The sequence below is a fragment of the Pan troglodytes genome, chromosome 12 (genome assembly GCF_028858775.2).
Source record: "Pan troglodytes isolate AG18354 chromosome 12, NHGRI_mPanTro3-v2.0_pri, whole genome shotgun sequence".
Taxonomy (NCBI): Eukaryota; Metazoa; Chordata; class Mammalia; order Primates; family Hominidae; genus Pan; species Pan troglodytes.
Window position 1 is genome coordinate 96037210 of NC_072410.2, and position 521623 is coordinate 96558832.

At 48.5% G+C, this 521623-nt stretch overlaps 9 protein-coding genes and 1 pseudogene across 33 annotated transcripts; 4 read left to right on the forward strand and 6 right to left on the reverse strand.

Annotated features, from left to right (window-relative positions):
• Window positions 1-18444: 18444 nt before the first annotated feature.
• Window positions 18445-33386, reverse strand: CENPA (centromere protein A). Of its 5 annotated transcripts, none has more exons than XR_678016.5 (6): window positions 33116-33385; window positions 27169-27278; window positions 26576-26653; window positions 26083-26264; window positions 25515-25596; window positions 18445-18578 (listed from the first exon to the last, which is right to left on the reverse strand). XR_678016.5 is itself a non-coding variant. In XM_003308914.5 (5 exons), exons 1-4 carry the CDS (start codon window positions 33207-33209, stop codon window positions 26130-26132), a joined length of 417 nt encoding a protein of 138 aa, XP_003308962.1. In that variant the 5' UTR covers window positions 33210-33386; the 3' UTR covers window positions 24090-25596; window positions 26083-26129. The 5 variants fall into 5 exon arrangements, 2 of the variants coding, with proteins under 2 accessions (XP_003308962.1, XP_003308963.1); XR_678017.5 differs by lacking the exon at window positions 18445-18578 and adding an exon at window positions 22478-23805; XR_010149177.1 differs by lacking the exons at window positions 18445-18578; window positions 26576-26653 and adding an exon at window positions 22478-23805 and having other exon boundaries at window positions 33116-33352.
• A 4867-nt stretch (window positions 33387-38253) lies between these two features.
• On the reverse strand, window positions 38254-55794 carry SLC35F6 (solute carrier family 35 member F6). Of its 2 annotated transcripts, XM_515345.9 has the most exons (6): window positions 55612-55794; window positions 45119-45191; window positions 44226-44397; window positions 43766-43978; window positions 42961-43071; window positions 38254-41398 (listed from the first exon to the last, which is right to left on the reverse strand). In XM_515345.9, the coding sequence occupies exons 1-6, from the start codon at window positions 55686-55688 to the stop codon at window positions 40929-40931; spliced, it is 1116 nt and encodes a 371-aa protein (XP_515345.1). In that variant the 5' UTR covers window positions 55689-55794; the 3' UTR covers window positions 38254-40928. The 2 variants fall into 2 exon arrangements, with proteins under 2 accessions (XP_515345.1, XP_016803701.1); XM_016948212.4 differs by lacking the exon at window positions 45119-45191 and having other exon boundaries at window positions 55612-55780.
• A 33112-nt stretch (window positions 55795-88906) lies between these two features.
• Window positions 88907-129814, reverse strand: KCNK3 (potassium two pore domain channel subfamily K member 3). The gene is made up of 2 exons (XM_016948210.3): window positions 129378-129814; window positions 88907-92437 (listed from the first exon to the last, which is right to left on the reverse strand). The coding sequence occupies exons 1-2, from the start codon at window positions 129658-129660 to the stop codon at window positions 91536-91538; spliced, it is 1185 nt and encodes a 394-aa protein (XP_016803699.1). The 5' UTR covers window positions 129661-129814; the 3' UTR covers window positions 88907-91535.
• Window positions 129815-143981: 14167 nt separating this feature from the next.
• On the forward strand, window positions 143982-144300 carry LOC107971552 (large ribosomal subunit protein eL37-like; annotated as a pseudogene).
• Window positions 144301-179978: 35678 nt separating this feature from the next.
• On the forward strand, window positions 179979-242596 carry CIB4 (calcium and integrin binding family member 4). The gene is made up of 7 exons (XM_001152689.5): window positions 179979-180729; window positions 181421-181455; window positions 192483-192579; window positions 228619-228760; window positions 239890-239999; window positions 240875-240963; window positions 242396-242596. Exons 1-7 carry the CDS (start codon window positions 180676-180678, stop codon window positions 242424-242426), a joined length of 558 nt encoding a protein of 185 aa, XP_001152689.2. The 5' UTR covers window positions 179979-180675; the 3' UTR covers window positions 242427-242596.
• A 1673-nt stretch (window positions 242597-244269) lies between these two features.
• Window positions 244270-263475, reverse strand: C2AH2orf70 (chromosome 2A C2orf70 homolog). 8 transcript variants are annotated; one of them, XR_010149178.1, is made up of 7 exons: window positions 261082-261272; window positions 251639-251674; window positions 249689-249751; window positions 249002-249243; window positions 247620-247893; window positions 246068-246278; window positions 244270-244500 (listed from the first exon to the last, which is right to left on the reverse strand). XR_010149178.1 is itself a non-coding variant. In XM_016948200.4 (7 exons), exons 2-7 carry the CDS (start codon window positions 251672-251674, stop codon window positions 244356-244358), a joined length of 873 nt encoding a protein of 290 aa, XP_016803689.1. In that variant the 5' UTR covers window positions 261082-261250; the 3' UTR covers window positions 244270-244355. The 8 variants fall into 8 exon arrangements, 7 of the variants coding, with proteins under 7 accessions (XP_016803689.1, XP_063645287.1, XP_016803690.1 ...); XM_016948200.4 differs by having other exon boundaries at window positions 246166-246278; window positions 261082-261250; XM_063789217.1 differs by having other exon boundaries at window positions 246166-246278; window positions 249002-249181; window positions 261082-261208.
• A 1622-nt stretch (window positions 263476-265097) lies between these two features.
• OTOF (otoferlin) lies at window positions 265098-366081 on the forward strand. 4 transcript variants are annotated; one of them, XM_016948195.4, is made up of 47 exons: window positions 265098-265264; window positions 286122-286180; window positions 295958-296046; window positions 304776-304875; window positions 307289-307470; window positions 320002-320075; window positions 321460-321586; window positions 322077-322131; window positions 328821-328952; window positions 334158-334220; window positions 334604-334688; window positions 339297-339456; window positions 340281-340467; window positions 341495-341681; window positions 343078-343301; window positions 343776-343884; window positions 344505-344685; window positions 344774-344894; window positions 346402-346502; window positions 346645-346735; window positions 346862-346978; window positions 347107-347259; window positions 347618-347807; window positions 347897-348021; window positions 348441-348575; window positions 349260-349421; window positions 349880-349999; window positions 350423-350584; window positions 350693-350855; window positions 351338-351468; window positions 352869-352898; window positions 353298-353426; window positions 355547-355613; window positions 356519-356655; window positions 356786-356920; window positions 357167-357304; window positions 357944-358071; window positions 358178-358348; window positions 358990-359150; window positions 359912-360054; window positions 360447-360535; window positions 361835-361933; window positions 362080-362321; window positions 362987-363165; window positions 363270-363370; window positions 363812-364009; window positions 365820-365908. In XM_016948195.4, exons 1-46 carry the CDS (start codon window positions 265186-265188, stop codon window positions 363990-363992), a joined length of 5994 nt encoding a protein of 1997 aa, XP_016803684.1. In that variant the 5' UTR covers window positions 265098-265185; the 3' UTR covers window positions 363993-364009; window positions 365820-365908. The 4 variants fall into 4 exon arrangements, with proteins under 4 accessions (XP_016803684.1, XP_016803686.1, XP_016803685.1 ...); XM_016948197.4 differs by having other exon boundaries at window positions 351398-351468; XM_016948196.4 differs by lacking the exon at window positions 363812-364009 and having other exon boundaries at window positions 365820-366081.
• A 1237-nt stretch (window positions 366082-367318) lies between these two features.
• Window positions 367319-421375, reverse strand: DRC1 (dynein regulatory complex subunit 1). 4 transcript variants are annotated; one of them, NM_001246462.1, is given in 18 exon segments: window positions 367319-367514; window positions 367516-367570; window positions 368798-368900; window positions 369241-369384; window positions 370484-370713; window positions 373353-373442; window positions 373950-374039; window positions 375228-375340; window positions 379071-379303; window positions 379663-379797; window positions 383500-383639; window positions 391230-391352; window positions 392366-392452; window positions 393514-393651; window positions 398815-398998; window positions 401875-401987; window positions 408805-408892; window positions 421090-421334. In NM_001246462.1, coding segments are annotated over 18 exon segments (2223 nt in total). In that variant the 5' UTR covers window positions 421245-421334; the 3' UTR covers window positions 367319-367512.
• Window positions 421376-427316: 5941 nt separating this feature from the next.
• SELENOI (selenoprotein I) lies at window positions 427317-475802 on the reverse strand. Its single transcript, NM_001146697.3, is given in 10 exon segments — window positions 427317-434196; window positions 436641-436823; window positions 438040-438220; window positions 439824-439872; window positions 448020-448128; window positions 449735-449997; window positions 454092-454166; window positions 456344-456452; window positions 456914-456982; window positions 475599-475802. Coding segments are annotated over 10 exon segments (1194 nt in total). The 5' UTR covers window positions 475656-475802; the 3' UTR covers window positions 427317-434097.
• ADGRF3 (adhesion G protein-coupled receptor F3) lies at window positions 475641-517067 on the forward strand. 7 transcript variants are annotated; one of them, XR_010149598.1, is made up of 15 exons: window positions 475641-475767; window positions 507678-507744; window positions 508185-508328; window positions 508794-508967; window positions 509503-509721; window positions 510620-510829; window positions 511338-511481; window positions 511668-511864; window positions 512119-512298; window positions 513168-514550; window positions 515004-515045; window positions 515136-515198; window positions 515660-515715; window positions 516134-516275; window positions 516562-517067. XR_010149598.1 is itself a non-coding variant. In XM_016948194.3 (14 exons), exons 1-14 carry the CDS (start codon window positions 475654-475656, stop codon window positions 516153-516155), a joined length of 3015 nt encoding a protein of 1004 aa, XP_016803683.2. In that variant the 5' UTR covers window positions 475641-475653; the 3' UTR covers window positions 516156-517067. The 7 variants fall into 7 exon arrangements, 6 of the variants coding, with proteins under 6 accessions (XP_016803683.2, XP_063646095.1, XP_063646093.1 ...); XM_016948194.3 differs by having other exon boundaries at window positions 516134-517067; XM_063790025.1 differs by lacking the exon at window positions 508185-508328 and having other exon boundaries at window positions 516134-517067.
• The last annotated feature ends 4556 nt before the right edge of the window (window positions 517068-521623 follow it).

The following is a 521623-nucleotide window of genomic DNA, read 5'->3' on the forward strand; positions in this document are numbered from 1 at the left end:
TCACCACGCCCGGCTAATTTTTGTATTGTTAGTAGAGACGGGGTTTCACTATGTTGGACATGCTGTTCTCGAACTCCTGACCTCGTGATCCACCTGCCTTGGCCTCCCAAAGTTCTGGAATTACAAGCGTGAGCCACCACGCCCAGCCAAGGGATATTATTTTGAAAAGTCTGCTCCAATTTCTCGGTTCTTTCCCAGGTCAGTCAACCAGGGCATTCTCTATTCACTGCCCCATAAAAGAGATGAATATGGCTGGGCACGGTCTAGCTGCGCCCCTGGGGAGAGCAGAAAGAACTCAGGCATAATCAATAGATTTGGCAGAATATGAGTCTGAGCAAGTCCTCATGCTTGGCACTAGATAAAGGCTTCCAGGTGTGGGTGGAGAAGAGCGAGAGCAGGAGTGAGGAACGTGCAGCACAGCTCATGTGGATACTAAAGCAAGGGTGCCCTGTGCCTTTCCCCAGCCCAAGCCCAGCTGTCGGGGTGGGACGATAGACTGTCTCATCACAATGAGCCAATTTACAGCAGAGGGTCCTTGCTGTTGCACTGTGTAAGACCCCAAAATTTAGATACACCCCACAGAAGAATCACAACTCCCTGAGATTAATTTGCCATAACTACTCCCACTCCAGCTGAATGAGCACTTGGAATAAAAATCACGTATCGATAGAAAAACCAAGTTTGTAGATTTAGATTCTGCTCCCTTACAATATCTCACTTGTATTCAGGTATCGTAATTTATTTTTCTCATTTCTTAATCTAGTGCACATTTGTCAGTCTTTTTGGCTTCTCAGCATCCCAATTCCCTTCTAGTGGAAGCCTCCCACTGTAGTTGCTGAAAGCCCCACGTCAGTTTTCCTGACTCTTTTGTCACTAGCTTACAGGCATGGGATCCAGTCCCTGCCCATCACATGCACCCACACCAGGCTTGGAACTAGGAGCTGGGGGTGCAAAAGCAGAGGCCCTGGAGGAACCCAGTCTGGCAGAGGCTTCAGCAAGATGGTGCATCCCTGAGCAGCTGGTGGCCGTGGGGCTGATGGTGATAAGCAGTGTTTGGCGCCTGTAGGATTGGAGGTGCACACTGTAGAAGTGAGTCCACTGCCCCAGTCCTGCCCAGCCTTTCAGGCACCCGCTCTTCCTGGCTACACCACCTAAAGCCATATCCTGTCCTTTTAATAAATCCCTTTCCTGTCTACCTTAGTCAGCAATGATTTCTGTTGCTTCCAATTAAGAACTCAGATTATTTCCGGACTTCCAAGTTGTTTGCATTTTTTTGCTATTATAAACAATCTGGAACAAACATTTTTGAATATCCAACTTGGTATCCTTGTCTAATTATTTTCTTAAGGGAAACCTGATGACAGAATTGTTGGGTACTCATATTTTTAAGGGTTTTGGTATAGAAAATGTTACATTACATTCCCACTTACAGTCTGTAAATACGCCTGTTCTCCCTGTACCTTCGTATTATTCCACAGTGCATCTTAATAAGGCTTATGTGCTCGTGTGCGTACACACAAGAACCCAGAACAGTTGAAATCTACCTCCCTTTCCCCTCTTGCCATCATTATGAAGCCAGGTTAATATCTTTATCCATGCACCCCAGACCCCACAGAACAATGGGTAACTGTAATTGAAGTAGAATATTCTTCATTATGTGGTTTTGAGCTACTCTCAACTCAAATTCACTAAAATAATGAAACTGGAGCATGAAATGAATAAAAGGAAGCAAGTCATGAAGAAAACCTCTGTAAGGCTGGGCGCGGTGGCTCACGCCTGTAATCCCAGCACTTTGGGAGACCGAGGCGGGCGGATCATGAGGTCAGATGATCGAGACCAGCCTGGCCAACTTAGTGAAAATACAAAACAAAAAAGTAGCTGGGTGTGGTGGCGGGTGCCTGTAATCCCAGCTACTTGGGAGGCTGAGGGACAAGAATTGCTTGAACACGGGAGGTGGAGGATGCAGTAAGTCGAGATCGCGCCACTGCACTCCAGCCTGGCAACAGAGCGAGACTCCATCTCAAAAAAAGAAAAAAAAAAAAAAACCTCTGTAAAACTCTGACCAGGGGCGAGTCCCGTCTTGTCTTCATGTCCAGGGGGAATTTTATTGATTAGCCAGTTACCAATAATGAATTCAAAGAAACTCCCATTCAAATCACATTTGAGATGACTCTTGAATCTCCTGGACATAGAAAAAACAATTTGCAATGAAAGATTCTCTATAAAGTGACCTGTGGGTCAGAGCCCTGGGGCACCTGTTGGGCATGAGAAGGGAAATGAGGCCACTGTGGCAGAAGCTCAGACCTTATGGCAGAGCTGGAAGGTGAGAAGGGGAGGGAGCCTGGGCCTGGCTGAGTTCCTGAAAGCACTAGGGTGGAGGGAAATAGCCAGCTCCTCCCATGGGAGGGGCTGCAGGGCTCAGCCTGTGCCTAGGAGAGAGGCCAGCCCAGCCTGCCCCCAGCCCTGCATCACTAGGGAGGAAGCGGCTCTTCTCTGCTTCCAGGATGAAGGCTTGGCTGCCACCTGAGATGATGTTGCTTCTCAGGCAAGTAATTCTAAATCCCCCCACCCCCTTGGCATTAAATGGATTTTCACTGTTGTCACATGCTCTCCCCTTATCAGAGGCTCAGGAACTCCTGAGACACTATAGCTTTCCTCTTCTGGTTGGCCCCTCTATATACATTAGAGTGATTTCAGAACACTTGAGACCATCGTCTGTCACCTCCCCTATGTGACTGATGCTTGAAGTAACACAAGCTCTTTAGGACTAAGGCTTATGACTCCTCTAACCTGCCCCTCAAAATATTATAGCAGTTTAAAAAGTACAGTCATTTATTCGAGTATGAATGCGCCACTAATCTAGATAAAGGAAAAAGGTGAGGAACCTACCAGACCAAAAGGAAAAGGAAAGACAATAGAAGACTCAGGCCAGGAGCGGTGGCTGTACTCCCAGCTACTTGGGAGGCTGAGGTGGGAAGATCGCTTGAGCCCAGGAGTTCAAGGCTGCAGTCAGCTATGATGGCGCTACTGCACTCCAACCTGGGTGATAGAGTGAGACCCTGCCTCAAAAAAAAAAAAAAAAAAAAAAGAGAGAGACAGGAGAGAGAATAGAATAGAGCACTTTGGGAGGCCAAGGAGGGCAGATCATCTGAGGTCAGGAGTTTGAGACCAGCCTGGCCAACATGGTGAAACCCTGTTTCTACTAAAAATACAAAAATTAGGCGGGCATGGTGGCGTGCGCCTGTAATCCCAGATACTTGGGAGGCTGAGGCAGGAGAATTGCTTGAACCTGGGAGGCGGAGGTTGCAGTGAGCTGAGATCGCGCCACTGCACTCCAGCCTGGGCGACAGACCGACACTCTGTCTCAGAGAGAGAGAAAAAAAAAGAATAGAAATATAAGGCTCACTAGTGTCCATGCTTCCTTTAATAATATAGGTGTTCTCTCCTCCTGAGGCTTCTCAGACAGGACCCGTTTTGTTTTCATTTGTAACACCACTGTTTTCTTCTAAACCCCGGATTCAAATCTGTCTTTAGATAACCACTCTAATTCTGGTCTTCACTTCTGAAACACGCACACACGTAAAGAAACAACAAACAAAAAAAACCTCCCCCCACCCCGCCGCAATTCTCTACTCAGTCCAGCTGCTCCCTCACTGCCGTTGGGCCTGGCAGGCCCCCCGCCGCCTCCCGCTCTACCTGTGCACTTCCTTCTCCTTCCAATCAGGAAAGTAGAAAAGTGGGCCTCACCTCCTCCGACTTGCTAAAGCTGGGTGGGATTCTGTTTCTTTTTTTTTTTTTTTTTTTTTTTTTTTTGAGACGGAGTCTCGCTCTGTCGCCCAGGCTGGAGTGCAGTTGCGTCCGGAATTGGTGGGTTCTTGGTCTCACTTCAAGAATGAAGCCGCGGACCCTCGCGGTGATTGTTACAGTTCTTAAAAGCAGCGTGTCTGGAGTTTGTTCTTTCTCATGTTCGGATGTGTTCGGAGTTTCTTCCTCCTGGTGGGTTCGTGGTCTCGGCAGCTCAGGAGTGAACCTGCAGACCTTCGCGGTGGGTGTTACAGCTTTTAAGGCGGTGCTTCTGGAGTTGTTCGTTCCTCCTGGTGGGTTCGTGGTCTCGATAGCTTCAGCTGTGAAGCTACAGACCTTCGCGGTGAGTCTTACAACTCATAAAGGCAGCGTGAACCCAGAGTGAGCAGCAGCAAGAGTCATTGCAAAGAGCGAAAGAACAAAGCCTCTACACGATCGAAAAAGAAACCCCAGCGCGTTACCGCTGCTACCTCTGGCAGCCTGCTTTTATTCCCTTATCTGGCCCCACCCACATCCTGCTGATTGGTCCATTTTACAGAGCGCCGACTGGTCTGTTTTACAGAGAGCTGATTGGTCCGTTTTGACAGGGTGCTGATTGGTGCGTTTACAATCCCTGAGCTAGACGCAAAAGTTCTCTACGTCCCCACTAGATTAGCTAGACACAGAGTGTCCACACAAAGGTTCTCCAAGTCCCCACCAGAGAAGCTAGATACAGAGTGTCGATTGGTGCATTCACAAACCCTGAGCTAGACACAGGGTGCTGATTGGTGTGTTTACAAACCTTGAGCTAGATAGAGAGTGCCGTTTGGTGTATTTACAATCCCTTAGCTAGACATAAGGGTTCTCCAAATCCCCACCAGACTCAGGAGCCCAGCTGGCTTCACCCAGCGGATCCCGCACCGGGGCCGCAGGTGGAGCTGCCTGCCAGTCCCGCGCCGTGCGCCCTCACTTGTCAGCCCCTGGGTGGTCGATGGGCGGGGGGAGGCTCAGGCATGGCGGGCTGCAGGTCCCGAGCCCTGCCCCGCGGGAAGGCAGCTAAGGCCCGGCGAGAAATTGAGCACAGCAGCTGCTGGCCCAGGTGCTAAGCCCCTCACAGCCCGGGGCCGGCAGGGTCGGCCGGCCACTCTGAGTGCGGGGCCCGCCGAGCCCACGCCCACCCGGAACTCGCCCTGGCACGCAAGCACGGCGCGCAGCCCCGGTTCCCGCCCGCGCCTCTCCCTCCACACCTCCCGGCAAGCTGAGGGCGCCGGCTCCGGCCTTGGCCAGCCCAGAAAGGGGTTCCCACAGTGCAGCGGTGGGCTGAAGAGCTCCTCAAGTGCCGCCAAAGTGGGAGCCCAAGCAGAGGAGGCGCCGAGAGCGAGCCAGGGCTGCGAGGACTGCCAGCACGCTGTCACCTCTCACAGTGGCCTGATCTCCGCTCACTGCAAGCTCCGCCTCCCGGGTTCCAGCCATTCTCCTGCCTCAGCCTCCCGAGTAGCTGGGTTTACAGGTGCCCGCCACCGCGCCCGGCTAATTTTTTGTATTTTTAGTAGAGACGGGGTTTCACCTTGTTAGCCAGGATGGTCTTGATCTCCTGACCTCGTGATCCGCCCACCTCGGCCTCCCAAAGTGCTGGGGTTACAGACGTGAGCCACCGCGCCTGGCCTGGAATTCTGTTTCTACAGGCGCCTACAGAATCCCACGGTTAACCCTCCGATTAACCCAATAGATGTTTGCGGAGGAGATGAGTGAGTGAGTTCCAGCTCTCCCTTTGAGCTGAAGCTATCGGACTTAAGAATCCCTGGCCGGCCATGGATGGTGAAGCCAGTAGTCTCAGGAGAAGCGAATTCACAGACTAGCTGGAGGCCAGTCCAGGGCAGATGGCTGTTTCCGTAGAGGGATTTGGTGGGTGTGGCGCCCAAGCTGGGGAGCTGGGGTTATGTTGGGAGGCCAGCACTGAGGAATGGGTTCCTTTGGTCCACCTCCAAGAAGGTCAGTTCCAGGACTTGTACAGGAGATGTGAGGATTCAGAGCTGGAGGTCACCCCGGGGCCTTGCAGGTTCTACGACAGTAGATCAGTTGTGAGGAGAGGGGGTGAGGAAAGAAGCCACTGTTTTGACAGAAATAGGAAGAATGATGCTTTTGTGGGAGGACCAGGCTTGTAGAAAAGCCCAAGATGCCTGAAAATTCCAGCATCCTTGTCAGAAGTCAAGGAAGAAGCTTCTTGGAAAAGCTGCAAGATGGAGACTGGTTTGAGGAGAAGACGAAGGGTCTGAGTTTAGAAACATTGTATTGGGGCCGGGCACCTAATCCCAGCACTTTGGGAGGCTGAGGCTTGTGGATCACCTGAGGTCAGGAGTTCAAGACCAGCCTGGTCAACATGTTGAAACCCCGTCTCTACTAAAAATACAAAAATTAGCTGGTCATTTTGGCATGCACCTGTAGTGCCAGCTACTCTGGAGGCTGAGGCAGGAGAATCACTTGAACCTGGGAGGCAGAGGTTGCAGTGAGCCAAGATTGCGCCACTGCACTCCAGCCTAGGCTACAGAGTGAGACTTCGACTCAAAAAATAAAAATAAAACTAAAATAGCAACATTGTATTGGAAGAGCCCAGGAAGCTGAGCAGCCAAGGAGCTGAGACCTCCTAGATTTAGAAACATAAACCTCAAATCTGGGACAGGGATTGGAGCCAGAGGGGTGGGCTTTGGGACCATCTCAGAGAGTCTTGGCTGAAGCCAGGGGAGAGTGGAGGAGTGAGGCGAGAGCGATGAAGGAAGAAGCTCGGGACATGCATGGGTGGAGGCAGAAGGTGGGTGCTGGAGGAAGGGGAGGGCTGAGGTCTACTTATGCCAGGCACATAGTGAAGGCTGAGGCCAGGAGGAGAAGCCCTGGCTTTAGACTTGGACTGTTGGGAACTTGAACCCAGATGCTTACTGTGAGCCTCCATTGCCTTGTCTGTAACCTGGCTTAACAGTACCCATCTCACAAGGTCATTTTAAGGTGGATGGCATAGCACCTGCGGCCGTAGACTCCTCAGTATGCAGCAGTTATTATTTAGGAGAATGGGAATGGTGATTGGTGAGCAACGGCAGTAAAGGGTTAGGGTGAAAGTCTGCTTGAAGGACTCAGTAGCGTGTAGGAAAAAACTAGAAGTGATCACATAGATCAATCCAGGGGAAGCGTGTCAGGAGAGGAGGAGGTGGGAGGGGCAGGGGGCAGTGACTAAGCTGATGGATGACAGGGTCTGGGGAAGGTTTTTCCCAGGTGGGAGGACATGGCCACATTTGTAGACAAGGAGAAATGTCCTTAAAAGATGCAAGAAGCCCAGTGCAGAAGGGAGATAGAGGTGTGGGGGACTGAACAAGAGCCCTGGGTGAGTGGAGGGGGAGGGATTGAGGGCACAGGAGGAGTATGGGGGTGCCACGGGAAGGAGAAAATAGCAGACTCAGCAATGCAGGGAGGATGCCTCCCCAGCGTGAGACTTAGAGCGGCTGGGGGATCTGCCTGTCATTCAGGCTTCAGAGGCCCAGGAGCCCACTTCCATTGTACTTAGGCACCGGCTCCTGGAGTTCAGAGAGTGGGGCATTTGCGGCACTGTTGTGAGCTGTTGATTCAAAGGCCAACCTCATCCTGGCCTTCCAGGACCTGGCCCTGTTGTGGTCTGTGTGGGTTTCACAGTGGGCCATGGATATGCCAGTGTGCTGTGGCCATCTGCGAGGGGCAAGTCCTCACTTGGGAAAGGCTCTCAGGCTCCCTGGGCTCCCACTTACCTGTCTGTAAAATGGGTCAGTCCCACCGGTCTACCTCCCAGGGTGCCACTGAGGTGGCATGCCAAAGCCTTTTGGAAACAGAAAGAATTCTACAATCTCAGAGATGGTGACTGACACCAAGCGTATCTCGTAGATGAAACAGGTTTTCCTCCCTGGCTGCTTCTCAGGAGAGTGTGCAGGAAATGATTTTGAAGTGCTTTGATCTCCTTTGCAGAAAGACACTGAATTCATTCAATATGTTACGGCACATTAGCCCTTCTGCTTTGGAACCGAGGGTGACCAATTTTATTCAATAGCTGGTGACAACCTTTTGGAATTGCCTAAAACCCCTGAGCCCCATGAAGTCCTGGCCCCTATACTGGCCTGAGTATTGTTTCTGCTTCCGTCCACACAGAGGACCCTGAAATAGGCCCGGGCTCCCTGTGAAGGCGATTCGGGGGCCGGCCCCCTGCTTATGCCGTCACATTCCTTGCTTTGTACCAGGGTGCCCATTCTTGGCAATTTTTCCCGTGACTTGGGTCTGCTGGCCGTGCTCAAGTCCCAGTTCTGCCTTGTGGTTACTCCGCCTCTCTGAGGAACAGGAATAATCCTTGTTGCCACCACTTACTGGGTGCTGGCACTTTCCCCACATTGGTAAGTTCAATGCTCACAATACCCCAGTGAGGAGGTCTCTCATCTCCATCTTCCAGACCAGGTAACTGAGGCTTAGAGGGAACGAGTGCCTTGCCCGGGTCACTGAGCTACAGTGTCAGAGTTGGGGGTTCACACCTGGGGCTGTCCCATGCCAGGCCTGTGTTCTTTCCACTGTTATTACCTCCTATGGAAGCTGGGGATCCTACTCACTTCAGAGGAGTGTCATGAGCAATAGGTGAGCGTTGAAACATAGAAGGTGGGCATGGTGGCACGCACCTGTGGTCCCAGCTCCTCAGGAGGCTGAGGTGGGAGGATCACCTGAGCCTGGGTGGTGAAGGCTGCAGTGAGCTGAGATTGCACCACTGCACTCCAGCCTGGACAACAGAGTGAGACCCTGCCTCAAAATAAACAGAAAAGAAAAGAAACCTAGAAAGCTCATGTATATATATATGAGCCTTCTGGGTTTCTTTTCATACATATATATGTTTCCCAGGTGGGAGGATGTGGCCACATTTGTAAACAAGTAGAAATGTCCTTAAAAGATGCAAGAAGCCCAGTGCAGAGGGGAGATAGAGGTGTGGGGGACTGAAGAAGAAGAGCCCTGCGTGAGTAGAGTAAGATTCTCAGTCAGACCCTTTGGTGAGCCCAGGTTCTGGGCCCCTGAACGTGCTCACCCCCCATGCTCTGTCTGGTTGGCTCAGTGATTTCTGCAGCCCAGTGTCTCCTCTCCCACCTTCTTCTGGAAATCCTATGGCTTGGAGACTGACCATTCAATGCCTCCTTTCTGGTCCTGTCTGGTGTATCAGCAACACAGTGATGTGGTTTTGTCTTTCCTTTCCATGCTGGGCTCTGCGACTCCCCATTGTGTCTTCTGCTGTGGGACACCCTTATCATGCGACAGCGAATGTGAAGAACTTATGAGAATAGGATTAGCCACATCCCCTTTCCATTTCCCCCTAGTCAGAGGGCAGGCACACATTCAGCTGTCAGGGAGAAAACAGCACTTCTCCTCAACCCTCACAAGTTCATGGTTGGGACACAGCCCTTTAACAGAAGACAGATTAACAAAGAAAAAACAAGCAAGTGTATTAACATGTGCACTGCACATCTCGTGGGAGAAACCTTGATGAAAGGTAACTCAAAGCAGTGGCTTAGAACTCTGCCCTATAAACCATCTTCAAAAAGAACAATATACTTTGGAGATGTGACAAGACAAAGCAAAGCAGTTCTAGGCTTCCGAGGGCAGGAAACTGTGGGAAGGTAAATATATGAAAGTACACTAATGGGGCAAGATTTGTTGGCAGCTTCCTCTGGTGCCCTCTCTGATCTGGTAAGAGCTGTCTCCGGTAAAGAAGAATTTGTATCCTGTCTTCAGGTGGAAAAGTGGGGAGGACAGAAAGAGCTCTTTCTCCATTTCCTGCTTCTTTTTTAAAAATTTAATTTAATTTAATTTAATTTTTTTGAGACAAAGTCTCGCTCTGTCGCCCAGGCTGGATTGCAATGGTGCGATCTTGGCTCACTGTAACCTCCTCCTCCTGGGTTCAAGTGATTCTTCTGTCTCAGCCTCCTGAGTAGCTGGGATTACGGGTGTGTGCCACCACACCCAGCTAATTTTTGTATTTTTAGTAGAGATGGGGTTTCACCATGTTGGCCAGGCTGGTCTCGAACTCCTGACCTCAAGTGATCCACCTGTCTCAGCCTCACAAAGTGCTGGGATTACAGGTGTGAGCCACCACACCCGGCCCATTTGCTGCTTCTTAATTGCCTTTAGCTCAAAAGTAGTTATGTCAAAGAGACATATCCCGGGGTGACACATTCTGGATTCCCCCAGTGGTGCTGGGCCTCCCCTCCTCTTCACCTTGCTCAGTGCCTCTGCCCTCACTACCACCCCACTGCACCAACTGCACACAGGTCACAGCCACACAGGAGTCACATCCTTGGGATGTGTTGCCCTGAAGAACAGGGGAACAAGGCTGGGCATGATGGCTCATGCCCATAATTGCAGCCCTTTGGGAGGCAGAGGTAAGAGGGTGGCTTGAGACCAGGATTTCGAGACCATCCTGGGCAATATGGCAAAACCCCATCTCTATTAATAAAAAAGTTTTAAAAAATTATCCAGGCATGGTGGTGTGTGCCTGTAGTCCCAGCTACTGAGGAGGCTGAGGTGGGAGGATCCCTTAAGGTGGGAGGATTGCTCAAGGCTGCAGTGAGCCATGATTGTGCCACAGCACTCCAGCCTGGGAGACAGAGTGAGATCCCAACTGAAAATAAAGAAGAGGGGCTTAAAAAACGTAAATTTTAAGTCTTAAAAAGGTTTAAGTAGGCCGGCATGATGGTTCACACTTCTAATCACAGCACTTTGGGAGGCAAAGGCAGGAGGATCACTCATTGAGCCCAAGAGCTGGAGACCAGCCTGGGCAACATAGTGAGATGCTGTCTCTTATAAAAAATTATTAATTTTAAAAACGAGCTGGGCACGGCGGCTCATGCCTGTCATCCCAGCACTTTGGGAGGCTGAGGCAAGAGGATCATTTGAGGCCAGGATTTTGAGACCAGCCTGGCCAGCATGGTGAAGCCCCATCTCTACTGAAAAAAAAAAAAAAAGAAAAAGAAAAAAAATTAGCCAGGCGTGGTGGCGTGCACCTGTAATCCCATCTGCTTAGGAGGCTGAGGCAGGAGAACTGCTTGAACCCCGGAGGCAGAGGTTGTAGTGAGCCAAGATGGTGCCACTGCACTCCAGCCTAGGTGACAGAGTGAGACTCTGTCTCAAAAAAAATAAACAAACAAATAAATAATTAAAAAATGAATAAAGGAAACGCTCAAGGGCCTACAAGAATCTGTCACCTCCTTCCATACACATCGAACAAACATTTTCCAATCCATAACAGAAAGATGCAGGTGGGAGCCATGGATCCCTTCCTGTAGAATATTCATGTCCACCAGAGATTTCAGGCCTCCCTGGAACAATAGTGCTATCTAAGTAAGCCCTGCCCTTTGAGTTTAACCTGGAAATAAAAGTGCAGGTAGGTTTGGCAGTTAGACTGACATCAGACTTAGAACCAGGCTTCCTGCTTTTCTAGACTGTGTCTGGTACCCGGAAGAGCCCTACCCCTGGGGCATTCCCTGTGCAGCCAGAAATGGGAAGGGGGGTACTTTCCCTTTACCTTCTGCGGGATGGAGAAATGGGGTCTCCAAATGCACCACCTTAGCTTCAACAAAGACTTTGACCCAGAATATTCTCTGTTCTCTCCTGGCATCTTCTGCTGCTGCCCCTGGCTGGCCTCATTGCCATGGAAACAGAAGGGGAGGATTGTTTTGGACTGGCTCAGCAATTCCCATGTGCTTGCCTCCTGGAAGGCAGCATAGAAGGCAAGGGGATGTTATCTCAGAAGGATTTGCTAGATCCTTGATTTTCAACTTTGAATCACTATGATGTATCTATTCTACTTTATGTAGAAAGAAGTATAAAAATCTTGGAAAATTCCTGCTGCTTCCATGGCTCTTTGATGTTTATCAAAAAGCATGCTCTCCTGGCTGTCAGGTTGGCTGCACAGCTTCCTGTTCTGCCCTTTTTTTTTTTCCTTTTCATTTAGTATTAATAGTGCACTTACATTTTTATGGATGAACATAGTCACATACTTGTGATCTTTTCAAGTTTTATTATGAAAATATTAAATGCCAGCCTGGGCAACATAGTGAGACTCTGTCTCCAAAATTTTGTTTTGTTTTGTTTTGTTTTGTTTTTGTCTGAGACAGGGTCTCACTTGGTCACCCAGTCTGGAGTACAGTGGCACGATCTCAGCCCACGGCAGGGTCGACCTCCTGGGCTCAAACAATCGTCCCACCTCAGCCCCCCAAGTAGCTGGGACTACAGAAATGCACTACCACACCCAACTAAGTTTTTGTAGAGACAGGGTCTCACCAAATTGCACAGGCTGGTCTAGAACACCTGAACTCAAGTGATCCACTCATCTTGGCCTCCCAAAGTGCTGGGATTACAGACATAAGCTACTGTGCCTGGCCCACAATTTTTTTTTTTTTTTTTTTTTGGTGATTAGACAGGCACGGTGGTGCACAACTGCAAAGATCATGCTATTGCCCTCCAGCCTGGGCAACAGAGTGAAATCCTCTCTTAAAAAATTTTTTTTTATAAGTTTCTTTTTCTTTTTTTTTTTTTTTTTACTTTCTTCTTAACTGCTTCTTCAGCATTAAAAAATTTTTTTTTTTTTTTTTTTTTTTTTTTTAAAGAAAATAGGCTGCGTGCAGTGACTCACACCTGCAATCCCAGCACTTTGGGAGGCCAAGGCAGAAGGATCGCTTGAGTTCAAGAGTTCAAGGCCAGCCTGAGCAAAATCGGGACACCCTGTCTCTATCTATTTTAAGTTAAAAAAAGAAAATATTAACTAAGTCATAATGTTTATGTAACAGGTAAAAATGTATATAAATGTTCAATAAATTGTAAAGAAGAAAGAAGTTCCCTTGTGATCACACTTCCTACCCAATGATGGTTTGCATTTTGCAGAGTTCTTCGTCCATGGACACACAGGTATTGGTGGTATTGCCATGATTATAACAATCCCTTTTGCTGTATCCTGTCCCATCAAGGACCATGTGTTTTGAGGCAATTGATCTGTCCTGCTCCTTCCCAGTGCCAAGCTTGGCATGCACCAAGCATGCAGTGCTTGACAGAGGAAGGTGAAGATGCTATTCAGTTCAAGGCTCCAGGAAGGTGATTTGGGAGGTGGGGCAAGTCTTGAATGGAGAGACAGAGAGGGCAAACCTTGTGCCAGGAGGAAAGGAGAGGCTGTGGGGACCTGGGTGTGGCCCTCCGAGCCCCTGTGGTTGATCTCCACTGCCTGTCCCATAGCCTCTGGTCCCCTTCTGCCTTCTCTTTGGGCGCTCTCAGCCTGGATCCTTCTTACAGTGAACCCTAGGAAACCACTCTAGGCACCCATCCTAGGGTGATGCTTTTGACCACCCACTGGTGCCAGATGTGCCTGTCTCTGGGGGAAGACAGGTGGACAGGGACTGTGGGTTGCAGCCACCCAGAGCTCTCACCAGCTGGAGGAGCAGCACTGCCTCTGGGGCGGTTCAGGTGGAACATCCAGATCTCTTTTCCCAAACAACATATGCCAGGAAATCATAAACTACCAAACATTGTGAGTGGCTGTCATCCAATTCTGAAAGTAAAACTTCCTACTTTAGTAGCAGAAACCAAAATTGGGTGTGAGAGGATCACCATTAGGTGCCAACACCATTTCAAGTGGAAGCCCCACCTTCTCTGGCTTCCGGTAAAAGTATACATGCATCTCTTTTTAGTTCACAAGCACTTGGATGTATATTACCTTAATTCCCAAATCGACTCTGCAAAGTGGGGCAGTATTGCTTATTTTGAAGATTGATATTATTTGGCTGTGTCCCCACCCAAATCTCATCTTGAATTGTAGTTCCCATAATCCCCACCACGTGTCATAGGAGGGACCCAGTGGGAGGTAATTGAATCATGGGAACCGTTACCCCCATGCTGCTGTTCTCATGATAATCAGTGAGTTCTCACGAGATCTGGTGGTTTTATAAGGGGCTTTTCCTCCTTTTGCTCAGCACTTATCCTTGCTACTGCCATGTGAAGGACGTGTTTGCTTCCCCTTCTGCCATGTTTGTAAGTTTCCTGAGGCCTCCCTAGCCATGATGAGCTGTGAGTCAGTCACAGTCAGCTGTGAGTCTTTCCTTTATAAATCACCCAGTCTCAGGTATGTCTTTATTAGCAGTGTGAGAATGGACTAATACAAAGATGAATATCCAGACTTAGGAATAAGACTTTGACTATAAATCCTACATTCCTTTCCACGTATTTTTCCCACACTACCTACTTTAAGAAGGGCAGTGATGAGTCAAACTGTGTCATGGGGTGAGAGGCCCTGAACCACATAATAACGAGAACAATTGAAGAAAGTGGGGCCTGTAAGCCCAGTGACTCAGGAGTCTGAGGCTGGAGGATTGCCTGAGGCCAGGAGTTTGAGACCAGTCTGGGCAATGTAGGAAAACCCGAAGAAGAAATTAGCTGGGCATTGTGGCATGTGCCTGTAGTACTAGCTACTCAGGAGGTTGAGGCTGCATGATCAAATTCCTTGAGTCCAGGGGTTCCAGGCTGCAGTGAGCCATGATTGCACCACTGCATTCCGGCCTGGGCAACAGAGTGAGCCCCCAACTCCAATATGGAAGTAGGAATGATTCACCTGTGGAAGGTGTGAAAGTTGCCAGAATCAAAATGGAGTCACTGTGTTAAAAAACAAACAAACAGGCTGGGCTTGGTGGCTCATGCCTGTAATCCCAGCACTTTGGGAGGCCGAGGCGGGTGGATCACCTGAGGTCAGGAGTTCGAGACCAGCCTGGCCAACATGGTGAAACCCCATCTCTACTAAAAATACAAAAATTAGCCGGGCGTGGTGGCGGGTGCCTGTAGTCGCCAGCTACTACGGAGGCTGAGGCAGGAGAATGGTGTGAACCCTGGAGGTGGAGCTTGCAGTGAGCTGAGATTGTGCCACTGTACTCCAGCCTGGGCAACAGAGCGAGACTCCATCTCAAAAAACAAAACAAAATAAACACGAATAAACAAACAAAGCCAGAAGGCCATGAAGAGAGGGTTCTTATGCATAAATGCCTGAAAACAAAAACTATCATAAAAGATGCTACAAAAACCAAAACCTTACTTGGGCCATTGTAACCTTAACACACACAAAAATTCTTCAAGGACATCTGCTCAGCAACTGCCTGTTCAACCTCAGACTGCTGCCACCCTTGTTATTGATCCTTGTAGCCAAGGATAGTTATCTCAAAACAATATGTAATCCTCATTTTTCCTTTAAAAACTTTTGTCTTTCTTCCCTTCCTGAATATGCAGTTTACTGTGGCACGTGTATTCCCATTGCAATGCTCTATTGCTGAATAAATATTTTATTTTAGAGACAGCCTCTCTCTGTTTTTTTAGATTGACACAGGGAAGACAGTGGGGACCTGACGACTCTCTTCAGTTACATGGAAGATAAATTAAATTCTCTGGTGGCTGGGTGCAGTGGCTCACGCCTGTAATCCCTGCACTTTAGGAGGCCAAGGCAGGTGGATTGTTTGAGCCCAAGAGTTCAAGACCAGCCTGGGCAACATGGTGAAACCCTGTCTCTACAAAAAACAGAAAAATGAGCTGGGTGCAGCGGCGTGCACCTATGGTCCCAGCTACTCGGGGGCTGAGGCAGGAGGACTGTTTGAGCTGGGAGGTCAGCGTTGCAGTGAGTCAAGATTGTGCCACTGCACTCCATCCTGGGTAACAGAGTGAGATCCTGTCTCAAAAATAAATAAATAAGACAAATTATTCTCTGGTGTACCAAAGGCATAATTAATGAGGTTAAGACAAAGGAAAGCAAAGTTGAGATATATATGTGAGTGTGTATCTTAAATATATGTACCTAATATATATATATCTCCCTATGTATAATATATATGTATATATCTCCCTATATATAAAATAAATACTTAAAACTTTCTGAAACGTAATTACTTGAGTGACTGGTGAGATTTTTTTTTTTTTATCACTGAAGGTATTCAAATAAAGGTTGACTGTTACAGAAGACATTCAAGTAAAATGACTTTTTATTTATTTATTTTTTTTGAGACAGAGTCTTGCTCTGTCGGCCAGGCTGGAGTGCAGTGGCACGATCTCAGCTCACTGCAACCCCCGCCTCCCGGACTCAAGCAATTCTCCTGCCTCAGCCTCCTGAGTAGCTGGGATTACAGGCATGTGCCACCAACGCTCGGCTAATTTTTGTATTTTTTTTTTTTTTTTTTTTTTTTAGTAGAGACAGGGTCTCACCATGTTGGCCAGGCCAGTCTCAAACTCCTGACCTCAGGTAATCCGCCTGCCTTGGCCTCCCAAAGTGCTAGGATTAAAGGCGTGAGCTACCGCACCTGGCAGTAAAATGACTTTTAAGATATGTTTTGAGGCCGGGCGTGGTGGCTCACGCTTGTAATCCCAGCACTTTGGGAAGCTGAGGCAGGCGCATCACGTGAGGTCAGGAGTTTGAGACCAACCTGACCAACATGGAGAAATCCCATCTCTACTAAAAATACAAAATTAGCCAGGCGTGGTGGCACATGCCTGTAATCCCAGCTACTCGGGAGGCTGAGGCAGGAGAATCACTTGAACCTGGGAGGCGGAGGTTCCGGTGAGCAGAGATCATGCCATTGCACTCCAGCCTGGGCAACAAGAGCGAAACTCCATCTCAAAAAAAAAAAAAAAAAGATATGTTTTGACCCTGAAATTCTATGATGAGTTCAAGTTGAACATCAAGTATGGCCAACAGGGATTGCTGAAGGATGACAGGAAGGGTGCGGTGGCTCGCGCCTGTAATCCCAGCACTTTGGGAGGCCGAGGTGGGTGGATCACCTGAGGTCAGGAGTTCGAGACCAGCCTGGCCAACATGGTGAAACCCCATCTCTACTAAAAATACAAAAATTAGCCGGGCATGGTGGCATGTGCCTGTAGTCCCAGCTACTAGGGAGGCTGAGGCAGGAGAATCACTTGAACCTGGGAGGCAGAAGTCGCAGTGAGCCGAGATCACACCACTGCATTCTAGCCTGCAACAGAGCAAGACTCCGTCTCAAAAAACAAAACAAATAAACAAAGCCAGAAGACCATGAAGAGAGGGTTCTTATGCATAAATGCCTGATAACAAAAACTATCATAAAAGACTCTGCAAAAACCAAACCTTACTTGGGCCATTGTAACCTTAACACACAAAATAATGGTCCGTAGGCCGGGCACGGTGGCTCACACCTGTAATCCCAGCACTTTGGGAGGCTGAGGCTGTCGGATTACTTGAGGTCAGGGGTTCAAGACCAGCCTGGCCAACATGGTGAAACCCAGTCTCTACTAAAAATACAAAAATTAGCTGGGCATGGTGGCGGGTGCCTGTAGTCCCAGCTACTCGGGAGGCTGAGGCAGAATTGCTTGAACCTGGGAGGTGGAGGTTGCAGTGAGTGAGATTGCACCACTGAACTCCAGCCTGGGTGACAGGGCAAGACTTCATCTCAAAAAAAAAAAAAAAAAGGTCCATGAAGCACTTTCAGACCCAGTACCTTAGACCTAGTGTCATCCCGGAAGTTGCCATAGCCCTTTCCTTTCCCCACTTGGAGCTTATCACTGCCTCTTAGCCCACTGCTGGACGAGACTCAGCTCTCCTCCCTCCAGAAAACTCCACTGCCATGAGCCTGGAGGGAAACAGCCTTGTCCCCCAGGACCACAGCCCTGTAGAGTTGCCGTGAATGTGCACAACTCAAGCAGGCTCTCCCCACGGCCTATGCCAGAACACAGGGCTGGAGACACCAAGGGCTCCAGCCCAGCCGAGGATTTCAGGGCTCTCAGGAACGGATGAGCAATGCCTTTTTAAAAAGTGATCAGTAAAGTGAAGCAGCCGAAGATGTGCTGAGTCCCAGTGGTGTCTGAAGGGTGCTGGTTGGGGCTTGGGAGAGGATGAGTATTTTTGGGGAGAAACAAGGATGATTTGGGGCCCCCTGGATTTGGTGGGCCAAATAGAAGTGAGTCAGGCAGGCTGCTGGTAAATACAGAGCAGACAAATAGGCTTCTCTAAACAGCATGTAAGGCCATGGATTTGGAGGTTTGTAATAAGAGGTTGCAAAAAAGCAGGGAACTTAAATTGATCCTAGAAACAATTAGGAATCTACTTCTACCTTTCTGCTGTTGCATGGTGTAGCAATATTGGCCCAGTGCCAGGGAGGGGAGAAATTCTCAATTCAAATGCTTCGGCTGCTCCTTCAAGATGAATTTGGTTTTTCAATCCACTCAGTGTCTTGGGAGCTCTAAATCTGTCTTGTATAAGTGATGTGTTGTCTGCAGTTGAGAGCATCAAATCAGTGCTGAAAGAGCATCATACACTGAAAATCTGTATCAGTGTAAGGCATTATTATTACTCTGTTACTCAAGTGGAGGGATGTCCTGCGGGATGGAAAATTGAGGCAATTGAGGCAAATATTCAAAAAATATGTGTCAAATGACTTTGTTACACATTTCTTAAAAATCTATGCAAAAATATGCAATATACTTACTGAGAATATTAATGTGAGGTTGGAGGCAGAATAACTCATAGAATTTTAGAAGGGGGGTTCATAACCATCTGTGGAGGGTGGACTTGAGGATCTCATGGAAATCATGGCTCCTCTCAGAAAAGTGCACAAAACACAGATTTATGAAGTTACACAGAATTTTTATTTCTTTATTTAAAAAAAAATAGAGACAGGGTCCGAGAGGCTGAGGCAGGAGAATCGCTTGAACTTGGGAGTTGGAGGTTGCAGTGAGCCGAGATCGTGCCGCTGCACTCCAGCCTGGGTGAGAGAGTGAGACTCTGTCTCAAAACAACAACAACAACAACAACAACAACAACAACAACAACAACAACAAAAAACAGAGACAGGGGCTTACTGCTGCCCAGGCTGGTCTTGTCACAAAATCCTGGCCTCAAGCAATCCTCCTGCCTCAGCCTTCCAAAGTGCTAGGATTACAGGTGCTCAGTCGGAATTTTTAAATATATATATTTAAATATATACACAAATATTGTGCATTGGAAATTAATTTCCTTCACACATTCAGAACATTTATAAAAACTTTACAAAGAACTGCCTCTCAGGCTGGGTGCAATGGCTCACACCTGAAATCCCAGCACTGTGGGAGGCTGAGGAGAGTGGATCACTTGAGCCCAGGAGTTTGAGACTAGTCTGGGCAACATGGAGAAAACCCGTCTCCACTAAAATAAATACAAAAATGGCTGGGCACGGTGGCTCACGCCTGTAATCCCAGCACTTTGGGAGGTCGAGGCGGGCAGATCATGAGGTCAGGAGATCAAGACCATCCTGGCCAACATGGTGAAATCCTGTCTCTACTAAAAATACAAAAATTAGCTGGGTGTGGTGGCATGTGCCTGTAATCCCAGCTATTCGGGAGGCTAAGTCATGAGAATTGCTTGAACCTAAGAGGCGGAGGTTGCAGTGAGCCAAGATCGCGCCACTGCACTCCAGCCTGGTGACAGAGTGAGACTCTGTCTAAAAAAAAAAAAAAAAAAAAAAATTAGCCAGGTGTGGTGGTGTGCTCCTGTAGTCCCAGCTACTCGGGAAGCTGAGGTGGGAAGATCACCTGAGCCTGGGGAGGTCGAGGATGCAGTGAACTGTGATCACACCAATGCCTTCTAGCATGGGTGACAGAGTAAGATCCTGTCTCAAACAAACAAACCCCCCCAAAAAAATGCATCTCCAAGTCTCTTTTTTTTGTTTTTGAGGCAAAAGTCAGTAGCCAATATTTGTAACCCCCAAACTTGAAACTATCCAAATGTTCAATAGGATGGAAATATACAAATTTAGGCATAGGCCGCTCTGCCTACAGAGTAGCTATGCTTTATTCTTTCACTTTCTCAATAAACTTGCTTTCACTAAAAAAAAAAAAATGTAGGCATATCCACACAATGAAACCCTATGCAGCAGTAAGAATTAACACCATAAACACATGGGAAAATATAAATTTCACAAACATGTTGACTGAAAAACACAAAAGAATATATGCTTTATAATTCCACTTACTACAATAATCAAAATGAATCTATGGTATTAAAAGTCAGGATAGGCCAGGCGTGGTGGCTCACGCCTGTAATCCCAGCTCTTTGGGAGGCCGAGCCAGGTAGATTACCTGAGGTCAGGAGTTTGAGACCAGCCTGGCCAACATGGTGAAACCCTGTCTCTACTAAAAATACAAAAATTAGCCAGACGTGGTGGTGGGCGCCTGTAATCTCAGCTACTCAGGAGACTGAGGCAGGAGAATCACTTGAACCCGGGAGGCAGAGGTTGCAGTGAGCCGAGATTGCGCCACTGCACCCTAGCCTGGGCCACACACCCCACCCAGCCTGCGCGACAAGAGCAAAGCTCCGTCTATATAAAAAAAAAAACAACAGGATAACAATTATCCTTGGCAAAGTAAGTATTGACTAGAATGGGGCAGGATTCTGAGATGCATTGATTTCAGTTTGTGAAAACTAATTGAGCTGTAAAATTGTAATCTGTATACATTTGTGTTTTTGGTATGTATGTTATACTTTAATTAGAAAATCTTTTAAAAAGAATGGAGCTTTTCAGTTCCTGTAAACAGCATTAAAATAAATCCAAAGAATATAAAATAGAATAAAACTCTAATGCTGCTCAAAGCATATTACTAGGTTGGTGCAAAAGTAGTTGCGGTTGTTGCCATTGAAAGTAATGGCAAAAAAAAAAAAAGTAGGTGCCATCTGGCTTTTAAAAATTTGTAATTGTGACACAGTGCTTCATATGGTGTGTAGGGAGAACTCTAACCATGTTTTTCCTCACTCTCACAGCACAACAATCATCCATGCAGAAGATTTCTGTGACCAAACGTTGGAGGTGGTTTCCCCACACACCAAGCAGTGGACACCAGCTGGGTGTCCTCTAATTCATTTCTGACACTGTCTACCCAGAGATGGCATCAGATCCCACACGTTGAGGGTTCAGTCCCCAAGACTGCCCACCCGCCAAAACCGGTCACAAGTCCGGGCCTCTAGGACTGGCTTCAAGTTGGGGTTCCCATGACCCCCTCTTTGATTAATTTGGTGGAGTGGCTCACAGAGCTCAGGGAAACACATTTACCAGTTTGTTACAAAAAATATTACAAAGGATACAGATGGCTGGGCGCGGTGGCTCACACCTGTAATCCCAGCACTTTGGGAGGCTGAGGCGGACGGATTACCTGAGGTCAGGAGTTCAAGACCAGCCTGGCCAACATGGCGAAACCCCGTCTCTACTAAAAATACAAAAATTAGCCGGGTATAGTGGCCCACGCCTATAATCCCAGCTACTTGGGAGGCTGAGGTAGGAGAATTGCTTGAACCTGGGAAGCGGAGGTTGCAGTGAGCCAAGATCGCACCACTGCACTCCAGCCTGGGTGACAGAGTGAGACTCTGTCTAAAAAAAAAAAAATGAAAAATAAAAAAAATACATGAAAAACATTAAAAAAAGGAAACAGATGAAGAGACACGTGGGGTGAGGTGTGGGGGAATGAATACAGAGCTTCTAAGCCCTCCGTGGGGGGTGGGGGGTGTGGGGGGCACCACCCTCCAGGAACCTCCCCGAGTTCAGGTATCGGGAAGCTCCCTGAACCGTCCTCAAGGGTTTTTATGGAAGCTTCAGGACCTCCGCATTCTTTCCCCCAGGGTATAGAGGGAACCTCTCTGGGGAGGATCTTAAGACCCACAATCTGAAAGCCTGAGAAAGATTAGAGGCCTGTCTTGGGGCAGGTGAAAGGAGGGCAGGAGAAGGAGAGATTCTGTTTCCTGAGGCCTAACACATACCCAATATTACAACAAAAGAACTAACAACGGCTATAGCAGTTATGAGCCCGGAACTGTGGACGAAAACCAATGTCTATCATAACACCACATGTGGTATAGTAGACATCTGTTATTATTGTCTGCCCTGTCTGCATTCTCTCTTACCTGTTAAGAAGCCTCAAATTTCCTTGGGAAACCACTTGTATTAGTTTCCTATTGCTGCTGTAACAAATTAGCAACAACTTAGTGGCTTAGATAAAACACAAATTTATTCTTACAGTTCTGTAGTTTAGAAGTCTGACACAAGTTTCGCTGGGCTAAAAATCAAGGTATCGGCAGGCCTGTTTTCCTCTCTGGAGGTTCTAAAAGAAAATCCCCTTCCTTGCCTCTTCGCTGCTAGAAGCCACCTAGACTCGTCAGTCTGTGATCTCTCCCTCCATCTTCAATGCCAGCAATGTTGCATCTGCCTGACCATTCTCCTACTCCTATCTCTAACACACTTCTCTCTCACTCTTCCATTTTTAATGGCACTTGTGATTACATTGGGCCCACCCAAAATTCCAAGGTACTCTCCCCATTTTTTGCTTTGTCCTTTTTTTCTTCTAAATCTCCCTATTTTAATGTCAGCTGATTAGCACTCTTAATTCCCCTTTGCCATGTGACATGCCAAATTCACAGGTTCTGAAGGCCTGCCTGAAAGTGACACTAACAGAAGCAGCAAAGGGTGAAGAGAGAGACCAAATCTCATGACTTTGTTACAGCCCTTCGATTTGACTGTAGCGAAACCAGAAATGTCTCTGGGCTTTTCAGTTATATGAACCTTCTCCTCTTAAGTCAGTTTGAGTTGGGGTCCCCAAACTTGCAAATGAGAGTCTTGATTGTTATATATGACAGCATGTGTTATGTTTGATGTTGAATACATTTATTTTTGTTTTATTTTAATGGCAATAAGTACATACTAAAGTAATGATGAGTATGGGAATATCAAGAGACACATCAAACTTCAACTTCCAGTAATGGTAGAAAAGGTCATTTGGACCACTCTCCTATCAAAGAAAACTGAAAAAGTTGGAGATCGCACCACTGCACTCCAGCCTCGGTGACAGAGCGAGACTCTGACTCAGAAAAAAAAAAAAAAAATCCATACTGAAGACACATCAAAATGACATTGCAGAGCCAGCCGGGCATGATACAATGGTCAGAGTTGGGGATCCTGACTTTGCTCAGCGGCAGTGGTACAGTTCAATGCAATGGTGGCAGGGCTATGCTTCCAGCAGAGCAGCAGTGGGGGTGGGCACTGGGAGCTTCCTGATCTTTGGGCAGCATCCTCTTCTCTTTGGCTCAACCAGCCTTCCTGACATTACTATAGCCAACCCCTTCCACCAAATCCCTTTTTGCTTAAAATATCTGGAGTTATTTCTGTTTTTTTTTTTTAAGTGAATGCTGACTGATTGGAATACTATAAAAAAGAAACATTACCAAAATAAGGAGTTAATTGGATATTAAAAACATGAAATCAGAAATAAAAAATTCAATTGAAAGGTTAGAAAAGAATGTTGATGAAATCACCCTGAAAGTAGGGAAAAACAAAATAAAAAAATAAAACAGGGGCGTGGTGGTGAGCATCTATAGTTCAAGACACTTGGGAGGGTGAGGTGGGAGGATTGCTTGAGCCCAGGAGTTTGAGGCTGCAACGAGCTAGGATTGCTCCACTGCATTCCAGCCTGGGTGACAGAGCGAGACCCCCCTTTCTCTCAAAAATAAATATGGCCAGGCCTGGTGGCTCACACCTGTAATCCCAGCACTCTGGGAGACTGAGTCAAGCAGATTGCTTGAGTTCAGGAGTTCGAAACCAGCTTAGGCAAGACGGCAAAGCCTTGCCCCTACAAAAAATAAAATTAAATTAAAAATTAAAAAAAAAAAAATAAAAAAATACATAAAACAAAAACCTGGCCAGGCACAGTGGCTCACGCCTGTAATCCCAACACTTTGGGAGGCCGAGGCAGGTGGATCATGAGGTCAGGAGTTCGAGACCAGCCTGGCCAACACGGTGAAACCCTACCTCTACTAAAAATACAAAAGTTAGCTGGGCGTGGTGGCGTGGGCCTGTAATCCCAGCTACTTGGGAGACTGAGGCAGGAGAATTGCTTGAACCTGGGAGGCAGAGGTTCCAGTGAGCCAAGATCACGCCACCGCACTCCAGCCTGGGCGACAGAGCAAGACTCCATCTGGGAAAAACAAAAAACAAAAAACCCAACAACATCATAAGTGCTCAAAATTTATAGTAAACTGTAACAATATCATGATGTAAACCACTTATTCTCATGTTATCATATAAATACTATGTGGTGCTGAGAGCCTGCATCCTGCCTGGCATTTGAATGTGATGTACATGTATTGCAGCACTATATTGGTTAATACAATTTCAAGAAAGCTGAGAAGTGTCAGTTTAAAGAAAACTAGAGGAAGATTATACTCTTCTAACTAATGACACTGACAAGAACATTAAATATATTTGTGGTTAGATAAGCTTTATTCGAATGCCTGCATAAAAATAAGCTGATGTCAAACAGGAAGAGGTTTTTCCAAAGGCTTAAAATTTATTAAACAGGCTGGGTGTGGTGGCTCACGCCTGTAATCCCAGCACTTTGGGAGGCCGAGGCCGACAGATCACTTGAGGTCAGGAGTTCAAGACCAGCCTGGCCAACATGGTGAAACCCTGTCTCTACAAAAATACAAAAATTAGCCAGGCATGATGGTGGATGCCTGTAATCCCAGCTACTAGGGAGGCTGAGACAGGAGAATCATTTGAACCCAGGAGGTGGAGCTTGCAGTGAGCTGAGATCGCACTACTGCACTCCAGCCTGGGCGACAGACAGAGACTCTGTCTCGGGAAAAAAAAAATTATTAAACAATAGAACTTGGTGCGTCTCTTTAATCTGTCTCTGAATTCAGTTGACTGACACATCATTATTAGTAGTCTGCCCTCACTAATCATTTTCATCACATACAGATCTCATATCTTTGGGTGACACTTCCCATGTCTCTGGAAATCTTTTAAATTGCTTTCAGTTACAACAGAAGGGCAAGGTTTTCATCTAGTCATACTCTACTCCACCAGAGGCAAAACCACCTCCCTTAATTATCTTGTTTAAATTGTGGCTGTTTGCAAACAAATAAAGAACTTATTTTTAACACATAAAAAGTACAGTATAATCTCTATGCTGTAACAGTAAGTCCATTTTCATTAAATAATTATTTTGATTTTTATTATCTCTCTACAAAGAAACTACAAAAATACCCGTAAAAGCATCGAAAATGTACTTTAAAATTCTGAACTGGTATGATACATCTTCTATGATTTACAAGAGTAAAATGTTAAATTCTCCAAGTTAGAATTTCTGAATTGATTTTGACAGGAATTTACTAGAAGTAACCAGAACATCAAAGCTTACAGATTTTCTATTCATCCCCAATTAAGTTTCTGAAAAGCTACACATCTGTTGACAAGCACAGTCCACTCAGTTACTTGATGCTGCCACTAATGGTGAGGCTACTCTGAAGGGCAGAGGTCTATACGATGGAAATGCCCAGCCTTCCAGGCAACTGCTCAAAGTGGTCTTATTTTTTCCCATATGTGTAAAATAAAAGTACAAATGTACATATGGTAAAAAATGTAAATATTACAGAAAGAGCTAAAATAATAAGTACATAACCTTCTCTCCCATACCACAGCAAATCTGATGTTTTCAAAATCCTCAGTCACAAGAGTAACTCACAAACTAAAGTCAACCTTGGAGTCTCTTTATCTGAAAATTATTTTCAGGCCTTTGGAACGGTGTTGATTGTCTCATATATTACCTCTGTTACAGAGGAAAGTCATGCAGTCTTCTCCTTCTCAAAAAAAAGAAAAATATTTAAAGCAACACACACATACTGTTCAGAGACAGCAAAGTCCAGACAGCATCGCAGAATCCATTGGATCTAGTCATGGCTCTGGAGAGTCCCCGGTATCATCCCTGAAATTAAGGAAGCACACTTACTAACAAGCCATTTTCAAAAGTAAGAAAACTTTCTCTTAATCAAAAAAGAGAAAGTTTTTATTAGAAAGTGTTCTCTTTTATTAGAAAGTTTATTAGAAAGTTTTCTCTTAATCAAAATGAGGTCATCTGATTCTTGTAATCTCAACACTTTGGGAGGCCAAGGCAGGAGTTGCAGTGAGCCACGATGGCAACACTGATGACAGAGACCCTGTCTTATAAAAATAAAACAACAACAATACCAACCAAAAGAAATTGGGGTCATCTGGTTATTATTTAATAGAAAGAAATCTTTTATCTAACATTGTACAAAAGGGCACAAACCACATTGTCCCAGGCAGTCAAAACTAGATCAAACCTTTACTAGAGAACAAAGGGAAGGTGAGGTGACAAGGGACTACGGATGGAGAAAGGAAATTACTTGAGAAATTCCAGCCCCAGTCCTGTGAAAGAGGATGAGCTTACCCCCTGGCTGAGCAGGAAAGACTGACAGAAACACTGGGTGCAGGAGCTCAGCCAAGTCCCTCCTCAAGGCCTCGGATCCTCCGGGCCAGTTGCACATCCTTTGGGAAGAGAGTAACTCGGCCAGCATGTAAGGTGAGGAGATAGGCGTCCTCAAAGAGATGAACTAGAAATGCTTCTGCTGCCTGGAGACAGAAAGAGAAAAAGACGGACACAGATGAAGGGCCATGGGCTGCTTTTTTTTGGAGACCTGCTAAACTTAATCTCTGAGGGCTCAAAGGATTGTAGGAAACTGTTCACAGAATGAGACTGAACTTTGCCAGGGAATTCTGCTATCACCACACAGAATCCAGCCTCCAAACCCTCAGAGGTTACCTCATTGTTCTTTTCCAGAGGTCAGATTCAGCATGTGACACTCCAGTCAGCATTGGAGAATTCTAGGCTGCCTCTTTCTCCCACTCAGCCCTCACCCAATTGTGCCTTGGTGCCTTCTTACCTCTTGTAGGGCCAATAAGGCCTGGGCTTGCCAATTGAAGTCCACACCACGAGTGAATTTAACACATATTTCTCTTGCCTGTGAAGGAGTGGGGAAGGGGAGGAGTAGGAGTAGGGAGTAACAGAAGAGGGATTCAAGGGACAATGATGCTCTCCATGAGTTCCAGTGGATCTTCCTTTCCATTATTTTTTCGGGGCTCTTAATCTTAGGACCCAATTAGGAGCAGGTGTTGACTCCTGGGAGCTTAGGAACTGGCGGATCTCTTACTGGTGATGGGGAAATCACCAGTAATTGGGTGATGAGAGGCAATCTCCCAGGATAGGAAAAGGGATCTAAGGTGGACAAACGAGAGAGGTCCTATTTATACAGTCAAAAACTACAGTTTTAAAAAGGTAGTAGAGGTTAGAAATCAATTCCATAAAGAACTACAAGGTGCTCTTGGAGGGCTCATGTTTCCAGAAAAGATTCCCCTACCAGGTTACAAAAGAGGTCCCTTGGCCAATTAGTTAAGAGACAGTAGGGTCCCTAATACCTGGGAAAATTTAAAAAAAGGAGGGTGGCATAGGGGTTGGTGGGAAGCTCCCGGAGCTCACCAGGCGGCTGAAGGGGAGCTTCCTTATCAAGAGGTGTGTGCTCTTCTGAAGCTTTCGGATCTCCTTTAGCCAACCTTGTCTCCGCCGACTGTGTTGATGGGAGGAAGCGCCTGAGCAAAAGAAAGGTAAGTTCAGTGGAAAATAGGTGGTGCCTCGCAGCTTGGCTGAGTCAGGTAAGCTGTCAAATTGCTAGACTGTATCTATGTGCCTACACTCCACAGAGCAGGGATTTTTGTCTGTTTTATTAGGTTGCTGCAAAAGTCATTGCAGTTATGGCAAAAATCACAATACTTTTGCACCAACCTGATATATAGTAATTTTGCTGCTATCTTCAGCAACTAGAAAATAGCAGATAGGTGCTAAATAAACATTTGTTAAATGAATGAGTGAATGATCCTCTGCAGTTGATTTTAAATGCTAACTCTTCCATGAAGTCTTTCCCGAATCCTGATCCTTCCAAACAGATGGGTGACCGCCCTCCTCTGGGCTTTGCAGGACTTTGTACAAGTCTTAGATCTTTCCCACCTAGATTGGAAGCTCAGTTATTTTGGTTTTAGATTTTTTGTTGGTTTGTTTTTTACAGCTGGAAAGATTCTGAGAGACTAGTACAATTCCCTTGTCTTGATCATCCTGAGGCCCAGCGAGGTGAAGATGGTTGGCCAGCCCTCATTAGTGGCCAAGCTGAGACCTGTGTAAGGTGTGGCCTAACTCAGTGTCAGTGTCAGGCACCTGGGCTGTGGAGACAGAGCCTTTGGCTCAAATCCTGGTTCCAACAAGAACAAAAAAGAAAATAATTTTTAAAACATTCCCAAAAGTAGAAATCAAAAAAGCCAAATTCTCTAATTGGAAATTAAAAACTCATGAATCAAAAACCAGTTTCTTCTAACTAACCTGTGTTGAAGAGGAAACTTAATTGAAATTAGACTATTTAGAAATGAATAACAATAAAAAGTCCATATCCCAAAACTTATGAGATACAGCCAAAATAGTACTAGAGGAAAATGCATAGCCTTAAAGTGTTCCTATTAGAAAACAAGAACACTAAAAGGTATCTGAGCTAAGCAGTCAAATTAAGTATTACAGAGTTATTAAAGTAAACCAAAACAAGATAGAACAAAAGAAATATTAGATAATAAGTTAGTGAAAATGAAAGTTAAAGAAAAAACAGCACAGTTGCTCCATAATTACAACCAAGGATCAAGATGAGTGAACGTCTGATAAGTTGAACAAACAAAATACAAAAATAACATTTTGAAGGATAAAATTGTTTCAGAAATGTTATTCAGGATCCAGCCAAGAAAAGAGACTCTACACCAAGTTTAATAGAAGGCATTTAATACAATAAACTAATCACGAGGTGTTAGAAGAGCTGCAAGAGCAAGTAGGGTAGGTGAGACAATCCAGAGATGGCCTGTGCCAGGCAACCGGCAGAGGAGACCATCCCTGGATGAGGCTAGAGAACATAGGCCAATGAAACAGGGCAGTGTCCAGGAGACTGATGACATTTAAAACAGGGAAGACCCATGCCCAGGAGACAAACTACTGACACCTCCCTCCCTCCCCACCACCCGTTGGCAATCCAGTCACTGGAGGCAGTCTTTAATAAACAGACATAGGGCTGGGTGCGGTGGCTCACGCCTGTAATCCCAGCACTTTGGGAGGCCAAGGTGGGTCAATCACCTGAGGTCAGGAGTTCGAGACCAGCCTGATGAACATGGAGAAACCCATCTCTACTAAAAATACAAAAATTAGCCGGGCATGGTGGCGGGCACCTGTAATCCCAGCTACTTGGGAGGCTGAGGCAGGAGAATTGCTTGAACCCAGGAGATGGAGGTTGCAGTGAGCTGAGCTCGCACCACTGTACTCTAGCCTGGGCAACAAGAGTGAGACTCTGTCTCAGACATAAATAAATAAATAAATAAAATAAAATAAAAAAATAAACAAGACATAGCATTCACAGAAAATTTGAAGATGAACACAATTAAAGATCACCCAACAATTTAAGAAGGCCAATACCATGAAAGAAAGGAACCAAACTCAACAAACAAAATAACCAATACCAGAGGAAATTGAGTTAATAGAGAAAAGAGATAGAAACTTTGAGAGAAAAATGGATAATAAACTCAGAGAGGTAACAGAGATATGAAATCCATGACCCAATAACAAGTGGTTATGAAAAGTAACCAATTAGAGAGATCGTGGAAAAGAACTGGGATCAAAAATTTAGTAGCTGGGTCTTGAAATGCCAACATGAGGAGATGGAATTTAATCCTAATGTAATAAGAAGCCAGGGAAGAGTTTTATGCAGGATAGAGATGTGGAAGGTCATTCCAGCTGCTGTGTAAGGAAAGAAGTAGAAAGGGACAGAGTGGAAGTGGAGTGGCAGCTGATTAGGAGGCTCTCACAGTTGCTCTTGAGAGCTGCTGGTAGCTTGGACTAGGCTAGTGGGAGCAGAGATGGTGAAAATGGAGTGATTAAGGATGCAGTTTGGAAGTAGAATTATCTGGATCTGCATTTGTATTGGAGACGGGGGTCTCCCAGGCTTGTGGTTTGAACAACTGGGTGGGTAGTTGTGCCATTTACTGAAATGGGGAAACTGAGGATGAAGGGGCTGGAGGGGAGTAACCAGAAGTTCAGTTTTGGGTGTGTTAAGTTTAACATAACCAAGAGCCTTCAGGTAGAAAGGCAGTTAGATATAGGTATCTGGGGTCAGAGGAGAGATCCAGGTATACAGATATTTGAGAGCTGTCAATGTATGAGTGGGATTTAGAGCCACGGAGGAGATGAGACCATCTAGGGAGGGGGTAGAAAGGAAAAGGATGTCAAGGAAGTCCAACATCAAGGAGCCGAGGGAGGCAGCACAGGCAGTAGAGAACACCAAGCAGAACTGCCAGAGTGCACAGTGGCATGGAAGCCAAGGGAACAGAACGCTTCAAGGAGAAAGAGGCCCACTGCGTCAAATGCTTCTGAGACACAGTAAGAACACAGACCCGCCTACTGGATTTGGCACTACAAAAGGTGCTAGTGACCCTGACAGGAGTAGTTCAAGCAGATTGGAAGTGGGGGTAGTGGTTGTGGGGAGTCAGATTGGAGTGGGTTGTAGGGTCACTAGGAAGGGAGGAATCAGACGCAATGTATGTGGACCTAACAAGTCTGGCTATTTTAAAAGGAGAGCTATGAAGGGAAGTAGAGGCAAATGGGAGGTATAGGGAAGTGAGAATGTGGGGTCAAGGAAACACTCCTGCCCTTTCTCTTAAGATCGTAAATACGGCCAGGCGCAGTGGCTCAGGCCTGTAATCCCAGCACTCTGGGAGGCCAAGGTGGGCGGATCACTTGAGGTTGGCAGTTGGAGACCAGCCTGACCAACATGGTGAAACCCCGTCTCTACTAAAAACACAAAATTAGCCAGATGCGGTGGCGCATGCCTGTAATCCTAGCTACTCGGGAGGCTGAGGCAGGAGAATCGCTTGAACCCGGGAGGTAGAGGTTGCGGTAAGCCGAGATCACGCCGTTGCTCTCAAGCCTGGGCAACAAGAGGGAAACTCCGTCTCAAAAACAAAAACAAAACCAAAACAAAACAAAACAAAACATCATAAATACTAGAGCACATGTGCCGATGCCAGTGTGAAGTGTCTGGATTTATCTAAGCACAGGTAGAAAGCTCCTCTGTAGGTGAAAGAAGGATATGACCAAGACCCCATGTAGAAGGAAGGGCTTTGATAGGAAGGGGGACACCTAGTCAAGGCCATTATTGGCTAAGAGTGAGTGGGGGGAATGGAGCTGTAGGAAGTCGAGGAGGGAGAAAAAGGTATGAAATAGTCATGGGGAGAATGGAAAAGCAAGAATTCCAGACAAAGGCCAGGCACGATGGCTGTTTTTTTTGTTCTGTAGAGACAAAACAATTTGTCTCTACAAAAAAGGTTTAAAAATAGTCAAGCATGGTGGTGCACGTCTGTCATCCTAGCTATTCAGGAGGCTGAAGCAGGAGGACTGCATGAGCCCAGGAGGTCAAGGCTGCAATGAGCCAAGATAGCACCACTGCACTACAGCCTGGATGACAAGAGTGAGACTCTGTCTCGAAAATTGAAGAATACCAGACAAAGGTGGTAGGACTGCCAAGAAGCGTTGACTGCCCGTTTGAGATAAACCTTCCATTTAACCAGGAGTAGAAGGATGCTTCTACCTTGGAAAGCAACAGCAAACATCATACTTAATATTCCTGTTAAAATTACAAACAAGACAAAGATGACCAAAACACCACTCTTAGTGAGTCTCAGGGCCTTACTAGTACCATACAATAATAAATAAAATGTGTAGAAATGAAAACGGAAGATTCAAAAGTTATTTGCAGATGACATAATAGTCTACTTAAAAATTCCAACTGGAGCAACTAAAAACGACTAGGGTGAACGAGACTTCAGCAAGTTGGCTGGAAGCAAAGGTTAAACCTCGTGTTTTGGGAAAGAAAAAAAAAATCCCATTCGCAACAGCAACATCTAGAAACAACTACTCCAGCCTAGGCAACATGGCAAAATCCCATCTCTACTAAAAATACAAAAAATTAGCCGGCATGGTGGCATATGCCTGTAGTCCCAGCTACTCGGGAGGCTGAGGTGGGAGAAGCACCTGAGCCTGGGAAGTTGAGGCTGCAGTGAACCCTCGTGGCATCACTGCACTCCAACCTGGGCGATGGGTCTCAAAAAAACACAAAAAAACAAAAAGCCGGCCGGGCGCGGTGGCTCACGCCTGTAATCCCAGCACTTTGGGAGGCCGAGGTGGGCGGATCACGAGGTCAGGAGATCAAGACCATCCTGGCTAACATGGTGAAACCCTGTCTCTACTAAAAATACAAAAAATTAGCCGGGCGTGGTGGTAGGCGCCTGTAGTCCCAGCTACTCGGGAGGCTGAGGCAGGAGAAGGGCGTGAACCCAGGAGGCGGAGCTTGCCGTGAGCGGAGATCGCGCCACTGCACTCCAGCCTGGGCGACAAAGCCAGACTCCGTCTCCAAAACAAAACAAAAAACCCAAAAAAGCCTATAGGCACAGTGAGTGGCTCATGCCTGTAATCCCAGCACTTTGGGAGGCCCAGGCACGAGGATCACTTGAGGCCAGGAGTTTGAGACCAGCCTGGGTAACACAGGGAGACCCAGTCTCTACAAAAAGCAATGAAACAAACAAACTATAATACACTTCCCATCTTCCTCATAGCTACGTAGCAAGAGTTAAGAGATAAGTAAAGCAGCTGTTGCCACCGTGTACCATACAGGCATCTGCCTCCTCCTGCCCTTGGGTCTCCCATCCACCAGCCCACCATACAGACAATTAAGACACAGACTTCGGCCCCTTTTCCCGGACACAAGCTCTGGAAGGCAACAGGGTGAGCAGCGCAGAGGGCCTCGGTTCAAGGCCTAACAGCCTCTCCCGGAAGGGAAAAAAAACCCCTGAAAGACACCTTCTAAGAGGACTCCTGTTTGAAATCGTCACCGAAAGCAGTCAATACTTTTGCAATTTAAAAATGCACAAACACAGAGGATTGGAAATCCCGTGACCGCCAGAACACCAAGTTGTGTGACTCTGCTCAAGCTCTCTGGCCTGTGCCTCGGCTTTCTCATTAGCTGTAAAATGGGCACGATATGAAGCTGAGACAACGCACGAACAGTGGGAGGCAATGCCTGGTTGGCGGTGGGCGGTGGGCGCTGGGTAACCACTAGTCCTAACAAGAAGACGGCGTTAGGAGCCAAGTGGCTACGCCGGTCCCTTCCCGCTTTCGGAACCGCCTGCTCCAGTCCCTCGCAGGGCTGGCACCGCCCGTGCCCGGAGCGGATGCCGGACGGCGGAACCGCGTTGTCTCCCAACAGGGAAGGCCACGGGATCGGGACTCGGGAGATCCGGGCTCCGCCTGCGAGCCTCGGTTTTCTCCTCTTCGAGATGGGGCCGCGGCCGGTTACCTAAGGAGGGGCCCCGCCGGGAGGGGCCGGGGGTCGGGCTCGGGCTGCGCCTCCTCGGGGCCTCGGGCTTGCGGCTCCGGCGGCGCGGGCCCATGACACGCCGCGGAGGGTGCTGGCGCCCGGTCCCACGGCTCCTGCTCGGGCTGCCGGGTCCGGGAGCGAAAGGCTGGCTTCTGGGGAGCCCAGAGAGCGCTGGGCCGCGAGCCTCACAGGAGCCGGTGCTTGGCAGAAGTCCGCGCCGCTGGCGTTCAAATCGCTCGCTCCACCCACTTCACCGCCGGCGTTTTTTAAAACCCGAATCCAGCGACTCCCAGTGGCTGACTCTGGAACGCCCCTTACGTAGAGCGACTGCAGGTAGGGCCAATGAGAGTATGCACCGAGACACAAATATAGCGGCGATGATAGGAGGACAGGGGAGACTGATGGTAAAATCAACCAATAGACACCTAAAGAGGGGGGCGGGAAATTCTCCTGCCCCCTGCTTGCCAATCTGGTTGCTGGTCTTTGCGGGACCGTACTGACGTCCTCAGGTGCCCTCCAGTCAAAACACCGAAGCTCAGTTTGGAACGTGGATGGTGTGTTTGTAGAACGTGCTTTCTAGACAAGTCGCTTTCCTCGAACATTTTATGCTTTGCCTTAGCAACGCAGAAATGGCTTTTAAAGATGAGGAAACAGACCCATAGAGAATGTGACAACCCCATGTCGTATCTGCGACCCTCCCAGGAACTATCCACAGATATACTCAGAAGCCAGTTCAACTGCATGAACTTTGCTGACGCTTGGGGTCGCGGGGACGGCGGGATCGGCGGGGCTTTGAGAATAAGGTCCGGGCAGGGCAGGCCTCGGCACTATAGCAACGCAATCGTCCCAGAAAAATGCTCTCTTCCCTTTGTTGGGGATAATAAAAATTCAAGTCATGTCCCGGTATGTAGAATAAGGGGAATTTTAATTTTCTGAATTTTATTTCTTGCATTTTCTAAATGTTCTACAGTGAACATGTACTGTAATCAGGAAAAATGTTAGTTATAAAATTAGTGATTTCATGGAACCCTTGTGCATTGCTGGTGGGAGTGTAAAATGCTGCGGCTGCTGTGAAAAATAGTATTGGTGGTTCCTCAAAAAATCAAAAATAGAATTACCAGATGATCCAGTAATTCCACTTCTGGCTAAATATCCAAAAGAATTTAAATATAGCCAGGGATATTCTCACACCCATGTTGATAGCGGCATTCTTCACAACAGCCCGAAGGCAGAAACAGCCTGAATACACACCAACAGATGAACGGATAAACAAAATGGGGTGTGTACCACAATGTTATTCAGCCTTTAAAAGGAAGGGAATTCCGACATCTGCTGCAACATAGATGAACCTTGAGGACGTTATGCTAAGTGAAATAAGGCAGTCCACCAAGGGACAAATGCTGGGCCGGGGTGCGGTGGTTCATGCCTGTAATCCCAGCGCTTTGGGAGTCCAAGTTGTTCGGAACCACTGAGTTCGAGTTCGAGTCCAACCTGGCCAACATGGCGAAACTCCATCTTGCCGAGCGTGGTGGCTCACGCCTGTAAACCCAGCACTCTGGGAGGCCGAGGCGGGCAGATCACCCGAGGTCAGGAGTTCAAGACCAGCATGGCCAACATGGCGATACCCCGTCTCTACTAAAAATATAAAAATTAGCCAGGTGCTGTGGCGCACGCCTGTAATCCCAGCTACTCAGGAGGCTGAGGCAGAGTTGCTTGAACCTGAAAGGCGGAGGTTGCAGTGAGCCGAAATCATGCCACAGCACTCCAGCCTAGGCGACAAGAGTGAGACTCTGTCTCCAAAAAAAAAAAAAAAAAAAAAAAAAAAAAAAAAAAAAAAGAGAAGGGGAAGGAGGAGAAGGAAGAAAGAAACCCCACCTCTACCAAAGATACACACACACAAATTAGCCTGGGTGTGCAGATGTATGCCTGTCGCCCCAGCTACTCAGGAGGCTGAGGTGGGACGATCGCTCGAGTCCAGGAGGTTGAGGCTGAACTGAGCCATGATTGTGCCACTGCAGTCCAGCCTGGGCGACAGAGTGGCACCTCTCTCAAAAAAAAAAAAAGAAAAAAAAAAGGACAAGGCTGGGTGTGGTGGCTCATGCCTGTATAATCCCAGCACTTTAGGAGGCTGAGGCCAGTGGATCATGAGGTCAGGAGATCAAGACCATCCTGGCTAACCTGGTGAAAACCCGCTTCTACTAAAAATACAAAAAATTAGCCGGGCGTGGTGGCACGGGCCTGTAGTCCCAGCTACTCAGGAGGCTGAGGCAGGAGAATTGCTTGAACCTAGGAGGGGAAGGTTGCAGTGAGCTGAGATTGTACCACTGTACTCCAGCCTGGGCAACAGAGCAAGACTGTCTCCAAAAAAAAAAAAAAGAAAGAAAAAGGACAAATACTGTATGAGGTACCTGGAATAACCGAACTCATAGAGACAGAAAGTAAAATGGTGGTTGCCAGTGAGTAAGGGAGGAATGGGGAGTTAGTATTTAATAGGTGGGGAGTTTTAGTTTGAGAAGATGAAAAATTCTGGATATGGATGGTGGTGATGGTTGCACAACACTGTGAACGTGCTTAACGCCACTGAACTGTACACTTAAAACTGGTTAAAATGGTAAATTCTATGTTGTGTGTGTGTGTGTGTGTGTATACATATATATATATTCCCCCCCGCCCCACAATCGGGTCTTGCACTATTGTCTAGGCTGGAGTATAGTGGTGCAATCACAGCTAACTGCAGCCTTGAACTGCTGGACTCATGCAATCCTCCCACTTCAGCCTCCTGAGTAGCTGGGACTAACAGGAATGTACCATCACACTTGGCTAATTTTTTTTTTTTTTTGAGATGGAGTCTCACTTTGTCACCAGGCTGGAGTGCAGTGGTGCGACCTCCACTCACTGCAACCTCCGCCTCCCAGGTTCAAGCGATTCCCCTGCCTCAGCCTTCCAAGTATCTAGGACTACAGGCATGTGCCACCACGCCCAAAGTGCTGAGATTACAGGCGTGAGCCACCGCACCCTGCCACTTGGCTAATTTTTTAAAAAACATTTTGTAGTGCCCTGGTAACTCTGGCTTATCATACGGCCCTTATTATATAGTCATGTATATATAATAAAGGCATTATATAGTTCCCATGCTTAACAACGGGGATATGCTCTGCGAAATGTGTTGTTAGACGATTTTGTCATTGTGCAATCATAAAGTGTACTTACACCAACCTAGATGGTATAGTGTATTACACACCTTGGCTATATGGTATAGCCTATTGCTCCTAGGTGACAAACCTGTGCAGCATGTTCCTGTACTGAATACTGTAGGCAACTGTAATGCAATGGTATTTGTGTATCTAACATATGTAACCTAGAAAAGGTACAGTAAAAAAACAGAATAAAAAATGGGCTGGGTACACTGGCTCACCCCTGTAATCCTAAAATTTTGGAAGGCCAAGGCAGGAGCATTGTTTGAGCCCAGTAGTTCGAGATCATTCTGGGCAACGTGGTGAGACCCCATCTCCGCAGGAAATAAAAACAATTAGCTGGGCACGGTGGTGCATGCCTGTAGTGCCAGCTACTCGGGAGGCTGAGGCAGGAGGATCGCTTGAGCCCAGGAGTTTAAGGCTATAGTGAGATAGGATCATGCCACTGCACCCCAGTGACAGCAACAGAGCAAGACTCTGGCTCTAAAAAGAAAAATTTTCCTTCTTCAATAATAAATTAATCTTAGCTTAATGTAACATTTTAACTTTATAAGCTTTTAAACTGTAAAATTTGACTCTTGTAATAACACTTAGCTTAAAACACACACTGCAAGTATACAAAAACATTTTTTCTTTATATCTTTTTTTTTTTTTTTTTGAGACGGAGTCTCACTCTGTCGCCCAGGCTAGAGTGCAGTGGCCCGATCTCGGCTCACTGCAAGCTCCGCCTCCCAGGTTCACACCATTCTCCTGCCTCAGCCTCCCAAGTAGCTGGGACTACAGGCCCCCACCACCACGCCCGGCTAATTTTTTTGTACTTTTAGTAGAGACGGGTTTCACCGTGTTAGCCAGGATGGTCTCGATCTCCTGACCTCGTGATCTGCCCACCTCGGCCTCCCAAAGTGCTGGGATTACAGGCGTGAGCCACCGCACCCGGTTTATATCTTTATTCTTAAGCTTTTTTTTCTTTTTTCAGACTGAGTCTCACTGTTGCCCAGGCTGGAGTGCAGTGGCGTGATCTTGGCTCACTGCAAACTCTGCCTCCCGGGTTCAAGCGATTCTCCTGCCTCAGCCTCCTGAGTAGCTGAGATTACAGGCTTGTGCCACCATGCCCAGCTAATTTTTGTATGTTTACTAGAGACAGGGTTTTGCCATGCTGGCCAGGCTGGTCTCGAACTTCTGACCTCAGGTGAACCACCCACCTCGGCCTCCCAAAGTGCTGGGATTACAGGCGTGAGCCACCATACCTGGCCTCTGGCTGCAGTATCTGTGGCAGAATGGGACAGGTGAGGATTGAGAACCAGGACATCTGGCTTTTGCCTGTTAACTGACTGTGTGACCCTTGGGAAGTTCCTTCTGCTTTTTGGGTTTCATTTGAACAATGAATGGAAGACTAGGTAATTGGTATGCCTTTCAAACATTGGAGAGATTTTCCACACCAACATTCTAGAGGCTAGCTCCAGACATCCTCTTGTGCCCCTTCTCTCTCATGAAAAACGTCCAGTACTGCTGATATAGTTTGGATGTGTTCCGCACCCAAATCTCATATTGAAATGTAATCCCCAATCTTGGAGGTGGGGCCTAGTGGGAGGTGACTGGATCATGGGGGTGAATTTCTCATGAATGGTTTAACAGCATTCCACTTGGTACTGTCCTCTTGAGAGTGTTCTTGTGAGATCTGGTTGTTTAAAACGTGTGTGGCACCTCCTCCCATGCCCCCTTGCTCCTACTCTGGCCACATAAGATGTGTCTGCTTCCCCTTTGCCTTTCCACTATGATTGTAAGTTTCCTGAGGCCTCCCCAGAAGCAGATGCTACTATGCTTCCTGTATAGCCTGCAGAACTGTGAGCCAATTAAACCTCTTTTCTTTATAAATTAAATTACCCAGTCTCAGGTATTTCTTTATAGCAATGCGAGAATGGATTAATACAATTGCCAATTTTCCTTTTCTTTTTTAAAAAAATAAAGCCAAAATAACACTCTTAAGATCCCAGGTTTTAGACAAGGCAGCTGTAGTCTCTCCATCATCCTCACTGTCCATTTGCTTCTTCCTGGGACAGACACTGTGGCCCAGTGAAGCTGAGGGGACCCTGGGATTCAAAGCTGGTGGAATGGACCCTCCCTCCCTCCACAAGCTGTTAATAACCTGCTGGAATCCCACACAACCTGAGGGCTTCACTTGTCAACAGCTCCCTTCCCTCAGAGGCTATTTTGAGGCAGGCATTCAGTGTTTTATGACTGAGCTACCCAGGAGAATGGTTTGAGGCCACACTCAACTGTTCCAAGGAGCAGCACTGGACCAAAGGCTGCTTGGTTCCCTGCGGTTCCTGATGCCACCCCTTCTCTTCAGGGTGGTTACCTAGAAGACAACAGTACATGAGGCTTCCAGCCCAGCCCTAGGAGATCCATCCCAAAGACCCCACAGAGACCTGCATGGGAGGTGGGGCCACAGGTCTGCTATCAGGCAAACCTAGGTTGGAATACTGGCTCCATAAAGAGGAAGTCACTTAACCTTCTCTGGGGCATGGTTTCTTCATCTGTTCCCACCTCTGAAGGCTATCGCAAGACGGAATGAAAGTTAAGCAACTTAATGCAATGCCCAGGATACCAGAATTATTCTAAATGGCAGAATCCTAGGAAGTCTGTCATCTTGGGAGTTCTCTAGGCAGGCAGGTTGCCAGGGGTGGGGCTGAGATCCAGATGTGCTCTAGGTCCCTGTCTGCTACAGAATCATGTGGCTGCTGGACCTGGGGGTCCCCCAGGTCCTTGCAGGAGCTGAGGGTAGGAGACTCCATTTGCCAAACAACTTAGAACTTTGGGCCTCAGTTTCCTTGTCTTTAAAAGGAGCAGGTAAAGAATTCATAAAAACAATTGACAAGGGCTGCCTGGAATTTCCCTGTAATCTCTTCCAGGCAGAGGAGGCCTCGGAGGTGAGAGTAAGAGCAGGAAAACAGGGACAGGTTTCACTCTGTTGCCCAGGTGTGGTGGCTCAGGTCTGTAATCCCAGCACTTTGGGAGGCTGAGATGGGAGGATCGCTTGAGGCCAGGAGTTTGAGATCAGCCTGGGCAACACAGTGAGACCCATCTCTGCCAAAAAAATAAAATAAACCAGGCATGGTGGTACATACCTGTTAGTCTTAGCTACTCGGGAGGCTGAGGCAGGAGGACTGATTGATCCCAGGAGTTCAAGGCTGCAGTAAGCTGTGCCTGGGTGACAGAGCAAGACCCTGTCTCTCAAGGAAAAAAAAAAAAAAAAAAAAAAAGGCTGGGCGTGGTGGCTCATGCCTGTAATCCCAGCACTTTGGGAGGCTGAGGCAGGTGGATCATGAGGTCAGGAGATTGAGACCATCCTGGCCAACATGGCAAAACCCCGTCTCTATTAAAGAATGCAAAAAATTAGCCGGGTGTGGTGGCACACGCCTGTAGTCCCAGCTACTCAGGAGGCTGAGGCAGGGGAATTGCTTGAACCTGGGAGCGGGAGGTTGCAGTGAGCCGAGATCACACCACTGCACTCCAGCATGGCAACAGAGCAAGACTCTGTCTCAAAAAGAAGAAACAAACAAACAAAAACAAACAAACAACAAAAAAAACAGCACAGAAGGGTGGTGCTGTGGGCAGAGGGATATTTCCAGTGGATGGGCTGTTACTGTTTTCTCAGGTTGGTCAAGATCACAGGCCCATGGAATGCTGGGGCCAGAAGGCACTAAGGCCACAGCATCAACATCTACTTCCCAGAGCATAACACCAAGGCCCAGAGCAAACTGGGTAATGTGCTGGGAGCTACAGTGAGTTTGAGGCAGAGTCTGGGCTAAAACCCATGTCTCCAGACGGGTTTAGGGAGGATCTTAGAAGTTTTAGAAAACATAATGCTTAGTTATGGCTGGGTGTGGTGTCTCACGCCTGTAATCCCAGCACTTTGGGAGGCCGAGGCAGGCAGATCACCTGAGGTCAGGAGTTTGAGACCAGCCTGGCCAACATGGTGAAACCCCATCTCTATAAAAATTACCCAGACGTGGTGTTATGCACCTGTAATCCCAGCTACTAGGGAGGCTGAGGCAGGAGAATCATTTGAACCTGGGAGGCAGAGGTTGTAGTGAGCCGAGATTGTGCCACTGCACTCCAGCCTGGGCGACAGAGCGAGACTCTGTCTCAAAAAAAAAAAAAAAAAAAGAAAATATAATGCTTAGTTCTGGTTTACATTTGCTCACTGACTTTTCTTTGAAGAATCAAATCTAGCTTATGACTCATAAATTAGATAACTATGATAATCTAGTTTATGATTCAGATACACTACGGTGGTAAATTCCTACAATTCAACTTCATGATTTAGCTCTAGGGCTGTAGGAGGGGTCCAGAGAGCTGAGGTCTGCCACTGCACTCAGGCTTGTGGGGGCTGGGTAACACCACCCTGCAGGTGGTAGTGAGAAAAAGAGGACTTGGGTGTTGTTATCTTCTGTGGCAGCAGCTGCCCTGGGGGTTCTGCAGGGAGGGGACAGGGTGAGGCCTTGGGGACAGGGCATTCAGGGTCCACCAGCCTGTGTGGCCTCAGTCTCAGGGTGAAGGAGCACCCGAGTGGCAGTAGAAGCCTCCAGGGAACCTCAGCTGGCATCATTGATGGGAGTCCGGGTGCCACCCAGCAGTCTCTCCTGCTCGCTCTCCTCTGCCAGGGGCCGGCCCCTGGACAGGCGGCCCAGCAGCGGACGGTGTAGCCCATTGTAGAGGGCAGTGCCTATAAGGAGTATGAGGAAGCCAAGGATCTGCAGTGCATGGAAGGCCTCCCAGCCCAGTGCCAGGCTCAGTGCCCAGATGACAACGGTGCGCAAGCTGTCCAACACCATGCGGGTGGTGGCGCTCAGTTCCTTGGTGACGCTGATGCCTGCGAAGTTGAAGAAGGCAATGCTGCTGATGTTGCCCAGCAGTGCCACGGCAATGAGCGGCTGCCGGCCCACCTGGCAGAAGGCGTCCAATGCATCCTCCAGTGTCCCACGAGGGTTTCCGCTGAAGGAGCCGGCGGGGATGTAGTACATGGGCACCAGCAGCAGCGAGAGGATCACAAAGCCAAAGAGGCCTGGGGAGTAGAAGAAACAGTTACACTCTCCACCTTCCCCCAGACCCCCAGCACAGCCCACCGGCTTAGCCTCCTCTGATCTCGGGTCATTCCCTCCCAGTGGTCCTCATGCCGGCTCCCTCCTTTCACGTCCCTCAGTCTCTCATCAGGAGCTTGTGGCCTATTAGATGGGTTCTAGCTGTCCCTTCTCCACATTTACTCAGGGTTTTTTTGACTGGATCAAGAGTAAGAAATACATTTTATATTGTGACCCAGTACACGTGTGCACAGGTTCATGGACACACACACACACACACACTCATAAAAACATTACCCTTACAGTATACAATGCTCTGATATTTAAAAATTCTATTCATTTAAAAAAAGAACTGCCAGCTGCAACTGACTACATTATTTTCACAAGTTTGGAAAAACACAGCTTTCTAGTTCAGTGTGTCACTGGTCTGTGACAAGGAGCTTGCGCCAGAAGGTAAGTCCATGCACTGCTTCACTCATTAAGGTCTTGCTAGAAAACAGAAATGAGTGGAAATAGACTGCATGCTCGGTGACATAGCTAACTCACATTCTGCCTAAGTCCCTTAGCTCACTGGGGGCCAGACAAGAGCTGCTCCCCAACAGGGACTAGCCCCCAGGCCATTCTTTGAAAGCGCAGCTCTATCTTGCTAATCTCATAATTTTGATAGTTACTTCCCTGCTCAAGAACTTTCAGGGATTCCTCCGTCATTTAAAGTCTAAATCTACTTGCCTGATGGTAAAGTTCTCTAATGACATGACCCTGACCTACTTAATTCCTGATTATTTCCCCAACATCAAACCTATACTGCACTCAAATTATTATTATTTTTTGAGATGGAGTCTCGTTCTGTTGCCCAGGCTGGAGTGCGGTGGCACAATCTCGGCTTGCTGCAGCCTCTGCTCCCCCAGTTCAGGCGATTCTCCCGTCTCAGTCTCCTGAGTAGCTGGGACTACAGGCATGCGCCACCACGCCCAGCTAATTCTTGTATTTTTTGTAGAGACGGTTTTGCCACGTTGGGCAGGCTGGTTTCAAACTCCTGACCTCAAGTGATCCACCCGCTTTGGCCTCTCAAAAGTGCTGGGATTACAGGCATGAGCCACTGCACCCGGCCACACTCAAAATTATTCCTCACTGGTTTTCAAATTCACGTCCAGTCCCCCGTGCCTTTGCTCTGTTTGGAGTTGCTCCTACTACTGCCTGTTGAAATTTGCAGCTCGAATGCCACCCTCCCTGTCCTGAGAGACTCAGATAGGCATGGCCAATGAGACATCAGTTCAGCACAAGTGGTCCAAACTTGAATTCACTGACTGCCCTTTCTTCCTGCTGGTCACCTCCTCTGAAGGGCTTGCATCTCATTCATCTCTGTCCTTGGTCTCCTCTAGTTCCTGGCACAGCAGGTGTCAGAAGACTTGTCAAAACACATCTGGAAGGCAAGGCGGGGCAGGAAGTTCACCCCCCACAAGTGAACCCTGGCACCTTGTCCTGTGCTCAGCTCCCCAGGCTCCCTTCTACCCCACTCCTTCCAGGCCCCTTTGCCCACACACACCCTCAGTGCCAACTGCCCGCAGTGGGTGCACATTGTGTTTGTAGACGAACTTCTCCTCTAGCACCATCTGGATGGCAACGATGATCTGGGCCATGATGATCAACAGGTCCCCTGTGGGGAAGGAGGGACCCAGATGAGAACAGGGCTGCACTGGGGCTGGGGGCTAGGAGAGCATGGCCACAGCGACCAAACATGCCAGCCCCTGACCTCTGCAGGGCCCCCTATAGTTCACAGGCACAGTCACCACTGCCTGTCCCTGATTCCCTGGTCCCTGAGGGGCATGCCAGCAGCGCCAGGCTAAGGCCCCAGAGGCCTGCCTGTGTCTAAGAGCTGCCCCACGGGGTATGACGCAGGTCTTTCAAGAAGCAACAGGCTTTGAGATAGACATTTCTTGGCTGATCCTGACCCTAAGTGACCCAGGACAGTCACTTCATTGTAAACGGGCTGTGATGCATCCCTTTGGGGCCTGTGGGAGTCACTGTGATGATGAACACACAGTGCTCAGCACCAGGCTGGGCACTTGGTAAGCACCTGTTCCTTTCCACTCCCAAATCCAGTAGTTTGCATGTCTGCATCTGTATCAAAGGACAAGCCAGCCCCTCGCCCTGCCCGGCCTGCCACTCATCCTTGGTGGAGCCACATCCCTTTGCAGTCTTCCCTACATTCTATCCATTACCTCCAGAGCTACCCACCTCACCCAGGGCTTGGCATATGGCACATGGCAGAGCTTGTATGAGTCTGTGCTGGGCTCCCAAGGAGGACAGGGCAGGATAGGGCAGCCCCGTGTCCCTGCCCCTGGCCGCACCTGTGATCACTTCGCTGAGCTTGTGCTGACTGTCGTGCTTGCTCAGGAGGTCAGCCAGGCCCACGACCACCAGCCCCGCGATGGTGGCTAGGATGCCCAGCCACTGGCTCAGCACCAGCCTCCGGCCCAGGAAAGCCACCGAGAACAGGCCAGTGAATATGATCACTGCACCCCGCAGCATCTGGAAGCTGGAGGCACTGGTCATGTTCAGAGCTAGGAAAGGAGAAGCAAATTACAGTTAGCTTCCCAAGGCGAAGGCCATCTGTCACTAAGGGGTCTTTGGTGATAGACATGCCAAGCTCATAGTAAGTGCTCGATCAGTCCTGCCTGTGTGCCTGTGCGTGTGAGTCTGGGGGAATGGTGGGATGAAGTGGAGGTGGGTGGGATGGGGCTGTTTCACCAGTAGCCCCTTCAGCCACAGCTTCCCCTGTGCCCCTCTCAGCCTGGCCTGGTTACTCACCCACATACATGAGGCTGGTCCCTGTCATGTCACAGAGCGCTGGGGGCAGGAAAAGAAGAGGGTTGAAGGGCTGCTGGGGGTCTACGCTGGAGTCTGATTGCCCTGCGGCTCTGCACCGGAGGAGGTAGAAGGCAGCCAGGCAGGAGAATTCTCCCAGGAACATGCCCACTGCCTGCAGAGATGAAAACCCGAGGACTTCAGAGCTGGAAGGGATCTTGGGGATCATCTTTAACTATTTTTTTTTAATGCAAACTTTTGTCAAACAAGAGCTTACCCAGAACCCCAATATGTACAATAGACAAATGCAGAGCTGCCATGGAGGCTAGAGACAGCCTCCTAGGTCTGCCCCAAAGCCCCCATACATCCTGATGAACCCTAAGGCTGTGCAGAGCCCTTTCTGAAAACCATCCATCTAGGCCAACCCCTAGTCAAATCGCAGGTGGAGAAACCTAGACCCAAGAGAGGCTCAAAGACTTATGTAAGGCCACAAAGCAAGTTGCTGGTAGAGGTGGGGCTGACATTTGAGTCTCCTGATTCTCAGTTCAACAAATAGTGTCTTCCATTTATGTTGTCTGCCCTGTCCCAATTGGGGTCTGGGCTCCCAGTGGATAGAGAGCTGACTTTTGTCACTAGGGTTGATGTTTTCCACGTGTCCTGATTTGGATGTGGTGAGGTCATGACCACTTGCCAGGACTTTCGCAGAGGATGGTGCTCTTTGCCCTATTCTAAACCTTGGATTCTGCTCTGGGGAGGGAAAGAGAGAAGTGGATGGCTCTTCTGGGAGCAGGAGACACCTCCACTCCTAGGTCAGGAAACAGCCTGGCCTCATGGCGGGGGGTGGCGCCTGGTCTGAGGCCCGGGAGACAGGAGGTAGGAGGGACAGGGCCAGATACCTGGAGGAAGGGATGCTGGAAGCTGTGCTCCTTGCTCCCTCCGCAGCCCTCGGCCATGAAATTGTCCGCCCATCTGTAGGAGAGAGAGGGAAGGTCAGACCCTGGCAGCATCCTACCCTGGTGCTAGTGAAGAGGCTCACACCTCTCAATGTCAAGAGGCCCAGACCTGGGTGACTCGGCCCCAGAGTGGGGCTCCCTCTCAAAGGGGCCAGTCTTCACCTCAAGGAGTTTTAACTTGGCATTTCCTCAAGTTACTGTGTCTGTGCCTCTGTAATGCATAGAAATCACAGATACTCTCATGATCACATTACAGTCATTGTATATATCGTGAGGTATCATTTACACTCATCACTCATGAAAATTACAGTAGTCAGACCTACTTATAACTTAATGTAGTAGAAAGCATTTCTATATAGCTGGGCGCGGTGGCTCACGCCTGTAATCCCAACACTTTGGGAGGCTGAGGTGGGTGGATCACTTGACGTCTGGAGTTCGAGACCGCCTGGCCAACATGGTGAAACCCCGTCTCTACTAAAAATACAAAAATTAGCCGGGCGTGGTGGTACAAGCCTGTAATCCCAGCTACTCAGGAGTCTGAGGCATGAGACTTACTTGAACCTGGGGGGCAGAGGCTGCAGTGAGCCGATATTGCACCACTGCACTCCAGCCTGGGTGATGGAGCAAGATCCTGTCTCAGAAAAAAAAAAAAAAAGCATATCTATATATATTACTATATCACGAATTTGCTTTTTTAAGTGTTTGATAACTGTATTTCAATTTAATTGACTTCTTTTGTAATCCTTGGTCTTTTTTTTTTTTTTTTTTCTTAATGGAGTCTCACTCTGTAGCCCAGGCTGGAGTGCAGTGGCAAGATCTCGGCTCACTGCAAGCTCCGTCTCCCGGGTTCATGCCATTCTCCTGCCTCAGCCTCCTGAGCAGCTGGGACTACAGGCGCCCACCACCACGCCTGGCTAATTTTTTTTTGTATTTTTAGTAGAGACGGTGTTTCACCGTGTTAGCCAGGATGGTCTCGATCTCCTGACCTTGTGAACCACCCTCCTCAGCCTCCCAACGTGCTGGGATTACAGGCGTGAGCCACCGCGCCCGGCCCAATCCTTGGTCTTATTTACACGTTTTAAAACATTACTGTAAGAAGAGGTCCATAGGCTGTGCCAGACTGTCAAAGAGTCCCATGGCATGAAAAATATCAAGAACCTCTGGTCTACAGGAGTATTTGGGTCCTGGGAAATGACCACTTAATACAGACCACCTGCTCACCTTCAAAGAGCCTGAATGGTTTGGAAGATCTTTCTAATGCTGACTTTCAAGCAGGTGGCAAAGACATCACACTCATGGCATGACCTCCCAGTCAGCACCCGGCAGATGGTGATGACTGATTATGACATACTTCCCCGATGAGCCTAGACACAAGCCCAGAATCCTTTGTGGCATAGTGCTTTGGGCAGCTTAACCACCAATCACTCTGAACTGTCTGCCATCTGTGCATGAAAATTCTCTGTCTGGAATTTCGTCTTTGCTGGGCTTGGTTAGGTCTGTGGAATCTTGTCTAGTCTTTCATTTGAAAGCCCTTTAGGTATCTGGGGACTTGTTGACCTTCTTCTGAATCTTCTCATCTCCTGGCTAAACAGCTCCAGCCTCTCCTAACCTTTCACCCCTGGCCACTGACTTCTGGAAGTACTCTGGTGTACCCAGGCCCAGAGCCAAGAGCATGTGATCTGGCCCAGACTGAGGCTAGCAAGGCGTGGCCCTCCCTCATGTTGACACCCTGGGTTCATTGACACAGCTCCAAATGCATCAGTAACATCATGTGCTGACTGAAGTCAACACAGACCCAGAGCCGTTTCCTGTGGGCCACCGACCTGCTCCCACTGCAGCATATCCTGCATAGGCAGTGGATGTCTTTAAAGTGCAAGACTCGGGACTTCTTTTTATTAAATGCCTTTCCTTGAAATGTCTTTCCAGGGCAGTCAGATTGCAGTGCACAGCCCTGCACTGCCATTGGCTCATCTCTGTAGCGAGCCTCAGCTCCCAAAGGGCGGGGGAGTCCTCTGGTTCCTGTACCTCCCCTGCAGCGCCCAGAGCATGTGCCACTGGTTGTGCCGCAGTTAGGGTCTAGGTTTGACAAAGTCCCTGTCCAGCTTTGGCTTCTCTATATGCCTCTGAGTTTGTGGAAGAAAACAGGGCTATGGCAAACCTATTCCACAGTGAGAGACCCCACCAGCTCCTGGAGATGTGGAGAAAGAGGGGTAGTTAAGATTGCTTGTGGTTCTTGGGAATGGCAGGGGCAAAGGAGAGTTGAAGGGAGAAGTTCGGACAGAACTGTTTAGAAGGCAGAGAGAAACCTGGAGCCTGGCATGGCTTGGGGACCAGGCTGTAACCAGTACCAGTGGGGCAAAGAAAGCGCCTGCTAATGAACAGGGAGTCTGGGAGCTGGGGAAGCCTCCACCCCAGGTCAGGAAACACCTGACCTCATGGGCTGGAGTCTCACTTCTTTCTCTTTTTTTTTTTTTAGAGAGAGGGTCTCACTATGTTGCCATGGCTGGTCTTGAACTCCTGGGCTCAAGCAATCCTCCCGCTTCAGCCTCCTGAGTTGCTGAGATTATAGGCATGAGCCACTGCACCCATGGTGCCTAATTTCTGCCTGATACGCTGTTGGCTCTCGGATCCCTGGCCAGGACAGGACATGGAACATGGGTAAGGGCCACAGACCCAGCAGGGCTGCTCTCGAACCCAGTCTTGCTTTTGCAGAAAGAGCCCCCTGAGAAGGCCTGCATGAGGCAACTGAGTGAAACAGAGGCAAAGCAAGGAAGACAGAAGAGGTCAAGCCTTACCAAGGGCACAGAGCCAACTACCCAGAGCAAGTGAAGTCAGAGAGATGGGAATCCCCAGGCCAGGAGCCAAGTCTCCTCTAGGAGGGACAAGGGAGCTATTGCCAGGTCCATGAAGGTTGATCAGAAGCTTCAGGCAAGGATTATTATTTATTTTATTATTATTTTTGTCTGTAGGGGGCAGGTATGGAAGCTGAGGCCACATTTCCATGAGTCCTACTTCCCACCTGAGTCTGAGGGCCCCCTGCTGGTAGAACAAGTTGGTCTACAGGGGAAACCCCTCGGGGCCTGTCCTTCCCCAAGGTTGGGGCGCTTCTTGGGGAGCTGACTGTAGGGCTGGTGCTGAGCTCCCCACCTCTCACAGGGGTTGTCTTCGCTTTCTCCACGGGTAGGTCTGCCTAGACAGGCCTGGCTGGCAGTGCTCCCGGCTGGGGAAATGGAATCTCTTTGTATCTGAGGGCCTGGGGCAGGCTGACAGCCCAAGGGATTGGGTGTCAGCAGCATGGGCTGCCTTGCCCAGCCTGAGATGCTCAGGCCTGCAGGTACCTTGAGGCAGAAAGCCAGCCTTCTCATCCTGGATTGGAGACAGTTTTCGACTCCTGGCGCAGAATCAGAAAAGACCCCAGCCTCACAGGCTAGAACAAAAATCCAGCCCCAGTTTGCCTGGGGATGACAGCAGTGACCCCTAAGGTGGGCAGCACTTTGCTGTCAGTTCTTCACAACGTTTGTTGTTTGTTGTCTTTTGCTTTTGTTCTTGTTTTTCTTTGAAACGGAGCCTCCCTCTGTCACCCAGGCTGGAGTGTAGCGGCGCGATCTTGGCTCACTGCAACCTCTGCTTTCCAGGTTCAAGTGATTCTCCTGCCTTAGCCTCCCAAGTAGCTGGGATTACGGGCACCCACCACCATGCCCAGCTAATTTTTATATTTTTTGTAGAGACGGAGTTTCACCATGTTGGCCAGGATGGTCTCGAACTCCTGACCTCAAGTGATCCACCCGTATCAATCTCCCAAAGTGATGGGATTACAGGTATAAGCCTCTGCGTCCGGCCAACGTTTGTCTTTTTGTTTTGTTTTCTCAGACAGGGTATTACTCTGTCGCCGAGGCTGGAGTGCAGTGGCACAATCACGGCTCACTACAGCCTCAGCCTCCCAAGGCTCAGGTGATCCTCTCACCTCAGCCTCCTGAGTAGCTGGGACTACAGGCATGGGCCACCATGCCTGGCTAATTTTTGTATTTTTTGCAAAGATGCGGCCTTGTTTATGCTGCCCAGGCTAGTCTCGAACTCCTGGCCTCAAGAGATTGACCTGCCTCAGCCTCCCGAAGTGCTGGGATTACAGGTGTGAGCCACTGCACCCAGCCCATGTTTCCTTAAATGCACAACTCATAGGACACTTCATGGGGACTGTCCTGTTAAGCCTTACAACAAGGATCCTCATTTTAGATGGGGACTCTGAGGCTTAAGGCAGATCCAGGGTCAAACCTTGCTTGAATTTATACTCAGAAAAGGCAGAATACAGAGAAAACCCAGAGTTTTGAGTCCCACAGGCTGGACAAGTTACAGGGTAATCATACCAACACTGACAAACTGTCAGAAGCAATACATGATATAAGGATATATACATGACCTGGCACATGGCAGGTATTCAGCAAAACTCATTTTCTGCCCCTTCTCCTTTCCCTTCACTGAGCAGAAGCCATCTCCCCCTTGTTGGGTTCAGCGTGGCCCCAGCTCCGCTTCAGCCTGAAAGCTACTGGAAAAACGTCTGGAACCTGTCCTGCTGGCTGAGGCAGAGGTGGCTGGAGGGACCTCAGGCTATTGTCCCTGCAGTTCACAGAGCCACAATCCTGAAACAGAAGAAACTCAGCCATCAGCTGAACGAAACTCCTTATTTGACAGACAGGAACCCAGGGGCCAGAGAGGGCTCGAAGGGCTCACGGCTCCTCAGATGTTGAGGCAGGGCCAGTACACTGGAAGCTTAGCAGGCAGTCATGCGCCCCCTCCCTGACGCTCTGAAGCTCTCCTCCGAGTTCCTGCTCCCCTAGCTGGTGGGAGGAGAGGGGCAGCCCAGCAGGTGGGCCTGTCTTCTCCACAGACACTATATTCTAGGGGAGATGACCTCCAGGGCAGGAGGCCCGAAGGGTCCTAGTGGGGACAAGCTGAGGCCGCTCCTTTTGGCGGGCAGGCTGGGGAGTGGGCTCTCCGTGCTGGGTGGTGAGTCACTTCCTAGCATGGCCAGGCCCAAACTCAAAGCTCAGCATTCTGGGAGGTGTGCACGTCCACGTGAGTGGGGGTGGCGAAAACAGACTGAGGAAGTGGCGATGGGGCTGGCTTGGGCAGATTAGCTGTGGCCATTCCCACAGAATCTCTGCCACTTCCTCTTGTGTCCCCAGCTTGTCAAGACCAGTGAGTCCCCTTCTTTCTCCTGCCTGGGACCTACAGAAGGGCCAAGGCTTCTCCACTCTCTGGGGTGCCACAGCAGGTGGCCCTGGCTCCTGAGGTGACAATGGTGAGCCCTCTCATCTCTATGGACTAGAAAACTTTCCTTAAGCTGGGTGTGGTGGTGCATGCCTGTAATCCCAACACTTTGGGAGGCTGAGGCAGGTGGATTGCTTGAGCCCAGGAGTTTGAGACCAGCCTAGGAAACATGGCAAGACGCTGTCTCTACAAAAAATACAAAAATTAGGTGGGCACGGTGGCGGGTGTCTGTGGTCCCATCTACTTGGGAGGCTGAGGTGGGAGGATGGCTTAAGGTTGCAGTGAGCCGAGATGGCACCATTGCACTCCAGCCTGGGCAACAGAGAGAGACCGTGTCTTAAAAAAAAAAAAAAAAAAAAGGCTGGGCACAGTGGCTCATGCCTGTAATCCCAGCACTTTGGGAGGCCGAGATGGGCGAGGTCAGGAGATCAAGACCATCCTGGCTAACACAATGAAACCCTGTCTCTACTAAAAAAATACAAAAAAATTATCCGGGCATGGTGGCAGGCACCTGTAGTCCCAGTTACTCAGGAGGCTGAGGCATGAGAATGTGTTCACCCGGGAGGTGGAGCTTGCAGTGAGCTGAGATCACACCACTGCACTCCAGCCTGGATGACAGAGCCAGACTCCGTCTCAAAAAAAAAAAAAAAAAAAAAAAGGAAACCTTCCTCAGTAGATCTTCAGTGTCCAGGAAGGTACGGCAGGGATCACCAAGTCCATTTTACAGATGAGAAAACTGAGGCTCAGAGAGGTCCAGTGGCTCATCTATTCCTCAGCTCCCAAGCCTCATGAACTTCCCACTCTACTACACTGTCCTCCTGAGTTAAGGCTTCCACAAGCTGGCCCAACAACCCCTTTGAAGCAATTATCCCATGCCAGTTCATGGAACCCAAGGGTGGTGGGGCAGCTGCCAAGGACAAACATTGGAGCTGGCACAGAAAGGACACAGAAGAGCGAACACCTCTTCTCTAGTAGAGGCCTAGTGGTTTCCAGGCTTCCTGCCACCTTCTTGGCAGGGTCCCTGGCCTGGGCATGAAAGGAAGTCAGGCTCATATCCCTGCCTGGCTGGGAGGGCCCTACAGCCTGCAGAACTTAGGAGGGGAGCTGAGCCTTACTTAGTGAGCATCTACTTGACCCTGGCTCTATTAATTAATTATTTATTATTATTATTTGTAGAGAACGAGGTCTCCCTATGTTGTCCAGGCTGATCTTGAACTCCTGGGCTCAAATGATCATCCCACCTCAGCCTCCAGTCTGGGATTACAGGCTGGAGCCACAGTGCCCAGCTGACCCCGGCTCTTCATATGTAGAACCTCAGTTGGATTCAGGAGACTGGGGTTCTGAAATGAGTACCTGTGGATGGGGCACTGGCTCAGGCAGACAGAAATGGCTTGGCCTAAAGAAGATGATCGACAGAAGGTGCTACTGAGGAGGTTTTGAGAAAACAGCCAGGGAAAGAAGAAGCCACTTCACAGGGAGGGGCCCCCTGCCAGGACCCAGGGATGGGGCCGCAGAGAGGAAAGTTGACCTGCCGCCCCAGCACAGCAGGCAGCACGTGCTCAGATGTGCTTCCTCATCCACTGCCTTTCATCCTCCCAAGAACCTGGGAAGGGAAACATCACTCTTGTCACAGGCCAAGAAACTGCCAGAGACAACCATAGGCTGTCAGTCTGAACCTTGAGTGGCCTGGACTCCAGCGGGAGGACCCTGTCAGCAGTGTCTCTGGGCTGGCTGAGAGGCTGGCAGCCCAGTCCTGGAGAGAGGCACATCAAAGACTGGGAGCGCAGATGCCACTTACAGGTTTACAACTTCCACAAGCACAGGCTTCTCTGTCCTGGCCTGGGGAGCTGTGAGAGGAAACTCCCAGGAAGGAGGGACTCTGGGGTATCACAGTCATAAAAGAACAGGACTTAAAGTCCTGAGGCCTGGGTTCCAGCCTTCATTCAGACACCAAACAGTTGAATCACAGAAAGAAACTTCTCCTGAGGCCTCCTTTGTAAATTGTGGGGATTAGACTGGATGATTTCTATGCTTTTAACAACTCTAAATGACCCCAAAATGACTGGAGAAGTCCCCAGCCACACCCTCCAGTGGTGGTTAAGAGCATGGATGCTAGAGCCAGACCATGCTGGCTCAACTATAAACTCTGCCACTTAGTAGCTAAGTTGAACTTGGGCAAGGAATTTAATCATTTCCTACCTCAGTTTCCTTATACAGGAATATCAGCCCCTATCTTTGCCTGATAGGGTGGTTATGAGAATTCCCTGAGTTCACACATGAAAGGGCAGAGCAGGGCCTGGGGCATGCGAGGTGCTCTTTGTGCATGAGATGCTTCTGCTAGTTGTCAGCACATGCTTGTCTGTCTGTGCCTGCTGGAAATCGTGGGTCAAAAATGTGATTTCCTTTTATATTTTTTTTTGAGACCGAGTCTCACTCTGTCACCCAGGTTGGAGGGCAGTGGTGCAATCTTGGCTCATTGCAACCTCCGCCTCCCGGGTTCAAGCAATTCTCCTGTCTCAGCCTCCCAAGTAGCTGGGACTACAGGTGCACACTACCATGCCCAGCTAATTTTTGCATTTTTAGTAGAGATACAGTTTCACCATATTGGTCAGGCTGGTCTCAAACTCCTGACCTCAAGTGATCCAGCCGCTTCTGCCTCCCAAAGTGCTGGGATGACAGGCGTAAGCCACCGCGCCGGGCCAGAAATGTGATTTCAAATCCATACTTCACATCGGGGTGCATGCAGCTGCTCCCACATGTTCTTTCTCCCTAAGAGTATCCCTTCTTGTGGTTTGACCTTAGAACAGTTTAGGGTCCAATTTGGGGGCCCATCTTGGGGTGGGAGGATCCTGAGAGGCCCCACACCAGCTGTCAGGCAGGGGACAGGACCAAAAGTTGGGTCTGTCACCTGGGAGCCTCTTTCCTGACTCTCAGGCAGCCTTTAAAGGCGACGCCTTCTGGGATTGAGGATCTCTAAGCTTCCTACCTGACTGGTTTGGAGTTTTCTAAGGAAGGAGGTGAATCAGCACAGTTTACCCCAGCAGTAACTGGCAATCTGGATTCTCCTTGTGGGCAGCAGCCCTGGTGGACTTACAGCCGCTCTCTAAGCACTTGACAGAGGCCCTGGCTGGCATGACAGAACAGAAGACTTGCTTTGCTGCGTTCAGATCCTGAGATGGGAGCCCTCAGGCTGGGGCCTCTGAACAGCTAAGGATTCAGCATGAGGAGTGATCCTCAGGAGGATGCAGGGCCTGGGAAGCTAGCAGTTCTCCACAAGGCACATTTGGCCGGAGGTGAACCAGAGGAACAGGTGGGGCCCACCCAGGACTCCACTGACTGTGCCCACCGTTTGCGGAAGGGAGAACACTGTGACTGTCGTGTGCGTACACGTCTGTCTCCTCCACCTCAGATTCCAAGCATCTCAAAGGCAGGGATCGCCTCTTGGTCACTTCTGTCCCCTTCCCTTACATACCGTAGGTACCTTATACATGCCTGATGAGGCACTTTTCATACCACTGATGGAGTTTGCTAGGTATAAATGCCTCAAAAATGAATAAGAAATGGCCATTTCCCTTTAAATGGCTCACAGTTTCTCAAAGTGTGAAGCCAGATAGAAAACCCAGGGGACCTGGAACACCACCTTCAGAGTGGAAAAGCTCCCGATGATAGCTTCTCCACACCACACCAATCCAACCTCGCTCTGGAGCCTGACAGGGCCCAGATGGACATGAGGTCTAACTTGGAGAGGGCCACTGTCCACTGTTCTCCATGTACCTTGGTATCATTTCAGACAGAGGCCACTGGGCACTGCAGCTCTTATGGTGAAAAGGAGGGGCAGGGGCCAGGCACTGTGGCTCACACCTGTAATCCCAGCACTCTGGGAGGCCGAGGTGGCGAATCACCTGAGGTCGGGAGTTCAAGACCAGCCTGACCAACATGGAGAAACCCCGTCTCTACTAAAAATACAAAATTAGCCGGACGTGGTGGCGCATGCCTGTAATCTCAGCTACTCAGGAGGCTGAGGCAGGAGAATCGCTTGAACCCTGGAGGTGGAGGTTGCAGTAAGCTGAGATCGTGCCATTGCACTCCGGCCTGGGCAACAAGAAAAGGAGGGGCAGGAAGGCCCTGCCCTGAGATGGAGACAGAGAGAGACAAAGAAATGCCATCCTGCCCACAACAGAGGGGAGGCTAGGCCCTGTCCCTCAGTCTCATGACTGCCCTGGGTCCTTAGTCCCTAACCTCTTGGGAACTGTCCCCCCTCTCACCCCCATACATCAGAGCTGAACTGGCCACTTGCCCTCTCTGTCTGAGTTAATGGCACTTTTCTTCTCCCAGGCAGAAACCCTGGAGTGATCCTTGTTTCTTGCTCATGTGGGTCAGGCCTGTGGCCATTCGGCACCTGATCTCTGCCACCAGTTGTCCCTTCCTTTCTCTTCTCACTGCCACCTCCTAGTTCCCCTCATCTGCTATGCAGCAGCCTTGGAGTGGTTTTTCCTGCACCAAACCACTCATCATGTCATTGAGTCAATCATATCACTTTCAACATGTCATTCCCCAGCTCAAAAGCACTTTTCTGATTATGAGAGAAAATCTAACCTGGGCATTTGATGCTGGTTACAATCGACTTTGATCTGGCCTTTCCGTAGACTTCCCTTGCCTTACAGTCTCAGACACATTCCGAAATCCCACCTAAGCTTCAAAGCGCAGTTCTAACCCCTCATCCTTGAGGGGCCGTGGGGCACCTCCCTGTCTGCCGCTTGAGGCCTCCACGCTCACTGGGTCACTCGGCCTGCACAGCCACTACTGCGGCTCATGTGCACAAGTCCAGGGGTCTCTCCCAGCTCGTGGAGGGAGGTGCTCAGGCTTGGACGCCAGCACTGGAAGGGCCGTGGAAAGGAATCGGCCAACCCTCCTGTTAAGAGACGTGGAAACAGGAGCGGAGGCTGTACAGCAAATCAAAGCCGGGGCTCGGATCCCCCCGCCCGGGGCGCAGCTCCGCTCCGCATTTCCCCGGGCCTAGCATCCCTTGGGTGGTCATAACGCGCGCGAACTGACCGGAGCAAGTGGGAAAGCAGGAGAAGCCAGGAGGGCAGGGCCAAGAAGGGGGAAGGCGTAGAACGAGCGCCGGGGTCGCCAGGGCCCGCACGCCCGGCAGGGCCCAGACTCACTTTGCCGAGAGCGTGTTGATGGAGCCGGTAACAAGCATGAGCCCGGCCAGGAACAGCTGGTACTTGGTCCAGGCCATGTCGGCGGACGCTGGGGTTCGGTCCAGTTAGCGGCGTCGGGCCCCGTCACCCGGGGTCTCCTGCGCGAGCGCTTCCGGGCCGGGCGTCACGTGACCCCTCCTGCTCGCCCCGCCCCCGGGGAGCGCGCCTGAGCCACGGTGCCCGCGCTCTGCCGAGTCGTCCTGGAGCGCTTTGGTGGCCACGCAGTGGCCCTGGCAAATCACGGCCCAGCCCTTCCAGTTTTTTTTTTCTTTTCTTCCTCACTCTCCCCCGCCTTTTTGGGTTTCTTTTTTCTATTTTTTTGAGAAGGAGTCTCACTCTGTCGCCCAGGCTGGAGTGCAATGGCATGATCTCGGCTCACTGCAATATCCGCCTTCTGGGTTCAAGCGATTCTCCTGCTTCAGCCTCCCGAGTAGCTCGGATTACAGGCGCCCTTCACCACGCCCAGCTAATTTTTTGTATTTTTAGTAGAGACAGGGCTTCACCATGTTGGCCAGGCTGGTCTCGAACTCCCGACCTCAGGTGATCCGCCCTTCTCGGCATCCCAAAGTATTGGGATTACAGGCGTGAACCACCGCGCCTGGCCTTGGTTTCTTATTTTTATCTTTGGGTCTTCCTATTTGTAAAAGGGGCGGATGGGACAGTGCAGTGAGGGTGCATCGTGGATATTACAGCATTTTGTGAATCGTTTTGAGAGGTTGAGCTGGGCGGTGTCAGAAAGGAGCCCTGAAGTGGGCCTGCCGGGAGTTCCTTGGGGACCCTGTAGAGAGGAGATTCCCACGCTGGACGTTTCCACTTCGGGGCTCCTATCTGATACCGCCCACCTTGGGCACAGTTCATATCTTTCAGCAAAGTGGCGAAGGCATCTAGCTCCAGTTGCCGAGGAGACCATTTTATAGCTGAGGACAGTAAATTCAGCGAAGCAGAGTGATTTGCTTAAGAACCTGCTGGTGAGCAGTGGGGTAGGGATTTGCGCTTGGGTTCTCCAGTCTCCAAAAATCCGTGCCTTCCTCATGGCCTCTGCACCAAGCCCTGCTTCACTACTCCTTTGTGGACTTACTGGTCGCAGCTGAGGCATCCAGGCAGAAAGACCATCCCTAGGTTTGTTTGAAGAGGGTGTTGACGAAGAGTCAAACTCTAAAATATTTGAAGGGATTTATTCTGAGCCAAATATTTGTGACCATGGCCCGTGACACAGCCCTCACGAGGTCCTGAAAACATGTGCCCAAAGTGGTCGGGACGCAGCATTTTAGAAAGACACGAGACATCAATCAAATACATTTAAGAAATACGTTGGTTTGGTCCAGAAAGGCAGGACAACTCAAAGCCGGGAGGAGGGGAGAGGGTGGGGCAGGAAAGGGGAAAAATATCTATCTATGTTAATAGAGATTTTTTTTTTTTTTTTGAGACGGAGTCTTGCTCTGTCGCCCAGGCTGGAGTGCAGTGGTGCGATCTCAGCTCACTGCAACCTCCACCTCCCGGATTCAATCAGTTCTCTGCCTCAGCCTCCCAAGTAGCTGGGACTACAGGTGCCTGCCACCACCATGCCTGGCTAAATTTTGTATTTCTAGTAGAGATGGGGGGTCTCACCATGTTGGCCAGGCTGGTCTTGAACTCCTGATCCACCTGCCTCGGCCTCCCAAAGTGCTGGGATTACAGGCGTGAGCCGCCACGCCCGGCCGGTAATAGAGATTCTTTACAGATGCAAATTTTCCCCCACAAAAGACAGATTTGCAGGGCCATTTCAAGATGTGGCAAAGAAAAATGTTTTGGGGTAAAATCTTTTGACTTTCTTCTTAGTCACATAATATTATGCCAGAGTCAGATTGGAAAGTAAGTCATGATATATAGGGTTAAATAAAACCCATCTGATGAGAATTTATGGTTTGTAGGGCATGACTCTCCAGACCTCTTAGGTAGGAATTTGGGCAAGGTAAAAAAATCAGAGCTTAGTCCTCAAGGGGTTCTGGCGTTTAAAATCCTACTCTTGGCCGGGTGTGGTGGTTCACACCTATAATCCTAGCACTCTGGGAGGCTGAAGCGGGCTGATTGCTTGAGCTCAGGATTTCCAGACAAGCCTGGGCAACATGGCAAAACTCAGTCTCTACTAAGAATGCAAAAATTAGCTGAGTGTCATGACAAGTACCCATAATCCCAGCTACTCAGGAGGCTAAGTAGGAGGATCGCTTGAGTCCCTGGAGGTGGAGGTTGCAATGAACTGAGATCATGCCACTATACTCCAGCCTGGGTGACAAAGTGACACCCTGTCTTAAAAAAAAAAAAAAAAAAAAAGGCCTGGCGCGGTGGCTCGCTCCTGTAGTCCCAGCACTTTGGGAGGCTGAGGCAGGTGGATCACCTGAGGTCGGAGTTCAAGACCAGCCTGACCAACATGGTGAAACCCCATCTCTACTAAAATACAAAAAATTAGCCAGGTGTGGGGGTGCATGCTTGTAATCTCAGCTACTCCGGAGGCTGAGGCAGGAGAATCGCTTGAACCTGGGAGATGGAAGTTGCAGTGAGCCAAGGTCGAGCCATTGCACTCCAGCCTGGGCAACAAGCGCGAAAACTCCATCTCAAAAAAAAAAAAAAAAAAAGAAAGAAAAAGAAAAGAAAAAACTGCTCCTAATATGCCTTTCCCAGCGCTCTAGTCTGCACCCATGCCCTGTCACGCCAGCGAGAAGACCCTTTTGTTACCAGAAAGGGGTTCTGATCCAGACCTCAAGAGAGGGTTCTTGGACCTGGCACCTTGCGGGGAATCCATAAAGTGAAAACAAGTTTATTAAGAAAGTAAAGGATAAAGAATGCCTACTCCATTGGCAGAGCAGCCCCGAGGGCTGCTGATTGGTTATTTTTATGGATATTTCTGGATTATATGCCAAACAAGGGGTGGATTATTCATGAGTTCTCTGGGAAAGGGGTGGGCAATTGCCAGAACTAAGTGTTCCTCTCCTTTTTAGACCATGTAGGTTAACTTCCAGTTGCTGCCATGGCATCTGTAAACCGTCGCGCGCTGGTGCGAGTGTCTTTTAGCATGCTAATGCATTATAAATAGCGTATAACAAGCAGTGAGAAAAACCAGAGGTCACTTTTGTCACCATCTTGGTTTTGGTGGGTTTTGGCCGGCTTCTTTACTGCATCCTGTTTTATCAGCAAGGTCTTTGTGACCTGTACCTTGTGCCCACTTCCTATCTCGACCTGTGACTTAGAATGCCTAACCTCCTGGGAATGCAGCCCAGTAGGTCTCAGCCTCGTTTTACCCAGCCCCTGTTCAAGATGGAGTTGCTCTGATTTAAATGTCTCTGATACTTTGGAAAACGACTTCAGACCGAGCCAACACACTTCCCCTATGCTGCAGATCTTGTTTCTGTGGTGAGAAAAGAACTTTTGCCTGAGGAATGCGAGTCCTGTAAGTTATCAGGCCCAGAGAGACATTAAAATAAGACAGCAATCACGTCCTACTCCCGCTTTGAGTTATGTATTTATGTCTTGAAACTGCTTGCTATTGCCACAGGTAGCTATAACCTAACAATGCTGCACTGGACACCATATCTTACATCCTATAGCACTGTACAGCCAATCACTAATCAATGTTATTTCTGTAAACCAATGAGAATTTCTGACAAACAACTTTGTATCAGCCCACTTCCTGTCCTCCTTTTTCTGCCTTTAAAAACCTGTTTGTAACAAAGAGAGAAGGGAGCTCACATCCAAGATTACTTGGGTCTGAGTCTTTTGGGCAGCTGTCCTCATTTTGGCTCAAGTAAACTGTTTAACTTATATTTTGTGCCTTGGCACCTTCTTGTTTTTTTTTAAGATGAAGTGGTGCTCTGTCGCCCAGTCTGGAGTGCAGTGGCACAATCTTGGCTCACTACAACTTCTGCCTCCCAGGTTCAAGCAATTCCCCTGCCTCAGCCTCCCGAGTAGCTGGGATTACAGGTGAGCACCACCATGCCCAGCTAAATTTTTTGTATTTATAGTCGAGATGGGGTTTCACCGTGTTGGCCAGGCTGGTCTTGAACTCCTGACCTCAAGTGATCCACCCACCTTGGCCTCCCAAAGTGTTGGGATTACAGGTGTAAGCCACCACGCCCAGATGGCTAGCAACTTCATTTTAGATGAACAGGAGGTGGCCCGTGTGGTGGCTCACACCTGTTGTCCCAGCACTTTGGGAGGCTGAGGCCTCCTAATCCCAGGAATTTGAGAGCAGCTTGGGCAACATAGCCAGACCCTCATCTCTACAAAAACACTTAAAAATTAGTCAGGGGTGGTAGTGCGGGCCTGTGAGCCCAGTTACTGGAGAAGCTGAGGCAGGAGGATTGCTTGAGCACAGGACTTTGAGCCTGCAGTAAACCGTGGTCATGTCCCTGCACTTCAGCCTGGGCAACAGAGCAAGACCCTATCTCACACACACACAAATTTTTTAAATTAAACAAATAGATCAACAAGAGGTACAGAGATAGGACCTGTCTGCCAACTCCTCCTACTTGCCCTAAGACAGCCTCGAACTTGTGAAAAAGGCCAGAGTGGACGCAGAACTCTCAAGGGGCTGCACCAGACTCCCTTATTGCAGGAAGACCTGCTGGAGAAGGTGTATAAGTGGGATCCTGGAAAAAACATAGGAGGTCCCCAGATAGACAGCGGAAGGGCTTTCTTGCAGATGGACATGGCATGTACAGCGGTGCAGAGGTGTGAGTGTGGAGCAAGCCTGGGACCCACAGAATGTTCTAGAATTTTCTTTAATTGGAGCCTCTTCTCCTTTCAGTCAGTGTGGAGTTGGAAGACCCAGAAGAGGTTTCTTCTGAACTTTTTTTTTTTTGAGATGGAGTCTTGCTCTGTTGCCCAGGCTTCTCCTGCCTCACCCTCCCAAGTAGCTGGGAGTACAGGCGTACACCACCACACCCAGCTAATTTTTGTATTTTTAGTAGAGACAGGGTTTTATGGGTTGGCCAGGCTGGTCTCAAACTCCTGACCTCAGGTGATCCGCCCACCTCGGCCTCTCAAAGTGCAGGGATTACAGGCGTGAGCCACTATGCCTGGTCTCTTCTGAACCTCTTGTCTCCAACAACACCTCTAGTTTTGTGTGATTTCAAAGGAGTTCATTGATTTATCAAAAAATGTTTATTGAGATGTAGGATGAATAAAACACAACTTCTGTCCCAAGGGGCAGACTGGGGCAGCCCACAGCAGCAGGCACTCATCCCTATCAGAGGCCATTCCTACAGGGCACAGTGACTCAGTCGGTGAGGCTCTGGACCATTTTCCCCACACGTCCAGGCCAAGGGCACTGTCCTGAAGTAAATGTTACTAATGATCATTATTAATTACCAGACCGACATGATGTCACTAGCAGCACAGTCTCTGTCTGTGTCTATAGCCACATCAAACAATGAATTTTGATTTATCACAATGTCCTGACCATTCATCAAACTGCTGTCTGTGGATCCCAGGAGACAGAGTTTATTGGCAAATATACGTGGAGTCCACTAAGTTTAAGGCCTAGAGCCAGATATGGGGTCCTAAGGAAGCAAGACAAGGTCACTGCCCTTAAGGAATTTGAGATTCATTGGAGGAGAGGGGTCAACACTGCATTAACCATGCAGCAATGTGAGAATGTGTAAGAGACAGAGGGGGTTGAGGGAGGGATGGATTACCTAAGGGAGTGGGCAAGGAGAGGGGACAACAGTGACAATCAGAGCTGTCCTGGACCAGGTGCCCTGTCTGTGTCAGGCCTGTGCCTGAAGCTTGACCTCCATGGCCTTGGTTTTCACAGTAGCCCTGTAGAACTGGAATTCAGAGGAGACCTGAGTAGGGACTTGAAGGAGGAGCAGGATTGCTCCAGGTGCAGAAAGCAGGGTCACCCCAGGCAGAGACAACCATGTGGACACCATGGGGTGGCTGATCAGCCCTTCACGCCAGGGTGTGACCTACAGTGAGGCTCCACGTCCCTGCCACCTGGCTAGAATGGGCTTTAGGGCAGAAAACTAGGATTGCATTAGTGCTTCCAGGTAGCAGTGAGCCCCAGGCTAAGGTATCAGGGCCTGAAGAGACAGGAATTCTGAAAAAAAAATACAGAGGAATCGTCAGAAGCATTTGAATGACAGCAACTCTATCTTGAATAGGGGCTGGGTAAAATAAGACTGAGACCTACTAGGCTGCATTCCCAGGAGGTTAAGCATTCTTAGTTACAGGATGAGTCAGGAGGTTGGCATGAGATACAGGTCACAAAGACCTTGCTGATGAAACAGGATGCAGTAAAGAAGCCGGCCAAAACCCACCAAAACCAAGATGGCAACAAGAGTGACCTATGGTCAAAAAGTGGGAGGAACACTCAGTTCCAGGAAATCCCCGCCCCTTTCCTGGGAAGTTCATGAATAATCCACCCTTTGTTTAGCATATAATCAAGAAATACCTATAAGTATACTCAGTCAAGCAGCCCATGCCACTGCTCTGCCTATGGATTAGCCATTCTTTTATTCTTTTACTTTCTTAATAAACTTGCTTTCACTTTACTCTGTGGCTTCATCTTGAATTCTTGTGTCTTGCTCGAGATCCAAAAACCCTCTCTTGGGGTCTGGATTGGGACCCCTTTCTGGTAACAGAATTAGGGTGAATATGTACATGCATAGGCTTTGCAAAATCTATCTATCCACCTGAAATAATCAAAAGGTTCAGAATTCAATTTTAAAGAGTTTATGCAAGTGAAAAGCTGGGAGTAGCCACCTGAGAAACACAGGCACCAGAGAAATGGGGCCAGTGCTCTAAAGTTCAAAGTTAAGGTCTTTCTCATCCTGGTCGGCTTGGGGGAAAACCAAAAAAGTTAAGGTTTAGCTTATATAGGCAGGAAACAAATACATTTAGTAGGATTATAACATTTTCTACAACAGGCTTGTTTATGAGTTACAACAGTTAGTTTTTCTTTCCCATAGAGCTTGTTTTCTTTACAACTTTTTATTTCCTTTCCAATTGAGAGGAGTGTATTTAACATCCCATCTTAGACAACGTGATAGTCATGAAGTCTTTGTATAGAAAGTTAATCTGTAATGGCCGGGTGCGGTGGCTCACGCCTGTAATCCCAGCACTTTGGGAGGCCAAGGTGGGTGGATCACTTGAGGTCAGGAGTTTGAGACCAGCCTGGCCAACATGGTGAAACTTTGTCTCTACTAAAAAATACAAAAATTAGCCAGGCATGGTGGCGGGTGCCTGTAATCCCAGCTACTTGGGAGGCTGAAACATGAGAATCACTTGGATCCAGGGGTGGAGGTTGCAGTGAGCTGAGATCGCACCACTGCACTCCAGCCTGGGCGATAGGGCGACACTTGGCCTCAAAAAAAAAAAAGTTAATCTGTAATGAAGATCAACAGTGAAGCAAGGGGGTCTTCCTTGGCACCCTTTAGTCATTTACATTTTACAAAACAATGTAGGTAAGGAAAAAAGCTAATCTAATCAGAGAAACAGAGGTTACAGCTGCCTGTCATGTGACCCAGGCCTCATAATCATATTCCCTTAAGGCTCAATATATGTTAAAGTTCCAACAGCGTAAATTTTGAATTACTAATTTTCACACATCAGATTATTATTTGATGGAATTTAGGGATAGCACTTAACCTGTACATTGGATAAAAATTTGCCTCATATTTTTGTAAGCCCTGATTTCCTGGGTAAAATACTATATCTGCAAACCAGCACAAATGTTAACACTTGGCCTGTGTCTCCACCCTTCTGCATTCCTGGTATCTTTGAGGACACAGCCCAGAGAAACCAATTGGTGGCTGCGGCCTGCAGTCAGTGAAGACAAGGGCTAGGGTGAGGTGGGACAGGGTTCTCCTTCCTTTTCTGAGTCTTTAGAAAGTGAAACATCAGTCAGCCTTGGTTGTATGGTGACCTCAGCCATCAGAAGAACAATTGTCTCCTGATTGCTCACTTTTTTTTTTTTTTTGAAAGGAAGTCTTTCTCCGTTGCCCAGGCTGGAGTGCAGTGGGGCAATCTCGGCTCACTGCAACCTCCACCTCTCGGGTTCAAGCAATTCTCCTGCCTCAGCCTCCTGAGTAGCTGGGATTACAGTCACCTGCCACCAGCTAATTTTTGTATTTTTAGTAGAGACGGGGTTTCACCATGTTGGCCAGGCTGGTCTTGAACTCCTGACCTCAAGTGATCCACCCACCTCAGTCTCCCAAAGTGCTGGGATTACAGGCGTGAGCCACCATGCCCAGACGATTGCTCACATTTGATTTGTTAAAGCTGATAAAAGACAACAGCTTATGTAAAGTTACAGAGCATGAAAGGGAGCGAATTCAGCAAATTTTTAGCAAAGGAAGGAATTTTACTGTTAAGGGCGCACCTGCCACAGAATCCTCAAGTGTGAATGGGGTGGTGGGAGGACATAGGAGTTTCTTCATGTATCCCTAAGAATGCAGAATCTTCAGACATGCAAGGACACCTACGTAAGTTGTCCCTAACTAGGGAAAAGCGAGAGGAGGGCTCTGGCTGGGTTTGCCACTTTAAGCAAGGTGACAATGTTTGGGTCACTGAATCACTCAGAGCCCCACTTTCCTATCTGTAAAATGGAAATGACATTCATAGCTTGTGTAGAGAGAGGACAGATGAGGAAGTGCAGTGCAAGCCCTGCTGGGGAGAATTACTACAGCTGCTGTAAGACCAGAGCCCACCCGATAGGGGGTATGGAGAAAGCCCTTAGCCCGCTGTGCCTTCAAAAGCACTCCTCATGGTTTGCATACGAGTTTGATCCAGACTTCCAGCCTTTTCTCCCAAAGTTGGGGACATTTTGAACACATTTGCATGCTACCTGCAAGCAGGCTCTAACTTCCAGTCACTGCAAACCCTGCATTTGTATTCAATGCTTACTGCCAGCATGTGGCTTGTCTGAAAGACTGAATGCTTTCCCAATCAATGTAATTACATTCTGGATTAAGAGAGAGTCGCTTTACCCTGGAAAGGACAGAAAGATGCGGGCAGACAAGCCAGGTCACACCTGCTTTTGTTTTTTCTTTAAACAAGCTTTTGCTGTGTATCCTTGGGCCATTTCTCTCCAGTGTAGTCTACTCCTTGGCTAGAATGTGACTTCCTCCTGGGCAAGGACTGGGTATCTTGCTGCCTGTCTCTCCCAGGGGGTTGGTATTGATGGGCAGCCACCTGGAACTGTGGCTAGAAAGAGGAACAAGAGGCTTGAGAGGAAGAGGACTGGGGTAGATTCCGGCTGGAAGCTGGTCTGACAAGACTAGGTCTTGGAGGAAGGGAGTGTGGACTGTCTACACTGGCAGAGAGGCATAGATATTGGAGCTCATCAGCTCATCTGGCTGAACTTACAGCTGGTTTCTATGGTGACCAGAGATGATCAGATTATAACTCACCTGCTCCTTCTAGCTGCAGGCCCTCGTAAAGTCATTCTCAAACCTTCTCTTTTTTCTTTCTTTTTTAATTTAATTTTTTTTTTTAGATGGAGTCTTTCTCTATCACCCAGGCTGGAGTACAGTGGCACGATCTCGACTTACTGCAACCTCCACCTCCTGGGTTCAAGCGATTCTCCTGCCTTAGCCTCCCAAGTAGCTGGGATTACATGCGTGCACCACCAAGCCTGGCTAACTTTTGGATTTGTAGTAAAGACAGGTTTTCATCATCATGTTGGCCATGCTGGTCTCAAACTCCTGACCTCAAGGTCTTGGCCTCTCAAAGTGCTAGGATTACAGGCATGAGCCACTACATCTGGCCTCTGTTTTCTTTCTTATCATCTCCTTTGGTCTCTACCCACCTCCCCGCTCCCACCTCTCACCCCCATCAGTGCTGATCACTAATCTTTTTTTTTTTTTTTGAAACAAGGTCTCACTCTGTTACCCAGATTGGAGTGCAGTGATACGAACTCGGCTCACTACAACCTCTGCCTCCCAGGTTCAAGCAATTATCCTGCCTCAGCCTCCTGAGTAGCTGGGACTACAGGTGCCTGCCACCATGCCTGGCTAATTTTTGTCTTTTTAGTAGAGATGCAGTTTCACCATGTTGGCTAGGCTGGTCTCGAACTCCTGACCTCAGGTGATCTACCCGCTTCGGCCTCCCAAAGTGTTGGGATTACAGGTGTGAGCCACCACGAACAGCCCTGATCACTAATTCTGAGGTGGTCATTGGATTCTGGAAGCTTGGTCCTATAAGAGCAGGATCAAGTCAGATTCAGATAAAACAGAAACTCCCAGGTAAATTTGATTTCAGATAAGCAATGAGTCACTTTGCAGTATGAGTATGTCCCTAGTGTTTAGGACATACTTATGAAGCTGTCCTCACAGGGTTAACAAGAATCCTGGACAGAAATATAGTTATAATTAAGCATTAATGAGGCTGCACTTTCACCCACTTCCTTGTAACGGAAAGTCACATAGCACTAGATACTGACCACTTGAATCCCCATTGTTCCTTTAGATTGGATCCCTGACATTAGAATCATAAGGCTTGGCTGGGCCTGTGATCCCAGCATTTTGGGAGGCTGAGGCAGGTGGATCGTTTGAACTCAGTGACCAGCCGGGCCAACATGACAAAACCCTGTCTCTACAAAAAATACAAAAAATAGCCAGGTGTGGTGGATTTGTGCCTATAGTCCTAGCTATTCGGGAGGCTAAGGTAGGAGCATCACCTGAGCCTGGGGAGGTTGAGGCTATAGTGAGCCATGATTGTGCCACTGCACTCCAGCCTGGGCAACAGAGTGAGACCCTGTCTCAAAAAAAAAAAAAGAATCATAAGGGTTTTGTTTAAGAATTGCTTAAGATGTTTTTCAGGTCCCTGAATTCCAGTGAAACAGCTGATGCCAAGCAGTTTGAAGACCTCCACAGAGGAATGAAAGCAACATAAGAATAGTTTCTTCATTTCCTTGTCCCATGACTTCATGCACTCTTTGCCTAATCAACGATCTCCACACTTCAGCCCTCTCCAAAACCCTTAAAAACCCTAGCCCCAGGCCAGGCGAAGTGGCTTACACCTGAAATCCCAGCACTTTGGGAGGCCAAGGTGGGAGGATTGCTGGAGCCCAGGAGACCAGTCTAGGCAACAAAGTGAGACCCTGTCTCTATTAAAAAAAAAAAAATTTAACCAGTCATGGGCACACGCCTGTGATACTAGCTGTATGGGAGCCTGAGGCAGAGGATTGTTTGAGCCCAGGAGGTCGAGCTCCAGCGAGCCATTTTTGCGCCACTGCACTCCAGCCTGGGTAACAGAGAGAGACCCTGTCTCAAAAAAACAAAAAACAAACAACAAAAAACCCCCAGCCCCTGACTCCCTGGGGAGATAGATTTGAGGTTTCCTCCCTGTCTTCTCATTCAGTGGCCCTGTATTAAACCTCTTTCTCTGCTGCAACCCCGTGTCTGGGTGTATTGATTTGACAGGAGTGTCGGGCAATTAACCTATTACAGTTACGCTTAGAGTAAAAAATGATTCATTATTTGTCTAAAATTCAAATTAGATATGCATCCTGCATTTCATTTCTCAGTCTGGCACCCTGCTGGTCTGGCATCCAGTTCAGAGCCCTTGCTCAGAGACAGTGACTATGACAGCAGCTAATTGAATTAGTGCATCTCAGGCACGTTTTCCTTTCTAATATGCTGTTGACTAAGCTTATGATATTTTCTCCCTCTGACTCAGTTACATCTCTAAATTGATACCAGCCCCCTTGGACATGGCCTTCACCCTAGGGAAGCCTAGGTTCCTGTATTTAACACCCTTCTCCTTTTTTAATTTTTAAAAAATGTGTTATTTTTTAAAAAATAGAGACAGGGTGTTGCTATGTTGCCCAAGCTGGTCTTGAACTCCTGAGCTCAAATGATCCTTGTCCTTTGGCCTCACAAAGTGCTGGGATTACAGAAGTGAGCCACTGCACCCAGCCCTGTATTTAACACACATCTAGAAAATTTGGAGCACAGACAGATTGAGAACACTTTCCTCTTTTGCATACAGTTTCAGGGTATTCCCAGATCTCACGAAGCCCAGGCATGGATTGCCCCTGACATAACTTCTTATCCAACCCCCCGCTTTTCAGAATAGAAAACCCAGGCCCAGAAAGAAGGTGACTTGCTCAGGTCAATAGCAAATGACTGTGAGCTAGTCAACTCCATGTATTTATTTATTTGGCTTAGATTTATATGAACTAGTTTAAACCTGATAGTAATAAAAAAATTCACTGGCCCTACAAATGCTTAATTACATTTAAAGTAATACAACTTATGAACAAATGAACTGTAAAAAGATATTTTTGGCCGGGCGTGATGGCTCACGTCTGTAATCCTAGCACTTTGGGAGGCCGAGACAGGAGGATCACTTGAGTCCAGGAGTTCCAAACCAGCCTGGTCAACATGGTGAAACCCCATCTCTACAAAAGATAAAAAATTAGCTGGGCATGGTGGCACGTGCCTGTAGTCCCAGGCTGAGGTGGGAGGATCACCTGAGCCTGGAGAGGTTGAGGCTGCAGTGAGCCATGATCGTGCCACTGTACTCCAGCCTGGGCAGTAGAGTGAGACCCCCACCTCACAAAAAAAAAAAAAAAAAAAGATTTTTTTGAACTTTTGGGAGAAAGTAAAAATGATCTATAGAACAAGTTCTCTCGCTAGTTTTATTGGTTGTATTAGCTTCCTGTTGCTGCTATAATTACCACAAACAGAGTGAGTGACTTCCAGCAACAGAAACTTATTATCATACAATTCTGGTGGGTAGAAGTCTGAAATTCAGTCACTGGACTAACATCAATGTATTGGCTGAACTGTGCTTCTTCTGGAGGCCCTAGGGGAGCATCCATTTCCCTGCCTTTTCCAGCTTCAAGAGGCCGCCTGCATTCCTTGGCTGCTGGCCCCACATCACTCTGACCTTTGCTTCTCTAGTCACATCTCCTCTGACTCTGACCCTCTTGCCTCCACAGAACCTTTGTGATTACATTGGCACTACCTGGGTTATCCAGAATACTTTCCCATCTTAAGATCTATATCTGAAAAGTCCCTTTCATCACATTAGGCAACTTATTCCTGGGCTTTGGGAATTAAGGCATGGGCATCTTCGGGAGGCCATCATTCTTCCTACCACAGTTGTGATGAGGTATCGTGATTACAGGTTTTGAAAAAAGTCCTTAGCTGTTAGTGAACTGATTATAGGTGAAATTATTTGCTTTAAAATCCTCTAGACCAGGCACAGAGCTCATGTCTGAAATCCTAGCACTTCAGGAGGCTTAAGTGGGAAGATCACTTGAGTCCAGGGGTTCCAGACCAGCCTGGGCAACATGGCAAAACCCCATCTTTACAAAAGCAAAACAAAGATTAGCCGGGCATTGTGGCACGGATCTGTAGTCTCAGTTACTTGGGAGGCTGAGGTGGGAGAATCACCAGAGCCTGGGGAGGTTGAGGCCTCAGTTAAGCATGATCCTAGGTGACAGAGTGAGACCCTGGCACTCCAGCCTGGGCAACAAAGTGATAGCATGTCTCAAAAAAAAAAAAAAAAAAAAAAGAAAGTAAGAATGAAAGAAGAAGAAAATTGAAAGGATGGGTTGCCCCTCCACACCTGTGGGCATTTCTTGTTAGGTGAAACGAGAGACTTAGAAAAGAAAGAGATGCAGAGACAAAAAATGAGACAAAAAAATGAGAGACAAAAAAGAAAGAGACACAGAGAAAGAAAAATGGGCCCAGGGGACCGGCGCTCAGCATATGGAGGACCCGTGCGGGCCCTGGCCTCTGAGTTCCCTTAGTATTTATTGATCATTATTGGGCATCTCCCAGAGAGGGGGTGTGGCAGGACAATAGGATAATAGTGGAGAGAAGGTCAGAAGGTAAACATGTGAACAAATGTCTCTGCATCATAAACAAGGTAAAGAAAAAAGTGCTGTGCTTTTGATGTGCATATACATAAACATCTCAATGCTTTAGAGAGCAGTATTGCTGCCAGCATGTCCCACCTCCAGCCCTAAGGCGGTTTTCCCCTGTCTCAGTAGATGGAATATACAATCCGGCTTTACACTGAGATATTCCATTGCCCAGGGACGAGCAGGAGACAGATGCCTTCCTCTTATCTCAACTGCAAAGAGGCGTTCCTTCCTCTTTTACTAATCCTCCTCAGCACAGACCCTTTACGGGTGTCGGGCTGGGGGACGGTCAGGTCTTGGCCATATTTCAGACTATCACAAGGAGAGAAACCTTGGACAATACCTGGCTTTCCTAGGCAGAGGTCTCTGCGGCCTTCCGCAGTGTACTGTGTCTCTGAGTATTGGAAGTTAGGGAGTGGTGATGACTCTTAACAAGCATGCAGCCTTCAAGCATTTGTTTAACAAAGCACATCCTGCAGAGCCCTTAATCCATTTAACCCTGAGTTGACACAGCACACGTCTCAGGGAGCACAGGGTTGGGGGTAGGGTTACAGATTAACAGTATCTCAAGGCAGAAGAATTTTTCTTAGTACAGAACAAAATGGAGTCTCTTATGTCTACTTTCTACGCAGACACAGTAACAATCTGATCTCTCTTTTCCCCACAAAAATAGAGAGGGGGAAAAAAACCCTTAGAAGACATAAATGGCAGAAAGTTGATGATTAGTTTTTTTGTTGTTTTTCTGCCTTTTTTTTTTTTTTTAGATGGAGTCTTGCTCTGATGCCCAGGCTGGAGTGCAGTGGCGTGATCTAGTCTCACTGCAACCTCTACCTCCTGGGTTCAAGCAATTCTCCTGACTCAGCCTCCCAAGTAGCTGGGATTACAGGCGCGTGCCACCACACTCAGCTAATTTTGTATTTTCAGTAGAGACGGGGTTTCACCATGTTGGCCAGGCTGGTCTCAAACTCCCCACCTCAGATGATCTGTCTGCTTTGGCCTCCCAAAGTGCTGGGGTTACAGGCATGAGCCACCGTGCCCGGCCAGTGATTGTTAAAGCTGAGCTATGTGTACATGGAGGCTCATTGTACTATGTCCTCCAATTTTTTGCATATTTGAAATTTTCCATTATATAAAGTTAAGCATTATAGATCTTTATGTTGTGGTACTGGTCCATGGACAGATGAGTAACTGTGAAAGAATAGGAAGTCCAGAAATGCACCCTAACACAAGCAGAAATTTAATAAATACAATACAAACGTGGCATTTCAAATCAGTGGGGATTATTTAAATGTTATTGGGACAACTGGGTAGATATCTGTGAAAAATAAGTTTAGAGGCTGGGTGCGGTGGCTCATGCCTGTAATCCCAGCACTTTGGGAGGCCGAGGCAGGCAGATGGCCTGAGGTCAGGAGTTCAAGACCAGCCTGGACAACATAGTGAAACCCCATCTCTATTAAAATACAAAAATTAGCTGGGCATGGTGGCATGCGCCTGTAGTCCCAGCTATCCCAGCTCCTCGGGAGGCTGAGGCAGGAGAAATGCTTGAACCTGGGAGGCGGAGGTTGCAGTGAGCCGAGTTTGTGCCACTGCACTCCAGCTTGGGCGACAGAGCAAGACTCTGTCTCAAGGAAAAAAAAAAAGTTTAGATTCCCACCTTTTACCTTACACCAAAATAAATTCCAGCTGGACAAAAGATGTGACTGGAATAAAAAAATTAAATTGTGAAATCTCTAGAAAGGAATGTGGAAGAGCCATTTTGAAGACATTATAATAGTTCTGGAGTAGGAAAGGTCTTCTGCGTGTGATAAAAAAAACTTGCATGGGGAAAAAAGCATAAATAAAATAAAAGATATATGACAATCTGTGAAAAATATTTGCAGTTCACACCACAGACACAGGTCGAATTTCCTTGACATATGAAGAAGTCTGTATGGCGTAGCCATACAATGGAACATCATGCAACAATAAAAAAGAATGAAGTACTGATACATGGTACAACATAGATGAAACTTTATTTATTTATTTATTTATTTATTTATTTATTTGGAAATGGCATCTTGCTCTGCTGCCCAGGATGGAATGCAGTGGCGTGATTTTGGCTCACCGCAACCTCCACCTTCGGGTTCAAGCAGTTCTCTTCCCCTAGCCTCCTGAGTAGCTGGGACTACAGGCGCATGCCGCCATGCCCAGCTAATTTTTTGCATTTTAGTAGAGATGGGGTTTCACCGGGTTGCCCAGGCTGGTAACTCCTGAGCTCAGGCCCTGCCTGCCTCAACCTCCCAAAGTGCTAGGATGACAGGCATGAGCCACTTTGCCCGGCCAGATGAACCTTGAAGCCATTATGTGAAGTGAAAGAAGCCAGCCACAAATGACCACATATTGTATAATTCCATTTATATGAAATGTTCAGAATAGGCAAAACTATGGAGACAGAGAGTTGATTAGTGGTTGCTTAGGTGTGGGGGTGTTTGGTGGGGGAGGCATGGAGGTGTATGGTATATGCATGGTGGGGGTGATTGCTAATGGGTACTGGATTTCTTTTGAAAGGGAGACAAAATGTTCTAAAATTAGATTGTGATGACAGTTGCATGGCCCTGTAAACATACGAAAACCACTGAATTGTACATTTCATATGGGTGAATTTTATGGTATGTGGACTGTATCTTAATAAAGCTGTTAACAAAAAATCAATACAAACAAGGCCAAAAACACAAAAGCAAAATGGACAATGAATATAACCAGACAATCCATGGGGAAAGAAGTACCTCTTAGGCCCAGGAAAGATGCTCAACAGTGCTCATAATAAGAGAAATACATTAGCCGGGTGTGGCGACACACACCTGCAGTGCTAGCTACTAGGGAGGCTGAGGCAGGAGAATCACTTGAACCCAAGAGACAGAGGCAGCAGTAAGCTAAGACTGCACCACTGCATTCCAGCTGGGGCGACTAAGTGAGACCCTGTGAAAAAAAAAAAACAGAGAGAGAAAAAAATATAAGACCGAGCATGGTGGCTCATGCCTGTAATCCTAGCACTTTGGGAGGCTTAGATGGGAGTATTGCTTGAGCCCAGGAGACCAGTTTAGGCAACAAAGTGAGAAGGGTATCTCTACAAAAAAATCAACAAAATTAGCTGGGTGTGGTGGCACGTATCTGTAGTCCCAGCTACTTGAGAGTCTGAGGTGGGAGGATTGCTTGAGTCTGGGAGGTTGAACCTGCAAAAGTGATATAAAAGTACAATGAGTATCATTTTCACCTGTTCAGCTGGGAAATTTCAAACAAAGTATGATAATGTGCTGTTGGTCTGACTAAGGAAACGCTGTACACTGATGGTGGAAATCAAGACAGTTCAGCCTCTGAGAAGGGCAATTTGGTAATATCTATACAATTAACATATTCATACCCTTTGTCCCAGCCTGGAGCTACCATGTGCCCATGAACTGTCTTCTAGGCTTGTTTGCTATGAGATAATGAGGCCTTGCATAATTAAACTCTTATTATGTTGGGTTTTCTGGTCTGTGAGACCAAAATGAAAACTGATAATTGTAGCAATTCCACTTCCAGGAATTTATTCTAACATGTTTTCCCTACATATTTTTCATAGCAATGAATTGGGAACCACCCAAATTTCCATCTAAAGAAGAGTAGTTAAATACATTATGGCACCTCCATATACTGCCATGCAGGGAATACAGTATTGCTTTACAAAGGAATGACGATGCTCTTCATGTGCGATGGACAATGATCTCCAAGATGTGTTGTTAAGAGCCCCATGTAAGGTCAGGCACAGTGGCTCACACCAGTAATCCTAGCACTTTGGGAAGTCACGGTGGGCAGATCGCTTGAATTCAGGAGTTCGAGACCAGCCTAGGCAACATGGCAAGATCCTGTCTCTACAAAAAATACACAAAATTTAGCCAGGTGTACTGGCATGCACTTTTAGTCCCAGCTACTTGGGAGGCTGAGGTGAGAGGATTACTTGAGCCTGGGAGTTGGAGGTTGCAGTAAGCCAAGATCACACCACTACAATGCACTCCAGGCTGGGTGACAGAGTGAGATCCTGTCTAAAAAAAAAAAGAAAAGAAAAATCCCTGTGTATGATATGCTACTATTTATGTAAAAAGCTAAAATATATGTATATATTATACTTGTAAATATAGAGAAAATCTCTGGGTGGAGATATGGAAAGTGATAATTGTGTGGTAGAGGGCTAGGGTGTGAGAGACTCACTTTTCACTGCATATCCTTTTTGTGCCTTTTGAATTTTATACCATGTGTAAATTGACCTATTCAAAATGATAAGCAGAATAAAGGATGCCGCGCCAGGAAGACGGTGCACCTTGAGAATAGGACTGTCTCTACCTGCACTTCACAACTATCAGATATGGCTCCAGATATGCAGCTTCTCCGAAACACCAGGGGAATTCGAAAAGCACAGTCTTATTGCCCAAACGCTGGGTTGTGGTCCTGGAGATGGATTCTAATTTGCCATGTGCCTTTAGGCGGGTTACTTCCCATCTCTGAACCTCTGCTGGACCACCTGACTCCTAGGGGGCCTTCCAGGTCTCAGGCTCTGATTCTGCCGCTCGGCCAAGACAAGGCTCACTAGACAGCCACCAGATGGCGCGCCGACCCTGCTTCCAAAGGGAGATGAGGCTGGGCCCATCCAGCTTTTACAAATGATAGGTGTCACTGGAGGGAATTTTAATATTGAAAGTATCAAAAAGGTCACTTCTGTAATCCCAGCACTTTGGGAGGCCGAGGTAGGGGGATTGCTTGAGCCCAGGAGTTAGAGACCAGCCTGGGTGATATAGCAAGACTCTTATCTCTATTTATTTATTTAGAGATGAAGTGTTGCTCGTTGCCCAGGCTGGAGTGCAGTGGTGCAATCTCGGCTCACTGCAACCTCTGCCTCCCGGGTTCAAGGGATTCTCCTGTCTAAGCCTCCCAGGTAGCTGGGATTACAGGCCTGTGCCACCATGCCCGGCTAATTTTTTTTTTGTATTTTTAGTAGAGACGGGGTTTCACCATGTTGGCCAGGCTGGTCTCGAACTCCTGACCTCAAGTGATCCACCCGCCTCCACCTCCCAAAGTTCTGAGATTACAGGCATGAACCACCCCACCTGGCACCCCCATCTCTATTAAAAAAAAAAAAAAAGAAAGCATCAAAAAGGGTGTGATTCAGGGAGCTGCATAAAACAAAAAGAGGTGCTGAGGGCTGAGTTTCTCCAGGAGTCAGATGGTGGAGGACACAGTCAAGTGCCCTCAACCAGGAGGGCAGGGTGGCCTAGCGTAAGAGGCTGGCAAGACTGCAGGCTGGCAGGAGGTTTCAGCCTCCCTGTGAGCTGGGGAGGCCTTGGCTGGGGCAGAGAGCCATGAAGGGCATGGGCTGTGGAATCAGGGGCGGGCAGGTCTGTTGACCTCTCTGAGCTTGTTCCCATCTGTAAAATGGGGTAATTCTGTCACCTGTGATATTGATTGTCATTCTTTTAATAGTGTTTGTTCTTGAAACATTAGAAAGCTCAGTAAATGTAGCTGTTATGTCTATGTATAACGGGGAAGCTGCCTCTACAGAGGACACCTTTTCTTGGGGCTTGATGTCCAGGCTCCTAGCCCAGAGGGTAGGCATGAGGGCTTCTTGGAGGAGGGAGATCCCCCGTGTGAGGCAGCGGTACTCTGTAGGAGCTGACCATTGCTGGGCTCAGAAAGAATTCCCTAGTTGTCTAATGTATGGCAAACACCGCAATTACTTTTGCACCAACCTAATAGATATCTCCTGGTTTTTCCTTTTTATGTGGACATGTGAGGAAAGTCCTATGTATCTTTGCCTTAAAATGGTTCTGTTTAAATGTTATAAAATATAAATGCTATGGATTAAAAAGAGCGGGTGGCCTTTTTAAGACATTTCTGGCTGAAGCCAGCATTGAAACTGCTGGAAACCACTAGGGCTGTTAATGTGTAATTTTTAGCGACTCCGGGCAAAGTGACCTTTTCTCCAGAGCAGAGATTGGTGTTAGTGGGGAGGGGTGCCGGCAGGATAAATGCTGCAGTGGGACACTCTTCTCCGGAGTGAAAGTGACCAAGTGGGAGGAGTGTCTGCCTCAGGCCTCTGCACTTCTTCCTCTCTTTCTCAGCTGAAGGAATCTTGGATCTATGTGCTTATAGGAAGGGAAATCTTTTTTTCCCCCCACGGAAAGGGGCTCTTTGCCCACCACATGAGGTTGTACCTCCTGGAAGAGGCTCCTTGTTAATTCCATCAAGGGGGCATATCAGCTGGCTTTGGCCCTAGTGGAATAGAGTGGAAATTGGTTTTCCTTCCTGAAAAACAGAACTAAAGTCTTTCCTGAGAGCAGCAGATCCCAGTCTTTATTTCTCCAAAACAGTGCTTCCAGAACCTTCCTGTTAAAATGCAGATTCCCAGTGGCCATTACGCAGTGATTCTCGAGAGAGTAGGTCTGGTGACTTGGTCCTGACAGGCCTGGTGGGAAAAAGCAGTTCCAGCTGCTTCAGCCCTCTAGCAGGGGCTGGGGGATGACACGGACATGGAAAGACCCCAGAGCATGGATGGGAGGGAGCTGGCTCAGGGGCCAAAGGGCCCAACCTCAGGGGTGCAGGCTGAGCAGGCAGGTAGGGCAACACTATCCCAAAGCAAATAGCAGTAGCAGGGCGGCCTCTAGGTCTGAGGGGAAGGAGGTGGAGTGGGAGAACATTGCATTTGCAGTCCAAGCTCTGCTCCTTACCACCTGGGTGACCTCAGACAAGTCACTCAGCTACTTGGGCCTCACCTGTAAGTTGGGCATGGTGATTCCTGCCTGGCATCTGATAGAAACTCAACAGAGGTAGTGGTTTTCTTCCTTGTATTAGATCATCTGAACTTGGCCCGCAGGCCCCTCGGGGAACAGGCCTCAGAGTGTCTCCTGTGCTGTGAGAATAGGGGAGGTAGTGAGCTAGGCCTATGCCCTTTGTAACAGTACCCACACATACCCCTGCCCCTGCTGCGGACCTCCTTGGCTCACCTGTCCCGATCGCTCCCGGATTCTTGGTCTCTTATGGCAACTGAAAGTACAGATGGTCGTGACCGCCTCCTGGGTCCTTATCAGGCCTCAGTTTCCCTAGGGGTGAAATGAGGCAGGCTGAGATGCCTCTGGGGCTCCTTCCAGCTCTGGCCAAATCTTGCATGAGGATTTGTTCTGCTCTGTGCTGACTGAGGCAGGGAAGGGGAACCATGTCATCCTTCATGGCCCTGCTGCAGGTGTCCCCTGGGGACCTCGGCTGACTTCCTGACTGCTTTCAGGGTCTCCTCATGAACATGAGGCTTTGTCTGAATGCAGTGGTCAGATTTTTCACCATGAACCAACCAGAAGGAAGGGGAGAAGTCCTCTCCATGATTGTCCAAATCAGAGTGGCTTTTTGGATTTAGCCTGGCTCTGTTACTTTTCTGGTGTGACTCTGAGCTTATCTGAGCTTTCTGTATCGAGCTTCCTTATTAGCAAATGGAGGGGAGGAAGAGGTGGTCCCTGTAGGTCCTTTCTATAAAGGCAGACATACTTGGTCCCACTGTGAGACTCTGTACATTTCCACTGAAGATCCATTCCTCATGCTTTGAGGGCCCTTTTTGAGGCTGGCTGGGGAGCTGAAGCTCCCCCTTCCTAAGCATTTTAGCCGTGGGGTTTAGACAGGTCCACTGGCCTAGTGGAAGCATGAAGCCCTCATTCACAGAGTGGGCACGATTTTGACTGCCTTGCCCACTTCACAGGTTCAGAGAGTGGACAGAAGGAAGGGTCCACTAGAAAGTAAGTACTGTGCTGGTATGGTCGATTACGAGGTCCATTTTTGCAGCCCAGAGCAGGGGGAAGTGGGAGCTGCTGTTCACTTCTGATGCTTGGATTGGGATGGCCTGACAGCAGCCTGGCCCCGGCAGTGATCTGCCCTCAGCATCCTGGAGCCCCTCAGCGTGCCCCCCAGCCACTCCCAGCCATGGGCTGACCCCATGGGAGGTGGCGTCCTAGGGGAGGGTTGTGGGCCTTCCAAGACTCCGGAGCTGTTAAGTGGTGAGGGAGCCAGGTGGACAGGTGGTACCGGCCCATCCCAGCCTCAGCACACTCCTGCCCGTCACGGCTCCTGCTCTCTGCCCTGAAGGCAGGGCTGCTGGGGCCACCGAGGCCACTGGCATGACTATCAGGACATCTGATTCTTGAGTTGGAGGCCGCTGTGCAAATGTGAGGCCAAGGAGAGCCCGGAAGATTCCATTACAGTGTTTTGACAATCTTCTCCCTTGGCTGTGCCACAGGCTCTCCTTGGCCTCCCTGCCAGGCAGGGGAGTAGCTTGTTCTCAGCTCTGGAAGCAGCAGCTGGGGCATCCCGGGGCCTCCCAGCCCACAGAGAAGGGCTTGCTATGTGCCCTCCTGCCGTTCCCCTGCCTAGGCTGGTGTAGAGAGAGTGATCTTACAGAGCGCAGGCATTGGGCTACGAACATCTGTCAGGAGTGAGTGATGCCAGGTGAATCTTCTAGAAACTCTAAATTCCATGAAATTTTCCTCCACTCAGAAACTTTTGCTGGCTCCCTGCTGCCTGTGAGTAACAGCTAAGAGCTGAACATCCTGTCTGGTGGATGCCTCCAGTGTCTCTTCCATTCTCCCCTGCCTTACTCCTTCCCTCCTCCCCACACTTTCACAACCATCTTTGATGCCTATTAAGTGTAGGTATGGCATGAAGCTCCAGAGGTAAAACCACAAAAGAGATGGACACAGCCCCGGACTCATGGAGCCCACTCCCTCCCCTTCCTAAGGAGATCCCCGGGCTCTTCTCACTGTTCTCCAGCACTCTGGGAACATTCCCCTATGGGGCCTTTGCTCAATTTCCTGCACCTGAAATGCTGTTGCCATGTGCTAGATCCCACCATTCCTTCCAGGCTGAGTCAGGCCCAGCCCCGGCCCCATGTCCACACCTCCCCAGCCTTGGAGCCCTCTCTGTCTCACTTGGCACTCAGCCCACACACCTTGACCTTCATTTCTCTCTGCAAAGCTCCATCAGCCCTGTGCTCACACTCATGGTGGCAGACAAGAGCGGGTCCTATCCAAGTCCCTCCCTGGGGCCCAGCTCCTAGTACTGGAGAAGGGAGTGGGGGTCCCCATGGGGTCAGCATTGGGCTCATCCAGGAATGCAGACCTGACTGGCCGGGCTGAAGTGCTTAAGGGGCAATTTTGCATCAGGATCTGTGGTGCTTCTTGGTCAGCCTCATCTGAAGGGAAGCAGGCAGACCACAAGGGAAATAAAAGCATAGCAGAGCATAGCACTGAGGTTTGTATGGTTCCTGTCACACAGCCCAGTCCTCATGCACTCAGGAGAGAGGGCTAAGTCACAGAGAGGGGGCTGTGAGTACAAATCCAAAGCGTTTTCACTAAACCCACCATGAAAGTTTGGAGCACCAGACAACATGCTCTGAAGTTGAAGGAGGGAGTGTCACAGTAGGTGGGTGGGGTTTGAGGACTGTGCTCACTGGGGCAGGATGGCCCGCCTGTCTTGACCGCTGTAGGCGAGGAGGAGCCTGTCTCCTTGAGCAGCTCCAGCCCCAAGCGGCAGGTGGCAGAACAATTGGGCCACATGGCGCCTTGTCCCTCACCCTGGTGTGCGTGCCAGCCTAGGCAGAGGTTACCCCATAGTCGTTTAGATGGGATGAGACCCTTTGGGACTCCTGGAAAAAGATGGGAGAGTAATTTTAATAGGCGAAGAAACAGCCAAAGAAATGCTGTTTCACAGGCTCTGGGGATTTTCTGTTTATCCTCAGCCTGCTAGGGCCTGAGAGACCCTGTTTCCCTAGGCAGAGGCACAGTGTTTTAGATTAGTTCCTGCCCCATTGACCTTTGCTTGATGTCTGGCTTGTGCCAGCAACACCCCATGGGGACCTCATGGTTGCTTGTTACATCCATATACTGATATGTGTCCAGCTTCAAGTGACACTAGTGACACCTGTGCTGACAGGTGGCCTGGTCTGGGGTGGGCAGAAGTTGACCAGAAGCATTGGTGGCCTCCCCGCTGACCCTCTCATAAAGAGGCATGGGGGACTTAACACCCCCTACCGTGGCCATCAGAACAAAATGGGTGTGGGTGGGAGTGCTTAGCTCATCTGCTGGGCCGTGTGCAAAGCCTCTATGGTTTGTTTTTTCCTAAACAGCTTCTTTGAGATAAAACTGACATAAAATAAACTACACATATTTAAAATGCAGAATTTGGTAAGTTGACAGAAGTATATACATGTGAAGCCATAACAGAGAGCAAATGCATCCTTCGCCCCAAACCTTCCCTTGCTCCCCTCCTGCTCCCCGCCCCCTCAACTTTTTTTTTTTTGAGACAGTGTCTCACTCTATCACCTAGGCTGGAGTGCAGTGGCACAATCATGGCTCACTGCTGCCTAGACTTCCTGGGCTCGGGTGATCCTCCTTTCTCAGCCTCCTGAGTAGCTGGGACCATAGGTGCGTGCCACCACACCTGGCTAATTTTTTTGATTATTTAGTAGAGATCGGGTCTCACTATGTTGCCCAGCTGGTCTTGAACTCCTGGGCTCAAGGAATCCACCCGCCTTGGCCTCCCAAAGTGCTGGGATTATAGGCGTGAGCCACTGTGCCTGGCCTGCTCACCTTTTTAATCCCTGCCTCCTCCCCTGGGCCAGGGCAACTGTTCATCTGCTTTCTGCCCCTCTAGATTAGCTTCTGTTTTCCGGAACTTTAGAGTAATGGAATCCTTCCATATGTGCCCCTGTTTGTCTGACTCCTTCTGCTTTTTGTGTGTTTCAATAGCTTCTTCCTTTTCATGGCTGTGTTGTATTCCTTGCCACACATATACCCAGCTAATGTATCCATTTCCCTGTGGATGGACACACGGGCCTGTTATAGATAGAGTTTTGAAGCTGGTGCAGATAGGGGAGAGCGCTAGCCAGGGAGCCCAGAGGCCCATTCCCTCCCTCTTTTTTGTGAGACGGAGTTTCACTCTTGTCGCCCAGGCTGGAGTGCAATGGTGCATTCTTGGCTCACTACAACCCTACCTCTTGGGTTCAGGTGATTCTCCTGCCTCAGCCGCCCGAGTAGCTGGGATTACAGGCACCCGCCACCACGCCTGGCTAACTTTTTTGTATTTTTGGTAGAGACGGGGTTTCACCATGTTGGCCAGGCTGGTCTCGAACTCCTGACCTCAGGTGATCCGCCCGCCTTGGCCTCCCAGAGTGCTAGGATTATAGGCGTGAGCCACCTCGCCTGTCCTCCCTCCCCTCTTTGTCTTACTGTTCTGTTCTGAAACATGAAGCATTGGACTCACAGTTCCTAGGGGCCCTTGGCTTTAACAGTTGGCTTTAACAGTTGGCTTCCTTCGTTTTTCTCTGTTATTGCTGTGCTCCTGTGACAGTGAGGGCCAATGGCAGAGGCTGGGCCTGCTCAGGATCTCGGGGTGCTGGGCTCTGCACTGCCCAAGCCTCATTCTGGAATTCAAGTGGTAAGTCTGTAGACCCTCAGCTCCGGTGAGCTTAGGCTACAGAATTTGGAGCTAGAAAGGACCTGAAGCATTGTCTGTATGGTCGCCTGACTGGGTGCATGGGTCCCCTGAAATGCGTGTTGAGGATCTGCTGGAGCCAGCCCACTGTGGCAGCAGAGCGCTGATGCTTGAATCCCATCCATCCTGGGGGGCTAGGGAAGGGTGGGGTGGGGCTGGGTTTGTCCCACCCCTACTGTCTCCACTGCCCCCTTCCCCCGCCACGGCCGGCTGGCCTCCCTCCCTGCCTCCCAGCAACCTCAGCAGTGCCCTACTTAGACCCCGGAGAGGGGTCTGCCCATCTGTTCACCATGATAAGGCTGGAGGGGGCGGTGGCAGTGGGTCCCTATTGTGTCTGTGGCACCAGATTTGGAGATTAACTCCAAATCACTTCAGTCTCAGGAACAATGAAGTGGCTCCCCCACAGCCTGATGTCACCCCACCAACCTACTGCTCCCTCTGGGAAGGGAGGATCAGGAAGGGATGGGCTCTGGCTTACTCTGCCTTCCAGAAGCTGCTGAAGCAGCATCTGGGATCCCCATTTGCTCAGGGGCAGGGATGAGGTTGGGGGGCACACCTGGGAAGGCAAAGAAAACAATGTGGCCCCAAGGGCCAGAGATTGTGGTGGCTGGATGGATGTGGCTCGAAAACAATGTGGCCCCAAGGGCCAGAGATTGTGGTGGCTGGATGGATGTGGCTCGAAAACAATGTGGCCCCAAGGGCCAGAGATTGTGGTGGCTGGATGGATGTGGAAGGTGGAGCCATGTGGCCTTCGGTTCGAAACCTGGTTCTGCCACTTGGGTGACCTTGGATAAGTAAGGTGACCTCCCTGAGCCCCAGTCTCCTCACCTCTGGATGGGGATAATTGTACCTCCCTCTGCAGGGGTGTTGGGAGAATTGAGTAGCACTCCTAGCCCAGCTCCTCGCACATGCTTCATATCTATTGTTTGCTCCACACACCTCAGCCCCAACTGATCTAAGAGCCCTGGCCATCAAGTTTCCTGTGGCACATTTCAGCCCTTGGAGGCTGTCCTGAGTGATAAGGGACAGTCCTCTTGCTCCCTCTCTTCAAGGACAGGACAGGTGCCTGAGAGAGGAAGGGGCTCAAGTCTGAGCTGGGAACGGGCTGGGAAGGGCCATGCCCAGGTCAGGAGCTAGGGATGGGGTTTGGGCTGGGCAGAGCTTGGCTAAATGAAGAAGCCCAGATAAAGTGGCGGTGGCTGGGGGAGAAAGGGTGAAAGCTTAGTCAGGGAAGGAAGCGCCTTTTTTATTTTTATTTTTTTGAGACAGAGTCTCGCAGTGGCGCAGTCTCGGCTTATTGCAACCTCCGCCTCCTAGGTTCAATCGATTCTCCTGTCTCAGCCTCCTGAGTAGCTGGGATTACAGGCGCGCACCACCACTCCCTGCTAATTTTTGTATTTTTAGTAGAGACAGGGTTTCACCATGTTGGTCAGGTTGGTTTCGAACTCCTGACCTCATGATCTGCCGCCTTGTCCACCCAAAGTGCTGGGATTAGAGGCATGAGCCACCGTGCCCAGCCAGGAAGCACCTTCTATCTTTAGCAAGTTCAAATCTCCAGGTCACTGACATCTAGGGACTAGGAAGCTGTGCTGATGTGACTGGAGCCCAGCCACCTGCTGGCTTTGATTAAACAGATAATTTTCAAGAATAGATAAAAGGAGTGATGAGTAGCCAGAGCCAGCAACAGTTCACCAAGAACACGCCAGAATAAATGTCACCCTGAATTAAGGGTCCCTTATCTGATTCTGTCCTCTGATATTTTCATCAAAGGCTTGAGTAACGGCACAGAAGGCTGTATTACCAAATTAGTGGGTGATGTGGGGCCAGGAGAGAGCAGGAAGAGATTTAATGTGGAACCAGGCTTCAACACCTGAAGCCTAATCAAAGGCCTGGAGCTACTCAGCGGCACTAAAGTGCAGTCTGGCGCTGATATTAAAAAGGGTAACTGCTCAGCTTCGGCACAGGAGAGGCCTGGCTCAAAAGGTAACAGGCTGGGCATGGTGTCTCACACCTGCAATCCCAGCACTTTGGGAGGTGGAGGCGGGTGGATCACCTGAAGTCAGGAGTTCAAGACCAGCCTGGCCAACATGGCGAAACCCCGTCTCTGCTAAAAATACAAAAATTAGCCAGGTGTGGTGGCAGGTGCTTGTGATCCCACCTACTCAGGGGGCTGAGGCAAGAGAATTGCTTGAACCCGGGAGGCGGAGGTTGCAGTGAGCTGAGATCATGCCACTGCACTCCAGCCTGGGCCACAGAGTGAGACTCCATCTCAAAAAAAAAAAAAAAAGAAGTTAACAGACACTGATTTTTTCTCTTGTCTTGGAATTTGCCACCAGTATGCACAGCCAAAGACAAAGAGATGCTCTCAGTTCTCCCCAGCCTGGATAACTAAAAGAAAAGAAGGAGGATCCCTCTAGTTGTGGGTTGTCAGCCTCAGAGAGGAAACCTGGCAGAGTTGGAGCTGCAGGCTCCCAGGTATCACTCATAGAAACTGCAGGAAGGGGAGATGGCATCTTTTTCCCAGGTTGGATGTCTACTTTGAAATGAGCTCACTGCTCTGCTCCCAGTGCCTGTTTGAACAAGGGCAAAGAGCATGGGGAAAGGTGGCAAGGGTCTCTGGGGGCCGTCTCACTCCCATTGTCCAGCATGTATTCCATAGTTAGTAGTGGCCTGGTCACGTGTTTCCTCTTCCAGGAAACAACGGTGGGGGAGTGTTGATTTGGGGAGTCAGCCCGGTCAAAGGCATGACCTTTTCCCCAGGAACCTTGGTCTCCTCCAGCCAAAGGGCAGAGGTCATTGGCTGAACATTTTGCTGCCCTTGGTCGCGAGTCTAGGCTCTGGGCAGGGTTTGCTCAGGACATGTGGTGAAGTGGGTGAAGTGTTCCTAACTCCTGTCTCCTTTGGATGATGGGTTCTGTGAACCATGTCCACCTGGGGGCTCCTCCACCCATGGGAACCTGCCCAGTGAGCTGGGAGGCTGGTGAACAGCGGGACACTGCTGGCCCAGCGCTATTGTGACTGGGCTGCAGCCCTGGCCCAGCACATCCATCACCATGGAAATGCCTGTGGCTCTGCCCAGTGCTTCATATAGAGGGTGAATGTGGAACAGTCCCTGCTTGCAGGACCTTGGGTCTTTCTAGACTGTAGTTTTGTAATCTGTAAAACAGGGGTGTTAATCCTCACTTAAACCACAGTGTTGTTCTTTTTGTTTTGTTTTGTTTTTTGTTTTTGAGACAGAGTTTTGCTGTTGTCACCCAGACTAGAGTGCAATGGCTCAATCTCGGCTCACTGCAACCTCCGCCTCCTGGGTTCAAGCAATTCTCCTGCCTCAGCCTCCCAAGTAGCTGGGATTACAGGTGTCCGCCACCACGCCTGGCTAATTTTTGTATTTTTAGTAGAGATGGGGTTTCGCCATGTTGGCCAGGCTGGTCTTGAACTCCTGACCTCAGGTGATCTGCCTACCTTGGCCTCTCAAAGTGCTGGGATTACAGGTGTGAGCCACCGCACCCAGGCCCACAGTGTTGTTCTGATGATCAAATGAGAGAGTGATGTGAGAGCTCTGTAACTGCAAAATGCTGTTCATATGGATTCTCGAGGGGGTGCTGTTCACTGGCCAGAGAGGGTCACAGAGGTCAATTCCATCACAGTCCTTGCCCTAAGGGGCTGGCACCACCCACGAGGCCCTCCCCTGCAGCTGGGAGACTGAGAGGCAGGAGTGTGAGTCTCTGTGTTTGTCCAGATGTGGATGTGGTAAATTTCCAGCATCAGAGTGACTCAACCTCAGAGATTAGCAGTTTTCATCTGAAATCAGAGTCAGAGAAGGCTGGGCCCTTACTGGTGTGTGTGTGTGTGTGTGTTGGAAAGTTGGGCTATGTGGATACTAATTTTGGCTACAGCATTATCTCGCTTCATGACCTTGAATATGTCACTTCCACTCTGAACCAAAATCCCTTCCTCTGAAACAGAGGAACTGGAACAATTATCTGAGTGTGTGTGTGTGTGTGTGTGTGTGTGTGTGTGTATCTTTGCAACCTTTGAGAAAAAGTAATGGCTGCTGGGCTCGGTGGCTCACGCCTGTAATCCTAGCACTTTAGGAGGCTGAGGCGGGCAGATTACTTGAGGTCAGGAGTTCAAGACCAGCCTGGCCAACATGGTAAAACCCTGTCTCTACTAAAAATACAAATATTAGCCGGGTGTGGTGGTGGGCGCCTGTAATCCCAGCTACTTGGGAGGCTGAGACAGGAGAATTGCTTGAACCTGGGAGGTGGAGGTTGCAGTGAGCCAAGATCATGCCCCTGCACTCCAGCCTGGGCAACACAGCAAGACTCCATCTCAATAATAATAATAATAATAATAATAATAATAATAAAAAGATGCTGTTGTTCCAGCATCAAGGCTCCTTCCTCACTGGGCAAGAGGAAGGTACTGAGTCCACGACAGATTGAACTTTTCAGGGGTTACCTGAGAAACAGAGTCATTCAAACTTCTTACCTGAATCCAGCTTTGGGATTGAGAGGGGGCCACAGCTTTGTGCTGCTCAATGGAGATGGTGATGTGAGCTGCAAGGGAGGGAGCTTGGCTTGGTCACTGTCGGCAGTGCCTCTTTCTTCTGCCAACATGTCTGTCCTAAACACATCCTTCCCTGGCCCTGGACAACCCTCTCTTGCCTCTAGCTTCCTGAGATAAGTTATGGGAAGGCTACTGGGCTTGGGGGTAGGGGGAAATGCTGAGCCTGCAGAAAGAGCTAAATGTGGGAATGTGAGGGCCTGAGGTAAAATAGGATTTCTTTTCTTTCTTTCTTTCTTTCTTTTTTTTTTTTTTTGAGACAGAGTCTCACTCTGTCGCCCAGGCTGGAGTGCAGTGGCATGATTTTGGCTCACTGCAACCTTCGCCTCCCAGGTTCAAGTGATTCTCCTGCCTCAGCCTCCTGAGTAACTGGGATTACAGGTGCATGCCACCACACCCAGCTAATTTTTGTATTTTTGGTAGAGACAGGGTTTCTCCATGTTGGCCAGGCTGGTCTCGAACTCCTGACCTCAGGTGATCTGCCCACCTCTACCTCCCAAAGTGCTGGGATTGTAGGGGTGAGCCATCACACCTGGCCAGAATAGGATTTCTTAGCTCCAATGGAATCTGCCATCTTTGAAGGATGACATCTTTAGATTACAGCCTCCTCTCTCACCGAGGTTCTGAATAAGAAATGACCACATCATAAATAGCTCTGAACTTCTGCCAAACCTTTGCTGAAGACGTGGATCATCATGGGACAGTACACAGCAGGTGGGTAAGAGCATATGCCTCGCAGCCATTGGCCTGTGTTCAAATCCCCGCTTTGCCATCAATTCACTGCCTGATATTGAGCAAGCGGGCTGCTTTGAGCCTTGGTTGAATCTGGCACGTAATTGAGAATAACATATGTATTTTATATTGTTGTGGTCTTCACTTATAGAAGGACTTGCAAGCTAAACTTCTTTTATAATTTAGTGTGGGGTGAGGAGGAAGGATCAGCCTTCTCTCTTCATCAGTGAGATTTCGATAGATCAGCATTTCCCAAAGCATGTGCTGTGACATACAGGGCTTGGAGAGATGTCGTGCAAACAGAGGCTCTGGTATTTGGAATGAGTTTGGGCAGTGCTGGATTAAGTGGGGTAAACAGCATCTTTGCTGCAAGACTTTTCATAACCTTTATTAAGCTAAGATGCCTTGCGAAGCTCCATGAGTCGGTGATATTGACAGCATTTTCCCAAATTCATTTGACCAACGAACCATTTTTTCCACGAGGCATACCATGGGACACGTTTTGAAAAGAATTGTCGTTACATCCCTCTTTCTCTCTTGGCCCCCGGAAACTTCTATTTCCATCTGATGCTCACCCCGAGTAACCAAATCAGCGGGGATCTGGGTATATTTATACCCCACCTCCACTCTGCTGTGCTGGTTTTCTATTTTTGTTTTGCTGTACATATATCTTTTAGTGCAGGATGCCTCAGATGCTGTGTGGAAATGAGGGGGGTGGGGATGGCATCATCTGGAGAGAAGGAGCCCACGCTAGAACCTCAGGCAATTCTGAGATCTTAGGAGATGTGAGCAGGGACATGGGTGCAGTTCACCACTGCTCTGCCCAGCTGTCACAATGCTGATCACCCCTAGGGAGATGGGGATAAATGCAGCCCCTTAGGGGACTCCTCCCAGGTCTGTTTGTAAAGTCTGCCCCAGGCGATAAAGAAAGGAGGGCAAGTGTCATCACATTTATGTCCTGCAAGCACTGCTTAAGAAAATAAGAGTTGAACTGGTCATTGCCAACCTCAAAAACAAGCTAATTTCTGCTATCGTTGCATTTAGCTGTTTTAAGAAAGACAGAGGCAGGTGGGCCAGGGCAGTAAGCCTCAGATTTTGATGTGGTGGCCTTAGGAGTGGGTGAGTCAATGGCAACTAAGGGCTGCAGGCCAACAAGGAGCTGCCAGGAGTGCTGTCACAGGAGGGCTGGCTGTGTCCTGCCTCTGGGGGCAGGGAGTGCAGGTGCCATCATTTCTTCCTTTGAACTCTGAACCCCCCATCAAAGCTTCCCTCTCTGTATCTTTCAGTTGACCTATGCGGGTAACGAGGGGCGGTGTGGGCACTGGGAGAAAGTGTCCCTACTCCTACTCTCTTTATTTCTCCAGTATATTTCAATCTGCAGGTATTAAACCATTAGCAGGTAGAGACATCAATTTAGTGGATCGTGACCAGCATTTTATAACATGTAATAGAACAGAACGTATTAGAATCATTGGCTGTAGCAGGGTTGCTAAGAATTATTTTGTGAAAGGTAGGCAGATAGATAGGCATGGAGCTAGATAGGTACAGAGCTGTGTGCTATTACTGTGGATTGTACTCTATGAAGTTCGGGGGTCGCTGTAGCTGACCTGGGGAGCTGGCACCAGATGGATAAGGTGGGTCTGCTCTCAGGGTCTGTCCTAGGTTCTGAGGCCCAGTCCCAAGCCTGAGGTGTCCCTCTAGACCCAGAGAAAAATCTACCCCAAAGAAAGGTGCTTGTGATGCACTCTCCTTCAAAGACATATGTTTTAGTCAATCAGGCCACTCAGCCAGGGGGCCCCTACTGCAGGAGAAGGAATCCATTCTCCTGGCTGACTGGGAGGTACCACTGTCAGCTGGGGTGTGTCCAGGCGGACTCCACAGGCTGTGTGAGGATGGGGAGCACTGGAAGAGCAATCCCCAGTTCTAGTTCCTAGCCTAGGTCTGCCACTCACTGCTGTGTGACTCAGGCAGGCGATTTGCTCTCTGTGGGCCTCAGTTACTCATGTACGGGGGGACAATAGGACCAGGTGATTTCTAAGGTGTTTCTTTCTTAGTCTGTTCCAAGGGGACTTAAGAAAATCTGGATCTTCTGGGAAATCCCAAAAGGGAAGCCAGTGTCGCCCACAGGCCAGCGAGCCCATGGCGAGTCAGCTAGGTATGTTATTTTATTTTATTATTATTGTTTTTTTTAGACAGGGTCTCACTCTATCGCTCAGGCTGGAGTGCAGTGGCGCGATCTCAGCTCACTGCAACCTCCGCCTCCCGGGTTCAAGCGATTCTCGTGCGTCAGCCTCCTGAGTAGCCGAGTAGCTGGGACTACAGACAGGCGCCACCACGCTCAGCTAATTTTTGTATTTTTAGTAGAGACGGGGTTTTACCATGTTGGCCAGGCTGGTCTTGAACTTCTGACCTCAGGTGATCTGCCCGCCTAGTGCTGTGATTATAGGTGTGAGCCACGGCACCCAGCAGCTAGGTATGTTTGTAGACCCCGGCAGGGGAGGGGGTGGGAGATGGCCCCTCCCTGGCAGCAGCAAGGGCATACGATGACAGAGGCAGCTGGAGCCTGAGCCTGGTCTCCGTGGATAGCATTTATTGGGCGCCATTCTCAGTGTGAAGACAGATAGGCAGGAAGAGCTGAGGGAGGCTGTGGCAGCCACGACCTTTGGAGTCCGGGGGCTGCCCGGGGTGGGGGTGTGGTCGTGAGGGCATCGTCACCCACACATATTGCATATTCTGTGGCAGTGTGCCCAGGCATAAGGCATTGGGGAAGGAGAGAGGCTGCCTGCAGTGAAAGGGAGTGAGGGGGAAGCAACACTGGCCTTCCAGGTCCCTAGGAAAGACCCAGCAGAGACTGAACAGTCTGCCACGCTGTGCCCCACGGCCACTCCGCACCGTTCCCCACCTTCTCTCCGCAGCTTTGGTTGTGGCTCCCTCGGGACTGACAGGACAGGACCCTTCGAGGGCAGGGTCACACACAGGACAGAGGCAGCCAGCACTGCCCCCCCACCCCCAACATAAACACAGAGGGCACCTTCAGGTCCCACGTGCAGCCAGTTCCTCCACACTGAGATGGGACTCACAAGCAGGGTAGACTTCTTCCCCCCAGGGGTCCCCAGAGACTAGAGGACACAGCTGGGGTGGGGCCTGAGGCTGGCCACCCTATGGGTGCTGCCCTCCAACTTTCCTGAATGCCAGGTCTGGCCTTGGTCGGCAGTGTTAAGGAGCTGGCAGGGGAACAGCATGGGAAGGCAGTGTTGCGGGAGGAGAGGCCCCTCATCCACCCCTTGATGTTGTCCCAGTCACTATACCGGCTCCAGCTGTGGGGCCCCAAAAGTGAGCCTCAAGCATCACCTTCATCAGCTGCGTTCCATCTGGGCTTCTGGGTTGCAGGTGTGGTGGGCAGAGGGCACCTCTGGTCCAAACTCCCCCACCTGGGAAGGGTGTTTCTTGCTGCAGCCTCAGCTTATCACTAGCTACTTGGGACACAGGCACCAACAATGACAATGGTGCCAGGTGTGATGTCCCATAGGATATGCCTGCCAGCTTTCTTGGCCACTCTGCCCAATTCCCAAATTCCTAGAGCCCCAGATCCTGGCCTTTCTGCCATGAGACCCAGCCCTGCTTACCTCGGTGCCAAGAACTGCACTGTTTGTAAGCATGCACCCCAGTGACAAAGGCCCCTGTGCAGCCTCAGGGGCCCATTCAGAGCTGCTGCCTCCTGGCCAAGAAGAGAAGAGGCTGAGCCTCAGCAGTGCCCTCTGACCCGGGACTTCTGATTCTGGTTTAAAACCCAGGTAGCCACACAATGCCAGGATGTACACTGCAGGAGCTTTGCTTTTAAGAGCAGGCCAAGCTGGAAGGAAAGAACACTTTGGCTAGGAACAAGTAGGCTGGGCTCTTGTCTCCCTTTGCCATTTTTTTTTTTTTTTTGAGACAGGGTCTTGCCCTGTCACCCAGGCTGGAGTACAGTGGTGTAATCAGGGCTCACTACAGCCTTGACCTCCCAGGCTCAAACAATCCTCCCACCTCAGCCTCCCAAGTCGCTGGGACTCCCAGGCACGTGCCACCACACCTGGTAAATTTTTTATTTTTTGTAGAGATGGGGTCTCACTATGTCGCCTAGGCTGGTCTCGAATTCCTGGGCTCAAGCAATCCTCTAACCTCAGCCTCCAAAAGTGTTGGGAATACAGGTGTGAGCCACTGCACCCAGCCCCCACCCCTTTGCCTTTTGCTCTCTGGTCACTTCACCTGTCCAGGCCTCAGTATTCTCATCTGTAAAATGGGAGTGAGAACTCCTGCCCTGATGACCTAAGTAGGGTTTTGTGAGACTCAAAGGAATCAGTGGCCAGCATAGAGTTTTCAGAGGCTAAAAATCACTCGACAAATTTAAGAGTAGGTAATTATCAGCAATTATGGTGAGTCTGAAGTCTTCTGTTCCAGATTCTAAGGGCAGTGTCTGGAAGGCTGAAGTCCTACCTGCTATGAGAATGTGGCTGGAGGCCAGTTAGCTTGAACCTCCAGTGCGACCATTCTGCAGACTGACAGGCCGCTGCCTCCTGCCTCCCAGCTCGCCCCTCCTGCTGCCTGCCTGTCCCTCCTTCTTTCTGTCCTGCTTTCTGGGGACCAGCTTTAGGGACTGCTGGGTTTCCACTTTCTCCATAACTGCAAAGCCATGCAAAACAACACGAAGGGAGGTTGGGAGACACAGCTGGGGATGAGGAAAGGGAGTGGGGCTGAGTAGGGGTGACTTGGACAAAGACACCCTGGCTTTTGGAACCAAGGGAAGGTGGGAGACCTAGCAGGACAGAGGTATAAATAGAGATGCAAACGTACACGGAACATGAAGTCCCCTCCGAAGGTGGGGGTCTGGGTACCAGCAGGGTCTCTGAGGACTGGGAGCTTCTTAGATTTTCAAAGGGAAGGGAGGCTCCCAGCTTCTGCCTTTCCTCCCTGACCCCACCAAGTTTCACATTTCTCGGAATTTGCAGGGCTCCGATGGGGGCCCCAGGGGTCCTCAGAGCCCGGCCTCCTGCCGGCTGGTGCAAGCAGGCACAGTCGGAGATGGGGGTGCTGGGGGAGAGTGGTGAGGGATGTTGTGCGGGGTCCCACTGGGCAGAAGGCAGCAGGGGCAGTCTCCTGGCCTCCCAGCAGGGGTCCCCCGCCCGCGCCCCCAGGTGCTCCAGGCCCCTCGGGGCAGTCACACGGAGCTCCTGCGCTTCATGAGTCCGCGGAAGGTGGACAGGCTGTGCAGACCCGTGGACACCGAGCTGATGGCGGAGCGTGGCGCCCCGCTGCACAGGCAGCGTCGCGAGGGCGTGTCGCTGTAGCGGCCGCCCCCTCCCGGCGACGAGTGGCTCTGCTCCACGCACGTGTCGGACGTGGAGAGGTCCCGCGGGATGATCATGGGGATGGAGTACTGCAGCTTCTCGCGGCTCTTGTACCACAGGCACGAGCACATGGACTGGAAGTGCAGCACCTCCGCGTAGACGTTGCGGAAGCCGCCGCCGCCCGCTGCCGCCGTGGATGAGGCGGTGTCCGTAGTGTGCGCGCTGCCACTCCCTCCGCCGCCGCCCGCCTGCCCGTTGCGCGTGAGCAGCGCGCGGTGCTCGGCGTCGCGCTTCTCGTCCTCGGCGTTCATGGTCATGAAGCGCAGCACCACGAGGTTGAGGAAGGCGCCGATGACCGTGAGGCCCGTAAGGATGTAGACGAAGCTGAAGGCCACGTACTGCGGCTGCGTCTGCAGGGCCTGGTCCTTCTGCAGCGCCACGTAGTCGCCGAAGCCGATGGTGGTGAGCGTGATGAAGCAGTAGTAGTAGGCCTGGAAGAAGGTCCAGTGCTCGTAGTGGGAGAAGGCGGCGGCGCCGATGCACAGCGTGCTGATGCACGAGAAGAAGCCGATGAGCACCATGTTGGCCATGGACACGTCGGCGCGCCGCATGCCCAGCCCCTTCTTGGCGCGGTGCAGCAGGTACCTCACCAAGGTGTTGATGCGCTCGCCCAGGCTCTGGAACATGACGAGCGTGAGCGGGATGCCCAGCAGCGCGTAGAACATGCAGAACACCTTGCCGCCATCCGTGCTGGGCGCCGCGTGCCCGTAGCCTGGGGGAAAGTGGGAAAGAGGAGAAAAAGCACACATTTTGGGGCTGCCCTTCCAGAAACCTTCTTCTCCCTCCCCGTCGCCCCGCCACCTCCCCCACCTTGTGGGTCTGGGTCCACAGTGATGGGCGCTCCTTATCCCCACGCACTGTGCTAGGCCCTGGCTCATGCGTTCTATTGTACTCTTGTGACACCTGCAGAAGGTATGTAGGAAGGAAGAAATAAGGAGGGATGACTTCCAAGGTCACACGGCTTGGGAGCAGAACAACCGTGTTTGAACTCGAGTCCGTTTGACCTCAATGACGGGACTGTTTTGTATGCCTAGAGAAGGGGTGGCCTGGGTGCTGCTGAGAACTTGTCTAGAGGCACAGGGAGAGTGTGAGGGCACAGGTCAGCTGGGAGAGCTGGATTCTAGTTCAGTGTCCTGGGCTGCGGGCGTGGTCCTTGTCCTCTCTATGCCTCAGTTTCCTTGACTACAAGGTGAGGTGGTTGCCCTGAATGGTTTCTGACATCCTGTGATCCAGTGTACAGGAAGGGAGACTGAGGCAGGGCTGGCTTCTTGGTGGATTCCCCGCTGCCAGCCAAAGCTTATGTGGGGTTGGTTGGCAACAAGGGCCCTTCAGTCTCCCTGGGGCAGCTGGCCCACTGTGCCACAGAAGAAAGGAGACTGCCTGCCCCTCCCTGCAACAGCAGGATGAATGAGTGTTCCGGGGTCCCCATCAGCCTCCAGTTGGAGGCCTTGGGGTCTTCCTCTGTACTTGACCTGATGTAGGATCTGTCCTCATGGGGAGGTGGTGTTACCCTTGGCAAAGCAGGAGCCCTCGGTGTCTTTCCAGGTGTGTTACTATCATCAGCCAGATAATCTCTCTGTACCCCACCCCTACCCTGGCCCACCCTGAGCCAAGATCAGGGCAGAGGCAAAGGTTCCCTCTGCACCAGCCACTCAAAAGCCTAAGTTGAGAATTCTTCCGTCTAACTGGAGGGAAAATGACCCTGGATGGGAACTCATCCCTAGTGACAGGGCCCTAGTGGCTGTGTGACCTTGGGCAAATTACTCCCCCTCTCTGAACATGTTTCTTCATTTGTAGAGTGTGTTTACTGGTGCTGGCCTGCTTCTTTTATTGTTGATATATTTACTACTTTTATTAACATAATTATGATAATAAAATGACACTGGCATTTTCTTCCATTCTAAGCCTTATCAAATCTTAACCAAATGTTTCTTCTTCCATGCAGTCCTCCTGGATTCCTCACAGCTTATGATCTCTGCCTTATTTGAGTGGCACCGAAAATGTTCAGCTTGTAATTCCAGGGCCAATATTACCACCACCCCCTGTCCTCTAGGATCCCCAACTACATAGCGCTAAACACTAGCTTTGGGGGGAAGGGGTGGCACTGATGGGTCTTGTCACTTTCCTCTCTAGCTTCTACCTCCACATTGCCAGCCATACCTATGGAGGCCCACAATATGTTTGATAACTAAATTGCAAGGCAGGAGACTGTGTGACTCTGTCCTGGACTTGCTCTCTCTGTCTCTCTCTCTCTCTCTCTCTCTTTCTCTCTCTCTCTCTCTCTGTGTGTGTGTGTGTGTGTGTGCATGATTTCTCTGAGCCTTAGTTTCCACATCTATAAAATGGGGTTAATAATACACTTGCCTCACAGGACTTTGGGGAGGAATAAGTAAGATCATGTGTGTAATGCACTTAGCCCAGAGCCTGGTACATATCAAGTGCTCAATAATGGCTCACTGTGATTAATAATGAGTGAAGTGCCAGATTACTGTCATGTTTCCAAGAGAGCAGCCAGGCTTGAGGGCAGCTCAGTTCCAGTAAAGCTGGCACCTCTGTCAACCCAGGGCCATTTGGATCTTAAAGCTCAAGGAGCTCTGGGGACAGCTGCTTGGGGCTGCCCTTAGAACCAGCTCCCCTGCCCCCCTCCACAGTGTCGGGCCAGTAACTATGTCACCATTTGCTAGGGACCTGGACAGCTGAGCTGTAGAACCACTGTGCTTGGGACGTCTGTGCTCCAGTAGGGTGAGAACAGATTGTGCCCGCCAGCTGGGCCATGGCAGCCAGACCACAACTCACCTCGACAACTGGGCAGGCCCTGAGCCAGAGCTGCTTCTCATCCCGTCCTTCCCTGTCCTCCAGGCCGGCACTACTTGGTGGAGAGAGGAGGGCATGGCACCATGGATGGGGCTCAACAGGAAGTAGGGAGCGTGGACATAGCCCCAGCTTGGCCACGTGATAGCTGTGTGAGCTTGGGCAAATCCCTACCCCTCTCTGGGCTCACTTGTCTTTCCTACACTCTGGAGGATTGAGCTAGAGCTATTAACCCCCACCCTCGCTGCCCGCCAGAGCTGTCTGCAGGAGCACAGGAGAGACTGGGCGTTAGAGCTCTTTGAAACCTGTAGCTTGCGAGATGGAAGCAGTGGTCGTGGGATCTCACAGGGGAAGGGTGACCTGAGAGCATGGGCCTGGGGGCAGGGCCATCTCTGTGGGGTCAGGCAGACACATACCACCATCAGGGGCCCTCACCCCCTCTCTGCCACCACTGCTCCCTTGTCCTGTGTTTGTCATAGGCCGTGACTTCCCTGGGCCCACCGTCTCTTAGGAAAAGCCAGTGCCCCCTTGTCTGGCAGCCTTACTGCCCACTGTGACTGTGCTCACAAAGCACCCAGCTTCAAGGAGCCACACATCCCTTCCTTGCCCTTCTTTTGCTATACCCTGCAGCCACCCCAGAGACCCGTCCTTATCCCACACCCAGCCAAGCCGGCCCCTCCTCTCCACAGTGCTTCCCACACTGCCTCGTGGCCCTCCTCCGCCTCTCCTACCCCAGCCCACAAAGACCCAGCTCCTCAGGACCCAGCTTCAGCTGCAAGTGACAACCCCTTCCTCTGCCCTTCATCCTGTTGAACTTAGTGACTTTCAAAGCCAATGACACATCCAGGCTTAACCAGAGGCTCTTATCCCAGGCAGCACCTCATGCTCCACCACAGCCACTGCCCTGTCCAGGCAGCCCTGGCCTAGATGTGCCTCCTCTTTGGGGTCAGATGCCCCCAGGGCTCAATCTCACTTCCTACCGCAGGCTGAGGCTTAAGAATAATAAGTTCTTACCCTTCAGATGTATTTTTAACTTAATCCTCAAAAACTTCTTACAAGGTCACTATTATGACTATCTTCATATTACAGTTGGTGTCATGAAGTCCAGAGAGGCCTTGGGTGTTGGCCAAGGCCACTGGGCCTTTCTGACTCAGCATTCATTCCGGTACGTGGGAGCCAATGCATCACCCAGGAAGGGCGACCAGGCTGGGAGGCCTTGGGAGGAGAGCATTTCACTTGGGCATCAGCCTCAGGCATTGCTCTGAGCCAGTTGCAGCAGAGGTGGTAACAGGAGGGCCATGTTCAGGCAGTCAGACGCTTCTCCAAGTATCCGGCTTAGGGTGCCCCCCGCCCCATTGCCTGTCCCATTGTCACTGGGTGAAAGGGCAAGGGAGTGTGAGGACCTGCTGACGTGGGCGCCCAACTTGGAGGGGTGCCAGCTGGGTGGAGCCACTCCCAGGGGGCCCTGGAGCTTCTGGGAAGTAAGTGGGAGTTTGGCAAGACCCGTCTGCCTGCCAGCAGGCCCGCTGCCTGCCTGGTCCTTGCCCACGTTGCGCTTGGCTTTATGAGGCAGGGGGCAAAAGGTGTTCTCTATCTTCTCTCCTCTGTCAAGGCCTTCGAGTCTCTGGGTGAGGGGCTGCATCTGTCCTTCTGTGTGGCTGACTCTCTGAGGACCCTCTCTCGCAGTACCTGCTGGGCTGATCAACCAGAGCAGATGTTCTGACCGGGAGACTCTGGCCACTGCCTCTCAGAAAACTACCAGGACTATCCATACCGCCTCCTCTCCTAGCCTCCTTTCCCTGAATCCAACATAGGTTTTAAGGTTCTCAGAGCCAGAAATACCGTTAGCCATCATTTGGTTCAGTCTTTACATCGTACAGATGAGGAAATGGAGGCCCAGAGAGGGAAAGCAATCTGTTCAAGGTCACACAGCTTGTGAATGCCAGAACCAGGATTATAACCCAGGATACCTGGTTCTAAAACCAATGCTCTGTCCACTGCCCTCCAGCTCAGGTATGACCAGAGTTGTGCCTCTTCATTCAATCATGGCCCAGCAGCTCCTACTTGGGAGCAACTCAGCTAAGAGGTGGCCTGGGACCCTGGCTGGAGGCACAGAATCCACCTAAGGAAGCCAGGTGGCTGGACATAAAAATTAATTATCAGTGTAAATATTTTAGGGCAGCAGGAAAACCAAGAGATCGGAGGCAAACCCTGGGCCACCTCAGTTCCTCTGTTTTCCTCCCAGAATCACCAAGGAGGTCAGAAACTGGCTGAAGCTGTCTTCCAGGGAGATGAGGGGTGGGGATGGTGGTGTGGGAGTGGGATTGGGTCTGGTCCTCCCTTTTACTGGTCTTTCTCTCCCTGTGGCTTATTTTCTTCTATTCAAAGCACAACTAGCCACTCTGAGCCCTTGATCATGGCCTTGGCTGGACTGGGCTTGGCTGCTTGTTCCCCACTGGCCTCCTATGCCTGCTAGTCTGCTTGCTTGACCTCCTACCCTTGGCCTAGCTGGCCACAAGGCCAGGATGCTGGCCACAGCCTTGGGCAGAGGAAAGAGCATGGGGCTAGGAGGCAGGAGATCTGGGGTCTGACCTGACCCTGATCAAAGACAGCTTTGTGTCTTGGCAATTTCCTTCTGGGCCTCAGGTTTCCTCATCTGTGACATGGAAGATAGGGCAAGAGATGAGGTTCCCACCTTTTTCCACTGCCTTTTATTATTTTCTCTGTTCACTCACCCATTCACAGAGGCAAAATTTTGGAAGATTTTATTTATGAAGTTCGATGTGGTGATCAGCACAGTGTGGATACTCTCTAGAGCAGGCACTGAATAAATCATTGTTAGAACCGTAATTAATTTCTTTCCCCATCAAAATTAATTAAGGACACATCTGCCAGTCAGAAAGTCTGATTAGCCTGAGATAATTGACTCTTTGAGATGGAGTTAAGTTATTGTTGTATGTTTGAAATACTGAACACAGGGAGAGGATCTCTGCAGTTTAGTGGAGTAGAGAAGATCACAGGCTCTGAAGCCAAATGACTTTATCTTTGGCCACACTGCTTAATCCACTGTGCCTCAGTTTTCTCATCCGTAAAATGGGAATAATGAAGTACTCACTTCATAGACTTGGTGTGGGGACTTGATTGAGTTCATAGACTTAACATGCTTAGGACATTGAGACCAATAAATATGAATTATTAATATGAATATTTTGGGGAGCACCAAGATTTGATGATCTTTAAAGTTCCTTTCAGTGCCAACATTCTATGATCAGTGTTTACTCAAGTTATTTTTCTGAAATACCAGTTCCACGGAATGTTAACAACTGTTGGATGAGAAAAGAGTTGCTTGGCTCAATTAAATTGGGGAAATGCTGAATTTAACAGGATTCACCATCATTTGATTTGAGCCTAGGCTTTCTCAGGGCTACGTATGTGTTCATGTGCAAGGTCGATCAAGGCCGAGAAAAGGTGCCTGTCTTCCCACTTCCTTGACCGTGGAGCACTTTTCTCACAGTGCACATTACCAAGCAAGTGTTTCTGGGAGCACAGTTTGGGAAACGCTCCTGTGCAGTATCAAGAACCTCTGAGGTCCTTCCCCCAGGTCTCTGACGACATGATTCTTTGATCTCCTTCTATGGGTGGCCCAGCCCTTCTGTAGATTAGAAACCACAGCCCTTGGCAATGCCAGCTGTGCCTGTCTCCAGGCTGACCTAGTTATCTAATGTAAATAGGCAATGGCTGGGCTAATGTTTGTCCTGAGGGAAGGTGGATGAGGGACCTGTGGCCTGAGGTGCCCAAAGGCCGTGAACTCTGGGCTGATGCCAAAGTGACCTCAGTGTGGCTTGGGCCTGGTGTGGCAGCCAGAGAGGAGTGCGGGCTTGGGGGAGAGAGAGGCAGCTCTGGGGGCTGCAAGACACAGGGAGGGCCCTCAGAGGAAGGCTGGGCTCCCCTGTTGGATGGCAGAGGGCAGCTGGGCTCAGAGGGCACCTAGGGGAGGGCCCACGAGGAACCAGCTCAGGGGCCTGAGGCACAGACATGGAGCCGCCCCTCAGTGTGGGGATGGCGGCAGTGTGGAACCAGGAAGTGGGACTGCAGGCTCTGAGGGAGCCTAATTGGCATGTTAAAGGAGATGAGGCGGAAGGAGCCCAGCTTCTGTGCCCAGGTCTTGGGGGAGGAGAGGAGGGAGGGGCTGTAGCTTGGTGGAGACGGGAGGAGGGCGTAGGTGCTCTCCCTCCTCCTGTGAGATGCAGCTCAGACACTGCCTTTCCCGAGAACCTTCTGGGAACCTTCTCTGGGCACTGAAGGGGCCTCTCCTCCCTCTGCCCCTCTCAGGCCCCCACCCTGTATTTGGGCACTCATGTCCACAGAGGAGTCCTGCAGGGCTGGCTTGTCCCCTCAGTGTCCAGAACAGGCCTGGAGTGGGAGGGCTGCAGAACTCAGAGGCTCCAGTTCTGAAGGACTCTGAGGTCTGGGATGGTGATGAGAAACCACCCCTTAGACATCCAGGATGGGGACGGGAGGTGGCCCTTGGCAGGAGGGCCTCGGGTGACTCATAGCTCCTGCCTTCACTGTGGCCTCTGGCCCCTTCAAAATGAGGTCAGCTTCAAGGTTCAGAAGGAATCCCCCCTGCACTGGGCCTGGGCAAGCCCCTAGCTAGGCCTGGGAACCACCGGGTCTCATGGAGGTGGGGTAGGGGTGGGACCAATGTACAGAATGGGGTCTGGAGTTTGTCCCTCTTCAGGCCAGAGCTCCTGGGAAGGACAGCTCTGAAGCACAGCACCTATCCGCTTCTTCTGCCCTGCCCCTTCCCGAGGCCTCTCTTCCCATTGTCCCATCTCCTCTCCCAGCTCTTCCCCCCAACTACACCCAGCAGCTTCTCTCCCTGCCCCATGCTTCCTCCTGGACTCCCCACTCTTGGGCCCACTGCTCTCTCCTCTCTTGCCTTGAGCTGCCTCCCATCCACAGGTGGCCCTAGTACTGATCTGGGGGCCTCTGATGTAGGACAAACCCCCAAAGCCCCCATCCCCCACCCTCCTCAGGCCCATGTGTGATGCAGGGAGCTCAGAGGGAGGGTGCTGGTGTCATGGAAAATCCCTGCGGCAGCCAAGGTCAGTGTTTGCAGACACAGCCTGGCCTAGAGCCAGGCCTGCCTCCCTGGCCAGCTCCTTCTGGCCCATCCCAGAGGCCGGCTTTGTGCAGAGGCCCTCAGAGGCACCCCAGGGCTGCTCTGGGTGCCTGGGGATAGGGACCTTAGGAGCGATCAGTCCTGGTGTGACAACGTAGTTCAACCCACTCGTTTTTTGTTTTGTTTTGTTTTGTTTTGTTTCTTTGAGACGGAATCTCGCTCTGTTGCCCAGGCTGGAGTGCAGTGGCATGACCTCAGCTCACTGCAACCTCCACCTCCTGGGTTCAAGTGATTCTTCTGCCTCAGCCTCCCGAGTAGCTGGGACTACAGGTGTGAACCACCACATCCGGCTAATTTTTAGTAGAGACGGGGTTGTACCATATTGGCCAGGCTGGTCTCGAACTCCTGATCTCAAGTGATCCACCTGCCTCGGCCTCCCAAAGTGCTGGGATTACAGGCATGAGCCACGGTGCCCTTCCCCCCACTCATTTTATAGATGGGTAAACTGAGGCTGAGAGAGGAGCAGGGACTAGCCCAAGGTCACAGCAACTCAGTGACACAGCTAGGACTGGAATCCAGGGCCCTCATGTCGTCTTTTACTGCACTATGCTGCAGAAGGGAGCATCTTGAAGTCTGTTCTGATAGGCCAAGGAGTAACAAGGGCTGGTTAAACACTTCTGTTACACAAGGGCTAGCTTGAGGTTGTGCTGGACTTGAGTTGGTGATGCAGCCAGGAGAAATAGACCTAGATGATCTATTGATGAGGTTCCTGACCTCAAAACACTTTCCATCTGGGATTGAATCAAATGAAACCTCTCAGTGGAAGCACTTTGAAAACTTCAGTGCCCTGTGTAAAGCAGAGGTTATTATTACACAAATTATTAAAATGCATGGCAAAGGTGGGAAATGTTTTAGGAGGGATTTAAGACAGAAGCTGAAGGAGGGCTGGACATAGAGAACTTTGGTTGGGTTATCAGGGAGGGCTTCATGGAGGAGGTGACATTTGCTCTGCGCTCTGAAGGGTGGATAGGAAATGCAGGGTTCTGATGAGGGGAGCTACTGAGGCAAGGATACAATGTTAGGATGACACATGATGTGTTAAGGTCAGAGAAAATAGACCTGCGTGGGACTGGTGTGTGTGCTCACAAATGGGGTTGGTGTGGGGGCCAGCGGACTCTCTCAGAAAGGCAACTGCATGATACGAATCAAGAAGCTTAGAAATGTGTCTACCCAGTGGCCCTGCAGTGGCACTTCTAGGAATCTCTGCTCGGAAAATAACCAGAGATCAGAACAAAGATTTATGAACAAGGATGTTTATAGCAGCATTTTCATTGTGAAAAATTGTAAACAGTCCAAATATCCACCAATAGAGTTTGGTTAAACATATCAAGGTATATTTATGTGGTGGAATATTGTGCGACCATTAAAGTGCAGTTCTTGAACAGTCTCTTGATTACATAGAAAACTACCACATCATGTTAAATTAAAAGGGTAGGAGACAACGCTTTCTATATTGTGGGATCCCACGCTAATATGAAAATATGAAAAATGTGGCTGGGCACACTCGTTCATGCCTGTAAACCCAGCATTTGGGGAGGCTGAGGTGGGAGGATCCCTTGATCCCAGGAATCCGAGACCAACCTGGGCAACACAGTGAGACCCATCTCTAGAAAAAACGAAAAATTAGCTAGGCATGGTGGCTTGTACTTGTGGTCCCAGCTACTCAAGAGTCTGAGGTGGGAGGATCCCTTGAGCCCGGAAGGTCGAGGCTGTGGTGAGCAGTAATTGCACCACTACACTCCAGCCTGGTTGACAGAGGGAGACCCTGTTTCAAAAAAAAATGTATATTCACATATACATTTTGTATGTGTACACACACATATATAGCTGTAAGGAAATATTCTAAAGCTCATATAGCTTATCTCTGAATAATGGGCTCGTGATTAATTTTAATTTTCCTCTTATAAATTCTACACTACAAAAAACTATTACTTTTGTAACTAGAAAACGATGAATATTATAAACCTAAAAACAGCACAAGTTCTTCTGGCGTTCTTGGAACAGGAAGTACAGTTGAAAAGTGAAGATCGTCAAGGTGAGAAGGGGCCAAAATTTGAGGTGCTTTCAAGGGTGGGTTCAGGAATGAAGTCTTCATTTTAAGGCAATGAGGAGCCATGGATGGCTCCTGAGCAGGGGAGGGCTGTGCTCAGAGAGATATTGAGCTGAATGCCTGGCAACCCTGGGCAGGGGCGTGGCTGTGGGAGATGGGGGCAGGTGGATCTACTGAGGTCCTCTGCATGGTCCAGTTGTCAAGTGCTCAGGCCTGAGCTAGAGGGAAGCGGAGGATCCAAGAGTTCGGGATGAGAGGAGGAGGTAGGGGCGAGGGGCCGAGAAAGGAGAGGACAGGAAGGGGCGAGGGGAGGAGAGTGGATGCATGGTGTGTGGGATGCCCTGCATTCATGGGTGAAACTGTAAGCCCCACGAGGACAGGGGTTCTCATCTCTTTTGTTTGCTACTGGATCCCTCACACCTGGAAGGGGGCTTGGCACAGAGCTGCTGCTTCATCAATTTCTGTTGAATGAATGCCTGAGGGAGAGGGAGGCATCAGAGATGAGCCTGAGGTTTGAACAGAATGGAGACGGAGAGGATAAGCAGAGCGTGAGGGCTAAAGCAGGCAATGCCACACCACCAGCCAGTTATCCTGGGGGTCCTGGGCAGGGCCCTGACCTGGGGCCGGTGGGGCCTGTTCTAAGCTAGCCATTGAGCCAGGTGCCATGGCCCAGGCCTGTGGCCTGTCTGCATCCTCATGACCAGCTGGACAGGGCATCTGTGAGCTCAGAGCTTCTAACAGATTGGATCTGGTGGGGTTTTAATTAAATGAATCCACCAGGAACAGCCTGGCATTGAGAAAGGAATTCCACAGCACAATTTAAAGTGGACTTGGCCCTCTTCGTGGATGGCTGAGGTGCCAGTTCTCCCCCACATGCTTTTTTCAAGGCCTTGTCCGTGACGCTGGCATCTGGCTGGCCCGAGTCTTACACATTTACACTCCCAGGCCTTTCCTGTTGAGCCCATTGAGGAGAAACAGGGGTGTGTTGGCATCTCCTTGCCACAATCCCCTAAAGGGAATGAACTTCTCCCAGCTGGAAGCCCTGTTGCATCTGAGGAGCAGCAGAGGCCAGCCTAGGTGTGGGCCCAGTGTCTGGCTGCCTGAAATCTCACCCTGTGGGCAGTGTTATGGGGGCAGGGCGGGGCCCAGAGGGTGATGGTGCATAGGAATTACAAAGTACTAGGAGTCAGGAGGCCTGGCTACCATCCTAGCTTTACTATTACCTTGCTGTATGACAGGGGTCAGCAAACTGTTTCCTGTAAAGGGCCAGATAGTAAATACTTTAGGCTTTATGAGTCTGTGGTCTCTTGCAACTACTCGACTCTGCCATAGAACCAAGAAAGAAGCCATGGATACTACGTGACAATGGGCATGGCAAATTTAGTGTTCCAATAAAACTTTATTGACAGCAACAAGTGGTGGGCCAGATTCAGTCCATAGTCCCTAGTTTGCTAAGCCTACTGCAGGGTGTTTGTTAAGCCACGCCAGCTCCCTGAGACTTATCTGAGTCAGTTTTCTTATCTCAATTTTTCCTACCTTCAAAAGAGAAGTTAGATTAGAAGATCCCTTATGTCTCTTCTTCCCTGAAAAGTTGTATTTTAGCATTGAATAAATCGCTAGTTCCTCCTATTCCATGTACCATGCAGAGGCCCTGAGGAGAGGGGTACATTTTGAGTAGGGTCTGGTGCCTAAACCTGGCTGCGGACATGGTGTCAGCAGCTCTTGGGAGGGCCCCTTTCCACATTTCTGGACACTGCTCGTGCTCTTTGTTCTGCCTGTTGGGCTTCTACTCCTCCATCAAAGCCCATTTCAAAAGTCACCCCCTCTCTGAAGCCTTCCCTGATCTCACCCACCTAAACAAATCAGTGCTCCAGGGGCCCTTTGTTCATTACTCATCATCCTTCAAACATTTCTCCACTCCAACCAGCAGGTGTTTTTGAGTCCTTAATATGTGCTGTGCTCTGAGTTCTAGAATAATAATCCCTTGTATTTCATTTGTGCAGGACTTTATCAATTACAAAGCAATCTCTATACATTCTATTGTTTGAGCTTGCATTGCTGTCCTTTAGAGGAGGTGCTATTATTCCTATTTTACAGATGTGGAACCTGAGGCTCAGAGAGAGAGACAGTGTTTCATCTCAGGCCATAAATGCTAGAATCAAACTTGAAATTCAAAGGCAGTTTTTTTCTGCTGCACTTGGCTGCCCCGGGACTCTTCACACCAAGATGGAAGTCAGAAGACCTGGGGTGTGGTTCTAGTTGTGCTGCTGTGTGATCCCAGGCAAGACGCTGCCCCTCTCTGGGCCTCAAGCGCTTCTTCTGGGAAATGAAGAACTTAGAAGACATTCTTGAGGCCCTTCAGCATTCTAGGATTGTGGGCTTTCAGAGGGCCACATTCTCTCCCTCACAAACAGTGGAGACAGCAATAGTTTCAGTCAGACAAAGGCCACTGGGAATGTCAGCTGGCCCAAAGCAATAACACTGGGCATTTGGGTGTATGCCAGACCGACAGTCCTGGTGGGCACTGATCAGATGCTGTGGAGAGGGTGAGGGACCTGGGGCCGGCCTGGCCAGCCCAGCTCTGATTGTAACATTCCCCAGCTGAAGCGGAGGGGCAGGCACAGCTAGGTGGAAAATCCCTGACCCGGCCCCATACACCCTCCCGGCCCTCAGGGGCACATGGAGTCAGGGAGGAGATGGCCACGTGTCCCTGCCTGAGTCTCCCATGCCAAGACAAGCCAGAACATTTGGGAATCGTGTTGGTACCCAGCTTCTCCTCTACTTCCTGCCACTCATTTCATGCAGGAGACCAGGATCTTGGGGACTTGGGCCTTTGCTTTCTTTCATTTATTTAGCTGCTGCTGCTTTTTATTTTGGCTGTCATTTTGTCCTGTAAGTCTGTACGCAGAGGCTATCGAGGGCAGGGGTACTGCCTTGTACTTCTTAGTGGCTCAGTGCCTGGCACACAGCAGCTAATGGTGGTGGTAACAACAACAGCAGCGGTAGTAATAATAAAACTCACATTTATTAAGCACTTGTATTCCAGACGCTGTACACTGTAGTAAGTGCTTTCTGCGCATTCGTTTATTTAGTCTTCACAAACATTTTAGATGAGTATTATGTCCACTTTGCAGATAAGGAAACTGAGACACAGAAAGTTTCCATGACTCATTCAAGCCCACACAGCTAGTGAATGTCTGAGCCAGGGGACAAGCTCAGGCCGGTCACCTTGTCCAGTCTAACTAGTGTTAGTTGAATGGATGCTGCATGCCAGAAGGCAGGTGCCCTGGCTTTTCAGCTAAGGAGACTGGGCTGAGTGAGTGGCTGGTGATTTGGACAAGGCCACACAGGTATGTGGCCTCCAGGGCCTCTGGGCTGGGGCCCAGGGATCAGGATCCATGGCCCATCTAAGGGGACCTTGATGCATCCCTCCTTATTTATTTATTTATTTATTTATTTTGAGATGGAGTCTCACTCTGTCACCCAGGCTGGAGTGCAGTAGCATGATCTCGGCTCACTGCAACCTCCGCCTCCTGGGTTCAAGTGATTCTCCTGCCTCATCCTCCTGAGTAGCTGGAATTACAGGTGTGTGCCACCACTCCTGGCTAATTTTTGTATTTTTAGTAGAGACAGGGTTTCGCCATGTTGGCCAGGCTGGTCTCGAACTCCTGACCTCAAGTGATCCGCCCACCTTGGCCTCCCAAAGTACTGGGATTACAGGCCTGAGCCACTGCATCCTGCCTGCATCCCTCCTCTTAAGGTTGTTCTGGAAAATGATGGCCTGGGGAGGATAGGCAGGCGGGTGCTCTCTCCAGCTCTGCTTCCTGATCCTTCCTGCTCAACCCCTCCCCAGCAGCAGTTGGGCCTGAGAGTGCACTGGGTCTCCACAGAGGACCCATCCACTGGCCTGAGCCAAATGGCAGGAGGCCGCAGGCTGAGGCTGGCCACAGGCTGTTGGGGGCTCATGGCCAGCCCTGGAAGAAGACACCCTGCCTCTGGCAGAGGGAGCTGTGGCACCTGGGGAGGCTGAGTGGGAAGCAGGGTCCCCAGGGAGCCTGCGGCACTTGCCTGGTCTCAAGAATATCATCTGGAAAATCAGCAAGGTGAAAATGGCTTTATTCCCTCTTAGCTTGTCTTAATTAATTAATTGAGCAAACATTTCTTAAGCACCTACTACTCTGTGCCAGGCACTAGGCTAAGTGAAGAGAGGATGCAGAGACAGGCCAGCTGGATCTTGCCCTCTGGGAACAAAGACTTGTTGAGAAAGGCAGGGAGGTCTTTGCACTAACTCTAGAAATCTGAAACTGTTCTAAAACAGTTGCCAGCAGGCAGGTGGGAAATGGCTCTGAGCAAAGATTTGCCCCAAGATATGATACATCTGTGCCAGAGGGGCCCATTCGGTGAAAGCGGGACCCAGGAACCTGGAAAGGGAGTCAGAAGGCCCAGGCATCTTGCCAGCGTTCCTGTGGCTGGAAGCATGGCATTTTCCACGTCTTGCAGCCTTGGAAGATGACCCTGGACACCTGGAAACATTGTTCAGAGTCAGTGTGAACACCTGGCTGGTGTGCAGAGCTGCTTGGCCCTGGTTGTCACTACAGATTGGATCAAGGTCAATGTCTGAGGCTACACTCTCTCTTTTCCTCCTTCTTTCTTTCTTTTCTGGTTTGTTTGCCATTTACTATTTTTTAAAACCAACTTTTAAATTTTAGAACAGTTTCAGATTTATAGAGTTAGTGCAGAGACCTCCCTTCCTTTCTCAATAGTCAGCACCTCTCCTACGTTGATGCAGTGCTAGCTGCTGTTCCTCCCCCTGCACCTTGCCTTCCCCCAGGAAGCCTCCTTCCTGCTGTGGCCCCAGGAGCCTCCTCTGCTCTCCCCACGTAACATCCATCTCTGCCACTCGGTGGGCCTCTCTTGGCAGGCGCTGGCTGGCCTATTTACCCATCTCCTTATGTACAGCGGTGACTCTGAGCAAAGCTCCTTTTAGTCAAGTCTGCCTACACAGCACGGGGGATGAGGGCTGGCTCACACGGAGGGGTGCTGGGCACTGGACAAGCCTTTTGGGAGGTGGTCAGGGCTCAGGCCTGGACCCCTGCGTGGGTGCTGTCCTGCTGGCCTCCCCTCTGTGCAGCTGAGTCTGGGCTGCAGGTGGGAATGCAGAGGATGGAGCATAGGAAGTAAGGGCGAGAAAGGGAGGCATTCACACGCCTGAGCGGAGCCTGTGCTATGGGATCCTCTGTGAACAGTGGCAATGGTGGCAGGGAACCTGGATGCCCTCACACTTGTTATCCCTAATGTTCCCCATGACCTGAAGGTGGCCATGATTTGCTCCTTTTTGATGGGGAAACTAAGGTTCAGGAAGGTTAGACACTGCTGGCCCAAGGTCACACAGATAAAAATTGGCAAAGGTAGGATTCAACCTTGTCTGACCCCCTCAGATGTCCCCAGGACCACTCCCTTTGTCAAAGCACATAGAAAGCATGTCCAACAGGCCAACATCCCAAGACCGTTGTACTCCACTCTAGGCAGAATCTGGCCTTGCAGTCTTGGTGCCGTGCACACAGCAGGTGCTCAAACTGTGAGGATGGAAGAGGCCTTCCTAGCCAAAGCTCCTCTCTCCTGAGCCTCGCCCCACCCTGCTTTCTGCCAGGCAGATGCACCCTGAAGTTGGGTAGCCTGTCCTTTCTGTCCTAGGGATGTGTCAGTGTGGCCCTGAGCCAGACAGAGCAGGAGGTGAGAGGGGGAAGCTGGAGTGCAGGGGTCAGGGATCCAGGGAGGCTGTCTGTGGTGGGCATAGTTGCGGGCTCTGCCCGCTTCTACCTTTTTGGAACTGTCTGTCCTACAGCAACCCTAGTCAAGGGCGGACCTAGGCAGCCCCTTTGTACCATGTCATCCTGGCACCAGAGCAGATTGGACCAGGGTTGGACACCTGGGCTGAGAGGACTTGGCTGGGCTTAGCAATTCACATTCTCTCTTCCAGGAATTGTGATGGGCTGAGGGGCTGGGTCAGCTGTGAGGGGCTGAGCTGCAGGGTTAGAAAGAGGTGAGTCCTGGCTGGGACCAGGGTAAGCCCAAGCCACATGCGGGGGAAGAGAAGCCCGAGAATGGCAGAGCAAGGCAGAGACAGGAACAATGCAGCCTGAGGGACAGGAGGGAGAGGCCTAGGCTTCTGCCTGCTGGCCTTTGACGTTAGCTATGTGGCACTGTTTCCTTTCAGAAGTCCCCTATACTTGCTCTGGTCCAAAGGGGCACTGTGCCCTGTCTATGCCCCAGCCACTCCAGATGGAGGGCCCCAGTCCCCAAGCACTGTGTCCCAGGGGTCCCCAACATAGTGAGCAGTGCAGGGCCATTCCTGTTGAATCCCTGTGGCTCACTGGGCGGGGTGGTGTCCATTCAACAGTCGGGGACACCGAAGCCTGGAAAGATTGGGTGTGTCGCCTGCAGTTGCAGCTCCTGAGTTGGACCTGGGACCCCAGCCTCTTGATTCTGGGCCTGCTGCTTCCCCTCCACCCACACTGCCTCTCTGAGCCCATCTTTTGCTAGGTGGCTGGGTGACCTTGCGGTTAGAAGACAGCATGTAAAATAAAGTGTCCAGTACAAGGCCTGGCGTGTGGAGGGTCTCACAAAGTAGGAGCTCTTATTAACACATACATGTTTCTTTCTTTTTCTTTTCTTTTTTTTTTTCAAGACAGAGGTTTTGCACTGTTGCCCAGGCTGGAGTGCGATGGCGCGATCTCGGCTCACTGCAACCTCTGCCTCTTGGATTCAAGCGATTCTCCTGCCTCAGCCTCCAGAGTAGCTGGGATTACAGGTGCCCACTACCACGCCTGGATAATTTTTGTGTTTTTAGTAGAGACAGGGTTTCACCATGTGGGCCAGGCTGGTCACGAACTCCTGACCTCATGTGATCCACCCATCTTGGCCTCCCAAAGTGCTGGGATTACAAGTGTGAGCCACAGCACCCAGCCCTTTTTTTTTTTTTTTTGAGATGGATTCTCGCTTTTTCGCCCAGGCTGGTGGTACGATTTTGGCTCACTGTAACCTCCAGCTCACTGCAACCTCTGCCTGCTGGGTTCAAGCAATTCTCCTGCCTCAGCCTCCAAAGTAGTTGGGATTACACACCCAGCTAATTTTTTGTATTTTTTAGTAGAGATGGGGTTTCACCATGTTGGCCAGGCTGGTCTTGAACTCCTGACCTCAAGGGATCCGCCGGCCTCGGCTTCCCAAAGTGCTGGGATTACAGGCATGAGCCACCGTGTCCGGCCCACATACATGTTTCTAAGCCCAGCTCTGTGTTGCCATTCACCACTCAGAAACCTTCCTTAGTTCCCCCAGTCCACACAATACAGTCTGGGGGTTTCCTGGCCAGTAAGTGGACTCTCCATCCACCACCTGATCCCGCCCTACTGGCCTGGCCTCTCCTGACTCCCTCACCATTTCTGGTCCCATCTGTCCCATGCCTCGCCTCTGAGCACTTCCACTGCTGCAGAGTCACTGGAGTCGCTGCTGCCCTGACTTCCCTCCCTCATCTCTTCTGGCCTCCAATGAAAGCCCCAGGGCTGCCTCCTCCTTTCGCAGTCTCCCCGGAGAATGGCATCTTCTGCCCTCACCACCATCTGCCAGGTATTAGGTTTTGCGTGGAGATGGCCCCTCTCCTACTGGCCTGCCTTGCCCAGTGCCCACAGTGGAAAACTAGCAGATCCATGAAGCTAGTCTTGATGAATGGGTTGGGTGTGGTGGGGGGAGCTTGGGGCATGTGTGGCCCCATCTCCATCTTCTGCTCCTCACTCTCCATTCTGGTCATCGCCCAGACAGCTCTGGGCTGGCAGGGAATTTGGAAGCAGATGCCAGGAGATGTGAAAGGAGGCTTTTCTTAGGCTCAGTACCCTCCCCAGGGCTCAGGAGCTCAGATGGTGTAGGTTGGCATAGTGCCCAGGAAGAGAGGGACTCCAGGCAACAGGGACTTCAGCCTGGAGGCAGCTGCTGGGGACCTTCTCTCCCTCCGAGCCAGCCTGCAGACATGAGGTCCCCACCCCCAACATTCACATGTGTGTGCGCACTCCTACACACACACACACACACACTCCAACACCCAGCCTCTCCCCTACTGTGGCCTCTGGGCACGCCTCTGCCCACCATCCCGATAGGTTATAGGGTGGACAGACACAGGGAAGGGGGACATCTGCACAAAGGGAGAGGCAGCACCTCACAGGACCTGGCCTCTGGGCCTCCCACTCCTTCCACTGTTCTCACAAGCTCCAGGCCCTTAGGGATCTAAAGAAGCCACTGAATTCAGCCTCCCTTCTCTCCAGCCAAGGGGACACAGACTCTTCTAGGAGGCTAAGAATCCACCACTCTCCGTAGAAACATACTTGCTCAACCCTGCACCCTATAGGAAATGCTCTTTCTGCAGAATGAAGTGAACAAGCCTTCGGCTGCTTGACTCAGTCTGTCCTCCGTGGAGACAGCAAACAGCTGTCCCCATCCTCGGGGACACTGCCCTTTACACGGAGACAGGGAGGCAGCTGCCCACCCCAGCCTGTTTCTGAGACCTGACTTGCCCTGGGCTTGTTGCTCTCTTCTGACCTCTGATTTTCCAGCCTTTCCAGTGGCCTCGGCCATCCTGAAGCCCTCCAGCTTCTCTGCACCCACTGTTCACAGTGCAACATCGGCAAGAGATCAGCCAGGCCAGGGTATAAGAGGAGAGTGACTTCCTGGCTCCTGTGATCTATAGAGGCTGCCTGTTTATGCACTGGTGTCCTGAGCTTGCTTTTTATGGTGCCAAGAGCTCCAAGCTGGGCAGCCTCCCCAGGACCCAGGCAATCTCCCCAGGACCCAGCTCCCCCCAGCTGCAGCTTACAGTGCTACCCTGCTCCCTCCCCCCAGCCCCGATATGGAATCTGGGCAAGCTGGCTTTCCCTGCACTTGACTTTATTCGAATGATTAAATGCCTCTGTCACTGATCCTCCTCTCCAATTCAAAACAATATTAGCTAACATTTATAGAGCGCTTACTACGTGCCAGGCACTGCTCTAAGCGAGCTAATATATGTACGTTGTGTAATCTTCAAACGACCCTATTGGTATGTATTATTATTATCCCCATTTGAAGATGCAGTAACGGAGCCACAGAGAGGTCAAGCAGTTGCTCAAGATCACACAGCAAGTAAATGCAGAGCTAGGTTCTCCCTCATACTCTCTCCCCTATACTGCCTCCCTTCACCCCAGGCAGCCTGGATTAGGGTTCAGCCAAACAGAAAACGTGGAGGGCAGGTCTCAGGGCTGGTGGGAAAGGGAGAAATGGGAGTGGAGACTTCCAGACTGGGAGTCACTCCTCTAGGGAGAAAGACGTGCCTTGGAGGGGACTTAGTGGGAGAGTGTGGGGCAGCATGTTTATATGGGAGTTAATCACGCTGTTCCTTGATGTCTGCACCAGTTCAGTTTATTGCACATTTCAGAGCGTTTTCACGGTGAGTAAGGCAATGTCACTTTCATTCATCCCACTGAGAAATGAGGAGGCGATGCTGGGACAGGTGAGGTGTCTCGGTCAAGGTTAGGCAACATGTGTATCAGCTTCATGACAGAGACGTGGTAATTTCCCAGGGGTCTTCTGCTGCCGGCCCACCTGCTTGCCACAGGCTGGACTCTGGGCTTCAGTGCAGCAAGAACCCCCCTGGAGCCAGTCAGTGAGGGGCTGGTTAGCTCCGGCACTCAGGGCGGGACTGTGAGGGAGGGGGCACATTTTGCCCTGCTCCATTCCTGGCCCAAATTGGCACAGGCACCTGGGAAGGGCAGCCGGCCAGCCACGTGCCAGTGTTACTTTAAAAATAAACCAGGGGAGAATGAGACAAAAATAACCCCGGGGATATGTGGGGAGCTAATTACTACTGCAGCCCCCTGTCAGGCTTTCGGGAGAGTGGCTGGACCTCCGTGGTGTCTGGGTGTTGGGTCTGCTCTATTCATCTCTTCCAGCTGAGAATCGGGTGCCAGGCCCTCCCAGAGAAGCTGGGAGCAGCAGGGCCTCAGAATCCCAAGGCCTTAGAATCCCAAGGGTCAGAGCTGGAGGCTGCTACAGACATCCCAGACAGCCTCCTTTATCCCAGAGACCAGGGTAGGGAAGGGGAGCCAGGCTGGGCAGGCCCCCATCTCCTGCCAGGGCTTCCCTCTTCCCCCCTACACTGTCTCTGGGCCTTGCACATGACTTCCCACTGGAGTCAGCTGGCTCCAAAAGGGTCTTTGAGTTCCCAAGCCCCTCCCCTCTTCTCTGAAGCCTCTGTGTCAGTGGTGGCAGGCACCGGTGGGTGTTGCCGGCTACCTCTCCCTATTTAGGACTTGGGCCCACTGCTCTTCATCTGCACCCTTCTCGAGAAGCACCGAGGCCCTTCTTGACCCATCAGGATAAGGAGGCACGGCCCTGCCAGCTCGCTCCTGGCTGCCTCTGGAGGCATCGATGGACTGTGCGCTTGCATCTCATCTCTGGGCCCCTGTGCTGAGCCCAGCTAGGCCCAAAGATCCCCAAGCTCTTTCCCAAAGAGCAGTCGGGGGACAGGGGCCACACTTCTGTCTCGCAGGCCCAGGTTCCCTGCAAAGCTCTTGGTTAGTCTTCAGCCCCCAACCCTTGGCAGAGGGTGCGGGAACATCTTGCAAGGACAGGGTGGGAGGGACATGGGGCCCAGCTGAGGACACAGCAGAGGACAGACGTGCAGGATCAAAGAGAAAAAGCAGAGCTTTGCCGGAGGAGGGAGGCAGAGGCCAAGACGGCTGGAAGCTGACAGAAATGATCAAAGGACAAGGATGGATGAGGTGGGAGGGAATGTGGAAGGCGGCGGCAGGGTAAGGCAGGCGGAGCTCGTGGGGCTGGGGTGAGGGACTGCTGAGGAAGTGCGGGGGCTTTGGAGTCAGACAGACCCGGACTCGGCTTCCTGGCAGTAGCCCTGCGCCCATCGCCTTGCTGGGCCTCAGGCCTCATTTGCTTGAGGGATATAAGGCTAACTCCCTCATGGGTCTCTGCAGGGGGAGGGTGTGAAGCATTTACGGAAAGGCCTGAAAATAGGGCGAGCTGTGGTATAGTTGCTCTTTCCCTGCCTTTCCTGGAATCTGGCCTCACTGTTCCACCTAAGGCCGACTCCCACCACCCTCCCCTTCTCTCGCTCCTGGAGCAAGCTGTTGAATGTTGCACTGCTTTCATGGCCAATGTCTCCGGTGACCGCCATGCTACAGATCTACTGGTGGTTTCCATCCTATTTGACCTCTCAGCAGTAGCCAGCTTGGTTGACTGTTCCCTCTCTGGAAACACTCCCCCTGGCCTCTGGGCCACCACAGTGCCCAGGTCTCCTTCCCGTCTCCTGGCAGGCTCCCTTCCTTGCTTGACCTCCCAGCACTGGAGGAAGGGCTGGGCGCTCTGCTCTTCTTGCCAGCTGTACCCCCTTCCCAGCTGATCTCATCTGGCGCATGACTTTCAATATTATTTCTATCTGATAACTCCTGAGTTGATATCTCAGCTTTGACTTCTCCCTCGAGCTGCAGACTTATCTGTCTAACTGCCTTCATGGATTTGAAATGAGCATCTCAAAATTAGGCTGGGTATCCAAAACAGAAGTCTTGAGTCTACCAAACCTGCTACTCTCTGGATGTTCTTTTCCATCTAGTAAATGCACATCCTCCACCTGGTTGCTCAGGTCAAAAACTGAGGACCATTCTCGATTGTTCTCTTCCCCCAACTCCTACAGCCCTCTCCTCCAACATATGTATCGTACCCATCAGCCAGTGCTGTCTCCTCTGCCTCTCAAACATAGCTCAATCCACCCACAAGCTCTGTCTCCACCACCACCACCACGCTGGTCCAGTCCGCCACCATCCTCTCTTTGGAGGGGTTGACCTGCGGGTGGCCTGGTGACCTGTGGCCTGGCAGTCTCCCTGCTTTTGTTTGCACTGCCACCATCCGATCTTTGCAGAGCAGCTAGAGTGCTCTTGTAGAAATTTAAGTCATGTCACATCACAACCCACTTAGACCCTTCCAGTGACTTCTATCAGTCTTAAAAATCCAAACTCTTTTATTTTTATTTTTTATTTTTGAGATGGAGTTTTTGCTCTTGTTGTCCAGGCTGGAGTACAATAGCGCGATCTCGGCTCGCTGCAACCTCCGCCTCCCAGGTTCAAGAGCTTCTTATGCCTCAGCCTCCCGAGTAGCTGGGATTACAGGCACATGCCACAACGCCTGGCTAATTTTTTTGTATTTCTTTTAGTAGAGACAGGGTTTCACCATGTTGGCCAGGCTGGTCTCAAACTCCTGACCTCAGGTGATCCTCCTGCCTCAGCCTTTCAAAGTGCTGGGATTACAGGTGTGAGCCACCGCGCCCAGCCAAAAATCCAAACTCTTGACCATGGTCTCCATGGCCCTGCAGTGTCCAGCCCTTACAGATTTCTGCCTCTTCTCCTCACTTCACTCAGCACGCCACAGCCACACTGCTCCTGTTCCTCAACCCACCTGGCACTGGCCTGCTTGAGGCCTTTGCATCTGCTCTTCCCCTGCCCAGAAATCTGTTCTCCCACCTCTGCCTTCTACAGGCCCCTCCTGGAAGGCAGCTCTCCCTCTCACTCTCATCCCCTGGCTTTCTTGTCTTGCTGGCCCTTATTACCATTGAGATGATGTTGTTTATTTTTTACAACATAATTTAGTTTGTTGACTCTCTACTTCCTCTAAAGTGGCCCCATGAGAACAGGGGCTGCTCTTTTTCCCTGCTGAGTCCCTGGGGCCTAGAATAGGGCCTGACACAGGGAAGATGCTCAGAGAGGCCGAGTGGGTGGAGGAATGACTGCGTGGGTGCCTGAGGGGAGTGGAAAGAGTCGGGGGCCTGAGTTCGAGGACTGCTTTGTCACTGGACTGCTGTGTAGTGGAGGCACGCCACTGCCCATCTCCCCTGCACCCTGCCTTGGGTCTCATCCCCTCATCTGGAAGAGAGAAGGGTTGGGCTGCATCAGTGGTTCTCAAAGAATCTGAAGCATCTGCAGGACTCTGGGAATTGCCAGAATGCTATCTGCTGTCTGCCCGAGCCTCTACTCTGCAGGTGCGGACCATCAGCAGCACCCTGAACTCACCCCATCCTGGTCAAAGGTTGAGTACATGACTGTGTAGGCTCTGCAGCAGGGAATCACACCAGGCCCCAAAACATTCTGAGTGATCAAACCACAGTGGAGACCCCCAGGGCTAAGCCTTGACCCTGAGAAGATCCAGTGGGTCACTGGTCAAGGTGAAATGTTGAAGGCTGGTGCATGAGCAGAACACAGCTCCCGGTACCCTGGCAGCCTTGGAGCAAGCCCAGGGCCTGGATGGCAGGACTGGCTGCCAGTACACACATCCTGGGCCAGCTGGGGTGCAACAAAACTGTGTCTGCAGCCTCGCTCCTGGCCACTCCCTGTCGGAAGGCAGTGGCTGGGATCAGCCTGCCCTCAGCACCAGTGCTCCCTCCCGCACTCCATTCCAGGGACTACTGTGGGAGCCGTGAGCAGCTGACCCTGTCCGGGTGGGAGGCTCCTGCATTCCAGCAGCCCCAGGGGCTGGGGCAGTGGACTCGCTGTGCTGATAAGCAGGACCTCGGCCACACTCAAGAATGCTCTCTTTCCAGCAAGGGGTGACTTGGAGGTCCTTGACAGAACTCTATTCTTGGGACTAGACACAGAGGAAGTCTCTTCAGGGCTCGGACAGCATGGGGTGAAGCGGGGACAAAAGCGTAATCCTGGGTAGCATGCTTCTCGGGAGGGCTGGAGGGCAGGCCAGGGCAGGTGCAACAGAGACGGCCCCAACTGGAAGGGCTTTAGGTGCCACCAGCCCAGTCCCTCACAGACAAGGCCAGGGGCAGGTATGACTCGCCCCAGGTTTCACAGCCAGGTGGGAGCAGAGGAGCAGTGGAGGAGGCTGGATCCCCTCTTTCCTTGGCCCAGTCACAGCTCCAAGAAAGGACGAGATGCCTGCCTCTACGAGTTCACTGGCCCACCCCCTGGAAGCAGGCAGGGGACAGCAGGGCCTCTTTGGAGCCCAGGCAGATGAGTGCTTGGGACTCCAGGGCACTTAGCTGGGCACGGCATGCAAGAGGAGGGCTGCCCACTGAATTTGGTTCCAGGTTTTCTCTCTCTGGCCCCTCCTGGAGGTGGACCAAGGACAAGAGGGGCCCCTGCTCCAGAGCCCCAGGAAGCCCTGGAGGGTCTTACTCTGCCTGACCCTCACGGTGGAAAATCCATGACTCAGAGTCATGCTGAAGAAGGGGGCACCCTGGCTCAGCCTGGCCCCAACCCCAGATTTGTTCCCAGTGGAGGGGGCCTCCCCTGGGCTGACCCCCTTCCCTGGGGTTGTTTGAGAGCAGGCAGTGAAAGCTAAAGCCATGAAGCGAAAGACAGACCTGTCCCCAGGACCCCAGGACCCCTACTGAGGCCCTCTCCAGCTCCTCCTCTTGGGGGAGGGGAAACGACCTTCTCCGGGGGCCACCCACTGACTCCTGATGTCTTGGCCACCTGGCTCACCCCGGGAGCTTTGGCTCGAGGATGAGCAAAGATCTTCCTCAGCCACCTTTGCATGTTTCTGAGACGCCAAGGACAGCCAGAAAGAAAATTCTAGCAGCTGGTGAGTGGCCCAGCCTCCCAAGTATGGAATACAGATCCCAACAAGCTCTCTTCTCCATCATCCCAGATCCAGACTGCAGATTCCAATCGCCTGGGGAGTCCTTCAGACTTGAAGCCTCCTGGGCTTACCTCAGCCCTAATGAATTAACTCCCGTGGGCAGGGTCCTCACACCCATGACTCTGGTTCCAGCAACTGCTGCTACGGGGGTAACCTCCCTACTCAGCAAACAAGGGCCGTCTGACCTGCCCCCCACCCCCCTACCTCCATACCAGGGAGCAGGTGAGTTGCCCAAGTCACCCTCAGCAAGGCCCCCTCTCTACTCAGTGGCCACTCTTAAGAACCGTCACTCTGTCCCCATTCTGGTCTCAGATTCCCATCCTGTTCAGTGGGATGGTGTGGACAAAGGCCGGGAACCAAGGCCATTCTGTGACAACTGCCCCTGCCCCCAATGCTGCCTTTTTGCCTCTCATAGGCCAACACAACCCTCTGTGACATCTCTAACATCCCTACTACGGGAATGACCTATTTTCTGCCACTGTCAAGGGGGCAAGGGCACTTGTGGTTGGGGTGGGTCGGGGAGAAGCTAGGTGTTAAGGTTGGGAAGTCTGGACTGGACTCTGGCTCCCACGTTCACTGACCCTCAATTGCAGGAAGTGACCTTATCTCTCAAGTCCAATTTCTTTGTTGGCAAAGTAGGAATAATGATGCCTACACCTTGGGGTTGATATGAGGCTCAGAAGAGACACTCGATGACCGAGTGCTTAACATATCCGTGTTCTGCCATTTGCCAGCTGCATGACTTTGAACACATCCCCTGACCCCCCTGAGCCTCAGTGTTCTCATCTGTAAAATGGGGATAATAATACTGTCTCCAGGCCACATGCAGTGGCTCACACCTGTAATCCCAGAACTTTGGGAGGCTGAGATGGGAGGATCACCCAGGAGTTTGAGACCAGCTTGGGCAACATAGAAAGACCCTGTCTCTACTTAAAATTTAAAAATTAGCTGGGTGTGGTGGCACATGCCTGTGATTCCAGCTACTTGGGAGGCTGAGGTGGGAGGGTCATTTGAGCCAGGGAAGTTGAGGCTGCAGTGAGCCATGATCATGGCTACCCTCCAGCCTGGGAGACACAGTGAGACCCTGCCTCCAAAAAAAAAAGAAAGAAAGAAAATTGTGCCTCCCTCCTAGGGCAGCCATGAGGATTGGATGAGGTAATGCCTGTAAAGGGCTCAGTCCAGAGTAACCTCCTGATGAATGCCAACCTTAGTTCATGACTGTGGTAACACAGGCAGGCTCCCTGAGGAGCGGCTGCTCCATGTTGGGGGTAAGATCTGTGTGGAACAGTCCAGGGCAGATCCATCTGTTGCGTTGATCGGAGGCTTGCCCTGCCTGGAACTGTCTGTACCGTGCCTGCCCCCAAAGCCCCAGGGAATCTCCTCTGCACGGGCAGGGGGACTAGACCTCATCCTGGAGGAGCGGGCCTGCCCCTGCCTCAGTGCCTGTGTAGATCTCTCCAGGCTGCCCCACTGGGGCCTGACAGTTCAGTTCCCTGGAGAAAGCCCCGGATGGTCCTATGGCTGGAGGGCTGGAATGTGACTCTCAGGATGTTTCCAAGATGGTTATTTCTGAATCAGAGTTGTGGTTAGGAGAGGCCTGTGCATTCCTGATGAGGGACACTGAGTCCATGCCAAGCCTCGGAGCCCGGAGCAGAAATCAAGGAGGGTACGCTTGGGATCCAGAAATTTGGATTTGTGGGAGGGTGTGTGGGAGAGAAAAGGGGTCTGCGAGCAGGGGCCTGGGGTTGTCCATGCAGAAGCTGTGCATTCAGTGTTGGATGGCAGCATCATCTTCAGCTTAGCACCGTCCTGGTGCTCCTGCAAGCCGTCAATAAAACTGTACTTGGTGTGAGCTCCAGAGTGGACCTTTGGCCCAGAAAAGGAAATGGGATAGGGGAGTCAAAAACTCCCTGGGGGCTGACACAGGGCTGCTGGGTGAGCAGGGTGGGCGAGAAGTCAGGCAATCAGGATTCAGGTCACCATTACCCTTGGGTTCAACTGGAATCACAGGGCACCCACTGCTTCAACTGGGGTCATGGGGGCATTCACTGGTCAGGACTCAGGCAGGGACACACAGATCGGGCCTATCCTCTGTCTTCCAGTGCTTGTCCACTCAAGTCCACACACCAGAGTCCAGAGCCCTCCAGGATCTGCTCACGAGTACATTTCCTTGGGCATGCTCATGCCCTGGCGTGTGTCATGCTCACTGCAGAAAGCTCTGGCTGCTGATCTTCACCTCCTGAAGTCCTCACTCATTGTTCAAGCCTACCCCTGGACACCTTCTCAGACCCTTCTTTGGGTCACTGTACTTGGATTTAGCATGTGCACCATGCAACTTGTGCTTTTCAGATTCCACTAGACCCAAGGCTCCTTGGGGAAGGCTCTAGGTCTTAGTTTTTCATTCTCTTGATGCCTCACATAGTGCCTGGCACACAGGAGATCTCGGGACATCTCAAATGATCTTTGGTTAACTGAACTAAAAGGAAGGCTGAAGCCAATTCGATTTGGAAGGGGACCCAGAGGGCCTGAGGGCCCCAAGGACACTCCTGAGTCCCACTCTGGGTGCTCAAACTCTCCAGGCTGCCCCTTTGAACATCAATAAATCAAAGCATCTCAGGGTTGGGAAGAATCTTAAAAGCCATTTATTGTGAGCCTTAGTGGGATATATGGGTGGTGTGATGGCCTTTTTGATGTGTCATCTTGGCTAGGCTAAAGCCCCTAGTTGTTCAATCCAATACCAATCTAGGACTGCTGTGAAGACATTCTGTAGATGTGATTAAAGTTCATAATCCGTTGTCTTTAAGTTTGGGAGATTATTCTAGATAATCTGGGTGGGCCTAATACAATCAGTTGAAAGCCATAAGAGTACTGCTGAAGCTCCCTCAAAGAAGAAATTCTGCCTGTGGACAGCAGTTTTAGCACATAATGAAGAGAGCTCTGGCCTGCCCTTCTTTTGTTTTGAGACAAGAGTCTCACTCTGTCACCCAGGTTAGAGTGCAGTGGTGCAATCTTGGCTCACTGCAACCTCCGCCTCCCAGGTTCAAGCAATTCTCCTGCCTCAGCCTCCTGAGTGGCTGGGATTACAGGTGCCCACCACCATGCCCGGCTAATTTTTGTATTTTTAGTAGCAACAGGGTTTCACCATGTTGGCCAGGCTGGTCTTGAACTCCCAACCTCAAGTGATCCACCCGCCTTTGACTCCCAAAATGTTGGGACTACAGACATGAGCCACCACGCCCGACCCAGCCTGCCCTTATTGATGGCCTGCCGTATGGATCTCAAATTTGCCAATCCAGCCCCTACCAGCCTATACGCCAATTCCTTGCAACACATCTCTTAATATGTATCTCCTACCAGTTCTGCTTCTGTGGTGGAACCCTGGCTGATACAAGTGGCTTTTGTAGTACGTCCATCCAGTGTCTGCTTGTATACTTCCTGTGATGGGAAGCTCACTACCTCTTGAGTCAGTGCAATTCATCTTTGGTCAGCTTCAATTTTAACAAGTTCTGCTTTACAGTGAACTAAATCAAGTCTTTCTATGAACTTTACCCACTGCTGCTGGTTCAACCCCTTGGACACACTCAGAGCAAGACTGGTCCTTTCACCTCACAATAGCCCAGCAGATATTTGAAGTTGGGACTCATGCTGTCCATGCCCGCCCTACCAAGTGTCTCTCATTTGACCTGCTGCTCCTCTCCTCTGACAGTCCCCCAGGTTGTTGATGCCCCTTTTAAAGTTTGCATACACACATGGCCCAAAGAAAACAGGTCTTGTGCTACTATCTGCATTCCACACTGTAGCCTGCAGCAGGGTGAGTGTCTGGTAGCACTCTCTCTCATTTTGTCTCTCTCTCTGTCATGTGAGGATGTGAGGACACAGTGAGAAGATGGCTATCTGTAAGCCAGGAAGCCAGCTCTCACAGCCACTGGATCCACACACACTGGGGCCTACTCGAGGGTGGAGGGTAGAAGGAGGGAGAGGATCAGGAAAAATAACTAATAGGTCCTAGGCTTAGTATCTCAGTGATGAAATAATCTGTACAACAACCCCCCCATGTCACAGGTTTACCTATATAACAAACCTGAATGTGTATCCCTGAACTTAAAATAAAAGTTTTTATTGATTGATTGATTGATTGAGACAGGGTCTGTCTCTGTTGCCCAGGCTGGAGTACAGTGGCGCTTTCTTGGCTCACTGCAATCTCCACCTCCTGGGTTCAAGTGATTCTCCCACCCCAGCTCCCTGAATAGCTAGGACTACAGGCATGCGCCACCACGCCTCACTAATTTTTGTATTTTTAGTAGAGACAGGGTTTCACCATGTTGGCCAGGCTGGTCTCAGACTTTTGACCTCAAGTGATCCCCCGCCTTGGCCTCCAAAGTGTTGGGATCACAGGCATGAGCCACCGCACCAGGCAAAATAACAGTTTTTTAAAAATGTGTGTTGTTCAAGCCCCCAGTCTACCGTAATTTATGATAGCAGCCCAAACTAAGACAGGCTGATGCTATGAGGGAGGAGCCAGTTTCCCGCTCTGATGTTTAATCTCTGGGGTACCGGTTTTCCATTGATCTAAGGTGCCTTCCTGGCAGACAGGGGAGGAAATGGCAACAACTGAGGACCAGTGGTCCCCTGCTCCCCAGCCTCCTCATGGGGCAAGCCCTTCTCCATTTCTCTCCTCCCTTTCCATCCACCTTCTCCACTTCCCTTTCTTCTACCTCACGGTGCCAGCTACAGCACGCGGCTCCACCCAGGCTCTCTAGCTGGATCCTATGGGGCAAGACATAGCATTGCTCCAGCCTCAGGGAAGCGGCCACAGCTCCTGGGCCCTCAGTTCTGACATTTTACCACCAGAGTCCCAAGGTCTTTTCCAGCTGCAGACGTTCTTTTTCTTAAAACTGTGGTCCACACATCTCATGGCTATTCCCAGATGTCAGGTCTCCAGGTTCTTTAGAGCCTTGCTACTCAAAATGTGGACAATGGATCTGATCCACAGCATCAGTGTCCCTTGGGGGCTTTTTGGAAATGCAGAATCTCAGGCTCTGCCCCAGACCTGCTGATTCAGAATCTGCATTTACACCAGATCAACCGGGTTATTCCCTGCACATTACAGTTTGAGAAGTATTGACTTAGAGAACTCTGCATTGCTGAGCTGGCCTCCTCAGTTCCCCCTGTGGACTGATTCCTCTATACAGATGGGAGGACTGAGGTACACCAGGGAAGTGTCTGCTCCTTCCATGATCACAGAGCCAGCAAAGAGACAGACAGAGTGAGAGAGAGAGAGACAGAGAGAGAGATATGATGATGATGATGGTGATGATGATGATGATGGTGATGATGATGGTGATGATGATGATGGTGATGATGATGATGATGGTGATGATGATGATGAAGAGGGAGAAGCAGAAGCAGCAACAGCAAACAATTTGTCTAAGACCTCTCCAGCATGAAGGCCAGCCTCCTGCCCCACATTCCTGGCAGCCACATGGCCCCTTCACTAAGGGATCTTTGCTGTGTCACTGGAGGAAGCGGGGGTAGTAAGGAACTTGCTTTTGTGAAGGGTGAGGATGGGGTGTCAGGCCCAGCCAGAGAGGCCACCAGCCCAGGAGAACTGGAGCTGTGGCTCCAGGCCACAGTTGAGGCTGGCTCTAGCAAATGGGAAAGTGAAGGTGTGACTTGTGGCAGTAGCTTGGGGATGCTGGCTCCAGCTGAGCGGAAGGTCTCTGGGAGCCACCTGGGAGCTGCTGTAGCATGGGTAGTTTCTGGACAATGAGAGAATGTGGACAGACAGGGAGGCGGTGGCATCAGCTGGGCGGTTGACTGCTCTTTGTGCTGCCACAAAAGACATTTGTCATGTGGCTCTCTGAGGACCAGAGGCTGGCGGAGGGGTCAGGAAACAGGGCTCTATGCCCAGCTCTGATGATAGCTGTAAGCATGACCCTTCTCCAGCCTGGATTTTAGTCTCCAAACTGTGAACTGAGAGGATTGGAGCTAAAATTCTGTTCTCTCTTTGGGCTAAATGCTCTATCCATAGTTCTGAGGGCAAGAGACCCTGAAGCTGAGCCCACAACTGAGCACCCTGCATAGACCCTGGTACCCATCTGCCACCGCTAGCTGTGTTCACATGGAAGGAGTTGCAGAGGCTCCATGGGGAGTGGGGGTTGCATGACTCCATGAAGAAATACTCCCTACAGACCTGGGTGCAAGTCCTGGTGCTGTCATTTTATATTTGTAGGGTCCTGCCCAGATTTCTGAACCTCTCTGAGCGTCCTTTTCCTTGACTGTGCAGGATGATGCCGCCTGCCGTCCTGGAGCAGTGTGGAGATTCTGGTGACAGGAAATGTTGTGGACAGCACCCAGCCTGTTACAGACACTTGTCCGTTCCCTGTGTCCAAGGTGGAGAGGGAGTGGAGGAGGGAGTGTCCCTCCTGGGTCTCCACTGAGCTTGGCCTAAACCCCCAGTGGTCTCAGTTAGAGTCTGGTCTCCACTTGCTGCTGGCTGACTGCAGGGAAATCATTTCTACATTTTTTTTTAATTACAAAATCAACTCACAGATTCACCGTTTGTGCAGCCAGCTGAAAGCTGTTTATAGTGGTGATTTGCACTACATTCATCTGTGCTTGTTTATGTTTGCTTTGAAAATACTTATTGTGTTTGTCCTGTCCCCACTGTGGCCAGGCGTGTGTCTTCTATTTTTGTCCTGTTCTCACCCCCACTCTCTCTGTGCTCCAGCCCCTAACGGTAATGCGTGGAAACGGGACCTGCAGACAGGAGGCATGGCACAGTCAGAAAGATCTCTGGCCAAACACACTCCGTAGTTTCTCCTACCACCGTGTACCTTTCTCCTTTGCTGGCTGGCTTTCTTTCTTTCTTTCTCTTTCTTTCTTTTTTTTTTTTCTGAGACGGAGTCTTGCTGTGTTGCCCAGGCTGGGGTGCAGTGGCGCGATCTTGGCTCACTGCAACCTCTGCCTTCCAGGTTTAAGCGATTCTCCTGCCTCAGCCTCCTGCATAGCCGGGATCACAGGTGCGTGCTACCATGCCCGGCTAAGTTTTGTATTTTTAGTAGAGGCAGGGTTTCACCATTGTTGACCAGGCTGGTCTCGAACTCCTGACCTCACGCGATCTGCCCACCTCGGCTTCCCAAAGTGCTGTGATTACAGGTGTGAGCCACCACACCCAGCCCCTGGCTAGCTTTCTGCAAGGTCTGCCCACCTCAGCCTCCCAAAGTGCTGGGATTACAGGTATGAGCCACCACGCCCAGCCCCTTGCTAGCTTTCTGCTCTGAGGAGGAGCAGGAGCCTGGACAGTTAGGGAAACACCAGGCATGGCTGAGGAGCGGGGAGATGGGGGGTGGGGAGTGGGATTGGGAAGATAAGGGGAAAGGGTGTGGCAATCTCCTGGCCCTCAACCTCACTGTTCCCACCTGTTAGGAAGCAGCAGAAGTAGCTGTGGTCATGGTAACCCTTGGGAGACAGAGCATTTCCTTGGTAAGGCAAGTAATAATGCACAAACAATAGTATTAATAACAATAATAATGGCAAATTATTAAGTGCCTTCTCTGTACCAGGCACTTTCTTTTTATGATCCCATTTAATCCTGGCAGGCAGATATTATTATCCCCACTTTGTAAATGACAAAACAAGCTCAGAGAGATTAGATAATGTGTCCAAGGACATACAGCTAGTGGCAGTAGGGGAATGGGGGTAGGGTGGATTGAGATGAACCCAGGCACTCCGGCTTCCAAGTCAGTGCCTATGTTCCTCCGCTGCCCTGCAGAAATTGTGGGGTCGAAGCACGCCCACGGGCTAGCCTGTGGGCAGGAAGGAAGTGCCAACTGAGGTGGGTGCCGGGACTTTCCTAGGCTGGGCTACCCTTCCTTCACCTTGGAAAGTCGAAAGAGGCCTCGAACAATGGAGTGATGAGCTGCCAGAGGCCTGAGTGCTAAGAGAGATGGTGGGATGTGGGGGACAGGCTGGAGGATGCAGAGAATGCCAGTGCAGGCACCGGAAGGCCTGGCTTCTAATCAGGGTCATACTCTCAACTCCCTGTGGGAGTGTGGACAAGCTGCTCACCTCTCTGGGTGTTTGGAAGATTGCTAATGTCTCCTTCTCTTATTTTAGGACCTCTGGGATTTTGGGGGTGGCAGGTCACATCTGTACTTTCCTTCTTGAAAAGATGTAAAAAGTATAGGTTTCCTCATGAATCACCTGCTTGAGTTCACAGTCTAAGGGTTCTCAGGCCATGTGGTGGGTGACGGGAGGTGGTGCTCACATGAGCACAGGCTGGAAGCTGGGGAAAGAGCGGAACAGAAGGTTTTCTGCCCCAGCCCCATCAGCGAATCAATCACCTGGTCTCTTTCTTGTTGCCTTAGAGCCAAAAAGATTCCCAGGACCTGCAGTGGGAGAATGGGCACCTGCGAGCCCATGGCAGGTGCCCATGGCAGGTGCTGGGCACAGCTGTGACAAGTCATCTGGTTTGGTCAGGGGCCAGGGTGTGGGAAGCAGCAGGCCTGACTGGAGTGTGCTGGAGCAGGAGGCCCCCTGCTTCTGGGGAGGGCTTTGCTGGGGAAAAGGCAAGCCTTGGCTTCTAGGTGCCCTAGGCTGGAGTGCAATGGTGCGATCTCGGCTCACTGCAGCCTCCGCCTTCTGGGTTCAAGTGATTCTCATGCCTCAGCCTCCTGAGTAGCTGGGACTACAGACATGAACCACCATGCCTGGCTAATTTTTGTATTTTTAGTAGAGACTGGGTTTTGCCATGTTGTCCGGGCTGGTCTGGACCTCCTGGCCTCAAGCGATCTGTCTACTTCTGCCTCCGCCTCCCAAAGTGCTGGGATTACCGGTGTCAGCCACTGCACCCAGCATGGAATGGGCTCTTGAAATGGAGAAAGAATTCGTGAAAAATTCAGGGCAGGAGAGTCAGAGAGGTCCAATCGAATCTGGGCAAGTGCCATGCTTCCGAGGCCTGAGGCCATGGGGGAGTCATCTACCCTCAGAGCCTCAGGTTCCTCAGCTGAAAAATGGGGGTAATAATGCCCATCTAGAGAGGTTGGTGAGAGAATTAAATAAGGGGGTACAAATGAAGCGTCTAGTATAGAGCCTGCCACAAAGTAAATAATAAATGGTGGTTGCCATTGTTATTGTTGTTGCTGCTGCTGTTGTTAATAAAAATAATAAATAAGTATCCTGAACAAGTAGAAGGAGTAGGGGACTGGGGGTTAGGTTTTTGCTACCCTCTGACTGTGTGATTTCTGTCACCTCTCTGACTCCTTATCTGTAAGAGCAGGGGGTGGTACCAGCTGATCTCCGAAGCCCCTTCCTGCTCTGACAGCCTCTGGGCTATGAATAGATGAGGCTTGGGCCCTGGAGGAGTTTAATGACTCAACAGCTAACGTGGTTAAGACTTCCTAAGAAATGACTTTCTATTACTGTTGGGTGAACTTAGGGCACCAGCAAAGGAAGGGTTTCCTGGCTGGGAGACCAGGGATAGGGAGCTGGAGGAATCCTTCCAGCCAGTGGAGACGGTGACTAACCAGGTGAATGACTAAGAAAGAACCTGCTGACCTCCAACCAATCAGGGCTGCCCATGAGCACCCTGTGAGCTGGCATCACTAAGCACGGCTTGGCTGTGTCAGGCCTGGCTGGGTCTGAGCTTCATAGCATACGGAGTCAAAGGAAGCAGCCAAAAGACCAGCAGGGAAAGAGCACTGGGCTTGGAGTCAGAAGACCCAGCTTCCCACTCTGACTCTGCTGCTTACCAGCTGGGTGACTGGGGGAGCCGCTTCCCTTCCCTGAGCCTTCACGCCTTCATCCATGCAGCAGAGCTAACAATACCTGCCCAGCAACTTCACCAAGTCATGAAGACTGAGAATCATGACAAGAGATGCAAGTGCATTGTGATCACTAAGGTACCAAATGATGGGAAGTGCTGTCATTATTCCATCCCAATGGGACACCCGGTATCTCAGAATGAGACTCATTCATGTTTTCAAAGGGGTCAGGTGAACACAGGCTGCTGCCCTTGGGCTTGGGGCCATTATCAGCCTAACTTAGGGCCCCTTCCTACCATCTGATCACAGCCCAAATAGGTTTTTCTTAGAGCAGAGCCCCTGTGGACAGCTTCCAGCAAGGTGGCATAGCCACAGTGGAAGGCAACACAAAGCCAGGATGGTCAGGTGGGGCATGGAGGGAGGGGCCCCCACAGAACCAGGGGGGTGGTCTGATGTTGTCTTTCCTCTTGCCCAGCACTTTATAAATAAATAATCACCAGAACCGCACTCTGTCTGCCTCTCCCCCCATGGCTTTTAGCGTCTCTCTTGGTGAGGACTGCAAGCACTTTGGGAAACAGCAGGGGAGGAGGGAAGGATGCTACCCTTTCATTTCTGCACACCTTAAACCCATCAATAGCATTCTGTGTGTGCTCACAGCCTCTGGGTACTATGCTGGCACTTGGAGCACAGAGACAGGAACTGCAGGACCTGCCCACATGGAGGTTGAGTACAATGTGGTCAAAGAGACAAAACACTTCCCCTATAATGCAAATAACCATTCAAAACAGCCAACAGCGTGTCACCCAGATCATCCTCACAGTGAGACCTGCAGTTGTCCAGAGCAGTGGCCTGGGAGGCTTTGAGGAGGAGGGGGGATTTGAGCTGGACCTGGAAGGTTAGCATGGACAAGACAAATAGAAGGTAGAGCCAGGCGCAGTGGCTCACACCTGTAATCCCAGCACTTTGGGAGGCCCAGGTGAGAGGATCGCTTGAGGCCAGGGGTTTGAGGTTGTGCTGAACTATGATTACACCACTGCATTCCAGCCTGGGTGAGACAGAGTGAGACTCTTTCTCTCAAAAAAAGAAAAAAGAAAAGAAAAAGGGTAGAGAAAAAGGCATGCCAGACAGGCATACTTAAAGTATTCTCAGAGGACAGGTTGGCAGCTATCGAGAGGGATCACATAAGTAAGAAGTGAGATGTGAAGTCAGACATAGAGGTTGGAGCCAGGTATGGAGATCCTCAAAATTTGAGATAAGGAGCATAGACCAGATTCCATGGACAGTGGAGAGTCACTGAGGGATTCCAAGAAGGGAATTGGTTTGGTGACAGCTGAGTTTTTCTTTCTGGCAGCATTGTCCAGGGGAGCATGCCTTGTTGTGGGGTAGGCAGGGAGGTCAGTTGGGAGGTTACTATGAAGCTGGGGACCATGGGCCTGAGAAGGAAAGGGGACACGCGTGAAGGCTTGACATGTGGAAAAGAGGGAGAGAGAGGGTCCAAAGATGTTCAGTCTGATTCTTTTGATTCTCCAGACAGCTAAACAGCTACTGAAACCCTGGCAAATAGTAGTGGGGTGTGAGAGTGGAAGAGACTGCAGACCAAATCTGGGCTGGTGTTTTTCAGGAAGCGGGCTCCTCTTTGGGCAGACCTAAGTCTGATCATCCTATCCTAAACTCACAGGACCAGTAGGACCCAGAGGTGCCCCAGCTGGGCCACATCCACTCCCAGGGCCCTTTCCTCCCTCTTCCAAGAGAAGAATCCAGAAACGACACAGCATAGCTCCCCATGGTCCCCAGGGAGCCGTAGATTCTTGGAACAGCGTCCTGCAGTGGATAGACCGCAGGAAGAGCGTCTAGGCCTGCCTTTTACTCCCTCAGCTCCTGTTGACTCCCAGGAAAACAATGCCATCTTCATGGGCTGCGCTAAGTGGCAACGAACCCCTGGGAGTCTGATCAAGGCAGGGAAGGGGACTAGGGAGAGGAGAGGGAACAGTAAAGACAGAGGAAACTGCTTCTGGAGGCATCTCAATGGGCTTTGGGGGAAGGTGGGTTTCATCTCAGAATCCAAGCACGTCGTGGCTGGGGAGGAGCTCTTGAGATCATTTTGGCCACCCCTCCTTGTCTGGAGGTGAGCCTGAGACCCAGACAGGGGAAGGGACTTGCCCAAGGTCATATATCACGGTAGTGATGGAGCTGGGCTGAAATCATAGGGTGTTGGGGACAGGTAAGGTGTTACTCCCGTCTGGACAGTTTTGAATAGCACCACCAAGGGCCTGGCTAGAGATTCCTTTCCTGGGCAACGTTTGTTCTCTCTCTCTCTCTCTCTCTGTCTCTCTCTCTCTCTGTGTGTGTGTGTGTGTGTGTGTGTGTGCCCGCCCTGTGTGTACCCTGTGAGTGCCTGCGTGTATCTGTGTGCGTGTGTGCCTATGCCTGTGTTGTCTGACAGTCTGGGTGTACGTGTGGCCTCCTACATGGTGATCTGCCCTGGCTTGGAAAGAACTGGGGTTATTCCTGTGAGGTGACTGTTTTGCTGGGACAGCAGAGAAGAAGGCTGACAAGGCCAGATCTGGCTTCCCGCACCAATTCTGCCGCTCTGAGAAAATCACAGGCACTGACTGGTGGCGACCAAACTCCTGGAGCTGAAACACGCAGACACACGTACACTCACAGCCGCCGTTATAGGGTGGCCCCAAGTGCCCCGAAGTGCCGCATTCCGGCATCCTCATGCCTCCCCAGAGCCCAGCAGGTGTAGACCTGCTAGGCTGTGGAAGCCGATCCGCAGGGATACGGAGCAGTGGCGCTCTCCCGCCGCTCACACTCAGCGCCCTGTTCAGGGCCTGGCCCTGCCACACCCCTCCTGCCCGAGCCTCCGCCGGTCGTCCCTGCCCCTCTCACACACTTCGGAGTCCCTGGGGGCCTATGCAACATGGCAGGGCCAAGTTAGGGCTGGCCCGGCCGGAGAGTCAGGTCCGGAGCCAGGAATCGACGCCTCCCCGAGTTCCGTCCCCGCGGAGCACACACGCCAGGCTGAACTCGGGTTTCTGCGAGCGCAGGGTTCGGCGCCCAGCCCCTCTCGGGGGAGCCCCCGCCCCCAGCCCCAGCCGGCCCCGGACGACTCCCGGAGCTCCGCGCCCAGCCCTGGGTTCCCGCCCCCCGCCCGGCGAGCCGTTACCGATGGTGGTGATGACGGTGATGGCGAAGTAGAAGGAGCCGGCGAAGCGCCACTGCACGCCGGCCTTGTGCGGCTTGAGGCGCAGCACGACGCGCTCCAGCTCCTCGTAGCCGCCCTGGCTGAGGTTGTAGCGCGCCCGCAGCTCCTGCTGCCGCAGCTCCAGCCGCTGCCGCTCGATCAGCTCGGGCTCCGACTCCAGCGCGTCGAAGACCGCGGCGCCCACCAGCAGGTAGGTGAAGGTGCACACGATGAGCGCCAGCGTGCGCACGTTCTGCCGCTTCATCGTCCCGCCCGGGCCGCCGCCGGCCCCCCGGCGCCCCCGGCCCGCGCCTCGGCCCCGGCCGCCGCTGCTGCTGCCCCGGAGGCGGCCTGGGGCATGGCTGCGCTCGCCGCTCTCCGCGCCGGGCACCCGCTCAGCGCCCGGGGCCGCCGCCGCCGCCGCCGCCGCGGAGCTGTCCCTTCAGCACCACCCACCGCCCTCCTCCGCCCGGCCCCGCGCCCGCCCCCCGCCCCCCGCCCGCAGGCCGCCTCCTCCCGCCAGCCCTCCCGCCCAGCCAAATAAGGACTGGGGAGACGCGCCGAGGAGGGAGGAGGGGGGCTGGCGGAGGGGACGGGAGGGGCGGCCGCGGGAGAGCCCGGGCAGGACAGAGAGAGAGAGAGAGAGAGAGCGAGCCCGGGAGACAGAGAAAACTAGACAGCGAAACGCTGATAACTACGGAGAATGGGAGAAAGGCAGTGTAGGACTGAGGGAAGGGGGCTGTGTGACAGAGGAGGAGATAAAATCAGAGGTGCACTCAGACAGAAAAAGAAGAGAGGCGGGCAGAAAAATACAGAGCAAAAGATGGAAACAGAGAGAGCAACAGACTGAGACAGAGAGGCCTGGATTGCTGGAGATAAACTAATGACAGAGAGACAGGAAGGCAAGGAAGGCAGAGCGAGCCCCTCCCCACCCCACCCTCCACCCTCATCACAGCATATTGCAGCCAGGAGGCACTTGGGGCCTCGCTGTCCTGCCCTTATCCTATGGATGAGGAAATGGAGGCCCAGAGAGGTCAAGTGACACGCATGGGCACGCAGTGATTTCGTGACAGCACTGGGACTCAGCCAAGCGTTCCTTCCTCCCAGGCCACACTCCTTCCTCCCTTGGGCCAGACTCTGGCTGTCTTGGAAGCAGGCAGGGCCCAGCTGTGGACCTGGGCACACATGAGCTGACACCCAAGGGAAAGCCCTGTTCTCAGGCAATGTGTGCCTTCCCAGGTCAGCACAGTTCTTGGAACTGGCTGAGAAGGCACAGGCTGGGAGTCTAGGCCTCCTGCTTTGCTCCCAGGGGCTTCTAGGCTGTCCCGACTCCCATGGTTCCTGTCTTGCACCCGTGCACCAGGCTGGGCTTAGGCTGAGTTGCCAGAGATAGCACCTGCCACCACCTTAGGGCATCCCAGCAGAACCGGGATCTAGCTGGAATTGGGCAGGTGGGGCCCAGAGCAGGAGGCTCACTGGCAGACTGCGGGAACTGGGGCAGGAGAGGGGGTCCCTATGCCTCAGTTTCTTCATTTGTCAACATGGTGGCTATGGTGGTGAGGTGGGAAGGGCAGTGGAAACTCAGGCATTACTGACCCTCTCAGAGGCTTGTTTCCTTATCTTTTCAACGAGGTGTCATAGCAGATGATCCCACAGGCCTTGCCCAGCTCCAAACAACTCCAGACTTGGATGGGCTGAGTGAGCAGAATGATTGGAATGCAAATCTCAGTGCCAAGGAGGGTTAAAAAGTCCTTCACAGGACCCTGGCATGGGCCACGCAGAGAGACAGGGAAGAGACACCAAGGCCCCTGACTGAGAGCAGACTCAGGAGGCAGTCAGCCAGAAGCTGGGCTGACCTGTCACTGCCGGACACTACACTCCTCCAATGACACCCCAGAAGTGCCATCAACCCCTTCATTCCTTCAACAAGTATTTATTAAGCATCTGTTGTGTGTCAGGGATTCATCATCTCTGGTCCTCACCACAATCCTGAAAGGTAGGTGTGGTCATGCCTATTTTATAGATGGGGAAACTGAGGCTAAAGGCAACGTAGAGAATCAGTAAAGTTCACTCAGCTGGGAAGAGGCTTCAGTCTGTCTGCCTCTTAAGCCCATGCTCTTTGCCATGACTCCTTGAGTCTCTCTCTTTTTTTTCAATTTGTAAAGTGGAATAGATAATAATATTAGCTCTACCCACATCTTGAACCATTTGTTTTGAGAGATCAAAGAAGAACACATGTGTGCAAATCAGATGATATGAGGCTCTCTAATGACTTCAGAGCCCAATGGGAGGGTCCTACATTTATAGCACCATATTCCCCCTCCCTCTTCAAGGGAAGATCTTTGTTTCTTTGCAGGCACAGAATTTCTGGTCTTGCCCTCTGACCAGCAACTCAGCCTATTGCAGGCTTTTCCCCTTTGCATCTTCTGGCTCCCTGGAAGGAAAGTACTGCCTTTCCCAGCTTCTCAGAGGTGAAGGTACAAGTTAGGTTCTGTGCATTTCTGATGTATTGGCTCCTGGTGACAGTCACCCCAGAAGCCAATTCCCCCAAAGCCTGTCTAGATGAGCAAGAGGGTTGCTAGACCAAGTTTTCAAGGTGAAAAGGCTGTGTCCAGGTTCTGTTTGCTTGTGACTGCCAGGCCAGACAGCTGTACCGATGAAAGGTGATATTATGAGTGAAAGAGCTTTGGAAAAGGGAAAAAGCTGTATTTAGGGGCAGGGCATGTATTATTAATCATGATGAAGCTTTTTCTCTGAGCACTTCAATACTGAAAGGACCTTTAGAGATCATTTAGCCCAACCTTCTCGTGTTACATATGAGGAAACTGAGGCCCAGACAGTAGGAAGAGTGTTGTCCAAGGTCACACAGTGAGTGAGGGGGAACCAGGACTCATGTCCCAAGGCTGGCACTTTCTTGTTGCACCTATTATGTGTGGGACCAGGGCACCTGTCAGTGGGGAGGCCCTGAAGCCCAGAGGGCAGCCTAGGTCTCCTTCTTCCTGCCCCTCCTCTCTCCTTCTCTTGGGGAGAAGGTTCTGGAGTAGGAGCCATGTTGGTACCAGTCTAGGTTTCTGAGTAGCCCCTGGGACTTGTAGGCAACCTGGGTCAGATCGTGCCAAAGACATATCAGCTTATCCCATTTCTTCCCATCCTGGGCTCCTCAGACCTGCCTGTGCCTGCCCAGTGTCAACCTGTCTCTGCCACCTGTTTGCTCTGGCATTGGGGGCCAGTCACTCCTTCTCCTTGGGGCTTGCTGCTCATCCATCAGTGGAGGGGTCTGGACCAGGAAATGTCTACACTCCCTTCATTTATAGCATCCCATGACCTTCCCGGACTCTGTTTCTCTAGTTCTCCCAATAATCAGACAAAAAGAGGAAATAGCACTACTTTTAAGATTCTAGTTTGTGAGGAAAGGGACACAGAGTTAGGTAGGATAAATTGAACAGAACGTGTCATTAGTTACTATATTTTATTATATACTAACATCATACACAATTATTAACCAGCTTTATCTTCCAGTCCATTCTTTTCTAAGTTCTAAACACATCCAAGTACTTCCATGCTTCACATGGCTCATGTGGCTCCCATAACCTGGGATGCTGGTGCCTCCTTGCCTTTCCCATCTTCTGTCTGTTGAACTCCTATTGAGGCTCCAAGACCCAGCTTAAAGACCACTCCCTCCATGAAGCATTTCCCAGTTTCCTCTGATCAGAACCACTGGCTCTTTTTGTGCTTCTGCAGCACCCTATCTAAGCATCAACTCAGCAGGTATTCCTCCTGCCTAAAAGATTAGCTGTTCTTTCATATCCATCTTCCCCACTGGCTCATTATCTTCTCCAGGGTGGAGGAAACCCTTCTCACTCATGCTACTCTCCCCGCAGTGCTTTGCACCTTAGAGCTGCTCCACATGTTTCCTTGGGTGACTCACTCAAATGAAGGCTTTAAGGATCTCTATACCTGAGTTAGAGACCATCAGTGTCAGAGGGAGAGGGGCACAGATGGCTGAGTCTGCAGGCAGAAAAACCCTGGCAATCTGCTTCTGTGGCTCTCTGAAGAGAGATAGTTCTAAAGCTGGGACAAGCCCTGTCTAGCTTAGGTGAGGAGGATAAAGACAGATGTGTGTCCCAGGGCCCAAGGAAGCATGTGGGAGACAGCATTGAACTAGGAGTCCAGAGGCTGGAGTTTGGTCCCAGTGCTGCCATCAACTACCACCAACTAGTTGGGTGGACTCGGGAAACTCACGTGGCCTCTATGTGTCTCAGTTTCTTTTTCTATAAGACAAAAGCGTTGGCTGTATCCAAAGGTCCCTTCCTGCTCTGACATTCTGGGATGTTATCGAGAGCCCTGGCCATTTGACCAGCAGTGGTCATTGTACAATGGCCAAGAATGTGGCCGGAAGGATGAGAGGCCCAAATACCTCCCTGTCCATTGCTTTCCAGCCCCCTGTATTGGCAGTTTGGCTGGAGGATAGGGGCAGGATCAATGAGGTAGGACCCTGAGTCAGACAAGCTGAAGTTCAGATCCTGACTCCATCAGTTTCTAGACCAGATCCTCATGTGAAATTCAAGTTCTTTTTGTTTAGAGCAGACCATAAGCTCCTGTAGGGCAGGGGTAGGGCCTTACTCATGTCTGTAAGCCACAGCTCCTGGCACAGAAGCTGACACAGAGAAGGTGTTTGTAAACACCCCTCTATTTGGTCCAGTTGGCCTGGTGGGCTCAGGTGGGTCAGTAGGGCCTGGGGCCCACGGTTCATGTAGGAGGCAGGGTCCAGAGCCATCTTGACATCAAGCCAGGGTCAGGCCTGAGAAGGGGGAGAGAAGCCCAGAAGCTGCTGCAGAAAGCCCAGGAGGGCATTGCTGACACTGAGCGCTGCACCAGGGATCATGGCCTCTGTCTGCAGGTTGATCAGATTTAGGGTGCTTTGGGTATGATTGGGGTGTTTCTTGGTGTATCTCTGTAGGGAGAGAAGTCAGGGGATTAGCCTGGCTTTATGGAGCATAACTGGTCCCAGTGCAGCCGGCTTGCGTTTGTCAAGAGACACTATTTGTTTAACATCTCAAGCCCAAATCAAACACAAAAGGCAACTGTTAACAAAGAGAGGCTCTGCGGGCTGTGGGGGGAGAGCACACGGGGCTGGGAGTCTGGACACCTGGCCCTGTTCTTAGCCCCGCCCAGTCGTGCCGTGGGTTGGGGAGAAAGGGTTCTCACCTGGGAATGAGGGGTCAAATTCAAAGATCTGTGAGGCCAGCCCTAGGCTGGGACTGGGCTTGGCTCTCCTACTAGTGAGAGTGAGGAACAGCAGGGCTTTGTGGAGTTGCTGTGGGGTCAGGCTTGCTCCTGCTCACAGCAGCCATGGACAGCATGAAGCCATAGCCCTTATTTCATAGTCTGCATCCCCCGTGTGTGATGAACCCCTGCCCCAAAGCGGCCTCCTAAGTGGCCTCCATTTCCCTGAGCCTGTGATGAGCATCCTTGTGTATGCGTGCTTAAGGATCTGCAGGGAATTGTTCACTGGCCACAGTGCTTATGCCTGCTGAACTGGCCCCCAGTGCCACAGCAAACATGTGGCAGAGAAAGGTTGACACTGGGCAGGTGCAGGCATGTCACTAAATACTGCTGGGCTGTCCTTGGCATGGCTGTCTTGGTTTTCATTCTCCCCAGCAGTGCACAAGGTTCCCGCTCTGTCCTCACCGGCACTGGGATGATTCACTTTTCTGACTTTACCATTTGTGTGCCTCCCTCCCCACTTTCTACTCATCTCATCCTCTTCCCCCTTTTCCTTTCCTCTTCAATGCCTTCCCCTTCCCACACTTGGGGCAGGGGCTGGGACAGACCCAGCCATTACTGGGGTTTCAGGAAGGCCAGCAGGTGACACAGAGCCAGACCTGGGAGGAAATCAGCCTTTGTTCTCCAGTCTGGAGTGCGTGTGTGTGTGTGTGTGTGTGTGTGTGTGTCTGTGTGTGTCTGTGAGTCTGAGAACTTCAGCTTCAGTCCTTGTCTCCTCTTCCCTTCTTCTTCTGTCTTCCGGACCTTTGCATTTTCCCCTCCATACCCAGTCTTCTCTGCATTTGGCCAAGGATCACAGAGTAATTAAAGCTGGAGAAAAGCGTAGAATGCCCAGTGCCCATGAGGAAACTGAGGTCTGGCAAGGGGAGTGATCACCTCCAGGCCTCACGTCTATGCTACTTCCTAACCGAATACCATAAGATAAGTTCGCTAAACTCGCCCTCTTCCCACTGCAAGAATTAAGTCCCTTAAGCTTGTCCTTTGCAGAGGTTCTGGAGTGGCCACAGCCTGTATTTCCTGACAAACACATTGTTGCTAAGGAAGAAAGTGAGCCCGGAGATCGTGTCAACAGCCTCACAAATCTTGAAATCCTTCTGTGCAGGTTTATGGCTTCTGAGAAGCAAGCAGAGGCAGCCTGTTCTCAGCACCGAATGCAATAATTGCAAGAACACTTGCAATGATTAATCAGCCCGTGCGTATTGAGTGGTGCCTGTGAGCACGCACAGCAGTGTGTGTGCGTGTGTGTGTGTGTGTCTCAGGGCAGGGGAGAGGGCAGCAGAGGCGACTGCTACTGGTGAGCAGGCTGCAGGTGTTCTTCCCTCAGTGGACAGGCTCAGGCAGCCACAATGGTGCTCCTTGGGTAGTGTCATGTTCTGCTAGGGCTGTAGTTGTTTCTGCCAAGGGAGGAATCTTGACACCTGTGGCCCCCCCTGCTGGGCTCCGGATCAGCATGCTGGGAGGAAGGAATTGACAAACAGAAGCAGGTTCCAGGCCTGTCAACCAGATTAACGAGGGGCCTCACCAGCATGGTGTACGTGGCACAAAGGAGGGGCCTTGGGATGTTCAGCCAGAAGAAAAGATGCAGGGGACATGAGAGCTATCACCTGAGGAGGGATTGGCTTTGCTCTGTGTAGTCCAGAAGGGGCCAGTGATCTGTGGGGATGATGCAATAGGGAAAGAGCTTTCAGTTCAACATAAGATGGAACATTCTCCACATCCCTGAAGAAGGAGTGAGCTTTCCAGGATGGTGATGAGCACTTGGTCACCAGAGGTATGTAAGCACAGTTTGGGTGGCTTGAGGCTATGTTAGAAGGATCCTAGGAACTAGCAGAGTGCCTGGCACATGGCAGGTCTGCAAGGATTGCCTTTTGACTTGACTGTTGAATATTTTGAGTTTGGGGCTGGTCTAGATGCCCTTTGTGGATCCACTGGGCTCAGTTTAACATTTATGGAGCAGTCTGTCTATGCCAGACTCTATCCCTCCCACCTGGAAATGCTGTATTCCCTGGCTCCAGGCCTCAGGAAGGGATGCATCTGGAGTTCTTGCATAGCCTCCACAGCAGTGCTTTCTTCCAGCTCTCCAACCCAAGCCAGAAGCCCACCCACATACACTGTACACCCTGTTACCTGCAGAGGGAGGTCCATCATGCACAGGTTGGAGTGAGGGCCTGGAGGCCCTGGACTCCAGCAAGGGAAATGGGCCTCTGGCAGGCTAATTACTGGGAGCTGATACTATTAAGCAGATAGCTCGCTCTAGGCAAAGCAATTACATCTAATCAGCCCCTTGCAGCGGTCCAAAGGGATAGCCATTTGAGCCAGACACATGCGCGAGTAGGAGCATCAGAGTAACCTGAGGTCCAGGCCTGGGCAGGCTGATCTGAGGCCAGGGGCTGCTCAGAAAGCAGTTCCCTGGCCCCTTCCACAGGCTTCCTGGATCTCAGAGCACAGTGCACTGTAGAAACAGTATCAAAGGGGGACTCAAAGACCTGGGTTGAGGCTTGGCTCTGCCACAAAGGAGCTGAATTTCACTGAGGAGAGCACTTTTCTATTCTGAGCCTCAGTTTCCCTATCTGTCAAACAAATAGGATGGACTAGAGAAGATCCATTCTAATCTTGAAACTCTGGTCTATGCATCCCAGCTGGCTTGAATTCTGGTTCAGGTTAAAGTGAGCTGACCAGATAGAGAAAAACCTGTTTGAAATCCCCAAACATAAAACACACACTACAGGATCTAATTATTCAGACTGTGTTTTAAAAAATAACTCAAATAACATATTTTTAAAATAAAAATACAGATGTCCTGGTAGTATTCTTCTTTTCCTCTAGAAATTTTATGAAATGTGTGTTCCCCCAAAAACAGCTATGATATTTTGGACCATGATTTAGTGGCTTCAGAGTCCCAGATTCGTCGAGGAAGTTGGGTGGGTCATGTTAGAGTGTTAACAAACGGGAAGGGGGTCCCTGGAAATGAAGGGTGATGAGCAAGATGGAAAGAGATGAGGTGTGGGCCACGACAGCATCTGTTCTATCCACGCTGCTTCACGTGGCATTCTCCTTTTCCAGAGGAAGAACTCCCTGGAAGATTTTCTGAATGCTGCCCCCTTCCCATGCTGAAGGGGAATTTTAAACAGAAGTTCAAGAACTCTGGATCAGTACCAAACGACTGATGTGAACCAAACTCAGCAGATGGGCAGCCCAGTGGAAGGGACCAGAAGTCAAGAGGCCTCTGTGGTGACCTTGGGCAGGCCATGGCCCTTCTCTGAGCCTCAGTTTCCCCTCTATAAGTGAGAAAATGGAGAGAGCAATGTCTGCATAGCCCACCTCACACAGGGGTGGGGAGACTGCCAGTGTGAATGTGAAACTAATATAATATTTTGTTAAAAGGTGAGACTGTTATTAGTAGCTGGGCTTCAGGTCTCCCTCCCCAACCTCGCCCTTCTCTCTGTTTTGATGGTTTTGAGAGCCAGCTGGCCTTGCTGGAGCAGACAGTGGGAACTACCTGACTTTCAGCTTTTCCTGGCCTTGGTGATCTCAGATGCCTGGTGCCCATGTAATTAGACCAAAGCCTCCGTCTGTCCTCAAAGAAGAGCCCTGGTGCTGATTGGCAACCATTGGCCTTGCTGAGCCACACACAGCCTTTGGGTGGTATTTAATGGGGGTGGGGTAGGGGGCAAGAAGCAATCTTGATTCAGAGACTGGGGCTGGGGAGAGCGGATTCTCCTGGATCAGGCCCAGAGGAGAAGAAAAGGAAGGAGGCAGGACGTGGGAGCCGGAGCACAGAGGCAGGCTTGGGCTGTCCTGCTCCTCCACACCCAGCACTAACCATTCACCGAGAAAGAGACTGTAAAGAAGATGCCACCTTATTCCCCATCTTCTTCAGAGTGTGTTGGGAGAGAAGGCTAGACTGGATGCTTGCTGGAAAGCCTCAAGGGTTGGTTTGGTCAAAGAAACCTGTACTGCCACTTGGAGGCAGTTGGGGGACATGAAGGTGCTTGGGCAGGGGTATGACATGATGAGCTCCTGGCTTTGTTGGCTCTGCCTGGCCTGGGTTCCTCGGTTGGTCCTCCATGCCATGCACCATTGACCCAGCTGGCCTCTCCGGCTGCACGCCCTATTGCTCCCCTAGGGCTCCTTAGACCCGCCATTCTGTATTCTTTGCAGTTCCTCCAAATATACCGGCCTTTTTCTTGCCTTCATGCCAGAAATACACATCGCACCACGTACATATATGAATGCACTTAGTGCTCCCAACCACCTTAGCAATGGCAGCATTCCCAGCTGACAGATGAGGAAACCGAAGCTTCCAGTGAAGCAACTTGTCTAAGTTTTCATAATTAAATAGACAACATGGCCAGGCTCGGCGGCTCATGCCTGTAATCCCAGCACTTTGGGAGGCCAAGGCAGGCAGATGACTTGAGGTCAGGAGTTTGAGACCAGCCTGGCCAACATGGTGAAACCCTGTCTCTACTAAAAAAATACAAAAATTAGCCGGGCGTGGTGGCAGGCACCTGTAATCTCAGCTACTCAGGAGGCTGAGGCACCAGAATCGCTTGAACCTGGGAGGTGGAGGTTACGGTGAGCCGAGATCACGCCACGGCACTCTAGCCTGGGTGACAGAGTGAGAGTTGGTCTTAAATAAATATATAAATAAACAAATAAACAAACAAACAGATGACAGATCCGGGACTGAAACCCAGATAACTCTGACTCCCAAGTGTGTGCTTTGCCATCTGTGCCACACTCCCTCACTAGAAAATGGTGGGGACCAGAGCTATCAATGACAGGGAGTAAAACAGAAGGTGCTGGCAACACTGGGCCTGGCACATAGTGAGAGCTTAGGAAAATACTGGTCACATGCATGAATGAGTAGCTCAGAGAGGAAGGCTGTTGGGAGGGCCAGGACCCAGCACCTGGATTCACCCAGGAGGAACCTATGCTTAACTTGGCATAGGAAGTATGTAGAGCTGTGGGTGATGCCAAGTGACTTGAGCTCGCAAAGGGACTGCGAGAGAAGACTGCCAGTGGATGTGCTAGTGACCCATGCGAGGTGGAGATGAGGGAGAGGAAGAGCTGTCCATGGCCCAACCTGACATCCAGCCCAAGCAGGGACTCATAAGGATCCCCATATCTGTGCACAAGTTAAAGGATGCTTTTGAGGCTTTCAGCCGGGTGCCTGGAGAAGATCCGTGTCTCCAGGGCACCCAGTGATTTGAAGGAACAGGGATCATCCAACTAAATGGACAAGTTTGGTCATGGTGTTGGGTCACCATGGGGAGGCCTGGGGGTACTCAGGCTCTGAGCTTCACAGATCTCAGATGATCCAGAGATGATGCCCTCCAGCGATCCATGGAAAGTACAGCACGTCAGGGAGATGGAGATCAGCTGGGAGGCAGTGCTCAGGCGGAAGGGCACGGTGCCTTCGGGAGATGGAAAAAGTGATGTCGTTAAGGAACAATGTGGGCCAAAGGAATGAGCTGTAACTTGCTGGATCCAAAAGAACAATTGGGAAAGTGGCTGCCAGAGGCCCATGGGTATCTGATGATGGCCTGACACTGCCCTGGGGGAGGGACCGAGGCCCACCCCAGGGGCTGGAAGGGAATCACCCCATAGGTTCTGTGGTCCCTTTCTGTCCCCTAACACCATGCCAAGCAAACCTTCTGGTCTATTAATAAATATTTGATGAATTGAGTTAAGGCAGGACTCCTGGCCAAAGAACTGTGCCCTGCTTTCCCAGAGGAGATCTAAGGAGGCAGCACAAGGCTGAGGAAGGAGCTCAAGCTCTGGAGTCGGCACCTCTGGGTGGGGTCTGCCCCCGCCCCTTTTTCTTAAAGTGGGTTCCTGGCCCCATCTGCCTCAAGAGGATGGCAAGATGAAGGGAGATAAGGGAAGCTGCAGTCCTTACAGTAGGACTGGCATGCCACTGCCCTCTGTTCCCTCTTTTCTTGATAAGGGCTGGAAACCAACCCATGCCAGAGCCCGGGAAGGAAGCTAGCCTGAGGCTTAGATGATCTGCCTGGGTGACAGGGACTGCCAAGGGAGGAATCCTGACACCAGTGGCCCCAGCTGCTGGGCTCTGGACCAGCATGCTGGGAGGAAGGAATTGACAAACAGAAGCAGGTTCAAGGCCTGTCAACTAGATTAATGAGGGACCTCACTAGCATCTAACCTGGGGTTGGGGGGTGGGCTGTGGAAGGACTGAGTTGATGAGAGGCAGGCAAGAGCCTTAGCAGGACTCAGAAGTCTAGAATCTTGAAATAAGCACCAAAGGGAACTTGCATGTGGTGCAGGAGGTCATCTGGGCTGAATTCCCATTTAACGGGTGACAGAACAGAGGCCCAGAGTGGGGAAGGGCAGAGGGCTAACATGATGATGGCGCCAACACTTGATTGAGCTCAAAACCCATTGCTGAGTTTCCTAATAAGAAAAATTGAGGCCTAGCAAAGGGATGATGGTATTCCAGGCAAAGGCCAGGGCCGTGGACTGGAGCAGATACTCGTGTTGACCTTGGGAATCTGGAGGAACTGGGACCTGCTTTTTTGTTGTAGTCAAAATTTCTGGGAACCCAATTAGCCCTGGGTGAGGGCGCCAGCTTACCTTGTGCTACCCTGGGGAGTCCAGCCTTCTGCAAAGGGGAATTCTCTCTCGGGACTTTTGGGGCCAGGAAGCTACTGAGTCTGATGGGCTGGGACCCCAGGAGGTAGTTGGTCTCCAGTGGCTTGATGTAGATTGGTGGGGACCACAGATGACCACACCAAGGCCTCTGTCCACCTACCAATGCTGACCTTAGAAATACACTCTCATGTTTGCCCCAAAACTCAGCAGCTGTAAGAGCATAGCCAGTGCAAATGTGGCCCCACAGCCACCCCCATTTTTCCAAGGAGGAAAGGTCACTCCAAGTTTCACCCACACAGTAGATGGGGAAGATGGGATTCCTGGTGAGTTCTCCACAACACTCTGCTCTCTGTGTATCTTCCCCCTCTCTCTGCTTACACCTCAGAGCCTCCCTCAGAGCTTATTGTCCTCTCTCAGCTGCCAGGTCAGGTCCCCCAACTTCAACTGTGAATCCTGCTTCTCATCTTCTGTGTCTGAGCCCTTTTGCTCTTGGGTTGGACAAACAACCATTGGGAAGAGGGATGGAAAGGGAAGCCCCAGGCCTTTGTATGGAGGAAAACTGAGGCATGGAGCTGACTTGAGTAGAGACCAGGTTCCAGGCATCCCTGTCCTCAGGTCCAATAAAAGAGGCCTAGAGCTTCAGAGATAGACCGAGGCCGAAAAACGCAGATCTGTTTTCTTAAGCTCCCAGCTGGGGCTGAGAACAACAAATCCTCTTTGAATAAAACAGAAAAGGGATTTAAAAAAAATCAAGACATTCACCTTCTGAAACTGGATCCCCCCACCCCCATATAGATTAACTGCTTTCCTAAGCATTTTTTTAAATTTCTATAAACATCTTAATTCATGTCGACATCATGGCCATCTTGGATTACGGATGGATGGAGAGACAGATGATCTCATCTCAGCCACATATGTGTGTGCGCGCGCACACACACACACACAGCGTGCCCATGTGCATGCACACAGGGACCTGTGCACACACCTGGAGCAGTAGGAAGAACAGCAGAAAAGAAGCTAAAGAGCTGGGCTTTATTTCCAGTTCTGCCACTGAACCCTGGACCTTAGCTTCCTCATCTGTAAAAGGGGTAGTTGGAGCTGCCGGTTTCTAAGTTTCCTTCTCAGCTCGCTCTCTGGAGCTGCTCTGGCTATGTGGGCCAGTTCCTCTTGCTTACTTCCTTCTCCTCCTCCCCTCCTGCTCCTCCAGCTTCTCAAGGGCCCTGCCTGTTTCTCCCAGAAGCTCCCTGACAGCCTTCAGGCCTGGAACACCCAACTCATTGTGGGGTGGGGGGAAACAAGCACCCCAGCTTTAAGTGGGGCAGGGCTTTTCTGGTTATTTCAGCTCTGCTGTAAATGCAACGCCACATGTAAAGCACCCAGCGTGCTGCCTGAGCACACAGTAGGTGCCTCCCAAAGTCCATCCTTTTCCTTTTGCCTCCCTCTTTTTAGTTCACCTGGACCCCAATCCCCACCTGAGGTGAGGTGAAGAAGCCACATCCGATTTTATAGTTTCAGATCCCCTCAGCCTTGTGTCACATGGCTCCGATCCAAACCCTCCAATTATTCCTATTGCTTTCAGGATGAAGACCTGGATCCTTGAAATTGCCTGCAAGACCCTTTTGGATCTGGCTCCTGCCTACCTCTCCAGCCCAGCTTCAAGTCCTCTATTCTGCCCTGCCCTAACCCTGGGCTTCCGGAGCCTTCTTTCAGGACCCAAACCCTCCATACTCCTTCCATCTCAGCCCCAACATAGACCCTTCTTCCACCAGCCTCACTCCTCTTCCCATCTGCTCACTTCTGCTCCTCTGATGGTCCCATCCCCAGGAAGTCCCCCATGACCCCAAAGAGGGTTACACCACGTATATTCCCCCAGCTCTCACTCTCTTCCCCAATGATGAAACACCATTATAATGGAAAGATCAGTTGCATCTTAAGGACTGGGTATCTGCCTTCCCGACTAGATCTCAGGCTCTAGGAGGGTAAGGGCAGGTCACTACGCCTGCTTTCTTCAACACTGCCACCCCAGCACTTGTTTAATGTCTGGTTCTTGATACATATTTGTTGAGTAAATAAATGAATGTCATTTAAAATTGCTCTCTTTAAACATATCTGAAACTGGGCTCAACATCTTCCATGAAGTCCGGATATAAAATCCCCTAAAATAGCTTCACTCTTTTCTAGGTAGATATCTGACCTTCCCCAAAAGTCTCCCTCTTTTCCCTCCTGACTTCTTAAATTCTTAAAACCTCAAGTTTCTCTTTAAACCTATCTCTGATTTGCCAGTATCATCACCCCAATCAGGTGTCAGAGTTTCCAGTTTCTTCCACCTTCTTCTGATAAGCCCAATCATTTCCACACCTTGATTGTGTTTTGATTTTTGAGGCTGCAGCCAGCTGCAGTTATTCTCAGCCCTTGATGGCACAGAAGAGGAGGGTAGTTGCAGGGTATGCCTGACTCAGCTACAACCAGCAGAGAGATGCTGATGTCCTCACTGGTCCTGGACCTCTGCTGGAGGTGGAGCTATTGCAGTGGTCTGGTCTGGCAGGAGCAGAGGTTATGGGAATCCCTATTTGACTCTCATTTTGGCCAATATACCTTAAAGTATGCTCATAGCACAAAGGTTCTTTGAGATGTTCTGCAAAAGAAAGAATCCTGTGCCTGCTCTCTGGTCTCGGCCACAGAAGCAAGATGATGAAGGGAACATCATCGTTTGGAAAGCGTTGCAATAAGACACATGTTGTGCCGCTGCTGTGGCTGTAAGGCCTATCACCTTCAGAAGTTGACCTGTGGCAAATGTGGCTACCTTGCCAAGTGCGAGAGAAAGTATAACTGGAGTGCCAAGGCTAAAAGACAAAATACCACCCGGACCGGTTGAATAAGGCACCTAAAAATTATATACCACACATTCAGGCATGGATTCCATGAAGGAACAACACCTAAACCCAAGAGGGCAGCTGTCACAACATCCAGTTCATTTTAAGAATTTCAATGATTAGTCATGCAATAAATGTTCTGGTTTAAAAAAAAAAAGAATCCTGTGCCCAAATACACTTGGAGAACTCAGTACCACCCAATTAGTTCTTAACTGCAAGCAATGGAAGCCGACTTTCCTAACTTAAGCTTAAAAAGGATTTATTCTAAAGATCTTGGGTAGCTCACAGAATCTCCTGTGGGGTCAGAAAAATCAAGGTCAGAGGCAAAGTAGCCAGGAGCAACACCCAAAGTCACATTGTATGATATATCCTGGGAAGACCCTACTGCTGCATAGACACCTTAGCTTGTGCCACTAGCTCCATCCACCCTGCCTCTAGGACCACCATAGCCCCTGCCACCACAGCTGCTGCCACCTCCCTCACTGCTACACAATGGGCCTGCATAGTCTCACTTTTCTGCATCGTGAGCTTTGGATCCAAATCCTGGGGAAAATGCATGTGACTGGTGGAGGGAGGTCACCTGCCTCCCACCTAGCTGCAAGAGAGGCTGGGACAATGTGGATTGGCTTCATAGAGCTTCCATTCTGGGTTCAGCTTCTGGCTCAAAACATGGGGCAAATCCTCAAACATGGGAAGGGAGAGCAGATGCTGGGTGGCCCGAAAGAATGACAAATGTTCTCTACACTGTGGCCCCTGAACACCTCCCTGGAGTTCTATGCAACACTCTAGGACAAAGTTTCTCAGTCTCAGCACTATTGACATTTGGGCCTGGATACTTCTTTGTTATGGGGTGTCCTGTGCATTACAGGATGTTGAGCAGCATCCAGGCCTCTACCCGTTAGATACCAGTAGTACCCTCCCAGTTGTGATAACTAAAAATGTCTAAATACATTGACAAGTGTCCCCTAGGGGACAAATTCACCCCTGCTTGAGAACCGCTGTCTAGAAGATCTGAAGGAAATTTGTAATACATTTGGGAATCAGGACGGGTTTGGCCTGATTTCCCAAATTTATTTGACCATGGAAAAACTTTTTTCTCTAACACAGGAAATGCTGGGCTGGTCAATGGGAAGCCGGCCGTAGGAGTGTCTTTGTCCATTCTTTGTTGCTTTAAAGAGAATACCTGAAACTGAGTAATTTATAAAGAAAAGGAATTTATTATTTTATTTTTTATTTTTTTGAGATGGAGTCTTGCTCTGTCACCCAGTCTGGAGTGCAGTAGTGCAATCTCGGCTCACTGCAACCTCTGCCTCCCGGTTTCAAGCCATTCTCCCTGCCTCAGCCTCCCAAGTAGCTGGGATTACAGGCACCCTCCATCATGCCTGGCTAATTTTTGTATTTTTAGTAGAGACGGGGTTTCATCATGTTGGCCAGGGTGGTTTCAAACTCCTGACCTCAGGTGATCCACCTGTCTCGGCCTCCCAAAGTGCTGGGATTACAGGTGTGAGCCACTGTGCCAGGCCAAGAAAAGGAATTAATTTCTTAAGCTATGAAGACTAAGAAGTCCAAGGCTGAGGGGCTGCTGAGGGTCTTCTTGCTGGTGGGGACTCTATGCAGAGTCCCTGGGTGGTACAGGGCATCACAGGGTGAGGGGCTGAGAGTACTAGCTCAGATCTCTCTTCTTCTTATAAAGCCACCAGTCCCACTCCCATGATAGCCCATTAATCCACTAACCCCTTAATCTATTAATCCATGAATGGATTAGTCCATTCATGAGGGCAGAGCCCTCATGACCTAATCACCTCCTAAAGGCCCCACTTCTCAATACTGCCACATTGGGGATACAGTTTCCACATAAGTGTCAGAGGAGGGAAACATTCAAACCATAGCAAGAATTTTCATGGGGGTGGGAGGTTGCACAGGCCAAATGGCACCCCAGATCTTCCTGCCATCACCTTCCCCACTTGCCCACCTCTCTGAATGGGCTGGAGTCTCCCTGAGGTCAGCTTTGTGGAGGCCCAGGCTCTGGGCAGTTGGTGATGATTCTAGGAAACATTTCCAGGGTCCGAGGGAGGAGCCCAGAGAATGTCATTCAGCGTGTTAAGTTGGTCTTCTCTCCTTGGCTGTGAACCTGCCCTGCAGGCACAGGTACCTCCCCAACCACCAGCCAGGAACACTGTCTTGGGAAAAAGCAGCATCCTGTGCCTGCCCACTGTGGCCTCCTGTGGCCCTCCTGCATGGCTTGACAGAGGCCCCAGAAGACTCAGGCTCCAGCCCAGCTGGTCTCCCTCTGCAGGCCCAGCCTCTCAGGCTGTCCTCTCCACAGGTTCCAGATCAAGGCCCTTATTGCTGCCCAAGGAATGCTCTGGATGCAGGGTCAAATGTGTTGGCCCCAACCCAGGAAAAAGCCCTACCACTGTGATGCAGAATGAGGGGTTACAGGCTCCTAAAGTGTGGGCCCCGGCCTCCCGGCCTGGCCTTTGGGAAGGAGCTGTTGGCGTTGCTGCCTCCAGGCTGGAGTGACACAGCATGGGGATGCGTGCGTTGCTGGCACACTCAGCTGTCCATTCCAGGGACTTCTGTGAGCTGGCAGTGTCCCCACATGGATGGCCCAGCTCCCTCCTGCAGCTTTTTTTTTTTTTTTTACATGGAGCCTTGCTCTGTTGCCCAGGCTGGAGTGCAGTAGCGTGATCTCGGCTCACTGCAACATGATTCCCCTGCCTCAGCCTCCCAGGTAGCTGGGATTACAGGTGTGAACCACCACACCCAACTAATTTTTGTATTTTTAGTAGAGATAGGGTTTCATCACGTTGGCCAGGCTGGTCTCGAACTCCTGACCTCAGGTGATCTGCCCACCTCGGCCTCCCAAAGTGCTGGGATTAAAGGCGTGGGCCACAGCGCCTGGCCACAGCTTCATCTTTGAAACTCCCCCTTGCAGTGTCTTCCGGTGACCTTGGCTCTTAACCTTGGGAAACTGGTTCAGTGGGAACAGGATGGTGCCAGGCTTAGACAAACCTGTGTTGGCTCTACCTTGGACATGTCACCTTCTCTCTGAACTTTAATTTCACTATCTATGTAGATTTATTAAGAGTGATTTTCCTTTCCTTCATTCTGTATTTTAGGTACTGACTGATGGCTTCTGGGTCATAGAAGGGGGGCTCCCTGAAGCCTCTGAAGATTCACGGCCCCCACGCTCTCGCCCCCAGGGCGCATCTTCATGGGGCAGGGGAGACAACTGGAGTGAAACAAAAAGGCTCGAAAATGCGTTGGATCCCAACCAGCCAGAGGATGCGCCAGTGGAAAATTCCTGCTGTGTGTCAGAGGCCCACCTGGCCCGGGGGACAGCCAGCCAGACGCACAGGCCCCAGAGTGTGTTTAGACAGCGCTTTCCTGCTTCGGCCAGAGCTCACCCTGGCCCTCACCAATGCTCATCCTGGGAAAGTAGAGTGGGCCAGGCCCTCGCCTAGGCTCAGGAAAGCTTCTGCAGCTCTGTATCTGGAGCAGGGTCTTGGGGACAGCAGCATGAACTTTGATAGAAAAGATGGGCAGTAGGAGCTCCAGTTCAGCCTCAGATCTGCCCTGAACCCATCTCTGGGACGCAGGAGTAACCGTGTCCTCTCCGTGGGCCTCAGGCTCCTCATCTATGCAGCACATGGGGTGGACAAGGACGTCTAATGAGCCTTCACCAGCCCCACCCTTCTGCTGGTGCAGAGCCACAATCTCTAAGGGATCCCACATCTGCCTATGGAGAGGCCAAGGCTCCTTTCCTGGGCAGAACCAGGGGGGCAATTCTCAGAAGCTGCCCTCAGAGACTTAAGCTCAGCATCCGAGGAAGGTGGCCCAGCGGCTGTCTGTAACTGTGGGACCCATGCCTTTGAGAGTGTTCTCAGCACCCACCGAGGTTCGCTGGTGTGGGGTTGATGAATCTGGGAGGAGAAAAAGGTAACCCTGAGCTACAGGGTACAGGATTTGTCCAACACTGTAAGGGGAAGGCCTTGAATCTAGAAATGCCCCAGGGACCAGACCACATGCTCTAACGTGGTCTGAGCAGGTTACTGGGCCCACCACGGCCGTATGGGGTGGCCCTAAGACTTTGCACAGACCCCGTACTCACAGCTCCAGCCATCTAGGGGGTCTTGTGCCAGGCTAAGGCAGCCTGGGAGGTGGGGCATGGGCATTCCAAGCCCTCATAAGGGTTGAACACGTTGGCCAAGGAGGGTCTGCAGGTTCCCCTCTCTTTGGAGCTTGATTGGCCCTGTCTGGGATAATGGTCAATTCACCAGGGCAATGTCACCTGGGAGGTCCCTTAGTTGATGCTACCTGACCTACTAGACTACCTGTCCCTACCCCACTAATCACCTCTTCTTAGCTCAGGTTCCCACAGCGAGAACCACTCTTAATGCCTGTTACCACCCCACTTAATACCAAGAGGACATGACAAACTTTTCAGGGCCACCCCAGCTTCCAAACTCTGCCCCCTGCCCCCCACCCCCTGTCCCTTGACCCTGACATCCCCAGCTCATCTATGTATAGACCACCCCCTGGGCATATACTTAAAGGAAAGCTCTGGATGACATCACACACAAGCCAGGGCAAAGAGGAGCCTTGGCCCACACGACCCACTCTGGCTGGTTGCTTGTCCCAGCACATTGGAGGGGTTTCCAGACCTCATCGCAGCCTGCGCTTCCTTCCATCATTTGATCTAAGGCCAGATCAGTCCTTTCTCAGAGTTCTCCCAGTCGCTCAGAAAAAATGGTCCCTTTCCCAGATTCTAGGTCTGTTTCTCTCTGTTCCAGGTCAAACCTGCCCTTTGCAAAGTGCCCGCTGCCCAGGTTCTGCCCAGAAGCCAGCTGCAGGTAAGCTGCCCCTCCCGAGGTGGCTCCAGAAACCTCTTTCACTCAGGAATCCCTTCTCCTGATTCTTGTTCTCTTGCAGTCTCCAGTCCATACTCTTCCCCCTTGTGCATTGCTAGGGGCTCTGCTGGGATTTGGGTCACCCCAAAATCTCTTTCTTGCCTCTTCTGAGAACCACAGTCAACATCACAACGTGCACCTGTGCATCTCCAGAATACCAGGGCACTCCAGGATGAATAGATGGGAGTGTGCGCACATGTAGGTGAATGTGTGTGCACATGTGCACACGTTGTGTTTGTGTGTAAGGGCACGTGTGCACGCGTGTGTGTAAACTCATGTGATTTGGGGATAATCTTGGCTTCTAGAGAGAACACAATGTCTCCCTCTTACAAAAGTTCCCCAAAGACCTCTGTCTCCCTCTGTCAAAGTCAGCCAGTCCGGGTGAGTGCAGGTTTCAAGAGGGTACCTGAGCTCCCTCTGGGCCATGTCACAGAGCAGGCCATGGTTTCCAGGAGCCCTGGGCCCTGCTGCAGGGCCCTTTGCACCCGCTGCTGCTTGAGCATCAAGACAAGGAGGGTTGAGCCCCAAATATCCTTACTGGGGGTGATGGTGGTGGAAGGCAGTTTGATACCATGGGTAAGTCTGAGTTCATGAGATGCTATTTAAAAACAATCATCAGGTGATTGACTTTCTTTTCCAGAGCGTTCCTTTGGTCTCACAGCTCAGCATCCTGATTTATGGGGCACAGGATTCCAGCAGCTCTGAGAAGCATTCTGGTTTCTGCTGGGCTTAACTCCTGGGGAGAGGCAGAAGGGAGGGACTTGTGCTGGAATGTTAGGGGTTGGGAACTGAGGGAGGGGAGCTCCATGGTGGGGCTGAAGCAGGAGCTCCGAGATATTGCTACCGGCCTTCGGCTATAGATCCTTGGGCACAGGGAGGTGGGCTGGGGGCCTCAAGTCCTGCTGGAAGCAGCGTCCTCAGAGCAGACAGGCTCCCTGGGTGAGCAGCTCCTCACCACTGGTGAGGCGCCAGGTGCTGTTGCTTACGAAGTGAGTTTCTCTGTTACAAAGCACGGCCACATTCACTGGAGTCACAGAGAAACTGTGTGTGCTGGGCACTCACTCTCTCCCATTTAACAGATGAGAAAACTGAGGCCTCAGGTTAGGAGTGGCTAAGTGGTGCATCCAAGGCTCTCACAGCCAGGAAACAAGGGAGCCAGGCTTCAAACCTGCGCCTTCTGATTTAAAAGTTCAGCCTCTCTCCATGAGCACAGTACACCTCGTTACCCTCAGCAGAGAGAAGAGCAGGGACCACTGAGCTTCCAGGCAGTCAGGCTTGGGTTTCAATCCTGACTCTGCTAGTATTGACTGTGAATTTGGACATGTTTCTGAATCCGCTTTCTTATCAATAAAGTGGATACAGTCAGTGATGCACTGGAGCTGACTCTTTTCCACTCCAGAAAGTCAATTGTATGCATTTCTCCCCAGCTCTGCATTAAGTAACATGAGGCCGCTTAGCTTGGAAAGGGCCAAAGTGGAAGCAATGACACCACAGAAATGGGCAAACACTACAAATCAGGACCTTCCTCCCCGGCGGGCTGGCTGCTAAGCATTTCCCTGCACAACCCTGGGGATAGTTCTTACCTCTAGGTCTCAGTAATGAGCTTAGATAAAGTATGTAAGGTTCTCACCACAATGCCCCGATTCAGCAGATGCTCACAAATGATTAATAAGAGTAAACATTTTACATTTTCTGCAGCTTTATCATCTTTTATTCCTTTATTCACTCAGGAAAGTAATTTGGGCAAGAATGACTTTTCTTCATCCTGTAGATGAGGACAATGAAGCTCTGAGGGGCACAGAGGTACTAAGCGGGGCCCAAGTCTGAACCAGGATCTTTGTACTCTTCACTTTAGACTCTGTCCACGGCCCTCAGCTGCCCTCTCACAGGCCAGGCAATTTAGAGTCTCAGAAATAAGAGCATCCCAATGCCAGGAAGAATGTTACAGATCACCTATCAGTGACGCAAGCCCCTCATGTGACTGACAAGGAAACTGTTGCCCAGAGAGGGGAATGGAAAAGCCCAAGGTCACTCAGCCAGCTATGGCCAAGCTGGACTTTGGATCCCAGATCTCTGGATTCCCCATCTGCATCTCTCTCACTGGATCAAACTGCCTTTAGACCCGTGCACTGGGGTGGGACTCTCCTATTTGCAGGGCATGGCTGCTGCCCAGTGGGAGGGGATAGGATGGCTACTGGGGCAACCACCACTTGTCCACCCTGAGTAGAGAAGGTATAAAAATAATGCTACCTGCTCTTCCAGTTCATCAAGTTATATGAAACTGTCTTGGGCATGCCAAAGCATTTGTAAATGTAAGTCACTGACATTCTGTCAACCAGCAAACCCTGAAGAGCTAGATCTTCCTACAGGCTCATCCATGGGCCTCTGTGGGCAACAGAGCACTGGGATTCATGGGCCGGGGCTGAATCCAGCTCCGGAATCCCCATGGCCCTGCTCATCTTCCTCTCTCCCTCTCTCCCTCCCTCCCTCCCTCGTTCCCTCCCTCCCCTGCCTTCCCTTCATCTCTCCTTCCTTCCCTCCTTCCTTCCTTTCCTTCCTTCCTTCCTTCCTTCCTTCCTTCCTTCCTTCCTCCCTCCTTCCCTCCCTCCCTCAGGTTAGGAGTGGCTAAGTGGTGCATCCAAGGCTCTCACAGCCAGGAAGCAAGGGAGCCAGGCTTCAAACCTGCGCCTTCTGATTTAAAAGTTCAGCCTCTCCCCATGAGCACAGGCAGCCCCCCGTTACCCTCAGCAGAGACAAGAGCAAGGGCTACTGAGCTTCTAGGAAAAAGCTTCTAGCTCCTTCCTTCCTTCCTTCCTTCCCTCCCTCCCTTCCTCCCTCCCTCTCTGCCTCCTTCCCTCCTTTCTTCCTTCCTCCTTCCTTCCCTTCTCCCACCTTCTCTAGAGACCCATCCTTGGGCTACTGGAGCCTGCTTTCCCTGCAGGCACCAGAACAGCCTGGAAATTTACATCCCTGGGTGCCCTCTAACCAGTGACTAAGGATGTGGGGGTGTGGAAGGCTGGGACCATGCCAGTGTTTCCTGTGAGATCAGGCTGAAGCCTCCTCTGTGGGGCTCAACTTCAGGCCGAATGCCTGCTGGGCCTCCTCACTCCCCCTGCCCTTCCTCCCCAGTCCCTTACCAGCGGCCCCTGTGAGCACTTCCTTAGCAAATCCTCATCTCAGGGGCTGCTCCTGGGGAGCCCAACCTGAGACACCCACTTTACTGTTTTGCAATCACTTACCACTACTTGACATGATGCTATACTTTCATTTGTTCACTGTCTGTCTCCCTCCACTAGAATGTGAGCCCCATGGGGGCAGGGACTTGATCTATTTTGTTTAACTGTGCACTCCCAGGCTGGAGCCGTGTCTGGCGTATAGGAGGTGTCCAAAAGATATTTTGTGGGATAAATATTCTCAATTAATTCTCACAATGACCCTGTGAAATGAAAATTATTATCCCCATTTTACAAATGAAGACATAGTTTCAAAGAAGTTAAATAACTCACATGGGCTACACAGGTTGTATGTGGCATAGCCAGAATGCCAAACTCTGCCTGTATGCCTCCAGACCAAAGCTTAGCCTTTAAAACCCAACCCCACGTTTGCAGTTTCCAGAACATTCCAGGCTTTTTCACACCTCCTCAGTGATGCTGAAGCTGCTTCTTTTGCAAAAATATGCTCCCCTGCCCCCACCAACTCTGAATTGACCACCACAGTACCCTTTGAGACCCTTTGCGCCCCTATGGTTCCCAGACAGATTCCCCATGGCTATTTCTGTTTCTCTTTCCTGTAATCATTTCAGATAAGGCTTTGTCTTGCATCTTTGCTTCCCTAGCATCTAGTTGGAGTCTGGCAGAAGGCCAGCAATCTGTGAATGTTTGTTGAATGAATAAAAGGAAGGGAGGGAGGGAGGGATGGATGGAGGGAGAGAGGAAGGGAAGAAGGGAAAGAGAGAAGAAAGGAGACAGGCATTCTATACTAGGAGGGGACAGAGAGTTCGAGACCCACGTGGACAGGGAAGGCTGTGGTGGGGTGTTGTGGGAAGCCAGGGGAGTCGGCCACATCCTGGGCCTTCTTGTCATGTGGTGTGGTTGGGATAGCTCTAATCAGTCACCTTTTTAAGCTCTGGGTCTAGCCTTAGGGCAGAAGCAGGATGTATCCTGGCAGCCAGCACCCAGCCTGGTACCCAGTAAGGGCTTAGTAAGTGCTGAATGAATGAATGAGTGACAGTGTGGTATGAAAAGCAGATTTGATTTGGAGTCTGAGTCTGAGGTTTGAGTACTGATAGCCTCTTTTCCAGCCTTTCCTCTCTATTCCCTGGCAGCTGCCTTGGTTCAAGTATCACGTGTCTCCCCACACATCATCTCTCCTGAGGCTGCTGCTTAAATGAGCCTCTTACAGGAGGAATTGCCATGTCTCTCCTTTCCTGGTTTAGCAAATCTTGTTTGTAGGGTATCGTCAGACTCTACAGGCTCATCCTTGTGCATCTGTGGGCAACAGAGCACTGGGATTGATGGGCCGGGGCTCTGTGGTTCAGCCTATGAGGCTCTTCAGACAGTGTAGAGATAAGAAGATGGATGGCCCCTGGGGCCCACATCCCTGGGCTTGAGTCTTACTTCCATTACTTTCTAGCCACATGGCTTTGAGACGGTCTCTTAACTTCTCTCTCTCTTTTAGACAGTGTCTTGCTCTGTCCCCCAGGCTGGACTACAGTGGCACAATCATGGCTCACCATAGCCTCGACCTCCTGGGCTCAAGTGATTCTGCCACCTCAGCCTCCCAAGTAGCTGGGACTACAGGTGTGCACCACCACACCCAGCTAATTAAGAAAAAGAACTGTAGAGGGGTCTCACTATGTTCCCCAGGCTGGTCTCAAGCACCTGGGCTCAAGCAGTCCTCCTGCCTTGGCCTCCCAAAGTGCTGGGATTACCACGGCCAGCTGATTTCTCTTTAACTATATCGTCCCACTCTAACATAGGAATCATGACAGTAGCTTTGTATCTGGGATGTTGTACATGTTCAATAAGTTAGTGCTTAAGATAGTGCCCGGCACACACGTTGGCCGTCAAATGACTACCCTTCTGGCCAAATCAATCACTGTTTTGGCACCACCTCACCCTACTCCCTTGCCACTGCATGCCTGAGTGATCCACAACAACTTGTGGTTTCCCAAACACTCCAGGTCTTCCCATGCCACGGTACCTTTTCTCATGCTGTCTCTTCCTGGGATACACACTTCCCACTGTTCTCCCTAGAAAAATCTTAGTCATGCTTCAAGTCTCAGCTCAAATGCTGCCTCTATGTCTGTGAAGACTTTCTGGACTCTCCCAGGACATCCTGGGGGCTCTCTCTGGAACTTCTGCGCTGGGTACTGAGGCAATAATCTGATTGCGTTGGAACTGCCTGCTCACCAGTCTGTGTGCCTTCAAGCTTCAGGCCTATTCCTAAGCCATCTAGCCAGTCCCCAATACAAATGGGCCTTGGGCATGATCCAATATTGTGGAGACATAAATTCTCCCAAAATTAATCTATAAATTCAGTAAAATCCCAATAAAAACTTAACAAGAGTTCTAAAAATGTAACTTTACAAGCTAATTCTAAAAGTCATCTTAGAAGAAAAAAATGCACAAGAATAGCCAAACAAATTTTGACACAGCAAGAACAATGAAGAAGAAACAGCCCTTCCACATACAAATATTTACTGTAAAGTGATGAATGCAGAGTGATGTTGGTATAATTCAATCAATGGGACAGTAAAGAAACAGATACATGGAAATGTAGTGTATGCTAAAGGGGCATTTTTAAACCAGTACAAAAGGACTGGCTATTCAAAAATGGTTTGGGAGCAATGGTTTGGGGACAATAATAGATTTCCCACTTGGGAAAAAATTAACTTAGATAATATATTGGTGATGGCTTTGCTTCCTGCAAAGAGAATTTATTCTAAATATTTTAATCAGAAAGGAATTTATGGAAGGTACATATAGCAGACAGGATTGTAGGAGGCATTGAAGAAAAAGACTTTAGGTTGAGCTTACCAGAACAACTTCCAAAGACACAGTGCAGAACTGAGTCACTGATGGAGCTGATGTCTGCTACAATCTGGAAGCTGCCAGATAGTAGGAAGTTTTTGCCATGGATGTTGTTCTGAGACCACACTGCCTCTAACCAGGATCTGTGCTAATAAAATGGAGGTGGTGCTACCTTTCTCTCCAAATAACTTGAAGCTTCATGTGAGTTGTATCTGCTTAGGTCCCTTAGGAAGCAGACTTCGAGATAGAGTTTAAGAGGGTAAGAGATGTGTTGTGATAATGCCCATGCAAGGTAAAGCAGGGACGGAGCAGGAGTAGTAGGGAAAGTCTTCTGGCTGTGACACAGTTATGACACCTGTGAAAGGAAAGAGGGAAGGAAGAAGGTTGGCCAGAAAAGGCCTCAGACTCTGGTGCAGCTCTGAGGAAAGTCTTGGCCACTGCAAAGATTGCCCATAAAGAAGTCTCTTGGTGGGAAGAATTGGCTATGCCCTAGTTTCCTCTCTGTGCTCAGTCATTGGCTTGGAGCTGTGATGAATCCCAAAGGCATCTAGCCAGGAGACTCTTCATTACATCTGGAATCCTAGCATGAGGGGAATCTCTGCAATACAGGAGGAAACACCAGAAGGGCACTGATATGAATTTTGAGCCAGCCATCATATAGTATCTATCTGCCGCAGATCCCTACCTCACATACCAAATAATTTTCAGATGGATTAAAGAGGCATAGATAAAAAACAAACCTATACAATTATTAAAAGAAAATAAAGAACATATAGGGATGTACTTCTATAACCCTGGAGTAGGGAAGGCCTTTTTAAGAAAGGCACAAAAGGCCAGGTGTGGTGGCTCATGTCTGTAATCCCAGCAGTTTGGGAGGCCAAGGCAGGCAGATCATGAGGTCAGGAGATCGAGACCACCCTGGCTAACACGGTGAAACCCCATCTCTACTAAAAATACAAAAAATTAGCTGGGCGTGGTGGCCGGCGCCTGTAGTCCCAGCTACTCAGGAGGCTGAGGCAGGAGAATGGTGTGAACCCGGGAGGCGGAGCTTGCAGTGAGCCGAGATCGCACCACTGCACTCCAGCCTGGGTGACAGAGCGAGACTCCATCTCAAAAAAAAAAAAAAAGAAGTCACAAAATCTAGAAAATATAAAGACATATTTTAAATATTTTAAATTAGTTTTTATTGCTTTCCACATTTTAGGAAAATAATTGGTACTAACATACTTAATGGTGAGAAACTAAATGCTTTCCCCCTAAGATTGGGAACAAGACCAGAATGTTGCTTTTCTCCAGTCCTATTTAACATTGTCTTGAAAGACATAGCTAATGCAATAGGATAAGAAAAGGAAATAAAAGGTTTACAGATTGGAAAGAAACAAAATAGTTTGGTTTGCAGATAACGTGATTATCTATGTAGAAAATTTCAAAGAATCAACAAAAAACTCCCAGAACTAATAAATAATTGCAAGGGGCAGCATACAAGGTTAATATATAAAAGCCAATTGCTTCCCTATATACTAGCAATTAACAACTGGAATTTGACATTAAAAGCACAATGCCATTTACATTAGAACCAGAAAGAAAGAAAGACAGAAAAAAAGAAAGAGAAGGAATGAAGGAAGGTAGGAGGAGAGGGAGGAAGGGAGGGAGGAGAGGGAAGTAAGACAGGCTGACTTAGGCATAAATCTAACAAAATATATACAGGATCTGTATAAAGAACTACAAAACTCTGAGGAAAGAAAACTCTGGTAAATAAATGGAGAAATATTCCATGTTCATCAATAGGAAGACTCAATATTATTAAGATGCCTGGCCAGCTGCCCCGTCAGGGAGAGAGGTGGGGGGTCAGCCCCCGCCTGGCCAGCCGCCCCGTCCGGGAGGGAGGTGGGGGGTGCCTCCGCCCGGCCACTGCCCCGTCTGGGAGGTGGGGGGCGCCTCTGCCCTGCCGCCCCGTCTGGGAAGTGAGGAGCCCCTCTGCCCGGCCACCACCCCGTCTGGGAGGTGTACCCAACAGCTCATTGAGAACGGGCCATGATGATGATGGCGGTTTTGTCGAATAGAAAAAGGGGGAAATGTGGGGAAAAGAAAGAGAGATCAGATTGTTACTGTGTCTGTGTAGAAAGAAGTAGACATGGGAGACTCCATTTTGTTCTGTACTAAGAAAAATTCTTCTGCCTTGGGATGCTGTTAATCTATAACCTTACCCCCCAACCCCGTGCTCTCTGAAACATGTGCTGTGTCCACTCAGGGTTAAATGGATTAAGGGCGGTGCAAGATGTGCTTTGTTAAACAGATGCTTGAAGGCAGCATGCTCGTTAAGAGTCATCACTACTCCCTAATCTCAAGTACCCAGGGACACAAACACTGCAGAAGGCCGCAGGGTCCTCTGTCTAGGAAAACCAGAGACCCTTGTTCACATGTTTATCTGCTGACCTTCCCTCCACTATTGTCCTATGACCCTGCCAAATCCCCCTCTCCGAGAAACACCCAAGAATGATCAACAAATACTAAAAAAAAAAAAAATTAAAAAAAAAAAAAGATGTCAGTTCTTCCCAACTTAACCTATAAATCCAACACAATCCCAATAGAAATCCCAGCAAGTTATTTTGTGAATTTCAACAAATTGATTTAAAAATTTATATAGAGAGGCAAAGACCCAGAATAGCCAACACAATACTGAAGGAAGACAATGTCAGAGGACCGACACTACCTGACTTTAAGATACTGTAAATTTATGGTAATCAAAATAGTATGGTACTGGTGAAAGAATAGATGCATAGATCAATAGAATAGAATAGAAAGCCTAGAAATAGACTAACACAAATATAGCCAATTCATCTTTGACAAAGGAGAAAAGGTAATTTAATGGAGAAAAGGTAGTCTTTACAACAAATAGTGCTGGAACGATTGGGCACAGATGCAAAATCAATGACTCTAGATACAGACCTTATACCCTTCACAAAAATTACTTTAAAATGGATCATAGACCTAAGCAAAATTCAAAACCACAAGGTTTTTAGAAGATAACATGGGAGAAAATCTAGGTGACCTTGGGTTTGGTGAGGATGTTTTAGATATAACACAAAAAACATGATTCATGAAAGAAAAAATTGCTAAGCTGTACTTCATTAAAATTAAAAATTTCTGCTCTGTGAAGAACACTGTTAAGAGAATGAAAGACAAGCCACAGAGTGGGAGAAAATGTTTGCAAAACACATATCTGATAAAATACTTTAATCCAAAATACAAAAAGGACTTAAAACCCAATTTTAAAAGCTCTGAATAAGCACCTAAATAAAGAAGACACACAGGTGGTAAATAAGCATATGAAAATATGTCCAACATCATATACCACTAGGGACTTGCAAATTAAAACAACAATGAGCTACCACTATACACCTAAGATGGCTAAAACCCAAAACACTGACAACACCAAGTGCTGGTTAGGACATGGAGCAACAGGAACTCTCATTTATTGTCAGTGAGAATGTAAATGGCATGGCCATTTTGTGTGTGTGTTTCTTTTAAACAGTCTCGCTCTGTCACCCAGGCTGGAGTGCAGTGGCATGATCTCGGCTCACTGCAACCTCTGCCTCACAGGTTCAAGCAATTCTCATGCCTCAGCCTCCTGAGTACCTGGGACTACAGGCAGGCACCACCACACCCGACTAATATTTTTTATCAGTAGGGCCACTTTGAAAGATAGTTTAGCAATTTCTTACAAAGGTAAACAGGCCTACCGTACAATCCAGCAATTGTGTTCCTAGATGTTTACCAAAATGAGTTAAAAACTTTGTCCATGCAAAAATCTGCACATGAATGTTTGTAGCAGCTTTGTTTGTAATTACCAGTAGTTGGAAACAACCAAGATATTATTCTTCTATAGAAAAATGGATAAACAAACTGTGGCACATCAGTGCAATGGAATATTATTCATCATTAAAAAGATAGGAGCTGTCAAGCCATGAAAAGACATAGAAGAACTTTAAATGTGGATCGCTAAGTGAAAAAAGCCAGTCTGAAAAGGATACATGGTGTTTGATTCCAATGATATGACACTCTGGAAAGGGCAAACTATAGAGACAGTAAAAAGATCAGTAGTCTCTAGAGATACAGGGGAAAGTGAGAGGAATGAATAGATGGAGTACAAAACATTTTTAAGGTGACAAACTATTCTGTATAATACCGTTATGGTGGATATAGGGCGTTATGTCTTTGTCATTACCCATAAAGTTGTACAACACAGAGAATGAACCTTAACGTAAACTACAGACTTTAGTTAATAAAAATGTATCAATACTTGTTAATTAATGGTAACAAATACCACACTAATGCAAGGTGATGATAATAGGAGTGTGTGCATGCATGGGGTTGGGGAGTGTGCAGGGGATATATGAGAACTCTGTATTTTTTACTCGATGCTTCTGTAAACTTTATACTGTATTAAAAATACATCTATTAAAATGTTTTGAAGTAATTAATATACTTGGAGAAAAGTTCAGTGCAAATGTAACAGACAATAGGGTAACCACACATTCTAGTTTTCTCAGGACTCCTCTAGTTTATACTTGTTGTCTTGGTGTTCCATCTGGCTTAGGATTTGTCACTCTCAAAGTGTGTCGCTTTGGATGATAACTTATATAATCGCCCTAGACAAAGGTTGTTATTTATTTATTTATTTATTTTTTTTTTTGAGATGGAGTCTCGCCCTGTCACCCAGGCTGGAGTGCAGTGGCACAGTGGTGTGATCTCGGCTCACGGCAACCTCTGCCTCCTGGGTTCAAGTGATTCCCCTGCCTCAGCCTCCCGAGTAGCTGGGATTACAGGTATGTGCCACCACGCCTGGTTAATTTTTTTTTTTTGTATTTTTAGTAGAGATGGGGTTTCACCATATTAGCCAGGATGGTCTCGATCTCCTGACCTCATGATCCGCCCGCCTCAGCCTCCCAAAGTGCTGGGATTAAAGGCGTGAGCCACCGTGCCTGGCAGGTTGTTATTGTTAACATATAAAAAGCTCTTATAAAGTAATAAGAGAGTCCAGAAGAAAAATGGGCAATGTGTATGGACAGGTGTATTAGTTTGCTTCCATAACCTAAAATCCCACAGATTAGGTGGCTTAAACAACAGGACTTTATTTTCTCACAGCTCTGGAGACTGCAAGCACAAGACCAAGATGTTGGCAGGTTTGGTTTTTTCTGAGCCCTTTCTCTTTGGCGTGCAAATGGCTGCCTTCTTGCTGTGTCTTTCCTCAGTGTGTGCTCAAGTCTGTGTCCTAACCTCTTCTTATAAGAATACCAGTCATATTGCAATAGGGCCTACCCATATGACTCATTTTACATTAATTACATATTTAAAGGTCCTATCTTGGCCGGGCATGGTGGCTCACACCTGCAATCCCGGCACTTTGGGAGGCCGAGGTGGGTGGATCACCTGAGGTCAGGAGTTCAAGACTAGCCTGGCCAACATGGTGAAATCCAGTCTCTACTAAAAATACAAAAATTAGCTGGGGGTGGTGGCATGCCTGCAATCCCAGCTACTCTGGAGGCTGAGGCACAAGAATCGTTTGAACCCCCGAGGTGGAGGTTGCAGTGAGTCAAGATCACACCATTGCACTCCAACCTGGGCAACAAGAGTGAAACTCTGTCTCAATAATAAAAATAAAAATAAGAAAATAAAATAAAAATAAAAGCCCTATCTTCAAATACAGTTATATTATGAAATGCTGGGGGTAAGGACTTCAACATACAAATTTTGGGGAGACATAATTCAGCCCACAATGACAGGCAATTTACAGAAAAAGTACAAATGGTGAATAAATATATGTAAATATGTTTAATATCACCAGAAGCACACAAATTAAACAGTAATGACAGCCCCTCCTCCAATAGAATAAGGAAAGAGAAAGAGGGAGGGAAAGAGAGAGAGACAGAGAGAAAGAGAGACAGAAGGAAGAAAGAAGAAAGAAAGAAAGAAAAGATTCTATCTAAGGTTGGCAAGGATGTAGGAAAATGCTATTAGTGAGAAGAACAGATACATCTTTTTTGGAAGTGAACTTAACAGCCTTCATCAAAATGAATATATGCATATCTTTTGACTCAGAAATTTCACTTTTGAGACTTGATCTTACAGAAATACTTACAGAGGGTCAAAGAGGCATGGCTGGGCATGGTGACTCATGCTTGTGATCCCAGCACTTTAAGAGGCCAAGGCAGGTGGATTGCTTGAGGCCAGGAGTTTGAGACCAGTCTGGTCAACATGGCAAAATCCTGTCTCTATAGAAAATACAAAAATTAGCTGGGCATTGTGGCATGCACTTGTAATCCCAGCTACTTGGGTAGCTGAGGTGGGAGGATCACTTGAGCCCGAGAGGCAAAGGTTGCAGTGAGCTGAGATCACACCACTGCACCCCAGCCTGGGTGACAGAGTGAGGCCTTGTCTCAAAAAACAAAACAAACGAACAAACAAAAAACAAAGAGGCACGCATAAAGGTATTAATTACAGTATTTCTCATAACAATAAAAATTTGAAAAAATATTTAAGTTTCTATTGATAGGTAAATAAGCTATGGTATATCCATACTGTGGGATACTAGACTGAGGTTAAAAAGAATAAGGTAGATCTATGATAAATAGATATCATGTGATATCTGAGAAATAAAGTAAACCTAAGATAAATGGAATCATGAAACATATTAAGTAACTCAAAAAGAGGAAATAAAGAACAAAGAAGAAATGGGATAACTAGAATACAAATAGCAAAATGGTAGATTTAAACTCAACCACATCAACAATCACATTAAATGTAAATGATCTAAACACCCCAATTAAAAGGCATAGATTGTCAGGTTGTATTTTTTTTAAATCATGATCCAACTATATACCACCTACAAGAAATCCACTTTAAATATTGTCATAAATAAGTCAAAAGAGAAAAATTGCCTAAAGATATGTCCTGCAAATATTAATCAAAAGAAAGCTGGAGTGACTATATTACTTTCATACAAAGCAGATTTCAGAGTAAAAAATATTTCCAAGGAAAAAGAAAGTTATTTTATAGTGACAAAAGGATCCATTTATCAACAGGACATAGCAATCCTAAATTTACATGCACTTAATAAGAAAGCTGACTCAAAATACATGAAGCAAAATGAGATAGAACTGCAAGGAAAAAGAAAAAAATGCACTATTATAGCTAGACATTATTTTCTTGTTCTTATTTTATAATTTTCTATTCTTGTATATGGGAATCTCCTTTATCTCTTTCATCTCTTAATCAAACTTAAGGTCCTTTTCAGATCACTTTTTAGTCTCTAGTTCCATTGATGTTAGTTATTCCATTTGCAGAGTCAGTAGAATATCTATCTTGGCATTGGACTTTCCCATCTGTTTTATAATTTTTGTGTGTGAGCTCATCTTCAATAGGTGTTATTTTTCACAGGAATCCTGTAAGTGCCTTGACTTATTAAGGCCTTCTTATTGGGTTATCTCACTATTCTCCTACTCTTTTGGGGGTTTGCCCTTTCTGACCCTCTGTGGTTACAGGTTTCTGCTTCATTTCTGGTACCTGGAAATTTTCTTTTTCTTGCTTTTGAGCTTAGCTATGTTTTAAACTGAAGTTTTATATAAAATGTTATAAAACATAACAATTATATAACATTTCACTGTTTGGAACAGGTTTGGGAAACTCCCATATCGGATTAAATTTTAGTTTTGATTGAATGTCTTAATAGGTCTCCTACAACTAAATCTTGAAGTCAAACCTTCACCTTCTCTCTCTCTCCTTGTTGTCCTTTGTTATGGAATTAAAAAGTTACTTTACAGTAAATTGATGTTTTTCTTTTTTTTAATTGAAAAAATGACATTTTAGGAACATAAACTGTGTCTGCCTTTTCAGGTGGAGACTAGAATGCTTTGTGGAAGATGTTCTTTTGTTTTGGAATGCACCACTAGAGTTGATCCTTTGAGCTAGGCTAGTATAAAACAGCCAGGGTCTACCTATCATTCTTGGGGAGTATGGGAAAGCACTGACGGGCCTCTAAGGGGGATTACTTAGTCTGAGATGTTAATACCATTTAGTAATATACATTTAATGAATTTGTTGAATTATGTCTCTGAGGATTGTTTTATTTAGAGCACCACCATCTCCTAATTTGGAATGTGACTATCTTATGCCTGAAATTGATGTGTCCTTGCAATGTTGTGTGTTACTCTGGGATCAGTTGTTTGCACAAGATAAGGAGCTGCGGTGGAGAAGAATGTGGGAGAAAAGGGCTCACTTCTTCAGCTCAGGCTGGAGAAAAAGTGCAAATGAGCCCGACGGGGCTCTGCTCGGTCCATCCTGGACCTGGGAGTTGGTGTCCCACTGAGGTGCTATTTTAACCTGCCCATCCTAGCTTTGGGGAAATATCCTAGCCACTATTTTATTATCATTTTTTTGATATCCCTACTATCAGTAATGCAAGAAAGAGGCTAATTCTGGTGCAGGCAAGAGGGCTTGGGAGGCAGATCTTAGATGTGAGTGAGAGGAAAAAAACACTTCCTGGGGCTGGGGAGGTGGGGAGAGTTGCTTAGACCTGGACTCCAAAGAAGGGGATAGTTGCGATAGGCCTGGTGGTGGGAGGAGATTTATCCTTCCAGCTCCAGGCAGCTGATGGGTGAGGTGGGGAGGGGACCTGTGAAGGACTTTGTGGGTTTGTGTTTTTTTTCTGAGATGGAGTCTCATTCTGTCGCCCAGGCTGTAGTGCAGTGGCACGATCTTGGCTCACTGAAACCTCCACCTCCTGGGTTCAGGCGATTTTCATGCCTCAGCCTCCCAAGTAGCTGGGATTACAGGTGTGCGCCACCACACTCAGCTAATTTTTGTATTTTTAGTAGAGACGGGATTTTGCCATGTTGCCCAGGCTGGTCTCGAACTCCTGACCGCAAGTGATCTGCCCGCCTCGGCCTCCCAAAGTGCCGTGAGCCACTGCACCCGGCCATAGCTTTGAAGTTAGCTCTGGGCTAGGTGCTCTCAGCAGAGCCACTTCTAAGAACAGTTATAGATTGCACTCTGGTGTGTACTTTTCTTTTCCCCCTCAGATTTCAGGAAACTTTTCTTAATTTGCCTTTGGGTGTGCTGTACAATTAGGAGAAAGCCTGGCACATGGGAGGACAGAGTGAGGCCTGACTGGCTCTGGGTGGGATGTGCCAGGGACTGGGGGGCGGGTGGGCAGAGAGTGGTTGGAGGTGAACCTGAGCAGGGTGCCAGGGCCAGAGCCTGGAGAGCTTTGCATGCCATTTGAAGGAAGCTGAACTTACCTTGTAGGCCCCTGAAGGATATTAAGCAAGATGGTGATGTGATCAAACTTGCATTACAGGGAAACACCCCAGGATTTCTCATGAATTTATAGACAGCTGCAGTGGACATCTGCTGTTTTTATCTGCCCAGCACCTCTTCCACCCCTGCTGCAGTAACAGAACCCCTCTTTCCTGTGGGGAACTTTTTCATGTGAAAGGCAGAGCTGACTGCAGTCTTCTCAAAACCAGGGAGTGTGCTCATGACCCAGGCCAGGCCAACAGGAATGCCTGATCGGGCAATGGGTACTGTTTCAGGGACAGGGCTGTGATTCAAGTTTGGGCCTAGGACTTTCCCAAAAGAGCTTCTAGAGGAAACCAATTCATTCTGGTGGGGTCTCTAAGCTGATAGGATAAGAATCTAGTGCTACTGGTGACCAAGAAGGCTTCTTGCCACGTGGAGAGAAAATGTTTGATAGATGGCATGAGACAGAGCCCCAGGGATTTAGTTTGAGGCACAAGATCCAGCCATAGATAATGCCAAGTAGAAACGGTCAGATGAAGGAGAGAGAGACTTAGAGAACCCTGAGGACATGTTGAGCTACTGGATCCAGCCATTCCTGAAGCTTAGTTGACTTGCCCTTTTACATAAGCCAATACATTTTTTTCTTGCTTAACTTACTTGGTTGGATTTTTCTCACTTAGGAGTGAGAGTCCTCACTAATAATTGCATGTTCTTCCCGACTGGCTCTTCCCTAGACTCAATATCCCAAATTCAGGCGGGCACGGTGGCTCATGCCTATAATCCCAGCACTTTGGGAGGCTGAGGCAGGCGGATCATGAAGTCAAGAGATCGAGACCATCCTGGCCAACATGGTGAAACCCCATCTCTACTAAAAATACAAAAATTAGCCAGGCATAGTGGCATGTGCCTGTAATCCCAGCTACTCAGGAGGCTGAGGCAGGAGAATCGCTTGAATCCAGGAGGCAGAGGTTGCAGTGAGCCAAGATTGTGCCACTGCACTCCAGCCTGGCAACAGAGTGAGACTCTATCTCAAAAAAAAAAAAAAAAAAAAAAAAAAAATCCCAAATTCATTTTACTTCTGAGATGGTTTCTAGATCCCTCTCCTCCCTGGTCATCCTCCTTTGGATGGAGATGCCCACACTAGTTCCCTGAGGAACCCTGCTTTCTTAGGCTTGTATTGCAGTAAAGTACATGATGGACTCTTCTCTGAAGAAATCGAGATATAAACTTGATACCTGTGGGCTGGATGTTGGTGAGGCCTTTTGAGGGCACCCTGGTCAGGGCCAGGCATGATTGGAAGTAGCTACACTTTTTTTTTAAATTTTAATTTTAATTTCAATAGTTATTGGGGTACGATTGGTTTGTGGTTACAAGGATAAATTCTTTAGTGGTGATTTCTGAGATTTTAGTTCACCCATCACCTGAGCAGTATACATTGTACCCAATTTGTACTCTTTTATCCCTCAAGTGCCCCTCCCAAGAAGTAGCTACACTTCTATAAAGAACAAAGCAAGCCAGGCATGGTGGCCCACACGTGTAATCTCAGCACTTTTAGAGGCTGAGGCAGGAGGATCACTTGAGGCCAGGAGTTTAAGACCAGCCTAGGCAATATAGTGAGACTCCGTCTCTGTTTTTAAAAAGAAGAAGAAAAAGAACAAAGCAACTTTTCTTGAACATGGGGATTTCTGAGGTCAGCGCCTTGAGCGACGTGTTTCTAAGTGGTAGGGAAAGGAATGTATCCTCATTTACAGCCAAAAGGATCCCAGGGCTGCCCTGAAATACTGAGGAAACCACTCAGTCATTTTAACTGGCTGCTAATGAGTTGATCCATAATTTAAAAGTGGCTTCAAAGCCACTTTTCTTGCTTTAAGAAACAACAAAAAGAAGGGGGCAGGGGAGACACAGAGTCAGACCTATCCTTATCTAAGCTGAGGTGGTTTGCGGGGGGCCAGGGTGGAGGGGGTGTGGGCGGTGGGTGCACACATGTGTGTGGGAAGCAGGGAAGAGCATGCCTATTTCCTGCCGGATCCTACAAGGGTTTCTATAATCACCTTCGTGAAGGTGACCTGAGGACCTGCCTTTGACAGAACAGACCTGGATTTAGACTCCTAGATGATGAATCTCCTCCTGCCCCATAGCAACTGCCCTGAACCTCCCCAAGTTCTGCTCTTCTTCTTGCTGATCACTTGGTAAGTTATGCACAAAACTAAAACCCAAGTGTCCGCCATTTTGGTGTTCTAAGCCCTATGGCCTTATAGGGCCACCTTGCTTTTCATCCAAGAGAAAATAGATCAAGCCCTCAACCCACAATAGAGGAAAACACAAGGTTTCCTGCGATAACTCTGGGGACCTTTTACTCTGATATCCTGTTTCTACTGAAATCCAGTCCTCTCTTCCTCCCTTCCCTCCTTCCTTCCCCCCTCCCTCGCTCCCTTCCCCTTCCTTCCTTCCTTCCTTCCTCCCTCCCTCCCTCCCTCCCTCCTTCCCTCCCTCCCTCAGCTGCTGTCATTTCTGCCTTGTATCAAGACAAATGTAAAACATAGATTGTTTTCCTTGATTTCCTCCAAGTAGCTCTAGCATAAGGCATATGAACCATGTTTTTCCTGTGTGTAATTGGGAGAGCTACGTTGCATTTTAGCACAGAAAACACCTTAAGGCTGATATTCCTTTGGCCGTGTCCTCTACCCACCTCCCCGCTCCCATGAGCCATTTTGCCTCCTTGAGGCCCAGCCTCCACCAGACTCATTCTCTCTCTCTCTCTCTCTGTCTCTCACACACACACACACACACACACACAGCCAGACTCCCATAGCATCCTTTTCCTCTCTCCTGTGGAGTAGTCAGCCCCCATCCCCCACCCCAGACTGCATCTGGGCCCATCTCTGTCTGCTTAGAAACCCGCTAAAGACCAGCTTTGAAATTACTTTTTCCTTTAACACTACCAAATTATCCGTCATAACTCCTTTCCCTAGCAGCCTCTACAGGCATGTAAAAATGCATCATCCTTTTGATATGAATTATACCACCCCCTTAGAAGGCAGAAGAAGCTAGAATAATTTTGCTGGTTGTTTAAATAGCAGCTTTTTCTTTTCTGTTGCTCAAGTTTAACTATAGCCCAGAGATGCTTCCATCAGCCCCACCTGCTTTGTTGGATAAATCTTACCCCACCTGGCTCTATCCTGCACTTGTCAGCACCTCCCTAGCCACACCCTACCTCCCCAGTACACGAGACTTCTCAAAATAGCCCAAGCCCTTATGTCCCCGTTCTGCCTCCCAAGCTGGAGTATCAGCCACAGGCTACCTTGAGCCATAAGAAGGCCCTCTTTTCCCTCCTCCAGGGAGATCTTAGGGCCCTGCTGCTTGTCTGGGGTCAGTCTCCCATGCCACACTGCTTCTGTGTGGCTGAGGGTCTCCCAGTGTGCGATTCAGACCCAGGGTCCCTAGCCCTGGCAAGTCCCCCGCACCTAGCCGAGCACCTGGCTCATGAGAAGCACTCCAGACACGTTCACCTGCCTCATCCGGAGTTGCACTGTGTCCTGGGCCCAGGGTGGAAGTAGTCAGACTGGAATTCAGTCTCTCAAGGGTTGCACAAACTACAGCCTGCTCCTTGGGCTGCCCCGTGGTTTCTGAGCAGGCAGCCTGCGGAAGAAAAAGAAGCCCGCTCTGAGAGGTGAGACACAGGCCAGTTCTGCTCTCAGCTCACTCCAAGTGCTGGACAACCTCTTTTCCCTACTTGGGCCTCTGTCTGTCATCTGAAAAAGGAGGGGCTGGATTCGATAAGGCCCAGAGAGCTACAGTGGAGTCCTGGGAAGGGGATGACCTTACCTCTGGTAGGAGTTCACTATGGTGCCTGGAGACAGGTGGCCCGCGAAGGCAGAGGCTGTGCTGCCTCAGCTGGAGGGATGAAGGCTGCACCAGCTCCTGGCCTGGGATGTCCAGGATGGTGGCCCCCTGGGGTGTGGCTGGGGTGCAGTGGGTGAGGCAGAGAGCCACTCAGGATGGGGCTGGAGAGACAGGCAGTTGCACGTAAGCCATAGCAAGGTATCAGTATTTTGTGGTAAGTGCCATGGAAAGCCATCAAAGAGGTTTTTGTGGGGGCCTGACATGATCTGATTTGTTTTTAAAGATCGTGCTGCCTTCGTGCAGAATGGACTAAAGAGAGGCCAGAGGAGAATCAGGGCCATGCAGGGGCAGGCGCATTGGTCCGAGTGGGAGAGCAGGGTGCCAGACGAGGGTAAATGGTGGGGATGGAGGTAGAAATGATCATTTTTGCAATCAATTCGGTGGGTAAGGATACTGGACAACCGGGGTCTCTTACCACCTAGTTTCCAGCAGTTTCACCACGACTCAGGTACCTCTATCTGTCTACATATAAGGCGGCTCAGATAGCCTCAGGAGGAAGGGTGGTCAGATGGGCTAGGGTTCCCAAACTTCACTGCTAACCTAAAAGGTGACTAAGGTGGGAGGCTTGTGTCTTCCTACCAGTGACTCCAGGAAGGATAGGAACTGATGGGAGCAGAGGTTGGGCTGCCTGTGCAAGGGGTTGGAGCTTGGCCACCCCCCTGCATCAGCACTGGGGGCGAACATCCCAAACGTCATCAGCCTCCAGGCCCAAAACTGGCCTTGCCTGCAGCCCTGTCCCTGCAGCAGTAAAGACTAGCTCCCGCTGGCCAATGAGCTGAGATTCAGGAACCCTCTCTTCTAGAGGTGCTTCAGACTCAGCTCGGTCCGCTCCAACTCCCAGAGGCCTTTGGGCTGATTTCCTGCTTCCGGCTCTGCTGGCCAGGGGTGGCTGATGGAGGCAACTCAGTTGATTGAGTTTGCCTGGCAGGCAGATTGGTGCTCTCTGGGAATGGGAATAGAGGCGGGATCCTGCGAGACAGAGGAAGAGGGAGAAGAGCAAATAGGGGCTTGGTGTGAGAGGGGTGGGCCATTTGCTAAATAAAATTTAAATCCTTGCCGTGGTGGCTGCCAAGAAGAGAGAAGTGACTGATGAAAACCATATGTCTCTAAGTAAGTGGAAAGACAAACCCTGCTTGGTGTGTGGAAGATGTTGCTGTTGGTCTCCCATGCAATGGAAAAATCTCCTGTTTTAAAGAATACAATGTTAAGAGGCACTCTGAGACAAACCACATTTCGCAATTAAGTAGTTTACAAGGTCAGTAAAAGAAGGACAAAACAAACCAGCTGAAAAGGTCTTGCTCAATAACAAAATTTGTTTAAAAGTTGAATCTTACAGTTCGAAACTGTAATATAGGCTCATCACATAGTTTTTAGAAAAAACAAATAGCCAAAAAGATGAAACTTTTGAGGGATGGAGAAGCAGATCAAAGTGCTTTAAGTACTGATACAGCTATTGTATCTCCTAATGTTTGAAAAAAAAGAGTAATTTTAAAAAAAACTTAAACTGTATCACTTTTTACTTTTTCTAAATTGACCCAGAGACAAACCAAAAGCAGAGACACAGACAAACGTAACTACTGTTCATTCCGTCTGCAGAACAGAATTCTAATTTCATTATCCAACATTCAAGTTCCAGCATAATGTGGTTCCAACTGTCCTTTTTTTGAATTTTCCTCCACGGAACACTGTTGCCCCTGTCCCTCTCCCCCACCGCCTCGCCCCGCCACACAATCCATCCTGTTTCAGGCTGCCACCGTGGGGCTTCCTGGTACACCTACTTCCCCCTGGGATGTCTTTCCTCCCAGCTGTATGGAAAAATGTTAGCCCTTCTTTAAGACTATTAATTTCCAAATTCTACCCATTCCACCGTAATTTCCATTTGATACTTTTGCATAGATTCCAGTTCTCCGGTGAAATTCTCCATCTTGTCATCTGTTTTCTTAACTATGTTAATCACACTTATTTTGAAGTCTGTGTCAGGGAGCTCCAGTATCTGGGTCACCTGCAGGGCTGTTTCTATGACGGAGATACTTTTTGGCTCCGACTGATGCTGTCCTTCATCATGGAGGATTTACTTCATTTTCCGGAAGGCAGTTAGAGAAGGGAAGGTCATTCGTAATCCAGGCTGCGGTTGAGTTGGTTTGAAGCTGTCAGGCTTTTTGAAGGCCGCTCTATTTCCAGCTCACCCTGCCTCCTGGTGTGTAACCCATCTGAGGTTCTCGCTGGAAGTCTGGCTTGTTCTTTAGGGCTCTTCCTCTTTGGTGGGCCTTCAATTCCAAGTCTGTCTTCCAAGCCCCATGAGACTGCCAAAAACTCTGCTCAGCTTCCCGGTCTCTTAGCCATGCTTCACTCCTTGGCTGGGTGCTGCTTACGGATCCGTGAATGCCTTCCAGAGAAAGGGGCCTTAGAAGCTAACCTCCACGTGCTTCTCTTCCCCAGACGTCTTGGCCCCCAGGTCTGCTTGTCTTGTAGTTTGAACTCCAAATTTATCTCCCAGCCCTTCGAAATTGCCAAAGTCTCCTACTCAAGTTCTCAGCTTCTTATCCACACTTTCTGCTTGGCTTTAGCCTCTTGGCCCCCATGCTGCTCATGAATCAGCAGATGCCTCAAGGGGAAGAGTGGCTCTGAGGCTACCCACAGGCTTCCCTTCCCCCGGGGACCCTGCCCTCTCCAGCCTGGCTGCCCTCAACAGACAGCTTTTGGACTTTATCCAGCTCATTCCTGGTGGGAGGACTGGCCTCTGAGGAGCTACTCTGACATTGCAGAAAGTGAAGTCTTCTATCCATCCGTTAGAATGTAAGCTCCGTGAGGGCAGGAACCATGTCTCTGCCACTGCTGAGCTCTCTGGCTGATCTCAATCATGGCTTTAAACATTCCTGGACATTCCTGAATGCCTGTCTGCAGCCCAGAGCTCTGTTCTGAGCCCCTAGCCCCACATATCTAAGTGCTCCCTTGTCGTCTCCATGCAGCTGCCACACAGATATCTCAAACTCAACACGTCCAAAATCTTGTTCTTCTACCCAGATCTGCATCTCCTCCCTTCATCCTGCTGCTTACGTCAGAAACCCCAGGGTCACCGTGACAATTCCTGCTCCCTCCCCTCCCACATCCAATCTCCCCGTGTTGCCGATTCCACCTTAAACATCACATGAAGTCATCCTCCCCTTCTTGAAGCCACAACCTTGTCCCCAAGACTGTGCCCTCATGTAGGTTACTCAGTAGTCCCCTCACGGTCCCCTAGAGCCATGCTGGCCTCCTTCCAACATGCTGGCCAGCCACCCTGTGGGCAGAATGATCCCTTGAACACAAAAATCGGATGATGTCATTTCTCCGCAGAACATCCTCCAACGACTTCCCACTGCTTTTAACAGAAAGCTTTGAAGATATACTTTCAAGGAGCCACTGGTCTGCCTGGGCTGCCCCAAGCCCCCTCCCAGTCTCTCCTGACTCTTGACCTTGAACACACTGCATCCACTGGGCCTTCTCTGTCCTGCCAGCACCAGGAGCTCCTTTGCCCAGGCCTTCACACGTGCCCTTCTCCTGCCAGGAAACACCCTCCCCCCATGTCTGCCTCTCTGCTGCTCATTCTGCAGGTCCCAGCTAAATGGCCCCTCCTTACGGGAGCTTCTTGGACGTCCATAATTGGTTAGGTGCCCCTGATAACTCACCATCACTGCATCCTCCACTCTGCTTATAGCGCCCAGCACAGTCTTCTTCGTTAATTGAGAGATCACTGCCTCGCTTTCTCCCCTACTAGACTCCAACCTCCCTGAGGCCAGGAACCGTGTCTGTCTTGGTCACCACTTTATCCCCAGCACTAGCAAATTACCCAGGGTACCTTAAAAGACTTGTAAATAATTTTTTGAATAAATGAATAAAAGATGGACAAGGACAGCAGATGGCCATACCCCAAGCCCCGGGCACCCAGCAGAAGGCCGTGCAGGGAGCACTTGGCAGTCAGGGCAGCTGGGAGAGGGCTTTTAGTTAGCAAGTGTCTGAGGGTGAGACTATGAAAATAAGCAATTGTATCTAATGCCGTCTTCTGCTGTCCAGGGAGCTGGCAGATCTGGGTTCCAGTCCCAGGTCTGGCACACATCATGACAAATAGCATTTTTATGATGCTTCACAGTTTACAAGGCATTTCCACAGATGGGATCGAATTAAACCGGCTCTGTGACCTCCAACAAGCAGCTCTGAGAGGCCCCTGGGGAATAAGGAGCCAGGGAGCCGGCTCCTGAGCCAGCTCTGCCGTCAGCTCCACATGCTGGTTGGTAAGGCTCTCCAGCCTGAGTCTCCTCATCTGTTAAACAAAGGGGTCCAACAAGATGACCTCTAAGGTTTGCCTATGACATTTTAGATTTAGAAATTCAGAACTACCCAAATCAGAAAGCAAGTTTTTGGAGTCCCCTTCTCAAATAGCTGCTCCCCACTTTCAGCATAAGTAGCAGGGCAGCGTCACCAGAGGCTCTTAACAGTACCGGGCTGACTTAGCCTTCGTGTGACTTTGTGTCACACCAAAGCAGAACCTGAAACCAGGGCTTTTTTTAATTTTTATTTTTTGAGATGGAGTTTTGCTCTTGTCACCCACGTTGGAGTGCAATGGTGCTATCTCGGCTCACTGCAACTTCCGCCTCCCAGGTTTAAGTGATTCTCGTGTCTCAGCCTCCCAAGTAGCTGAGACTACAGGCATGCACCACCATGCTTGACTAATTTTTGTATTTTTAGAAGAGACGAGGTTTCACCATGTTGGCCAGGCTGGTCTAGAACTCCTGACCTCGGGTGTTCTGCATGCCTGGGCCTCCCAAAATGCTGGGATTACAGGCGTGAGTCACTGCGCCCAGCCTGAAACCAGGGCTTTTGAGAGCTGACACCAGAGCAGGAGTGAGGGGCTGGGGAGGGAGAGGTGGGAAAGAGGAGAAGCCCAGGTGGGCGTCCAGGTGTGTCTAGGTCACCTCCAGGTGTCTAAAGGCCTTGACTCCACCAGAACCTGCTGAGAAGCCACAGAACCCCTCCAGAGCTGTCACCCAGAAATACAGGTGAGGGAGCTTCTCTACCAGCTCCCAGCCCCACTGGTTGAAGGTCAGTGTTGCTCTGAACTTCGGGGTTGTGTGTAACCATAGCCTGAGGGGTCTACTTGATACAGAAGGTTCTGAGGCAGAAAATGAGGCCTTGCAAGGCCTTGAGGCAACACCGGATCAGTGAGGGAAGAACTAGGTTCACAGGAACCTGTCCATGTAGCAGCACCTGAAATCAGGTGTCACCTGGAGCATCAGGGCATCTAATGCAAATTGCAAAAGGGCAGGATGGCTGCTGTCCAACCCTGCCCGAGAACCAGTGCTGGGATTTCCTCCCACACCCCCATCAATCCTCTGCTCTCTGAATGTCAAGGCCCCTCACCCGCTTTTCTGGGAGCTTTTTGGTGTCTCGTGTCATTGGAAATTGAGGATGCCTCTCTACCAGGGCAATTCAGATGGGGCTCAGCAAAGCCTTGGGACACAAGCAACTGTCACTCTGCTGGGCAGTCCCTGAGGACTGGATGCTGTGATGGGTGCCCTGCCCCACAATGAGGCAGTGCTGGTCCATGTGGCTCCTCCCCCTCCTCCCCTGGGCAGTGAGTAGTTCTCCCAGGGTTGGCAATGGTGATGCTCTTGGTACCGTCTGGAGACCCTCACTTAGGCTCCCTGGTGACATGGTGCTTCCTCCCTGTCTTTCTCATCTGTCCTTTTATTAACTTTAGACTCTGCTTCCCTCACCTTCCCCCCGATTCTTAAATATCTGATTTGTTAGTAAAAAAGGAGCGTAGGCTGCTTCTAGCTTTTTCCCTCACGCTCTAACAATTCTGCTTTTCCCCCAGGCAATGTGAATGGGAGACTAAAGAAAAAAAAAATGTCTCTCATGAGAAGATGGGGGAAAGAACACGAAGATTTAAATTTCAAGATATTGTTGCCACCTTCTCCACACTGCTGTGGGAGTCCGTGGCATCCCGTTTGACCCTAGGAAATGTACCCGGTGGGCTCTCCATCCTGGCCAGGACTTTGACAGGCCACTGCACTCTCAGGCCCTCTGCACCCCCTCCCTGGGGCATGTGGGAGCTTCTGGGTCCCTGCTTGGTGCCATCAGGCCAGGGAAGCCAGGCGCTCTGCCTCGGGCACTCCTGCCCTGCACCCTGCACCCTGCACCCTGCTGGAAATGGATAAGAGCATGAGGCAGGCTTCTAGAGATGTGCAGGCTCCCAAGACCCCTGCCCAGGGAGCTCAGGGATGTTCCTAAGCAGCCCCGCCCCATCCACCCCATCCCTGGATAGCTAGTGCAGGGCAATCTCACTTCCTCACTGCCTTCTTCAGCTCCTCTCTCCCCAAGACCAGCAGGGCAGCCCTGCCATCCTTTTTCTTCCTGTCTACTCAGGAGGCCCCCATAGAAATCAGGACCTGCTCCCCAAGGCCTGCTTCTTGCCACACAAAAGGAATTTAGAAAATCTTCCCTCCAGACAGAGCGTAGCTTTTCAGCCTGCTCGTTTGCTGGAAACTCAAATAAAAGTCTAACTGATGTTGGGAGCCGGGGAGCGACTTGCCTCAACAGGATCCACCTTTGTCCCCAGCACGGAACTACTGCAGTGGAGGAGCCCCCTGGGCTGCAAGACTCAGTCTGAGGAAATAGATTTGAAATAGTTTCAAATATATCCTCCCATGTACACATTCCTTTAATTGTACTTATGGTGAGGCACTGAGTTAGGACTTAACCCCTTGACATTTAAAAAATAGCTTTATTAAGATATAATTGACATATCATACAATTCACTTTTTAAAAGCATGCCACACAATGGTTTTTAGTGTATTCACAGCTGTACAACCATCACCGTCATCTAAGATCAGAATATTTTCACCTCCCCAGAAAGAAACTCCATGCCCATAAGCAGTCACCCCTGAGTCCCCTCACCCCCCAGCTCCCAGCAGCTACCAATCTACTTTCTGTCTCTATGGATTTGTCTATTTTGGACATTTCCTATAAATAGAATCCCACTATACATAGTCCTTTGTGACTGACTTCTTTCGCTTCACATAATGTTTTTAATATTTATTCGTTTTGTAGCGCGTATCAGTACTTCATTTCTTTTTATTGCCAAATAATATCCTACTGTATGGATATACTGCATTTCATTTAATCAGTAGATGGACATTTGGGCTGTTTCCACTTTGGGGCTATTATGAATAATGCTGCTATGAACACTCGTGTGAAGTTTTTGTGTGGACATTGTTTCCATGTCTCTTGAGGACATACTTGGGCGTGGAGTTGCTGGGTCCTACAGCAACTGCTTAAAACTGCAAGGAGCTGCCAAATTCTTTCCCAAAGCGGCCGCACCATCTGACATTCCCACCAGCAATGTATGAGGGTTTCGATTTCTCTGTATCTTCATCAGCACTTATTACTTGTTTTTTTTTTTTTTCCTGTTGTTGTTGTTTTGAGACAAGGTCTTGCTCTGTTGCCCAAGCTGGAGTGCAGTGGCACAATCTCAGCTCACTGCAACCTTTGCCTCCCGGGCTCAAGCGATCCTACCACCTCAGCCTCCCAAGTAGCTGGAGCTACAGGTGCGTGCCACCATGCCAGGGTAATCTTTGTATTTTTTGTAGAGACAGGGTTTCACTATGTTGCCCAGGCTGGTCTTGAACTCCTGGGCTCAAGAGACCCGCCTGTCTCAGCCTCCCAAAGTACTGGGATTACAGACATAAGCTGCCACGCCTGGCGCTTATTACTTGTTCTTTTGATTTTGACCATGCTGGTGGGTGTGAAGAGGTATCTCACTGTGCTTTTGATCTGCGTCTCCCTGATGGCTACTGATGTTGAGCTTCTTTTTATATGCTCATCGGCCATTCATGTATCTTCTTACATGTCTATTCAAATCTTTTGCCCATTTTTAAGTTGGCTTATTTGGCCTTTTATTGTTGAATTGTGAGAATTTTTTATATATTCTGAATGCAAGTTTCTTTTCAACTCTTCTTGAATTCTAAGAGACACCTAAATCAGGGTCGGAGCCGGGGTTGTAGTTTTACCGGTCTGTAAAACTGTAAGTTGCAAGGTGACAGAAGCCTTGCAAAGAATACATTCTGTTCCACACAGAGGGTTCCTGCAGAGGTGGACCCTGGAGGGGAAGGATGTAGAACTGCCCTTCCCCAGAACCTCCGCCCTCCTCAACTATACCCCTTTCAAAATCTCTGCTGAAGAGGAGTTTAAGGGATGTAATGGGCTAGAGATGGATAGAGAGGCAGGTTAGTTAGTGTATCAAAGGCAGAATCATATGGAGGGAGGATTTCTCTCTCTCTTTTTTAAAGAACACTAGCTTTTATTTCTGGGACAAATGAGATGGTACATAAAAAAGCATTTTGAAATTATAAAGGAATATGCAAATGTAAAGTGATATTCTTATTGTTAGTATTGTTATTGTAGGAACCAATGAAAACCCTCTCTGTGATGAAATGACAGAGCCTGCGGGGGTGCAGGGAAGGCAGGGGTTGGGGAGTTAGGGGGATGAAAGATCAAGGAGAGAGAAGGGTAGCAGAGTTTGCAAACCTTGGGGGGGTGTGTGTGAGTGAGAGAGATAGAGAGAGATTGAGAGAGAGAGAGACACAGAGAGAGAGATTCATGATTTCTGGCATATTTCTTTACCACCTGTATAATTATTTACTTAATATTTTTGAATAGGTTCCTATTTCTTTTAATTAAACAGATATGTTTATAGAGGAAACTTTAGATCACAGTAATAAATGGTAAACCTGCATCATTTTCAATATGGAAGATACCTTTATATAAACAAATATAATGAAAACCAGGGTTATTAAATTCTCGCTGGATCCCGTGGTCATCTGGGCCTGTGCAACTGGCCCTGACTTCTTAGCCTGGTTCACTCGTCCCCGTCACTCAGGTCTCTGCTCCGGTGCTTCCATGACCACCAGCACCTCCATTGTCACACCGTCTCTCCCCCGTTCCCTGCTTTCCTTCTTCCGCAGCACGTATGGCTGTCTAAGGGATGTGGGTGCACATATGCGCGTCTGGATCCGTGAGGGCAGGACATCATCTGTCTCATTCACCTCTGTCGGCACTACCTCGCTCAATGAATAGTGGTTGAGTCAGTAGCTTAAAGCTCTGGGCTCCAGGGCAGCTCTCTCTTTTGTTTTTGTTTTCTTTTTAGCAAGTGTCAGCCAGGTGTCAAAGTCACAACCAGCCAGTGCCAAGCTGCCACTTGCACCTCGATGTGATGAGGAGCACTGAGGCTGGAGAAGGAAGTGGCTTTCTGGGTGTGATCCTGCAGATCATCTGGCTTCCCCAAGTTTCCTGCCCCATGCTTTGGGAATCCACAGACCCACATCGTGCCCACTTATCAGCTGACTGACCCAAGAGCATCACTTCACCTCACCAGCCTCCGCCTTCCCTAGAGCAAAGAAGCAAGGACACCCTACTGCCCTCAATGAGCTGCTTGAGCCTGAAGGTAGACAGTTTACATGCACACACCTGGCAGATAGAAGCTGCTTAATCAACGATGGTAGAAGCTCAAAGGGGTTAGCAGAAGATGGGGTTTGACCACTGGCTTAGCCTGCAAAAGTCCTACCCTTCCTTCCAGGCCTAACTCTTTTTTTTTTTTTGAGATGGAATTTCACTCTTGTTGCCCAGGCTGGAGTGCAATGGCAAGATCTTGGCTCACTGCATCCTCTGCCTCCTGGGTTCAAGAGATTCTCCTGTCTCCGCCTCCTGAGTAGCTGGGATTACAGGTGCATGCCATCATGCCCGGCTAATTTTTGTATTTTTAGTAGAGATGGGGCTTCATCATATTGATCAGTCTGGTCTCGAACTCTTGACCTCAGGTGATCTGCCTGCCTCGGCCTCCAAAAGTGCTGGGATTACAGGCATGAGCCACCATGCCCGGCCCAGGCCCAACTTTTAAAAGTAGTAATATAATTTACCCTTATTTTTGTTTGTTTTGAAACAGGGTCTCACTCTGTCACCCCGGCTGGAGTACAGAGGCACGATCTTGGCTCACTGCAACCTCCACCTCCTGGGTTCAAGCGATTCTCATACCTCAACCTCCCCAGTAGCTGGGACTACAGACACACGCCACCACACCTGGCTAATTTTTGTATTTTTAGTAGAGATGGGATTTTGCCATGTTAGCCAGGCTGGTAATTTACCCTTTATTGAGAACTCAATACATAGCAGGTATCTTGCTAAATAAGAGCTTCACATACACCCATCATTTTATTTTATGCCTGCAATACTTATGAAGTAGGGATTTATCCCTTTTACAGATGAGGAAACTGAGGCTTACAGTATTTTATGACTTGCTTGAGGTGATGCAGTAAGAAGAGATGCTGCCAGGCCTTTCAGATTTCAGAGCCCATGTTCTTAACCACCGCATGATAACAGCAACTTAAATGCCACCACCTACATGAAAGCTTGGTGCCCAGCAAGCCTTTCCTCTTCTAAACACTCGTAACTCTGTACTCTTCCCCGTCTGTGACATCTGCCTCCATCTGCTTTAGTGTGTGTATATATGTGTGTGTGTGTGTATGTGTGTGTGTGTGTGGTGAGCACACATTTCTTTTTTTTTTTTTTCTTACTCCCTTAAAAGAGCATGAAGAGCATACGTTCCTTGAGGGTTGAAGTCATGTTCAGTCCTCTCTCTCCCAGGGTCAAGCCAAGTCCCTGGCACACTCTGGATATTCTACCTGTGTCTGGTGAGCAGATGAAGGAATGAGGGCCCCAGGTTTCCTTCTGCCAGGCTCTATCCCCATGGAGGACAGTCAAAGAAAAAGCAGGCAGTTGCACTTCAGAGATATAAATAAGCTTCATCAGAGAATCACCGGGATGTTTACTCAGGAGAGCATAGGGAAGATGTGTTCTAGAACAAGGAGACCAGCCTTTCACGACAAAGATGGGTGTGCAGACCCTCCTGGAGGCAGGGGAGGGAGTGATGGCTTCTGGAAGGCCCTCCTGGCCTGTGATGTTGATGCCTGCGCTGGACGTTGTCTCTGTCTGCCCATCCTGCTCCGCCCTGTTCTCTTCCCTGTAGGAGATCACAGAAAGAGGAGAGAGTGGGGCTGGGGTGGTGCTTCCAGGTGGGTGGTGCTGGGTCGGGTAGCAGCTCTTTGTTGGGCTCAGGAGTCTGTGTTATCCAGTTATCCATGTGACTTCCCTACACCCTGAACACACCTTTGTGGAGAGTCCTTTTTTTAGACCCTTTTCACATGATCCTGATTTGATGGTGCCCTTTGTTCCTGCAGAGACCCTGACTGATGGGGTGGAACGCCCTTTTCTGTACTTTTTGGGCCACTCCCTGAGGTTGGATCTATGCTGATATATTTCGGTATCCCCATGCCTGGCACAGTCCTGGGGTTGTGGTTCCTTGTTTATTTTTTATTTTGATTTGTTAGAGACAAGGTCTTGCTCTGTCACCCAGGCTGAAGTGCAGTGGTATGATCATCGCTCACTGCAGCCATGAACTCCTGGGCTCAAGCGATCCTCCTGCCTCAGCCTCCTGAGTAGCTGGGACTACAGGTGTGCTGGTGTGCACCTCTGCACCCGGCAGGTTGTAGGGTTTTTTTGTTTTTTTGAGACAGGGTCCTAGGCTGGAGTGCAGTGGTGCGATCTTGGCTCTCTGCAACCTCTACCTCCCAGGTTCAAGTGATTCTCCCATCGTAGCCTCTGGAGTCGCTGGGACTACAGGTCATGCCACCATGCCAGCTAATTTTTGTATTTTTTGGTAGAGACGGGGTTTCTGCATGTTGGCCAGGCTGGTAGCAAACGCCTCACCTCAAGTGATCCACCAGACTTGGCCTCCCAAAGTATTAGGATTAGAGGCGTGAGCCACCATGCCCAGCTAGGTTGTGGTTCAAATAACTAGCATTTATTGAGCACTTACTATGTTCCTGACATTATGCCCTGTATTCGTCAATCCTCACAACAATCCCATGATTATCATCCCCGCTTACAGATGAGGAAACTAAGACACACAGATATTGAAGAGCTTGTCCCAGGTTACAATGGGGTGGATCTGGGATTGGAGCCCAGGCTCTGTGACTCCTGAGCTGACAGTGTGACTCTCAGCCCTGTCTTTGGGCTGCCTTTCTGCTTGTTGTATGGGACTGATGCCTCTTAGCTTTGGGATTGAAAATAATTTGCTTCTTTGCTAACTCAGCAACTCAGGTGGAATGGGAATGAAAAGAATTTGTTTCTTTGCCAACTCAGTAACTCAGGTGGGATGGGCAGAAGGTGGAATGTAGGTCACCATGGCAACCGGATCAACAAGGTGCCCCAGCTGGCGAGTCCTTGAGGCTGAGGTTCTACTGCTGGCAGACAGAAAGGTGTGGTTGGCATGGGGCAATGCTTGAGGTACCAGATGCACTGGGAGGACCTGGAAGAGTATCAGGTGGGTAGATCGGGCTAGGGACTCTGGGCAGAGGTGGGAGCTTCCTAAAGCAGGTGGAATGAATGGGAAAATTCCTTCCTGATGCTCTAGCAGGGGTGTCCAATTTTTGGCTTCCCTGGGCCACATTGGAAGAAGAATTGTCTTGGGCCACACATAAAATACACTAACACTAATGCTTGCTGATGAGCTAAAAAAAAAATCACGAAAAAATCTGATAATGTTTTAAGAAAGTTTACAAATATGTGTTGGGACCCCATTCAAAGCTGTCCTGGGCTGCATGTGGCCTGCAGGCCGTGGGTTGGACAAGCTTGCTCTAGAGTTTACCAGGCGGGGTAGCGGTGGTCCCTCTCTTTGCTAAATCTGCATCCATGTGGCCCAGATGAGATCTCTAAGGTTACCTTCCTCCATCTGTCTCCTGCTCCAGAGCCCAGAGTTTCACTCTTGTCTCTGATCTCCTCTCCACATCTGTGCCAAAGCCCTCCTTCCTAGGGCTGTAAGAGACTGGGGGGTAAGAAAGAGCACCATTTCCTCTCCTGCTGCCACCTCAGGCATCCACCTCAACCTGGGGTTCCCCCAGCTGTGCAGCAAAAGAATGGGCATTTCCTCCCCAGCCTCTGAATTGTGCCACTCCCCAGGGGCCACAGCAGGGATGAATGGAGTGGACACGTCGCTTCTCTGTGATTTGTTGCAGGCCCTGACCTTCCTGACCAGAAATGAAATTCTATGGTGAGTAGAGGCCCCGCCCCTCTTTCCTTCTCCCAGCTCCTCCCTCTGAGCTGGATTCTTGCCCTAATACAGCCTCACGCTGGTCCCTGAGTGTGGTCCCTGCTCAGAGCCACACAGCCCTGGAGATGGGGCTAGGACACGGCAGGCAGGGATGGGAGGGCCCAGGGGCCACGATCCGCAGAGCCCCACTGGAGCTGAATGAGACATCAGGCTTTAGGCTGCTAACTTTTTACTGGGATCCAAATTGAGGTTTCTTCAGAGGATCATGGAGCTGGACAGAACCTCTTTGGAATAATGAGGAGAACAAGGAAAGGACTTGGGGAACTTATGTCTGAAGCCCATTTTGGCTGTCCACTGGCTGGGTAAACTTGGATGCATGACTGAAGCCCAGACTTCCCTCTCCACCTCCCTCCCTCCCTCCCTCCCTCCCCTTTCTCCGGTGCCTGTGATGTGCTGGCCTCGTGGAGGCCCTGAGGGTGGGGTGGTGAGCAGCCCCGCTCCCTGTTGTCATGCGGACCCCTGTCCAGTGGGGAAGAAACTTCATTCAGCGTGGAGGTGGCCAAATACCCTTCTCGTGGGGCTGTGGGGAGAGTGAATAGTGTGAGAGGTGTGTGTGTGTTTGTGTGTTTGGGCCAAGCCAGGTGTCCAACAAAACCTGTTAGATGAATAAAGGAGCTCACCAAGACACTTTCAGGGGAAGGTGGGGGAAGGTTCCCTCTCATCATCTTTGCTTGGACTAACCCTCCCCATTCACCACATGGAAGCCACATTTCCCACTCAGGGTCTGGGGGTGGCAGGTAACAACTTTGTCACAAGTGCAAGACTCTCCAGGCACAAATGAGGATGGGGGATGGCCAGGGCACGGGGAGCTAAGCAGGGGCTGTCACCCAGTGACATTGTTTCCCTTTTGAAAATAATATTCACTCACTTTTTTAAATATAGAAAAATATGACATAACTCCAAATGACCCATATCCTACTACCCATATAACCTCTATTGAAATTTTCTGAAAAGTATCACATGAATAAAAATAAAATGAAATCTAAAAAAAATCTGCTACCTGGCTAGAAAATTCAAAATTCAAATAATGGTTCTCAGTCATAAGTGGGAGTTGAACAATGAGAACACATGGACACAGGGAGGGGAACATCACACACTGGGGCCTGTTGGGGGGTGGGGGTCTAGGGGAGGGATAGCATGAAGAGAAATATCTAATGTAGATGACAGGTTGATGGGTGCAGCAAACCACCATGACATGTGTATACCTATGTAACAAACCTGCATGTTCTGCACATGTATCCCAGAACTTAAAATATAATTTAAAAAAAAAAAGAAAATTCAAATAGTGTAAAAGTTCTAAGTGAAAAGAAAATGTCTCCATTCTCTCCTCCCAGTCCTTTTCCCTCAAGGCCGCCTCTGCTCACTGTTGGTTTGTCTTACCATCTAGCCTTCTGGAAGAATTTTCCATACATAAGCCAACACACTTATCCTCCTTTTACCCCATTCACACAGTTGCATTTATCCCTTCATACTGTTCTGTACCTTTTTTTTTTTTTTTAAGCTTTTGGGGTTTTTTTTTGAGACAGAGTCTTGCTCTGTCTCCCAGGCTAGAGTGCAGTGGTGCAATCTTGGCTCACTGCAACCTGTGCCTCCCTGGTTTAAATAATTCTCTTGCCTCAGCCTCCTGAGTAGCTGGGACTACAGGTGCCTGCCACCACGCCCGGCAAATTTTTGTATTTCTGTAGAGATAGGGTTTCGCCATGTTGGCCAGGCTGTTCTCAAACTCCTGACCTCCAGTGATCCTTCCACCTTGGCATCCCAAAGTGCTGGGATTACAGGGGTGAGCCACTGCACCCGGCCTACATTTTAGAACTTCGATGGGTAAGACAATGTTGTCCTTCAAAGGAGTTGCACCAGTTTATACTCTCAGCAAGGGGGCATGGCCATGCCTGCCCCTCTTTCTAACCCAGGGGCTTCAAATGGCATTCGTGGATCCACCCCTGGGGTTCCTCCTATATGCCAGGAGAGAGCATGGGGTGGTGGACGAGAGGAGTGAGAGGAGTATGGGAAGGGTTCAGGCTCTCTCTCGAACATCGATCCTCCATTTTCATTTGTTCTGCCTTGGCCTTCGGAGAAAGAGTTCCTTGGAAGCGAGCCATGCTTATGGACGCCTCCCTTCTGAACCTCCCACCCAGGCCCTGAGATGACCTCCTCCCAGATCCTGTTTCCAGTCTGTTTCCATCCCCGTGGAAGGTGCCTTTCCCCGGAGAAGAGCACAGTTTGGCTCCGCGTTGTGTTGGGGAGGTGGGTCCCGGTGAGTGCTGCCAGGGAAGGCTCCAGTTCACAGTTCACGGTTCATGGTTCAGTGCAAACTTCTCTAACAAGCAGTTCTTAAAGCTCTTTCTGTCCTGCCCCTTCTCTTGAGAGCCCCATTCCTGAGCATGAGGGGCCTGTGCCTGCCCCTGGGTAGCTCCTGCTCAGGAGGCTCCCACTCTCAAAGGCCGGCGTGCGTCAGCACTGGGGGTGGTGGGGTTGGGGACGACACTGCATAAGGAAGGCAGAGTAGAGGGCAAAGTATCCAACTCCTATTACTTGGACACCTTCAGATAAGACAGAGTGAGAAGCACTAGTGGGGCCGGGGACAGCAGTGCAGAAACTCTCAAATGGGAAGGTGATACCAGTGAGAGCCCTCTGCTGCTTTAAACCAAGGGGAGTCTCCAGACCCAGGAGACCACAGCCTGGGAAGCAGCTGAGAATGTGGAATAGCTGTCAAGAGCTTTGAAGAGTGGAAGAGGACCAGCGAAGGCAGGAGATGCTGAAATGTCCCAGTTCAAAATGAGAAGTACACCTTGACCCAGCCATTCCACTTGCATGAAGAGGACACAGGTGAAGTAAGTGCTGATTCATCCCTCCGTGGAAGACTGCCCTTAGAGAGGAGGGGAAGAGCTTTCTGTTCGATATAGAGCCATCTCCAAGGTATATGATTAAGTTAAGAAAGCAAAGTTCAGGGGGCTTCCAGTTACGTGGAGAATAGAGCATTTTCTTTGACCTCTGTTTACTAAAAGGAGAGTAAAGGAATTAAAAAAAAACAAAAAGAAGAAGAAAGAAACCCATAAGGACAAAGAGAACACAAGCAATGACAGCAGATGAGAGAGGTCAACAAAAATTTTACAAGTGCAAAGCAGATAGACCCATGACGCAGACTTAGCTAAATAGAAAGTTGAAAGAATTTTGCCTGCAGGGGTTGGATGATGGAATCGAGAACCCAGAAAGGCTCAGGAACCTCCAAATGCCAGGATGCAGGATCAGGTGAAAACAGAAAGGCAGATTGAAAGTCTTATGTGATTCCTTCTCTCTCCCTCTGCAATCCACAATCCACTTGGCACCCCTGCCCTGCCCCAGCGGAAGACAGGAGCTAACCATCTGGGGAGAGCTGGAGCCAGACAGGCCCCTGACTCAGGGCCACCAGCATGATGAAGAGCAGGGTGAGCTTCTGGTCAGCATTTTAGAGCCTCCCTGTAAGTAGAAATCAAAAGCTAAGGGACACCAGGTATTTGAGGAAAGAATAAAAAACAGCCTACACACACTAAGTCATGCCATCATGACATTTCAGACTGCCAGAGATGATGAGAAGATCCTGAGTGCTTCCATAGAGAGCAAAACAGACTACAGAGAATCAGGAATCAAAATAGCTTTGGACTTATGTTGGAAGACAGTGGCTAAACACATTCAACATTCTAAGGAAAAAATTTCAATCTAGAAATAAGTTCTAGCTAAGCCATTAATCAAGAGTCAGGGCAGGATAACAATACTTTTTGACATGCAAATTAAAAAAATCATGTCTTATGGACCTTTTCATAGGAAGCTTTTGGGAGATGTGCTTCATTAAAACTAGCGAGTAAACCAAGAAAAAAGAAGACCCAGGATCGGGGAAACAAAGGCTTTCAACCTAGAGGCAAAACGAATTACAAGGAAGATAGTGAAGGGAAGCTGAAGGATGACAGCAGGACAGTCGGCCTGGAAAGCAATCAGTCCAGATTAGAATTAGGGAGTCAGGGGTTCCAGGAGTGGTGTCTCTAAGAGACAAAATGAATCTATCTAGATACCATATTGAGAGGTACTTATTTCTGCAGAAAGTTTGGAGATGAAATAAAGATAGGCACACAAAAACCAAGGCAAAAAACTGAAAGTGATTATTAATTCTGGGAAAAACAAAAAGACTTGCAGGAAAGAAGTAATCATGTTGCACTAGGGAACTCAGCTTGAGCAATGTTTGAATAATGCATATACGATATATAATATTATTATAAACACTGAATATTCATTCAGGAAAATTGTTTTATATTGGGAGGTTGGGGAAAGGAAAAGAAGTATATATAGAGAAATAAATCCTCTTTTTTTCTACTAAGAGGTCACAAGATAATATCTATAGTGAAAACAACAGCAAAGGCAGTATTAGCACAGCATTTGGAAGTACCATGTAAATATTAAGCAAAAACAAAGTGAAATAGCAAAATGCTTGCAAACTGCCGCCTTTGGAGAGCAGGGTTAGAGAGGTGGTGTGGGGTACGGAGTATTAGTAACTTTGATTGTAAGCTTCACAGTATCACAGTACTATTTGCATTTTTAATCTATTTAGCTGCATTACTTTGGCAAACAAGACCAGTACATACAGGCTGCTACTGCTCTTGTGAAATAAAGGGCTGTTCATACATGCATACACAGAGGAGAATATCCCTGGAGGCAGACACAGAAACTGATAATAGGTTATCTTCTTGGTGGGGCCCTGGGGAGTGGAATATGTTAGGGTTGGTGTGGGCTTGCTGTCTGTAAAGTGAGGGGACAGCTGTGATGTGGATGCCCAGCTTCTCTGGCTCAGGGAGCAGAAGGCATGTGATACTCAGGGAGAAAGTGGCCATCCTGGGCTACCAAGGCCAAGTTGAGCCAGACGAAGCCCTGGTCACTTTTGAATGATTTTCCACTGTGGCCTCTGACAATGCCTTGTGATTTTCCTATCAGTGTCATGGAGAAATGTGGCCCAGATGGCAGTACAGTTGGATGGACTTAGCCAGTTAAAAAAGTATTCAAGAGACCGATAGGTAGAAGTAAAAGTAACCTTTGCAGGGAGGCTGGCTCTGTCCAATATTTTCCCACCTTTTAATCTGTGACTTGCATAAGGACACAAAGGCCTGGTCACCAGACCTGGTGCAGATGGCACCTCCTGGGGGCTGGTGGGGGGAGACCTCATGTTCTAGACTTGTCTTGGAGCCAGCACCTTCCCAGTCCAGGGCTGCTTTGGTTTGGCCCTCCAAGAAGAGGTCTGTTCACTCTAAGTTTCCAGCCTATGAGACTTTCCTTTCACATGTTTTTGATCTCAGCAAAAGCAAGGTCCCTTTCCGCCCTAGCATTGGGGCAGTATTGTCTGACTCGGTTTGAATTGGTTGTCCCAGAAGAAGCCTTTTCCCGAGATGCTTCTTCTGGGCCCAGGCCCTTCCGGCGGTGACTGCAGACCGTGCAGACCCTGCAGACCCAAAGAGGGCCCATGTGGCTTCCTGGGCAAGGCACAGCCTGACTCCAGCCCAGACCTCTGTGTCTCAGGCGCAGGTCAGCCTGGCTCAGCCCGAGCTCTTCGGACTACTCTGCATTGCCTGGGATGGTTCCTGACACTCTCTTGGGTGGGGTGGGGTCTGGTTTAGGAGCCTGAAGCTTTGCTTCCAGCCTCTGCTCAGGCTGACCCAGCCATGGGGCCTTTCTTCCTAGAACCTCTGGAGGTTCCAACACTTTGTAGACTCCATGGCCCTGTCCTGGCCATTAACGGGCACCTCAAGGCTGCAGGTGGAGTGGTTACAGGTTTATTTCCTGGAAGCCAAAGACCTGGGTTTGAGGCTCAGCTCTGCCACTTAGTAGCTGTGCAAACACGGGGGAGTGTCTTACCCTCCCTGAGCATCAGTTTCCATCCTTATAAAATAGTTGAGGGGAATAGAACCTAATGTCACAAGGTTGTTATTAGGACAACCAAAAGATCAAATCTGTCATTGTTAGAGCAATACCTGGCACATGGGTCAGCACCGATTATGTGGCTGCTGTTACTATCACGGTATTATTATCCCTACTTTTTGCAAATGAGGAAATCAGCTCAAAGAAATGAAGTAATTTCCTCAAGCCCACACAGATTGCAAGTAGCAGATCAGGGAACTAAAAGCCACATTTTCAGGCTAAAGAAGGACCATTTAGAAAATATCTACTATCTGCAGTCAGTACTGTAGAGCAAAGGACTATTGACCCCGTGGGGTGGGGGTGAAGCCAGAAAGCTGGGACTTGAGGAGTGGGAATTCGGGTTTGTCATGTTCTTGATCTCTCTGGGGCAGTAGAAATACTGAGAAGCTTGTAGAACCTGTAGGTGCCTCGGGCTCTATCCTGGCCTTGAATGAGAACTTCAAGGTGGGGGGAGGGCAGATCCTTTTACAAACTCCCTACATGATTCTTACGTGGGACCCCGTTGAGAACTACTAAGCTAGAGGGTCTCAGAGGCAAGGGGGTAAATGGGATGCCAGAGAGAGGCACGAAAGCCTAGAGTCATAGGATGCCTAAACTGGAGGGAGCTGGGGGGATGCTGGGACTCTAATTTCACAGAAGGGAAACTGAGGCCCGAGAGGGGACTTGGCGAGTCCAAGGTCCCACGGACAGTCAGCAGCAGAGTGACCTCCACCCGTCTTAGGGCCAGCCCCTGAGCCCGCAGACAGCCCCTCCTGCCTCTCTGGGCTGTGTGGAAGGGAGCCATGGCCCAGGCTGCTGGATTGCTGGCAGGCTGAATGTGTGAGTTTTTCAAATGGCTTTGACTTTTGAGTCCATTAGTGATTAATTCAGGGTTCCATTTAGAGCCAGCTGATCCATATTTGGAGGAGGAGAACATTTTATGGCAGCCGAGATGCAGCCACGATTCATCTATGGGCAGCCCGCCCACTCTGCAGCCTGGGAAGGCACCAACTCCAGGCAGGCACCCCACCAGCACCCTCCCCCAGAGGACTCTCCAGGGGGGTGACTCGAGTCTCTCACCTGGAAGAAGGGTGGGCCCTTTAGGGGTGGGCAGCACAGCCCGAAGAACTTGGTTTAGGGTTCAGCCCTCCACTCCGTCTCTTCCCAGCTGTATAACCTTAGATACAACACTTAAACTCTTGGAGCCTCAGTTTACCCATCTGTAGAAATGATGGCCCCTCCACTTCTCCCACAGAGAGTTGTTGGGAAAATTCAGTGAGATGATGTGTGTGAGTGCACCCGGCACAGAGGCTTTGTCATGAGAGGGTGGCAAGGGCTGGTGAGTTTCTTTTCTGCCCCTCAGCAGCCCCTGATGCCTCCTGGGGAACGAGCTTTGGTGTTTGTATCTCTGGCTTTAACATTTACCACTGTGTGACCTTAGGTAGACTATTTTACCTACTTGACTTTCAGTTTCCTTATCTGTAAAAGAAACAATGGTCCCTTCCTTGCACGACTGGCATGAAACATGCAGAATGTCCGTGAGAGTTGGCTACACAGAGCAGGCACTCCCAGTGGTGCCCGTGGTGGGGGCAGGAGCCCGAGCTCACTTGTGCGTTGCCTTAGGGATTTTAAAAAAAACCAAAACATTAATTTTTGTTGAAAATTGCTCTTATTGAAAGTGGGTCTGTTCTCTATCACCTCAAGCCAGCAATTCTAACTATGACAGTGACAAAATGCTCCTTTTGACTGGAGCCGGCCACTCCCACTGCCCTTAACCCTTTCTTTCTTTTTTTTTTTTTTTGAGATGGAGTCTCACTCTGTCGCCCAGGCTGGCATGCAATGGCGCAATCTCAACTCACTGGAAGTCTACCTCCCGAGTTCAAGCGATTCTCCTGCCTCAGCCTCTGGAGTAGCTAGGATTATGGATGCGCGCCACCATGCTGGGCTAATTTTTTATATTTTTGGTAGAGATGGGGTTTCACCATGTTGGCCAGGCTGCTCTCGAACTCCTGACCTCCAGTGATCCACCTGCCTCAGCCTTCCATAGTGCTGGGATTACAGGCAGGAGCCACTGCGCCTGGCCTACCCCTCACCCCTTGTAGGCCACTGGACACTTCAGCAGTGATGGCTTTTCTTCCTCCTTGTTGACCTGTGGTTCCCAGCACCCACCCCAGTACTTTCCTGGAGAATCTCTCCCCCAACCCGTTCCACACTCTGCTTTCTGCTCCCTCCCAAACGTGTGCAGTCTCTAGACCCTAGTGACAGCTCAGGCCTCTTCCGTGGCCAAGGCGGCAGTCATGGTGCTCTCCATGAACACCACACGCCACTCCAGCTCCCATCTGTCAGGCCCTAGCCTGGATCTGCACAATGCCACTGGAAGGAGGCTGACTCTCCATCGGACAGAGTCAGGATATGAACCTGGGCCTGCGTGCTCAGAGAGGTCCGGCAGTTTGCCTTGGGTCTCGTAGCTAGAGGTAGAGAAATAGGATCCGGATAGATCCAGATAGATCTGTGAGCAACCCGGTGGGAAGCAGGTGGCACACTCAGCAGGATCTTTGAAGGTGCTTTGCAGTGAAGGGACTGTTCAGAAGGAGGCCCAGGGAAGCACCCAGGGGCCAGCCCTGACTGCCCCAGGCCTGAGGTGATAGCTGAGAGCTGGAGCTGCAGAAGCTGGCTGCTAGCCCAAGACAGCGGGAACACAGACACTGCAGAGTCGTGTGGGGCTGGGAGGGAGAGGAGGATAAATCCCCACCCATCCCTCATACCTCCAGTCCTCCTGGAGCTTCCCTTAAGCCAGAGGGCAAGGGAGGTGGGAACACTGTCAGTAGAGATCAGCCTCCCAGGGCACAGAGTGCAGTGGGCACACAGAATCCCAGCATAGTTTCTTTCCACTCTCCCAGGGCTGGGAGCTGAAGGATGTTTTTCTAGTCAGTGAGATGTGAAACAGTGAGTGGCTGGCAGGGTGTGAGGCCTCCACCTACCATCGTCAGGGCTCTGGGAGAGCCTCCTGCTTCCTGCTCTACCTCTGAGTCTCCACTCCTAAAATCACCCTCCAAATTCTTCACCTAGTTTTTGTTGTTTATTGAGACGGGGTCTTGCTCTGTCGCCCAGGCTGGAGTGCAGTAGTGCGATCAGGAGGTAGCTGCAGCCTCAACCTCCTGGGATCCAGTGATCCTCCCACTTCAGCCTCCTGAATAGCTAGACTACAGGTGCATGCCAGTATGCCTGGCTAATTTTCATTTTTTTTGTAGAGATGGGGTCTCCCTGTATTGCCTAGGGTGGTATCAAACTCTTGGGCTCAAGCGATTCTCCTGCCTCAGCCTCCTGAAGGGCTGGGATTACTGGTATGAGCCGCCGCACCCGGTCTTCACTTAGTTACATGTCCCTAAATTCCACCAATCAGAGCCTCATTTGAGTCAACAAACCACATACCCTGGAATGTCAATAGGGGACTGTTAGTCACTCACTCCTGCATACAGACTCCTTTCATGGGATTGCTGGCCTCTCAGGAGAGTAGAGGTTTGATGGAAGACAGGAGAGGAACGGGAAAGGACTAAAGGAGGGAGGGGTAATTTTGGAGCATGGAGGGGACCATGAAGAGAGGGGAGAGCAGGTCTGGGTCAGGGTGGTGGGTTCCCACTCTCACAGTCTAGGTGTGGGTTGTGCACAGCCCAGGGGCACAGGGGCACCTGGAGTATAGGAGAGAAACACAGAGAGAGGGCAGGCTGGGTGTCCCCTCTGAGGCTCCGGGTAACACAAACACTCTCACCTACCAAACACTGCGCTGATGTTTCATACACCTCCCCTCATTTAATCCTCATGAGTGTGTGGGGGGGATTTATTACCCCACTGCAAAGAGGAGCAGACTGAGGCTCAGGTGGATTCAGAACCTTGCTCGACACCTCAGAACTATTAAGTGGCAGAGTCAGGATTTGAATGTAGATCTGTCTGGCTCTAGAGACAGTGTTTTCAACCAGCCTGTAGTGACCCCACCACCCGCCATCCACCATTTATACATAAACACACATACCCTTCAGCCTCCTTCACACTGAACCCCCGCCACAGCCCTCCAAGAGAGATATCATTCTTGTCCCTTATCCAGATGATGAAACTAAAGTTCAGAAATGTCAAGTGAGTTGCCCGAGGTCACACAGCCCTGCCACAGCAGTTCAGGTTCTGGGATCCAGGCCTCCTGGGCCCCAGGGCACCACTGTCTCACCTCCACTGGCTGCCTTGGTTGCTGGACCTGTAGGCCTAAGAGCTTGCTGGTGGACAGGGACCCAGGTTCAGGATAGGGTGAGAGAGACAGGGAATGAGGGCTCATCCTCTCTTAGCCTGAGGCAGAGCTCCCTCCCGCCCTCTTACTCTCAGGGGTCACACGGCCATTTCACCCTCTGCCTGTAGCTTATAAGCAAAATCCTCTTGACTGGGATGGGATCCTATAGACAAGAGACATCGCTGACAGGGATGATTAGGAAGACCAGTCAGTCCACGATCTGCTGCAACCAAGTTTGCTGTCAAGTGGCCTAGCAAGGCTGGTGGTTTGCTGGCTGCAGGCAGCCGGGCTCTAATCCCGGCTCACTCAGACCCACGAAGTGACCTCTTTTCTTGGGTTGAGGATGGAAATTGGCAGATGGCCAGAGGTGGGGACCCTGGCTTCCCCAAGGTCCTACTGGCTTCCCCATCCGTAACCGAGGGACTGGACATAAGCCCCTTCAGTTCTGACATTCTATGATGAACCGTCGTAGAGTGTGCTGCTCGCTACAGGGCATATTCGCCTAACTTTCCTCTCACCTGGCTCATCTCTGCATCCTCTATGGTGTGCCTGGCACACTGGAGGGTCCAGGGATGTTTCTAGAAGACATATTTATTACTGCGCTTTATTATTATTGATTACTGCCTTTTCTGTGTCAGCCAACCCCAAGTCTCCTTCCTCAAAGAGACACCCCCACCCCTTGCAGCAGAAGACAGGCTTGCTGGCCTCCTTTCCCCGGCCACACAGTGCTGGCCTCCTTTTCCCGGCCACACGGCCTTCATGTCTCTCTTCTCAGCATCCATGACACCTTCCTGAAGCTCTGCCCTCCTGGGAAGTACTACAAGGAGGCGACGCTCACCATGGACCAGGTCAGCTCCCTGCCAGCTCTGCGGGTGAGTCCAGGATGGTGGGTGGGGCAAGGGCAGCATCAGTGGGACCTGCTGATGGGCTGATGCGTGCTGGGAGGGTTGGGGTGAGGTGGGCACTCCGTGCTGTGGGATGGTCACCTCACTCCAAGGGGCTCCTGATCCTCCAGGCAGAGGAGCGCAAGGACATGGCTCCCAAACACTTCCTGCATGCATCTGGCCTCCCTCCATCCTCACCTCGGTCCTAGAGCAGGACCCTGTGATAACAGTCACTACTTCTCAGGTGGGGCCAGGGGCAGACGGGGCATGAGACCTGCTCCAGGCCTTACCGTGGGAGGTGGCGGCCCCATCTGGAGGTGCTCACTGGTCCTGCTGCTCAGCCTCCGAGGCCAGCCTGTGGGTCTTTAGATGGGCTTCAGCTTGCAGTCCACCCCATGCTGTTTGCTCGTTCCTTACTTAACCCTCACCCCAGTGACCCCACACCAGCCAGTTTCCTCTGCTGTCTGTTGTGCCCCAAACTAGGGCAAGTGACCCTAGGCCAGGATCCCCTGCAGGACCATTAGGCCTTGAGGAAGCCAGGGCGCCACCCTAGCCATCGGCCGAGTCCCTCAGCCCTTCTCTTCTCCTCAGGCTGCCTCAATGGACTGGGGCTTTTCTAGAGGGACTGGAGCTTTTCTAGAGGGACTGAGAATTTTCTCAGGTTCTTCTCTGAGAAGCCAGGAGGAGCAGGGCTCGGGGCCCAGAGACTGCCCTCCCAACCTGCCTTCTTCCCAGCTCCAGGAGTGGCTGCAGGAAAGAAGGGTGCTTGCATTTCTGCTCTTGCAATCCTTTCTCTCCTCAACTCGCCCTCAATTCAGCCAACGCTGCCTGGGCTGGAGGCTCCTGTTACACAGACGGCTGGTTGAATGCTCATTCCCTCCCAGTTTCCACAACTTTTCCTGGGCTGAATCTCACCTTCCAAGCACCCAGAACACACTCCCACCCCCCACAAACACACACCCTTTCTATGGGTGGGTCCTTGGCAAACCTTCCCTGGTCTTGGTTTCCTCACCTGTAAAATGGGTAGAGCAGTGGGGGGCAGCTGGGAGTGACCATGTGCACTCTAAGACTCCTGGCGCCACAGGCAGTGCTAGCCTGAGCTGTCCCTGCTCCCCCCACCTCCCAATCCTTTAGGGACAATTATCTGAGCCTTTATCCCTGTTATGAAGAGGCCCTGCCCTTCCCCCAGGGCAGCCTGGAAGAGCCTAGAGGCACACAATAAAGGACTCCAAAATCACTCCTGAGATTTTAATTAAAATTTGTGCGTTGCATTGAGAGGAAACGTCACGTTAACAAATCATGGCTACGTCAGGCTTCTCTATTTTTCATTCGGTTCTTGGCAGAATAATGACTTCGGTTTGTCATTGTTCAATGAGAGCCCATCTTCATTTCTGTTTGGAACAAACTGGGCTCTGAGAACTGTGGCCACCACTTGGAAGAGGCCTGGGGACACCAGGGAGGAGGAGGCTGGCTCCTGAGGAAGGGACATGGAGGGGGCACAGACATGTCATTCAAGCCACGGCTGCACGGCCCCTCCTAAGTGACAGGCCTATCTGTAGGGCAGACAGAGACAGAGGAAAATGCACAAAGCTGGGTCTTGAAATAGAGGCAGGAGTGGAGAAGACAAAATAATGAGAAAGGGTGAGGGGTGGGTAGGTGGGTGGCGGTAGCTGGGAGAAGCTGGGATTCTGGAGGGGAAAGAAATAGAAACCTGAGAAAGGTGAGTGAATCGGAGACTGTGACTGTGACAGAAACAAAATGGGGAGGCGGTCTTCCTGGCACCCCCCACTTCCTGGCCTCACCCTCACACAGTCACACCCCACGTGTACACGTGCATGGGCTCCACCACACGTGGGTGGGACTTCTCTCAAACCCAGGCCATCCACTAAGGGACCCGGGGCCAGGGCCAGCCAGAGAGGCAGGGCTGATGGGAAGCTTCTGCCGTCCCCTGGGTGGGTGCAGGGTCACTGGTCAGTCCCAGACTCTCTGAATGCTACGACTGGAAAGAAACTTAGAGACCACCCAGTCTAGTCACTGTCAAATGCTCCTCACCCTGATTTTATTAATGGGGAAACTGAGGTCCCAAGAGGGAAACAACTTCCAAGGGGCCACATGATGGAAGAGTCTGGACTAGTTCCTGCTCTGGGGGAGTCAGCCTGAACTCTGGCCCAGGCAGAGCCTCCTACTCTAATCAAGGCTTGGCTGAGCAGTGACCATGTGCCTGGGTCTTCCAGGTGCCACAGAGGGCCCAAGGGGAGCCAAACTAGAGGGGTGGCATAGAGGGTGTTGGTGACCCACGGCCTCAACACATCCTTCTCCAGCAATAGCCTTGTCTCAGTAGGGCCTGGAGTCTCTGTTTGGCCCCCAAAGGAGTAAGCACTGGACTAAGATCAGGAGGGCTGAGTCTGGGCCTGGAGCTATCACACTCCTTGCATGTTATATGCCCCCATCTATAAACCAATATGAACACCTTGTGCTGGGTAAGGGACCCGGTGGAGGTGAGCCATTGTCCTCTGCACTATCTTTTATGCTTCCCCTGTTCCTCTCTTCCATGTCATGGGTGAGGAGCCTGTTGGGGTTAGGGGTGGGGTGCAGCAAGGCTTGAGAAGACCTGGGATGGGGCAGGTGGGGTGAGGCCTGCTCTTCCCAGCAGATAGGCTAGGTGCACAGGCCGGGGCTGGGATGCTTCACCTTTTCTGGAGTCTCAGACCCCCTCTTCCCCCTGAACTTGCTCACTGGAGAGCAGCTGGGAAGTGGAGTCTTGGCCACATGATTTTAATTTTACTTTTCTGATTTAATCTTAAATGGTCATGATTTTATTCTATTATACAAATAAGAGCCAGCTCATTGTAGAAAAACTAGAGAACACAGAAAAACAAAAAAAAAGATTAAAATGATATATTAGTCTACCTCAAGGGATGACTGCCACAATCATTTTGGCTTATTTCCTTCCAGACTTTTTTCTATGCAGATATATACATGTTGATTTGGATCCCATTGATTTTTTTTTTTTTTTTTTGTATGTTGTTTTTTTTTTTACTTGGGTTTCTTTCTTGCTTTTCCATCTGGTCTCTAACAGCCAGAACCGTCTTGTGAACTGAAGACCCTGAGCCATTGCCCCACCTAGAGAACTAGGGATAGGGCACCAGGCCAGGCATGAAAGAACTAGGTTTGGATTCACTTGCTAGCCACATGATCTTCGGCAAGTGACATCACAAGAGGAATGACTGGAGTGGGGAGAAGCAAAGGGGCAAATAGACTTCAGCTAACTATACTACAAGGCTACAGTAACCAAAACAGCATGGTAAAGGTACAAAAACAGACATGTAGACCAATGGAACAGAATAAAGAACCCAGAAATAAGGCCACACACCTACAACCATCTGATCTTTGACACACAACAAAAATGAGCAATGGGGAAAGAATTCCCTATTCAATAAATGATGCTGGGAGAACTGGCTAGCCATATGCAGAAAATGGAAACCAGATCCCTTCCTTATACCTTATACAAAAATTAACTCAAGATAGATTAAAGATTTAAATGTAAAACCCCAAACCATAAAAACCCTAGAAGAAAATCTAGTCAATGCCGTTTAGGGCATATGCATGGGCAGAGATTTCATGATGAAATTGCCAAAAGCAATTGCAACAAAAGCAAAAATTGATAAATGGGATCTAATTAAACTAAAGAGCTTCTGCACAGCAAACAAAACTGTCTGTGCAAGTCCGGGTGGGAAGCAGTGGGGGGGTGGAGCCTGTTTTCCACAGGTGGGCACAGTGGCTCACGCCTGTAATCCCAGCACTTTGGGAGGCCGAGGCGGGTGGATCACCTGAGGTTGGGAGTTCGAGACCAGCCTGATTAACATGGAGAAACCCCGTCTCTACTAAAAATACAAAATTAGCCGGGCATGGTGGCACATGCCTGTAATCCCAGCTATTTGGGAGGCGGAGGCAGGAGAATCGCTTGAACCCAGAAGGCAGAGGTTGCGGTGAGCCGAGATTGCGCCATTGCACTCCAGCCTGGGCAACAAGGGTGAAACTCCATCTCAAAAAAAAAAAATAAATAAATAAAAGGCTGTCCTTAGGAAAGGCCTCGCTCTAGGTGGTTCCAGACATAGGTTCAGGTACAAGCACATGCAGGTTTCTCCACAATACAAGTAAACACTCCCTAACTGCCAGCACTATGCACAGAGGGAATGCCCTTTCTGTCACTGACGGGTGTTCTAGCATCCTTCGGTCTCAAAGAGAGATTGGACCGATGATCTGGTGCCCTCCTCACTCTCTGAGTCTGTGGTTCTGGCCCTAGGACTTGGTCTTACTCTCTTTTGTGGTGTGCCATCTACCACAGTATGTCCCAGACTTACAAAAAAATTTGTGGGTACATAGTAGGTGTATATATTTATGGGGTACATGAGATGTTGTGATGCAATGCGAAATAAGCACATCGTGGAGAATGGGGCATCCATCCCCTCAAGCATTTATCCTTTGAGTTACAAATAATCCAATTACCCTCTAAGTTATTTCCAAATATACAATTACTATTGACTATAATACCTATATAAAAAAAAATATATATATACATCATAATACCTTGTTGTGCTATCCAATAGTAGGTCTTATTCATTTTTTCTATTTTTTTTGTGTGTACCCATTAACCATCCCTGCCTGCCCCGCCCCCCACCCTCCCACTAGCCTTCCCAGCCTGGTCCCAGACTTTTTATTCAAAAACAAAATCTTTTTTTGAGGCAGGACTAGAGATGCCAACTTTCAGTTTTGCCAAGTAAGGACATTAAAAAAAATATGTCATCCACTGTCAGTGACCATCATTTTATTTTAAAGAAATATTAATTTTAAAACAAAAATGTAAGAAGCCTCGAGTGTTTTCAGACACACCCCCTTTTGTCCGTATTGTTCTCCGTTTGTCACCTGTCGTCAAGAGCTTTGTCACTGACTCATCCCTAGTGCTCAGACCAGCTTTTGGAGACCTAGAGCGAGGACTAAAGATTCCTTCTGTGTCTTTCCGATTCTGGACAAAGCAGAAGACTTGCTTCCCAAAATGAGCAAGGAGAGGCTTGCTGGGAGGTGGGGGCCCGGCTGTGCCTGCGTCCTCTGTGGCTGCAAGGACGGGAGCTGCGTGACTCACACTGCCCAGAACACGTCTCTGGAACAGGCTTTGAGAACTGGGCCCCAGGGAGCTCTGGGTACTGATATAACTTGGCTCAGGGGCTTGAGTGGTCTGGGAAGAAAGCTTTGTTTTCTTAACTTGGGTTCACTCGTGGAAAAAGCGGGCTTGGGAATATTGGGAAGGGTCTGCCCATCAGCGGAGAACAAGGCGAGAGAACATCCTGGGTAGCAGGAAAAGCCTGCTGACCAAAATGTCCTGCACGGGGACAGGACACAGTGCCCCCTTTCCACTCAGCAGTTTCTGTTTTCTTTTTGTCTGATGGATTTGGTGTATTTAAAAGTGTATTAGCTCAATGTTTCTGTTCTTGTAAATAATTATCTTGCTTTCTGTAAACACAGATGAGTGTGGCATGGTGTGACTTGGGTTTCTAGTTTCCGAGCCCAGAGCTGTATTTGCATCCACTGGGGATGGCTGGAAACAGGGCCTAAAGGAAGATCGCAGGGCCTTGGAGCAGGTAGGGTGGAGGCCTGCACACTGGCGGGGCCACCTCACCCCCTGGCCTCTTCCCTCCTCCTGCTCCGGGCTTCCTGCTGGCAGATGGTCTTCGCATAGACCCGCCCCTACTACATTTTATCCCATCTGTTACAGAGCAGAGAGGTTTGGAAACCTGCCCGAGGTGTAGGGAGGTATGGTCAGGATGGCCCCTAAGGTTTCAGCTCCATCTCGGTTTCTATGTATCTCCCAAAGTTTTCTGAGCCTTTCTAAGTCCTGCTTAGAACTAGTTCCTATCTGCTTAGAACAGCTTGCAAAGAACTCACTCCCAAGGCTGAAAGCAATGAAAAGTCCTGAAATTTACTCAGCCTTTCAAGAGATCCTAAAAGTAGGTGGGGTGGGAATGGTAGTGTATTTTTAAAAATTTAATATTTATTTTATTATTTATTTATTTATTTTGAGACAAGGTCTCACTCTGTTGCCCAGGTTAGCGTGCAGTGGTGTGAACATGGCTCCCTGCAGCCTCAATCTCTGGGGCTAAAGCGATCCTCCTGCCTCAGCCTCCCGAGTAGCTGGAACCACAGGCATGTACCACCACACCCAGCTAATTTTTGTGTTTTTCATAGAGATGGAGTCTTGTCATGTTGTCTGGTTGGTCTTGAATGCCTGGGTTTAAGCAATTCTCCTGCCTCAGCCTCCCAAAGTGCTGGGATTAGAGGCATGAGCCACCATACCTAGCCTTAATTTTTATTCTAATTAAAAAAAAACTTTTTTTAGTTTTTATCATTTATTTATTTATTTATTCTTATTTATTTTTTTTGAGATGGAGTCTCACTCTGTTGCCCATGTTGGAGTGCAGAAGCACCATCTCAGCTCACTGCAACCTTTGCTTCCCAGGTTCAAGCAATTCTCCTGCCTCAGCCTTCTGAGTAGCTGGGATTACAGGCGCGTGCCGCCATGCCTGGCTAATTTTTGTATTTTTAGTAGAGATAGGGTTTCTCCATGTTGGCCAGGTTGGTCTTGAACTCCTGACCTCAAGTGATCTGCCCACCTCGGCCTCCCAAAGTGCTGGGATTACAGGTGTGAGCCACCTCACCTGGCCTTTTTTAAAAGTTTTTAAATCAAAATTATTCGTGTGTGCCAGGAGTTAAGTTGCCCTATGAGGGTTGCCACATTTCCCCTTCTCAAAGGCAACTATTTTCAGCTCTTGGCTGATTCTTTCCTTATTTGCCTCCATGTCTTTAAAGAGCACCTTGTATTACCCCTTCTTGATAGTTCAGCCTTTGACTTCCCCTAAGAAGAGCTAAAGCTCTTCCCCTCCCCGACACCCATCCTATTCCTCACTCCTTGTTCCCCTGCCCTCCCAATATAGTTACATGATAGTTTGGGGGAGATCAATAGTCAATGTTTTGTATTATAATTATTTATTATTATTATTTTTTGAGATGGAGTCTTGCTCTGTCGCCCAGGCTGGAGTACAGTGATGCGATCTCGGCTCACTGCAACCTCTGTCTCTTGGGTTCAAGCAATTCTCCTATCTCAGCCTCCCAAGTAGCTGGGATTACAGGTGCCCGCCACCATGCCCAGCTAATTTTTGCATTTTTAGCAGAGACAGGGTTTCACCGTGTAGGCCAGGCTGGTCTCGAACTCCTGACCTCAGGCGATCCACCCGCCTCGGTCTCCCAAAGTGCTGGGATTACAGGCATGAGCCACCACGCCTGGCCTCAATGTTTTGTATTATTATGACTGCATACACTGTTCAGAGCTGAGTCATGAAATAAGCTGTAGTTACTTTCCCTTTCTGTGTAGTTTTGTTTATTTTTCCTGGATGTCATCATTGTTTTTGCTTAGTTGTCTATGTACTTTTCATTGAATTGACACCAAACCTCTGCCAATCTTCTAAGTCTTCTCCAAAGGCATTTAGAAGTGAGAAGTTTCCTGTACATTTCCTTTTCCTAGCAAAATTTCTCTTGGAGCCTTCTAACATTCTGTAACCAGGACTGGGTTGCCCTCTGAGCCTGGTATATGTTACCACCTTGGGATCTCCTTTCATGACCATCTCAGATTCTTCTCACCACTCTCTTGGGTCTTGCATTTTCTGTTTTCATGTCTCTCCATTTACTCCCCTTCTTTTGGTGGAGCACATCCTCTGGTAGCTTTCTGATAAAGGGTGCATGGAGATAAATGTTTTTACAATTTACATATCTGAAAATGTCTTTTTCTCCTCTCATACTTGATGGATAATTTACCTATTTATTTATTTTTTGTAGAGATGGGGTCCCACTATGTTGCCTAGGGTGGTCTTGATCTCCTGGGCTTAAGTAATTCTCCCACCTCAGCCTCCCAAAGTGCTGGGATAACAGGTGCATGCCACCGAACCTGGCCTTTGACTGAGAGTTTAGATGGAATTGTAGGTTGGATATCATTTTTCTTTAGAATTTGGAAAGCATCACTTAATTGCATTTTAGCTTTCACCGTTGTTATTGAGAGGTCAAAAGCCTTTCTGTTTCCTGATCTTTTTTCATTCCCTGTTTTTTTTTTTTTTTCCTGGAAACTTGTAGACTCTTCTCTTTTATTTTACTACTCTGATATTCCCAACAATAATTGTTGGCACGAGTCCTTTCCCCTGTGTGTGAGGCACGCAGAGGACCCACTCAGTCTGGAAACTCATGTCCTTCAGCTCTGGGGCCTTTCCTTTAATTATTTCATTGATAACTTTCTCCCTTCTGTTTTCTTTGTCCTTTCTTTCTGGAACTTTAATATTCTGATGCTGTACATCCTAGATTGGTCCTTTATTCTCTGTCTTTTCTCTCCTACTTTTCATCTTTGCCTTTTTGCTCTTCTTTCTGGGAAATTTCCTCCACTTTATCTTCAACTCTAATTGGGTTTTTCACTTCTGCCATCATGCGTTTAGTTTCCAAGAGCTCATTTTTGTTCTCTGATCTTTCTCGTTTTTGTAGCATCCTCTCCTTTTTCCTTCAAGGTGCTTTTCTCACTTGTTTGTTTGGGTCCTTGGCTTGCGCGTCAGAAGCCTTCCTTAGATATCTGGTCATCAGGGGCTCATGATGATGAGTGAAGGGTGGTTGCTAAAAAGCTGTTTTAAAGCTGAAGTCCCTAGGTGGGATTTATCAACTGGGAGCTTCACTGAAGGGCGATCTGAGGGGTCATTTTGAGGATTCTCTAGAAAAATGGAGAGTAAAATTCTGCCTGCTAGCATCCTAGAGCCATGTTAGGAAAGAGGGCTGGTGAGGTCTCAGAGTTCAGCACCTGTATGTTTATTCACTCCCCAGTTCTCAACTATGTCTGATGTCCCCCGTGGAGAAAGCCTCTGCTATACTCTCCCCAGAGAACAACCTCCCGTCTTTTGCAGGGGCTGGGGATGGGCAGTCACCCCGTGGTGCTGAGCAGCCTGTGGGTTGGCGGGGGTGGGGGTGTCTAGAACTCCAACTGCTTTAAACACTTGCAATTGACCTTCCTTTCAGCCAGCCTCTATTTCCAGCGCTACCAGGGACTTCCAGTCGCAGAGTCTGTAGGGGATTCCGGGATGGAGATCAGGGTGGTGTCACCTTCCCCGCTGTGGGATTCGGGTCCTGCTTCCTCAGTCACGGAGTCTGTAGGGGATTCTGGGATGGAGATCGGGGTGGTGTCACCTTCCCTGCTGTGGGCTTAGGGTCCTGCTTCCTCAGTCGCAGAGTCTGTAGGGGATTCCAGGATGGAGATCGGGGTGGTGTCACCTTCCCCACTGTGGGCTTAGGGTCCTGCTTCCTCAGTCACAGAGTCTGTAGGGGATTCTGGGATGTAGATCAGGATGGTGTTGCCTTCCCCGCTGTGGGCTTTGGGTCCTGCTTCCTCAGTCGCGGAGTCTGTAGGGGATTCCGGGATGGAGATCGGGGTGGTGTCACCTTCCCTGCTGTGGGCTTAGGGTCCTGCTTCCTCAGTCACAGAGTCTGTAGGGGATTCCGGGATGGAGATCGGGGTGGTGTCACCTTCCCTGCTGTGGGCTTTGGGTCTTGCTTCCTCGAATCTGCTGGGTTACTTCCCACTTGCTTGTCTGTTTCCTGTGTATGTCACTGTGAACCTGCTGTTGTTTCCCTGTCAGGTCTCTATGTTTTTGTGGGCCATGCCTCTAAGAAACCCCTTTACTTTCATTTTGGCAGGTGTCAGGAGGGAGTGAGGTTTGATGCAAGGGATCTTTCACCCTGTCGCTTTACCCAGGAATCACACCTGCCTCTCCGATGTGCAGTAAAACATTACAGAAATCCCCTCCTCATCGTTGCCCTCGTAGAATCTTCCGCACATATAGCAGCTGCCCCCACAACTTTCCTTTTCCACTCTCCATTCCCAAACTCCCAAGCGCTCCATGAGGCTGGTGTCCTGAGAGCCTGGTCCTGTACTGCCCTCCTTCCGGTCTCCACGCTGGGACGCCCAGCAGCCAGGCACCTCTGGAGCCTCCCTCACCCCCCGGGGAGGGCCCTGTGAGGAGACTCCTGGGAAATGTCACTCCTCTTTCCTTTGATTTCATCCCCAGAGGGAAAAGACCATGGATAAGAGAAGTTTTTGTGGAGAATGCCTGGTGAATAGAGGCTCCCACGCCTGGTTCTCATCCATCACCCCATAAGAAGTGACTATGCGTTTACTGCGGGCTGTGCACCGAGTTCGGTCATGGGGGCCGATGGGGCCTCTTCTCAGGGAATTCTGGATAAAGAACAGGAGACTCACCAGCCAGGGGCTTCACAGCGCTCAGATTCTTGACCCAAGTGCCCAAAGTGTCCAAAGCTGGGGCCCAGATGGTCTCACCCAGGCTACCAGTAAGCACAGTCCCTCCCAGAGAGGCCAGTGGGAGATGCCTTGGTCATGCCCGTCAGCATCTCCTTCCCACTTCTTAGGAGCTGAGTGGCTTCCTGGGCGGCCATGCAAGTCTTGGCACAACTTCTTCCTCCATGAGGACCCAGGAAGGACCTCGCCAGTGCTGCCCTGCGGCCAGGCTAGGACCAGGCCCTCGGAGTACCCACACGTAGACCCTTCCCCAGCACCCGGCCCGACTGGACCCCCAGGCCCAAGGCAGGCTTGGCTCTCTGGCCCAGTGAAAACTTTGCCATTAAAAATGACAGTCTTGACTGGGTGCGGTGGCCCATGCCTGCAATCCCACTACTTTAGGAGGTCGAGGTGGGAGGATTACTTGAGCCCAGGAGTTCAAGACCAGCCTGGTCTTGATCTCACTATGTTGCATAGTGAGATCCTTTCTCTACAAAAAATAAAAAATTAGCCAGGCATGGTGGTGTGCGCCTGTAGCCTCAGCTGCTCAGAAGGCTGAGGTGGGAGGATGGCTTGAGACCGGGAGGTTGAGGCTGCAGTGAGCCATGATGGCACCATTGCACTCCAGCCTGGGTGACAGAGTGAGATTCTGTCTGAAAGAAAAGGAAAGACAGTCCTGCTTCTTCTTGCAGAGACCTGGGCTGGAGGGGTCTCAAAGGCTCTTGGGTTTTTGAGCCTCTTTTCCTCTGGATATGGCACATGTGGAGGGTGTTAGAATCTGCCTGTCCACCTGAGACGAGGTCGGGGTGGAGGGAGGCAGGGCCTGGACTCCAGGGATCTTCCTGGTGCATTTTTTGATCAGTTTTTTCAGAGCTGTGTCATGGCCTCCACCTCACCACACTTTCCAAGGGTGAGCCAGCCTTTATAGATGGAGAAACTGAGGCCCACGGGTGGGATGCAACCTACACTTGGTAACAGGGCCAGTCAGAGGGTGAGCCAAGGTTCCAACCCAGGCTTCCCTCCCCAGCCTAGGCCGTTCCACACTCCCTGTTCTGATTTTCTACCGTGTCCAGAGGAAACTCCATGTCTGAGGTTTGGTCCGTTGATGAGGAGCTGCCTGACCTCCTGGCTGTCACGAACTCAGGGCAGCCCTCCGGGAACGCTACACTCAGCCAGAGGGCAGAGGATTGAGCAGGAGGAAAGCAGCCGCAGGGGGGTCTTTGACCATCCTCAACCCAGGCAGGGACAGCTGGACCCGGTGATAATCCTCCTCCTGTATTTAGGCCACTGCCCTGAGCCCCTCCCTCACCCTCAGATAGTCTCCCTGGCTTGTTAATGAAAAGCAGCAGATTGGATGAGTACAACAATTCCACTCTCCAACCCCAAATGTTCTCTGCCCTAGTCACCGCTTCATGGTTGCAAGCACTTTCACAGTCTACCTAGTTTGATCCTCACAGCAGCTCTGTAAGATGCAGTGGTATCTCCCCATTCTACAGATGAGGAAACTGAGGCTCTGAGAAGCTGAAAGCCCTACTCAAGGCCACACAATTGCCCAGAGACTGTCCTGCCAACCTGCCTTCATTCAGCTCCAGAAGTGGCTACAGGAAATAAGGGTGTTTGAATTTTTGCTCTTGCCAACTTCTCTCTCCTCATCTCGCCCTCAATTTAGCCAACCCTCCCTGAGCTAGAGGCTCCTGTTACACAGAGGGCTGGCTGAATGCTCATTCCCTCCCAGTTTCCCCAACTGTTCCTAGGCTGAATCCCACCTCCTACATGCCCAGGACACAATCATGCCCACCCACGCTCACGTGCGCGCACAAACACACACACACACACACACACACATTCCACGCTCTTGCTGTGGGTAAGTTCTTGACAAACCACTTCCCTGGTCTCGGATTCCTCACCTGTAAAATGGGTAGAGCAGTGGGGGAGGCTGGGAGTGACCATGTGTGCTCTAAGACTCCTGACCCCTCACAGGCAGTGCTTGCCTGAGCTGTCCCTGCTCCCCTCACCTTCCAATCCTTTAGAGGCAATCGTTTGAGCCTTTGTCCCTGTTATGAAGAGGGCCTGCCCTTCCCCCAAGACTTCTGTTTGCTCTTCTGCATATCTCTTCATCTTCTCGGGAAGATAAAAGTCAAGGTCACCATGCAGGTGACACGTGTGTGTGCCTGTGTGGATACACACGTGTGCACATGTCTAATTTATGTACATGTGTGTGGTAGGAGGAGGAAGGAGGATGGGAAGGAGCTGGTGGCCGGGGTGGTTGATGGCTGAGATGGAATAGCTTTTCTCATACACATCTGGGACGCCCTGTGGAGTGTCTGTCTTGGGTGTTGGGGTAGCCTGGGCTTAGGTCCAGCTCCTGACAGCAGGGCCCCTTCAGCTCCCAGCACCCAGCTTCTCGGGCTCCTGTGGTAGGCCTGGGAATTGTCTGATTCCCAAGTCCCCAAGCCAGGCCCCACCCTTAGTGCCCAGACGCCCCAGCGGGACAAATCTTCCACTGAGAAAGGACAGAGAGAACAAAGGGCCCAGCCTGGCCTCCCAGGCTCCCACCCCAAGGCTCCACCTCGCAGGGCCCAAGGTCACCAAGCCTTTCATTACATTGGGGAGATGCACGCTGGCTCTGTGAGCACCCTAGGAGTTGGCGACCTCCACTCTTCGCTCACCCAGGGCTGCAGGCACGGCCACCATGCTGCATTCGGCTGACCTCAGGCCAGCTGGCTGCCCCATGTGGCCCCCAGGAAGTCCTGAGATCTGGGCTGTGCCCAGCACGGTGTGGGATGTCACACATGCATCATCTCACTTACTCCTCAAGGTAACTGTTTGAGGAGGGAGTTGTTCGCTTCATTTACAGCTGGGCCGCAGAGGCCCACAGGGGTTAAGCAGCCCAGCCACCACAGTCACATGGCTGATGGAAATCGGCAGCCTTGCTCTCCAGTGCTCACCCCCCACTGCCCCCCAGCGCTGGTGGGAGGGTCCCGACGCCTGATGCCAGTCGGAGCTGGGAGGGTAACTTGGCAGCTGGCTCACACCCTGCATTTTCAAGCATCATTAGATCTTTTTCTGACAACTTCATCAGTTAGCAGGGCTCAGAATTGGCAAAAATCCTTATTTAGACATTCAGCCAAAGAATTAAGAAGTGGTTTGTTTCAGAAAAAGCTCAGTGATGTAGGAGGCAGTCTCTGTTCTGGGTCGAGCAGGCAGCAGTGGAGGGACGGGCTCTGGCCCCCTGCCTCGGCCTTGCCGCTGCCACCTGGCGGTCTTGGGCTTGGCACCACCCTTCTCAGGGCCTCAGTGTCTTCATCTTCCAAATGGGTGTGATAGCACCTCCCACAGGTGAGGAAGGTAGCGAGGAAAGCCTGGGAAGTTGGGGAAGAGCTCAGGGCTCTAGTTTTAGCTTTCCCATCTGCTGGCTGTGTGGCCTGGGGCCAGTTCCTTCCTCTTCCTGGGCCTCAACTTTCTACCTGAACCAAAAGGCGGGGCATGGATGACCTGAGGCTCTAATCTCACGCCAGGGGTGAAGGGAGCCTGTAGGGATGGCAGCCCCTCTCCCAGGGCATCCTGGGAGGTAGGGGAGATTCTGTACCCTGCAGCCTATGTGGTACCTCTTGCAGGGGACAACGGATGGGTAACACTTCCCACTGCTCACCTGGCTGCAGTTTGTTCGACCCCTGTTTCATGCTGTCTGGGGGCAGGGGATGGAGAGGCATTCTGCTTTCATTTGTCCAGGATTTGACTGTTCCCCTGACTCCTTACCTGCCACATCTTAACTGGGAAGCAGCATTCAGACTGTTACTGTCTCCAGTTCATGGAGGAGAAAATTAGGCACTGGGTACCTGAGTGACCTCCCTCAGTCACCCAGCTAGTCTGGTATGCGGCCAGGGCTGGAACTCAAACCAGCACTGGCAACCGCAGGGCCAACTCTCCTTGCTTCTCATCACGTTTCTCACTTCCTGGGAAGATTTTCTCATCCAGTCAAACCCACTCAGGCCTCTAATTGGTTCTGTCAATGATTCGTGACTTCTCTCAAAGCTCCCAAGAGCAGGGCGCATTATCCTTGCCGTGCAGCATTGGAGAGGCAGTTTAGCAAATGGAAGGAGTTCAGGCTTCCAAGCAAGTTGCTCCACTTCCCGGAGCCTCAGCTTCCTTACCTTGAACTTGGGCATGGCGAGCCCCCTTTGCAGGGTCATGTAAGGATTCTGTGGCTCAGCCCTTCTCTGAGGACACTCTGCACACACAGCATCTCATGTGCTTCTCCCTGTGAGGGGTGCATGTGAGTCAAGACGGGAATAATCAGCCCCACTTGGCAGATGAGTAAATGGAGGCTCGGGAGATGGAGGGGTTGCCCGAGGTGGCAGGACCAGCCAGTGACCAGCCGGAACTGGGCGCCCTGTGGTGCACCGACTCTGCCAGGCTCTGCCTCCTGGGAAAACTGTTCATGTGTCTGAGGTGAGAAGTGAGTCCAGGCTTCTTTCCAGAGGAGGAGCCTCCTCCCTCTAGTGCAAATGACACGCTAATGGGATCATTTAAAAAGTATTGCTCGTGCCTGAATTCCCCAGTGACACCAAGGGACAGGCAGACGAGGGCCTGGGGAAGGGGCCGGCGGGCCTGGGGACATGCTCATCCAGTCCCTCGGCCACAGTCCGGCACTCCCAGAGTACAAGATAAACAAACTCCATTTCAGCTTTTCAAGAGTCCTGGTCCCAAGGGCCCCTCTCTGCCTGCTGGCTTGAGGCTTTATTCCACTCATGTCTTTTCTGATAACTTCATTTGTGCCCCAGAGACCTCAGACTTGTTTAAAAATAGAAAAATAAACAATATCATTCCTGAAGTACCCCCTCCCCTCTTCGGGCCTCCTAACGAGGTGCTGGCCAAGCTGGCCGGGGCTCTGTTCCCAGGGTTTTTGACCCTCTGCGGGCCCTGGGCCTGCTGCTGCCTCCACAGGGAGGAGACGCCCTGCAGCTTTGGAGGGCTTCCCAGCAGCCCGAATGGCTAGTGTCAGAGGAGGCATTCAGCCACCTGCCTGCCGGTGTCGGCGGCCTCTGCTCTTCACAGCTGGGACAGCTGAGGTGCGGGGACACATTCACCCAGGTGCAGAGAGGCAGGAGAGGCCCCGCACAGGCCCGACCACAGAGAGACCTGTTGGGGACATTCCTTCTCCTCTTAGCTCTGGCCCCAGCCCCTCACAAGACCCCAGGCCCCTTCTGTGTGCCAGGCACCGGATACAACTCCAGGATGCAAACCCTAAAGTCTCCTGGGCTCTTCAGGCTTGTCACCAAAAGCCCTGGAGTTGAACTGCAGTTTGTGTATAACCTCAGCTTTCCCCATCTGAAAAATGAATCCAATGATAGCCCTGCCTACTTCAGAGGGTTTTTATGAAGACTGGATGACAGAATGGAGGTGAAATGCTAAAATACTCCAGGAAAGGGAGGGGGATTGCAGGCAGCATTCCCAGAAGCTGCCTGTGGAGGGAGGGTATGGCTGTGCCCTCTGAGTGGCAGGACCACCTGGGGAGTCTTTATGTGTAAGCTCCAGCCTCACACCAGGGGCTTAGAGGGAAGGTGGCTAAGAAACTGGGGTGCTCCACCTGCAGAAAGACTTGGGAAGACATACGTTCTTTACATCCTTGCTGGTGGGTGAAGGAGGAATTAGATTTGGCCCCAAGGGTACTGCTAAGGTGGATGGGAAAAGTGACCTTGGGGCCCCTTCTGTTGGTCCTAGGGAGGAAACTTCCTAACAGAGAGAGGAGGCTCAGTCGAGAGAAAGCAAGCTCCAGGCGCTGGAGGCCTCCAGGCATAAGCTGGGGGATCAGGCTCCGGTGGGAACAACCCACTCTCCTAGAAAGCTGAAGCTGAGATGAGGAGGAGAGATGATGAATGCCCTTGCATCTGCTGAAAGTCCCCTAGGCCTTGGGGAAAGGATCCTCCTTCTCTCTCTTTCTGCCCAAGGCCAAATGCCAGAGGGAAGTGCTCCCAGCAGACCCACCCAGCATCTAGGGGAATGGAGGCAAAGGCCAGTGACCAAGACGTCACTTCTCAGGTGGCAGAAAACCCAGAGATGGGAGATAAGTTATCTCTGGAGATGATTGGAGCACCTACTGCCCTGGCCCCTGTTGATGCAGAACCTCCCCCTTGTCCCATACTCTGTAAACTGCCCCAGGGCTTAAGCCACCCCACCTTCAGGAAAGTCGTCACGGGGAGCAGCTGGCAGGGCTCTTGTGGATCGAGGACAGCTTCCTTCTGTGCATATGCAGTGCCTCGCTCGGCCAGCTGCTCCTGCTCTCTCTCTCTGGGCAAATGGCCTCCTGGAAGAGGAAGAATCACCGAGAAAAGGGAAGGCTCCCAGCAGGGCCAGGCAGTTGGCAGTGGTCCCACTTCTTGAGTCCCTTCCTCCTTAGAGAGGCCTCTGAGCCACCAGGGACCCTGGGAGGGGAGGGAGGCCAGGGAACCACTGTGCTTTTTCAGGCTTTCACGCCCAGAAAGTAGAAGCAGCACAGGGGCCAACAAGGCTCTTAGAACCCTGTAGAATTATCCACAAAAATGTCCACTGCATCCTAGTTATCCATCTTTGGCTCCATATTTTGGAAAGTATATGGAAAGGTACAGACATAGATGCTCTAAGACTCAAAGATGGAGTGATGAGCTGGGGCCATCTTCCACTGAACTTCCGTTCTTATTGAGCTCTGAGCTGAAGAGGATTCCTGTCTCCTGCCAGGCCTTACAGGAGAAGAGTGCGCATCAGCCCCTCACTGGGTCTGGGAGCCAGGAGTTCAGCTCTGCCTGGGTTCAGCCCTTGCCCTGCAGAGAGTGAAGCAGAAGAGAGAAGCAAAAGCTCCTGCCTCCAACCCCCTAGGAAGGAAAGTTGTTTTGCTTGCTTAGCAAATTGTCTCTGGGGTGCACTTTCTTTTTTAATTTGCTTTTTATTTATTGTTAACGTAGTATGACACCAATAAAATAAAATTTTAAGAAATCAGTTCCTTAGCACCCAACGACCCTAACATAAATTTTCATTTTCTATTTTCTTTTGCCGTCTTTTCCCCTAGGCAAGCTTTATTTTATAATATTGTAGACATACATAGATACAATTTTATTCTGTGCTCTTTTCCATTAGGCATAAATGCTTTTTCTTGTTGCTACATAGTCTGTGTAATTATCATTTTGATGGCGCGTAATTGCATTGAGTTCTGATTTACTAAACCATCTCCTCATGGCTGGACATTAACATTCTTTCCAGGGGTTTATTTATTTATTTGTTACTATACATAATTTTGTAATAAACACCCTCATCTATTATTTTTTTCATTTTTTGAATTTTTTTTTAGTTTAGACATCCAGGTTCTCCTTGGAGGTTTTAGGTGGATAGAACTGTCCGCTCCAAGAATTTGAACTACGCAATCATTAAAATGATAATTATACTGAGTATGTAGCAACATGGAAAAACCTTTATGCCTCATAGGGGAAACTGCACAAAATAAGAAACCTGGGCTTTGGAATATCCTTAACCCAAATCAATGATAAAAGATGGAGCCCTGTGACACATCACTAGAGACCTCCCTCTAAGTTGACATGACTCCATAAAGGTCTCTTCGCATGTGATTTTTCAATAGGCAGCTCTGCCCTGTGTTATCATACAATCCATTCTCTCCATCCTCCCACGGACAGTATTATGTGAGAACTTCCGAGATGGACTGTGCTGACAGACGCCACAGCACTGCTGGCCCTGCAGCCCGAAGGCTAGGTTGCATCTCCTGCTGGGTGTGCAGTGGATCCTAGCCCCAAGTCTCCTCCACCTGCACTGCTGCCCAGAGGGTGCCATCCTGGAGGGAGAGATGCAGCAGTTCTCATCACTCCTGTGACAGGTCATCAGTTCATCTGGCCACCCCAGCAAATGCAGGGATTCACGGGGCATTTTCCACTTCTCCCCTTGCTCTTGCAGGAGCAAGCTTGTTCCTGGACTGTCAGCCTGGGCTTGTTTGCTAGCCTGGGAGTATGACACCCCATGTGTATTTTTTCCATTGCAATGCAGCGTTTTCCTGGAAAACATTCCAGGGAAGGAGCTCAGGTTTGAGGGTCACACAGACCTGGGATCAAATTCCTGCCTTTCCTCTTATTTGGTTAAGTAATTTAACCTCCTCACCCCTCAGTTTTCTTAATCTATACAATGGACTTACTGCTATTGACTGCTTGGTTTCTTGTAAGGGATTAATGGACAAATAGATGTGAATTTGGCTGACACAGCACCTGATATACAGTAAATATTTAACAAGCACCAGTTTCCTGCCTTCCTTTCTGCCCTTCTTGGACCCGAGGGAAGGTATAGATAAGGTGTGGTGCCCAGAGGTCTGGGTACTTAATAAATGCCAAGGTAAATCATGGCTGGCTGGCAGGGCCCTTAGCAGGCAAGGGCAGCCTGATACTATTGGGGCAAAGTCCCCAGGATACAGGAGAGAGAAGAACAGAAAGCTGGGGGTTTCAAAAATCCAATAGTCCAAAATGTCAAGGACTGAAACATTAAAAGGCCTTTGAGTTGCTTAGGTTTAGACTCCGTTGTTTAAAGAGTCACTGAGCGTGGGGCAGTGGGTGGGCAGGGGGAGAGGCGGCTATTGGTGAGAGGAGGCTGCAGTGCGAGTCCATTTCTGTTTATATCAGTGGATTCAAAGTGAGGGACAAAATAGATCAATTGTTGCTTAGATGTGTTTGATAAAAGAGAAACTGTTATCTTGATGCAAAGATCTACAGCCTGCAGAGTTCACAGGGAACATGGTTCCCAGCGTGCCCTGGGCTGGGTGTCCCCAAACAGCTGCAAAGCAGCCCTGACACCATCTGAGAACCTCTGGCGGCTTACAAACAGGAAGGCTGCTTGTAAACAGTAGGCCGGAACCAGGAGGGTCGTGGAGGCACAGCGGGGCCCTGCCACTCCAAGCGGAACCCAGCCTGCTCCCATGAGAAGCAGAGGAGCGAATGTTCTAGGCAGTTTTCTAAGCTTCCGCTGCCTGGTCTGCCCTTGAGTGGGTGACTTCATCCTGTTAGTTACAGTCTCTTGCTTTGAACTAACTGCCTGTAAAGTACAGGTACAGATTGTGTTTTAAAGGGTTTTCATATTGGTTGTTCAGAACTTTGTTTGTGTTTTCCGTGGGAAAACGTATAAACTGTGTTTAAGTTCCCAGCCTGAGCCACAAGCATTGAGTCTACTCATAGTACAACAGCATTAAAATTGAGAAAATAACCTTGCGCCCAGACCTGGAGCCCTATTGCGCCTGGGACCTTCCCGCCCTGAAAAATGGAGTTGAAATGGCTGTGAAATCCCTTCCCTCCTCCTCTCTGGCCCAAGAGCGTATGCGGTCCTCCCCTATCTTTCTGTTCTTTTGTCTGGGGTGGGGGTGAGGTTCACAAGAAGAGGGACTCCTACGTCTTCCTTCTGTTCCCTCTGCCTCCGTCTCCTGCATGTCTGCTTCGCTTCACATTCACCCAAACAAAACTCTCGGCCTCTTCACTGACATCTGCAAAAATTCCACTCATGTCAAGCGCTGTGTGAATTTCGGTCAGCACCACTGAAGGCTGGGGAGAGGGAGGTGGGGAGAGGAGGGAGGTGGTCTCTGTAAGGGCCCTGGCTTGTAGCATTTGCATCCGCTGCTGCCTCTCCCCTCCCTCTTCCCCCTGCCCTCCTCAGCCTCTATCCTGGAGTGCCTGTAGGGGCCCCATTCTCTCTGTACTGGGCACCAGCTCCTGCCTCCACCCAGGCCTGTTCAGAGCAGAGGGGCGTCCCCACTCACAGGACTCACCCTCCCCCACACCAGTTGTTTTAGTGTCAATAGTAATCTTTTTCTCACTACCGTCGTAATTCGATAAAACCAGCAAAGCGGTAGAATAAAACTAGAGTCATCCATTTAACAACAGTGCTTTATTTGGGGCTCTGGGAGAAGTGGTTTTTGTCAAAAGGGCTGCGGTGGTCAATAGAAACATTTCCTAAAAAAATCTGGCAGAAATTGGAAGAGGGAAGCCAGTTGAAGGACAGGCTTGCAGGAGAGACAGCTCATCTCAGGTGGAAGTGACCATGAGCGACGAGACAGCAAGAGAGGGAGAGGTGAGAAGAGGGTGGGCCCCGGGGTGGGGGTGATGTGCTATGCCGCCTCTGCAGGGCCCGGCCACCCACGAGACAGGGGTGCTGGGGAGTGCAGAGAGAGAAAGAAGGCTTGGTGAGATCTGTGCCAAACCACTGTTTCCAGGTTGGTGGTTTGCACTGGAGTGAGGCTGGGTGTGGTCTGCGCTCCACACCACTTCTCCCCACAGCCCCCATCGCATCGCCACCCCTGTTGGGTGGCAGGCTCCGTCCAGGCAAGGATGGGGCAGCCTGGGAGTCAGCCTGACAGCATCTGGTGTCATGTCTCTGCCATTTAGTGGCCCTGGGAGTTCGATCAGGTCATTTAGTGGATGTAGTCTAAGGATTGTCCACGGAGAAACCCAGGCAGCTTATTCAGATACAGACTCTTGGGCCTTAGGCCTAGAGGTGCTGACTCGCAAAGTCTATGCTGGGGTTAAGGCATCTGAATTTTGTTTCAAATTCCCTGTGGGACTCAGACACACAGCCAATGTGTTAGCGCCTCTGTCATTCTCTAGCCTCAACTGCGGAACGAGGTGAAATGTAGGTAGGTACACAGCATGTGAGCCCCCTTCTCACCCCCTTCTCACCAGAGCCACTCTCCTTTTTTTTTTTTTTTTTTTTTGAGACAGAGTCTAACTCTGTTGCCCACGCTGGAGTGCAGTGGTGCAATCTCAGCTCACTGCAACCTTCCCGTCTCCTGGGTTCAAGGGATTCTCATGCCTCAGCCTCCTGAGTAGCTGGGATTACAGGCATGCGCCACCAAGCTCAGCTAAGTTTTGTATTTTTAGTAAAGGTGGGGTTTCAACATGTTGGCCAGGCTGGCCTTGAACTCCTGACTTCAGGTGATCCACCCGTCTCAGCCTTGCAAAGTGCTGGGATTACAGGCGTGAGCCATCGCGCCCGGCCAGAGCTGCTCTCCTTTGAGTCCCCTGGAGATTTCACGTGGAGGTGACATTCACGTCAGCCTGGCTGGCCAGCCAAGCCTCTGGCCAAAGTCAGCATCTGAAGAGCCAGAACACACATTTCTGCTGCCCTCAGGCAGGCAGGGTGAACCCCTGGACACACGCTGGCCCAGGTAACAGCTTTGCTTGGAGCTCAAAATGAACAGCTCTACCAGAGCCAGGGGTGTTGGTGGTGCTGGTGGTGCTGATGGAGGACAGGTGAAGTGGGTTGGGGGTTATTCATGGTAGCAAATGTTTATCCGGGTCCTGGTAGTGCCAGGTGTTTTGCAAATATAATCTCATTCGAGCCCCACAAAACCCTGTGAACCAGGCTATGACTTTACCCATTTTACAGATGGGGAAATGGAGAGGCTCTATGACCTACCTAAGGTCACACAGCTTGTTTTGTTGTGTTGTTATCTAGGAATTTGAATATTGTTTAATGTGTTATAAGATATTGTAGAGTTGATCACAAGCTATTAAAAATGGTAATGTACAAACGTGGATAGATATTTATCTACAATACGGGTAAGTTTTGTTTCTCCTGTAATAGACGCTGATGAACAAGTGAGGGGACAATTGATTTTTGGTTCTCTTTTTTGTTCTTTTTTGCTCGGGCAAGTTGCACTATTAAAATATTGAGATTGTATAAATATAGTCAAAAGCTGCAAGATGGGAAAATCTTGTAGATGTCAAATAAGAAGTCATTATACTAACTTTTTAGAGTCAATCTGACTCCAGAGCCTCTGCTCGCTCCACTGCCTACCCCAAATCTCCCACAACACAAGACCAGGCTTCTAGGTGGCCCCCAAAACCTCAGGCCTGCAGTCCTTTGAGCTCCACCTAGGAGAGGTAGTTAGGGCAGATGGCTCTTTGGGAAGTTTCCTCCAGGGAGTGGCAGGTACCCGTTGGCCTGGAATCTGGGGAGGACTGGTTTGGTGGGTCTGAGTCAGGTTCAAGCCACATGATCCCATGGCTGTTTAATAATATTTAACATTTTTACTGCCTTTCTTCCCTATTTGTTCCATTAGCGATCCGCCTCCAGCTGCCGGCAGGACACATCCTTAGCCTGTCCCTGCCAGCCCATCTGTCACTAGGAGACAGCTCCCATTTGAGCCTCTCTGTTTTTAGACTTCAGGAAGGTTGAGCATCTCAAACACAGGGGCTGTCCCTTTCTTATAAATAATTAGCAGGAAAGATGCCTCCAGGGCCCCAGACAATAGAGGAGGTGCATTCACCTAAATAAATTTCTCACCCTCCATGCTCCCTGGACCCCAGCGCCCCAGAAATGAAAATTTCAGTGTTCTTTCTACCTGGGGAGGGTCATACCAACCAGCTAGAGTCTCTGAGGGGTTTCAGAGTCCAAGTTAAACCCCACTGCTGCCTTCTCCTCCTTCACATTTTTATTCCCTGGAAGGGAAAGGGACGGCTTGAGGGGCGCGGGAGGAGGGGGGAGTCCTCTGGCCCTGCTTCTTTTCTCATTCCCCTGAACAGCTTTTCCCTGGATCCTCCACCACATCTCCCTCCCTTCCGGATTTGGCCTCGGCTTTGCTCCCCTCTGTCTTCTCCCTGGTTTCTCCTTCCGAGCCCTTTGTCTATCCTGCCTCCCAGCCTCACTGTCCTGTCCTAGCTCTTGTCATAGCACTTTGCGTGCGCTTGATTGAGATACTTCCCCACGCTGTCTGGTTCTGAAGAAACATCTGTAAGTGCCTACGCTGAGTTTCTTGGAGTGCAGTGGCAGCGTCTGCATCATTTTGGGGGGCCCCAGGACTCAGTGCAGTGTCTGTTGCTCAGTACCTCACCCTGATGCATTTGCGGCAAGGACTTGAAGTTCAGACGATGAGCTTTGTGTCTTCATTCCCAAAGGAAGAAGCCACATCATTCGCCCTCCCCCGCGCCTCCCCCCTGCCCTTGGCCTGTTCTCTGAGTAACTGCGGGCTGGCAGGGTCATGGGAATCATGGCGATTCCTCAAACCCCGCCTGCATGGTAGGTGGGAGTGTGATTTTGAAACATTTTCTTGGGAGACAGTTAATTAAATGCTCGATGGAGTCAAAAGTAGCACTGTAGTTGGGCATTTGAATTCAGAATTTGAGTCCTGACCTTCATTTGGCTAGTTGCTTTCCTTCTTTGGGCTTGAGTTGTTTCCTCTCTTTGTAAAATGAAGTGATAATATCGACCCTGCATTTGTAGAATGAAGTGATAATATCGTCCCTGCCACCTGCCTGCAAGGTCGTCACAGCCTGCACACAGTAGGTGCTCACTTGTTGGGTTTGTGAACTGACTGAATGATGCTGACCCAACACTGCCACCTTCTGGTAGAGCTACTCTAGTGCTGAAGGGTGAATCCTGGTTCAGACCCAGAACTAGGAATTCCTCCTAGGCAGTGAGATGAAGGAAGAAGAGCCTTCCCTGAAAGGGCGTCCACTCCCCTGTTCGCAGGTGAGTCCAGCAACTTCATCTACCTGTGGCGTCCAAGTCACCGCGGGTGGTGATAAGCTCTTCCATTTCCTCCGGGCAGCCACTTGCAGGTAGCCCAGGAGCACAGGGTGGAATGGGTTCCACCATCCACCAGGTGATACACTTTCCCCTGGCGACTGACTGCCAACAAGGGGTGAAGGACATTTTTTTTTTCACTTGAACAAACGTTAAAAACCTTTCTTTTTTAAAAAAAATTCAAGCATTTAATGCTATTAATTTCCATGTATACATTGCTTTCACAGAATACCACAAATTTTCATATGTTATGTTTTCATTTTCACTTAGTTCAAAATAATTTCTAATTATTCATGATTTCTTTGACTTTGAGGGTTTTCAAAAATCTTTTTATTATTGATTTCTAATTTAATTTTGTTGTGTTCAAATAACATTTTCTGTATGCTTTAAATCCTCTTAAATTCATTGAGATTGGTTTTATAACCCTGAATATGGTCTATCTTGGTAAATATTCTAAGTATACTTGGAAAAAAATGTGTATTCTGCTGTGTGAGGTGGCGTGTTCTGTAAAATATCAATTGGGTCCCGTTGATTGGTAGTCTTTTTAAGTCTTTTATATCCTTAATGATTTTTAGAGGTCCTACTTGTTCTATCAATCATTGGATGTTGAACTCTCCAACTATAATTGTGAATTTGTCTTCTTGAAAAGGATTCAAAATGAGGGGGAAAACCCTTTATGTTTACTCACCTACTTATGATTTCTAATATTCTTCATTCCTTTGTGCAGAAACAGGTTTCCTTCTGGAATTTTCCTTCTGTCAGAAGGACTTCCTTTTATATTTTTTGCAGCTCTGGTTTACTGCTGATGGATTCACCCAGGTTTTGTTTGTCTGGGGGAAAAAAAGAGTATTTTGTCTTCAGATTGGAAAGGTATTTTTGCTGGGTATAGAAGAGTAGAATAAGAGACTTTTTTCTTTCTCTCAGAGAGTAAAAGATATTGCTCCATTGTCTTCTGGCTTGCTTGGTTTCTGATAAGAGACCTAGTGCCATTTTTATCTTTGTTCCTCTCTACCTGTGTGTTTCCTGCCTCTGGAGAAAGATTTTTCTTCTTCTTTTTATTCATATGTTTTAAACAGGGTCTTGCTCTGTCACCCAGGCTGGAGTGCAGTGGCATGATCATAGCTCACTGCAGCTTCATTCTCCTGAGCTCAAGCAATCTTCTTGCCTCAGCCTCCCAGGTGGCTGGGACTGCAGGCGTGCACCACCATGCCCAGGTAATTTTTTTATTTTTAGTAGAGACAGGGTCTTGCTAAGCTGCCCAGACTGGTCTCGAACTCCTGGGCTCAAGCGATCCTCCTGCCTCTGCCTCCCAAAGTGTTGGGATTCCAGGCATGAACCACCATGCCCAGCTCTGATTTTTCTTCTTATTACTGCTTTTTAGCAGTTTGATTATGCTGTGCATTGATGTAGTTTTCTTCATATTTCTTTTCTTTCTTTTTTTTTTTTAAGGTATGCTCTTGCTCTGTTGCCCAGGCTGGAGTGCAGTGGCACAATCTTGGCTCATTGCAGTCTCTGCCTCCTGGGCTCAAGTGATCCTCCCACCTCAGTCTCCTGAAGAGCTATGACTACAGGCGCACACCACCACACCTGGTAAATTTTTGTATTTTTTTAAAATAGAGATGGGGTTTTTGCCATGTTGCCCAGGCTGGTCTTGAACTCCTGGGCTCAAGTGATCTGCCTGCCTCAGCCTCCGAAAGTGCTGGGATTACAGGCATAAGCATGGGTCTGTTTTCTTTAGCTGATTTTTCTACTGGTTGTGGGTCTTATTTTCCTTCTTTTTTTGCATGATGGATAATTTTTTACTGGATGCTAAACACTGTAAATTTTGTATGGTTAGGTGTTTAATTTTGTTGCATTCATTTAAATGTTACTGAGTTTTGTTCTTGGATGCTGTTTTGTTACTGAAATCATTGATATTTTCAAGTCCAGCTTTTAAGATTTAGTAAGACAAGACTGTGTACCTTTCACCCTGTATTCACATCAGGGAAAGCTGGGTGAAAGGTATACAGGACCTGTATACCTATTATATTTTTATATAGGTATTTTTATATTTACTTTATTTTTCAAAACTAAGAAATAAAAATTAGTGCTTGCATTGTATTAATGCAATACAAACTTTGCTCGGCTTGCACTAGTTTTCCACTCATGTTTTTTGATCTGTGTCAGGATCCCCTCCAGGGTCCCACCTTCCATTTAGTCATTGCGTGTTTTTCGTTCCTCTGATCTGTGATAGTTTCTCAGTCTCGCTTTTCCATGATTTTTTGGAGAGCACAGACCAGGTGTTTTTGTAGAACATCTTTCAACTTGGGTCTGTCAGATGTTTTCTCATAATTAGACAGAAGTAATGGATTTGTGCAAATACCACAGAAGTGAACCCCCCACCCCACCCCGTTTTTTAGAGACAGGGTCTTGCTCTATCGCCCATGCCACAGTGGAGCGATCATAGCTCACTGCAGCCTTGGACTTCTGGGCTCAAGTGATCTTCCCCTTTTACCCTCCCTAGTAGCTAGGACTACAGGCACAGAACACCACACCAGCTTATTTTAATTTTTTAGAGATGGGATCTCACTATGTTGCTTAGGCTGATTTCGAATGCCTGGCCTCAAGTGAGCCTCCTGCCTCAGCCACCCAAGCTTGAGATTACAGGCGTGAGCCACTGCACCTGGCCTGAACCGCCCTTCTCATTGCATCATACCAGGGGATACCTGACATCAACATGACCTATTACTGGTGATATTAACCTTGATCATTTGGTGAGGATGGTATTTCTAAGTTTCTCCACTGTAAAGTTATTTGGTAGACAGAAGCTGGAAAATATAGGTATGTATACTAACCCATGTATACTACACATCAATATTTATTTTGTATCTATCCATCTGTACATGTAGTAAAATACCCATTAGTTCATATTGATGTCTCTGACTAATCCAGTACCATATCTAGCCTTCCCTCTTGCTTCTTCTTTTTTTTTTTTTTCTTTTTTATTGATCATTCTTGGGTGTTTCTCGCAGAGGGGGATTTGGCAGGGTCACAGGACAATAGTGGAGGGAAGGTCAGCAGATAAACAAGTGAACAAAGTTCTCTGGTTTTCCTAGGCAGAGGACCCTGCGGCCTTCCGCAGTGTTTGTGTCCCTGGGTACTTGAGATTAAGGAGTGGTGATGACTCTTAACGAACATGCTGCCTTCAAGCATCTGTTTAACAAAGCACATCTTGCACCGCCCTTAATCCATTCAACCCTGAGTGGATACAGCACATGTTTCAGAGAGCACAGGGTTGGGGGTAAGGTCACAGATCAACAGGATCCCAAGGCAGAAGAATTTTTCTTAGTACAGAACAAAATGAAAAGTCTCCCATGTCTACCTCTTTCTACACAGACACAGCAACCATCCGATTTCTCAATCTTTTCCCCACCTTTCCCCCATTTCTATTCCACAAAACCGCCATTGTCTTCATGGCCCGTTCTCAATGAGCTGTTGAGTACACCTCCCAGATGGGGTGGTGGCCGGGCAGAGGAGCTCCTCACTTCCCAGTAGGGGCGGCCGGGCGGAAGCGTCCCTCACCTCCCGGGCGGGGCGGCTGGCCGGGCGGGGGGCTGACCCCCCCCACCTCCCTCCCGGACAGGGCGGCTGGCCGGGCAGAGGGGCTCCTCACTTCCCAGTAGGGGCGGCCGGGCAGAGGCGCCCCTCACCTCCCGGACAGGGCGGCTGGCCCGGCGGGGGGCTGACCCCCCCACCTCCCTCCCGGAGGGGGCGGCTGGCCGGGCAGAGGGGCTCCTCACTTCCCGGTAGGGGTGGCCGGGCAGAGGCACCCCTCACCTCCCGGACAGGGCGGCTGGCCAGGCGGGGGGCTGATCCCCCCACCTCCCTCCCGGACGGGGCGGCTGGCCGGGCGGGGGGCTGACCCCCCCACCTCCCTCCCGGACGGGGCGGCTGGCCGGGCGGGGGGCTGACCCCCCACCTCCCTCCCGGACGGGGCGGCTGGCCGGGCGGGGGGCTGACCCCCCCACCTCCCTCCCAGACGAGGAGGGAGGACGCTCCTCACTTCTCAGACGGGGTGGCTGCCGGGCGGAGGGGCTCCTCACTTCTCAGACGGGGCGGTTGCCAGGCAGAGGGTCTCCTCACTTCTCAGACAGGGCGGCCGGGCAGAGACACTCCTCACATCCCGGACGGGGCGGCAGGGCAGAGGTGCTCCCCACATCTCAGATGATGGGCGGCCGGGCAGAGACGCTCCTCACTTCCCAGATGTGATGGCGGCCGGGAAGAGGCGCTCCTCACTTCCTAGATGGGATGGCGGCCGGGCAGAGACGCTCCTCACTTTCCAGACTGGGCAGCCAGGCAGAGGGGCTCCTCACATCCCAGACGATGGGCAGTCAGGCGGAGACGCTCCTCACTTCCCAGACGGGGTGGCTGCCAGGCAGAGGCTGCAATCTCGGCACTTAGGGAGGCCAAGGCAGGAGGCTGGGAGGTGGTTGTAGCGAGCCGAGATCACGCCACTGCACTCCAGCCTGGGCGCCATTGAGCACTGAGTTAACGAGACTCCGTCTGCAATCCCGGCACCTCGGGAGGCCGAGGCCGGCGGATCACTCGCGGTTAGGAGCTGGAGACCAGCCCAGCCGACACATCGAAACCCCGTCTCCACCAAAAAAATACGAAAACCAGTCAGGCGTGGCGGCGCACGCCTGCAATCGCAGGCACTCGGCAGGCTGAGGCAGGAGAATCGGGCAGGGAGGTTGCAGTGAGCTGAGATGGCAGCAGCACCGTCCAGCTTCGGCTCGGCATCAGAGGGAGACCGTGGAAAGAGGGGAGAGGGGAGAGGGGAGAGGGGAGAGGGGAGAGGGGAGAGGGGGGAGGGGGGAGGGGAGAGGGGAGAGGGGAGAGGGGAGAGGGAGCTCTATCTACCACACAGTCCTTCTCTGAACTCCCCTCTTGCTTCTTTATAACTTATTTTATCTTACTTATAACTTGTTATTTATTTATGTATTTGTTCACTCTTAGTATACTTGTGGTAAGAATTGCTAATCCATAACCCTGTGAGAATCAAATTGACTCCCTAGAATACACTCCCTAGAATACTCCCTGGAATGACTCCCTAGAATACTCCCTAGAAGTTTATTTATATTATTTTGGTCTTTAGACTACGTACCTGGTCAAACACCACTTTTCAAAGTTACTTGGTCACTTCCTCTTCTTCCACTCCTTTCAGGAAGGTTTTGTCATGCATTTGTAATACAGTTGGTTTCATTTGCCATGACCTGTATTCCATCCTGGATTCTCTATCATCCTATATTGCCTTTGATTTGCATCCAGTAAAGTTCACTCTGTGGTGTACAGTTCTATGGGTTTCCAGAAATGCATAAAGGCATGGCTTCTATCTGCACCACAGCACCCTAGAGAACTGTTCCATCACCCCCAAAATTTCCTTTGTAGTGAACTCATTCCCCCTCCCACAACCACTGACAGCTATGATCTGTTTTCCAGCCCTATGGTTTTACATTTTCTGGGATGGACTCATACAATATGTAGCCCTTTGTGTCTGACTTCTTTTATTTAGCAAAATGCATTGAAGAATCATCCACGTTGTTGCATTAATCAATGGTTCTTCATTTTTATTGCTGAGTAGTATTCCATTGCATGAATGCACCATGGTTTGTTTATCCATTCACCTGTGGAAGTACCTAGTGATTATTATGGCTTGCCTTTTCATTGTCTTAATTATGTATTTTGAGCAATGTAATTTGAAAATTTTTAATATACTCCAATTTATGAGTCTTCTCCTATGGTTTGTGCTTTTGTATATTGTTAAACAGTCTTTGCCCCCGAGATTATGAAGATATCCTCCTGTAATAGTTACCTAATGTTTTATTTTAGTCCTACATATTAGATCTATGATCAGTCTGGATTTGATTTTTGTGTATGGTGTGAGGTAGGATTATAAAGATTCATTTTTTCCCCATATGAATGTCCACTAAACCCAACACCACTTATGGAAAAGACTGTCCCTTCCCCCACAGCATTGCCATGTTATCTTTGTCATAAATAAGGTAGCCATATACGTGTGGGTCTGTTTCTGGAGTCTCCATTATGGCCATTGATCTATTTGTCTATCCTTGAACAAATACCATACCACATTAATTACTAAAGCCTTAGCATGCATATATATATATATATACATACATATATATATATACATATATATATATATATTTTTTTTTTTGACATGGTCTCACTCTGTCACTCAGGCTGGAGTGCAGTGGCACAAGCATGGCATGCTGCAGCCTCAGCCTCCTAGGCTCATTGATCCTTGTACCTCAGCCTCCCAAGTACCTGGAACTACAGGCGTGCAAGACCATACCTGGCCAATTTTTAATTTTTTTTTGTAGAGACAGGGTCTCATTATGTTGCCTAGTCTGGTCTCAAACTCTGGACTGAAGCAATCCTCACCCTTTAGCCTCCCAAAGTGCTGGTGTGAGCCACCGCTCCCAGCCTAGGTCTTGATATCTAGCGGTATAAGTCCTCCAGCTTTGTTGTTCTTTAGGATTAACTTGGCTGTTCTTCACCCCTGCATTTCCACGTAAACTTTAGAATTGGCTTGTCAAGTCCTGCAAAATGGACTGGCTGGAAAACTTTAACTAGAACTGCATTAACTTTATGGATCAATTTGGAAAGAATCAACATTAATAATATTGAGCCTTCTAACCCATAAGTATATCTGAGGGGAGTTTTAAAAGGCACTAAAATACAAAAGGTTTTGTTACACCCTTCTCCCAGGACATGGGCTCTGCTCACCTAACCTTACACAGCCATGAGGCACTTTTTGGGCAGTGCCTTTCTGGGTGAGAGGGTGCTTCAGGTAAACTGAGGACTCCACTCAAGACTGAGGAAGGACTGACCTCTTCTATACCACTCTAACAGACACCTTCATCTACCACTTTCTTTGACAAGTGCTTTACATCTGTGTAAAATGTTTAAAATATAAACATTAATCATATCATTTTATTTCTTTGTTTATTTATTTATTTATTTTTGAGTCAGAGTCTTGCTCTGTCACCCAAGCTGGAGTGCAGTGGCACGATCTCGGCTCACTGCAACCTCTGCCTCCCGAGTTCAAGCAATTCTTCTGCCTCAGCCTCCGAGTAGCTGGGATTACAGGCGCTCACCACCACGCCTGGCTAATTTTTGTATTTTTTAGTAGAGACGGGTTTCGCCACATTGACCAGGCTGGTCTTGAACTCCTGACCTCAGGTGATCTGCCTGCCTTGGCCTCTCAAAGTGCTGGGATTACAGGAGTGAGCCACCATGGCTAGCAGCCACTGCGCCCAGTCAATAAACATTAATCATATCTTTTTTTTTTTTGAGACAGAGTCTCGCTCTGTCACCAGGCTGGAGTGCAGTGGCGTGATCTTGGTTCACTGCAACCTCTGCCTCCTGGGTTCAAGTGATTCTCTTGCCTCAGCCTCCTGAGTAGCTGGGACTACAGGTGCACGCCACCATGTCCAGCTACTTTCTGTTTTAGTAGAGACAGGATTTCACCATGTTGGCCAGGATGGTCTTGATCTCCTGACCTCGTGATCCACCCACCTCTGCCTTCCAAAGTGCTGGGATTACAGGTGTGAGCCACCATGCCCGGCCAATCATATTATTTTAATAAGAGTGGGTAGCAGATACAGTTCACAAAATAAAGTATGATTAGAAAATAAAAACACTAAATGAAGTCTAAATAGAAAAAGAAAACAAAAACACTAGTAATTAAGAAAATTTAGAGATGAGAAATTTTACATAAATTAATACTGTTTGATTTTTTTTAATGAGCTCTTGAAAGTCCAAGTGCATCAATGACATCATCATTGAGTCACTAGCGTATTTTTGTGTGAATTTTTTCCAGCAACTGTAAAAAGCTTTTTTTGACTAGGCGCTAGTTGGAGAAATGGTGAGGAGATATTTTTAAGCTAGGTCCAAATATTTTTCCTCTGACTTTCATCTTCAAATCAAATCTCTTGTTCAATAACTTTAAGAAGATCTTTAAAAAAAGAAAACTTTTAGTTTTTTTGGCAGGGACTGCAATCTTTTTATTGTCGATAAACTGTAGTTTCTATTTCCAAAAAAACTCCCAGAATTTGGGGTTTATTTTCATCTACTTTAGTTTCATCACGCATAAATGGAGATCATACACTGAGTTACCTGTGTAAGTTGCTGTACTGACATGTTTGTATTCCCTTTGTTCAAAACGCCCTCAAACCAGGGTACATGTTATTCTTGAAATGGAAGCATTGCTTTGTCAACTGTCACTTCCTTCCTCCTCTGGAGGATTGAAGACTTCTAAATAAGTGTGAAATTTCATACAGATGATAACTCTCTGGATAGGTCCCCAAATTTATTCGTTCAGATTTCAGACTGTTAAAGTTATAGCATCAAAAATCTGGAATCCAGTAAACTGGACCTGTGATCTCTAATGAGGCTTGCTCTTTCAGCTTCCCCTTCTTGGCTGTTTTGTCTGCCTGGGGCTGGACTGAACCAGATCCGAGGACACCGGCTGAGCTGGCCTTTAGCTCAGGATGGAGAGCAGGGAGGGGCATGAGGCTGCCCCACCAGGGCCCCTGGAAACTCTCCCGCAGCACTATTGGTGCCCCTTTGACTGGAGCTGCTCTGTCGCAGGGGGGCTCGTAACCTGAACTATCCCTTGAGACAGGGACCCTGGGGGAGAAGGAAGCTGCACCTTGTTGGACCAGAGACAGCCCTGGGACACTCTCCTGGCAGGTGCCTGCCAGGCCTTACAGCGAACTATACTAGCCACTCCTGGGTCCCCAGGACCCAATCGCACCTCTGGTGAGCTCGGCCCTAGCCCTGCGGCCTGACATCTGCCCTGCCATCCTCTCAGGGACAGTGTCCCCTGCTCCATACTCGGATGCCTCACTGTTTCCCAAGCCCAGTTGCTCCGTGTCAGCTCCATCTTCTTTGACCTTCTCCCTTCTGCAGACTCTGGTCCCGTGGCCCCCTCCTGTGCCTCTCACTTTCATAGTCACAGAGTCACAGAGTCACAGAGTCATTTTTAGCCGGCTGCTGAGTTCTCCTGGGCCATGAGCCATTTCTTTAACTTCAATCTAGATTCTGTTTTTGCACTTTTTTTTTTTTTTTGAGATGGAGTCTCCCTCTGTCACCCAGGCTGGAGTGCACTGGCGTGATCTCAGCTCACTGCAACCTCCGCCTCCCAGGTTCAAGCGATGCTCCTGCCTCAGTCTCTCGAGTAGCTGGGACTGCAGGCACGCACCATCACGCCCTACTAATTTTTGTATTTTTAGTTGAGATGGGGTTTCATCATGTTGGCCAGGCTGGTCTCGAACTCCTGACCTCAGGAGTTCCGTCAGTCTTGGCCTGCCAAAGTGTTGGTATTACAGGCATGAGCCACCGTGCCCGGCCAAAAAATGTTTTTTATTAAAGTAAGAATTTTAGAGGGATCCATTTCCAAGGTTTTCTGTATTTTAATGGCCACTGCTTGGCCTTTGCTTTTTTTTGGCACCAGGCACCTTAGTGGAAATAGGGCAGGACAGGCTCAGGAGTCCTGGGTCTCAGGCCGGCTCTCCCACTTGCTGGCTGAGTCCCTCCCCTTCCCCAGGCCTCATTTCCACATCCGTGAGATGAGCAGGTTAGCCTAGATCACAAATCCCCCGCAATAATATGAAAAAATGAGAAACATGTACTCATCATATATATATATTCATTTATAAACTGTATACATTTACTACTATACTAATCTGATATAATATCAAAATAAAAAAATTTAAGGACAAGCTAAAAACTACATAAAATATTTAACAAACAATTTTCCCTTTAATAGATATAGTAAGATTTCTTCCTTACACTATGCTATTGTTTGCATATAGCTAATAATATTGTAAGGGAAAGCAATGTGGTTGGATATGCTTCATTATTCTTTGAAATCTTGCTTTAAGATTGAGCTAGAGCCATTCAGAGGTGTGGTTCTAGTTCAGTTTTTTTTTTTTTTTTTTTTTAATAGCTGTCGTAACTGATCCAAAGAGAGGAAATGTGTCATGGGCTATATGTCTTAAATCACGGCACTCATTTTCAACCCCATTCACCAATTAAAAGCTTTCAATTGAAATTAAGCTAGTAATTGTCTGTCTTCCCTTACATCAGTCACTGGCTCTTACACTAAGTGGAAAGTATTATATTTTTATATTTTTAACAAATGGATTCAAAATCCACTGACATTCTTTATTTGGACAATATCCAAACAGGTCAGAAGAGTCTGTTTCTATATTTCCAGGTATGTAATATAAGCATTTCTATAGGTGATACACGTTTTTAACCACAAAAAATCCCATTTTAAAAATATTCTCTTCAAAGCATGAGTTTCTTTAGAAAAGCAATAACGCTAAAATGAGTCACCTTTACCTTGAAAAGTCAAATGAAATTGAGTTCATTTTTTGGTGGATGGATATTTGCTAGGTAGCACACTGCCAACAGCTACTTGTCATCATGGAAAGGTCAGCAAATTTGGAACACTTGTCTTTTTGTGCCAGGAAAACATATAACTCATCTTTAAGTTTGATAGCTCTTTTAAGAACTCTTCCAAGAGCTAAGCAGCAAACATCCATGTGGTTCAGAAGATTTTCATACTTACTTTCCTTCTAATTACAAATCACTGTATAAGCTTTACTTTTTTTTTTTTTTTTTTTAGATGCAGTTTTGCTCTTTTTGCCCAGGCTGGAGGGCAATGGCGCAATCTCGGCTCACTGCAGCCCCTGCCTCCCGGGTTCAAGCGATTCTCCTGCCTCAGCCTCCCGAGTAGCTGGGATTACAGGCATGCGCCACCACGCCCGGCTAATTTTTTTTGTATTGTTAGTAGAGACGGGGTTTCACCATTTTGGCCAGGCTGGTCTTGAACTCCTGACCTCAGGTGATCCACCTGCCTCAGCCTACCAAAGTGCTGGGATTACAAGCTTGAGCCACCGTGCCTGGCCAAGTTTTACTATATTTTAACTCTTTTTAAAAAAAGAACCATTTCAATGCCTTCTGCTGTACTTTAGTTATTTCTGGGCTTACCTTCCTGACTGCAGTAGCCGGCAGGAAATCCTGCAGGGAAGTCATTTGGCATGTGTCACCATCCTGCATCCTCACCCCAGAATTCTTTTCCATCCTGGAGCAGCCACCCCCCTCGATGAGTACCTTCACTTTTCCCCAGCAATGGTGTTTTTATTAAAGACATTCATTTACTATTCGGTCCATGTCTCTGTTTCCTTTAGTGGCTTGCAGAAATGTGGTTTTTCACATACAGAATCTAGGAAAACCACATTAGAAAATCTATACCTTTATTTAACTATTTAGCAAAGCTTTCACAGTGTGAAATTTGTTCAAATACTTATTTCCGTATATCTTTGGCAATATTTTCTCTGCATCTTCCAACGTGCTCACATGTTGTGTCATAGGTACTATTCGTGCTACCAGCAGCTACCACATCAACTGTCCTGTTTTCAGTCTCTATAAGACATGGTTTGTGTGTGTGTGTGTGTGTGTGTGTGTGTGTGCAGATAAGTCATGTGACATGGATCTAAGCTGTGTATTGGTGTCCTGGCAACCATCTCCCTCCCATCACTACTAGCAAAGACAAGGGGAGGTCCCCAGGGAAAAGAAGCTTGGTATCTCATTCCCTGGCTGGCTATGTGCTTGGGCAGTGAGCCTGTTGGCTTGCCTTGCACCTGCCTGAGCACAGGACAAGAAAATTGATGCAGGACTTCTTGTTATTTCTGCCTGGATGCTCATGATTTCTACCTCATAGAGAAGGACTCGTATTTAGAGTAGGAGAGGTTTCAGCTCTGACAATCTCTTGTTCATTTGCATTTGCATTATAACCATTATCTTCAATTGTGGCATCCTTGCAGGAATCTTGTGAAGTCACATATCCAACTGCAAGATTCATCCCCGGCACCCCATCATGCCCAGGGTCCTGGCTCAGTGAGCCACCATCTACTCCGATATTTACACTGTGGCTGTTTTCATCTCAAACCCAGGACACAGTGTTTGTAATAGATGAGAGAGACCCAGGGAGACACAGCCCCAACCCTGATAGACCTCCTCCCTGCTCCTCCTGTCGCCCACAGGTCAACCCTTTCAGAGACCGTATCTGCAGAGTGTTCTCCCACAAAGGCGTGTTCTCCTTTGAGGATGTGCTGGGCATGGCATCTGTGTTCAGCGAGCAGGCCTGCCCAAGCCTGAAGATCGAGTATGCCTTTCGCATCTATGGTAGGTGCTGTGGGGGACTGAGGGGTGAGGGGTGGAAGAGCCATAGAGAACATACCGTATCTGGACTCCATCATCAGTTCATTGATGGATGGCATTAACTGGGGTGTGCTTGGGTATCTGTGGGTCCGTATCATATTTTGCATGTACCATGGAGTAAAAAAAAAAAGATTGAGAATGACAGCATCAATGGACAGACTCCCCTCCGTGTCATCAGAGGGCAATGGGGTCGTTGGCGTTGATATTTGCTGGTAGTGTGTGGTGTGTGGGCAGGCGAGAGAGAGAGAGAGAGAACCACATATGCATGTAAAGGATTTATGCTTATTTGGCAGAAGGAGCGTTGGATGGGAAGTTAAGAAAATTTGAACAATCTTGGACAAATCATTTCACCTTTCTGGGGCTCAGTTTTCTCATCTGTAAAATGAGGGGATAGGGAGAGATAATCTCTGAGGCACTTTGACATTTTTTGGTCTCTGACTCTGTCTCGGGTAGTCACAAGACTCTGCTGAAGTTCTGCTCTTCACCAGGCAAATGTCTGCTTAGCACAGCTGGGATGCAAGGGAATTCTCAAAAGGAATCAAAAGGAAAGAAAGAAGTCTTAAGATGCTTTCAAACAAACCAGGTGCAAGTTTTCAGTGCATCCTGATAACTCTTTGGCCCCAAAGGACTTGCACATTTAGACTTGCTCATTCGCATCTCACATTCCTTCCTTTCCTGCCAGCTCCTCCCCAGTCTCCGCATGGTGGACTCCATCTCATTTCTGCCTCACCCAAGTGGGATGTGGATAGAAGACAGTAGAAGAGCTTTAAGCCAGAGGGACCTATGAGGCCTCAGTTTTATCATCTGTAAAAAGGACTTAATATTTTTTATCTCATATGTCCTCAGGTTCAGCATTTGGTAAGCACACATGAAATCACAGAGTCCCCTCCTGAGAATGGCTGAGTAAACTCCTATCATAGGTCACTCCTGCAGATAGCAACTATAAAACTCTACATATAAAAATCAACTAGCTGATGGCATTGGAAAGCTACCAAAAGCGAGATGTGTTCTAGAGAGATCTGATGCCTGGAAGAAGGAAACGGTAGTAGATGGGTTTTCCTTCACCCACTTTTTTTATTTTTAACTTTTTTATCCTGAAGGTAGGCTTCAGTGAGTGGAAACACTGGACTCAGGCAGGCTGATGGAAACACTGGATTCTTTCTGACTTGAAAAGCCAGAGAGTTTGGGGCACACACAGCCCCTACAAAGTGAGGGAGAGCCTACGAAAGAGAAAGGGAGTCCAAATGTTGTGTGTAAACTATGCCCATATCTCTTTCTGACCTCTACACCACATACACGAGGGCAAACTCAAAGCAGCTCAGCTAAGGATAAAAGAACTAAACTGAGATTTGAGCTGCCACCACATTTTAACCAGATCCATGAGTGACAGGGTTTGCACTTTGAGTCGAAATCAATTGCCTGCTAAAACCAAAAATTCAGCACTCTTTGGAGAAATACAGAGTCTCTACAACAAAACATTTATAATATCCAAGAAGCTATTCAAAATTGTACACAATGTACAAAAATTTGTTTTCATTGATGAATTCTCAAGAATGGAGACTGACTGACATGACCTAGGTGTTGGAATTAGCTAATAAAGATTTAAAAATAGCTATTATAACTGTATTAGTCAGGATTCTGCAGAGAAACAGAACCAATAGGCTATTTATATGTGTATATTTATATGTGTATATGTGTATATGTATGTGAGTGTATGTGTGTGTATATATATTGTGTGTATATATATGTGTGTGTGTATATATATGTGTGTGTATATATGTGTGTATATATGTATATGTATATATGTATATATACACACACACATATATATACATACACACACACATATCTCTACATATATATGTAGAAAGAGAGAGAGATTTATTCTAGGAACTGGCTCATGTGATTATGGAGGCTGAGAAGTCCCATCATCTGCTGTCTGCAAGCTGGAAAGCTAGGAAAGGCGGTAGCATAATTCATTCTGAAGGTCCAAGAACCAGGAGCATCAATGTCTGTGGATGGGAGAAGACAGATGTCTCAGCTCAGAGAGTACAAATTCATCCTTCCCCCACCTTTTTGTTCTGTTGGACCCTCCATGGATGGAACAATGTCTAATTGGTGAGGACAGATCATCTTTACTCAGCCTATTGATTCAAATGCCAATCTCTTCTGGAAACACCCTGACAGAGACACCCAGAAAGAATCTGTTGCCAGCTATCCGGGCAACCTTAGCTCAGTCAAATTGACACATACCATTAATCATCACTATAATCATGCCCAAGGATGTAAAAACTGCTCATAACAAATGAAAAGATAGGAAATCTCAGCAGAGAAGCAGAAACTATAAGAAAGAATCAAATGGAAAATATAGAACTGAAAAATAAAATATCTGAAACAAAAATTCGCTGGATGAACTTAACGGGAGAATTGAGACAACAGAAGAGTCAGGAAACTTGAAGACAGAACAATAGAAATAACCTAATCTGAAGAACAGAGAGAAAAATTATTCAAGGGAAAGGGGAACAGAGCCTCAGAGACGTGCAGGACAATAGAAAGCTCTAACATGTATCTAGGTGGAGTCTGACAAGGAGAGGAGAGAGTGATCGGTGTAGAAAAGATATCTGAAGACATAATGGCCCCAAATGTCCTACATTTGATGTAAGACACAGATTTACAGTGAACTCCAAGCAGGGTATGTAGAAATTAAATCACATACCCAAATTCTGTTGGCTTCATGTGCCCCCCCTGTCCACACCAGCGTTCCTCCTTCCTTACCGCAAGTATTTCTGGGAGTTTCCATGGGGATCCCAATGCATCCAGGGAGTTGGAGCCCTCTAGCCGCTGCTCCTCTCGGCCAGGCCTCCCACAGGTGGCAGCTGTGCTGGCTCAAGCCCCCATCAGTGCTCTCTGGCTGGGGTCGATTCTCTGGGAAGATGCCAGCCCAGGCTTGCTGTTTCTGTCTTAGCCAAGAGTCTTTAGGTTGCAAACCACAGAAACTTACCTATGTAAATGCCACTGATAAGAACCAGCACTAGATGAGTTTTCCATTGTGTAAGAAATTACCACAAGCTTAGAGGCTTTAGATTACATACATTAGTAACCTCACAGTTTCTGTGGGTTAGGAGTCCAGGCATCACTTAGTTGGGTCCTCCTCTTAGGGTTTTGCAAGCTGCCATCAAGGTTCTGGCCGGGGTGCCTTCTCACCTGGAGGGCGCTTGACTGGGGGAATCTGCTCATGAGCTTGCCCACGTTGTTGGCAGAATTTACTTCCTTGTGTCTGCAGGACTTAGGGCCTTGACTTCTTGCTGGCTCTCAGCCGGAGGCTGCCCTCAGCTCCTGGACACATGGGCCTCTCAACCTGGCCACTTGCTTCTTTAAAGACAGCCAGGGGGAGAGACTCTTGAGTCACCCCACTGGCAAGATGGAGTCATAAAAGACAGCGTGATGGTGGAGGTGACAGCCCATCACTTTTGCCAAGTTCCATTGGTTACAAGCAAGTCACAGTTCCCACCCACACTCGAGGGGGTTGGGGATTATACGAAAGCCTGAGCACCAAGATGTGTGGCTCTTAGGAGAGAGGTCACTAGAGTTCATCTGCCAAGAGCACTATGGAGCCCACGGTGGAAGTGAGGCAGGACTCCTGGGGCCCTAGGGCACAGCTGGATGAGAGTCAGGAAGCCAGGCAGCTGCAGTCTCCTCTCCATGGCTGCCTCGTCTCTCATCTCTGCCTCTCTCTGTGGGCTTTCCTTCTCCTTCTGCAGATCTGCTATGCCTCTGTGCCCACAGGCCAAAGATGACTCCCCGGCCCCCACATGGCCTGCAGGCTTCACTCTGAGTAGCCACAAGCATCTCTGTTTCTCCCTTCTGTTTTCTCACCCAGCCAGTGATCTAGCTTCCCCTGGGATAGGTGACCAGCCTTGCCCAATCACCTGCAGCCAAAAAGAAGCAGAGTTGTGAAACAAGCATGGCTCCAGAGGCCTGCCACTGGGGTGGGGACACTTCTCAGAGACGGTAGAGCGTAGGCTGGGCAGATGCCACAAAAGACGTCTGCCTCCACTGACTTTCCATGGTTTCCTGAGCTAAACAAACAAAAACACTCAAACCCTTCAGGAGCGAGGTGAGCAGAAGGTTCTCCTTGGGCTTCAAGGCACAAGCTAAATCGTGTTCAGCTGCGACATGGGGAGAACACCCACTGTCCCCAGAGGTCAGACTGAGAGCCTCAGGGTAGATCAAGGACTAGACACCACAATATACCCCACAATGTCTTTGTATCTTTCTCCCCACTCTCTCTCCAGGCCCCTTGCAGCACAGAGGTTCCTTCCTCCAGCCTCAGCACAAACACAAAAAGTTCAAAGCGTTCATGCAAATCAGCTGTGCAAATAGATGCCCAGGGGCTCATAAATGCCCAGGCTTCATCAGATAGACTCAGACAAACCTGAATTCTCTCTGGGCTCAGAAGGTTTCTTTACAGAGCTGTCAGCAAGATTAGAGATGGGACACGTGGATCCTGAGCCTGCGTAGTAAGTCGAGGAGGGAGTGGTCCACAGTGAAGGATGAAGAAGGGTCAAAAAAGAGGGGAAAGGAGACAGAAAGGGAAAGGAGAAGGCGGGCATGGTAACTGTCATGGTGATGATTCCGTCCAAAGACGGAACTCAGTGCTCCGGCCCCTTGCTACCCCCGGTGTGGCCCACAGACCAGCAGTATCAGCACTGCCAGGAAGCTTATCAGAAATGCAGAGCCCCAGGCCCCACTCCACCCACTGGATCTGAATCTGCATTTTAGCAAGATTCCTCTGCACTTTAACGTCTAAGAAGCATTGCTCTAACCCACTGCTTCTCACACTTGGCTGTACATTGAATCACCTGTGAGTTTTTTTTTTTTTTTTTTTTTTTAATACAGATGCTTGGGCCCCAGCTCCAGGGACCTGATGGAATGGTATTGGGTATGTCCTGGTCCCTGGGCTTTTTGGAAGCTCCCTGGATGGCTCGAATGAGCAGCAGACTATGAGAACTGTTGCTCTAAACTGCTGCAGGAGCTAGGGTTGCATTCAGTGATGTGGAGCAGTGGCCATGGTATTACAAAAAAGAAAAAACAAAGTCTGGAGTCAGGCAGTCCAGAGTTGGGGCAATGGCTTCAGGAGGTTACTGAGGGCCCAGGCTCCTTCAAGCTTCCTGTTCTGCCAACAGTCGGGGACCATTATCCTCATAGTCACAACATGGCTTCTGTGCCCAAAGACATCTCCTCTTCATTTCAGGAAGAAAAGGTGATAGGAGAAGGGATCAGGACAAAAGTACGTCCAAAGTGCAGATAAGTCCACTCTCCTTTCACAAGCTTTCTTGGAAGCCCCACCCGGCATTTTTGGTTTATATTTCATTGGCTAGAACTATGTCACCTGGCTACCCATAGCTGCAAAGGAGACTTAAAACATCCAGCTACACATTTTAAGCTGGACATGGTGTCATCCTGAAAAGAAACTGCAGTTATGTTAGTAAGAAAGACAGGAGAATGGCTTTTGGTCAAGAATCCAGCAGGGGCTGGGTGCAGTGGCTCACACCTGTAATCCCAGCACTTTGAGAGGCTGAGGTGGGTGGATCCCCTGAGATCAGGAGTTTGAGACCAGCCTGGCCAACATGATGAAACCCCGTCTCTACTAAAAATACAAAAATTAGCTAGGCATGGTGGCAGGCACCTGTAGTCCCAGCTGCTCAGGAGGCTGAGGCAAGAGAATCACTTGAACTTGTCAGGCAGAGGTTGCAGTGAGCCGAGATTGTGCCACTGCACTCCAGCCTGGGGAAGAAGAGTGAGACTCTGTCTCAAAAATAGAAGAAGAAGGAGAAGGAGAAGGAGGAGAAGGAGAAGGAGAGGAGGAGGAGGAGGAAAGAAGGAGGAGGAGGAAGGAGAAGTAGAAGAAGAGGGAGAGGAGGAGGAAGAAGAAGAGGAAGGGGAAGGGGAGGAAGAGGAAGAGGAAGAAGGAGAAGGGGAAGGGGAAGGGGAAGGGGAAGAAGAAGAAGAAGAAGAAGAAGAGGAAGAAGAAGAAAAAGAAAGAAGAAGAAGAAAGAAGAAGAAGAAGAAGCAGCGGCAGCCGCCAGCAGGGACAGCCACACCTCCCTGGAGCTTACCTACTGGCCTCCATGTCCTGCTCTGAGAGACACTCTGGTCTCCAACTGCTCACTCTCCTCTCTCTGTACCTCTGGAGAGAGTTTCCACTGGTGAGAGACCACCATCCCAGCAATGTCTTCCTGCTCCCATCAGCACAGCCTCCACCAGTTAGGAATTATCCCCAGGCAGGTACCGGAGCACCTTTGGCAGGTCTCCCCATACCTTCCCAGGGACTGATGCCACGGCAGGTGCAGGTGGCTGGGGAGAGGCAAAGGAAGAAACCTCAGTTCTCACAAAAGTCACGGTCAAAGGAGCCCTCCCTCCCTCCACCACAGGTTGATTTCTGTAAAAGTCCTGGGAAACTGCAAGTAGTAAGAATGACAGAGACTTCGAGTGACAATGGTCAGAGTCTTTGGAGAGACTGAAGGCTGAGCCCCGACTCCACCAGCTCTCTGAGTCCCTCCTAGCATTGTTGGGAGACAGCAAGAAGAAGGCTCTAGCCCCTCCCAAGTGGTCTGAGGCTGCAGAGGCCGCCTGGGCTGGTCAGCCTCCCGGAGCTCTCAGCCCCCAGCCCCTCCCAGGCTGCCCTGTCCTTGCCACCCCCAAAGGAGGGGAACTGTCCAGGACTACATTTACTCTAGCAAATTATTCTGTTTCCAGATGGCTTGGGGCCAAAGCCATGTCATTTGCTGCAGTCTCTGCATAGAAGAGCTGGGCCAGCAGGACGCCTGGGGACACCGCAGGGTCTCTGAGAGGCTGCAGAGGTTCCCAGCAGCAGTGTAGTGTCACTGCAGCTGTCCACCGTCTCCAGGCCCTGGGGCTGGTCCCTTCGCCCCCTTCACCTGCTCTGAGCCATTTCCCATGGAGGTGGTAGCAGAGCCTGTGCAGGGAGAGAGGCTCCAGTCCTGGCACTGACAAGCATTCAGCCAGGGAAGGGGCACTGCTGGAGGAGTGAGGGGAACTTACACCTTCCACACCCATATCCTGCCATGGGGAACACAGACAAGTCTTGGCTCTGCCACCAAAGGACCCTGTGACATGAGCAAACCTGGGCCTTAGTTTCTCTAGTAGAAACAAGTATGGAAACTGGTAGAAACCAATATAGCTCTAGTTCCTTTCCTTCAAGGTGGGTTTATAAAGCCTCTTCGGTTTGCACTTTTAGTGTTTAGCAATCCAGTGATGTAGAATTGAGCCTCTTAGTATAAAAGATATATATAACTATACTAAGTTATAGCGTTGTATATTTACTAAGTAGTGATGATAACTATATATACTAAGATATCTTAGTATAGAAGATGCTTATTAGATATAACTAATATGCTTATTCTTATTTATATCTAACCTTCTATACTGAATATCTTCTATATTCCAGGTATTTTCTTATTTAATCTCCACAGCAACTCTGCAGAGGTACTGCTATTACTCCCGTTTTACAGATGAGGAAACTGAGACTCAGATAATGAATTAGGATTAAATTTGGTGGCCAAAGACAGTATAACACAGGTAGCAGTGGCTTAAGCAAGATAGCTTCCAAGATTGCTGAAAGCTATATATTTATTTATCTAATATGTAGAAGTCAAGAGATAGTTACCCACAGTGGTTCTTTTTTTTTTTTTTTTTTTTTTTGAGACGGAGTCTCACTCTGTCGCCCAGGCTGGAGTGCAGTGGCGTGATCTCGCTCACTGCAAGCTCCGCCTCCCAGGTTCATGCCATTCTCCTGCCTCAGCCTCCCGAGTAGCTGGGACTACAGGCGCCAGCCACTACGCCCGGCTAATTTTTTATATTTTTAGTAGAGACGGGGTTTCACTGTGTTAGCCAGGATGGTCTCAATCTCCTGACTTAGTGATCCGCCTGCCTCGGCCTCCCAAAGTGCTGGGATTACAGGCGTGAATGTAATCCACAGTGTAATCCACCATGCCCGGCCAGTTACCTATTCTAAAGCTCTCAGTGTCAGGGATCCCAGGTCCTCCTATCTTGTCGCTTTATCCTTCATTCCCAAGGTCACCTCATTATCCCAGACGACCACACCTTCTCTTTATAGATGGTCCCAGAAGTTGTCTGTGCCTCTTCTGCTTACACTTCATTGGCCAGAACATGGTCACATGGGCACATCTAGCAGCAATGGAGGCTGGCAAATGTAGTGATTGTTTTGGGTGATCCTCTGCCCATGAAAGATTGGCACTTTATTGCAATAAAGGCAGTTAGGGGTGGTTAAGAGCATAGACTTCCCATTAAGTGAGACTGCCTGGGTTTAATCCTGTCTCCATCACTTACCAATGGTTACCCTGGGTAGTTCATTTGTTATTTATTCAACAACAGCCATTGAGTGTCTACTGTGTCCCAGGCATTGTTCTGGGCACTAGGGATATAGCAGCGAGCAAAAAGACAAAGATGTCTGCCCTTGTGGAATTTATATTCGAGTGGAGGGAAATAAACGAGCTAATAACACATAGTGTGTTGGGGAGTATTCTGTATGGGAGAAGGACAAAGCTGGGAAGACATAGGAAGTGCATGTTTTCACAGGGGCTGGGTAATGCCCTAGGAGGAGCCGACACTTGAATAAAGACCTAGAGGATCTCTGGGTGAGAGTGTCCCGAGGAGGGGGAGCCTCCGTGCAAAGGCCCTGAGGCAGGAGTGTGTCTGGCTTGACCGAGCAAGGAGGCAGAGTGAGGGCGGGCTGACTTGGGGATCAGGACTTGGGCTGTGCTCTGGGTGAGATGGGGCTGCAAGAAGAGGGCAATGAGGAAGGAATGACGATCAACAGATCACCCGGGCTGCTGTGTTGGGAATAGACTTCCGGGGGCAGAGGGAGAGGAGGGAAGCTCAGCAAGAGACTGCCAGGGTGACCTGGAGAGAGGCAACGGTGGCTGGGCTAGGGTGGGGTAGTGCATGGGAAGTAGGGGGAGCTGGGAGGATTTGCCAACCCATCGCCTGTGGGGTGCAAGGGAGAGAGGTAAGGGTGACTCCAGGTTGGCCTGAGTGGCTGGAAGAGTCCCGAAGAGTCCCACTTCCTAGGGAGGGGACAGCTGTGAGTGCAGCAGGTCTGGGGTAAGGGCTGGGGAGGGGAGCATGAGGAGCCTGGGCTTGGACATGTAGCATATGAGGGACTATTGGGTAGGAGCAGGAAGGCAGGTGCATATGTGAGTCTGGAGTTCGGGGAGAAACCCAGGGTGGAGACATATATTTGGCATTCATTAGCTTATAGGTGATATTTAAAGGTTGCAATGAGCTGAAATGAGATTAAGGATGTAAGTAGGGTTATTTAATCTGTGCATGCCTCAGTTTCATAATCTCTGAAGGATTAAATGCAGTGAACAGCAAAGCGCTTAGACCACTGCCTGGCCACAGCAAAAACATCTGTGCTTGCTGTGGTGGTGATTATTATAATTCACTCAGGCAGCTGTGTTTACCACCCAGCCCATCCAGTGAGGGGCTCGGGTGACTGTGCTGGAAGCTCTAGGGGAGTGGTGCTGAGAATGCCGGACATCGCCTCACCTGCCATTCAAGGCCTTCACAACTCGGCCTGCCTTCCAGACTTAACCCCTGATGCTTCTCCACCCAGGCCCTCCCCGCACCCTCTGCTCCCCTCACACCATGCCAGTCACTCCTGCCAAGCACCCCAGGGTGGCTCCATCTCTGCCGCTGTCCCTGGCTCCCCAGGGTGCCTTGGTCTCTGCCCGCTGGTGGCCTGGCACCTCCTCCACCCGCCGTCCCTCCAGGTCATGCTCTTCCAAGGCCTGTTGAGAAGACCCATTTAGGCAGCCCTGAGGGATAAAGGGCACCCCTCAAGGTGGCTCTGTGGGAAATAGGGTCAGGTGGACCCTGACTCTTCAGTACTCAGGAGGTTTATGTAATGACCATATTTTATGGCCCTAAAAGGAGGACCCAAGGCCTGGCCAGGCTCAGGGCAGCACTCCCCGACTGGTGGGACGGTGGGTGGGCACTTCCGAGCGCTGTCCTGGAAGGCAGGGCCCTGGGCTGTGGCTGCAGTTGAGGAACTAGCAGCCGGCACACGCGGGAGTCAGTGCGGCCCCCAGAAGTCTGGGAAGTCCCAGTGCCGCCCCCACTGCCACCCACCCCAGAGTCCCCAGGGCTCCCCACGGCCGGAACCCTCTGTGCACACCAGGGCCACTGCAGCATCCTGGGTTATTTTATAGGGGGATGTGAAATGTAAGGAGCCTGCCATGGTCTGCAGGCTCCCTGTTATGTTACCCTTTATCTGACAGCTGTGGCTTGCCTGGGATGAAGAAATGGTGCCCATTCTTGCCCAATTCTGGACTCCATTTCAGGAAGGAGGATGCACGGGGTTGGAGGGAATATTGCCTCTTGTCCCCTTAACCCTTTGAGGGCATAGCCAGGGTCAGTATGGCCAGCTCCACTGTGGACAGTCTACAAGGACCACTGTCCCCCCTTCACTGCAGAGGTGAGGGCACATGCCCAGATCACACAGCTACCACATCGGGACAGGAGCAGGGACTGGCACCCAGGCCTTCTGACTTCAGATCCAGGCCACCCTCCGCTCCACACTGCCTGGCTCCCAGCCACCAAAAGACACCCTGGCTTCTGAATTGTGAGATGGAGAGTTGCAAAGTGCAGGGGTGGATGTGGGGCTCGGAGGTCAGCCTGGCTGGGTTTGAATCTCCCCCTCCACTTCCTGGTGCTGCAGACAACCATATAACCCTCTGTGCCTCAGTTTCTTTTTGGTAAAAGACTAATAAAAGGTTGATTGTGAAGATTCAATGACTTAAAGCTCTCAGGAGCGGTCTGAGCATGTAGTACACACACGATCAATACTTACCACCACTGGTATTTCCGACGGGTTATTTAGCACACACGTGTGACCCGCCTGGGAGAGTTGGGCTCTGGGGGGCCTCCCAGAGGCTAATGGGCATCTGTGGGGTCCTGGCTGGTGCTGTGTCCCCCAGGACTCCTCAAGTCCTCTTCCTGTTTAGCCCCCAGCTCCGTCTAATGCAGGCCTGGCCTCTTCTTTGCAGATTTTAATGAGAATGGCTTCATTGATGAGGAGGATCTGCAGAGGATCATCCTGCGACTGCTGAACAGTGATGACATGTCTGAGGACCTGCTGATGGACCTCACGAACCACGTGTGTGCTGGGGGCTGGGAGTTGGTGGCTGGGGCTGGGGATAGGGGCCAGGTTGTCACCCAAAGCCCCCGGATGTCAGGCCACCCTCTTGGGAGGAGACCCAGGGCCAGCCTGAGGCAGATGACACATTGGCCTTTGGTGCACACATTCCCTGGGGGCTGCCAAGGGGACAAGTAGCTCAGGGTGCCCTGAGGAATGGGCACACAGCTGGAGGCAACTGCCCCTCCACTTTCTGTCCTTCCTCCAAGTCCTTTCCAGGGTCCCCAGAACACGGAGCCCGACCCACCCACTCGAGGGGCCTCCCTACATGACAGGGACTGCCATTGGTGGGCCAACAACAGCTCAACCTCAGAGGGACCCATCTCAACATCCCCTCCCCACTCTGTCCCAGCACAACACAGTGCCCAGGTGTCCTGGAGTGACAAACACGAGGACGGCCCTGCAAACTCAAGTCAGGGCATGGATCTCTGCTTTCAGAACATGACAAGTGTCCAGCATTTCCAGTCTCGATGGGGACTAGAAGAGAAAACCATGAGCACTGTTGAGAGAGTCACCACCGCCTCCCTGCCTGCCTGGGCCCCCTGCAGTGCAGAGCCCCTGTGTGTACTGGTTGGTGGGGCAGGTGGGGGACACTCTTGTTCTCTCACTGCCAGGCTGGTGCTGGAGGCCCCAGGAGTGAGAGGCAACCAGTAGGGTCCCAAACTTTGGTGCACATAACCTAATCTCTGTGGGGTCACTGGGGTCAGGGGACCCAGGAGACAAGTGTTAAGCATGTGGGAGAGCCCCTGGCATGTGGCTTTCCCCCTCCACCGCGTGCCCCACCTCACTGCCTGACATGGGGTTCCACTCAACTGTCTTCTGTGCTCTCTCGCCAGGTCCTGAGTGAGTCGGATCTGGACAATGACAACATGCTGTCCTTCTCAGAGTTTGAACATGCAATGGCCAAGTCTCCAGATTTCATGAAGTAAGGCATTCTGGAGGGGGTGAGACTGTCCAGAAGAGTGGTGGGAGCAGGAAGGGCTCCCCAGTCTCTCCTCACTCCATGGGACATCTCAGTATTCCTAAGAAGGCTGTGAGTTTCCAGAATACTTTGCAGATTCTTTCAGAATCAGCAAAACTGGAGCTTCTGAGAAATTAGATAACCCTGGGGTATTAAAAGGCAGAGGAGAGGACTGGATCCCAGGCTTTGGGAATGACGTCACAGCTCCAACCTCAGAGCATTCCCTGTGCCAGCCGACACACCTCTGTGCTTCTCCCAAAACCCACTAGGCTCCTGACGACCCCACTGCCTCCAGCGGCCAACTGGGAGGTGGGGGTTTACAGGGGGGATCTGAAGATGCTGGTGGTGGAGCTCATAGAAAAGAAACAATGAGAGAAGCACCCAATTCTATTTCTTAGAGCAGGAGGGGCCCAAAGGGTCTTCTGAGGCCCAAACGTCCTTGAGAAGGTTGGCCATCTCCAGATCTCCCTGGCCACGTTGAAGTCTTTTTGGGGTGCTGCTGCTTTCGGGAGATGCGTGCCCCCTGGAGGCAGCGCATGCCATGGACGACCAGCTGGGTGGAGCTGGCGTCTCCTGCTCCTGGGTCCGACTCTGCCCCTGGTCTCAGAGGCGCGCTGATTTCAAGTATGCCCACTCAAGGTGCTTTTACAGACTAAGGGAAACAGAACAAAGAGCTAGACCTCAGCCAGCACCAGGGCAGGAGCCCAGGGCTGCTGGATCCCTCTGTGCCAACGTCTCTGCTTCCCATCGCCCTTCCACGCTCACTCTGTGCTATGCACCAGCTGTCTCCACTTTGTCAGACACAAGACCATGCACGGCCTCCCTGCAGTGGTCAAGTTTATACCTCCTTGGTCTTGAGTGACCTTCAGTGACTCCTGAGTAACACCTCTCAGCTCTGACTCCAAATCCCCAGAGACAGAATCTGAGTGGCCATGGTCAGGGGTCCTCCCCTCTTCTGACTGCCTGGATGAGGAGGGGGCTCCTCATTCCAACAGGCCTGCTAGGGCCTGTGGCCTGGGTGGCCCCTCTCTAAGGATGCACACTTGGGACCACCCCAGCCAAAGCTAACTCCTCTTGTTCTGTCACAGCCCAGTACATAATTGAAGCTGGCACCCTGACTGCTCGGAGTTTCTCTCTGAATCTCTTCCATTTCTTTCCACTGATTCGAGCACCACAAGGTTCCTTCTGGTGCCCTGCCTTTGCCTTGGGGTGATGCTGAAAGAAGCTTAAAGAAGGTTTGGGGTTGCTTTGGGATGGCTGCAAAGTGGCTGTTGCCCAGAGAAAGGGACACGAGATGCAGGCCGGGGAGGGAGCCTCCAGGACTACTGTGAACCCAGGAGTCAGAGGGCCCCTTGGACCTGTGGGCTCACATGGCTCACGGGATTCTTTCTTTCAGCTCCTTTCGGATTCACTTCTGGGGATGCTGATGTAGCGGCAAATACCTGATGTGGCAGCCTCGAGGGAGACCACAGGAATCGAACCCCCTCCAGCACTGGAGGGAGCTGGTTTGAAGTATGACTTTGTACTGGGCCCACCCTCACCTCTAGAATATTGTTTATTGGATAAAAGAAAAGAAAAAGCTTTTCCTTAGCCTATCAGATCATCGCTTTTTAAATGCAGGGTCATACATGGTACTTTTTATTAAGAACTGCCCTTTCCAGGGCTTCAGTGTGCCAGCGACGTCAAGCAGGCTGGGGTGGCAATCTTTCTGAGGGAATAGTTCAAATCTCAACCCATGTCATAGCAGGGGGCCAAGCCAAATGGGATGAAGGTCCCTAGCAAGATACATGTCCTTCCCTCCCTTCATCAAAACCCCCGACCCCCAGCACCTCACAGTTCACAGCTGCACAGAGACGTGCACATAGCAGCCATTCCAGCCTGTGCCCGGCTCCCCACTCGCCTTCTGAGGGAGAAGGCATCTTGGCCCTGATTGTGGGACCAGCAATCAGAGTTTATTTGCTTTGCTATTCAGCCAAGCCCTGGAATGAATTTGGCCACCACAGACAGCCTTTGGGGTCCAGCTCCTCAGGGACTTGGAGACACAGAAGAAGCCCCCCATTGGGTTTTTCTTATTTACACTGTCCTGGGGGAGGTGTCTAATCGCTGGCTACAGAGGAGGGGCTGCTTCAGCCCCAGGTGTACTTGAACCTGGCTGTGTTCCCCTTGCAGTTAGGTCCTGATTCACCCATTGAAGGACAATAAGGGCCTTGTTCCTTAATGGAGTGCCCTTGATCAAATCTAAGAGGTGCTGGAATGTTGGAGAAGGTCCCCGCCTTGGTCTGAGGTCCCCATCCCAGATCCTGTCACTGAGGGGCTCTCACCCCCGTCCCACCCCTGCCCCAGCAGGCAGGAGCCTCCTGGGAGGTAGGAAGCAGCAGCCTTGTGGGAGCAGACCCTCCAGACCCTCAAAGACCACCCCAGGCATGCGGCTTCAGCACCCATGACCAGCATACACTTCCGGCCTGGGGCCCCGAAACATAGGGATTCCTGGCAGAGTTGCCTGGTCCTAGGTCATTCCCTCCCATTGTCTTCTAGAAACAGCTTCAGGGGTAGATGCTGCATCCACCCATCCAAGCCAGCCTAGGCAGAATGCAGAAGGTGCCTGCTGCACACAGCTTCTTCTCCCAGGCTCCGCCCTCCACAGACTCCTTCAGGATCCCCAGGTTTATGTCTTCCCCGCCCCTCAGTCTCCACATGGACCACAAGCAGGCTGTGTCATGGAAAAACCAGGGCTTGGGAGCCAGAAAGACCTGAATTCAAATTCTGGCTGTGTTACTTCCCAACTGTGTAAGCTCGGGCAACTTTCTCACCTTCTCTGAGCCTCAATGTCTTTATCAGTAAAGTGGGGATAATAACACCTCTTCCCTCACAAGTGATCGTGTGGACCAAACGACGCCAAGTCAGGGCTCTGATGAAAATTCCTTTCCAATCACACCCAGTGCAATTATTCTGGGGTCATTTCCCCTTCATTCTCAGACCGGCGTAATTGGACTTCCTTGCTTATACCAGTGGAATCTGGTGGGAGGTCTCTGTACCTGAGTGACCTGCCACTAAGACTAGGGAACCCTACCTTCCTCAACTCCATTTGCCCCACCTTGGGGAGAAGGTAGCTGGGCCTGCCAGGTAGCCGGACACCACTTTTCCTTGACTTGAGTCCCTGGGGCAGAGCTTTCCGCAGGCCCTTAGGACACAACGCTGTGTGACCTTCAGGGGGCATTTCCTGCTGTGGCCGAGTGTCCCTGGGATCCAGAGGAGAGGTGGGTAGCATGGTCATGGCTAAAGATTTTATTCCAAGCAAGCCAGGCTGGTCACGACCCAGGATCTCAGGCATCAGGCTCTGCTCTGAACTTAAAGTCTTATGCTCTGAACTCAAAGTAGCAGTCTCTCTTTTTCCGCTCCTGTGGAGAGACCCTCTTCCCTGATGGGAAGGTCTGGTAGGTCTTCAGGTTCTCGGGGGCTAGTCTTAAAAGGTGCCACTTCTTCTTCGGGCACAGAGGAGGCCTAGGGGTGAGGATGGGACTGGTGTTATGCAGTGTGCCAGGGAAGGAGGGTGGTGCGTGCCCACCCACAGCCCCACGTGCCCACTTTCCAGCTCAAGCTGACCTGCCAGCTACTCGTCAGTTTAACACCTGATAAGTCACCCTGGACTTGGGGTGGGAATAGCCTGTATTTACACAATGGCACAGTGGTTAAGAGTGAGGACACGGATGTCAGACAGACCTGGGGCGGACTCTGGTCCTAACTCCTGCTAGAAGTGTGCATATTTAAGAATGGCCCAGTGGTGGTATCCCCCTCTTAGCTTTGACTTGAGGAATAAATGCAGTAATGCATGTGAAGCCCTGGACAAGGAGTAAACACACAACAAATGTTCTAAGAAATGATGATGGTGCTGATGGAGGGGATTCCGGGAGGGAGGGGCTTGCCCCAGGCCTGTCACTGACCCTCTTCTCCCAACCACCTGGCTGGCCCTTTGCGTTAGTTGTGAAACTGTCAGCAGCAGTGCAAGTGGCCAGGCAACCTGAAGAAGGAACAGAGTTGAGATGTCCCGCTCTCCCCACAGTGATGGGGATGGGGGGCAGATCCTGGCCAGAGCCATCTCAAGAGGATACCTGTCCCCAGGAGAGTCCCACTATACTCTAGGGATGGACTGGCTCAGAGCCATTCCAAGATTAGAGAGAGCCCCCGAGTCCTAGAGGTGGTGATGGGAGATGCTGCTTCCTTTCCAAGCTCTGCCTCCAACCATCCAGGCCACGCAGCACAAGTTCCCCAGGCGATCAATGAGCCTCACGTTCCCTTTTTTGTAAAATGGTCCTGTCTGACTTGCAAAAAGGAACTTTTAGATGCAGTGAAGCCTGTTTCTTTAAAAACCATTAAACTTATGAAAACAGATGCTGTTTTATCAGTAAGGATGATGGTGAATCTTAGGACTCTGAGGCAAGCCGGGAGTGGTTGGCATGGAGCTAAATCCCAAGCTCTATCCACTGACCTCCTAGGCCAGGCACCACCCACCACCCTACCCCACTCCAGGACACCTCGTGTGAGCCAATGATCCCCCTGCCTGCGCTTCAGGAAGGAGAGAGCACAGAAACCACAGTACCCAAGTCATCTTTCAGGGCAGAGTGGGCCTTCCCTGGAGAAAGGAGCTCTCCTAGATAAAAGCAGAGAGGGGCAGGAGGCAAGGAACTTTCCTATTTAGTTAGATGGACAGAAAGTCCTTAGGAGAACATTTTCCAAATGTGAACGGGACCGGGGGAGATTCCTGCTCGGTGTAGTGCCCTCTGTATCCACCAGAGGGCAGCAGCTCCTTACTGCTCTCTGCATTGGTGCCCACGTTAGGACTAGTGTAGCTGCCAGGCTGCCTTTGCAGGCGGGGCATCAGTCCGCAGATTCAGGCCCACTAAGCTTACGGAGCTTCTCCCAAACTCCCAGTGCATCTGGCCGGGAAAGCACTCTTTCTGATTCGCCCATTCAGGCTACCACCATCCCCCCTGAGGCTGCCAATGCCCTGACCCCCTTGCTCTGTAACCATCACTCTCTGCACTGCACGTTTTAGGGCAAGATCCTCAACTCATTTCTCAGTCTGTGTGCTGTGCATGCCTGGCCGAGAGCAGGTGCCCCATGGGTGCGTTTCTTGACTGCGTAGATGAAGGGAGGGCAGGCACTCACAGGACGGTGGGGAGGGGGTACCGTTCCGGCTCCCTCACGGGCAGCGCAAAGTAGGGGACTCGAGGCACCGTGCCCGTCTTGTCTTGATAGTACTTCCGATGCTGCTGGACCATCTATGGTTCAATCAAGGAAGAGATGACAGGTTGTTCGTGCACAGGACTGACCACAGGCACCTGCAGTCCATGCCTCGCTGCACCTGGGCAGGGTTGGGGGCCACCTCCCCTAATGCCCCTGGAGGAGTCCCAGAGTTGCTGGGGCCCCAACTCAATTGCCAACCAGCTGGGTGTCCTCACTGAGTCACGACTTCTCATCTGCCTAATGGGAATAACGACACCCACCAGACCAGCTTTGCTATGGAGAATAAACGAGAAAAGAGACCAGCTCAGACCGAGTACAAAAACTCAGCCCCGCAGGCGTACGCACATCTGCTGTACACACAGGCACCATGTCCGCCCGGCCTGTGTTTCCTCCCCCCTCTCCTTCCCCACTGTACGGGGCATGTTCTGTTGAGCGCCAAGATGGAGGGAGAGGCTTTGGCAGACCCCCTGAGATGGTCGCACATGCCTCAGAGGCTGGTGGCATCAACCTCCTCCTCTCCCGAGGAAGCTGCCTTACTCATACAAGTTCTCTGCCCTGGGGCAAGGATACACCTTGTCCTCGCAATCAGGCTAGAGGGGGAGGCTTGTGAGAGAAGGTGATGGAGAGAGTAAGGTTTTGGGAACACAGGAGAGAATGAACCCTTATCCCTGCCAAGGGCATAAGGGCCAGCTCAGGCCCGTGCACCTGTGGTCTCTGGGGATGTGTCTGAACCATATCCAGGGAGGCTTTACCAGCCTGAACAGCAGGACAAGAACAACAGGGGTGTGGGTGGGTCCCCTTCCTCGAGCTCACTCCCTGCAGGGCAGTCTCACCCAGGCTGGGGCTGAGAGTGACTCAGAGCATGCCCCCAGGGGGCTGCAGGGCAGGGAGGGGTGAGCAGGCTCCAGGACGCAGGTGGATAAATGCCGTGGGGCTGGAACTGGGGCCGGGGGCTGTAGTGGGGCCTTTGCTCATGTGTTATTCATCTGGTGGGTGGATCTTAGACCTTATACTCACCTACAAAATATATGGCATTCCACAGATCCAAGAGACTCCAGGGGGCAGAAGGTAAGGGCAGGAGCCTAGAGACAGGTCCCTAGAGACCCCTAGCTCCACTGGCAGTGGGAGTGAGCAGGAGTTGGAGGTCCTGAAGCCCCAGGAGGTGGGGAGAGATCAGAGGGGCAAAGTCCTGAGCCTCCTTACTCCCTTTAGCCAAGCCCACCATGCTCCCTGCTGGCTCAGGGGCTCTGAGAAAGGAAATCAAGACACTGTGGCAGGTGCGAGGTCTCCCCCTGGCCCCTGGCCATCACTCCCTTCCCATGGGGGGGGGCAGGTGGGCAGGAGGGGAGGCCACAGGGCAGCCCCACACAGCTTACCTGGTAGAAATTCGTAAGCTCTGTGGAGCGATGGCTGTCCAGGTTGAAGCGAGTGTAGCTGGGCTTGTGCAGCCAGCGGTCCCGGGTGCTGGCGCGCTCCATCAGCAGGAGGTTGGGGTTGGTGGAGAAGATGGTGGGGAAGTGGCCGCCTTGGCTGAAGGGAGTGTGGCTCTTCTCCATGGCTGCGTTGCGGTGGTCCTGGAAGTACTTGAGGGTGGTGGTGCCGTAGGGAGCGCCAAAGGAGAAGGCCACAGTGGGGACGTGGCCCTGGTACCTGCCGATCACGGTGGGGGTGGTGGAGCCACAGATCAGTGAAGGGCCCCAGGCCTGTTCCAAGAGAGGCCCTTAAAAGTGGAGGGTGCCGTGGCTCATGCCTGTAATCCCAGCACGTTGGAAAGCTGAGGCGGGAAGAACACTCGAGCCCAGGAGTTCTGAGACCAGCCTGGGCAACACAGTGAGACTCTGTCTCCCCATAAAAACGTAATAACAATTAAGAAAAAAAAGATGAAGGGCAGAGTCAGGGGAGCCCGGTGGCCATCTTTGGCCCTAAGGGGCTTCCCCAGGTGCACTGACCTGCTCAGGTCTTTGGGGATGGCCAAGTCCAAGGGGCTCTGGGCCTCTCCCTCCCCACAGAGGTCTTTGCCTAGATGCTCCTCTCTCCAGACCAGGGGCTTACACAGGGGCCAGAACACCAGATACCCCCCAGTCAATGCTGTAGGCAAATCACTGTCCCTCCAGGGGCCCGCATTTACTCAGGCGTTGGCCTGAAGATGCAAAGGCCTCCTCTGGCTCCCACATTCTGCAGTTATCTCACGAAAGAGTGGGGGGAGTATGAGAAGCGGGTGGGGGGCCCGGTCAGTGAACAGCGATGGGTGGGAGATGTGGTGTAGCAAGGCCTAGGTTCAGGACGCCGCAGCCTTGCTCCCAGCACAGCAGCCTCCCAACACGCTCCTCAGGCAGCCTGGAGAGCTGACTAAGGTTCTGGAGCTCTGAGAGCCTACAAGGAGTCTTACACCCTCTGTGACCAAGGAGGTTCCAGGAGAGGGACAGGAGATGGGCGAGCGGAGGCCTTGGTGACACAGGCACTCTAGAGATCCTTGGTTAAATGAGACTCGCTCCAAGAGCTAAAGACTTGTTTTAACAAAGCAAGGGAGAGTCAACAACACCCAGAGAGTACAGGCGCCAGACTCGCGGCCAATGTGGAAGCTTGCCGAGCAGCATGGCCCTGTGCCCCCCTGCATGCCTCACTCTCCGGGGTCTGACTTCTGCTCCATGAGGCCCTTGAAATCGCTCTTCCCAAGGCCGCCTGTGCTCTTGCTGCTGCAGGTCGGTGGACACGCTCTGTCTTGCTGGGCCTTCCAGTAGCACAGGGCATCACCCACCTCTCCCTTCCTGAAATGCTGCTGTTGGTTTGGATGACACCTTTGCTCCTTTCTGTTGCTTTTGCCAACATCTCTGACCACACCTTCATGAGCCTTCTCCTCTGCCCGCCTCTTAAGCACTGGTGAACCTCCGGGGTCTGTCTTGGGTGATGGCAGCCATGCCATGGCCGTAGCCACCTCCTGTGTGCAGATGAACCCAGTCCACAGCTCCCGCCTGGGAGTTCTCTCCAAGCCTTTGGCTGCTATGTACAATTGCACACCAGACATATCCCTTGGATGTCTCCCAGGCTTGGTCTCCCACCCCCACCTTCCCTGACAGTCTGGTCCCATCTCTGTGAAAAGTTCCCCCTAGCCATCCAAGTCAGAAACTGAGGCATCCACCTCACCCACATCTAGTCAGTCACCAAGTCCTGTAGCTCCATCTGCACCACCTGAGCCCAGCCATGTGCCCTTGTACCTGGCCTGTGGTCATAACAACCTCACTGTTCTAACCGCACCAGACCCCTGCCCCTGCAATCCCTTCTCCAGCAGACTGAACTTTAGTCCAGAGTCAGATCCTCGGCGTGGCATTCGAGGCCATCTGTGATCTGACCCGGGCCCAGCTCTCCAGCCCCATCAGCTCCTCTACATCCCAGTCCTGCAGAGTCATCACAGCCATCTAGATGTAACTCCGTCCCCTACTCTCACCTCTTCTGGGGTCTTTCCCTGTGCCTTGGGCCTCGGTCTCCTCACCAACAGAACGGGCGCTGCCTGGAATTAGATAGCAATGCATGGTTTCCTTCTTTTTGTCTTCAGGAAAAAGGCAAGGAAGCGAAGCCGAGTGACTGCTGACAGGACTGCTCACTGTAGGGAAGCTCACACAAAGTGAGTTCTGCCCTGGCTCCTGGTCCCACCACCCTCAACAGCTGTGCCTTCCTGGGGTCTCACAGCATCTGGCATTGGCTGGGCCAGAGCTGCAATGAGGCTGCAGAGGGGAGAGGCTCCACCCCAGCTGCACAGGCACCCCCTCCAGCCTCACTACTCACATCCCTGGATGCCACAGAGGCGCTGCCCTTGACACCGTGACCCTGGCGGTCCTGACTCTTCTCTACCACCTCAGTGCCCTTCCTCCTTGGCCCCCTGAGTTCCCTGTGGAGGCCAGGTCTCCTCTGGAACTGGGAAGACGGAGGAATTGGTGGGTGCCTTGCTGTCTCTCCTGTGAGGCTGTGTGGTCACCTTGGCCGCTTCAGGAGACAGAGTCTTCCTCCCGGCCTGGGCGCCACTCCTGGGTCTGGAGCTCCTGCTCTGGTTTCACCCAAGGCCTCATTGTCCCATCCGACTCCTCCCTGTCTCTCTCAGCCTCTGCCCTTCTTCCATCATCTTTAATATCCCTCTCCCTCTCGGCCTCTTCCCCTCTGCCTGTAAGTGGGCATGAGCCGTGGTTCCTAGATTGTACATTTCCACAGTAAAGGCTGGTGCCCGTTTATAGGCAGAGGGGAAGCAGCCAAGAGAGGAGACATTAAAGATGGCGAAGAGGAAGGCGGGATTGCAGATTCCCTCCCTCCTTCTGGAGCTCGCTAAGGAATACGCTGCATCTTCTGCCTGATTTCTCAACTCTCACCCTTTCCTTGACCTCCCTCAGTCTGCCTTCAGACCCACCATTGAAACGTGAACCTCTACATCTAAATTAAGGTCATATCAGGTCCTGCTGTTGCCAAATCCAATGTCCTCGGCTCACACTGTCCCGCTGCAACATTCGCACTGATGAAGAAACTTGTTTGGGAAAAAACCTAACCTGTGACGTGTAAGCAAGTTCCTGAGAGCACTTCGTGCTGTAGATGAAGCTTAATCAAGATATAGATTCAATAAATTAAGATGTCAAAGACAAGTGACATGGGGAGATGCTGCCTCCTCTATCCTGAGGGCTCCTCCCACGTGGAGGGGAGGTTCCTCCCACACTGGAACCATCGGGCAGCCTGTGGCCCACCTCTCCCCTCCCTCCTTCTCCTCCTTGGAAGCAAGGAAGCCTGCTCCGCCCCTCCAAGCCTTAGATGTTAGATGGACAGGCTCTGCCCGTGGGGAGGAGGCCGGCCCCAGTGCCTGTCTCATTCTGAGGCTGTGTTCACCCCATTCTCTAACAGCCACATTCCTCTTTCACCTTCTTTCTCAAGTGGTTCGGAATGTAGGGAATGGAAGAGATGCTCGTCTCCAGGTGCTGCCAACCCCAGCAAAAAGATGAAGTGATAGAATGAAAGGCAAAGGAAGATACCCACAGCATTCCGCAGGGAAAAGAGCATAACCCAAGAATACCACACCAGCCAGGCGGTCACAGGGGTACAAAGCCACCCTTTCCTAGCATGAAAGGGCTCAGCAACTAAAGCACCCACAAGCTCTTCTTGAAAGTCATGTTCAGCGACAAAATCCTGCCAATCAAGAGATGATTCAAAAGAAAAAAAAAAACCAACTCAGTAATGTAGAGCCTCTGTTAGAATGAGTGGTGGTGAGCTTCAAATCTATTGAAGTGCAGAACCAGGAATAGCAACTAGGTGAATGCTAGTTACAGAATGGAATGTAAATGTTATAAAACCTGTCAAAGTAAAACTAATTTAAGCAACCAAAATTGGGGGGTGGGTGGAGGGGAGATGGGGGTGCACTTACTAAGAATCTCTTTAAATCAGAGTCAACCCATGGCATCTAAAATTGAAACACATCATTAGAAAAAAGTACAACATAATGGCTTTAGTCCTTTGATGGTTTTTATCCCCTCTCTCTCTCCTATAGTGGGATCTTTTTGTACTAATATCTCTTGTGATGAATTAACACTTGTCTCAAATCTACTTATTCTTCCATTTTACTTCAGTTTCTTTCTCTTCAGTTAAGTTCTACTAAGATTCAATTTCATGCTTTTCATTTTAAAATAGCAAATATGGTATGATTATATTTTTATAAAGTTGCTTTTGTCTGTCTTTATATCCATCCATCCATCCGTCCATTCACTCCTCCATCTAGTCCTTTATCTGAATATACACATAAGGTCTACAACCATACCACCCTGAGCGCGCCCGATCTCGTCTGAATATACACATAAAGAGAAACTCTGAATAAAATGCACCAAACGTTGACCCTGGATAATTCAGGGTGTTTGGATTTGGGGTGATTTGTGGCTTTCTTCTTTGTACACACATCATTTTTTAAAAACAGAGTCAGATGGCATGAAACATTAATTTATCAGGAACCTGCTGTGTGCTGGCACCACACTAAGTGCTGGGAACACAAAGACCCACAGTGCTCAGCCTGCCTTCCCCGAGCCCAGTCCTCACTCGGTGTTTACTGAGTCATGGGGTGCATGTGTCAGGCGCCATGCTGCGCTGGCCTGGGTACAACCAGCTCCAACCCAAGTGGGACCATGGTCAAGGTTCTAGTGCTATCAACCACAAGGAGGGAAGGCCATTCCCAGGGTGGGTACTGGAGGAGCTCCATGACGAGTGTCCACTGGGGTGAGGCTTTGAGGAAAGTCCCAGGGCAGGGGGAGCCCCTGGGTCTGGCTCCTTCCCCAGGCGATGGTGTTGCCCCAGGGTCCTCTTCTCTTTCCAGGGACCCATTCCTTCTGGGAGATCTCATCTGTGTTAGACTTCCAACATGTCCCGTATGTCAATGACAGCCAGATCTGGGTCTCCAGCCTCTACCATTCTGGCAATGGATCCACATGCCTGGCTGCCCACACAAGGCTGGGCCACCACGCCACAGACTCAGCGCCACTGAAACTGCTCTTCCTCCAGTATATCCCTGCACCCTCCAACCTCCGCCTAAGCCAGAAACTGGGATGGCTTCTCCATCACCCTCCATCACCCTCCACATCTGACCTCTCCCTAAGTCCTGCTTAGGCCCCTCCTTAGCCACTGGCCTGTGGCCCTCCTCCATCCCACTGCTGCGAGCCTCCCTCATTGCTTGCCTGGACAATCTCCAATCTCCTCCCTGGTCTAAACAGAGCATCACCCCCTCCAGCCTGCCGTCCACACAGCACCAGAGCCATCCCTCCTCTCGCCCATCACTGCCCTGTAGGTGCCCTGGGCCCCAGCAGCGTTACTCCCAGTCTCTGGGGCCCCACTTGCTCTTCAGGCCTCTGGGCCTTTGCATGGAGTTCCTCTCCCTGGGATGCATTTTCCCTGTTGCCCATCTGGGGATCTGCCACCCACTCCTAAGGATCCAGTGCCCTCTGCTACCTCCCCTGACTGCATACCCTGTACCTGGCACCTGCCTCGCTGAGAGGACTGTCATCCTTAAATCCACACTCAGACCCGAATGAACTTGTCTCTTCTGCTAATCCGTGTTCTCCTTTATCCTCAGCACCTGGCACATGACAAGTGCTCAACAAATGTTCACTGGAGGAGGCAGAATTCCAGAAACTCTGGGGGCACCATGCCCTGGAGTCCTGATTTAAGAGGAGCGTGGCTCTGATCAGCAGAGCACATGTTGGCATGAAGCATCCCGCCTACAGGGGCGTTGGGCTCCTCCGAAGAAAAGAGCCATAGAAAAATGATGTGTTCTCGTGATTCTTCTCTTCGCCCCCAAGCTCTCTGCCATACTCCTCCTCTGCTCCCTGCTTCTCCACCTTCTCTGAATGCCACGATATTTGCATCCCAATAGAATAGAAGCCCTCTCCTCCGCAATCCTCCTGAGTTCTGCCTGGATTCTGTTCAGGGCTTGCTGCTCAGGCAGGTGTGTGTGCACACATGGGCAGGTTCACATTCTTTAGCACTCAGTGGGCGCATCTTGGCAAGCTAGGTCTGTGTCCCTTATATGCACCTGCATTTGTGTTCCTTTGAGCATGCCCTGAGCTCCACGGTGGAGCCTTCTGCAGTCCTGTTTGTGTTGATATGAGGCAGGCCAAGGTAGGGAGGAACAGAGGGGAATGGCAAGTTTTATAACAGGGCATCGAGTGGCAGCATTTGCTGTGTTGGCTGGTGCCACCACACCTCCTCTTCAACCCCTTCATCTGCTCCCATCCACCACCCTGTCCCTCCATCCATCTGTACACCACATAAGCCAGGAGACTGTGCCAAGCCGGACCCCTGGGCAATGGTCACATGTGGATTCTAAGGCCCACTGTGGGTTACTGTGTGAAAAGGAGCAGTCCCTTCCCTGACTCTTAATAGCACTGCTTGGCCCCACAGCCAACATTAAAACTAATTACCATGAGCCATCAGAGATCCCATGATCAACCTTATTAACTGATTAACCAGCGACTATTCGGCATGTCCGCATTCCACAATGCATCCTCTCCTCCATAACGCCTCCTACTGAGGACAGTTCTGATCACATTCCTCCCCAGGGCAAAACCCTTCAAGGGCTCCCTATTGCCTGTGACACCAAGCACAAGCGGGGCCAGGTGTCAGTCCCTCCGTGCCAGGGCCTCTGTGAGAATGCTTTCCAGCCGCATCATCCACTGTCATCACAGTTTTCCCATTCCAGCTGAAGAGGCCATTTGCTGCTTTGAAAGAACATCCTTCTGGCAACTCCACACCATTTTTTTTTGTCTCAAGCCACATCCTCCATCCAGAAGGCTCTGCTCTCCCCGCTTCCCACATTGTGATCTTACCCATCCTTTGAGGTCCATCTTGAATGCCCTCTTTCCCATGGAGCCTCCATGACCCAGCCCACAGACCCTGCCTGCCTGCTCCATGGAACTGTCTTTGCCCTTTGCACCTCTCCTATGTCTCCGTTCATATTGTTTTTCTTTTTCTTTTCTTTTCTTTTTTTTTTGAGACTGAGTCTCACTCTGTCACCCAGGCTGGAGTGCAATGGCATGATCCTCACTGCAACCTCCATCTCCCGGATTCAAGCGATTCTCCTGCCTCAGCCTCCCAAGTAGCTGGGATTACAGGTGCCCGCCACTATGCCCAGCTAATTTTTGTACTTTTAGTAGAGATGGCGTTTCGCCATATTGGCCAGACTGGTCTCAAACTCCTGACCTCAGGTAATCCACCTGCCCCGGCCTCCCAAAGTGCAGGTGTGAGCCACCGCACCTGGCCTCAGTTCACATTCTTTCATATCACAATAATCTGAGCCACTGGAATATTTTTTCTGTATTAATCATAGGCTCTCTGGGGAAGTAGGGTTCTGTTGTACTCATACTGGCATGCTTGGCATTCTCTGCACCCAGTGGATGTTCTGTGAATATCTGTTGAATGGAATTGACAAATGGTGGCACATTTTAAAGGGTTGCCCTTTCTTCTGGAGAGAAGGAGGATCCCTGTTGCAAAGCCCAAGTCTCCAGAAGCCCCTGATCACCTGTTCTTAGGGGGCTCCACAGTTCCTCAAGGTAGAGAGGCACCAGTTACCTATGAAATGTCCTTGAACAGCTCAGAGGTGAATTCCAGGGAAGAGATAGGGGCTGGCCTTGGGGCAGAGGTCCTGGGAAAGGGGTGGGGAATGATGTGGCTTATGAATCCTCCAGAAGAGAAGATACTGCAGCAGAGAAAGGCAGGTGAGTGGCCAGAGGCTCCCTAAGCGTGTGAGGCCCTCTGAGACCAGGCTGCCTCCTGGGGGGATAGAGAGGGAAGCTCCCTGTGGAGACAGGGCCAAGAGGGAGAAGAATTGAGGGACTGTAGAATTTACTTCCTGCTTCTGTATTTTGGGCTTGAATCTGGGACAATGATCTGTTCCCTCAGCTGGATATGAGAACCAAACAACGAAAGTAGCGCCTGCTGTTCCTTCAGTCAGACCTCTCAGCCTGGGGGCGGGGGTGTGCCAAGGAGAATGGCACAGGTAGAAGGCTTCACATGAGGAGGTCCCTTCTTTCAAATGCTTGAAAACAGAACCACACCTGCCAGTTTCTCAACAGTGGTCTGCAATGCAAGGGGCCATAGAAATTCTCAGACAAGCATTCCTGTCCCTGGTTACATCTTAGAATTGCCTGGGAGGATTAAAAACTCCTGCAGCCCTGGCCCAGCCCAACCAATGACATCAGAATCTCTAGATGGGGCCCGAACACAGGTCATAGTTAAAGCTCCCCAGGAGATTCTAATACTAACGAATGGGCACAAAGGGTCCCCTACCTCCTCCTGGGCAGATGGCCTTTGTTTCATACCCCAAGATGCACTGGCCTGTTTGGAGGGCTGCATCTTGGGTGCCAGGGCCTGGGTTGAAGTGGAAGGGGCTTTGGAAATGCAAATGCTTTGGAACCCTCCCTTCCCAAGCCTGGCCTGACCTCTCTCCCTGAAGGGTAAGGCCCCAGGCCCCAGGAAGCTGGCAGAGTGTATTACTCTGTTCCCACGCTGCTATGAAGAACTGCCCCAAACTGGGTAATTTATAAAGGAAAGAGGTTTAATTGACTAATAGTTCTGCAGGGTTGGGGAAGTCTCAGGAAACTTACAGTGATGGCAGAAAGGGAAGCAAACATGTCCTTGTCCTCATGGCGGCAGGAGAGAAAAATGGGTGCCCAATAAATGGGGAGCCCCTTATAAAACCATCTGATCTCGTGAGAACTAACTCTCATGAGAACAGGATGGGGAACTGCCCCCATGATTCAATTATCCCCACCTGGTCCCTCTTGTGACATGTGGGGATTATGGAAACTACAATTCAAGATGAGATTTGGGTGGGGACACAGCCAAACCATATCACAGGGGCAGGCAGTAGTGGGCTACAGGCAGTGCCTACTGGCTTCAAGGGAATCAACTTCTAAATTTTCAGGAAATTGTTAAGTCTATTATTAAACAAGCCAGTATTCAATATCAAATTATATTCCATTACAATTAAATATGTTATATTAGGCCAGGCATGGTGGCTTCTATAATCCCAGCACTTTGGGAGGCTGAGGCAGGCAAATGGCTTGAGCCCAAGAGTTCGAGACCAGCCTGGGCAGCCCTGTCTCTACAAAAAATACAAAAATTAGCCAGGTATGGTGGTGCGCACCTGTGATCCCAGCTACTCAGGAGGCTGAGGTGGGAGGATCACTTGAGCCCAGGAGGTTAAGGCTATAGTGAGCTGTGATCGTGCCACTGCACTCAAGCCTGGGTGACAGAGTAAGACTCTGTCTCAAAGGAAAGAAAAACACACTAAAACCAAAGGAGACAGTCAAAACTCCTCACTTCCTAATTATTTTGCCACGTTACTATCGCCTGTGTTTGAGGTTGTCATGTCCACTCTATCTGTGGGGTGGAAATGTTATATAATGGTGCACAGCTGTGCATCCATCCCTCCCCAACACTGCAATTAAGGACACTATGTTGATAGTTTGAAATCAGCTTTGGTGAGAGTATTTATACCACAGATACGGATGAATGTTACAAATCAAAGCATTTTTGCTCCAGAGAACTGGTTGTTAAACATTTGTCAGCACACCACTGTGTGTGTGTTTGCTGTACAAGGATTCTGGGGATGGGGACACAGCCACCTTTGTGGGACCACTCTCCTGACAATGGAGTGGAATGCACTGATTTTAGGACCAGAGGCCCCTGAAGTCTCCGAGGTCCAGCTCAGTGACAGATGTGGGCACAACTGCCACCCCAGGCAGACAGAGAGAGGGGCTGGGAGGCAAATCCTCCTGCCCTCAATCTTGGTGAGAGCCGCTGGGCAGGAGCTGTGGGCATGGGGCGCAGTGGCAGTCTGGGCATGAATGAATGCATGGCGCAGGCCAAGTGTCTGCACTGAGAGCCGGTGAGGCATGGCCAGAAACAGAGAATGAGGAGTGGATGCCACCCAGATCCGACTTGCAAGCAGGAAGCTTGGATCCTCACTGAGGCCAATCTCATCCCTTCAAACCCCTTCAAATCTCAGGGGCTCTGACCCAAGAGCTCCTGCCCACTGCAGGAATAGCACCCAGGCCAGGCGTAGGCAGGCACTGCCTGTGGCAAGGTGCCTAGGAGCTGTGTCCCCAGGAACAGCATGGAACCAAATGGAGCACCCTGGCCGGCGAGGCTGAAGACTAGCTTGGTTATTATTTCATGTTCCCCGGGGTTCCTAGAACCAGATCTTGAACACAGTAGAGATCTAACTAATGATAACAGCTAACAATGATCAAGTGCCAGGCTTTACACATGTTAACTAACTGAAACCTCTGTAACCTGCACACCGTGATCATCCCCATTGAACAGATAAGGTAGGTGAGGCAGGGGGGATAAGTAACCTGCCCAGGGTAAGGAAGTCATGGAGCCAGGATTCGTACCAGGCTGGCTTGCTCCAGAGTCCATCTCTTACTGTCGACCCCATTCCCTCCCTGCTAAATGAGGGAGGCAGTGTGAAACACCACATGACGGTTGGGGAGATATTGGGGTGAGTTGGGGTGTTGAAGTCACAAAGCCGAGGCTCGGCAACTTGCTGAATGACTTTGGGCAAGCTGCTCATTCCTCATCTGGGTTATTGTGATGATTTTAAAAAAGAAAAAAGGCCAGGCGTGGTGGCTCATGCCTGTAATCCCAGCACTTTGGGAGGCCAAGGCGGGTTGATCATCTGAGGTCAGGAGTTCGAGACCAGCCTGGCCAACATGGCAAAATCCCGCCTGTACTAAAAATACAAAAATTAGCCGGGTGTGGTGGCGCGTGCCTGTAATCCCAGCTACTCAGGAGGCTGAGGTAGGGAGAATTGCTTGAACCCAGGAGGCAGAGGTTGCTGTGAGCCGAGATTGCACCATTGCACTCCAGCCTGGGCAACAGAGCAAGACTCCATTAAAAAAAGAAGAAGGGGTAGGGGAAGGGGAAGGGGAAGGGGAAGGGGAAGGAGAAGGAGAAGGAGAAGGAGAAGGAGAAGGAGAAGAAGAAGAAGAAGAAAATGTTGTGAAGGGCCCAGCACAGTGCCTGGTACATAGTTGGAGCTCAGACTTAGGAGATCATGGTGTTATTGCCAGGCATTAGGGACCTGGCTCCAGCCCAGCACTTCAATCACCAGCGTGGGGCTCAGGCAAGTCCGCCCACACCTCAGTGACCACATCTGGAACAGGAGGGGACAGGGCTACAAGATCTCTGAGGTCCACACCAGCATGAATATTCTCTGCCTCTATGAATAAAGCAGGTAAGAGCAGGGTGATGTGAGTGTCAGAAGAGACTGGCTGTGCTTTAAAATCCTGTGATTAGTGTTTGAGCAGACACACAAAAATAAGAATTATCCAAGTGTGGTCGGGAATCTTGGGTTCTTTCATTAGGTTAACAGAATTGCCAACGAGGTAGCATTTGGAAACACAAACTGACTCAATTCATCCCTCGCTGATGGGAATCTTTAAGGGGAACACAACCCTTCCAGAAAGATCTAGATAAGAAAGCAGCAGATATGGGCTCAGCTGCTCAAACTAGCCCAGTCCAGGCTTGAAGCCTCATTCATGATCCTCTTATTGCCATTTCTAAATCAATCACAGGACAGGGCGCTCAAGGGAACTGCTGAGAAGTGGCAGGAATAGGAAAGCACCCTGGGGACTGCTTCTGAAACCTGCAGCTCCCACCCCTGCCAAACAGAGTTGGGGAACTGCGGGGCAGGGTTTGCAGGAGCACCAGGCCTTGCCCCCCAGATGGGAAATGTCCAGGAGTCAGACAATAGAAAATTTTCCAACTGGAGACTGTGGGAGGCTTAAGAAAAAAAGTCAATGTATAAAATCAAATCTCATGATGAACACCCAGAATGTGGTGTCAGCACCACCATCCAAGGCTGCAAAAATGGATTTGAACTAAACCTTATGTGTTTACACCACACTAGGGCAGCCCCTCACTTGTTTGTCTTTGTCTTCCCAGCCTCCTAACATAACACCTGGCATGTCCCAAGCACTGACCCACATGAATGTCTTAAATAAAGGAAAACGGGCAAATCCTAAGTCACCTGGCTTGGCTTCGGGAAACTACCATGACCTGGTAAATCAGCTTTGTCTGATGGGAACCCTGGTAGCTTTTGAGCTCCCTCCAAGGCCCAGAGAGAGGTCGCATCCACAAATGGGCTAGGTTAAAACTACAGCACCAGCCCCTGGTTGCTACTTTCTCATGCAGCCTCCAGAAATGATTTGAATGTCACAGCACCTCCGTGTCTAGCTTATTCTGCTTCAAAACAATCCCAACTTCATACCAAATACACTTTTCTTCATGTTGCCATCTGTTCCTATTGCAGGGGAGAGCATGCGGGCTTTTTCACCCATTTGGAGACTCTGCCTGCAGAACTCTCAAGACATTCATTTCATTCATTCGTTCACTCTTTTTTTCAGACTAGGGTTCTTAGGATCATTCATTCATTCTATACAGATTTGCTGATACTGTACAGGTTGCCTCTCAGAATCCAGTGCCTGTTCTCAGTACCCATGCTGACTGGTAGGAGGGATAAAGACAGCCTTACACCCTGGGAGAGGCGGTCCGGAGTAGAAACATCAGACACTGTAGGAGAAAGAGCCAAAGAACAGGAGGCAACAGCCAGACTTGCATGTTAGATGCTTGGAGTCTGAAAATATCCAGAGTAAAGAAAGGTAGGTGTAACCTAGTATTTGAAAGTGCTAAACAGCCAGCCAGCGCTCAGGGCAAGTGGCCAGGAAGCTTTCCAAGAAAAACTTCTGGGAGGATAAAGGGAGGTCTGTGAAAGGACCGACCGCAAAGTCGGGCGGGTACTGCATACATGACCCATTAACTACGGATCTTCCGGCCTTGCCAGGCTCTTCGAGCGGGCACCCACCCGGTATCCTTCCCTCCTTCAACCAACAAGTACTGACCTTGCCCGAATGCTGGGTGCTGGCCCTGTGCGCCGGACGGAAGGGCCTGCTTTTTCTCGCATTTTCTGTAAGCGCTGGAGGCTGCCCGCCTGGGGCGTCTCCAAGCACTAAACCCCACGTGGCTCCATCTCCTCCCCCTTCCCCGGCTACATCCATGCGAGGTCCCTTATGCCCTGCTGGCTGTGCCCCACTTGCCAGGGAGCGCCTTCCTGTGAAGGGGAATCTGGGGAGGCCCCCGCCCGTGCCCGCCCACTTCCTACTCTGAAACCACAAACCTCCAGGAAGGCCCCTCGCCCCGTCGGGTGGAAAATTGGCTCCTCGGGGTTCCTTCAACCCCAAAGTCCGGGGGCAGGGGGCTGAATTTCGATCACCGAGGAGGGCGCTAGTGGAAGGGGGAGGGGAGGAGGCGCTCCCTCGGCCTTACCCGGGCATGAGTCCAGGGGGCACGTAGGCAGCATTGAACTCGGTCAGTAGGGTGCCCGCGCTGCGGGAGGCCATGGTGGGTGCGCGAGTACAGCGAGCCTGGCGCTCCGCTCCGCCCCACGGTAAACAGCGGCGGGTCACCTGGCAACGGCCACGGCGGCGAGCCTGGCAACGCCAGCTGGCCCCGCGGTCCTCGCGTTCCGAGACACTGCGCCCCCCTGGCGGCCACCTCCCGGAGCAGCCCCATAGGGCGCGCCCAGAAGGCGCCTCCCATTTCCGCGAGCTCTGCTGGGTGACCCCTGTCACTTGCCCCGGCGCGTCGGGGCTCTCTGCCTTGCTGCCTGCGGGATGTGCAGAGGCTCAGATGCGGGAGGGAGGCAGAACATCGCTGGAGAGGCCTGGCGGGATCCGTCTTGCGGTGACCCGGCTTGGAACGCGACCCTACCACAAAGGACAGGCCAGGTCCTGACTTTGGAGGTCACGCACAAAGCAGCTGCCCCACCGTGGCTCGGGCCGAGAAACCTGAGTGGCCTTAGGGTCCCCAGGAGCTATGTCTCTCCAAGGCTTCCCCTGCACCCCAGCTCCATGGGAGTTCCAGGAAGGGGCTCTGTAGTGGGCCGCGCTGGGCGAGGTTGCCTAGGACGCTGTGTGTAATTGTGTGTGTGCGTGCGTGCGTGCGCGCCTTGCGAAGAGGAGCATTTTTCATTTTTCTTCTTAATCTCTAGCTGATGGCTTCCTTCTCACCTCATCATACCTGTAAACTACTCCACAAGAGGCAAAAAGAAAATCATAGAACGTCTGGGTGTGTGATTTACATTTGTCCCCAATGCTGCCGTTCATTTTGGGGATGGCATCCGCAGGGGTAGCGCTTGCCCCAGAGAGCAGGCCTGCTGAAGGCCCACCCCCTGTGTAATCCTGCCTGCCTCCCTCCCTCCCTCCCTGTGACTGCTTCAGCCTCCACATTTGAGTTTCTCCAGGGACCCTTACACCAGCCTTGGTGCCTAGGGCAGGCACAGGGCCTTCGGCTTTTCCATAAGGGGTGAGGGTATGGGGACAGCTTCCACGGTGCCAGGCTCTTGGTGACTCGGGTGGAGGCCCCACCACCCCAGCTCCCTCTGCAGCAGTCCTGGTGTCATGAAGAAGCCTGGCAGTTCCCACTTTGTCTCCAGGTCTTGCTTCTTCCCTTCAGATGCCAGATGGAGAGCAGTGCTCCCCTCGCACTTCGGTTCTGTAAATGGCAGTGGATGAAGACCGCAGACGCTACTGGGTTCACAGAATGTGGCTGCCACCAGGATTCTCCAAAGACTTCCCCTGGCAAATGCCAATGAAATGAAGGGGAGCCACAGGCTTCCCAGAGGCTCAGGAAGCAGAAACACTGAGGCCTGGTTGGAAAGAGAGCTGTAGGCAAAGGAACGGCTGCAAACAAACTGGGTGGAAGGAAAATCCATCCATCCTTCAGAATGCAGTCATGTCTGTATTTTTCTAAATTCTCATTGGGGAACATGTTCTACAATAAGGAAAACATGAGTCAAAGACCCCCAGCCCTGGTGAGGTTGACCGCCTACTTCCTCCCCCATTCAGGGCTGCCCAGCCAGTCCTGCTGGTAAACCCACCACCCTGCCTTCCACCTGCCTGTGTTCTAGTCCATCTGTCTCGTCTGATTGGGATCTTGTGCCATCCATATCATATTCATCCCTGAATCTCAGCACCTGGCTCTGGAAAGAATTCAGTAAATGTTCATTACATAAATTATATACTCAGTTACCAAAATGGGTAATAGAAGAATGGAAATTAAAAAGTGGGTTCTGGCTGGGAACGGTGGCTCATGCCTGTAATCCCAGCATTTTGGAAGGCCGAGGCAGGCGGATCACTTGAGGTCAGCAGTTCGAGACCAGCCTAGCCAACATGGTGAAACCCCATCTCTACTAAAAATACAAACATTAGCTGGGCATGGTAGCACATGCTTATAGTCTGACCTATTTGGGAGGCTGAGGCAGGAGAATCACTTGAACCCGGGAGGCAGAGGTTGCAGTGAGCCTAGATCACTCCACTGCCCTCCAGCCTGGGTGACAGAGTGAGACTCTGTCTCAAAAAAAAAAAAAAAAAAAAGTGGGATCTGTCTTAGGTTTCAGAAAGGTCAGCTGAGTCCATTGAGAGCTGCTGAGTGGAATTGCTACCATTTTATGGATGTGGAAAGCGAGATTCAGCATAGATCAATGCCTTGGCTAGGGCAGGATCATGGGCTTTTTCCTAAAGATGCACAGGGTCTATAAGAGGCCTCATGAAATTCACTCCTTTCAGGGGAGGACCTCCAGAGAACCAAGGAAGAAGATATTTTCTGTTGTTGTTGTTGTACCTTGTAGTCACCAAGCCTTAAAAACACAGATCACCTGATGACCTCATGGATGGAAAATGCTAGTGAATTTAGGTGTTTTTTTTTAAGACATTAAACTTATCTAGCTTTTGAAAATTTAGCATTCATACTTGTATTCAATAAACAGAATACTCTAAGACATTTTTAAATTCAATATGATTAGATAAATGTGAGAAAGGTAAGCAAGAATTGGTTAGGAAAAAGTGCAAAGGAAAAAAACGTAAGTAGAAAAAGAAAAATAGGGCACAGTAGCAAGGAAATATCTAGAAGGAGGAAAGAAGGCTCTTGGGACATACTGTAGGTTATTTGGAATGTAGAATTCAAAAGAAGTAACCTCTTGTTACCATGCTGTGAAAAATTAGTATTTCTCTTTTTAACCTTTAGACTCTGTTTCAGGTAGATCCCTGAGCTCACTCTTTTATCCTTTCAACAGTAATTGGGCATCCTACGGTGCACAGGATACCATGTGGGGCTCTGGGGTAGAGGGATGCTGTGCTCCAGGGCCCTCCTGAGGTCAGGAGGGGAAAAGGCAAGGGAAGCAGCCCCAGGACTCAGTAAGATGAGAGGAGGCAGGAGCAGCACAGAGGAGGACCCCAACCCAGCTGGGGTGAGGGTACAGAGGCACCTCCAGGAGCAGGCACTCAAGCTGAGTCCAGGGTGGGGTGGAGGGCATTCCACCAAGAATGAATAGCAAGAACAAGGGTGCAGATGACCCTGCACAGATTCCAGCATCAGGGATTCTGGCCCCCAGCGTCCCTTTCCTTGGTGTATGCTGCTGGAAGACAGGAGGGGGCAGTTCTCTTTTGGTCCTTAGAAATTTCACTATAGACATCCCTTCTCCTGCCCCTAGCAGCTTGTAACAGCAGAAGGCCATTCAATTCTGCTCCTCTGGCTGGAAAGCAAACATCAGCCTGGCTTACCTTCGCTAGCCTGCCTGACCCCCAGCCTTGGGGTGGGGCTAGGTTAGTGCCCTGGATCCTTAAACATGGCCCCTGGTAGCACATAAGCCTCTGCTGCCTCCACAACCAGCCATCTCCATCATGCATGGCCTGGTGCTGAGCCTCCCCTCAGGCAGCAGCCCCAGCCTCTCTGCTTCCTGAGATTCAGAAACAGGGATCCCAGGGCAGGGCTCAGGGCCCAGCCTCTTGGGGGCACAGTCTCCAGCAGGGAAGAGGTGGGCGTAGGTGGACAAATACATTCCCTTCTTCTTGTAGTGTGCCCCTGTGGGTGGGAGTGCCCCCCGCCCCACATCCACCCTACCTATGCTCATGCCCACTCCTCTGTGCCCACCACTGGTGGCAGGGCTTGCTTAGCAGGGAAGCAGCAGAGCCCTGCAGAGGGGTGGGCAGAGCCTCCCTTCCAGGAGCTGGGAGAAGACACCTGAAGCTGGACAGAGCTTTATCTGGGAGCCGGCGGCTGCTGAATAATGAATTCCAACTCTGCCGCACTCCCAGGCTGCACACTGGGTGCACACACACACACGCACACACCGATACACACACGCTGGGCTGACAACTTGGAGGGGCGGGGGCTGTGAGGCTCTGTGAGTCTAAGCTGCAGGAGCAGCTTAGCTCGGCTTGGTTGCCTTGGTCTCTGTGGGCAGCATCGGAGGGGGGTCGGGAGGAGGAGGAGGAGGCAGCGGCAGAGAAGAGAGAGGCGTGTGAGCCGTGCTCCACCGGCTAGCTCCTTCCCACTGCTCCCGCCTGGCAGTGCCAGGCAGCCCACACCAGCATGGCCTTGCTCATCCACCTCAAGACAGTCTCGGAGCTGCGGGGCAGGGGCGACCGGATCGCCAAAGTGACTTTCCGAGGTAGGGAAGCCCCTGTCTCAGAGGGACGCCAGCTCTGAGAGCTGGACCAGCCCATGCTCTGGAGGTGGCGGGGGATAGGACAGGGCTGGGAGGATGGGTGGGAAAAGTTCTAGCAGGGGCTGGGGCGACGAGCCTTTTCACAGGTAGTCATCTGCCCGGGACTGACTGGCCATTGTGATTTCTGGAAAATCAGGGTCCCCTGTTCTTCCATGCCTGTGTCTCCTTGTGCTTGCCAACATGCCAGTGCCCGGGCAGGGCACAGAGCCCTCTGCCTGGGGAGGCAGAAGTGAGGACCACATCCCTGAGCTCAGGGAGACCCAGGACCCCCTCCTTCTCTCTCTCCCTCTCCTGTAGGTTGATTTCCTTGAGCACAGGGTGGGGGCTGGGTATGGAGCCTGGGACACCCAGGGTGACTGGGAGAAACCAGGCAGCCAGTAGCTCCCTGGGCCCCAGAGTGATGGGGGACACTGTTGGCTTCTTTTAGATCTATTCATGGGCGGGAACCCTGGGAGCCCCTCGCCTCTCTTCTATCTGGTCTTTTCTCATCCTTTTCACTCCTGTATTCAGCGACCATTTATCATGATCTACTGTGTCCCAAGGATAGGGGTAGAAACACAGAGCTGAGCACAACCCAGCCCCAGCCCCAAGGAGCCTGCATCTCTTGGGCAGGCGTGGAACAAGCAGGACAGGTATGTGAGACAGAAGGTGGGGGTGCAGCATGCAAGCTACAGAAGCAGCACCCTCACCCAGGCTGGTGACCGGTGGTCAGGGAAGGCTTCCCGGAGGAAGCAACACTCAGCTGATACCCGAAGGACCAGCAGGTGGGAGCTAGGAGAGGAGGTAAGGACTGAGCAGGCAGAGGAAACAGTGTGCCCAGAGCTGAGAGAGGAGCTGAAACTCTGGAACTGAAAGAGGTTCCATGTGTCTACAGCTCAGAGAGGGTGCAGGAGCGGAGGCCAGAGAGCCAAGCAGGGCAAGGAGGCGAGGCTGGACCTGACCCCGGGGACAGCGGAGCCCCTGAGCATTTTAAGTGGGGAAAGGCAGGGCCAGGCTGACTCTGTCCTTCACCACCCACCTCTGCCTCTCCATGTGGTTGCTGCCCAGCCCTGAGGGTTGGGGGTGCTTCTCACTAGACATAGCCCCTTCTCCCGAGAGAGGGGTCTGAGAGTGGGATGGGGACGAGGTGGTGAGAAGAGGGCAGAGAGGACCCCCCTATACTAAAGAGCAAAGTGAGCCTTGGGGCCCAGGCTGGACACAGTGTCTGCACCTCTGTTGGAAGGGATGGGAGAGACCATTGGCAGAACATTCCAGCAAGAGCCCTGGGGCACCCACATCACCTACCCAGAGGCCCTGGGATGCCCACATTGCAGCTTGTGTTCATAGGGACAGGCAGGGGTGGAGGTGATGGCAGTGGCCTTGCTGGCAGGCGGAGGTCAGGCAGGAGGGAGAGGGAGGTGTGGGCTGGGCTGCCTTTTGCCTCCCACCCCAACCCACTGACTGCTTTCTCTGCAGCACCCTGGATCTCCCTCTGTGTGCCACCTGCAGGCTCATGCTGGCTTTAGAAAAAGCAAATGTGTCCTTTCATCTGTGAAATGTGGCCCTGAGCTCCATGGGCAGCATAGTGTGGGGCGGTTAAGCTACAGGTTGCCATCCTGCTGCAGCTGTGCTGGAACGGTCCAGGCTGCACCGGACAGGCCCACTTGCAGGCCGAGAAACCAAGGTTCCGGGGTAGAACACTGTGCGTGGCATTCACGGAGGGGCTGAGGCACGGTGGTCCCAGCTCTCAGGACCTCATCCTGAGTACTCAATCTTGCAAGCTCTTTATCTGCTCCTGGGCCACCTGGGGGCCAGCACCTTGTCTGACACCCATCTTCTCCTTGGAGCAGTGAAGGGCTGGGCCTTTAGCCTCACTGACCACACAGGAATTAGTTTATTTGCAACCCTTGCTCTCTGGACTGAGTGGAGAAATCGCTTCCAAGCTCCACATTGGCAGGAGGTGGCCATGGGCAGAGCTCCTGGGGAAGGGGGCTGGGCAGCAGGAATAGGCAGATGACAAGCAGTTTCCAGAAAGTTCCTTTATTACAACGAAAGATGCCTCAGCCGCTCACCTGTGTCATCTAGCAGTTGACAGCTGTAGGCGCCCCAAAAGACCAACACTGACCACAATTCAGAGAGAATGGACCCGCTCTACAATGTTCCTTAGCATCTCCCAGCACATGCAACCACTGGGGGCCAAGCAGGTCCTCTGCAGGGGGAAACAAGAAACTGGTAAACACGCAGAGGGAGACACTGGCCCCAGGCTCCCCAAGGCTTTTGAGTGAAAGTCAATGCCGGGGGAGGTGGTGAGGGAGCCCTTGCTGAGCTGTGCCCATTGGCAGTGGCCCTACGTAGGACAGAGCAGCTGGTTGAAATATGGCTTGACCTTCTGTGCTGTGCCATCCAAGACCCTAAGGAAAGAGCCCTGCTGGTCTATCGTGGAAAAAGTTCTGGATATGGAGTCAGAAGCCCTAGATCCTACCTGGGTTCTGCCACTCACCCTCAGTTTCCTCATCTGTAAAATGGGCATGATAATAACACTCACTTCACTAGATTGCTTCAGGGAAACCATAGGTATGGAAGAGTTTGAGGGAAGAGTATTCAAATGGCCGATGTGTTTGTGAGGCAGCCATTCCCATTCTCCTTGGGAGCAGCTGCTGGCCCCTGAGGTATCTTCTCTCCAGACCAGCAGAGGGCCCCATGTGAGATATAAAGGGAAGAGGAAAGCACATCTAAGGGGTTCCAGTCTGCCAGGAGCAGGCAGAGAGCCTGGCCTCTGCTCTGTAGGAGCCTCTGCTGAGATGTTCCGCAGGAACCCAGGCAGGCAGACCCCCGAGACTCCTGTTCTCATCTGGCTGGGTGTGCACCAGCTTTGCCCGTGGCCACCTCTTTTCCCACTGCCCTCAGGTCAGTCGGCCCCTCGCTCAGTGCTCCCAGCCAGTTCTGTATCTAGCTCTTAGTTCTTACTGCCCCTGGCTGCTCCTAAGCTGGTGCTGCCCTGTTCATGCATTTCCTGAACATACTGATATTTGTGCACAGGCCTGGGACCCTGAGGTGAAGGGGCCAGCCTGGCCCTCCAGGAGTCACAATCCCATTGGGTCAGACAGGAGATAGGGAGTCCTGGGCGAATCTCTATTGTGCCTGCAGGCCACAGGGCTCAGCTGGGTTTCTCATTAACAAAATGGAGACAGTGGTCCTCATTTAGCTCAGAGGCCTGCAGTTCCCAGGAGTAATCAAGAGTGGGCTATCTGAGAAGGAGCCATCTTGACCACAGGTTGCTACTCAAAGAGAGGAAGTATTAGCTTCAGGTATTTCCTTTATCAACTCCTGAGATAGTTCCCTACATCAATCACAGAGCCACAGAACGCAGGGTGTGAAGGGTCCCAAAGTTCTTCTAGTCCAACCTTCTGTCCAGTGCTGAGCCCCAAGGCTGGGGGACCTGGACTGTAAGGGAACCAAGTGACAGACTGTCCAGGGCCAACCCTGATGTCTCCCTTCTCTTTCTATCCCCTGAGCCTTCTTGCCAAGACATGAGGTTTGGGGATTTTCTGTGTGAGATAAGAACATCTAAAGGCTGGACCTGGCTTCCACATAATTCACTGTGGCTGGAAATTGGCACAAAGGTTTGCAGGGCATCCCCCTCCACCTTTTCATTCTTACTCTTCTTCCCACCCTACCCCTGATTCCCACCCTGCTATGTTCCCACTACTTTCAACTTCCAGCCATTCCCAAAAGATACCACACCCTTTTACACCTCCAAACTTTGAGACATCGATCATATTTCTTCTGCCTGGAATGACCACCCTCCACCTTGAGAACGCCTATTAATTCTGCTCATCCTTCAAGGCCCAGCTCATATGCTACCTCCTCCATGAAGGAGTAGTACTTTGCACACAAAGTACTCCTCTAGCAGTACTTTGCACACATTCTTCCTACTGCTCTGCCAAGGTACATTGCATTTCAGAAACTGGCCACACCTCTGCATGCTGCCCAAGCTTTTGAGCATCTTCAGGACAGACATCAGACATGGTTTCTGTCTTTGAGGGATTCACTGTGTCATGGGTTTGAGTTCTTCCACTGTGGCACTGCCACTCTTTGGCTCCATTTCCCCAACTGTGAGCTCCCACCCCAGAACTTTCTATCCAAGGAGGATCGAGGGACTGGAAGAGGCCTCAAGGGCCAAGAACCAAGAACCTTGGCTCTTACTCCTTCCATCAACTTCCCTAGCCCAGAGAATCTTCTAGGGCTCCAGAGGGGCCTAACAATTTTTTTTTTTTTTTTTTGAGTCTCGCTCTGTCACCAGGCTGGAGTGCAGTGGTGCGATCTCGGCTCACTGCAACCTCCAGCTCCTGGGTTCAAGCGATTCTTCTGCCTCAGCCTCTGGAGTAGCTGGGACTACAGGCACACGCCACCATGCCTGACTAATTTTTGTATTTTTAGTAGAGACGGTGTTTCACCATATTTCCCAGGCTGGTCTCAAACTCTTGACCTCATGATCCGCCTGCCTCGGCCTCCCAAAGTGCTGGGATTACAGGTGTGAGCCACTGCGCCCAGTCAAGCCTAACAAATATTAGCAAGTTCAGCTCCAGCCCATAGGTGGGAAGCAAGAGGGATTGCATGTGTAAGCCAGAGTCAATTAGGGGAAGACAGAGGAAGGAGAAAGGGCAGACGGGAAAGGAGGTGGGAGCAGGCTCTGAGTTGGCCCCTGGAGCCCAGAAGGGAGGCGGGAGTTTTTATTGAGCAGGGGAAATGGGTGGTATTTAAGAAGCCACTGAAGGATCGTAGTTCATTGGCAGGATCAAAGGCCATGAAAGGGCCAGGCGTGGTGGCTCATGCCTCTTTCCGAGCCTTACTGCGACCACACATGGGGCAGGATCTCACCATCTGACAGAGGAGAAGAAACATACACACAGAGGTGAAAGAAGTGCAGCATACAGGAGGGCCAGCGGTGGGGGTAAATCGCAACAATGTTCAGAGGATGACAGCTTACTTAGAGCTACAGAGACGAGGGAAAAGGAGCAGGAGGAGGAAGTGCCTAAGCTGGGTCTGGAAAAACTGCCCCTGTTTGCACCTATGGAGATGCAGGAAGTGAGGAATTGGTGATGGAGGAAGGTGAAGTCATTTTGGGTGAGGGACTGACCAGACCAGAGGCCAGAGGAGGAGAATTGCAGCCAAGTTCCATGTCGGGGAAGCCACACCATGTAGCTGGAGCAGAGGCTATAGGAAGTAGAAGAGGGAGACCAGCTAGGAAAGGAGCAATGGGCCTGCTGAGTGATTGTGCAGGGAAGGGTTGCAGCTGAGGCACTGGGGACAAGATGTCCCCCTACTGTTGGCTGCAGGCGCGACCTCTGACTCCACATTAGATTTGTTTTCCCCAGTAAAATGAGGGAGCCCTCCCTCTTGATGATAAATATAGCTACTATTTGGAAACTTATCTGCCGCCCCTGGTAAAGGAGGCAGAATACCCAGTGCACCCACCCCTGAAATGCTCCTGCAATGCCTAGGCCTGTCTGTGGGCTGTGGTCCAGCCTAGCACCCCCTCTCTTGGAGAATGTGAGGTTGGCATTGTCCCTGCTGAAGGCAGCAATAGAGGGGACCCTTACAATGACCTTGGCAGCCGGTGGCTGGCTGTGGACACAGCCCTGCGCTTTTGTTTTAGTCCTAACGGATATGCCCCCTGCATCCTCCATTCTTCACAGCACACTCAGACCCCCTCACCACACCTGAGGGAAATCTTCTCTGCCTAATGCCCCAGGTAGTGAATGTTCACCCCTCCTCCCTCCCCCAGAGCAAGCCATTGCACACCAGCGAACAGCAGACAGAGCACACAGAAAATTCCCCAGACTTCTGCTTTGATAGGAAGAGTGTGTTTTCATGTAATGGAAATGATTGTAAAACTGCCTTCCCCTGCAAAAGCCCTCAGGAATATGCTGCTGGAAATGTGCTTGAGAACAGACTTGCAAATCATTTCTCTGAATTGGGAAGTCTTGGTTATCTTAGCCACTTTTACCGATCATGTGAAAGCCACATCTCTCGCACCCACTCCCATCCCTGGGTCTCATTTTTTTTTTTTCTGTCGCCCACGCTGGAGTGCAGTGGCACAATCATAGTTCACTGCAACCTCAACCTCCTGGGTTCAAGCGATGCTCCCACCTCAGCCTCCCGAGTAGCTGGGACTACAGGCACGCACCACCATGCTCAGCTAATTTTTGTATTTTTAGTAGAGATGGAGTTTCACCATATTGCCCAGGCTGGTCTTGAACTCCCGGGCTCATGTGAGCTGCCTGCCTCAGCCTCCCAAAGTGCTGGGATTATAGGTGTAAGCCACTGTGCCCGGCCTTATCTTTTTTTTTTTTTAACTTTTTATATATAAAAAAACTCTCAAATACATACAAGAGTGGGGAGAACAGTATCATGGCCCTATGTTGTCCCATCCAATTTCAGCTACCATCAATTCATGGCCAATCTTGCTTCATTTGCATCCCATCCTACTTCCCCACCCCAAATTATTTTGAAGAAGACCCCAAACCCCATACCATTCCATCTGTAAATATTCAGTACATAGCTATAAAAGATAAGAGCTCAAATAAATACCACATACTTTGTCATTTTAAAGAAATTAATAACAATTCCTTAGTACTATCAACTAATCAGGCAGTCATCAAATTCCTAATTGTCTCACCAATGTCACAATTTTTTTCCGATTTATTAAAAGCTTCATTTTAATGTGTTTTGTAAATCAGGTATTTAATCATTTATCCACTCATTCTGTTGAAGGGCAGCCATGTGCCACGCACTGGGGGATGGTGGGGAATGAGACAGACATGGTTCCTGTCCTCAAAGGGGGAAGATGACCACTGCACCCATCATCATGAGGAGCTTTATGGAAGGGAGGCACAGGTGCCCAGGCAGCTCGTGGTGAGGAAACCCACTTAGCCCAGGATGGGGGGAAGCCACCCCAGTGCGTGAGCCAGAGTCAGTTGGGGGAAGACTGAGGAAGGAGGAAGGGCAGATGGGAAGGGAGGTAGGAGCAGGCTCCTAGTTGGCCCCTAGAGCCCGGAAGTGAGTCAGGAGTTTTTATTGAGCAGGAGGAATGGGCGGTATTTAAGAAGCCCTTGAAGTGTCGCAGCTCATTGGCAGGAACAAAGGCCATGAAAGGGCTGGGCATGGTGGCTCACGCCTGTAATCCCAGCACTTTGGGAGGCCAAGGCGGGGGGGATCATTTGAGGGCAGGAGTTTGAGACCAGCCTGGCCAACATGGTGAAACCACATCTCTACTAAAAATACAAAAATTAGCCGGGCGTGGTGGTGCACGCCTATAATCCCAGCTACTCGGGAGGCTGAGGCAGGAGAATCGCTTGAACCCAGGAGGCAGAGGCTGCAGTGAGCCGAGATTGTGCCACTGCACTCCAGCCTGGGCGACAGAGCGAGACTCTGTCTCAAGGGGGGAAAAATAAGCCATGAAAGGCTCCATCCCAGGCAGAGGGGCTAACACTAGTGCAGACGTGGTGGTGTGGAGATGCATCAGGGGAGTGTGGAGGGGAGACTGGAAGGCAGGGCATGGGGGACGCAGCCAAACACGGAGGGTCTTCTGTGTCACACTCTTAGCAGGAGAATGGGATGCTAAGATCTTGTTTTGGAGAGAAGGCTCTAGAGGTGAGGACTGCGGGCAGGGACACTGGGGAGGAAGCCCGGGGCAGGCGGAGGGCTGAGTGCCTCAGCAGGCACCATGACAGAGGAAGGAGCAGCGCTGGGATCGGGGGAGTGAGTGAGAGGGCAGGGCAAGAGTCAATTGTGGTCCTGGGGACCACCGTGGACCCAGGGATTTGGGGTACAGGGCCTTAGTTGATTCTCATCTAGACTCCTGCCAGTTGCTGACACCCTGAATTCTGGCAAACATGGAGACATCAGGGTGGAAACACCTGGAGCCACTGCCATCCAGGTGGGCGCCTTGAGGGCCAGGCCCCTTGGCTGCTTTCCCAGCAGCAGCATGGAGCCTGGCACAGGACAGACCTGGCATAGAAGTGGGAGAAAGGAACACCGCCTGTGGGTGCAGGAGCAGTGATCAGTTAGCAACAGGGGCCCCCCTGCAGCCAGCCATCCAGGCAGCACCAGACAGTGATCCATTTCTATCGGTGACAGTTCTAGAAAAGGCTCCGGAGACAGGGACTATCATGTGATCATTTTTACCCTAGACCGCTTGACCGCTTTCTGTCTGAACTGATCCACCTGCTAGACGCTGCCTCAACACTCCTCGTTTCTATTTTATTTTCTTTTACTTCAAAGCAGAAGGGCTAATCTGCTGAGGTGGAGATGAGTTTTCACCCACTGGCTTTTTTTTTTTTTTTCAGCCAAAGTTTAAGATAAAGTCAGGACTGCAGTTTCAACAATATTTTTACCCTATCGGAGAGTAAAAGAGTCACCCTCCTATTATACCTCATTGTATTCCCAGTGCCTGGCACAGAATGGGTACTCTACACACTTGTGGATCACTGGGACCACAAGCTCCTCTGTCACCGTAACAGGAGAATCTAGGACCCAGCAGTTGATGACTGTGTGGGTGGCACTGTCCAAGTCTCAAAGACAAATACCACAGGCCCTTCCTGCCTCAGTGCCAGGGTCTGAAAAATGGGAACCAGCACTTTCAGTCAGTTGCAGGGCAAAGTCAGAGTTTGAGTGAGGACCTGGAAGAAGGGTTTGAGCTGAGCCAGACAGATGGGATTTATCATCCCTGCCCTGCCCCTGCCTCTCAGATGAATCCCTGACCCAAGCCTAAGTTTCCATAGTGTAAACCTGGAGGTTAGCAGGGTGGGTTAAGGGGAAATACATGAGTGGAGGTAGAAATGATATTTTAGTACAATTTGTGGATAATAAAGGGTTAGAGTTCCATGGGGCCTCCATTTAGCTGAGAAATGGGGAAAATGGAAGGGGTAACCTTTTCCAGTGGGAGGCCCAGGGACTCTGAAGTATCCCAAGTCTGGCTCTGTGAGTCATTGGTGATTTTCAGAGAGTACACTCTGTAAGAAACATGAGGAATAGCTGCTTTCTTGGACAACTCTTTGAATTGAATTTCTTTCTTCTACCATGCCATCAACTGTCATTATAAAATTGAAGATGTGTTTCTCACGGGGAAAAAAAGTGTTATTACAAGAGGTAATCACAAACAACTAGACAGGAAAATCATACCACCGTCAACCACCTTGACGTAACTGGCATTTCTAGAACATTACACACCCAAAACTGAAAAATATACATTCTTCTTAAATGCACACAGAACACTCACCAAGATAGACCATATGCTGGGCAATTAGACAAGTCTCAATACATTTCAAAAGACTGAAATCTTACAGAGTATGTTCTCTGACCATAGAGGAATTCAACTAAAAATCAATAATAAGAAGATTATCTTTGAAAGTTCCAAATATTTGGAAATTAATGCCTTTCTTAACCTATGGTCAAAGAAGGAAGTAAAAGAGAAATTATGAAACATTTTAAACTGAATTATAATGAAAATACAACATATTAACATTTATCATTTTAAGTACTTATAGCAGAAAAGAAGAAAAGTGTAAAATTGTAATCTAGGTTTCTGCCTTAAAAAGATACCAAAAGAAAAGCAAATTAAACCCAAATCCTGAAAACATTATGTTAAATAAAAGAAGCCAGACACAAAAGACCACATACTGTATAACCTCATTTACAGTCAGGCATCGCTTAGTGATAGGAGTACATTCTGAAAAATGCATCATTAAGCGATTGTGTCATTGTGTGAACATCATAGAGTGTACTTACACAAAGCTAGATGGTATAGCCAACTACACACCTAGACTACATGGTATGACCTACTGCTCCTAGGCCACAAACGTGTACAGAACATAACTGTATTCAATGCTGTAGGCAATCATAGTACAATGGTAAGTATTTGTGTATCTAAACATAGAAAAGATACAGTAAATACAATATTATAATCTTATGGGTCCACTGTTGTATATCCAAGTGGTCGTTGACCAAAACGGTGTTATGTGGTGCATGAATGTATACGAAATGCTCAGAACAGGCAAATCCATACAGAGAGGAGATTTGTGGTTGTCAAGGGCTGTGGGGAGGGTGAATGGGGAGTGACTGCTCACGGGTATGGAGTCTCCTTCCAGGGTGATGAAAATATTCTGGAATTAGATAGTGGTGATGGGTGTACAACCTTGGGAATATACTAAAAACGACTGAACTGTACACTTTAGAAGGATGAATGTTATGGAATGTGAATTATATTTCAATAAATAAAAATCAAACACCCCCCACCAAATTAAACCCAAGGACAGTATAAAAGGAAGGAAATAGAAAATAGACAACAGAGAAATTTAACAAAGCCAAAAGTTGGTTCTTTGAAAAAAATTAATAAAATAGATAAACCCTAGTAAGACTTATCAAAAATAAAAAGCAAGAAAACACAAATTACCAATATCAGGAATAAAAGAGGGAATATCATTACATTTAAAGGAAAATATGGGACTATTACAAATAACTTACCTCAATAAATTCTACAACTCAGATGAAATGAATAAATCTTTTGAAAAACAACTTACCAAAACTGACAGAAAAAGAAATGGAAAATCCGAAGAGCCTCCATATCTATTAAAGAAATTGAATTTGTAATAACAATGATGATGATGACAATAAACTTCCTTCCACAAAGAAAACTTCAGATCTAGATGATTTCACTGCTGTATTGTAGGAAACATTTTTTTTTTCTTTTTTTGAGATGGAGTCTCGCACTGTCACCCAGGCTGGAGTGCAGTGGCGCGATCTCAGCTCACTGCAACCTCTGTCTCCCCAGTTCAAGGATTCTCCTGCCTCAGCCTCCCGAGTAGAGTAGCTGAGACTACAGGCAGGTGCCACCACGCCTGGCTAATTTTTGTATTTTTAGTAGAGACAGGGTTTCACCATGTTGGCCAGGCTGGTCTTGAACTCCTGACCTCAAGTGATCTGCCCATGTCGGCCTCTCAAAGTGCTGGGATTACAGGTATGAGCCACCACACCCGGCCTGTAGAAAACATTTAAAGGAAAACGTAATAACAATCTTACACAAACTCTTTCAGAAAATAGAGAAGGAAGAGCACATCTCAATTCATTTTATATTATCAAAACCTGACAAAGACCTTACACAAAAAGAAAATTACAGCCCAATATCTGTCATGAACACAGATGTAAAAATCCTTAACAAAATATTAGCCAACTGAATAGCAATATATGAAAAGAATAACACATCATGACAAGTGAGTATTATCCCAGGAATGCAATGTTAATTTAAAAGTAGAAAATCAAAATATTTTACCATATTAACACAGTAAAGGAAAAAATTCATGATTATATCAATAGATGCAGAAAATGCATTTGACAAAATTCAACACCCATTCATGATAATAACTATCAGCAAACTACCAATAAAAGGAGCTTCCTCAATCTGATAAAAATCATCCAGCTAACATTATACTTAATTCAGAAATATTGAACATTAAGATCATGAGTCAGGCAAAGTTTTCTACTCTCACCACTTCTGTTCAACACTGTGCTAGAATTCTAGCCAGTACAAGGCGGCAAGGTAAAAACAACTCCTGCAGATTGGAAAGGAAGAAGTAAAACTATCTTTATTCACAGAAAACCTGATTGGTTATGTAGAAAATCATAAGGAATCTATTAAAAAGCTACTACAATTAATGAGTGAATTTAGCAAGTTTTCAGGATATATGATTAATACACAAGAAAATTAATTTTACCAAAGACAGGAAAGACTTCCACCCTAAAAACAAAACAACACAAAATGCTGAGAGAAATAAAAAAAAAAAACCAAACATGTAGAAAATAGATTATGTTTATGGACTGACGATTCATAATTGTTAAGATGACAATTCTCCACAAAATGATCTATAGACTGAATGCAATCCTAATAAAAATCACAACAAACTATTTTGTAGAAATTGAAAACTACTTTAAAATTTATGTGGACATGCAAATGATCTAGAATAGCTAAAGCAACCTTGAAAATGGAGAAGAGAATTGGAGGGTTCACACCACAGCTGACCCCTGAACAACATGGGTCCACTTATATGTGGATTTTTTTTTTTTTCTTTTTGGGACAGAGTTTCACTCTTGTTGCCCAGGCTGGAGTGCAATGGCGCAATCTCAGCTCACTGCAACCTCCACCTCCCGGGTTCAAGCGATTCTCCTTTCTCAGCCTCCTGAGTAGCTGGGATTACAGGCATGCACCATCACACCCAGCTAATTTTTGTATTTTCAGTAGAGACGAGATTTCACCATGTTGGTCAGGCTGGTCTCGAACTCCTGACCTCAAGTGATCCACCAGCCTCGGCCTCCTAAAGTGCTGGGATTACAGGCATGAGCCACTTCGCCTGGCCATGTTTTCTCTTCCTTATCATTTTTCCTAACATTTTCTTTTCTCTAGCTTACTTTATTGTAAAAGTACAGTACATAATACATATACAAAATATGTGTTAATTGGCTGTTTATGTTATCATTAAGGCTTCTGGTTAACAGTAGTCTATTAGTAGCTAAGTTTTTGGGGAGTCAAAATTTATACGCAGCTTTTCAACCATATGAGGGGCTGGTACCTCTAATCCCTGTGTTGTACAAGGGTCAACTATATTTAATTATAAGTCTAACTATAAAGTTAAAGGAATTAAGAAAGTGTGGCATTGGTCTAAGAATAGACATATAGACCAATGGAGCAGAATAGTGTCCAGAAATAAACCCTGTACATATAAAATCAATTGATTTTCAATCAAGGTATTGGATATCTAGAACTAGGTATCTATATGGAGAAAAAATGAACTTCAAACTCCTACCTCATACCATCCACAAAAATTAATGTAAGATGGATTATAGAATTAAACATTAAAAACTTATAAGCTTCTAGAAGAAAATATAGAACATCTGTTTTTGTATTCTTGGGTTAGGCAAAGGTTTCTTAAAGAAAAATTTTAAAAGACTAAACATAAGAAATAAATTTCACTAAAAACTTGCATTTCTTAAAAATTGGAAACTCTCTTTGGCTAGTCACAGAGTAAAAAAAATTGAAAACTCCTATTCATAAAAAAATTACATTTAAGAAGGCAAGAGAAGGCAAGTCACACACAGGAAGAAAATATTCACATTTATCTGACAAAGGACTTGTAGCCAGAATATATAAAGAACCCCTATAAGTCAATAATAATAAGACAAATTATGAAATTTTTTATATAGGCAAAAGACTTGAAGAGACACTCCATAGAATAAGATAGACGTATGGCCAATAAACATGTGAAAATGTGATCAACATCCTAAGTCATTAGAGAAATGAAGATCAAAATTCCAAAGAGATACTATTTCACATGCTCTAAAATAGCTAAAATGTAAAAGTCTGACAGTAATCAAATGTTGATGAGGATGGAACAACTGAAATTTTTTTTACATTGCTGATAAGAGTGTGAAATGATGTAATCCCCTTGGAAAACTATCTGGCGATTTCTTTTTTTTCTTTTCTTTTTTTCTGAGATGGCATCTCGCTCTGTCACCCAGGCTGGAGTGCAGTGGTGCGATCTCGGTTCACTGCAACCTTTGCCTCCCGGGTTCAAGCGATTCTCCTGCTTCAGCCTCCCGAGTGGCTGGGACTACAGGTTCGCACCACCACGCCTGGCTAATTTTTTTTGTATTTTTAGTAGAGACAGGGTTTCACCGTGTTAGCCATGATGGTCTCCATCTCCTGACCTCATGATCTGCCTGCCTCAGCCTCCCAAAGTGCTGGGATTACAGGCATGAGCCATTGCGCCCGGCCAGCAATTTCTTATAAAGCTAAGGGTACCTATCCTGTGACATAACCATTCTGTTCTTGGGAATTTCCTCAAGAGAAATAAAATTATATTTTCAGAAAAAGACTCACATGAATGTTTACAGCAACTTTGCTCATATAGCCCAACCCTGGAAGCACCCAAAAGTTTATCATCGACAGAGAAATGGACCAAGAAGTTGTGGTATAGGCATGCAACGGGCTATCACTCTACAATAAAAATCAATACGTCACTTATATATGCGACAACATGGATGAATCACAAAAACATTACCTTGACCAAAAGAAGCCAGACACACAAAAAGTACATTCTGTAGGATACCATTTATGTGAAGTTTAAAACAGGCAAACTGATCTTTGGTGCTAGAAATCAGAGCACTGGTTACTAAGGGACTAGAAATCGACTGGAAAGGGACATGAGAGAACATGTGGAACAAATGGAAATGTTCTATGTCTTGATTGTGTGGCGGTATACAGGGAAATGTATTTATTGAAACTCATTGAATTTTACACTTAAGATCCACGAATATAAGTTTCACCTAGTTTTAAAAAAGAAGAGAGACTCACATCTAAAATACCTAAAACTTGAAAAATATTATATAAGATGAGGAAAAAATTATTTCTGATTACATGCTACTAAAAATAAGCTACAAATGTGATTCATAATAGAAGAAGCCATTTTTATATTTAGCACATAACTTAAAGGTCTAAAGGACAAGCAAGCTGGGAGCAGTGGCCCACGCCTATAATCCCAGCACTTTGGGAGGCCAAGGCAGGAGGATCACTTAAAGTCAGGAATTTGAGAACAGCTTGGCCACATGCTGGTGAAACCCTGTCTCTCTAAAAATACAAAAAAAGTTAGCCAGGCGTGGTGGCGCACGCCTGTAATTCCAGCTACTTAGGAGGCTAATGCAGGAGAATCACTTGAACCCAGGAGGTGGAGGTTGCAGTGAGTGGAGATCACGCCACTGCACTCCAGCCTGGGTGACAGACCAAGACTCCGTCTCAAAAAAATAAATTCAAAACAAAATAGAATGAAGGAGAAACAAGACTATTTAGTAGACTGAGAATAGCTGTTTCTTATTGAGGGATAAACTGCACCAAATGCTGTTGTAAGCATTATTATTTCCTTCATTTTAAGGGTGAGGAAACAAGGGCAAAGAGAAGTTAATTAGCTTCATCCAGGGCACGCAAACTAGGAAGAGGCAGCTGGGATTTGAACTCAGGGGCTCTGGCCCAAGAGCCTTAACCTCTATCCTACGCCCCCTCGTGCTTGTAAAGGACTTGATGCTTTACTTAGACTTTCCCACAACAGTTTCTTGTCATCCTCGTGATGGTCCCAGGACACAGGCTGGTCCAGGATAATGACCCCCAGCTAACAGATGGTGAGTCTGAGACCCCAAGGGGATGGATGGCCAGCTCCCAGGCCTCCAGACCAGGGGCCATTGTGCCAGACCGCACACCTGAGTGGGCCTGGCTTTTTCCTGCACGCAGGGGTGCTTGGGCCCTGCTTCCTGGTGCTCCATGGGAGTATCTGTCCTTCAAAATGAACAGATTGATCTGAAGTGGGGAGAGAGAAAATACAGCAGGACCACCACTCAGAGAGTCGCTGTAGAGGAAGAGAGGGAGAGGAGACGCCAGGACATGGGAGCGTTGTGGGAGGGAATGGGACTATTTGCTGAGCTTTATACAGCCCAGCCCAGGCAGTGCATACAACAAGGCTTTGCTGATTTTAAATAACGCGAGGAAATAGCAGCCCCAGGTCTGAGTCACCAGCAGAGTTTTACTCTATTTCTCAGTTCCCACAGGGACAATAGCAATGGCGGGCACTGCTGGGAGACAGGCCAGTGGGCTGGGCCCTGGCAAAATCATGACGTCCTTGAAAACAGTCCCAGGACCTTCTCCTTCCCCTTCGGATGGCCCACCACCTCACCCTCTGCCCTTTCGGGACCCCAGCCCCTCTCCAGTCTTGCTTCCACAGGCTGCTCCCTGAGGGCAGACCATTTTTGCTTTTCCCTTCACCATCGGGACTCCCCTGTTCTGTGTCCAGCTCTTTGGGGGCTCTACTCTCTGCTCTACGCTTTCAAACATTTCCTTACACTGTTCTCTCTGCCTGGATTTCCCTCCTTCTCCTTGCTTCCCAGTCTCTCTGAATATCCAGATTTCTTCTGGTCTTCTAGCGTCAATGCCTGTGCCTCTGCAATGCCTCTTTAATCCATTACATTGAGAGTCATTGCTCCTTTTCCTGTGTTCTCACTTTATTTACACTTTTTGCATGCCAATGACAAAATTCTGCCTTATATCATCGGCAGAATTTTCCATGTCTGATATATCTCCCTCTGGATTGTAATACGCTCTTAAAGGCATCGTTCAGATTTGAATGATCTTAGTACAATTCCCCTCTGTGAAGGCCAAATGGCACACAAGCCAGGAGCAAGAAAGCCCTGGTTGCCTGTGGAAATGAATGAACACACATGGGCTGGCAGCCGTGTCCCTGCACACCTGCCTTTTCTCAGAGGCGTGGCCCTAGCAGGGTAAGCTGTCTGGAAGAGGGAGCTATTTTGTGCAGATGGAACATTTTGTCCCCTTAAATCATGTCCCATGAAAGGCCAACATGCCATCCTGCTTCTGAAACAAGCACTGAGCTCGTCTCCATTTGGAGAAGATCTGTCTTGTGGGTATTTTTAAATGGTGAAAGGAGAAATGGGTATATCTGATACCATGGCGCTTGTTACACTTTGAGCACAGACTCTGCTATTCATACTCCATCTATTGACTCAGGGAGGAGTTTATTTCAAACCAAACAGCTCAGCTATCCCAGGAGCAGCTGCCTCAGAAGGAAGGAGGATGCTGTTCTATTTTCCCCATCTAACCTCCTTCTCACTCGATCCACAACAGCCTTTCCATGCGAGGAAGAGGCTATTTTCTTTCAAGCTTTATTCTCCATTTTCCCTGTGGCAAGAAAGGTGATTGGATATTGGGATTTGTAATGGTTTTATCTGAAAGCCATTTAAAATGAAGCTGGAATGTCAACAAGACTGACGCTGAATGGAGTAGATGTGAAGTGGAAATGAACTTGAAACAAGAGATGGGGTTAGTCATCCCCCTGATCACTTGGAACAGATGATGGAGGTCCCCTGGCTCTGCTCCAGTGAACAGAACAGAACCACTTGAATACTGCCAGCCACTGTTTGTACATACCCTCCTGAAACGGCTCTTCCAAAATGCTGAAGGACATTTTGTTTTCTTAATAATTTGGCCTTTCCACTGTTTCTGTATGATTGATGTGTTTCAGCAAACCTTTTTTAAAAAAGAATATCTAGAGGTAAATTTAGCTCATCATGTTTGAGAATATTCACCATCTCTAAATCCCCAGGGCCTAAATCAATGAGGTTTTAGCACATTTCGAAACAGAACCCTGATGTATAAATTCTGCAATGGCTGATTTCACGTATTTTACTTCCTCTCTAACAAAGCTATGGAAAAATGCACAAGCAGGGGAGGGTTTGAGCCTCGGTGCTTCCTGCAGATGTGAATCTGACACCACCTTGGAGCAGGGCCCCTCCCCACCCACTCCCAATCCTCCGCTGGGTTGCTCCATTTTTCACTCCAAGAGACCCCGCAGGACAGCTATATCCGAGGCTTATTAAAATCTTCTAGGATGCAAAGGTCTTTGGTTATTCAGAGCAGCAGGTCTTTAGGGGAAGCCCCCATACACAAACATGCTCAGCTGATTCTCAATTTATATTGTGTGTTACCTGCGGGGAAAATTAAAAGTTCAAACCTCAGGCACTTTCCCTCTCCTCCCTTGATTGCCCGGGGGCTTGTTGTTGAGATATTTCTTGTTGATTTTTTTGTTTTTTATGTCTCTGGCTGGTGCTAAACATTCTTTCTTTCCCATCATGTTTACTTCACATCTCTTTGCTGTATAGATAGCTTCTGCTTTATGGTTTTTTCCTCCTTATCTCAGATGCAGCCAGCCCTTCCCCACCTGCCCCCGCCCCAAAACACACACACGAACACACACCCTTTCAGACTGCATCCACACTCTCTGTTTCAGTGGATCTGACATCAACGACCCCGCCACCCCCGGCCCTCGTCAGAGGGGAGCTCTGCATTGAACTAGGACTAGCTCCTGGGTCATAAAAGTTGCTAGGACCCTGGAGAGCTCTTACTAAACAGATGAGGCCACCAATGCCAGAGGAGAGAGATCATTTCCCAGAGGGAACGAGCCTGCTTTGCTGAGCCCCCTTCCTTGCCCAGCCCCCAGACCCATCACAGGGAAGGTTCAGAGGAGCTCTGACCCCTCCAGTACCTCCTTGGCCTGACGCCGCTCTAGCCCGGGCTCCCAGGTTTTCTGTAGGGAGAGGAGCACAGTCTGCTCCACCCGTGCCATGGGCTTCATCAGTGACAACCCAAACTCACCCCCAAATAGGAATGGCTTCAACCTGGAGACAGCCCTTCAATGAAATGGTTTATGCTGGTGGAGATTTAAAGGTATTTGTCTTTCGGCTGGGTGCGGTGACTCACACCTATAATCCCAGCACTTTGGGAGGCCGAGGTGGGAGATCACTTGAGGCCAGGAATTCGAGACCAGCCTGACCAACATGCAGAACCCCATCTCTACTAAAAGTAAAAAAATTAGCTAGGCACAGTGGTGCATGCCTGTAATCCCAACTACTTGGGAGGCTGAGGCACGAGAATCATTTGAACCCCGGAGGCAGAGGTTGCAGTGAGCCAAGATTACACTACCGCACTCCAGCCTGGGTGACAGAGCAAGACTCTGTCTCAAGACAAACAAAAAAGGTGTTTGTCTTTCAATTACAAAAATCAAGCATGGTCACTGAAAAAAAATTTAAATTCACACTTTGTTTTGTTTTGTTTTGTTTTGTTTTTTTGGTCTTTCAGCCAGGCGCAGTGGCTCACGTCAAAGTATGCTGCTTTCAGTATCTTCTCACTCTCCCTCCCCAGGGATAACCACTTTCTTTTTTATTTTATTTATTTAATTTTTTTTGAGATGGAATTTCACTCGTTGCCCAGGCTGGAGAGCAATGGCGCAATCTCGGCCCACCACAACCTCCGCCTCCTGGGTTCAAGCGATTCTCCTGCCTCGGCCTCTTGAGTAGCTGGGATTACAGACATGTGCCACCACACCCAGCTATTTTTGTATTTTTAGTAGAGATGGGGTTTCTCCATGTTGGTCAAGCACTTCTTGAACTCCCGACCTCAGGTGATCCGCCCGCCTCGGCCTCCCAAAGTGCTGGGATTACAGGCGTGAGTCACTGAACCCAGGGGGGTAACCACTTTCAATGGTTTGAGATGTTTGTCTCTTCATAGAAGAAATATATGCATATAATTTGGGTTTTGTTTTTTTTTTAATTAATGGAGTTGTAATATACATGCTGCCTTTTTTCCCTTACCATGGAATTGACACAGGATAATAAATTAATTCTAAGCAACAAATTTTTCTTTAACCCATCCTGTCTCTAGGTTTCTCCTCACAGAAATTACAACCCCTTCTCTTGTGGTTCCATCCCATCCCTAAAACAGTATTTATCCTCCCTTCTCTGTACCATTACTGTTTCTTGTGAGAAATTGTACCTTGGAGTATGTACTGAATGGTGTTGTACTGGAGGCATGGCGCGGTGACTCACGCCTGTAATCCCAGCACTTTGGGAGACCAAGGTGGGCGGGTCATTTGAGGTCAAGAGTTCCAGACGAGCCTGGCCAACATGGTGAAACCCCATCTCTACTAAAAATACAAAAATTAGCTGGGCATGGTGGCGGGCGCCTGTAATCCCAGTTACTCAGGAAGCTGAGGCAGGAGAATTGCTTGAACCCAGGAGATGGAGGTTGCAGTGAGCTGAGATCGTGCCACTGCACTCCAGCCTGGGAACAGAGCAAGACTGCATCTCAAAAAAAAAAAAAAAAAAAAAAAAAAGTGTTTCCCTTGCACTGGTGCCCTGTTGGCTCCTGGCCTCCCTTCTAGACCATCAGCTACCTGTGGGTGGGAGCCTGTGCCTTTGTCATTGGTCCATCCTCTATCCCGAGGCCCCGGGACATGGCCTGGAACATCAGAGACTCCAGCGGCTGTTTCTCAAAGTGAACTGAACTAGCTGGTGTTTCCCACACGTTGGAGCCCCCTCAACCTGCCCTCGATTCTCTCCTGACTTATTTCTCCCCACATCTTGGGCCAGTTCCAACTGGACTAGCAAAGAGGGCAGCTTTACCTCTGTGCTCCCAACATGCCCTACTGGGTGGCGTATGGATGGGGGAGCCTGGGACAATGTGTGTCCATCTCACACACTCTCTACTTCCCATGCCAGTGGGGAAAGTGGGGGCAGGAATAGAGCCCGGGAGGGAACTGCCAGAGACCGTCTTCTCTGCTAAGGCTGACAGGAAGATGGACAACCATGACAGTGGTGGAAGGGGAAGGCCCTTGGCCCACGGGGAATGGCTGTCTGGGAGCTGACTTGTTGTTGGGGGCCTGGTTTGGGCAGGAGCCCCTGGGGTGGCTGCAGAAGGAGGCTGGGCTTCACAGACCCCTGTCGGCAGGCAGGGGCTACGCCCCCTATACCAGGCTTCTGCTCAGGGCAGCAGGGCCCGGAGCCACCAGCAGAGCTGAGGAGGCTGCAGAGGAGGCTGAGAGATCCGTGGAGGAAGAGCGTGGTGGAAAAGAGTGCCTGAGGTCCGCTTCCACGGCCACTCTGACCAGCCTGGGCCTTCTGTGCCTTAGCATTCCCGTTCCTAACATGGAACTCATGGCCTTTGACCCTCTTCCCTCACGAGGCTGCTGAGAGGGTCAGAGAAGAAGCCGCATGGGGACTGGCCTCGCCCTGGGAGAGGTGTGCAAGCCACGAGGTCCCATGTTGCATGACAAGTCAAATGCTGTTAGGACGACTCCCAGGATGAGGAGGTCTGACCCCACGCTCGTCGTCTGGACAGCTCTGACCCTAGAATTTATTTCCTCTTTCCCCACAGGGCAATCCTTCTACTCTCGGGTCCTGGAGAACTGTGAGGATGTGGCTGACTTTGATGAGGTAGGAGGCCCAAGACTCCCCCCTCCCTCAGCCCTGAGCCCAGAGGGGAACAACCACCCTTCGCTGCCTCTTGTGGGCACACACTGGCCCCAAATCCCAGGCGCCGGCCTACTCTGAGCCCCTCACCTCTCAGCTGCTTCCTGAAGGAGGTGGTAAGGAGGGTGTGCAGGAACTCCCTCCCGCATGTTCCCCCCAGAAACCTCTGCACAGGTGAGGCCCGTGTGCAAATGACACGGGGAACAGCAACCTGGCCCACCTCGACGGCCCTGCTGGGTCTGGGCCTGTTATTCCCTGTGGAGAAAGAGCCCACAGGTGCTGTAGACCTGAATGTGAGCCACCAGCTGAGGGCCCAACGAGGCAGGCGAGTGCTGGGGACGTCGCAAAGGCCAGTCTGTGTCAGTCCCCAGGGGTTGAAGAGCAGGGCAGCCCCGGGCACTGAGGTGGGAGCCCCAGTCACCAGGGAAACATTGTCAAGCACCCCACGTGAGTGAGGGCGCCATCTCCAGACCTTGAGGGGAAGCATAGGGAACAGAAGACAGTCTGGATTTTCAGCAACAGCTCTGGGGGTGCCATCAGAAAAGACGTGAGCTGCTGGTCTATTGACAATGATTTTTCTCAATCCTCACTCCAGCTGGGCTGTTGTCACAATTTTATCAGCAAATGAGCAGGCGACACCATCCCACAGGGGTGCCCAGGAGCAGTGAGAGGACTTACAACGCTTCCCTCTCCCTGCCCGTCCCCTCGGCACGTGGCCGGGCTGGGAGCCCTATTCTCACACACACACCAGCTCGAGCAGCCTGCGGCCTCCTCCGCCTCCTCACATTCTTTCGTCTATGTGTTTGCTGCTTCCAGAATCTATATTCCCCTCTGGCTGCTGTAGTTTCTCCAGGGTTGACTTTGGAGTGAGGGCCAGCAGTCATCCGTCACCATCTTAGCACAAACTGGAAGCCATGTAGTGACCCTCAAATAGTGTACCCCCTCTCTCCTGGGGTTGGCTCTCCCGCTTGGCTCTGTGGGGGCTGGGAAGGGCCTCATAGCAGACTGTGCCTCTTGAGGTTGGCTGCTGGCGTTCGGCTGAGCAGCCACCAGGCTGACACTTAGCACCAGCTGTCTCCCCCTCCTTCTGAAACCGGGCCACACGATGTGGCTGTGTCCATCGACCCAGAGCTGGAGACACAGGGAGCAAAACCTCGCTCCTCACTCAGGCTTAGGCACAGCCATCAACCATCGCGGCCCAGCACCACACCCTCCCCAACCACTTCAGGGCGCAGTTGCCACGACCTCCCTGGTACGTCCCCACTGCTATGCAGGACAGGTGAATCACTCATTTAAAGTGAATCACTAGAGCTAAGGAAGTTTCTGTCCTTACCTTCTCCCCCTCCTGGCTGTATAATGACCTCAGTTTCTAAACCCGCCACCATCTTTGTCAAATGGGGTTGGTGATGGGTGTGAAGGTCTCTGTGAAATGATGAACAAAATGAAGGGTTATGGTGAGAGTGGAATCATGGCTGCCCACTGAGACAGCTGTCATAGATGCTTCAGGCTTGCCCCATTACACACCCGGCCTGCTCCCTCCCCTCCCCATTTCCTCAGTCAGGGCACTGGGCTGGCTGGGAGAAGATGCCAGCAGCCTGGCCCAGTTTCCCATAGTCCTACCTCCCTGGGTTTCTGCCCACTAATCCACCAGGCACAGCATCTTACTCCCTCCTCCCAAGACTCCCAGGGGATATGTCAGCCCAGGCGTTCAGCCAGGGGGCAACCTGATGCCCCTTCCAAGGGCACTGCCACCCTTTTCCATGCCCAGCGCCTTGGACACCTGAGCCACAGGTATGCATGACATTCAAAGTTAATCACCGTGTCGTTCCTCTTCCCAACTCTGCCCAGCCCGCCTCAGGGGGAGAGTCTGTCTCTGCTGGCCCTGAACAAGGGGCCACATTCCGAGCATCTAGTGCATGCCAGCCGGGCTTGAGATATCCCAGAGGCAGGAACCTGGGCTCAACACCCCATGATGATTTGTATGGGAGCTTAGGGATGGGGTAGCCAGAGTCAGTGTGGAGAGACTGGGGTGGGGCAGAAGCAGTTATGGAAGAAGCACATGACTAGGGTCAGAGAGCAGGGCACACGATGGGGAGAAGAGGCTCCTGCCCGGGGAAAGTGCTGCCCGCCCACTGGGGAGACAGGGAAGTTTCTGGTTGTTGCAATGAGGAGCCTACTGGCATTTAGTGGGGTGGGGAGCAAGGATGCAGAATGACTTGCAATGCTCAGGCCATCCCCCACTTCCCACCTGGGAGCCCCGTGGGAAGATGGTGGCAGCCCCAGCAGCAGCACTGAGCTGCTTCCTGAGCCATGCCCCTTCCACTCAATCTCTGAAATCATCCACAGATGAAATTAGGCTCAGATGGTAACTACCCTTCCCCAGGTGACAGAGCTGGAAGCGGCCAAGCCAGGGTTCTGAATTCATGCATAGATTAGACCTAAGCCCTCTCTGGATACAGTGATAGGACCTGACTCCCACCACCCCTGCAAGGCCCGTGTTGGAGTCTCTCCACACCCCCTGCCTCCATTTCTCCCTGGGCAAAGTGGCCTCAGCCCTGGCCACCAATGGTCAGCAGTGCACATCCCACAAAGCAGGAAGGCCACCCTCCCATTCCCTGTTCAGGAACGGCCCGGAGGCCTGGGTCAGCCCAGTCCCAAAGGTAGCCTGGAGCCATACCCTGGCTTTAACCTTTCTCCCTAGACCCAGTGGACATGTTGTAAACTTCCCTGGCTTCCCCCTGAAAGAATCTGCCTGCCAGTGGTTCCAGAATATCCTGGGAAAGAACCCTTTCAAATCCCCCTGAACCTTCTTGACTTTCCAGAAAGCCTCTTCTCTCCGCCTTACTCTGCCCAGGGCCTGCCGGAGCCAGCTTAGTGAGACACACTGGCCTGGGAGTCATGAGACCTACACCACAGTCCTTGCTGAGGAACCTCTTTGGGCTTTGGATTCCCCTTCTGTAAAAGAGAGATATGCTCCCTCCTCTATCTGCCCCACGGGACTGTCACAAGGCTAAAAAAAGATGAAATGAGAGACAAGAAAGCAAATGTCTCTCACAACTCTACTAGGTAAGGGATTCCAAGCAAGGGAGCAGCCCCTCCTCTGCTCAGGCATGGGTGAGAGGGGCTGCAGCAGCTGGGCTTAGGAACCTGAGTGGGGAGGAGGAGGCCATGGAAGAAAGACAATGCTCTCTACAACAATGGGTGGAAACAGAGCCTGGACATGGTGTCTCCTTTCCCAGAGGCTGGAACCTGAGCCCCTACATTTAACCTACAACACTGGAAAAGCTAGGGAGAGACAGAGAAAGACCCAGCCTTTGTGACCTGGGGAAGCAGGAGTAGCCACCTTTAGCCAGTTTGGTTTGGCTCTAACACAGGCCCTGTGTGGACCAGGCCCCAGGGGAGAGGCCAGAGTAACAATAGTACTTGTGCCAATGATAAGAAGAACTGCTGCTATTTACTGAGCACTTAGTGTGTGGCAAGATGGGCTGAGAGCTTGACACAAGCATTAGACTCACTAGAACTTGCTGGATTGGTAGCATCCTAGGTGATAAGGAGCCACACCAGGATTTAAACCCAAGTCTATCTGATTCCAGGACCTATGGTCATTTGTAAAGTAGACAAGACTCAGCCCTGCCCTCAGGGGGCTCAGTCTAGTGGGCAGATGGACCCACTACAAACAAGGAGGGACCCTGGGCCTTCTGAGCCAAGAGGAAGAAGAGGTCTCCAGCCTGGGGGATGACAGGGCAGGGGAGCTTGGCCTTATCTGCCCCTTTCTGTTTGTACCAAGAAGTCATGGCTGTTACCGCCTGGAGGCCAGAAACGCACCTGTCTTGTTCGTCATTGGCCTGGCACCCAGCATGGAGTTCAGAAAATGTTGCTGAGTGAAAGAATGAAAAAAACAGTGACATTCACTAAGACTGGCACCTGTCACCGCAGGCCTGTGCCCAGACCGAGTGGGCTCAGCAGGGCTAGTGGTACATCAAGCCCTTTGCTGTGGCCTGGATAGAAAAGAAGCAGGCAAGGCACAGACGAGATCACCTAAAGGGACTTTAGATCACCTTGATCTCTAAGGTTAGAGATCATCTAGTTTAACCCTCTTGTCTTGCAGTTGAAGAAACAGGTCTTAGAGTGGGGAAGAGAATTGCCCAAGAAGACCAGCTGAGATCTGAGATCCTACATTTAACTTACAACTCTAAAGAAGCTGGGGAAAGAGACAGAGACAAAGACAGAAACAGAGAGAGAGAGAGACAGAGACAGAGAGACCCAGCCTGTGTGCCCTGGGAAAGTGAAATAGCCACACTAGGGATACTGAGCCCAGGTCTTTAAGCTCCCAAATCCATCTCTTTCCATTGTACTCTAAAGCAGCAGTCCCCAGCCTTTTTGGCACCAGGGGCTGGTTTCGTGGAAGACAGTTTTTCCACAGACTGGGATGGTGGTAGCTGGGGGTGATTTGGGATGAAACTGTTCCTCCTCAGAACATCAGGCATTAGATTCTCTTAAGGAGTGCACAGCCTAGATCTCTTGCATATGTAGTTCACAGTAGGGTTCACACTCCTATGAGAATCTAATGCTGTCACTGATCTGACATTAGATGGAGCTTAGGCGGGAATGCTCGCTCACCCGCGGCTCACCTCTTGCTGTGTGGCTCCGTTCCTAACAGGCCATGGACTGGTACTGGTCTGTGGCCCGGGATATGGGGACCCCTGCTCTAAAGCTTTGTAGTGCATCTCAATATTTTCCCCCAAACCTATAGCCCTGTCCCTTTAAGGATGCTACCTTGCTGATTTAGGATGGTTCCAGGCCCAGTCAGTGGCCAAGCTGGACATAATCCAGCTCATTCTCCAAGGTACATCAGGGAAACCTTTTTTGCAGAGTCCTAGATCACTGGGGCTGATAGGATGCAGAACCCTGCACCCCGGCCAGCACCAGCCAGGTCAGGGCTAAGCCTAGACCAGGAAACTGGGTCAGGACTCAGCACTCCCCGGGCTCCTGAGACCACCCCCTCCAACAGAGGCCCTCTTTCCCTCCCTATCTGTACTACCTACCACCTTGCTTCTGTCAACAGTCCTATCCCAGGCTGCTATTCCAGGTCTGTGTCTGTCTCCAGAACTATCCAGGACCATCCCCAGGACTGAGAAACAACCCTGCATCCCTGCGTTCTGCACAGCGTCATGCACAGAGCCTGGCACACAGCAAGTGCTCAGCAAATGTTCGCCCCCAGCATGGGGCTTGCTGGCTCGTGACATCTTGAGTGACTGTGTTTGGCTTAACTGCTACTTGAGTCCCCCCGCAGTACCAGGCTTCAGGAGAGGATTCAGTATAGTGGATTAAGCCCTGAGGACTGAACTCCAGACTAAGCGTCCTGAGACTTGAGTTTGAATCCTGCCTCTGCCACCAACCAGCCTTGTGCCCGCGGGCAACTCTCGCCTCTCCACTGTCCCACTTGTAAAAGGAGCACATCTTTGCCATGTTGCTGTGAGCTTGGTTATGGGTAAAAGGTGCTCTGGAAGTACTAAGTGCTACCCAGATGAAATTCTTCCTTCAGAAGCCCTTTTCCTTCAGTCTTTTTTTTTTTTTTTTTTTTTTTGAGGTGGAGTCTTACTCTGTCACCCAGGCTGGAGTGCAATGGTGCCATCTGGGCTCACTGCAATCTCTGCCTCCCAGGTTCAGGTGATTCTCCTGCCTCAGCCTCCCAAGTAGCTGAGATTACAGGCATGCACCACCACACCTGGCTAATTTTTGTATTTTAGTAGAGACACGGTTTCACCATGTTGGCCAGGCTGGTATCAAACTCCTGACCTCAAATCATCTGCCCACTTCGGCCTCCCAAAATGCTGGGTTTGCAGGTATGAGCCACTGCCCCCAGCTCCCTTTCCTTCAATCTAATAGCTCACAAGTTCAATACCATAGTCAGGAGAGGAGTGTAGCTCCCAAACCCTCAAAGTCCTCATCTGGTCTTGCTGTGTTCTCAGCATATCACCCCAAATGGAGGAAAGGACATAACCACAAAAATGAGGAGACAATGAAAAATGAAATTAGGGAAGAGAAGATGCAGTGAAAGAGACACGTGAAATCCACAGGCCGAGGCAGAAGAGGAAAGTGATGGCGGCAAGGGGGAGGGAGGTGGCATGACAAGGAGACAAGGCAGCTGCAGACCTGCACAGAGTTCACACTGGGAAGATCTAAACTAAACACATTCTGCAGTGCTGTGTCACTTACGACTGCTGTCACCTGTGAGATCTCATTTGATTCTCTCAATAGCCCTCTAAGGTAGATATTGTCACCCCCGCCCCCAATTTCACAGATGGGGAAGCTGAGGCACAGCTAGTGAGTGGCAGAGCCAGGGCTAGAACTCAAGTCTCCTGACTCAAACTCAGAGTTTCTGCAACACCACGGAGACTCCCAGTCTGCGTGAGATACAAGCCTCGGTGTTGTCAGAAGAACAAAAAAGAAGCAAAGGGTGGGCATGTCCTTTGGAGTTCTGTGAGGTGCCCAGAGCTCACAGACACTGCCTGAGCAAAGGAAGGTGTCAGCAATGGGAGATGGGGCTGGAAATGCTGTCTGGGCACAGCAAGGGGGCCTGTGGGTGCTAGGAAAGGGAATCCCCACCTCTTTCAGGGAGCTGTAGAGGAGCCACTGAAAAGTTTTAACAAAGGAGAGATAAAAAGAGGAAAATTCAACCCAAAAAGTCTCCTTCTTACAGTCCATGCCTCTACTTCCAGGGAGGCCAAATGGGAGTAACCCCCAGTCCCAGACCCTGAGTCACTTCCCTCCAGCCAAGAGGCCCGTCACCCTCCAAGGCCCCACACTGATGCCAGGACCCCACCTAGAGGTGCCGGCTTGATTGGTCTCCAGGCCTGGGCCTTGGGATTTTTAAAAGCTTCTGGAATGGATTGCAGTTCCAGCCAAGATGAAGAACCCCTGAGAGAGACAGAGGGAGACAGAGACAAAGGGAGAGATAGAGACAGAGAGAGAAACTGATGAAAGAAAACAGATGTGGTGAGGAGAAGAAAGCAGAGGAATGACGCGAGAGGGAAGGAAAAGAAATGAGGGGAAAGCCTCGTGTGGGTGGAAAATGCGGGAGGGAGACAGGGGAGGAAAGAAAGGAATCTGTAAGGGGGGAGCAAGTCAGAGACCGAAGAAGCTGCTGTGACTCAGTGAGGACCCTGTCTTCTCCCTCGCCCAGAAAGCCTCCAAGAAGAACATTCCCCCCTGACATAGGCATGGACTGCCCAGACCCGGCTGACGAATTTCTGAAAGGGCACCTGAGCCACACACCTACACGAACTTCCCCTGATTATTCTCATCTGCAGTCAGGGGCCCCGGAAGCTCCCTGTCTCCTGTGCCCTCCCTGACCCCCGACTCTCACTCAACAAACAGGCCCTCGCCCCGCAGCCAGGCAGCCTCCCTCCCCAGGTCCCTTAGCCTCAGCCTCCCGCCACCGTTCAACACCCCACCTCCCTTTCACAGGGCCATCTCCAAAGTCATGTCCTTTTTCTCCTGATCTTTCTCTCCTTCCAATGCCAAAATCCCACCCACAGACCCTCAGGGGGACCAATCACCCCTCCCCTCTTCATCCCCAGTAAACCAAATCTCGGTGGCTCCTGCGGCCCCCCCAACTCCCACACAGCGCCCTGGCTGATGAGCTGGGCCTTCCTGGGCTGCTTTATTTCCCTGCAGCCCTATAAAAGCAGCTTCATTAAGAAAACCACACACTCTGCTGAGCTGCCAGAGGCATCCAGAAGCTGGAGCCGCAGCCGCTGAATGAGGCCTGTGGGCCGGGCTGCCTCCACTTCCTGGGACTCTCAGCCCACCCTTCTGCCCTGTGCCCACCTCGCCTCTGAAGCCCTCCCTAGGCCCTGCTCAGAACCCTCCCCACCCCACCCCGCAGACCCCTCTCCCGCTCCTCTGCTTCTTCCTCCCTCCCTTGCCAGTCCTGAAGGGAGATGTCACAAAGGCCGTTTTCCTGAGACAGGCCCTGCCCACACTGGGCAGTGACCCGCGGTGCTGGCCCAGTGTGCCCAAGCCCTCCAAGTCCCCAGGCTGGGAGAAGGAATCTCAGCTTTGGGAATGGCAAACGTGCAGGGTGGGCTCACAGAAGCCTCCTCCCCAGGGCCTGCTCAGCCACCAACAGAGTGCTCCAAGTCATGCATCTGCTCTGAGGCCGAGTTCCTTGTTTATAGAGCACAGAAGCCATTACCCACCTCTCCAGCCATTGGAAAGACTAAATGAATGAATATGCACATAGAGCATTCAGACCCCTGCATAAGAAAAAGTTCCCCAGAAATGGCAGCGATTATTACTATTATTATTTATTACTGGACTATTGAGCAGTCTGAATTTGGTAGGGTATAAAAATGGAACTAAAAAATAAAAAGTCACTGCCTTCTACCAGATCTGTCAAAATCCTCCCTGACACGGTCTCTCCACAGCGTCTTGAGCAGACCTCAGCGCTGTCTGGTCCTGTCCAGGAGGGCTTCCTACTCCAGTCTGGCATCCTGTTCACCCCTGGCCATCCTCCTTCCCTCATGCTTGTGGCTCAGGATGTGGAGTGGGACAGGGACCCCTGCTGAGGCCCTCCACATCCTCCCCTGGTGGGAAGCCCATGGAAAAAGTGTCCTCAGATCACTCTACCCCACTTGGGCAATGGAGCGCAAATCGATGACTTGCCACAGCCAACAGTGGCAGGCTGGGCTCCTTGCCCTGCCGTGCTCTATGGGTCTCCTGCCAGTCCACTGCCCTGCAGATGCCACTGGGGATTTGCATGCCACGCTGCCCCTCTTGCGGTATCTAATCACCATGAGCTGTTTCCCCAAGAAGTACCACAAAAACACTACGCCTAGGACAGAATTCTTCCCATCTTTCCCTTGCCCAGTCTTCTTTCCCATCCCAGGAAGGTGGGCTGGGTGATGGTTGGAGGTAACAGGGCCTTTGAGGAAGCCCTAGGAAGATGTCTGGCTCTGCCCATTGGCAGCTTTTTACAGAATGGGGCACTGGGCCACTTTAGCCTCTGTTTTGAGCCATTGTTGCCACTTCTGGGGCACCAGGAAAAATCCCAATCAAATTCCTACTCATCATTAACATTAAGTTAGGGAGGAAGGAACAAAGAAGTGGTAAGGGTGAATCTAGAAACAATGAGTTGGGGACAGGCTGTGGGCCTGACCCCAATAACACTAATCAGCTCAAACCTGTCCCCAATGTTACCACTGACAGAGTGAGGAGTGGTTTGAACTCAACACAGGAGTCTGGGGCAGAGCCTGTGCCAGTCAGGGTGATTCTGATGAGAGAGAGCTGGCAGCTCACAGCTCCATTCAGCACCCATCAAAAACCAGGCTCACACCCACATTCCTTGCTGTCTCCCTGGGACCCGACCACCACCCTGGTTGCACCACCCTCCCCCAACCCCCCTCAGGAGCTGGGAGGCCATGGAAGCAGCGCTGTGTAGGGAGTCAAAAGTCCTGGTAGGTCCAGGCTCTTCACCTACCACATGACCTTGGGCAGGTCCTCCAACATCTCTGAGCACCATCTTTGAAAGAGGAGTGGGCATCAATGCCGGCTCTACAAGGTGGTTGTTGGAACTAAATGAGATTCCAGGTGTCAATGCTTTGTCCCTGGGGAGCACTGGGCCCAAGTGAGGGGCCACTCTGACTGTTGGAGATCCCCACCAGAGATTCCCCTCCCACACCCCATGGCTCCTACCTGTTATTGCCACCGAAGCCGCAGTTGTCCCTCTCTCCCCAGACGTTTCGGTGGCCGGTGGCCAGCAGCATCGACAGAAATGAGATGCTGGAGATTCAGGTTTTCAACTACAGCAAAGTCTTCAGCAACAAGTAAGTGTGGGATGGGGCAGGAGGGGCTGGGCCTGGACGGGCTGGGAGCCTGCTCTTCTCCTTGGGCTACCCTCTGTTTGGGGCTTAAAAGGGGGACCTACACTCCCAACCTGCCCTGGATTGATTTTCAAAGACTGAAGAAGTCTTGGGCTGGTCTTTGATCCCCATTTTGATCCCTCTTCTTGTCTTCAGAATCCCCCAGTTCTCCCAGCTGCTGTCAGCCAAGAACACTCCACCCTCCTATCACCCCTGCTGTCTCCAACCCCATCAAAGCTTCCTGTCTCAAAGACTTAAAGCTTTAAGTCTCCCTCAATGCCACGCTGGGGTACAGTTACCCATTGGAGAGGCGAAAGGTGGAGGGGCTGATGATCTCCTCCAAGAGACACTCTGTAGCCCTGAGGGCAGGCTTGACAGTTTGGGGTGGTGGTTTAGGAGTCAGGCAAGCCTGATCTCAGACACTCAGGTCAGTCATCTACTGTGTGACCCTGGAAAGGTTACATAACCTCTCTGATTTCAATGTGCTCATGTGTGAAAAGGACAAGTATTTACCTCAAAGGGCAGCTGTGTGAATTAAATGAGATAGATATTCACTCACTCATTCAACAAATGTTTACTAAGTGCCGATTGGGTATCAGGTACTGAATTAGGTGATGCAGAGGGCAGGGTGCCTACCTTCATGGAGCTTGCACTCCACAAGTGAAGTACACCTGCCATACGAGCATTATCACTATAAGGTGTTCAATAAAAGTAGTTGTCATCCTTCTCTCTGGGCCATGAGAAGAATTCAGAAGGATTTGAACACGCTGGAACAGTGGCTAAGTAATATCTTGGGTTAAAAAATCACAGCCAGGTGTGGCACACACCTGTAGTCCTAGGTCCTTGGGCAGATAAGGCGGGAGGATCATTTGATCCCAGGAATTTGAGGCTAGCCTGGGCAACATAGTGAGATCCCATCTCTTTAAAAAAAAATCGGTTGCTCTTATACAAGCTGGAGGTCATGGCTTAACTGTAACATGTCCAAGAAGGTGTGGAGGTGTTAGCTCACTGAGGACTCAGAATGACTCAACAGTGGGAGGAGACTACAAACAAAAGAAAAGTAGGCCTCATCCTAAATCATACTAATAGAATTAAAGCACTCCTGATCTGAGCAGGAGAGACAAGGAGTCCACTGCTCTGATACTGGTGGCAGAGAATTCCTGTAGGCACCACCCTATAGTTTCCAGGAGGAAAGGGACTTTAAGTGTTACCTTATAACAAATGGATGAGAGCCTGAAAGGGAAAATCATAGAGGACATATTCATCCATTCATCCATCCATTGATCCATCCATCCATCCATCTATCATTCCTGTTATTCATCCATCTGCCTATCCATTTGTCTGTCCATCAATTGATTTATCCACCCTTCCTTTCTTTCATCCATCCTTCCATCCTTTCATCCATCCATTCATCAATCCATCCCTCCATCCATTTATCAATTCATTTATCCACCCATTTATCCATCTATCCATTCATCCGTCCATCCTTTCATTCATCCTATCCATCCACTCATCATCCATCCATCCATCCATTCACCCATCCTTCCTTTCATCCATTCATTCATCAACCCAATCCTTCCATCTTTCCATCCATTCATCCACCACTTACCCTTTCATCCTTTCCATTCATCCTTCCATCCACTCATCCATCCATTCATCCATCCTTCCATCTTTTTTCTTTTCCTTTTTTTTTTTTTTTTTTTTTTGAGACAGAGTCTTGCTCTGTGGCCCACAGTGGAGTGCAGTGGCCTGATCTCGGCTCACTGCAACCTCCGCCTCTCTGGTTCAAGCAATTATCCTGTCTCAGCCTCCTGAGTAGCTGGGATTAGAGGTGCTCACCACCGTGCCCAGCTAATTTTTGTATTTTTAGTAGAGATGGGGTTTCACCATGTTGGCCAGGTTGGTATCGAACTCCTGACCTCAAGTGATCTACCCTCCTCAGCCTCCCAAAGTGCTGGGATTACAGGCGTGAGCCACCACTTTTGGCCCATCCTTCTATCTTTCCATTCACTGATCCATCTATCGATCCATCCATTCTTTCATTCTTTCATCCATCCTTCCATCCATCATCCTTCCTTCCATCCATTCATCCATCCTTTCATTCTTCCATCCATTCATCCATCCATCCATCCATCCATCTTTTCACCCAACTTTGCAGTCACTCATCATACATATAGTGAACAAATGCTTTCTGCCAGTCAGACACTATGCTAGTCACTGGAGATACTGAGATGAGGTATTGAGGCACAGTCCCTGCCCCTACCCTCCCAGAAGGCTTTTTGCCACAGGAAGAGGAAAGAAAGGTGTGTACCTAGAGGCAGGATGAGGAACAGGCTGCTGGAAGACAGCAGACAACTGAAAGATAGCCAGCATTTTCCAGCCAATGTGCTGTCTTAGGAGGTAGTGAGCTCCTTGCCACTGGGAGAGGGTGAGCAAAGAGTGGACCACATTGTAGAGGGGATTTCCGAGTCAGGAAAGGCCCCACTGTATGGGCTCCAAGGAGTCTCTGATTCTGTGGGTTTTATTAGGAGCTTTCAAAATCTCAGCTGAGTATGGGGCAAGGGCATTTCAGATATGCTGTCAGGGCCACAGGGAGGATGTTTAGTGCACAAAGGCCTTCCCTTTGCCTCTCATGGCATCACACCATTCAGGCAGCTGCTTTTGGCACCCACAAGCAAGGTTGGTGAGACACCCCCCACCAGGGGCCCCCAAGGTGAAGCAGAGCCTTCTTCCCTGGGGTGAGATACCATGAGGGTGTGACCTATGAGGACAGGAGAAACAGGAACAAGTGGAAGGCTCACACACAGACCAAGTGGGTGTGAAAAAGGAAGGAGAATCAGAAGTCAAGCACCAGGGAGGGCACCTGAGAGCCCCTGAAGGAACCCAACCATAGGTGCCAAAGCATCCAGGAGCCTTACAGCTTGGCCACTACAGCCCTAGCTGTGCAGGAGGGGAAACCAAGTCTCAGAGGGGAACTTGAGGTCACATGGGTAGACAATGGTAGAGCCAGGGCTAGAATGCATGTCTGTTAACTTCTCTTCCTAATCCAACTCCCAGAAACCAAAATATTTGAGCAGTGATGGTGGAAACTGAGGGCATGGAAGACATTGTTAAATCATTTATAATGAAAGCCACCAGCCTAACCACTGAAATGCTGGAAACGCTTGAGCCCATCAAAAGACTGCTACAAACAAATCAGAAGTATTTGGGAAATCGGGAAATTGACTACCATGCCGTGAATATGTTGAAAGTTACAGCTTCTATTAGGTGTTTTTGGTTTTTGTTTTGTTCGGAGACAGAATCTCACTCTGTCACCCAGGCTGGAGTGCAGTGGCCCAGTCTCGGCTCATTGCAACCTCTGCCTCCTGAGTTCAAGTGATTCTCATGTCTCGGCCTCCCGAGTAGCTGGGACTACAGGTGCATGCCACCAGGCCTGGATAATTTTTGTATTTTTAGTAGAGACAGGGTTTTCCCCATGTTGGCCAGGATGGTCTCGAACTCCTGGCTTCAGGTAATAGACCTGCCTCGGCTTCCCAAAGTGCTGGGATTACAGGTGCCAGCCACCAAACCCAGCCTGTATTAGATGTTCTTAAGTGCCAATAAGAAGGAAGACAGAAAGGGGGATAGTTCCTATCCTAACTCTCTTCTTCTTCCCTCCCTGCCCCCGTCCAAGAGAAGGCAGGAAACCCCACAAGGGGAGGCCCAGGCCTGGTGGGAGAGGTTCTGCCATTTCTTTGGAAGCCTAGAGAATGCCCAGGGCACTGCTGGCTGCAGAGCTGAGATGGGAAAGAAGAGGTCCCCTTGTGGAGAGCACAGGCCCAGGCTGACACAGGCCAGCTTGTGGGGGTCAGAGTGGGACAGAGGTGTTTGGAATGATGTGAGACTCAAGTCTCCCCATCCTGGCATTTGCCAGGGCCAGGCCAGAGGAGCAATGAGGCCACAGCCCTCAACCCCCACATGGCCCAGTTCAGACCCCAGGCTCCTTCTCATGGGGCAGCTGAGTGGAAGGGGTCTTTGAGGTCTGCACTAGGCTTAGCAATGAGCAAAGCCATGGCCACTGCTGGGGACAGTGCCTGGCACATGGCAGGCCCCTGATTATTTTGTGGAATAAAAGAATGAATAAATGCCCCTGTGGTGTTAGGAGGCAGAGGGTAGGTATACAAGGTGGGAGAGCCTTTGAGAGGGAATCGGAGTGGCCCCTCTTCTCTGAAGGACTCAGGGCACCCAAGGGTGACACTCAGCATCACATGACTGATGCATTTGGGGAAATTGAGCTAAAAGAGGCATGGAGGAGCTGCCTGGGAGAGTGGGGCCCAGGACGAGAAATGAGCCTGATCCCATCACTGCCATCTCAGAGAGAGAGACTTGTCCTAGAAGCAGAGAGCAGCTTGGAAACTGGCCCCTCACCCAGTGGTTCTAGAGGCTGCCAGGAGGCAGAGACATGGTATGAAGGAAGGAGGCATCCTAGGCAGAAACCAGGAGACCTCCAGGTCTGCTTGGCCCCGTTTGGAACAAAGACCTGTGTCCAGGAACCTTGGGCTTCCCCATGAGAAAGAAATGTTCGGTTCAGAAGATTTTGTGCATCCAGCTCTGCCTGTCCGGGACCTCTGAGGGTCCATGGCCTGGCCTCCAGCCTCCTGCCTGCTAAGGATGCCAGGGACCCTGAATAATTCAGGAGCCGGGACAGCAGGAGAGGCCTCTCAGGGCCCAGGACACCTGACACGGGCTCCCAGGGGAAAGTGATGAATTATTGACAGGATTCTGGTGCCCAGTTGCCGCTCTATTGTGATCAGTCTGTGGGTCCATCTGGGCTGGAGGCCTTTTCCTGCCGGCTAATTACATGGGGATCTTAGCTCTGCCCAGCTGCCCAGCCCCTCGTGGGGCCAGACAGCCTCCTGTGAGGGGTGTCCTCTTTGCCATGGTGACCTGGATGGCCCTGTAAGGCAAGTAGTCAGAGGACATGGAGTTAGCCCCAGATCCTTTGCCTGACAGCCCCAGGGAAACTGAGGCCCAGAGAGGCCTCTTGTCCAGGGTCACACAGCAGGTTCAGGACAGTCAGGTCTTCACCCCAGGCCTCCTGACGCCCGGGCCAGTGCTCCTTCCCACAGAACACATGGCCTCACAACTCCATTCCTAGGGAAATGACTCAGCTGTCTAAGGAGCATATGAGCCCACCCTTCCTCAATCGTCCTGGGCCCCACTCTCCCAGGCAGCTCCTCCATGCTGACCCATGCAGAGGAGTAAGAACCTACTATGTGTGCAGCCAGGATGCACAAAGGCCAGCTGCGGCGGGCACGGTCGCCTCTGGGGTCACCACAAGGGCCAGAGCCAGGGGCTCCTCCTACCTCTTCCTGTCCCAGCTTCTTCCCAAAGAATATCTATAGAAGACGGGCTGAGGGATGGCATCCTAGAAGCAGTGCCAGGGCCTTTGTTTTGAAACTGTTTTCATGGCAAGCACTGTGTTTTTGCTTAAATGGTATGTTACAGACCTGTAGAAAGAGTCAAGGTTTATAAAACTGCTTTTCTTTATACTTTACATAAGGCTGAGATAATATCAATTGTCTATGTCAAAAAATATAATTTTTACTTTTATTTGAGAGAGGTTGGGGGGTGAACTGTTAGGAGTTAAAACCCCCCAAGCCACTCCTGGGGGTGTGGCAAATTGATTCCTTTAATCTTGCAAGCTCCTAGCGTCCCAATCCCACCCTCCGGGCCATAGACAAGCTCTGGCTGTGCGAGGCTGTGCACAGCTTGAAGGGTGGGGGACAGCCTGGACCTGCCCCTGAAGCCCATCCTGCAAAGGAGACTCGCCCTGTGTAGGCTCTCCAGATGGCCAGCCCTGCTCATTATTAGGGAGGGGGGAGGGGCTGGCATCCGAGTGCCGGTGTTGGTAGAGGAATTTCACATGAGCAGTCTCCTCACCACTGTCCGGTGGAAGTCGGAGGGCTATAGCAGAAGGAGCCAAAACCACACCGCTGCCAGGAGGTGGAATCTCCCTTGGGTCCTGCTGAGTGAGCCCACATCTGTCTGACTCCAGAGCCTAGGCTCCTCACTGTCTACACCGCTTCCCTTTAGGGATGGAATTAATCTGCATGTGGACAGGGCTCGGACCAGGGTATGAAGTGTAGGGGATTTGCCTGGAGGCCAATCTCACTCAGCACACTGTGTGATTAAGGCAGTGGCTGAATGGACTACCAGTGACAGCCCCATCACTGTCACCGCCACCAGAGTATCTAGCAGGGACTTGAAAGCACATGTCAGGGAGGTTGTTTCAGGGATTCCTCCGGGAAGGGGCGCTGGACAAGGTCTCTCAGGTTCTTCCCAAGTATAAGATCTGAGATTCAGGCAGGTTAAGCCTAGAAGGCACCAGACGCCTCTCTGAGCACTTGCAGGGGGAATAGCTCCACCCTGCCCCCTGGGAGTGTCTTGTCACATTGCAGCACCTCTGCAGATCCTGCGGAGCTGCCTTGGCTGTTCTTAGGCATCTAATTCTGGAGAAAGATGTGCCTGATCGCCCCACGCTCAACAGGTGCTCGACAGGTCCTAGGGGAATCAAGGCAGCTGAATAGCCATCCACAAAGGGTAATAGCAGAGCAGGGATTCTCAAAGTGTCTCCCCAGCCAGCAGCTTCAGCATCACCTGGAAACTTGTCAGAAATACACATTCTCAGGCCCTCTCCCACCCACTGAATCAGAGCCCTGGGGGCGGGGCCAGTGGTGTGAACTGAAGTCCGGTGGACCCAGTTTGGTGACTTCACATTAGAAGCTTGAAGTTGGCCATGGCGGGAGTATTTATATCTCAGAAACCAGCAAAAGCTACAGATGAGCACCTCTCCTCTCCCACCAGTGACACATTTTCCAGCATATCCACAGAGGAGGATATCCCAGCCGTGCGTGTTTTCACAAGCCCTCCAGGTGATTCTGTTCATGCTGAAGTTTGAGAACCACTGATTTAGAACAAAAAGGGGCGAGGCTGCAAAAAGATGAGTGTATTCTTTCATGCCTGTGGTCTACTGTTAGAATGTCTACATGGTACGGAAGCTAAAAGTCCCCTTCCCTCTTCATTTTATAAAGACCAAATTGAGACTCAGGGGCAGCAGCTCCAGGGCTCCTGGCCCCCAGCCCAGCACTTCTGTCTCTGGGGCACTGCCTGAGCTGGGGAGAGGTGCATGCAGCTATGGAAGAAGGCTTCCATGGGGCTGCTCTAAGAGCCCAGAAGCCCAGTTCGGCTTTAGAGTGAAGGAGTGGCGTGGTCAGTTTCATCCTCAGGGAGGTGGGGCACAATGGTGGTTGGGGCTCTGAGCTCCAAAGGGGAGCATTTCATATCCATTCCTCATGGCTGCCCCTACCACTTCCTCCCCTCACACAGATGGGAAGATTTTTAAAAAATCAATGTTCACCCTCCACAGACCTCAGGGTGGTATAGACATCAAGCATGTCTGAGTCAGAATTCATCTGATACCTCACCTCACCCAGATCTACCATTAATTAGCTGTGTCCCTTCCCCTTCCGTGGCCTCACTGTCTTCCTCTATAAATCTCAGGCAGCATCAGATGATGCCCAAGGTCCCTTCCAGCTCTCACATGCCCTGGTTGCTTCCCTCGCCTTTGTGCCTTCAGCTAGAAATGGTGTGTGTATTCTAATCCACTCTATGTGGAAGCACCATGTGAGAATGTCTGTCTGAGTTCCCTGTTCTCTCCCAGAGCAACAAACAGTCTTCTGACTGTGGGGTGCAATGGGGTTGAAGTCAACTCCATCAGCATTTATTGGGCACCCACTGTTGTTCATTAATTCAGCCAGCAGATATTGAGATCTCTAGTGTGCTAGAAATGTCAAACAGAGGCTGGAATAAAAAGCACCACCCGTGCCCTTGAGAGGTTCACAGTTTAGAGGCAGTACATGAATCACGACAAAACGGACTGCTTTGGAGTGCTGGCTGTGTGCTGGGGGCTTTGATAAGAACACTCGCAGATGATCTCATTCAGTCCTCCAACAACAACTCTGTGAAGTAGGGCTTATCAGCTCATCTTATGAGAAAACCGACACTGAGAGAGCTTAAGGAAGTTGCCCAGGAAGCAGGTAGCTTGCTAGTCAGTGTCAGAGCTGGGTTCAGATCCCTGTCTCTTTGATGCCAGGACTGTGCTGTTAACCAAAGCGTTGCACCGCCTCTCCCCTGCTGTGCAGTTCCATGGGCTCTGCCATCACACAGGTTCCTGCCATCCAGGAACTTACAGGCTGCAGGTGTGGAATGGATGAGTGAGTGCTGTTGGTGTGGGCTGGAAACCTTGGTCATGGTTAGGCGGGTAGAAGCCGGAGGAGCTACTTGTCCATCCAGGAAACTCAGGTCCTTTCCCAGCCTCCACATTGAGCATCTGGAAGCTTCTCTGCAAGGGCTCAGCTAAAGCTGGATTTCATGCACCTTTCCCTGCAGTCTGTAGACATCCCCTAAGGGTGCCCACTGCCCCTTGGAGCTCTCCCAAGGAAATGGGCCTCCCACAAACAACCATCCACAGTGGGACATGCTGCCCTGGCTGCAACCAGTCCTGGCTCCTGGGCCACCTTCTCTAGCCCAGCCCAGAGCTGGAGCAAGCCCACCTGAGTCCTCCCCAAGCAGTAACAGCCCTTGGGATGTCAGTCTTGCTCCTCACCCTGGTCTCTTCCATGTTACCACCGTGCCCCCTCTGCCATCCCCAGGCTCATCGGGACCTTCCGCATGGTGCTGCAGAAGGTGGTAGAGGAGAGCTATGTGGAGGTGACTGACACGCTGATTGATGACAACAATGCTATCATCAAGGTGGGTATGCCCCAGGGAGTTCCTGGACTTTCCCATATGGGGCCATCTGGGGGTCTGTTCTCCCTGCCTCACACATGGGGTGGTCTGGGGAATGCCTCTCATGCATGGCGAGGTGTGGCAGGAGGAGGAGACTCAGGTCAGACTCTGCTGGAATGGCTCAATCTGTGGCCATGGCTGGAGGCCCTGTGGCATGGCAGGGTCTGCTGCCCCACAGTAGGCACCCCTGCCCTTCCTACGGTGGGAATGCACCAACCGGTCCTTCCATCTGGACCCAGCTCAGGAGTCACTAAAGAGGCTCCTTTCATCATCCAAAGGCCAGACTGAGCCCTGCTGGCACTCGAGGGCATGACCTTCACTCTGCACATCTAGCTCGGGTCCTCCCTGGGAGGGCAGGGACCTCATTTCCTATTGTTTGTCACATCCCAGCACTTTTGCATGAGCACGCATGCACTAGTGATGCACAGTCTAGAGGCACCTGACACATGTTCTAACAAAGAAGGAAGCAACCCTACCAGGACAGCCTGGCCCCAGGCTCTGCTCTGATTCTTCAGTCCTCTTGAGCTCAGCCGTGGCCACTCATGGGCAGTTGGCATGATGGTGAGGAACAGGGACCCTGGGTATGAATCTTAGGCTGCTCACTAACTGTGTGACTTGGACAAGCTACATATCACCTCAAAGTGAGCACACTTACATTATCCACCTCCCAGGACTATTCTGAGGATTAAAGGACAATACACAGAAAGTACTTAGAACAGATATGCACAATAAATCTATAATATTGTTAGCTATCATTTCCTGACCTCAGTTTACCCATGTATAAAATGGGGCTGTGCCATGGTCCCCCAATGGGGTCCTGTGTAATATATGGCCGTATGTAGTGGCCAAGAGAAACAGCCTCAGAAGCCAGGACTGCAGCCACAGGGAGCTAGAACAGAAGGAACGCTCTTCTCCCATGGGCAGGGGTGGGCAGGGAGGGCTTCTTAAAGTTACCAGGGTCTCAGCCACCACAGCAAGGGGAGAAGGGGTGCAGAATAAACTATGTATGGACACCCATGGGAAGGCGGGCTGGGAGGAGAACACAGAAACCTGGATGAAGAGTGTAGGGTTGGAAGTGAGATAAGAGAATTGGGGAGTGAGCAGGGATGGACAGACAGCACAGCCCACGCCCTGGATTTTCAGAATCAGACTTAAGATGTCAGCAGAGGAAAGGACTCACAGATCTCCTAGCCCACTTGCCACCCATCTCCGCTACCCATTCTTATGAATGGGAACAATGAAGTCCTGGATGGGGAATGGATTCGGCCACAGTCGACAGCAGGGCCAGCACGGAGACCCAGGACTTCCAATGCCAGAGACCACCATTTTCCCACAACAACATACTTGGTTCCACCAAGAGGGTCACATTTGTTCCATGGAAAGGACATGGGGCTTGGAGTCAGGCAGCCTGGGCTCAGATCCCAGCTCCAGTACTTCCTAGCTGTGTGACTTAAAGCAAGTAACTTAACCTCCTGATATGCTAGGTAAGGTAGGTTGCAATGTTGAAAAGATCAAATGAGTGTACATTAAAGCATCTTAGCATGATGCCTAGCACAGTGAGGATTCAGAAAATATGTGCACCTTTCCCTTCCCTTGGGAAATCTAAGCCTGGGTGTTGGAGCATCCAAGCACTGAGTGAGGGCCGCCTGTCTGGGGCACAGGAACAAGTCACCTCTAGACCAGTGAGGAAGGGTGATCCCTGGGCACTGGGGGGAAACTAGAGCTGCAAGAAAGTAATGGCCCCAAGACACAGAGCAGGAAGCCCAATCATGATTCTCCATTGCTAAGCCTGAGCCCAGTTGAGTGCTCTACTTTTTCCCAGAGGAAAACCCTAGGGCAGCTCCCAAGATTCCCTCCCTCTCCAGGGTAGGAAGGGTGAGTGTGAGCCTGGGCCCTGGGCTCCTCTCCCGGAGGCCACTTTCAGCTCATTCTGTCACATTTCCAACAAGCCGATTTCTGGCGGGCCGTGCCTCATGCCTGCAGGCAGCCCTTGTTCTGAGGAGAGGAGGTGGCCTGATCATGGGGATGCTGAACGACACTCTCGGTTATGTAGACAGTGGACTCAGGGGGTGAGTCCAGGCTCAGTTGTGCTGGGCAGGGCAGGCCCCTCCACCTTGAGCACCAGGGAGGAGTGGAACCACCAGCAGTGGGACCTGGAACCAGATCCCAGTAAGCTGACCCGGTCTGCACAAGTCAGCCTTTCAGAGCCTCTGTTTTCTCATCAGCAAAAGGGGGTAGAGGGGATCATACCATCCTGACCTCCTCCAGTGAGGCAAGGGTGTGGAAGCGCTGTGTACACACCACCAAGCAGCCACATATACGGGGTGGAGATTGCTGTCACCATCCCAGCTGCTCACCACCGCCTCCCTCCCTTCAGACCAGCCTGTGCGTGGAGGTCCGGTATCAGGCCACTGACGGCACAGTGGGCTCCTGGGATGATGGGGACTTCCTGGAAGATGAGTCTCTTCAAGAGGAAGAGAAGGACAGCCAAGAGACGGATGGACTGCTCCCAGGCTCCCGGCCCAGCTCCCGGCCCCCAGGAGAGAAGAGCTTCCGGAGGTAACAGGCAGGGCCCCTCTGGCTGCCCACTGCTCCCAAGACACGGGGAAGAGACCTGGGGCCTGGTCCTACTGACAGGCCTCTCTAGGCCTAGCTGGGCTCAGAGTACAGGGCTGAGCTTCTGGAGAGACATCCAAGGGGTGGGAAGATGTTTCTGTAGCCCCCCACCCAGCCGTCCACCCTCGAGGTCACTGGGCAGGGAGCAGGAGACTCAGATGGAGCTGCAAGGCCAAGGCCTCCCCAGTGGCCCTGAGGGAGGTGGAGCTCTAACACAGGGATGGGGCTAGATCTCCTGCCTTTCTCAGAGAAGGGGAGATGGGGATAGGAGGGCCCCTGGCCTCTCTGGTTCAAGACCCAGCAGTGTCCACCAGGTGCCGGCAGCCTGACCTCTACCCTGGCCCAGTGAGGAGGCCCAAGACAGGGCGGCTCTTCCTGCCAGAGTGAAGCCAAAGATCCTGGCTGGGCCCTGGCCTTTCTTCCTCTTGAGAAGGGAGGGTACCCGGGAACCCCCAGAATCCAGCGTCACGCCCTGCAAGTGTCCTGCCACCCATGGATCACAGGAAGCTGGATCCAGGACAGCTCATTCCACGTGCACTATTTTTACAAAACAGAAAATGCAATTGTATTACTATTAGAGACCAAAGGGACAGAATCTGGGCTAGTCTAGTAAGATGTTGTCCATGGGTTCCTAAGTCACTAGGAATTATGTGTTAAATGCTAGTAAGTCAAGGGTGCATCTGAAGGACCAGGGTGTGTTTTGAGAAGGGACCCTCTGTGCCACTGGAAACATATCCCTGTAAGCTCCTTCCACGCTTTCCTTTCCAAGTAAAGTTTACTCAGTCCCTCTGCTGAAGAAACCATAGGTTCTAAATTAGTGTAATTGAACTGACATACTTTTATGGGACACATATGTTTTCTCCTTTGCACTTGAATGAGTTCACACCCCCTTAAGCACCCCTCACACACAGGTGCATGAGTGCACACGTGTGCACATACACATACACACACACACACAAGCTTCAGAAACCCTGGGAGCCAGACGAGTAATAGTAACAAGGTCAAAGTGACCAGGCCTGCAACAAACATGGCGGGACTGTCTACTCCAGGCCAGCCACGGGCATGGGGCAGCCCCAGGCTAGCTTAGAGCCTGTCCCCTCAGACTCCTGGCTCTTCAGCAGAAAACCCAGGCCTGAGTCCTAGCTCTGCCTCTTACTGGTCGTGTGACCCTTGGCAAGTCTCTGACCCTCTCTCCTCACCTGCAAAGAAGGACATAGCAATGAAATCCCCCTGCCCTGCTGCTGGGAGAGCCGGAGGGATCACAGAGGAACAGGTGGCAATGGAGGTGCTGAGCGCTGCCCATGTCCCGGCTGGTGACAGACAAACAGGTTTCTTGTAGCACAACAATGCAAAGAGTCAGGAATCGGGTTGGAAATTGTGAGAAGAGGAGCAGTGCTCAGATGGGGAGTGAAGGGATGCTGACTCAGTGGGCACCACCTGGTCCTCCTCGACTGTCTCCATTCAGAAAAGAGGTTGGCAGGGCTGGTCCAGAAACCAGAAGCCGGGCTCTAAGAAAGGGCTTCCAGAGAACAAGATCAGAAGCCACACAAGGGCCATCAGTCACAGGGAAAGGAATGCTGGCCCCAAATCGGGAGAGCTAAGGCCCATTAAGTCCCATCTGGACTGTGCCACTCACTGGCTGAGTGACACTGGGCATGTCACTAGCCCCTGTAGGTCAGTAACAGGAATGGGTTCAGCAAGTTAAATCTGTTTCCCCTCCAACTCTGATGTCCTGAGGGACCCATGGACACTCCGGACCTGTGGGTCACATCCATGGGAAACAACATCCTGGGAGCCCTTAGCAGCCACGAAGGCAACCTCTCTGGGGTGGCGTAGCAACACAGAGCCAGTTTCTCACTCAGTCCTAAGAGAGTGGGCCAGGGTGCTGATGGGGGCTCTGGAGAGCTTAGAGTCCCAGAGAGCCCTGGGCGCCAGGAATCTGGAGATAAGAGGGCTCCCCCGACACTTCCTCACAGCCTGGTGGCTTCCCCACCTCTCCCCATCTTCGTGTGGCCCCTCCCAGGGTAGCAGCAAGAAGCGGGAGCAAAAGGAGGGGCTTCACCCCAGGACTGGGAATTGGGAGAGGGTGACAGCCGAAGCCAGGCGCCCCCACCCTGCATTGCAGGGGCAGTGTGCAGGAGCACAGTTTCCCTGCTGCCACTGGGGCTGCCAGTCCAGGTTTGAGAGCACACTGGGGACAGGCGTCTCTGCTATACCTTCTCCCGCCAGGCCTAGCCATGCAGCCAGCAGGCCTGGTTGTGGAAAAGAGGGGTTGAGAAAAATTCTAGAGATGGGCCATTTGCTGGTGAGGAGAAGGTGGAGCAGGTTCAAGAACTTGGGGTTTTCCTGTAGCTTAATCCTGGCTGCCCATATGGGGCCAGTGAGTTCTGGGTCAAGGAGTGCTGAGGTGAGGAGGGGGACCTGGAAGCTGGCCCCGCAGCCCTAGATGTTGCATCTCACCCTTGTCACATAGTGTGGCTTCTGGGAGGAAGCCAGAGAGCTCTCCAGAAGGGACTTGGCCAACCTTTGATCAGGAAAACACCTACTCCCTAAAGAGGACAACACCGGGGAAGGGGCGTCAGTGCCTCACCTCTGACCCCGTTAGGAGCCCAGGCAGGCTTCCCCTGCATCTGCTCCCTGCCCTCCATCCTCTCCTGGGAAGACCAATCCCCTTATAGATCAGGATATTCAATATCCACAGTTCCCTCTTGTTCCTGCTTTAGCCACAATGAGCAAGAGGAAAACCCCGTTGCTGGCAAGCAGCAGTGTCTCACCGGCCATCTTGACAGTTAGGGTCCGGCGTGGGGATCAGCCGCTCCCTGGCTGATGGGGTGAAATGAAGGCCTGCTGGGGGCTGCGGGGAGGTAGACTGAGTGGGCAGGAAACAGCCTCAGCCCAGGCAGGCCCCGGGCAGCCCAGGCTGGAATCTTCCACGGATGGAGGGGAGGCTGATGCCAGGAGATCCTCTGGGCACTCCTCACCTCTCCCTCCAGGGCCTGGGTCCACCCCCCAGCCCTGCCCTGCCCTGCCTGGCCTGCTTCTCTGGGACTTCACCCACATTCATCCTATCCTCACTCTGGGGGTCAGATGGTTCTAAGCAGGGGCAATGTGGACCTCAGGCCTCAGCTGCTGTGACACTCACTCCTAAGACCCTAAGAATCTGCCATGAAGTTACCCCGTTCCTCCTCAGGGAATCAGTATGGGGGCTCTGCCTGAAAGACCACCAACCCCACCGCCCACTGACTCTCTGCCCCAACGATTCCACCTCCCCTAGGCCCTGGTCAGCCACATGCCCTCTGAGCCACTCTGCCCACTTCTCTAGTTCCTGCCACGAAGCCCTGATTTCTGCCGGCTTTTTGCACAATGCCCCCGGTAATGTGCCAGGAAGCTGTGCTGTGTGACAGAGCACAGGCTCCACTCACAGCTCTGCTATTGGGAACCCCCCTCCCCATTTGTGAGATGGGGCTCAAGGATGCCTCACAGAAGTGCCAGGATTGAGTGAGGTGCACCTGCGAGCCACCCACCCCTGTGCCTGGCATGTGGCAGGTGCTCAGCCAGTGTTCACTTCCTTCCTCTTCACTGACTCCATGTTACCCTGATGTCAACTTCTACCCTGAGCAGCACCTGACCCTCTTGTTCAGGTGCTGTCCAAGCACCTTCTCAGCTCTTGCTCCCCACCCTATACCAAGGGCTCTGCAGAAGCTGCCCACACAGGAGCCTTACTGGCCCAGGGGCAGGTATAGGGAGCTCATTTACTCAAAGTTCCCCTCACCTCCCCAGGCTCTCAGTGTTGCAGAGATGGAATGAATCCCTAACCTCATGGGCACTCCACTCTCAGCAGCACAAAATCCGTGTTCCAGACCCTTGCATGGCAGCGTATGCCTGCCCTAGTCTCTGGAGAGAAAGTGACTTCGGCCCTGACCACACTCACATGCACACACATGTGTACACAAGTGCCCATGTGTTTGCACACACTCACATGCACTGCATGACACCAGGGAGGACTCTGGATTCTGGGCTCTGCTGTTGATGCTGTCTTTAGGAGTCACATCTTAGAGAGGACAAAGAAAGAAATCCCAGCTTTAGTCTTGCAGCTAAACTGTAGAGACCTGAGCCTTTCCTCCTGAGTCCCTGTATTCTGCGACTATCTCCTCTTCTCATTTTCTCCACCTGGCCTGGCTCTCCTGCCCTCCACGACCCCCACCTCCTTCTGCTGCCCAAACCCTCTTCTGCTGGTCTCCTCTCTGCTGGGTCTCATCTGGGAGGAGTTTGGGGCAGGAGCCACTTTTCTCATTCTCCTTATTGATCATTCTTCCACTCCAGTGGAGGCCTGCAGAAGCCAGGTAACTTCCTCCTATGCTGGGGCCAGAGGGCAGTGGGGCACGTGTGCATGGTGGGGCTCTGAGACAGAGGGGCAGAGAGTGGGCATGCAGAAGTGTGTGCATGTGGGGCCAGTACATGCAGCCTTACCCCAAGAGTGTTTTTAAATCGGTTTCCACAGCCCCTAGAGAGCTAGAAAATCCTCTGCTGCCTCCCTTCTCCAGGCTGAGCCCCAGAGTTGCAGCAGCTCCCAAAGCTGCTCAGATGAGCCGGGGCAGCTGGGCGCACTAGGATTTTGTGCTTGAGACATATTCCTCCTCCTCTGCTGTGAACTCTTCTCCGCTTAGTAGTCTCAGCTGATGTGGGCAGCCGAGGCCTGGCTGATGTTAACACCTTTGAATTACAGACTGACCTGCTTGCCCAACGTAAAGGTTAGCTGGCCAGTGCTGGACTGCAGCTGTGCTGTGTCTAGGCCTTCAGGTCTTGAGCCATCAGGGTATGCAGTCAAGTCTACCTGGGCAAGGCCTGTGCCAGAACAGGGTGTGAGGAGAGGAATAATTTGCTAATTGTTATTCACTTTCCTGTCTTCATCCTCATTGCCACAGCACTGGGAAAGCATTGAGAGAACATTCCAGAAAAGTTTTCTAGAAGCCTCCCTAAAGTGAGATAGGAGCGCCGTTTTTCCCTGCTCTGAGCCCTGGAGTGGTAGCTCACTTACTGCCCCACCTACACCCCTAGAGCTGCCCCCAACCACCCGTGTGCACTCCATAGCAGGACCCCCAGCCCTGCCTCACCCTCACAGAGCAGGCTTAGCCCACTGTTCCCCTAGAGGCCCCCAGAGCCTGGGAGCTCCCACCCCATTGGAGGGGAGCAGGGGAGCAGGGGAGCCGATGGGCAGAGGAGCAGGGTGGCCCAGGCCGGGAGGGTGGCCAGGCTCATCTAACCCTGTGTTCCCTGAGGAAGCTGCGACCCACATTGTGGAATCACCAGATCTTAGCCTGGTAGGGGCGATGAGCTGAGGCCCTGAGGTATCAGAGCTTGGGGTTGGAATAGTGGCCACCCAGGCCCAGCACTGTGGGCCCCTCCCCTCTCCCCCAAGGCAGAACCCAGGGCCATGGGACCCCTACCCTGCAGACCTAGGCTTGCTACCGTGCGAAGCTGTGGGGTGAGAGGTCTGTGGGACAAGGAGGCCCCTGGGGAGCGTGCAGGTCCGTGGGGCCGGGGCTGAGGCCAGTGTCTCTGGTCCACAGCCCCTCACACGTGTCCCCTTGTCTCCTCATTTCTTCCCCCTACTCAGCAAAGGCAGAGAGAAGACCAAGGGAGGCAGAGATGACGAGCACAAGTAGGTGTCCCAGGCGAAGGCAGACGTGGCAGCGTCTCTGGGGAGACAGAGGCCTCCTCCCCACAGGCTGTGGAGGGCGGGATGGGCTCGGCTGAGAGGGCTCAGGAGTGGGCTGTCGTGGTGGAGCTGGCACGGGTCATGGAGGCCCAGGGAGGCCTTTTCACCTGGCCACGGGGGTGAGGGACGAGGAGGGGTTAGGGTCGGGGGGGAGGTGGCCAGACCTTCTGGTTTCCACTCTGGGCTCTCGGGGGTGACCATCCTCCTCTCTGTGTCTTGTTCCTCCTCCACTGTTCAGCCCCCATCCTGTGGCCTTCGGGCTTCCCTGGGAGGGAGGGGACAGCTAAAGGCTAAGGGGAGAGGGGCACGAGGACCTCAGGGACCCCTCTCCCAACAGGGGCGAGGTAGGGCCAGGCAGCTGGAGGCATAAGGAGGAGGAACTCTGGGTACCCTTTGCAGCTGCAGGTCGTGGGTGGAGTTGGAGACCCCCAGGAAGCTTAGGAGAGGCCACCATTTGGGCAGCCCTCTGTATCTTCATCTCCCCAAAAGGCTTCCTGGAAAAATGAGGTCAGGGTGCTGTCTGGAGAGGACAGGAGAAGGGTCCTGCAGGTGGGAGGGGCTTGTCACAAGGGTCTGGAAAGATTCGAAGGCTGGGGGTTGTGAATGGGTCTTGTAGGCACCCCTAGAAGCACACTGACATCTGGAGGACTCTAGCATTACGGGATCTCATAAGGGCAGTGGTAGCCAAGGTGGACCATACTGGAGGAGGCCCCTGGTTAACACCTGCTCTTACAGATGACAAATCTGTCTCAGAACAGGGGCAGAGCTGGAACCAGAAGACAGAGAAGCTGACTTCTGACCCAGAGCTCACCATAGACCCAGGAAATTTAGAGAACTTGACTGTATCTAAATTTAATCTAATTCTCCAAACATACCAATGAGAGCTGAAAAGCCACGAGTGTGGTCTTTTTTATCTTCCAGATAAGCAACCTGAGCCCCAGAGATCTTAAGAGATTTGCTCAAAACTGTGGCCTCAATATATTAAGAATTAGTTCATCTGAAGATATCATGGAAATATCAGGATTGTGTGTTGAGGGGTCTGAACTGATCAACACTGGTGTGGGCTTGGGATATCCACTGGCATTAAGATCCTGGGGAACTCACAGCCTCATTCATTGCTTCAAAAAAAGGTATGAGTTCTAACTCGCATTTGTTACGCACAAGCAAAAGCAATGATGATGCAGTGTTAACTCTGTAGTGATGGAGGAAATGGCGCTGTGTAGGAAGAGCTCCAGCCCAGAGACCTGAAGGATGGAGGAGTTTGCCAGGTTCCCAGTAAGGGAAGACACGTAGGCAGAGCATGTGTCAAGGCTCAGAGCCAGGGAACTGAATCCAGGGTGGGTGGCGATCATGGGGAATGCTGAGCTGGGGAGTCCTCTTAGGGAGTCCTCAAGGGTTCAGGTTTCTCCATAGATGCTTAGATGTAAAGGGCATATGAATGAGATACGAGCAGCCTGTCCATCCCCAGCTTCTCTGCCTGAGATCAGCGATGCTCTAAGGCCCTTCTTGATGCCCAGCTTCCCAGTCTGTCCCAGGCCAGACCCACAGGGACACAGACTGGCCTGATCCCTTTGACTGGCTACAGTTGGAGTAAGAGGTACCTCACAGTGCCAGCACATAGTAGGTCCACCAAAATACTGGTTCCCTAGCACTTCTCTGTCCTAATTTCTTACCATCTCTAATTAGCACATGAGATAAAGTAAACTGGCATATAGTATTGTTATTATTATTATGTGTAGAGCAATAGGACTATTGAAAGAATAGGAAAATGAGATTTCTAAGAAGAGATTGAACAAATTTAAACTCTTTAGCCTGGAGGAGAGAAAACTGTGGAGACAGATTTCAATCTCTGAAATGTTAATGTGTGGCAAAGCTGGCTGGTATCTATCTCCACTGAGAGGAGATAAATGGAAATAAATTTAAGTTGAAGTTAAGTTGAAGTAGAGAAACAAGATTCAACTCACGAAAGAACTCATAGTGTGTGACATTCTGGGATAGGCTGGTTTGGGGAGATGAGAAAACACCCATCATCTTCCATGATGCTGCTTGCTTGAGCCTTGCAAAGGGCTGGGCCGCCAGCAAGAACTGAAGAGTCAGCTTCCCTGACAATCCTGGGGTCAGGACAAGTGTGTGTGGGTCCCCCAAGCCTTCTGGTACAACGTGGGCACATGTGCAAACGGGCCAGTTTGGAGACAGGGTGGTTCTAGTATAAAGGGTCAGCCTATCCTGCCCACCTACGGAAAGCTATTCAAAAACTAACTGAAATTCAACGCACTTTCAAAGACACCTGTAAAGACTGAAATTATGAAATTCCCTGTGCCTTGGGGCATGGAAAATTTTTTAAATAAACCCATTTAGGGGCGCTTGGATAACATGCTCCGAGGTTTTGAAAATTGGGCTGTTTGAGCAATGCAAAGAAGGACCACAGACCCTATTTCTCATAGATAGGAGTCTTTATCCTGATTGATTACCTGAGGCCTGAGCTAATGAGCCTAGTAGTTCCAGTTGAAGCCAGTCATGGGGCAGAAGCCCTGGGCAGTGAATGGACTCAACCTGCAGCTCATTTATGGTCAGGTCTCTATTAGCTTTCAGAATAATCCAGAGACCTGAATTAATGAAACACTCGGGTCACTAAATTTAGTTTGGTGAATGTTCCCAAGTCATTATGAATACTAAGCTCTACCTAGGACCCTGTGTGCACCACACAGCAACACCCTTCTAAATCTGGGCCATAAAATGAGCGAAGAAATCATCAGATTTATAGTTTACAATAAGTGAACTAATTTTAGCATTTTTTCCTCTAGAGATAAATACCAGTCTAGATTGTAGGTGCATTTCATTCTGACCATGGTGAATGCAGCCACGGGAAACTCAAACGGATTCTAAATCCTCAGAGGGTGCTGGGATACTGGCCTCCCCTTGGCTCTCACTTCTCAAGCTTTAATACGCCCAAGAATAACGAGCCATTTGATTGTAAAGTGAGTTTTCACTGAGTTGATTATTGGCTTGTTTTCTTTGTCTGTTTCTCACCATATCCTGTTTTTGGTAATTGTAGAACTCAACTAGACCAAATGCAGAATTTTGCTTTGAAAACAAAAAAAGGCCAGGACAACAGACACCTCAACAGCAAATTACATTTTTTGAAATCTAAGTCTTTCAGACAAATAGATAATCTTCAAAATTCCCTGATTAAGTTGACATTTATTTCAAAACTCTCCTTTACAGTTTGCCAAGAGAAGTAGGCATACTGCTTTCTGAGAACTGGTGCTGCAATCAGGCAGAAAGGGCTTTTTCTATAGTGAACTTCTGATGTGTTACTGATCAGAAAATTACAAAGGCCAGTGGCAGTGATGACATCATGCTGTACTGATCACAATTCAGATTCATTGAAAAGCAAGTCTAGGAGAATCAGAGGTACAGAGCCTGTAGTAAGAATTCTGGAAATTACATCCTTCACTACACATTTCTGCATTTTTAATAAAGGGACAAAGACAATATCCTTTTGAGATATTCCCAGGCACACAGGAGTGCTACCAGTACTACCACTTCAGACAGCTAAAATTATGCAGGGTTGGAAGGGAGAGATTTCTCCTTTCAATTGCTTCAAGGTGTAGTAGAGATAGTTGGACAAGTATAGTTTTTGTTTGTGTGTTTGTTTGAGACAGAGTCTCACTCTGTCACCCAGGCTGGAGTGCAGTGGTGCGATCTTGGCTCACTGCAACCTCCGCCTCCTGGGTTCAAGCGATTCTCCTGCCTCAGCCTCCCGAGTAACTGGGATTTCAGGCATGTGCCACCACACCCAGCTAATTTTAGTAGAGACGGGGTTTCACCATGTTGACCAGGCTGGTGTTGAACTCCTGACCTCAAGTGATCCACCTGCCTCGGCCTCCCAAAGTGCTGGGATTACAGGTGTGAGTCACCGCACCGGACCAGGACAAGTATAGTTTTTTAAAGCCTCAATCATTTCTTTCAAATCTGTTTGTGTTAAGAAATAAAGTGACTTTCAAATTCAAGGGCCATAAGTGCCCCAGGGATGCCTCAGGTCCTTTTCCACCTGGGTGAGTCCATGGGACCAGCCTCTGAAAGCCACCATTTCTTGCTACCTTGCACTCCCCCCGGGACTCAGGCAGCAGGGCCAGATCCCATCCCAGCAGGCCAGGCAGCCGGCTTCTCCAGGCAGGGCCTGCTTCTAACCTACCATCTCAGAGCACTTCCCCTCTGGGGAAGTGGGGAAGGGGCAGGGGAGAGGGAAGTCTGTGGCTGGAGCAGGCTGCAATGGCAAAGGCTAACTATGTAGGTCACACATGGGGAAGGGCCAAGGACTCCAAGAATAACACAGCCTAGGAATGGCCAAGAAGTAATGGTACAAAGTCAAACGCTGAGCCCTGCAGGAGACTCCTGGGTAATTCAGGAGAGAGACATAGTTGAGCAGCAAGGCTGGGCAAAAAGGAATCCCAAGCACTGAGACAGGAAGGCCCACAAAAACTACACTTCTGAAGCTGGGCCTATGGCAGGGTCAGGACAGCCAGCACCCCTGTCCTTGGGGCCAGCAGGTGGGGCGAAATCCCACAGGATGCTTCAGGGCAAGCCAGCCAGGGTGGTCCTTTCCCCACCATCACACGATTATTTCTGGTGGGTTCATTGATCTGTTCAATGTTATGTCACCAGCAATTTAACATGCACAGCAGTCCCTTCCCAAATGTTTGGGTGCTCAGGTTCTTTTTGAATGAGCCCCTTCTTTGTAAACATGGGTATGATCTGTGAGATTCCACAGATGACAGCATCCTGATCTGTAAACTATGCTGGCACACAGACCATATCTGTACCTATGGGTGCCAGCCCTGGGGCCTTTTAGCTAAAATCCCAAATGGTCAGGAATGGATGGGATTCTTGCCCACAGAAAAATGCAGTCCTACGGCATCGAGGCAAAGGACCCGAGATGCAGTAAAAATATTGCTGGCCTAGAACACAGGAGCTTTCTGCTTCAATCCCAGTTCTGCCACTCACCGTGTGACCTCGTGATTATTTTCCCCTCTCTGAGCCTCAGTCTTTTTATTGGTTGAATGAGGAGAAGTATGTGGCCCTCAGAGGATTGCCAGGAAGATGAAATGAGCAGACATTGCAGACATCTGGAAAGGCCTTTGGCCCTACGTAGTCTCTTTTTGGCCTGTATGTGTGTGTGTGTGTGTAACTCACCTCCCCCATCAGAAGGGAGGAAGCTTTTAAAAATAATTCCAAAGGCATCAGCTTTGATTTTAGAGCCTCTTTCTTTCCCTTTCTTCTCATTGTCGTATTTCAGATGGTATGCTACTGAAGAGTGCAGACACATCAGCCTTCTTCCATTCCTTTTTAGGAATTCAAAGAACACGCTAATGTTCCCTAAATTGTGAGCTGCTGCCACGTGAAAAGGGTGATTCTCAATTGCTCCCTCACTGGGATATGAACGTGCTTTGTCCTGCATATGAACAGTAAAGAAAGGTCCTGGGGTTGGGATAGGGCCAGGTTTGGGGAATAAGATTGGCTCCACAATCCTGAGGAGAGGGGCTTGAGGTTTCTAGGTCATCTGCCTGAGGACAGAAAGGTTTTCCCCAACCTCCTATTGCCCGGCATAAAGAACAAGGATCTGGGGTCTTAGAAACCATAGTCAAGCCTCCACAGGGAGATGTGTGACCCAAAAAGGGTGGACTCTGCTGTAAGTGAGCTCCAGGTTGGAGCCTACACCTGGCTCCACCTGGACCTACAGGATGATGGAGCCATACCCAGGAGGAGGGAGAATGGGAAGTGGAGAGAGTCAGGTATCCACTCATGCAATATGGATGGGGTAATGGAACACTGCACTTTACCCTCTGCTGATCCTGCTCCTGGGGCTTCCTGGCGCCAGGAACCACAGGCTCGGCTGCAGGGACATCACTGAAGGGCAGTGAGGACCCCGCCCCTTTTCCTCAGCCCCCCTGACTGCAAGGCCCTTCACCTGGGGGCACAAGGTCGCAGCAAGCCAGAGGAAGAGGTAGGAACTATGGAGCCTGCCATAAGTTCCTGGGGTTGGGGGAAAGGGGAATTCGGCAGTGAGAGGGGACAGGTAGAAGGGGCAAACTCCAGGACCGGAGATAGATGGGAAAGGGCCTATCTCCCCCTTTTTCATGGGGACCAAGGAGGATCCCAGAACACGGAGAGGTTGGAGAAAGACAAGTCAGGCTTTGAGCACCAGGGCCATCTGAGAACTGAACAGCTCGTTTCAACCACATCTCCCATCTCCTCATCGGCCTCTGCCCCTGAGTCCTCTCTGGTCCCTGCCCCGCCGTTCTGATGCTCTGTCTCCAGTCCTCGGGCTTTCTCTCCAACCAGCTGAGCCAGGGAGGATGAGCGTGGGGACACTGGCAGGGCTCAGAGCTCTGAGGAGACTAGACTGAGGGGCTGGGATCAGACCGAAAAGTCCAAGACCCAGAGGAGCTCCAGTTAAAACGGCTCTTTCCGGCTCAAGACCACGTTCCCTGCTTGCTGGGGACCCCATCCCTCTCCTCCGTGTGTGAAAGGATGGCAAAGGCGGAAGTGGAGGGGTCTCTCACTGCCCTGATTCCCCCTCCTGGCTCCCAATTTGGGAAGACAGATCCCGATCTGTCTCGGGACCAGTAGGTGAGGGGCCGGGTCCATCTCCCTTCTCTGATGTGTTCTCTCATGTTTGGCTCTTCTGTGTTTGTGTGTTTTCCTCCATGCGTCCCTCTCCCTGCACCTCATTCTGGTGGCCCCCCTCACAGAGCCGGGAGGAGCGTGTTCTCCGCCATGAAGCTCGGCAAAAACCGGTCTCACAAGGAGGAGCCCCAAAGACCAGGTAGGACAGGTGCCGCGTCAGCCCCGCAGCCCCGCGCCTCGCGGCGCCCTCCCGCCGCTTGCCAGCCCCTGCCCGGCTGCCAAAAGGCCCTCCTGGGATAGGTCGTCCAGAGCCATCTGTGAGGGGCCTGGACTCTCATTGGCTGGCCCAGGGCTAGGCCCCGCCCAGTGATGCGTGGCCCTCCAGGAAGGAGACGCCCTGGGGCCGAGGGAGGGAAACGGGCAGCGCCCTCTGTCGGGTGGGCCTAGTTACAAGGCTCGTCCCGCCCTCGTTGCTCCCGGTTCTTCCTTCTTCACGCAGAAGCCCAGAGTTTTAATTAGAGCAGAGAATATCCATCCATCAAGAAACGCTGTTTGGCCAACTCCCTATTTCTAGGGGGAAACCGTCGTCCCACTAGTGCGGGGTCGGCGGCAGGCCTCGCCCGCGCGCTCTCACCAGGCTGCAGCCTGGCCTTTGGGGAGGTCCTGGGGCCGCTGGAGGGCGCGGCAGGGCCGGGCCTGGGAGGCTGGAGCAGCAGGTGGCACTGCGCCCTCCCGGAGGAGCGACTGGAGAGGGGAAGACAGCTGCTGCAGAGGAGGCGGGAGGCCTGGAGGAAGACAAGGGGAGAAATGGAGAGGACAGGGGAGCTGGGAGGGGGCCATCTTCTCCATCACGGGCCCACCATCGGGGCTCCCGGCTGCCCTCCCCCAGCATCCCCTCTGTGGCCCACTGGCCCTCAGGCTCTCTCTCCCACCCTCTTGCCCCCATGCCAATTCCAGCCGTGCCCTTCACCTTCTTAAATGGAGAGAGTACAGCTGCTGGCTGAGAACCAAACCCAGCATCCTTGGGTGGCTGTTCGGAATCCACATGTCTGCATCTCATTAGATGAATACACACCAATGCATTAGGTTCTGAATTCCATCAGCTATTTGATATGGATAAGTTACTTCCTAAGCCTTCGTTTCTGTACCTGTGACATGAGAATAACGCCCATCTTGGCAGGGCACAGCTCTAAGGACTAGAGATACTCATGTAAAGTGGTGTTGTGCCTGGAACAGAGTATCCACCCAACAAATGGTAGCTATTTATTGAGAAGTGCAAAAGTATGAATTCTTTATTCCCTACCTTCTTCCATAAGAGATATTCAGTGCCTAAGTAAGTGGTATACAATAAAAGAGCATTCAATTAAAATAAAAAGGCAAGACCAGACGTAATGGCCATTCAAATCCAAGATCGGGATTAGGTAGAAAAACACTGCAGTTATTCAGGCCATAACATTCTAAGCGGTAGCAACTAAGTAAACCTCAAATTTAACTCTCAGCTTTCTGGATGCCAGAGTAAAAGGAGAAACAGTCACTATCTCACCATCAGTCAGCCCACCTAACCAGTCTTTCATCTTCCCCAGATGAACCGGCGGTGCTGGAGATGGAAGACCTTGACCATCTGGCCATTCGGCTAGGGGATGGACTGGATCCCGACTCGGTGTCTCTAGCCTCAGTCACAGCTCTCACCACTAATGTCTCCAACAAGCGGTGAGTGGATGGGAGCCCCGCAACCCCAGCTGCCCCCACCCTGTCAGGCAGGACCTGGCTTGCCATGATTGGAATTTGGGTAGGGAAGAGTCAGGGCTCATGGACGGCTCCTTCCTAACCCAACCTTACCCTTTTCTGCTTTTCCTTGGGTGTTTTTCTCACCTCTCTCCCTGCAAAAGCAGAGCACAGCAGCTGCAGGCCTGTTCTCAGGTCCTTGAATACCTCCCAGCCCAAGGAAGCCACAGACCTGCCCACCCCATATTTGAACCTATTGACCCCATGTCTGTCTCTCTGTTACTTCTGCCTTTGATTAGTTCTCTGTGTTGAGGCCTCTGAAGGCAACTAATCCTCACTATTCTTGGCAGGGCTTGATGTTTAAAGACCATGCTTCTGTCCCTCTGCCCACTCCCAGGTCTAACCACTGCCAGTGTCCTCCTCCCCCAGAAGCAGTCCCCATACCCCAGGCCTGATGGTACATTCTCTTCCTCAGATCTAAGCCAGACATTAAGATGGAGCCAAGTGCTGGGCGGCCCATGGATTACCAGGTAGGTGGGCACCTGGAGGCCTCATGTCTTTCAGACTCTGCTGTAGTGGGGGATTCTAGCCGGATGTGCATTATCCACTATACTGAGGCATGGATCCAGGGTCATAGAGAACCACAAGCTGAATATAAGTTCCCAAAGTAAGCTTGTTCCTGGGAGGCATTCCTAGCAGTATCATCAGTAGAGTGATACAAACCCAAAGAAAAGCTTGAGAACTCTGCCTATGCTAATCAAAGCCCTTCCAGTATTTCATGTTCAGTATTGGACTTCATAAAGTGAGAAGCACCTAGAAAAACCATAAGGAGACCAAGAACTACAAAAAAGTATTCAAACAGTTAAGATAAGTTAAGAAAGTTTTCCTGGCATGATTTTTAAATTGTTGTTTTGTATTATTTGATTGCTGGAAGTAATGTCGATTCTGGTTATCTCTGGATGGTGAGACTGTGAGTGATTTTTTTTCTTCTTTTTGCTTCTCTGTATTTTCTGAGATTAACACAACTTTTTTATTTGTGTGCTTCTAAGACCAGAGACAAAAGACTGAGACAAAGAGAGGTTGACAGCTGTAAGAATGTGAATGTGGCCAACAGTGCAGGCAGGACAGGTGATGAGCATGTCTGGTGGCTGCTGGGACACCATCTCTCAGGAAGGGCCCAGGGACCCTCCATTGCTCCAGACCCTCCCTTGGAGGCTAACAAGACTCAGCTATAAATCAGAAGACTGTTGGGCTTTCCTAGGATTGAGTTAGAATGCTGGCTGCTCAGAGGGGACAGGGCTTGCGAGAGATCTCACCTGGCTGCCACTGCACTTCTGTCCTGGGGATGTTCGGTCTGGGTATCAGCACCAGGCCCCAGAATCAGAGTGAGCCCCATCTACCAGGGTAGAGCTTTATCTTTGATGCCTAGTTCCAGACCCCAAGCACACCAACCCTTCTTTACGGACAACCCCACCTCCCCTCACTCAGGTGATGATGGAAAGGATAAGATGGCACTTTTCTATGTAAAAGGTACATCTGGCCATGTTTTCTCCAGAATATACTTCATCTCCCTTCATCTTTGTTTTAGTTAGTTTCCATCTACTCAGGCAACTGTCTTCCCAGGTGCCTGAAAAACAGCCCCAGGCAATGTCAAACGGACCTGCCCCTGTGGTTTTAAATAACTTCAAGCCATTGGATTCCTTAGCGGTTTGAGAATCCCGGCCCCTCACCTCTGCCAAAACCCAAACGCAAAGTGTCCTGAGACTTCCGAGGGCTTTTCCAAGGGATTGGGCTCAGGGCTTTGTTTCTCTGTGTGCTGAGAACTGGAGAATTCCAAAGAACAACGACCCCAACTCAGGTATCATGTCACTGGCCTAAGAGGTAAGGACACATCAAAAATAGAGTCATTATTGTTCATGGAACTTATTTTTGAAGGTTTATTCTATGCCAGGCACTGTGCTAGGAGCTATATATGTATTTCCATTGTAGTTAATGTAATTATTCAACCACCCAAATATAGGTGTTACTGCATTTATAGGTAAGAAAGTGAGGCCCCAGGAAGGTCAGGAGCTTGTCCCAGGTCGTTGCCACTAAGTTAGCCAAGGCTAGAGCCAGGGTTCAAGGCCAGGGGTGTCTGGCCATAGCCATAAGAGCAATTGATTTCTATATATCAAGCCTTCTAGACAGCTGCTCCCTTCAGGTCCCTGGTTCATCTTCATCTTGCTACTTAGTGCTTGTTTTCCAAACCTTTTCAAACTGCTTCCTACCAGAGACTTTTATTGACTGAACCAGACATTGTCCCCTCCAAAGACTTTTTAAACCGAACTGAACAAAACGGTTGTTGTATTTAACCTGGTAGCATAGTGTTTCCCGACAAGTTCATTCACAATTAACCTTGCAAACATTTGAGTGAGAGCTATGAGGATGCAAATGTGAAATTATTTTCACTTCCAATACATACAGTGTATAATGCAATAAAACCAAGCCGGGTGCAGTGGCTCATGCCTGTAATCCCAGCACTTTCGGAGGCCGAGATGAGTGGATTGCAAGACCAGCCTGGCCAACATGGTGAAACCCCGTCTCTACTAAAAATACAAAAATTAGCCAGGCATGGTGGTGGCGCATACCTGTAATCCCAGCTACTTGGGAGGCTGAGGCAGGAGAATCACTTGAACCCAGAAAGTGGAGGTTGTAGTGAGTCGAGACTGCACCACTGCACTCCAACCTGGGCAACAGAGGGAGACCTTGTCTCAAAAGAAAATTAAAAATAAATAAATTAATAATAAAAAGCAATAAAACCAGATACGACTTCACTCTCTTGGAGACTTTGGGTTTGATGAGTTATAAAGACCTCAGGAAGGACACCTCGTTGGTGAGATGTGGGGAGACTTAGCTGAACTCAGATCCAGGAAGGGTTGTGAGGGCTCAGGACCATTCTAAAGGTTATGGCACTGAAAGAAGCCTGGAGGTAAAAGGACCGCGGCGTACCCATGCTCTTTGTTTCTTCCATTTAGAATGCATGTCACGTGTAAACTCTTTCCTGATTATTGCCATCTCCAAGGCAAGAAACCACAGTCACCCCCCTGTGAATGTGCAGTTTCCCCACCAGAGTGAGCAACGCTTGGCACTTGGCAGAGATGTTTTTGGTGGATCAAGCGGTCTTGAGTCTCTTCATTACCATCTCTTCCTGGCACCAAGACTTAATACATTGTCACCCAACATCTCTCCAGTTTTCACCTCCATTTCATGCCCCTGCCACTGACCTGAGGTCCCCAGCCTCAATTGCATGCTTGTACCTACTTTCTACCTGGTCTCCCTGCCCTCATATTGCCTCCTCCACTCCAACCTCCATGCCACCACTGGAGCAAACTTCTGAAAATGCAAATCTGGTCATGTCACATCTCTGCCACCTGGAAAAGTGGGGAGTGGGTAATGGATGTTGCAGAAGGACAGTACTAAAGGGCGCACCAACTCTCATCTCTGGCTCCCAGCAGATGTTCCTGAAGCTGGATCAGGTCCCTGGGAAGCAGGTCACAAAGCATCATTACTCTCGGGTTTTCCCAGGACAGGGGTATAGATTTACCACTCAGCATTATTACTTGTGATCGCTTTCATGAAGCCACTGGGAGGTGTGTCCCTTATCTTGAAAGGAGATGGTGGAATAGTCAGCTGGTCAGTTGGTCCCAGCTGTGGCTCCGTTTGCCTCTTCATCTTCCACCCTGGAAAAATTGAGTCCTCTGCTGATGATTGGAGAGAAGGATGGCCAAGCCCCTCCCCGAGAACCCTGGAGAATGACCAGCTGTTTTTTATTTTTTATTTCAAGTGCATCATTTCCCCTTCCTAGAGCCCCAGGAGGGGTGGGAGGCAGCAGGAATGGCATTCCCCTTCCCCCAACACCATGCACGTGGTGGTCTTTCTCCAGCGCCCTCAGCTTCCTCTCGGGGCTGCCCTTCAACCAGCAGTGAGCACCCTCTGGAGCTTCTCTTCCCTCCGTTGCTCCTTCAAGCCTCTGGCCACCTTCCCCTCCACCCTCCGCCTCTACTGCCAGAGCTTCTGCCCAGGTTGTCACCTTCACTGCCTCTGCTACATGGAGGAAGGGAGAAACGTATGAGGCCTGAAAAGGGGGACAGGGAGAAGTAGCCTGTCTTATGGCCATGCCTCGAGATGGAAAACATAAAAACCAACCACTCTCTTGGCAGTGGGAAGAGGACTTGCTGCTGGCTTATCTTCGGTAGATGCCAAAACCATGTCTGTCCGCTTCCCAGTCCTGAGTTATAGAAAGCCTTTTTTATTGTTGGTGGGGGCATTAGTTGTGGAAAAATTCATGGGGTTTTTAAAAATCTTTGGCAAAAAAGGGTTCTTGGAAGTTAAAACTCTATAAACTATTGTGCAAAGAAGGACTTCTAGTGTCCGTTTGCTCTCTTCACAGTAAACTTCTCAGAGCTAAGTTAGTTAGTCCTATTTCCTTTTTAGCTCCCTGAAGGAGCAGTGAATATTGAACTTCTGTGAAGCTCCAGATTCTAAGCTTTTACTTCCGTCCCTTTGGCACTTCACGTTCCAAACGGAAATGTTTGCTTCCTAGTTCAAGTGTCACTTCATTTGTAAATATCCCCTTTCCTGGCAATGTTCTCATTAACATTGGAATTTCTATTTCCTTAACATGATTACTTCTGATGTGTAGATTTTTAATTGCCCTCAGGTTATTTTTCAGACTTTGATGGACACTGGATGATCATTTTAGTGGTTATTCTTTTTCATGGAAAGGGAAGATAATTCTCTCAAGTAAAGTCGTATTTAGAAGTTGCATCAAAGCACAACTAAAATATGAAATCTCCAAGATGACAGGCATGAAAAGCAACCTTCGGAGTCGCATTAGAAGAATGTGCCGGGCTCAGTGGCTCACGCCTGTAATTCCAGCACTTTGGGAAGCCGAGGCAGGTGGATCACGAGGGAGATTGAGACCATCCCAGCCAACATGGTGAAACCTCGTCTCTACTAAAAATACAAAAATTAGCCATGCGGTGGCAGGCGCCTATAATCCCAGCTACTTGGGAGGCTGAGTCTGGAGAATAGCTTGAACCCGGGAGGTGGAGGTTGCAGTGAGCCTAGATCGTGCCACTGCACTCCAGCCTGGGCAACAGAGTGAGACTCTGTCTCCAAAAAAAAAAAAAAAAAAAAAAAAGAAGAAGAATGTACTGAGGTCCATGCTTATTCTAGCTGGGGAAAGGCTTTTCTTGTTAAAACACACGTTTGAGAGAGGCAAGTGAATCAATCATTCTAAGTATCATGCACAAGCTCCCTACTTGAGAGATCAACCGCTTAGCTGAAGGGAGATTCTGTTGGGGTCACTCACATTTTATAGAGCTTTCTGCTGTTTAGGATGCATTTTGACACACATGATCTCATTTAACCTGCATACAACCTTACAGGTAGCTGGTGTCTCTGCTTGTAACTGAAAAACACAAGGCTATGTGGTCATTTGCCCTCACACCTGGCAACATGTCAGGTCTGGGGTTCAATCCCAAGTTCAGCAACCCCCAGTACATGCCTCTGTCTATCTTACCATGGCCACCCTGACAGGAACTGACACCTCCAAATCCAAATGAGACCTGATGGCTTAAAATGAGCGTTCGGGAAAAGTAGTAGTGACGTCAAAAATTACTGGTGCTCTGGCTCTCTCTCTCTCTGTCTCTCTCTCTGTCCTTATATCTTTTTAGCTTAAAAAGCCAATAATCGGCTGGTCACAGTGGCTCGTGCCTGCATTCCCAGCACTTTGGGAGGCCAAGGCAGGCAGATCACCTGAGGTCAGGAGTTCAAGACCAGCCTGGCCAACATGGTAAAACCCAATCTCTACTAAAAAAAAAATACAAAAATTAGCCAGGCGGGGTGGCATATGCTTGTAATCCCAGCTACTTGGGAGGCTGGGGCAGAAGAATCGCCTGAACCCAGGAGGTGGAGGCTGCAGTGAGCTGAGATCATGCCACTGCACTCCAGGCCTGAATGACAGAGAGAGACTCAGTGTGAAGGAAAAAAAAAAAAAAAAGCCATTAATCATTTGTGGTAAGCTCCACAAGGAAGAATTTGTTGCAATCCCACCTGTGCCTGGCTCCAGCAGGTTTCCAGGAAACATTTGTTGCATGAATGAACAACTGAAATAGGGCTTCCCAGGATATAAGTAAGATTGCAGAGCTGGACGCCACATAAAGGACACAGCAGAGTGCACACAACATACAATCAGTAGGCTGAAAAAGGCGGCTCAGGCAGGCACCAAAGCCGCACTGGCCATACAAACAAAGAAATTCAGCAAACGGAGAGGAGGTAGCAATGTGGAAAGGGGGGGAGCCAAATTCCAGAAATGCAAAGACATATCAGAGGCCTGCAGGCTTACATGAGAATTCCTCAAGCAGGAAATTAAATGCAAGTTAATGAAAACTTTGAAAGCTTTATTCCTGAGTGCATGAAACCTGTGACATGGGTTTGGCAGCTCTTTCTGAAGCAGAGCCATCGACGCTGGGGAAGAACGCAGGGCACTTGGCATCACCTAGGAGCTTTAAAAATACAGATTCCAGGCTGGGCACGGTGGCTCATGCCTGTAATTCCAGCACTTTGGGAGGCCGAGGCAGACAGATCACTTGAGGCCGGGAGTTTGAGAACAGCCTGGCCAACATGGCAAAACCCCATCTGTATAAAAAATACAAAAATTAGCCCGGTGTGGTAGTGCATGCCTGTAATCCCAGCTACTCAGGAGGCTGAGGCAAAAGAATCACTTGAACCCAGGAGGCAGAGGGTTGCAGTGAGCCGAGATCATGCCACTGCACTCCAGCCTGGGCAACAGAGTAAGACTCCATCAAAAAAATAAAAATACAGATGCCTGAGCTGCATGTCCAGGATTGGATTGGATTGGTCTGGAGGTGGCCTGGGCATCAGTGTTTTTAATGCCTCTCCCTCCCTTCGGCCCAGCAAGTTAAGTCTAGTGAACACTGACTTAGAGGTTAGCCAACTCATACTCCTCTATAAATGAAGACACTGAGGCATAGAAGGAGAAAGAGCCAGGATCACCCAGCAGATGAGAGGCAGTGGTCAGAATGGAGCCCAGGAGGCCAGTGCTGGCTCCCGGGCCCTCCCTCTGACCCTGCTGCCCCAGCCCCTGGACCCCTGCGGGACCAGGCTCCTAGGCTCAGGCAGCTTTCCTTCTGGCTCCCCCTTCTCCTGCCTGCAGGTCAGCATCACGGTGATCGAGGCCCGGCAGCTGGTGGGCTTGAACATGGACCCTGTGGTGTGCGTGGAGGTGGGTGACGACAAGAAGTACACGTCCATGAAGGAGTCCACTAACTGCCCCTATTACAACGAGGTCAGTGGCCCTGTGGGGAAAGGAGCCTCTGTAAATATGGCAGGAGGGTGGCCCCAGCCCTCCCCAGGAGAAATAGGAGTGGCTGGAAGTCAAGGAGCACACAGGGCTACCAGCAGGGGTGATCCACCCTGTTACAACCCCCAGGACACTGACAAACAGAGCCACATCCTCTGAATCCTCTGAACACCCCAGTCTAGAGCACAGGCCGACACTGGTCTTTGAAGCGTACACCACCCGGGTGCTCCTGTGCAGACCCCAGCAGTGCCTGTGAAAGAACCCCCCCCCCCACCCCACTCCCCAAGAGGCCTGGTTCCCACTGTTTCCCAGGCCAGAGCCCAAGGACAGGGCTGCCTCATTCCAACCCATGGTGGCACTGGCACCATTAGTAAGCACTTTCTACCAGCCAGGCATGCTCCTAAATGCTTCTGAACTGGACCATCCAAAGTTGTCACTATCAATTCCCTTTTACACAAGGGGACAGTGAGACTTCTGAAGGCAGACCTTGTCCAACCTCACAGTGCCAGCATCGCCCTTGGCGTGCTAGTGGGGTTCTGCCCTCTTGGCTCGGCTCCTTCATGGTTGCCTAAACTTCTGCGGGCTTCTCTCCAGAGCACTGGCCTTGATTTTGGGGTGTGAAAGAGAAAACATTTGGTACCCACTCCTATTCTTTCCAGCCATTTGAGGCCACATCAAGGGTGAGGGACCTCAGAGACCTTCTACTTTAATCTCCCCATCTTACAGAGGAGGATACTGAGGCCTCCATATGGAAGGGCCTTGCCCACAATCTCAGAGAGTGTTGCTGATAGAGCAGGGGCCAGGCTGCCCACCCAGCTTCCAGCCCAGGGCTCTGGCCACCATCACAAATATGGCACCTTGGTTCCCAGGCTCCAAATGGGACCCCATCATAATCAGCTCTGAGGAGGGATGTGAGAAATAGAGAAATACACTCACTCATCAAAACCCAAAGAATGGACTTAGAGGCATGAAGAACAGCGAAAGTGAGACTTTTAATAACGGTCTTGCAAGATGGAGTGTCTGGTAGGCAGGCACACCTGGGGCAGTCACAACAGGAATTTATCTCCTAGTGTGCAAGTCCCTCCCCCAGTTCCCCATTGGTCGAGTACTATGGGGTTACAATCTTCCCTGACGTCGCCTAAGTTTCATTTTCCCCGTTATAAGGTTATACCCCGCTCCCCTTCGATTTCCCCACTTAAGTTTCGATTTCCCAATAACAAAACTTTCTTCCCTTTCATGGGCTGACCCCTCCTCTACATTCTGTTCGCTTATTGTGTCCTTCTAGGTGCATGAGCCGTGTGGTTTGTTACATTCGCAGGTTGGATGCCAGTACTTAGACTTATCCTGCCTTGAAAATGGACCATTTAAAATGTTTTCTCACCAGGATGCCCAGGCCTTTCCCAGATGCCTGATCACACATCAGACTAACCCAGAAGCCACAGGCCTGGGCCCTGCCATCCCTTTCCCGGAGGGTTCCCCAGTCTGTTTCTCCTGGTGGCTCCAGGCAGTGAGGGGTGCCAGGCTGGCCCAAGTAAGGCAGCTGAGTCCCGTACCCTGAGGTGGGTGAGGGCTGAGGTGCCCCCTGTAGCTTGGGGGAGGGCATTTCTCAGGCACCTCTGAGAGTCCTCAGACTGTGCACCTGCAGGAAGAAAACCCAGGCCCACCTCTGCCCTTCAGCCCAGGCCTGGCCGAACTCTCCTTTGTGACCACACATTGACTCTGCTGTCCCAGCTGCTTTCCCACAGGCCCCCCGAGCTGGACAACCTGCTCAGGACCCCTCCAGCCCCAAGGACATTCAGGATTGACATCTCTGGCCTTACGTTAGGACACATCCTGACTGGACAAGCCTCCGCCTAGATAAGCATCTATGTCCCCAAGACAGGCATGGAGACAGGTCCCTGTGGCCCCTGTGGTTACTTGATAGCAGTGAAGCCACTTTTGCTAACTTAAGGGATCTCCCTCCACCAGGCCCACACACCTTGGCTTTCATTCAAATTACTTCCTCTTTCCCAAGGGCACAGAGCTGCTCTCTCTACTCTGTGGCTCCCCCAGAAAACTCCTACTCACCCGGCAGGGCCCAGCTCAAATGTTCTTGCTACTGAGCAGCCTTGCCTGCTCTGTCTGGGTCAGAGGTCAGCACTCCCCTTTCTCTGCAGTGTTAATGTCCTGGAGTTGAGGTTGGTCCTCCGTGTCTCTGTCCTGCTGGTGGACTGGAGGCTCCCAGTCTCCTGCCTCGCTATTTGTTCAGAGCCAGGCATGTACTCGGAGGGGTTCAGTAACACTCACCCAAAGGAAGACACAAACAACCACTGAGCATCTGCCGCACACCAGACAGTGGCACGTGGGGCAACATGGAGGCTGCCGAGATGAAGGAGGCACAGTTTCCGCCCTGCGCAGGTCCCCTCCTTGTTTCAGCCTAGAATCTTTCTAAATTCCCTATTTACTTCCTCTAAGACTGACTATTCATTCTGCTCATCTTTGGACAATCTTAAATGTGTTTCTGATCACATTTTTGTTCTTTTTCACAAACCCAAATAGCTCTGATTTTGTTTCTGTTTCCTCTAAACTAGGGTTTCTCAAACTCAGCACTATGGTATTTGGACTGGATAATTGTGGTGGGATTGTCCTGTGCTGTGTAGGATGTGAGCAGCATCCCTGGCCTCTACCCAGTAGATGCCAATAGCAACTCCCCTTAGTTACAGCTACCAAGACTGTTTCCAGACATGCCAAATGTCCCCTGAAATCACCCTCAGTTGAGACCACCATTCTAAACTATCTTACTATGATTCCTTCCAGCCCCAAATCAGCCTTTCCAGCCCCAAAGCTTTGTTTCCCTTTTCTTCTCTTTCTATGCCACATTCCTTTTCAATGAAGGACCTCCTCCTCGTCATGGGAATGTATTATTTCTGACTAATTATCTGAGCTGGTAGGAACCTTCCTTTGGCTCCATTAAAACAAGAGGGAGGTGGGAACAATCAACATGACTTAGGTATCTAAGCTATTACAAAAGGAAAATATGCTCAGGAAATAACAGGAATTTGATTGCAGACAGCTCAGAGAGTTCGGGATTCTGGCTCTAGCTCAGCTAGCTCGCTCCCCTGGGGCTGGCACATCTGCGGGCACCTGGCCTGATCACCCTGCCTGGCCCTGAGCCTGCCTGTGTGCAGGGAAGCTCAAAACCTTTGCCCTTCTGGAACAAGCTGGCCATTCACAAACCAGACTAAGGCTTCTTTCCTGTGTGTCCTGTGTGTGCATCTGGCCCCGCCCTGGGCATCTTGGGAGCGCCACCATCCTTCCTCCTGTTGAAAACCCACCTCTCCCCTTTGCCTTGGATCCTTCTCTTTCTACAGCTCAAAGAACCTGGCATTGCACAGCCCAACTCTGTCTTTGTTTTTCTTCCAGCCCCTTCTTCCTTGCCTATAAGGTGTTCTACTCCAGCATATGCTAAGTACAACCATGAAGACCCATGTGTGCTCAAGGACAGGAACTAGGAGTCTGTCACCTCTCTCTGGGCCTTTCCTCATTACCACACACTGCTCCAGTGACCTCCTTTTTCCCTCCACCCCTCCACAGTCAGACCACTTGGGTTGTCCTCACTTCCTCCCCCCCAGTCACCCCTCAATCTCTGCAGGGTTTCTGCCTCCAGATGTCATTGACACTGCTCTCCTCAAGGTCACCAAGGACATTGCTGTTCCTGAGTATAATGTCCATGTCATCCTCCTCTCCCTTGATCACCCAGTTTCTTTCATCCCGCTGCCTGCTGCTCCTCTTGGGGGCCCCTCACCCACTCTCCTGCTTCCCCTGTCTCTCCAGCTCCATCTCCCCGGCCTGACTTCTTGGCTGAAAGGCTGTGTCTTCTTGGAGCCCTGACCTGGGCCTGCTTCCCCTCCCATGCTCTCCCCAGGTATCTTCTCCATCTCCAAGGTGTCAGTTACCATCTTGTGCTGACGATTCCCAAATCCATATCCCCACCTGCCTCCCCAGAGCTTCAGAACTCCGGCCAGCACACCCTGGGCCTGTTAGTGTCATGCACAACTGTTGCTGCTTGCTATGTGCTTACCATGGTGCACACCTGCGTTAAAGACTTGACCAGGGTGTCTCATTGCAACTTCACAACCACACCTTGAAGCCCCCCAAGTGAATGGCACCCCTGGAGCAGTTCAGCATGACAGCCCTGGATCATATCTCCAAATTCATAGTATAATAGGTAAACTGAGGCTCAGGCAAGAAAGTGAGTGATCTAGCAGTAACAGCCAGGTGGGGCTGGCTCTGAAGCTGGTTTTACCCTCAGTGCTCAAGGGCCAGCCCCCAGCAGCCAGGAGCACGTTCTCTTCGGACATTTACCCCAAGCACATCGGAAATATTTCTCCCTTCTCCCCCACCACAGTTCACCAAAGCAGCAGCCCCTCTACTCACTGCCCCACACCCTCATCCTCAGCACCTGCACACCCAGGCCAGGGGAAGAGATGGGGACTGCAAATGTGCATGGCAGCCCACAGCACCAAAGGACAGTGCACGCCCATGGCATTTCACATTGACTGCCAACTAAGTGCTTGGCACACCATGGTTCATCTGCTCTGAGGCTTGCGTTATTTTGCAGTTTCACCTCTCTGAATTTGGGATGTGTCTCCTAGGCAGCCTTGTGGCTTCATGGCAATGTCCATGTGGCTTATTAAACCGTAGTATATCTTACAGCCAGTAGCCACTTTAGATTTGGTAAAATATGTTACACTGTCTCATCAGAGCCTCATAACAAGACTCTGAGGTGGGTGTCATTATCCCCATTTCACAGCTCAAAAAACTGAGGTTCAGAGAATGTGTTGCTCAAGGCCACACAGTTAAGAAGGTGCAGAGCGGGGACTAAAACCCAGGTCTCCTTGCTCCCTGGCCCTGTACCTCTTCTGAGCACAGTACAAGGGCATGGGCTGTCCCACCTACTGTTCCAAGTTCCTTTCCCACCCCACACTAGCCAGCGCCAGCCCCACCTAGGGGATGGGGCTCTGCTTCCTACCACCCACCACCAGGGTCAATCAGGATCAGATGAGTTGCCTCTGCTGCTCCTCTGAACTTTGGGGCTCAGGGCAAATGTCTGGGGTGTAGACAGGCCCTGCGAGGAGGGAGGGGCCCAACACTGCCTGGGCTGTCGCTGCTGCCCTCAGTGACAGCAGGCCTGGATCCTTCCCCCTCCAGTACTTCGTCTTCGACTTCCATGTCTCTCCGGATGTCATGTTTGACAAGATCATCAAGATTTCGGTGAGTGGGGAGCAGCCCCTGGCAGGCAGGGCCACTCCCTCAAACTTCACCTTTGTGCAGACTTGAGAGGGGTCCCCTCTGTCTAGACCCATGATAAAGAGGCAGCGCCGTGCCTGGACACACGGCTGGGCAAGTAGGGACAGGCTGGATTCTGGCCCCCACCCACCCCTTTCATTGGATGCCTCTGAATAGTGCATTCGCCCGTACACAGTGGCCAGCAAGAAACTGGCGTGGGCAGGAGGAGCTGATGCTGAGCCTCAGTGAGCCACCCCACTCTGCCAAACGCCCTCCCACTTCACCACAAACCTCGGGTCCCACCACTGCCCCATGGAAAGCCTCACCCTCGCTGGGCCTGACGGGTGGGCTGTGGTTCTGCCTGAAAGGTGATTCACTCCAAGAACCTGCTGCGCAGTGGCACCCTGGTGGGCTCCTTCAAAATGGACGTGGGAACCGTGTACTCGCAGCCAGGTGAGTACCTGCGCATGGCCAGTCAGTCGAGGTGTGCATGGCTCAGGGAGCGTGGTGCACGGGGCCCTTCCCACTGTGGCAGTTCCTGGGAAAAGGCTGGCAAGGACCACAGTCTGGCGACTGTTAGTACACACAGCCATCTGGCCTGCGGAGAAGTGGCGCACACAGTCTGTACACAAATGCAGTGAGCAACTGCGCACCCAGTCTGGTGGGTTCTCACTCATAATTAGGTGAGTAACTCTGCACAGAGCCTGGAAGGAGCTTCATCACACGCTCTGGAGTGCATGGCAGGCTGGTGCATCACTGGCCACAGGCAGGCTGACCAGTAGTGGTAGAGGATGCAGTGAGGGAGACCCGTCACAGCCTGCAGAGAGGCTGCGCCCAGACTCCTGCCTCCTGGGCTGGCACCTGCTGAGCAGAAAAGAACCCCTTTCCACCCCTCACAGGACCCTGCCGTCCCCTTTTACAGTTGAGGCTCAGAGCCAGGGCTTGCCCCAGCCACACAGCTGGCCGGGGGTGAAGTCAGGCTGTGTGTCCCCAGAGCCTCACTGAGCCACACTATCCAATCTGAACGCGGTGATGCTGGTCAATGCCAGCTGTAGTGCGGCGGCCTCTGAGGGACTCTGGTCTCTGAAAACACTTCTTACAAGAGCCCCAGGCTTTTGGGCAGCCATGTGTGCTCCGTGGCATCCTGTAGGGTAACAGCAATGGTGTTGGCAAGGGAACCCCAAGGGGTGGCCCAGAGGGCTTGTGAGGTGGGCCAGGCAGAGGAAGTGCCTCAGCCTGCCAGATGACAGCTCACCACGTGGGCAGGTTAGGGACCACCCTGTGTCCCTGAAGTGAATGCACTGCTCAGAGTGCTGTAATGACCCCATTAGGCGCTTTGACAGTGAGAACATAATTTCACCCAATTGTCACATTGGACCCTCACAAAACAGTAATGTAGGCAGCAGCATTTCTTCCCATTTTGCAGATGAGATAAATGAGGCTAAGAGAAATGAAGGGGCTTAGAGATACCACTAAACTAGTAGGTTGAACAAATTGGCGATCGCTTGTGGTTCAACCTAAGAGACGTCCAGCTGGTGCACATTACAACTATGACTTAGACCAGGGAATCTGAGTCCAAAACCAAGATTATACACATAAAAATCACAAGATCATAGAACACTCAAGCTGCCCAAGAACTGAAAAACATCTAGTCCAGCCTCTGTGAAGATAAACTGAAGCCCAAGGTGATGAAGGGGTTTGTCCACCATCTAGGAGTAGCACCCCTGTCTCCAGCTCCCAGGCCAGTGCCTTTGCCACCACCCCACACATGCCATAGCCCTCAGCGGAGGGCAGCCCTGCTGACCATCAGTGCCATGGGGAGCAGGGAAGAGTCGGCCTCCTGCCATGTTGCTTTCCAGGAAGCATGCATAGCCGTGGACTACTTGCTTGGAATGACTGGCATCCCTGAGGATAAGCTCCTCCCAGGGCTGAGCAGTGGCCCCGGTACCACTGGCAGGCCTGAGGCCGAGAGCCAAGAGAAAGTCAGGGGGTGGAGAAAAAGGCGGAGATTAGTCTAATATGGACCTCTGGGCTTCTGGGTAGTAAAGTCCTGGTGAGGAAACCACCAGGGCATCAGTAAGTGCCAGATGTTGGGCTAAGCTCACTGTCCCAGCAGGCCTCACCCTCACGACCCCATATAGGCATCATTCCCATTTCACCATAAGGAAACTGAGGCTCAGCAGGCTTAAACAGCTGGTCCAGGGCCACATTGTGAGTAAGCGGCAGAAACAGGATGTGGGCTGAGGTCTCCACTTGGGTAACCTAGCTGGAGATTTGCTGCTCCTGCTGAATCCAGCCCTGAGCCTGGTGCTCTCCTGTCCCTGGGAGGGCACCAGGCACCCTGTCCCAGGGATAGGAGAGCCTGAAGTCACATGGGTCCTGGAGTTGAGACCTAATGTCTTTACTCTGATATCTCCAGTTTGGCCTGAACTTCTTGATGAGTCGTTAGTTCCAGCCAGGGCATTGTTGGACAGCATGCTCCCAGAGACACTCCTGGGTGCTGCTGGGAAGCTTTGGGTGGTGTCGATATCTCTTGGAACTGGAAGGGGTTTCCCGAGAGACCCTCTTCTCACCCTGGCAGGACCACATTTTGTCATTTGTACCACCAGATGCAACATCAGGAAACTGTTTACTGTTTGCTACTCTCTGTTGGGGGTGAGGACGGGCCATACACTCATCCTCATAGATCATAGAGGAAGTCAGGGGCATACACTCATCCTCATAGATCATAAAGGAGGTCTGGGATGCAGCAACTTCCCCAGCTGGGCTACCCTTGACTGGCAGGTGTCAGCCCTAGGCTGAAGGGAGGTGAAATGATGTTTCAGGCTGGTAAGCATATAGCTCAGGATCTCATGTGGTCCTTGTATCTCTAGCCTGAGATCACACAGTATTAGGACTAGAAGGGCCTCAGAAGTCATCAGTCAAGTGTTAACCTGATGTAGGGACCCCCACAGCACCATCTCTGATTGGTCCTGTAACCTTGCTTAGTCCTCCCAGAAATGGGGCACTCACTACTTCTTATTTTAGATATCTTCACTTTCTTTAGGTCATCTCAAAATCTGTCACCCTGTAACCTTCACCCACTTTCACAGGTCTCTCTTTCAGGACAAAAAGAAAAATAGACTTTAAATTTGAAGATAAATTTTACATTCCTCCTGAATCGTATTCTCTTTCTTTGCTAAATGTCCCCAATTCATCTAACCATGCACACCTCTATACATCTACCCCTGTATCCATCCATCCACTCACCCACCCATCTACAAATCCATCCACCCACCTGTCCACAGATCCACCCACTCATCCATGTATCCATCCATTCACCCACCAATCCATATATCCATTGGTCCACCCACCCACCCATCCATGAATCCATCCACCCACCCACCCGCCTGTCTACAGATCCACCCACTCACCCATATATCCATCCATCCACCCACCCACCCATTGATATATCTACCCACCCATCTATCCACAGATCCATCCACCTACCCACCCATCCACAGATCCACCCACCCATATATCCACCCATCCACCCACCCATCCATATATCTACCCACCCACCTGTCCACATGTTAATGGCTCCTTCTATCCAGTAATCCATTCACCATCTGTCCGTCTATCTCTCAGCCGGCCAGGCAGCTCACCACCCCTCCCTCTGCCCATTTATGCACCCATTCATTGAGCTTTCTGTCCATCTCCTCATCCGACACACATCTGCTCTGGTAAGACCTGAAGCTCCTGAGATTCCTGGGACATGGCCCCTCCCTGGAGGCCTGCCAGCCTGGCTGAGGTTCTCCAGTGACTCCTCATCCACGTGCCTTCCTGCCCTCTCACCTTGCTTGTCCCTCTCTTCAGACTCTACTGTGGCATTATCTTTTCTGAGACACAGGTGGCCTGGCTATTCCCAGAAAGGCCAACCTCTGCACACAGCCCCTAACATCTCCGGGAGCCCACCAGGGCCACAGGCTTGCAGGACGCAGGCCTGGGCTACGGTAGAAGGTGGAAGAGGAGGGAGTGAAGGAGGGAGGTGCTGAGTCCCTGAGAGTTCAGTGCCCACCTAACATCCCGGGAAGCAGATTCCTAAGGCACAGTGATGCGCTTCCCTTTGCTTGCCCACTGGGCTTAAAGTAAACCTGAAGGGGCAAATCCTTCCTAAAGCGCCTCCTTCCCTGACATCCGTCCTTTCCTCCACACAGTCATAGGTCATGGGACACTGGGATGAGACTGACAATCCCTGTCTTTAGGAGACTCTCAGTCTAAAATCAGAGCCAAACAATACCCAGATCAGCACAGTGAGATGGGAGGTGTGCATGGAGAGCACAGAGAACAAACACTAAAGAGCCCAGGATCAACTCTTCCGAGGAAGTCAGGGAGGGCTGCATGGAGAAGGAGAAACTTGAGCAAAATGAGTAGAAGTTTACAAATTGAATAGGGAGAAAGACAGGTGGAGGTGGAGAGAACAGGAATGAGGGCATTCCAAGCTCAAAGAGCAGCAGATGCAAAGGCATGGAGGTATAAAAGGGCATATAAAACCGCAACACCTGTTCAGCAAGGAGGAACACAGGGCTGGGTGGGCTCAGCAGAGTGAGTCAGGGAGCACTAAATCAGGAGCCTGCAGGCCATGCCTTTTGTCTTCACCCCAAGGCACTGGGAAGCCCCAGAGGGGCTGAAGATGGGGAGCAGGAGCATGAGCCTCCACCTGGGAAGGCCCTGTGTGCAGCTGTGTCCTTCACAGCTATGTGAAGGCTGGCTGACTGGGGTGGGGCCATAGAAGAGGCCACAGGCAGAAAAACCCAATTAGGAGGAGGCTGTCGTGCTTCCAAGTCACACCACTGATGGGATATATGTCCATGGGCAGGCTGTGCACCCACTGCCCCAGCTCCAGAGGACCTCAGACTCTATCACACCCTGGGCTAGGGACAGGCAGAGCTGTGGCCCCAGGTCCCGGGACTCTAGGGACCAAGACAGCATTTGGTTCTGCCACCCCTTGGCCTGCCCTGAGCACTGGGAGATGCTCTGGGTGGGGGCGTCTGGTGCAGTGCCCACCCCTCATCATTGCAGAGCACCAGTTCCATCACAAGTGGGCCATCCTGTCTGACCCCGATGACATCTCCTCGGGGCTGAAGGGCTACGTGAAGTGTGACGTTGCCGTGGTGGGCAAAGGGGACAACATCAAGACGCCCCACAAGGCCAATGAGACCGACGAAGATGACATTGAGGGGTGAGGCCCAGCTACCCCAGCCCCTGGAGTCTGAGCCAGCCCTTCCTTCCCCCAGGGAGCCCCCGGTGAGGGTTTGCTCAGAGCACCTGCCACCCGTCTCCCTCACCCTGCTCTCACTCACTCTCCCAAGCAGCCCCACTCTTCCGAGGCAGGGCAGGGGCAGGGGGTGATGGAGGATGGCTGAGAATAACAGTCCTTTGACATCCTTTCTGCCAGTGAGAAACGGGTTGGGAAGAGTCGATGCTGGCAGACCAGAGCCAGCAGCTGCTGGGTCCTGAGTATAGCAGCAGGAAGTGCTGGGAGAGCCAAGGTTTCTTCTGGTGTGCCAATTCCAGGCAGCTGATAGCAGCTGTTGAGAAATATTCTGTGACCTTGTCTGGAGTCAGTGGGTAAAAGTGCTGGGATCAATGAATCCTGTCTTTTGTGAGCTGGGGGAGAGAGAGTGGCTACTGTGAAGTTTTTGTCTACGAAACAAAAGATAAGGCACAAAACTATAAAACACTGACAATAATACTAAGATCATATCCCAATGTACAATCTACAAAGCACTCATATGTTTTAGCGTGCTTGAGCCGATCATATTCTTGGGAGGTGGGTATTATTACAGCCACCTCAGCAGTGAGGAAACGGCAGCTCAGTGAGATGGGAAGATTTGCCCAGAATCCCACAAGGGGCAAGTTCCATGAACGCAAGTGTCTAATCCTAGCCTTGCTCCCTCAGCTGTCCCTTAGAGACTGTGCCAGGACCCAGGAGTGTGTAGATGCCAGGATGGGGGTTGGGGACCTGGACCTGGTGACCATGGCCCTGGCTGTATGTGCTGGCAGGAACTTGCTGCTCCCCGAGGGGGTGCCCCCCGAACGCCAGTGGGCACGGTTCTACGTGAAAATTTACCGAGCAGAGGGGCTGCCCCGTATGAACACAAGCCTCATGGCCAATGTAAAGAAGGCTTTCATCGGTGAAAACAAGGACCTCGTGGACCCCTACGTGCAAGTCTTCTTTGCTGGCCAGAAGGTACTGGGGTATGAGGTACAGGAGGCTGGGGCTGGGTGACAGGTATCACAAGGGCAGGCTGATGGGTGTGGGGCCTGGGGCAGCTGGGCAGGTAAGACAAGGCTGGAAATCATGTTGGCCAGGGACGGACTTAGAGGATCCTCACTGCCTCCTGGAGTCCTTAGACTGAGAGCTGCGCAGGGGGCATGAGAGGGAGGAGAGGCTGGGGGTGTGGGAAGAGTGAAGACAAGTCCACACACAGGCACGCACACACACATGCACCCACTCACACACGCACGCATACCAACTCACACACGCAGACACGCACCCACTCACCCGTGCACATGTGCACCCACGAATACACACACACATGCACCCACTCACACACGCACACACACCCACTCACACATGCACCCACTCACACGCACACACACCCATTCACACATGCACACATGCACCCACTCACACACGCACGCATACCCACTCACCCATGCACACATTCACCCACGAATACATACACACATGCACCCACTCACACGCACACATGCACCCATTAACACACGCACACATGCACCCACTCACACACGCACACATGCATCCGCTCACGCACACATGCACCCACTCACGCACACATGCACCCACTCATACACACACATGCATCCACTCACACATGCACGTGCACCCACTCACACATGCACCCACTCACACACGCACACATGCATCTGCTCACGCACACATGCACCCACTCACGCACACATGCACCCACTCATACACACACATGCATCCACTCACACATGCACGTGCACCCACTCACACATGCACCCACTCACACACGCACACATGCATCTGCTCACGCACACATGCACCCGCTCACGCACACATGCACCCACTCACGCACACATGCACCCACTCACACATGCACGCACACCCACTCACACATGCACACATGCACCCACTCACACACGCACACATGCGCCCACTCACACACACACACGCACCCACTCACACACACATGCCACGCCCTCACCCGTGCTCCCCCTTCCACCAGGGCAAGACTTCAGTGCAGAAGAGCAGCTATGAGCCCCTGTGGAATGAGCAGGTCATCTTTACAGACCTCTTCCCCCCACTCTGCAAACGCATGAAGGTGCAGATCCGAGACTCGGACAAGGTCAACGACGTGGCCATCGGCACCCACTTCATTGACCTGCGCAAGATTTCTAATGATGGAGACAAAGGTCAGCAGCGGGAGACCCGGTGTGCTGGGGGGCAGGGAGTGGCCTGAAGGGAAGGAATAGGTGAGATCCCCTCTCTTCACACCACCGTCATCAGCTCTGGACCTCAGCCTCACAGGCGCTTCCAGGGCCTTGCCAGCAGCCCCTGCCTCAGGGGGAGGGTGAGGATTTGTGGCTCAGGTCGGCTCAGAGCTGGCCTGAGCCCAGCTGACTGGATTTGTCAGCTAGTAGTTGTGTGACCTGTTTTCCCATTTGTAAAGTGAAAATAATAATGATTATATGATATGATAATTATAGTATGATATGCACATTATAGCAGTGTATATACTGCATTTGTATATAATTACTGTGTGTGTGTATATATATATATGATACCTAATAGTAGTGCCTATCTGCAGACTTGCAGGGATTGACCACCTCCTAGGATCCCTGCCTTGTGCTGGGTTCCAAGGACATAGAGTGAGATAAGAATCTATTCGTGGATCAAAGTGCTCACTGTGTATTGAGGAGATAGATGTGCTACCAAATGGTCAAAACATAAGGCAGAAGACACAAAAGGCCACATGTTGTCTGATCCATGTGTGTGAAACATCCGGAAAATCTATAGAGACAGAAAGTAGATTGCCGGTTTCCAGGTGCTAAAGGGAGCGGATTGGGACTAACTGCTAAATAGGTGCAGAGTTTCTTTTGAGGGGGTGGAACTGCTCTGGAAGTAGATGATGGTTTATAACATAGTGAATATACGAAAAACCACTGAAATGTACACTTTAAAAGGGTGAATTTTATGTCATGTGAAGTATATCTAAATTTTTAAAATGCTACAAGTGTGTTTTTTTAAAAAAGGCAGAATAAAAAGGAAATGAACCAAAAAAACTGGATCATGCGACCCCTGTCAGAGGCCTGACAAACCTTAGCCATAAGAGAAGGGACTTGTGCCTAGGAATTGGGAAGGCTTCGTGAGGAAGCAGCATTTCACAGGCAGAGATGGAGAGGGAGGGCCTTCAGCGAGGAGGGGAGGGGTCTGCAGCAGCAGGGTCACCGTGGTGGGACAGAGCTGCAAAAATGGCACAGGGCCCAAGGTCATGCTGGGGACTTGGAAGGACTGGCTCTGTCCTACAAGTAGACTGTTGACAATTCCTGCTCTAAGTTCCAGGAAGCAGGGAGCTAGACTTTGCCTTCCCACTGCTTCCAGCTCAGGCCCTCGCAGGGAAGAAATAGACCCAAGAGAGTGCTCCACCCCAGCGCAGTGTGAGAAGGCTGCCCCACACCTGAATGGCACACATGAAGTTCTCAGCTCAGCACCCAGGAGCTGGAGGCCAGGGACCCCCAAAAGAGGCCCCTCTTCCCCAGGGAAACTGGATGTGACGCGGCCCCCTCATTTTTCTTCCCACTGCCACAGGCTTCCTGCCCACACTGGGCCCAGCCTGGGTGAACATGTACGGCTCCACACGTAACTACACGCTGCTGGACGAGCATCAGGACCTGAATGAGGGCCTGGGGGAGGGTGTGTCCTTCCGGGCCCGGCTCCTGCTGGGCCTGGCCGTGGAGATCCTAGACACCTCCAACCCTGAGCTCACCAGCTCCACAGAGGTGCAGGTGGAGCAGGCCACGCCCATCTCAGAGGTGAGACCCCAGGCACTGTGCTGTCCCCCAGGGCCTCCAGCTCAGCCCCCTTCTCCCTGAGTCACCTGGGTCCCAGGCTTTGCCTGTTGCTGCCCTGTCTACCTGAGGAGTCAGACCTCAGGATAAGGTTTCTCCCCAGGAAGCAGAGGCCCCCACTCAGCCCCCCAACAGGACTCTGCCCTCGTCCACTGCCTGCCTGTGCTCTGTCTCACAACGGCCGCCAGGTCTCACGATGGTGCCTCCCCTCTGCCCCTCTTCCCAGCCACGGCTGTCCCTGTGGTGTCCGCAGCCAGCCCTGCTTCCATGGATATCCAGGCTGGGGGGCCGTTGGGGTGTGGGCTTCCTGGCCCCAAAGCCGGGGGGGATGCCCCCACCATCCACCCCCAGGGCCTGTCTGTGAGACGGAAGGAGGCCTGGCCCCCGACCTGCCACCCTTACTCAAGCTCAGGAATGCTTTGAACTGCCTCCCCACAGAGCTGTGCAGGTAAAATGGAAGAATTCTTTCTCTTTGGAGCCTTCCTGGAGGCCTCAATGATCGACCGGAGAAACGGAGACAAGCCCATCACCTTTGAGGTCACCATAGGTGAGTGCTGGGCCCACAGCAGGCTTCAGGCCTAGGTGAGCGCTGGCCCCACGGGAGGCTTCAGGCCTAGGTGAGTGCTGGGCCCACGGGGGCTTCAGGCCTAGGTGAGTGCTGGGCCCACAGCAGGCTTCAGGCCTAGGCTGCAGGTGGTAAGTGTGAGGCTCTGCACCTCAGCCCTGTCCTCACTCTTGTAGGGAACGTTGACCCCTTTCCCCCGAGAGGCCTCAAGCCCCCACAGAACACCTTTGTGTGTGCATGGGGTGGACCACGCCCCATAAAGGGGCCAACCCTCAGCTCCACCTACAGGGTGAGGCTGTGTTTGGGACCTGGGGCAGAGGGCAGGGAGAAGCCCTTCCCGGAGCTGGAGAGGAGAGAGTGGGAACTCAGGCCACAGCCTGGGCCAGGGCTGGGCCTCGCACTCAGGCGTCATGAGGACTCCCTGACTCTCAGCGGAGTGGGGACACGGGGTAATGCTCTCTGGCTAATGATGTGTCACATCTGAGCCCCATTCCCTGACTCTCCCTCTCCCCTTTCCCAAACCCAAGGCAGCACCGGATTGGACGGTGGGAGGGGCCTGGTGGGGAATGCACTCTAGGCCTTCTGGGCCCATTCTGCTCCAGGCAACTATGGGAACGAAGCTGATGGCCTGTCCCGGCCCCAGCGGCCTCGGCCCCGGAAGGAGCCGGGGGGTGAGGAAGAAGTAGACCTGATTCAGAACGCAAGTGATGACGAGGCCGGTGATGCCGGGGACCTGGCCTCAGTCTCCTCCACTCCACCAATGCGGCCCCAGGTCACCGACAGGTGGGCCCAGCCTCCCATCCTCCTGTGGCCTGGCCCTCCCACCTCCCTGGGCCCCCAAGACCTCACCTCCCGCCTCTGCCCACCCCAGGAACTACTTCCATCTGCCCTACCTGGAGCGAAAGCCCTGCATCTACATCAAGAGCTGGTGGCCGGACCAGCGCCGCCGCCTCTACAATGCCAACATCATGGACCACATTGCTGACAAGCTGGTCAGGGCCAGGCCAGGGGCCAGCAGGGGTGGGGTCCTGGGGGAGACGGCGCTGTCAGAGGGCCTTCCCTGGAACACACAAAGCTGGTCTGCCCAGGGGGCTGCAGGAACGGCCCCAGCAGGACCTCTGTTCCCATCCTCAGCCCCAGGTCCCAGGCACAGACAAGGGCAGGAGCCACCTCTAGTCACTGTAGCCTCCAGCGAACCCTGGGGCAGGAGTGTTGGGTTCCCTGATTTTTCCAGAAATCTTAAAAGCAAGGCTAGGGAGACAGGTGTGGTGGCTCACGCCTGTAATCCCAACACTTTGGGAGGCCAAGGCAGGTGGATCACCTGAGGTCAGGAGTTCGAGACCATCCTGGCCAACATAGTGAAATGCCATCTCTACTAAAAATGCAAAAATTAGCGGGGCTTGGTGGCGGGCACCTGTAATCCCAGCTATTCGGGAGGCTGAAGCAGGAGAATCGCTTGAACCCGTGAGGCGGAGTTTGCAGTGAGCCGAGATGGCGCCACTGCACTCCAGCCTGGGCAACCGAGCAAAACTTCATCTCAAAAAATAAAATAAAATAAAACAAAATAAAAAAGCAAGGCTAGGGAAGGGAAATGGGGAAAAGGGAGAAGCGAGCAGTGTCTGAAGCTCAGGAGCTGCCCCCTCCTCCTCTGCCCACCCCTCTCCCCCCTTGAGCCATGGGCACTGACTGGGTGAGGAGTGCAGCTGTTGGCGTGAGACCTCCTTCTCCCCAGCCTGGGGGAGCAGGGACCAGCAGATAATCCCACTCTTCCCTGAGCTGTTGCTGTTCCCTGTTGAAGTTCCCTGAAGCTCAGCCAGCTCATATTTTATAAAAATGAATTAAAACCTCCAAAAAAATCAAGGCTAATATGAGGTCTGCTCCCAGCCCCCTCCCAATGTCCTCCTTGTCATCCCTGTCTTGTGACTATAACCACAATTAAAGCCCATAGCCTTTGCAGTGTGACCTGGGTCTGCAGTTATCTGCAAGGCTTCCCCCTAAGGAGCTGGGGTACAAGCTGACCTGTGTTTCCTGTGGGACCTGTGTCTCACAGCCCTCCCAGTGCTCTCAGAGCCAGAGCCACTCCCTCTTCCCCCAGGCATCTGTTCCCATCCCCTGCCACAGGCCCCAGCATTCTGGAGTGACGTCAGGATCTTGGCACATCCAGTCCTAGGGTTTCCCTCTGTCTCTGGCCAGCCCTGAGCCCCCTAGCCCTGAGTTCTGCCCAGGCCCTGTGAGCTCACCAGAGCCACAGACTCACAGCCCAGAGGTGGCTTCTTCCTTCAGGAACTGAAGAACCCATGAACACCAACATCTCCAGGTTCTGAGAACAGAACCTGGGAAATTGATGACTTCCTCATGATCACCGATACTCAGGATGGCCCTAGCGAGAGCTCCCAGATCATGAGGTCCCTCACTCCCCTGATCAACGGGGAGGAGGCATTTGGGGAGGCTGGGGAGGCGGGGCTGTGGCCCAGCATCACCCACACTCCTGATTCACAGGAAGAAGGCCTGAACGACGTACAGGAGATGATCAAAACGGAGAAGTCCTACCCTGAGCGTCGCCTGCGGGGCGTCCTGGAGGAGCTGAGCTGTGGCTGCTGGTGAGAAGGGAGGGGCGGCAGGTGGGGGGACGATGAGGCGGAACTGGACAAAGGGGACCCTGCCAGGGCTGGGCAGATGAGGAAGAAACTACAGAGCCCCTGCTGGTCAGGCTCGCTAAACCCCGGCTCCCCCTACCCTCAGCCGCTTCCTCTCCCTCGCTGACAAGGACCAGGGCCACTCATCCCGCACCAGACTTGACCGGGAGCGCCTCAAGTCCTGCATGAGGGAGCTGGTGAGGACCGACTGGACAGCGGGGACTGGAGGGAGGGCCTGGCTGTGAGAAGGTGTCACAACCCCCTTTGTCATGGCCTGAGCTGTCCCCCAGTTGCTGGGTTCACTGACACCCCCTCCTTCGCAGGAAAACATGGGGCAGCAGGCCAGGACGCTGCGGGCCCAGGTGAAGCGGCACACGGTGCGGGACAAGCTGAGGCTGTGCCAGAACTTCCTGCAGAAGCTGCGCTTCCTGGCGGACGAGGTGCGGCAAAAGGGGTCGGGGCTTTGCCTCATCCAGGGCTGGCTCTCTGGGGCCCCTCAGGCTCAGGGGGCTCAGTCAGGAGGCTGGACCCCCTTACCCGCTGCCCCTGGCCACCCCCCAACCCCCAGCCCCAGCACAGCGTTCCCGACATCTTCATCTGGATGATGAGCAACAACAAGCGTGTCGCCTATGCCCGTGTGCCCTCCAAGGACCTGCTCTTCTCCATCGTGGAGGAGGAGACCGGCAAGGACTGCGCCAAGGTCAAGACGCTCTTCCTCAAGGTGCTGGAGGGAGCAGGATGGATGGGGGCCTGGGTCCTTTCAGGGGAGCAGCAGCCCCCACCTGGGGCTGGACGGCCTGAGTGACAGGGTGGGGCCTTCAAGCAGCAGGTGCTCAGAGAAGAGCCAAGAATGGGAAGGAGGTGGGGGAAGGGGTGGGGAAGGAGGTGGGGGAAGGGGTGGGGAAGGGGGCATGACGGCCCCCTGCCCATCCCCCTGCCTCCACCGGACCCCAGCCCAGCGGGATGGCTGTGAATGGGCAGGGCAGCTCTGACCAGGGCCTCTGCCAGCCCCTGCCCCTTCCCCACCCCTTGGGCCCTGGCAGCCGTCAGGCTCCTGGTGACCCCATGCCCGCCCCCAGTTGCCAGGGAAGCGGGGCTTCGGCTCGGCAGGCTGGACAGTGCAGGCCAAGGTGGAGCTCTACCTGTGGCTGGGCCTCAGCAAACAGCGCAAGGAGTTCCTGTGCGGCCTGCCCTGTGGCTTCCAGGAGGTCAAGGCAGCCCAGGGCCTGGGCCTGCATGCCTTCCCACCCGTCAGCCTGGTCTACACCAGTGAGTGAGGACCCCTCACTCGAAGCCTCACCTGGGAGGGGGCTGGAGGGGCTGCCCATCCCGGAACCTCAGGCTGCCCTTCCCCACAGAGAAGCAGGCGTTCCAGCTCCGAGCGCACATGTACCAGGCCCGCAGCCTCTTTGCCGCCGACAGCAGCGGACTCTCAGACCCCTTTGCCCGCGTCTTCTTCATCAATCAGAGTCAGTGCACAGAGGTGAGGGCCTGGGAGGAGGGAGTGGCTCTGGCTTTGAGAGCACAGGAAGCCTGTGAGCCTGTGGGGACTGGAGCCTGTGGGGCCTGTGAGCCTGTGGGGCCTGGAGCCACAGGTCAGCCAGTGCCCCGGTTTCTCAGGGGAAGCCCTGCAGATAACTGCAGCAGACGCAGGTCACACTGGAAAGGCTATGGGCTTTAGCTGTGGTTATATTCACAAGACAGGGATGACAAGGAGGACATTGGCAGGGGGCTTGGGCCAAACCTCATATTAGCCTTGATTTTAAGATTTCTGGAAGAATCAAGACACCTGTCACTCCTGCCCCCAGGTTCCGTGGAAGCTGAGTGAGTAGGGGTGGCTTCTGTTTGTGCATCTGCCCACCCTCTGTCACTTGTCCCCTGTCTCCCCATCCCATGCTGCAGGTGCTGAATGAGACCCTGTGTCCCACCTGGGACCAGATGCTGGTGTTCGACAACCTGGAGCTCTATGGTGAAGCTCATGAGCTGAGGGACGATCCGCCCATCATTGTCATTGAAATCTATGACCAGGATTCCATGGTATGGGTGGGCTCTGGTGCCAGGGACCCCAGCAGCACCACACCTGGCCCTTGTTCCCTGCACTCCACCTGCACTGAGGCTGTGCCCTCACCTCCGCCACCCACCTGCAGAGCTCCTTGGCCAGGTGCTGGCTGGGAAGCTGGGAGTGGGGGCTGACATCTAGCTCCTCCTGCCTGCTTGCGGCAGCCTGACCCCTTCCCGGGCCAGGACATCCTCACCTCCTGTCACCTACAGACTGAGCCCTGAAGGTGTGCCAGCAAGTCCTGCTGTCACTAGCCTCCCCACCCCAGGGCTCCCTGACCCCTGCCCTCACCTACCACAACCAGTAACAGCCTTGCCGTCCTCTGTGGAGGTTCTGGAGCAGGGAGTAAGGGATTGGGGTGACCCCCGAGAGTTAGCGAGCCACCTTCTCACATACCACCTCAGCTGCTGAGGTGCCCAGATAGCCCTGGACTAGAGGTAGGAGGACCTCATGTCTAGTCCTGAGCTGGGCATCTGCCATTTACTGACGGCTTGGCCTTGAACAAGTCTTTGGTGGGCCCTGAGACTTGGTTTCCTCATCTGTAAAATGGGGTGATCACACCTGTCCCTTACAACAACTCATGGGGCTGTGGTAAGGACCAAACGAGATCACAGGTGTGGACAGCAAGCACCAAGAGGCTTCTGGGTTGTCTGTTGCGTCAGGGCAAAGCTGACTTCATGGGCCGGACCTTCGCCAAACCCCTGGTGAAGATGGCAGACGAGGCGTACTGCCCACCCCGCTTCCCACCTCAGCTCGAGTACTACCAGATCTACCGTGGCAACGCCACAGCTGGAGACCTGCTGGCGGCCTTCGAGCTGCTGCAGGTGGGACTGCAGGGAAGAGGGGCTGAGGCCTGGGAACTGGAGGCTGGGAGTTGGGGCCTAGGGCTGGGGGCTGGAGCCTGAAGGCTGGGGCCTGGGGTCTCGGGCCTGAAGTCTGGGGCCTGGGGTCTGGGGCCTGGGGGTGGGGCCTGGGGGCTGGAGGCTGGGGCCTGGGGTCTGGGGCCTGGAGGCTGGGGCCTGGGGCTGGGGGCTGGGGCTGAGGGCTGGGGCCTGGGGCCTGAGGGGTTAGGGCCTGGGCGTTAGGGCCTGGGGGTTGGGGCCTGGAGCTGGGGCCTGGGGGCTTGGGCCTAGGGGCCTCTCTCCTACCCATCCTGACCAAAGCTGGGGGCGTGGTCCTTAGGGGGTTTCCCTGTCTCCCCAGATCATGGCAAACAACTCATGGGGAAAGAGACCCTGTCCCTGGGCTCCCCAGTGTGTGACCTGTGACCCCCATTCCCCAGATTGGACCAGCAGGGAAGGCTGACCTGCCCCCCATCAATGGCCCGGTGGACGTGGACCGAGGTCCCATCATGCCTGTGCCCATGGGCATCCGGCCCGTGCTCAGCAAGTACCGAGTGGAGGTGCGAGGGCTCTGTGTGGCCCTTCCCTTTTGGATGAGGAGTCTGAGGACCCAGGAGGGGAAGTGGCTTGTCATCCCCCTCCCACCACCATCACCAGGAGCCAGCAGCAGACCCAGGCTCCTGCCCCAGCCCAGGGCCTGCCCCCATCTGCACCAAGTCGCACTCCCATGTCCCAGGACCATGCCCAGCCCTCCTGTCTGCACCCCTGACTCTGCACCCCTTCTCCGGGCAGCCCCACCCTCATCCCTGGAGAACGCCTGCCCCTCCTCTGCTCTCCTGGCCCTGCTCCCACCCTTTGAAATCTGGGGTGAACTACTGCCCATCCCACTGCCCAGTTCCTTCTTGGATGGTCCAGCACCCCCATGGCTGGCTCCCTTGACTAAGGGGCTCTCTTCTCTGCACCCACCCCCCAACCTCTCCCAGGTGCTGTTCTGGGGCCTACGGGACCTAAAGCGGGTGAACCTGGCCCAGGTGGACCGGCCACGGGTGGACATCGAGTGTGCAGGGAAGGGGGTGCAGTCGTCCCTGATCCACAATTATAAGAAGAACCCCAACTTCAACACCCTCGTCAAGTGGTTTGAAGTGGTGAGTGCAGGCCCTGGCGGACGGAGGACGTCCTGTGTGGCTCCACTCAGCCAGCCGGCTTCCTCTGCCCCTTCTTGGAGGCTCAGGCTCCTGTCGCCAACACCCCAGGACCTCCCAGAGAACGAGCTGCTGCACCCGCCCTTGAACATCCGTGTGGTGGACTGCCGGGCCTTCGGTCGCTACACACTGGTGGGCTCCCATGCCGTCAGCTCCCTGCGACGCTTCATCTACCGGCCCCCAGACCGCTCGGCCCCCAGCTGGAACACCACGGGTATGGCCACATCCACCCTGCCACCAAGCCTGGCTCCACGCCCCCCAGGGAAGGGCTCCAGGTCTCCGCCCAGTCCAAGCCGCGACCAGAGTTTGCTCCTTGGGGCCGAGGGGGTGGGCATAGACGAAGGTCACCCTGGTGGCCAAGGAAGGCTGCCCAAGGTGACGCCAGCTCTACAGCCAGAGAGGGCAGAACTGGAGACAGCCTGGGGGGGCCTGAGGGCAGAAAGCCCCTTGCGCTGGTTGATGGAGAAGACCCAGGCCTCCCCGCCACCTCCCTCCCGCCGGCCTCCGCAGCTTCCCCTTATCTCGGGCTCTCTTCTTCCCTCCTCATGCCCATATTTTCTCCCTTGACTGGCTGTCCCCCTCTCCCTCAGAAAGTTCCAGAATCAGCTTTAGTTCTCCGCACCTTCCTGCCCCGCCAATCTCACTGTTCCTCTTGCTCCTTCCTCTGCCTGTCTGTCCATCTATCCATCTGTCCAGTCTGGCTTCTCCGACGCTGCCGTGTGCTGTGCAATGGGGGCTCCTCCTCTCACTCCACAGGGGAGGTTGTGGTGACTATGGAGCCAGAGGTACCCATCAAGAAACTGGAGACCATGGTGAAGCTGGACGCGGTAAGGCGGGTGGGGTCAGCCCCCTGCTGGCTGGGAACATGCAACTCCGTGTGACACATCCTGTGAACCAGACTATCTGCCCCGAGAGAAAAGGACACTAAGAGCCTCCTTTGGCATGTGACTGTCGGGGGCTGAACTTGATTGTGTGTCCAAACAGCTCCCTCCTAATACTATCCTGGAATGCACACGCGTGCGTGTGGTGTGTAAATGTGCATGTGTGTGCGCATGTGTGTGGTGTGCATATGTGCATGTGTGTGTGCATGCATGTGATGTATGTGCATTTGTGCGTTCATGCATATGTGTGGTGTGCATATGTGCATCGTGCATGTATGCATGTGGTGTATGTGCATATGTGCGTGCATGCGTGCATGTGGTGTGTATGTGCATGTGTGTGTGCATGTATGTGGGGTATGTGCGTATGCACGTGCGTGCGTGTGGTGTGCATATGTGCATGCATGTGTGGTGTATGTGCATATGCACGTGCATGCATGCATGTGGTATGAGCATGTGCATGTATGTGTGCACGCATATGGTGTGCATACGTGCATGTGTGCATGTGGTGTGTGCATATGTGCGTGCATGTGGTGTGTAAATGCATATGTGCATGTGTGCAGTGTGCATGCATGCGGGTGGTAGGTAAATGTGCATGAGTGTGGTATATATGCATATATGTGTGCATGTGTGCTTGTGGTGTGCATGTGTGCATGAGGTATGTAAATGTGCATGTGTGCATGTGGTGTATGTGCATATATGTGTGCATGCATGCTTGCGGTGTGCGTATGTGCACATGCGTGCATACATGTGGGTGTGTGCATGTGCACTGGCATGTGGTATGTGTGTATGAGAGACAGAGTGAGCCATCACAGTTTATTATAATCACCTGCTATAATTTTTACTCCAACAAATGACACCATAGGTAATGATTCCTTATGAGATCATCAGTGTCCTTTCCAAAGAGTCCCTGGTTTTCCATCCCGGCCATTCACAAATGACACTTCCCCAGCCTGGGTCGGAGGAGGATTTCCAGGTGGAAGCTCCTTATTCCTCCTGGCTTTGGGCCTAGGACTGTTCATCTGCCAGAGAGAGAACTGCCACCTGGGGGTTGGGTGTGGAAGTGGCGTACAAGCTGTAGACCCTACAGGGAAGGGCAGAACGTGGGCCAGCCTGGAACACAGCCCACTGTTCCTTTGGCCACCCAAAGAAACATCCTCACTCAGACCCTTTGCAGACTCACCAGTCAGAGTGCTCTTATTAATGCAAAGTTGGCCTTGCGGGCACAGGGGCTGCCAGCACACAGTAATTTCTGTCTTGGCTCCTCCACACACCCTGTGCTAGGCCACTGCCTGCCACTCCAGGCCCCAGTGGCTGATTCTGTCCCTGTCTCCTTGGTTCCTCTGCAGACTTCTGAAGCTGTTGTCAAGGTGGATGTGGTGAGTGTGGGGGCCATGCAGGGGCTCTGGGGTGAGAGGGTCCTTTATTGGCAATGATGTCAGGCCAAAGGGTCCAGCATCAGGGACAGAGCCAGCCCCAGCCCCCGCATGCTTGGGCCAGCACACCTCCCCTAAGATGCAGTGGAAAAGAGCTGGGTGAGTGCAGGACTCGGTGCCAGTCCTGCTTGGGCGAGTGGATCACACTGGCAGGTCACAACACTCTGTGGCCTGTGGCACCTTCTCCATAAAATAAGGCCCTGCCCCTTGGACATGGGTGGCCCCACAGGGCCTCATGGAGCCCAAGGCTTCCTGCTGACAGATGGCGGAATGGGTGGAGGCTCTCGGGATTGTCCAGGCAGGAGGAGTCCATGTAGGACTCTGGACCTGGCCAACCTGCAGGCTGAGGAGGAGAAGGAGAAGAAGAAGAAGAAGAAGGGCACTGCGGAGGAGCCAGAGGAGGAGGAGCCAGACGAGAGCATGCTGGACTGGTGGTCCAAGTACTTTGCCTCCATTGACACCATGAAGGAGGTGAGACCTCGGGTAGGGTGAGGGGAGGTGACCCCTCCACACTCAGACCCTCCTGTCCAGCTTCTTTCCCACGGCCCCCAAGAGCTGGATCCCACCTCCATTCATGTGAGTTTGGGATGGCTTTGTCTCACATCCTTGAAATCCTAGCTCAGAACTCACCTTCCAAGATGATGGTCCCATCTACCTTCCCTGCTTGGTTTTCTTTTGTCCTCATTGACTCATTCCACAAATGCCTCTTGGGTATATGCGATGAGCCAGGCTCCATACTAGGTGCTATGGGAGCCAAAAGATGCCACACCTGCCCTGATGGGCCTCCGGTTTACTGGGCAAAATGGACATGTAAACAGAGACTTAGAGAGGACTATGTGATAACAAAGGCAAATCATGGCTTGGGGGAATCAGGGAAGGCGTCTCAGAGGAGGTGACCTTTGTGGAAAAGGAGAAACATGTTCTCAGAGGCCATAAGGGAACAACTGCTTATCAGTAGTCCTTACGACTCTTCTTCATACTGTTTTATTTTACACATCTTGGTCATCGGCACGTGAATGATTCTTCCCCTATTACACATATGTGGGTTCCATCTGTTTGGCCAGAAACAGTTCCAGAAAGCGCATTTCTCTGCTTTCTTGTTTGTGTCCTCTCCACGCTGCCTACCTAGCTCAGGGTGCTCTGACTGGCCACCTGACCAGGAGGGACACATGCCTGCAGTTGTGTTTCCTCAGTGGGGCCAGAGCTGATCCAGCCACATCCTCTCCCAGGCCCTTTCTGTGACCCAAGCTAGGTGTGATATTTATTAGAGCACACATTAAGCTGCTGTAGCAAGTTAGAGTGAAGTGAACAAGACAGCGGTTTATTTCTCACATAACATCTCAGAGAGTGGGGGTTAGGCTGGTATGGTGGCTCAGTGGTGTCAAGGACTAAGATCCTGACCTCTTGTTTGTCACATCTGTAGGGTTGGAGGTGACTCAACATCGTGTTCTAATTCAAGTGCACAGGAAGGGTTAAAGAGGAGATGAGGCATATGCTTTTCTTTTTCAGGGCCCAATCCAGAAGCTGCACATATGACTTCCACTCACATTGACCAGAATCTAGTCCCTTAGCTACACTTATCTGCAAAGGAGGCTGGGAAATGTAATCTTTAGCAAGGTGGCTGTGTGCTCAGCAAAACTTGTAAAAATAGGAGAACAGATCATTGAGGACAACTGGTAGTCTCGTCTCCCACCATCAAGTTGGCCAGGCTGGAGCTCCAAGAGGCTGCCTGTTGCCGTCTCTACTCCTGCAATTTTCACAGACTGCCACCAGGTGGCGGTGGCGACTTAGTTGAAACCTGGTTTCTAGTTTGTAGTAAGATTTATTCTCGTTTCCAGTAAGATGGGGTGTGCTGAGTGAAAGAAAATATAGTACATTTTCTTACTGTTATACTTTTCTACATTAAAACAATTAATTTATTAATATCACTAAAAGCAACATTAAAATGCACTGTACTTTTTTAAGTAGAAAATGTAAATATTTATTGCAAGGTGTTATTTCTTTTTTTTTTAAATTATACTTTAAGTTCTAGGGTACATGTGCACAATGTGCAGGTTTGTTACATATGTATGCATGTGCCATGTTGGTGTGCTACACCCATTAACTCGTCATTTACAGTGGGTATTGCTCCTAATGCTATCCCTCCCCTCTCCCCCAACACCACCACAGGCCCCGGTGTGTGATGTTCCCCTCCCTTGTGTCCAAGTGTTCTCATTGTTCAGTTCCCTCCCATGAGTGAGAACATGCAGTGTTTGGTTTTCTGTCCTTGTGACAGTTTCTTCAGAATGATGGTTTCCGGCTTCATCCATGTCCCTGCAAAGGACATGAACTCATCCTTTTTTATGGCTGCATAGTATTCCATGGTGTATATGTGCCACAGATGCATAAACCCCTAAGTACCACTAGTCACACTGTACACATTATAAACTTTTTTTGACCCACTTAAGCAGAGAACATGGTGGATTTGAAATGCAGTAGGGAAGATTTTCTACTTCTAGTGCATTAAGACTGGTCTGGGCCCACAGTTTGGGGTCAACAGACTCCTCCCCAGGAAACCCACCTTCTGTCCTTTTCATCTCATCTTTTGGCAGCAACTTCGACAACAAGAGCCCTCTGGAATTGACTTGGAGGAGAAGGAGGAAGTGGACAATACCGAGGGTGAGCCCTGGAACCTGGAACTCTGCCTCCTCCTCCCCACCCCTGGGTGGTCAGCTCTCCTGCCCACCTCATCACCTGCTTCTCTTTTCCCTCCTGCCAGCCCTCCCAGCCTTAGTAGCCAGGGAAGCAGCATCAGTAATCCGTGGGCAGTACTGGGCAGGCTAAGGCCCTTGTCCAGGGAGGCTTTTACTCTGACCAGTTCAGCGCCCACAGTGATGGGCAGACATTTAGAGCCACGGAACATCAGAGCTGGAAGGGACCTCAGAGCTCATTCCATCCAGCATTTTCCAGACTCTTTTCCATGAAGAAAATTGATGGATGTTCTAGAAGGAACAAATTAGTTTTGATCAAATTAGTTTAGGAAAAGCTGATTGAAACAGCTTGTTTTGGTGCAGGACTTTTCATACCCTTTACTGTGCAAATGTTATTATACATCTCTAAAAGGAAGACACAGTATAAAATATTTCCCCAGCTTATTGGATCACAGTACTCTTTCTTCTAAAGCATGCCAGCAGCATCTGCACCAGGTGCTCCACTGAATGAGGTTTGGGAAATGCTAATACAGAGTGTTATTATTATGGACAAGAAGAGGGAAGCTAGTGAGGAAAGTGAGTGGGCAAGGAACTGCGCAGCAACAGGCCTCCACCCCCAAACCCATGCTCCTTCCTGCCCCTCTCTTCCAAAGGGCATGAAGACGGTCTTCAGACACCTTCCCGGGCATAAACTCACTGGGGCCCCAGCACCTCCATGAGGCGGGCATGCTAGGGAGTATTATCTGCATTTGACAGCACATGGACATCCGAGAGTTAAGTTAGTAAAGCAAATTAGCGACAGAGCTGGGTCTCGAATCCAGGCCTTCCTGCTCTGCTCATTTCTGCTCCACCTCCTTTTCTGCTTCTGGCCAGGCCTGAAGGGGTCAATGAAGGGCAAGGAGAAGGCAAGGGCTGCCAAAGAGGAGAAGAAGAAGAAAACTCAGAGCTCTGGCTCTGGCCAGGGGTCCGAGGCCCCCGAGAAGAAGAAACCCAAGATTGATGAGCTTAAGGTGAGAGCCTAGGAGCAGACCCTTCTAGGGTGTGCGGGGGCGGGAAGAGGGGGCGCAGTGATCCTGCAGGTGGGGCAGGACAAAAGCCAGAGACCAGGCAGCCGCCCCCTAACAGCCTGGTCTGGCTCAGGTATACCCCAAAGAGCTGGAGTCCGAGTTTGATAACTTTGAGGACTGGCTGCACACTTTCAACTTGCTTCGGGGCAAGACCGGGGATGATGAGGATGGCTCCACCGAGGAGGAGCGCATTGTGGGACGCTTCAAGGTCAGGCCAGGAGCACGGGCCCAGCCTGAGCACCCGCCAGCCCTTGCCCCACCACAGGTTCTCCCACTCACCTCCCACCGCTGCCCCGGCCACTCCCTCCAGAAGCCCTGGACTCTCCCATGACTCAGCAGTTAAAGGGTGAAGGCCCTGCCACATCAGGGTCCAGCCCTCCCGGTGCTGTTAGCTATTTTGAATGCCACCCTTGCCAGGCAAACCTACACCCTGACCCACATTTGTCTTGCCCAGGGCTCCCTCTGCGTGTACAAAGTGCCACTCCCAGAGGACGTGTCCCGGGAAGCCGGCTACGACTCCACCTACGGCATGTTCCAGGGCATCCCGAGCAATGAGCCCATCAATGTGCTGGTCCGAGTCTATGTGGTCCGGGTGAGACTCCCGTTGCTTTCCCTCCTTGCAAGTCTCCTCATCCTCCCATCTGGGAGAGACCAAAGAAGCTGCATACTGGCCAGGTGCAATGGCTTACGCCTGTAATCCCAGCACTTTGGGAGGCCAAGGCAGGAGGATCACCTGAGGTCAGGAGTTCGAGACCAGCCTGGCCAACATGGTTAAACCCCATCTCTACTAAAAATACAAAAATTAGCCAGGCACAGTGCCACACACCTGTAATCCCAGCTACTGAGGAGGCTGAGGCAGGAAAATCGCTTGAACCTGGGAGGTGGAGCTTGCAGTGAGCTGAGATCACATCATTGCACTCCAGCCTGGGAGACAGAGTGAGACTCTGTCTCAAAGAAAAAAAAAAAAAGAAGAAGAAGCTGCATACTGACAGCCCCAGACTGGGAGGCACCAGGGAGATCGTTTGGTCTAGTCTTTATCTTTTCTAGAGGAAGAAGTCAACGCCCAGAGAGGGGTAGCCACTTGCCTAGGGTCACACAGCAAGCCTCCTGAGGGGTCCAGTGCTCCTGCCCCTGCCCTTCACTGTCATAGGACCCTCAGGCAGCCTGGCAGGGGCACTGAAGATGAGCAGGGCATGGGAGCCTGCTCAGGCAGCCCTTCTCCCCATTCCAGGCCACGGACCTGCACCCTGCCGACATCAACGGCAAAGCTGACCCCTACATCGCCATCCGGCTAGGCAAGACTGACATCCGCGACAAGGAGAACTACATCTCCAAGCAGCTCAACCCTGTCTTTGGGAAGTAAGGCTTCTTGGTGCCCTCCCCTGCCACACCCCGACTTCTCCAACCCAGAACACCTCCCACCCTAGCCAATCCTTAAGCCCTTCTCCTAACTCCACCCCACCAGGTCCTTTGACATCGAGGCCTCCTTCCCCATGGAATCCATGCTGACGGTGGCTGTGTATGACTGGGACCTGGTGGGCACTGATGACCTCATTGGGGAAACCAAGATCGACCTGGAGAACCGCTTCTACAGCAAGCACCGCGCCACCTGCGGCATCGCTCAGACCTACTCCACGTATGTGGGGCATGGGGCAGAGAGCGGGGGCAGTGTGCCTGCTTTGCCTCCACTCTAAAATGAGATTCAGATCCTGGTGATTTGAGAGGTTAGACATTGTGGTTTCTGTCCCAGGCCAGGCCTCTGCCCCTACAGTCCCTGGGCACAGTCTTCAGGGGACAGGACTGCAGATCCCAAAACAAGGAGAGGGACAGTGGATTCCAGGACAGAGGAGGCAGGACGAGGAGAGACAAGTGGGCTAGGGAAGGTGGGGGCTAGCAGAGGAGGACAGAAAGAGTCCCCTGGGGATCTGGGCCAGCTCTGCCACTTATAGGCTGTGTGACCCTGGCCAAGTCCCTTCACCTCTCTGGTTTTCAGTTTCCTCATGGGAGTCTCTGAGGTTCCAGAGGAGTGGGCACAGTGAGGGGATGCGGTGGGGCTAGGCTGGGGACACTGATACGTGGTCCAAGGCCCAGGGCAGGAGGGTTCAGCCTCCAGCGGCCCTAGTGTCTCAGGTGAGCCTGGGACCCAGGGCAGGAGGAATCAGGCTCACTTGCTGATGAGGGCAACAGCCAACTTTAGAGAACTGGCCACGACCAGCTGTCATCCAGGATGGCTTAGTCCCACCCAGCCCCTCCAAGCCTGTGTGTCCCCTCCCACAGACATGGCTACAATATCTGGCGGGACCCCATGAAGCCCAGCCAGATCCTGACCCGCCTCTGCAAAGACGGCAAAGTGGACGGCCCCCACTTTGGGCCCCCTGGGAGAGTGAAGGTGGCCAACCGCGTCTTCACTGGGCCCTCTGAGATTGAGGACGAGAACGGTAATGGGGCACTGGATGCAGCCGCCTGCCCCCTCTCCAGGGGGTTTCAGAGGCCAGGAGGGGCCCACACTTCCCTGGGGAACCTCACAGCCTAGCCTGGGGTGTCCTCAACCTAAACCTGGTCTTAGTGACCCTCTGCTCATCACCCCAGAGCCCCGTTCCTGTCTGCCCAGCCTCTGTGCTTCCACCCCTCCTACAGGGCAGCCCCACCTGCTTTCTCTCTGTCCAAATCCCAGTGAGGTAGAGAGGTTATCTGCATCCCTTTCTGCAGATAAACAAACCAAGATCCTACTTCTAGTGACTCGCCCAAGGTCATGTGGCTCTTTAGAGGCAGAGCGAGGGCATCGGCCCAGGTCCGTCTGGCTCTAATCCTTAAACTCTCCTTACTTCTCTGTCCATGAGGCACTTCCCAGAGAAGCAGAGAATTGGGAGGTGTCTGTGCTGGTATCTGATCACTTTCAGGTGCTGGGACAGGAAGTGGATTTTCCCTCCCTGACCCTTCTCTCAGCCCAGCAGGGCTCTCCAGTCAACTTCCCCAAGCAGAGGACCAAGGGCACAGACCTCTCTTGGCCCTGTGGGGCAGCTGAGACCCTGGGCAAGCCACTTCTCCTTCTGTGCCTCAGTTTCCCCAACAGTGAAAATGAGGTGGGGTAGATAGGTGATGGTGTAGGGGCTTCTTTGTGCTCCTGAGTCCCTAGTCCCAGCAAAGGCCTCCTGGTTCTGCTGAGCCATGTGTGCAGCTGAGCCGCCGGCACCCACAGGTCAGAGGAAGCCCACAGACGAGCATGTGGCGCTGTTGGCCCTGAGGCACTGGGAGGACACCCCCCGCGCAGGCTGCCGCCTGGTGCCAGAGCACGTGGAGACGAGGCCGCTGCTCAACCCCGATAAGCCGGGCATCGAGCAGGTGACACTTGCATGGCCAAGACTGGGGTTCTTGGGTATTGGGGACCAGGGATCCCCAACCTGAATCAGTAAAGGTAGAAGCCAGGCCTCACGCTGTCCGCTGCATTCCAGAAAGCCTGGCAGGCACCTTCCCACCAAGGCCCCTCAGGGTAACTTGAATGGCAAGGGTATTCGCTTTGAGTGAGAATTACATCAGCTCAGGCAGAGACCTGGGTTGTCTCCCTCAGAAGCTGTGATTGGCTATTGGTGACATCATAGGAATTCCTGGCATCCAAAGATGGAAACTGATGAACTGGGTCCTTGACAGAACAAAGGTTAGGAGGGAGAGGAGAGCTGATCTTCCTGGGCAGAGGGAGAAGGCCCTGGGAGATCTGCCACAACCCTCTTCCTCAGGGCCGCCTGGAGCTGTGGGTGGACATGTTCCCCATGGACATGCCAGCCCCTGGGACGCCTCTGGACATCTCACCTCGGAAGCCCAAGAAGTGAGCGGCCTGGGGCCCAGCGCTACTCCCTTCCGGCCCACCCCACCCACTTCCCACCACGGCCCAACCCTTCCTGCGAGGGACTCAGGTCCAGATGGCCTTGGCCAGTTGGCATCCCTGGGGCCTGGGTGTGGCCACTGGGCCTTATAGGGGAGAAACTGACCAACCAATCGATAGAGTTTAGGGCCTGCCCTGGAGAGTCCCCACGTGCTAAGGCAGGACAACGCCTTCCACCCTGCATCAGTGAGCGAGACAAGCCCCACACAGCACACTCTGATGCATTGTATCTACACGGTCGACGCGCCCATACACATGCATCTCATGCACACACACACACAGCATAGCACTCCCACGGACACCCACACACATGCCCACACTGACACACTCCTTCACAACACACAGAACCCCTGGGAGCCGGCCCTGTGTCATCCTCACATCCAGGCTAGTGTGATGTTCCGCCAAGTTTTCTTTGGAGTGCCTGCCAGTGATGAATCCAGGAGTGAGTGCCTGGAAGAGGCAGGAGGTGGTAGAGTGAAAAGAACCCGGGTTTCCCATCCATAAAGCAGCAGGTTCGAGTCCAGCTGTCAGACAGTGACTGGATTCAGGGCCAGCTTCAGGGATGGAGGAAGCCACACAGGGTCCCACTCTTGTTTCCATGCTCCTATGTTGCCATCTTGAAATTCTTTATGACAAGTGACCCTGCATTTCCATTTGGCGCTGGCCCCAGCAAATCATGCAGCCAATTCTGCCAGGAATGTCCTGGAAACCTGAGGCCGTGAGTCAGCTGTTCCAGGGCCTGTCATTAGGGGGCACCCAACTCACTGGGCCACTCTGGGCTCACAGCCCTGTCTGCAATCCCAGGAGAGCCATGCTCAGATCAATTTTTAGTGAATGACTCAGCCTCACTCTTAATGATTGAAATGAACTACATCATTCATAATTACAATTAAACCTTGAGGGGAAAATTCTCTTTGGGGACAGGGACATACAGCTTCCATGGGCTTCCATTGCTGGCTACTGGGCTTAAATGCAGACTTCTCTTGGAACTAGCATCTGAGACAGAGGGTGGCTTCCTCCCCTCACCCCACCCCCACCGCCCACAGCCAGGTGCCTGGTGGGCCTTCTCACTCATGCCTCTGCTCCCCCAACCCCAAACCACTCCTCCAGCCCCAGCCTGGCCCAGGCCCCGTGCTGACCCCAAGTCCCCAGGGCTTCTCTCCGCCTGCCCCATCCCAGCCCTGGCACCCTGGCATAACCCCCACCTGGGGCTGCTAACCAGCCTTCTCTCCCTGGGCCCAGGTACGAGCTGCGGGTCATCATCTGGAACACAGATGAGGTGGTCTTGGAGGACGACGACTTCTTCACAGGGGAGAAGTCCAGTGACATCTTCGTGAGGGGGTGGGTGAGCAGTCCCTGCATGGGAGGGACTGAGCTGAGTGGGGCTTGCTTCCTGGGAGGGCAGGAGAGGAGGCAGAGGGAAGGTGGCTGTGGGTGGGAGAGGCCCCACCGGCCTGGCTGCGGGTCTGGAGATGTGGCGCCCACAGGTGGCTGAAGGGCCAGCAGGAGGACAAGCAGGACACAGACGTCCACTACCACTCCCTCACTGGGGAGGGCAACTTCAACTGGCGCTACCTGTTCCCCTTCGACTACCTGGCGGCGGAGGAGAAGATCGTCATCTCCAAGAAGGAGTCCATGTTCTCCTGGGACGAGACCGAGTACAAGATCCCCGCACGGCTCACCCTGCAGATCTGGGATGCGGACCACTTCTCCGCTGACGACTTCCTGGGTGCAGAGCAGGGCAGGGATGGGGGTTCAGGATCCAGAACTGAGAAGAGGCAGGGGCCGGGTTGGCAGGGACAGGGAGAGCCCTGCCTTGGGGAGACAAGGGGTCATTGCTTCCAGTCCGTCAGAGCCAGGGGTGTCCGACGGGGTTCCGCCCCCAAGGACCCACCTAACCGTCCCTAGGCAGATGTTCTCAGTGTCATAACCAGGCTGACAACAAGCTTTGGACACACCAAGGAGGGGGCAGTCAGTGATGATGGGGGAGGGGAGAGGCTCCGTAAGGGAGTCGGGAAACCTCCCTGGGCCTCAGGTTGCTTCTCTGTAAAGCAGGGATTCTCCCTAAAACTCGAATCTGCATCTACAAAAGCTTGTGAGATTAGCAGGACTTTGACAGAATAGATGCATGGCAGGGAGTGGCAGGGGGGACCCCAGGAGAGACCCTCTGGGGTGAAAGAAGGACCTGAGTAAAGCATGGGGGCTGGGGCTGCCTAGCAAGCCCACGAGGATGCCTGCATTGAGGCCAGTTGCTGGGAGTGAGGCAGGAGGATGAGATGTGGGCTCGGGGAGGTCTGCACTCAGCAAACAAGGGGCCGAGGAGCCCAGACCCCCACCCCCACCCTGCCCCACCCCAGCCCTGTTCACTCAGAGCTGACACTGAGGTCGCCACAGGGGCCATCGAGCTGGACCTGAACCGGTTCCCGCGGGGCGCAAAGACAGCCAAGCAGTGCACCATGGAGATGGCCACCGGGGAGGTGGACGTGCCCCTCGTGTCCATCTTCAAGCAAAAGCGCGTCAAAGGCTGGTGGCCCCTCCTGGCCCGCAATGAGAACGATGAGTTTGAGCTCACGGTGCGCACCCCTTCCGGCTCGGGCAGTAGGCAGGGCTGGGACTGGCTGGGGTGCCAAGGGCCCAGCACACAGCCTGGACGCTGGGACCTGTCTGTCCTCTGCAGGGCAAGGTGGAGGCTGAGCTGCATTTACTGACAGCAGAGGAGGCAGAGAAGAACCCAGTGGGCCTGGCCCGCAATGAACCTGACCCCCTAGAGAAACCCAAGTGAGTGCCCTGCCGGCCCAGCCCCTCCCCACGCTGGCTCTTGGAGGCGCTGGAACAGGAAGGAGACGCTCCCCAGACACCCCATCTCTTCCTGGGCCACAGCCTCATTACAGGGGAGCCTCCTCCCTGCCCTCTGCTGACCCTGAATCCCACAACGTCCCTTTGAACCAGAGGATGGGCTAGGAATACTGGAGAGCAGGACCTTCCCTGGGAAAGGCCCCATCTAGCGGAGAGAAACTATGCTCTTCCCTTCCTAGCTTTTGCAGAAGAGCCAGCTCCAGTGGTGGCCTCTGGGGCCTTGGCCAGCCTTGATGGCCAGAGGGGTGCCTAGAACTGCACACACAGCCCAGGACAGCTTCCCTCTTGGTCTGGACCCCTCGCCACACCCAATCCCTTCTCCTCCCTGTCCCTCCTCTGCGCTCTCTACCCTTCATGCTCCAGCCGGCCCGACACGAGCTTCATCTGGTTCCTGAACCCTCTCAAGTCGGCTCGCTACTTCTTGTGGCACACGTATCGCTGGCTGCTCCTCAAACTGTTGCTGCTCCTGCTGCTGCTCCTCCTCCTCGCCCTGTTCCTCTACTCTGTGCCTGGCTACCTGGTCAAGAAAATCCTCGGGGCCTGAGCCCAGTGGCCTCCTGGGTCTGATATTTCTTACTTCTTCCTCTGGACCAAGGGCTAGGCAGGCACGTGCACACACACACACACACACATACACGCACACACACACATATACACGCACACATCCACAAACACAAATATGCATACATGTGCACACAAACACACACAAGCATGTATGCACACATGTGCCACGCACAAGTGCATACACATGCACTCAAGCACACACAGGCACACACTTAAGCCCACACAAACATGCACAGCAACTTTCAAGCTTTCATGACAGAATAGACTCTCAGAACTAGAAATGACTATTTTACACTTTTCCACATTAAGCCAAAGAGGTGAAGTAGCTTGCTCAAGGTTACCCAGCAAATTAGGGTAGAGCCGGGACTCAAGCCAAGGTTTCCAAATTTCCAATTCTGTGTTCTTTGCACACCACCTCTGCTCCCAGCCATGTTTCTCCCAGACTCTAACCCAATTTTTTTTTTTTTTTTTTTTTTTTTGAGACAGAGTCTCGCTCTGTCGCCCAGGCTAGAGTGCAGTGGCACAATCTCGGCTCACTGCCAGCTCCGCCTCCCGGGTTCACGCCATTCTCCTGCCTCAGCCTCCCGAGTAGCTGGGACTACAGGCACCCGCCACTACGCCCGGATAATTTTTTGTATTTTTAGTAGAGACGGGGTTTCACCGTGTTAGCCAGGATGGTCTCGATCGCCTGACCTCGTGATCCGCCCATCTCGGCCTCCCAAAGTGCTGGGATTATAGGCGTGAGCCACCGCGCCCAGCCGACTCTAACTCAATTTCATTGGCAAAAAGAAGCTGAGCTATGGACAGGGAAAAGGGAAGGGTGTGGCCAGGGTTAGCCAACAGGTCTGGAAATGGCTCTCACCTGTGTGTGACCTCCCAGTCCAGGGCTGCTGTTTTCTGCCCTTCAGGATAATAGTTCCATTCAACTCAAACATTTCATAGCCACCATGGCCTGAACACCCAACTGCAGGTGCTCAGAGCTCCCCAGGCACTGGCTCACTGTGCCATTGCGCCAAACCCAGGAGGTAGGTACTGCTTGTAACCCCATTTTATACATGAAGAAACCGAGGTTGATAGAGGTGCCTCACTTGCCTGTGAAAACCATTCAAAACCAGGTGTCCTGCACCCAAGCCCCGGCTCTGTGTCCCCACCAATACTGAGCTCAGCTCTGGGGCTGCACGCCATGTCCTCTGGGAGGCAGTAGTTTGAAAATGCATATGCAGTACTTTCACTTGTATCTTGACATTTTACAAAACCTATTGTTTTTATAACACAAATGACAGATAGTGAGGCTGGCCAGGTGCTTCTCGGCTGGGAGGCTCTACAGAAGGTGGAGTGGGTCTTCATCCTGAGAGTGGGCAGGTTGGTGAGGGCAGCTTGCGCCCCACAGGGGCTGCTCAGACCCTCAGCAGGGCCCAGTGGGAACAGCCATTTATGTCCAGAAGGGAAGAGGTTGTGAAGCACCGGTCTTACCAAGGACATGGGGCAGCACATAGAACGAGCTAACCGCAGGAGCTTCCTAACGATGAGAACTGCCTGCAGGGCCAAGGCTGCCCCATGCTGCAAGTAGCTCCCATCTAGGCCTTAGGAGGAGATTCGGGCCCCAAAGGTGCTGCAGGGAGGATAGAGTTTTGTAAGCAGCAAGTCGGGTACTTAGAAATGGGTTCAAACCCTGGCTCCAGCATTCACTGCTTTTGGGGCTGGGGCCATGGCAGGGCTTTTGGGGGTCCAGAAGGACAGAGGATGGGGTGCACTGGGAGACAGCTCCTGCCCACTGGCTGACCAGCTCCTCTCTTCCACTTCCCAGCCGGCCCGACACGGCCTTCGTCTGGTTCCTCAACCCTCTCAAGTCCATCAAGTACCTCATCTGCACCCGGTACAAGTGGCTCATCATCAAGATCGTGCTGGCGCTGTTGGGGCTGCTCATGTTGGGGCTCTTCCTCTACAGCCTCCCTGGCTACATGGTCAAAAAGCTCCTTGGGGCATGAAGGCCGCCAGCTGCTCCCCAGCCCTGCCGCATTTCCTTTCAGTGGCTTGGACTCTTTCCCATCTCCCCTGGGGAGGCTGAGGAGCCCAGCGTTCACTCTTCATGCCTTGGGCCGAGCCTGCCTCCTGCTTGCGGGGCCGCCTGTCCTCACTGCCCCAGGCTGCGGCTTGCCGAGTCCCGCCCCTCTGACCCCTGCCTGTGGGCTGGGCAGCCTTGGATGGGGTGGGGACCTGGAATGGGTCTCTCTTGCCCCACCCGGCTGAGGCGCCACCCTTCTTCAGGCCCAGGCTCCAGAGGAAGACTCCTGAAACCCTCCCCAGGTCTTCCAAGTACAGGATTGAAGCTTTAGTGAAATTAACCAAGGACCATGGGTCAGTGCCCAGGGCTTTAAAAAGAATGAACGAGCAAAAGGTATCCCCACCGTGACCCCTGCAGATAGCACCGGTCTTTGATCCGCAGCAGGGGCCAGACCCTGCCCACAAGTCCCGGCACGGCTGCTTCTGCCACTGCTGGGCTCCACTTGGCTCCTCTCACTTCCCAGAGTGTCGCCTGTCCTGCCTGTGGGTTTCCATGGCTTCCCAGAGCTCCCTCTGCCCCAGCCAGCGCCTCCAGGCCCAGCTGAGGAGCTGTGAGAAGCAGCAGAGGGGACTCCCCATCCCGGGCACACCCTGTCCTCCCACCCCTGCCCCCCTTGCCCTTCCAGCCCTTTCAGCTGCAGCTGGGAGCTGGCCCGTCAAGTGCTGCCCCTGCCTGTGTCTGGGTTTCTGTTGGCTGTTTTTCTTTTCCTGAGTGGTGATTTTTCTCTAAATAAAAGAAGTCAAGCACTGAGCTGACAGGTCTGCACTGGTCAAGCTGAGAGGAGGAGCCGCAGGTGCGGGGCAGAGGCAGCAGTTCTCTAGGCTGGCGGATTCAGTACCAGCAGGGCTCCCATGGCCTTTCCCCTTCAAGTGGCCTCTGGTGGCCCAGGGTTCAAGGCAGGCCTCAGGCACAGGGCTGCCCACCCAGGCTGCCCACAGGAGGAGTCTTACACCATAGCCCAAAGGGCACACCAGCCTGGGCCCAGGGGCCCCCAAAGCACCGAAAGAATCCTTCAGGTCTGGGGCCAGTCTGAAGGCTTAAGACCCCACAAGGGCCCAAAAGCTCTAGCCTCCACCCACAGAAACCAGTTCCCCTGAAAGCAAGAAAGGAGCCCCACGCCACTGGCCTCGGCCTCTGACTCACACCACTATCTGCGCCTGGGGCAAAGTCCCCTCATGACACAGAGGTAGGGGCAAGGGCCTGGTCTTGCTAGACCTGACCTCTTTAAAGAGATTCAGCCACAACTTTAAAAGGCTTTAATCATAATGCAGGACACAGGTAACTCCTCTGGCTCCTTATTTCGACGGACTATAAAGACAGCCCTGGAAAAGCCAGAGAGCGGGCCCAGGCGCGGCCCAGTGGGTGATATGAGCCGGCTCCGGCACAGACACCAGCATCAGGCCAGCCCTAACACATCAGCCTTTGGAGGTCCAGCTCTATTTTGTGGGTACCCGCAACACCTGAGTGGGAGGAACTTGCAGTTCAGAGTTGATCTGGAAAAGGAAGGGTGAAAGTCGTTACATTTTTCCCAGGGCCCTCCTTCTTTGCCACCCTTGCGAACCACGCTGGCTCTCCCATGGGCCTCCAAAGCCCTGCACGCATCTCCTCTCCAAAGCTGAGAGATGCTGAACACCCACAGACTGCCTCCCTGCAGGAGACACGCCTGAGCCTTCTTGCTCAGCTTCTGCTCCAGCTGTGACCTCTGGTAGCGTTCTTCATCTCCCGCCCATCCATTCTCTGAAGTCTTCCCCTCTCCTCTCTCCGCGCACCCATGCCATCCCCAATCTAGCCTGCCCCACCTCTTCCTCCCCCAGCCTCTTGTATGCAGTAGCATCTGTGGAAGCAGGAACCATACCGTCCAGAATGTCTGGGTCCTGTCACAGGCCAAGGGTCATTATGAGGCCAAGGTTCACTACCACATCCCACTTTCAGCTGTGGCCTGGGACCTGGGACTGTGCTGGGGCCACGCAGCCCCTGTGGCTGGACTTGGAGCTGGCCTCAGTCACCTCACACGTGTGCAACTAACAGCTGTGTCACGACCTTCCTGGCCTACAGCCCCAGCTGCAGGTGCCCACACCCGCAGAGCAGGAAATGTCAGCAATGGACTTTTTCCTTCCTCCTCTTGCCAGGCCATGGGGCAGTTGTCCACAACTATTGCAGGGTTGGGCACAGATGGGGGCCAGGGAATATCTGCCCCAGCAGAGCCTCCTCCCCCACGCGAGGATGACCCTCCAGTCATATCCCAGGCAGAGAACCGGGGCTGGTGGGTGGAAAGAGCCCAGGCTCTGGACAAGTTGCAAACTCTCCAAGTTGTGATTGTCCTTTTTGTGAAATGAGGAGCATCGTTTCCGCCCTGTCCACCTCCCACAGCGGGTGTGAGGATGGAAGAAGAGAGCACAGCTGGAGGCTCTGTAGCTGGGGAGCTGCTCCTGGCTGTGGCACTGCTTCACACAGAGCAGTCCCAGCTGGCCACTGGCACCAGAAACCACAGTATCAAAGAGACACTGTCACACCTGAGCTGTCCTGGAGGAGACTTCAGGCAAGATCTACTCCTTTGGCCAGTAGTTGTCTCAAGGTGCCACTCTTGATTTTTTACATCATATCACAAAGCTCCCTTGCCTCTGGCGGGGAGGGGACTCCTCGTTCCCTAATCCCAGCTCCAGTGCCCCTGCCCCACCCGTGTCTCCTGCTGCCCCTCCTTGGAAGGCCCCGCCACCCACCTTGGAGTTCAGATACTGCTGCAGTAGCGCCTGCAGCTCTGTGTTCTGCTGCTCCAGAGAACTGTTTTCCAGCAGCAGCTTGGCCCTCTGGGTCAGGACAAGGCTTTGGACAGAAAAATCGGTTAGAGGCTCACTGAATCCTCCATCCTCTGCCAAGTAGGGGTCAGGGTCTTGGTGGTTGTACTTTGGCTACACGTGGAGGGAGACTCCAGAAGCTACACTCTTCACCCAGCCGCCAGGTGAGCCAGGTTAGCAGGAACAGAACAGGCAGGCCAGGGCCCAAGAGCCAACTGCCCCACATGATCCACCCACACAGGAGATGCCAAGGGCAGCTCTTCCCTCCCAGGTTCAGTGGGACAGGGAGGCAGCAAACGCGGCTGCTCCCAACAACCGTTCCTCACCTGCCCGCCAGCACCCTCCTGCTCGATGACATGCACACTTACTGGTACTTCTCCAAGGCTGTGTAGAGGGCATCCCAGAGGTTCTGCTTAGAGGAAGGGATCACCGTGGTCAGGGCCTGCCAGTACTCCGAGTCCTTAGAGTTGTCACACACATTCTTCTGTACCCTCAGCGGGGCCCACGAGTCCCTGAAGGCCAAGAGCACAGTGATTGTCATGTCCATTGGGTACTACCCAGGCCCCCAGGCAGTGCCAGTCACAGGCCTACTGCTTTCCCACCTGTCACCTTCCCACTCAGCAGTCCAAGTTTATTAGACAGTGGCAGGTTCTCAGAAAGGACGCATGCTTATTGTCAGCGTTCCTGCCTCGGTACCACCGGTACCTTCGTGAGGGCATAATCAGTGCTTCATCCACCCCTCTCTTTCCCAATCAGTTTACCTCACTGGCTTTACAGCTCATCACTGTGCCCATCTCTTGCACCAACACATCCAAAACAGCACTTGAATTCAGTCATGTCCTCTCCATCCCCTCATGACAGCCTTAATCTGGGGGATCCTCACCTCCCACCTGGACAAGCCTCCTGATGCTTTCCCTGTATCCAGCTTCGCCCCTTCCCTGACGCCACAATGATCTCTCTAAAACGCAAGGCTAATCATGGCTCTTCGGCTGCTTCAAATCCTTTTCTGGCTCCCACCCACCAACGGGTAAAGACAAAGATCTTGGGCACATTGGGCAAGGCTCTCCAAGACCTGGCTAGCTCCCCACCCACCAGTGCCACCTCCCAGGCCCTTGACACTCCAGCCAGACCTCCTGTGATGATTCTTGAACAGACCAGACCTTCCCCATGCTGCCATTTCCTGAAATGCCCTTACCTCCATTTTATCTGCCTGGGAACACCTAGTTCCAGTGCCATTTCCTCCCAAAACCCTCTCTGATATGCCAAATGGAAACGGCCACTTCCTCCTCTGAACAACGGTGCACCTTGAATGTGCTTTGACCATTACTCTGATCACAAGGCAGTGCCCCCACAGTGCTTACACATGGCAGCCTTCAGTGCATGTCTGCTGAATGAATGATGAGTGAAAAAAGCACAGATCACCACTATGCCCTATTGCTTTCCTGACTGTCCAGTGATTGGTTGCCCCAGCCCGCCTTCAGATAGCCCTGTCCTTAGTCCCCGCATCTTGCCCAGCAGACTCTTCTCCACTCACTGGCTCTGCCTGGCTCCCCAGCCCATCCAGCTCCCCTGGTTCTGGTCTCAGGCAAGCCTTCCAGCCCCGCAGCCCACCTAGGCTTCTTCAGACCCATGACGAAGGCCTCCAGAATCTTGAGGACATCATTGGGGTGGATGACCCAGGGGGAGGGTGGGGTCTCCTCCTCTTCCTCCTTCTCCCCTTCCACCAGGCTTTCTTCCTTTTCTCCCTCCATCTCCGTCTGCTCTGCCAGCTCCAATTCTGACCTCGTGCTTGTCTCCTCCATGCTCGCCTTCTCCATGCTCGCCTGACTGCAGGGCTTGATCTGGAGAAAGATGCACGGACAACTGTGGGCTGGGGACACATGAGCATGAGCATGGAGAGAGAGGCAGGAAGAAGAAAAACCAGAAAAGTTTACAGAAAGTGACAGAAAGCTTGCCCAGGGAGACATTTACACAGGGACAGAAACAGGAGAAAGAGTGGGAAGAAGGGGGATGGGATGGGGAGAGGCACTAGGAGGCTACGAGAAAATGGAAAGGTTCTGTTTCTAAATCCGGGCTCCCAGGTGCTCACCTTATTGACATTCATAAAGCTTACATGTTAGAAATCTTCTTTTGAATCATAATACAGATTAAATTTTTGCTTTAATTGTTAAATTTAGAAGGTCTTCCTCCTACTCGTATGTTGCAGTTCATGCAATTGACCTCCCACAGGCAAACGAATGCTATCAAGTTTCCTATGGTTCCTTCCAAGGAAATAGTATGTCTATATAATGTCTATATATAAATACATGCGCATACCTTTCCATATATACTCCTCCTTCTCGTTTTGACATCGATGATACTATACTACAAATGGAGTTCTGTAGTTTGCTTTTACACTTACCAATAAACCTTAGATATCTTTTCATGTGAATACATAAAGAACTTTGGTTTTTTCCCACAGTTTTATAGTACCCCATCGTGTAGACATACCATATATTATTAAATAGATTCCTCAACAGTGGACATATAGGTTGTTTCGAATCTTCTGCCATTTCAAACAATGTACAGTGAATCAGCTAAAATAAATACACCATTTCAACTGTAATGAGATATATTTAGAGAATAAAATCCTAGAAGAAGAATTTCAGAGGCCAAGGTGGGCAGATCATTTGAGGTCAGGAGTTCGAGAGCAGCCTGGCCAACATGGTGAAACCACGTCTCTATAAAAATACAAAAATTAGCCGGGCGTGGTGGCAGGTGCCTGTAATCAATCCCAGCTACTCAGGAGGCTGAGGCAGGAGAATGGCTTGAACCTGGGAGGTGGAGGTTGTAGTGAGCTGAGATCGTGCCACTGCACTCCAGCCTGGGCAACAGAGTGAGACTCTGTCTCAAAAAAAAGAAGAAGAATTTCAGAGTAAAATGTATATAGTTTTGTAACTGATACTGCCAAACTGTCCTCAATGGAGGTTACAATTTATACTCCTACCAGTAACTTATGTGTGCCTGTTTTTTACACCTCAGTCATCGCTATGTTATACTTGCTGTGTTATCAAGCTTTTTTTTTTTTTTTTGCCAACATAACAGGTTGGCAAAATGGAAATCAGGCATTTTAATTTGCATTTCTCTTATTACAAGGAAGGCTGATTATCTTTTCATATGTTTAAGAGTTACCTGTATTGCCTCTTCTACGAGTTGTTCATTCATATTTGTTATCTGTTCCTTTTGTTGGTCTTTTTCTTATTGATTTCTGAGAGCTCTTTATATATTAAGGAAATGCCTTAATTATGATATGAGTTGAAAATATTTCTCTGCAGCTTGTCATTCATCTCTTAACTTTGCTTATCATGATTTTTGCACTACAGAATTGTTTTTAAATTCTGTAGTCAAATATAGCTTTTATTCCCTTTATGGCTTTGTGGTTTTGTCCATTCTGCCAACTCTTTTTTTCTTTTCTCTTTTTTTTCCCTTAGAGACAGTGTCTCACACTCTGTCACCCAGGCTGAAATGCAGTGGTGAAATCATGGCTCACTGCAGCCTCAACCTCATCATGGCTCACTGCAGCCTCAACCTTCTGGGCTAAACTGAGCCTCCCAAGTAGCTGGAACTATAGGCATGAGCCACTGTGCCTAGCCCAGCCAACTCTTTTTACAGGCATGTCAGGCTACTCAGCTTTGGGCTAGCAGTACTAAAAACATTTTTCATTCACATTTTTCATTTTTAAATTAAAATGTTATATGACTTTTAATATGGCAACTTCTTTAAAATAGTTAATATTTGATTCACCTTCTGAAATCAATTACAATCAAGATATGTAGGACAAATGGGCCCTGCCTTGCGGGAAAGTGTTAAGGATCAAAATACTCAGAACCTGGTGGGCTCTGGTCTCACAGTGGCTGAGACCTGGTTTTGAGGGAGGGTGCAGGAAAAGATTCCTTGGGCCTCAGTATAAGAACAGCATCTCACCCCCAAGCCATTCTTCCCTTTACAAAGAGACAAATTGATAAACAATAAGGGAAATGCTAAGTTAGCTATACCTGACATAAAAGCCCCGCTATTTCTCCAGAAGTGCTACTCAAAGACAGCACGGTGCTCTGGGGGCTTCAGGACAATTGAAAATGCAGGGACATGGATGAAGCTGGAAACCATCATTCCCAGCAAACAATCACAAGATCAGAAAACCAAACACCGCATGTTCTCACTCATAAATGGGAGTTGAACAATGAGAACACATGGACACAGGGAGGGAAACATCACACACCGGGGCCTGTCGGGGGGTGGGGGCTAGGGGAGGGATAACATTAGGAGAAATACCTAATGTAGGTGATGGGTTGATGGGTGCAGCAAACCACCAGAGCACATGTATACCTATGTAACAAACCTGCATCTTCTGCACCTGTAACCCAGAACTTAAAGTATAATAAAATAAATAGATAAATAAGAAAGAAAGAAAATGCTTTCTTCTCTTTGCACCTTGCCTTACCTGGAGGCTGGAAGATAAACGGTGAGCTCGATATTTAAGGAAGAAGTTCACCAGTTTATACAAGTCATCCTCACTTTCAATTCCAAGGGCCTGGGGCAAAAAACAGGATGGTTGCTCAAACACCCCATCAAAGAGACCATGGGCTTGGGCAGCTGACAGATGCTCAGCTCCTAAGAGCAGGCGGCTTGGCTTGTGGAGGGCATTCATCCAACGCTGGGAAGCAACTGTGAACTTGGGGACACACACATCAGAACACACAGAAACAATGCTCATAGAGCCAGGAACTGCTCCATATGGATCCCATGGCTGTGAGGATGCCTAGTGGGGCTGCACCAGATTTGAGTTTGGGGGTGTCAGGGAGAACCTACAACCTGAGAGGAAGATGCTAGTAGAGGGAGGGTCAGTGGTGGGAGACACTGCAGTGAGTCTGGGACCAATGTGTTGTGTGGAGAGCAGGTTAAGGGAAGGATGTGACAGGGAGCAGGGGAAGCCCCGGGAGATCCTCATCCATTGCCAGGGTTGAGGCAATGGCAGGGCCATCTGAGAACTCGCCCAGCTGCAGCCCCGCTCGTGTCCTCCCAGCCCCGTTGGACTCACGGAGAAGATGGCATCCAGCCTCAGCAGATAGCATTCATTCTGCTCCAGGGGCAGGAGAAGGCTCAGCAGCTTGCTCTCTATGAGGAACCCCTGGGGAGAAGGAAGAACGCATCTCCTGTCGGGGACAGGTTTCAGGAGCGAGTCCCAGGGTCTGCAGCTGCCCCGTGTAACACTCTAGGGACCATGCCACGGAGCAGACGCCCAGGGATGGGAGCCAGCAGTGGGCCCCAGCAAAGCCTTCGTGGGGTGCCCATGAACACTGCCCTCCCCAGGGAGCAAGGCCGGGGACAAGCAAGGCCAGGGACAAAGCCCATCCTCACCACAGACTTAGCTTTTCCCACCCAGAAGGGCACCAACCCACCTCACCCACAAGCCACTGGGCAAACTCCTGAGGCCCCCACCACAGTCCAAAGCTGACCCAGTCACAGGCTCCTGCTTCACCCATAGTCTTGTCCCCAAATATCTACAGAACACAGCAGCAGGACAGGGAGGCATGGAAAGCAGTGGGCACCCCAAACAAAAACACAGCACACATGCGGTGGAAGGGAGAGGGCGGCTGAGCAGATGCGGTGCCCGCTTTGAGCTGGGATGCCTGGGGGAGAGCTCCATGGTGAGGCGGCCTCTGCATCCAGCTGCAGGTTCAGAGGGCAGAACCTGCCACCTGACCCCTTCAGCAGCAGCTGCCCTCAGTGGCAAGAGCCAGCCAAAGGCAACTGCCCTCACTATCCCAAAAGAATACACACTTCAGAACTGTAAGATCCAAACCAACTCTGCCCATGTTTGACTACAACCCAAACTCCAGCTGAACCAGCTCAATGCAGCTTTTATTCTAAGTCTAATCATGTTTGCTAACATACAATGCAGACATCCAAATCCTAACAGCCAGAGTCACCCCCAAAACAAGCCCCTGAGAAGGGCCATGTCAGTGTGGCCACATCACTTAGCAAGTTGGTTCATGGAGGTGAGCTGGTGCAACTTCTGTCTCAGAAGCAGCATCATTTTAAGCTGGCAGGAGCCCTCCAGCTGGCCTAAACTACGCCATACTGGCCAACCAAGGTTAGACCCATTTTCCAGCTAGGCCAGCTCAGAGGCAAGGCCTCTATGAACCGGCCCTGAAGTCCAGGGGCCATCCTGACTCTGCTCCTCAGGGCCCAACCCTGGGCTTGGCCAGGGGAGGACTGGCCCACTCCTGACTCCAGGCTAGCACTGGCCCAGCAGAGGCCTCAGAAGCTGCACACCCCCGTGAGTCCCTCTGCTGCAGCCCCCGCCTGGCCTCACCGACTCGTCACACAGGAGCATCAGGATCCTCTTGGTAGTTTTTTCAGAAATTTGCTTCGGCAAATCCAGGTAGGACTCTGGTTCCGAGGTGGCCTCTTCTGCCTCCTCCTCTTCTGCAGATGGGTCATGGGGAGGAGAGAGAAAGAAAAAGAAGATAATTTCTGGAGCTAGTTGACTCTGAGAAACAGTCAGATGGCTTTCCTTGAGAAAATGTACCTCTTAAAAAGCCTCTGTGAGGCATTCTCACAGTCTCTTTATGATGAAAAAAGCCTATTACGTGGCGGGAAGGCGGGCTAGGGGGTTGGAATCAGAGACTACCTGGAGAACTCGGCCATTCCCAGCCAGCCTGTAATGCCCTACTTTTCCAAATTGCGTCTACCTGGAAACATCATACTCAAAATCGGGCCATGAACCAGGAAGTGGGAGGGAGAGTGTGAGCCCTTTTATTCTTATTTCAGAGATGATCTAGTAAGTGGCTATATGGTTTCTAAACCTGCAACAGATTAGATAGAAGCAGCCAACTCAAAGCAGGGGCAGGTGGCTTTGCACATTCACAGATAATTTTTTTTTTTTTTTGAGATGGAGTCTCGCTCTGTCACCCAGGCTGGAGTGCAGTGGTGTGATCTCGGCTCACTGCAACCTCCGCCTCCTGGGTTCAAGTGATTCTCCTCCCTCAGCCTCCCAAGTAGCTGGGATTACAGACACCCACCGCGACACCTGGCTAATTTCTGTGTTTTTCGTAGAGATGGGGTTTTGCCACGTTGGCCAGGCTGGTCTCGAACTCCTGAGCTCAAGTGATCTGCCTGCCTCGGCCTCCCAAAGTGCTGAGATTACAGGCATGAGCCACGGCGCCCGGTCCGGAGAAATATTAACTGCAAGAACTGACAGCTGACAGCAAGAGCCAAAAATTTTCTTAATTAAAATTAAATTTTTAGGCCAGGCACGGTGGCTCACGCCTGTAATCCCAGCACTTTGGGAGTCCGAAGCAGGTGGATCACTTGAGGTCAGGAGTTCCAGACCACCCTGGCCAACATGGCAAAACCCCGTCTATACTAAAAATACAAAAATTAGCTGGGCATGGTGGCGCGCACCTGTAATCCCAGCTACTCAGGAGGCTGAGGCAGGAGAATCGCTTGAATCCAGGAGGCGGAAGTTGCAGTGAGCCAAGATTGCACCACTGCACTCCAGCCTGGGCAACAGAGTGAGAGTCTGCCTCAAAAAAACAAAAACCAAACAAAAAGCATAATTAAATTGTAAAAAACCAATCCCTAATAATCAAAAGTAAAACGAAACAAAAATTCCTATATGTGTATCAAGCTGGTGATATAACCACACAGAAATTATTCCAAGTGCATTTATTTTTATTTATTTGTTTATTTATTGAGACAGAGTCTCACTCTGTCACCCAGGCTGCAGTGCAGTGGCATAATCTCGGCTCACTGCAACCTCCACCTCCCGGGTTCAAGTGATTCTCCTGCCTCAGCCTCCTGAGTAGCTGGAATTACAGCCGCGCGCCACCATGCCCGGCTAATTTTTGTATTTTTAGTAGAGACGGTTTCACCATGTTGGTCAGGCTGGTCTCGAACTCCTGACCTCATGATCCGCCCATCTTGGCCTCCCAAAGTGCTGGGATGACAGGCATGAGCCACTGCACCCGGCCTATTTTTATTTTTATTTTATTTTTATTATTTTTTATTTTTTTGAGAAAGAGGCTCACTCTGTTGCTCATCCTGGAGTGCAGTGGTGCAATCTTGGTTCACTACAACCTCCACGTCCCGGGTTCAAGCGATTCTCCTGCCTCAGCCTCCTGAGTAGCTGGGATTACAGGCGCACGCCATGACCAGCTAATTTTTTGTATTTTTAGTAGAGACAGGGTTTCGCCATGTTGGCCAGGCTGGTCTCGAATTCCTGACCTCAGGTGATCTGCGCGCCTTGGCCTCCCAAAGTGCTGGGATTACAGGGGTGAGCCATCGCACCTGGCTCCAGGTGACTTTAAAATATAGCAATCTGTCTGTACATCCCTGGAGGGACACATTTTAAGAATAAAAGGAACCATAAAACAGTGTAAACTGTCGTTAGTAATCATTTGTTGGTGGCAGGGCTGATATTTTCCTCTGAGGCGGTTCTGTGGTGCTGTGGGGAAGGCATGTGATTCATTATTTTGAAGTCACTGAGCACTAAGATTTTCAAGTTGGAAGAAAGGGGATACACTTTGATGCTGTTAAATAAAAATCCTGGCATCCTGTTGATGAGGAGGTATTAGGATGAACTCATGATTTATTTTATTACCAAAAAAAAGAAATCCTATACTCTCAGCTCTGTCCACTGAAAAGGCCTAGAAACAATGGCCAATCCAAAACAATAAGCACCCAGCGCCCACAGCGTGGTTTCTAAATACCATTCCCTGGGCATGCATGGTGACACAAGCCTGTAATCCCAGCACTCTGGGAAGGAATCGCTTGAGCCCAGGAGTTGAGACCAGCCTGGGCAACATGGCAAATCCATGTCTCTACAAAAAAATACAAAAATTAGCTGGGCATTGTGGCATGAGTCTTTGGTCCCAGCTACTTGGGAGGCAGAGGTGGGAGGATTGCTGAAGCCTTGGTGGCAGAGGTTGCAGTGAGCTGATATCCCACCACTGCCCTCCAGCCTGGGTGACAGAGTGAGACCATCTCAAAAAAAAAAAAAAAAAATTCCCTATTTGAAAGGACCAGGGGATCCTTGGAGAAATGGCTGATTCCAGACAAGAGGCAGGAAAAGTACAATGTGTGCCTTGAACACCTGGTCATCCTGGAAAGCCAGGACGCTGTTAAAAAAAACTACTAGGGCTAGCCAAGCGCGGTGGCTCACACTCGTAATTCCAGCATTTTGGGAGGCTGAGGTGGGGGGATCACGGGGTCAGGAGATGGAGACCATCCTGGCCAATATGGTGAAACCCCGTCTCTACTAAAAATACACAAAATTAGCCGGGTGTGGCAGTGCGCACCTGTAGTCCCAGCTACTCGGGAGGCTGAGGCAGGGGAATTGCTTGAACCCGGGAGGCGGAGGTTGCAGTGAGCCCAGATCGCGCCACTGCAATCCAGCCTGGCAACAGAGCGAGACTCTGTCTCAAAAATAAATAAATAAATAAATAAATAAATAACTACTAGGGCTGAGTCAAAAGGACCCAGAAGCCAATATAAAGATTTCCACTAGCCAAAGATGGAACAATTTGAGCCTCAATAAGGATAATTACTTTAGTAAACTAAAATACATCAAATTTGTTTAAACTCATGCATTCATAATATTTTTTAAAAACTCATTGGTACCTTTGGAAGATGCTAGAGGCCCAACCCATTATTTTGAAAACTGGTAAACAGAGAAAAAATAAGCATCTATCCTGCTTTTCATATACAGACTATCTCAGGGTAGCAAATTGCTGATGAAGGGAAGATTTTCTTTTAAGAAGTATTCTGTTAAATAAAGACACAAGAACAGAATCTAACATATCACCATTTTGCAATCCCTAATACAGTTAATGGATCTTAGACAATGATTAGCAATGGTTGCTAACATCACAAAAAGGGAGACAATTTAACATTAGTTTATCCCGATGGAGGTACTACACAATAGTGTACTTAGCAAAAATAAATTGGACCTGCATCTGATCTAGCTTCTAGACCTAACTGCCAGTTTATAATACAGGAGAGAGAGCAAAGCTATAAATTAGAGGAGACTTAAAAGCGATACCAATAATCATACTCTTCCCCCTCCTCCCTAGACTATCTCTAACGTGACTGGCTTGACCCGATGTTCTCAGGGGGCTCCTCCAGCTCTAAGGCTCTATGACAGTGTTCTAGTCACCTGAGCGCATAAGCATTTCTTCTACTATCTGTGTGGCGGACTTCTGGGGCTGCTGAGAAATAGGCCCAACATTGTTCAGGAACCAGAAATCAGGTGCTGCCCAGGGAAGCCCCAGATGATGGGTGTGGATGATCCTGTCCACATCAAAGGCTCTGGCTATTAGGTCCTTCGCCTCCTCTTCATTCATCAGCCAAATCTCCCGAAACTTCTCATCATCAATAAGAGCAAAATGCCTGTGAAGGAGAGTCACAGAGCATGGCCAGCTGGCCCCAGGACCTGGCCAGGGTCCCCTCAAATAGCAGCAGGGCAGGAATATGAAAAGGAGCTGTGCTAATTCCTGGGCCTGGCCCCATCCCTGGGCAGCTGATTCCCACTTACGATAAACTGGAAGCCATCCCAACACATCTCAAGAAAAGGCAGGTGACACGCAAGTGAAGGGCCAGGGGAACACACCACAAAAGGTTAACTAGTGCCTGGTCCAGCCCCAGAATAGCTGGTGACATCAAGTCCAACGAAATCACAACTTGTACAAACTCCATCCCCGTCACCTCTATGCTAGGACAAGTGCCTTAGGACCAAGTCCTTAAGATACCTCATGGCTTTCTGTAGCTCCTTGAATTGCATCACAAGACGTTTGTAGTCCGAGGTTAGAGACTGGTTCTCCTCCTGAAACTGCTTTATTTGCTTGGCATATTTTGATCTCAGATTGTTAAGTATATCATGCAGGCTGGTTGAAGGAGAAAAAAGTTAGTCTGCAGCTGAATAGAAGGTATGACGCATGTTCCTCTCATCCACCTGATTCAGCTCTACCACAAACCCAGGAGCAGATCTGTGGAAGAGCAGAAAACCCTCCCATATATTCCAAAACACAGATCCCATTTTGGTCAACAAAAGGAAGGCAACAGGAGATCATGGGACAGTCCAAAACGAAACGCATTGAAAACAATCCAGAGCCCATTCCCACCAAGAGGCAGCCTCCTACTCAAGACTGTGGACAGAACCTACTTCACAATACATCATTTGTCAGAATGCCCATCCCCATACCTAGGGCCAGCCTCACATATTTAAATAATCTATCTCAACGATTTCATTGTCATGACTTGGATGTTTAGTTCAATCATGAAGCAAGGAAATTTTAAAGAAAAAAATGCATATCACAAAAGCCTATGATACATAAATCTTCCAGCCTCAAAGAGCTGATACCGTTAACAGGTCCAGTAACTCATTCATTCATTCATTTATTCACTCATCCACGTATTCATTAAACAAACATGAAATGCCACTTCTGTGCAAGGATATGTTGAAAGACAAAGATGAATACAAAGATACATTTCAATACAAGGTACTATCAGTCTAGTCAAAAACAAAGACAAACGTTAATTACAGTACAGCGTGGAAAGTGCTATAGGAGAGTTTTATGCAGGGTGCCAGGGAAGCCCAGAGGTGAGGCATCTAACTTACCCAGGCTTGCAGGGGAGGGGATGGTCCAAAATTTCCAGAACAGCAAGAGGCAGTTAAAACCTGTCCAATAGCACTGTGAATCCAGGCATGGCACAGCTCACCATCTCACTGCTAACAGGAGCTCTGTGCATGGAAACTTGGCCCATAAAATATGCATGGCAGGCACAAGTTTTAGACCCAGGCCCATACTTCAGACTTCAAACTACTACAGAGGTGTGTCTTATCAGTGCCCCATTCACACAGTAACAGAGAAGCTGAAGGCCAACATATTTTAAGTTTAGAAATTCTAAAAATAAGATTTTCCCTCTCCTAAGCATTATTCTGAAGTGATCAAAATGTCTCTCAAATGCAAACATTCATCATTCATATTTTCATCATCAAGAAAATGCAAAAAAGTCGTTACCTTAGTCTCTGATAGAAAGAAACAGCTAACCCATTTCCTTAACTACAGCCTTCAAGGAGGCTTTCCAAGCACAGATGTAAAAATAAGTAGTCATTCCAAAGTGTTTTTTTCCAATGTCATGCAGTAAAGGAGTTCCTATGTGTCATCTAATTACCGGAGCTAACAAAACAAACTCCAGGTGCATACTGAAGGTCTGGGCAAGACAGCAGGCGAGGAAGTGAACAGGGAAGAATGGCTGCAAGAGGAAGCTCAACAAAAAAAGTCCAGAGTCCTTAGTGCCTGGAAGCTAGAGATGTAGGGGAGTGAGGCTGGAGAACTGGAAACAGGGAGCAGAGGCAAGTCTGGTTTCAGAAACTGTGCCCTGGAAACGACAGGGCCTCTCCAAGCTGAACTGTTACGTTGGCAGTTCCAGGTAAATGAAAGGTGAGCTCAGGATTGGGGATATGAGGTTGGCAGTCATCAACAAAAAGGGGATATTCAAAACCATGAGACTGAGCTATGTGGCAGATGAAATAAAAATTAAAAGCAATGGTAAGGCCTGGGTTTTCTAGATTGTCTTATCTAGATACTCAAGACATATCAAGCAAGGGAAAGCAGAACCACCAAAGGAAACAAATACATTAAGAAAGAAGAGCAAATATTTTAGGGTCATCTAAACCAAAGAAGAAAATCCAGTATCCAATCATAATAGATGAGGCCTGAGGAGAAGCCACTGCACTTGGCTAGAAGGGCATCATCAGTATCCTACTGCGGGAAGTTTTTATCCAATCCTGGGGTCGTAGGTTGCTATGGCTTGAATGTAACTCCTCCAAAATTCAGTGTTGTCAATGTGATAATATTAAGAGGCGGGACCTTTAAGAGTTAATGAGGCCATGAGGGCTCCTCCATCATGAATGGGATTATGGGATTAAGGCCTTTATAAAAGAGGCCTCCCAAAGCCTTAGGCCAGCTTGCTCTCCTGCTCTTCTGCTGTGTGAGGACACAGCGTCCCTCCCCTCTGAAAGATGCAGCCCTCACTAGAAACTGAACCTGCCAGCCTTGATCTTGGCCTTCCCAGACTCCAGAACTGTGAGAAATAAACTTTTGTCTTTGTAAATTATCCAGTCTCAGGTAGTCTGTTAGAGCAGCACAAACAGATATGTCAAATTATGAAATGTTGGGTGGTGGTGAGCAGGAAAGGAAAATGGCAATGAAAGCAAGAGACGAAAAGATGGTGCTTAGAAACAGCAGGGTCCATTGAAGGGTTTTTCAGGCTGAGGGAAAGCTGTCTGAGTTTGAAATAAGAGGGAAGATTCCACTCATCTCTCAGCCACACGCATCAAACCCAAGCTCTGCCTCAAGCGCCTCCTCCCACCTCCCACCTTACCCATTCTCTTCACCCACTGTATGGCTTTCTGAATCCTACGTCCTTGCCTTCAGACCAGCCATTCCCAGCTGCCAGCACTGTCCACCTGGAGTCTCCTCTTAACTGCTTTTTGCCAATTCATGTCCCCACCCCCTCCAGTATTTCACTTCTTTGGGAAGCTTTCCCAGGTGCCTCCTCACTGTATTGATGTGTGCCTTTCTTGGATGTTCCGCTATCTAGTACGGTGCATATATAGTGGGAATTTTTTCATAAATATTGTCCCCTGTCTATTCTTGTTTCTCAGATAATCAGGCTTAAGATGCCATCCCATTTATTCAGTATCATTTTCTGTAATAAGTAACTACCAAAAGGTCAACTGATGTTCCTCTATACATTCAACATGTGTCCAAAATGTATGTATTACCAACCTACAAGTGGAATTAATTCCTAAATAATAATAGGCTATTTGGGGTTTGGAGGGAAATCCCCAATCTTGTCTCCTTCCACAAGCAAGAAGTCTTATTTCACTCTGGTCCTCAGAGCCTAGCACAATGGTCTGAAACTTAGAATGCAATTCTTAAAGGAAGAAAGGCAGGAAGGATAGGAGTAAGGAGATGAGGAAGAAGGGAAGGATGTATGAGAAATTTCAAGCAATAGGTACCTGTCAGTGAGCCACGGTATCTCCACAAAAGCAAACTGGCACATGTCATGAGTACTTAGGTTGGTATTATTCGCAAGAGGAAAAGGTTGGAAGCAATCTACATGTCCATCATTAGAGACTGGTCAAATAAATCATAGTGCATCTATGCAGTGGGTAGTGAGCAGCTTAAGAAACTGTGAAAGCTCTCCATGAACTGGGATGGAAAGGTCTTCAAGATATACAGGAGTGTGTACAGACTGCCATCATTTGTGTAAAAGCAGATGGGGGATGAGAATATTTGTGTGGGCTTGTATATGCCTAATGAAATTCTGGAAGAGACAAACAAATAATGGTTACAGAGGTAGGAAAGAGGAACAAGACGAATGGGGATGGAAGATCTTTTGCTATGTACTCTTTTCTTGGGGAGAGATTGAATGTATTGACTTTTCCAAAAAACTATTTTACTAAGTGTTGGTTATATTTTTAATGGTTTCTACCCCTTCAATAGAAAAAAGTACATATCCATCCCTATTCTCAGCACAGAAGGCCCAGAAGAAAGACGCTCTGCATGCTAGCTTACCGATTGATCTTCCTCTTCTGCTGGGATTTAATTACTGTGCTTTCTTCATCTCTCTTCTTCAGCACCTGCAAGTTGTACTCTAATTTCTCTTGGTTTAGCTGATAAATTGCTTTCCTCTGCTGAAGCTGCTGCTCAAGAATCTAAAGTTAAAAAAACTATATATATATACACACACACACACACACACACACAAACACACTAACTCTACACCTGCATCCTTAGTATTATATACACTAGAGTATTTAAAATGTCTTTTGGGGAACATGCTTTATATAGGTAAATATTTACATAGACATGCTTATATAATCCTGTTTATGTCTGTTTATTTACCTAGCTACGCATAGCCATATTCAGATGTATTCATCTTTGTACCTATATTCATAAAGAATAAAGAGGTAAAAGTATTGGTAGAAATTTATACTGGAAGTAATATAAAAAGAAACTTTCCTACATTTATAAACTTATCTGCTCTGTGAATTATATCTAAAATTGTATGCAAATAAAGGTATGCTCTGAAATACAAATATATATATATGTGTGTATATATATATATGTGTGTGTGTATATATATGTGTGTGTGTGTATATATATATATATATATTCACACACTAGTTGGCCCTAGCTTGTGGGCCTCTGATAAATTGTTCAAGTCTTGTCAGAGGAACCTTAGGGACAAGTGCCTCAGCCTGCATTTTTAGAAAATGTATCATGAGAGTCAAGTTAAAGGCCAACCAGATAAAATACAAGTCAATGAACTATAAGCTAAAATCTGTGTACCTAAAGCCTAAGAGAGATCACACAGCTTTCAAGTCCAACTAACTCTGCTAACTTCCGCCAGACCCTTTAGAGATATGAGTAGCCCCTCTAAAAACACCATAGAAATAAATATGGCCACAAAAACTTGAAATTTCCCCCACTTTGACCTTCCAGGGTAGAAGTGTTAGTGTTTAGCAACCCAGGCTCATTTAAAAGGAGGACAGACACAGTCATCCTTACTTTTTGGATTTCCATTAGCTGTATTCATTCATTCAGCAACTATTTATTGTGTGCCTAATCTATGTCAGATACTTTTCAAGGTGCTGTTGGGAAAACACTAGTGAGAAAGGCATAGTTCTGACCTGTCTAGAACAGAGGCAGATAAACAAACACTAGTGATAAGAAGCAAGATAGAGGGAAGGCCAGACCGTTATGGGACCAATGAGAGGAGCACTGTCCTTGGTCTTGAGGGACCAGGGAAGGGATCCCTGGAAGACGGCGTGTCTAGCTGAGACCTAGAGAATGTGCTGGAGTTACGCAGGTGCCACCTGAAGGGAGAGCGCTCTGGAGAGAGGAAATAGCGTATATGAGGCAAGGGGGGTGGGTGCTTTGGGAAAACCACAAGAAGATTTAGATGTGAGGCACGAGGCAAGGAATGGTCAGAAATGAGGCTGACAGAGCAGCAGAGACTTCCCAAGCTAGGAATTTAAAGCATTATCCTGAAGTCAATGGAGGGTCACTGAAAATGTTAGGCAGGGAAGGAAAATGGTTGGTCCAGTCACTGTAGAAAGATCACCCAGACAGGTTGTGAAAAAAAGATCAGAGAGAGGCAAGGCTGGAGGCTGGCATGCTCCTGCCTCTCCCGAGTGAAATGCAGGAATGGGGAAGGCAATCAAGTGGAATCAGAAACTCAATAAAACTGCCACGTGTGTGCTGTCTCCAGCCTCCATCCCATCTCCCTCTGCTGGACTACAGACTCTGGCCCAGGAATCGACAGAGGAAGTGATTCCAAGCGGCTATCACAGCCTGCTCTGGGTCATACTCGAGGAGGGCTCCTGGCTAGGAGGTGACGCTTCACTGGGTCAGGAAGCACAGGTGATCCTCCCGTCTCAACTTCCCAAAGTGCTGGGATTACAGGCTAGAATACTTTTATATATTATGCCGTTTCATCATATATGAAATATTTAATATGTTTACCATGTCATAACAATTTGCCATTTCCCTACAGTCGTGTGTGTGTGTGTGTGTATATACATAGTTATATATACTTTTAATAATTTTCTCTACTATAAAATAATGCTGGGACAAATTATATACACAACTCTTAGGGAAATTTATTTCCTTAGGTAGATTCGTAGAAGTGAAATGACTAAGTCAAAAGTTCTCAATAAATTGCTTTCCAAAGAGCAACCTATGGTTTATGCTCCCACTGGCCATGGGTGTAAGTGCCCACCTCACCCCATCCTGTCAGCATCGAGCATCGTGCCGGGCAGACCCTGCAGCTCCAAGTGCAGGCCTGGCTCTTGGGGAGGGAACTTGGGGCAGGGCAGGGAGCTGCCAGAAGCTTCAACTGCAACTACAAAGGACCCTTTCTGAGCCTGTTTAAAATTTAATTTTGAAATGTCTGACTTGAACAGTATCCCAAAGGACCTATGGATGATGCCAACAGCACAGCCTCATTTCAATGGCAGTTATCTGGGTGGTCCCAGGCTGAGGTGCTTTGGGCCCTGTCCCCTTCTAGGGATGGCCCTGAGTGTCTCCCAGGAAAGGGATTCTCAGCAGCTCTTCTTGCAAAGTTGCAATGATTTATGCCTCCATTCCTCAAATGAAACCAGCTCTGCCACTTCAAATGTTACCAGCCTTGGTCATCGTGAGTGAGTCAGGAATTAGGACACAAACCAACACATGCGGACTGAACATAAGGGAAGCCATTGGTCTATGAGGCAGCTCGGCACAAAAGTCCAATAGAAAAGCTCCACATGGGATGTAACCATTTGAGAACGTATGAGCACTCACAGAGAAGGAGGGTCTTCGGAACTGCTCTCAATTTGGGATGACAATGAATGGCTGTTCCGTCTTCCTGGGAACTGACCCATGTGGGGGCCCTGAGACCCAGAGTGCCTGAATATCTGCTCCGATGATTTCCAGGGAGCCCTCCTTCTTCTCGTGGCCTTGCAATAATCCCCTATCCCTAAGACAGCATTTCCCAGACTTATTTGGCCATAGGATTGTTTTTATATTTACAATACAACAAGAGCATGTGAACTATAAATGCAAGCTCTACCATATGCACGCTTATGTGAATTTCATTCTTAAAGGCAGGTTATTACATAATAATATGTATATGGATGGCTGGGCATGGTGGCTCATGCCTGTAATCCCAGCACTTTGGGAGACCAAAGAGGGAGGATTGCTTGAGGCCAGGAATTCGAGACCACCCTGGGCAACAAAGTGAGAACCTATCTCTACAAAAAAAAAAATTTAAATTAGCCAGGCATGGTAGCATGTGCCTGTAGTCCCAGCTATTCGGGAGACTGAGGTGGGGGATTTGCTTGAGCCTGCTGGGAAGTCGAGGCTGCAGTGAGCCGAGATCATGCCACTGCACTACAGTCTGAGCAACAGAGGAAGAACCTGTCTCCAAAAAATAAAGGGCAGGGGGAGTGGGTGGGCAAAGAACATGAATAACACTTTTCAAAAGAAGGCATACATGCAGCCAACAAACATGACAAAATGATCAGCATCACTAATCATTAGAGAAATGCTAATCAAAACCACAATGAGATACCATCTCACACCAGTCAGAATGGCTATTATTAAAAAGTGAAAAAAAAAAGAAACAGGAGATGCTGGTGAGGTTGCAGAGAAAAAGGAACGCTTACACACTGCTGGAGGGAATGTAAATTAGTTCAGGCATTGTAGAAAGCAGTGTGGCAATTCCTCAAAGAATGTAAAACAGAGCTACCATTTGACCCAGCAATCTCATTATTGGATGTATACCCAAAGGAATATAAATGGTTCTACCACAAAGACACATGCGTGCATATGTTCATTGCAGCCTATTCACAATAGCAAAGACATGGAATCAACCTAGATGCCCATCAATGGTAGAATGGATTTTTTTAAATGTGGTACATATACACCATGGAATATTATGCAGCCATAAAAAGAACAACATCATACAGTTTGACATAAAGGTTTAAAAAAAAAAAAGAATGAGAATATGTCCTTTGCAGCAACATAATTGGAGCTGGAGGCTATTATCCTAAGCAAACTAACATAGGAACAGAAAACCAAATACCACATGGTCTCACTATAAGTGGGACCAATGAGAACACATGGACACAAAGAGGGGAACGGTAGACACTGGGGCCCACTTGAGGGTGGAGGTTGGGAGCAGGGAGAGGATCAAAAAACTACCTATCGAGTACTATGCTTATTATCCGGGTAATGAAATAATCTGTACAGCAAACCCCTATGACGTGCAGTTTACCCATATAACAAACCTGCACATGTACCCTGAACCTAAAATAAAAGTTAAAAATACCTGTAATTGATTTTGTTAAATGTCTGTGCTTATTATTCAATTATCCAAAGATATTTTTGCAAAGTTGCAGTTCATGTTCCCAAGACTAATGGCAAAACATGATGTTTGTGTTTTATGAGTCATCGATAAAGATTACAAGCTAACCTGCCACAAAAGTCCTTCTATGGTAAAGGTAGCATAAGTGTTGACAACACCTTCCCTCTTTTTTCCTGGAGCAGCACAAGCTTCTCCACAGCTGCTTTTGGGTGTCATCTCTTGCCCATGGGCTCAGGGAAAGAGGCTGCCACCAATGTGCCAGCAGGATGGAAATTTAAAACAGCCTTTCCCTCTGGCCTTCTCTGCTGACTCCAGAGACCCCACTGGGCCTATTTACCACAATCTCGACCCTAAGCTGGGCCTGCAGGATTCCATGTTGGAACCCTAAGACTGGCAATGTCATCTCAGGCCACACTGTTGCTCCCCCTTTCTGCCCCATCTCTTTCTCTTTGACACTATTTGTGTAGCTTTCTTTCTTTCCTTTTTTTTTTTTTTTTTTTTTTGAGACGGAGTCTGGCTCTGTCGCCCAGGCTGGAGTGCAGTGGTGAAATCTCGGCTCACTGCAAGCTCCGCCTCCCAGGTTCACACCGTTCTCCTGCCTCAGCCTACTGAGTAGCTGGGACTACAGGCGCCCGCCGCTATATCCGGCTAATTTTTTGTATTTTTAGTAGAGACGTGGTTTCACCATGTTAGCCAGGATGATCTCGATCTCCTGACCTCATGATCCACCTGCCTTGGCCTCACAAAGTGCTGGGATTACAGGCATGAGCCACCGTGCCCGGCGGTAGCTTGCTTTCTTAATAGATTATAAGTTCCTTGAGGGCAGGGGCTGTACTTTGCTTATCTCTGTGCTTTGCACAATGTAAATTAATATAGTGTAAATAAATAACATATTTAATTTGGGGGGATTAATATTCTGGTTTTAAAGGTAACAGCCCCTAAGTTTAAGCTGAACATCTTACAATCCTAAATGATTGTATAAGGCCTACAGATAAAAACATTTGCTTCCTGCATCAAGAATTAAATGTTTCTAGCAGTTTTCTTTTAGGGTGGTGGGCAGGGGTAGGGAGTTTCCCCCTAAGTACACAATGATTACAGGCTTCTCTTTGCTCTGTTATTCATAACATGACCTTTACTGGCAGTAAGCACTTGAATAGTAAGACATTTTTTCTTACTTCTTGTACCTTACCCATCATCCAAATCTATGTGTACTGGATCCTTCCTATTTTTGTGGTTTGCAAGAATTTTAGTTCCATATTTTAGAATTGATAGAGTGCTATGCATTAGTTGCAAAGAGCAAATTTGATGTTGAGCTGCATGTTATATCTTCTTAACAAAAATCAGTGCCATTTGGCTTGAATGTCTAGTGAAAGTACACTTAAGAGTCACTTTGATAAAGTTTAACCTACTAAAACATTCCACATGTTGCCACATGGGTAGTCCCTGATTGGATGATTTTTTTTTCCCTCTGTTACAGTGTGGAAAGCGGTACAGGTAGCCTCGGTTTCCATCTGACACAGGAAAGAACTATGACGCAAAGGCACTGTGACCCCTTTCTGCCTGAAATGTCTCCATCTGCACACATGCCACCATCAGTCAACCTGGACAGGGACAGCCAGTGGTACCAGGTCTCCCAGGCTCCCCACCTCCCTGCCCACCACTTCTCTGATCTTACCCTACCTCCTACACCCACCCCAGGATCTCCCCATGTCCTAGAAGTTTTTGCTTCACTCAAATATTTGGACATTGGATTAAGAACATGAAATTCCATATATCTCACTGAGGCCAACAGTATGTAGTTTTGTCAGGTAAATTATCACAGAAACAAGATAAATTCAGAAAGCTTAACAATAGCCATTTTCAGTAAAATCATATCACATGTACAGCCCACAGAAATAGTGCTATTGTATTACAGATTTGTAGTGTTCTGTCAGTAACTCTCATTTCTGTGACATTAATATGAGAAGGACCTGGGAAAATTCTCAAGACTGGTAAATATATTTGTAACCCAATGGGGTTTTTAATTTAACTTCATGATATCAAGTAACAGGAAAAGAACTGAAATTCTAACAAAAGCTTCGTGGAAAAGCTTTCATCTAACACCTTTTTCTACATAGAGACTGAAATGAACAGACCATACTTGAATATTAAGATGCAATTACATTACATCTACATGTAATTAGAGATACATTTTTTAGCTGGTATTGAAACAGAATCCTAGGCTTGGAAAAAACTTTAGAAACCAGAAATAACCTCCTACTACTGCAGGAATCCTTCTTCAATACCAAAGACAGACACAGTCATTCAGCCTTTGCATATTTTGAGATAAAGCAATCTTTGTTTTGTGGAACGCCTTTCTGAATATTAGACAGTTCTAGCTCTTAGAAGCTTATTTCTGATAGTCAGAATTTGCCTCACTGAAATTTCCAACCATCAGTCAAGGGGCTGTTTGAAATAAGGGGAAGAATATAGGCTTTTGAGCCAGATAGAATTGGATTTGAATCCCGGGTTTATCGTGTACTAGATATATAGCTTTGTCTCTAAGCTTCAGATTTCTGATGTATAAAATGCCGTTGGTGATGAGGATTAGAGATACCATTCATTAAGTGCCTGGAATATGGGAGAGACTCACTTGATGGCTGCCACTATTACCAGTAGCTGTCCTAGCTTTGGCTCTCTGACACAGCCAAATTGGCCTAGGGACATTTTTCCTTTGCCAGGAGAAAATGGCTTCCAGACCTCTGCAGCATCTTGGCAGTTTTTCTTTCTTTCTCTTTCTCTTCCTTTCTTTTCTTTTCTTTCTTTCCTTTTCTTTTCTTTTCTTTTTCCTTCCTTTCTTTCTTCCTTTCTTTCTTTTTCTCTCTTACTTTCTCTCTCCCTTTCTCTCTCCCTTTCTCTCTTTCTGACCAAGTCTTGCTCTGTTGCTCAGGCTGGAGTGCAGTGGTATGATCACAGCTCACTACAGCCTTAAACTCCTGGGCTCAAGTGACCCTCCAACCTCAGCCTCCTGAGTAGCTGGGACTACAGGTGTGTGCTACCAGGCTCAGCTAATTTCTTTTTATTTTTTGCCGAGACACAGTTTCACTATGTTGCCCAGGTTGGTCTCGAACTCCGGGGCTCAAGCGATCCTCATGCCTCGGCCTCCCAAAGTGCTGGGATTACAAGTGTAAGCCACTGTGCTCAGCTCACCTCCACTGGTTTCTTAAAGAAAGCATCCCTCCTGTACATGAGCTCCTTCAGATATGAACATTTAAAAGAAGGCAGATGATTAATAAATACGTGCTGAAGGGACTACCTCTAGAATATCACAGGTAGTTGCTAAATATCAAACATTCACAGGTGTTCGCCATCTGCTCTGCCACCCAGGCACCCTAGTGAGGACCAGCTGTTGCACCTGCACATCCTGCTCCAGCTTGATCTTGATCATGTTGTATTCTTCGCAATCCCAGATCCTCTGCCTGTTCAGCTGCTTCTCATAGTCCTCTACTTTCTTCATGCGGTTGTTAAGATACTCCAGCTAAAGGCACAGGAAGACAAGGGAAAAGTTAGGGACCATCCTTGCCCCACCTCAATCCTTCGGATGGCCTGCCCAGCATGACACAGGGGAGAGTTTGGAAGTTTCACGGCTCCACAGGGAGTCTGGTGGCTTTCAGAAGTCCTGAATACCCAAGGCTTTTAGGACTTGGCTTGTATTGCCTAATGGGGTCATTACTCCAGAAACTCTAAGAGGAATGCTCCATTATGAAATTAAGCTCATCTCCTTGAAGTCTAAATATTTGAAAAAAAAAGAAAAGAAATTACGCACAGACCCTGAAATCAGATGTTTATATTTCTAAAAAGTCTATTGGATCTTGGTCAAGTCGCTTATTTGTTCTTCACAACTCTGAAATAAAGTGATAATCCCACACCCTTTAAAAAGGTGTCTTAAAACACCTTGGGCCATGAATATTCACAGCTGGGTGAGATACCCAGTAAACAGAGGGGAAAGTGACGGGCCCACGGAAAACAGAGCAAGCTGCCCAGGTGGTACTCACCACCACCCAAGAGACAATCCCCATCTGCAAGGCCACACGGATTAGCTAGGAAATGCAGTAATGAACGCAGTAGCATTCAGCCACAGCAATTCTACTTAAGATACAAAAAGGCGGCCGGGCGCGGAGGCTCACGCCTGTAATCCCAGCACTTTGGAAGGCCGAGATGAGCGGATCACGAGGTCAGGAGATCGAGACCATCCTGGTCAACGTGGTGAAACCCCGTCTCTACTAAAAATACAAAAATTAGCATGGTGGTGTGTGCCTGTAATCCCAGCTATTCGGGAGGCTGAGGCAGGAGAATCACTTGAACCAGACAGTCGGAGGTTGCAGTGAGCCGAGATTGCTCCACAGCATTCCAACCTGGTGACAGAAGCAAGATTCCATCTCAAAAAAAAAAAAAAAAAAAAAAAGATAGAAAAAGGCTAGCTAGCAAATTCAGTCACAATAAAAATCACCCAGGCCCCAAGGATCACCCTTGACAGGCTCCACCCTTTACCTCTTTGGCATTATGAGCCTGGAGGGCTCGCTCCCATTTCTTCTTATTACTGGCCAGTAGCTCTTGGCGTTCCACCTCAAATGCTTTCTACGACCAAGAAGGAAAAACACTCTTGCATCTGTTTTGATTGGGCAGGTCCCACCAGTGTCAAAGAACTTTTAGGTAACTATAAGTGCCATACCACCGACCACATAGAAAAAGTCAAATCCAAATTCAGACCTGCCAAGTTTCATGAGACCAAATGGCTATGGAAGGAGCTGCATGGAAATTAGCGTTATGAAGACGATACTCCAAATGCAGAGAGGAGGTGTGCCAACAGTCCCGTGGCTTAGTCAATATCAGAGGCAGGGAACTGGAGGAAGGCCAGTGCCCCTGTTGGCAGTCACACAGCAGGCCATGGTGTGTAATTCAACTGTGACTACCACTGATGCGTTGCCATGGTTGGGGATCCCATGAAGCAAAGGCAGCATGAAACTCACAAGGGGTAGGTTTGGGAATGCAGAAACTCACAAGGGGTAGGTTTGGGAATGCACAAGGGGTAGGTTTGGGAATGCAGAGTCTCCAACAACCGAGAGAGAGAGAGGCCTCCACCTTCTTGGCTCTCTTCCATCTTGGAAAGGGCTAAATCTCAATCTCAATCTTGAACATTTCATTCAAATTCAAAATACTGATTCCTGAATCCTATGCAGCACTCCCCTTTGCTGCTGTCCGCCCCAATTGCCATAAAGAAACAAATAAATGCCTCACACAGGCTTTATGCTTATGGAGTGCTAATCCCCCTTTTTTATTCCCCAACCTCTTGCTCATCTTATTTTCTTTCAAAACACTTATTACCACCTGTAAAATAATATATTTAGTAACTTGTTTATTGTCTAGCTGCTTCCTACTAGCATACAGTTTCCACCAGGAACTTTGTTTTGTTCACAGCTGCACCCTCAGGCCCCTGGAACAGTGCCCAGCATATAGTAGACACTTGATATGTACTTGTCATATGAATGAATAAATAAATTAATAAAACCTGAGAGCAGAAACAGAAATCAGCAGACAGAGAAGTCATGTAGGGCCCTCCTTAGATTATTAGGACAGACCTAGACCTCTTCCCAGGGGCCCCCCAAGAGCAGAAACCAGGTCTTTTCACACCCTGTTACCTCAATGTTATAGAGCTCCTCACGAAAGGTTTTCATCACATTCTTCACCTGTTCTTCCATCCGCTCCAGAAGCAGGCAGATGTCATCTGACTGTTTCTTCAAATCCTTCACATACTGGTCATCCTTTGTTTTTAACTCCTAGAAAAGAGCATGTAAAAGTCTGGCCACAAAATGTGTCAGGAGCAGAAGGTGCCAAGCACTCTCTCTAGACCCCTCTCACCAGAATCTGTCAACGTTAGGACATGAAACTGTACAAAAAGGGCTGGGCACAGTGGCTCACACCTATAATCTCAGCACTTTGGGAGGCTGAGGCAAGTGCTTCAGCTCAGGAGACCAGCCCGGGTAGTATGGCAAAACTCTGTCTCTACAAAAAAATATAAAAATTAGCCAGACGTGGTGGTGCACGCCTGTGGTCCCAGCTACTTGGGAGGCTGAGGTGGGAGGATCGCTTGAGCCCAGAAGGTCAAGGCTACAGTGAGCCATGATTGCACCACTGCACACCAGCCTGGGAGATGGAGCAAGATCCTGTCTCAATAATAATAATAATAATAATAATCATCATCATCATCATCATCATCATCTGTACAAAGAGAAAGTGGTTTCAGAAGAGTCTTAGAAGGCCTGAGATAAAGCATAGTAGATGGAGTGGAATGGACTCTGCTCAGGGCAAAGCTCTTAACAAGCACCCAGGACCAAACCCCTCAATGTTATCACCTGCTGCAAATCTCCCTGCAAGCTCCCAGAAAGCCTAGAGTGTCCTAGCTGAGCAATTACTGTCCAGGTTCCAACACGAGAACATATCTACTGCAGACTAAGTTGCATTCCTTAACTAAGGACTAAACTCTGGAACAGCATTTGCTGTAAAAATACTACGGTCATGTGCTGCATAGCAACATTTCAGTCCATGATGGACAACATATACGACAGTGGTCCCATAGGATTATAATACAGTATTTTTTTTTTTTGAGACAGAGTCTTGCTCTGTTGCCCAGGCTGGAGTGTAGTGGCTCGATCTCGGCCCACTGCAAGCTCCACCTCCCGGGTTCATGCCATTCTCCTGCCCCAGCCTCCCAGGTAGCTGGGACTACAGGCGCCCACCACTATGCCTGGCTAATTTTTTGTACTTTTAGTAGAGACAGGGTTTCACCGTGTTAGCCAGGATGGTCTCGATATCCTGACCTCGTGATCCACCTGCCTCGGCCTCCCAAAGTGCTGGGATTACAGGCATGAGCCACCGCGCCCGGCCATAATATGGTATTTTTACTGTGCCTTTTCTGTTTAGATACACAAATACTTAGCACTGCGTTACAACTGCTTACAGTATTCAGTACAGTAGCATTCTGGACAGGTTTGTAGCCTAGGAGCAATTAGTTATATCATATACCCTAGGTGTGTAGTAGGTTATACCATCTAGGTTTGTGTAAGCACATGTTATGATGTTCTCACAACAATGAAATCACCTAACAATGCATTTCTCAGAATATATCCCCATCATTAAGTGACACGACTGTATTTCTATTAGATAGCTAATAATTCTACAATTATACAAAGCTTTTACTTCTAGTTAAAAGTTTATCCCTTGAAAAGACATCAGAATTGGAAGAGTTAAAATTACCTTTGTTCACAAATGATATGATCTTATATGCAGAAAAACTAAAGATTTCACACACACGAAAACCTGTTAGAACTTAAATTCAGCAAAGTTGCAGGACACAAAATCAAAATTCAAAAATCACACTATTCACAATAGCCAAGAATTAGAATCAACCTAAGTGTCCATCAGCAGATGAATGGATAAAGCAAATATGGTACCTATACACAAGGGAGTACTATTCAGCCACAAAAGAGAATGAGATCCTGTCATTTGCAACGACATGGATGGAATTGAAAGGCATTATGTTAAATGAAATAAGCCAGGCACAAAAATTCAAACTTTGCATCTTCTCACTCATTTGTGGGAGCTAAAAATTAAAACAATTGAACTCGTGGAGATAGAAAGTAGAATGATAGTTAGCAGAGACTGAGAAGGGTAGTGTGGGGGGTCGGGGAGGAATGGGGGTGGTTAATAGGTACAAAAATATAGTTAGAATGAATAAGATCTAGTATTTGACAGCACAACAGGGTGACTAAGGTCAGCTAGATTTATTGTACATTTTAAAATAACTAAAAGAGTATAACTGGAATGTTTGCAACACAAAGAAATGATACATGCTTGAAGTGATGGATACCCCATTTACCCCAATGTGATTATCACACATTGTATGGCTGTATCAAAATATCTTATATACCCCATAAATATATACACCTACCCATAAAATTTTTTAATTTTAAATTAAAAAAAAAAAGCTCAGGTGCGGTGGCTCACAACTGTAATCCCAACACTTTGGAAGGTGGAGGTGGGTGGGTAATTTGAGGTCAGGAGTTCGAGACCAGACTTGGCAACGTGATGAAATCCCATCTCTGCTAAAAACACAAAAATTAGCTGGGCATGGTGATGTGCGCTGTAATCCCAGCTACTTGGGAGGCTGAGGCAGGAGGATCACTTGAGCCCAGGAAGTGGAGGTTGCAGTGAGCCAAGATCAATCTACTGCACTCCAGCCTGGGTGACAGAGCGAGACTCTGTCTCAAAAAAATTAAATTAAATTAAATGTTTAAAAAATTTTAAATCAGTTGCATTCTTATATGCAAATAATGACCAATCCAAAATAGAAATTAAGAAAATAATCCATTTACTATAGCACCAAAAAGAATGAAATACTTAGGAATAAACTTAACCAAGTAGGCAAAAGCCTTGTACACTGAAAACTGTAAAACATTACTAAAAGAAATCAGAGAAGATACAAACAAATGGAAGATATCCTGTGCTTATGAATTGGATGACTCAATATTGTTAAAAATGTCCATATTATACAAAGTGATCTATAGATTCAGTGCAGTCCTTATCAAAATCCCAACATCATTTTTTGTGGAAATAGGAAAACCATCCTAAAATTTGTAAAATTCAGAATCTCAAGAGACTCCAAATTGCCAAAATAGTCTTGAGAAAAGAACAAAGTTGGAGGCCCCACATTCCTTGATTTCAAAACATACTACAGGCTGGGCACAGTGGCTCATATCTGTAATCCCAGCATTTTGGGAGGCTGAGGTAGGTGGGTCACCTGAGGTCAGGAGTTCGAGACTAGCCTGGCCAAAATTGTGAAACTCCATCTCTACTAAAAATGCAAAAATTAGCCAGGCATGGTGGTGCACGCCTGTAGTCTCAGCTTCTCGGGAGGCTGAGGCAGAAGAATTGCTCTAACCCTGGAGACAGAGGTTGCAGTGAGCCGAGATCACACCACTGCACTCCAGCTGGGCGACAGAGCAAGACTCCGTCTCAAAAAAAAAAAAAAAAAAAAAACAAAACAAAACTGCAAAGAGCAACAGGGATTAAAGAATGTTGTACTGACATAAAAATAGATATATAGACCAAGGGAACTAGAGAGCCCAGAAATAAACCCCTACATATATGACCAAATGGCTTTGACAAGGGTCAAAATGATAAATGAATGATACATAAACCCCTGCATCTATGGTCAAATGACTTTTGACAAGACTATACAGTGGAGAAAGGATAGTCTCTTCAACAAATGATATTGAGAAAACTGGATATTCACAGGCAAAAGAATGAAGTTGGGTCCTTACCTTATACCATATACAAAAATAACTCAAAATTGATTAAAGACCTAAAACTATTAAACTCCTAGAAGAAAATATAGAGGACAAGCTTTCTGCACATTGGATTTGGCCATAATTTCTTGGATATCACAACAAAAGCCCAGGCAACAGAATCAAAAATAGACAAATGGGGCTGCACCAAACTCAAAAATGTTTGCACATCAAAAAAAAAAAATCAAGAATAAGAAGGCAATATACGGAATAGGAAATCATAATTGAAAATCATATATCTGATAAGGGGTTAATGTCCAAAATACATAAAGAACTTCTATAACTCAAAAACAACCCAATTTAAAAATAAGCAAAGGATTTAAATAGACATTTCTCCAAAGATGATATACAAGTGACCAATAAACACATGAAAAAGATGCACAACATCTCTAATCGTTACGGAAATGCAAATCCAAACCATAATGAGATATCGCCTCACACCATCAACACGGAAGCTATCAAAAAAACAGGATGTAAGTGTTGGTGAGAATACAGAGAAGTTAGAACCCTTGTGTACTGTTGGTGGGAATGTAAAATGGTGCAATCATTATAAAAAACAGTATGACGGTTCCTAAGAAAATTAAAAATAGAATTACCATATGACCCAGCCATCCTACTTTTAAGTATACATCCAAATAATTCAAAGAAGTATCTCAAAGAGATACGTGTATACCCATGTTCATAGCAGCATTACTCACAAAAGCCAAAACGTGAAATCCAACCCAAATGTCCATTCACAGGAGAATGTATAAAACAAGATGTGGTATATATATGCAATTAAATACTACGCAGCCTTAAAAAGGCAGTCCTGTCACGTGCTACAACAAAGTCCATCTATACTAAGCCAAATATGCTAGTCACAAAAGGACAGATGCTGTATGATTTCACTCACAGGAAGTATCTAATAGAGTAGTCAAAATCACAGAAACAGAAAGTAGAAAGGTGATTACCAAGGTCTAGGGGGAAGGGGAAGAGGGAATTGGTGTCTAAGGGGCATAGAGTTTCCATGCTGCAAGATGAAAAAGTTCTTAGAGATCTGTTGCATCTGAATGCTGTATACTTAACATGACTGAACAGTTTTTTGGTTTTTGTTTTGAGACAGAGTCTCACTCGCTCTGTCACCCAGGCTGGAGTGCAGTGGCGCGATCTCGGCTCACTGCAACCTTTGTCTCCCATGTTAAGGTGACCCTCCTGCCTCAGCCTCCTGAGTAGCTGAGATTACAGGCATGTGCCACCATGCCTGGCTAATTTTTATATTTTTAGTAGAGATGGGGTTTCACCATGTTGGCCAGGCTGGTCTCAAACTCCTGACCTCAAGTTATCCGCCTGCCTCGGCCTCCCAGAATGCTGGGATTATAGGAGTGAACCACCTCATCCAGCCCATGAACTATACACTTTAAAATGGTTATGATGGCAAACTTAATGCTATGTGTTTCTTACCATCATAGAAAAAAGTTTATAACATGACTTGTACAGCATTCTAAATAATGAAGTAAAAGGTTTCTACATTTTTCCATTCAGGAAAAGCAAACCAGTAACCCAGCTAAATCCCAGGCAGATCCCCTGTGGCTGGGCTGGAGGGCCCGGGCCTCTTGCCTGCTGTAACTCGCTGATGAGTTTATTCTTATCTTCTAAGAGTCCAGCACAGTGCAGCTGTTGGGTATTGAGCATTTCCCACAGCTCTTGGGGAATTCTCTTCTGCTTGCCCTCTTCCCACTTGGAGGTGATTTCATCGAATTTGTCCTGGCTGGTCTTAACTTCATTCTCCAGCTTCTCAATCCTGCAAATACAAACATGCCAGCCATGCCAACCCAGCTCCAGATGCTGCCTTCCAGTAGAGCAGGTACGTTCTCTAGAATCTCTAGAATATAAGACCCAGGTACTAGGCACTGCCCAAACACACCCACCCAAAATCAAACTCAATGCTGAGAAATCTTTTCGTTTAACGCTTGACTGTAAATAACTTAGGCCAAGTAAAGAAAATGACACATAGCAAAAACAGATCAACATTAAGGCTACACACACACACATACACACGCACACACACGCACACACACCAAGATCGATTGGTCACCTGCTTCTGAGTAAGATGATAACACACAACAGTTAAACACTGGGTCTCTGGAGTCACAGAGCTTATGTTCAAGTCCTGACTTGGCTCCTAACTGACTGTCAACCTTTCAGACAAGTTGCATAACTCCCTCAAGCCTCACTTTTCTCTTCTGTAAAATGGCGTGGATGAAAAGTATCTACCTTCAAGTGGCTGGCTGTTGTCAGGATGAAATAAGATGCGCACACAGCACAGGTGCTCAGCATGGGAGTCACTTAACACATGGTGCTTAAATTATCAATTTTATATTAGCAACATGACCTCAAGTGTCTGGCTACTCCTCTCCCAAGTTACCAATAAATGACTAGTGGAATGTACAAATATGGAAACTCCACCAATGAGTAATGGAAAATAGGGACAGCCTTTCCATAAATTCCAAAGAACCTCCGTGATAGAGCACACCGAGGCTGGGGCGAGGTGGCAGGAAGGCAGGAGAGCTGAGCTGGGGCCCCTCTGGGAACAGTGGCTAAGATATCTGCCAGAGACTCTCTGCTCCTTGTAACAGACTAATCCTATGAGAGCACCTCCAAACAAACCCCCTGAGGAACCGAAGTCACAGCTTAAACATCCTGCAATCCCCTCTTTCTGTCCCATCCCCCACCCACCCCACCTTCCAAGCTAGGACACTTTTTTAATTTAATTGACTTTTTTATTTCAAGAAATGAGAAAGAGCTGTCAAGTCAGCTTTCCGCAGCACACTGACCTTGTAACCTGCCACCTGGGACCTTCAGCATTCCTCTGTGGCTAGAGGACAAGGACTAACTCCTTGCATGACCTTCCCTGCCTTTCACAAGCTGACCCTGCTGGGAATCTGCCGACTCCATTCCTGGCACAGCCCATACAGGCAGTGGGAAGTTTCGAGAATAAAAGTCACCCACGTTTACTGGTAGGGCTGCTAAAGTTGCTAAAGAGGGAACTGCTTATGCTGAACAACTAAAAATATTGTTAAAATCGACCCCTGTATGTATACGATGAGCCAAAATGGTCAAGTGGTTGCTTTTTTTTTCTTTCTTTCTTTTTTAAAGACTAGGTTTCACTCCCATTGCCTAGGCTGGAGTCCAGTGGCACAATCTTGGCTCACTACAACGTCCACCTCCTGGGCTCAAGTGATCCTCCTGCCTCGGCCTCCTGAGTACTGGGACTACAGGTGTGCACGCGCCACCATGCCCAGCTAATTTTTTGTGTTCTTAGTAGAGACGGAGGTTCACCATGTTGGCCAAGCTGGTCTCGAACTCCTGACCTCAAGCGATCCGCCTTCCTCGGCCTCCCAAAGTGCTGGGATTACATGCGTGGGCCACCCCGTGCCTGGCCAAGTGGTTGTTCTTCTAATTGTTTAAGAAATTAATTGAAGAACAATCCAAAACTTAAATGAGGACCTGCTATCAGTCTACTTCTGTGTGCAAACCAAAGAAGTTTAATTCTTCTAAGCCGCTTATGCCTCCCTGCTGGACAGCCTGAGACCTGGGACATGGGCGTGCAGGGCAGTCTGCCTCCTGAGGACTGGAGCTGAGGACTTGACGCAGGTTCTTGTGATCCCTGTGAACCTCCATCCTTCTAGGCATGGAGCCCTCAATATTCTTTAATAATGCTGCCACCTTTACACATAACACTGAGGTGTTCGTGGGTCTGGTCATTCTCACCAATTGAAACCCAGGACTGCCCAGTTGACCTTCTTAGCCTCTTCTCTTTTCTTCCATTACCCGCATACATCCTTCACTATCATGCCATTCCCAAGCACATCATGTGATCTCACACCTCTGCTCAAGTGTTCCCTCTGCCTAAAATGCCTACTCTTCAACTCCTCAAATTCCTATTCATCCCTCACAGCCCAACTCAACGTCACCTTGCCTGGGAAGTTTTCTGTAATCTCTGCAGATAGAATTAAAGGCCCCCTTGTGTGTGTTACTACAACCCTTTACACATTATCTATTTTACCACGAATTATGGGTGTTTCCATGTGTCTCTTGACCAGACTGTGAATACCACAAACAGAGGCCGTGTTTCACTCCTTTTGTATACACACAGCTTGGCACGTATCAGCAATGTAGTGCTCGAGGAGGGGAGGAAAGAAAAGAGACGAGATAGCCGGGCGCGGTGGCTCACGCCTGTAATTCCAACACTTTGGGAGGCCAAGGCGGGTGGATCACGTGAGGTCAGTAGTTCGAGACCAGCCTGGCCAACATGGTGAAACCCCGTCTCTACTAAAAATACAAAATTAGCCTGGCTTGGTGGTGCATGCCTGTAATCCCAGCTACTCAGGAGGCTGAGGCAGGAGAATCACTTGAACCTGGGAGGTGGAGGTTGCGGTGAGCCGAGATCACGTCATTGCACTCCAGCCTGGGCAGCAAGAGCGAAACTCTGTCTCAAAAAAAAAAAAAAAAAAAAAAGAGAGAGAGAAAGAAGAGGAGGGAGGGAGGGAGAAGTTATAAGGGCAGGAAGGGAATTGTCTAAGGTGGACAAAGTCACCCTCCAACGATTTGGGAGAACTACCGGACCCATGGAGGTTACCTTCATGTCCACCAGGTGCAGAGTAGCACAGTCCTTACCTTTGACGCTTTATCTCCTCTTCTTCGACTCTCCTGTGAATCTCTCTGATATCTATAGCCACCTGGATATTTGTCACCAACTCGGTGCCACAGAGCAGAAGTTTAGCCAATTTCTGAAAAGAGAGAGATAAGAATTTACAAAGCTAGAACACTTTGTAAATAATGTATAAAGTCTGAAACATTTTTGCACAACTGTCCACAGCTTCTATCCATTCAAGCAGGAAGCAGCAACTACCTTAAGACTTTTAAGAGTAGCCTCTGTGTAGCAACCCTTTTCTATCAGGACATTTGTGATGTGATTTTACAGCTCACAATTTAAAAGCACTCTGCAGTTCTTGGCCAGGCACAGTGGCTCATGCCTGTAGTCCCAGCACTTTGGGAGGCCAAGGTGGATGAATCATTTGAGGTCAGGAGTTCCAGACCAGCTTGGCCAACATGGTGAAACCCCATCTCTACTAAAAATTCAAAAATTAGCCAGGCATGGTGGCGGGTGCCTGTAATCCCAGCTACTTGGCAGGCTGAGGCAGGAGAATCATTTGAACCTGGGAGGCAGAAGTTACAGTGAGCCAAGGTCACGCCGCTACACTCCAGCCTGAGCAACAAAGTGAGACCCTATCTCAGAAAAAAAAAAAAAAAGAAGAAAAAGAAAGAAAAAAGAAAAAGAGAAAGAAAAGTCCAGTATCCAGTCATAATATGATGAGGCCTGGAGAAAAGCCACTGCGTTTGGCTAGAAGGGCATCATTAGTATCCTACTGTGGTAAGTTTTTGTCCAATCCTGGGCAAAATAAAAAATTTTTAAAAAAGCACTCTGCAGTTCTCAATGTACTTTATTTATTCACTGTAGAGAAGGCACCAGCCAACTTTTATACCAGCAGATATTGTACATTCATCTCAGCCTTTTCCCCAGCAGATCTCCAAGTGACTGACACTGCCGGGAGCCTTTCGAAGAACCTCAGTTGGGGAGGTGAGGCAGGTAATGACAGTGAGGCAGATAATGACAGTGAGGCAGATAATGACAGTGAGGCAGGTAATGACAGCTGTGCTCCCATGTCCATTTCTCCCTCTCCTTTTAGTAACAGAACACTCATATTTTTGCTGGGATGTGGCTTCCCAAAATAGGTACCTTTCCCAGCCTCCCTTGCACCTAGAATACTATCTGATCAGTGACACAGGAGAAGTGATGTGTGCCACTTCTGAATTGTGACTTTAAGGGAAAAAGGTGTACCCTCTGCTGCCCCACTTCTGCCCCTTCTCCCAGGCTGGCATGTGGGGCTCAAGTAAAAGGTGATGAGCAGATAAAGGCAACTCAAGCAATGGCAGAGGGAGCTGAGGTCCCATCATCAAGCAGACCCCATCCATGTGAGCCCTGGACTACTTATACTCAGAACTGCTGAGACAGAGAAACAAGCTTCTGTCCTGCTGCAGCTAATGATATGTGGAGTCTTTCGTTACATGGATTCTAAGGCAGGAAAAGATTGTAGCTGGCTGCACTGCTGTCTCCTTAATGGGCTCAGGGATTTTGTAATTGGTGCCATCCTTCTAAATCCCTCTTCGTAAATTCCATCTCCAGTATCTTCACTCCTAGCCTTGTTGTGATGTTATTCAAGATGATAAATCCTCTCAACAAAAAGTTCAAGTATCCTTAGGTTATGCCTAAGTTTTTTCAAGTCTTTTTGGAACTTATAAACTCTCCAACTCTCAAATAATTTTTAAACTAGGAACCTATAAAACTTCTACACCAAGGAGTCACAGAAATGACCAGAGACTTCACTTGATCTCACTATTATATGAAAAATTTGAAATGTAGTTTCATTGAATACAGAACAGAGCTTTAACCCAGATATCCAGGGCACTCTAGATTTTTTGTTAATGCCTGCAGTTTTATCACTTGTACCAAATGGTTTTACGTGCATAAGGAAGTAATGGCTTTCCTGCAGTTTGGGGTTATTTTCTAGTTTCTACTCAATGTGAACATCAGAGAGTTCTGTATAAGTACCATGTGCTAACCAATTACTGGAGTTCCAGAAATTTCTGAATCAAGTATTTAAGACTCAAAGTAAAATTAAAAATCCAAATGTCAGCCACCAACAGACCAAAATGCCCCTCACCTTTATGAGATCCAGGGAAAGCATTTAAATGGAGGTCCACATACCATATGTCTAAATATTTTTAAATTATAGTATCATGTAAAAATTGTTAAATAAAACATTCAGCCGGGCATGTTGGCTCACACCTGTAATCCCAGCAATTTGGGAGGCCAACACGGGCGGTTCACCTGAGGCCAGGAGTTCAAGACCAGCCTGAACAACATGGTGAAACCCCGTCTCTACTAAAAATATAAAACTTAGCCAGGCATGGTGGTGCATGCCTATAATCCCAGCTACTTGGGAGGCTGAGGCAGGGGAATCGCGTGAACCCAGGAGGTGGAGGTTGCAGTGAGCTGAGATCATGCCACTGTACTCCAGCCTAGGTGACAGAGTGAGACTCTGTCTCAAAATATATATATAATATAATATATATAATATATAATGTTGTATATATAATATATAATATGCTTTATATATAATATATATTATATATACTATACAATATATTATATATTATGTATATAAGTATAAATATATAAATTATACATAATATATAAAAATATAATTTATATTATATATAAATTAAATATAATTTATATTATATATAAATTAAATATAATTTATATTATATATAAATTAAATATAATTTATATTATATATAAATTAAATATAATTTATATTATATATAAATTAAATTTAATTTATATTATATATAAATTAAATATAATTTATAATATATTGTATATTATTAATATATAGTATATATTTAAAATATATTTTATATATATCCTCCTATCACAATATCTTTATGACAATTTAAAAGTCCTAGTTTGAATTCAGACACACCTCAGAGTTCTACTGATAACTGGGTGGCTAAGGAAGAGCCTGCCTCTGGCCACAGCTCCCAGCCCACCCCCAGCTCTGTCCTGCAGGCATGTGGATTTCCCCAACTGCACATCCAAGCTCCATCTATACCCTGTGGCCATCTATCAGCCCCAGGGGTTGCGTAACATTGGCCTCATCTGCCCTGAGCAGGACAGACTCTGGGAAGAGGCACGTATAGGTTGAAGGTGGGCTCAAAGTCATTTGGACGGGGAATTTTGGCTCCCATCGGACTCAGTAATCTAGAGGGGACAATGGGGGTTTGAAGGGACATGGACAAGTCTACTTGAGGGGGTGTATCCGCAGGAAATCCAGAGCAGAACCTGGAACCCCATCGTCACCACTTTTTTTAATGAGCTGGAGCATCCAACTAATGCAATAAGGGCAGAAAAAAAATAGAAGATATAAAATTAGACAGGAAGAAATAAAACTCATTATTTTCAGATGATATGATTATAGATGTAAAAAAATATTCAAAAGAAGCCACAGGTAACTATTAGAATTAACAAGTGAATTTGGCAAGGTCACCAGATACCAAGTCAATGTATTAAAATCAACTGTACATTTATATACTACCACGAACCATTATAACCTGAACAAAAAGTACAAAACATTGCTGAGCCAAATTAAAGAATACCTCCCATGGATTATAAGGTCTATTCAATCAATTGAAATTCCAGCAGGTTTTTTGGTAGAAATTGACAAGCTGATTCTAAAATGTATATGGAAATACAAAGGGTCAAGAATAGCCAAGACAAGGCTGGGCGCAGTGGCTCATGCCTGTAATCCCAGCACTTTGGGAAGCTGAGGCAGGAGGATTACCTGAGGCCAAGAGTTGGAGACCAACCTGGCCAACATGGTGAAATCCCGTCTCCAGTAAGAATACAAAAATTAGCTAGGTATGGTGGCACATGCCTGTAATCTCAGCTACTCAGAAGGCTGAGGCATGAGAATGACTTGAACCCAGGAGGCGGCGGTTGCAGTGAGCCAAGATTGTGCCACTGCACCCCAGCCTGGATGACAGAACTAGGCTGTTTCGGAAGAAAAAAAAAAAAAAAAAAAAAAGAATAGCCAAGTAGCCAAGACAATCTGGAAGAACACAGTTAGAGAACTTACCTTACCAGACATCAAGAACTGTCATAAAGCTACAGTAATTAAAACTGAGTGGAATTGGCACAGAGCTGGTGATATAGTTTGGATATAGTTTCGATCTTTTGTCCCTGCCCAAGTCTTATGTTGAATTTTAATCCCCAGAGTTGGAGGTGGAGCCTGGTGGGAAATGATTGGATCATGGGGATGGATTCCTCATAGTTTAGCACCATCCTCTTGGTGTTGTTCTCATGATAGTGACTGAGTTCTCGCGAGATCTGGCTGTTGTAAAGTGTGTGGCACCTCCTTGCACTCTCTCTCTCACTCCTGCTCCTGCCATGTGAGATGCCTGCTTCCCCTTTGCCTTCTGCCATGATTAGAAGCTTCCTGAGGCCTCCTCAGAAGCAGAAGTCACTATGCTTCTTGTACAGCCTGCAGAACCATGAGCCAATTAAACCTCCTTATAAATTATCCAGTCTCAAGTATTTCTTTATAGCAATGTGAGAATGAACTAATACAGACAGACATATAGATACCAAAAAAGAGAATGGACAATGTAGAAACGAACTCACACATACATGGTCACCTGATTCACAACAAAGGTGCACAACAATGCAGTGGGGAAAGGATGATCTTTTCAGTAAACGGTGCTGGGTCAACTAAAAATCTACATAGAAAACAATGAACCTGGAACCCTACCCTTACACGACAGACAGAAATCAATTCCAGATAGGTCATAGGCCAAAATGTAAATGATAGAATTATAGAGCTTCTAGAAGAAACGATAGAAGACTATCTTCATAAATATGAAGTAGACAAAGGTTAAACAGGACACAAAAATAATGACCACTAAAAACATGGTAAGGCCGGGCATGGTGGCTCACGCTTGTAATCTCAGCACTTTGGGAGGCTGAGGCAGGCAGATCACTGGGTCAAGAGATCGAGACCATCCTGGCCAACATGGTGAAACCCCTGTCTCTACTAAAAATATTGCACCACTGCACTCCAGCCTGGTGACAGAGCAAGACTCCATCTCAAAAAAGAAAAAAAATGATAAACTGCAGGGTCAAGGGTGGGGCCCAGCCTGCCCAGATCTTAGGTCAGAACTAATAATCAATACCTTAATCTTGAGGAAGGGAGCATTTTTGTGTATATTTCTCCTTGACGCCAAGGCTCTTCACTACTTAAGTCCTAAATGAAAGGAAACTTCAAAACCTGCTAATGAAAACAATATTATCTCTTTGGTTTTACACCTAACTAAGGAGTGCTCGGGGTGAACTGTATATCAGCATTTTAAAAAATCTAATATCCTTTTGTCCTACACAGAAATGCTCAGAGATCACTGACTTTTTTTTTTTTTTTTTTTTTTTGAAAGAGAAAGAGTCTCCCTCTGTCACCCAGGCTAGAGTGCAGTGGCCTGATCTCAGATCACTGCAACCTCCACCTCGTGGGTTCAAGGAATCCTCCTGCCTCAGCCTCCTAAGTAGGGGGGACCCCAGGCGTGTGCCACCAGGCCCAGCCAACTTCTGTATTTTTAGTAGAGACGAGGTTTCACCATGTTGGCCAGGCTGGTCTTGAACTCCTGACCTCAGGTGATCCGCTCGCCTCGGCCTCCCAAAGTCCTGGGATCATAGACGTGAGCCACCGCGCCCGGCTGAGCTCACTGACTTTTAAATGAAGAGAACGAAGTACAAAAAAGTGACATGAATCATCTACTCCGCAGTAGGTAAAAGATCAGGAACAAAAACCCACATCAGTCCAGTATCCTTTCCACAGTAAAATATCTTATCCCTAACACAGTATGAGATATTCAGTGATCTCTCTATACCTCTATGCTCTATAATCATATTCAGCAACCTGAATAATTTTTCTCACCAGAAATGATCTCTCCTCTGCTCTTAAAAGTCCCACCTATATTTCTAAGACAACTCAAATCCCACTTTCTCCATCGAACTTTCCCTGACCAGGCCAGCTTGGTGAGTTCCTCTCCATATCTGAGTTCACACGGTATCACCATTTTTGCCTTTCACTTAACATTGATTAAATGCAGCATTTTGCCAGTTCTGGTCTGCTGTTTTGAGCTGCTGTTTATCCCTCAGCATCCCAGGAGCTGTTTCATCGCCATGGAGGGTAATCAATGATTTTCTTTTTTGTGTCTACTGAGTACAAGCTACGCACTACCCCACGGCTACAAAAAGAGGCTCTCATTCTCACAGTACATACAGTTTCACTGGGGCACTGCAGGCACACACATCTGAAAAGTCATATGCAGCAGAAAGCTATCTAAAATGAAAAGAATAGCACAGACAGGAAGTATTCAATGTGTGGAGAAAGGGAGCTCAGGCTGGGCTGAGGAAGAATCCAAGGAGGATTTGGGTCTTGAGATGGTTGTTGAAAATGGGAAAGTGGCCAGATGAGAGGAGAGAAGAAGAGGAGAATAGAGGGGCCTGGCATTCCAGATGATCAAAGGCACAGAGCAGAAATGAACAAAACCCCACTGGAGGGGAGTGAGTGGATCCGCCTCACCAAAGTGGAAGGCCCGAATTAGGTAACAAACAGGAGATATGTTTGGAAAGTGAAGATAGGAAAAGACTACCAAAGGCCTTGAGTGCCCAAGCTAAAACATCTGGACTTTATCCTATGAAGAGTGAATACCATTAAAAGTGCATGAGCAGAGAAGAGACAGCGTAAATATAAGAAACTGTCATCTGAAAGCTCACTCCTAGAGAGCTCTCAAATGGGAAAGATTCTATTCAGTTCTGCCTAGAGACAGCAACATGGACCACATGATTTCTTCCAGTCTAAATGTGAAAACCATGATGTCACACCCAGCTCACTGGTCTTCCAGAGCCATCTGCCAACCAGTTCATACCAATCGGCTTTCTTCTTTCTGTTTGTAGCTCTTGCTTTGATCCTCCTCACTCTCCTTCTTCCCATCTAAATATTCTCCAAGTGCTTCCCTGTGATGGAAAAAAGCAGAGAAAATGAAGTTATTTCTAGTACTTAAATTCTATATTTAAAGGTTTTGGCCTGGCACAGTGGCTCATGCCTGTAATCCCAACAGTTTGGGAGACCAAGACAGGAGGATGGCTTAAGTCCAGGAGTTCAAGATCAGCATGGCCAACATAGCAAGACCCCCATCTCTATTTATGTAAAACAATAATAATAATAATAATAATAATAATGGTTCCATTGTACTTCATATATAAATATATATTCCATATGGATTAAAATTTAAATATTGGCCAGGTGCAGTGGCTCACACCTGTAATCCCAGCGCTTTGGGAGGCCAAGGCAGAAGGACTGCTTTAAATCAGGAGTTTGAGACCAGCCTGGGCAACATAGAGAGACACTATCTCTATCATTTAAAAAACTTAAATATTAAAAAAACTACAATCATAAAAACACTAGAAGTAAATACAGGAGAATATCTATATAATCCTAGCATAGAAAACCCATCTTTGAATAAGACCAAAGTCAGAAAATAAAAAGATTAAAAGATTTTACTTTCTAAAATTTAGAAATTTTATCCTTGAAAGTCAAGGGATAAACTGATAAAAGATAGTTGACAAAATTTTACTATCCATAAAATAGGAAGGGCTCCTTCAAATCAATAAACAAAAGACAAAATACCAAAGAGAAAAACTGGCAGAGGATATGAACAGGCAGTTTCCCAAAGAAATACAAATGGCAAATAGGCATTTGAAAATATGGTCAGCTTCACATATAATCAGAGAAACCAAAACCCTGTGAGGTGTCATTACTCTATTATGAGACTAAAAAAGATTTTAAGGGTTGACAGTATCAGGTGGGAGCCCAGCTTTCCACACTCCATGGGTGGGAATGTAAAGTATAACAACGTGTCTAAAAGGCAATTCGGCAAGATTTGTCAAAAGCTTAAATGTGCCTTCCCTCTGACCCAACAATCCTATCTTTAGGAATTTTTTACAGAAAGCCTTTACAAGTACATAAATAAATATGCACGAGAAAGATGATTGTAGCACTGACAATACTCGTAAGACCATGGAAACATTCTACATACATATTAATAGCTGACTAATTAAGAGGAAACAATATTTCAAAAATACTTTGTAGCCTACAAAGAGAATGATGTAATACCTAGCAGCAGGGAAAGATGTCCACAGCAGTTAAGTAAAGGGAGCCAGTTTTAGAACAATATGTAGACTATAATACACATTTTCTTTTTAAAACAGGCTTGGCTGGGCGCGATGGCTCACGCTTGTAATCCCAGCACTTTGGGAGGCCGAGGCGGGTGGATCGCGAGGTCAGGAGATCGAGACCATCCTGGCTAACACGGTGAAACCCCGTCTCTACTAAAAACACAAAAAATTAGCCGGGCGTGGTGGTGGGCGCCTGTAGTCCCAGCTACTCGGGAGGCTGAGGCAGGAGAATGGCGTAAACCCGGGAGGCGGAGCTTGCAGTGAGCCGAGCCGAGATAGCGCCACTGCACTCCAGCCTGGGCGGGAGATCGAGACTCCGTCTCAAAACAAAACAAAACAAAACAAAACAAAACAAAAAACAGGCTTATATGTGCACAGGACATTTTCTGGAAGTATATATGACAAACGAATAACAGCAATTACTTAAAGAACAGGAATTAAATTACTGAGAGGTTCTATTTTCTATATTTTTGTATTGCATGAATTTTCTAAATAGTGCATGTGTGTGTGCTTGTCTGTGTGTGTGAATCAGAAAATGAGACTAAAGGGGCGGTGGCGAGATAAAGTTCCAGATTATAGACTTCTTCAGAGGAGGCATGGAGGAGTGACCTCACCAACCCCCACACCACTTACATCATCAAGACCCTGCTCTCTCCTCTGGCACAGAGTGGCCATAAGGGCTACCAGCACTGCCTTAGGAAAAATGAAACCTCAACATGACACAGCAGGTTTGTTTTTTTGTTTGGTTTCGTTTCGTTTTTTGAGACGGAGTTTCGCTCTTGTTGCCCAGGCTGGAGTGCAATGGCGCGATCTCGGCTCACTGCAACCTCTGCCTCCTGGGTTCCAGCAATTCTCCTGCCTCAGCCTAGCAGATCTCTTTATCTCATTCTTTCTTGACTTTTTCTAACTCTGACTTCCATCTCTACTCCCTTTGTTCAAAGTCCAGGACAATCCTACCTAGTGTAACACTATTTTGGAGATACAGAACTGAGTTACCATCCTCCACTCCCAATCTAACCAAAACCCCTTGTTTTTTTCTTGTCATTTCATTGGCTTCCCTATTCTTATTGAACATGCTCTTTGTTTTCTTACCAAGTAAACTAATTGTTCCATTTTACTCAGGTCTTCAGCTATTGCCAGGCTTATCATGTTCCCATCACCACTCAGAAAATTCCCTTGACTTTCTACTTTGACCACCAATTAATGACCAACTCTATTTAAATAATCCCTTCCAAGTGCTTTCTGGATCAAAGATCAGTGCTTCAGAAACAAACAAACAACAACAACAAAAACAAAACTATGCAGTCCAGATATGCTATATATATATTTGTTTTTTTTTAAAGACAGAGTCTTGCTCTGTCCCCAGGCTGCAGTGCAGTGGAGCCATCTCGGCTCACTGCAACCTCCGCCACCCAGGTTCAAGTAATTCTGCTGACTCAGTCTCCCGAGTAGGTGGGACAACAAACACGCACCACCATACCCAGCTAACTTTTGTATTTCTAGTAAAGATGAGGTTTCACCATGTTGGCCAGTCTGCAGATATGCTATAAATTCTTATTAACTACTATTAACTTAAATCTCATCACTGTCTTTTATGCATCATTTTTTACTGCTTAGCACTGTACTGTCCAATATGGTAGCCAATAACCACATGTGGCTATAAAGCACTTGAAATGTGCCTGCTGCAAATTGAAATGCGCTATGAGTGTAAAATACACTCTAGATGGATTTTGAAGACTTTGAACAAAAAATATTTGCAATATATCTCATCAGTATGATTTACACTGATTGCATATTAAAATAATACTTTTATATATTGGGTTAAATAAATTATTAATTTCACCTGTTCTGTTTTTACCACTTTCAACGTGGTTACTAGAAAACTTGAAATGACATATGTGGCTGATACTGTATTTCTGTTTTTCAGCAGTGTAGAACTAGTATGTTCTCCAAAGGAACTGTTTCAGACTTCTGTCTATTCAGATTTGAGCTCCCTCCCTCCTGGGGGCTGAGTCCTCTTTTGGGAAGCTGTTTCCTCCCCACCGCCCCATGTTTGTGGTCTAAATGGGAGCTGCCATCTTGAATACTCTACTTCCTGACCAATTCTCAGGATTTAAAAAAATTGGAACTTGGTTGATTGTCTACCTGGGTTTAGAGTTCTAGGTTGGAAATAACTTTCCTTCACTGCTTCCTTCCAGTGTTGCTAACTGAGAAACCTGAAGTCATTCTGTCTTTACGCCTTTCTTTGTATGTGACCATGTTTTTGTTTTTTATATGTGACCATTTTTTTTGTTTTGTTGTGTTGTGTTTTGTTTTGTTTCACTCTGGAAGCTCGTAGGCCCTTTCTCTTTATTCTCAGTGTTCTGAACTTTCTCAATGGTGTGCCTTAGGGTGGGTCTATTTTCATCCATTGTGCTAGACATTTCAATCAGGAACCTCATGATCTTCAGGTCTGAGACATGTTCTTGAATTCTTTCCATGATAATATGCTCCCTGCTCCATTCTTTCTGGATCTAGAAAAGTGATAATATCTTCTAATTTAAAAAAAAATTTTTTCTCTGGCTGGGTGCAGTGGCTCACGCCTGTAATCCCAGCACTTTGGGAGGCCGAGGCGGGTGGATCACCTGAGGTAAAGAGTTCGAGACCAGCCTGGCCAACATGGTGAAACCCTGTCTCTACTAAAAATACAAAAATTAGCTGGGCGTAGTGGCAGGCGTCTGTAATCCCAGCTATTTGGGAGGCCAAGGCAGGAGAATTGCTTGAACCCAGGAGGCAGAGGTTGCAGTGAGCAGAGATCATGCCATTGCACTCCAGCCTGGGCAACAAGAGTGAAACTCCATATCAAAAATAATAATAATAATAATAATAATATTTTCTCTATAAGTTTCTGCGTTTTTTCTTTGCACTCTATTTTCTAGGTGATTTCATCATCTTTATTTTTCCAACCCTTCTAATGTTTTCTATTTCTATAATATTTTTTATTTTTAAGAGCTCTATTTTTTTTCTCTGAACACTCCTTTTAGTAGCATTCTATTCTTGTTTCGTGGTTGCCATATCATCTCTTTTTTCTTTGAGGTTCTTTTTTTTCCCTCTTTTTCCCCCAAAGACTTCAAAACTATCTCTGAGGATCTGAATGATCATCTTTTTGTGGTATTCTTGTTTTTTTCTCCCCACATAGTCTTAATGTCCTCTTAGGTGCTTCTTTCTCTTTGTTAATTTTCATATCTACCATTCATGTTAAAGACTTTCCTCAGATGCATAGAAATCCTCAGTTACTGACTCATGACAAGAACTAAAAAGCCTATGAAAAAATTAAAACATGGGTTAAAAATAAATAAACACTGTTTTACGTGGAAAAAATCAAGCTAATGATAAAACAACTCTTATGAGGTAGCTTTTAAAGCTGTTTTCACTTATATCATGTAATTTTAGAACTTTGAGTTCCATTATTCTAGTTGTTGCTGAATGTGTCTATTGCTCTTCTTTTCAAAATGTTCTCCAAATTCTTGCCTGTCTTGTCTGAGATGTACCAAAGACCTAAAGCTATAAGTATAATGGTAACTTCCATGAAAACTTGGGAAAAGGATACTAATACTACCAATTTTACATGTCACCATCTTCACAGTAGCTACCTAGTTGTTGTTAAAGAAAGAGCTGCCATTAAAAAAAAAAAAACTACATAAAGGATGGTTTGTTTTGGTTATGTGTACATAAACACACCTGATTATACGGAATCCAAGAATTTAGAGAAAATAAGGACAAATTAGTATCATTTCAATCTAAGTCCCTAGCCATTTGGAAGCTTGTAATATGGTGTCAGGATAAAGCAGAAAAAATAAATTTTAATAGTGTGACAAATAAAAATTTAAACATTAAAAACAAGCTGATGGGGCTGGGCACAGTGGCTCATGCCTATAATCCCAGCACTATGGGAGGCCAAGGCAGGAGGACCACTTGACCCAGGAGTTTAAGACTAGCCTGGGCAACATAGCAGGACCCCATCTCTAAAAAAAAAAAAAAAATTAGCCGGGCATGGTGGCCTGCACCTGTAGTGCCAGACACTCAGGAGGCTGAGGCAGGAGGACTGCTTGAGCCCAGGATTCAAGGTTATAGTAAGCTATGATCAAACCACTGCACTCCAGCCTGGGCAATGGAGTGAGACTCTGTTGCTTAAAAAATAAATAAATAAATAATAAAAATAATTTTTTTTAAAGCTGATGGGAGCTGTGAGTACAAGGGTGTGCCTTAACAACTGTGCATGTCAGCGTGGGCTGATTTAATCGGGCTGCTTTGTGAGCAAACCCGATGTTAGTGTCTTTATTATTTTTATTTTATTTTATTTTATTTTTGAGACAGAGTCTCCCTCTGTCACCCAGGCTGGAGTGTAGTGGCACGATCTCGGCTCACTGCAACCTCCGCCTCCCAGGTTCAAGCAATTCTCGTGCCTCAGCCTCCCAAGTAGCTAGGATTACAGGCATGCACCACCACGCCGCTAATTTTCATATTTTTAGTAGGGACGGGGTTTTACCATGTTGGCCAGGCTGGTCTCAAACTCCTGACCTCAGGTTATCCACCCCTCTTGGCCTCCCAAAGTGCTGGATTACAGGCGTGAGCCACTGTGCCCAGACCAACATTAGTGTCTTTAAATCCTTCTTTTGGAGCTGGTCGGATTCCACAGAGAAACTTCTCCAGCCTCCTGCCTGGAATATGAAGGCCGAAGTGCCAGCATTCCAGGAACTGGTGAGAGGAGAGCTGGAAGGTCCTGGCATCCACTGTGCATATTTTCCCTGAATCCCCTTATTTTCCATGAAGTATCCTTGCCTCGCCTCTGTCTAGCATCCCCCAAGCCCTAGATCCTCCGCTTGACTTTCTCCAAACCTCCAATCTTCTGTGCAAAGAGAGAGAAAGGTTCTAGGCATCTACCTATTAATTTTCCAATCGGTTGTCCTTATTTTGGTTCCCTTTGTCACCTCCACTTCCAGATGTCAACTGAAAAAGAGTCAGAATCCACAAAATCAAAAGAGAACTTTATTTCTAAAGGACACAACCTGCAGGCAGGAAGCAAGCTTTCAACTGAGACTGAGAAGCAGGCTTTGAAGGGGAGAAAATAAGGCAGATATTTCTGCTAGGTGAGGAGGTAGGAAATGCATATTCTACAGGATATAGGAGAAGGTTGTGAATATTTACGGAGAAAACTCATTACGCACGTGCATTAGGCTTACATGTGCACGGAACATACAACAATATGCTACTCATGTTCACTTTGGGGTGGAGATTTAACATTTAAATGTACTACAATTGGGTCACAAATGCAAAAAGGTGATGCTTAGGGCACAAGTCCAGGATCTGTGCAGTCTCAGGGAACCGGTCCAAACTGGCCTGAAGTTGGCAGTCGTCCAGGAACAGGTCTCTGTGGTCCAGGGCTGTTGTCAGGTTGGAACCATAAACATGAGGAGGAGGGTGCCGGGTGGTCGGACGAAGTAAGCCAAGGAGTCTTCTGGCCTTTTGTCGTCTTCAGGTCAGCCTTTGATAAGACCTCATAATAATTAGTAAAGGGACGGGGGTAGCAGGAAGTGGACATGTCCAGTCTCCTGTCACAGCTAAGGGCTAAGAACTTTGAGGTCTCTCGGCCACAGAGGTCCTGTCACTCCATTGGAAGGGCCATAGGATTTTTTAAATCCTCACGGAGGAATATGATATGCCATCAGTCTCCTAGTCTTTGGGGATTTAGTGCAGAGTAAATCAAGGAGGTTCTCAGCTTTCTTCACTATCAGCTTATTTTTCCATCTTCTTGAATCTGCTCACCCATTTACCATCTATCTTGTGCTTCCCAGCATCCACAATTTCATTGCTGTTGAGTCCTCCTGATCTTGACTTTGTGGATTTGCGTCTTTTTTACTTAATCCCCTTAAATATCATTTTAATGGAGTTAAAATGATAGAGATCTAAGGTAGATGTATGTGTTCCATCTCGCATCTTTACCCAGAAGTGACATCTCCCGGCTGGGTGTGGTGGCTCACACCTATAATCCCAGCACTTTTCGAGGCTAAGGTGGCAGGATCACTTGAGCTCTGGAGTTCAAGACCAGTCTGGGCAACATGGTGAAACCCCATCTCTACCAAAAATACAAAAAATTAGCGGGGTATGGTGGTGTGCACCTGTGGTCCCAGCTACTCGAGAGGCTGGGGTGGGGGGGATCACTTGAGTCTAGCTGGTGGAAGTTGCAGTGAGCCAAGGTCACACCACTGCATTCCAACCCGGGTGACAGAGTGAGACCCTGTCTCAAAAAAAAAAGGAAAGCGACATCTCCCAGAAATGTCAAACCTAAACTAAGACACCAGAGATTGGGAGTATCAGGGCCATTAGCACATTATTCCTATTCTTTTTGGTTTTTTTGAGAAGGAGTCTCATTCTGTCATCCAGGCTGGAGTACAGTGGCTCGATCTTGGCTCACTGTAACCTCCACCTCCTGGTGTTCAAGCAATTCTCATGCCTTAGTCTCCTGAGTAGCTGGGATTACAGGAGTGTGCCACCACGCCAGGCTAATTTTTTGTCTTTTTAGTAGAGACAGGGGTTTCACTATGTTGGCCAGGCTGGTCTCGAACTCCTGGCCTCAAGTGATCCACCCACCTCAGCCTCCCAAACTGCTGGGATTATAGGCGTGAGCCACCACACCCGGCTGTATTCTTTATATGACATTTAATTCTGTTAACTTTCACCTTAACATTACACCTCATGACATAAGAAGGCCCAGGCAGCAACAGCAGTGGGTATCACAGGCAACCGAGGGGTGGGTGCACTGCCTATAGGTAAAGTAAAAACAATACAAGTGCTTTTTATTATCACATGTGCCAGCAATTCGAAACAATGTCAGTAGTAAAATATTCCTTTCTGAAAAAGCTCTTGTCAATCTAAGTTCTGATCCATTGCTGCAATTACTGTTGGCTATTAATAATATATATGTAAGCTTCAATATAACATATTTTAATCTCCTTTCCTTTAATTAACAGAGAAGTTAATTCAGGGAGCTTCCAGGCTCGCACAGACTCAGCTGCATGCATTTGTTTTGAGAGCACATTGAAATGGTACAGAATGGTCCCAGCTCACTTACGCACAATGCGCGGCCCCAACCACTAATAAAGAATAGAGGCAGGGCGCAGTGGCTCACGCCTGTAATCCCAGCACTTTGGGAGGCTGAGGCAGGTGGATTGCCTGAGGCCAGGAGTTCGAGACTAGCCTGGCCAACATGGTGAAACCCCGTCTCTCCTAAAAATAAAAAATTAGCTGGGTGTGGTGGCAGCTGCCTGTAATCCCAGTTACTCGGGAGGCTGAGCCAGGAGAATCACTTGAACCTGGGAGGTGGAGATTGCAGTGAGCCAAGACTGCGCCACTGCATTCCTGCCTGCATAGACAGAGTGAGACTCGGCCTCAAAAAAAAAAAAAAAAAAAAAAAAGATATAGCCTTTAAAAAAAAAAAACAAGACCACCATACCATTATCATAGCCAAAAAATTCCTTAATATAATTGAATGCCCAGTACAACTCTTTACATTGACAGCTCTTTCTCACCCTCACTGACCACCTACCTTCAGGTGCCACATCTATTATTCTTCATATTTGCTCATTGCTTGTTTCCGTTAGGATTCTTTTCAAAATGTATAATTATGTTATTTGTTTACTTGTTTAGTTGCACTTTATTTTTTCCCATCTCCCTCATTAGAATATAAGCTTCCTGAGAACAGAGATTATATTTGCCTTGTTTATCATAGAATCCCCAGCACAACTGCCAAGGTCAGAGTAGCAGACAAGGGCTTGATCCACAGAGAGTTTTAAAGATGGCTTACAAAATATGGCATCATTTGGTGCAAAACGAAAGGGCAGCCAACAAGAATACAACTCATAGGTGCTCACCAAAGAAAGCAGCAAAGGATAAATAGGCTAAGGGTGCACGCTGGTAAAGATTCATGCTCCCTTGCCCAATTCCTGAACCTAAGCCAGTGTTCAGACCCAGAATCTATTGACTGAAGAGGCAGCAGGGTCCCCACAAGGAAGGATCTGGAACACAACGGCAAATATATACTGTAATGATTCCCCCAGTTCTTCCCCAAAGGGGCCTAGGGTCATCTACTCAGGAGGGCTGCACAATAAGGAAAGAGGATACCCAGAAATGTTTAGGATTAGAACAGGGTCTGAGTTACCATTGACACCCAGAGACCCAAAGCATGCTCCCACCCACTTAGAGTGAGGACATAGGGGAGGCAAAGTCCTACTTACAGAGGGTCTGCCAGGTCTGTGGACTCAGCCAGCAATCATGTCTCTAATGGCCAAAAGTATAATTGGGACCTACATACTTAGAAGTTTGAAAAACTCCACTCCTTGGCCTATAAATAGAGCTACCATAGTGGGGAAGGCCAAAAGGACATCTCTGAAACTGCACCTCAGTACACAAAAAACAATATTGCCACCCAGGGGTGTTGGTGGGGATTAGTGCCACCCTGAAGTATCTCAACGATGCAGGAATGGTGATCCCTATTGAATCTCCTTTTAATTCATGGGTCTGGCACCTGCAGAAACTGGATCCTAGAAAGTGACTGTCAACTACCAGAAGCTCCACAGGTAGCACTCCTGAACACAGCATCTATGCAAGTGTGGTAAGCTTCACTAGAGCAAATTTGTACAGCCTCAGGCACAGTATGTGCGGCTACTGATTGGGCCGAATGCATGCTTTTCTACCTCAATCAGGAAAAATAATCAGGAAGTTCACATTTACATGGAACAGACAATGATATACACTCGCAAGTCCTTCACACTCACAGGACCATGGTAATTCTCCTGATCTCTGTCATAATATATTCTGAATATATCAGGGACATCTGGATATCCCAGAGAACATCACAATGATCCATTACTTCAGCACTGGCAAACTATGGCCTGTGGGACAGATCCAGTCCACCACCTGTTTTTGTATGGCTTCCAGGCAAATAATGATTTTTACAATTTTTTTTTTTTTTGAGACAGAGTCTCGCTCTGTCGCCCAGGCTGGAGTGCAATGGCATGATCTCAGCTCACTGCAACCTCCGCCTCCTGGGTTCAAGCGATTCTCCTGCCTCAGTCTCCTGAGTAGCTGGGATTACAGGCGCGCGCCACCATGCCTGGCTAATTTTTGTATTTTTAATAGAGACAGGGTTTCACCATGTTGGTCAGGCTGGTCTCAAACTCCTGACCTCATGATCCCGCCCGCCTCAGCCTCCCAAAGTTTTGGGATTACAGGCATGAGCCACTGAGCCCGGCCCAATTTTTTTTTTTTTTTTTTTTTGAGATGGAGTTTTGTGCTTGTCACCCAGGCTGGAGTGCAGTGGCGCTATCTCAGCTCACTGCAACCTCTGCCTCCCAGGTTCGAGCAATTCTCCTGCCTCAGCCTCCCAAGTAGCTGAGATTACAGGTGCCTGCCACCACACCTGGCTCATTTTTGTATTTTTAGTACAGACGGGGTTTCGCCATGTTGGCCAGGCTGGTCTTGAACTCCTGACCTCAGGTGATCCTCCTGTCTTGGCCTCCCAAAGTGCTGGGATTACAGGCATGAGCTACGATTTTTTACAATTTTAAATGGTTTTTACAATTTTAAATGATTTTTACAATTCTAAATGGTTAATAAATAAATGGTTAAAAAAAAGACTAGGATGAATAAGCAGAGCACAGGGGATTTTTAGGGCAGTAAAAATATTTGGTATAATACTATACTGGTGGGCTCGTGTCACTATAAATTTATCCAAACCCATAGGATGTACAACACCAAAAAGAAACCCTAAGGTAAACAATGGAGTTCAAGTGATAACGATGCGCCAAGGTTCATATATTGTTACAAATGTGCCCTCCAGTGCAGGATGTTGACAGTAGCTGTGCATGTGTGGGGGCAGGGAGTATATGCGAATGCTGTACTTTTTGATCAGTTTTGCTGTGGTCCTAAAAACTGCTCTAAAAAATAAAGTTTATTATTATTTTTTATCAAAAGAAGGCTATTTTGTGATACATGAACAGTATATGAAATTCAAATTTCAGTGTCCATAAATAAAGCTTTATTGGAACACAGTCATGCCCATTTGTTTATGTCTTGCCTGTGGCTGCTTTTGCAATACAATGGCAGTTGAGCAGCTAGGAAAGAGGCCATATGATCCGAAAAGCCTAAAATATTTACTATTTGGCCCTTTACTGAAAGGGTTTGCCGGCCCCTGCATTACACTGATGGCCCCGCAGCAATCAGCCAGGGTGAGCGAGTGATGGAAACACACTGCAGGGCTTGGTAAGACATGTGTGCTCCAGACGGTGGGCAATCAACCCTATGAAGGCCCAGGGACTGCCATGTCATTCAAGTTTGTAGGGGTCCAGTGGTCAGTGGGATGCTGGGATAGCCTATCAAGTACAAAACAAATCTACTGCATTTTGCATCCTCTACAGAGAAGGAAACTCAATGCCTCTTAGGCCACTTTGGGTCCTAGAGACAATACATCCCGCACTTAGGAATATTATTCAGGCTGACACAAAAAGCTGCCAGCTTTGAGTGGTGCCTGGAACAAGAAAGGACCCAGGCCACAGTGTAAGCAGCCAGGCTACTTGGGCCACATGATCCAGCAGACCCTGTGGTTTGGAGGTGTCCGTAGTGGAAAAGATGCCATGTGCAGACCACAGTCGAACGCCACCACGCCCGATTAATTGTTTGATGTTTTATAGAGATGGGGTCTCTCTATGCTGCCCAGGTTGACCATCTCGAACTCCTGGGCTCAAGTGATCGGCCCGCCTCGGCCTCCCTAAGTGCTGGGATGACAGGCGCGCGCCACGGCACCGGCCCAGCGTTTTACTTTCCCATACTCTGCCTGAACCTTCCCGAAGAAATGTTTCTATTTCATCAGGAAACCAGCCCTTCTCCGGCTCCTGCTGCGCGGATCCCGCCCCGCCCGCCCCGCCCGCCCCCGCGCTCACCGCCTCCGGGCTTCTAAGCGCGCAGCGATGCGGAGGCGCCGGGCCTGGATGCGCTCCTGAGAGTTGTCGGAGTGGACCGAGGGCACGAGAATCTGGGTGGACAAGTGCTCGTCCACGTTCGGGTCCAGGGCCTCTAGGGACCCCGGCGGATTCATGGCAGGAGTCCCTGACCCCTAGGCGGCTCCCTCCGCACCACCTCCAGACCTCAGGCTGCTTGCTAGTAACAAACCGTTGCCAGGGAGAGCGGTCACCGGAGCCGCAGCCCGAGTGGTTGCGCGCGCAGCTCCCTGGGCCCAGCCTGCCGCCAGCCGCCGTTCGGGCCGAGCATCCCAGCCTCGGGCTGACGCCTCTCCCGCCCGTGGGATGTCAGGTCTGTTGTCAGGCCCACGAAGGCCCGGTTGTGTTAGCGGAGCTGTGGAGTCTCACCAGGAGACTAGAGGACTAAAGAACTGGACCAAGTTGTGGTTCATCACTTGCTGACCCTGATGATTAATTCATCTTCCATTCATTCATCAAATATTCCTCCAACTCATATTCACCAAATAAAATTGAGCCCCTACTCGATGCCAAGCGCTGTGCTTGGATACAGGATACCAACCTGCAATCAAATACTTATGAAAGAGGAAAAGTGGAATGGAGGAAAACAGTCCGTGGGAAGGGGGAGGGATAAAAGTTAGAAATGCGGAAGAACTATTAAATTCTCAACTGTCCCCAGAAAGGCGCTATCTTCTGGGCGTCTCATTGTCAACAAAAATAGTGTTCTCATTGAGAATTAAAACCTGGCGCGCTGGCTCATGCCTCAGCCTCCCAACACTTTGGGAGGCCGAGGTGGACAGATCACTTGAGGTCAGGAGTTTGAGACCAGCCTGGTGAACATGATGAAACCCCGTCTCTACTAAAAATACAAAAATTAGCTGGGTGTGGTGGTGGGCACCCGTAATCCCAGCTACTCGGGAAGCTGAGGCAGGAGAATCGCTTGAATCTGGGAGGTGGATGTTGCAGTGAGCCGAGATCGAGCCACTGCACTCCATCCTGAGCAATAGAGCAAGACTCTGTCTCAAAAAAACCCAACCAACCAACCAAACAAAAACTGGATACCATTTAACAGGGTTCTGTCCCATTAGCCCGTGGGGAATTAAGGGCACTGGATGAGCAGTGAGAAAGGGTGGGTACTAGTCCTAGCCCTGCCCTGCCACCTTGGGCAAGTCACAACTTCTTGAGGACCATTTTCTCAGCTGTTAAATGGTGCAACCCACAGACAACTGTGGGGCCAAGACGACCCGTCCTTTGTGAGTAAGAACTGCCCAGAGGCAAATGGAGTGGGTTTTTAAAATCAGTTCTTCCACGTTTGCAAGCAGTAGAGAGGTTTAGGAATGCCAAAACCATCCAACAGCTATAGAGTCTAACAGCAGCTGCCTGGATCCTTGTCTCACACCTGCCTAGGTGGTGGTGGTAGGAGCGGGGGTAGTTGCTTCTAGGCTTCAGGGCCTTCTGCCAGATCTCTGTCTCCTTTGGTTGAAACCTAAAGTATTAAACTCTCCTAGGAGCCATGATACAGCTCTGACCAAAACTCATCCAGGTCCTGGTTCATGTTTCCACTATCCGTAAGGACAGAAACAAGCATGTGTGCATGCACATTTCTATGCCTGGGAGTGGGATACCATGAGAAACTCAGGGGGAATCAGCTGTTGCACAAGAGGTAAGTGAGAGCAAAGGTACCATACAAACCCATGAAGAGTGACCAGTGAGATACTTGGCCCTGCACTGTTCTGATACCACTTCCAACATCTTTTTATATAAGAAATCTGACTCCATTTTTTGCTGCTGACATTTGGCTGCTGGCAGCTTTTAAGCAGCACTCCCTCTTTCTTCTCCACATCTGGGCAAGCTGTTAAAAAAGCCCAGGTGCTCTTTTTGGTGCTGGCAGATTTCATCTGTGTGCACAGGATACCCTCCTCCCAGCCTCACCCCTTAACCACAATAAAAGCCCCAAGCTTGTCTCCTTTCCTGGCTCTCTCTAGCCATTTTCTGACCAGCTGGGAGGCCCTCTTTGCTCCCACAGGCAGCCTCAATTATGTAATAAACCTTTTTCACTGGTGTGGGAAACACTTTCACTCACCGCTGGAAAGGGACCTCCTAGGAGGACAGTTTGCCAAAATCTATTAACTGTTTAAATTGGCATACTAGGGGAAAGGGTGGAATAGGGAGAGATTTGTTAAAGGATACAAAATGACAGGTTCTAGTGTTCTGCACCACTGGAGGGTGACTATAGTCAATAACATAGTTTCAAATAGCAACGAGGATATTGAGCATTCCCAACACAAAGAAATGACAAATGTTTGAGATGATAGACATGCTAATTACCAGACCTGATCACTATACATTATATGGATTGAAATATTACTATGTACCCCATAAACATATAACTATTATTTCCTTTTTTTTTTTTGAGACAGTGTCTTGCTCAATTGCCCAGGCTGGAGTGCAGTGGCATAGTCTTGGCTCACTGCAACCTCTACCTCCTGGGTTCAAGCGATCCTCCTTCCTCAACTTCCCAAGTAGCTGGGACTACAGGCATGTGCCACCATGCCCAGCTAATGTTTATTGTATTTTTAGTAGAGACAGGGTTTTACCATGTTGGCCAGGGTGATCTCAGACTCCTGACCTCAGGCGATCCACCCGCCTCGGCCTCCCAAAGTGCCAGGATTACAGGCATGAGCCACTCCGCCCGGCCTGCCGAATTTTTTTAAATGCCAAAAATTTTTTAAACTGAACAAAGGACAGAGAGAGGAAGAAACATTTTCATGGGGCAGACAACTGTGGTTGTAGAGGTCAAAGGAATGAAACAAAGAGACAAAGAAAAAACACTAAACAAGAAAGTCAGAAGACATGTAATGAATTATGATTAAATATAAATGGGAAAATGCATGCTTAATTTTCCATGCCTTTGTAAATGGTTCATAAGTGAGTTAAATTTAGAAAATTGTTAAAAACTGAAAAAACTAGATAAAAACATTTATTTGTATACACACAAAAATAAATTAGCATATCCATTCACTAGGCAATTCTAGTTTAAAGATCATCACAAGGAGATCATGGATCTAGCTATAGCTCATTGGGGTCACAACTACATCAGTTTTATTCAGTATTTTATACATAGCACCTAGCACAATATTTGATATGTAGTAAGTGCTCAACAAACTTTTTTTTGAAAGAAACATATAGAGATGTATCTGTATGTTCATTCCAGTTACTTGTAATATTAAAAAACTAGATCTGACAAAATCCATCAATAGGGGAACCGATAAAGGAATCATGGGATTCTCTAACACAAGAATAAAGGTGACCTAGAAAGACATCCAAGATACATTACATGAGAAAGGGAAGAGGCAGCACAATATAGAGCCTAAGCCGAGTTTGATTTGAAATGTAGACAGTAGTACACAAGAAAAACAGGGGGAATACCACAAAGTAGTCAATATCCCTCAGGGGTGGGCTTATGGGTGATTTTCAGATTCCCTGAAGATTAAAAAAAAATGTTTACAATGAGGATAAATCCCTTTTGACTCAATAAAACATAAAGCTTATTTATTCATGTTTTTGTAAGAGAAATAACAGGAGACCCCCAAGAGAGTGAGGCAGGCAAGTAGGGCTGTTATAGATGAGAGGGACTTGGGGAAGGGAGGCAGGTGATGTCTATTCACCTTGATGACTGACCAGCATCTAGAGTGTGGTCCTCAACTGGTAGGCAATGCTGGTTCATACTAATAGCTCATACAGGCCGGGCACGGTGGCTCACGTCTATAATCCCAGCACTTTGGGAGGCCAAGGTGGGTGGATCACGAGGTCAGGAGTTCGAGACCAGCCTGACCAACATGGTGAAACCCCATCTCTACTAAAAACACAAAAATTAGCTGGGTGTGGTGGTGCATGCCTGTAACTCCAGCTACTCAGGAGGCTGAGGCAGGAGAATCGCTTGAACCCGGGAGGCAGAGGTTGCAGTAAGCAGAGATTGTGCTCTAGCCTGGGTGACACAGCGAGACTCCATCTCACAAAAAAAAAAAAAAAAAAAAAAAAAAAAGCTCATACAAAAGCCTGGCTGGCTCATACTAACAAGCTCACAAAAGAAAAACATAGAATTTCTTTTAGCAAGCAAGTACAACCATCACACAGGGCAGTGTGCATTTTCGTGCCTTGTGACCAGCACATCTCTGTGGGCTGATCTACAAAGGGGATCAAACTCTGACTGGGAAGTCCCTTGATATGTAGGACTGACTGCCATGGTTCAGAGGCTCACAATGAGGATAATCTGCCACAAGCACAGTCGAGTTCCTCATCCCTGAGTAGGTTTTTGAGAAATCTGGCTATATGGGCTTCCCTTGCTAAGGAAGGTACGTGGGCATCCACCTTCAGCTTTTATAGCCTTTTTTCAAAACAAGAAGGATGAACAGATTTGATTTTATATCTTACTAAGTCTAGTCACACTTAATTCTACATCCAATAAGTTTACACTAACTCACCTTAATTGGAATGTGAGGATGCTGACAAATTCATCAAACATTTAGACAACTTCTTAGGTTATTTCTATCTTTCAATGTGTGCGAATTTTACTAATTAGATTCTGAGAAGGCAATCTTACCCATTTTTAATTTGGGGAACTGCCTTACCATCATCTTCATATACTGCCTCAAAAGGCATGAAGGAGGAAAGAGAGGGGAGGAGGCATGGAAGTCATGAGCTGTGTCACACGGTTTAGAAAAAAAAGTTCAAAGAAAAAAGACAGAGAACTAGATATTAGTAGAAACCAAGCACCTGCCTTAGTGCACTGACTGTGCTAAACACCCTACATGCATTATCCTCATTCAATCCTTCACATGGTGTAATTGTGGTAATATTGATCCCATTTTATAGATGAGGAAACTAAGGCTTAGAAAAAAGTAAAAAGCTCTTTCTTCAAAGTTTGCAGAGTTGAACATGACTAAGAAACAGCCATTGTATGAAAACTTTGGGAGGTTTTAAGAAAACTCTCAGAATGAAAAGAAGAAGAAAATTGAAGGAGCAGTTGTAAAGTTTTCTTTCAGGAAATTTGTGAACAGAGGAAAAAAGATGAGAGTGGGAAGAGGAGCAAGACCCTTTGGGGGCATAGGGTTTTTTTTTAAGTTTTGGTAGCCCCAAGAGTGGTTACGTAGTATCTACCTGGTATGTGTCATCAGGCACTTGGGAGGTGTTTGAGGTTTGCAGATAGAAGGGAGGGAATAACTGCTACCGCAACCAAGAGCGTGGGAGGGAAAGGGGTTAAGAGCGCACAGCTGGAGAACAGCCTGGGTTAAAACATGGGGCATTTTCTTCCTCACTGTCTTCAAGCCTGTTACTGAAATTTTTTTTTCTTTTATCTTTTTTTTTGAGACAGAGTCTTGCTTTGTCACCCAGGCTTAAGTGCAGTGGCGCGATCTCAGCTCACTGCAACCTCTGCCTCCCGGGTTCAAGCGATTCTCCTGCCTCAGCCTCCTGAGTAGCTGGGACTACAGGTGCGGGCCACCACGCATCGCTAATTTTTTGTTATTTTTGGTAGAGATGGGGTTTCACTGTTAGCCAGGCTGGTCTCGATCTCTTGACCTCGTGATCCACCCGCCACGGCCTCCCAAAGTGCTGGGATTACAGGCGTGAGCCACTGTGCCTGGCCTACAATTTTTTTTAAATGCCTACTGCCAGAGCTGGGAGATCGATGTAAAAATGGGAAATATTCTCCTCAGAAGCAATGTCATGTAATGGGAGTTATAGTTTCTATACTATAATCTAGACGTACTAAGTATGGTCTAACAGGTTTTTATGGGATTCGTCTGGAAAATTAATACCATATGTTAACACTCTTTCTATGGGAAAATGCTTCTGAGGAAGAAACCACCTTACAAACTAACTTAGGCGTGACCCAGTCATTATTAGACTATAGAGACTGCCACCACCCAGTTCTGGGCGAGTCAGGAGCAGTATACTATGAAAAGCCGTTACTGCCACCTGCCTCGTATTCTGCCTTTTGAAACAAGTCACAGGATCACAGAACGCCCAGGAGCAAGCGGCTGATCTCTCTAAAAACAGAACAAAACCTTTTCAGTGTTTTGCTTTAAAATAATCAATGATTCTCTGAGACAAGTGGCTGGACATTAGTTTTCTCCCCATAGCTCCCTCCCCTTTTGCACTTGCCAAGGAAAACAAAGAAGACAATCTGAAAACAATTAAAAGGATTTAAAAATTACTCTTTTACTTTTATTACAATAAATAATTATCAATAATAGAATTAAACAATTTTCAATTAAAACCTACTGCATTACTTTGGGGTTTCACAGCAGCAGAAACAAACATAAATCCAGTTGAAAGGGCAAGGCTTCCAGAATCCAGTGACGAGAAACAGTCTGGTCTTGATTATTCGGGCTAGCAATGGGAAACACTGATACAGATAATGCAAAAACAATGAAATGCATCGGCATACTCTCTTTGTACATCACATTATCTGACACTTTAAAATATTCCAGCTAAGTAATTTAAGCAAGCCATGAAGCTCTGTTTCTGCAACAGTTAGAGTTCTCCCCCAGCAAGCCCGCAGCACAACTGCTCCCAGAGCCACCCTCTGGCCAGAAACGGGCCCCATCATCATGCAGACCTAGAAGCCTCCACCCTGGTGGAAGCAGCCATCTTTCTCAAAGCTCTTTCTGGCTCACACAACCCATGGTTAAAGGAAAATGGGAAAGTGACATATTTAAAGGGCCTTTCTCGAGGACTGAGACGAACTGGAAGACAGACAGACTGTGTCTCCAGATCAGGAAGAGGCTTCAGAGTAAGGGCCACATGCAGATTAAGTCCACATGAAGAAACTATCTGATAAAGGCTGACCATTTTGCTGATAATCAAGCGGACTGCATGTATATATGAATATATCATACATACATATGTAGTGAATATATGTGTACATATTAAATAGGCATACACACACATCACACACAACCAGATAAAATAAATGGTACATACATTGCTACTATGAACACAGCACGTCCCAGACAGACCAATGACTAATATGTTCAATTAAACTACTTGAATTAAACTACTCTTCCTCTCCCCAAAATATTCTGCTTGCAGCAAACATATTCCAGTTGCTCAAGCGGTGTTGTTTCTAGGTTCCTGAGAAGGAATGGAATCGTCCTCTTGTTTCAGAACACTACAGAAAGCCAACTGCAACAGGATCAAGCTAAACAATTCATATTTGATTTGGCCATGATTCCTGCCACCTATTCTTAGTCACAGGGCATGAAACCTTACTCAGAAAGATATCAATTTCTTTTTCTACAACTGGCTACAAATTTACCGTATTATGTTAGATGGAGGGGACTGCGGGAAGGCGGGCAGCAGGGAGTTTACATGTTGGCAATCATTCATTGCCTTTCCCTTTACCCAGAGAAAATGCTACTTTAAAAAAAAAAAAAAAAACCCAGAAATTTAGAGTTCAATAATGAATTTTGCTTTCTTGGCACATTTTTGAAATGATCATATCATTACATGTAGCTAGGTCTTTATCTCCTGAATGCTCCTCTAGGGAGGCAAGTTATCTAAACAACAAAATAACCTACAAAAAAAGTTAATATTGTGAGCAGTCTCAATTTGTAGTTATTAAACTCAAAGTCTAATGCTGAAAGGCAACAGTAATTTAAACAGATTTGTTTATTTTTATTATTATTTTTTGAGATGGAGTCTTGCTCTGTCACTCTGGCTGGAGTGCAGTGGCACAATCTCTGCTCACTGCAATCTCCATCTCCCAGGTTCAAGTGATTCTCCTGCCTCAGCCTCCCCAGTAACTGGGATTACAGGCACATGCCACCATGCCCAGCTAATTTTTTTGTATTTTTATTACAGACGGGGTTTCGCCATGTTGCTCAGGTTGGTGTCGAACTCCTGGGCTCAAGCAATCCACCTGCCTTGGCTTCCCAAAGTGCTGGGATTACAGGCACCTGCCCCAGATTTATAATGCTATTCACAGATCTTGCAGAATTATAACAGGCTCCTTCTACAACTTGGTTAGTGACATCAAGTACTAACTATATATGTTCCAGGTCAAGAACTTACTCTTGAGATATTCAAAAAGTGCTTGTCAAGAATATCAGAATCTAGAATTTATGGCAAATTGTATATATTTTAATAAAAACCTTAAAATAAATTCTAATTTTAATTGCTACCCATAGAAACTGCTCAAGAGAAGACATTAGCCAAACAGACATGAAATATCCACAGCATTTAGCTACTCCCTCGTCTTCAGTACTGTCTCTAACTTCAATTGCAGTATATGTGCTGCTGAAGAGAGCAGTCTGCTTCCAATTTTAACACAGCATTAAGGTACCATATAGCCATCATCCAATATACTTGCTTTAAAAACAGCACTACTCTGATTTAGCCTGGCTTTCTAAGAATGATTCTCTGGAGAGAAAAACCATGTGAATGGTCTGTGGAAGACCAGAACAATCCTGCTGCAGTCCAAGTGGATTTTCCTAGAGACAGGCCTTTGTTAAAATATTCTAAAATCAGTGTATGTGGCACCTTCCAATTCTGGGAACCTGGCCTTTCTAAGCATATGCAACACAACCCCCTCGCTTAAGCTACCTGTGAGAGAGCTACAAATGGCAAAACTTCTTTTGCTACTCTAAATATTAATGCATTAAAAGATCTGTCTAGATAGGGAGAAGATCCCTGCTTTAAAAAAAGTAGATAGATTACTATCTCTTGCATATTTGTTTACTAAAGAGCAAAGCATATTACTAGCATGCAGGCTTCAAAAGTTACATTTATTCTGCACTGTAGAAACACTGGAAATGAAGAGCCAACAAATCCAATTCCCACAGCTCCATGCAAGGAAGAAGCATATCACCACTTTCTCTGGAAAAGTTAGACAATCGTGATTAACCATATACCCTACAATAACTGCCTGCCAATGTCAGTCATTTGTACCACTGTCAAACATAAAAACTAAAATATGCAAATCACGTGGGTTACATAATCAATAAAGGAAAATCAGAAATTTACTTAAGCTTCCTAAAATGCCCAGAGCATCATACGTTCAAGTTTCAGAGATTTAACACCATTTTACTTTTAAAACTGTCACTTTAAATGTACATGTCAGAGTGCTTCAAATGTAGCATACTAGTTAAAATTCTTCCTGGAAGGTTCTAATGCTGGCAGCTAACTTACTAAAGTTATTCACCCACAGGGTGTTCAAGCAAGAGCATGCTGACTTACAAAGACACCTCATGGGACAAAGACAATTCTGGTCTGACTTCACAAATTTTCTATAGAGTACTTAAATCCAGAACTGAGGTCAAGATAAGGCCACTCTGAACACAGGCATCCACACAACCAAAGATTTCTGTATCTGTTTTTGGCTGTTTGGGGACCCAAAATCAAAAGTTCCAGCCCATCAAGCTTACTTTGTTCCCCCTGGCACATTCCCAGTCCTTGACTAGTCAAGAGATCTAAGGCCATCCAGGAGATGTGAATGTGGCAACATCTAGGGGCAACAAGGCAAGACCTGAGTGGGCAGCCTCTGTCCTAGGTGGTGGGTAGATAAGAGGAAACCCAGGTGAAGAACGAAGAGGAAGAATTACAAATAGGCTTCTATATAAAATATAAAGGGGAAAAGTAGCCTCTGACTCAAACACCTTCAGATTATCTTTTTATTCTTCATAGGTCATAGAGTCAAAGTCTGTTATGGAAGCAAGGTACATTCCAAATGCATTTTGACTGACTACAAAATAAACCAGTTCTTTGAAAACAACACTTAGGAAACTTTCAAATTCATAGGATGTTTCAAAAGTCCCTTCTTCCCTTTAAAGTGGAAACTATGCCTGCTTTTTCCTTTGTATATTCTCCCAAAGCTCAGGCTCCAGGTCATCATCAATACTCTTTTGGTACCTATTTAGAATTGGGGTAACTCTAGACATACACTCCCCTCCTCTCAATGCCTCTATATTAGAATAAATAACATGATGGTATTAGTACTGTAACATCCTAAACCACAATCAGCATTTAGCTTTCTTTTGAAAATTAGAATTAAAAGTATTTCAATAATGACATTAAAATGACAAGGAGGAATATTTAGCTTTTTATTTGGAAGGTATTCACTCTGTTACCCTTAAGACTAAAACCCATAAACTCTATCAATTACCTATTCGTGGAAGAACGACACTGTAAACTGTGGCAATGTCAAAATGTGTACTGCACTTTATAAAAGCATGGATAATATTAAAGGATCACAAAAGGCAGCATTAGCATTCTCTATCCAGGTATTATTAAATCTTTTTATCCCATGCCCCCCTCAAATATAGGAGAATTATTATCTGATAAGCCTGAAAGGACTTTTTTTAATACCATAACCTAAAAAGACACTTCTTACAGGTGTATGCAACTTTGGTCAGCAGAAACACAATACGAGCCTCTGGCCTAGCTAAGGCACTCTATTCTGAAAGTACGGAAAACATGCACGTATGCTCCTTATCATGGCATTGCTCCCCAAAAGGCAGCTCACTGTATGCTGGGGAGAAAGGCTAGGGCATGAAGTCACCCACAATATCATGCATAAGCCTGAAAGACCTTTCATACTTTGGAAATGTTATAGTAATTGGCATGACATAAATGCACACAGCTATCTGGAATGAAGTCCTGCTTCAGCTGCTATATCTCTACACAACAAATGGGGGCTCTCAAGATGCACTTTCAAGAATGGCAGACAAAACAAGAAAAAGAGTCAGCAGTACACTAAAGATCCACAAGTATCCTGAAACAGTGAATTGCTCAATTTCACTTTCCCCTTGTTGACAGCTACTTTTCTTTCATCTAACAATGTCAATAAAACTGACTATGGCATCATTCTTTACCACCATAGGGAAACAAGTCATAAAGTACAGCACAAAACAATTTTCAAATAAATTTGATACAACCAAAAGAGGGCAGAAACACACTTTTGAAGTAAAAGAGCCCCCAAACTATAGGACGTGACCTTAATGTCAGAAGTAAAGGGTATTTTTACTATACTGTACAAGGTCAAGAAAGCCTGTGGTCCAAGTTTGTCATTTTATAAATATTTATCAGTTCTTTTCTTATATAATACAGATTAATCTCATTCTTGTGTACAAGGTCAACAAAACGGTAAAATAATTAGCTTAGAAATCTTAAAACAAAGCTTTTTCCCTACCCCCAATTAACATTTTATCCAGTTTAATTTTATAGATCACAAAGAACAAGGTATACAAAAAATAGTTACCGTCACTTAATTGGTTAATTCTCTGACTTCCATGATGGCAATTAACAAACATGGGATCACTATCTGCATTATTCTGCATCCATTTCTCATCTATTTCCAACGTTCATCTGTGTCTCAGAGAAAGTCACCAAATACACCTCAACATTTACAATTTCTTAAAATGAGTATAGAACCATGAGTTAGTGCCGTGACTCATTTCTAATAACTTGAATGACAATGATTGGAATTTATAAATTTTAAAAATGAAATATCAATTACAGTTATTTTTTACAAAGCAGCAGACTGAAATTCAACAAAGAAATACACTATAATTAAATTTAACAATGGTCACATTCATAAATAGTTATGAATTTAATTACGTATCAACACAGTGGTGCCTATTTTATCCAAGTGCAGCCTGTCCAAAAAAAGGGGGTTTAAGATACACTCTTCATTCAAGCACAAACTTCATTCAGTGAAAAATAAAAGAAAATCAGCAAGTAAAGTTCACCACCACCAAATTAAATGAAGACAAAGAAATAGAAGAAAATATCCACATCATGAAAAAATATGGTTTATAGAACAACTACACTACAATTAAAGGGATTTTTATGTTTGTCAGTAAACCTCAGAAATTACTCCAAGTCATATTAACATTAAAGGGGGCATGTACTCAGTAAGGCATATATATCAAAAGTTTTCTTCAAGTGGGGAGATGGACAAGCTGGAGAAGAGAGAACTTCTCTCTGTTTTATCTCATATGAAATAAGAAACACAGCACCTCACCCTGAAAAAAGAGAGAGGGGAAGGACAGACAGACAGACAAACTGAATCAAAAAATTAATTTTGGTCATAGTGAGGTTCATGAAATTCCTAACTCCAATTTATATTTATCTTACAAGGTACTTTTATCTGCATTCCTCACAAGTCATTACCATAGGACTGGGACTGTCACATGCATTCCTACAATCAGAGCTCACAGGCACCAAATCTCAGGAACCTGCAGCTGAAGGGGGGAAAATGCCACATTTAAACAATGAACCATCCCAATGAGTGCGCTATAATTACAACCCATTCTCAAATTCTCAACTGATTATTTCTCTTTAAGAGAAAATTAAACCATCTATCAAGATCTGTTCCATAATAAAGAGAGCTAGAATATTAGCTAAATGTATTAGCTCTCTTATCACTTGAGAACAAAAGCCATTTTCAGGGGAAAGAGAAACCAGTATTTGGCAACTGTCTGTTGTTTGGTAATCATTGGCATCTCTTGGTGAAGGTGACTTATTTTTATCCTTTCCCTATACTAGGTTTGGACTACTGCTACTCCCACTATTACAAAGTTCCAAATATGAAAACACACTGTGGTTTTCTGAGTGTTATCAGTGTTCTGAAACCAATTTTGGTATTTAAAAAACAAAAACAAAGCATCTTTAACCCTGCATGAATCACAACATTGTAAACTCACGAAGTTAGAACCATTAGGAACATTTTGCTGGTCTAACGTACATTCTGCTCAACCAAAACGTCACATAGTTTTATAAAAAATAAAATAGGCGTAGAGTTACTAGGTCCAAAATTTCCCAAGTTCAGATTATATGTATCATTCCTGCTGTCCAAGTACCATACTGAGATCCCATGTCTGTCAAGCAGATCAGTCTAGTTCAATGGTGATGGAGGAAACATTTACAAGCATTTATTTACAGTACTTCTTTGTGCCCAAAGAAAGATTATTACAGGCCAATATTCTTTTCTTCCATTCCTAGTCAATCTGAGTTTGGTTTCCTCAATGAGAAGGGGTAAATCTGAAAATGGCTGCTCAGCTGCTTTACCTATGAAAAATCAGAACATGAGACAGTGACAAATATGTACCTTATTGTTTTTTAAAAGCACACAGAATTTACCCCCTAGAGATAACAATTTATTGACACAGCAAAAATCATGAGAAATACTGAAGAGGTTTTTCTGGATTAGGATAGCTATAGAGCTAGACAGCTAAATGGAAGTACTAGAACTAACATGGGAAAGTTAGGACTTGGAACTAAAATCTAGTCTTGAGAACCCTCCAGAGCACTCAAATTCACATCCAAATCTGAAAAACTATAGGATTAGTTGACCTGTAGCATCTAGATCAAGTAATCATATTTATAGTTAGACTCTATATTCAGCTTGCTAAACATTTCTAAGTAATCATTCCTAATCCCGATGAAATAGTAGAAAACTAGATCTATGAATTTGGAGAGGCCTTATTTATTAGTTAGGGTATCTCTAGTGGGAAGGCAAGAGCTTAGTTATAGGTCAGCGAGTGCATGTCATTTACTTGATACTTATTATTTACATTTCAGCAGTTCAAGTGAATGTTTTGTGTGGCCTAGCAAGTTTTAACTTCTGGCCAGAAGTTGTAGATGTGGTAAAAGAACACAAAGACAGACAAAAAAGATGATCCTAAATTGTTTTCCAGTTAGCCTCTTATTTATTTTCCAGGTTTTTAACAATGAAAATGTAGTATATTTTGGTTTGGTTTGGTATGTATGTAGCTTTCTAAAGATATGCTTCTAAAAGGCTATAGTAAATGAAAACAATTTAAAAAGACACTGGCAAATGGATATTCTATGCCATGCATATATTGATGAAATATCAGGATAAAGGCCCAAGAGTATTGATATAAGGTATATAAGGTTACATTTGTACAAATAAAAACAAAAATAATTATGTCATATCACAATTCATCACAGCTTTTTTCTCCTTAACAATTGTAACTAGTTTGTTCTAACAAATGAGGGCAACTTTGTAGAGAAACACTAAGGGAAGAAAGCCCAAGTTTAGCAACATATGCAAGGTATAAAGTTGTTATCAAGCATGATAGCTGCCTCTCCCACTTAAAAACTGTGTGTGAAAATACAGAAGATATTTTGTTTCTCAAACGGATTAACAGCAGGGTTCCTTTCAAACAAGCATACCAAATAGAAGTGTTTTAAGAGTCATAAAAATGTGAATACCCTGTCACAACCCCATTCCTATGAAATTATCCTCGGAAAATAAAACAAATGAAACAAAAATATTCGAGATTGTTTATGCCAACATTTTTTTCTTTCTTTTTTTTTTTTTTTTTTTTTGAGACAGGGTCTCACTTTGTCACTCAGGCTGGAGCACAGTGGCACCATCTCAGCTCACTGCAGCCCCGACCTCCTGGGCTCCAGCGATCCTCCCACCTCAGCCCTCCAAGTAGCTAGGACTACAGGCCTGTACCACCACATCTGGCTAATTTTTTTTTGGTATTTTTTGTAGAGACAGGGTTTCACACTGTTACCCAGGGTGGTCTCGAACTCCTGAGCTAAAGCGATCCACCCGCCTCAGCCTCTCAAAGGGCTAGGATTACAGGCATGAGCCACCACACCCAGCCTAGGGCAATATTTATAATGGTGAAAATCTGGAAACAACCTAAATGATTAAAATAACTGTGCTGTGCAAGGTCATTATTAACTAATCTCCTTCGTGGAATATTGCACAGCCTATGTTAAAAATGTAAAATAATTAGAAAAGAATGTTAAAGTGAAAGAAAAACCACATGGTTCCATTTGATTTCATTATATCTATATTCATCCATTCTCCTAAAATTAGTTTATTTTAGAAGAAAATACCAAGTTTACAAAACATTTCTCAAAATCCCTTTTCTTCTATATTTCCCCTTATTTATCAATTTTGCTGATGAGGGCTCGAGAATAACATAAATGAAGTAAAACCTCAAATAATGCCAAAGTCTTCCTTCAGTCAGAAATTCTAATCTCCCTCACCACAACTGCTTAGCAAACTGGGCAGTGGGAGGGAAAAAGCACTACACAACCAATTACAGTTTCTTTCCAAATTTTGTTAATGAACAATAAAAATGCCCCTAAAGCTAAAGAAGCAAGTGAAGAAATAGATAATCAACAAATGTGATTATGTGATCCCATATAACTAAAGGCTCAGTTTACAATTCTACTCACCAAGAAGATGGCCTATACATACCCACTTACAGTAATAACTAATTCCTCACAATAATTATCCAGCTTTAAAATCATTTGTTATTACAGTAACATACTCATTAGAGAAACAATATCTGAAATTAAACATCTGGATATTATCCAAAATTTAGAGAATATCCCAAAACCCTTATAGCTACTATAATAAGCAACTTTCTTTTTAAAATTTTCCATTGCCTCCTTTCTACTCGGAGGCATTTATTGGTGCCATTTATAAGCCCCAAATTGAACCCATTTTGCTGTAGATTACTCACCACTCGTACTCCATAATGGATGTGCGCCAGAGTAAAAGCAGTTGTTAATGTATACAGGAGAATGCTCTCAACGTAAGAGGCTACTCCTAGGTTTACCACTAAGACAACCAAGAAGAGAGGAACCAGCAACCAATTCAAAGTTGGACACCGGGTACTACTCATTTGGCAAACAATCAGCTGACACTGGACGTTAATTTAAAAAAATAAGAGAAAAAAAAAGAAAAATTTCATTAGCAAAGCACTTCCGAAACTAGTCTTTCCAACATTTGAAAAGCATTCAAGTACCTGAACCAACACACTTACATTATCTAAGTTCAGAAGTTCTCAATGCTTAGGGGCCCAACTGGACCCCTGGCCCCGCCCAAAAACCCATGTACCCTCAGAAGAGGGTGTCAGAAGAGGCTGGAAGATAACTGAATAAGGATGCTATAGAAGGCATTCTTCCACTGGGCAACAGTTTGAATAAAAGAAATTTCTCTCAATTTTAAGATTCTATGATATGTTAAAAAAAAAAATCAAAATAGCCTCCCACACCCCCACACAATTAAGTTTCTTTATGGCAATGATGAAGAAGTGCTATCTCCAATTCAGTCCCATTGCCATAATTAGTATCTCAAAACCTCTTTGGCTCCTTTATTTTTGAAGACCTTACTTGAATATAATTTAAGTCTTTCAGAGACACTTTTTATACAATGCATTAGTGTTTTTAGATATTTAAACCCTATAAAATCAGCAGGACTTGAGATATTACACATGTTACAAACATGGAAACATAAGATGAGTAGCTAAGTTACAAAATAAAAACTTCTAAGGACCCAGCCTGAGCTAGAACACAGACCTTCTGGCTTTCAGGACTATCAGAGTCTTTTCTCAACTCCTGATCTCTGCTTCCTGTCTGCTCTCTTGCACAGTCCAGCATGGAAAGGAATTTATAAGAATATGTTCTATTTATTACAAAGTTTTAAATTCCACGTTCTTAATCTTAAAATCAGCTGATTTTTAAAGTGTGTGTTTTCTCTTTCTCAAAAATCTCTTCCAAGCTTCCTAGAATAATCATTTAAGTCTGCAGCTATTTTAGCCACACTGGTAATATATTTAGAGTCTAAAGGGAATCTATAAATTTTTTCCATGAATTCTTCAGCGGGCAACCAAAATAAAAAATTTAAGTGTGCCATAGTTCCAAAATACTACTGTAGTCTCCAATCCTATTGGTTTCAAAGGGCAAAATAAAATAATTTTCAGCATTTCAGTCTTTGAGGTTACTATTCTTTCAAATTTCTGAAATAAAAATCTTTAAGTTAAAATCTGTTTATTCTAATATTAAAGATTTTTCAAATTATCAAATTCTGTCATACATTTCTAATATATATTATGATTTTTAAAAGAAAAAAAATCTTACTGTACTGTTGGCAAAGGCTGTTCCAACCATAAAGTAGAATACTCTAGGATGTAGCTCTAAAATATCTGAAGGTGACCAAAGGATCCACGCTGTAGACAAAATGAACAGCAAGCATGGAGAAAATAAGGGAACCATAGCTTCATAGACTGAATTGAGTTTCAAGGTGTTATTTTTATAGCTTCTGGAAAAAAAAATCAAGTAATATAAAGAACATTATTACATATAAATTGTACAGTACTTGTACTGTAGTTTATAGTTTCCTTATTTATACACTTATTTTATACTCACAATAATCTTGTGGCATACCAACATCATTAATCCCATTTTACAGACAGGCTAAGTGAGGACAAGAGAATTTAAATTTACAAAACTTGCTACCAAGTGGCAGGGCCAGGATTAGGACTGAAATCTTCTGACCTCTAATCCCATTTTTTTCTCTTTAAACCAAACTATCAACTGCTGTGCTAAGAATATAAAGATGAATAAAATCTGGACTTTGTTCTATGAGATATTCTAATGGGGGAAATAAGATGAACATAAAATACTAGAAGAGTACCTCAAAGTGCAGCATTGACACAAAGTGATAGAGAACTTAGAGTGAGACAGCTCACATGAAAGACTCTAAGGTGTGACGGGCATACCACATCTCAGTGTCTCTAAGCACACAGGAGGTTATACAATACACGCCTGCTCAGCTGAACAGAGCTCCAAATTCCAGTCCTGCTTCCGCCATTGATCACACGACCTCGGGCAATATGTTGCCCAATGAGAGCCTTGTTGTTATAAAATGAGGAGAAAATGTAGAGAAATAATCTCTACATCCTTCAGAGCTTTAAACTGTATGGCTTCTATAAATAACTGCCAGCTCAAATAAATGAAGAAGATTAATAGAGCTTGGTTTAACATAAATAAGATTCTGCTACGCAGATTTGAGAGCTAAAGGATGAAGTGGGAAGTGTAAGAAAATGTTTCAACCAGAAGAAAAAGGAGCAAAGGAAGCAGTGGGAGTAAAATTACTAAGAAGGGAAAGAGCAAAATATATTCAGGACACAATAGGCAAATTCAGTGTGGCTGAGCAAAAGTGGAGAAGCACATAGATCAGAGAAATGAAACTCCACCTGAGCATCTCCCTTCTCCCCGCAACCCAGACAGGAACTTCTATATAAGGGCTATTTAAGAAAAGTCAGCACAGGTCCAGTTTGGTCCTAAACTACACACATTCAGAATTTTTATGATCTTGCTAAAAATTTTTTTTTTTGAGACAGAGTCTCGCTCTGTTGCCAAGGCTGGAGTGCAGTGGCGTGATCTCGACTCACTGCAACCTCCGCCTCCCAGGTTCAAGCAATTCTCCTGCCTCAGCCTCCTGAGTAGCTAGCATTACAGGCGCGTGCCACCACACACAGCTAATTTTTTTATTTTTAGTAGAGACGGGTTTCACCATGTTGGTCAGGCTGGTCTCGAACCTGACCTCGTGATCCGCCCACCTCGGCCTCCCAAAGTGTTGGGATTACAGGTGTGAGCCACCGCGCCTGGCCTCGTTAGAAGACTATTTGATGAGTCCAAAACCGTAACAAAAGAACTAGTAGTTTTGTGCTGTGTTTGAAATGACTACATTAGCCACCATCGACACCCTAAACTATCCTACCCCATTCTAGATTTAAAATATAGGTTTTGTGACCTTTTCAAAATGTCCTGACTCCAAAAGGAAAATAGATCCCTAAGTTCAGCTAACAACTGCTAAAACTTTTCATATTTCTTGCCCATTTAAAAAATAAAATACTTACCTGAAAAAGTTTAATAAACTCATTGGAAGAGTCACACATAATGCACAACCTAAAGGGAATAATTATTCAATTACTATGCTTATTCAAGAACGATTATTACATTATCACTGAATCATGCAAAACAAATTTTTTTAGACCCCAAAAATTTCAGGTTCAAGTTTACTTGTGTAATAAAATTAAATACATTTATAAACAACATTTACAACAGGAAGAGTGGCAGTACAATTTGGTGATTCAGAGGGCAGACTCAAAGAGCCAGCTGGGCCTCAATTTCAGTTGTACCATGAACTGATTATGGGACTTCAGGCAAATTGGTGTTTTACTGCCTCAGTTTCCTTATTTATAAAATAGAGATAATAGTTGTACCAACCCCACAGAGCTTTGAGAAGTGAATGAGTTATGACATGTTAAGACACCTGGAACAGTATGGGGTACTGAAACTGCACAGTAAGCATGAGCTACTCAAAGGGGGAATCCTGTTGCTTCACATTTATTTTTTACCTTCCTAGCTTTTTTTTTTTTTTATGGAAACAGGGTCTGGCTATATTCCAGGCTGGTCACGAACTACTGGGTCAAGCAATTCTCCTACGTCAGGCTTCTGAGCAGCTGAGACTACAAGCATGAGCCACCACACCCAGTCTTCCTAGCATTTTCAGTTTCTCCCCCTAGCTACTTCCATTCACACACTGGTTCTGTCCCCATAAACTTTAAAACAAAGATGGCCTTCCCAAGAAACCCTCCCATTGATTCTGCTGTCCTCACTATCTACTATCTTCTTCTGCTTTGTCTTATCATTTGCTAAACTTTTCAATTGTCCTCAATTTCTTAGCACTTTTTTATTCACTGTGTTCCAACTTTGCAGAAATTATACTCTTGAAATTTACCAAGCTTTCCTAATGTTCAAATTCAGTATCGTTTTTTCATTCCTGACTCCTAAGTGAAATGCCTTGGTTGACTATCCACTAAACTGAAATTCTTTCCTCCCTTTGCCTTTGTGATGCCATTCTCCCTATGTTTCCACTAGCCATCTCACCATTTCATTCTGTGTCCTTTGTTGGCAATTCTACTTCCTGCATATTACTACCTGGGTGCCCCACCGTACTTATACTCTCTCTCTCTCAGAATCCCTCTTAAAGCACAACTACAAGCTTACAACAGATGACTGCAATATCTAGTTATGGACTCTTGGACAAACTCTAATAATCGAACTTCAGATTCCAGTTGTACAATGGGGATGGGTTGAACTATTTTCTAGTGTCCCTTACATCTTTAAAATTCTTTGATCCTATGATCTATAGTGATATAAGTTCCTAATTATCTTCTCTCTCAAACTCCAAATCAATATATCTGGCAAGCTGCTGGGCACTTCATTTGGATGTTCCATTGTCATGCAACATATTAGCCCCAGTTTGTCTCTTCCAGACACCTGGTGACTCTACTTGGTTTGAGGGTCAATGCAGCTATGGCCTTAAAGATTAAAGGCAGAAAACATTCCTTCTAAACAATTCCTAAGACATCTGGCTTAAAACAGAAGACTAGAACCCAACAGAAATCTTATCTCTAAAAAGAATTACTCTGCTACTTCCAAGCCCAAGTAGAACAAAGTTCCCCAAATTAGACGAACTTAGAGGGAAAGGAAGGAGAAGACCACCTGAGGTCCTCAGTGTTCTCAGAAATTTTTAGCAGCTTACTCCATGTCAAGCTGGGAAGCACCAAAGGGGAGCCAAGGCTAAATGAATTAACGCAGAATTACTTGTAGCTCTGAGGTGTTGGAAATAGGCTGAGACAAACTAGCAAAAGATTTGCCACCAAGAGTAATTTTAGTTTTAAAAATCTTGAAATAACTATCTCAAGTATAGTGAGCATGTAGAAAGCCGGAGCTCTATACAGGCTGCCAAAGAGAAACGCTGCATCTTCTGTTTCTTCTTTATAGTACTTAATGTACTTTCTGAAACGAGTACTTAATTGTTAAATACTTATCTATGAAGCTCTATGTTTCAAGTAGAGAACAGTGATAGAGACCATATATATGTAGACCCGCTTTTCATCTTGCACAAGTGAAGGCCCAGACTTCATAATATAGGAAACTTAACAGCTAGAGAAAAATCAGAGTAGAATTTGTAAAAAAAAAAAAAAAAAAAAAAAAAAGACCAAACTGAAGGAGATACAATCCAAGGACAGCATGGTCATAAAAAATATTTTCGTTCCTCACATTTCCAGTTTATTTATTAAGTAGGTACACTTCAGTTAAAACCACCAAGACAAAAAGTACCTTAAGAAAAGTTAAAAAGAGAAACAATAATGGGGAAAACTATAATCTATATCAAAGGATTAATATACCTAATATATGAATAGCTTCTAAAAATAAAGGAAATGGCCAACAACCCTATAGAAAAAAAAATCTGCTTGAGAGATGTAAAATATGCAGAAAAAGACATACAAACGGCTCTTAAACACTAGAAAAGCTCATTCATAGTAAGAGAAAGGCAAATTAAAACTGTACAGACACACCATTTCTTACCTATCAGATTGGCAAAAAGTCAAACGTTTGACAATATACTATGTTGGTAAAACTGTAAATTAACAAGCACTTTCATACACTGCTGGTAGGAACAGAAAATCACACAACCCATATGGAGGGGAATATGGTAATTTTAAGCAAAACAGCACACATTTGTCCTCTACTAGCAATTCTACTTCTAGGGACCTCTTCCTCAACACCCTAGCAAAAAATATGAAAAGACTGATGTACAAGACTATTCACTGCAGCAATGTGTACAACAGCAAAAACTGGAACTAACCCAAATGTCTATTGATAGGGGGATGGTTGGACACACTACGGTACATCCACACAATGAAGTGCCAGGCAGCTGTAAGAGGACTGAGGAGGCTCCTTATAGACCACTGTGGAGTGATCGCTAGGATATACAATTAAGGGGGGGGAGGAAAAAAGGCACAGTACATAGTACAGTACATATAGAATGGAATGCTACCATATATCTATGAAAGTGAGTGATAAAATGAAACACAAATATTTACTTATAATAAGAAAGAAACAATGAAAAGATAAGCCATAAAATTAAAAACTAAGAATGGTTACCTCTGAGGAAAGAAAGGATTGGGTAACAACAGAAGCTAGACTTCTTTGAATATACCTCGTTCTGTAAATTTGACTTTGTTATCACAAATGTTACATAATTATGAAGGAAAAATGAATTTTAAAAGAGAAAGTAATTCTTAAAGTAAAACAAATAAACCTAGATGTATAAATCCACAACTGGTGGCATAACCACGGAGTGGTGACTTTAAAATACAGTAAACTGATGGGACATGCCTAGTGGGATAAGACATAAGGATGAATAAAACGCAAAAACACAAAATCTTAATTTTCAGTTTTCCTCTGTTTGCTGATTTAGGTACTGTATTCGGAGACTGTTGTGAATAGTTCATGGAATAAAGCGAATGAGTATTCTGTGTCACTTAAAACCAAGGATTTTGTCATAGTTTAAAGGAGATAAAAATATAAGATCAATGAGGTTAAGTAAAAATTCTGTACTACTAAATTTGCTTTGGAATTATCAGTATGTATTTATGAAGTATTTTATCATAAAACTAAAAACTTGATTTCCTTACCTATCCACTGAATGAATGAATTCCTAAGCCATGTTAATCAATGTCTGTTAATATTATTAGGTGAAGTTTAACCCTTAATAATTTAAGGTAGCAGGTTAAAAAATATATATATATATATTTGCAGCAGATGGAACAGACATACAAAACCTGAACCTGCTACATGCCTCCTAATGTGATGCAATAGGAAGACCAGTACCTAATAACATTGTTCCCCAGCATGCCCCCCGACCCCCAAAATTAAACCTGTATCAAAATAAGCTCACACATCTAACTATTGTTTATAGGAAAAGTGAGGGGCAGAGGAACATGTTAATGCCATGAGACCGCAACCAGGAAAACGCAGAATCTAAGAATTCTATTGGCCAAATGACCTACTTTCTTCAATACATAAACTTCCAAGAAAAAAATAGGGAAAAGCTATGTAGATTAAAAGAAATTTTTTAATTAGTTATTTATTTTAGAGACAGAGTTGCGCTCTTCTCACCCAGGCTGGCAATGGTGCGATCTTGACTCACTGCAACCTCCACCTCCCAGGTTCAAGCGATTCTCCTGCCTCAGCCTCCCGAGTAGCTGGGATTACAGGCATACGCCACCACACCCGGCTAATTTTGTATTTTTAGTAGAGACCACATTGGCCAGGCTGGTCTCAAACTCCTGCCCTCAGAAGATCAGCCTGTCTTGGCCTCCCTAAAGTGCTGGGATTATAGGTGTGAGCCACCGCACCCAGCCAGATTAACAGAAATTTAAAAGGCATACCAACCAAAGGCAATGTATAGGTACTCGGCAGCTATAGAAACACATCAATTGTGGTTCTTTTACAGAAATCCTTATCATTTAGAGATACACAGTGAAATATTTACGGATGAAAAGAAATGATATCCGGGATTTGCTTTAAAATAATCTAAAGGAAGGAAGGCATCTGTTAATGATGGCATAAAAAGGGAGGACAATTCTTCTCACAAATGATGATTAAAAACCAGAGAAAAATATTTAAAACAACTACTTGAAGGTACTAGAAAATACTGAAGGACAGACAGAAATTCGAGAAGCATTTACACTTGAAACACTGGGGAACAACTCTGAGTTCGTGGCTTGCCTACCCCCTGTCCCAGACCAGATGATGGAAAGCCACAGTCTTCCTTACCAGCCTGTGGAAGCAGATAATAGATTCAGAGCAGCAGAGGAACTAGAAAGCAGGGTGGGGGATATTGTAGAAGAGAGAGATGCAGAAGGGTTGAGATTCTAAATCTGAGTATATGCTCTGCCCAGATTCCTGAGTGGATGCTAAACTAAGCAAGCAAATCGGAGACCCCACAGAACATAGTGAAAGAGAAGGCAGAAAGTAGAGGAGATGCTGTGCTTGAAAGACAGAGGTGTTCTTGGTGAGATGTGAGTCTATTGTATCTCTTACTAAGTGTGTTCCCAACCCACACTCAGACTGGGCTGAAGAAGGCAGAGCCCTTACTGGCTTGAGGGTTGGGGGCAGAACACAATTGCTGGAAGAGCAGCCGAAGATTCAGATGGGGAAACCCCAAAAGCAAAAAAATCACAGAGAGGTGAGCGCCAAAATCTCAGTATCGACTTTGCCCAAATCTTTGGCTGACCACTAAACTACACAGACACAAAGGAGACCCCCAAGAGACCTGGCTAAAAAAGCAGCAGCTAAAAGCTGAAAATAACCAAACAGAGACAAGAGCTACTATACAATGTGATGGGACAAATTTCTTCATCTGTGTCCAAACAAGTTAAATGCCTATCAGAACAAAAAACCAAAAATCCTCAGAGCAGAACAGATTATAGTCTCCACAAATGTAATCTATAATATCCAGTTTTCAACCAAAAAAAAAAAATTGCTAGGTATGCAAAGAAATAGAAAAAAAAGCAGTCAACAGAAAATGACTCTTAAGTGGGCCCAGATGTTGGACTCAGTAGACAGACTTTAAAGCAGCAATTTTAAATATGTTCAAAGAACTAAAGGAAAATATGATGATAATAATGAACAGAAGAATCTCAACAGAGAAATAGAAAGTTTAAAAACCAAATGGAAATTCTACAGCTGAAAAGTACAATAACTTTTTTTTTTTTGAGACAGGGTCTGACTCTGTTGCCCAGGCTGGAGTACAGTGGCACAATTACAGCTCACTGCAGCCTCGACTTCCTGGGCTCAAGTGATCCTCCTGCCTCAGCCTCCCAAGTAACTGGGACTACAGGCATGCACCACCATATTTGGCTTAATTTTTCTATTTTTTTGTAGAGACGTGATCCCACTATGTTACCCAGGCTGGTCTTGACTTCCTGGCCTCAAGCAATCCTCCCACCTCAGCCTCTCAAAGTGCTGGGACTACAGGTGTGAGCCACCGCACCCAGGGAAAAGTACAATAACTTAAATGAAAGACTTCCTAGATGGGCTCAACAGCATATTGGAGATGGCAGAAGAAAAAAAAAAGCAATGAATTTAAAGATAGATAAATAAAAGTTATCCACTACAAAGAATAAAGAGATTAAAGAAAACTTAATAAAGCCATAGAAAATTACTTTTAGGACAGTATCAGGCAAACCTGTGTAACACACATGTAAGTGGGGTCCCAGAAAAGAAGAGAGAGGGGAAGAAAAAATATCTCAAGAAGTGAAACTGTGACGGAAAACTTCACACATTCAGTCAAAAATACTTACAGGTCCAACAGAGTCAACAGCTCAACAAATACCAAGAAAGACAAACACAAAGAAAACCACACCTAGGTACATCATAGTCAAACTTCCGAAAGCCAAAGATAAAAAGAGAACCTTGAAAGCAACAAGAGAAAAATAATACATTACAGAGTGACAATGATATATGAGCTGACTCAGAAACAATGGAAGTCAAAAGACATTAAAATGATATATTCAAAATGCCAAAAGAAAAAATTCAGGCAAAATCAATACACTTTCATGTAAGTAAAAAGAGAGAATAAACTGCTACCAGACCTGCACTATAAAAAAACCTAAAGGAAGTCCTTCAAACTTCTGGGAAAGAACACCACATGGTAGGTCAAATATAAGGCAAATATGTCAGTAAGTAAATAAACTGTATATTATAACACAACCCGGGGGCTAAGCAGGGGGCTAAAGAGTACTGGTGCATTTCAAACAAGATTGGCACTGGTACTGAAAATAGTTGAGACTGGGTAATAGTACACAGGGGTTTATTATATAAAAGTAGAAACATTATAAAGAAAATTATGTGCCTATTAGAGTACACACTTAACATTAAAAAATATGTCTCATATACCAGAGGATTCTGTCTTATCTAAATTTAACACTTAAATGTAACATGCAGGAAACCTGCCATGGGACAATCAAAAGGGTCACTACATAATTGGAGAAGAAAAACAGCATTTTTGAGGTAAAGAAAAAATAATTTATACAGGTATCAAAAATGAACATTTGATAGATTTCAAGATAGTTCCTAAAATATGCACAGTCTAGAGCTACAGAAAAAAGCCCAAACCACTCCTTTTCTGAAAGCCAGTGCCTAATATGCCATCTTCTAAACAGTTTCTAAGCCTTACCTAATTCCCATTCCATTACCAAGGTTCACCAAATGGGAAAGGGTTATTTTTTATTTATTCTTTTTTTTTTTTTTTTTGAGACAGGGTCTCGCTCTGTCACCCAGGCTGGAGTGCAGTGGCACATGCGATCATAGCTCACTGGGCTCCGGTAATCCTCTGACCTCAGGCTCTCAGGTAGCTAGCATTACAGGTGCACGCACCACACCTGATTAACTTTAGTTTTTTCTAGAGACAGGGTTTCACTATGTTGCCCAAGCTGGTCTCAAACCCCTGGGCTCAAGAGATTCTCCCACTTCGGCCTCCCAAAGTGCTGGGATTACAGGCATGAGCCACTGTGTGTGGCCTATTTTTTAGATAAGAGAACAGAACACAGGACATAGCCCACACATATACCTTTTTACTTCTACAAAGGTTCTCAGTGCCACTCCTGGAGCCCCTAAATAACCATCTAGATTTCTCTTTACCTCGTTCCATACCACTAATACCCTCTCCACTCAATCATCCTACAGATATCCCCTTCAGCTAAAATCAAAACAGAAAGATTACCACCATAAAAAATCTTTAGCAATCAGTGGGTTAAGAAAGAGGATATCTGAGAGGAATAGAAGCTTAATTTTTTGAGTGGATACATTATAAAATAGTCTCTACATTTCATCTGTCCTGTATTTCATACAAACTAGTAATTTTCAACTTTGAGATAAATATAAAACCTGTACCAAATGTGGACCCTCCAATACAGCCTAGGTTAATTTGAATAGTCACTTTATCAGGCTTATGTGATCTATTTTGGTATTTCCCTCTGATTAGAAATAACTGATGCTGAACAAAAAAACCCCAAAAACAGAGAAACCTTATTTTTCTTAATGGTTAGGCTGAAATCCTACAAGGCTGTAGGGTTGCTCTGCTTCCTGGAGGTTTTGTGAGGCAAAGGGTGTTGTTGCTTGTTATAGTCAAATACCGGCTCTTTTGATAACAAAGTGATGGTTAAAACAGGCTTCAACATGGAGCTTCTTACCAATAATCATTGCAGTGAATAGGTCTCTATATAAGAAATTAAACAGGAAAGGTTCATACCAGGCCTCAACTCCCACAACTGCAGTCACTATGTAGACAAAAGAAATAGTCTGGAAGGAAAATGCAGACAAAAGCATACAGAAGCATTAACGCTAGAAAGATCAGGAGTCACCATGCTTTATGCAGCATTAAGTCAAGTCAAACAGTTTTAGTAAAGGCAAGAAGTATGCTTATATTTGGTATGTGGCAAGTCTTCTTACCTTTAAAAATACAATCTTTTGGCTGGACGTGGGGGCGCATGCCTGTAATCCCAGCACTCTGGGAGGCCAAGGCGGGCAGATCACCTGAGGTGTCAGGAGTTCCAGACCAGCCTGACCAACATGGAGAAACCCCATCTCTACTAAAAATACAAAATTAGCCAGGCGTGGTGGCGCATGCCTGTAATCCCAGCTACTTGGGAGGCTGAGGCGGAAGAATCACCTGAACCCAGGAGGCAGAGGTTGCGGTGAGCCGAGATCACACCATTGCACTCCAGCCTGGGCAACAATAGTGAAATTCTGTCTCAAAAAAAAAAAAAAAAAATACAATCTTTTAGCCAACAATGCTATAAAATAACTAACTTCTAGACAATGCAAGCAACTGGCCATCATTTGGAGCACTTTAACAGCAACTCATAAATTGGTTAAGTTGTAAGATGATCCAAATTTACCCACCCAACCACTTCAACAAACACTCCAACTTCTGATTTCTTTACTGGAGACTTAGGTGCAAATGGGCAAAATGGCAACACAAAAAGCTGGGATTCAAAGGCAGGGAGAGTTAATAGCAAGGCCATTAAAGTAAGAAAAAACAAATCTCTCTACACACCGAAAAGGTGCCAATGAACACAAAAAGCCAACCATTCAATTATATGTGCATATCTTTCTTTCCAAAATCAAGAGTTCAAATGAACATGCATTAAGAAATGGTTAAATTTTTGGTGTAATACTGGCATCGTGATTGTTTTTTTAAAGGAAGCTTTTATCATTTAGAGATATATAGCGAAGTATTTATCATATAATATCAGAAATTTCCTTTAAAATAATTGAGAAGGGTCGAGCACGGTGGCTCATGCCTGTAATCCTAACACTTCGGGAAGCCAAGGCAGGAAGATCACTTGAGGTCAGGAGTTAGAGACCAGCCCGGCCAACATAGTGAAACCCTGTCTCTACTAAAAATATAAAAATTAGCCAGGCGTGATAGTGGGCGCCTATAATCTCAGCTACTCAGGAGGCTGAGGCAGGAGAATCACTTGAACCCGGGAGGCAGAGGCTGCACTGGGCCGAGATTGTGCCAATGCACTCCAGCCTGGATGACAGAGTAAGACTCCACCTCAAGAGCAAAAACAACACAAAACAAAACAAAAACAAATAAAATAATTGAGAAAGGGCTCAGGGACGTTATACATGAAACGAGGCTGACCACGTGTGCTAACTGCTGAAGCTAAGCAATGGGTACATTAGGGTCTATTCTCTCTACTTTTTCTTAAATATTCTCTCTACTTTACTATTCACTATACTATTCTATTTTTGAAATTTTCCATAAATAAAAATAAAAAATTTTTAAGTACATATCAATTCTAATCAAAAAAGCCTAAGAGCAATAAATAAACGATGACAAAAGCTTTCCAAAAGTATCATGGTAATACTGAAAATTTAAGGTAGAACACATACTTACCACCTGGCTAATGTCATATCCCCATGGCAGGAAAAGAATCCCTGTGTTATACTTTTCCCAGTGGGACAGGATGAAAGAAAACAAAACTACCCATAGCAGGAGATAAAGAACAAAAACACTGACACCAGTTGATCCTCTTCCAAAGATGGAATAAACAGTTACAACAAAGTAAACACATGACCAACTATCCAGGCCATGATCAAAAAGCTCCCCTAAGGGAGTGCTAGAATTGGTTCTGCGAGCTTGCTTTCCGTCCACACCATCTGCAACAAAAACAAACCACAGGAAAAGTTCAACATATGCACCAGGATGGAGAAAGTCTTCTTTAATAAACTGGAGGAAAAAACAAAACAAATCAGCTTATCACAGGAATGTTAAGTATAGCTATCAGCCGGTACTATAAAAATCTAATTATTTAATTCTACACTTCAAAGAGTTTAGGGCCAGGCACAGTGTCTCACACCTGTAATCCCCACACTTTGGGAGACCAAGGCAGGAGGATCACTTGAGCCCACAAGTTTGAGACCAGCCTGGGCAACATAGCGAAACTCTGTCTTTACAAAAAATTTAAAAATTAGCCAGGCATGGTGGTGCGCACCTGTAGTTCCTGCTACTCAGGAGGCTGAGGTGGGAAGATTGTTTGAGCCCAGGAGTTTGAACCTGCAGTGAGCTATGATCATGCCACTGCATTCCAGTCTGGGCAACAGAGTGAGATCTTGCCTCTAAAAAAAATTTTAAACAAAAACCAAAGATTTCAGAAATAAAATATATAATTTTTCAAAGTTTAGTCTAAAAATCAAAATGTCATATTACACTGAATGGTGTCAACTTTAGATCTGAGAAAGTAGCATTTTAGTTGGAGTCTGAATACCTCCAAATCTATGGAACAATTGGGTTGTTTCACTAGCTACAAATTCTCAAGCTTCCAGCGAACATGCCATAGTAATTCATCACAACTTATCTCACCCCTCCTTGCTCTAGGATCCAAAAGTACTTCAGTCACAACATCTATTCTATCCTGTTTGAAATCATAATCACTTCTTTATAGACCTACTGCCTCCATAATTTTAAATGCTTTCAGAAAATGCATACAGTGGATATTCAGCAAATATAAGAATTGAATTTACTGAAACTAATGCACTATTCTTGGTGCTATAAGGATTGGAAGAATCTTAGAATAAACTGTGCCCTCAGAGAATTTACAATTGAGAAAGGAACAGGCCGGGTGTGGTGGCTCACGCCTATGATCCCAGCACTTTCAGAGGCCAAGGCAGGAGGATCCCCTGAGGTTAGGAGTCCAAGACCAGCCTGGCCAACATGGCCAAACCCTGTCTCTACTAAAAATACAAAAACTTAGCCAGGGATGGTGCACACCTGTAATCCCAGCTACTCGGGAGGCTGAGGCAGGAGAATCGCTTGAACCCAGGAGGCGGAGGTTGCAGTGAGCTGAGATCACACCATTGCACTCCAGCCTGGGCAACAAGAGCGAAACTCTGTCTCAAAAATTAAAAAGAGAAAGGAACAAAACATGATAATAAAGGTATGGTATATCACAAACCATAAAAGAGTACAGATAAGGGAAAGGTTCTCTTTAGGCTAAGATAATCTAGAATGGCTTTTCAGGCAAGTGAAATCTGAGTAGAGGACATAAAGAATGAGTTGGATTTCAGCTGATAAGAGATAAAGAAGTATGTCATTTCAAGAGGAGGGAATGCTATCAGCAAAACACACCAGGGTGGAAAAGCACAATGCATGTTCAGAAAATGCCAAGAACCTTAGTTTGACTAGAGACTAGCATGTGAAGAGTGAAGTATATAAAAAGGTCAAAAAGGAGGTTTGAGCCAGTTTAAAAGTTGTAGGGAATATGGGGAGTTACTAAAGGTATCTGAATAGAGAAATCACAAGAATGAAAGCAATGCTTCAGGAAGAGGCACCTGACGGTATGAATGAGAGGGTGGAGAGAGGGACACTAATTAGTAGGCCTAACTGAGATGAAATGCAGTAGGAATGAGAAGCTGGTGGTAGGTGAGATCGAGGAAATAAAAATGATAAAATGCCGCAAAAGATGAGGCATAAGGCCTAAGGACAAGGAGAGAATCTCCAGTTTCTATTCTGGGTAACGAAGATAGTGGTAGTGTTAATAGAAAAAAGGAAGTCAGAATAAGCAGCAAGAGTGACAGACAAGATGCAGAGTACAATTTTAGATACTGAAATTGAAATGTTAGTGAGATATCCACATGGTAATGTCAAGGAACTCAATCCAAGGGTACTTATTAGGAACTCAGAACACAGATCAGGGCTAGATACAAACATGAGAATCTTAACTAAGACTGTAGAGTGAGAATCACCATTACCAAGGGAATGAGGAGAAAGCCAGAGTTTAGGATAAAGCACAGTAGAATACCTTCATTTTACAGGCAGAAACAGAAGAGCCTGTTAGAGACAGCCTGTCTCACTGAACTGTACAATTTTCCCCCCAAAAGAAACAGTTTTGTTAACTAAGTGCATTAGAATTAGGCTAACTGAAAAAATTCAGATTAAGGAATTAACTCCTATAATTACTGTTAATCTTGCTCACCAAAGTATATTCCCCAGTGCCTAGATCAGTCTGTGGCATAATATATTGTTGAAGACTATATGAAAAGATGAATCCCAAACTCCCTATCCAAATACTACAGATTTCTGTTATACAGGGTTGGGAAAGTTTTTGCCCTGAAGTAGCTAAAATATTCCCAGAAAGTCTTTTCTCATTATTTACTGGCTTAACAATTTCCCATTTTCAATGTAACTCCTATGCAGTTATTACAATACTGAATTCATAAACTATGTATTAATTAGGTTTTATACATTTTCTCACTACACCCATTCCATCTCCACAAGTCTGAGGTCCAGATATGCTTTAGAATTTTTTTTTCTTAAAAAGGTAATTCAGGGCATATATCATATATTATCAGAGACTCCCCAGTAGGACATAGAGCAGCATCCTGTGATCAAACATCTTAGTATTTCTGCAGCAAAATGTCATGAGTAGTCACACTAGGTAGAATAAAGATTATAAACTGCTTCATGTTCGTTCAAGACTGGTTTGCAACAAATAGTTCATGTCAGACCAGGGTTTTTGCCAGAAAACTGTGGGCCTAGAACAAGTAGATGGTACATCAAAAGGATCTTACGGCGTGTTGTCAAAAGTCTGAGCTCACAGCCACTCTCAACTTTTCCCTATTCCTCTCAGCAGTCCTTGGCAACCAAATCCTTCAGCAGCACTTAAAGACCTGCTCATCTTTAATAACAAATGTGCAAAAACCTCTGCCTAAATATGTAGCTTTTAACTAAGCTTTCCCCTAATTCTTCTAGACGTCACTGATTTCTTCCTTCTCCAAACTCTTGCAGCTCTGGTCAGCATGACATCTACCATATCAGCATTTAATCGTGTAGCAGGTTATGCTGGTTTTATGAGAACAAGTCATTTTTATCTGAAGAGATCTAAGCAACTTGAAGTCAGGATCTGCTATTTTACTTGTATTTAAAAACTATGTACCGAGTGTCTACGATACTGGGGATACAGTAGTGAACAACGCAGTACTCACTTTCACAAAACTTAACGTTTTAGTTAGAAAAGAGAGATAACAAACAAGCAGGCAAGTAAATAGATACCATGTTACATGGTTTTAAGTGCTATGGAGAAAAATAAAGCAGGGAAGGAGAGAAGAATGCAGGACAAGCCATGTGGATAATCCTAATGAAAAGCATTCTTGGCAGGACAGACAGCATGGTCTCGCACAGTAGGCCTCCCTGCCCACTCCCTGACCGCTCCCTGTACCAAAAAAGAATTGATCACTTCCTTATTTGTTCTCCCACTGTGTTCTATCATACTATCTATTTTTTAATTATTACATATGACAGTATTGCTTCCCAAACTTAAGCAAAAATGATGTCTTATTCCAGAGGTTGGTAAATATTTTTTAAAGGCCGCATGATAAATATTTTAGGCTTTGCAGGCCATACAGTCTTTGTTGCAACTATTCAACTGTGTCTTTATCGCAGGAAAGCAGCCATAGACAATATATAAAGGAATGAGCATAGATGTGTGCCAGTAAAACTCTACTAACAAAAATAGGCTACACACCAAATTTGGCCCACAAGTAGTAGTTTACCAACTCTTATCTTATTCTGTGAATCCCTGGCAATGAATGACAAAATTTTTTGTAAAGAAACTCAAAAACATATTTATCTATTTGAACAGGATACTAATAAACTCTAGTTAAAATGAATTAAGCACAGGAGAAAATGTTATTTTAATACGTGGCTATCCTTGCTGATTCACCAGTCACTGACTATAGTATTACCAATTCCTTACCTAGAGTGTAGGCTACGAAGTTGAGGATGCCCACTACAATCCAAACCCAGTCAGGCACGTGCTTGTGACCTGGTGCTGAAAAGGAAAGCAACTAAGATTTTAATACAGTTTAAGTACAGTAGTTCTTACCATAGCATATACTGACAGCGAGAAGTGTTGCTATTTGTTCATTAGAAGTTAAAGTACTTTACCAGGAAACTGATAAAACCAAAAAAGCAACTTCCCAGCCCGTCACAAACAGTAAGCAGTTATTTTGAGCTTTTATCATAACTCAAGACTGAGTGTTCACCTTTACTTGAAAATAAATAATTTTCATGTGCCTACAATGAAAAATAATATATTTTTGGAATTTAAAAACTAATTGCATTTAATCTAATTCTTGTTGTTTATGACTGTATTACAAACTTGTATTGAGCCTTCACCTTATCCTTTCCTACACTATTAATTAGCTAAACAAAAGACCTTTTGATCTGGGTATAGATAGATCACCTCAACTGAATGATTTGGGCATCAGAATCATTCTGAAATATCTAGAGCTCACTTTTTCCCCTAAGACAAAACAACTGAGAATCAGAAAGTCTGGGTTCTAGTCCTGGCTTTGTAATCAACCAGCAGTGTAACCTTGAATGTATCATTTAATCTCTCCCATCTTGTATTTTCCAAATATTTTGGGAACAGATGGTTTATCTGGTCCTTGAACTTATATGATTTGGGGAGATATATATAACATTTACGTATGTTTGATGCTGTTAATAGCTAAGTAAATAATCTTATTTAGAGTTGTCAAAGAAAATAGTATTTCTAGTTACAAAGATACATTCTTTAGGGTGTCCTGAGGATTAAAATACAAAAATAAATAAATAAATAAATAAATTTTTAAAAACCCACAATACCCAAACAATGCTTAACAAAATTTAATCTTACTCTTTATTCATGTGTACTTTATGATCTTCTCATGCTTCAGAGTTGGCATTTCCAACTTCAATTACCATTTTATTACATGTACAGAAGCTATGGCTAAAAGTTTCAGTAAAGTTCAGCATATGTATACTTTCAATATTCGGAATTTCTATAGTATCAAAAGTCTTGGCCAGGCGCAGTGGCTCACACCTGTAATCCCAGCACTTTGGGAGGCCAAGGCGGGTGGATCATTTGAGGTCAGGAGTTTGAGACAAGCCTGGCCAACATGGTGAAACCCCGCTCTACTACAAATACAAAAATTAGCTGGGCATGGTAGTGCACACCTGTAGTCCCAGCTACTCAGGACGCTGAGGCAGGAAAATCGCTTGAACCTGGGAGGCAGAGGTTTCAGTGAGCCAAGATGGCGTCATTGTACTCCAGCCTGGGCGACAGAGTGACACTCCGTCTCAAAAAAAAAAAAAAAAAAAAAAAAGTCTTAAGTGTTTGAAACTCCAAATTTTTCTACTAAAACAATGTTGTCAGTGGTACTCAGTTTCTCCAGGTCAGTCCAGAAAAGTCTGCTGAACTCATACACAGATGAATTATAACACTAACACTCCTGACTACATCATTTCTAAGTATTACTGTTGGAAAATTCTCTTAGAATGCAAAAAATGCCCATCTATCTCCAACTTTCTATTCCTCTCAATGCAATCAACTGACTGAACAATAAAAACAAAACTTGTCTCCAACTATTCCCTCCTCATCCCAATTCTTGGCCTGGGGCAGAAGCTGGGTGTGAAACAGAGTGAAGATAAAACGGGTGAGAGAGAAGATGTTGGAGCAGAGGGCAGGAGCAGGCTGACCACTGGCTCCAAAAGTGCCTCCTTCCTCTCTTCCTCAATAAGGGTACAGACTTAGCAATAAATACTTAAGGTCTAAGTATCACTTTCAGAGGAAACTAGGAGTCATTCAAGTCAAGTAGGGATGCTGGGAAGAAGGAAAGACAATCACATTTCCTTCAGAAGAAAGGGGATTTTTCTTTCATGACTAGAAAAGGAGAAGGGATATTCCTAGAGCTGACAGGTAAACTGAGCCCTGTTTGTATTCATTTTTAGGCAAAGTTTTGAGTCTTAATTTTCCATCGTCATGTAAACCCAATTATTCTTTATCTGCCAAAACCTCATTGCTTTTTAGACAACATATCTAATTCAATAGGCAAGGTGATGCCATTATAATATTCAAAATTTTTTGGAAATATGAACATTTTAACAAAACCAGAAAATAAGCATCCACATTTCATTTTTCTCTACTCAGACATTTAAAATTTTATAATAAAGTAATATTCTTACCTGAGGCATAAAAGTCAGGATCAAAGTATGCCATTAGCAGAAAATTGAATACAACCAGCAGAAAGCCAGAAAAAGTTATCAGATTGGGCGCCAGCCAAGTAGGAAATACCTATTTTTGCAAAATAATTATAAAATAATTAAAGTAGAGGAATCTCTGTCCAATATATACTACAACATGCAAACTGAAGTCATAATAAAAGCTATACATTTGAAAGATCATATGGAGAAGTTATAGACATTAACACGTAAACGATAATCTCCATCAGCATTCTTTCTTCCATCCTCTATTTTTTAACTAACTCTGTAATCAGCAAACTTCTATAATCATAACATTAAGTCTATTTTAGAAAAATTTTAAAAGGGATTTTACAAAAATGACAAATCCCAGGGTATAAACTTCAACAGTAAGATAAATCAAAAGGTATGTGATTTGGGGTATTGTGATTGGGGAAGGGTGGTTTCTCTAAATATCTTATGAAACTGAGAGTTGCATTTATAATACTCCATAAAATAGGTTAAAATCTTTAAAACTTACTAAAACAAAAAGTACATGCATATTAATTATCTTACCTTTACTATAGTGTTCCAAAATGGATGCATGACATACAGAGAAAGTGGATTGGTATCCACAGCACTGTACTGTTAAGAAATGAAAGAAAATATTCAGAGTAAATCCTTGCCTACTAGTAGACAGAATAACGTTTCTCAGATGAAAATAATAGTAAAGCCAGGTGCAGTGGCGCATGCATATAACCCAGCTACTCAAAAGGCTGAGGCCTGAGGATCACTTGACCCCAGGAATTTGAGACCAGCCTGGGCAACACAGTGAGATCCCATCTCCAAAAAAAAAAAAAAAAGCGGGGGGAGAAAGAAAGTAATAGTACAAAAATACTACAGGCCAGGCATAGTGGCTCACACCTATAATCCTAGCACTTCGGGAAGGTCAAGGCAGGCAGATTACTTGAGGTCAGGAGTTCAAGATCAGCCTGGCCAACGTGGTGAAACCCCGTCTCTACTAAAAATACAAAAATTTGCTGGGCCATGGTGGCACACGCCTGTAATCCCAGCTACTCGGGAGGCTGAGGCAAAGGTTGCAGTGAGCCAAGCCTGTGCCACTGCACTCCAGTCTGGGCGACAAAGCAAGACTGAGTCTCAAAAATAATAATAATAATACAAAAATAACCTGGAGAATACACCTATTTTTATGATGTCCTAATCTGAGTAGCAAAACTGGAATAGCAACATAAATGAGGCAAAGACTATCAAGCAGTCAGATATTATCATAGGGGAAGTCTAAAGATCAACCCAAATCGCAGAGTTAATCATACAGTGGTTGTTTCATTGGCACATACTCAACCAGAGTCCAAATCGCCAGGATAATCACTGACTCATCCTTCACTCTCAATCAGCTTTTACATTATGGTGTTTCAGTAGAGAAATTTATATTGCTTACATGTCCTCACTTATTATGCAGGATCAGCAAAATGCACACTGCATGCATTCACACACTAACCACACACCTTCTCAACCTCCTTCATCCCTCTCAACTTAGAGGAATTTGTGTTTCCTTTTGATGCTATTACGATACACTTACTAGCTGTGAGACCTTGGGCAAGTTACTTAATCTCTCTGCCTTAGTTTCTTCACCTGTAAAATGAAGATGATAGTCCTTACCTCAAGGGATTGTCATAAGGATTAGATATGTGAAGTGCTCAGAACTGACCTACAGTAAGTACTATGTAAGTATTAGCTATTATAATTACATATGTTTTAAGTACCAAAGGAATGACAGATCCCTGTATAGCAGGATACTGAATTGCATAAACATGCACAGGAAGACAAAATAGGTTAGGGTCATACGGTAAGGGAGCTTATTCCCCAGTTACTGAGCTATTTAATAAGAATGTAAAGGAAATTTTAAAAGACATACATAAACATGTAAAACTTTAAGGGTCATGTTGATAACTTATTCACTCCACACACAAACACTGCTAGGCATGGGGAAGAAGGGATACAAAACTGGTAACAGACAAGTCTTGAACTAGGTAATATTAGCCTAGTTCAAACCCTCCTTGAGGGTTCACAGTATTACCTGGGTGATTACCTAATTCATCCATCTGAAATTTACATATTATACTAGTCACACGCTTGAAAAAGTTTTTCTTTTTTTTTTTTTCTTTTTTTTGAGATGGAGTCGCTCTGTCACCCAGGCGGGAATGCAGTGGCGCGATCTCAGCTCACTGCAACCTCCGCCTCCTGAGTTCAACCAATTCTCCTGCCTCAGCCTCCCGAGTAGCTGGGATTAGAGGCGTGCACCACCTGGCTAGTTTTTGTATTTTTAGTAGAGACGGGGTTTCACCATGTTGGCCAGGCTGGTCTTGAACTCCTGATCTCAGGTGACCCACCTGCCTCAGCCTCCCAAAGTGCTGGGATTACAGGCGTGAGCCACCGGACCTGGCCACCTTTGCTTATGTTTTCTATGTGTGTTCAGTATGTATACAAAATAAGTAGTAATCATTTGAGTATCTGATTTTTAAAAATCATAATTAAAGATCAAAATTTCTTTCTGAATAAGTTTTATGAATATGCAAGAAATACATCAGTGTTTCAAGACTTAAAAGTGTGATGGATCACGAGGTCAGGAGATCGAGACCATCCTGGCTAACATGGTGAAACCCCGTCTCTACTAAAAATACAAAAACTTAGCCGGGCACGGTGGCAGGTGCCTGTACTCCTAGCTACTCAGGAGGCTGAGGTAGGAGAATGGCGTGAACCCGGGAGGCGGAGCTTACTCCAGCCTGGGCGACAGAGCAAGACTCTGCTAAAAGAGTCAACTCTTTTAGCAAAGAGTCAACCAGTAAGCCAAATGTTTATTCAACAGACTCCATGTCTGAGGTTCTTCCATTTCTCCAACCCATCCTAACTAAAATGAAATAAATTGGACAAAAGATCTGAGACAGTAGTAAGAAATGATGATGGGCTGGCTAGGTGCATGGCTCACGCCTATAATTCCAGCACTTTGGGAGGCTGAGGCGGGCAGATCATTTGAGGTCATGAGTTTGAGACCAGCCTGGCTGACACGGTGAAACTCCGTGTCTACTAAAAATACAAAAACAAATTAGTTGGGTGTGGTGGCATACGCCTGTAATCCCAGCTACTTGGGAGGCTGAGGCAGGAGAATCGCTTGAACCAAGGGGGCAGAGGCTGTAGTGAGCCAAGATTGCGCCACTGCGCTCCAGCCTAGACTACAGAGTGAGATTCCATCTCAAAAAAAAAAAAAGAAATGATGATGGACAATGTGGTTTGCTTCTAATGGCCAGAGGTAGAAACTCTAAAGCTGCATCCAGCCTCTCAGAAGGAGCCCACTTATATTAGTACAGCAGTCGCCTACTTAACCAAGGTTTCATTTTAACCATAGCCAACCAGGGTCGGAAAATAGGTAAGTATAGTACAAACAGACGTTTTGAGAGAGAGAGACCAAATTCACATAACTTTTATTACAGTACATTGTTATAGTTGTTTTATCCTTAGTTGTTGTTGTTAATCACTCACTGTGCCTAAACTTTATCACAGGTGTGTATGTATAGGAAAAAATAGTATATACAGTCGCCCCTCGGTATCTGTGGGGAATTGGCCCCAGGACTCTCTGTGGATGTTCAACTCCCTTATATAAAATGGCACAGTATTTGTCTATAACCTACACACATCCTCCCATATACTTTTTGAGACGGAGTCTCACTCTGTCTCCCAGGCTGGAGTGCAGTGGCACGATCTTGGCTCACTGCAAGCTCCGCCTCCCAGGTTCATGCCATTCTCCTGCCTCAGCCTCCTGAGTAGCTAGGACTATAGGCACCCACCACCACGCCCAGCTAATTTTTTGTATTTTTAGCAGAGACGGAGTTTCACTGTGTTAGCCAGGATGGTCTCGATCTCCTGACCTTGTGACCCACCCACCTTGGCCTCCCACAGTGCTGGGATTACAGGCGTGAGCCACCGCGCCCCGCCATATACTTTAAATCATCTCATGTTACTTATGATATCTAATACAATGTAAATGCTATGTAAATAACTGTTATATTGCATTGTCTTTTTATCTGTATCTTTTGTTGTACTGTTATTATTATTATTTTTTAATATTTTCAATCCACAGTTGGTTGAATTGATGGATGTGGAACCTGTGGATACAGAGAAACTACTGTACAGGGTTCCATACTATCCTTGGTTTGGGGCATCCATTGGGGGTCTTGGACTGTATCTCCCATGGGTAAGCAGAGGGCAATTTTACTAGTGTTCTTACTAAACATGTCCTAAACTTACAACTTTCACTTGTAGGATGGTCTACAGTTTTGTTGTTGTTGCTGTTTTTTGTTTTTTTGAGATGGAGTCTCACACTATTGTCTGGGCTGGAGTGCAATGGTGTGATCTTGGCTCACTGCAACCTCCGCCTCCTGGGTTCAAGTGATTCTCCTGCCTCAGCCTCCTAACTGGGATTACAGGTGCACGCCCCCACGCCTGGGTAATTTTTTGTATTTTTAGTAGAGACAGGGTTTCACCATGTTGGCCAGGCTGGTCTCGAATTCCTGACTTCATGATCCACCCATCTTGGCCTCCCAAAGCGCTGGGATTACAGGCGTGAGCCACCGTGCCGGCCAGGATGGTCTACAGTTTACAAAGCCTTTCCGTAATAGATAACACTCCATTGGAGCCTGTGCAGAATGAAAGAGTTCTGAACTGACAGGACTGCCTGAATTTAAGTCTTCAGACCTGAGGACCAGGAACCAATATGAACCCCTACAGGCTGCCAATGACAAGATAGGAGGGCCCTACACTCCTTTACTTCACAAAAGTCTGCACCCAGAACCACGAAATATAGCCAGCGGGGCAAATAAAATGAAAAATCACCCCTTTCAAGTCCACCATCCATCGTAAAGCACAGAAGTTGTAAGTTCAGATCAGAAGAAAACCATTTAAGATATCACATGAATACCTAATATAGTGCACAAAGTAACTGTGCAATGTTCTTAATTCAACTGTTTGCTCATTTTCATTCAGCAGCTTTTCATAATTTAACTTTAATCTAAAAGAACGTCTTTAAGGAATGGTATTTTGACTTGAAAAGCTTCTCTTTTAAAATTCTGAAGCTTTAACATGAAATTTCGACTTCAGGAGATCAGAAGTATGACACAAGGAGGCCAGTTTACCTAATTGGATTTCAATTATTTGACATTCAATAACAGCTGATGAGTTCAAACAGGAAGAAAGATTAATAGATTATAGAAGGCAGCAAAACTCTGTGCTCTCACCTTACACACCTGAGTATTTTTCAAGGTCACATACCACTCACAATAAACAAACTCTAAACTGTCTTAAGAACCCACAAGAAGAAAAATGACTTGAACCTTCCACGTTCATGAAAAAGATAAAATGCAAACTTTTAAAGGTGCTAGACTAGATTTGGGTTTGTTAATGTTTGTTAAAGGTATTATTTTCCACTGGAGTGACATTTTGGCAAACACCAGGAAACCTGAACCAGGTAGATAATCCAGTTAAGACCTGGCATGACTTGCTTGGCTCTACAATCTATCAGGCTAGGGTAAGCTAGAGCCCTCAAAACTGCTTGAGGACCACAGGCTGGGTTTGATAGACTCATTCCATGAAAAACCTCAGAGCTCAGAGATGCCTAACCTTATACACCATTGTATATCTGACCCTCATTTAGGAGAAGACGTAAAACAGTCATCGGGCCTCATTTTAAAGGCCTCAGATCACCAAAAAACCAAAACAAACAAAAAAACTCACCAACTCATTACTTCCAGAAGCAACCCAATTCAAAGTTAAAACAATTTTTCTATACACTAACAAAATCCTCCCCTGCCCTATATCATCTATCCTGTGTTTTCATTTTGCTCTACAAGTTAAGCAGTCTAATTTTTCTTTTTTTTGACACAGAGTCTCACTCTGTCACCCAGGCTGGAGTGCAGTGGTATGATCTCAGCTCACTGCAACCTCTGCCTCCTGGGTTCAAACGATTCTCCTGCCTCAGCCTCTTGAGTAGTTGGGATTACAGGCACCCGCCACCACACCTGGCTAATTTTTGTATTTTTAGTAGAGTCGCGGTTTCACCATGTTGGTCAGGCTGGTCTTGAACCCCTGACCTCAGGTGATCTGCCCATCTCAGCCTCCCAAAGTTCTAGGATTATAGGCAAGTACCACTACACCAGGCCTAATTTTTCTTCTAAACTACAGTCTTTCAAATATTTGAAGACAGCGCTCCCTGTCACACCTAAATCTTTTCATCATCTGTTCCTATACTCCTTTTTGCCATGGTTTCAGTCTCCTTCATTATCTAGGTCTAGTTTAATACACCAGGGGTTGGAGAGCTTTTTCTGTAAAGGTCTAGATAGTAAATATTTGAGGCTTTGCAGGCCATATGGTCTTTGTAACAAATACATAACACTTGAAACAGGAAAGCAGTCACAGAAAATATGTAAGCAAATGGGCCTGGCTGTGTTCTAATAAAACTGTATTCACAAAAACAGGCAGACTAGGGGCTTCAGTTTGACAACCCCTGCTTCAGACAATCCAATTTGTTGTTAAATCAACACAAACATGTGGTCTAAGGCAAAAGGAGCATTTCAAGTGGTATATGAATAGGAAGCAGAACATGACTATAAGCCCCTCTTCCCTGATAACTTATGCTGCTCAAGATATTATTAATTCCCGGGACAACTAAATCATACTGCAGTCACCTGAACCCCCTCAGGCCTTTCTCACGTGGACTGCAAAGCCATCTTTCTCTATGCTAATATGAGCTTGACTACTGGAATGCAGGTGTGATACTGCATCTAAAGTTTTAACATTTCATCTTGCTAGAGTCAACTCATTTCTGCCCTCTCCAGATTTCTTCTGATCCTGGCTTAGTTATCCAAGGAAATAGCTATTCCTACCAAAACTCTCAGCATATAAATCTGGTCATGCTAATAATGCTTTCACTTAAGTCTCTGTAAAAATGCCAATCAACGTAGAACTTCTAAATATTTCCCTCAAGACTGCTATTACGGACCGGGCATTGTGGCTCAAGCTTGTAATCCCAGTGCCTTGGGAGGCTGAGGTGGGGTGGGGGAATCACTTGAGCCCAGGAGTTTGAGACCAGCCTGGGCTATAAAAGGTTTTTTTTGTATTGTGTTTGTCTTTTTTTGAGACGGAGTCTCACTCTGTCGCCAGGCTGGAGTGCAGTGGCAGCAATCTTGGCTCACTGCAACCTCCGCCTCCCAGGTTCAAGCGATTCTCCTGCCTCAGCCTCACAGATGTGCACCCCATGGCCTGGCTAAATTTTGTATTTTTAGTAGAGATGGGGTTTCACCATGTTGGCCAGGCTTGTCTTGAACTCCTGACCTCAAGAGATCCTCCCGTCTTGGGCTCTCAAAGTGCTGGGATTGCAGGCGTGAGCCACTGCGCCCCACTGAGACTGGGTAATTTATAAAGAAAAAGAGGTTTAATGGACTCACAGTTCCATGTGGCTGAGGAGGCCTCACAATAATAGTGGAAGGCGAAAGGCATGTCTTACTTGGCGACAGGCAAAGAGAGAATGAGAGCCAAGCAAAAGGGGTTTCCTCTTATAAAACCAGCAGATCTCATGAGACTTATTTACTACCACAAAAACAGTATGGAGGAAACCGCCCCCATGGTTCAATTTCTCCGACCGGGTCCCTCCCACAATTCGTGGGAATTATGGGAGCTACAATACAAGGTGAGATTTGGGTGGGGGCACAGCCAAAGCATATCAGCAACAAAGCAAGACACTGCTCCCCACACCCCTTAAAAAATAACCACATGTACACTATTTGTGATAAATACTATAAAGGGAATTATCCGAGTATTATGCAAGAAGAGGACAAGGGGACAGAAACACAGGGAACAAGGCCATATGAAGAGGGAGGGCAAGCTTGGAGTTACGCTGCCACAGGCCCAGGCAGGCCAGGAGCTACTGGAAGCTGAAAGAGGCAAGGAAGGATTCTCACCTAGAGCTTTTGGAGGGTGTGTGGCTCTGCCAATACCTTGTTTTTCTACACTTCTAGCCTCCGTAACTATGAGAGAATTAAAATTCTGTTGTTTAAAGCCACTCAGTGTGTGGTAATTTTTATGGCAGCCTTAGGAGGCTAGTAAAGATGGTAACCAGCTCCCAAAAAAGAAGAGAACAAGTGGAGCAGGAAGTGTGCCTAGTCAGAGTGGTCAGAGGCAGCTTCTAGAAGGCGACATTTAAGCTGAGTCCTAGATGAGAAGGCAGTCAGGTAAAGAATGTATGAGACACAATAGTGAGTGGAAGGCTAAAGACAATGTGCTTTCATAGATTCCACTTATATGAAGTTCAAAAACAGAACTGATTTATGGCAAAAGAAGTCCTAACAGTAGTTTGGTGAGAGGGACTGATGGGGACCTTCTGAGGCACTAGAAATAATTCTGTATCTTGAGCTGGGTGGTGGTTACATGGGTATATACACATGTAATAAAGCAGTAAATTATACACTTAAGATCTTAATGTATTACAGTATTTATATGTAATTTTTACCTAAAAAGGAAAAAAGAGAGAAAACGAAAGACTATATGACTCACGTGTGTGTGTGTGGAGGTAGGGATGTAATACATGCCAAGAAACACCTTCAAGGCAGGAGAACAATAACATGTACAAAGACCACCAACAGAAGTATCAGAAATGCTGAAGGAAGGCCAATGGAGCTCCAGCATCATATAGAAGGGTGATATAAAATGAGACTGGAAACGTGGGCAGACATCACCTGGCAGGACCACAGGGAGTTGGATTTTATTCTAAGAACAAAAAATGGTCCTTAAGAGGACCATTCTGATCATGGTGTAGAAAATGGACTTGAAGGGGGTAAAGTACAAACTAGAGATCAGTTAGAAACTATTATAGTTTATCAGGCAAGTGACAATTATGGGTTTAGTCTAGGAGCAGTACAATGACTTGTAAAATACTTTCTAAATATGCTGTGAAGTGTCCATTTTTGAGAAGATTAGAAATGAGTCCCCCTTAATTTAAGAAGGAAATTGGCTCTAACATAAGGAAAACTATGAAAACACCTTCTTGGACCTAAAAGTATGTCCTTTATACATGTATTTAAATCCCTTCTATGTACCAATAAGAAAACTGAACTGACACATCTTTGCACTAAATACTGAGCTCTGGACAACTTAGTAATCACACTGAGTCCACTGCCCCAAGTAATGCTCTACTATCTATTAACCAGGCATGGTAGTACACGCCTGTAGTCCCAGCTACTCAGGAGGCTGAAGTGGGAGGATCACTTGAACCCAGGAGTTTGAGGCTGCAATGAGCTATGACATGTCACTGTACTTCAGCCTGGGCAACAGAGGGAGATCTTATTTCTAATTAAAACAAAACATCACTAAACTTAAAATACAAAAAAAGTAGGGGGAAGGATAATTAACCCTAGGACAAAAATAAAAAGTTTTTTAATGTACTTTTAATCAATACAAGACTTGAGGCCAGGAATGCTGGCTCACCCAGGCAAGGTGGCTCACGCCAATAATGCCAGCACTTTGGGAGGCTGAGATAGGCAGATAGCTTGAGCCCAGAGCTTCAAGACCAGCCTGGGAAACACAGAGAAACCCCGTCTCTACAAAATAATACAAAAATGAGCCAGGTGTGGTGGTGTATGCCTGTAGTCCAGCTACTTGAGAGGTTGAAGTGGGAGGATCACCTGAGCCTGGGGAGGTTGAGGCTACAGTGAGCCGTGATCGTGCCACTGCACTCCAGCCTAAGCAACAGAGCGAGACACCCTCTCAAAAAAAAAAAAGGGAGAGAGAGAGAGACTTGAAGAACTACGCCCACAGAGAACATGACTCATTGAGCAAGGAGATCTAATTTCAGTGAATACCGTCGTTTACATCTAACAAGTCGGAGAGAGGAGGGTGGCAATAGGAGACTGGAGAATTAGAGCAATGAGACAAATACAAGCAAGTCATGATGACAAACAGGTTTGCTTGCTAGACTTTAAGTAAGCTCTAACAAGATGAGAAGATACGGCAAAAGGAGGCGTCATTTAGTGAATGAACTTGAAATCTTTGCTGAGGAATTTGGATATCAAACACATGGAAGCCACTGCTGACTCTTAAATAGGGTGCAGTATTTGAGAAAAATTATTTATTGTCTCTTGTGCTATTACATATGATTATTCTTTTCAGAAGAAATCTGAAGCCAAAGACTATCTGGGGGACCCAAGCTAGACAGACTCCTTATTACTCTTTCCAACTGTCCATTACGTTGCCACCCTTCACTTCCTATCTGAAAATAGTTTCTCTTGGTATAACCACCAGGGATGTGTATAAGTGTGGATATATTATATGCTAGCCAATGTTCATTTGTGCAGGGAATCACAAATGTCAAGTTTTGCTTATTTACTCAGCACTTATACAGCACTATGTGCCAGGCACTTTATAAATTTTAACTCATTCAGTTTTCAGAATTATCCTATGGGGTAGGTACTACTCCATTTCACAGATGAGGAAACCTGGTTAGATTAAGTTACCTGCTAAGTATCACACAGCTGGTATGTGGAAACTTTTTAATGTCATATTAGTCCAAAAGCTAATTATTTAATCAAAAGCCTTTTATCTCAATTAGAGCTAATCATAAATGAAATGGTCTTTATACTCAACTAAATGCAAGACTAGTAAATTCAGGCCCACTTGCCCCTACTAATAATTTTAAACCAGGGAAAGAGTAAACAAAATCAGGTTTTTTCCACTACATTTTCCCCATCTGCATACATTAGATACACATCCAATTAAGCATGCCGTTGAAGGTCTTTATTCTAATGTTTATATATCTTACACAAAAACAGCCAGTACCGCCAGGCGCGGTGCCTCACATCTGTAATCCCACCACTATGGTAGGCCAAGGCGGGCGGATCATGAAGTCAGGAGATCCAGACCATCCTAGCTAACACGGTGAAACCCCGTCTCTACTAAAAAAAAAAAACAAAAAATTAGCCGGGCGTGGTGGCGGCCGCCTGTAGTCCCAGCTAATCGGGAGGCTGAAGAAGGAGAATGGCGTGAACCCAGGAGGCGGAGCTTGCAGTGAGCCGAAGCTTGCAGTGAGCCGAGATCGCACCACTGCACTCCAGCCTGGGCGACAGTGAGAGTCTCGAAAAAACAAAACAAAACAAAAAACCAAAAACAAACAGCCAGTACCTACAAGGCAGAGTTTATACTTCATTCTTAGTTTTGAGAGGCAGAATAGCAGGAAGAACATGGACTCCAGACTGATTGCCTGAGTTCAAATCTCAGCTCCACCACTTACGAGCTGTGGGACCCTGAGCAAGTTACTTAAATTTTCAGTGTCTCGGTGAAACAGGGAAAATAGTACCTCTTTCTCAGATGGCAGTTGTGAATATTAAATGAGATAATACACATAAAGCACTTAAAGCAGTGCCTGGCACAGAGTATACAATATATAAATGTTTGCTATCATTATTATTGTTATTCAGTATTTATGATGATATTGCTTTCCCTCACTGAGCTCCCAAGGCTCGGCCTGGTCACTTACACACCCGCCACTTCCTTGTGCTTCTAACATACCAGGGTCTTTCCAGTGTCTGTGCCTTGGTTCCCACGGGTGTCTTTGAATGGCACACCTTTCCCCAAGTTTCCCTTATGCAGTAGGCAAACTCTTATTTAGCAAAGAATTTCTTAATATTTAAGCACTACAGCAGTTAGAGAAACAAGCCATCATCAGTGAACTGTTATTTCAGAAGGTAGTAAAAGATCCAATTCAAGATGTTTCCTCCAAATAGCACCTAAAAATATAGTAGCCATCTTCTTATCACTAAATCTCTCCCCTTCTGCAGTTTTCCACCCATCTTTCTTGTCTCTGCCAACTGCAGAAATAATTCTTTCTGCCAGACATATGTAAATCACTATCTAAGACAACTAGAATACATTTCAAGCCTTATTAATGTACTTACAGGGAAGAGAGGGCAGTTCCCCAAATCTAGTCAAGGTGACCAAGGTACAATTAAAGATAAGTTATGCTTCAATTAACTGTAATGGATCCAGGCAATGCCATAATTAACATATTGTATTGTAGTCAGCTTGTAGTCATAATAAATGAAAATCAAAATATCAAGAATTTCTCATGCTCTTTCTATTGAGGCTCTAAAAGGAAAAGTGTTCGTATCTTTGAAATTTTTACAGAAATGTCCCCTAACAGAGGACAACTCATTCACAAATGAGATTTCTTTACAAGTTTTCTTTGTTTTAATTCCAAGTCCATAAGCCACACTTTCATGTGGTCCCATCCAAGAGAAGTGACCTGTGCAAAACACTATTGTATTTTTTTTAAATTATATATATAAAACAGTATGCTGTTTCATAAAACCCTGCCTCAGTGACTACCACCTCTATCCACCCAGTCATCCTACCAGAACCTGAGTCATCCCAGACTCCTCCCCGTCTTTTATGTGGCCCTCTACACCACCTCCAGCTAGTCAGTCACCATGTTCTGCCAATCTTGTATCTTCAAATCAAGGATCACAGGGATCTGGCAGGTAAACTGAACAAAGCATTCCTGCATAAAGCATATGCACTGGTAGAGAAATGGCAAATTAGAGAGCAAATAAAAAGAGGGCAAGCACTATTCAGCATCAGCTGATTCTTGTCAAGAGGAAGTTCAGGGCCAGTATAGTCCAATATTCTGGGTTTTTTTCCAAGAGAATCCAGAAATCTGGATTTTTATGAGAAAGACACTAATTTTTTTTATTATTATTGAGATGAAGTCTCGCTCTGTCTCCCATGCTGGAGTGCAGTGGCACGATCTTGGCTCACTGCAACCTCCACCTCCCGGATTCAAGCGATTCTCCTGCCTCAGCCTCCCAAGTAGTTGGGATTACAGGCACACACCACCATGCCCAGCTAATTTTTGTATTTTTAGTAGAGACAGGGTTTCACCATGTTGGCCAGGGTGGTCTCGAACTCCTGACCTTGTGATCCACCTGCCTCGGCCTCCCAAAGTGAGATTACAGGCGTGAGCCACCGCGCCCGGCTAGAGATAGTAATTTTTGAAAGAAAGCAAGTGTGGGCCAAATTAAACATAACTGTTGGCTAAATTCAGTGTGCAGGTCAACCTGTTTTGACGTCTATCTTTAGAATCCCCACTCCTTCCTTTTTATCCCCACCCCTTAGTTCAGGCCTTCGACATTTCTTAACTTAGTTTTATGCAGAAGCATCCTAAAAGGCCTCCAGATCACCTCCACCTCTCTCCATCTTCTACACGCTGCCAGAGTGAGCTTCCTAAAATTGAAATGTGATCCTGTCTGGATTTCAATTTTAAACAGTGGCTCCCCAAAACCTATAGCACTATAATGTGCCTAAGAACCACTTAAGATATTTGGCTTTTTTTTCTTCTCTGAGACAGGGTCTCACTCTGTCACCTAGACCAGAGTGCAGTGGCGTGATCTCAGCTCACTGCAGCCTTGACTTCCCAGGCTTCAGCAATCCTCCCACCTCAGCCTCCAGAGTAGCTGGGACACAGGTATGCGCCATAACACCCGGCTAATTTTTGTATTTTTGGTGAAACTGGGTTTCACCATATTGTCCCAGCTGGTCTCAAACTACTGGGCTCAAGCAATCCACTTGCCTTGGCCTCCCAAAGTGCTGGAATTACAGGCCTAAGGCACTGCACCTGGCCTGAGGTATTTGTTAAACATAGAAATAACCGCAATCTATCCAATCTGTATCTCCCAAAGAGAGCCAGGAATTTGCTAAAGACCCTCCCGAAGTGATTCTTGCCAATAGTCCTTGAACCACACAGTGATCTACAGGATCAAATCCAGAAGTCCTTTACATCAAATCATCCCCCTCTGACAGCACCCCACCTCACTCTCCAGTCTCATCTCCTGCCACTCCACCATTATGTCTAAAGACATTATCTAACTTCTTGTGGTTCCCAGAAAATACCCTGAGGCCTTCATCACTTTACACTCCATTGCTCTCTTGTTCCATAATGCCTTTCTCCCCTCTTAACCTGGTAGTACAGTCTGATTTATGACAGTTTCACTCGTAATTTTTCAACTTTACAATGGTGCAAAGGCAACATGCATTCGGTAGAAAGTGGTATGATATTCTCTCGAAATTCTGGGCAGCACAGCGAGCCACAGCTCCTAGTCAGTAATGCAATCACAAGGGTGAACAGGCCAGGTGTAGTGGCTCATGCCTGTAATCCCAGCACTTTGGGAGGCCAAGGCAGGCGGATCACCTGAGGTCCGGAGTTCAAGACCACCCTGGCCAACATGGCGAAACCCGTCTCTACTAAAAATACAAAAATTAGCCGGGTGTGGTGGTGCGTGCCTGTAATCCTAGACACTCAGGAGACTGAGGCATGAGAATTGCTTGAACCCAGGAGGTGGAGGTGGCAGTGAGCCGAGATTGTACCTCTGCACTCCAGCCTGGGCAACAAAACGAGACTCCGTCTCAAAAAAAAGCGAACAACCAATTCTCTACTGCACTGCCAGATGATTTTGCTCAAGTACAGGCGAATTAATCTAAGTGTTCTGAGCACATTTAAGGTAGGCTAGGCTAAGCTATGATGTTCAGTAGGTTAAGTGTATTAAATGTATTTTTGACTACAATAGGTCTATCAGGAACAGAAACCCATCATAAATGGAGCAGCATCTCTCTCTCTCCTTCTCTCTATACAATATAAATATATATATTCATCTTTCTAGACTGAGCTTTGCCTTCACCTCCATCCCCTGAAGGCTTTCTCAACTCTAGCTCCCACTCCCTGGAAGCTGCCTCCTCTCCTCTTCCACAGCAGCCAGCACTTGCCTAACTGGACTTATTAACTTTTTATAACTGTTCATTTACATGTTCACATGCCACCAAACTGAGTTATTTGAAGACAAGAATTTCAACTTAGCTTAATTCTGCAGCCCAAATGCTATGCCTGACACTGAGTAGACCCTCAATAAATGCTTGTTGAATAAACAAAATCAAACTGTATGATAGCCAGGCACGGTGGCTCCTGCCTATAATCCCAGCACTTTGTGAGGCCAAGGGAGGAAGATCACCTGAGGAATTCAAGGCTGCAGTAAGCTATGATCGCACCACTGCACTCCAGCCTGGGCGACAAAGCAAGACCCTGTCTCTAAAAAAAGATAAGAATGAAAATAATTTTTTATGAAATTTTCAGGAACTAGTAAGGTTAAAGGCCAGATTCTGGTTCTTTAGCATTACCATTAAGATGCAAACACAATCTCTCTTTACCACCTCTAATTGTAATACTAATAAATTCACAATTATCATGATTCCTATAGTCAGGCTGTTGTTGTTGAGAGCCAAGTTAATTAATTACCATAATATCAAAAACCAGTTCATCATGAAACTATATATATATTTATACACACACACTTTTTTTTTTTGAGTCAGGGTCTTTCTCTGTTGCTCAGGCTGCAAAACAGTGGCACAATCATAGCTCACTGCAGCTCAACTTCCAGACTCAACTGATCCTCCCACTTCAGCCTCCCAAGTAGCTAGGACCATAGGCACGTGCTACCGTGCCTGGCTAATTTTTTTTTTTTTTTTTTTTTTTTGTGGAGATGAGGTCTCACTATGTTGCCCAACTTCTATCCTCAAGCCATCCTCCCACCTCAGCCTCCGGAAGTGTTGGGATTACAGGCAGGAGCCACTGTGCCCAGACAAATAACTTTCTTGAACCAACCAAACAAGATATTTCACAGAACATTTCATCCCTGAGGCAAAATGATACAATTTCAAAGTAGCTGCTACACTATCAATTAAAACTTTGCCTTCCCAAATGATGAGCAAACCAGGACAAAAAAAACTTGCAGTTTCACCCTTAGATAAGTGGGGGAAAATCCCTCAACTATAAAGACCTGTCCAAGGGCCGGGCACGGTGGCTCACGCCTGTAATCCCATTTGGGAGGCCGAGGTGGGTGGATAACCTGAGGTCAGGAGTTCGAGACCAGCCTGGCCAACATGTGAAACCCCGTCTCAACGAAAATTACAAAAATTAGCCGGGCATGGTGGCAGGCGCCTGTAATCCCAGCTACTCGGGAGGCTGAGGCAGGAGAACTGCTTGAACCCGGGAGGCGGAGGCTGCAGTGAGCTGAGATCGCGCCACTGCACTCCAGCCTGGGCGACAAAAGCAAAACTCCATCTCAAAAAAAAAAAAAAAAAAAGACAGGTGTGGTGGCTCATGCCTGTAATCTCAGCACTCTGGGAGGCCAGGGCGCATCAACTGAGGTTGGGAGTTCGAGACCAGCCTGACCAACATGGAGAAATGCACCTCTACTAAAAATACAAAGTTAGCCAGGTGAGGTGGTGCATGCCTGTAATCCCAGCTACTCGGGAGGCTGAGACAGGAGAATCGCTTGAATGCAGGAGGCGGAGGTTTCAGTGAGCTGAGATCGCGCCATTGCACTCTAGCCTGGGCAACAAGAGCAAACCTCCATCTCCAAAAAAAAAAAAAAAAACAAAAAAAAACCTGTCCAACACAAAGGATAGGTAGAGGCAAAAATAACCCTGAAATCCTTCAGTATAATTCTCTGAAGTTACCTTAGTTAATAAGCAACAGAGAACAATGGCAATGGTAGTTAAACCTGATATCTTCACATTTAAAATACAAAAGCATCCTTTCAATATCCAGACATAGAGCTCCTTTTTTTTTTTAACCATACTTCCAAAATGGTTTAGATTCTTTTACACTCTCATTCCTTCAATATTTGTTTAGCACTTACTCTGTTCATGGTACTGTGCTAGACCTCAGTCATGTTATTAAAGAAAAAAAAAAAAAAAATCAGCCATAGGGCCTGCCCTCTTAAAGCTCACGTCCTAAAAGACAAAGTAGACATTCAACTAATAGTCAACTAACTGTTTAATACAATTGTGTTAAGTAACACAATAGCGAATGCAAGTGTCAATACATAACACAGAATCCATCCCATGCTCTTCCATACCAAAAATCAATTGTCTTATAGTTTCCTGCTTCAGAAACCTAATTTCCACTCCCCGTGTGCACCCCTTTCAGCAGTTATTCTGTATATCTGCCAGGTTTCCAACTGTAGCTCTCAGATATACCTCTAGGGAAGATAAATTAAACTACTTCAAAAGTAATTTTTCCACCAACTGCTTTTGTAGTATCAGTTCTTCTTTACATCCCTCTTATAAAGCATCATATGAGGGAATACAAAATACCTTTTGAGTGTTTTCAATCTTTACCCATTTATGGGGAAAAAAGACTTTTTAAAATAAGCATTTATAAAGCGCTTACTATCTGAAGACAACATAAGGGGAACGCAACGATAAGAAAAAAAGATCTGTGAGATTTGTGTTCGAGCAAAACTGATCCCATGGATTTTTCCTTTGGATACCACTGGATTCATAATTTTAATATAAATGCAGTATTGAGTAATTGCAATAGAAGAATATTTAGGTTATAAATGTGTGCTTTTTTTTCCCCAAGGAAGCCTCATTATAACTAAAATGATATCAACAAACTATTTTAGTGAACATTGGACGCTTGCTAAATCGACCTTTGTTTTCCAGGATGATAGGAAGTCATCTGCTGTCAGATACAGGAACTTATATAATAAAAAAGGGGGAAAGATCAGAACAGAAAATTACACGAAACTTCTAGTAAATTAAGACACTTATTTAGTTGAAAATATAAATCTAGGGAAGATTCTTTATAAGAAAAAGGAGATTTCCTATTACAAACACTGCTCCCATTGAAATAGCTATTTTATTGGCACTTAGAAAGTCAGACCCTAGTAAGGAAGAAAATGTTTTATATGTCAATATTTACCCTGCAGAACAGACAACAAAAGGGGGGTAGAGCTTAAGGCAAAACAGGAGGTATCTGGGTTAACAGCCTTCTAAAATGAAAGTTGAAAAGCACTGGCCCGAGTTACCAAGAAGGCTCTGGACCCTCTTTCTACTTAAAATGTTAAGACAAGTCATCACCTCGGTTCAGAATGGTATGGCACAATACGGCTTGAAAGCAGAGAAACATGCTATGTGACCTTCTAAGGACCCTTGCTTTTTTTTTTTTAACTCGAGTTAAACAAAATCCATTATGACTTTTTCAGTTATTCATTCATTCCACAAATGCTTACTGGGCGCCTAGTATGCACATAGCACTGTGCTTAAGCCATGATGGTCCACAAGAAAACTCTAATAGAGTTGGGCATTATATTCTAATGGCGAGACACGCTAAAGCAGCAATTCCATAAACGAACAGAGCGCACATTTAAGGGGGAAAGGGGCACGTAGGGAGGGCTTCTTTGAGGAAGCAATATTTAAGCTAAGATGTGAAGATGAACGGGTAACAACAGGGATGCAGGGTTAAAGCCCATATTTCAGGCTTGGTCGACTGGATGGTTAGAGTCATTCATTGGTAAAGGAACTGCGGATGGGAACCAGATTTGGAGGAAAGTTAACCACCCGCATTTATTTACTGCGGTCCTAGTATGTTGCCAGGCGTTTCACAAATTCCTCTAATCATTTTGCACAGCAGAAGCTATTACTTTCAGTTTCATACACAAAAGAGAGGCTGAGCGGGGTTAAAATGACGTGCCCAAGACGAAATAAAGAAATCTGACTTTTGTATCAGGTTTGTATGTGCTCGAAAGGCCGCGCTCTTTCCACTCCACAGCTCCTTCCTGTGCACCTCCCTTTCATCTGGTGGCCCTAGCGCCACAAGCTGCCGCTTAGGAAGTCCCTGCCGGGAGCAGAAGTGGAGACATCAGCAGGATGGCATCGGCAAGTCGCTCCCCTCCCGGGCCTCATCTGCCAAACGATCATCTCCTCCTCCGAAGTTGTATGCATGACAGGCGAGTGGAAACTTCACTAAAATGAAGGCGATTGACACAACAGAAGGAACTCCATCCTTTCGGGGGCTTACGAAAATAATAAGTTTAAAAAAAATAGGAAGGGAATTCCCTCGCTCCATGATCACTGAGCGCTCTCCTAAGGAAAAGGAAATCTCCCGGGGGGTGCCGACTCCGGGCGCCGGGCTTAGGATGCTCCCACGCTCCCCGACCCCCAATCCCCAGGACCCGCAGGACCCCCGGAGGAACGCCCGCCAGCCCGCCCGGAGCCACGCGGCACAAGGTGACACGGACCGCGCCGCGCCGGCCCCTCAGCCGCCTGGGCGAGGCCGGGAGCAGGGAGAGGGGCATCCGCCGGCCCGCAGTACCTTGTACTTATCAAAGCCAGCCAGCTGCTCCGGGCTCACGTATTCGTAGCCAGCCATGACGACCCGAAAACTGAGCGCCCACTCGGCAGCGACTCCCGGCTACAAGGCTGTGACACACAAGCACCACACCGGCTGGGCAAGGATGGCAAAGACTGGGCTGCCCGAGAAGGTAGGAGAGCCGCGCTCCGCCCACCGCGCACGCGTAGCCGCCTCGGCCCCTTCGGCCGCCTCTCAGTGCGCAAGCGCAGCCCACGCTTCTCCCCGCTCACCGAGGGGGGGTTGCTAGCCCGCTCGAGCGGCCCGTCCCCCGACACTGTTGTTGTCCAATCGGCGTGAATCAGGCAACACTAAGTCCCGCCTTCCAGCTCTCTTCGTCGCTTCATTTGCTAGCGTCAAAATTGGTGAGCTGAGGTAAGGCAAGAGAGGGGGTGAAAGGTCAATTTCCCAGCGGGCTTTGCTCCCGGTCCCGGGGGAAGGTGGGATTTCCGTGGTATCCACACTTGAGTGGCGATCTGGGGGATACCATTGTAGTCTTGGGGGTAGATTGACTGCTTGCGAACCAGTTCAGCAGTGCCTCAGGTAAGAGGACTTAGTTCTCCCACTGCAGCGAAGTAAAAGAGGAAGGAGGTCTGTACCGCGAGCCGCTCCCAGCTCCTGGTGCGGTGCGCTGCGTGCCGTAGAAATTTAGTAAACGTGGTTAGATGTAGAGAAGGCCGAGCTGCTGCCGGGGCCACGGGAGTCTTTGTGCGGTCACCAGAGGGACTTGAAAGACAGGTGAAAGGACATTGGAGACAAGCCCCTCAGGTCTATGTTGCTTAGGAACCTTGGACCGCCTCATCGCACTCCGCTCTATCAAACCGTTCCAAATTAAGATTGCTGGTGTCTCCCGACCAGATAAAAGCAGTGATCTCTCAGTCTCAACGAGTCCTTAAATGCGTTTGCAAGAGGTGTTTTACATAACTGGAGCCCAGTTAATTGTAAAACAAACAAACAAACAAAAAACACTAGATCAATGGCTAGTGAGTATCTACTAATAAAATTGTATAATAGTTGCTGCTTTTTATTGAGCGCCTTCTGTGGGGAGAACTTCACATACATTATCAACCCCATAACAACACTGAAGTGAAAGGCATTATCCCCTTTTTCAGATTAGGCAGCCTGCCCAGAGTCACTTAGTTACGAAGCTCGGAAATGATCGACCCAACATGAAATGAGTTCTGTGTTAGGGGAAACCACTACTTCAGGGAGCCTTTCAGTCTCTCTGGGTCTCTGAAACAAGGGCGATTATTTTGAGATACTTTTATGTTCATTCGTTTAACAACTATTTATTGGGGACCCGAGATATGCCAAACACAGTATTATTACTACATGTCTAATCTCCCCTCCTAAAGCATGATTCTTAGAAAGTAATAGATAATCTTATACCTGGTATATGGTAGATAATAAGCTTCTCCCCGCCCCCTGAGACAGGGACTGACTCACCCAGGCTGGAATGCAGTGACGTGATCACGGCTCACTGCAGCCTCGACCTCCCCTGGCTCAGGTGATCTTGCCTCCGTCTCCCAAGTAGCTAGAACTACAGGCGCACACCACCACACCCGGCTAAATTTTTTGTATTTTTTGAAGAGTGGGCGCCCGCCAACCAATAAACTTCAGTGTCCTTTATCACACTTGCCCTCGAGGGCAGTATTTGCATCTTATACATCTTAATTTTCCCCATGTTCCATAACCCAGGGGGCTTGCAAATAATACATGATAAACGTATTTTATTGAATGAATGAGCAAAGATCTCTTTGATATGCTGTGAAGTACCAGTTTTGAGAAGAACGTTAGAAATGAGAGTCTCGGCCAGGCGCGGTGGCTCACGCTTGTAATCCCTACACTTCGGGAGCCTGAGGCGGAGGGATTACTTGCGATCAGGAGTTTGAGACCAGCCTGGACAATATGGTGAAACCTCGTCTCAACTGAAAATACAAAAACTAACCGGGCGTGGTGGCACGCGCCTGTAGTCCCAGCTACTCAGGTTATTGAGGCAGGAGAATCGCTTGAGCCTGGGAGGTGGGGTTACGGTGAACCGAGATTGTGTCACTGCGCTCCAGCCTGGGCGACAGAGCAAGACTCCGTCTCAAAAACAAAACCAAAAAAACCCTTCATACTTGTAAAACTTAGTTAATTGTGGAAAGCCATAAAATGTGACTTCAGTGCAAGCTAATAATAGTTTATAAACTGCACTTATTGTTTATCAGTTCAGATATAAGCAAACTCAAAATGACATGATTGATTCTTAAAATTGTTTTCTACCTCTGATATTTTCTTTAAAAGCACTTTTTAAAACAGTAACTTTTAATTTTGTGAAAGCAGTTACAATTTGCTGCTTCTCTGCATAAGGTTGTAAGAAGTTTGAATCAATTATAAATTCATCTGATAATTTATAAGCTGAAGCATAACCCAGAAATTGGTTTATACTTTGACATGTTACTGGCTGTGTAATCCCAGACAACTTACTTCACTTAGCCCCAGTTCTCTTTTTCAAAAAGAGGGTATTTGGGCTGGGCGCGGTGGCTCACGCCTATAATCCCAGCACTTTGGGAGGCCGAGGCGGGCGGATCACGAGGTCAGGAGATCGAGACCATCCTGGCTAACACGGTGAAACCCCGTCTCTACTAAAAATATAAAAACAAAATTAGCCGGGCGTGGTGGCGGGCGCCTGTAGTCCCAGCTACTCGGAAGGCTGAGGCAGGAGAATGGTGTGAACCCGGGAGGCGGAGCTTGCAGTGAGCCGAGATCGCGCCACAGCACTCCAGTCTGGGTGACACAGCGAGGCTGCGTCTCAAAAAAATAAAAAAAAAAAGAGATCATTTGATCCTAAGATCTAATTCGATCCATTAGAACCTATTAGGTACTACGATCCTATTCATCTCTGAAATTCAATGAAACTGTATATCATATAACTTCTCTGAGATTAAGTCAGCTCATCTGGGAAATCTTGTCTTACCTACAATGATATGGCCCCAGTCTGTTCAATTAAACTCATACAAATTTAAGATATTAGTCATGCTCCATATAACCATGTTTCCGTCAATGAGGGACCACATGTGGTCCCTTAAGATTATAGTGGAGCTGAAAAATTTCTGTCACCTAGTGACATCCTAGCTGTCAAAATGTTGTAACACAAGGCATTACTCACGTTCGTGGTAATGCTAGTGTAAACAAACCTACCGCGCTGCCAGTCATCTAAAAGTATAGCACATATAATTATGTACACTACTGAATATTTGATAATAACTAACTATCTTACTGGCTTTTGTATTTACTATCAGAACATATCCTGTCATTAAGTGATGCATGACTGTATTTTCGCAGAATTCTGTGAATCCTAAACCCGGCAGGCATGGTCACGTGGGAAGAGAAAAATGTCATGGAAACAAATTTGCCTTTGGAACTAAGTCACCTTTCTGTTTCCTCGTTCCCAAATTTTATTCCAGGAGGCATTTTTCCCTAAGGCAGCCCAGCTGCCCCGGACTGCTTTAGATTGGCCTTGTTATTCCCATCTGTGCTCTACACGCCACATTCCTGAGTGTAGTTTATTATTGCTTTGTTTCCCTTGTCTGCCTCTTCATCCATTGAAGTTTATTTCTTCTACATCTTGTACACTCAAGATCAGGCATTTTGCCTTCCAGAATAATAATCATAGAAAATATCAATTCGTGCTAGAAACAATATTTTTATTTTTATAATATAACCAAAATTAAGTGTTTTAAATTCCTGGAGTGCCTGTTTTATTTAGTCTGAATAAGAGTGTATCAGATAAATGGAGACAGCCAAAAAATATTGGAGGTTAATTAAGGACTAATATAGTTAATAACTCCAATATAAGTTACTGAAGCCATAAAAATGGGCAGGGTCTTCCAAAGAAGTTTGTAAAAAGGTATTGATTTAGTTCTCATTTTAAAATAAAAATGAATGCCTTATACACATAAACTCTGGTTCTCAAAGCAGTTTCACATGACTAACAATCCTGAGCCATGGGCCTGATGGCTGTTCCAATTGTATAGAGTGGAACAATAGAATAGTAATATATCTTACCAAAAGTCACCCAGGAAAGAGGAACACAGGTCATCAGACTTTTAGCTGAATAATTTTCCACTACACTATGCTTCTACAAGTTGATGGTAAGATATTTAAAAAAAAAAAATCACAAGTCAGTTTTTTTTTTTTTTTTTTTTTTTTTGAGATGGAGTCTTACTCTGTCGCCTAGGCTGGAGTGCAGTGGCGCAATATCAGCTCACTGCAATCTCCGCCTCCCGGGTTCACGCCATTCTCCTGCCTCAGCCTCCCGAGTAGCTGGGACTACAGGCACCTGCCACCATGCCCGGCTAATTTTTTGTATTTTTAGTAGAGACGGGGTTTCACCGTGTTGGCCAGGATGGTCTCCATCTCCTGACCTCGTGATCTGCCCGCCTCAGTCTCCCAAAGCGCTGGGATTACAGGTATGAGCCACCGCGCCCAGCTCACAAGTCAGTTTTTAATCAAATTCCAGCATGCTGAAAGGCTGAGAAAGGAGGGTCCCTTGAGCCCAGGAATTCAAGACCAGCCTGGGCAACATAGGGAGACCCTGTCTCTACCAAAAAAAAAAAAAAGGAACTCCCCAGTTATTATAGTAAATCTTCTCAAGTGGGGTTTTGTTTGCCTGTTTTTTGCTATATTTTACATTTTTCAATCATAATCCTCTTAGGTAAGAATGTAAAGGGAACTGTATGAGTGGGTCATCAGTCATATTTTTGTCACAGGAAAAGTCTACGCAATATAATGAGATTCAGCGTAAGCTAATACCTCCTACTTCCTATGTTGCTGGGGGAGGATGGTGTCTCTGCTATTTTGTGACTTATTCTCAACTAGCTTCTCAGTGGTGTTTGTTTGTTTCTCAAGATGGAGCCTCATTCTGTTGCCCAGGGTGGAGTGCAGTGGCGCGATCTTGGCTAACCGCAACCTCTGCCTCCTGGGTTCAAGCGATTCTCCTGCCTCAGACTCTGAGTAGCTGGGACTACAGGCGCCCGCCACCATCCCTGGCTAATTTTTGTATTTTTAGTAGAGATGGGGTTTCACTATGTTGGCCAGGCTGGTCTCAAACTCCTGACCTCAGGTAATCCACCCACCTTGGCCACACAAAGTGCTGGGATTACAGGCGTGAGCCGCCTTGCCCGGTCTTCTCAGTGGTTTTATGGCCATTTCTGTGGTCTTAACGTACCAAACCAATAGTGTCAGTAGTCATTCGAAGTCTAGAGACAGTTTAAAGATTCAGAGGGACCCAGTGTGATATGAGGCAAGAGTAAAATCACAGGTCTAGTAATTTAGACCATCTACATATTTGCCATTCTTTTTTTTTGAAGGCGAGTGATTGTTTCTCTGTTATAACCATTACTCATGAGCATGTCTGTTAAATAAAAGAAGCATTATTTTAAAAACTGATTGCAGGCAAAGTTTTACACTGGGCAAAGTCTTATTTTCATCATTCTTGAAGTTCTGGTAGTGAACCAGCATCTGTATTCTATGAATGGAGGAAGAATTAATACCTCTCCCCCACACATCCTCCTCCCCTTTATTACTCCACTAAAGCGGAAGCAGAACTGTAGGTAAAGAGAGAACAGATCATTCAGATGAGTAGCCGTAGGGGCATCACCTCTGCGATGCCTTTCTCTTTATTTTTGTTTGGCAATGTTAATCTCATCTAATGTCAGGTATGCAGATGCAACCAAATGTAACCACTGTTCTTTTTAAATTTCAGTTTGAACACACAGCTGTGCAAGGGCCTTCATTTTTGAATGAGGATTATTTTTACCTTCATGAAACTTTGAGATTATTGGATCAATGGTCATTCAGTTTTGGTGAAAGAGAAGGTCACTAGGAGAAAAAAAAAAAATCCTAAGTGGAACAAGAGAGTAAAGAACATTGTTATAATTCATATAATTCATTTTTCCTGTAGGAATTCTGGAAATACTGGGGTTAAGGCAACAGTGGCCAACATAGAGCTCTACTACCTAAGACTTTCACTTTTTCCTTGACATGTATAACTAAGGCTATGTGGCCTGTTTGACCAGAACTCTAATGGAAGCTGGCTCTATTTTTTTTTAATCAGACACTGTTGTCTATAAGTCTAGAAAACAAGATATACAAATAGGAAACAATACGTAAAATTGCAATTGAACACAGGTCGGGATGCTCACTGCTTGCAGAGTCTAACAAGAGCGAAGTCTGGTAGAAAGAAAATTATTTGATTAACCAAAACTGGTAAAGGGAAAGTGGCCAGATTTCTATCCAAAGGAATCGTTTCAATTTTTGAAGGGAAAGCAGAGGTTTAAAAAGGGAAAACTTGTTAAGGAAGGCATGTGAGAATTGTGCTGAGTACAATGTGGGTCTTGTTCTGGTGGCTCTCTTGGGTCCTAATCCACCTGGAATGCGGGCTGATGTCATCTCAACAATGGCCAGGTTGTTAACTAGCTGCCTTGAATTCGTCTCTGGAATTTTGCAGTTGGGTCTCCAGGCTTGGTCTGCCTGTCTCAAGATTAGCCCCTGGAACTTCTAAGAAGGCGTATAATTAGATACTAGCATGCAGTTAGATAAATGTGAAGGGAGTATATACCATGAGAAACAGAGGGACCAAGGAGTCTATATCAAGGCTAAGGGAAAAGGCTTCTGCAGTTTGCTTCAAAATTACATCTTAAAACCCAAGAGGAAAGAAAAAAATATACATTAAAATGCAGTTTTGGGGGTGTTTTGTTTTGTTTTGTTTTGTTGGTTGGTTTGTTTGAGTCAGATTCTCACTCTGTCACCCAGGCTGGAGTGCAGTGGCACGATCTTAGCTCACTGCAACCTCTGCCTCCCGGGTTCAAGCGATTCTCAAGCCTCAGCCTCTCATGTAGCTGGGATTACAGATGCGCCACCACGCCCAGCTAATTTTTTGGTATTTTTAGTAGAGATGGAGTTTCACCATGTTGACCAAGCTGGTCTTGAACTCCTGACCTCAAGTGATCCACCCACCTCGGCCTCCCAAAGTGCTGGGATTACAGGCATGAGCCACCGTGCTCGGCCCTTAAAATGCATTTTGAAGTTAAGGGACCCAGTTACAAAAGTAACAACTTCATTTTCTTTCTTTTCTTTGCTTTTCTTTGCTTTGCTGGTTTTTTTTTTTTTTTTTTTTTTTTTTTTTTTTTTTTTTGAGACGGAGTCTTACTCTGTTGCCCAGGCTGGAGTGCAGTGGCGCAATCTTGGCTCACTGCAACCTCTGCCTCCTGGGTTCAAGCAATTGTTCTGCTTCAGCCTGTGACTACAGGTGCACGCCACCAATTTTTGTATTTTTAGTAGAGACAGGATTTCACCGTGTTGGCCAGGATGGTCTTGATCTCCTGACTTTGTGATCCGCCCGCCCCAGCCTCCCAAAGTGCTGGGATTACAGGCGTGAGCCACTGCACCCAGCCAACAACTTCATTTTCTTTTCATGTATCCTTATTGAACACTATGTACCAAATACAAATTCCATGATGGACATGGAGACACAAAGCTGAAAAAGACTGCCGGATACGGTGGCTCATGCTTATAATCCCAGCACTTTGGGAGGCCAAGGCAGGCAGATCACCTGAGATCGGGAGTTTGAGACCAGCCTGGCCAACATGGAGAAACCCCATCTCTACTAAAAATACAAAATTAGCCTGGCGTGGTGGCACATGCCTGTAATTTAAGCTACTCGGGAGGCTGAGGCGGGAGAATCACTTAAACCTGAGAGGCAGAGGTTGCAGTGAGCCGAGATCGTGCCATTGCACTCCAGCCTGGGCAACAAGAGCGAAACTCCGTCTCAAAACAAAACAAAACAAAGTTGAATAAGACATGGTCCCCAAGCAGGGAGAAGTTATTATTGCACTCTGAAAATGACCAGCATCATCCAGTGCTCTGGCTCATCATTTTACTCTCTCTCTCTTCGTTTTTTTAGAGACAGGGTCTCACTCTGTTGCCCAGGTTGGCCTCAAACTCCTGGACTCAAGCAATCCTCCCACCTTGGCCTCCCAAGTAGCTGGGACTACAGGTGTGCATCACCATACCTGGCCATATTTCTATCTTTTTTTCATCCTCCCGTCTACCTCTCTTCTCTGTTTTTTAAATCCACTGTGAAGGTGTGGAATATTTTGTCTTAGAGAATTGACTTAAAGACAGGAAACAAAGGTTTAAAATCAAAAGAAAATTCTAAATACAGACTTTGAGATCACATAGGGATTTATTTATTTATCTATGTATTTATTTATTTTATTTTTGAGACCGAGTCTTGCTTTGTTGCCCAGGCTGGGAGGGCAGTGGCACGATCTCGGCTCACTGCAACCTCTGCTTCCTGGGTTCAAGTGATTCTCATGTCTCAGCCTCCCGAGTAGCTGGGATTACACGCATGTGCCACCATGCCTGGCCGATTTTTGTATTTTTAGTAGAGACAGGTTTTCGCCATGTTAGCCAAGCTGGTCTCAAACTCCTGGCCTCAAGCGATCCGCCTGCCTCGGCCTCCCAAAGTGCTGGGATTATAGGTGTGAGCCACCGCACCTGGCCTGATTTAATATTTTGATGAATAATCAAGAAAGTGGGGTATGGAAACAGCTCTTCACATTTACTCACGATACTTAGCCCTTCATGATGAAATGCTTTATGAATAGACACAGACTACAAGAAAATACATTTTTAAAATAAGCAGTTTTAAAAGTTATGTTTTGCCATGTAACAAATTACTCAAAATTCAGTAGCCTAAAATAAGAACCATTTTATTTGCTCATAATTCTGTGGGTCAGCAATTTGGAATGGGCTTAGCTGAGCAGTTTTGCTGGTCTTGCTAGATATGCTAATTAGCTTGACTGTGGTAATCATTTCACACTGTTCTCCATATCAAAACATCACATTGTACACCTAAAATAAATACAATTTTTATCTGTCAATCATATCTCAATGAAGCTGGGAGAACAATAAAGTGGAAGCTACAAGGCCTTTGTCGGCCTAGGTAAGATACCACACAATGTTGCTTCTGTTGCCTTCTGCCAGACAAAGCAAATCACAAGGCCAGTGCAGAGTCACGAAGGAGAAATAGATTCCACTACTTAATGGATGGAATGGCAAAGTCACACAGTGTGGGGCCTGCAGAAAAGTATAGGACAATCACTGCCCCTATCTTTGTAAACAATCTACCACTTCAGATTAGCTGCTCTCGCTAAAAATACAGTAAGTAGGCTTCATGAAAAGACTTGCAAACCACTGACTTACACCTAGATTGCTTTCAAATATTCAGAGAAAGAACGGCAAAAACTCTTGTCATTGGCTTTTTTTAGTCATCATAAACTATCTGTTACTTCCAAACCTCCCACTTGCTCTTCACTCATCTTCAGTCCATTTCCAACCCCATAGATGCCACTGAAATGGCTACTGCCAGGTTCCTCCTCTTTGATGCCGAGTCAAATGGACACTTTCAGACATAACTTATTGGGGTTTTCTTCCACTTATCCTGCCCACTGTTATTTCCTTGAAACGTCCTCCCTTCTCCCTTGATTGCTGTTTTTTTGTTTTTTGGTTGTTTTGGTTTTTTTTTTGATGGAGTCTCACTCTGTCACCAAGGTTGGAGTGTAGTGCCAAGATCTTGGCTCACTGCAACCTCCACCTCCTGGGCTCAAGAGATTCTCCTGCCTCAGCCTCCAGAGTAGCTGGGACTACAGGCACTTGCCACCACGCCCAGCTAATTTTTGTATTTTTAGTAGAGACAGGGTTTTGCCATGTTGGCCAGGCTGGTCTCGAACTCCTGACCTCAAGTGATTCACCCATCTCGGTCTCCCAAAGTGCTTGGATTACAGGCATGAGCCACTGCGCCTAGCCTCCCTTGATTGCTTTGAATTTAATTACTCTTGTCGTCATTCTCTCCAACCCTTCCTTCCAACAGACACACATACATGCGCACACACACATACACACATACAAACACACACACTCTCTCACACACACACACACACACACACTCTTGATCTCCCCAGAATGCAGGATTATTCATAAATCGCCAAACATTTCAGGTTGCATATACAAAGCTTCTGTTCCTTTGTTCGTGACTGGTTAACTCCCTCTCAATCTTCAAGATTCATCTTAAGTTTCATTTCTCCCAAGAAGCCTTTTTTGTCCCAGTTGGCAACCTACTTCCACCTCCCCACACTGTGTTCCCACAGCATCCTGTGCATACCTTTATGTTTATGTTAGGAAATTATCTATTCTTTTCTGTCTTACTGGACTCTAAGTGCCTTGAAGGTAAAGACCAAATCTGTATACCTCTGAGTCTGTAACATAATGCCTCATACCCAGCAAGACCTCAGTAAGCATTGAATTAAGTTGCACTGTGAAGGAATAAGGACATATATGGCACTGGCAGCAACAAGTGCTATTAACATAAAACTCTTCCTACTTATTAACCTAGTAATCCCACTTTGAAAGAATATACTTCCAGGAAATGATCTGCAAGAAAAAAATCTTGTTGCAAAGACCTATAAGGAGCCATATTTTGTAACTGCAGAGGGGAAAGCAGGCAATCAAATGCCCAATTATATAAGAACTTAAACTGTAAACTATAGTAAATTAATGTCGTAAGATACATCATTATTAGAAAGAGAAATAAGTGAATGTAAAAAAATGGGAAAAAAAAACACAGTGTTGGCAAGGATGTGGAAAAATTGGAAGCCTCATGCAATGCTGTTGGAAATGTAAAATGGTACAGCTCCTGTGGAAAAATGCTTGATAGTTCCTCAAAAAGTTAAACATATAGTTAGTTACCTGACCCAGTCATTCTACTCCAAAAACTTGTACATGAATGTCCGTAGTAGCTATTCATAATAGCCAAAAAATGGAAAGAAGCCAAATGCCCAGCTGCTGAATGGATAAATAAAATGTGTGTGTCCATGCAACTGTTCAGCCACAAAAAGGAATGAAGTAATGATATATGCTACAGCACGAACTTGAAAACATTATGCGAAGTGAAAGAAGCCAGACACAAATGGCCATATAGTGTATGGTTCCATTTATAGGAAATGTGCTTTGCTTTGCTCTATGGCAAATCCATAGAAACAGAAAGCAGATTAGGGGATGGGGCAGGGAAGGACTGGGAATAACTAATAAGTGTGAGATTTCTTTTAGGGATAATGAAAATGTTTTGGAATTAGGTAGTGATGAAGATTGCACAAAATTGTGAATATACTAAACACCATTGAAATGTACTCTTTAAAAGGGTGAATTTTATATCAATTTTTAAAAAGGGGAAATTGATTATTAATGTTATATTAAAAAGAAAAGCACATCGTGAGGGAGGAAAAAAGCAAAGCACAAAATAACATATGCATACTTGTTACAACTAAAAATGTATTTATTGATAACCAGGGAAAAAGACAGAGGATGTCATGAATTCGGTGTTTTTAATTTGTGGGCATTTTATCATTGTAGATAAAGTTGCTTAAAATTTAGTACTTTTACAGGCATATCTACCAGAACATTATTGCAAATTATGCAAAGCTAAAATGTAGACCTATAAAGTCCTACATGATAAGGTAACTATAGGTTCTATGGTTTTATAATATAAAGTAGGAGAGGACAAGTCATTGCGTTAATAGAATGCTTGTTAGGATAACCTGTGTTTTAATGGCGGGGAGATGATCAAAGGGACTCAGTGTGAACATCAACAAATTGCCCATATAAGGTTTATCTTCCTGGTTTTGGCATGAGAATAGGAATGCAAAATGCTAAAGGGGTGTTTTGAGAAGCAAGCCCTTGAGGTAGCCACCAGCTAGTTTTCTCTTGAAAGCAATCAGGAGAAAGTAATCAGGAGGATGTGAATTAACAGCTTTTCTAGAGGAATTTGAAATAAAGAATGAAGGCATTAAGACGTACTCTAAAGTCTAAATTGCTACAAAGGGGTAAGGCTTGCAAATAAAAAAATAGCTCAAAAACCACAAGGAAAATTAGGATTAAAGCATTGTGGGTGGTTTTTTTAATTTACTTTTTTTTTTTTTTTTTGAGATGATAGCTTGCTGTCTTGCCTAAGCTGGTCTTGAACTCTTGGACTCAAGTGATCCTCCTGCCTTAGCCTCCCAAGTAGCTGGGACTATAGGTGTGTGCTGCTGAGCCTGGCTAACTACTAAAGGTGATTTTTAAAAATCCTATCCTTGTACAGGTACAGCCCTTTAAATTTTAATTGGGCACAGTGGCTCACGCACTTTAGGAGGCTGAGGCGAGCAGATCACTTGAGGTCAGGAGTTCGAGACCAGCCTGGCCAACATGGTGAAACCCCATCTCTACCAAAAATACAAAAAAAAAAAAAAAACTAGCTGGGCGTGGTGGCGTGCGCCTGTAATCCCAGTACTCAGGAGGCTGAGACAGAATTGCTTGAACCTGGGAAGTGGAGGTTGCAGTGAGCCGAGATGGCACCACTGCACTCCAGCCTGGGCAACACAGCCAGACTCTGTCTTAAAAAAAAATAGTAAATAAAATACATTTTATGAAATCCTATTCTTGTACAGGTACAGCCCTTTAAATTTTATTTTATGCTAGAAGTAAAAACTTTTGTGTTAGAAAACCTAGGTATGTATTAGAATAAGTGATTGTCTGCTAAGAGAAGGCATCTGTGGCTGGGGATCCCCATAACCACTGGTTGCCACAACTGCTGCTCTGACACTGGGGTGCTCCTGTCCCTGGAGGAATCGCTCCCTGTGACATAATAAGAAATATATATTTGTTCTCTGCCCCTGTTTAGGAGTCTTCAAAATGTAAGGTCTTTTTGCGTGCTAATGAGATGACTGGTACCTAGGGGCTCCTGGATAACCTCAGGATGGTTGCCAGGGGAACCAACCACGTGATTAGAGGCTAGGAACTTTCCACCCTGCTCCCCACCCTCCTGGGAGGGGAGAGGAGCTGGAGATTGAGTTAATAATCAATCATGCCTGCATGAGGAAGCCTCCAAACAACTCCCTGGAGTACAGGAGTTCAGACAGCTTACAGGCTGGTGAACATGTGGAGATGCTGGGAGGATGGTGTGCCCAGAGCAGGCATGGAAGCTCCGCACCTCTTCCTGAGTACCTTGCCCTGTGCCTCCCTCCCGTCTGGCTGTTCCTGAGTTGTATCCTTTTATAACAAACCAGTAATCTACTAAGTAAACTGTTATTTCTGAGTTCCATGAGCTGTTCTAACCAATTACTGAAACTGAGGAGGGAGTCGTGGGTTTTATAGCTGGCCAATCAGAAGCACAGGTGACGTACTGGACTTGCAAATTGGTGTCTGAACTGGGTGGCAAGGGGCAGTCCTGTGAGACTGAGCCCTTAACCTGTAAGATCTCACACTCCGACTAGACAGCATCAGTATTGAATTAAATTGTAGGACACCCAGCGGTGTCCACCAAGTAATGGAGGATTGCTTGGTGTGGGAAAACCCCACACATTTGGTCACCAGAAGTTCTGTGTGAGTATAGAAAACAAGAGTTTATCCCAGAACACAAGTTTTCTTCTGAAAGGTGCCTCTGAGAAGCCTGAGGAAGAGCTGAAAGAGGTTGACAACAGGAGCTAGATGAGACCCTGTTGGAGAGACTGTGGGGTCTAACAGACATGTTCCTGGAGAGGGTTTGGTCCCTGGCCAGAGCCACTTTTAACCTCTCCGTCTTCATAGGTCAAAAAATGTACAGGTTTTCCAACACAGCCTTGCAGGTTGGGCCCACTTCCTTTATGACCCTGGTTCTTCCTGTTGCCTTTGAGCCTGAAAGGTCACAAATGGAGCCAAGGCAGCAGCTGCAGTCGCGGCAGATACTTCTAGGGCCTAAGCCTGCTGTCAGGAGGAATGGAAAGATCTAGATTGTCACTGCTCTGTTTGAGCTGTCTTGGTGGGAAATCTGAAATTCAGTATTTTTTGAAGTGCTAATTATGTGAATTATTTTTATTTTTGTTTTAAACTTCAACACATTGATCTATCTAAACTTGGTGGGGAGAAGTCTCCCTCCTTCATCTTACAGAAAGACTCCCAACTACAGCAGTGCCCTCCATCTGTCAAAACGCCTTATGGCTGTGGTGTAAAGCAGTCACTGTCTCTTTCTAGTGCATTGGAGAGGAAGAGGGAGGGCCTGCAAAAGCTTCAACCACAGGATGGGGACTGCGGAGGACAGATCAGGAGCTCATTTCCTTAGTACACTTTGGCCATTAGATGTGTATGTGTGTTTAAAAAAAAAAAAAAAGTCCATGCTCATTTTTTGTCTTAAAATATCTAAAATGTTTCCAACTGAAAAAAAAAAAAGACACTCAACATTGTTTTGAGATTGATGCATATAGACCCAGTTCATTCATTTCTGTTTCTGTATGGTAGCAGATTGCATACCTATCTACAGTTTGTTTATCCATTCCACTACTGATGAGTGTCAGGTTATTTCCACTTCTGGAGCCATTCTTTAATACATTTATTTAATTTTGTTTTTTTTTGAGTTGGAGTCTCACTCTGTCTCCCAGGCTGGAGTGCAGTGGCACAGTCTCGGCTCACTGCAACCTCCGCCTCGTGGGTTCAAGCGATTCTCCTGCCTCAGCTTCCTGAGTAGCTGGAATTACAGGGACGTGCCACCATGCCCAGCTAATTTTTGCATTTTTAGTAGAGACAGGGTTTCACCATGTTGGCCAGGCTGGTCTCGAACTCCTGACCTCAGGTGATCCACCTATCTCGGCCTCCCAAAGTGCTGGGATTACAGGCATGAGCTACTGTGTTCAGCCTAAATTTTTTTTTTTAAATTCACAGGTTCTCAAGAAAAAAAAAATCAGAGAATGATATTCAGGTTAAAAAAATCTTTGTATATTTCTTTTGTGTGTGTGAGAGCAATATGAATAGTTCCGATTATTTGATCTTTAAAAATAAGAACAAGAAACATAACACTTTTTTATTTTTGAGATGGAGTTTCGCTCTTGTTGCCCAGGCTGGAGAGCAATGGCCCGATCTCAGCTCACTACAACCTCCGCCTCCTGGGCTCAAGCAATTCTCCTGCCTCAGCCTCCCGAGTAGCTGGGATTACAGGCATGCCCCACCACACCCGGCTAATTTTGAATTTTTAGTAGAGACGGGGTTTCTCCATGTTGGTCAGGCTGGTCTCAAACTCCTGACCTCAGGTGACCCACCCTCCTCGGCCTCCTCGGCCTCCCAAAATGCTGGGATTACAGGCGTAAGCCACTGCACCCAGCCTAGAAACATAACACTTTTTAAGTAAACAACTGATAGGCAAAGCATATACTTTGGTTCATTTCATGATTAGAAAGGGAGCCATAAGTACTTTTGGTTTCTAAATGACAAATGTCTCAATCGTTTTAATTTTTTTGACAAGCCTGCATTGCTTTGATAATCTAAAATCAAAGTTTGTTTTTGTAGTTTATCGGATTGCTTTTATATTTTTAACCTAGGTATTCTACTTCGCTCAAAAAGAGTGGTTTTCTTTTTCTTTTTCTTTTTTTGTTTTTTGAGACAAGGTCTCACTCTCTTGCCCAGGCTGGAGTGCAGTGGTGTGGTCACAGCTCACTGCAGCCTCGACCTCCTGGGCCCAAGTGATCCTCCTGCCTCAGCCTCCCAAGCAGCTGGGACTACAGGCATGCACCGCCATACTAGGCTAATTTTTTTTATTCTTTGTAGAGATGTGGTTTTTCCATGTTGCCCAGGCTGGCCTCAAACTCTTAGACTCAAGTGATCCACCCACCTTGGCCTCCCAAAGTGCTTTGATGACAGTCATAAGCCACCGCGCCAGCCAAGTGTGGTGTCTCAATTCATTTGACTGAAAACTCCTATTTGGTGGGATTTATTCTTTTTTTTCTTTTCTTTTTTCTTTTTGCGGCAGCGGGGGACAGAGTCTCACTCTGTCGCCCAGGCTGGAGCGCAGTGGCACAATCTCGGCTCACTGCAACTTTCACCTTCCAGGTTCAAGCGATTCCCCTGCCTCAGCCTCCCAAGTAGCTGGGACTAAAGGCGCATGCCACCATGCCTGGCTAATCTTTTGTATTTTAGTAGAGATAGGGTTTCACGGTGTTGCCCATGCTGGTCACGAACTCCTGAGCTCAGGCAATCTGCCTGCCTCGGCCTCCCAAAGTGCTGGGATTACAGACTTGAGCCATCATGCCCGGCTGGTGGGATTTATTCTTTAGTTCTGAGATAAAGGTCCAAACTAATCCTACCCCAGATTTAAGAGGAGAGGTTGGTACCTAATCTCATTTTTATGTGGCCTAAGTATTGTGTGATCAATTCTCTTATGTTCAGCAATTGTGACCCATCAAATGGCCTACACCTATATCATAATACCAACTGGACTCAAGGAGCCCATCCTGCTTTCTAATCAAAGGATATTTATAAGGGATTAACTTGAGTGTTCTAAGAAAAACTTGATACTGGAAAGAATCTTGCTCATAATAAAACATGCTTTCCAAAGAGCACTGTGAATGGTTCTGGAGTAGAGGCAATAAGTCGAGGAAGTATTTCACTGGTTACAAGTACTAGGGAGGTGGAAGATTTAGGGAAAACCTGGAAGGAAATATTTTCCTAGGAGAGGAGGGAGTGTTGATGAATACCTGTGGTTCCTTAGGCATTCAAGTTTGAGTTAACTTTCAGTTTATCTTGTCGGAGAAACAAACAAGCAAACAATACAGTTATAATACAAAATTTAAAACTTTCTTAACCTTTGAGATTTGAGGGTTAGCCATGGAGGCTAGTGTCTATAATCCCCGCACTTTGGGAGGCTGAGGTGGGAGGATTGCTTGAGGCCAGGAGTTCAAGACCAGCCTGGGTAACATAGTGAGACCCTGTCTCTGCAAAAATAGAAAAAAAAAATTAACATAAAGTTTGGTTATAACTTTGTATATATATTTTTTGAGACAGACTCTCACTCTGTTGTCCAGGCTGGAGACCAGTGGCATGATCACAGCTCACTGTAGCCTTGACCTCCTGGGCTCTGGTGATCCTCCCACCTCAGCCTCCCAAGTAGCTGGGACTACAGGCACACACCACCATGTCCAGCTAATTTTTCTATTTTTTGTAGAGACGGGGTTTCACCATGTTGCCCAGGCTGGTCTCAAACTTCTGAGCTTATGGGACCTACCCACCTTGGCCTCCCAAAGTGCTGGAATTACAGGTGTGAGCCACCATGCCTGGCCTAATTTTGTATTCATCACTTTTTGTTTTGTGCTATTTCTTTTCAAGTAGTTGCTCTCTAGTTTGTTGGCTTCCCATCCTGCTTTCCAGTATGGACAGCCCTTCATGATCTAATTCCACCTCCATTTTTATTCACACCTCTGGCAGCAATGATCCCAAACTGCAGTACTGTAGTTCTCTGACAGCACAAGAATCTGCATCATTCCTGTGTACTTTTTAACTGTGTTTCCCAGTGTCTAAAATGTCTGTTCCCTCACAAGGCAAACTCGTTTACCCAACTACTGAACAGATTTCTATTTTAACACATTCCAGTGTAGAAGTCTGGGGAATAAAAGAAGTTAAAGTGTTCTAAACTCCTTGAGATGTCAAAGACGCATGTTATCATCTCTAAAGAAACTTTCTAAATAAGTGGTAAAAATATGTGTAACTAAAAGCTAATGGGGGAGGAGTTCAAATGAGATAATTATCAAAAGAAATTAACTCAAAACAGGGAAATAAGGGAGAAAAAAAGGAGCAGAAAAAGTGGACTAAATAGAAAACACATAGACAACAGGTTTAAACTTATCAGTAATTATAATTGACTATAAATAGCATAAATGATTTAATAAAGGTAAGGGTAGTCTAACTGATTAAAAAAAAACTAAACCAAAATATGTGCTATTTATAACAGATATCTAAAGGTTTTTTGTTTGTTTCTTTTGTTTTGTTTTTGCCTTTTGTTTTTTGTATTTTAAAGATTGGTCTCATTCTGCACCCAGGCAGCAGTACAGCGGCACAATCATAGCTCACCGCAGCCTCAAACTCTTGGGCTCAAGTGACTCTCCCACCTCCGCCTCCCAAGTAGCTGGGATTATGGGTACACACCACTGTGCTCAGCTCAGAATACACATACTTTTTTGTCTGTTTGTTTTTGAGATGAAGTTTTGCTCTTTCACCCAGGCTGGAGTGAAGTGGTGCAATCTCGGCTCACTGCAACCTCTGCCTCTGGGTTCAAGCCATTCTCCTGACTCAGCCTCCTGAGTAGCTGGGATTACAGGTGCATGCCACCCCGCCCAGCTAATTTTTGTGTTTTTAGTAGAGACAGGGTTTCGCCATGTTGGTCAGGCTGGTCTTGAACTCCTGACCTCAGGTGATCCACCCGCCTCGGCCTCCTAAAGTGATTACAGGTGTGAGCCACTGCGCCTGGCCACACATACTTTTTTATTACATACAGAACACTTACAAAAGCTGACCATATGCTGGCCCATAAAATGGACCTCAAAAATATTAAAGATTGATAATCATAAAGGTGATCTTCTCTGACAAGAATGCAATCAAGCTAAAGGCAGTAACAAAAATATAACCAGAAAATTTCTTTTGTTTAGAAATTAAGACATAACACTTCTAAGTAGCCGACAAAGAAGAAATCAAAAGGGAAATCAGAAAATATTTTGAATGAAATGATAATAAAAATACATATCAAAATTGTGAGACGCAGGGGCCCAGTTCTAGAAAAGATGGAGTAAGCATCCTCCACCCTGTCTCTCCCACTGAGTGAAGATGCACGGAACTGATATTTGAGGACTCTAGAAAGTAAATAGTAGCAGGTGGATTGGGGAAGAAGTCCAGAATTCAAAATACTACCGAACTGGTGGTGAGCTTCACATTTTTTCTTCTGGTATGCACTGGCCTGAACTCAAGGCAACCTCAAATCCAGAGATGGGCAATTGCACAGACAGACAGAACTACAGAAGAAACCCCCTAGGTCTGGCTCAAGGAGAGGGAAGGAAGACCCTAACACTCAGAGAGAGTGGAGGAAATTCTACCTTGTTTTTCTTTTTTCTCTGTTCTTTCACACCCAGCCTCTAAGCAATCCCATGGCAGCAGTGGCGGTGAGGATCCGCAGGAGCCGAGAACTCTGAGGGAGGGGAACTTCCTCTGATCAGAATTTATGGTGCCAAGAGGGCAAGGCAAACCTCCATTGCTTTTTGTCTCTGCTACAAGGCCCCACCTGTGAACAGTCACAGTAAGTGCATGGTAAAGCAGGGAAATAAAGCCCTGGATTTCTGGCCAGAGAACCAAAGAGAGGAGTCCCAGGGAATCAGAAAGTACTAGAATGACCAGAAAGGAAGAGGACAAGAAGATGACCCCATACAGTTTTATGAGCTCCTGGGATCACTTCCCAGTTGTACAGGCGTGGATCTGACTCTAAACCACAAACCACCAGCAGAACTGCACTAAGAGATCGACCATCCATCACGCAGGTCCCGGGCCGGCCACTGGGTGGCACACATCTGCAGAAGATCTGAATAGCACCGTAAAGGTTTTGAAATGAGAATTGATGTTGAAAGCACAGTCCGCAGTGGGTTGATCAGAACTTGTGATTGAACCAAGCCAGGTAGATTACCTGCTAAAAAAGAAACATTAACACTTCCCACAGGTTTTAAACAAGATCCAGAGTCTCATAACATAATATTCAAAATTTCCAGGATAAAACTCAAAATTAACTGGCATTTGAAGAACCTGGAAATGTCAACTCACATGGGAAAAAACAATCAACATTTACCAATGCTGAGATGACAAAGATGTTGGAATTACCTGAAAAAGGCATTAAAGTACCTATTACAAAAGTGCCATAAGTAAATGTGAACACTGTTTTAAAAACAGAAGAAAGGGCGAAAAGCCTCAAGGAGGAAATAGAAAATATAAAGAACCAAATGGGAACTTTAGAACTGAAATATATAATAACCAAAAATGTTAAAGTTATTGCATGAGCTCTGTATTAAATTACTACCATGGCTGCTATAATAAATACCTACAAATGTAGTGACTTAAAACAAAACAAATGTAATATGTAATGTAATGTGTTCTGAGAGTGAGATGTGTGAAATGAATCTTACAGAGGTAAAATCAAGATGTCAGCAGATCTGCATTTCTTCTGGAAACCGCAGGGAAGAATCCATTTGCTTGCTCTTTCCAACTTCTGGAGCCTGTCATCAATCCTTGCCTCAAGGCCCTTTCCTTTATCTTTAAAGTGCATCAGTTTCACTGGACACAGTGGCTCACACCTGTCATCCCAGAACTTTGGGAGACCAAGGCAGGAGGATCATTTGAGCCCAGGAGTTTGAGACCAGCCTGGGCAACATAGTGAGACCCCATCTCTACAAAAAATAAAAATAAAAATTAGCCAAGCGTGATGACACACACCTGTGGTCCCAGCTACCCAGGAGGATGAGGCTCACTTGAGCCCACAAAGTCAAGGCTGCAGTGAGCCATGATTGTGCCACTGCACTCCAGCCTGGGCAACAGAGTGAGACCCTGTCTCAAAAAATAAATACATAAATAAAGTGCTGCATCAGTTCAACCTGTGCTTTTTTGTTTCTCACATTCGTGTCTCCCTTTTACAAGGATCCTTGTGATTACATTGGGCCCACACAGATTATCCGTGATAATATCCCTCTCAATATTCATAATTTAATCACATCTGCAAAATCCCTTTTGACATATACATTTACATATCCAGAAGTTCTAGAGATTAGCACATGGACATCTTTGGGTGGTCATTATTCTGTCTATCCAGGCTTAACAGCAGAACAGAGATGACAGAGAAAAAAGTCAGTCAACTTGAAGATAGATCAATAGAAACGATCCAATCTGAAAACCAGAGAAAAAAGATTGAAAACCTGAACAGAGCCACTGGGATCTGTGGATAAAATACTAAAAAGGCAGCTGGGCGCAGTGCCTCATGCCTGTAATCCCAGCACTTTGGGAGGCTGAGGTGGGCGGATCATGAGGTCAGGAAATCGAGACCATCTTGGCTAACAGGGTGAAACCCCGTCTCTACTAAAAATACCAAAAAATTAGCCGGGTGTGGGCATGCACCTGTGGTCCCAGCTACTCAGGAGGCTGAGGCAGGAGAATCGCTTGAACCTGGGAGGAGGAGATTGCAGTGATCGGAGATAGCACCGCTGCACTCCAGCCTAGGCAATAGAGCGAGACTCCGTCTCAAAAAAAAAAAAAAAAAAAAAAAATACTAAAAAGGCCTAATAGTTGTGTCATTAGAGCGCCAGAGAAGAGGAGAAATAATTCAGTGCAGAAAAACAATTTGAAATAGTGGCTGATAAAAGACATAAATCTACAGATGCAAAAGCTCGCCAAATCCAAAAAGGATAAGTCCAAAGAAAGCCCACCTTAAACACATCATAACTGCTAAAAACTAAAGTCAAAGAAAAAATCTTGAAAGCAGCCAAGGAAAAATGATACATTACTTATAGGGGATCAATGAGTTATATGGCTGTGGATTTTGTTTTAGAAACCATGGAAGCCAGAAAGAAACAGAACACCACTTTTAAATACTGCAAAGACCATATATTTTAACTCCATTTTATTGATGTGAAAACTGAGGTCTAGAAAGATGAAGTGGTTGTCTCGAATCACAAGGCTCATTAATCCCATTCCTAATATAATGACCACTTTTCTACCATGCTGTGGTTTGAATGTGTCCCCCAAAGTTCATGTGTTGGAAACTTAATCCCTAATGCCACAGTGTTGAGGGGTGGAGATCTTTAAGAGGTGATTAGGTTGTGAGGACTCTGAGTCCGTTTTGTGTTGCAATAACAGAATACCACAGACTGGCAAAAAAAATTTTTTTTTTTTAAAAGAAGATGTTTATTTCTTACAGTCCTGGAGTCCTCTGGGAGTAGGCTCCTAATAAAAGGATAAGTTAGGGCCCCCTTCCTCTTTCTCTCTCCGTCTCTGTCTCTCTCTCTCCCGCCCCCACCCCACCATCTCTCTCTCTCTCATGTGCTCTCTTGAATTTCCATCTTCTGCCATGGGATGACAGAGCAGGAAGGCCCTCACCAGATGTGAGCCCCTCAACCTTGGACTTCTCAGCCTCCAGAGCTGTAAGAAATAAATGCCTTATTTAAAAAAAAAAAAAGTTACCCAGTCTGTGGTACTCTGTTATTGCAACACAGAACAGACTCAGACGTACTGATACAGCATCCTTGGTTTTTCTGAGCATGTATTGATACATTCTTTTAGCTGCAAGTAACAGAAAGCTGCTCTATCCAGCTCAAAGGGAAATAATGAAAGGAAGTCAGGTTCTCTGAAGGAACTAAAGATCAGGAGTGCAAATGAACATCAGGGATAAACTGAATTTGAAGAGGAACTCACCTCATGTTTGTCTGTTTCTGTATCCACATTAATTTTACTTTTCCTTGGAGCTCAGACTATTTTCCCAGTCCCCATGACAGAAAACCAAGAGCTGCTGAGTTTACAAGTTGTAGGCCCAACCCCAGACTCTCACTGGGTCCCAGTTCCAAAATTACCGCAGAAGAGAGAAATTGTTCCCACTTGGTTTTACATGTGGACTGTACTGTAATCAGGGATTAGTGTAACCAAGTGTAAAACAGCTACTTTGGCCAAGCATGGTGGCTCACTCCTGTAATCCCAGCACTTCGGGAGGCCGAGGCAGGTGGATCACTTGAGGTCAGGAGTTTGAGACTAGCCTGGCCAACATGGTGAAACCCCATCTCTAATAAAAATGCAAAAATTAGCCGGGAGTGGTGGTGGGTGCCTGTAGTCCCAGCTACTTGGGAGGCTGAGGCAAGAGAACCGCTTGAACCTGGGAGACGGAGGTTGCAGTGAGCCAAGATTGTGCCATCTCACTCCAACCTGGGTGACAGAGAGAGACTCCATCTCAAAGAAAAAAGAAAAAGGCTACTTCCACGGTAAACCTGTGGTTATGGGCAGAGGGCAGTTTCTAAGAAATGAGTCAGAAAATAAGTAGAATATACTCATGAACAATAGGTTCTCAGTACAAGGACCTGCTATTTTTTGCCCTTGACACACATTTCTCTAGGGCTTCTAACAGGCTACTCAAAAATATTTTCTAGGTTTATTGACTTTATAAAATCTACTTACTTGTATATTTCATCATTAAATGAAGTTTTTCCGTTTTCCTGCTCACTAGAATATTGAAATAAATTCACTACTGCATGGTTTGGCAGGGAATGCGTACTCACTTCTCCCATTTCCACAGAGGGAAAGGAACTTCCACTTCCAGAAGGATATATTTTCTGTTCCCTCTCCCTCTCACCGAAGCAAAAAGTGACTTATATCACTTTTTGACGTAAGGGGAACAGAGAGGGATTTCTGACCAGAGAACCAGAATATATCCTTCTGATAAGGATATATTCTGGTAAGACTTGGAGAATGAGCTCTGGGTGCCCCGTCTTTTGAAGTGGCCAGTCCTCCATACTTGTCCTCAGCTCCCCGTCCCCAGACAGGTAGACCTGGAGATGCCTTGCTGTGCCAGTGACTGAGTTAGTGAATTCAGTTCGAGGGGGATGTATTGGGAAGTACACTTGGCTCAGATCAAAATCACCTTCTCTCACTCAGCTTTTCCATTAATGAAGCTGACTCATGTCTGCTTTCCTATTAGTGACCCCTTTCCAAACCATAACACGTAGTTGTTGACTCAGAGAGAAAATTGTTCTTCTTTCATGGAGTAATACTACCATCTTGCAGCCGTCCAGGATTTGTATATCTTATATTTTTTATACTCACATTAGTCATCTTCTCTTATATGATTTCAGGATTTTGTCTCACACTTAAGTAGGTCATCTATACCTCCAAAATTATAAAATAATTTTCATTAATGGGTTTTAATAGATGGGGAATGGTACCTAACAGATACTTAAGTTTATAAGATTATAACCCTGAATTATGCCTTAAAATTAGTCAGGACCCTGGCTTGAGGATTTGAAATTATTTTATCTTTAGAAGAAACAGTTCTTCTCCACTCTAATGTCCTGGTCTCTCCATAGGTTTATTTGTATATAAGGTCAGCATGAAACTTTTGTGAAGACCCCACATCTTGTAAGAATCAAAGAAAGCATCAGAAATTCCATGAGTTTCTTCAGCTTCTCTAAGTTGTGCTCTTCAGGTACATAGCTTTAATATAAACGCTGAAGCAGGGTTTTCTGAACAGTCCCAGACAGCAAATATCTCATTCTAGGGTCCAGACTTAGATACTTAAATTATAGATCTAAGCCTGTCATTATTCCTTCTGAATAACTTTATACCATTTCTTTTAACATTTTAATGTCAGAAATATCTTTTTTCCAATAAAGACATATATGTGTCCAGCTTTTTGTTAAAATACCTCTTCTTGTCAAATATTTCACAGATAAGTAATTTTATAGCATCAAACAATTTTGAACAGACTCTTTCTATATTAGAGTTTTCTGTGTCAGCCGAGGATTAGCTGACTTGCCATTACTGGAATTGTGCTGCAGCTGGGTGAACAGCTGTGCATTTCCCCTTCTCTCTACACATGTCCCATGATGTGGCCGCTGCCACTGGCCACAGCTTGGTAGCAACCAGCAGAAATCCTGTATCGCATAACAGCTGTCATGACCTCTGAACCCAAATTGTATTTGTGCAAATACACCAAGATCCCCAGTCAGAATGGCTGTTACTAAAAAGCCAAAAATTAACAGATGCTGGCGAGGCTGTGGAGAAAAAGGAACACTTATAAACTGTTGGCAGGAGTGTAAATTAGTTCAGCCATTGTGGAAAACAGTGGCAATTCCTGAAAGACCTAAAGACAGAAATACCATTCTACCCAGGAATCCCGTTACTGGGTCTATACCCAAAGGTATATAAATCATTCTTTTATAAAGACATATGCATGTGGATGTTCATTGCAGCACTGTTCATAGTAGCAAAAACATGTAATCAACCTAAATGCCCATCAATGATAGACTGGATAAAGAAAATGTGGTACATATACACCATGGAATACTATGCAGCCATAAAAAAGAATGAGATCATGTCTTTTGCAGGGACATGGATGGAGCTGGAGGCCATTATCCTTAGCAAACTAACACAAGAACAGAAAACCAAATACCACATATTTTCACTTATAAGTAGGAGCTAAATGATGAAAACACATGGACACACAGAGGGGAACAACACACACTGGGGCCTTTCAGAGGGTGGGTCAGGAAAATAACTAATGGGTACTAGGCTTAATACCTGGGTGATGAAATAATCTGTACAACAAACCTCCATGACTCAAGTTTACCTATGTAACAAACCTGCACTTGTACCCCTGAACCTAAAACAAAAGTTAAAAAAAATACACCAAGATTCAATGTCTGGTTCATAGAGGTAACTAATATGTAGCAACCCCAGCAGTTACTTTCTCTCTTTCTTTTCTTTTTTCTTTTGAGACAGGGTCTTGCTCTGTTGCCCAGGCTGGAGTGCAGTGGCACGATCACAGCTCACTGTGGCTTTGACCTCCTGGGCTCAGGTGATCGTCCCACCTCAGCCTCCCATGTAGCTGGGATTACAAGCATGTGCCGCCACACCCAGCTAACTTTTTGTAGAGATGAAGTTTTGCCATATTGAGGTTTTGTCATGTTGCCCAGGCTGGTCTTGGACTCCTGGGCCTTAAGCAATCCACCCGCCTCGGCCTCCCAAAGTGCTGGGATTACAGGCATAAGCCACCACACCTGGGCCCAGCAGTTACTTTCTATAAGAGGTAATGGAGGCCGGGCGCGGTGGCTCATGCTTGTAATCCTAGCACTTTGGGAAGCCGAGGCAGGTGGATCTTTTGAGGCCAGGAGTTTGAGACCTGCCTGGCCAACATGGTGAAACCCCGTCTCTACTAAAAATACAAAATTATCTGGGTGTGGTGGTGGGCATCTGTAATCCCAGCTACTTGGGAGGCTGAGGCAGGAGAATCACTTAAACCTAGGAGATGGAGGTTGTAGTGAGCCAAGATTGCACCATTGTACTTCACCCTGGGCAACAGAGTGAGACTCTGTCTCAAAAAAAAAACAAACAAACACAGAAGAAGAAGAAGTAATGGAGGCCAGGTCCAGCTGTGGCTCACGCCTGTAATCCCAACTACTTGGGCAGGCTGAGGTGGGAGAATCACTTTGGCCCAGGACTGTGAGGCCAGCCTGAACAACATAACAGGACCCTGTCTCTAAAAAATAAAAATGAAATAAGGGAGCACTGCTTACTAGCAGCCTTCACAATCCATGTTTAGAGGTGTCCAGGAGCAACCTAGGAGCTCAGAGAAGCTGCCAGCAGTTAAAAACTTATCAGTTTCCAAAAATCATTATGTATATTGGAGGGACAAAGGCCAATCACCTTGTGGTTCACTTTGGACTTGGGAGTAGGTAGGTGGCAGCAATAAGTCCCCGTTGGTCTGAACTCCACTTTGCCTAAGACCTGATTCAGCCTGTGGGTGCTTCCTGACACCCCATGAAACTGATCGGTCCATAAGACTGTAAGATTTGATATAGATATACAGATATATAGATTTTTTTTGAGATGGAGTCTCACTCTGTTGCCCAGGCTGGAGTGCAGTGGTGCAATCTCGGCTCACTGCAACCTCCGCCTCCTGGGTTCAAGTGATTCTCATGCCTCAGTCTCCCGAGTAACTGGGATTACAGGTGCCCACCACCACCCCTGGCTAATTTTTTTTGTATTTTTAGTAGAGACGGGTTTTCACCATGTCGACCAGGCTGGTCTTGAACTCCTGACCTCAGGTGATCCACCTGCCTCGGCCTCCCAAAGTGCTGGGATTAGATTACAGGAGTGAGCCACTGCACCCAGCCAGATATGATATTTTTATTAAGATCTTTTCTATTACAGAATACAAAATTGAAACATACAGAAAAGTAGAAAAATATACCAAATCCTACCATTTAATTACAATCACTGTTTATGTCTTGGTGTATTTCATTTATTGATTGATTGATTTGATACAAATATTACCTAAGGCCTCCAATGCACGGTGCTAGGCGCTGGGGGGTACTGAGGTAAACTCAATGCTTTGGAGAGCCTGCAGCAATTCCCTCCAGTCTTTTTCTAGATATCTCTGTACATGCAAAAACATTTCAAGCTTTTCTAAAATCATAGGAACAGTCTAAAAAGTGTAAAATAAATCTCAATTTTATCAATAGTTTTGAACACCTTGGACACCTTAGCTTTACTTGAACTAGGAATATGTTGCTCTCATTTCTACTGTCACTATTAGTCATGAACTCAAAGTGGTTAAGATGAGAGATGAGCTGGGAATCAATTAGGGAAAATTATGTTTGGGGGTGAAATACGGAGGACCTCTCCAGCTCCAGCTCCATCAGCTTTCTTTTTTTTCTTTTCTTTTCTTTTCTTTTTTTCTTTTTTTTTTTTTTTTGAGACAGATTCTTGCTCTGTCGCCCAGGCTGGAGTGCAGTGGCAGTGATCTCGGCTCGCTGCAACCTCCACCTCCCAGGTTCAAGCGATTCTCCTCCCTCAGCCTCCCAAGTAGCTGGGATTACAGGCACGCGCCACCACACCCAGCTAATTTTCATATTTTAGTAGAGATGGGGTTTCACCACTTTGGCCAGGCTGGTCTCGAACTCCTGACCTCATGATCTGCCCACCTTGGCCTCCAAGGTGTAGTGCTGGGATTACAGGCATGAGCCACCGCACCCAGCCTCTATCAGCTTGCTTTTTTTTTTTTTTTTTGAGGAGTCTCATTCTGTCACCCAGGCTGGAGTGCAAAGGCACGATCTCAGCTCACTGCAACCTCCACCTCCCTGGTTCAAGCAATTCCCTGCCTCAGTCTTTTGAGGAGCTGGGATTACAGGGGCACACCACCAAACCTGGCTAATTTTTTTGTATTTTTAGTAGAAACGGGGTTTCACCATGTTGGCCAGACTGGTCTCGAACTCCTGATCTCAGGTGATCAGCCCGCCTCGGCCTCCCAAAGTGCTGGGATTACAGGTGTGAGCCACCGCGCCCAGCCTCTATTAGCTTTCTAATGTCCTCGGAGTTCCTTGTTCCTTCAGTGTTCCTGCTGATGGATGAACAGCCTTCCCTCCACTGGAGGCCGTCCTTGCCTCTCCTAACGGGGGCTGCCATGGCTCAGTCTCCCCTCGGCACTGAAGCAGCCACTCTTCTGGGTCTCAGCCCACCTCTTGCTTGTGTATTTCCTGGTCCTCAACAGACCCTGTTGAGCATGGTCTAGGACCACTTCATGCCTTGACAGACTCCATTTGGAGACTGCAGCAGATGCTGTTGATGTCCCACATCCCCTTGGCCCATCTGAGACTGCCTATAGCTGCAACAGACAGCACACAGCATGCTAATAGCATCCTACCTCCAGCACCTGTGTTTTCTCTCTCACTTCTCTCTCTGGTTCTCAAACCAGATTCTCCACCATTTTCATGTTTTCTGAAATCAGCTATTTACAAGAGCAATTGCTCCCATGAGTGTATTTGCTCTGTGTGTCTGCTCTTCCATTAGCAGCAAAACTGGCAAGGGGGGATTGGAGGTGGAGGTGGAGGTGGAAATGCAATGGGGCTATGTTTCTACCATAGGTACTTCGTACTTTGTGTGTGTGTTTAAATCAGCTTTTTTTGATTAAAAAAAAAAATGTCTATGATTAGAAAAACTATATATGAAACAGCACACAGACCCATCCAGACCCTTAATCCCTTTCTCCAGAAGCAACAACTATTGTCAAATTTCTGATGTATTCTTCCAGAAATATTCTAGGGATATAAAAGTACAAGCATCTTAAATAGATTCCTTTTGTTTACATACATGGGAGCATAATATATATAACATATATTTAAACTTCACTACATATATTGGGGATCACTTCAAAATAAAGCTACTTCACTTTTCCCCCACAACTTTAAGTAATGTGTTGTTTGGAAATCCCAAGATTTATATAAGCTCTCCCTTTTTAATAGACATTTTGATTGTTTAATCAACTCATTTGCTATCACAAACAATTCTGCCTTGAATATTCTTATGTACATGTTTTTACACACATGTACAACTATACTTTTAATACTTAATATAATTAAAATTTTCTCTTTTGATAATTAGCAGGTGAGAAATAGTACCTTCTTGTTTGATTTGTATTTCTGATGCGTAAAGTTGGAGGTTTGTATATGTTTATCAAACTACTTCTTTTTTATTTTTATTTTTTTAAGACAGAGTTTCGCTCTTGTTGCCCAGGCTGGAGTGCAATGGTGCAATTTCAGCTCACTGCAACCTCCGCCTCACAGGTTCAAGCAGTTCTCCTGCCTTAGCCTCCTAAGTAGCTGAGATTACAGAGATGCGCCACCACGCCTGGCTAGTTTTGTATTTTTAGTTGAGACAGGGTTTCACCATGTTGGGCAGGCTGGTCTCGAACTCCTGACCTCAGGTGATCCACTCACCTCGGCCTCCCAAAGGGTTGGGATTACAGGTGTGAGCCACCGTGCATGCCCATTATCAAACTATTTCTATTCCTTCTTCAGTGAATTGCCTATTCCCATTTTTGCCTATTTTCTATCTTATTGATATGAAAACTAGAAGAAAGTTCCTTTGTTGAGAAAATTATTCTTCTTAGGCCAAACTTAAAAGTTTTTAGACAGTCAAATTTATTTCCTTTTTGGCTTCTCAGTTTTATGTATTTAAAAAACTTAAATACATAAAAAACCAGTATTATCAATTTAAAAAACCTTCCGCAGTTTAAAATTATTTTATGAAATAACTTGATAATTTTTTCTAGTATTCTCTCAGATTCTTTTTTACATTTAAGACTCTAGGCCAGTGCAGTGGTGCACACGTGTAATCTCAGGTTCTTTGGAGGCTAAGGTGGGAGGATAGCTTGAGCCCAAGAGTTTGAGGCTATGGTGAGCTATGATCATGAGCTTTGATCATGCTACTGCACTCTAGCCCAGGCAACAGAGGGAGACCTTGTTTCTAAAAGAAAGAAAAAGAGCGAGAGTGAGAGCAAGCGAGAGAGAGAGAAAGAAGGAAAGAGAGAGAGAAAAGAAGGAAGGAAAGAGTGAGGAAAGAGAAAGAAAGAAAGGAAGGAAGGAAGGAAGGGAGGGAGGGAGAGAAAGAAGGGAAGGAAGGAAGGGAGGGAGGGAGGGAGGATTCTAGTCTATCTGGAAATTATTTTAGAGTAAAAATCAGCTCTCATATTTTTATCTTTTCTTTATTTTTCATTTGTAACCTTGACTGTTTGATCAGTGATTCAGCCTTTGAGGAGTTCAGAACAATCCAGATTTCCCAGGTCCTTGGGAACATGACTGAACCTGGCTTATAGACATGTTGCTGGTTGTGACTTCGAACCCCTAAGCCTCTCCTGCTCTCGGAGCTTTTGGTCCAGAGCCCAAGAAGAGCCTGGGCACCATTCTCACTGGGGCATGTGGGCTCCAGGTGGCCCCCACAGTGACCTGGATTCCCATTTCACTCAGAGTCACAGGCTGTAGCGCTTCCTCTGTAAATTCAGCCCTGGCTCCCTCCCCTCTTCCCTCCCATCCCATCTGCACACTGCCCTGCCAGCTCTTCCTTGCGGAAATTTGCATCGTGGGCTTGTAGGGACTGCTTCACTGAGCCATGGTCTGTTCGGCTGCCCCGCTGCTGCTCCTGGCCACAACTCTTCCCCTGCTGGGGTCACCAGTTGCCCAAGCATCCCAACCTGTAAGTGAGACTGGGGTGAGACCCAGGGAAGGTCTGCAGAGGCGACGATGGGGACCTCTGATTGGGAGAGACAAAGCATGGAATGAAAGGCTAGGTAGTGGGGAAAGGGCTGAGGGGAGAGGAAGTAATGTGTAAGGAAAGTGGATGCTTTGTTATGAGATCTCTGAGAACTCAATTTTATTTTCCTGGGTGTGGGGGATAGCTCTTGTTTCCTTATTTGAGTCCCTGTAAACTCATATGATACCTGCTGTACTTTGGATAAAGTCTCATTCCGTCAAGCTGGCCATTTAAAAAGAAAAAGAAAAATTTTGCAGATTTGGAAACTATTGGCTTAGAGGATGGGAGAGAATCTGAGGAAAGACATCAGAGTCTAGAGGGTGCCTTTCCATCTGTGCTCTCCTCAATAGAGAGCTATATCTATGGCTATGTCTATGTCTATATATCACTAAGCCTAAATCTATCTCTATTGCTAAATTTAAATCTATCTTTATGTAAATATATATCTGTATCTGTATCTAAATCTATCTATATCTATATCTTTTTTAAGACATGCTCTCACCATGTTGCCCAGGCTGGACTTGAACTCCTGGGCTCAAGTGATCCTCCCACCTCAGCCTCCCAAGTAACTGGGACTAAAGGCATGTGCCATTGTGACCAGCTTATACTCACGTCTTATCCATATTCGTATCTATATCAATATCTGGTTTTGGATAGATATCCACACGCACACGCAGGTGCATATAGACAGGGCTCAGGTCTGTGACACAGTGAGCCCCTCCATATTTCCTGGAGGAAGGACTGCCATGTTCTCTCTCCTTGGCCCAGCTCCGTCCTCACCTCCCTACCAGACAGACCCTTCCCTGCCTGCCCCATCCCCCTATCTTCTAGCTTTGGCCGATGGCCCAAGGGCCAGACAATGTGGGCCCAGACCTCCACCCTCACCCTGACAGAGGAGGAGTTGGTGAGGAAATAATGTACAGGAACCAAAGACGGAGGAAAGAGGCTGCCTTCTGCTCACCCTGCTGTCAAATCCTACAGAAGGAATAAACTCCCCAAGCGCCTGGGCCCCAGCCAGCAATGTCCAGCTCCGCTGCTGGAGCTCCAGACCAAGCCATTTCAATTAGCCTAGAGGCCCAGGGACAGGTAAACGCAGGAAGGAATTAAACAAAGCATGTTGACTTCCCAGGGCGTGCCTGGTTCCTGGTCTTGGGTGGGATAGCAGGGTTCCTGGGGTTGCATCCCTGGCACCCCCTAACAGAAGCCTGCTTTCCCTTCCTGATGTGTACACTTGACTCCTGGCAAAAAGAAGAGCTGGTTGAGACTGAGTCATGCTGGCTGAGACTAGTCAGGCTGGCCCCTGGGGTGCCTTTGGAAGGGACTTGAGGTCTCCCCCTCTGTGTTCTGTTCCAGGGACAGAGTCAGGCTGGAGGGGAATCTGGATCTGGGCAGCTCCTGGACAAAGAGAATGGAGCAGGGGGTGAGTGTATGGACAGGAGGAGGAGGGAGGGGGACGAGATGGGAGCCAGGAATGAGGTGGAAACCCAGGACCCAGAAAGGAGAGGGCAGGTGCAGCGAGAGAGTGGTGGCGGAGAGAGAGGACTGGCTCTGATCACAGTCGGACAGGTCTGTGACCAGTTCTCTAGCGGAGAGGCCTGGAAATGAACTCATTTGTCTTTGGAGCCTCATCCATAAAATAGGTGTTGCTGGACGGATGACATGAAGCCGTGTATCTGAAGGCACAGTGCCTAGGGGAGGACTTGTTCCCTTCCTGAGCCCTGTCTATATGCACCTGGACAGGCTGTGGGAGGGGGTCTGCTCTGCATTCCTGGGACTGGCCAGCTAGGTGAGAGAATCCAGAGGGGACCGGCTTGTGGCCTCGCTGCCTGTCCTCTCCAGCTGTCCCCTCTGCTCCTGTAGAATCAGCGCGGGTCTCCGTCTATGTACATCTGGACTTTCCAGATAAGACCTGGCCCCCTGAACTCTCCAGGACACTGACTCTCCCTGCTGCCTCAGCTTCCTCTTCCCCAAGGCCTCTTCTCACTGGCCTCAGACTCACAACAGGTACCACTTGCGTGGGAAGGGGGCTGAGAGTGAATGAACATAGGCTCCCGGGCCTCCTGCAGCCAGCTTGCCTGAGACTCTGTGAGCCCCTCTGTATTTCCTGGAGGAAGGGCTGCCTGGTTCTGTCTCCGTGGCCCAGCTCCTTCCTCACCTCCCTACCAGACAGACCCTTCCTTGCCTGCCCCATCCCCCTATCTTCTAACTTTGGCTGATGGCCCAAGGGACAGACAACGTGGGCCCAGACCTCCACCTTCACCTGTTCCCTGGCCCCCGAGACATCTGCTGCTTCGAGTCCTGACTGAGGAGGCAGTCCTGATGCATGGGCCTGACTGAGGCACCTGTAGCTTGGGGATTGGTCCAGATACCCAGCCCTAAAGCCTCTCAGGCATCAGGCAGGTGTCTGCCCTGCCCACCTAGCTTCCTCAGACAGCCTGCCCACCCCCTCTTCTCTTCTCTCTGTCACAGAGTGTAATGTCAACCACGAGGGGAATTTCTATTGTGCTTGCCTCTCTGGCTACCAGTGGAACACCAGCATCTGCCTCCATTACCCTCCTTGTCAAAGCCTCCACAACCACCAGCCTTGTGGCTGCCTTGTCTTCAGCCATCCCGAACCCGGGTACTGCCAGTTGCTGCCACCTGGTGAGGAAGGTTGGGAACTTGGAAACCAATGGCCTTAAGTGAAATAAATGTTCTCAGTGGTTTTCTCCTCTCTGAACCTGTAGTTTGGCCAGCTGGTCCAAGCACAGCTGCTCCTCTGGGTGGGAGAAAAAGCCAGCCATCATAGCAGATCACAGGCCCTGAGCTTGGAACCTGAGTAGGGAGACTAATGAGAGAGGCCCCAGAGATATAAGGACCAGAAGAGAAAGTGCTGGAGTGACTGCTTTTTACCCTAGCAGGCAGGAAGCAGCTCCAGTAGCCCCAAGATACCTGGGGGAGGGAGAGGCATAAACCAAAAAGGTTCCCTCTTTGGTTTCCAATAACAGATAGAGTCTTCCAGGCTGGATCGCAGCAGCCACATTCAGGTGCCCATCCAGGGACAAAAAGAAAAAGTTAAAAAGCTAGGGAGGGAGTGTGGAGGAATGGGCTCCAGAGTCAGGGGAGAAGCCTTTGCTCAGCTGCATCTGAGGGCCATAAGTCCCTCCTCCAGGGTCCCCTGTCACCTGCCTCCCTGCAGTCCCCGGGATCCTCGACCTGAACTCCCAGCTGCAGATGCCTGGTGACACGCTGAGCCTGACTCTCCATCTGAGCCAGGAGGCCACCAACCTGAGCTGGTTCCTGAGGCACCCAGGGAGCCCCAGTCCCATCCTCCTGCAGCCAGGGACACAGGTGTCTGTGACTTCCAGCCACGGCCAGGCTGCCCTCAGCATCTCCAACATGTCCCATCACTGGGCAGGTAGCCAGCCTGTCCTCTCCTTGCCTCCTTTCTCCTTCCTCTTACTTCCCTTCTTCCTCCTCTTCCTTCTCTGCTTTCCTTCACCTCTTCTTCCCACGCCTCCCTCCCTTCTCCTTCCTTCTTTTCTTTCCACCTCTTTCTCACCCTTTTCATCTTTCCATTTACCCATTCTGGGGAAACAAAGGCTAAGAGGTCCCTTGGTGTGAAAAATTGCAATGTGGAAAATTCTAAAAATGGCCAGCTGTTTTCACTGTGGTCTGGGACTTCTGAGACCCTTTTCAGGGTTTACAAAGTCACAACTATTGTCCTAATATGCTAAGATGTCATTTGACCCTTTCACTCCCACTCCCTCAGGTGTAGACAGTGGCCCTTTCCAGAGGCTACAGGGCCATCACGAGATTGAATGCAAATGCAGATGGGAGAACCCAGACACGGGCAAGATTTGCAAACATGTAAAACAAAGTCACTTGTCTAATTATGTTTTGGAAAATGTAGTTATTTTTCACAAAAATGCTTCTGTTAACAAAAATACTACAATTCTCCACACAAAATATGGAGAATGTGGAGAATACCGTCTCAATGTCTGCTGAGAACAGATCCATGTTTTTCAAGATGCTAAAATGGCAGGGGTGGTGCAGGAAGGGCATCTGCTCTAGGGAGAGCATGAAATTCACGGGCATGGGCTGATAAAAGAGAGATCTCTTCTACCTCCTGGAAATCCTTCTTGGAGACAGGGAATGTCCACCAAAGGGGCCATCCTGGGACCTTACTTGCTGGGGTTAAGCACTGGGTGGCAGGCAGAGGACGGGAGCAAGGCTGTGGCTTGGAAAGCAGCAGAGATTCTGTGGTGCAGCGGGGCCCAGAGGAGCCACATGGCGCCGCACACACGTGTCTGCAGGTGAGTACATGAGCTGCTTCGAGGCCCAGGGCTTCAAGTGGAACCTGTATGAGGTGGTGAGGGTGCCCTTGAAGGCGACAGATGTGGCTCGACTTCCATACCAGCTGTCCATCTCCTGTGCCACCTCCCCTGGCTTCCAGCTGAGCTGCTGCATCCCCAGCACAAACCTGGCCTACGCCGCGGCCTGGAGCCCTGGAGAGGGCAGCAAAGGTATGAGAAGGGGCCAGCAGTCAGGGGTCAGAGGGACCAGGGGGCAGCTGTCTCTTCCAGGCAGCTGGGTCTTCAGCTCATGAGAAACAGAGGCCACAGTTCAACCAGAGAGTGGGGTCCAAGGCCAACACTGTTTTCTACCCCATCAGAGCCATGCCACGTCTATTGCCATAACATAACCACGTGTATAGGAAACTTTTGCAAAATGCTGTCATCTACACAATCTCATTTAACTCTCTATGGAATTAGTTTGATGATAGTCTCCATTTTACAAATGAGGAAATGGTGGAAACTGAGTCCTAGAGCTTGTTAGAGACCCCACAGTCCCCTCCAGCAAAATCCAAGCTCTCTTCCTCTGTCCAAGTGGAGCCCACACATCATTCGGCTCTTCCCCACTGCTTCCTCTGTTTCTGAATTGCTAGAAAGACTGAAACAGCATGTCAGAGCCTGCTGGGTTCCAGGCCTGTCCCTGGCCCAGTGACAGTTCCCTTCTTTATTTTGCCCTCAGCCTCCTCCTTCAACGAGTCAGGCTCTCAGTGCTTTGTGCTGGCTGTTCAGCGCTGCCCGATGGCTGACACCACGTACACTTGTGACCTGCAGAGCCCGGGCCTGGCTCCACTCAGGGTCCCCATCTCCATCACCATCATCCAGGGTACGCAGGGCCTGGGGCCCAGTGGGCTGGTCCCAGCTGCTTGCCTTGGGAGCATGGGCTCTCTTGCATGGCGCGTCCCTGCCCTGGGCAACAGGACCAGGCTTCGGGGCCCGCATAGGGTTCTGCCCAAGGAGAGGCTCAGGTGAGGCTGTGATTGCTGAGTACCGCCTGCTCGTCATTCTTCAGATGGAGACATCACCTGCCCCGAGGACACCTCGGTGCTCACCTGGAATGTCACCAAGGCTGGCCACGTGGCACAGGCCCCATGTCCTGAGAGCAAGAGGGGCATAGTGAGGAGGCTCTGCGGGGCTGACGGAGTCTGGGGGCCTGTCCACAGCAGCTGCACAGATGCGAGGCTCCTGGCCTTGTTCACTAGAACCAAGGTGAAGCTTCCACCCTGCTGCCCACGTGCCCCCTCCACGGCCCACCCTAGCCTCTCTAGGACCCAGCTTGCAGACCCTTTTCCCCAAGGCCCAGCCCGCAGGCTGTTCAGCTTCTCTGAACTGGAGCCCTAGCAGAGCCAGGAAGTAGGTGTGGGAGGGCTTCTGGGGGTCAACAATCTCCATGGGTCTGGGATGCTCTTCTCAAACCATCATTCCACCATGTGTCCCACTTCCTGCTGTCTCGTCTGTCTCAGCTGCTGCAGGCAGGCCAGGGCAGTCCTGCTGAGGAGGTGCCACAGATCCTGGCACAGCTGCCAGGGCAGGTGGCAGAGGCAAGTTCACCCTCCGACTTACTGACCCTGCTGAGCACCATGAAATACTTGGCCATGGTGGTGGCAAAGGCCAGAATACAGCTTGACCGCAGAGCCCTGAAGGTGAGATCTCTGAGCCACAGTGGGGGCCAGCTGGGCAGTCGGGGGCTGAAGACTCCCCACCTGTGGGCACTTCTGTCCCTCTGATGTCACCATGGGCTGTCGAGCAGCAGACCTTTCCAGAGTCCAGGGGTCTGCTCCTGGTCCATTTCTCCTCTCAGACACCACTCTCTGAGGCTGCAGAATGGAGGCCTGGCGCTGGGAGCACATGGGGGTTGGAGGCAGGCAAGGGTGTGGAGACATGAGGCCCGAGGCGTGTGTGCGCATGCAGGCGTGTGGCTATGATACAGACAGGAAGTTTCCATGGAGACACTGAAGTACGCTTGGCTTTGCTGGGCTCACCTAAATTGGCTCTCAGTATGGGCATCCATTGGTGACCCATGAGCTGCAGCCAAAAGTGTAACAAAGGGCAATGATATTACACACCGTTCACGCCTGGGAATACATAGCATGTGTGAATGCACAGACATGCGTGTGGCCATTGCCTCCAGGACATGGTGCCCTCTACCACTGCTGGTCACCATTCCTAGCTTTGCAGACCTGGAGGGGCCAAAGAATGGGAGAAGTCCCCTCTTAGAACCTGGGTGCCCCCTAGGGATGGAGGGGGAAGAAGGGTTTTCAGCAGAGGGGCTGGGTGCAGGTCAGGGGACATATCCTTGAAGATGCCCCCAGGTGGTTGGCCAAACAGCTCCCTGTTCTTCCCATCTAGAAAGTCTCCCTTCACAGGCCTGTCTTCCTCTCCCTTTTCTCTCCAACCTTGGGTTGCACACTGGACTGGGAAGGGAAGGTGTGGGGTCTGTTGTTCTCATTGCCCCCGGCTCAGTCCTGTGGGCGCCAGCAGACGGGGCTCATCTTTCTTTTGGGCGCTGCAGAATCTCCTGATTGCCACAGACAAGGTCCTAGATATGGACACCAGGTCTCTGTGGACCCTGGCCCAAGCCCGGAAGCCCTGGGCAGGCTCGACTCTCCTGCTGGCTGTGGAGACCCTGGCATGCAGCCTGTGTCCACAGGACCACCCCTTCGCCTTCAGCTTACCCAATGTGCTGCTGCAGAGCCAGCTGTTTGGACCCACGTTTCCTGCTGACTACAGCATCTCCTTCCCTACTCGGCCCCCACTGCAGGCTCAGATTCCCAGGCACTCACTGGTCCCATTGGTCCGTAATGGAACTGAAATAAGTATTACTAGCCTGGTGCTGCGAAAACTGGACCACCTTCTGCCCTCAAACTATGGACAAGGGCTGGGGGATTCCCTCTATGCCACTCCTGGCCTGGTCCTTGTCATTTCCATCATGGCAGGTGACCGGGCCTTCAGCCAGGGAGAGGTCATCATGGACTTTGGGAACACAGATGGTTCCCCTCACTGTGTCTTCTGGGATCACAGTCTCTTCCAGGGCAGGGGGGGTTGGTCCAAAGAAGGGTGCCAGGCACAGGTGGCCAGTGCCAGCCCCACTGCTCAGTGCCTCTGCCAGCACCTCACTGCCTTCTCCGTCCTCATGTCCCCACACACTGTTCCGGAAGAACCCGCTCTGGCGCTGCTGACTCAAGTGGGCTTGGGAGCTTCCATACTGGCGCTGCTTGTGTGCCTGGGTGTGTACTGGCTGGTGTGGAGAGTCGTGGTGCGGAACAAGATCTCCTATTTCCGCCACGCCGCCCTGCTCAACATGGTGTTCTGCTTGCTGGCCGCAGACACTTGCTTCCTGGGCGCCCCATTCCTCTCTCCAGGGCCCCGAAGCCCGCTCTGCCTTGCTGCCGCCTTCCTCTGTCATTTCCTGTACCTGGCCACCTTTTTCTGGATGCTGGCGCAGGCCCTGGTGTTGGCCCACCAGCTGCTCTTTGTCTTTCACCAGCTGCCAAAGCACCGAGTTCTCCCCCTCATGGTGCTCCTGGGCTACCTGTGCCCACTGGGGTTGGCAGGTGTCACCCTGGGGCTCTACCTACCTCAAGGGCAATACCTGAGGGAGGGGGAATGCTGGTTGGATGGGAAGGGAGGGGCGTTATACACCTTCGTGGGGCCAGTGCTGGCCATCGTAGGCGTGAATGGGCTGGTACTAGCCATGGCCATGCTGAAGTTGCTGAGACCTTCACTGTCAGAGGGACCCCCAGCAGAGAAGCGCCAAGCTCTGCTGGGGGTGATCAAAGCCCTGCTCATTCTTACACCCATCTTTGGCCTCACCTGGGGGCTGGGCCTGGCCACTCTGTTAGAGGAAGTCTCCACGGTCCCTCATTACATCTTCACCATCCTCAACACCCTCCAGGTAGGTGATGGGGGGTGGCTGTGTTTTTTGCCTTTTTAGATGGTCTAAGTCACTGCCAATCTCTTCTCTAGGAGGTACCAAGGTGGAGCAGAAGAAACATAGGTTCAGGAATTTTGGAAGGCTTAGGTGTGGATCCCAGTTCCTCCACTGAGTAGCTGGATAACTTTGGACAAATTACATAACCCTTCTGAGCTTTGGTTTTCTTATCTGTAAAATAATAGCTGATTTTGTTGGAGAAATCAGGAAATTGTCAGTACCCAATCCTTTGCTATCCCTTTTATAACCATAACAATAAGAAAAGCACCTGAAATGGATCCTATGCACCAAATGGTGGTAACAGAAAAATTGAGATGAGAAGCCTTAGGATGTGAATTACACAGGACAGAAGGAGCACATTGATTCGGGTGGATCCCTTCCTCCTTGACCAGCTTATCCCCATGTCCCTCTTCTCAGGGCGTCTTCATCCTATTGTTTGGTTGCCTCATGGACAGGAAGGTAAGTCTGCCCACCTAACCCCCTGCCTCACTTGCAGCCCGCAGGCCGGGGCTGTGGCTGGCATAAGCAGAGCATTTACCTCTCCTGCAGATACAAGAAGCTTTGCGCAAACGCTTCTGCCGCACCCAAGCCCCCAGCTCCACCATCTCCCTGGTGAGTTGCTGCCTTCAGATCCTCAGCTGTGCATCTGAGAGCATGTCAGAAGGCATTCCATGGCCTTCCTCAGAGGACATGGGCACAGCCAGAAGCTGAGAGAAGATTGGGGTTGTTTTTTAGAATGAGCAGTTTTCCAGTTCCAGCTCCCCACCAGTGGAATGAGCAGCCTGGTCAGAGCAGTCAGGATCAGGGTCCTGGGTTCCTGATTATCACCTGGACTCCTGCTGACTCTCTTTTCTCTGGTTTCTCCATCTAAAAATCTGCCTCCAGTTAACATTTGAAGGAAAAGTGTGGGATCAGTACTCATGGGAGTTACTGTAGCTGAGAGCAAAATTTCTAGGATTCCTGCAGCCCAGGCAGGAGTGCATGTGAGAAAGTAAAACAGATACAACCTCTTCAAGGGAGAGTTGACAATAATAATAACTGCCCTGCAATTGGGCCTTCCCACCCCTTCCTAGGCCACAAATGAAGGCTGCATCTTGGAACACAGCAAAGGAGGAAGCGACACTGCCAGGTGAGAACTAGGCTTTCTCAGGGGCAGTGTAAGCAGGGTGGATTGAGGACGGTGTGGCAAAGGGCCTCCTGGCAAAGTTCTGGAGAGAAGCCTCCTCTTTCTATACCCAGCCCACACCAAAGGGTAGGAAACAGGTTTTTCTAGGGTAGCCATTGTTAGATGGCTGGGAGACAGTGGAAATGTCAGAGAGCAGAAAGCATAGCACCTTATCTTGCTTTCCAAGAAAGCAAGAAGTTTCACCACCACCAGTCCTTGACTCGGTTTCTCTGAAAATTCCTTTTCACATTATCACACATTTAATTATCATGAGAGTCACGCCTTGAAGGGATTGCCATGGGTGGGCTTGGTATCCAGAGGGGAGGGCAGCCTGCAGAAGTTGGGCTCAGTATCCACTCACCAGCCGCAAGCTCTTTCACAGGAAGACAGATGCTTCAGAGTGAACCACACACGGACCCATGTTCCTGCAAGGGAGCTGACGCTGTGTGCTTGAACCCACCAGATGAGCCCTGGCCCAATGCTCTGAACTCTTCCCGCCTCCCGGAGCTCAGCCCTTGAGAAAGGCAGGCTTATATTTCCCTTAGTGACACTCATTTATCTTACAGCTCACCCCTTCTCATTTCTAAAGTATCCAGCAAGAATAGCAGGAAAAATTAGCTAAAGGCACCTAATGAATAAGCCTGCCTTTGCTCCAGAAATAATCGACAGATATCAAAGTGTGGAATAATTACAAGTAAACTTTCTCAACCAGTTTTTAACTACAACAATACATGTTGTGAATGAATATATTTGATAAAAATGGTTTTAATTGACCTATTCAGCGATTTCTGATTATTTCTTTTTCAATAGTTATGAAGAAAGGATGACTTACTTGACAGGAACCTCTGATCTTTCAAACATTGGAGATGAAGGGCAGAATTTGGTTTGTCTTTTCAAGTTTAGGAAAAGATGAAGTTAATTGGTCCCTCTTTCTTTAACCTTTAAAAAAATCAATATAAAATGTAAGTTTCTTAACCATATCCATGTATAGAGGCATTGATTGATATGAGCACGTTGTAAGAATAGGTTATAAAAATTTAAAGTTTAATATAAATTTCTATCAATTAATAAAGTTTAATTTATATTTAAAAATGAATACTAGAAGAAAATCTTTTTGAAGACACCAAGATATCTATCTGGCTGAATTAACTTATGGAATTCACAAGAGGAAGATGACAGGATTCTGAGAAATTTTTAAACTAGATACGTGAAAAAAGTCTGATGAATCGGTCTTTGTTAATTATGCAATTCATGGATATTTTTTATAAAATGGGACGGGGGCATTTTCTGTTAAAATAAAAATGGTTATGCTATCACGTACCGTTGAAAACACTTTTCTTACAAACGCCATGCCTTCACTTAATGATTAGTGTGAATATTTGAATTGTGTATAAATTGGCCCAAATGTTTCTATAAGTGGATTCATTATACTTTCAAAGGGAAGCCACCAATTCAGCAGGGCCATTGCAGTGTTCTCTTTTTTTTTTTTTTTTTTTTTTGAGACAGAGTCTTGCTCGGTCACCCAGGCTGGAGTGCAGTGGCGCAATCTCGGCTCACTGTAAGCTCCATCTCCCAGGTTCACGACATTCTCCTGCCTCAGCCTTCCGAGTAGTTGGGACTACAGGTGCCCGCCACCATGCCTGGCTAATTTTTTGTATTTTTAGTAGAGACAGTGTTTCACCGTGTTAGCCAGGATGGTCTCGATTTCCTGACCTCATGATCCGCCCACCTCGGCCTCCCAAAGTGCTGCGATTACAGGTGTGAGCCACCGTGCCCGGCCCCATTGCAGTGTTTCTAAGCCTCACACTCACTCCAGCCCTGTAGGAGGCAGGTGGTGACTAAGACAGGGCAAGCTCTGCCTTGCAGCATAGACATGTCTCAACCCCACTTCATTTCACTTTCACTTCACTGATAGCTACAGTTTTCATTTTATAAATTACAAAAGTATCTTTTGGTTAAAAATCCAAATAATACTCTTTCACTTTAGAAGCAACAGGGTCCCCCTTTCTGAGTGCGCTTCTGTAGATATATGTGCTCTAATTTTCCTTCGCAATTGTTTGCACATACTCAATGCATGCTCTGCTGGTAAAAACACAGAATTACACTGGGCACTGTGGCTCACGCTTGTAATCCCAGCGCTTTGGGAGGCCCAGGTGGGCAGATCACATGAGGTCGGGAGTTCGAGACCAGCCTGGTCAACATGGTGAAACCCTGCCTCCACTAAAAATACAAAAATTCACCAGGTGTGGTGGCGCGTGCCTGTAGTCCTAGCTACTCGGGAGGCTGAGGCAAGAGAATTGCTTGAACCGGGGAGACGGAGGTCACAGTGAGCCAAGATCGTGCCACTGCACTCCAGCCTGGGCAACAGAGAGATACTCTGTCTCAAAAAAAAAAAAAAAGCCACACACAGAATTGACAGATGGAATGACATTAAGTTCTTGTTTACTTGGCTCTCACCATAAAACAAAAAAACAAAACAAAACAAAAAAGACAGGACTGTAAAAGAAGGCTTTGGAGACAAAGGTAAGAAAACTGACACTCAGCAGCAATTCCATTTCTAAAAAGATGGCTTTAAAAAATAAGTGGGCCAGGCACAGTGGCTCACGCCTGTAACCCCAGCAGTTTGAGGGTCTGAGGTGGAAGGATCACTTGAGCCCAGGAGTTCAAGACGAGCCTGGGCAACATAGGGAGGACCCTATCTCTACAAAAAAAAAGAAAAAGTTAAAATTAGCCAGGTGTGGTGGCACATGCCTGTGGTCCCATATACTCAGGAAGCTGAGGTGGGAGGATTGCCTGAGCCAGGGAGGTTGAGGCTGCAGTGATCACACCACTGCACTCCAGCCTAGGCAACAGAGCGACACCCTGTCTCCAAAAAAAAAAAAAAAAGAAAGAGAGAGAGAAAGAGATGTGGATGAGTGAATAGATAACGTGCACAAACAATGTACATTCCAGTGTGTTTATGTCCTCTAAAAAGAGGCACCTAGAAAAATAAACTAGGATATAGCCATACAAAGGAACACCATGTAGTCATTAAAAATGATGATGTATAGCTACACCTACTGATAAGGAAAAATATTTAGACTATATTGCAGTGGGATAATTAAAGAATCAGAGAGACCGAGGGGTTGAGGAGGAATTATTGAATTATTTAGATGCACCGACCCAGTCGGATTAACATTTAAAGGACACAGCCTTGAACAGAGTTAAGCTACCTTTTAAGCATTTTGTGGGGCGAGGGGAGATCTGTGCAGGGGGAAGCCTATTATAGAAATGAGAAGCAAAGACAGTTATTTAACTGAGACATGCATTATATTATTTTTTACTTTTTAAGGAACAACATATTTTATGACTTGAGATTATCTGTCTAGTGACCTTACAGCTGCACAGCTAGAGAAACAGTCTTCACAATGCCTGGGAAAGGGAGAGAGAAGGCTCACTAGCCACAGAAAAACAGGCAGTTAATTTTAAAGGACTCCAGCTCTTTCTCTTCTTCAGGGGGAATTGGTTTTTTTTTTTTTTTAAACATATAACTGAGTTTTTGCTTACACATTCTTTAATTTCTTTTAATTTCTGTTCCATTTCCCCCCTTTGGTGCTTTTCATAACAAAGGTGTTAATAGAAAGCACCACTATTTGCCACCTCTTCGCAGAGCTGAGCTCTTTCTTCTACTGGCAGTGGCTGATATTTGGTTAATGCCATCAGCTGCGTGGCAGTGTGTCGGGTTACCACTGCCTCTATAGTTGACAAATACTCCTAATTACAGGGGTAAAAGGCAAGGGAGGATGAGGCAGATTCCAAGAATAAACAAAAACCCACCAATGAGGTTTTTGAATCTTTTAAAGGTTGAGAACCATCCTCTAAACAAGGAATCCGGGGATTATCTGGAGCAAGTCTGAACTGGAACATGGGCTAACTTGCGCATTTTAGCTGTGATTTCTATGACAGCTCGGCCGTTATTATCTTTCCAGTCTTTTATGTCTACATTTTTTTGACATTTGTGTCATTTTTGCGATTATGCTTTTTTTAGTTTTTTTTTTTTTTAATTTTCATTATAAACTGGATATCCTAAGAGTTCCCCTTGCTTTAGAGGAATTAGAAAGAAGGATGGCTTGATTGTTCCTAACACGCATGCTTCTGTCTATTTAGCTGATATGCCCGTGCCGACACACCCGTGCTCCACAGTTCCAATATAGGCCAAAGGGTGCTTTCCAAGCATCTGGAGCCTCTAGCTGATGCCAAGAGTGGCTTAGAGTAGAGAACCGAGAGAAAGGGTTTGGATCTGGTAAATAGGAGTCGTTCTGGGCGTTTCTGCATAGAGTTTTGTTTTTAGTCTCATCATAATACTGTTGCCCTAGGCAGGTTGTTTCTCCTACTGCCTCTGTGAAAGCTTTTTTTTTTTTTTTTTTTTTAACTCAGGCGATACAGTACTTTTCAATTACGGAGGTTTTAAACAACCAAACACTGGTTGAGGCGGTTGGTTCACTGGCAGGGTTAGGCGAAGTAAAGTTATCTTGTGGCATTAATTTTTTTGCCTCTCATGGCCACTGGTCCCCTATATTAGTTTCTCCACATACATAGCATAAGGAAATTTCCAAGCTGCCAGATATGTTTTTAGCTAGTTGAGCAAGTAAATTTTTGGTTGATGGGAAAGCTCAGGCACTGACTGATCAAAATGTTTATAGAATGACTTATGGACCCGGAATTGTGGGGTTGGACACATTTGAATCCTTCTAGTCTTTTTGACAATTAGTAGTGGAACTCCAAGGCCTACTCCTTGTCTATCAACTCATAATAGTGCTGTCTGTCCTGTAGACCAAAAAGGTAGCTCTGGCTTTAAGATAGTAAAATTTAAAGGATTGCATGTTCTTGTCTTACAATTTGGTTTGGTTGACATACTACTTAGCAGAGCAATCCTTCCTGAATATAAGTGTTGGAGATGTGTTAGTGTAGACCACCGAATGTTACAGTCTGGGCATCCGATTTGTAGCTCTCCGTACAAGTGTTTAGGGCTGCTCTTGCTAAGCCTCTCTTGTGTTAAACCATTGCAGACTGTTTCTGGTTGTATGTGTAGGTTTCTAACTTGGTTCCCGTACATTTATAGTAGGTATGGTACAGTAGAGTTTTAACTATGGTATTCCTTACCCAGGTAGTAGGTACACAGTGTGGACATCCTTCTAGAGATTTCTCCCCTTCTAGTATAGGCAGAAATGGTAACAACAACAGTGTATGTAATAGAAACATGCTTATACTATACATGGGCATGGCAAACCTTCCTCTGGGCATAGACATTTGCAGCATTTGCAATGATAACATAACAGCAGAGCAATCAGTGTTGACAGAATTGTAAGTAGGCTTATAAAGTGTATCCACATTTACTTATCCGGATATGGTCCTCTTAGCTTCGACTGTGCGTAGACTAGTCAGCTTCCAGGGTGTGACTAGAGCAGAGCTTGCAGGATCCTCAAGCTTCAGCCGTGCATAGACTGACCATCCTCCGGTGTGGTCAGAGCAGGCCAGTTGTCCTTCTTACCGGTGGTTGGGTTTCGCCGTAGGACTATTCGGGTGGGGCGATCTGGGTCTTGTTGGTTAATCCCCTGGTTATTGTCGGGAGTCACTGTTGCCACTGGTTTCTGCTGGCTATGGTGAATCCAAAGTGTGACACCTGCAACTTTAACAGCAGTGGGAGCAGACATGATTACAATATGAGACCTATCCTGTATGGGTCCTAGAATGGTTGGATTCCATTATTTTAGCTTAAACAAAATCCTTAGGTTTGAAAGGGTGTACTGGGTCTGTTAGACTTATAGGCATTTTTCTATACCCAGTCATGCATTCTTACATGGCCATACTTAAAGTCTGCATTTGCCTTCTT

Bases quoted from the DNA above. Each gene is read 5' to 3' on its own strand.
- C2AH2orf70 (XM_016948201.2), bottom strand. From the start codon at position 261,354: ATGGGAGGCGCCTTCTGGGCGCGCCCTATGGGGCTGCTCCGGGAGGTG. The intron at 249,752-261,081 runs GTAAGGCCGAGG...ATCTAATTCCAG, and splicing joins CCCCCTGGACTCATGCCCGG to GCAGCGCCCGTTCTGTTGGT. The intron at 244,501-246,165 runs GTGAGTGCCTGC...CCTCACCCCTAG, and splicing joins TACCCCCTCCCCACCGTCCT to GCCTCCTCTGTGCCCGAAGA.
- DRC1 (XM_054677047.2), bottom strand. From the start codon at position 421,244: ATGAATCCGCCGGGGTCCCTAGAGGCCCTGGACCCGAACGTGGACGAG. The intron at 379,304-379,662 runs GTATCTTAAGGA...TCTCCTTCACAG, and splicing joins GAGCTACAGAAAGCCATGAG to GCATTTTGCTCTTATTGATG. The intron at 369,385-370,483 runs GTGGGCTGCGGG...CTTGGCCTTCAG, and splicing joins ATGGGTCTGAAGAAGCCTAG to GGACTCGTGGGCCCCGCTGA.
- ADGRF3 (XM_054677740.2), top strand. From the start codon at position 506,184: ATGGTCTGTTCGGCTGCCCCGCTGCTGCTCCTGGCCACAACTCTTCCC. The intron at 510,830-511,337 runs GTATGAGAAGGG...TTTTGCCCTCAG, and splicing joins CCCTGGAGAGGGCAGCAAAG to CCTCCTCCTTCAACGAGTCA. The intron at 511,482-511,667 runs GTACGCAGGGCC...GTCATTCTTCAG, and splicing joins CTCCATCACCATCATCCAGG to ATGGAGACATCACCTGCCCC.
- CENPA (XM_003308914.5), bottom strand. From the start codon at position 33,209: ATGGGCCCGCGCCGCCGGAGCCGCAAGCCCGAGGCCCCGAGGAGGCGC. The intron at 26,654-27,168 runs GTGAGCTCCGGG...ACTCCTTCACAG, and splicing joins AGCTCCCCTTCAGCCGCCTG to GCAAGAGAAATATGTGTTAA. The intron at 26,265-26,575 runs GTAAGAAGGCAC...TTCTGTCTCCAG, and splicing joins CCTTATTGGCCCTACAAGAG to GCAGCAGAAGCATTTCTAGT.
- KCNK3 (XM_016948210.3), bottom strand. From the start codon at position 129,660: ATGAAGCGGCAGAACGTGCGCACGCTGGCGCTCATCGTGTGCACCTTC. The intron at 92,438-129,377 runs GTAACGGCTCGC...ACTTTCCCCCAG, and splicing joins CACCGTCATCACCACCATCG to GCTACGGGCACGCGGCGCCC.
- SLC35F6 (XM_515345.9), bottom strand. From the start codon at position 55,688: ATGGCCTGGACCAAGTACCAGCTGTTCCTGGCCGGGCTCATGCTTGTT. The intron at 45,192-55,611 runs GTGAGTCTGGGC...TCTCTCCTACAG, and splicing joins ATCAACACGCTCTCGGCAAA to ATGGGCGGACAATTTCATGG. The intron at 41,399-42,960 runs GTGTGTGTGGGC...TCTACTCCCCAG, and splicing joins GCGGGCAGTTGGCACTGAGG to GCCTCTTTGGCTTTGTGATC.
- CIB4 (XM_001152689.5), top strand. From the start codon at position 180,676: ATGGGGCAATGCTTGAGGTACCAGATGCACTGGGAGGACCTGGAAGAG. The intron at 181,456-192,482 runs GTGAGTAGAGGC...CTCTCTTCTCAG, and splicing joins ACCAGAAATGAAATTCTATG to CATCCATGACACCTTCCTGA. The intron at 228,761-239,889 runs GTAGGTGCTGTG...TCTTCTTTGCAG, and splicing joins GTATGCCTTTCGCATCTATG to ATTTTAATGAGAATGGCTTC.
- OTOF (XM_016948196.4), top strand. From the start codon at position 265,186: ATGGCCTTGCTCATCCACCTCAAGACAGTCTCGGAGCTGCGGGGCAGG. The intron at 334,689-339,296 runs GTGAGTACCTGC...TCATCATTGCAG, and splicing joins AACCGTGTACTCGCAGCCAG to AGCACCAGTTCCATCACAAG. The intron at 358,072-358,177 runs GTAAGGCTTCTT...CCACCCCACCAG, and splicing joins CTCAACCCTGTCTTTGGGAA to GTCCTTTGACATCGAGGCCT.